Raw genomic sequence first — 536,933 nt, 5'->3', positions numbered from 1 at the left:
AGGTCCTCGCGTTTGATTATACCTTCACCTATAGCCCGTCGAACACCGGTGGCAACGCCACGTTCATCGTAATGCTTTGGCTGGGCTGCAGTGTCGATGCCCCGAAAGCCTGTTTTCAGAGCCAGATAGACTAGATCTGCGGTCTGGTCCTTCTTCCAGGCGGTGCCATAGACCAGCTTTGGAATCCGCGTGGAGGAGGATGATGATATCCCCAGAGGAAGATCTCGCGCAAGACGAGAGGCCTGCGCTCCAATAGATGGTCGAGCCATGATACTAGGATCGCTGACGGTGAGACTACATTGACAAAGATGCCATTCAGCAGAGCTGCATCACGATAAAGAAGGTGATAGATAAACAACTGCTATCGGCTTATCGGCCTGGAGCTGGTAGAATGTCAATCTCATGCACGCACTCAACAGCGGAGCTTGAGACGCGGGGAAATAGACGCTGTACATGTTACGAAGTCACGGCAGGCACATCAATGTCTTTAGTTCATACTGATTGCCACATTCCGTATAATATTGATGTCAAAAAATAAAAAATAATAAAGAGCTTATTTCTACCTTTGGCATCATTTTGAATCCTCGCCTTTTATAGACATTGACGTCAAGATTCCGCTTCACGGCCAAAGTTTCCTTATCAGCGATTTCACTTCACCATCCAGACATCGGTCACGACCTACGGATATACTGTCGGGAGAATGGACATGGAGAAATGACGCTGTTCTCTGAGCCTAATTGGATCGCATGTTGCAACCCCACCAAGCCGAATTCCTTTCCCCACCGCTAACGTAGCTTTTGCCATAATAACGAACCCAGCTGAGGAGAGGTTTCGAATTGGGTAATTTGTAAGCTATAGCGGACGCCGTTGTGTGGTCGACTGAGAGAGAAATAGTTGCCGCGGGGCAACTTTGTCCGCACGTTACGCAGTGGATAATGGAATGTCCTCCACCACTGGCGGCTGATTATTGGCGACGGCGTGGATCGAGCAGCTCGCAGTGGATCGCTTCGCCGTGGGCTTTTGAGTGACGGCGTACTTTGCAAACAATGGCCAAGAAAGTGCTAGATGATGCTAGTCAATATAAATATCTGTAGAGCCTCGCGCCCTTGACGCAAGCTCGTAGGAGAACTCTCAGTCGTAGCACATCCTTCCAACAAACTGCAATTGAACAAAACACCACACCCACAATGGCCGCAGGAAACCCTTATACCGTGAAATGGGGCATCATGGCCACCGGCGGAATTGCAGAGAGTCAGTATCTTGTCTTTCAATCTCAGTTCAGGGGAGCCCGCCCGTGCATTGAGCTAACACCAACATAACAGCATTCTGCAAGGATCTTCTGTGCGATCCCAAAGTTCGAGACGCTCATGATGTGCGCCACGAGATTGTTGCCGTCGCCTCCTCTAGCAGCAAGAAGAGGGCGGATGAGTTTCTCCAGACAATAGACGGTGCCTTTGACGCCAAGACATATGGATCCTATCCAGAGCTTGTCGCCGACCCCAATATCGACATCATCTACGTCGCAACACCTCACAGCCACCATTTCCAGAACGCCATGCTGGCGCTGGAAGCCGGCAAGCACGTCTTGTGCGAAAAGGCCTTCACCGTCACGGCCGCTCAGGCCAGAAAGCTCGTGGAGACGGCCAAGGCGAAGAATCTGTTCTTGATGGAGGCTGTGTGGACTCGATATTTCCCGCTGAGCATCCAGATTCGGAAGCGCATCACGTCGGGCGAGATTGGTACTGTCTACCGAACAATTGGTGAGTATATCGACTTGTGATTCAAAGGAGCTTACTTGCTTACTGGAATACAGGCGACTTGTCATTCAACTCGAATGCAACTGAAGGCAAGGGCCTCTCGTTTGATGATTCTCATCGCATGGTCAACGTTGATCTCGCAGGCGGCGCAATCCTCGACCTCGGCGTGTATCCCTTGACCTGGGTATTCCAAACACTGTACCACCTACAGCCGGAGCAAGACAAGGAGGCACCAACAGTGGTCGCCGCCAGCAACAAGTACACCACCGGTGCGGATGAAAACACGGCCATCATCTGCCAGTTCCCTCGACACAACTCCCTGGGCGTCGCCACAACCACCATGCGAGCACACTCCGACCCCGAGAACGACGCCGTCCCGGTCATCCGAATCCAGGGATCGGAGGGAGAAATTCAAGTCTTCTTCCCGGCTTACCGACCCGTCAAGTACAAGGTTGTGAAGAAGAACGGCGAGTCTCAGCTGGTCGACTGCCCCATCCCCGGGGACCCTGCACGCAATGGCTGGGGCCACGGCATGTTCTGGGAGGCAGACGAGTGTGCTCGATGCCTACGCGACGGCAAGAAGGAGAGCGCCACGCTGCCCTGGACGGAGAGCATTGTCATTATGGAGACGATGGAGGCGGCGCTGAAGCAGGGTGGGATTGAATACCCGGAGCTGATTACGACTGATGTGTATGATCCAAAGAGCCCGTTGAACACGGGAAACCAATAAACAGAGAAACAGAAATTCGGGAGAGTGGCCTGATGGTTACGGGAAATTAATAAGCCTGAAGTTGCCAGTAATTACGTAAATCAAGACAAATTATAATGAAGTGTGATTGACAGGGACAGTTACTGCAAGTGTACCTACCTAGGTATGCATAAGAACCTTGACTACGGTGGTGATGTATATGAGAAGTGACGGTGACAAGTATATGCTGCACACGAGCGCCACAAACGGTGAACATCATTACAGAATTGGAAGCTGCCATCTTCTTAAAAAGGAAAGACAGGAAAGCGGAGATTAACGAAAAGCAAAAAAAATAGCCCCCATATGTAAGACATAGACGGGCGAGCGAGTCAAGAACATGTTGCCATGATAGTGCCCTATTCCCTTACAGTACTCGGAAATCAATCAACATTCGGCATCAATCAATATCTCCTGCGGGCTTCACTCACCTATCCTGCTTACTTATACAGGCATCATTATCACATAATCCCTACTACCCGCAAGCAACCCGCAATCTACGAGTTGATGATAGACCTTATCCTTGGCTGTCATTCTCAAATATCCACAGAGCACTTTTGTCCTTCATCAGCCCAGGATCCATGGATGATGGCCCCCTCCGATCTGTACACGCCCTTAAAACCAGGGGGTCCCCCAATACCACCGAACAATACCACCTCAGCACGGCACGGCAATGGTCTAGGAAAAAAGGAAAAATAAAAGTTGTCAGCCAACAACAAGAGCAGCAAATCTCACGATGGAGCAAGGGGTCCATCGGGGCGTTCATCGAGTGTCAACAAAAAAAAAAACCCCCCTTGCACGCAGAAGAATACGACCTACACGGTATATCAAAACTGGCGGAAGATAAGCTTCAATCCCTTCCTCCCCACGCGATTTAGGCGCTTCCCGCCGCACGAAGCAACCGCTTGGGTTTTTTGCGCGTGGGACAACCAGTTTATATGCACACCCCATGGCTCTGCTTTTTTTTTTTTTTTTTCAAACGCCCTTTCTAACCGCTTAGCCTTTCTATCGTAGACTTTTTTTTTTTTTTTTTTTTTTTGACAGCCATGTCTGAGAAATGCAGTGAAACCACCAAATAGAGTGAGAATTTTCTCATCGCTGTTACAGACCAGCAATCTTCAAACTCAAACTCATCAATTTGTGAATGCATTACTAGTAGCTCCGGCTCTTACACAAGCCGCCACGGCCCGTTTTAGGGGAGAACCTAAAATCTCCCCCGGTTTCATCTAAAGAAAAAAAAAACTTGCACCTTCTATCTGATAACTCATCATAACACCAAAATCATCCATGCTCACACCGGATCTCGCTCAACATCTCACCCTCATTACTCATATACACAACAACGCCCCCAGTCAAAACTGCAGCCCACTTTCACACAAACCACCCACCACTTCACCAATTCAGTCAGAAAATAAGAAAAGAAAATCCAGCAATCGAAATCATCGTACAATGGAGTCCTCGGCAGAGGCCTACGAGGCCACCCACGTCCACTCCGTCTACAACGCCATCGCGCCGCACTTCTCCTCAACCCGCCACAAGCCCTGGCCCCTAATCTCCTCCTTCCTCACGGCCCAGCCCCCGGGCACCACGGGCCTCGACGTCGGCTGCGGCAACGGCAAGTATCTCCCCGTCAACCCGACGCTGCACATCTTCGGCTCCGACCGCAGCGAGAACCTGGTGCGCCTCGCCCGATCCGAGCGCAGCGGCGAGGTCGTCGTCGCCGACGCCCTGAGCCTGCCCTACCGCGAGCGCTCCGTTGACTTTGTCATCTGCGTCGCCGTCATCCACCACCTGTCCACGGCCGAGCGGCGGCGCGAGTGCATCGCGGCGCTGCTGCGGTGCGTGAGGGCCGGTGGCAAGGTGCTCATCTATGCCTGGGCGCTGGAGCAGGGCACCAGTCGCAGGGGGTGGGACGAAGGGTCGGAGCAGGATACGCTGGTGCCGTGGGTGATGCGCTCAAAGGACAAGCCGGACGCGACGTATCAGCGGTATTATCATCTGTATCGGAAGGGCGAGCTGGAGGAGGACGTTGAGGCTGCGGGGGGAGTTGTTTTGGAGAGTGGCTATGAAAAGGACAACTGGTGGGTGATATGTAGCAGTGAGGAGACATGAAACGTGCTGTTACACGAGAGCCAAAGAAAGAAAGAAAGAAAGACTGTACCCAACATCAACAAGAATGGTGGTTGAAGCGCATAATGTTTCTGATAATGATAATCATGATAGCTAATTTGATTGATACAAAGTGAACGCTGCAGATATGCTGTATGCTAGCTAAAAGAGTAGAACAAGTACAAACTAGTAAAAGTTTTATGCCCAGTGTATGCCCAATGCCATTGTCTCCCCAAAAGCAGAAAGGGGAGAAGAAGAATACAAAAAGAATAAAAGAAAAACGCCCTTTCGCTTCATGCCCTTTCAAAATCTCTTCATCACCTCCTAACATGCCCCCTAATACTTCAACACGGATACCTTTGGAAAAAAAAAAGATTCTTCCCATCAGCTATCAGCTGCCATTGGTCTGCTCTCATGTACCTCTAAAGCCATAGTAGAAATGCCCTGTTTCATGAACCAAAACCCACCAGAAAGAAAGCCCAGAGTCAGTGTAGTTTTTCTGTATTCCAAGAAGCGCCTCTAGCCGTAGACCGGAAAATAATAACCAAAAAAAAAAAAGAAAAAAAAGAAAAGGAGTGCGGAACTTGATTGACAGAGAGCTGGTACAATAATAACAGAACATCTAGGAAAGAATTGGAAAGAATTGGAAAGAAGGAATTGGAAAGAAAGGAAAGGAAAGAAAAGCCTCAGAAAACAAAACAAATAGCAGGCTGTCTTAGTGTCTGTGACCGGGCATAGTGTACTGTTGATACCATCCGTCCGTGTCAGTGAGTAATGTGTTGTCCCATGAACCGTGTTCCGTATTTCCCGTCTATTGATATTGCAGTGCATATTTGTCCCAATGCATGCTATTCGTCGAATCATTAAAGCGTTTGCCTTAGTCCAAATAACGAATGAATAACCTGTGCCTATTTTTTTTTTTAAGACTTTTGTCTTTTTCTTTAACTCCTCGTCTTTCCCAGTGCCATATCTCAGCAACTTTGGCTTGTCGTATACACGCCTCTCTTCCTTTCTTAGCAGCAGATATGAAATCGTTTGGTAGTTGAGCAAGAGTAGGATTTTTATGCCAGTCTTCGCCTATGAGCACCATCCGGCCTTGTCATATCAGGACTCGCTCGCCGCTTTGTTCCTGTCTGTTGTGGTTCCAATGGCATATAACGAGGCATCGAAGGGTTATTGATCGCAGGCAGAGATGTTGGTGTTGGCGGTCCGCTTGGCGGGCCATACGGACTCATTCCTGTAGTCAACTGTGCAAGGCTTGGCAGAGGGCCGGCGTTGTGAGACGGAGGGTGAGGTTGAATTGGGGCAAGACCAGGACCCGGGCTGCGGCGGTAATCAGGATGAGGGTGTGGCAAAGCAGTGGCAGTTGCCGGCGGCGGCGGCGGCGGCGGCGGCTGCTGCTGCTGCTGTTGCGGAGCCGATGGTCCTGGCACTACTGCGTGGGGGGAGGAATGGGGTGTTTGATGCAGGTGTTGGGGATGGGGAGGTAGCATTGGTCGCGCATGCGGTGGGGGAGGTGGTTGAGAGTTGATAGGTCCTCGTCGAGATGTTCGTGCAGGTGTCATGGGGGGCATGAGCTGGCCACGGCTGTAGCTCGAGTGAGGAGATGGTGGCTTGACATCACGAAGATTGCTACTATCGAGTGGCTGAATCGGCGCCTGGTTTCGACTGGCCATGGCCCTGTTGCTCGCCGCCTCATTGTTGACGGCAGCGAGAGAGAAAGGAACTACTCCAGCTCGTCGAGCCATATCCGCCTCTCCAAGCTGCCAGTGCATCGCTTCGGCTGCTCGCCAGGGAACAGCCAATTCTTCAGCCACCTTGGCCCACATATCAGATTTGAATCTATAAGTACATTAGTTAGATATTAGCCATGTTCATGAGGATCGAAGCTCCAGATTGTGAGGGAGATGAAATAGTGATGGTTAAAACCCAAAATAACAAGTCGAGACATATATGCTGGAAAAAAAGGGGGTGAGATTATTCTGTGTTGCTGTAGCCCATACATACCTCTCATAGAGCCTAGCGAGCTTATTCTTGCGTTCCTCATCCCACTCACTGCGTCTTTCGAGATAGTTCTGGTAGTGAAGCCGACAGCTGATGGCACTGCGTCCCGGAAGTCGCTTGGAAACATCTTCCCACTTCATGCCTCTCCCACGGAGCTCGATAATGACGGCATCCTCCTCGGGAGACCATTTGCTTTGTTTCTTGACTGGCTGGTCTGGAACGTGAGGTGTCATACTGCGCCGATTACTCGGGACGAGCGTCGGAACTACAGGCAAAGGCCCTACACGTGAAGGGAGGAGGTCATGAGGAGTAGTCGTAGGAGTTGATGGCACGGAGGCAGGTCGAAGCTGTCTTGTGTGGGACACGGAGGGCTCGTTTGAGGCTGGAATTCGAAGCAGAGAGGCGATATCCACGGAGCTGGTAGTCAAGCCTCTGCCGCCCAGACGGGGTCGGTCAGCAGAGGCGCCAGGACCGCGGATCAGGCCGAAACTGCCGTGTGCGACCACGTTGAACGACGTCGGTGGCCCTGCCTGCGGGAGGCAGAGCAGCGACTGGCTCTGGAGTTGAGCCAGCTCAGCGACTGCCTGCTTAAGCCCCGGCGCGGGCTATGCAAATGAGGCGATGATGAGGGCCGGCGTAATGGCCCAGTGAGGTGGCAAAGCACTGTCAGCAAATTGTGGCCGAGACACAGTGTCCTCGAGACGGTCGATGTTCCTGGATTTTTCTTTTTTTCTTTTCTTTTTCTTTTTTCTTTTTTTTTTCCCTTGGCGTGACGGTTGTCACGAGAGCTGTTGCAAAGGGCAATAAAGGGGGCCTAGGCAGACGGACCAGCCCCTCGTGCGTGATGCGTATGAAGTCAAGAACGACAGCGTCAAAGATGGAGAGAAGCAGGGAGCAAGATGTGTGCTGTCCTATCGTTGCCTAGCGTTGCCAGAGTCGAATACAGCCGCAGAGGCTGAAAGCTTGAGGATGATAAGAGATGCTCGGGTTGTAGGTAGCTGGACTTGCAAGTACCGTGAAGAGGAGGGAAGAAGACGGCAGAAGAGAGAAGAAACTGTGCTTGAATGTGCTTGTGTCTCGGGGAGTGAATACAATGGACTTGCAGTCCCGGGAACGTGTTTATGAAGGCGAAAAATGCCAAATGATTGGCGTGGCCGGGGGGTTCATGGGGCCAATTGGGGGGAGATGAGAGGAGCCGATGAAGCAGAGCATGGGGCCGGCGGCAACGGGCCACTACGTCAAGGCCAGACCAGGACCCTGTCACTAGATCGGGTTGCAGTGCTTGTAAAAAGGCCTTGGGAGAGTCTCAGTTCCATCTGGGCAGTCCCGCGAGAGAGGAAACGTCAGATGGACCAGGCAGGGGTGGAGAGAGCCCAGCGCTGGGGACAGGGCGGACGCCAGTCCGGGAAGCCACTTTGATGGTGCATCTGGCCGTTGCGTCCAGGGGGGGAGTCGACCTGGAAAAACCAGCCAGAACCGGCAGCCGGGGCTGATTGGCCTGCTCGACGCCAGCTGGACTGGGGGAGGCAGGGAACGGTGGGGGAGTGTCGTTTGGAAAGACGACAAGAGAGGACAGGTTTGCATGCATGGAGGAGCAAGCAAGCAGCACGATAGAGCCTGGGGCTCAACTCAAGCTAGGGCCCGAACAACGTAGGGCTAGCTCCCGGTACGTGACGAACCAATTGATCAAAAGCCAATACAGAAGAGGGAAATGTTAGCTTGTCGGCAGTGGCGAGACGCGAGATGGAGCGGGAAAAAGAAGAGGGTGTGAGTGCGAGGATGACAAAGAGACGGAGCTGGGCTGAAGACTATGCCGACATCCATCACCACCAAAGACGCCTGAGACTCAATGGAAGAAGTAAGAGCAAGAAACGCAGCAGGGAGGGGGTGCGGCTGGAAACCAGGCCAGCAGAGGCCACAGCAAATAGTCTCGGCAGAAAAGAAGCAAAGAGAAAAAAAAGGGAGAATCGAATCGAAGCTTGCTCGAGTCACTGGCGGCGCTCCAGCTCATGCCATCGTCAAGTCGACGTCTGGTCCAAGTCGGTGAGCAAGACGCACCATGGCGGTGGCTTGTGGTCGTCAGAGGTCGCCAGGCTCATTGCATCACCGGCCACGAATACGCACCAGGGCCCTGCAGATGGAAAGCTAATCAAAGGCCCCGGATCCTCTTTGGGTTCCCAGAGTGGAGGCTGGAGCATCGTGGCCTTCTCGCTGCATGTTTCAGCCGAGCGTTGCCAGATCGCCCACGTCGTCTGCTGTTCGTCTAGCGGCTGACTGCTGGAGCAGACGTGCAATGGCGTCTGGTGGGTTCCAAGTGCCGGCGTGCGTCATTCACTGCTGATGAGGTTTCATGCCCTTCTCTTGCGTCGCTTCACTTCACTTGGTGACCGTGGATGCATCACCGCCTTGCTGTACCGTACGCGTCGGGGCAGACTGTGTTCGTGCGAGGCAGACAGACAGGCCTCGTCTCCAGCTCAATCTCGCTGTCAGGCTGGCCTGGTTGCTCTAAGCCTCGTCGAGCCCGAGCTTCGTTCGCACCGCCATCGTCGCTCAGCTCTTGCCACAGCACCACGTATTCGGTGCAAGGAGATGGTGGACATGTGGATGGCTTCGTCTTCTTTTCTTTTTTTGGGTTGCTAGTGTGCGTGCGCAGGTGCATGTGCATGGGGGAGAAGGGATGTATGTGCAAGTACAGGTACCACTAGTACTGCTACTACTAGTAGCAGTATTGAATGCGCCAAGGAACAGCCCAAGGTACCGCCGCTCCCACCGCCGCGCGCTACGCATCCCAAGTACCTACCTGCCAAGCCAAGCGTGTGCTCCTGTACAACATGTACATCCCTTACAGTACCGTACAACTTGAAGTATATGCCTTACAGGCTACTCGACAGCCGTGCATTTGGGTATAAAGATAGATTAGCAGCTCCATCCTGGCATGTTGTCTGGGAGCTAAGTCGGGAACCCGTCTCTCGATCCGTTCTAGCAGCTGCTGTGGCACTACCTGTGTATGGCCAGCGCAGGGATTAGACAAAGAGACCACTGTTTCATACACACGCCCCCCTTTGGCCCAGCTCCTCTCAACTGGCCGCCCCATTCGCCATGGCCTCACCACTTCCTGTACTTGTATGCAAGTACGGAGGTACACTTTGCTTTTGGCCTTCAAACGAGCCTGCCAATGAGCTGTGGCTTGACCTGTCTTGATGCTGCTGCCCCTACATCGCTAGTATATCTGAAGCCACCAAGGCAGCTCTTGTCCAGGGACTTCATATATGCAGTGTAGCACCTGACCTGGCCACGCCTTCATGCATTGAAAGGTGCTAAATGCTGGATGCCCGAGTCAATTGCTACTATATGCTGGGTATGTAGGCAGCTAGGTACCTCGGGCATGTTATGAGCTGCTGGGTACAAAGTAAATGGCCTGGACAAGTCTTCTGGATTGCTAGTGGCTCGCAATTCGCAACCAGCCTCTGTAAGATGAGGTAGTTTGGCATCCTGCATCCTACTCATGCTAGGAGTGTGCCCATTGGGTTCGCTGGGCTCGTATCGACAGCTCTTCGCCCCCAAATATTACAGTCTGACTTGTCTAGGTGATCCCGGCGGTAGCGTAGTCATCTCGTGCCGCAATAACGATTTCTATCTATAAAAAAAATAGTATCTGTAAGTTGGCTCGAGGACCAGCTCTCTATTGAAACTTTCTTCTCCTTGATACTACAGCAGAAGATGGAAAGAGGGAGGTAGTTGCTGTCAAATAGCGTCGTATGTAAAAGCACATGTGCATTGGAGGCTTTGGGATAATGGAGTGGCAATACAGCAACTAGCCAAGCAGGGCTCCTCGAGCCCATACATAGTTAGCACCACGCTTATATATGGCCATAGTGGATGCTTCGATCGTCTTACGGGAATGATAGTCAATCATCTTGCCATTAGCCTGTAAATAGTACTTCTACTGGGGGAGCAGCTACCTAGTAGCGTATGCTCGCCTCTACAAGTTGCCAATCCCTGCGCAGATAGGCAAGTTGTAGTGAATTTACGCTCTAAAATGGTAGAGAGGCTATACCAGGCCTTCTGTTGTCAGGGCAGACCCTGTACTATTGTAATTAAACCGTCGTCGGCGACCGATACTTTGCTTTCTTAGGTACCAAGGTGGTTTCGGCTCTCGCAGTTTCATAGTAAGTACCTAGTAGTTGCATTCTTGTTTTTTTTCCTCCTCTACTCTACTCCAGGCTTCCATGTATGTACAAATAACAATACATGTATTGTGACGCCACAACAAGGTCTATGTGAAATTTGGAATGGTTGTCAGCAGACTAGTTTCAGCTTGGTTCGCCAAGCCCAAAACCGCGGTGAACAAGTCTTATCGGAGATAGAATGTGCTCGCTTCGGAATTGAAAGGGTATGTATGTATCATAGACTCAGAGACATGTCTTCTTCTTCTTACTCCTAGAGAGTGTGCCTCTTTCAAATGCCACGTCCGTTGCCTCTGCATGCAGTCACCAGCGACGCAATATAAGATGAAACAGTCTTTATATTGCCACAGTCTCCATCTATAACATGTCGTTTCTCGGATGTACGTTCCGTCCAAAAGCCTTGGCATCTCGAGCCGTCGTTGTTTTAGGCAATGCGGAACTCCGGACAGTACTTGTACCTACAACGTATAAAACGATCCTAGTAAATTCATCGTTACCCCAGATAATAGGCCCAGTGTTGGGGATTTCATAACCGGTTCTTGCTGCTGCTGCTTGTTCAAGCAATGCTTGCCACCGTCATCAGCACGCTCCTTGCCATATGCTGCTCAATCGTCCAGAGCACTCGACATGGGATATGCAAAAGTCTTGTACTGCTACTCCCTGGCTCATGGCCAGACACTATTAAAGCCTCTGCTAGATCTGTCATATCTCTAGCCTGATTAGCTACATATATGCGTACAGGCATAGCCCAGTCCAACAGCAGGTAGTAATAGAGAAAAAGTCCGCAGACGATGTTACATTGCGGGAGCCGAATTTAAAACCGGATGATCAGTCTGACGTCGTAACCAAGCTGTCGGCTCTGTTTGACGGGCGTACTCCGTACTACTTACTGCTTGAGGCTATGAGCTAGATACGGGGAAGCGCCGTCTACCTATGCTGGTATAGTACTACTTGTATGAATGCGCGGCAACCCCTGGCCCTGTTCAGAACTCGGCACTTTTCGCAACTCTGCGCCTGTAGTGCATGGTCAAGGAGCAGGGTGCCATGATTGTCGCAGAGTAATATTAGGCAGAAGCCAATGCAAAGGGGAAGAGAAGGGAGGCCTGCATTGTAGCAAGCAACGGCTATCTGTCAGCACGCCTAGCACCTAACGAAGCCAAGCAGCGAGCCGAAGCGAGATAGTCAGAGCCTGGAATCAATCAAAGACATGGGAATAGCGAACGCCACCTGTTATCAGTTATTTGTTATCTGAATCCGTAATCAAGAGTGAGGTGAGCAAGTAATTGAGATTGTGGTACTATCAACTTTAGCACTCTCAAGCTCTTTAAGATGTTGTACTTGCATTGTAGTATAAGACAATAAAATAATCCCCACACTTGCTGTATCTCGGGCTTGTTTACAATGTGAAGTACAGTGTGGATAGGAGTTGTCAATCTTTATCAGATCGTTGCTTACATTATTCTCCAAGTTAAGCCAGGGCCAATCGCAGCGTTTATTTGAGTAGTGTGACACAATATCTGGGTAGCGAAACGAGTCTTCCGAACTTGGTTTGCCGCTCAAATGAGGTAGACGGGGACTGCTGACAAGCATCAAGTACGTTAATTTCAAGCTGATATTGACAGATTCTACTGCTTAATCTACGATATCTCGAGCGCACGCGAGCATCCGTCGCATGCATCGAGTACAGGTACATGGCCCCTAGTAGTGTTTGTTAGTGTAAGCTGCCAAGTAGTACTTGGCAGATACCTGCCAGTCCTGCCAGTCATTCCTGCCTCAGCCCATAATGGCACTTCACTTACGGCCCATTAAAATTACACTGCATCTCTCTCACTCTCTTTCTCTCGGCTCACCTGTTTCACACAACTCCATCCCACGCTTTCAACCCAGCCCCAGGAAGCAAATAATCTCATCTGCATCGGTCTTCACCAAGCAAGCCACCGCGGATGAAAGGAGTCTGATCAGGCAAGCTGACTTTCATCACCGCCAGGGCGCTTGCCCGGGGCTGCCGATGAACGAACTGGCGGTCAACTCCAGGCTACATGCACTCGGCTCTCTGCGTTTCGCGGGAATGTAGTAAGGCGCGAAGAATGTTGATACACGATATCTGTGCGCAAAGCTTCAGCAGCCACTTCGTATACAAGCAAATAGACGGCGTGTCCCGGCGAGCAGCAATACGAGCGAGCAGAGAGGCGTGGGAGGCACAGAGAGGTGTGGATGCGGATGCTACAAGCACATGTAGCTACTGCACCTTGCCTGCAAAAGTGTGTGTGTGAGCTGGCCCTCAGGAGCCGGTGCCAGGACAAGGGCGCATCGTTCGTCGAACTGACTGCGAACCATGATCGACCAGTCAGCGTACATGAGTCCTAGAGATCCTGTTCGTACGCCCCTCGTGGTCTTGCCTCTGCTTGCTGTCTGTCCTGCCGGCGGTCTGCGCCTCTCAGCTGCACCGTCATCCGAGCCGCTCCAGAGATTGAATCATGGCCCACGAGTTGCCTTCATACCCCTGTCTGATTTGTAGCAGGTCCACCACACCACCATTAGCTCGCCATCTCGATGAACAGCTGCTGGAAGAGAGAGCCACAGCCGCCAACAAGAAGTGTACTCACCCGCCAAAACAAAGATATCGTCTTTACTGTAGACGTGCTGGATACCGCTCTTGGTGAGTCGACGATCTGCGGTGAACAAAGCAAGCCACTCTTTATCAGTAGCGTCATGGCGTCCTGCTGACGCCCACTCCTGCATCCACAGGCCGTTATGCGGCAATGGGGGGTTCTCTCCCCCACGACCCGTGCTGCCGTTGAACAGCAACCCAGTCTACCAACATATATGTGTTCTATACCTGTATTTGCAATATGAGCGTACAGTACTCTGTGCCATGCTCGTGGCTTGAAGATTGGAACTGTTATTATCATGCGTTGCCATTAATAGCTACGTATAACACACATCCAAGCTCCGAGCTCCAAACTAGCGTTGCTGCCCGAGTAGCGGCGAGAGCCGAAAATCCCCAGCACTCTACCTTCGCTACCTATTGCATTAATCTACCAAGTACTCTGTGCCTACTAATAGAACGGCTGATAGACAAGGAACAACTGGCATACAAGTAAGTTCTATCTAATACTAGCTGAATATACTAGCTACCTATAGCACTAGGTACCTTGTAACAGAAGAGGCAATATTGATGAGCAGAGCCATTTTTTTCAGCCCGCGATGGCCCTTGTCTACCGCTCACAAACCGATCCTCGTCAGGTAGTCAGCTCTGCGTTTCGTGATTCATTCTTTTCTATGATACGGGGGTTAGCATGGTACCTAAGTATTGGTAGTGGCAGCACTTCGTACCTATTAAGATACGGAGCACAACCCCCGCCCCACCACCAGCCGCGGTGCCGTCCCGAAACGCCATCATCAACTATTGCACGAGGCGGTAAGAGGAGCTCAATACAGTAGCAGTATGGTACTGCATACTTACCAATGCTAGTAGTACTGTCAGTAGGTGTTTAGTGCCAGCAGTATAGAGCACGGAGCAACAATATCCGCAATTCTAGGTAAGGGCCCTGAGTAGTGGCATAATATGTGCTGAACCTTGTGTAGCAAAGTTCCGATAATCAGCTTCGGAGACGACATATACCGATATTCCCTCCCCACTCAAGTCAAGATGGTTGTTCTCAACCAATTGCGTTGACCAAGCATTGGTTGTCATTATCGTTCACTACATCTACGGAATGACATACCTACAAGTAGACTACGATGCTGCTGCTATTATCAGATTCGAATGCCATAGTGGATGCACCCACAGAAGACTTTGTTGGCTCGACACACCATCTGCAGAGACATCCCTGTCAGACGACGTCGTTTCAGCACCCGTTCCCCGACATCACATCTCACATCTGTCTGTCATCGCGGGATATGCAGCAATTTTTTTTTTTGCCCGTTACCAATCGCGTGGGCAGCCAGCCGGTGCAGCGTTGTGTGCGGGAAGGCCACCCCTAACAGTGCATGTACAAGTAGTACTGTATTACTTACTAACAAATCCACCAGCCAATCCAATCTCGGCCTGCATAAGCAGAGGATCTTCTTGTTTGTGCTGGTAGACGTACGGGGCAGTAAGTAGTGGCGCAACCTGAAGAAAAGAGGTAGGTATTCCCTATCAACTCCACGTCTGTCGTTGCTGGAGAAGCGGATCTCTGTAGAACCACCACTACAGTTACTAGATTAGTACGCTGCTACTACTGCTGCTTGGCAGCTCTTCGTCTCCTCTTTCTCCCCCCTCTTGATGTAGAACTTGCAGGATGCACTTAAACCAGGCAATAGAAGGTCGTGACGTGGCGGCGGTGAGCGTTGGGTCAGGTGCCAGACGCCACGACGCTCTCAATGGACGGGGGCATCACCGAAGATGGGAGGAAGTTGATTGAGGCGTGGCTAGGGTAGCATTGCCTCCGTCTTTATGCCCGGCCGGGGTCGTTGGGAGTGGTGCTTCATCCCAACCCATCTCATTCAGCAGCGTTGGAACGGGAAATGTTGTCCGTCAATCAATGAGGCGTATGCTGCGAGAGACGAAAGAGACCCCCATCAACAACGTACGTTGGGCTCTCTTCAGGCTCACGCAGTTTTCTCATTCATATTTTTTTTTCTTGTGATTTTGTACATGGCATAACTCGATACTCAGGCTGCTCTTTTGCTTATGATGAGAGGACGTACCGACCAGGAATAGGAATTGCCCACAGTGTGAAACGGCCGTGTCCCCCGCCTTTTCATCATCAAGAAATGCTCTACAGGATACAGTAAATCAAGAGGTCGGTAGGATTTGGAAGATTGCTTGCGCGGATGAGGCTTTGCTGCAGTAACTTAGATATCTAGTCCAAAAAAGAGGCTGTCGTATCTACAGCACTTAATGCTGTGTTACGTGAGAGATCTGGCAAATGCGGGTTGTGGAGTAGCCACGGGCCAATTGATGCCAATCATCACCATGGCACTTATCTACCACCTACTTGTATGCGAACACATACTAAATAGGCAGCACATAGACCGTATAAACAACGGGATATTAGCCCAAAAACTTTAAACTGCCCTAACAAAGGCCTTTACGTCTGCAAGACATCTCGCCTACCTCGCTTATTCAACATGAGCTTCAACATTCAAGTTTCAACGAAATTCAAGGCATGTTCCAGTATTCTCTCCATCGACCGCCAGTACCGCTGTTTACCGCTGGTACTGGGTATTGCTATTTCGTATCAATACCTACAACAGCCATGGCCGTGCTGCGATTGGGCCTGGCATTTGGGCACTTACATCCTTACCCTCTCCACGCCCGCTACGGCGACCACGCACCTAAACAAGGTTGCTCTGCGGCAAAGCTCCGATGCAAACACAGGACAGGTCACCCAGGTTAATCTGGTCATTTATGACATGCCTATGCTTGTACCGTATAGCATATGGCCGGCAGCGGATACCCTCAAAGGCGGGTGGCAAGGATCTGGGAGGCGTCCCGTCCGTTTGCCTGCCAGCGGTCCAATGTGGGTAACGACTCTGCAGGACCCTAGCAGGCCTCTTCTAGGCATCTGTTCAGTTCAGACGCCTTTGATACCTGATGCCCAGAGCAGCCGTGAAGATTGTCGAGCCTATATGGGGAATATGCCATGTCACAGACTGCTTTGTAACGCAATCATCAAAGTAATTCCCCTGGATATCAGGCAGAGAACCATTGCCTCTACCTGTAGGAATTGGCTGTTACCAAGATACCGCTTCAAGCCCAAAGTGGCGCTGTGAATATAAAATGCGCCGCTGTGGCTGGTTTCCGCGTATTAGGCTGGGCAAACAAAGTACAGCTTACGTTTGCCGGTCGGCAAATACTTTGCACAGCGCGGTGCTGCAGTGGACGGTGTTGTAACTGGACCCCTATGTCAGCTGCTAGGTACCGCATATGTCCCACTAACGCCTATTTTTGCTGTGGCGTCAAGCCGTAGCTGCCTTCTACCATTTGGCGCCTGGCTCTTGCTTTATAGGACAGGTGCTAACTTGGTAGGCACCGACAATAATTGGCCTGATGAGAAATCGACAGGTACCTTAAAAACTGGACATATAACTGCCGACATAATACTACTAGTATTTTCCTCCTCTCATCTATCTTCTTTTCTTCGCTCTGCATCCTCATTCTCTGCTCTGCTCCCTGGCCACCGTCGCATCAGCATATTGCTTGCTGTCAACGGCCGTTCTCAGGGCCACTAGCGACATCCTTCGATCAAATTCCTCCGCGCTCCATCCGCGTTTGCGAGTTCTAGGGGCCAAACCCCGCTAGTTTGTCCGAAGGTAGCAGTGAGAACTGTCGAAAAAAAGGGGAGTGAGTGAGAGGTTGATTCTAGACAACAACCACAATTGGCCTATTACCGGGAAGCGTTAGAAATCTCCAAAAAAGCCCTCTTGCCGAGCTACACAATCCCAAACGTCATGGCGGACGTCCCTATTCAGGTGATTTCGGAGTACGCCGCCTCCGAGCGCCGCATCACACCTTCATGGACCATCTTCATGCTCAAGGCAAAGCTCGAGCCCGTCACAGGCATCCCCCCTTCATGCCAGATACTCAGTCTCAAAACATCAGCCGGCTCGGAAAAGATCCCAGTCGAGGCAGCAGATGAAGACGCCGTCCAACTGTCCAGCTTTCCCCTGGTCCCGTATGCAGAGCTGCATGTAAGTCAACCGTTGTCGATTTCATTAGCCGCTGAGCATGCTGCTAGGGATGCGGAGTTTGATCCCATGCCCTGCTGCACAACGCAGATGCCTCAGTTTGCTTGTCTCTCTCATCCTCTTCGCCTTCTTCTTTCTCTGCCTCTGTGCATACTAGCCTCTGTGGGGTGGAGAATCGCTTTGCAATTGACTCAATGCCCGAAGAGAGGAAAAAGAAAAGAGCTGATGAAGTCCCAAAGCGGGCCTCTCTTGGAGGGCTTTGGGCAGCCAAACGTTTTGTCTGGGCGCGTGAGCCCCTGCCGTCCGTAATGGAGCGTCTCTATGCATTTGCTGGGGATGGACGCAGGCGGCAGAGGAGGAGAGGGGCCTACATGGAGCCGAAGCTAACACGCCATGATTTCGTAGGTTGTTGATACCCGCCCACCTTCATCCAGGCCTAACTTCACCGATACTTCAGGCGTTGAGAAATATGTCATGCCCGATGATGAGTACGAGAAGAAGACAGACTCTGTGCTAGCATGGAAGAAGACGGAAAAGCTTGGCCGATTTGATCCTACAGCGCCAAGCCGTGAGGAGGCCAAGGTGGCCGCCCTCAAGGAAGAGGTTGTCCAGCGTGGCATTGAAGTCGGTAAAAGATGCCGAGTCGGCGGCGAGGACACTCGTCGAGGTGAAGTCAAGTATGTGGGCAACGTTGAAGAAATTCCTGGTGGTGCTGGGCCGTGGGTGGGGGTTCATCTAGATGAGCCTGTGGGGAAGAACGACGGTAGCATCTCAGGCAAGCGTTATTGGGGACAGCCGTCAGAGCTAAAGCATGGTGTTTTTGTACGGCCGGAAAGGGTGGAGATTGGAGACTTTCCTGCACTCGACGATTTGGAGGATATGGAGGAGATTTGAGCAAGATTCTATCTGGAAAGCAGATGAATATGCAACAAGTGATTCTCCATTTTGGCTATTTGAAAATGCTTCAGCTGTGGATTGATGAACAGGAATGGGAAATTCGCAGTTATGAGCTGCAAGTATTGGCATGTGCGTATCTTCCCAGAGTGGTATGCAGGGCTGATTCTTCACCAGCTTAGAATGAACACCATTCTAGAAACAGAAGCCATGCTACACAACAAGACTCTTGCTCCCGATGTGATCCTGGACGCACTAATGCGAAGAAGCAGAGCCCCCCTCTGTAATCAGAAACTGCCACGGAACTCGTCTCCATTCTTGTATTCCGCGCAAGCTTGGCGAGCGGACGAGTCTCCATAATTGTAATAGATACGTGCTTATACAGCTCCTGATTTCATATCATATCATATCATTCTATGCTTATGTATACCATCTACGTACGTATCTAGCAACGCACTGACCTTTTGACAGGTCATAGGGACACAGAAAGCACGAGACTCTTCACTTGAATGCTGTACCCGATTCGATGTCGTGAAGATTTTCCTACTTTATTCTTTCTTTCTTTTGTTCTGCCCTATGTCTCTGCATCTGTGTGGTACATTCGGTGTATATTCTTCCCGACTGCGAGAGACTTATGGAGTTTGCGGACTTACTAATGTCTCTGCTAGCCCTTAGTCTCATTCATTCTTCTCTAGGCGGAATCCTATTGAGACGGGATAAGGTAAAAGACAAACGGAGATACAAGCGACAGATTATCGCCGCTCTCGCTACCAAACTTGCCCTTTTGAATTTAGGGACCGTGTCGAAACAGACGATTTGGCTGCCTAAAGCCGTGAGTGAAATTCAAGACTAGGACTGGGACTGGGATGGCCAAGAGCCGTATAGAATGGTGTGATTACTACTTGTACGTACTGCTACTACGAATACTGAGCGGATGTCAAGGCCTGACAGCGCAGACAAGGGCAAGGCCACTTGAGATGCATTCACGAGCAGCATGTAGCTCATACAATGCCAACCGCCCACATCCCGCAGCATCGTATGCTGCACACCTCCGGCTCACCGTAGCACTGCTGCTACCTAGCACTATTGTAGTGTATTCTATTGATATTCCAGTTTCTTTCCTGATATGCCATAAGCGAGTCGTTATAAAAACAAGGGTCCGAGCAAGGCCCTTGCCGGTGATCCTGGCTGATTTGCTAAGCGCCAAAACGGTGCGGAACGGCCGGGTAAGCAGCGCTTTTCTAGCACGTTATGAGAAAGACTCCGTACTACCTATTAGTGGTAGGTTACCTATTACAATGGTATCGCGAGAGCCTTCCATTAGGTTAAACCGCCTTTCGGTTCTCCTCCGCGCTGTTATGGTAAATAGTGTACATGTTTTGGCCGGCGCCAACGCCTACGCCACCGCCACGGGGCCAAGGTCAAGGTCAAGGTCAAGGTCGCGATCCAACGGGCTCGCCGTCGGTCATGGCAGAAGGGGGGAAGTACCTATAAGTCGGCCAGCTTTGCTTTTGAGACTGCTAAGGTACTAGGAGCGCCTTATGAACCTCGATTTGGTATACTGAGATTATGATGGCCACGACTAAGTTGAGGAAAAAGGGACTCACTTTCAAGAAAGGGAAAGAAACAATGTAGCAAAGCCGCAGTATTGCAAAGTACTATTGCTACGCGAATCACAATCCTCCAGGGTTGTACGAGTATCGCCGAATACAACAGTCCCACCTGGTACCTTAGCTGCCAAGATACGATATCCTCCAAGGCTTGTTGCCAAGCCTGATTTTCTCGGAGCGGACCTTTTTCCCGTTTTCTTGGTTGCGTTTCTTTGCGATCAAGATAAACAACCTGGCAAATGATGTGCATCCGATGTACATGTTTCCACTTGACTTACTGTAGCAATGTTGCCCGTTTTTTGTGGTGCTCTTAATTGAATACGGCCGACGCAAATGGTACTGTACAATCATGATTTGGAAAGATAAGAACGTCGTAAGAGTCATGATATGAGAGCTGAAGTTTTGCTGCTATTATTCCTTGTTCCCGCCTTGTCAGACTCAGCGTGGAGCAACAATCAGCATCGTTTAAGAACTCGCTTCGCAGTTGGTAACTAAAAAAGCTCTATAGCTTCTAGGAGTGAGTTCTACATTAGGTACCTGTACTCCATACGTCTGAGGGCCGACTTGCGGCCGCTTCGCTCTCTTTCTATAAGGTACCTTGAACAGTACCGAGTTCCGACCCACGGTGCCATTCATATCCAAGTAGGTAGTATAATGCTTGCAAACTCTAATACTGATGCTTGAACGGATGAATTAGCCGTGCCGGGCCGGCACAAAGTAGCCGGCTCGGCGGCTTTGGGAACTCTGACAACAAGCTTATAGGGCTTATAGAAGGAGGTGGATTTGAGATAGAAGAGGTATGCACCCCTGGAGGAGAAGTCGAAAAAAGAAACGGTTGCGAAATAATACTGGAGGTGATCTTCTGGTTCCAAAGTTGTCTGGGGCTAGTTATGCCGGAGGCAAATAGCGCTCCGTGCCGCTAAGGAGACACGCTTAGGTTAATTAGCTAGTAGGGAAATATATTAGGGAAGTTCCGTTTTCCCTAAATGGTACGGAGTACAAGTAAACTGACATAGTAAGAGTATTATGATGTGTAATATCGAAGGGGGGGAGTATAAGTAAGGAAATAAACTATCACTAGAAGCGAGCGACGCGGAAAGTGCAGTGTTTTTCCCTTTGGCTGAGGATTATTTACTTGGTGTCTGGGGCTAGGCGTGGAAGAGGAAGATTGCGCGGTGCTATTAATTTTAGCGGCGAAGGTGGTTTTGGCGGGAGAGCAATTAAAATCAACCCCCAGCCAGTAATCCCAATGTCTGGGTTATTTAGTGGTTTGTGTTAGTGGCTTGGAGTTTTTAGTAGAGGGAACTAGTGGCCGTCTGCAGCCAGCAAATTGCATAATGTTCCTTGTTGTAGGGCGTGTATGCGCGTGTGGTGTGTGTTTCGTGTACATGTATATAGACGGCTGAAGGCGTCTCGAATCGGAATTACACGTACATGACACTACTAGTAGGTTATAGTAGGCAGTTTATTGCGTGGCTTTGATGAAGCTAGCATTCCTTCTCGCGTGTTAGGCTGCATACCTTGGCAATGAGACGCCTGGACGGGAAGGATGGGATCTATTTGTTCTTGGCACGTTGTTTGTAAGCGGCCTCGCTCTCGGGAAATAGTACAAAGGCGAAGGAGTCGTCGTCGTCGTAAGTTGTCGTCGTCACGGTTTGTCGCAGGTTTGTCGTTCAGGAGTAGGACTGTTCATTAGTGCCGCGCGCTTGAATACAAGCACATACAATAGTACGTTCTCAGCTCTGTACAGTACTTGTACATGTAGGTAGTATCGACATGGATGACTTGACAGGGGGGAGGGAAAGGCGTTTTAAAGCATGGAAGCAGATCAATTCTATTAGTCGCTGCCTATTTTTAGAGGGCACTACTACTTGCTGATGTAAGGTCTAGTATACGGATTGCCTCTTACAAAGCAGACGAACGATGATTTGAAACGAAGGATCGAGTTGATGTTATTCGTCGGTGTGCGATCCTTTGCGAGGGTTTCTCGCTCTCGGCCGTTCGCGTGTTGAAGAGCGATGATTGATTTCCGCTTCGTTCTCCTGTGGTTGAACGAGTACGTGTACTTTACCCGTGTATCGGAACCGCGATCCGAAAAAGGTCCGTCTTGCAAACACGAAGAGAGGCGTAAGCGCAGATTCGTCAAATATGCTGTAAGGAAACATTAGCATTTGCAGCGTGCGCAAGGGTCTAGATGCTGTTCGACTTTCAGTTTGCCTCTCAGTGGTCCTTTGTTCTGAGATCGACAGCAAGTCCAAGTCTTTGAATGCTTGAAACCATCAGATTCTGTCACTGTTTGTTGGTCTATTTTCTCGGTGATTTGCCGCGCGCTGGCCAATGAGCGCCCGCCAAAACACCGAACAGCAAGTTCGATGTGCGCCGCTTTCCGAGTATGAATATGTAGCTAGCGGCAGTTGAACAGCAGTAGCCTCAGAGGCTTCGCGTCGTTGATCCTTCGGGCCAATTGAATTCTATACTCTTCAAATATTTTGCAATTTCAATGAAATAAAATTACTGGACATTATTACCGTTGTATGCATCTTTGTCTCGCGAGTGCTAGACTGTAAACTCCCGCCAAAGCCTGGCGTAACTGCCTACATGCACCTACCTATAACGCCTTAATGAACTGGACCGAAACTCCATGATGGGCTCAGAATCGCAGCAGCAGCCGCAGCCCGACGCTGCAAAGGCGCCCATGCTTCCTCCCATGGCTGAAAAGAAGCGCCGCCGTCCGCCGCTCTCGTGCGAGCAGTGCAGGAAACGCAAGATCCGCTGCGACCGCACGCAGCCGTGCGCCAACTGCGTCAAGTCCAACATCCCCAGCTGCACTTATGCGCCGTATCACGTCCCTGCCTGGCGGGCCAAGAAGATGGACGCCATGATGGCCACCGGGAGAGATGCGGCTGCTGAGGGCGCTGGCAAGGCGTCGCTGAGAAACCTCAAGGCGGCTGAACCGAGGCCGGATGCCCACAACCCAGAGGCATCGGAAATCAGTCCTTTCAGCATGGTCGACTCCGTCGGTGCATCATCGTCATCCGCCATTGTCAGCTCCAAGGCCGGGTCGTCTTCCACTTCGTCCTCGCCCAATGTCGACTGGCTGGTCTCTCGGGTTCATCAGCTGGAGGAGAAGCTTGCTCAGGCTCTGCGTATCAACGACGCTCCAGATGGACTCAAGAAGCACCCGACTGAGCAGACGGTGGAGCCAACTGGGGGCTTCGTGGCCAAATCTCGATATTTTGCTCATAGCCATTGGATATATGGATTGAGCATGGTGAGTAGTTTGCCCAGTGTCGCGCTATGTTGGCAGTACATGCTAACTCTGATAGCTCACTATGGAACAAGACCTCCTTGGACAAGACAAGATCAACAAGGGGGATCTATATCAGTCACTTGGAAAATGCAAAGGCCTTGGGCGCAAGATCAAGAAACATCGCCTGAAACCTCTCTCGTCTACTAATTTAGGACTCCAAATTCCTGCCCGGGAGCTTGCAGATCAGCTCGTCGAAAATTATCTGCGCACTTTTGAAGGCATCTTTCGCGTCGTTCATATACCTACCTTCAGGGCTGACTATGCGAGGTTCTGGGAAGGCAGCCTCCCATCCAACGACTCCTTTGTCATTCTGCTCCAGCTGGTCATGGCGCTTGGGACAACCGTATATGATGATTTCTTCTCCCTGCGGCCAATGGCGACGCAGTGGATATTCGAAGCCCAGATGTGGCTTATGATTCCGCCGGAAAAGAAGAGGATGAATATCGAGGGCATTCAAATCCAGTGTCTTCTGCTCCTCGCAAAGTCCACGTGCAATTGCGGCGTAGACATGGTGTGGATGATGGCCGGGAATCTGGTGAGAAACGCCATGTTTGTGGGCCTTCATCGGGATCCTCAGTTTCTCGGAGACATGACGATATATCGAGCTGAGATGCGGCGTCGTTTATGGGCAACTGTCTTGGAGCTGAATGTGCAGTTTTCTTTTGATGCCGGGGGCTCGCCGTTGCTTTCCACAGCCCATTACGACACTTTGCCTCCGGCCAATCTAAATGACGACGAACTCACTGACGAAAAGGACAATGGCGGAATTGCAAAAGGCCCAAAGGTGCCGACTCAGACGTCAGTTTTGAGGGCTCTGCAGTCGACGATGGCGCTGCGCCTGAATCTCATCAACCATGTCAACAACACAAGGCCGGGCGATCACTACGAGGAAACGCTGCGACTGAATTCGGATCTGACAAAATCTTGCCGAGCCATCTCAGAGTCTCTCATGGCTCTCAAAGCAATCCCGAACTCGCCAATTACCGAGTTCCATGTGCTGGTGACGGAGATTTTCCTATATCGCTGCTTTCACGCACTTCACCAGCCCATCATTGTCAAGTATCTAGACGACGCCAAATTCTACTTTTCTCGGCAGATGTGTCTGGACAGCGCATTGAAGCTCACTCACATCTGGGGCTTCCCCGATGCCTGGTCTCCAGACAATCCCGCAGCCAGCAAAGCCATGGACGCCGACCTCAAGCGACTCGTCACCACTGGAACGGGCATGTTCCATCACGTCGCATCGCAGGCCATGATCAACATCCAGTTAGAGCTCTTCCACGCCAAAACCGGCCAGGCGTCGAGCCTCGGCTACCTCCCAACAGTGGGCAGCACCAACCTGCGCTCTCGGCTCATTGCCACACGGGAATGGAAGCTCAGCCGGGTCCGCGCCGGCGAGACAAACATCAAGGGCATCATCTTCATGGAGGCGTGCCTCGCCCACATCAAGGCGCTCGAGGCCGGGGCGAACTCCAAGGACAAGACGCGCATGATGTTCGAGGCGGCGATCGCCATGGGCAAGCAGTGCTTTGAGATTCTCAAGGAGGTGGCCGAGCGAGAGGGCTTGCCTGCGTCCGAGTGGGATGACTATGAAACAGCGAGTCTGGACGGGCTGTCGACCATGTCTGGGATGCCGATGGATTGGATGCAGGATTGGGTGTTTGACGGCGACCAAGGGATTTCGTTTCCGCAGTGGGATCCTGATTTTGATAGCGGCGACTTCATGGACGAGCTGGACTTTGAGATTGGTCAGATGTAGATGAGGGTGCGTGGACCTTGTGAAGTTAATGGGATTTTTGTGCTACCAACTACATGTAGATGAAGAGCTATTATTGGCGGCATCTGTTTCTATTTCTGGAGTTGGGCGGATGGATGCCATTCCAGAGTGTATAAGACAGTGTCTCTGGCACACTCTATGGACCTCTCAACTCGGATTGCCTCTCCACTCATATTACCACATACTAATTACTTGTACAATTGAATCTCAACTTGGATGAAGAACAACGGACTTATACTTTTCAAGTTGTAATGCGCTGCATGTGACCACGGCATCTGCTACGTCAGTGTCTGTCATCTCTGCCGTCTTTCCGGCTTGTGTGATGCTGATCCTCTCGTCCTCCCTTGCATGTGTCACCGCCATCCTTCAGCTTCGTCTCCTCGTCTCGCACGACACTGACGAGAAAATAAATTCATATAAAAAAGAGGTCGTCTCATTTCTTTTCATATCTAATTGAGCAATCATACTTGACGACGACAAAGTGGCGAAAACAACAAAAGCACCCTTCACTAGCATTGAAACACTCAGGGCCCCTTTCACTTTACGAGCACCCGCAATGGCCATTCTACCTACCAAAGCCTTTCTCTTCCTCGCCCTCCTCGGCGCAAACTTCGTCACGGCTGAACCCAACGAAGCTGCTCCTCAGGCCAACTGCACGACGACCCTCACCCTGACGCAGTCTCGACTCCCTACTCCGCCGTACTGGCCGCAATGCTCATGGGACGGCACGCTGAGCATCTACTCGTCCACGGTTACGGTGGAGAGCTCGATAGACTGCCATGGCTGCTCGGACGTTCGAGTCACGGAGGTGCCGATTGTCCATTGCCCGGCCATGATCATCACGGCGAGTGAGCATGTGGCGACGCCGAGCACGTTGCACCGAACAGTTTATTTGGCAACTCCTACTCCTCGTATTTGAAAAGAGAATAGAACGAGTTATAGCGGCTGGAGATATGGAAAGAGGGATTAGGGGCAATGGCTACGTGGTGTTTCATCATAGGAATGCATATTCGCTGGAGGCAAGGTCAGGTCGGCTGTTTTGATGCTGCGAGAACTTTTGTAATACTGCGATTTGGCCGTACATCGTGGCGAATGAGATTATTTTGTTAAAGTTTCAAGGCTTGTGAGTAATATACATGTGCCGAATGAGTTTTTTTTTTTTTTTTTTTTATACAAGGAACATTGAGAGCACTCTGTACCTAGGTAGGTACCTTAAGTATCTATCTGATACTATCAGAGTTTACAGTATAGAGGTTATTAACGTTAGTACTTTGCATTTTTGCTTTGCAACTACGTGTTAATTCAGAGAAATAAATATTATTCCGCTCAGTATCTTAGGACATAGTCGCCACTCGCCTCTGTGGTGCTCTTGAAGTACTTGGATCTATCTCAGTTCCCCTTCTTTTAGTAGTACGTAGATCTACACTATGAATCTCACGTATAAGGTAACCAAGGCACAAGAGGCTCCAAAGGACCCTCTGCCCAACAGACCTCAGGTCCAATACCGGCGATGTAGCAATTATTAAGTCTCGCCTTACACAAAGCTCGAATTCAGTAAGGCGTGAAATAAACGCTATCCGCAATACTGTCGAGTCTTGTCTCGGGTACGGCTAAAAGTGTGTCTGTGGCGAACATGCGCCAAAGCTTGTACGAGACGCCTCCTCGAAGTCTATGGGGCAAGGAAATTTCAGGGGAAAAAGTAAATCATCCAGAGCGAAACTTTAGAATTTGCCTTTTACAATTCTTCTAATTCGTAACTCTTTCGCGTTTTCTTTCGCTTAAGCTATGGTCGTACCAAAAAGCCCAACCGAGTAAAAAGCATAAAAACATTTCCCGACCCCATCCCTTTTTGTTTCTCTACTCCCTTCCTTCTGTCACCCTATATATTCGTACACAAACTCCTTTATCCAGTATTGATTATACAACCACAGACTGAGAAAGCAAAACAACTCTCACCATGATCCTATCAGTCAAGTCCGCCCTTGTCGGAGCCGGCCTCGCCTCCATCGTCGCGGCAAACCCTCTCCCTCAGATGGGCCCTTCGGGCGGCGGCACAATAACCAGGGCACCCCCATGGCGGCTCAACCCCTATCCCGAATACACCTCCTACTGTACAAGCACCACAACCAGGATCTGGACGCAACAGTCGATCCCCATGCCGCCGCCGGACGTTATAACCGTCACCAATTTCGAGAAGCTGGAGCGTGAGTTGGTTCACAAAGCGGTCGACTGCGGCCCGGGCTGCGCCTATGTCGAGCTCGCGATGCATGTCACCAACTTTGACCACCCGCATCCGGGGTATATCGGCCCAACAGACTTCAAGTACGTCTTTAATGAGCTCAAGTCGACGGTCACCTATACGCACATTCATTGCTCAGGATGGAAGGTTCCGCCCCCGAGACATCAGGATGCGAAGAAACGCGAGCTCGGAGGAGGAGCAGCGGACGAGTTGATGGAGTATGTCGATTTCAAAAATGATTCGGGCGTCCTCTTCCAAGGAGATGGAGACTGCACTGCTAGGGTCTTGCAGGTGCCTAAGCTGAACATCGGCCCTACCCGCACCATCTTCACCACCACCACCACGACCGACAGGATCGTCAACTGCGGCACTTGTACCAACAACTCGCCTATCCCTATCCCTCTCGGCGTCCCTCCAGTCGCTGTATTCAAGACGACAGTCACGGCCGTGGAACCATATACAGAGACAGAGCTCGTGTGCGGCACCCCCACAACTAGCACTTCGATCGAAGAACCTGCCAAAGCAACCGCCACCACCACCACCTCTGTCATGAATACAATCACAAAGGAGAGTATCACCACCGTCACTGTAACTAAAGTTTCTGCAGAGAGCATCGTCGCCGCGGTCTCGGCCTCAGCCTCAGCCGCTACTGCCTCGTCTCAAACTACAGTGCAAGGTATTGTTTCTCACACTGGCATTCCTGTCGGGACGATGCTACCAGACTGCATTCCCACTTACGCCCTTCAGGCTGACCACCAAGGCTCGACGAAGACGGTGTACACTTCGACCGTCACGCAGACGAAGCAGAGAGCGTGTGGCCAGTGTGCGCTTGTGTGGTGGCAGGAGCCGAGTGAGCCCACTATCACGTCGTTTGTAGAGACGGTGACGAAGAAGGGAGTAAAGACAGAGACAGCGCTTGTTTGCTCGGAGGATAAGGAGTAACGGGCAGCTACTTAAGGGATATTGAGGACGTAAGAGGTCAAGTTTGAATAGCAAGTGATGAGTTTATGTGTTATTTTTCGAATCTCCTCTGGTGAATAATAGTGTGGGTTGTTTGTTTTGTTGTATGAATCAAAGGCTGTGTATCTGAGAGACTCAAAATAATATTCATATATCTGGAAAAAGCTCTAGGTTGTCATCTCTGTCGTGTAATTGTGTCTCCGCCTAAACCGTTCTCTGCCTTCAGTGTCGCTGGCGGAGTGGCACTTTTGGCCAGCAAATTCCTTGTAACGTCAATACGCCAAATAATCGGGCCACGTTCTTGGTCATCCCTCCTGTTGGCCTCGACCCATGTACGGATCTGGCCGCGAACTTCCTTGTTGGACGTGATGGTCACGTTGCCCGTCGCCCAGCCGTACATGTATATGCTCAGCTTGGAGCTCTTGAAGGCACCGCACTGGGCAACATCAAGAGCAACTCTGGGAAGACGGCCGTCTATCACAGCCTGCGTAACGGTGGCCATGGTCCATGTTTCATCCAGAATCCGTATGGGAACTTGGACGTTGTGGGGAAGAGGATGAGTAGAGAGTCCTTCAAAGCGGCTGCGGATATTCTCGTTTGACATGCTGCGAGTTTCATCGTCATACGGCACCAAGAGTCTCCCTCGCTCCCTTTCTGTGGCCGTTCCAACGGTGCTGAGGACTTCGTGGAAGTGTTCGGCTGCTTCTTGCGTGCAGACGATGTTGCGGCCTTGTAAGATTGGATACAGGGCGCGCACCATGACGCCGCCCTGTCTTCTTTCTTCTTCGATTTGCAGCTGCGTGGTTTGAGCTTGCCATGGCTGTGGTTGGAGTTGGAAGTGAGTGATGTCGGAGATGAGGTCCACGAGGATGGTATGATCCATGTTAAGAATGTGTGAGAGGCCGTCAAACTCGTCTCCTATGAGATTTCTGATGGCATCTTGGAGAGGAGGAGATGGTGTTTTCATGAAGATGCTGCTGCTGTCCTCGATAGTTATTTCAACCAGGGGGTCGAGACGGCTTATCTGATCCAACAGCACATCGACATCTTCATTCTCCCCTTTCGTGATATTAGGAAAGACGATTCGCAGGCGGGGAATGCGATATTCGTGGCGGTTTATCCTGGCCGCAGCAACCAGCCGCCTTATCTGCTTAGCCAAAGGCGTATCTTCCCACTCTTCAGGGTCGACGGTGTCTCCCAGTTGATAGTCGCCCCATCCCCAGCCGCAATCCGTCATCTGCCGAGCCAGCCTATCGGCCTGAAGCCATCGAATATCCAGCCACTCGCTTCCTCCCTCAACCACATCAACTTCCACCTTGGCTTGCTCTTTTAAAGTCCGATTCAACTGTTGCTTGTCTCTGCCATCTCCAGTGATTCGCGAGACTTGCTTCTTCCGATCCTCTTTGGCCGACCCCTGAAACGCCTGGTTGACGATGCGAAAAGAGCGGCAGCGCTTGAGGATATCCCAGTGAACTGCCCCGTGCTTGACAATAGTAGAGCTGGCTACCAGTTTCCTATTTAACAGACCAAGTCCAATTTCGTCTTGTTCTTCGTCAACGAGCTCAGACTCTACCCGTTTAAGGATGTCATGCTCTTTTCGCAGTTTACGAATAAAACTAGGAAGGCCGGTAACCCGCGGGTTCTTACCCTTTGACTCGACAGCCTTGAGAAAGTTTTCAATCTCGGGTATGTATGAGTCGCATACTGAGATATTCTGGCGTGTCTCTTTCAGCATATTCCGCTTAGTGATAGCAACATCGTCACTGCAAGGAGGCAGCTGAGGCTCAGGCTGCCCTGCAATCTCCAATCTCATGATGATTGTTTAGATTAGCCAAGGACAATGAAAATTGTCCAGGCTTGTGAGATTTACGGCCGTCGCTCTGCCATATTTGTGGCCTCTCGGCAAAGACTCATAAATCTCATCTCAACTGAAGCCGAGTCTTGAGGCTATGCTGTGGGTGCCTAATCCATACTGTGCTACGGAGCATATTTTTACCGACCCGAGCTGGGTCTGGAGCAGCTTAGCATGAGTCTATTAATGATTCAAGTCTTTAGTAGTTAATTACCAATACTAGCAATAAGAATGTAGAGGACTTGTTATTATATGTGGTTTCGAAGTAATAGAAACAAGCAGCTGGCAAACATCTTTTTACACACGGCTGCAGAAGTTGACTCGTCAATTGGCGTAAGATGCTGCTAGTTTGTGTAGTCCTGCCGGTTAGGCTAAGTCGGCATACGAGTAGTACGTGAAAAAGATAGGCGGGGCAGTCAGCGTCCGATCAGTGAATCTGCCAAAATTCAACTTTTGTGCGTTTGCTGACATTTACATCCATTACTTGTACGTCTAGTCAGAATTCCAGTCCAATACCATATTCTGTCTTTTGTTACTATAAATGGTAATACAACTGAGTAATGGATTCAAAAGTACATCTTTGTCCCGCAGAGCTGATCATCTTTACTCATCCCCATCCACTTACACACTTCCAAGGTTCCCATTCCCAAAACTCGTCTATGCTAGCTTCACATGTCTTTTTGCCACCGCTCAGCAGAATAGCTGAACAGCTACTTACTTAGGTTTGCAGCTCTCTCCAACCAAAATAATGCCTCAAAGCTCCATATCCTTCCCCACCGTCGCCGACAAGTGAAAACAAGAAAGCTTCATTGCTCGCGTGCCAAGGGCAGCTCCAGCAGATGCGCCGATTCGGTGGATGGCCTCCACCTCAAAAGATCCAACGTCAATCGCTAAAGTATGTCACCAGTTGGCATGGCCATTACTACCTCGAAGTATACCAATCGGTTTGTTCGTTGCTATAACCGGTTTTTAACAAATGCCACTAGTACCTGACAAGGCCGCCAACCAGATATCCATTTCCATGTGGCAAAAGGCACACAAACCCACCCGGCCTCTGCCAACTCATCAATGACTCGAGCCAACCGACCAACCCGCTGCAGCTCGTCTCACATTGTATTCTTTTGTGATGTGATGTGCATGTAAGTGTTGCTTTTACAAGGTCTGACGTGTAATGCATACATGTACCTGCAGTGCACCTAGCCGACCACTCGGAAGCTCACCCGTACCACCATTTACTCCTAAAAAACGAGCACTTTTCAAAGAGGGGTAGATTTTATGCTTTACAGAAAAGCAATAGCTTCACAACACCTCGTGCAATCGGAGGCCATGGAATGAAAAAAATTTGTGACCTGCATTAGTTACGGACCGGATGCCCAAACGAGCGTGCCTAGATCGGTAACTTTCCGGCAAACAAAAAACGATCCGTGAGCGAGGAGAAAAAAAGAAGGATACCGACTCATCAATGAGGACCCTCCGTTCATGTTGTCAGAATTCGTGGCGGACTTTTGGAATCTAGGTCGAACTAGGCGTTTAGTAGGCTGAAAGGCCCAGTCCGTTTCAGCTACGCGAGTTGTGCAAGCTCAGGAACCAACGGAAAGGAAAACGCCATGGCGCACCGCTTAGTTGAAGCTCACACGAATAGTAAACTCGCAACATGTCCAAGTTGCCAAGGTACAATAAGAAAAAAAAATGTGCGAGTGGAATGGTGCAACGCCATTCACCACTTTTCTCTATTGTTTCGAAAAGAAAGTTGGAATTAAGCTCAAGGATGATCACGTATTGGGGAAATAAACTTTAGCAACATGATTCATACAAGTTAAAAAGATCAAATAAACATTTCAATTATATATATAAAAGAACCGTAATATATATATATAAAGCACGGATTCGAGTAACTCTGAGTGGTTTTTGTTCCCATACACTCGATGGGTATCGAAGGGGAATCCGCAAAAGCCACACACCAAAAACACCGTAGATATTCTCCACGTAAGAAATTCCGAAATCATGTAAAGTAAATTCCAAACCCTGGCCCAACTGATTTTCTCTATTCCACTTCTCCAAACGTCTTCCAGTGAGAATCGAGAACTTAACCCTTGAATCCAACGGTGACGATGACGGACTGGGGGCCGGGGGGGCTGTTGAGGCCTAGACCATCCATGGCTGCAGTACCGGCAATGAAGGCATTCTTGCCGGTGCCGCCGGGGAAGATGGTAGAGCAAGTGCCCTCCTGGGCACCAGTTCCGCAGACATTGAGGCCGGGAATGTCCATGCCGGCAGCGGCGGCAACGAGGGAAGAGGCATCCCAGCCAGACCAACCGCCGTTGGAGAGGTTGCCGACATCACCTTCGATCCAGGTACCGGCGAACTGGCCAATGGGGGTCAAAGGGAGACTGCCCGCGCCGCAAGTGCAGCCGATCTGAGAGTTGCTGTCGACAGCGACGGTCTGCTTGCCACCAGCAGGGAGGGAGAACTTCATGGCCTCGTTGCCGTTGAAGAAGCCGTTGATGCCGCCATCAGGTCCAATCTTGTTCCAGCACGCGCACTCAGCGTCGTCGCCCTCATTGTTGAAAACCATGGTGTACTGGTACTGGGAGACGAGGTGGTTCTGGACGGCGATGATGTTGCATCCGTAGTCACCGCCGCTACCGACATTGCCCTTATAAGCAATCTCGGCGGCGGTAGCACGCTTGCTGTTACCACCCTGGCAGAACTTGGTGTAGGTCGAGACACCGGTGCCCTGGCCGCCAGAGGTGGCGTCCTTGGCGGGAGCAGCAGAAGAAGGAGTAGGAGTGGCGACAGGAGCACTGGTAGAGGTGGGAGCGACGGCGGGCTTGTTGGCCATGACGAAGTCGCCGCGGGCCTGGACAGAGTTGTGGGCGCGCTGGTGGACGTGGCCGCTGGGGTGGGCAGAGACGCCGAGGGCGGCAGCCAGGATAACGGAGGTGGTGGAGAACTTCATGATGTCGGTAGTTGTTGTTGTTCGAGAACTTGAAGATGCTGTGTACTTGATATATCCAAAGGAGTGATCGATCGTCTTTAGGTATTCCCAGAATACGGCTTGCGCGTCTGTACTTGGCTGAAGGAGCGGTTGGGCGACTGGATGCGCAAAGTGCTTTTGTAGGTGCTAAAAGAAGGTGTTGTCGAACGCTGAAAAAGGGCGCCGGCGATGTTTCTGCTGTTAAGGAATGGCTCTGAGGAAGAGTGAAAGACGGGGTGAGGAGGAAGAGAAATAGGAACGAAGGGAGGAGGGAAAGCCGCCCGTTATTAAGGCGTACCGCATGCGGCAGGGGACTGTTCAGCGGCAGGGGGGGAAAGGGATCCGTGATTGGACCCGGCTGCAGCACGTTCTAGCGCTCTGTGGCCACGCCTGGCTCGTAAAAGTCTTTGTCCACGGCCCCCTAAATCTGCGATGCTGCCCCCATGAAACTGCCCAGGAGACCCCTGTCAGTGCAGTGGTCCAGGAACCACCAGGTACCCGCCGGCCGCCATTGGCTCAGCTTCGCGGTGGAGCCGGCTTGAGCGCTGGATCTCGCCGCGTCAGCCCACAAGAGGAGAAGAGCAGCAATTGGACTGCTGCGTTGTGCTTGGTGAGTGTTTGTCATGGATGTGCGAGGAGATTTCTGCTGTGGTTTTTGAAAATTCTCTCTTTGTGCGCTACAATTTGTGTGCTTTGCTTGACCGCCGTGTGTGACAGAAACCGGACTGTTTACACGGACTTTGACGCTATACACAATGGCCGTTGACGATCCACCGCGCGATGTGCGCATGGATGCCATAATGAATGCCTGTCGTTTTAGTACTGGTGGTTGAAGCTACGTACTCGGTACCACCATGGCGTCGGGCTTTATTAGAGTTTGCAAGTACCTCTACTAGCTTCTTTCATCCTTATACATGTGATTGACTGCACCACTCATTGAAAACCATCAAGCCAAGGCGAATTACCAAATTAACTCCCAACCCTTGTGCCTCCCCTCAACCTCTCAATGGATTTTTCCCGTCGCAGCCTGTTCACAGTTTGTCTTGAGCGACAACCCGTCACCGTCACTGCTCAGTCAGGCCTCAAAGGTGAAACATCCTCGTCTTCTGACCCTTTTTTCCCTCATCGTCCACCGCCCACCGCCCAGCCATCTGCGCCAAGACCGCAAACGAACAAACTTCGCGTCGCCCAGGCGCCTTCTGGAATGAACAGAAAAGCATGAATGGCTCCATGAACCTTACACTTACCTACTGCCTGCCGCCACTACCCCGTACAGTAGCTTTCTCGAATCTCGCCTGCTTGACGAGGGGGAGCAGCGCGAAAAGCGAAATGAGCTCGTTCTGCCCCCCCTGCGAAGCAATTTCGTGTCAAATCGAGCCTTTGCTGCATCGGGTTGCCGGGGCCGCCAAAAGCCAAGCCAAACGGCTAAAATCCTTAACCACTGGGTCTCCAGACGCTGTAGGCGGTAAGAATCGGCAGTTCTCATCATTCAGCTCTTAGTCATTTGTGTTTGATTCCAAGGTTGTGCTCGTATTGAGTTGATTTGAGGTATTCGCGTTTATGCACAGCGCTTTTGTATCGCCACCTTTGGAATAACAAGTTTAATCGCGCTATTATTTTTTCCTTGCTTCTATTTCTCTTTCTCTCTTGTCCATTTACAATTCAATTCATCCATGGCAACATTGGCTGCAAATTCGGTCTGCTAGCAGTACTAACTCACCAAGTGACTCGGGGCGCTGCAGCTATTGAATTGAATCAATAGTGCTTCACCCCAAAACACCGTCAACACCACAGCCTATTTTTGCACTAGCATTCCATTCAGCTCCAGCCTCTTCATCACGCGAAACCACCGCGTCACCGCCCTTTGAACCTCACCAAGACATGTCAAATCCCGCTTATTTGTCCTCGCACATATATCAATGCTCCAAGCTCCAATTCTCCATACTGTACTGCACAATCTATTCTAACTCAGACCACCGTCCCAATCTCGTCTCCTCTATCCCCGCTGCTGCTATTCTTACTTCTCCTCCGATTTCCCTGTTTTCATCACTTCTCCTATAAACGCATTGACACACGGCTCCGCCTCCCCCCTTTGAATCCATCCTCTTCCTTTTCTTCTCCGTACAAGTGCATATCCCGGCTTCCGGGTCTCCACAACAACCCAGCCGCAGCAATCGGATCCGCGCGTCCACCCCTTCGACTGCCCTTCCTTTGGCATTCTATAAACGGTGTCAACGTTCGACCCCCTACGAGGATGTTCTGCAGCCTTTCCTCTTCTGCAAATGAAGGAAAGCTTATTATCCTTGGATCACGAGTTCTAGCAAACAATCGCCGGGGGGCAGACAGTGCATGCCTACTGTAGACTATCTGAATGACAAGGATTGGGACTTATACCAATACTGTACGCTCTCGCTCCGGGTTGCACAAGCACAAGTGCGTATAAGCAAGTGCATGCTGAATACACAGCACTGACGGTTCGATGTGCTCGGCGAGCTTTGTGGAGTCAAATGCTTCGCCACGAATACGGAGTAGACAATGGCATTGGGTGATCTCATATCATGTCTTACCCTAAGAATGAAGAATCCCATTACTAGCTCTGGCAACAGAGACAAGCCGGTATCCCGCTCTTTGTCTGGTGACTGTATGCAATGTGAAGGGCTCTTATTGAGGCTTCAACGTATAAAGCTCTATCAATCATGTCATAAGCGTTGATTCTTCGTGGCACCTGGTACTGTGCGTACTACGTGGCACTGCAAGATATCGATTAACATGAAACGATATGGAGCATCCACCACTATGCAGTGCGCTACTTGGTTATGCTCTCAATATAAGTTATGTGTCAGGACGCGCAGTAAACCTTCGTACAAGTATTCTTTCTTCCGCTGCTCTTGTGCTACACGACGAGACCTAAACAGTTATCATTACACGTATAAGAAAAGAAAGGGGGTAGGCTACCAATATTATAAAGCATACGGTCAGCAAGGAGAAACAGTGTACCACAAAACAAAGACAAACCCTCCTCACGCATCTACCCCAGAAGAATCAAGACTAGGAAAAGTAATCCCGATAATCCTTCCTTCCAAAATCGCACCTAAACTTCTCTTGCATATCCATGACATCCCGCAAATGCCGTACCCCGAGCGCCTCCTTTCTCGCCTCTGCCAAACTCAGGGCCAGCTCAACTGCTCGCTCAACGTCGCGGCCACTGAGGTTGTTCTCCACGAGTTTCCCATAGTCTTTATCACTGAATGCCTCGGTCTTCCAGAGATCCTGACCCGTAACTCGGCGAATGGCTCGCTCGAGGATGATGCTTTTACCTTTTCTGTCTGGCTTTTCAAACTTTTGGACAAAGTCAATCCGCGATTGATATGCCTCTTCGAATACCTTGATCTATTGTTAGTTTCAATGTGGCATGTAACAGCATTTAGTGGTCGTTTATCGCGCGTATTGCTCAACTTACCTGGATGGTATTGCATGTTAAGAAGATGATGCCTCGAAAAGACTCTAGGTGCCGTGAAACGGTGGCTACCAAATTATTCCGTTCGGCGCCAAGGTAGTCATATTTTTCTAGTAATATGTGGGCATCATCAAAAACTACAATAGCATCCCACCTCTGGCAAGTAGCCAGGAGCTTATCTAGTACCAAATCGACCGAAACAGCACAGCATCCTATGAGCTCTCTAGCTGGCAGCATCCACAAAGGGCGTCTTAGTTGATCACTTAGCCCTGTCACTGTAAGTGTTTTTCCAGTCCCCGAAGGACCATGTAGCACTACTGGCCAATAGTCAGTACAATTGTGCAGTGAGTGGGAAACAAGTTCACCTCCCAGTGGTGCGGACTGAGCTACTCACTGGTCAACCCTTTCCTCTTCGCCAGCAATTGGTTATTGACGTCAAATGCCGAGTTAAAGACGCGAGACGCCACGGAAGCCTTTATCAACTCTTTCATCTTCTCATCAAGTACAAGAGAATCCCATGCTTCCTCATTCCAATTGACTTCTTCGATTCCACGCACATCAAACTCTAGCCATTCCAAGCTAGCAAGAGAATATCCCACTACAACGGGGGAGCATATAAGCAAAAGGTTGTTCGTTGCCATCTCTAGATTTGCTTTTTTCGTGTACTCCCTCTGTGGTGATGTGTTTGAGCTGATGTGTGAGTCGTTGATTAATTCCACATCGCTTGCAAGGTTATGCTGGTCATCCGCCGCCGTTTCAGTACATAGGTCCATGAGACTCTGGGGTTGGACACCGTCGTTGAAAGTTTCGTCATCAGTCGTATATTGGCTCGGCAAGTCTCTTATCTTAAAAAACTCCGGATGTGCTTTTCGAAAGCCCACTGGATCTACCATTATCCTGCTCTGTTCCTCGAGACATCTTGCCATTGTCTCATTTTTACCGTCGACCAGCTGGAACGCGATCCCCGTAAATGATTTGTGATGTATTCCTTGAAGTGATACAAATTTGGCTCCGCGTTCGATTAATGAACGGCGAATTTGGACTTCGTCTTTATGGTATTGAAGTGGGTAGAACGGAAGGTTGGTGATGTTGACGGCACCATTGAAATGCTGAATCTCTCTCTTCAATGGCTTGTAGGCAAGCGTTTTGCCGTCAAAGTCGACAAATATAGAGTCCACAGAATATTGCGAGTCTGTTGAAGACTGGCTCTTCCGTTTGTCTGTACAACTCACTACAGACACACTGGGAACGTCATGGTATCGATAGGTAGGCGAGTATATCAGCGTAGAGGGCTTCCAGAGTGCCCACGATAAGTCAAATGTTATGACTCCTTTGCTCAGCATTGAATCGAGATTCCTTTTGGCTTCTGCAAAATCTTGTTCCAGGTATTCGATAAGAATTCCTAGACATCTCCTCTTTTCGAAAATCTCATCCCACTTTTCCTTCGGCCGACACCCATTTATGTTATAGAGTGTGGCTTCCGCCAATTCGTAATGGCTTCGGAAATCATCCAGGTAGCTATCGAAGTGCAACAAATTTAGTACAAAAAATCAAGTAATATGGATAGGTAGTAGTATAGGTAGGTAGTTCCAAGCATTACTTACAGAAACAAAGTCTTTGGATCAAGTACAGGATTGCCCTCGGCAAAGTTGACACCAGAGATATTTCCTATGACGTTTTGGAGGCATCGTCTGAGCGAGCTGTCTCTGATCTCTACAGTAGTTTTAACGTGGACTTTGTCGCAATTCAAATCTCGACGGATCACGAAAAAGGCATTCTCTACTTGAGCGGCATCGCGATGGCTAGGCTCTGCTGCGGGTTCCATGGTTATGTATTTCTGTTCTGTCGCATCCCAGTAGCGATCGACGCGTCTGAATTTCGGCGAAACCCGACGCTCTGAATAAGTCGCCTCGCTTTTTGTGCTCTGTTCCCGTTTAATGAATGGCGACTTCTTGGATGAAACTCGAGGCGTAGATACAGATGAAGGCACGGGCGAAATTGAAGCTCCTGGCGACAGTACGGGCGGCGAGTCTAAACACTGTTTATCCAAATTCATGCTGCTGTTAGGTGAGCCTTTGTTGTTCATGGTATAAACATAAGATGGGGACGTCGCTGGTGGATCTAGGTGCATGCATGGAGAGTGGCCGCCGTCCATTTCGTCCATGAACTTTTGCAACCCTTCGTCCAAACGTTCTTGAAGATTTTCTGACTTTAATAGCAGCCAATCACGGTATGCTGGGGGTGAAGGGTCAACCTTGCTGCCAAGGATGATGACGGATTGAACGAGTTCGTCACGTTGTTCTGCAATTCTTGATCCATGTGGTAGTTCTTTCGCTCCATTTCGGGTCGCCTTTCTGCGTTTTCTCGCTGGTGAGGAGGTTCTTTCGAGAGATTCGGATGAAGAATAAGCACCATCTTCTGAGGTACCGCAGACAGCCCGGCTGTAATGATGCTTACTGCCAATAACAGCAAAGCTCTGGTCTATATCGCTGACACCTTTATTTGGATGAGAAAAAACTGGGCTGAGTACGTCTCTGACTGCATTCTCTTTCTTTGGGCTGTCCATGGCAATTTTGCGACTCTCGAATTGATGCGGGACGCTAGTTTTGAGTCGATGAAATATCTTGCTGGTTTGGGAGAGCTTCAGATGCTACTAAGCGATGGTTCAAAGTGGATGTTTGGTAAATATGAAGATATGGTGACTGAAGACTGAAGATTCAAGTTTGGCTACAAATCTGAATAACATTTTAACAATGCCAAACATAGTTTCGGCAGAGTAGGTGATAGAAGGTACGGCCAGCTGCGATCATTCGCTTTGGACATGATCTCACTTGCTAAACTTGTGTGAAGCAGTGATAGACAGGTACAGATTGCAGATTTGTTCATGTGCAGCATTTTCCCATCAACTACTAAGAAGCTATTGCTACTACTAGTAATTCTATCCTACAGGCTGAGTACATGTGCACCATGTGCAGGCAGCCAGACGTAGTGCGTGAATTAATGCCCAATGATATAGGGAGAAGTTATACATTCCCCCGACTCTGTTATCCAGCACTCCAGCTATAGCATCAATAGGCCACTACTGCTACTACTGCTAGGCGTATATAATACCTAGTCAAATGATGGCGGCGATTTATATATAGACTAACTGCGTAACTAAGCTATAGCTGAGTACTGTGATATAACTTCAATGTTGGATGCAGGATAACTTTTCCCATAATATATGCAGCTTGATGACTGGTTGTATGAGAGAACCAATAAACGAGATACGCGAAATAGCGCCCGCAGTAAAGTTAGTATACCTGCTACACTATTTTGTAAACTACGTGGTTTTTTTTACACTATCTCAATGCAAAGCCTCAAAGTCCCGCTATACAGACTACAAAGATATAAATAAACCCAAGTGCTGACTTGATTTGGAATCCCAAGATTCCATTAAATGGAGAGATGGATTAAAACTGACATTATCTTGCACTACCTCTAGGCAGGCCAATAATGGACGTAATATTTATTTCCAAGTACATACGTTGTTACTATAAATTAACAAAATTCTCAATCATATCGGTATTCAAATACGCTACACCAAGACATATACACGCAATTTAATCTTTTCCTTCTCTCCATCTAATACCTAAAATTATCTCATGTAAGAATCCCTTATTGGATCTTTCTTATAGGAATCCATTTACTAACGTATTGCAGCCCAATTCTCCCGCAAACATGAAGTTCAGTCTTACCCTCGTCATAGCAGCAGCAGCTGGCGGCTCACACGCAAAAGCCTGCAACCCCTGGTTCGGAGATTGCGTTTCTTTTTACAATGGAATCAACTGTGAAGGCGAATTGGGCAATTATGTTCCTACCAATGGAGGAAACTGCTTTGTGTTTAGTGCATTCACTTCTATATTTGCTGCCAGAGGCTCTTTTTCCAACGATGTCAACTGCCGGATGTTTTCTGATACAAATTGTCAGAACGAAATCGCCAGTGTGTCAACTGAGGGCACTGGAGTGGCTGGTAACTGCGGTCATGTTCCTCTTGACTCCAATGGACTTCCCATTCAGTTTGCGCAGTCTATGATTTGCATTGCTTAAACGTTCTCGCAACAATCGGCACAGAAATGGCTTAGGGGTAGTACAATATTCCTTACTTATGGTTTTATGTTAGCTCAGTACTAGATATCAATAGAACTAGGTATAACCTTTATATATGGTGTCTTCTAACGTGAGAAGTTCCCTTTCATTTCGTAGTCGTCTTTTGTTCTATTAACTTCTTCGAGAGACTAGAAACCTTGGGTGCATGCATGTACATGTACCTACTGAGTACCTACTGTATCGATAATATAATGGAATTTCGAGAATACCATGGACCATCAAATGCTGATCTCCATGCAGCGGCTAATACTGACCCGCTTGTGAAGATACTCCGGCTCCAACTACACTTAGGTAGTGTCAGATACACAGATATGCATGATGCCTCTGACACTGACGACTTGCCAGATAGCAAATAGTGAGGCATATTCGTCTTCCAATCACAACATACACCACATTCGGCACCTATGATATGGCACCACGATCACGATATATCCCTCTGGCAGCTGCATACATTACTATGTATATCTACCCGGTATCCACCGAAGAGGCGCCAGATATTTTCAACATGCGTGACACCGGAGCAAAACATGCGACAGTTTCATGCATTCAATTACTCGTACAGCCGTGCAACATGCGTCTAATTCGCCCAACCGCAGAGCCATGTGTCTCACCCAAAGTGTCTCATAGGCGGCCTCTCCCTCACATGTAACATTCTGCAGCACATGGCTTGGCTCGAATCAGTTGAGAGCGTGCAGGATTCCTTGAGCCTCTTGGAAGCCCGAGAAGCTGCCCAGATCCGACATTGGGCAAAATAACATCCGACAGGCCGCAGCACGGCAGACATGATTTGCTGCGCTTTGCGGCCTTGGGTAGCAATGCGCGGCGGCAATGTATGAGTCTTTAATTAACGGGCAGCAGTCTGAGATACGACCTCGGTATGCTGCTCGAATCATTGTCGTTAGCGCCCAACTTTTACAGTATGACCTCAGCAACGGGGCATTAGAAAATTCGATGCTCAATCCCTCCAGCATTCAATTCGCCGTCTACAGGAGCCATCGTCGATTGCCAGAGACGCTGAAGAAGCGCTAATGCTGGCAGCAAGCCGATGCTAGGCTGCTCCAGGAAAGGCAGCTGGCGGTGCTGTTGCGTCATGCGGGGTGCTAGCGGCTGGCGGCTGTAGCTGCATAACAGCGATAAGCGCTGTTCAGGCCCTCCTCAGGCGGCTTTCACGCTGCTATCAGCTAATGCACGACCTGCCGGTGCCGTGAAGCTTAAGCAAAACTAGACGCTGCTCCCTGGCTAGGGCAGTGGTAAGGTATCCATCGCTTTGTCCGCTAAAAACAAGGTGACCCGACAGCATTACATAGTCGAGTTGGACCTCGTTTTTGCTCCTTCAACCCAGCTTGCATTGCTGCAGTGCCTCAGCTTTTTCTTCGCCGCCGCGCGGTTGGTGTCTGCTGCTCGCTGTTTTTAGCATTCTGTACTCATTTTTTGACCTGCACGGCGAATTGACACGGCCGCGAGGCTTCTGAGCCGCCTGGGCATTTTGTTGCATCCGCTGTACCGCTCACCGTCTCTCGATCGTCGTCGTCATGCCTCGCAGCAACCGCTGGCGCAACATTGATCGCCTCCTTGGCTTCAATAGACATGGCAGCCACTCTGGCCGTCACTGGCTTCACGAAGAAGAGCGTGCTCGTAAGTAAAGCCCCTTCAATGGCACTTTAGTCCTTGTCTCGTGCCCTGGAGATGGCCCTGCTAACAAAGAGCTCGGTACCCTGGCCATAGTTCTTCCCCATATTCGCAATGAGGAAATAGACTCTGCCATTGTCCCGGCCGAAGTTACAAAAGTATGCCTTCGGCTAAGGCACCTGGTCCAAGAGTGCGTGCCGTGCGAGATGGAAGAAAGTCGAATCACAGAAGCACACAGCCGCATCATCACGCCACACGTGGTTCGGGCTGCCAAGGAAGCAGGCGGTCAAGAGAACAAGGGTTGTGTGGTACGTGGATATATTTGGAAACATGCTACCATCTATTGCGGACATCACCCACTGATCGTGCTAGGTCTACTCTTTGCTCGTCAATCAACGCTGGTTCACGCATGAAGCCAATGTCGAGCTCTGGGATGCCAGTCTGCACAATCTCCGAGCAGAAGCGTGCGGCGTCATAGCAAAGGCTCTGTACGTGAATTAAAGAGACAATTCGTTGTCGGTATCCATTACCTTGTCTAACATGCTAATGACGAGACTAGTATCGAGGAAGAAGAGGACACTGCGTACCTCCTACACTCCGTGCTATTGCGTCGATACTCGTATATTGCAAACGGCCTTCCAACTCCTCCCGTCAATGTAATTGAAAAGGCCGTTGACTTGCACGCCGTTCGAGTCATTGGATCTTCAGGATACCAGAAATGCATCAGCTATCTATGGCGTGGTTGGCTAGTCCAAGACGAGAACGATCCGTCCGTCTTCGTGGATTATGATAAGAAGGATAATACTAGATTCTTTGTTCATATGGACCCGGACCGGATGCGCAGCCCCAGAAACCAAAATCTTGCCCAGATTTTGTTCTCGCTCATCTATCTTGCCCTCTTTACAATTGCCATCAATACCGTCAACGCTAGTGGCGTCATCGATATCGCTGAAGCAGCCTTGTACGCTTTTACGCTTGGCTATGTCTGCGACGAACTGCTCAAGGTTTACAAAGCCGGACCTCAGATTCTGGGGTTCTGGAATGCGTTCAATGCTATTTTATATGCGTTTTTGACGGCTTCTTTTATATTCCGCATCATTGGCTTGACCTTTGCAACTCACACGGATGGTCGGATGTACTACAGCACCCTGGGATACAATATTCTGGCCTTTACGGCCCCCATGTTTTGGTGCCGCCTCTTGCTCTACCTGGACAGCTTCAGGTTCTTTGGCGCAATGCTCGTGGTTCTCAAAGTCATGATGAAGGAGTCTGTGATATTTTTCGCTCTTCTCATCGTCATAATTATCGGCTTCTTGCAGGCTTTCATCGGCCTTGATCTTACCGACGACAATGTGGCTGATGATGTAGTGTTCATCATTGAGTCTATGATGAGAGCTATTCTTGGCAGCCCAGAGTTTGATGGCTTCGATAGCTTCGGGCCACCTTGGGGTGCTATTCTGTACTATTGTTTTACATTCATCGTCATGGTACGTTTATTCAGCCCAATTTCAACAGTATCGTCTCGATGTTCTTTGCTAACATACATCGCTAGGTCATTCTTCTCAATATCCTCATTGCACTCTACAACTCTGCTTATGAGGATATCTATGACAACGCGGATGATGAATATCTGGCCCTCTTCGCTCAAAAGACAATGCAATTTGTTCGGGCCCCAGATGAAAATGTCTATATTGCTCCATTCAACTTGATAGAGATTGTAATCTCGGCTCTATTTGAATGGTGGATGAGCAAGAAGCTCTACGAATTTGTCAATGATTGCGTCATGGGCTTTTTGTATTCTCCACTTCTCTTGATCACAGCCTTCTTCGAGACTCGTACTGCGTACGCTATCCGCCGCAATCGGGCTCGTGGAGAAGAAGATGATGATATCATTGAGGAGTGGGAGCAGTTGGCACACGAAGTTGACTTTGGAGACGAAGGCTGGGCCAAGAAGTGCGAGGCTGTCAAACCCAACTTGGAGGTGGACCCAGCTGTTCTTGAGATTAAGAAGCTCCGAGGTGAGATCGCCCAGCTAAGGTCTATGCTGTCTGATATTAGTGATCATGTCCAATATCCGACCAGCCAGGATACCAAAATTGGAGATGGCAGCACCCACGATGAATTCAAAACCTCCTACTTTGAATCTACACATGAGGAAAGCGACCCTGCTGGTAAAACTGCAAAGGATGCGGGACATGAGCATGCAAGCACATCGGGTGATACAAGAGAGGAACCAGGCCAGAGCAGCTCCGGACAGTTGATTGAAACTACTGAAGAATCTGCAAAGCCAGTCAAGCCGTCTGAAGAATTGGCTCAGCTAACCGAGGAACCTACGCATCCTTTTACACACTCATCCGAGGCTGAACCGGAGGTTGAACCGGAGGCTGAAGAAGAGACTCAAGATGCACCAGCCACCAATGAATCCACAGCCCCCGAGGATGCCCCTTTCAAGTCATCAGAAGACATCGCCTTTGATTCCTCTGAGGATGTTCCGTTCAAGACGCCTGACGATATACCACCTGAAGCCCCTGAAGCGATGCCCTTCCAAGCTCCAGAAGGTGCTCCCCTTGAGACTCCCGAGTACGTTCCATTCATGGCTCCTGAGGATTTGCCAACAGAAACTCTTGAAGGCGCATCCTCCAAGGCTCCTGGAGTTGAAGCCCCCAAGGCTCCTGAAGCTGTATCGTCCAAGGCTCCCGAAGATGAACCGTCCGATGCTCCTGAAGATGTGACGCCTAAGCCCAGTGAAGGGCAAGATCCATTCGAGGCGCCTGAAGATACATCATCCAAGGCTCCTGAAGCCGCAACACCGGAACCTCTTGCACGCGCTGACACTGAAGAGCCTGAAGCCGAAGATGCTAGTCCTGACAGTCCTGGTGGAGCTGCAGCTGAGGGTGGACAGCCTTCTCAAGGGGGGAAGAAGAGAAGACGGAGAAAGAAGAACAAGGGAGCACAAGGTGGCCCAAGCGGTGGTAGCTAAGCAACTGGGCTTGGCGTGAAAAGTGCAGCAAAGGAGTGACGACTGTGTGTAATAATCTTTGGTCTAAAGAGGGCGTATATATACCCATATGGTTCTGATTTGATGAAATGCTACCAGAGCAGGGTCGCACTCTTTTGTATGTCGTGGACTGAGCTTGGACATGGGGACTTGGCCGAACAGGTGATGATGCTCAATGTATGAATGACTTTGCGCGTTGCATTTTTTAGGGAGGAGAAACGGATGTTATTTTGGCTTTTTTAATCATGAATTCCTTTTGAAAGACCTAGAAAGAACCGAGTTCAACGTGACATGACGCTTCATAATCATAATCATATGCACTCGTCCTGTGCTTCATTTAATCAGATGTCCTAGCCGAAAGTTCACCAATCTTTGCTTCCGTTTCCTTCTGCCCAACTTTTAGTCTTCGCTGAGAGGCTCTTCTAGCCCATTACGGTCTGTGGGAGGAAAGTAGTGGCTTCTCGAAGCGTTAGTAGGTAGTTCTCACACTGAAAGCTGGGAGCTTCTTACGGAAGTATATTGTTGTATGCATTCACATCCTTGTCTAGAAATGTCACAAACACCACTTTTTTAATCTGATTCGTTGTGTCCTGCTCAAGATACGTTCTCACTGCATCACAGGCGACAGCACATGCCATGTTGCTCGGATACCCGTAAATGCCAGTGCTAACGGCACTGAAGGCAATGCTAGAGCAGCCATTCTCCTCGGCGACCTTGAGGCTCTGCAGGTAGCAGCTCTGCAGGAGCGGTTGGCTCACCCTCGAGCTGCGGAAGATGGGGCCCACGGTGTGGATGACGTGTTTGGCGGGGAGGTTGTATCCGCCGGTGATGACGGCCTGGCCGGTGTCGCAGCCGTCTGGATACTTGGTGATGCACTCGCGCACGAGCTTCGAGCCGGCGGCGGCGTGGATGGCGCCGTCAACACCGCCGCCGCCGCGGAGGGAGGTGTTTGCGGCGTTGACGATGGCGTCTACAGGGAGGGTGGTGATGTCTGCGCGGACGAGGCAGACGCGGTCGTTGATTTCTTTATTGGGGGTGATCTTGTGAGGGGGAGCGTATTGCGATGAGGGCTGGGGCGGCGAGAGGCGGTTGATGGAGTAGAGGTGGTTGATGGTGGGGATGCCTTGGGCGGATCTAGGAGGCCTGGAAGAGGACGAAGAAGAAGAGAAAGAAGCCATGGTGAGATATTGGTGTGAAGAATATGGCTTGAGGTGGTGCGACGAGACGCGGCGAGGACGTTGCTGTTGTTGATTTTGTGAGAATCTTGATTTTGGTATTTTGTGGTTGAGCTTGAGTGGGCATGTGCCTTGATACTTACAGGTAGGTGGTGTATTCGCAGGTAGCTTGGTTTCAAGACCTTGAGTACTGTGATGGAGCTGGAGGTGCGCTGTAGCATTGAGTTCTGGCTTTGTTGTCGCTAAAAAAATGAGATGATGGGAGAGAGGGAAAGAGAAGAAGAAGTAAGGAAGGCTGTATCTGAAAGTTGAAGTGGTGACGTTATGAGACTGGAGGCCCACAGTGCTGAGAGGTACACTTGGTGGCGTATGTTGGGTGGTGGGCAAGCAAATGCCCGAACAAGCTTTCAAACCACATAGACAAACCTTTGAAGCTTGATGAAGAATAAAAATACGCACAATTTACTTATTTATTGATAAAGCGCTTTATTTTGTACTCTACCTACTTTCTCATCAAATCTACTGGCGTTGTGTCTGTACGTATTGACTAGTGTATGTCGCCGTGACAACAGAGCGCAGCAGCATCTACAGAAGCAATCAACATGCACTTTTTGCGCTAAGAATGTATGATAACATTGTGTCAATTTATGTTGAAAAAGGCGTAAACAAACCATCAATGGACAAGTGTTAAAATATTATGACTTCATGACCGCGAAGTTCAAGCTTCTTCCTTGCTTTGTAGTTTAGCTGTCTTGTGTCGGTTTCTTTGAGCTCCCGACTAATAGCCCATGATTGTAGCAAGTACCTAAGCAGCTTATCCTAACTACAATATATTGTTCTAGTTTCCTTTAAGATGATATCTGCAAAAAAAAACTCTTGCTAAGCTTCCTAAGTTATGAAAGTAAAACCGATAACAAGTACAAATTTGTGAGACCAGGGTTGGCAAGGATATCCGAGATAACTAAAGTCACTACGGCATCAAGCTAATGGAAGGGGAAGAGAATCCAAAAAAAAGAAAAAAGAAAAAAAAAAAAAATCTTGAGATACCTGGCTTTCTCAATAGTCTACCTTTACAAGGTTTCTACTATCAAAATTAATGCTAGGTGTACTTTGTCAGTACAGTATTTACACAATGGGAAGTGATCCAAGAGTTCGACAAAGGAAGTCCGGTTGGGCTGAGGTTGGTATCAAAAGCAAACTGCGAGACATGGAAGACAATGATCTGATAATACTTCACCAAGAATAATGCGGTGCCATTTCTGGAATCGTAACGCTGAATCAATGAATGAAATAAGCGGCTCCTAGACATTCCGTGATGAGTCAGCATGGATGAATCTTGGTGTCGCACCTTCCTTGGATTCGTGTTGTGGCAGCTGAAGGCGCTTTTAGCTGTACATGCAACTTCATTGCCTACTAGCACCTACATCTGCTTTCACTTGGAAGCCCAGATAATTGCTAATTCTATCGCTAGCTCACCAATCCGCCCAACGAGCGAACCCCGTCTATATGTGCCCTATGCCGCATCCGACAGTCGGTGAGCCCGCATCTAACATGGGCAACGACGCTGCAGCAGACTCTGGGGCCCCGCGATAGTGGTGGATCATGGCGATGGACCTAAGGAATTGGCGATGCGATTTGCCTGGATGCTGAGCCTGGATGTGTATCTGCAATGGCCGAGCGTGAGACGTGCGTTTCGATATCGACGAGGCGCTGCTTCAATCTGAGGCTGGCAGCACAGCGCAGAACAGACTGAAGACAGTTCGGAGCACATGCTAGCCCGGGACGGTTCTCCACGCCGTCCCAAATCTAGCCACTGAGGCTCGCTGGCTGTGACAACGTGGCGACAAAGCTGGACAGGAATGGCAGGCCGAGATTATTTGGGGAGTATCCTTTTTTCTGCCAACCCCACCGTCACCGCGAAGATGGACAAGGAGGGCAGCTGTAGGTCAAGTGTGACATCTCCAGTACTCGGCACGGAGTGTTATGCCCAGACTGACCACACACAGCGATACGAGGAGGCAGTAGGCAGAATGCACTGACAACGCAGCCGTCCTGTTGTCTTATTTTGCTCTGCAAAGGAGCTGGATGTACCAAATGGGAGCAGGTATCTAGTCCGGCGAAGCCGATAAAGTGCGAGAGCTTCTGACACCGCCTCGGTCCATGCATAAATCATATTTGTAGGTCCAACCAGAACTCGCAGCAGCGTTGCCAGCAGTACATGTCACGAAGGGCCAATGAGTGACGACTACAAGTACTGCGTACATGTACTTGGGCCCTTCGTAACTGGCAGTAAGCTTGGAGTAGCACCATCTTACCACTCCATATGCAGGGGCGGATCCGGCTGGGCGAGATGTGAGACACACCATCGGCCATAGGGGATGGCAATCTATCTTATAGCAATGCGTGGCGGCAGATCAAGGGAGCATTTTGCCCTGTCCCCCACCAGTCCCTACTTGCAGCATGACCGCGCCATATAGCCGAGTAGTGTACAGATCAGTGGCAGAAGAGCATGAGGCTTTTGGCGGCAAAAGCTGCAAAGACTGAACTCATTCGCCCCTGAATCTAGAGGAGGTATTCGCGATTCAGCCACTGCCAGGTAACGGGAGAAGGAGATGCTACGTTTGTAAAGTCACTAGAGTTTGGCCAAGGAGGATGCCTTTTCAAATAGAATTCCACAGATGCGAGAGGCTTGGGCTACGGCAGCCATTCGCAGTCTCGGAGTTGATACTTCGTTGACGCAGTATCTGTTAACTCTGTTCCTTAACACAATAAAGCAAGATGGAGAGAACTCTCAGACTTCAAACTCCGCCACTGAGGCCAATGCTGGGGTACAAAGGTACCTCTAGGGACGACTAGGGACCCCGTCGAGCGGCAAAAAAAAAAGCTAGAAGAAAAATTCGCTGCACATCGAATTCCTTCTGTTTCGACAGCCACAGCAATTTTTTCTCAAATTCTGTACCCAAACGCCTCACCGCCTTTGCCTCACCACATGTGTCATCCTATCGGGATTAGCGCGGCACTGATAAAGCTGATAAGCCCGCCTCAGCGCCCAATGGAGGGGCAGCAAAAAAATCTTTTTGGGCTGCCCGATTTTAGCGACACGCCCCGCGAAAAAAAAAAGTTGTGGATTCAAAGCTGGCTCTTGGGCGGCCGCAGCCTTTTAAAACTTGTCGCCCTCCCACCTTTTTTCCTCCTTTGATCTCACTACCTCCATCTCCTTTCATTATTTCTCATATTTGGTCGTCATCTCTTTCGACGAACCTCGGACTTGTATTTTACACAGTCCTTGACAAGTTGTTCTTTGGTTCCTCCCCATCGAGCAACGTCTTCGAAGACAACAACAGGCAGAGTCGAATCCTCCATCGTCTCTGTTGACTACTCGATTGAAAAGTCTTTACTGCCCTTGGTAGATATCGACAGATTCAAATCGACTTCGATTCTCTTATCCTCCGACTTTTATAACCCTATTTCTACACCACCGCCAATATGCCTAACGAAGGTGCCGAGTCCCTCAAGGTCCTGGACGAGCTCTTCCAGAAGCTCACCGTCTCCAAGGAGGCGGCGGACATTAAGCAGTCCGCTGGAGAGCTCGCTGGCTTCATCAATGGCCGCATTGATGACCAGGCCGTCCCTGAGAAGTAAGTTTGTCCCCAGCGATACACTCAAATTTTGGCATTACTTTGCTCTCTTTTTTCTCTCTTTGGCGGGGAAAACTTTTTTTGGCCTCTAATCTTCCTACCTGGCCAACGAGTGCCCCGCCACTCACAGCGGGGTTTCCGCTGGCTACCCCTCTATTCAGTGGCCACGTTAGTGGAAAGTTCACTGGGAAGAAAAGTTTTTTTTTGTCGCTGTACCGCCATATTTTAGCCGCCATTGATATTAACAGCGTGTTTTCCTGCAGGACCATCGACGACATCAAGAAGGCTCTCTCCAACAAGAAGGACGCCGCTCTCCGTGAGAAGGCCGCCCTCGCCGTTGAGGCCATCGCTTCCCACTCTGAGGTCGGCGCCGGCGTCGAGCCCTACCTCATCATTCTTCTGCCCGTTGTCCTTGCCGCCGTTGGTGACAAGATCACCGCTGTCAAGAATGCCGCCAACGCTGCTGTCCTGGCCATTGCCGGCGCCGTCAACGGCAACGCTGTCAAGGCTGCTCTGCCTTACCTGATGGAGTCCATCCGCACTGCCCAGAAGTGGCCTGAGAAGATGGCTGCCCTCGACTTCATCCTTGCTCTTGTCAAGACTGCCCCCGCCCCGCTTTCTTACCGTGTCCCTGAGTTGATCCCCGTCGTCTCTGAGGCTATGTGGGACACCAAGAAGGAGGTCAAGGAGCACGCCTACAAGGTCATGGAGATCATCTGCCAGCTGATCGTCAACAAGGATATCGAGCGATTCATTCCTGAGCTGATCAAGTGTATTGCTAAGCCCGAGAACGTCCCCGAGACTGTCCACCTTCTCGGTGCCACCACCTTCGTTACTGAGGTCCAGGAGCCCACCCTCGCTCTTATGGTCCCTCTGCTGGATCGTGGTCTCGCTGAGCGTGAGACTGCCATCAAGCGAAAGACTGCTGTCATTGTCGACAACATGTGCAAGCTGGTCGACGACCCCAACATTGTCGCTCCTTTCTTGCCCAAGATGATGCCAGGTCTCCAGAAGAACTACGACAACTTGGCTGATCCCGAGGCTCGTGAGAAGACCAAGCAGGCTCTCGACACCCTGTACCGTGTCGGTAACGTTGTCGATGGCAAGATCCCCGAGGTCCGCAACGATGGCGATATCAACGTCGTCCTCGCCAAGGTCAAGGAGGTCCTCTCTGCCCGCTACGCTTCTCTCCTTGCCAAGATGGGCCCTGTTGCCGAGTACATCTCTGCCATTGCTGGTCAGCTCATCGACATGAAGGAGACTGAACCTGTCGTCTGGGTCGAGAACCTTAAGCCCTACGTCGCCGTCATCACCGGCATTGACAACGCTGAGAGCACTGTCGAGACTCTCCGCAAGCGTACTTCCCCCGGCGCTGCGGCCGAGGCCGAGACTGAGGCCGACGAGGAGGAGGGCGAGGACCTTTGCAACTGCACATTCTCTCTCGCCTACGGTGCCAAGATTCTGCTTAACCAGACCCACCTGCGTCTCAAGCGTGGTCAGCGTTACGGTCTTTGCGGTCCCAACGGTTCCGGCAAGTCTACTCTCATGCGTGCCATCAACAACGAGCAGGTCGAGGGTTTCCCCAAGCAGAGCGAAGTCAAGACTGTCTTCGTTGAGCACGACCTCGACTCCGCTGATACTGAGATGACCACCATTGAGTGGACCATGAAGAAGCTGGCTGAGGCCAAGGTCGATGTCTCCAAGGCTGATGTCGAGAAGCGCCTGGACGAGTTCGGCTTCACCGAGCAGATGGTCCAGGGTGAGATCTCCGCTCTTTCTGGTGGTTGGAAGATGAAGCTCGCTCTGTGCCGTGCTGTCTTCGAGGCCCCTGATATCCTGCTTCTTGACGAGCCTACCAACCACTTGGACGTGAAGAACGTCAAATGGCTCGAGGAATACCTTGTTAACTCTCCTTGCACTTCCATCATCGTCTCTCACGACTCAAGCTTCCTTGACAACGTCTGCCAGCACATCGTTCACTACGAGCGCTTCAAGCTTAAGCGTTACCGTGGTAACCTGAAGGAATTCGTCAAGCGTGTTCCTTCTGCCAAGTCCTACTACGAGCTTGGTGCCTCTGAGATCGAGTTCAGCTTCCCCGAGCCCGGTTTCCTTGAGGGTGTCAAGACCAAGGCCAAGGCCATCCTGCGTGCTACCAAGATGTCCTTCCAGTACCCCGGTACTTCCAAGCCCCAGATCAGCGAAATCAGCTTCCAGTGCTCTCTGGGCTCTCGTATTGCCGTCATTGGCCCCAACGGTGCTGGAAAGTCTACCCTGATCAACGTGCTCTGTGGTGAGCTCATCCCCACTGGTGGTGAGATCTACCAGCACGAGAACATCCGTATCGCCTACATCAAGCAGCACGCTTTCGCCCACATTGATAACCACTTGGACAAGACTCCTTCCGAGTACATCCAGTGGCGTTTCCAGACTGGTGAGGATCGTGAGACCATGGACCGTGCCAACAAGATCATCACCGAGGCCGATGAGAAGGCTATGGACAAGGTCTTCAAGATTGAGGGTACTCAGCGTCGTGTCATTGGCATCAACGGCCGTAGAAAGTTCAAGAACAGCTACGAGTACGAGTGTTCATTCGCTCTGGGTGAGAACGTCGGCATGAAGAACGAGCGCTGGGTTCCCATGATGTCTGCTGACAACGTTTGGCTGCCCCGTAACGAGCTGCTGGCTTCTCACCAGAAGATGGTCGCTGATGTCGATATGAAGGAGGCGCTTGCCTCTGGTCAGTTCCGACCTCTGGTCCGAAAGGAGATTGAGACTCACTGCGCCAACTTCGGTCTCGATGCTGAGCTGGTTTCTCACTCTCGTATGCGTGGTCTGTCCGGTGGTCAGCGTGTCAAGACTGTCTTGGCTGCTTGCTCTTGGCAGCGACCCCACTTGATCGTCCTTGACGAGCCTACCAACTATCTGGATCGTGACTCTCTGGGTGCTCTGTCCAAGGCCCTGAAGAAGTTCGAGGGTGGTGTTATCATCATTACTCACTCTGCTGAGTTCACCAAGGACTTGACTGAGGAAGTCTGGGCTGTCATGGACGGCAAGATGACTCCTTCCGGCCACAACTGGGTCCAGGGCCAGGGTGCTGGTCCTCGTCTTAAGCAGGACGATGACGATGAGGAGGATAAGTTCGACGCCATGGGCAACAAGATTGTCAGCACCAAGAAGAAGGCTAAGCTGTCTTCTGCTGAGCTGCGAAAGAAGAAGAAGGGTAAGTTCACTATAAAACAATACCATGAGACTCTGTCCGCATTAACTAACTCTTTTACTCTACAGACCGTATGGCCCGCCGAAAGCGTGGTGAGGAGGTGTTCAGCGACGAGGATGACCTGTAAACGATTCGACATACCCCCTACATCACGGCATTTCGATGACGTCTACTCCTTTTGACGACTTAGAGAATGTTTTTTATTTTATTTTCTTTTTGTTTTAATTGTGATGAAAAATACGGATTGGTACAGGAAAAGTTGCGATGCGTTCTTGCGATGATTGCATGCTCGGGTTTGCCGATAGAGAGGGCCTTCTCAATAGAATGGAATGGCCTGGATGAGTGCGGGAAACGCATCTGGGGGTGGAGGACCCCCATGTTGTCATGATCTCTCGCGCCTTGGGCTATAGAGGGAAGGTAGACGGTAGATAGAACCCGAATAGACTTGAACAACCTCTTATATTAAACTTGGCTCTCCTTTACGTGGACCTTTTATGGTTATAAATTGCAGTTCGCTTGAAGTTAATCAAGTGCAAGTGTTATATATATGTGTGTAGCATATCTGATACTTGGAAGATTTCGTATACCTTTGCTTCTTCGAAAGAAACGCCTGCCTTGTCCTACCTATCTAGGTCAGTTTATTACCAGGGCTGGATAATGCCCATTAATTTCAATGTCCATAGAGCTATTTTCCTTAAATCTTTGTTCAATAAAGCATGGACTAAGCATAAGCACATCACCCTTTTAACGACGTCAAGTGCACCAGCTATCCAAGATAAATCTTTATGCTTTCTCTTTACATTTTATCTTTTATTCTAATCTCTTTCTATTCTTTTCTTTGTTCAACTCCTGTCTATTTTCAACCCCTCCATGAGATTCTCCAGCGTCTTCCACCCCTCGCTGTCTTCCCAATTGGCCTTTGCCCGCCCCATCACGCTGCGCACCGCACTTCTCGCTTTACCCTTCCACTTCTGCCCAATGCTCTCAACGTCGGGACCCCAGTTCTCCAGCACGGAGACCAGCTCGTCAGTTCGCTTGACGACTTCTGCCCACCCGGCCTCGTTGGACGTCCAGTCTGCGGAGGCGGATTCGCCATTCAAGAGGCCGCTGCCAGAGGCGCCGACGGCCGCGCGCCAGGCTCGCTCCGAGGCGTCAATGGATCCGGCATAGTCGCGCCGCCAGGCACGCAGGCGCGAAACGAGCGTCCAGAGGTCGGAACGGTTGGTGATGAGGGGGACGATTTCCTCTTCGATGAGACGCATGAGGAGGCGCTCGACGGAGCCGCGGGGGGGTTCGTAGACGCCGTTGCTGCTGGTGGAGGGTTTTTCCTTTGATAAGACGGTGTCTTGGAGGAGGGCGGAGAGGATGTCGACGTCGAGGGCGTCTTCTGTTTTGCGGATGCGGATGATGTGCGTCATGGCGAGGATGATGTCTGTGGCGGGGACGGGGTAGATGCGGGAGCCGAGGGTGATGACATTGTCCCAGATGCGCCAGTTGTCGTGTGCTATGGAAGCGCCCTGCTTGTAGGCGGCGAGTGACTGGGCAAGGAGCTTGTTGGGATCTCGAGAGGCGATTTTCTCCTCTGAGCCTGCAATGGCAATGTCGTCGTCCTCGTCGTCAAGAGGGGCTTTTGGAGCAGGAGGAGCCTCGTCGGCGTCTTTGGCCTTTCCAGGAGCAGTCAGCTCGCTGTATAAGCTGTACAGGGCGCTGCCGAGGTTGCTCCATGTTTTGGCACCTTCACCCCCCTCGGTGTCGTTTGCGCTGCTGATGGACCGGCTGTATGCCTCTGCCGCGTCTTCGAACTGTCCCATGCGCAAGCTGATATCACCAAGACGACTCCACATGTCGGGACTTAGTCTATTGACGCTGGTGGCCTTTTTGTATGCTTCCAGAGCCTTTGTTAGGTCTTTCTGGCCGATGTAGTACTCTCCCAGGGATCGCTGGGCACGAGAGTAGCGGTGCTTGGAGATCTCCCACGCACGCTCGTAATGGGCCGGATCGCTTTCGATGTCTCCTAGGATGCACCACAGGCGAGCAGCGTTGGGAGGGGGAGGTTGTCGCTCCACACCCGAATAATCAGCTGCTTTGAGAAGACTGACGTCTTGGCCAACGATTTCATCCTCTGGCTCTGATGAAGAAGGCGTGGTAACTCCGGTCTTGTTGAAAAGTCTCCAACGAATGATTCCCTTGGCCTTGGCTTCTCCGCCACTGCCTCGGCCATCTTCGTCCTCGGTAGCTGCGCTGCTGGCGTAGCAGAGGGCTACTTCCGCCCATAGTTTCAGGCGCTTGAAGATCTCAAGGGCAGATGTCATGGAGCCGATGCCAGCCCAGGCGTAGGCAAGCTCAGACTCGAGATGCCATCGTGGAGGGGTCGATAGAGCGTGGATGTAACGAAGACGAACAGGAGCGGGTGCGGACTCTGAGTTTGTTGCGGCGGGGAGGAAAGTAGTAGGCTTGGATTCATCAACAGGGGCGGCAGATTGGCCTGGGGCGGTGACCTGAATAGAAGGGACGACGTCTGATTCGTCTATGTCTTGAGATTCGTGGCTTGCCGGAGCGGAAAAGGTAGTGTCGGTGAGGACTTGATCGGCAACAGCCTGCAGCTGGAGGACACCACGTTCGACTGTCCTGCTCCTGTGGATTTCTACTCTTGAACGCACGAGCAGGGCTTGTGTGTAAATCTGCCAGTTGACGGATTTATCAGTTAGGACGCGGACAGCATAAGGTAGGATCTGTTCGGATGTGAGTTCATCCATAGGAGAAAAGGCATCCTTGATAGTGGCCTCGGTAAGAAGAATAATCTCGTCAAGGGCAGAAAGCTGTGGCTGGTCATCCGGTGACAGCTCGGATAGCGCCGGCGGCAAAGTCTCAGCTGCTGCCGTGTCCTTTACGCGCTCGCTTGCAAACTTAATCTCTTCTAGTAGGGTATCGTTGTTGAGCTTGAGAGAGTCTGGCTTGGCAGCTGCTTGGTCGTCCTCATCCTTAGTCTCTTCTAGAATAGCAGTATCTTGTTCGGAAGCGCTTCGTGCAAAAACAACCAGCTGGCTGATGTTGTGCTCTTGGAACCTGGTCCTCTTTCCCAGTGCACCGGATAGTGCATAAGCAACGCCAGTGACCTTTGCCGCTTCACTCAGCGTCTCCTTTGCCTTGTCGTAGCGTCCAAGCAGAATGTAGTTGTTGGCAGCCTCGACAAGGAACAACGCTTTCTCATCGCGAGTCCAGGTCTCTTCCGTCGCCCAGACCTCACTACCGATAATGCTTCCTCGTACAGCATCTATTTGGTTGCTGATTTGGGTTGCTAGTGTAGGAATATCGCTCCACTGTGAACTTTTCGTGAAATTTGATCCAGAGCCCAAGCTTGGCTGAGTGATGATTTTATAATGCCAGACGTTGACACGTAACTTCTCCCAAGCCAGGCTTCGTTTTGTTGAAGCTCCTTCAGTTGAAGGTAGCTCAAATACGTCTTTTGTCTCGGCTGTTAGGGACTGGACGAGAATGTATCTAGCGAGAGAGAAGAGCTCCAAGTGAGGAATGTAAGCATACGGAACAACGCCATCAACTTCGAGGTACTTTAAGCAGGCCCTTCTCAGTTGGTGCAGCGCGACGACAGAGTCATTAGATTCTGAGCGACTTGTGTTCCAAGCACTAACAAAGAGCTTCTCAACGGAAGCTGACTCGCTTGGTGGCAGAACAGGACCAGTAACCGTTGCTTGGAGGAAGGCGTCGAGAGCGGCCAAGCCTATGGCGAGGAGTTCTGAAGACGGATGTTGTGTCGATGCAGCTGAAGCTGACCCTTCTGAAGGAGACACGAGATGGGATACATGTGCCGTTATGAGCTGCTCCGCTACAGCACTGCCAACCAGCGTTGCCAGGGTGCTGCTATCGGACGTCGAGGCCATGGTGGGGGTTTGATATTCGCAGTTGGTGATGCTTTGACCGGCAGACAAAGCCGTGGCGATCGCAGAGCCGCCACGGAACTCGGGCACTGATGATATAGCAGACGAGACTAAGGTATCTGTATATATCTGAACTCCAGACAGGCGATATGTGGTCCGAGATGTCACTGGTACGGTATCGCGGCGATTCTTTTGTTTGTTACCTTTTTTGTGATTTTCGTTATCGATACGGCAACCTAAGGTGGGATGACGATTTTCAGCTTGAAAATTTTAGCGTGCGAGAACCCTTTTTACCCCACCTGTCACGATGAAGACGCAGGGTCGTTTGACTTGCATGAAGAATAAAGAATCTCAATTTGTTTGTGAATTTTTTATTTGGAAAAAATCACATTATATCATCTTGATGAACTTCAAAATCGTCAAATGCATACAAATTAAAGACAACGGTCGGATTTATCTGCTATTTGGGACTCAAATCTGCCACTTTACAGCGCTTGAATCTAAGCTGCAATTCTACTGAGGCAATGCCGAAAATCTGCTAGAGCTACACGACACCTCACTAGAATTCACGCTTTTTTAAATTCCTATCAACAACTTCTTGGTTCCTACTCTTGGTTCCTACTGTAGCTGATATAGAAATATTCCCACTTTCTAGGCTATATAACCATATAATTTCCCCTATACTGTGTTTCGTCTGCCTCATACCATCGTCGCTCTCATTCCAGCACTATTGCCTAGTGGGCTGTTTAGCCTCAATTTGCTTTCACCGACTTCAGGGTCTCTCTCTTGGTTTGACATGTGATTGTCCCAAGGCGGCAATTCACCTCCGGTGCTGCATCAATAGATTTCGAGATGGCCTCGCTTAGGATAAGAAGTTGTTCATTTCTTCCTATTTCGTAACGTTACTCCCTTTTTTGTTGAGGATTTAACAAATCTCGCCGGTCCAGACCGTTTCTACGCGCTGAGACAGCAGCTTTGTCCAGGTACTGGCAAGAGAATGCGCTTACTTGTACAACACGGACACTTTACTCCCTGGCCGCTTTTTCTCACCTAGATTTCTTCCTTATTTTCTTAGGACAGTATTTTGCCTGGCTGAATTTTTCTTCTTTTCTTCTTTTTGCCCCATTGCTCTCTACTTGAGGCGCATAGCTTGAGAATAGACCCACTGACTCATCAGTGCGCGCGCGAGTGTTTGTGTGTGTGGGCTTTAAGAATTTTTTTGCCTGTGCGAGTTTCCAAGCTGTGGTGGCGAAAGGCCAGTGATGCTCTTTGCAAACGAGTTCCAGCGTCAGATTATGGATATTATATGCGTTTTGATGATATGACTGTGATCAATCTCTATCGTCAATGCAAGAAAGATTCGCAACTCGATTCGGTTCAAATAGCCACGAGGTCACGCGACAAACAGGCAAAAAGATGCAAGGCACAAGCCATGAAATGAAAAGAGCAGCCAAAAAGAGAGAGGCGAGCGTTGCGCTGTAATTTACCGTTAGCGTCCGTTTCTTACGGCGGACTCAACGCCTATTGGTGCCTTCGCGTCGAAAAACCCTGGCGCTGCTCGAGGGCTGAAAAAACATGAAACGACGTCGGCGCCGTCTAATACGTATCGGCTACTAGGGACGAAATTTTGGCCGAAGGGGACTTTTTGCGGCACGGGCGCTGTCCTGCAGGCTGCACCTGATTGGTAGTACAGTGCGAAGATCTCGGCCCCGCCACTTATCGGCGCACATGCTGCGGGTACGATAGGGAAACTTGGCTGATGTGGGAAATTAGCGGCAAGCGGCGGTCTCCCTCAAGTAGAAGTCCCATACGGTGCGATAGTGCCGCTAAATCCGAGCGCACAGTGTTGTCTGCATGATGGAAGTTCTCCGGACTAAACAGCATTTGCTGTCCGGCCATTGGTGCGCTCCAAAAGGCGGAGGGTTCTAGCCCACAATAAAAAACAGCCTCTCAACAAAGTCGCCTTTTCTCTGCTGAATTATTGACTCTCGTCTCAGCTAGCCTTGCCTTGTTCTCCAAGACTCATGTGCAAAAGATGACGACAGTGATGGCCTCAGACATCTGAGGCTTGGCAGCTGGGCGGTTCCTCCTGACTCGCGCCCATCGAGCCTCCGCATGCAGCTCATTTATGCACAAAGTCTACTTTAAAGTATCCATGGCTGCGCAACAACGGCGGCCTTATTCTTGCAGGGTGCTCTAGGCACAGCCTCCCTTTTCCGGCATTCGGTCTAAGCAGACGAACTGTTGGGAATCGGCAGCTTCCAGGCGGTGACTAGAGGCCTCAAGATACGAGTATAATACGATATTTAGCAAGGCCGCTGGAGGACGCGATCCCGCACTGTATGCAAACTGTGCGACCAGGGACATTCTGATCGTCGATAGCCGCTAGTCTAGATGCGAGTCTAGCCACAGACAAGGCTCTGGCGGGGTGACGTCATTGTGAGCTGCGACGAGATTCCTTTTGACGGAAGCAGGTCAGACCAGCCGCTCAACCGCTTTCGAGAAAGTAGATACGTATTTTTGGGAAAACGCCATCAAGATCTCTTTTCGACGACATGCAACTTTATATTCGCAGACGTATGCAGCCACGATCTGAGCTTTTCCAGATCGAGCGGATGGCTTGAGTCCAGAACCCTTGGTCGCGTGGCCGGGACGGTGACATGCATCGATTGCACAGTGCCCAGCAAAAACGCTGCTGCTTGGAGCAAATGCTGCAGAAATGGCATCCAGAAACACGCCTGTTTGCCTGGCTTTTTTTTTTTTTTTTTTTTTTTTTTTTCATTCAAAACGATAGACAAGATATGTAATTGACTGCAACAGCTAAAAATGCCATTGTAGCTTACGGCTGCTAAATATCAAGACTACGCCTATCAGCTATTTCTGTCAGATCGGTGAGGTGCGAATTTTCGACTCTCGATACCAATTTCGATGCTTTTAGCTTCAGACGGATGTGCAGTCGATCCCAGGGTTCTAGGCTCGGACATTTACCTAGGTACGGAATGCAGGCTGCAGCAATCATTTTTACCTATACCCTTATGCCTAACCTTGCTTCGAGCTGAAATACGTTCCAGCATTCCATGCCGAATTCGCAGCGTAACACAAGGCAGTATGGCCAAGAGAAGCCAGATTGGGGTATTTGATGTTCAATCAACAGCTATGCATAGTGTAATAACCTGATATGGCAATTATCTGTAAGTTGAAGTTGGGGACGAGTCATTGAGATACACATGTGACTTCCTTTGGCGTCTCGTTGATCAGCCATACCTTGACAGAGGGGGGGATGCTATAGAATACTTGGGGGTCAAGGATCTTCGTCATTTTCCATGAGGATTTCGCTGGCTTTTGATCCTGGTCGATACAGGTAAATCCTCGACCATCTGTACGACACTTCAAGGAAGCTCGCGTGTACGTACCGGGCACTCGACCGATATTTGTTATCTGATTATAAAACAGTCTTCCAAGCCTCTTTATTTTTTTCATACATTCTAATTTCTTGCCAGATCTCTTTGCTCTCCGATGTCATCAAACAACCGCTAGCCCACCAAGGCTGTGTACCACGAAAACAGGGACGGACATGTACAGCACCGCAATCTGGCACTGTGCCCTCCCCCTGGTCGCTTTCTGGATCCTTAGCCCCCTCCTCTGTGGGTGGCTGTTCGTCCCGTTCAGTCTAAGCAGGGCCTAAAGCCGCTAACTCTCCTCTGGCGTTGTCCTTGGCTTCTCCACCAAGAACGACAATGGCAGGGGACGCGAGCAGCGAGCACAGAGCGACTCGCCAGCTCTGGGTCAAGAGCAGCTCCTCGGGCTTGCCAAGACGAAGAGCAGAAAATCGCCTGAGATGATATTGGAAGCGTTTCTGGTTCGGCATTCCCCCCACATAGCCCACGCCGTCACCGCGGTGCTGTCCAATCCCATTGCGATGCTAAGTCTTCGGCCTTGTCTTCGCTCTTGTCCCGGTCCCCAGTCGGTTGGCTGCTAAATACGTAGTACGGTATTCACTCATACAATGGACCTGATGCGATAGGTACTCTGCGAGTCCCTGGCCCGTTGATGCAGGCGCTGCTCATGAATGCTTGCTACATATACTCCTCCATCGCCCGTCACCTTTGCTGGGTTTTTTATTCTTCATTCCCCAGCTTCTCTTCTTCTGGCCATACGAAAACGTCTCACCCAAAGATTTAATCTTTTGGTGGCGCTAGTTCGTTGATCTTGATCTGTTTGGCAATACACTGCTTTTGTACCGCCACAGTTGGTTTTTTCCTTCTTCATGACGATCTAGTAAGACGTAGGACTGTTACCAACTTACTGGCCACCCATTTGCAAAATGGCGACTACCAAGGATGAAAAGCAGCCCAAGTTCGAGGCTCCCGACGCCTCTGACTCGGCGTCTCAAGAGTTCGTCGAGAATGCTGATGGCCTGCAACGGCGCCTTAACAATCGCCAGATTCAGCTCATTGCCATCGGCGGCTCGATTGGCACGGCTCTCTTCGTCAGCATCGGAGGTGGACTTTCCACGGCCGGGCCAGGCAGCCTCTTCTTGGCATACGCTCTGTACTCGATTGTTCTGGGATTGGTGAACAACTCTCTCGCCGAGATGACAACCCTCATGCCCGTATCTGGAGGTTTCATCCGACTCGCCGGCCACTGGGTCGACGATGCTCTAGGATTCATGACTGGCTGGAACTTCTTCATCTACGAAGCCCTGCTAATTCCCTTTGAGATCACGGCACTCAATCTCGTCATCTCTTTTTGGGATGAGAGCGTCACCAATCCGGGCCCTACTGCTGGCATTTGCGCTGCAGTCATCGTTTGCTATGCGTAAGTATTCGCCCTTTGATAGGGACAAGGGAGGGCCAGATAAAAAGCCGACACTCCTTATAATTCATTTTTGCTAGTATTCCATTGCTAACGGTTATTCTACATTTGTAGTCTACTAAACGTCCTCGCTGTGAAGGCTTACGGTGAAGCAGAGTTTTACCTCTCCGGAGGAAAGGTGATTCTCATCATGATACTCTTCTTTTTCACCTTTGTGACCATGGTTGGCGGAAATCCCAGCCACGACGCCTACGGCTTCCGATACTGGAACAATCCCGGAGCCTTCGCCGAGTACCACACACAAGGCGCCCTCGGCCGTTTTGAAGGTTTCTTGACTGCACTATGGAGCGCTGCTTTTGCCGTCGTCGGACCCGAATATATTTCCATGGTGGCCGCCGAAGCTCAGCGACCTCGTACCTACATCAAGACCGCTTTCAAGACCATTTACTTCCGCTTTGGACTTTTCTTCATGGGCAGTGCCTTGGCTGTCGGCATCATTCTTCCTTACAACGACAGCACACTGTCCAGGCTCGTCAATGGCGGAAAGGGCAGTGGCACTGCTGCGGCTTCGCCATATGTCATTGCAATGCAAAACATGGGAGTCTCCGTGCTACCCCATATCGTCAACGCGCTGATGATGACGTCCATTTTCTCTGCTGGTAACACATACACCTACTGCGCAACTCGATCGCTCTACGGCTTGGCTCTTGAAGGCCGAGCTCCCCGATTCCTGCGCAAGTGCACGAGCAAGGGCGTACCCATCAACGCATTTCTGGTCGTCATGTGCTTCCCGTTCCTGTCTTTCCTCCAGGTTGGAAACGGGTCTGCTGTCGTGCTTGACTGGCTGGTGACTCTGATTACTGCCGGTGGAATTATCGACTACCTTGTCATGTCATTCACGTATCTGTGCTTCTACAGAGCAGTCAAGGCCCAGGGCCTTGATCGCAAGACGTTCCCATACGTCGGCTGGGGCCAGCCTTACTGCGCCATCATCGCTTTCGTGATCCAGCTCTTGGTTGTGGGAGGTTACGGATACATGTCATTCATACCCTGGGACGTCCAGAGCTTTTTCCGCAACTACACCATGCAGATTTTGGCGCCCATTCTCTTCATCTTCTGGAAGGTTGTCAAGCGCACTCGATTCATCCGACCCAGCGAAGTTGATCTCGTATGGCAGCGACCAACGATTGACGCTTATGAAGCAAACCTTATCGACCCTCCCACTGGATTCTGGACTGAGATGCTGCAAATGTTCCGCATCAAGCGCAAGGAGAGCCCAGTCACAGTTCATGTGTAAGATGAGAAGCGAAAATTGAGAGCTCGTTAGGCGCTTTCTTGAGGTTGGATTTTTTTGAAAGATAGATTACGATTATACGTCCTTGTTACGCTCTCTTTTCTTTTTACGATTTTTGTTTCATATACCCATCACGTTTTGTGGGATAGAGAGATTCCGCTGCTGGGATATACGCTTTTAGAAGTATATAGATGCACGACTTATAGATAGCATACATACACATACGTATATATACTCAGGACATATAAAAAGAAAAAGTACATTTCAAAAAGCATATGCACCTTATCCATTCAATTCCAAACTGACAATGGCAAGACACGCCACGCCCGTCTTACTAGATACCAGTAGCACTCCCCACCAGACCCTCAACAACCTCATAGCCAATCTAGGTAGTTTTGCAACACCATTAAAAAATTAAGGATATCAACAAAAAGAGAAATCTTAATGCGTAATCTGGGAATCGAACCCAGGGCTCCCCGACGTTGCTCGGATGGCAACGGAGAATTTTACCACTAAACCAATTACGCTGCGAAAGAAAGAAGAGAAGGAACAGAAACAAGCTCGTCCTCAGCTGCGTGAACTGGGAATCGAACCCAGGGCTCCCCGACGTTGCGGATGGCAACGGAGAATTTTACCACTAAACCATTCACGCTTTAGTGTCTTTGTTGGAGACGCGGCGAGCAGAATATGTTGAAGAAGATTTGCTGAGGGAGAATGTGTGATATCTTCTGGTTGAGACGTACCCTAGAGATAAACTATTTTCTCTACGAACGGCAAAGCTTTGACATTGAACCGGGAAGGCATAGCTTAGAGGCATATTAAGGCGAAAATGAGGAAACATTTCAGGTGAGTAGAGTGAAATTTAGGGTTGTCTTTGTCCTAGGGCTATACCACTATGGATAATTTGAGGGAAGTTGATATTAGTCGTAGCAAGCATCTGCGCAACAACCTAGTCAGACTTGGCGGCAAGGAAACGAGCAAAACCTCCTAAGAATAATATCTGTAAGTACATGGTGTAAAGTAAATGAACAAGCAACAATACTTTGACTTGAAACTGTGTAGCCACCGCAAAATTCACAGACCCTAGATCCGCTATTCCCTCAACATCCAAACACTCTCACATACTACGCCTGGGGATAGATAGAAAATCATCGTAAATGACCCATGACTTGAGCGAATAGGCTATAGCGAACAAAAGACACGCATAACGCAGTCCTGAATATTCTGTACTCCAAAATAAGCATTTATATGGCTTTCTAAGATAGCATTTCAATTCCAGGGACACAACTCATGTTGCTATCACGCTGAATCACAATGGTCTAGTCCTGGTTTACGGTAAAGTAGACACCTTACATACCACAACGCTGCTCTCAACATCCATCGCCGCATAAGTGCATACTACTACATATAGTCATGTTCCGCTTTGGTTCCCAGCAAACGTTCGAAAGCATCCAATCCAATGACAAAAGGCTAGAGCTCAACAAAGATTCCATAGCAATACAACTTTTTCACAAAGTCCCTTATTTCTTGGCCTTCTTGCGTCCAGGCACAACCTTGAAATCAGCGCTCTGCATTGCGTCGCTCTCTCTGGCCTGAGTGGCACCGCTCTTCTTGGCTACTTCGTTCCATCCGCCGGCGGAGCTCGATGCCTTACTTTCAGCCTGCGTCTGCTTTTCGACAACGCCCTTTTCGGCCAGCTTCTTTCGGCGGACGTACTCTTCAGCAAAGTGCCGCCCGTCCATTGTGGTTGAGTTGGCATATACAGCGTCCGCAATCAGTCCCGTATCAAGGGGTAAGACGGCGAGGTCTGCCTGGAAGCTCGTGACTATTGCATACCTGTTAGAAACTATGATTGTATGGATTTCCAAAGATGACTTACTATCGTTGACACCCGTGATTCCTCTTGAGAGTTCTCTATGTGCCCACTTGTTGAACTCGTCCATGGCCGCGTTGGCAGGCTGAGCAACAGTGTTGCTAATGATTGACTTGGGTACCAGTTTCACAGGGGCGGCAACAACAGGCTTTGCGCTGCTGGCACTTCCTGAGCGGCTTTGAAGCTGAGATGGAATTGTAGATGGGCTCTTGACTTTGCCCCCAGCCCCAACAGTGGCCCAGCCACTGCCAGTAGTAATGATCGGAGATGGAACTGTGGGAGAGGGACCATGGTTCGGCTTGCCGGCAAGGTTAGCATAGCTTTTACCGATACTGACAGGAGCACCGCCTCCAGCCTGGATAGCAACTTCTTTGGCCTTCTGCTTTCGGGCTTCTTCTTCACGCTGGATATCAGCCAAAGTTTTCTTGGCTCCGGCCGCTCCAGTTGCTGCGACGGGAGTGGCTCCCTTGGCTTTGGCAGCTCCTGGCTTGGCCCACGGGCTGACGGATGATACAGGCGAGCCCTGGCCCCAAGTGCTTGTCGCCGGGAGGCCAGCGTTGGCGGCCGCGGCGGCAGCCGACTTCTCCTTCTCTCTTAATAGGGCAGCTTCTTGTTCCATCGCAGCCTTTCGGAGTGCGGCCGCGGCCTCTTCAGCCTTGGCAGCCTTGCGCGCTTCGGCTTCTTGAATTTCCTTCAGGCTTGGGCCCTTCTGCCCTTCCTGGCCGGGCTCTTTAGCCCAAGGAGCCAGAGGGGGAGGCTGGGCGACAACGTCGGGGGTTGCAGTTTGCGATCGGCTGAACTGTTCAGGCAAATTAGACTTGGCCCTTTGAGCGGTCGGCGCCGGAAGAGGAGTCGTCGAAGCCGGAGGAGGGAATGGCATTGGCATTCCAGGCTCCGTAGGCTGGGGAGGAGAGGGGACAGTGGCAGCCGCAGCTGCGGAAGCTTGAGTCTTCTGCACCTGTTGAGTTAGAGAAAGCGAGCTCTCTTCAACAACTGTGGTCTTCTTCTTGGATGCCTTGCTGGCCTTGCCGGCAGACGGAGCGGGTTCGCTTTTCGGTTCGACGGTGACGGTCGTGACGGTCGTCTCTTCTACCTTCACGGAGGTCTCTGGGGATTCATCGGCGGGAATCCTGGCAGCTTGCTCAGCGTCATGCTCGGCACGGAGTTCTTCAAATTCTTGGAGTCGATCTTTGAAACCTTCATCGTCCTCCTTGAGCTCGTTAGCTTCTGGTAGACCGTATCGTCGACTTGCGTCGCCCGGAGTTCCAATGGGCTGAGGCGCACCAGATTCAGTACCGGTAGGTTCACCCTGCAAGGATGCGAGCATTTGCCGTTCGTTAGTCGAGAGGTTAGCCAGGTCTTCTGGCCTAAAAAGCTCGCCGTTTCCCATAGCAGCACGGATAGCAGCGGGATTGGCGCCAGGGTGACTATCGAATACGCCTCCCGGGCCTGCCATGGCCCCGATGGGCTGTTGATGCGGCAGCTGGTGATGTTGCTGTTGAGGAACTCCCAAAGGGGATGTCATGCTGCCAAAACTCGGTTGACTTTGGAGGCTATGAGCACTAGAATGATGCTGGAGGCTTGGCTGCATTTGGAACTTGGCCATAGCTTGCTGGCGCATCATGAAATCGCGCTGTTGAGCCATAAGGAATTGCTCCTCTTGTTTACGGCGCTCCAGATTGTTCTGTTCTTCAGCCGTAAGGGTTCGGCCGAATGTTGGAAAAACGCCGCTGAGAGGAGGAATGATTCCGCTTCCAGTTCCAGGTCCAAATGGACCGCTCTGCATAGGAGGCCCATGAGCGATTCCAATCTGGGGCACCAAGAATGGCTCTCGTGAGTTTCCAATCCGTCTGATGAGCTGACCAAGTGGCTCAAACTCAGGATCTTCAACCTTTTTCACTCTAAGATCAGGGGTGAAGAAGTTGGCCTTGTACCAATCATTCATCTCCAGTCCAGTGAATGGACCTTGAATTTGTCCCTGAGGATCAAGGTACACCCATCGCATGCGATCGGGCATTACCATTTGGCGGACCTGGGCAGACGGGTGCTCTACGCCACCCTGAGCATTACCGAAGGGAAGACCGCCACTAACTGGCGTGAATGATTGAGGTACCGTAGCAGCGATATTAGGTTGTCCAGCATCCGACGACCCGAAGGCAGCGAGATTTCTGGAGCTGTCGCTAGAAGGGAAAAGCTCCTCAAAGACCCCGCGGTTGGACCTCAGGGGACTATCCGTGTCTCGAGTTGGGACAGCAAAGTTACCCCGGCCGATGGCGCCGAGCGGATTACTCTGTCGAAGGTCACCTAGAGAGTCTGAGAGGCTGCTTTCTTGCTCATGTGCTTGCATCTGGGCTTGCATGGCAGGCGGAAAGAGAGATCCCAGCTTGCTTCCGCGACCGATACTACCGGTGTTGGAGGGTCCAAATACACCTCCGAGATTGCCAAGGCCTGGAGATTGGATATCGCCGATAGGACTGAAGAGAGAGCTGCCAAAAGCACCTCCAAAATTCGACCGCTCACGGTCAGGGGTGCCGGTGGACGGGCCAGCTGGAGCCGGCCAGCCGCCAGACAAAAAGGCTTTGGCACCTACGCTTGAGGTCTGACTACGGTCGCTCCCATCGAAAGCCGCAGCAAACCCTCGAGAGAGAGTGCTGTAGTTGGAGTGGGGCTGCTGTTCATGCCCAGTGCTGTGAAGCTTTTCACCAGCGTTCGAATCCTGTCCGTCGTGGTCATGGCGTTCGGCTGGAGGGCTTCGGTAAGGATTTGTTTCCGATGGGCTAAGAGGGCCATTGTCACCGGAGGATTGCCCACCCAAGTTCAGGCCAGCCATCCCGAAGTCACCAGCAGACCCCTTAACTGGAGTGCCCAAGACTCCTGCTCGGCTAGGCGCTTGCTGTCCCCCCGAGCTGGTATCCTGCGCGCCTCCAAGAACAGCACTGCCAGACAATTCTTCATCGCCACCGAAGGGGTCCGTGTCAGTCCGTGGCCTAGTTCGCCAAGACGATTGCGCCAGAGGGCTCTGAGCTTCAGAAGGTTTGCTGGTGCTGGTGGCCTCTGCATTGTCCTTGGGAATCAAATGCGCCAGCCGACTTCCGCCGGTAGTGCCACCAGGCCGTTTGTCACCAACAGCTGCTGGGGACGTGGGCAGGGCAAAATTGCCAAACCCGCCGGCACCGGATGCGCTAGATGGCCACATCGACCCCATGCTCACGCCAGTCGATGTATTGGCTCGCATTAGGCCTCCAATTGGCAGCTTTGGGACATCACGCGAAGCTTGCTCAGTGTCTGGCTCGTCATTTTCCGACTCTCTCAGATCGCCACTTTTCCGCGAGAACCAGAGCGGATCTTCCCGCGAAAATCGGCTGGCAGTCGGGGACGCAAGAGCAGATGGGCTGAATGGGTTGGAATCGACAGTTTCTCGTCGACGAGTAGCAGGTCGAACAGCGGATGACGGTGAGCTCACTCCAAAGGTAGCTCCTGGACCCTGAGAAAGAGAAGGCTTGCGGCCGTTAACAGCAGTCTGGTGAACTTCCTTTGTCTGTGTGGGAGGTTTCAGTGGCGAGTTGATGTCAGTAGAAAAGGCCTAAACGTCATCGTTAGCGATGTCACATCCCCGCAGCGTGATTGCTGCCAAGAGAAAAATAAATCACATCTCTAACCTCTCGCTCATCTGGGGAGAATCCTTGTAGTCCTATCGGTGCTGTCTCGCCGCTGGCATCCCAACAGGTACCGGGATCCTGCGGGACGTGGCTGTCGTTGCTTTTCCCCCAGCCCCTTACGCCAGCACTGGCACCATTGCTCGGGTCCCAGCCAGAGATGAATAGGTGAGAGGGGTCATCGCCGGGGCGCTGGGAGTTATACATCTCGAGCAGATCGTCCTTTGTATAACGTGAAGGGCCAACTTCGTAGGTTGTGGGTTGCGCGATGGGCACCTCGACGCTTGGCGGCTGGACAGCGTTATCACTCGCAGGGGGGAGGTTAGAGGACTGGCTCAGGGGCGTGGTGGAGGAACGACGAAAGGTTAGAGTGCCGTTGGCTGAGCGCCCATCTCTCCGAGACCTAAAGATTAAAGTTAGCCACGAAGACAATGTATATGGACCACGACACGGCCGCATTCGGGGAAATGGTAGAGGGGCTGCCTCGTTTGAGCGGCTGTCCCCGCCCCCAAAAAAAATAATGATTCACGCAGCGCTCGTTAGTGCAAAGCAACAGCGGCAGACTGCATGCATGACACCAAATTCTCCGTTCGCCTCCAGGGTTTGCGGCCAACACGGGTGCTGGCGAGGGGCAACGACTCACCATTCACCTCCAGCAGATCCCCTTCCATCAGTTCTTCCACCCCTCGCATCACGGGCCGCGTTCTGGCCAGCGGCGGCCGAAGCAAAGCTTGACGGGAGATTGGATGGCATGGTTGGACTTTTTTTTTTCTTTTCCCACGGGTCGTGATCGTGTACCGAGGCGCGGGGTGTTCGTCGTGAGGTCGAGTTCAGCCGTGGGTCGGGCGACTGAAAAAATAGTGGCAGGATGCAGACACCAGCGGGTGGATGTCTAGCAAATGGAAAATCTCAAAAGCGTGCTACGGCTAGCGAGATGATGAGAGTAATCAATTGCGCGGGCAAGAGGTCGTCGGAGTCGTGGTTATGGCAGACGCTGGGTCGCGAGATGACAGAATGCTTGAATGAGAAACTAATGCTACCAGTGCTTTTGCTGGGGTTAAAAACCTGAGATTTGGGAAAGATAAAATTGGAGTTCGATTCTGCTCCCCCAGGCTGGATGGACAGCGAGGCTGGACGCCGCTAGGCCGCATCGGGGTAGCTCCGAACCTTAACCGAGCCTACTGTGCGAGGGCTAAATCCTAATCGAGGAATCATGGGGCGCGACCGCCCAGAGCCGTATGTATTACGACATGCTACGGTAAGTGCTGTAATAACGCATGCAGGGAGCCTTGAAGGCATGACGGGGTCGCGATTCGGCATGCCGCGCATCGGGTTGCTGGAGCCCTGGCACTGACGGCGTGATACTTGCCCTAATGCTACGGGGCAATGCGGCCTCTGGCGAGAAAACGGTGGATTCGGTGGCTCTCATGCAGGCGTGCACTCTTACTGATGGCAGACGGTATCTGCACGGAGTAATATGTGCGTTGACGACTTATGGTAAGCGCCATCAGCCACCGAGAGCTATCGGATAGTATGGCGGTCTTTTTGCGGCCCTGGGACTCACATCAATTACGTGTATACGACGGAATATGTCGAGCAGCGGGATATTATACGTAGATGCTTGAGCTGAATGAGATCGACGCTCTTTGGCTGCGAAGCCGTACATATTATGGCGGTGCATTAGTCAGATGGACCGTATGCAGAGTGTAAGGCGTTGGGCACCCGTTGGGCAGGCGATTATTACGTGATGGATGCATGCACCGGAAGTGGACGTGTAAATGATCAAGCAGCAGTTCCTGAAAATGGTATCAATGGTCTAATTAGGTGTAACTGTCAACGTCCAACATTATTAACATTATCATCATGCTGTATCAACATAGTATGTGCAGCTATAATCGCATATTGCTTTAAGTATTAGCTGCCTTTCGCCCGTTTGATAAATTTAATATCTAGGATCATTCTAGTTACGCTGCATTCGCAGTTGTAACCCTCCTATTCGCAGTTGTACCCATCTCTGCATTCGCAGTGGAAGCTCTCTCTCTTAATAAATCCTTGATCATGAGGTGCCAACGAAACCAGCTTATCCTGCAAACTTGAATCAGCTCTTATAAGTATACACAAGGGAGAGGATGCTACGAACGTCTGCCAGCAAGCTATACCCAAAGTGATGGCCATAATGGTCCAATAATACACAATCCAGCTCGCTCGCTGCCACTTGGGGAAGTTGGCTATTTTACGGTTGCCAAAGACGCGGCAATATTTCGCCTCAGCTTCATTTTGATACCTTGGAACATGGCAAATTACAAAACCGCTCACGATGAAACCCATGTTCGAAGTGAACACCATGCCCCAAAGTAAAGCAAAATTGAAGCAAAAGCCCTTGACGTCGGAATTGAAATAATTGTTGCGCCAACGCTGCTCGCAAAACATGGCAATCATTGCAAGTATCATGCACGTCTATACGTGATAGCGAGAGTTAGCCGCGTCATTTTAATGGAATCTATCTCCAATGACAAATTGACTTACCATGGTAATATTGGTCACATGAATATAGGAAGGGCTCAAGATATCCAATCGTTCATACGTGGCATTCGCGTTGGCCAACATTATTAGGCCAAAGAACGCCCTGAACATTATGGCCACAAAGGGCGAGGGGAGTTTCCATGGGCGAGGGTTGAGACAGAACCAGTTCATTTTCCGAGATTATCTCTGTCGTAGCAGTCGGGAGGTAGGCTGATTCCTCGAGATTGGCGTGGGAGATGGTCGTTTGTATTGCAAGCGATTGCAAGCGATTGCATCGAGATGCTAATTTCAATCAATCAAGAGGAGACGTGTATCCCTCCCGCTAGTGGCCATGAATTTCTTATATTGGTGAAATGTAGTCTCCGCCATCTCAGCAGGCAATCTTCGGCGACACGTAGCATGTAGTGTGCAAACGACGTAGTACCAGAACCTTAATGATAAGGGCTGGAGGATCTTCGCGGCGAATCCATAATACCGCCGGAAATGGGCTCGTATTCCATAGAATGGGCTGTCTTTTCGAAGCCACCGAGAACAAAAGACGGCGCGTCCCGCCACTATACATCCTTCAGAAAGTGTGACTTGAATTTCCTGTTGGCTCGGTCCGCAGATCGGAGCATCATTTGGTCGCCAAGCACCTCAAAGGCAAACGTCTTCTCCGTACCATCGTTGGGCTGTTGAGGGGCGCAGACTTCCACGCGGAATGTGGTTCCTTCCTTGGGTATGACTTTGAGTCCTCTCTTCTTTGTCATCAGCTCAACGACAAACTTGCGGTCTCTAACGATGATGCCCTTGGTTCCCACTCGTCCTGGGCACCGACTTCTCACCACTTCGGCCTCTGCTCCGTGGAATTCAGCGCTGGCTAGCTTGGCAGCAGCCAGTGAGCCGCCGGTGTATATGTCGTTGCCCAAAATCTCCAAAGCGTAGCCCATCCACATCGTTTTAAGCGGTTCATAGATTTCATATTTTTGGCCTTCCTTTGGAATGTCGTAGAGTCCAAGTGTGCGACGCTCCCGAGCTGACAGTGGTTTTGGCCTCTGCTTCCCGCGTAGCTTCTGCTGTTGGCGAGCTTTGTGACGCGCTGCTCTGGCGTTGAGAGCAGCAGGTTGAGGAGATGTAGGCTTCAGTTGGAGAGTTCGATACTGGATCTTTTCGCTGTAGATGCGGTTTGCGCTGTCGGGAGAGTGCGCTCGCGCCAACAGGTCCTGCGTCACTTTGATCTGCTCTGAAGATGCCATGGCGGAGTTTTGCAATTTCGATGTACAAGAGATTTTACAGAAGATGGAATTCCTCCGCAGTTGAAACGAACTGCAGCCTGACAGAAGATGCAGCTGATAGGTCAATAACTTTTGGGATCCATGGATCTCTTAAACTTTTTTTCTTAGTGGTTGCGGCTTCGAAGTCTTGCAGGTGGTCCAAGCTCCCTTGAACCTCTACGTCTCTAGTACGAAGCAACGGGGCGTCTACAGCATGTCATGTCTTGTACTCGGTACGCCGGCAGTGTGCTTAGCACAGGCTTACAGCGGCTCAGCTACTGGATGCAACCACCATCACTGCTCTTCACATGTCCTCGGGCTATTCGACTAATGACAGACACTGCTCGCGTTCTCGTCTGATTCGGCCCCACACCTTTATTTACCCCGGATAAGCATCAGACTCGGTCTCCATGGCTGACCATTTGCCATTGCATCAGCGAGCTTGAATTTCTTTTGCGCAGAGCATAGCATGGCAATGTTGCTGCTACCCTTCAGCTCCTTCAACTATCCTTGAGAATTAACTCCGCACCGCTCCCGCTCCAGCTCCCGGCTATTTCGACTCCGCGACATCCAACCATGGCTCGAGATGGCAATTCCGTCGACGATGGCAGCAGCTCGGCTCCCGATCTCCAGATCCTGGGCGATGAGATCACTCTGCAGCCCAGCGGCTTCGTAGAGCCCAGAGGCGTGTCGCAGGATGACAAAGAGGAGGCTTTGATGAATCAAACCCATTCGTTCCGCAGCGAACCGCTTCAGTATGGGTTACCGAGGTTCGCCGTTGGACTTGTCTGCTAACCCGCTGCCAACCAGGTTCCTTCGCGAAGTCTCCCTCTACGTTTCCGGCCAAGGATGGCGAGCCTACGATCGCGACCGCGTTATCGGGCAGCCGGTCTTCTATTCCGGGTTCTCGGAGAACATGATTTCCAATGTCTTGTCGGCGCCTTTGCTGCAGAAACGGATTGCGCAGCTCGCCGACGATCGCCTGGCCGTCGAGGAAAAGGAAGGACTTCTGAACAAAGACGGCAAAGATTACCAATTGAAGCGTGCGCAGCGACGAAACATTATAGAGAGCTCGCTCCTGGAAGTTGCGGAGAAGCTAACGGACAATATGATTTGCAAAATGGAGAGCAATACTTTCATCCGCGGCGCATACTACCTGTGTATGCAGCTGGTAACGCGAGCCTACCACCAAGGCATCCATGTTTCTAGCGAAGAGGTTTTGCGGCTACGAAAGGTGGCAGACCTGGCCGCCAAGAACAAGCAGAGCATTGTGTTCCTGCCCAGCCATAGGTCACACGTTGACTACGTGTCTCTGCAGCTGATATGCTACCGCCTTGGCTTGACATTGCCGGTGGTCGTCGCAGGCGACAATCTCAACTTTCCGTTGGTGGGAGCTTTCCTACAGCACGCGGGTGCCATGTGGATCAGAAGATCATTTGGAGATGATGCCTTGTATACAACACTCGTGCAGTCATATGTCGATACACTCCTGCAAGGCGGCTACAATTTTGAGTGCTTCATTGAGGGAGGCAGGTCACGTACAGGAAAACTGCTGCCGCCCAAATTTGGCATCTTGAGCTTTGTGCTTGATAGCATTCTCTCTGGCCGAGTCAAGGACTGCATCATTTGCCCCGTCAGCACGCAATACGACAAAGTCATCGAGACGGAGGGTTATGTTACTGAACTGCTTGGTATGCCAAAGAAGAAGGAAAACCTGGCTGATCTTCTCTCCAATGGCCCTTCTGTTCTCTCCTTGAAGCTAGGCAGAGTCGACGTTCGGTTCCATGAGCCGTGGAGTCTGAGGAAATTTATTGACACTCATCTTGCGAAGTTGTCTAGCATTCCCCGTGGATTGGATACCGATCATCAGAACCCCGAAGTGAGGGCGGTCCGAGAAAAGATTCTACGTGCCTTAGGCTACAAGGTCCTTGGCGATATCAACGCAGTATCGGTCGTGATGCCTACCGCTCTCATTGGCACCGTCCTGCTTACTCTACGTGGCCGAGGCGTTGGCAAAGAGGAATTGATCCGCCGAGTAGAGTGGCTAACATGCCGTATCCGAGCCAAAGGCGGACGAGTTGCGCACTTTGGAAACGCGGCTATATCAGAAATTGTTGACCGAGGATTGGAAGTCTTGGGCAAAGATTTGGTCGGAGTAGCGGAAGGACTGGCAGAGCCGACATATTATGCCGTCGACCGTTTCCAGCTCTCCTTCTATCGTAACATGACGATTCATCTCTTTATTTACGAGGCTCTCGTCAGCGCAGCAATGTACACGCGCATCAAGCGTGGTGGCGGCCCATCCAACCAAGACATCCCGTACGCAGAACTGAGGGACCAGGTTCTGTTTTTATCCTCGCTATTCCGTGGCGAATTCATCTTCTCTGGCGCTGGTCTCGAAGTAAATTTGGATAACACCCTGCGTGGCTTGGAAGCCGACCACGTTGTCCGCTTGGATAGAGACGAGAATGGGAACCTTACAACCATTGGGTTGTCGGATGAAGAGCGCAAGGCCGGGCGAGAGAACTACGATTTCTACTGCTTCCTCATTTGGCCTTTTATCGAGGCTAGTTGGTTGGCGGCGGTGTCGTTGATGGGACTTACTCCTCCAAAAGGCAAAAATGGGGATATATGGATTGGAGAAGCAAAAGCCCAGAACAATGCACAGCTGGTAAGAAGCAATATTTTCCTTGATGATCGATAAAGGCTAAGCTAACCATTCTTGACATCGCAGCTCGGTAAAACTCTCTACCACCAAGGAGATCTCTCATACTTTGAAGCCGTCAACAAAGAAACGCTCAAGAATTCATACATGCGTTTCCAACAAGAGCAGATTATCAACGTCGTCAAGTCCAAAGACGCCAAGATCCCTCCCCGCCTCCAGCTCGATCCCTCATGGCGCCCTTCTCGCGACCCCGAAACGGGAGCTCTCTTGGCCGATGGGAAGCTGTGGGATTTCACAGAGAAGATTGCAAGCTCGCGGCGAGAGGGCAAGAATCGTCGAGACGGAGCGACAGTTAGCAGCCGCGTGCTTCGCTTGACGGATGAGCTTGGCAGTAGGCTGTTTGCTGAGGCTGAGGAGGCTGAGAAGAAGGGCGGAAAGGGAGTGCCGAGCCGGTTGAGCAAGGAAGAGCAGGAGGCGCTGGATCACAATGTGAAGAATGCGCGGAGGAAGAGAAAGCTGGAGGGAAGGGCACATTTGTAAGACCATTTGTTGAATTTCTCTCTCGTTTCCTTTCAGAGCCTTGTCTTGTATTATACCCCTATATATGATGCTATGTATACATATACACGAAAAAGAAATTTAATAAGAGCGCGTTAGTTGTAAGAAAAGAGCATACGTTGTAAATCAAATCGCCCGCCATATGTAGTATACACCTTGTTCTAAATCGAGTTTCTTCCGTCGCAGACTTTTGCTTCTTATTACTCGTCAATCATAAGCCGTTGCCTCTACTCGGCTTTGGGCGCAAGTATAATGTTATCAATCAGTCGCACTGCCGGGCCTCCAGAATGGCCCAAATCTTCGCCGCTCTGCGCCTGCTCTACAGGCTGCATCTTGATGGCTCCGCTGAGGATAGCCCCCTTAGCTGCGTCCACAACGTCGACTTCTTGCAAGGTGTCGGGATCAGCCAATGATATGTAGTCGACCTCGAATGTCACCCGCTGGTCCGCAGGAAGCTCCTTCTGAGCCTCCAGCATCGACTTGGCAACGTTGTTCGCCGCTCCAAGGACATGGCTGCGGTCCAATTGGCCGTTCTTGTACACATCCTCTGCAGCGCGCAATGCTTTGCTTAACACAACAGCAACGCTGCGTCGGCGAGGGCCCAGGTAGACGTTCCGCGAGCTCAGCGCAAGGCCGTCGGTTTCCCGCGTGGTGGGGCAGATGACAACCTCGGTGGGCATCATGAAATCCTTGACCATGCGCTTGATGATGACCGTCTGCTGGACGTCCTTTTGGCCAAAGTAGACGCGGTCCGGCTGGACAATGTTGAAGAGCTTCATGCAGACGGTGGCGACGCCGCGGAAAAAGGTTGGCCGGCTGGCGCCCTCGAGGACCTCTGCCACGGGCGTGATGCTGACGAAGCTGCCCTTGCTGTCAATCTCCTGGCCGGGAAAGCCAGAAGGATACATCTCGGTGGTCGTGGGCGCAAAGACGGCAGAGATGCGGCCGAGGTTTGCGCCGTCGTCGGCGAACTCGCGGTCCAGCTTGGCCAGGGCGGCGACGTCGGTCTCCCAGGTGACGGGATAGGACGCCAGGTCCTCCTTGATGCCGAACTGGGCCGGGTTAACATAGATGCTCACGACAACGTGGTGGTTCTCGCGCGCGGCGGCGCGGATCAGCGAGAAGTGGCCCTCGTGCAGGGCGCCCATGGTGGGCACGAGACCGACGGAGCGGTAGTTGGCCATGTGCGGCTTGCGCCATTGCCGCACGGAGTCGACGAGGCGGAGGATCTTGATGGACGACTTGGGGACCGTTTCGGCGATGGTGCGAAGCGTCCGGATGGTGGTTTTGGTGTTTGGACGGCCAATGGCGCGCGGGAGGCCGGCGCGGGAGACGAGCCGCGAGAAGGAAGCTTGAGGCAGCATTGCGAATGTGTGCTTATTATGACCGTGGCAGCAGTGGTCGTTGTCGCAAAGGCGCGCTCGCAGAATCGTCGTGTGACCTCGATGGTTCAAGAGAAGAGATGCGGCGGCACGCAAGGAATTAAATACACTGGCCCGAGGGGTTCGAAAAGTCTGGATAGAGGGAGGGAGGGGCCAAAGCCGAAGTTCAAGTTGGAGTCGAAGCCTCGGCCGCCATCGCCGGAACGCGCGCAATTGGCCGAGTCAAGAAAGAAAAAAAGTAGGTTGTTTTTTTTTCGTGATGGTTTCTGCGGCGGAGTTTTGGGTATGAAGCTCTGGCTGCTCTTTTTTTGGCTTTTTTTTTTTTTACCGCGCGGTGGTGGTTCTGCCTCGCGGTATGACGGAGCTTCGGATCGGCCCCTCCCCAAAAATCTCACGGCGGTTGTCACGACCGCTCTCCTGGGATGGAGATCCGGACTTGGCCGTGCCTGAAGGAGCTGTGGATGGGAGGCTTAAACTGGGGGTGAATGTGCGGTTGCGTTGGTGGGATCCCACGTGAGATTTGAGATGCAGAGTTGCAATGAGTGCGTGAGGCTTGTTGCCGAGTCGAGTAAGTGGTAGGGCTGTGTAAGACGTCATGTTCAATGTTACATTATCGCTGGTACGTACTGATTTGATTTGAGATGATTTGACTTGTACAGAGGTTTATAATCAAATCCTACTTTTCCCATGCTTGGTAAACACTTGTTAATGCACAAGAAAGGGCCAATGTTGTATGACACTGACTTGGAGAAGCATACATCATGTTGCATTGTATCCAAGGCTGCCTGGAACCATCAGGCCACTGCTCGGCTCAGTGCAGCCTTATCACTTGTCACACGCATTCCTTCGTATAAACTCCATGATCACGCCGTACTTGACATCAATCATTTTTTATCATCGCCAGCTTGACTAAACCCCCAAAAGGTAAGCTTACTACAGGCAATACATCACCATCTTCGAATTGCCGTCTTGCAAAGGCGAAAAGCCGTGTTCACAGATATCAAAGACGAATCAAAGACTAAAAGTAGACCGTGAGTAGTGATTGATTCCTTTCTCTCTAGGTATGTTGAATATATGCATCATCTAGGTATATAGCGTTACATGCGTTTAAAACAAAAAGAAGATTCTAAAGGAGGGTGTCAGAAATCCCACTTCTGCCCTATCTATATTACCCGGTATTACCTCCATGTAACCCATTATATATATGGATCCCGTTTCGTATTCAAAAAGAAAAAAAAAAAAAATGGACGCCTGCAAATGCAAATGCAAAACAAAATCTACCAGAATGTTCTGTCATCTTTCCTGATTCAGCCAACAAACTCCTCATGCCGCTCCACCGGCGTTCTTGAGAGCATCCTGGTTGAGCTTCTTCCACCGCATGCCCAGGCCAATCAGCGTCGCAATGCCCGTGCAGGCAACGCACATGGCGAAGACGACCTTGATGCCCGCCATGTAGCCGTCAATGACAAAGGGCTGCTGGTCGGCGGGGAATCGGTTGCGGATCTCGGTGGCGCCCGTCAGGACGAGCATGGCCTGGCTGACCTGAGGAGCGTGATGGAGGACGTGGCGGATCATGGTGTTGACAAAGGCCGACTGGGCGCCGGAGACGAGGAACGCGCCGCCGAGGCCCTGGAAGAAGAGCAGCATGCCGGTGGTAGGGCCCAGGTCGGCCGGGTCGGACAGCGCCTGGACGGCGATCATGGGGATCTGGAAGGACGTGCCCCAGCCGGCGCCGGCGATGATCTGGTATCCGATCCATTTTCCGGTGGACGTGGTGGTGCTCATGGTGTACAGCAGACCGGCGCCGATGGTGGCGATGGATGTGCCGCCGAGCAGCAGAGGCTGGTAGTAGCCAGTTGCGCTGACCAGGGCGCCGCTAGCGACGGTTGAAAAGGACACGGCAATGATGAAGGGCAGGTTGCGGACGCCGCTCATGGTCGGGTTGGTGCCGTCGACGGACTGGAAGTAGATGGGGATGTAGTAGATGGCGGCGAAGAAGCCGCCGGCCTGGATGAAGGCAACGAGACACATGACCCAGTTGGTGCGCTTGGAAAACAGCTTTGGCGGCACCATGGAGTACTCGCCCTGGAACCACTGGCTGAAGGCCCAGGCACCGATGATGAGGGCGAAGCCGACCAGAAGGCCGATGACAACGGATGAGTTCCAGGGGTGGGCAATGCCTCCGTACTGGACGGCCAAGATGAAGGTGACGGTGGCGCCCATCATCAAGATGACACCGAGGGGGTCCATCTGGCGGATCTTCTCAACGAGAGGCGCCTTGACCGGCACCGCATTGCGAGGCGTCTGGAAGAAGATGAAGATGATGGCCGCGGAGACACCTCCAATCGGCAGGTTGATGTAGAAGCACCATCTCCAGGTGACGTGGTCGGTGAAGGCGCCTCCCAGCAGCGGTCCGATGACACTGGCAAAGCCGTACGAAGCGCCAATGATGCCGGTGAAGGCGGGACGCTTCTTGGGCGGCGCGGAGAAGGCGATGATTGTGTATGCGCCGGCGCCGAGGCCAGCGGCTCCCAGACCGGCAATGGCGCGGCCGGTGATGAGGGCCTCGGCGTTGGGGGCGGCGCCGCAGATGACGGAGCCGAGCTCAAAGATGATGATGGAGAGGATGAAGGTGGTCTTGAGAGGGAAATACTTGTATGCCTTGCCCCCTGATGAGTTTCTTCTGTTAGTGGCTGGAGCTGAGATGCGATTGTAGGGAGTAGAGTTGCTTACATGTTGACTGGAACGCGCCGACAGTCATGAAGAAGGCGGCACCGTACCAACCAGCCTTGTCGAGGCCTTGAAATTCGTCTGTGATTTTGGGAATAGCTGTCGCAACAATGGTCTGGGAAGAGACAGCTTGTTAGTACACATCATCACTCTTTTTCCTCACCGCCGAACGGATGGATATAGACTCACCATATCAAGACTCAGGAGGAAGACGCTCAACACCAAGGCGACCACGATGAAGAACATCTTGATACCCGAAGGGTACTCGTCCTCTCGCAGCTCGCCATCGTCAGCCGGAGACTCGATAACAGAGTCTTGCTGCTTCTCGTCAACTGCGAGGTCCAGGTCGTCCTTTTCTCCTCCTAAGCTGGGCACCGGAGTCTTGCTATCGAAATCCTCGCCATTGAGTGTCGTGCCCGTCGATGCCACTGCAGCGTGCAGCTTGGCAGGATCCTGGTGTGAATCTGCCATGATGACTTGCGTCCTCCTGTTCTCTTTTCGGAGAATAAATGCTAAGGACAAGGGGTGGAAAGGGCTGCCAGCAAAGTGACAACGCGTGGATGGTTGGGAGAACCTTTTTCAACCAGGTCCCCAGCTCTCGGAGCCCATGCCCATTCTATATATACATGCCTGCTCTTGCACAAGCTTCTTTTCCGGGGTACGGCACGGCAACGAGCCACTACACTACCGCAAAGTAGAAATTTCTATCAAAGCGGACTTAGGGTCCGCTAAGCCCTCTTCCTTCGTCGTACTTGTACACGGTCCCCGTTCACGTCCACGTAGTCCACCCCCTTGGACAAGTCCTCTGTATGTGAACGAGCCTCGAATCGACCCGCTTCCCTTGGGTGTAAGTGCGTTGGAGCCCATCTCTCGTCCTCTCTGTCTCGGACACTTAATCTCCAAAGTCCGCCCAGCCTAACGGAAAAGCCAAGATTTGATTGCTGACACAATGGGAATTAAGCTCACGGCGTATGAGCCAGATTGCTGGATCTGGTTGGCCGCCCTAGTTTGGCGCAGGGCGGAACGACCGAGTGGGAACTGGACTGGAACCACATGTTGCTTTCGTATGGGACTTTAGCGTTTCTGAATGGCGGCTCTGCTTTGTTGACTTTGGCGATTCGAGACAAAACGCCCGCTTGCTGGTACTTTGGGCCTCCGGACAGCAGCAAGAGCCCGAAGGAATATGCAGCTATTCAGAGCCAAATGGCTCGTGTCCAGGTGGCGATTACGTGCAGGCAGGATGCAATGGTGTTGTGTACATGTACATGCGTAAAGAAAGCATCATTGATTGCCATCCCTACCTACACTGGACACGTATTCGCTGCAGGATAGGTACATGGCAACAGTATGTATACAAAAAAGATCTACACTGGCTTCTCAAGGAGCACAAACAGATAGTACTAGGCCTATAATCGCAGGGAGATGAACGCAGCGTCTAACCGCGAGTCAAGAGCGGCCAACAAAAAGCAACGTCCAGTTGAGGCAACAGGGGAGAGGATATCGCTGGAAAAGGCTTATCCCGCTACCAAGATCACGGACACGCGCTAAGCCGCTAGCAGGATCCTGGCTTTGCCCCGATCAGGCATCGCGACAGCCGCTAAGTGAGTCACTAGCCGAACCAAGCAAGAAAATTTCTGCAGTTTTCAACGAGTACAAGAAGGTTTGCCGTGACTGTGCAGCGTGTGACAAGTACCTACTTTTTCACGCCCGTCATCAACTTTGTAGATTTGATCCTGCTTCATCCTTCGCTCGGTAAAAGGCCCCGTCGCTGATTATCTCTCACCGCATCTCAAGATGGCGAAAGCGTTAGGTATCAATTTGGCTTGTTGACCTCAGCAGTCGTCTCAACCAACCGGAACGTTTGCGGATGAAATGTTACGCCGAGTGCGCCAGTCCACTATCAAAACCCATTCCAGTAGCGTTATCTCGTCAATCTGCATACACGTACCTACGCAAAGTGGCCGGCACGTTTCTCTCCTCCCCAGCTAAATTAAACTCTTTTATTTCCGGGCCACGCCACGAGCAAGATTGGAACCGCCCTCGGTGGCGTCTTAGCGGTCCCTTTTTTTGTGGTGACCTCTGCTTTTTCATGCGCTATGGCGCGTAGTGCTGCCGTAGTGCGAGAAGGTTTGTCAGCCTCTGCCGCTGCTAGCTGGCGGACTTTTGAAATGTCCGCCATTGCGACAACTTAATCGCCCTATTAGATGGAGGAATAGGCTACTTGCTAATGAAGATGCGGGTGTTTGAGCTTCAACTCCGATATTGGCGTGGATTTGGGGTTTTGAAACGTGAATATCTGCGTTCGAGACGCGAACCTTAATTCCGTAGAATGAGGAGTTCCGCAAGGCTTCGGGAAATTAATAATGACAAGTCTGCGGAAATCATTTGTATTGGTGACGACGAAGCAGCGGGCTTAGATTTAACAAGTCGTCAACAAATGATATGTCTTTCATTGCATGGTATAGTGTTGCAGATTTCAAAGCATCTAAGGATGGGATTGTTCCGACCACATGGCGATCTTGAATTCCTTCAGAACAGATCATCTAATCCGCACGTACGGATCCCGTCAAAACAAGAAACCCAACAATCGACAACCACATGTAGACGGCTAACAGCATGAGGCTACTGTAACATCCCCAGCGACAACCGCCTCCCTCCGCATTCCGTGTCGTAATCAGCTCATAACAACTCACCGCACACGACAATATGTGACCTGACAAGTAAGCCAAAGACGGACTTTTGTAGAATCACTACTGCTGGTTTCGTAATGAGCACGCAGCTTCTCGGGCTCGGACAGTCGTTAGCCCTCCCGCTAGGACCAACCCTCAAGAAAAAGGGGTGGGCACGGTTATTAAAGAGATCCCGACGAGGCAGTGAATAGCATTTAATCTTCTTTATGGTGCCCTTGTTTGCATTTCAGCCGTTATGTAGACGCTTGGGTGTCTCATACTCTTCACACAATGAACCAGCTTGAGCCACTCCCAACAGCAGCTGATACTCCTGATCAGAAAGAGTCACGCTTGTTTGCAGCAATAGCGTGTATACATACTGTTCCAAAGCAACTGTAACTTTAGGGAAACACTACTATAATTAGAACTTTCCTCAAAGCGTCAAAGTAACTGCCCTTGTTCGTGGTGGCTATAAGTATCTTATCTCCGTATCTCCCTGCCTTCAAGGAGCTCTCTCATATGCCCAGGCAAGACCTTCATAGGAATCCAAAAGGTGAATGTATCTATTCTACAAAACGCATTAACTGAACAAGCAGCGCAATATCAAAGTCAATTAGAATTCTGAGTGCGAGATTACTTGCAGATTCAAAGTTAGCTGGTTTCGAGATGTATCGGAAGACAGATGAATATTCTTAATCTCAAAGGACGGTTTGTTTCTTCAAGGATGTTATACGTAGGCACAAAAAAACTCAGGATATCGCTCCACTCTTCATTTGCCTAGTCATACTACACTTCAGGCACTCTCGCCCATCGTAGCATCAATGGTCTTATCGGCATACACCAGAGAGTTTAAGGCAGATATCGAAGTATATCGCTGGCTTCTTGAGAATTGATGATTGTCAAAAAGTAAAACTGTGAAGAGAGTTCCATGTTTGCCGGTGTAATTCTCTCCGCCTATGCCGCGAGAAACATTCAAATAGCCATGTTTCTCTCTCTCTCTCTCTCTCTCTCTCTCTCTCTCTCTCTCTCTCTCTCTCTCTCTCTTTATACTCTCTCTCCCTCTCATTATACCTCGTTTGCCAACAGGGTTAGGCCTTGCGAACTCACGATTGCAGGTCTCAGCAGCTCCATATGGAATCGTCTCGCTTTAGTTTGCATTGGTGTAAGTCCACCTCGTGCCACTCTCTCATGCCTTCCTTCTACAAACATATGAGCCTGAGACTGTCGATTCTGACAGTCTTACTTTTTGTTAATAAGCCCGCCAAATTGCCGCCAAGGATATATGTGTATGAAATTATCTGGCGTATCCTCATATCCACTAGGTACCTAAAGTACCTACCTAAGCAACATGTGGGACACTAGGTGCCCAGGTGGAAACAAATGAACCAGGAGGGAGAAAGTAAAGCGTGCGAAACATCTCGACAATTATAAACAACCTTGCAATGGGGTAAAGGAAGAAGGGAGCAGCAGCGAGGGTGAGACAAAATGTGGCTAAGTGATAAGTCAATCCCTGCGTACTATGCTCAAACTGTCCGACCAAAAAGAGAAGCAGGACGCTGCAAACTGGAGCTGTGGTCGTATAGACAGTTGCACATCTCCAAAAGATCAATTCGATTGTCGATGGGAAAGGGAAGTTCCACGCAACAACATGTATTCCGCCGAACAGAGCCGCACTGATAGACACAACAACTAAAACAACCCTGACTTCCCTCTTCCCAGCTTTTCCATTATCCAACGTATTATCCACGCTAATCGGCGCACCATGGAATTGACTTTGTTTGATAGAGATTCCCAAATGCCTGAGAAAATACTTGAACAGGTATTTGAAAAATCTGGTACTATCTTTCAGACCTGTTTTGTTATATAGCTGACTACTGTCGTGTAGCGAGATAGTTTGAGTGACGCTGACGCGCTGCGGTTTTTCCCAGTAGAGAATGTACGTAAGAATTGCGCAGACAGCAAAGGCTACAACAGCTACCTCGAGAGGCGAAACGGGTAGCTTTCTCATGACTCGTGCGATGATTTGAATTATAGACCACACGATCTGGCCGAGCGCAATTGATTTTCCAAGAATATCGCCTTTGGACTTGTCCTTGATTTCTGCTTCTGCTATGTCAGGCAGCTTTGTAATGTGCTTTCTTTTTCGAAGTTGGAGAAATTCCTCGCCGGTAAGGTGGTACGGATCATGATAAATGGTTTTGTTCGCCAATGGGTTTCGTACGACGAAACCTCCCATGTTTGCATAATAGCTGTGAGTTAAACTCCAAGTTTCTTCTTCTCCCAAGTACAAGTTCTTCATTCTTTTGAAAATACTCCGTGCCGCAATCAGTTCGTTGCAAGCTGCAACAACCAACAATTCAGGAGCAATGCTAGTCCATAACATCCGCAGGGTGCTTCTATAAAATCCTTTCAATCCCCATTTGGCGTTTTTCCATGCAGGGCATGCCCGTGCACGCCATCCCTTTAGCGTCGAGGCATGGTCATCGACGTCTTGTTGTTGTTGCTGTTCGGGAAGATTGGGATGCTGGACGCTCCAAGTGCAAGCGAAGATCGTGAAGAGGGAGCTCCATAGAATGTCGAGAGTTCCACGGGTATTAGGAGATGACACAAAGTTCGACGTAGTATCAGGGGCAGAACAGTTTGTTTCGAATATCGTGTAAGCTTGAACGAGTGAAAAGAGACATATGATGATAAATTGGTTTGGCCATCGTGATAATGCCATTTGTGAAAAATTAAGATTTTCAACGTTGAGAAAATGAATGCTGTATACACTCTAGTTGAAATCTGGTATGATCTAGATTTATGTGTCGACGATGAAGGGGTAAATTTGAAGAAGAGAGGGGTATTTAAAGACATAGGAGTGCTCTTTCGAGTATACATCGCGACATGCAAAGTCGAGTTCTAATTATAGGGGATATTATTCAATAATAAATGTCTCATTGGTCTACCTCATTACTTCGGTGAGGAAGAGAAGAAGTATGGTTGCAATTATACAAGGATATCAGGCTCTCTCCAAATCGATTGGCTCTATCTACATGCAGTGACTGGAATTCGAGGGGGGGGGAGCAACCAACTCATCTTACTTACAACATACGCCTATCTACCTTGCGAGAATATGCAGTGCATTACTACCCAGGTGAGGCGGAGTATTTTCGTGTTGTTCTTTCTGCTCCCCTACAAGCCACTACAATTGTTGTATCGCTCCGCAATACCCAAAGAGTAACAAGGCAAAAGTGAGGGTATCTTGCGAGCATCGAACAAATCATCCGCCCCGCGTTGATACCGGTGGCACACACCAAAGTAGCACGAATCTCCCTGCTAACATCGTGCACCCAGACGTTGCATATAAACCACTTGGAAAGTACTCCGTAGGGCCTATTTAACAGAGTCATTCGCATCCGTCAAATTGAAGAGACCGGTATCCTAAAACTGGACGGAAGTGCTATTCCTTGCATCTGATGATGGGAGCTTGACCCGTAACTTTAGATAGGAGGGAGAATAGGGAGATATTCAAATGGCTACACAAAGTACACTACGTCGGGGCAAGGCAACAAGGACAGTATAACACTCACGAGCAGGGGAAGGATTTGTGCAACATGTAGCCCGCCAACTAATTGGTGATCTGCCCCCTCATTTCAACACAAGATGCCGTGACAGTCTACCTCCTACGGCTAATCATAGCAGTGAAATAATAGGCAGCTAGGAGCCATCTATCGCACGATAGGACCAGTTCATGCTGTCGTACTTACGCAGATTCATTTACAGTGCCCGCCTGTCGTTATATGCGCAGTACTATTCGCCGGGCAGCTACCGCACCAGCCCCCGGTCTACGTGATACTTCAAAGAGGGGCATCCTCGTACCAACGACCAAGGAGATAGGTAAACTTCGAAAATAGATTAGGTATCACGTATACTATTGATAACATAAGCTGCCGCTACTAGTTTGCTCACAGATCTCGAACAAAGGACTCGACTTTCATAGCGAACCTCTGTAAGCGATGTGTTTCTTTTGTAAATACACAGAAGATAGTCTATGAGAAAGCAAAACAGAACTCTATCGCAGATTCTACAAGCCAAGAGGTTGACTGAATTGATCCAACAGACTCTCGCCAGTTCGACTCTGGCTGTGGATCTTAATAACCAAATACGCATCTTGTTGAACACACATATACCGTTTGATCTCCCAAACCCGACGAAACATGTAGATACGTTTGCATTATCACATATCAAAATTATAGAAACCACATAAGATTTACCATGGCTTGACCTCATAACTCGACTCTGGCTGTGGGCTTCTTGCAGAGGCGACTCCAAAGCATCGCGATGTACACAGCCTACCCGGGAGCTTTCTACCTTAGGTATCTTAACTCGCTTTTCCTATTATAGAATAGTATTTAATGAATCGTATCTGGAATTAAACAAGGCATATTACCCCCTACCTTTGGACTTACTGTCGAGATATGCGAGTCAACACGTAGTAGTACTTACGTGGGAACAATTAATACTACTTACAAATCCAAAAGGCTTCACACATATCCCTGTGACCTCCTCCTGGCTTGTGGGCCAAGCCGCCACGAATAGCACGTCATATCCCCTATTGCTGCACTCATCGTAATATTGATCCAATACCTCAAGACTCGCGTATCAGTGGCGGTCGATTCCATCCATGGCACCCTGCGTAGTATTTATCAGAAGCAAAAGTCAACCATCACCCACAGCCTTCTTTTCCGCCCCCGAGATCACAGCCACGTTGCCAAGAGCCTAGAGACGCAGCTAAGAAGTTTGACGCTCCAAGGTCGCATCTTCACTGCACGCTACTGCCATATCCTCATGCTTTAGTACTAGGTAGTTTTCTCCTCTGGACCAAGGCGCTGGATGCTACCCAAGGATCGCAACTTCTATCTTGAAGCTGCACACTTAGCTCGCCTTATCAGCGAGCGCAATCGCGACCGTTTTGCGGTGTGATGTAGCCACGAGAGAAAACGTGTTTCATCTATAAATAAACAGTTATGATGCAGATATCCACCAGCCGTTCCTTGGTTCTGTTGGTTCTGGCTGGCCTGTGCAGCGTGATGGGTCTATAAACTGCCGAGAGGGCGTCATCTCAGATGGCCAAACGCATGCAGATCGTTAAATCGGGCCATCGGTTTCAACGCTGCAACATCTGTCCGAATGTGTGTGTGAGAGAGTTCGAGAGAGCCATTTAGTGTTAGCGGATCCGCCATTCGGTGACAGCAGCTTTTAGCACATCTCCATATAAATCCCGTGTGCGGGATGGGTCCAGGCCAGGCTAGCAGCTAGCATGAATGTTGATGTCATTCCTCGCTGTATCTTTGCATCGCCAAAGCCAATTCGGGTTACATGGTGCAGCATTTAAAGTGCTGATAGGGACAGAACATGTCCATATTCACTGGATATATCATGTGGCTCGGACCTGTGAAGACCGTGGCTGCGAATAAGAAGCCAGGGGAGCGCCAGCATCACGTCACTCGCTGTAATCGTAACGCTCAAAGGCAAATTCACACCGTTCGGCCACGATCCATGCCTCCGCGTACACTGTAGCCACCGACAGCATCGTGTCCTCAAATCGCATATAAGTCGGGCCTTGCGTTGCGCCGTCCGCCGTACGTCCATCATATACGTTCACCATATACGTCCACCAAGAACTGAAGTGTGTCCTCATCACCATAAAAACAACATACGCACTCATGGAAGACCCTCCTTCATACTACTGCAGCAACTTTGTCAGCAGCCCCACGCCCAGCGAGCAAGAGGAATTCCTCTCACCGACAACTCTCTATGTAGCTGGTCGCTTCATTCACTCGGCTGGCCCCCCCGCGCCGCCACTATACGAGCTCTCTCACTCGGTGGGCTTTCTCAAAGACACAGATCGCAATGTGCGCATAGAGAGGCTGGACTACTCAGTGAAACGGCGAGAAGGCGAGGCCCAGATTGCGGCGCGGAGGAGGCACATTTATGACTTGAAGCATCCCGTACGAGTCACCTGCCCGACATTCCCGTATCATGCAGAGCCCACATCACGGAAGAGTCTCTGTACTTTTGGGCTGGAGAGCTTTCGGCCAAAGAAATTGTCGTCTACCAGGGGCTATCGCATTCGCCGCGCAACACACTCGCTTGATCATCAGTTGGTACGCCGAAATGTTCTCTTTTCAGCTGTTCCCGCCAGGGACAAAGCTGTTCGATATGAATGGAGCGATGCAGAAGGCCAGCTGGTAGCACGAGAGGTGGACATGAGCGATCTGATGACATTAGTGATCAGTGCTATGATGAGTACTGGCGAGAGAGATGCGCTGGTCTCAGCGTGGATGTCAAGGATATGGGCTGAGCTTGCAAAAAAGCAGTGAAGATGGGTTGCGCGAGAGAGTTGATCCGAGTTATACCAGCCAGTGTGGAAGATTGGTGTGAGCAGGCGGACCGGCTAAGCTTTTTCTCTTGGTATGCTCGATGCCGGCGAGCGATGATGATACGAACTGCTTGATGAGAATGATAATGATATAACGACATGAATATTGGTGTAAATAGCGAGTTTTAATATATCTCCCAGAGACTTACTTTTCCATCTTTTGCCCCTGCCGCAATCCAGTGTGCCGTCTTTGCAAGTTGAAGTCTGCGATCCTTGACGCTCATTCCAACTCCTTTCGCCAAGCTCTTTGTTTCCTGCGGCTCAGCCTCAGCCTCAGCCTTAGCCTCAGCCTTTTGAAGTGTTGCGCCATCGAATTCCTTGGCGGTGTTCTCTTCCCACTGCCCGGATAATGGAGCTTTAGTGCTTGCGGGAGCAGCTGAGTCCTCAATAGCAGAAAAGGCCACGGCATAAGCCCCGACTTTGTGCCAGCTCAACACAGCGAGCTCCTTTAGTGTTTTTGTCGAGTATACTCTGATCTTCGAATCCCACCCAGCAGTGGCAAATATCTTCCCGTCGGACCTGACTTTGAGATTTTGCTGGCCAGAATGCTTTGTGTTAACGATTTTGAGTGCGTGCTCCCATTCCTTTAGAGTCTTGCGGCCTGAACCTGTTGCGGAAGAGGCAGACGGAGTGTCAACCACCTCTACTACCCTCTGGTTAGGCTCAAGCCCAATGTCTACCTCTTGCTGAGAAACCGGAACCGGGTGTTTCGCTATCAGGGCATCTGCCGCTGAAGTAAAAAGGTATTCCCGATTGGGATGAATGTCTATAGATAAAACAGGCTGCGTATGGGCTTGGCATCGGTATGTCATCGTCCAAGACCCGTCAGCTTCTAGACGATGCACCGAGACAAATCCGTTTTCAAACGCTGCAGCCAGTGTCAATCTTTCATTGTGGTGTAACAAAGATAGGCTCATGGCCATGCCATTCTGTTGGCCGGGTTTGATAGTGTGGATCCTGCTCTGGTTTGGTAGTGTGTAGATATCGATCTGAGAATCGTCAGCTAAGTACGGCTAGACTTGCCATCGTCAGCATCGCCAATGGTGCGGCTACTTACGGCCTCAGAGGCGAGGGTATTGGGCACAGCGAGATTGACTTCTGCTGTAGACGAGCTGGTTTCAATAGAACCTCCCTGCTTGGGGTCACCGAGACAAGCAGCAAATGAGCAAAAGTTCATTGTGTTCACCTCCAACAAATGAAGGACCCAGGGCTGTGGGCGTGGCATGGGGGTGTCCTCCAGCGGCAATGAGACGCTGAGTCGCTCCTCGTCCTCCTCTTTGACCCTCCACACAATAAGCTTGTGATCACGGCCGTGGCTTGGGTCTTTGGTCAGTAACAACTTTCAACCTCATGCTGCACTGCGTATTGAGAACATACGTGATAATTTTGTCGTTGCCCCACCCTCTTATGCCAAGAATTGCATTTTCATGGGCTCTCCAGACAGCTCGTGGCCGCATAATGGTGAGGTCCCAGAGCACGACCCAGCCCTCCGCATCGCCAGTCGCAAGGCGCTCATTTTGTCTCACGAACGTGGCGGCGTGTACCTGGGCCTTGTGCCCTCGCAATATCGCTTTTGGCGATGGCGTTGATTCAGCCATGATTTTCCCCGCCTTTCAGCCAACACTTGTCAGCTGAGACATTGCTATCCAAGCAAGATGGGATGCATCATTAAAAGGAAAGAAGATCGTCTTGCTGGAAGTTTTATAAAGTGTCAGAAGATGCGTAGTAGCAATGAAAGTCCAAGGTGTATGGAAAATGTTACTAGAGTCACGTGCACTCCCGTATTACCTACACCTTGGTGCAGCAAGCTCTTTGGCACGGCAACTTCTCCAATAGCTTCTACCGCATAACATAACCCGACGTGCTCTTTCAAATCACTGAAATTGAAACAAGAGAGATGTTAGCCGAGATGCTACAGCACATGGGAAAATGAGACTTGCTCGACACGTGTCATACTTGGACATCGTCATAAGCTTGTGACAGCCAATTTCCGCCTGCTCTTACGCCGTGCCACCATCAAAGTCTCAAGCTTCTACTACCTCGGTGAAGCACCTCTCCTTTCTTTGGTCACAACAAGCGATTATCTTTATCTAATGAGGTACCACTGTCACAAAGTGTTGCATAATGTTGTCGTATTACTGCCTGTTCCACCTGAGACATGCATGTGAATTTGGGCTGATTATCGGTTTTCGTGCTACCGGAACTGGCCCTCAAGGTGACCCTAGACTACCTGAATACTCTCCTTGCTTCCAGGCCTTACATGGACACCACTCATTCCTTAGTAGAGGACTTCCCTTGTGTTGAATCTTGTTGGTTCTGAACACCTCATTTGCTGATGGTTGACTCTTTTTTAGTAAGCCAACGCCACGCGGTTTCAGCAGAGCAGTCCAGTGGATGGAATTCATGCGTATACATTAAGATGTATAAATGACCTACCCAGATGACGCAATTACATCCTCGCCTCTCAATATCTCGATTTGAGATGCTACAAACATAGGCCCAAATAAAGACGGGCACTAACAGGGAGCTTAATGGGTGGGGGAGCGGACCAGTCACAGACATCGTGCTGTTGCTCGACCTTTGTGATGTTTCGGAAGAAGCCGTAGGATGTGTGACAGGCACTTTATTATTGCTTATCGGTGCGTCTGATGAGCTCATGGATCACTGGTCAACGATTTCAATAGTACCGCAGTCGATGGCTCTACGGGCAACTGAAGCATGTGCCAACTCCACAAAACTACAATATTTCCTGCCACAATATGCATAGCTTGAGTTGATGGGCTGATCTATGTGGGAAGGAAGAAGCTAACCCTTGTTTGTAATGCTAGTCACGCTCTCTCAGCCTGCAGCGCTATGTAGACCAATATTATGTGCCTGACATGCTAAGCTGGAGCCTTGCTGGGGCGCCATGGGTATCCCACGCCAATTTGCCACATCCCTTGAGACTATCAGGGGCAAGGCTTGGCTTCCTTAGCAGCTACGCTTCGGTCTATTGACACGAAACACATAGGCGGCAAGGCCTTCAGAGCATATGAGCTGAGGTCTCGGATATGGCCCCAAGTTGCTCAGGGCTCCTGTAATTTAGAGGGCATGCCACATCTGTGCTCAGTATTACAAGACTAAGGGACAGATCTATGACTGCCGGCTTATTACACTCGTTCTCTGTCGCATAAGCAAAACAGGTACCGATATACTTGTATCACGTTAAGACACCACTGTAGTCTAACTGGATTTAGGAGTGGGAGCATTTAGCAGCTACAAGACTATTTTCCCATCAATCACTCACCGCATCCTTCCTTCAGAACACAGAACATGGCTACTACTCATGTTATTGACTACCTACTCGAATCTACCTTTTGAATCGCAATATACGGATGCTCTATAGATAGCAAACCGCAAGCTCAAAGCGAGATACATACATGCCACCATTTTGACTCTGTTCCCGAAAACTGAGAGACGAACATACATACCCTTCAAATAGCAACATCATTTATTCGTATCTCGGCTACCGATACACCTGGATCCGAAATAAGCAGCAGGCATGGCGATTATTTCTTGCAAGATAATCCTAGCCTTATTCTATCAATAGGTCATCAAAGACCAACAAGCCAATTTAACATATGTATTTTTTTTTTTGCAGTTGATTTAGCATTTCGTTGTCGAGTTGATGGCCAATAATTTGTGTTGGCTCTACAAATTTGAGCATGCATGCGGACTCTTCCGATATAAGCCGATTTATTACATTAGCAACAATGATCAAACCGTACCAAGAATCGCTGCAGAGCTCCAAGTACTCCAGAAAGTCGAAACGGGTGCGCACCGGCTGCCTGACCTGCAGAGACCGGCATCTCAAATGTGATGAATCGACGCCGTCCTGCCAAAATTGCGAAAGGGGGAGACGAACGTGTTTACGCGGAATCAGATTAAATTTCACAAATATTACAATCCATGAATCGTCTAATTTTATTCCAGTTGTTCTCCATAATAGTATGACTTTGTACTTCAATCTATGGAGATGGGAATTCCACGCTAATATGTTGCTGTTAGATATAGTTACGATCAGAGACGAATCTCGCCAAATCGCCTCGGAGTATCAAAACGGGCTTATCAGATATGTAGACGCTGAAAGTAGCCAGTATATAGAATGTAGCGCGGTGGCTCGAACGCAAACCCCAATTTCCGACCATGGATCCTCTAGTTCTATCCTACAGGGACATGTCTGGCACATCTACATATCACCCGAGAGCTCGAATAAGGCGAGGAGCATATATAGCGATAGCTTGATTCTTCAAGCTACCGAGTGGCGCAAAGGAGCTACAGTCGACTCAGGACCAATGAGTCTGTCCGAAGTCGAAGATCGGTCAAATATCAGTGTAAGTATCGAAGACGACAGTGCTACCAATGCAGATGCTACAGGCCCTTCTGCTTTCGAGCGAGAGTTTCTCGACTCGCCTGAGCACGTGGAGTATATGCAAATATACGTTCATGAGATTGCTATTTGGATGGACTCATTCAATAAAGGAAAGCACTTTGGAGAGTGCCTGCCATATCGAGCGCTGGATTCTCCCCTGCTGCTTTACTCTCTGCTGGCTTGTGGTGTTAGACGTCTATCACATCGCCAGCCAGATTTGAGCAGCAGAGCCACAGCCTATTACAGCACAGCAAATATGCAGCTATTCCGCTATCGAGAGAATCCAGAGCGTAACATCGAAGAATGTTCCGTTGCAGCAACTATTTTAAAACTCTATAACATCATGTTTAAAGAGAGACCGGAGACTGGCGGCCACAGTCTTGCGGTGCTCAACTCTATCATTGGCGAAAGCCAGTGGACTGCGGAGAGCGACGGCATCGGATCGGCATGTTTCTGGTTAAACGCCTACTTGGACGTCTTGGGGAGCCTGGAAACAGGCTGTCATTTGTCATTTGGCGGATGGAATATGGAATTGGGCTTTCCCAGCGACGGAAACGAAGTCATGGCCCAAGGAGACGAGGAATTATGGGCGCAGAAAATGCTGTTTATCCTGGCCAAGGTGGCAAGCTACAGACTGCATGTGCTGTCATTTACGGAGATGGATCCGAGGGAAAACAGGACTTTGGAAAATCATATCCCGGAATGGAAGCAGCTGAAGCAGCTCTGTGTGGAGTGGAGCGATGCATGTCCGAGGAACTTGCGCCCATTGGGATATATGCAGCCCAATCAAATGGAAAGCGATTCTGTGTTTCCGAAAGCATGGGCACCCAAACAAGAAGCGATGTTCTGTCGTCTTTTATATCACACTGCACAAAGCATACTTACCCAGACACATCCCATGGAGCAGACAATGGTATCGGATGAGATAAGCTGGCTTCAGCTACACCATGCCCGTGAAGTATGTGGGATTGTCGCGCATACGGACGACAAGTATCTCGGGCCGGTGTACACACAGGCATTCTTGCTCGCGTCGGTCGTTTTAACGGATCACAAAGAGCAAATGGAAGTCTTGGACATTTTACAGAGGATGAAGAGTCAGATGGTATATTCGCAGCCAGGTGCCGAGGAGCATCTCAAGGCCACTTGGGGATGGGAGACTATAGGACCGGCCATGCCGCTGAGATATGATCAATGCCATGAGCCAGATGCTCAGATGGGCCCTACTCCTATGCACGCATCGGATATCTCAGCGGTTGTTTCGCCCCAGCGATCATCGCCGCCAGTAAGCGGTACGTATACCCCGATGTCGATGCCACGAACAGATAATCTGTTGCAGCAGCATGGTCCTTCAGCGGCCCCGTTTGACCAAGCCCAGCAATATGGTTATAGCACTTGGCGAGATAGCAACCCATACACGCAACCGTTCTATCCTCCTAATCGTTGAAAATTCTCAAGGCGCTCATGCTTGCTGGTCATATTAATTGGTAGGTGGTACTCTATTAATCAAGGGTGGTCTCTTGTCATGATGATGGCCCGCCTTGTGAGAAATTCATACTATATCCTCCCGTCTTTTCATCCTTGACCATCTGGAAATTATTGGTGCTCAGGCCAAAAGGTTTGAGAAGGCTATCGCCGAGACCACGCAGTTTCCCCCACATTTCCGACATCTCGGCCTCTTGAGCAGCCTTTGTTCGCGGTGGCAGGACCTTGAGTTGTGTTCGAACGGTACGCTGGTCCGCGGGCGTCAGGCCAGGCATCTGAGAGAGAGCGCGATAGTCATCTTCAGCACCGGCGAGGTTGGACCAGCCTCCGGCTTCAGAACGGGCGCGTGCGCGTCGGAGTAAGGCTTTTGTGCGGATACGCAGAATGTCGGCTTTGCGGGTCTCTAGTGCTGCCTGCTCGGGAGTCGGTTCGGGGGGAGCCATGGGTGCAGCTCGCTCTGCTCCGGAGCTGATTATTTCTTCTTCGACATCATCATCCCCATCAAGTTTGCCATTCGTCTTTTCATCTTTGGTATCTGGTTTGGTGTCCTCGAGTTCGTCTTTTGGCACAAGTTGCTCTTCGCCTTCGACTTTTGTCAAGCTGTCAATGGCATCTGTTGCGGCCTTTATAGCTTCAGTCCATTGTTCGACTTGCAAATGGCACGCAGAAATGTTGCTCTGAATCACTGCACGTTCGTAGTGAAGGTAGTTGGGGCACGAGGCGATGGCGTCGTCGTATCTAGAGAGGGCGTTGTGGTAGTCTTTGGAGGCGAAGAGGGAGTTGGCATCGGCCTTGATGGCGGCAGATTCCTTGAGGAGGGCCTAGGGTAAGAAGCTTTGGATGAGTATCTTTAAACAATTGCAGAATATTAAGAGAATGTGAAATTGGAATGAGTGTCATTCATGTAAGTGAGTGATGATCTATGTAGCGAGTTTGACAGATGTGAGACGAGTCACAAACTTGAATAGGACATCTAAAAGAGCGAGCTCAGGAGACAATACTCTTTTTACATGAGAATAAGGGGCGTGTAGTAAGATGGAGTAAAGATAAAAGCGATATATGATGTTCCGGCAGTTATTACTTACTGCTTCTTCCTCTGGAGGGAATCTCAAGACTTCCGGTTCATCATTAGGCTTCTCATCTTGAGGTGCTTCTTTTGTGTTTTCTGAAGCCTTTTCTTTGTCACTCATGTTGTGAGTTGCGTATCGCTTTGTACTGTGCAGCGGCAATTAGCGACCGGAGCGAGATGCAGTATCAAGTGTCTGTGATGATGAAGCATCGTCCACCGAGCTACGAAGCTCGGAAATGTGGCATGTGAGGCGATTATGTCAGCATAGCGCAATCTAGTGGGGAAATCCGTATGCGCAGCTCTGTAACAATTTCTGCTAACATTGAATTCAAAACATAATAAAGTGGCGTTCTAGCGGTTAAATATACAGCAAATATACACAAACCAAATTCTATCAAGTAACTTTCAACTCTTTCAGCCTGCAAGCATCAATCCTCGGAAGCAGCCGAAATACGGCATCGCCTTTGCGAGTCACTCACCGAACCCCCCCAGCGCAAACTGCCCCGCCCCCACTTCGGCCATTGAAGCGTTTTCGATACTTGGAACTCCCGATCTCCAACGGGAAACCGATAAAGATCGCGAGAAACCAACGATTCCTCACCTTTACTAGACGAGGCTATTCTTGGTCTCACTCTTCTCTCATAAAGTGAGCTACTGGTACTTCATCTCCAGCGTGTTAGAACCACAGAAGCCTTCGCCACATTCTTCTTGTGAAAATGGCTCCCCGAACTGAGTATGTCCTCTTCATTATGAACCTCGAACTTCTCGGCCATGAATCACTTGAGCTAAACTATTGCCAGCTTCCCTCCCGTGAGAGCCTGTCTCTTTGACATGGACGGCCTCCTTCTCGATACCGAAGACATCTACACGCTCTGCGTCAACCTCATCCTGGACAAGTACTCTCGGCCCTCCATGCCGTGGTCCATCAAGGCCCAGCTCCAGGGCCGTCCCGGTCCCGACGCCAACAAGATCCTCTTGGACTGGGCCCAGCTACCCATCTCATCCCAAGAGTATGCCGTTGAAACCGCAGCCCTCCACCAGAAGCTGTTTCCCGGCACCAAGCCTCTGCCTGGCGTCCCTGAGCTATTGACCAGCCTCTCTCGAACAGCGGAGCCTGGTGTTGAGTCTCCGACCGTACACATTGCTCTCGCCACGAGCTCTCACATGGGCAACTTCAAGCTAAAGACGAGCCATCTCGCCGACGTCTTCTCCGTCTTCCCCCCTCATCGACGAGTCGTGGGCGACGATAGCCGACTCAAGCCTGGCCGTGGAAAGCCGCTCCCGGATATCTTCCTCCTCGCTCTGCAGACCATCAACGACTCGCTGCCCGAGGGAGAGGCGCCCATCAAGCCTGAGGAGTGCCTCGTCTTTGAAGACTCGGTTCCCGGCGTTGAGGCTGGTCGCCGTGCTGGTATGCGTGTGGTTTGGTGCCCTCATCCTATGCTTAAGAAGGAGTACGCTGGCCTTGAGGAGAAAGTCCTAGCTGGACGAACTGGCACGGCTGGAGATGTCGACTTGCATCAGGTTGGTGAGTTGGGCGATGGCTGGGCGGAGTACCTTGCTTCGCTGGAGAACTTTCCATATGAGAAATACGGCATGGTTATCCCGCCGCCAAAGGCATAGATGGTGAGTAGATGGATATGTTTCGCGAATATGATACCGACTGACACAGTATAAAGAACTTTTTCTTATTATGGATATAAAACGAGAGACGACTGATTTATGGCGGGAATGAATACAGGTGCTCCTTTCGTATTGCATCTATCGCGAACATACATACATTGGAAGGACGAGCATAAAAACTGCAAAGGAGAAGAAACGAACACTTAGATTTTAGAATACTTGCCGTGTTGTATTGAGCATATAGAAGAGAGCGTTTCTCATCGCTTACTCTTTTGATTCACCAGCCCTTTCCATGCAAAATCAAAGTAAGGTAGCTTGAATCAAGCGGACTACAAAGTCTACGATTGCGGTCATAGTAGGTCTTGTATGGAAATTGTTGACCAAGCGCTGCCATTAATAAGAGCATCCTGAAGCGTATTATAATTTAATTTGAAGATGCAATGGGCGGTCTGCACGAGAGGCTGCTGAGACGATTTGATACGTCATGGCTGTGACGTAATATGATGTCGACTCACATTTACTTTGCGTCTCCACGCTTTCAATCTTTCATATCATTCTGGCTTATGACAGCTTGTGAGTTCAAAACCAACAAGATAGTCAATAAAGTCACCATATTGGAGGAAGAAAAAGGAAAAGGACCATGGCTGATCCCTTCTCTCTCACGCAAACCGTCCTCGCTTCCGACCCTGTGGCCTACAAATCAGCCACGCAATCGTCGTTCCTTACTCGCGCTGCCGAAGGCCGCGTTTCGAAAGATTATCTCGGAAAATGGCTTTCGAATGATCGGCTCTACATCCATGGGTACATCCGAGGCGTGGGCCGTCTCCTCAGCTTCTTACAACTCCCCGAGACAGTTGAAGAAGAGGCAGATGTCTCCGAGAGCACCAGGCTGCTTCACTGGATGATTGACGCCCTAGTCAACATTCGCCGAGAGGAAGAGTTCTTTGTCCGCACCGCAGCAGATTACGGCATCAGTCTAGATGTCAGCCACAAGCTGGAAGGGCTCCGTCGTTTCGAGGCTCTATTCGACAGCACCCGTCCCGGCGACGGCGACAGGGAAAAGGCCGTTTTACCCTGGCTCGAGTCGGCAATCGTCTTCTGGGCGACGGAGAAGTGCTACCTCGACGCCTGGTCCGGCGCATCAGCCCGGCTTTCCGCCCCGTCTGCGGCCGATGGGGATGAGGATGGTGGGGCCTTGAGGCGGGAATTCATACCGAACTGGAGTTCCGTGGAATTTGCGCGGTTTGTGGACCAGCTGGGCGAAATTGTCGACTCTGCGGTGCGGCGCGAGATGGAGCTGCGGCAGGATGAAGGCGGAGAGGAGGCAATCAAAGAAGAGCTGCTGGATAGAGCATTGGTGAAGTGGCGCGAGGTGTTGGTTGCGGAAAAGGCATTTTGGCCTGCGATGGAGTAGTCTACGTACATGATATACATGATGATGGCAAAAAACGGGCCCATGGCTAGCTTGTCAGAGCAGAATACGTGGTGCTAGCGCTCAATTTGGGTAATAATGTATTACAACTCTACGCAAGGGTATATGGTATCAAATTGTATGGATTTGAAAAGAAAGAATGAGGAAAGGGACAGCGTGGCCCAGCCAAGAGTTCTTGGCCGTGATGGTTCTTGGCTGTGATGGATTTTGGCTGTGATGGATTTTGGCTGTGATTTGATGCCAAAACATACCGCCACAGTAAGAGCCAAGCAAAAGTATCCAGAGCCAAGCCTCTCTACCGTACTGACACGGAAAAGATTGGCATCTGACACCTCTTTCACATTATTCCGTACTCTTGACCTCATTGGGAATCCCTAAGCTAGTGAATACAAAAAATGATAGTGACCGGCTATTCCACGGTCCCGTCGAAAGAAGTTGCCTGTTCCAGCAGACGGGGATAAAACGTGCAAAGGAGCCGCTGCCCACTAACACTGACCACTATTACCAGGTAGGGCAGAGCTGCATCTAACGGAATACAGCAGAGTACACGTACAAGCATGTAATAGTGTGAACTCGTTTGACCAGATAGTAAACGAAATAGTATATTACTGCAGCACTATCAAAAGAAGACAATCGAAGGTCTGGAATCAGCCTTGGCGCCCGCGTCGAGTCGGCTGATTTGGCCCGGGTGGCTGGTGTCAACGCAGCCGCACGCACGGACAGACGATCTGGCCCCTCCCCTGGCCGGAGGCTGAGCGATGGCTGGAATCTCTGGCCACCGCCGCTGTTTCGGGCTTCCAAAGTGCGCCCCCCGCTTTGCTGGCGCTGTCGTTTGTTTGAATCGCCCTGCAGTCGTGGGGAGCTTTGGGACTGCAGATTCTCGGACAGATGAGCCGAGATGCTGTCTAAGTCGGTGTCTATTAATATGCTTGGCGTCTATAGGCGTCTAAGTGCTTCGATACGTGTACGGAGAGGCACAGACGTGCATCCTGTTATAGTGTGCTTGTTTGTATCAATAATCTTCCTGCAGTGCAAGCAAATCCCTCCAGCGCTTCCACGTCCAGCAGACTTGACCTGCTCAAAGCTAAAACGCGAGCCTACCATAAGCTCCAGATTGAGCCGGAAATGCCGTAGCCCGGCCTGGTCCCTGTTACAGCCTCTCTTTGTCTCTGCTGCCTGCAGCGGCAAGTATGGCGATTCTGCTTGCTTGCGTCGACTGAAAATGAACTCAAATCGACCAGTATTACATTCTATCGCCATGCTGCGCCAGATGTTGATGTCACCGTCAACTCTAGATTCCATTCGACACAAAGAGAAGGAAAAAAGGGTTCACCCCAAAAGGGGAGTGATGGACCGCAGTGACTGCGCCACGCTCCAGCGGACGGGCATGTACCTTACAGCTGACTCCAGTAGCACGGCCCAGCCACTGCTGATTTGTTGTTCGAGCCGCTAGACAGTGCATGTCCGCTCATTCCCCCACCCATCGATAATATTTCGCGTGTAAGGAAAACGAATAAATAAGCTTGCCCGCAGCCTCTCGACCTGATTGTTCTTTGTTCTTTCACTATCGAGCTTCCATCTATCGTCTCTCATCCATCGTCTCATCTCTCCTCATCTCTGCGTGACCTTAGTCTCGTTTCTTGCAGCAGCGATATCTCCCTCTCGACTTAGACTCTTTCTCCGCTAAACCCCGCCATCAACATGTCCGCCAACGATTACTACAGCTCCGGCAGCGGCAGCGGCAGCGGTTACCCGCCCCAGCAGCAGTACGGCCAGCAGCAGCACGGCCAGCAGCAGCAGTACGGCGGCTACAACCAGCAGCAGGGCTACCCTCAACAGGTAAATTGAATGATTGATACCTTTCAGTTTAATTAGACTCTCGGCTAACACATTTGAAAACAGCCTCAGTACGGCGGCCAGCAGCAGCAGTACAACCAGGGCTACCCCCCTCAGCAGCAGTACGGCCAGCACCAGCAGCAGTACGACAACAACCGCAGCGCCTCTCCCTACGACCAACAGCCCCAATATGGCCAGCACCAGCAGCAGTATGGCCAGCAGCAATACGGCCAGCAGCAGCAGTATGGCGGCCAGCCCGGCTACGACCAGCAGCAGTACGGCGGCGGCCCTCCCGGCGCTGAGGGTCCCGATGGCGAGCGTGGTCTCGGTGCCACTTTGATTGGAGGCGGTGCTGCCGGTTTCGCCGCTCACAAGGCCGGTGGTGGCAAGCTGGCCGCCGTGGGAGCTGCTGCTGTCGGTGCCATCGGTGCCAACCTGATTGAGCACGCTTTCAAGAAGCGCAAGGAGGAAAAGGAGATGCAGAACTTGGCCTATGGCGGTAACAACGATGGCCACCACCACCACCACCATCACCAGAAGTACTAAAGAAAGGCGATGCAAGAGAGGGATGTTTACACATTATGACTTCGATATACATATTATGAAACGCATGGGTATGGGAATTTGACTTGGCTTTCTTTTTTTGCTAGAGAAGCATTATGATATATGAGGGGCGTTAGATCTTTTTTACCATTTATACTATAAACTACATATAATAAAGAATATCAATAAAGTGAGCTTCTCATATAATCCTAGTAGATGTCTTAGGCTTATAGTCTATCACTAAGCTTAATATTACTCCATTAAGTTCCCAAACTGGAGTCTGGGAGATTTCTTGATTGATACAAGCTTTGCTTTTATTAACCTTGGATGCATGTGCTCATGCGCGTGTGAACAGCCCACGAACTTGCTGAGCAAACTCTTCGATATCTTGCAAGAATAGCTTTGGCTGCTCCAACCTTGCGAAATGCCCGCCCTATTCATTTCAATTAGAAGTTTTCTATTTAAAAAGGGGGGCCAGCAACTCACAATGTCATGTGCTTTGAAGAACACTAGATTCGGGTAGAGCTGATGGGCCCAAGCCTCGGGAAGCAAAACAAGATCGCGCGGAAACATTGAATACCCAAGCGGCTTTTCTTTCGATATTGGCAGCGCATCTCCTCTGAGTACTGTTTGGATGACCTGCGCGTGGTACAGGCTGCGAGAGAACGTGTCTGTGAACCAGTAGAGGCTGACCATGGCCAAGATGGTGTCGAGAGGCAGCGGTTCTCGCTGGTCAGGCCATTCAAGGAGCTTTTCCCCGATCCTAATATTTCATTAGCAAAATACATTGAGGTCAAGTTTAATCGATGGAGTAACTTACCAAGCTAGCAAAGCGATAGGATTGGAGGAAATGGCCAGTCCAGCGGTTGAAGGACGAGTGCCGTGCTCAAGCGCAAAGGCTAGTCCGGTTTGAGCCCAGGTTTCGGTGCGTTTCAACTCTTGTGCCTCTTGGGCGGATAAACTGTCGGATGGAGGCGGTGTTTCCCCCGTATTGAGGGTCAGCATGTTGACTATATTCTGTTAGATGGTTGTCCTTCGTGTTGTTTACATAGTCAAAGCAAGACTTACGGTGAAAAGCTTTACACTCGTTGTATTTGACTGACATGATCCTAGCCAGCACACTGCCGAGATCGCCTCCCTGGGCGACATACCCGTCGCTGAATCCAAGGTCCATCATCAGTTGGTGCATAATTCGTGCAGCTCGGTCCAGTGTCATTTCAACATTCTCGCTTGGGCTACCAGAGAGTCCATAGTTGGGCAGTGATGGCACAATGATGTGATATGGAAGAGTCTCAGGCGTGTATTTCTCCGAAAGGAGCTCCATCATGGGCAGGATCTCGAGGAATGAACTTGGGAAGCCATGCAGGAAGATGAATGGTATGGCGTCCTTTTTGGAAGAGAAAAGTGCCAAGAAACGAATATCGATTTTACCAGCTTCCGGGTCGTCGATGGCGATCTTGAAGTTGGGAAACTTGTTGATGCGGTTTTCGTGCTGGCGCCAGTCGAATGCTGTAAGCCAGGTTTCTTTAGCCTGGGTCAGCCACTCGCGGGATACTCCGAAGCGGCCGTCATTGTGTTGATTCCACCATGTCGCAGGTGCAATTTTGGATAATTTTAGGAGCTCGTGGAATTCAGATAGGTCTTTGTCGGGGACATGCAAGGTGAAAGGCTCAGGCTTGCCTGGCATGTTGGTGGGCAGAGTGTTGAAAGCCATTGGAAGATGGGCTGGAGTTTCTGGTATGAAGTTGTGGATGTGGACTGTAATATTCAAGTGAGTTCTAATATTCAAGATCTGATGAGAGGATAACTCAATCTTTTATAATACTCTTGTCTGGAAGGATCTCCGATGCCACGGACGAAGGCTGGCTGTGGTGTAATCCAACTCGCACAAGGAATGGAATAAGTGGGGCTGCCCAACGTCAATGGCTTCAGCTCGTCCACCGAGATTCCGGTCGAAACACGCAACTTCTCCTATACACTTACTTTTCGTACGACACACATTCTCGAACTCTCTACTGTATTCCTTGAATTCCTTTACTGGCGTGATCTATTTTATCCCCAAGGCTACCTTTTAGCTTCAGTTGTTGGACAACCTCTCGCATGGATGCGGCATCAACCAGGCGCCATGAGCCCTCTCACACGCCACCAGACCACGAGCATGAGACCGATGGCGGTCCTCAAGCCAAGAAGAGAAAAGTCCGCAAAGGAACGAGGAGCTGCTGGGAATGCCGGCGACGCAAGATGAAATGCATCTTTGGCTCTCCCGCAGACACCATCTGCGTCAGCTGCCAGCGACGCGGAGCCAAATGCGTGGACCAGCAGTTTCCGGAGCAGATTTCAACACCTTTGGACCGCAGTCTTCAGATGGGAGATCGAGTTGTGAGAGTGGAAGCGCTAGTTGAACAGTTGCTCAAGAAGATGTCCAGTGGCTCGGATTCGTGCTGCGGATGTGGGACGACGCAAGAGGATGAAAAGTTTAGCAAGGTCAGCAGTCCTATGCTTGGGGAACCAGACAATACTTCATATGAACCTAAATCTTTGAATGTACGCTCATCGCTCACGCGGCATCTAATGACATCTGTTGACTTATTTCTTAGCATGACGACACTCCTCAATACGAAATCCTAGACCGCCAGGGTATTCGACCTCCACATCTAGTAGACAGTAAGAGTCGTTCTATCCAATCGGGAAAATACAAAGACTTGTCCCGCGCTCTCTTCGAAGCCTTGCCTACGCCAAAAGACATTGCCATAATTTCCAAAGCACGCGGCGACTTGTCTGCGCGCTTCTACCAGATGCTTACCGTTTCGTACCATGATCTCGGCAAAAGCGATCCTCAATCATTAGGCAGCTTGTTTGAGCCGTCAGGACCAAATACCCACCCCGTCTTAATCGGTCTTTACATGCTCAGGATTGCCACCTTCTTACAACACTTGCATCCGAATCTTCATGAGAACCTCAAAGGGTTGTCAGAACCGCCACGCCAAATCATGAACCGCTTATTCAACACCGCCATCAATCTTGTGAATTCAAACGAGAGCCTCCTCAACAACATTGAAGGCATAGAGTGCGTAATGATGGAGAGTCTGTGGCATACAAACGGCGGAGATTTACGCAAAGGCCTGACTGCCATCCGGAGGGCCATGACTATCGCGCAGCTCATGGGTTTCCATCGCTCCAGGAGCTCAGCGCAGTGCAGGCTTCTGGGCTCTGAGAGACAAGTCCAGCCGAAATTCATCTGGTTCCGCATTGTATTTGCAGAGCGGCATATTTGTCTCATGCTGGGCCTCCCTCAAAGCTCCATCGATCAGAGTATGGCTTCCAATGAGGTTCTCGAAAGCGACACGCCCATGGGACGTCTTGAGCGCAAACATTGCGTTATCGCATCTCGTATTCTGCAACGCAACCAGTCCGAGCCAAGTCCTGATGACTTTGCCTTGACGCAAGAACTAGATAAAGAGCTGCAAAAGGCCGCCGAAGAGTTGCCCAAAAAGTGGTGGCTTCACTCAAATCTTGCCACGGTCTTGGACGACCCGGAGAGGCTCTTCTGGGATATGCGACGGCTGTTTCACCAACTGTTTCACTACACTCTTCTCAACCAGCTTCATCTACCTTACATGCTTCGCTCATCGCTAAACGGATACGAAAGCCAATACTCCAGGCTAACATGCGTTACCGCCTCTCGCGAAGTGCTTTCCCGATTCATAACGTTCCGCAGCGCCGATCGCATAGCTTTCTGGTGCCGAACAATGGACTGGTTCTCCTTAATGGCAGCCATGACGCTTCTAATAGCACATCTGGACGGGCACCGCCGAGGTTCCGAGTCTGCAAGATTAGAGAATTGGCTGACGCACCAACGACCCGGAGACCGTGCAATGATAGAACAGGTGCACGAAAGCATGGAGGAGGTCAGCCAACGAAACGGAGATGCTCTGGGAGCGCGCAGCGTAGAATTGCTACGGAAGCTGCTAGTCATTGAAGCCGAGGCTGCCGGTGGCCATGCAGAAAATGTGAATAGAGTGAACGTGCATGTTGCGACGGCCGGTGACCCAGTTGATGGAGAGAGAAGCGGCGCCGTGCGGGTGTACATACCGTATTTTGGCACAATCAAGATTGCGCGTGGCGGCATAATCTGCAAGGAAATGCTTACAGATGCAGCTGATCAACATTCGACACAAGCTCCCGAAGCAAATCTTGCAGATGATATCGCCGGAACTGCGAAGACTTGGGATAGCACACTGGCTGATGCAGGATACGGCAGCAGCGGCGTGTTGACACATGCAGATACAATGCCCGAGAGCTTTTCACAACAGGAGGAAGATTCTCTGTTTACTTCAGGGTTTGATGACTGGGCTTATCAGAGTGTTGATGTGGCCTTTTTTGACAGCTTGATGAGAGAGATTGGAGATGGGCCTGCCGAGCTGGGCTAATAGAATGGGCTGTGGGTAACGCCGATACAGTTACATACAACATGTGCCTATAAATTTAATGTTATAGGCGCTTCCCTGTACATTTATCACTCTCCAAACAACATGAACGCCGAGTCTATTGACTCCATTTCTTCAGTGATGGATCACGGGATATTCCACAAACACGAATGAGTCTCGAAGCAATTACATTTCTATTCTGTGTCCCTGTTTAATAACGCTAATTCCTTTGTTTTCAAATACAATCTACCCTCTATTCTTATCCCATATACTGGGCATACTTCATAAACTCCTCATCCTCCTTCAGTCTCTCCAGCTCCTCGGGGAACGTGCCAAACAAAAACTCAATGCCACCATCCTTTCGGTAAGGAAGAATGACGCACATTCGGAATCCCGAGTTGAAGCCCTCGTGAACAATCCGCACAGCATCCGCCTTTCCGCCGTCCTCAAAGAACTCGCCGCCAAATGCCACGTCATTGGCTGGGAACAGCATCATGTTGGTAATCATGGCGTCGAGCCCGTCAAGGCGCATGAAGGCATACCGCAGCTCGCTGTAATCTTCAACTGTCTGCAGCACGCCAAAGGCGTCGTTGGCGACTTGCGGCGTCACTTGCGAGGCTGCTTCGCGGATGAGCAAAGAGATGCGGCCGATGCTCGTCTTGGGCGAGCAGAGTTCCTCCACCGGCAGGGAGGATCGGGTGACTAGGAGCATGTTACCCATGTACGATGATGGGAGCTGGGCATTGAAATAGGGCCGACCATCTACGGTCAGCTCCAAGACAGATCTGTCTTCGGGGCCAATGGTTTGGCCATTGACCTCCTTTGCCACGCGGTGTCGCGCCCTGATCATGGCTCGCCAGTACAGAGCATGCAGGATGTCACTGTCGGTGAGGTTGATGCCCTTCATCTCTGGGTCTGCGGTAACCTCTTGTCTGAGCTGTTCCAGGCGCTCGGGCGAAATGGAGAAGATGCTGGTGGTCAAATCGCGCGGCTGCTTTCCAGGGCCAGGAAAATAAGCAGGCACAGGCTTGAAACTCTGGACATACAGATTATCCACTCCCTCGGCCATCTCTCCAGCTGGAGCGAAGCCGAGATGGTCCCATACGACGGGATTAATCTCTCGAGCAGGCTGGCCACGGCGGTCCTGTTCCCACAGGGCACGTGGAAGACTGTAGTTCATGCTGTCGGCATCCAGCCAGTTGCAGTTTGCCGACTTGTCTCCCTCGACATAACGGCAGCATTCTGCCCAGGCCAGGAGAAGAGTCACCATGCCTACTCCGTCAATTGCTGGATGCAGAGTACCCAGGGTCAAAAGACAGCCACCCTCAACGAAATTAGCCTGGGCAGCCACAATATCCGCGGGGAACGTGGGGAACCATGGAACATCCAAGATTTCGTGGCCCTTGTATGCGGAGGGAAGGAATCCGTCCTTTCGTAGATCTTGGAAAGAGGGAAGCACTTTTGACAAATCTTTGAACTTGAGCTGTCTTGGAGATGAGGAATGGCCATTGGTATGGCTATTTGTGTGACCATTTGTGTGACCGTTTGTATGGCCATTTGTATGACCATTGGTATGACCATTGGTATGACCATTGGAGTGGCCATTAGTGAATGATTGCTCTGGAAGCTCCAACCTGAGCTGTCCCTTGATGTAGCCAGGTTCTTTCTCCGAAGCCTTCACCAACTTGGCGTCGAGTGACGGCATAAGAGTGATCAAAAGAGCGAAACCCTGCTGCAGTCTTGAAAAGGCTTGATCAAAGCTCGCTCCAGGACGGAGGGCAATGTACATGCCAATCTTTGTGTATAGACTGGGCATTCCATGATCAAGGGCGTTCATCTTGAGCGTTTGCGGCGACTTGTACTTGCTTAAAAGCTCCTTCATCTTGTTCAACTTCTCAGCCGACTTGGAGTTTGTGCCATTTGCCAGTGTCTGACTGGCAAGGTCTTTAAGACAGGCAGAGAACTGGGCAATGGTGGGATAAGCGTACAGATGCCGAGGAGCAAGTCGATCCTTCAAGCCCATGGCAGCCTGGACGGAGCGCACAGCGCGGTAAGCAACAAGAGAGTCCAGTCCCAGATGGAAGAAGTCTGCATCGTCTGAGATGTCCTTGAATGCTGATGACAGCGTGACGAAGATTTCTCGCACCGCGGCTGTGATGGACTCAATCGATGTGGTGTCGACTTCCATATTGGAAGCCTCAACATCCACCTCTTCTGACCGCGACTCGTAGAAGCGATCAATGTACTCAGCGTACAGTTCCAGTGTTGCTCGTCGCTTGATTGTCCCCTTATCGGTGCGGATAAAGGGCTTGTCTGCTTCGGCAAACATGATGTATTCTCTGTGAAGCTGGTCCTTGTGCAGAGACATGGCATTTGCCTTCTTGACAGTCTCCCAGATGCTATCATACAGCTCGTCGCCTGCTGCCAAGCGGTCCTTCAACTCAATGAGCAAAGCAGCCTGGTTCTTTCCTGTTCCGACCTGGGAGATGATTAGTCGTAGATCCAATATTAACTTCACTCATATCAAAAACAGCGCTGCAAAAACTTACGATGAGTGCACCTTCAATTGCGGTATGGGTGGTGACAAAAGCTTCCGTGTCCAGCGGAGAGATCTTGTACCCATTGCTCAAAACGACAATGTCATCACTCCTTCCCTTGTAGGCCCAATGGTCGGGCTTCGTAGGGTGCTTGACATACAAATCCTTCAGATTGATTTCATCCTGATCAGGGAAAGTGTGGAATATGCCCTGGAACAGATCCCAGTGCTCGTTGCGGCGCACCCAGTGCTCGTAAACACCGGGCTCAATCTCCTTGAACACGAAGCCAGAGTATGGGTGGAAGGAGAAATGATACCAGTCTTCCCTGTCCGTGACAAGGTTGCCGATGAAGAGGCCTTCTGTTGTGCCCGTCAAGTTGAGCACGCGAATCACCTTGTTGACCTTGGCGGCGCTGGTCGGACTGACAGGTCCTCCGGATGCGCAGATGAATTTCGAAGAGCCAAACTTGGCCAAGACGTCTGGAGTCTCACCAAGCTCATCTGTAAGAGACGGGACAAGACTCCAGATGTTAATTTTCGCATGGTCTGCTAGAGATTCCAAAAGATTCATGTTGGGGATAACTCCAGGAGGTCCCAGAACGACCTGCAAATCAAAAAGCGATGGCATCAAGATATCCATAATAATACCTGCTCCCTACACGTGAAGTTCTTTGATTAGTGAATTGCTCAAGGATATAAAATTTCTCTGTTTGGACGTACATGGCTCATGGGGAAAGACGAGTAGATTCTATCTCCCTTCTTCCAGTCATTCGTCCAGGGAGCCATTCCATGATCGCCCTCAACAGGCGGCAACAACCGCACGGCGTCCATAGTGCCAATAAGGGCATGAGTCCAGGCAATGGGCTTGGGCAAGCCTGTTGAGCCAGACGTGTGAAGGACACAGAATGGATCGTAGGCAGCTTCTTCGAAAGTTTTGGTATAGGCATAGTGTTCTGTGCCTGCTGCATCCAGGAGTTCATCGATTCCTGGAAGATGCAGGATTCTCATGGCACGTTGGCTGAGAAACTCTTTGACAAGAGGGCCAAATGGCTGCTCTGTGGGCTGGACCCATATGTTGCAGTCTGTGGCTTTGAGAACAGCCAGAGCACCTTCTGTGCTGTTCTTTGCAGAGAGAAAGAGAGGCTGTTTAAATTCAGGAAGCTTGCGTTAGCATTGATGTGCTTTCAACTTTGAGATGGAAGAATGAAACTTGCCTTGTAGCCAGCCTTGGCGCTGGCATACATCAACAGAACATGTCGAATATCATCTAAACACACAGTCAGTTGAAGATTCAGTCAAGTGCAATTTTGCCATCTCGAGCAAAGGTTTCATGAGAAGCAAAACTTACGAGGTCCGATATAGCCCAGGGCCTCGAGTGTTGTGCTTTTGCCAACTTTGGACTGCAGCCACCAAGCTGTCTTGTCCACAGCTTCGGCAAACTGCTTCGCAGTGATGTGCTGCAGACCTTGAGAGATGTCTGCAGACTTTGCTATAGAGTATACAATGCGATCCGGATCAGTAGCAGCTACATTATCCAAAATCTGCGGAATGAGCCGCTTCCCGTAGTTTTCTGAGGAAGCCATATTGACAGTCTTTGACATCAACAAAAAATTGCAAAAGTGCAATGGGCTCTATCTCAAGAAAGGACAAAAGGAAAAACAGTCGTCGTCAAAATATCAAGTCAACATATGCATTTATTAAGTATGAACTTTTGTCACCAAAGAAAGCAGCGGGACCAGCATACTTGATCCCAGGACTGTCTGTGGGGGGGTGTGCGCTGTGAATTGAGCTTTGAACTGGAATGTCAGCTCTAGTCTCATGGCTGTGCTTAGTGAACGAGCTAGGCAGAATAATTTGAGATCCAGCACCCCCATGCACAACACGATATGGGATGTGGGATACTCAGCCAGCCTTGTAGGATTCTGTGAAGCCTAGAAGCATCCTGGGAGTCACCGTCTTACATCAGAGAGGCGGAGGGAGTGGGCGAAAAGATAGTCACAAACGCTAGTGCTAGTGGCAACAAATACTAATCTCATTTTTTCCGTAGCTGTTTGGCTAGTTTTTTGTTCCGTAGTTCTTACAGTAGAAGATAAGTGCCGTTGAATATTACTGACAGTAGTGCAGTGTTAGTTATTCTGCAACCCTGGGCGTGTGTTTATTGATATAATATCTTCATGTGTAATTATCCTAGCTTGGGGGAAGACTGTAAGCTATCTTCCACATCTAGTAAAACATCCCCTAGAATGTTTATAGATTTATTCAAAATATGACTTATTACTATTAGAAAATTAAATGTAATAGTTAATTTTTTCTTTTATAGCGTTTATATTTCAAGTATGTAATGTTTCCAGAGTGGTTAAAGAAATCTTACTGCTCCTTCTTGATTTCTATGTTGTTGCATTAAGTAAACAGATGTTGCATCTTCCCTGTAGTATATTTACTAAATATTAATAAACCTTGAAGAACCTCAGTTGCTTGTATAGTATTCAGACTGTATTGCTGGAGTTATCTTTCCCATTCTCTTCGCGGTGCTCATTTTCCTACACTAGCTGCTCCTGCAGGATGACTTGGGGAAACACAAAGCCAGCTGGATTACATGTGACTCTAAAAACCTTGCAGCTCTCTCAACCCCCTTGCGCCCCTTTTGTTTCATAACACAATATTATTGAGTCCTTGCATTTACGTGATAATCCTCTCCGGCTCGCCCCTGTTGGTTCCACTTTTCTCTTACTTCGCGCCTTGGCTTATTCGCCCACTTGTTCTCGCCCTTGTGATTTGTATTGCGTTAGTAAGGCTTTGTAAAGAGCGCGCAGTCTTCGTAAGAAATTTATATATATATACAATCTCTCTATTGGGTTCCGGGATAGTTACAGGGGACTTCTTTGCGGTCACCATGTACGGCATAAGAAGTTGAGAAATAAATCTGGAAGTACAAGGGAGTGTCGAAATAGTAGTAGTTGTTTCATCAAAGGGAGGGGCGCGTGCATACATGTACACATGTGATTCTCTCTGTCTTTATGGGGGGTTTTTTACTTGTTTTGTCAAGTGTAGGACTCTTTACAAGCAACTCCGCTAGGCCATAAACTGTTACAGCCATGAAAAAATTACTCCTCCAGTCCGCGGAAGCTGAGCTGACGGGAAAAGGTGAGGCTAGTGAAAGGGCTTAGCGTGCTCTAGTGTACTTGTAGTTACTTCGATGGGGCGGCGGTCCGAAGGATCGGTCCTAGCGCAGTTCACAATTAGCGCGCGCGCAAACGCGGGAGGTAAAAGACTGGATGGATATTATAGACACGCCATGTACACCAGGGTGGTTTTAACGGAGGCGATGAACTTGTAAGAAAAGAATCTATCAAAATCTGCATGGTGAAATATTCATCATTGGAAATATAAATAAAACCGTCCCAGTCCAAATCAAGTAATAAATATCAAACATATACCGATAATACGGAATATGTTGAATATACTAAACAAATAACTAGTATTTTTCTGGTATTGTGAGAAACTAGTTCGGGATGGAGCTTCAAGACATGCAACTGCTTTGTCTAAGCCTTCATCAAGACCCTGGTAGTTGCCTTATGGCGATGGCGACAGGTACTCCGTATACATTGATCAGTAGCAGTGAACACCTGTCTATAAAGTTCCTTCCAAATCTCTCGAAATTCCAACACCAACTCCTCCTCACAACAACAACTCCGCTCTAATCCAGAGACTTCTCAAGCACTTTCATTTCTTTCTCCTTCCTAGATACCCTTTTTGATAACAATTTTTTTTGCTTTCCACCTTTTCACAATGGAGACTCTTACCTCAGTTCCTGCCTTCGCCTCCCTGGAGAGCGCTGAGCTCGCCCAGGCTACTCAGGAAGCCACCGAGCTCTCCAGACAGATCTTGGCCATCATCTTCGAGTATGCTCTCAACAAATTCGACGACAGCATGGACAGACTCGGAGCTGGTATCCCCAAGTTCCTTGCTGTCATTGACGCGTTCGTCATGGCCAAGAAGCAGGTCCTGATGTGCCTGCCTGCCTTCCCCTTCAAGTCTGCCAACAAGCAGTACAAGGTCCTGGGTGTTTTGCCCGACAAGGCAGAGGAGATTGCTGTCGAGCGCCTCAACACCATGTGTGTGCGCATTGGCAAGATCTATGCTCCTGGTGCCAAGCTGACCATCATCTCTGATGGCCTTGTATACAACGATCTCTTGAGCATTCCTGATCGCCACACCTGGGCTTACGGCGAGGCTCTGCGCGCCATGGTCCTCCAGAAGGGCTTCACTCAGATCGACTTCTCCCGTATCAAGGATCTGGTCGACTTCCCTCTCCCAGACCAGCTGGACGAGATCAAATACGTTGCCAACGCCACCAACTTCCGCCGCGTCCTCTTGAACAAGTACGGCAAGGAGGACCACGACATTGATAGCGAGATTGCAGAGAAGCCCGACACTCTCATGACATATCGCGGCTACTGCAGATTCCTCGAGTCTGATTTGCAGTACATCTTCCCTCTTCAGGCTGGACGAACCAGCAACGGATACAAGAGGAGTGTCAAGTTCCTCGCCAAGGAGATGTTGCTGCGCGGATACGTATGTTCTTTCCAATACTTCCTTCTTATACTATAAGCTTTTTAATGAATACTAACCGAGAATCCTTTCACAGGCCTTTGCTGGAGCCGTCAAGAACGCCTTCCCCGACCACCTGCGTCTCTCCATCCACCAGTCCACTGGTGAGCACAAGCTGTCCATGGCTCTCCTCAACTCCAAGACCGGCTTCACAACCCCTTGGCACTGCTCAGTCGCCCTGATGGCCGACGGCGAGTGGGAGAGCGCCCCTATGGGCTACTACAAGAACGACCCCACCATGGAGGTTGTCGAGGAGGATGGTCGCCCCAGCTACTTCAAGCAGAAGGTTGAGGAGGAGGCTAGCAACTAAATTTTCCGAATTTTCTTTTTTTCTTTTTCCAAAAAGCGATGTCGTTTAGACTAGAGGCGCTTGCGACAAGGCATAGGCACACGGAGTACATAGATTGCTATAATTCAATTTACTGGATTTTTTTTCAACAAATCAAAATACACGTTCCATTCTTGTGAATATGGTTATGAGATTGCAAATTCGGAACGTCAATGGCATGCAGGTTAAGCCTTTTGGAAGTTTCAGGGATGTAAGATCACATGACTTTCGAAGACTTGTTTAAACGAACTTGTCAGCTCAAAGTTGCGCTCAGACGCAGATCTAAGATGCACTTCTCTATCAGGAAGGACCTAGTAGCCTATTGCCGAGTCTCATCTAATGTTACATTTCCTTAATGAATGACGCCAGTGAGACCCAGACCCATTCCTCCGCTTACTCTTCACGTATGCTGTGTTCAATCTCATTCCCTATATTATAGCCAGGTTCATGAACATATTGCATGGTCTGATAGTAAATATATTGATCATGACTGCATTGGCGTTACTTCTTCTGAAGATGGTATGATGGTTACACTTATTTGCTTCTTTTACAGAATGGCGTAACGCAAAGCACATGCACCGAAATGTTTATGAAACAAAATATGGAGATATCCACTAACCAGCTTTACATTTGGTTCCTCTGCAGCGTTTCACTGCAGCGTTTCATTGAGGAAGGTGGTTCTGCCAGGTCCAGTGTGTATGTTGCTTTGATCTAAACACTAGAGGGTTCGGGACCGAGGACCTGGTAAGAACGATATACGAACATGAAGGGATGCGTTTTTCAATGCAACTGCAACATTGGAGATATTCAACTAGTACGTCATCGTTCATGAAACACAGGCTACATGCAGACATATAGGGTGGAGGACAGACTCCGGCATATGGAAAATTAGATTACTACGATGTGAAATACATGAAGAGTCAATGGCAACTAAATTGTCTCTATGTAGATGGATACATATTCTAGTTGGCAAAGTCTGTGCTGCGTGCCAGTGTCTCTAGCGCATGAAGCTCAGCCAAGCTAGCCTCCTTACCCTTGAGAGCCTCAAAAGCATCACTTCCCAAAGGCACCCTCAACAGCTTGCCATAGCCCTGCGTGGCAAGATCCTTGGCCAAGCCAGTGCCGTCGACGATCTCAACGATTCTCTTGCCGGCAAGGGCTGGGTCACCAGGCTGCTTGCCCGCAACGCCGTCCAGGAAAGAGACGGTGTTATCGACGGAGCCGCCGACATAAGCCTCGTGCAGGCCGCTCTTTGGCTTGACGGCAGCATGCAGGAACCGGGTCCTGAAGATGCCAAGGTCAATCAAGACCACACGCACCTTTGCGGGCCCAACCTCGAGGGCCAAGGTCTCGCTCAGGCCCTCGACAGCTCCCTTGGAGGCGCCGTAAGCAGAGCATGCGGGAAAGTGTCCAAAGGTAACGAGGCTGCCAATATTGACAATGGTAGCTCCGCCACTCTCTGCAAGGGAACGGAAGTGTGGCAATGCTCCCTTGATGGTGCGCATGGTGCCAAAGGTGTTGGTGTTTACCTGGGCAATGAACTCGTCCTCACTAAAGGAGCGGCGATAGATGATCAGTAAGACGGGCCTAAGGTAATGGTAGGGATTGATGGATAGAGGAATACGAAGCATAACGTACTCTGTGTTTTCCAGGCTTCCGAGAATGCCGTACCCGGCACAGTTGATCAAGACATCAACCCCAGCGTCCTTGACAATCCTGGCTACCGACTCCTTGGTGTCGGCGCGGGTCACGTCCAGCTCGACCCATTTACCCCCTAACTGCTGCACCTCAGGATGCTGCTTTGCTGCCTCGCTGGGGTTGCGAGCGCCGGCAGCGACCACGTGGCCCTGCTTGAGGGCCTCGAGGGCAATCTCGAGCCCAAGGCCGGACGAAGCTCCGGTGATGAGAAAAGAGTGGCGCGACATGATGCAAACGAAAAAAAGCGGGAGGACAGATGGACTAACAACTTGGGTCAGGAGGAAACTAACTATTCGTGTACGGTGTTGCTGTAGAGAAACATGAACTTGCAGCGGCATCAAAAGAGGTTAAGTATCCGTTTGTTGCTAGTGACGGACCCCGGGCTTCGGTCGTAAGCAGAGCAAATCGAGGCAGCCAGAGTCTAGACAATAGACGTGTGCAGGAACTTGGACATCTGATAGGCAGCATCCGCATCAGCGGCACAGGAATCGCCCCCCAAGCGGCTGAGATGCCACGAGGAGGGGTTTCAGCTGCAGACGAATGAATGAATGATTCTTTGTCAAGTCCCTGTCAAGGAAAAACGTGCATGTGCTGATGCTACCCATTGCATATGTGTATATGCACACGCCCTCGAAGAGGCTTTTTGCTAGCTTGGTGAGCCTTGCTGACCCGGCAAGGGTCCTACATGTACCCGGATATGCATACAATTCTGCAAAAGGGGATATAAGTATATCATAATCTACAATGATAACAACTCTACTTGTTGAAGAAAAAAAGAATGAAAGGATTGGTTAATTAATTTATTATGATTAACCTTGTAAATTAAAAAACGTCTTTAATATGTGCATTAACTACTATTAAAATAGAAAAGCCTGCTTAGAACTATACTTCATCCGACCTCATCTGACAGACGAGCCAAGCAAGGGTCCCTGCCACGAGGCTAACATGTGGACGGGGTGGCTCATCTCATGTCAGGCCAGAGATCCAGACGTCCCTGCACAGGCGGCCAAAGCCGCTCACCGCCTCGAGTCCGGCGCCCCCTAGTGCTCGTGCCGTCCAATCGGCGCCGGTGCCAGAAACAAGCATGAGCGCCGTCGCTTTCGCTTGCGCAATGGAGCAGCCCTCAACTCAACTCTATCAATCCCACCCCCAGCAGCCCACTTGGATCCGAGTCCAAACCGGCGGGATTCACGTTTCCGTGTGTCAGATCGGCGCCGTTTTTTTTTCTTTTTTCTTTTTTTTTTTCTTTTCTTTTTTTTTCCTGCCCTTTTCTTTGTCTTTGCTTACATTGAATCTGCTGGATTCGGTTTTTGTTGCAGCAAACGAGGCGTCACCCTGGCCAGCTGAGGGCGGCGTTAAGGCAAACGTGATTGATAAAAGATGTTGACAGGGGTGATGCTGCGTGAAAAGTTGGATTCGGAAGGACGAGGGAGAGTTTTGCAGAGGGAAAGGAATGAAGGCAGTGTTTGACTATTGTAAATGGATTGATCGACAGAAACACGTAATATAGTAGCATTATGGCAAAATAGGCTTCCTACGCTAACAAGTTATTATGCAGCTATTGGTAATTGTATGGCACTTTTAAGACTTGTTTGCAAAAATGAATGAAAGAAGCCAAAAATAAACAGCCATTATGCTACACGGGTAGATGAATACAAAAATAGAAGCACCTGTAAAGAATTGAAAACTAAAATTGATTGCACCAGGCAATTGCCGAGTAAAATTCTTCAACAAGCCTACAGAAAAAAAAGAAACCAACTACAGCCACAACCCTGGCCGCGTGCACTGTCGCTGCTTCAGACGTTACATGCAGCGCCAGCCTGGCTGGACGGCGATCGCCAGCCACTGAAACCGGGTCCACAGCGTAGCACTGGCATAGCCGAAGGCAGCAACTGTTACCTGAACGCCAGCCCTAGTGTGGGGGTGGAGCCGCCGATTGATTCGGGGAGCTACGGCTGCTATCCCCTGTTTAAAGAATATGGTCCCCTGCAGCAACTGCTTTCGCCTTATACTAGACTGCAATTGCGAATAATCATTAAACTCCATTCGACTATGGTCTGGCACTACTTCAACTCCTGCATAATCTTAGATCCAATACATCCCTGCCTGTCAGAAGTCAGAATCCTGCCTCAACATTATTACATTATCCGTATTATTGGTATTTGTATTATCAAACTACTCTTGTCTAGCATTATTTGTGCTGTTGATTAATATTACCCCTCTCGTATAATACCTGTCAGCCTTAAACCCCCTCAATCCTATTACAATACAGTCTCGTTGGTGACACAGGACCAGACTTGCAAACCACAAACTGCCAATTCGCCCGTGGCCCGGAAGACATCCACTTTTTATGTAATCTTGGACGCATTCATGTCAGCCCTTCCCATCCTACATACAGTATTGAAGCAATACATGCTGCTGTTATTAATAGAACGTTGATACTGCTTGCGGTACAGTAGTCAACAATCACGCCCTACAAGTACTGACAATCCAACATCCCGCCCACTTACCGAAGGCTCCGCAGCCGGCAACTCGATCCTTTTTTTCCACATGACGCCAACTACTGGCTGCGAGGGGGCTCACACACTCTGTTTGTTTCTCGGATCCTATTGCATGACGCCCAGCCAGCCACTTTTCCCTCCCTGGAAGTTGCCCAGACCCAGCTAGAGCCATCGTTTGCATTAGCGACATGTAGACTTGTTCGGTGACTTGACAGAATCCTACGCGGCTGACGCAAGACGCCGCGGCTCGTGTATAAGTTCGTTGGTTGGTGCGGCTCGGCCCCAATCCGCGTGGCATTAGATTGGCAAACCACTACGCGCCTTCGGCTGTGCAATTGCTCCGGCAAATACTCTCCAAATTTCCCGATGGAGATCGCTATAAGCGGAAGATTGTGCATACGACGCTCCCAATATCACCCTATAGCTTGGCAATACTCTGTACTATAATTTCGCCCTCCTGCATGACGTCTGACAGATAACATGTCAGCCTCGACCCCGTGCAAGCCCTTATCCCAACACCTCCCTACCAAATGCTATAAACTACTCTATAGTCTGATTACTTAGTGATTATGTATGTGTTCTAGAATAAGGAATAAGGCCGACTCTCCCACAAGGGGCCGTAGGCGAGTCTTACGTCTGACACTGAAAATTGAGGGCGTGATATCTGGATGGAGTCATTGTCTTCTTTTCTTGATAATACACTAGTGGCGCAGGCACAGCCGGCTCAGCCTGGACTATGAAGAACTTTTGCGTAATCGTCTAGGACTGATTCGACATTTCATGCGTGCAGGGTCCTCTTAGAATAGTATGCTCTAGACAATCAGTTTCTAAAAGTGTCTGCATCAAACGCAGGTCTCAGCCACCAACTCCCCCAGAACTACTAGTACTTCTTAATTTTGTCACACAATTCACTGTTTTTTTTTTTTTTTTTTTGTCAAAGACAACTGGTGAAACAGACAGACACCAAGACTTTCACACAAGAACAAACTTCATACACTAAAACACATCACATAATGGAAGACTTCAGAGATCCCCTCGGCGGAGAGTACGCAACCGTCGTTCTCACCGGCAGCACAGGCTCCATTGGCTCATACCTGCTCGACGCCCTCCTAGACCAGTGGCACGTCCGCAAGATTTACTGCCTCAATCGCGCCCAAGATGGTGAAGCTGCTCAGACAAAGGCCAGCGGCTCGCGCGGCCTGGATACAGACTGGATCGAGCCCAGAATCGAGTTTCTGCACGCCGACCTGTCGCAGCCGGATCTGGGGCTGAATCCGATCAAGTACGATGAGATGCTTGAGAGGGCGACACACATTATTCGTGAGTTTCGATACACTACCATTAAGTTGGAAACGAAAGAAGAAATGTTTATAATTTGCAACTAACAAGTTAATGTTTACAGACTCTCAATGGCCAGTCAACTTCAACTGGGACCTCTCAACCTTCGAACCGCACATCCAGGGCGTGCGCCGTCTCCTAGACTTTTCCTACACCAGCCCCAAGAAAGCACAGCTCTTGTTCCTTTCCACCACCGGAAGCGTCAGCCACCTCTCGTCCTCCAAACCCGTCCCCGAGCGCCCATGTGAGGTCCTCTCGCCGGATCTCAACGGCTACAACGCCTCAAAGCTCATCAGCGAGCTCATCATCGAGGATGAGGTCCGGTCAACTGGCGAGGGCAACGCCGCCATCTGCCGCGTGGGACAAGTTGCGGGACCGGTAGAGAAGGAGGGCGGCGAGTGGAACAGACAGGAATGGGTTCCAACGGTATGTTTACACTTAAAAAGAGGACAAAAGATTATAAGCCAGCTAACATTTTTATGTGTCTGTAGGTGATTACTTCTTCAAAGCGCATTGGCTTCCTCCCATCTGACCTCGGAGCCCTGGACAACCTCTCCTGGATCCCAGTCGACATCCTCGCCGACGTCATCCTGGAACTCGCAGGCATCATACAGAAGCCAGAAGATCTGCCAAGCGGCAAGTCAGTCAACGGTGCAAACACCAAGCCAGAGTACAAGAGCCACGCCACCGTCTACCACGCAACCAACCCTCACTCCATCCGCTGGGCGGAACTCGTGCCCACAGTCGCAGACGCGCTGCACATCTCATCAGACAAGATCGTGCCGTGGGCGGAATGGGTCAGCGTCCTGCGCTCCTCAGCCGAGGGCAATGAGGATCCAGAGGCAAACACCGGCCTCAAGCTGCTCGATTACTTTGAGTCTCTTGGCGGCGTGGAGGACGGCCAGGGTGTCATGCCAACTCTGGCAACGGAGCTGACGAAGCGCCAGAGCGAGACTTTGGCGGCGCTGGATCCGGTGGGACCGGAGTGGATGAAGTTGTGGTTGAAGCAGTGGGCGTTGTAAGAAATATAGAAAAATGGTGTTGATGGTATTGAGCTGTGATTTTTATTTAGTATTAGATAGATTGCTTATCCTAATTAAATTGGACATATACATTGACGTCTTACATCACAAATTGTAGTGGCTATCGAGTAGTTACATGTAGAAATGCTGATTCAAAATTGGCATCAAATTGCAATTTACCTCTATAAATGACATGTCTAATTGTCCTCCTCAGTTCTCAATGCATCGTAAAGTGCCTCTTCATCGGACTTGGCACTCTGCGGGAGGTACCTAAACATGAAGATGGCTACGGCGCTGGCAATGGCACAGCCTGTGGTCGCCAAATATGGCAGGCCCATCCAAAATCCGCCAAGGGCGATTCCCTTGCTTAGCAGCCAGCCTAATGAGGGCGTGCCGACTAGGCCAACCATTGTCTCTACGGATGCAATTGCCGTGTTGACCGTGGCCAGGGCGTGTGCCTCTACCTGCGAGGCGAGAATAGCCCGAACTTGCGGCAGCAGGCCGTTACCGAAACCAAGGGCAATTAAAGAGATAGCCAGCAGCCAAGGTGTTCCCGAGACCACTGTCAGAGCGTTGCCTATTACGATGCAGATGATGGATCCACGGGCAAAGTAGAGATCCCTTGTCAAAATGTCAAGACGTAGGCGTCTATTGACAATCCACGTGATTGCAGGCAAGATGACAAGCAGCACGATGACCGAAGTAATCTTGGGGATGGTCATAAAGTACGTTGCCTGCGAACTATGATTAGATTCTGACGCTCACTAGCAAGATTAGGTTTAGGAGGGACTCAGACTCACCTTGGACCAGTCCCATTCAAATCTCGCAGTCACATATTGGAGCATGTTCATTTCAAATCCAGTGTGAACGGGGGTATAGAAAGCCATGCCGAGAATAAGAGGGTAAAGATTCTTGGAATTTTGAAGCAGTTGCCAGACTCGCAAAGCGTCCTTACTTGCCGTGTCCCACGCCGTCCGAATGACGCTCTGCTTGGGTCCGAGCGGGGGGAAATGCGGCGCATGGCCGTGTGCCTGCTGTCCATTGGAGCTCTGAGCGAGATGCAAGGTTTCAGGGATGAGGAGGGTTAGAGCGGTGCTTATAGCGAGAGAACCTAGGCCCGTCCACATGGAGAACCAGGGGTTGATGCTCAGCATCCAGCCAGCAATGGGACGGAAGATTGTGCTCAGGATGAGCATCATTGCATGCATCTGATAGAAGAGGGTGGTCCTTTTCTCCGGCGCAATGGCGTCTGTGAGAATTGTCCAAACCATGGCGATAATGACGGAGCCGCCCCCTCCAATCAAGTTTGGAACGGCGCTCAGGACAAGGTACCAGATAGAAAAGACCGTAGGGTTGAGCACTGGAGTCATTATCAGACACTGTAACCTCCAAAGCAAACAAACACATGTATTCTCTTCAACTTACAGACAATGACGGTCCAACACGATCCGAGCAGGTTGCCCAGCAGGCCCAGAAACAGGACCAGGCGGCGGCCGTAGTTGTCGGCGACGATGCCGTAGGGGATCTGCACGAGGAGAGCTATGCGCAAGTCAGTGGACGCAAGCGCAACGTTTGAATATCAAAGTAAATCGAGACTCACGGACAAACATGGCCGCCCACATCATCCACGACCTGGACATGGCCAAGGTCCCCTGAACAGCGGCATCTTTGCAGCGAGCGTCCTCAGTCTTGAAATCGCCAATCTTGTGGTCCGGGAAGTGGTTGTGGCAGGCCACGTCCTCCATGATCATCTGCAGCGCCGGATCCGTGACATACATGCTCAACTCGACCATGAAGATGAAGAGCGAGCACATGATGACGACGTATCGCGGCGATGTCGACGGCGCCTTGGGCACTGCCGGCGATGCCAATGGGTCGCCCTCGTACAGGGGCAGGTCCTCATCATCACCAACTTCGCCATCGCTATCCGAGTCGTGGGCGCCATCTGGATCTAGCGACCGCTTGCGAATGCTGCTGTCACTGGCGCTCCTGCTCTCGAGCTCAATGTTTGGCTGGCCTTTGTAGGCGCTCTCCGTGGCGGCCCGCATTATTGCTTGCTTTTAGCCTCTGATGAGAGCTTTAGCTTCTGAGGAGAGGCGATGGTGGGTGGCTGACCAGCAGCCAGAGACAGCCCACAGTAAACGCGACTAGGTATAGCAAGTGTCAGCGATTCGCCGAGGCTCGACGACTTGCTGATTGACACGGCACTTCAGATGGAGGAGCGATAAAATGAAGCACGAGGAGGAGGAGAGAAAAGCGCCGGCGTGCAAAGGGTCCTAAGCTGAGCAGTAGGGACGGCCGGGCTAATACTTTCTCCCTCCCAACATTGAAGTGAGCAAGTTCTGTGTCAGCAAAGCCGCATGGTTCGCACGTGGAGGCGGTGCTGACTGCAGAGCACTGGAGTCAATAGGGATCAATAGTAGCGACTGGGTGAAACAGCACAACCAGCACAGCCCTGCAAAGGGTCCGGCCTGGGCGCCTGTGGACGCGCGGGCTGTGGGCGGGGCACGGATTCCAGTCCAGTGGGCGGGTTCAGCTTCAGCTTCAGCGCATGCACTTTGAAACCTCAGCGGCAGCACGGATATGACAGGTCAATGTCACAGTTTTTCGTCGACAATCTAGGTCTTGTCTCCACCCCCGCCGCTCGCAGCCCAGATAGCGGGGGGTTGTACGCAGGATGGAGCACGACTTACAAGGTCTTGTTTCTCGTTTACAGCGATGCCAAGTATGTAATACAAGTAATACAAGTAATCATTGAAACGAATGATAGGAGACACGCTGTCTACTAGACATAAAGACAAAAAAAAATATGTGATTTTTCTAGATACACGCAGGAAGCCATCACCACCCATGCCTTACGACTCCTCCACGGTAACATATGCCGTGGCGCCCGGTGTGTGGATGTCGTAAATCTCCTTTCTAAAGTTGGTCACCAGCTGCTCTACCGTGCATGTCTCGTACTTGGGAGCCTCTCCGGCCTTGAGAACTTGCGGCAGACACTCAATGACCTGATCCAGCCAGCCGGCCATAAAGTACGCGGCGCTGTAGCGGAACTTGTCTGTGGGCAGCAGAACTCGGTGCTCGGCGGCGAGGTAATTGTCGTTGGTCCAGCGGGCTGCCAAGGGTTATATGATTAGCTGCTGCAAACGCATCATGTCTCAAATGTAACCAGGGCGAAACTCTTACCAAACATGTTGCCCAGGTTGATGACAAACGCATCGGGGATGGGCTCAATTGTCTCAAACTCGCCAGTCTTTTCGTTCTTGACTTGCAGTCCACCAACTACCAAGTTATTGTCATTAGCCGACTATCCATAATATATCAAAGGAACCCAGCAACAAGATAATTCACTTACTGCCGTCCTGGTACAGAATGGTGACAGCAGACGTGTCCGCATGGGCCTCCAAGCCCACCACGTCGTCGCCCTCTTCAGGCAGAGTAGGGTGGTATCGATGGAATCGACACAGGACAGCACCTAAAGACACATGTAAGCAGCGTTCAAGTTATAGTTAGAGAGTCAAGTCTGCAAACCTTCTGGCTGCTTTGCGAAATCGTCAAAGTAAGTCTCCTCCAAACCCAGACCCAGCGCAATGAGTCGCAGTAAGATCACAGCCAGCTTCTCCATGGCGGCAAAGTACTCTTCCATGGTTTCTCTAAAGCCGGGAGCGTCTTCTTCCTTCAGCCAGAGGTTGCCCTCCACGATGGGTCTGTTCCTGCCAGGCATGTGCTGGAATTATATTAGTTGCGGTAAAGTTTCATATAGGTATGGATACTTGCCCTGCCCATGAAAAATCCCTCCTTGGCTAATGACGAGAGCGATTCACGGAGCTCAGGAGACTGGTAGCCTCGCATCTTGCCGTGGATCTTTCTCTTGGTCTCGTCAGGCAGGGCAAAGAACTCGGCAGTCTTCTTGATCATGCCGTCAATCTGCGACTGGGAGATGCCATGGCCGACGAGCTGGAAGAAGCCAGTTGTGCGAAAGGCACGGTCAATCTCTGCGGTGATTTTGGGGACTTGGCTCTTGTCGCCGGCAAGGTAGCCAGAGATGTCGATGACGGGGGCAATGGAAGTCATGTTGAAACTGAGCTATAGGAAAATACTGGATTCACACAAGACTGATACTTTGGTTTGACGAAGAAGAATGGACGAGAGTGGAGGAGAATGAGGAGGGATGCTTGAGTTAACACAAGAGCACGTTAGAAGCAGCTTATACCGAATTGATATACTTGTATACCCAGTGACTTCATGCAATTGCCTCTTACGCGTGCCTGCAGCTCACAGCCACTAAACAATGCTGAAACTCTCATTATCGATTCCATGGTCTCCGAGCCTGCCCTCCAACAGTCAGCAGGTATGGTCCTTCAAGGTTCAACGATTTTGCTTAGAGACTATTAGTCAAGCTAGTGGTCAGAGTAAGATTTAGCAACAGAAAATAAAGCTACCTAGTTACCGGTTAGTTAGTCTCACAATCTTCACTTGTTCGAGTAAAGCGTTCCAACAATCGATATACCGCCGCCACTTGGCATGGGTTTTCCAGAGGGGAGTGCTGACATTCGCAGCAGGGGTGAGCAGCCGGGATCATATTCCACAGGGTAGGTCAGATTCGGTGGGCTAACCTTATCGAGAGCCAGGTTGTGGAAGGAAGAGATCCTTGGAATGGGGGTATGGGGAGCACTCCTTGTCAGTTTGTTCCTTGGACTCGGAGAGACTTAAAGTCCTAGCTGAAATGGTGGAGTTGAAGGATTACTTTTCCACAGTTTGAGAACTATTTTTACGAGAAGATATCCTTGATCGGCAGCTTACATATCGGTTCAGCGAGTTTAATCAACTTGAAGGAACGAAACAGCAGGTTTTTACACACTGTAGACAATTAAAATGATTTACCTTTAGAAGAGCTATTACAAGAACTTTTACAGAGTGCCATAAGTGCGTATAAAAGGGCTGTTATTTTAAGCTATTGAATACATGGAAAAAAGGTATTGTTATCAAACTGTTGTAGACGTCTAATAAATTTATAGAAACATGTGTTTTATTAGGCTAAGTGTCTCTTTCTCAATACCTACTTAACAAAATTTCGGACCACCAAAAGAGTATTTGCTTTTCCGTTAGTACCATGCTGGGAAACAATTGCTTTTCCAATTACTGCCCCAAAAGGCAGTTACCCTCTAGCTGCATGTAAGGCACATGTATTTACCAAAAGTGGAGCCCGCAGGAACTCAGAGGGGTGTTTCTAGTCGTGCAGTCTAGACTCTGAAAATCAGGCTGGCGCTTCTGATAACCATTCCCTATGTACCTAAGCCAAGGCAGAATTATTTTCGTACCAGAAAAAATGACCCGAGGCAATTTATATTCCATGTAGTATTCTAGCCTGTCTATGTCGTCCTCTTAGCATCATTCGCCCCCAGCCTCGTAGGTGGCACAATGATAACGAAGACTTACCCAGAAATTGCTCGTTGCGGAGGGTCTTACAGCGTAGCATACAGACGGGGCTATAGGCATACAGATTGGCTCAGATAGCAAGGAGATCGATCCAATTCAATGTGCAAGCAAGTCGCACGTGCAAATGCTGATTGACTGCTATTCAAATGGAGCTCTTCTTTACTATGTGCTCCACTGCTTTGGATTCTCAGCCATGAACACCACAGGATGGAAAAAAGGGAAGATTTTGGTAAAGATGAGAGAAACAGTGAGAATAGTAGCATGAAACTTTTAAAATGACACAGCATTTCCTGTTCAGGATACTCCGCTGATTGCTCGTAGAGCGCAGGGCGTGCTCAAACGGCCGCTCATGACCCCCGCTCCCGTATACCGGCTGCGGCCTCACTTCACCCAGCGCTCCATCAGCGCTCAATACGATCCATACCGAATCAAACGTGTAAATTCATCATCACCAGAAGTAACCTAAACAAACTTCACTATGGCTGTAGAAACAACCGACCAAGTCCACCAGGACGCCACCCTCGTCTACAACTACCACCGCATGAACATGCCCCTCCACCCCGCCGACGCAATCTTCTGCCTCTGCAGCCTCGACACGCGCATCGCCGCCCACGCCGCGCAACTCTATCTCGACGGCCTGGCGCCCTACCTCATCTACTCAGGCGACTCGGGGGCCCTGACAAAGGGCCTCTTCAGCGAGCCCGAGGCGGTGGTCTTTGCCGCCATTGCGCGCGAGATGGGCGTGCCCGAGGACAAAATCATCGTGGAGCCCCATGCCAGGAACACGGGCGAGAATGTGCGCTTCACGTACGACCTCTTGCGGGAAAAGGGACTGAAATTTGAGAAGTTGGTGCTGGTGCAGAAGCCGTACATGGAGAGGAGGACGTATGCGACGTTTAGGAAGCAGTGGCCGGATGAGACGACGGTGTTTACGGTTTCGAGCCCGAAGCTGAGCTTTGATGATTATCCTGATGCGAGCAATACAAGGGAACTCGTCACCAGTATCATGGTGGGCGATTTGATTCGCATTCGGGAGTATCCTACGCAGGGGTTTCAGATTGAGCAAGAGATTCCGGAGGAGGTTTGGGAGGCTGGGCAGAGGCTTGTGAGGGCGGGTTTTGATAAGCATCTGCCGTGAAGCCTTGGAATTCATGAACATACAAGTATCTATAGACGACCTGTTTAAGCGTAATTTCCATCGAAGGGATCATTTTGGCTTTAATCTTGGACAGAATGGTATTAACAGAATTGGCCGAAGAAGCTGACCTTATATTGCTCTCTCCTCGTCGTCTTCACGCCTTCTTTATGTCTTCTACTGCCTTTTCTGAAGCCGTCTTCAAAAATCCCCGGAAACTCTCCAAGGCCACCTCATCGTGTCCTTCCAACCACCGTGCTTCGACCGATACATGATCTCTCGCCACTCTCACGGCAACTTTGAAGCCAAACTGGCAAACCTGCGCCTCGGATGATGGCTTCTTCGTGTTACCTCCATCGTCCATCTCCGCATTCATCTGCATCTCCGCTTCTCTCTTCTTCTGACGTCGCCATGGCCGACTCCATACTTTGTCCACAGCTCTGCCAACGCCCTCGAGCTTCTCTTTATTCCAATTCCAGGATATAAGTTCCAGCGCTGCAATGGCGTTGCTCAAGCTCTCTGCAAACCCGCCGATATTGTCTCTCAGTGGCATCTTGAATGCGGTAGTCTCCGTCATGGAAGGCAAGATATTCCTCGACAGCGCGGCCTTTGTCCCCCTCGCAACGCTCTGTGCTGGCCGTAGAGGCTGAAAGCTCCACGCAATCGCCCATCGTCTCGTCTTGTTGCCCTGCGTGAACTCTGTGATGGCATAGTTGTCTATCTTATGCTCCCATAGCTTATCGACAATCTTGGTGAGGCTAGACAAAAAGCCTACCATGGCGGTATACCACTGGATGCGCTCGCGCAGAACGAGCGACTCCTCAAAGATGCGACTGATGAAACCAACTTCCCCGCCTTCGGTTACCATCTCTACCTCAGCGCCGGTGCAGGCAGTGAATGGTGGACGTGACTTTCCTGCTGCGCTCTCCAACATGGCTTCTGCAGACTCATAGAAGGGAGGATTCGTCATTGTAAAGTCGATGGAATCCATCTTCAGATCGTCTAGTGGAATGAGCGCATCGTCGGGTTTTCGGCCGACAACCCGAACTCGACTTCCGAGGTCATTGAGCTTGACATTGTTCCTTGCACATTCCAAGCTTTTCGCGTCGATATCTATTTATAATGTTTGTACAACACGCATCCCAACGAGGGAATGAAAACGAGTCAGACACACTCACCAGTTGCGATAAATGACCAGTCGCGCTGAGTGCACCCAAGCAACGGGTATATGCAGCTCGCACCCGTGCCGATATCCAGTCCAACCGCTTTCCGGCCAGGCTCATCGTACGATGTGGTGTCTAGCAAATCCTTGAGCCATAGGATATAATTGTGTCTGTTCGTAACCTTTTCACTCATCTCCGTTAGAGCGTTGCCGCAAATCGGAGCTTAGAGACGCTCATGTCACTCACTGGAGGGCACAATCGATCCTCTGGCAATTCAATTGACAGGTCAAAATCAACCTTGAGCAGCGTCTTCGTCAGTTGCATGACGGCGTTGGGGTCGCTGAAGTTGAGGTCACGACCTCGACCTTTGACGCTAATTTTAACGTTAGCATTGCCATGATCCAGACATAATTGAACGCTGTGAATGGGGAAACACAAACAAAGCTGCGAATTCTGGATCATTAAGCGCCATCGCTCGGAAGTCGGGAGCCTTTGTGTACAAATTGCGGAAATAGGCATCTTTGGGTCCTCTGGCTAGATCTCTGTGAGAGCCTGTCCCGACTCCTGCGTGAGGGCGCTCCTGAGCTCGACTCGAAGCATCCTCAGCCATTTTCGTTAATGAAGAAAGATGGGTTCAGCATTCAGTTAGAATATGATGTCTCAATTGTGGTGTAAATATACGTAAATTATGTATTAGGTTGAAGTATAGTAGCATTGAAGTTGCAAAGAATGAAACATGTCAACACAGAAGCTCAAAGCTGAGCCGCGAGTAGCGCAAAAGCTTCGTTACAATCATGCACCTTTAGTAGGATATGTTCGTCATCATCAATTGTCAAAAAGCCCATCCGCGCATTCCAGAAATGCCCATTAACAGAAAAGCGGCAAACTTTATCTTCACCATAAAAGCACTCTCCACCGCCAGCCTTCTAGAACTTTCAGGTCCTTCTCATCGACCTCCTGGTTGCTGTACTCGAGCCGCTGGGACAGTTTCTTGAGGCGCTTTTGCACTGTCTTGGCCACTCGCAATGTGACTTCATTCTGGAACACGTACATGACTGAAAAGACAAAGAAGGCGATGCTGGCGAGACGGTGATGGCCTAGGACGGAATCCTTGATACGCTGAAGGAGACCTTTTGATTTGCGGAATGCATATTCGGTGTTGTTGGATGAAGCTAGCGACTCAGAATCCGAGCCTCGGCGAAACAGCTTGCGCACAATCGGGACAAACGTCGCCCTGTTCAATGTCAGCTTTCACCATTCCCGCAAAAATGAAGAGATTAGAAATCAATCTTACAGAAATCCTCCAAACAGCCATCGCCGCCATCGGTGGTTCTTCGCATTCTTGACCATCCGTCGAACCTCGTTCTGGAGCGTCCGCACCTCACCTATCAAGATGCCCGTTTGACTGCGAATCTGCCACTCCAGGTCAACTTGCGATGCGTAGTCAAAACCGCGCCGCTGGTTCTGGAGGTACATGAGATGTCTCAGATTGCGCTGGCAGCTGGACTTGACATCCTTCATATCGAGCTGAGGAACCATGGGATTGTACGGAGATTGGAGCTGCTGCATTGGCGACTGGAGCTGCTGCATTGGCCTCGAGGTCGGGTACTCATACGGCCTCGGGTGGAAGTCTGTGGCCTTGGGATAATCGTTGAGCCTGGAGTAGTCGGTGGGCTTTGGGGGAAAGTCGCCCGCCTGGGGGAAGTCGGCGCCGCGCGGAATCGACGTCGTCCGAGGCATGTCGTCCATGCTCACCGACCGGTCGGGCAGCTGCTGGTCCATCACCGGGCGCAGAGGCAGCGCCGGTATTGTTGACGATGGCGGCGTAGTTGAGATGGGAAAGGCTCTATTGGGGGTGGGCGAATCAACCGGCTGCGGAGACAGCACCTTCAACGGCGGCGCATGCGGATCCATATCTGCAGCTTCTATGTCACGCGAAAACGGGATGAGAGGCGAAGTTATCACGGCTAGGGAGAATTTGGGGGACTCGTTGATGGGTGCTCGCGGTCCTTGTGAGCGCTGCCAAATTGGAGGTGGCTGGTAAGGTTCACATAAGGGACCTGCGCGTTTGCATCATTTATCCCACGACGCTGGGAGCAAGAAGCTGAGGGCGGTTAAAAGTGGGGGACTGGCCTCATGCTGCATATTGGACCGACGATATGCAATGCATCGAAGCTATCGAAGCAGTTAGTGAGGAATCACAGGGATCATCGTATGCGTATAGACGGAGTATGACCTAGATTGGAGCGCGCAGCTCTGCTTAGTGGCGGGGTTTGATCGACAGTCTCAACATTGGTTGACGTCTGTAGTTTGCAATGCTCTATATGTAGCTACTTGAATGAATACGTAGATTGACCAAGCTTTCGACAGAATCTTCCAATTTGGCGTTGCTTCTCTCTGTCATACAACATCTGGGTAAATGAATACTTTGTCAGAACAAGACCCATTGCTCTACCATGGCCCACATTGGGTGCTTCACCGACATCTTATAAGCCGTCTCCTTTACGTTTACCAAGCCTCTCCTTATGGTCCGTGCAGAAGGTAATAGTAATTCTACCCCTTAACAATGTGTGCATTTTACTGGTACATTTGTGAACCAAATCCAATGTTGTTTGGATAGCTTCCTTGAAATACTACTTTTGAGCATAGCCATGATAACCAGGAGACTAGCGTCACTGCTAACTGACGGCCAGCAATCAAAAGTGCAAAGTAGCATGTAGCACAGCCCAGTGATGGGAGGCCTGCGGGGTTATCGGTATCAAAAAAGTGAAAAAAGAGAAGTGAAAAGAAAAGAAGTACTGGCACAGAAAAGTTAGCAGTATCCGTATCAGTTGAGCCTCTAGCTGGGTATCTCTGCAGAAAGAGAGAGTAGCAGCAGCAATACTAATGGAGCTCTTGTATTAGAGTGCTAAGGTAGTAGTATGTACCTGTAGTCTTTCCAGAACTGGGAATCCATCTCTCGTTCAACGTCCATGAACTACATCTTGCATATATGTAAGCATATGGTGTATGAACGCTTCTAAATTAGATTATATGATTCCAGCTCAAGCAACATGTCACGCAGAACAGATATTATCACAACAAAGATTTTCAGAGCTTTCATGATACTTGGTCAAGATGCTAATCCCTGTTTTCAGCTCGACCAGATGTCAGGCTAAGTCGGTGCGGGACTTGCCCCGCTCGGCCGTAGCGCTGGATACAGCTATTTTAGCAGAACCCAACGAAATGCATGTCAAGTCTCACTGCGACGCTGCCATGCCACCTGTAAAAGCCATGGCTGCCTTATTGCTGTGGATATATGCGTCGAAACTATTTCCTCCAGGCGAGAAAAACAACGCAGCGATGGTAAAGCCGAGTCATAACGCAGTCTAAATGGTTGTAACAACAAGCGGTTTTTAGCACAGGCACCAGCCCCGCGTTTGCCTGGAGCTGCAGCCTATCGCTGCCTAAGCCGTTTGGCGTCACCCTATTGGTTCATGTTGTCAGTGAAACCACACTGCCTCTATGTCGTCCACGCAGGATTGCTTGGCGAGTTTCCTGCTGGTAGATAAAAGGATGCGATATCCTTCATTCAGCTACAAGTAGGACGCTTCTTCATCAAGTTCACTCTTCAAGGGAAAATAACCATCGCCATACTAATTGCACTGTAATTGACGGGCGTCGAATTCGCCGCCAAATTGCTTGTTTCAAGACTAAGCTGATCATATAGCTTTAAGTGATTCTCGCTTGACCGAGCGATAAATTTAACAATGGCCATCTCAACTCCTTTTAGCGAAGAGGATTCCGTCCACAAGATCGAGTATCTAGCCAACGATATCAACACTTCATCGGTGACCCTCTTCCCCTCCAGAGCTCAGGTGCGCCGAGAGATCAAAGCCGTCCAGCTCAAGGTAAGCCCCACAATCCATAGGTTAGTCTTCGCCATAATCGCAATCAACTAACAGAAACAAATTCAAAGCACGGCACAAATCAGATCACCATTGTTGGGCTCAGCCAAACGCTCGACCCCGACTCAATCAGAGTCGAGAGCAATGGCACCGCCACCGTCACAAACCTGGAAGTCGAAGAAGTACCCAACCGCCAGCTCTTCGACGAGGTGTATCCCGAGATTGAGTCGGAGTCTGAGTCCGAATCAGAGACCGAAGAAGTGTCCGATGACGATGCGAGACCAGAAAGCTCTCATCTAACAGCCGCCCGGCATGCGCTCTCCCAACTCAATGATAAACTGGACATAGCCCGCGACGGTGTCTGCAACGCAGAGAGACGACTCGGAATTTTGGAAGACATTAGCAATCTCGGCAACACCAAGGGCGTTGATTTTATCCAGATTACTCTCAATCACTATAAAGAGCAGCGTGCAAAGGCCTGCCAAGACATGGTTGAAAACAGAAAGCTGGTGACTGAAATCACAAAGGACGTCGAAAAGGCCGAAAAAAAGTTCAATAAGCTACAGAAAGAAGAAGCCAAGAAGAACGAGAAAAGGAACAAAGCTAAAACCAAAGCTAGGAAGGAGAAGGAAAAGAAAAAGGCTTTCAAAGACAGAATCAAGGGCGAGGCTAACAGAGAGAGAGCGCGTCTGCGCAGAGAGCAGGAGAGATTCTGGCCCCTCAATGTCTACAGCGTGTGCATCACGTTGGAGGTTGCAGCCTTTACACCTGCGTCTTCACGCCGAGGCTCTATAGCTAGCGATGTCGACGTCTCACTAGTTTCAGCTACCGAAGTTCAGGATGAAGCTGAAAAGCCCGGCTCTGTCGAAAGCGACCTGGTCTTCTCGTACGTCACTTCATCGGCGTATTGGATGCCAAACTACGACCTCCAACTCTCGACGACCAACGCATCTGGATCGCTCTTCTTCGATGCCATGCTCACCAATCGAACCAGCGAAACATGGAAGAACTGCAAGGTTACGCTCTCCACCTCGCAAGCCACTTTTTCCGGCCTTGACGATAAGATTCCCAATCTCGACCCATGGCGCATCGGCATCACTTCCGGATACGCTGGTCGTCGCGACGAAGACAAAATTACCTGGAGCAGCCAAGAAATGGTAGCCATGAATCGAGCCAAGCACCAGGCTATGATGCATCAAGCTGAAAATGCCGCTCAAACCAGCGCACTTATGGTAAGGAAGATGACGCCGCGCAAGGTCAAGCTTGTTGGTGATATTCCTCCTCCGCCACCACCAGCAGCTTCACGTGGTTCATCTCTCTTTGGACCTCAGAGCACAGGCTTTAGCAATACTTCTAATGCAGCAGCAACGGGCGGAGGCTTGTTCGGCTCTGTCGCAGCTACAACAGCGGCAGCCGGAGGTCTGTTTGGCTCTGCCGCACCTGCCGCACCACTGGCACAACCCTCCTCGTTTGGTAGTCGTGCACCCATAGGACCACCTGGAGGTTTATTCCGTTCTTCCGAACCCACAGTGGAAGGAGTGGAAACACAGCCAGAACAGATCAATGCCGCCGAAGTTGAGAAGCCTCCTTATGATGACGATGCCACCTACGATGCCTCTCTCATGGAAGAGACGGGCCTTACAACCACCTATGACCTTCCCGGCCTCAAGACTCTCGCTCCCAAGATCAATGGCTCCAAGCAGCGCGTGGCCCGCATTCCCTTCGCCAACGTCGTCTTCAGTCACACCGTTGTTGCTAAATACAAGGCCGTCGCATATCTCAGTGCTAAGCTGAAGAACAACAGCAAGGTCGCTCTCCTCAAGGGCGACGCGAGCCTTACCCTCGACGGCACCTTTATGGGCAAAACATCGCTACCTCGCTGCAGCTCCGGAGAGTCTTTTACTCTTGGCCTCGGCATCGATCCCGCCATCAAGGTCACCTACGCCAAACCCGAGGTGCACCGCACATCGTCCGGCCTGTTCAGCAAGGAAGACAGCGCCGTGTACGTACGCACGGTGACGCTCCACAACACCCGCGCCGTGGGAGGCCGGGCTGTCGATTTGCTCGTGCAGGATCAAGTGCCCGTCTCGGAAGATGAGCGGTTGCGCGTAGAACTCTTGTACCCGCGCGGTTTGGTCGTCGATAGTAACAATGGGGTTGCTACTGGCGCGGCCGAGAAGGAGGGCCAGAGCAAGGATGATGGTAGTTGGGGCAAGGCTACTGCGAAGCTCAAGAAAGAGGGCCAGCTTAGGTGGGATGTGAGCTTGAATGCCGGAAAGGCGGTTAAGCTTACGCTGGAGTATTCTGTGTCTATGCCTGGCGGGCATTCTGCCTATCAGGTTCATTATACGAGGGATTAGGGATTGGGAATGTTGGCTGGGATATATAGTTGGAATGACAAGTTTAATAGTGTTAGTTACTCTTTTACAGTATTGGCATATCTGAGATTGTACACTTATAAGCACGTTGGACATTTAGGCATACAAGCAGAGAGCCATAAATAGAAAACGCGGGGAAAAAAATGACGTTGGAGAAAAGAAGATTAGGAAATTCCATAGCTATAATCGTACAACGAAATTATTACTCACTTCAATCTACTATGAAGCTTATTGAATTACCTAGATTTAGCAGTTTCCTAAACACATGTATTCCGCTCCACCCTGGCATTGACACTTTAACGGACATTACTTACTGTAGTAGGTAGCAGCATCAAGTAAACTTTATGGTATATATGCTCTCGAATGTATTAGCATATTGCTTCGTACAAAGCGCACTTGTGACCACATTGGTTGATCTCGTGACCATTTATCATATTCTTAGGCTTAAAACGTGCCGGCTGTTATCTATCCCGCTGCATGTCCCCTTCGCATAGAGGCTACAGTCCTGCTACCGCTACTCTTCAATGAAAGGTCGTGTACACCAACCTCACGCAAATCTACCCATTACATTGACAAAGTCGACTTCAGGATATCTAAAACTATCAGACTCTTTGCAGCACTTTCCAGAGTACTATAACGTCACTTATTCATGCAAAGACTGCTGTGTTGCGTTCATGTTAAGGTACCTTACCTAAGGTAGGTACAACGGATTCATCTCAATGCGAGGTGGAGAGTGCCGAGCGCGGGAATAAATTAAAAAACCACGTGATTGTCATTTCCCCGGAGCCGGGCAGCTCCAAATTTCGTCCCCATCGTCTGCCGAGAATAAGCCCTTTTGGCTCGCCTCGGGTTTTTCAGTCACATCCTTTTCTCCCCGTAGCACCTAAAATCGTCTCCACCTCGGGCCTTGGTCTGATGCCGCTAGCCGTTGAGCGAGGAGAGCATCGGCCGTTCCGACGAGTCGTGCCAGAAGCAGAGGCAGAAGGAGAAGCAGAGGCAGCAGAGATGATTTTTACTGCTCCAGAGTCATCAGGAGTGCTCTCCATAGCAGTCTGCGGCATGTATTAGCTGCTCCGAGAGCAACGTGAATGCCATGGAGCTCATCTTCTCGGTTCGCAACGCGTGGTCCCGGGGTGAGTGGCATCAGTCGCGGAGCAGCTTAAAATGGCTCAGCAGGGCTTGATCCACGTCGGGACAGAGGGTGCATTCTATCTTGGTCGTACAGTACATCCGCTGACCACTCTGCAGAGCTTAGTGACATGACCCCAAGTCCTCCATCGCAGGAAAAGGGGGTGATCATTTCATGCACGGTAGCTCGCCGGTAGGGACCGGAAGATGCGGAGCTTACTGTACCTAGGAGACGCGCTTGCGAACGTCTGGATCTCAGATCTGCCAGCCGCTGATGGCGGGCTCGACACGTCGCGGCCCGAATCGCGCGCTGCCATGCTCTTTCTCGCAGCAATTTTGTCAATTTTACTCCGTACTTCTGGCTGCAAGAAGGAAAAGAAGGAATCGAAATTGATTTGGCTCCATAGAGCGTCTCAGCTGCGAGGCAAAGAGAATGCAGCGGCGATCAGACGAGGGACGTCCGAATGGCACATTGTCAACAGCATCTCAACCACCACTCGTGTGGCACGATCCCCCTGCCAGCTCCTCAAGAATGATCTGACGTGGTGCGAGGATCGACTGGGCTCAAGTACGAGTAGGAAAGCGGCTAGTCAATCCAAAATGAAGAGATGAAATTAAATCACTTTGCCGGCTGCATGATGCTAACCACAAACTGTAGCGGGGAGACCAAGCGCCGCTGGTAAAATTTGACTTGCCTCGCAGTGGCTCTCCGATACGACAAGGTCCGCGACGGAGCTGCGAGTGGTTGGCAGAAAAAGCATAACAAACGAGATAAAGTAATAATTAATAATGCGTACAAGGCTATCTAGGCCACGAGCGGTCATGCATCGGGGGGGTCAGCCAGCCGGCGCAAACGACTCCATCGGTGAGGAACAGCAGCATGCAACGACGGCAGTACGGAGCACAGTAGCATCAACCAGGGACTCCACGAACAGCCACGAGCTCGGCGTCATTGGATGCGTTAGCGCCCAGACAAATATGGGAACGGAACTCTTGTTCATGAATCAAAGACGTCGAATCATCGCCATGCACGTTGGTCGACGGCGGGACTCGAACACGGACTAGAAATTGGACAAACGTCGGAGCATACGGAGGGCCCACCGCGCGTGTCGTAGGGGTGCAATTTTCGGATTTTACTTTCGAACTGTACCTACTGTATGTAACCTTGCCTTGGGGCTCGCAGGGCAGACAGGGGCAGGCCTGGCCAACCCCAGAGAGCCGGAACATCTTTCTGATGCGGACGGAGATACAGAGAGTGCGCAGTGGGCAAAGCCGACGAGGTAGGCACCTACAAGTATATACAAACGACTGCGGCCAACCAATGCGACGCAGGAGAGCGATCGGCGACTCTGCGCCTCTCTCCATGCCATCCTCGTGGAGCAAATCTGTTGGCGCTGCACATAGGTGTTTCTGCCTCTGCAGAATGGCTTGAGGAGAGCCACGCGGACGGTGTTGATCAGCCCTGCGTCGCCAGCGTACTGTAGGCCGTTCTCCCCAATAATGATTGCGGGACTGGCGATGCCTATGGCGCCTATCTGGCTACAGGACTCGTTAGGGGCGGCAAGGGTGATTCACATTTACTGGCAACATCCGTCCGGCTGCGGACATGATCTGAATAATGAGGGCCCACCCCACCGACCGTGCGACTCTGGCCCTCTGCGCCCGCTCTCTGACTGGCCGCCTCCTTTTTCATCGCGGCCATCCGCGGCCAGTGAGAAGGCCAAAGGATATATACTTTGGCCGTCCTGTTTCGTCTCTGTGTTGCCATACCTGTACAGACATACGGACATGGACTTTGCAAAGGTAGGGATAGGGCAAAACCAAGTTATTTTCTTGGTTTCGGTGCCGGACGCCTCAATCTGGCTGAGAGGCCGGGTCGGCAGCGCCACCACAGTCATCCACCTGCACATTCCGTACTAGCCGGCACAGGCCGTGCTCCGATCACACATGGACCTCCGCAGAGAGAGTGGGTTGGGCTTTCAGATTGGCTGCGCACAGCTCTTCTTCTGGAGGCCCTCAGTTGCTTGCATGAGACCAGGCGAGCTGCTCCGTAGATGGAACAGCTTCCATTGTGTGAGTACGGTAGGTAGCAGCCGCAGGATGAGGCTCTCAAAGGAGGACAACATCGGCCCCACAAGGCGCCGCTGCTGGCTTCTTGCTTGATCCAAAGGTTAGGAAATGCGCCATTGATGTGTGCCGCCCGCCGGGTGCTTTCCCAACGGCGGCAGCTCAGCGTCTGAATCCTGGGTTACGTCAAGAATGCCTCTTGAGCGTGTTTGCACAAAGATACTGCTAATACTTCTCTTGCCGTGGCACTGAGACCGCGTGCGTACATAATCGAACGTGTAATGTCGCAAAATCACCAGATCTAGCGTTGCAATTTCAGCAGACAGCTGCCTCTGTCGACCACTTCGCTTGGGGTAAGTCGGACGATGGAGCTTTCTCGGTGCCGGCGCGGCTGTACGGAGTGCTACCTTGGCCACCACGCGCCGCGTCAGTCAGCCCATCATGTAGCTGCGAGCGAACAAGGGATTGGCCGCTTCCTCAGCAGCAGCCGTCTGTGATAGGCTACGCCCCGGATCCAAGTGGGCTCCCGCCGTGGCCTGGATTTGGAGAGGGGAAGGCGGCCGGCGCTTGTGAAATGAAGAGCTCTGGATGGCCGTGAGATGGATGGGAAAGGGGGGCGAAAGCCTTGCCTGTCACTCGCCGGCTTTGATGCGGCGCACCCAACAGCGAGCGGATGCCGCATCCATTCCGCTGATTGACTTTGGGAGAAATCCCACTGGCTGCTGCTAGGCACCTGTATTGACTGGCCGGCTTGGCGTTCATCTGCCATCCATCCCGAGGCACAGGAGCTCCTGGCCCTGCCAGCCCTCGCCGAACCGCATCGGTATCGCAAGTGACTTGTAGAAGATTCAGGAGACAGCCTGCAACGACATGCGGCGTCGTGTAGCCAAGTGCAAAGATACTCACGGGATACATGTAGTTACAAGTGGCCAATCAGTCGCGCTGCTTGCCACCAGCCGGTTCAGACGACTATCGCCCCGGAATACGGAGGTGGTCGACCTGAGCAGCACTAGCTGGAGTAGAGCCAAGTAGACTGGCTGTATCGGGAGACGTCGACGGCTGGTAAACCCCCGATCTGGTCGGCCCTGTCCTAGGCTGCGTCATAGTGGGATGGGGTGCATGCCAAAGGTACGAGGTAGAATTTCTACTGCAACATGTAGTGTAATTCCCAGGCGCTTCGACGGCGCCGGCACTCTTTGTGCTTTGCGCAGGTGACAGCCGCAGCGAGACGGTTCATGTTGCCTTTTCCCACACCTCCGAAAAAAAGAGCGCAGCGCAGGTCATGTTTGTGGGGCCAACGCCGTGAGGGAAGCAGTTGTGGTGAAAGGAGAGCGACGGGAGGCCACATTCCGGGGCGAGCCTTTGACGCACCGCATTGCTACCACTCAAGAAATATCATCTTCCATGGGCTGTTGCCCTGTAAGGGCTTCTGCCTGCTGCAAAGCGTCCAGGAGCCTCAGCTGTTAAAGAACACGCAGTCGCAGGTCCAAATGTCAACTTCTGGACGCGCCCACTAAGGGCTCACTGAAAAACTCGGCTGTCCAGCTCCCTGTGGGTGGGGCCGGACAAGGCCTCAAGCCGATCCGCCCGTGGGGCTTCCCACGCTGTGGCCGGGACACACACTTTGCGCTCTGGCGACACCCCCCGCCTTTGATCCCCCAACGACGCTCGCGCCCGTCTCCTGTTCCATCTCTTCCTCCTTCACCCGTCGCCCGACTCAACCTCTTCCTTTTGCAAAACCCTCGCTCCAACCGCAATCAGCCTCCGTCACCACCGGCCTCTGCATCTCCCTCTGCTGCCGCCGCTCTGCGCGTTTCTCTGCCCTCGCCAGGAGCCCAGCAACACTGCTCGATCGATTGCGCGTGCACCGCCCTTGTCCCGGGCCTACGGTGTCGCGACCTCCGGGCGTTTTCTCTCCTCTCTCCGTCACCACCACGACGCAGAACTAGCCGCCGAACGCAGCAGAATAACGAGCGTCCGCGACAAACTACGCGCATCTCCCTCTTTCCTTTTTCTCTCTCTTTTTCTCTCTCCCATCCTCTAATCCCCTGCCACACCCGTCGCATCGCCCATCATGTCCTCCGGCGTGGTTCGATCCACTGCCCTCAGAGCCGGCGGCGCCTGTGTGCGCTGCCGCAAGGGCAAGACCAAATGCGTGTACGAAAACGGGCGCGCGCCCTGCAAGAACTGCGCAAAGGGCATGCACGAATGCTATCTGCCCTCGGAGAGCATGGCGCATCACCACGGCCAGAGCCCAGCGCGCCATACCGCAGCGCATCGCCCAGCGCGCGACGCTTTGCCGGCGTCCGGGCCCGGTGCCTCTGACGCCAGGCAGCCCGTTGTGGGCTCAGGCGGAGCCAGACACGTACAGACAACGGCCGAAAAGTGAGTGCTTTTGTTTCCTTGTTCGCGCCCACCCCCTCGCTTTTTGGATGCATGCTGCCTGTTTGTTTGCCGCCATCCCTTGCAAAGTTGTCTCTTCTTTTCTTTAATGCCTTGCTTGTCTGACTGCTCCGTGTGTTTGCAGCCATGCAAGTCTCGGGAGCATCCCTCTGAACCTCTACATCCCGTTTGGGCACAGAGGCGCCACGTCCCTCCTCTTTCCTCGGTACAGCCACCACCCTCTCCCCGATCTCAGTCCCCGAATGGCCCGGCTGCCCTCCTAGCTCGAGCGCGCGCTGCTGCAGTGCGCCGAGCTATGCTGCTGCCATCTGCACGTTTCCCATCCATTCCCCCACTCCCATCGCCCATTTCCGTTCGGATGCCAGGGCGGCCCGTTTTTTTTCTGCTTTTTTTTGCCCTTGATTTTTTCTTTTTGCCGCCGCCCTATGCGCACTCTGCCGCAGCGCAGTCGCTCAAGCCGCCGGAACCCGAGCGCAATTCGCTAACTCGAAGCTGCCAGGCTTACACCGGAACTCGTCGCCGAGTGCGAGCGCGTCGTGTCAAAGACATTCCCGGCCTGCGTGGCCTTTCACAAGCCGACGTTTATGCAACAGCTGAAAAATGCTTCGCTTGAATCCAGTCTCGTCTATGGTCTGTTAGCTTGTGCTGCTCGGTGAGTTTTCCTTTTTCTCTTTTTCTCTCTCTTTTTCTTCTTCTGCGCTGGCATGGCTTGATCTGGTATGCCGCCTTAATCACCGAGGCTATCTGCGCCGCTTTCGCCGAGCTTTGGTGGATCATTGGCCCCGATCGGACCCCATGCGCAAGGCCAGACAGCCTTGTCTTGAGTAGCTGGCTGGTCTGGAGAAGCGCGCACGGGATTGGATGTTGGCAAATGTGGTTTATGAATGGATTGTCTTCGTATTCTTTACCAGGAGGTTTCTCATTGCTGATTGATGCTTCTGTAGGAGCTCCCCAACCCTCATCCGTCGCTATGGCGGCACTCCAACCGCTGCGGCGGACACCTTTGCGGGCAAGGCCATCTCCTTGATCAACTCCAATCTGGACCAGCCCAACCTCGCCGACATACAGGCACTCTGCCTGGTCATCATCCACGAATGGGGCAGCCGAAATGCTGTTCGCGCCTACGTCTACCTCGGCCAAGCCACCCGGCTCTTGCAGATGTATCGGATCCTTAATAGTCATCACACATCTGACACCGCCGACCAGTTCCTGCGCGACGAGTCTTTCCGCCGCACGCTGTGGCTGACTTACATCCTCGACTGTATCCTCACCTCTACGCCCGGCCGGTATCCTGCGCTGGCCATCCAAGACACTTCCGACGTGGCCCTGCCCTGCTCCGATATCAACTTTGCATTTGGCAATGCCGTCTATGTCAAGAGTCTCCCGCAGCAGCTCGGCTTCCTCAACGGTGCTCACGAGTCACCCAACCGCCATCTGCCTCAAGGTGAGATTGGCGAATTTGGCCACATTGTCATGGCCGCCACCATTTGGCGAGATGTTGTGGGTATGCTTGGCGTTGCGAGCTTCCGCGAAGAAGATTGCACAGACCTCATCGTTAGGATTGAAAGACTTCGGGGCAGCCTCCCCATGCAGTTTGTTGATAAGCCGGGCCAAATCAACCTTCATATGACGATGGGGTCTGGCTATACTTTTGCCATGCTTCACTGCCTCATTCACTGCGCCATCATCTTCGTTCACCGCCGGCGTCTCTTAGAGGATACCACATCCCCCTCCTTTAACCTAGAGACATACCGCCACACCCCTCGCTGTCACGAGATCGTGGACCGCCTCTTTAGCTCGTGCCATGGCACTTTGGCGCTCCTTGCCGCAGTCGAAGCCGGCGCCGAGAAGGATCATGCAATTTGCTTGCCCATCTTCATGCTCTTCTCTGCATTCACTGCCAGTGCAACTATCGCCTTCCTCTCCCTCAAGGGTCTGACGCCCCCCAACGCCGTCGAGACGGCAGCGCATATTGTCAAGGATGGCTTGCGGTTTATGCACGATGGCAATGAGAACTGGCCGCTGATGAACAGCTGGCTTAGACACCTGACTGTCATGCAACGTGTGCTTCACAATGATGCCGCTGCTGCCATGATGGGTTCCAGACACGGCTCTCATCCCCACCTTGCCCCGGTGCCGGCTATCAAGGATGAGATTTCATCTAACGGCGATACAAATCAAGATGCCATGGAGTATGACCAGCAATCTGCCACTGGAGCTGGTCCCGGACAGCAGCATGGTTCTGCCACCCGCTCAGTATCTGGCTCTGCTCGTGGAGAGAGCGAGCCTCCTGTTTCCCTTCCTAGGCGACCTGGCGTTACGACCATTAATGGGGGATCTAACAACATCTCCACCTCGGGCACCGCATCGCCACCAGCTGGCGGTGCTCCGCAAGCGAACATGCAGGTTCACGATGTTAAGCAGCCGAGTCCTGAGATGATGGCCAACGGCATCGTTTCAGTCCAAGACGGACAAGCTACGAGCCAAGACATGACTGCGCCTGAGCTATGTGACGCATTTGAGCGCCAGCTTTTGGATCTCGACGACCTCGCTGCGTTTATGGGTGGTGGGGTTTGACTTGAAGATGCCCATTATGATGATGCATCGCAAATGGCAATTACGGATGGGGCCAGGATGCTTATGACTCTTGCGGGGTGCGCAGCGACGTAATACCCATTGGGCGGCCAAACTTATGGGCTTTTCCCTTTTCCTATTCTTCCTTTCTTTGGCGGGAGCACATACGGTGGGATTTGCAAGACAGAGAAAGCTTATACAACGACCGCGACAGCGCTACGATGCATACTAATGACGTGAAACGGAAGACTGAATTACCACAGACTTGGCATTAATCATGGGAGGAGGTATTTGTACGTGTTAGGCTATTACTCTTTTTCATTTATTTTTCTTTCATCTCTTTTTGATTTCTGGTTTTCCGATACCCGGAGGAAAGACGGAGGGGGCAAAGAGGCGTTGAGGACTTTGTAGTGATAGGGATTATAAAGACCACCACTTGAGTATACTCAAAATCATAGCTTTAGTTCGAGTCAGACTGAAGTAGAGATGTTACAGTACGAGTAATGAAACAAGTCCATATGAATATGCTTAGCTTACAACCTTTCATGGTACGAGGGGGCATGACTCGATGTGATACGGGTGGCGTATTGTCTTCGGAAATGGCTCGGAAACAGGGACGTTCGAGCTGTTGCAATAGCAGCTACAACATCGTGCGTTTTGAAGTGAATTGATGACATGTGGGAATTAAGTAATTATCAACCACGTTTGTTGATATCTTTGATTTCAATTTCAATTGAAACAGATATATAGCCTCCGAAATGTCCCGAATGCCCCTTTTCTTTCTCCGCAGTATTCGTCATATCTTTTTCAGTCCTCGTTCCTTGTCATTGTTGGAGAAATAAGGGCAGCACAACTGTACGGAGGAGGGAATGAGATTTTGGGGTTTGTTTTTGTGGGGGAACCGCCATGTGGAGTAAGAAGAAAGCTGGGGGGAAAATAAGGACGGCAGTTTTTTGTATGGTGGAGAATTTGGAGGGAGCTAGCCTAGTGAAATAACGGAAAACGGCCGAGCTTTCTCTATCGGACTTGTTCTTTTAGAGAACAAGGAAAACTGGTTCTATTGTTTTCGTTTTGGCGATTCTTTATCGTCCGTTTATTACTGTTTCCGATTTAGTCCATGGGGACCTCCGTATAAGGTAGACTTTTCATTAGACTAATGGAGAATTACGGAGCAGATATGAGAGAAAGTTGGGGTAAAAGAAGCATGTTTCTGACGTGCGGAGCTTATCTCCGTTATTACTAACATAAGCATCACGTACGGCGATGAGTGATGTGTTGAAAAAACATGGGGAACACGATAAAAAGTCGGATCTGAGATTGAGAAATGAGGGTTTTTTGCGGAGGAGTCTGGGGGGAAGAAATGGGGAATGGGGGAAAGTGGAGGGTTTGATATTGGTGTTGGTTGAAAGGGGAGAACTATTGAAAAGTTGGGTGGCACTGGATCTTGCTCGGGCCATTGTGCCATGACAGCTGAAAGGATGGTTGGTGTAACTGTGTAGCTGAATGGCTTACTGTTTCCATGCACGGAGTAGGATCAGGAATCCCCAAATTATCGATTTTGATGCTGGAGATATTGGGGTGCCGCTGCTAGCTTGCTTCTCGCGTGGTAAATGTTGCATTTCCTGCCTGTTTCTGCAACATCCATTGATTGCTACTTTTTGGGGTTGCGGTCAAAGCCGGTTGGTCAATCAACTTCGTGGTAGAGAGTGGCGAACAATTTCTGATTTCATCTTGTTCTGAAACTCTTCATTATGAAAATCTTTTTTGATATTTTTTTTTACTACGGGGTTCTCCTATTGTTAAGTCTATATTGTCAGTGCGTACAACCGCGAGTGTTTGCCTGTGCTTTTCATTCTCCATCTCTGCTTTCAATTTTCAAAGTCACGAGTTTGTGTTCTGTTCGCCCTGAGTCCTGAGCTCTGTGGCTAAACTATGGGGCATGTTGAGCGAGAGCTGCTGCATTTTTGGATCTGGGGAATTTAGCGAGAACCGCTAATCTATGGAGTCTGGAGACTCTCGGTCTTTTTCCGTCCATTAGTTCAGCCTGCTACTACTAGCAGTATTCTGCGTCGCACTTGTAGGAACCGGTGGCTTCTTCTATTGCTTCTCCGAAAAACTTCTTTGCGTGAGTGGCTTTTTGTTCTTCCTCGCCGGTAGTTCTTTTTATGGAGGCGGTAGCTTGTTCTTCCTTTTATGCGACATGCGAATGATGGGGCGCGCTTAAAAGATAATAGCCGAGTTGGCCGAATGTGCCAGCCTATGAGGCGGCTGCATTGGGGATGTTACTTATGTAACACCGCTTATTGATGTTTTTGATTTAGAGATTTGAAGAAAATCCATGGCTGTGAGGAAGAGTTATTGAGAACTTCGGTGCTTGCTGCTGGCTATGGTAAAGCGTAGGCAGGATAAGTGGGATTGCGACTTCGGATTAGTGAACCGGGGTTCTCGTCTCTACCTACATGTACTGCTTCTTCTGGCACCTTTTACCGACATTTTACTTCTGCGCGTCTTCTCTACGCATATCTGGGTCGACAACTAATTATGCGAACATGCCCGTTTGCAGTTTTCGCTTACTCTGTCAACGGCACAGCGTGCGTCGCCGAACTTGGCCTGACCTCGTCACATTTTCCTTTCAGCAGCACATGGGGATCTGCAGAGCTAAACAGCGTTAGGCCAGTGAATGACGAACTCTGGGCTCGGCAGCAAAAATGCCGGCTTTTGCGCCATGACGCTCTTGGCAAAGCGAGCAGAAAAGAAGAAACTCTCCCCGGGCGGCCAATGAACTTGTCGAGCTTGTTTCCCCGCTTATACGCTCAGGCAGGCATCAACAGTCTGGGGGGTTCTTTTTGAAGGTTAGTGTCTTTTTTTTTTTCTGGAGGATGAGCTGGGTTCTGACCTTTAGGCGGGGAAGAGAAAAAGCGGGCTCTCCGCCTTTGGAGAAGAGAAGAGGATGAGCAGCAGGTCGGAATCTAAGGTTGGCAGGGAATCGCACTCGTGCATGCGTGTACGAGTAAGGACGCCCATGCCATATGTGCATATCGCCACCGTCTGATGGGAGCTGGGAACCGTCAAGTGTGATGTAAATGGCTCACAATGCCACGTTTACGACGGATGGGGATTGGGTTTCGTTCCTGAGGGCTGCGGCTGGCTATTGAGTTTGGAAGCCTCAGTACTTGTACTCTGCTAGTTGGCGCTACTCGGCAATTATAGAAGTGGCTACAACAAAGAGTAGAGAAGTGAGCGGCACTGTGATCGAGTCAACCAACGGCGAGGCTGCCGGTAATCTTGGCTTTGAGAACAAAAGCCGTCTTGGCTCAAGCCTCAAAGCAGTAGCCATGATATCTAGTCGTTGACCTTCTCCTGCCGTCACCAAGTGGGCTTTCTAGCCGCCGTCTCCAAAACTCACCAGCCTCCGCACGAGAAAAGCCACCCATCTTCAACGCCTCCATCTTATCTTCTCCTGTCTTCGTAGCTAAATCTTTTTCAGTGGGAAATATTGTACAGAAAACCACTTCATTCGCTGAATCCCTCTAATTTGTCTGTTCTCCGCCGGCCTGGCCGCCGACCCTTTCCGAAAATGGAGGCCACCCTTCTTCTTCTTCCCTCCGCCGTCCTTTTTCCCATGTCGCTTGATGGATGTTCCACTTGACAGCCAAGCTAGGTAGTTTATTGAAGAGAATGCACTGTAGGCACAACTAATGTGATAAAGGTTTACCCGTGCCCGAGTGCTAATGACAATAGCGTCTGAGTATGGATGTCTGTAGAGGAATAACCCGCCACGAGCATTGCCGCTCCGCTGGTTCGAGCCATCCATGTAAAAGCACCGGCGATGGGATGTGGGATGGATGGAGGATGGATCCCCCCCATCAGGCAGCGTGCGTGACTGGCCGCCATGCTTGGTTGGTTCCAGCCCCGGAGTGGATCAGATCAGCCATGCTCTGTGTGGTGTTTTTCCTCCCTTGTGCTCTTCAAACCGACTTTTTTTCTTGTACGGCGCCCGTATTGTCTTGTTGGGAGATACAAGCGGTGCTTGGCATAAGCTGGGGCCAGGTCCATCTCAGCTAGCGAGGATGCTGGATTCCACAAAGTAGAGGATTATTGAGCTTTGTGTCACTGGAGTGAGAATGGGCAAGGCCAGACATCAGTGAATAGAATGGTCAGGTTTTCTGTGGCCAGGTCTCAGTTCCTGCGAGTCTAGACGCCGCAATCCAGGTACGAGCCCAGTAAGCACAGCGGCAACACGAGCAGTGTCTACAGTAGAAAAAGGAAACATGAAGCCACCTGGAGTTCCATGGTCCTAGTGCCTGGGGATGGTTGGCCGGCTAGTCATCGCGGGGAGCGTCTGTCTGCTTGCGGTTCCCCATAAGCCTCATCCTGGAGAATCCCACTTTTATACATTCACCGGTCTGGGGTTCCCCAACTTGGCCGCACATGCGTCTCCTCCTCCGCGTTCGCCCACTCCTCCGCAGTTCTTATATCTACTCTCTTCCCCTCCCTCTCCCTCTCTTTTCCCCAAGGCCCTTGTTTCTCTTTCCTTCGCATCTCCTCCCTCTTGCTCTTGGCCTTGTCTTCTCTCACACAAGCCCATCGCCACGAGAGCACAGAGAGACAACACCGCCAACATGGTCGGCAACAACGAAGAGTACTGGGTCCCCGAGAACTACGAGGGCATGAGCGCCGGCCGCTACCTGGCCACGCGCGTGTCCTCGCTCAGGCCGCCGATGCTCAACGTGCCGAACCCGTGGAAGCTGCTGCGCATGCTCAACCGCCAGCAGTGGTCTTTTTTCGCCATTGCCTTCTGGGCCTGGACCTGGGACGCCTTTGACTTCTTCACCGTGTCGCTGACCGTGGCCGACCTGGCCAAGCAGTTTGGCAAGACAAACACCGACATCACCTGGGGCATCACGCTGGTGCTCATGTTCCGGTCCGTGGGCTCCGTGGCCTTTGGTGTGGCGGCCGATCGCTACGGGCGCAAGTGGCCGTTTATCGTCAACAACCTGCTGTTTATTGCGCTTGAACTGGTAAGAAAAGGCCCCATGCGATCTGATTGTTGTGTCGTGCATTTTCTTGGCCCTTGGCGGAGATGCAGCCAAGATTTTGGCCAAGAGAGCCACGGCGGTGCCACCCGTCTTGGCCGAGCTGTTCCTGGCCAAGCAGCCGCTATAATCTGGCGTCAGCATCCGCGTATAGCAACTGCCAGAGCTATTGAATTGATTTTACAGCCTAAATTTGCAGAGCCAGAAGGCTAACAGCTTTCAATTACAGGGAACCGGATTCTGCAACACCTACAAGCAGTTCCTCGCCTGTCGCGCGCTCTTCGGCGTTGCCATGGGCGGTCTGTACGGAAACGCAGCGGCCACCGCGCTGGAAGACTGCCCGTCGGAGGCCCGCGGTATCATTTCCGGAATCCTGCAGCAGGGTGTAAGTCATCAATCACATTCTCAACTCCAAACCACCAATTTTTTTCTAACTTGTGTCTCCAACAGTATGCCTTTGGCTACCTCCTCGCTGCCGCCTTCGCCCGCGGCCTCGTCAACACCACCTCCCACGGCTGGCGCCCGCTGTACTGGTTCGGCGCCTGCCCGCCCGTCATCTTCATCGCCTTCCGCCTGATGATGCCCGAGACCCAGACCTACCGCGAGCGCGAGCGCATGCGCATCGAGGCCGGCCGCAACCGCAGCGACGAAAAGTCCGTCGGCAACGTCTTCCTCACCGAAGGCAAGGTCGCCATCAAGCGCCACTGGCTGCTGCTGACATACCTCGTCCTGCTCATGGCCGGCTTCAACTTCATGAGCCACGGCAGCCAGGATCTGTACCCGACCATGCTGACCAACCAGCTCGCCTTCAGCGCCAACAAGGTCACCGTCACGCAGGTTGTGGCTAACCTGGGCGCCATGACTGGCGGAACGGTTGTCGGATTCCTGAGTCAGTCCATTGGCCGTCGCTTCAGCATCGTCTGCTGCTGCATTGTTGGCGGCGCTCTGCTCTACCCCTACACATTTGTGCACGACACCTCCATCATGGCTGCCGCCTTCTTCCAGCAGTTCTGCGTCCAGGGCGCCTGGGGCGTCATCCCCATCCACCTGATGGAGCTGTCTCCCGGTGCCTTCAGGACCTTTGTCGTCGGCACCGCCTACCAGCTGGGCAACCTCGTCTCGTCGGCGTCGTCCACCATCGAGGCCCGCATCGGCGAGCGCTTCCCCCTGCCGCCCACCACAAAGGGCGTTGCGCGCTACGACTACGGCAAGGTCATCTGCATCTTCATGGGCTGCGTCTACGCCTACGTCATTGTCCTGACCTTTTTGGGTCCGGAACAGCTGCGCAAGAGCTTCGATGTCGCTTACGACCACGACGCTGCTGTTGTGGCCGGCTGGGACGACAAGGCCAAGGCTGAGCACGAGGAGTTTGACAACAAGGCGCGGGACTCTATTGCTGGCGAGAAGCAAGCTGAGGAGGTTTGAAAGAATAATATTCTGTGGATACCCTATTACTTGGATAAATGACTCTAGTATATCTTGCTTTTTGCTTTTTATGTTTATGAAATTGGGAAATGAGGGCTTCTTAGATCTGAAGCCTTGAAGGCAGTGGAATCAGACACTGTATGACAATTATGATGATGCACAACTAATGCTCTATATATACCACATATATAAGCCTCATCAATACAAAGACCACAAAGTGGTGAATGAAGAGTTAATGTGCCTTATTAAATTACAAATGTGACCTTGACTAAACTTGCTGATGTGTCTAAGTTGGCAAAGATGCGCTGTGGTTTAGCTATCGTACACCGGTGAAGCCACCGGCCGGGTCCATCTCTACCGAGTGCTGCCAAGGGGGCAATCATACATGTATGTTTTAAAAGAATTGTTTTTTCACTTACACAGAGTATATGTTTCGAGTTGGCAAAACATTGACGTGTAATTTAGAATTTAGAGTAACTGGTTAAAGCCAGAAAGGTACCCATATCGCTGCATAAACCCTCCCCTCTCAATTTTGGCTGATCTGCATACCCCATCTCCATGCAACCCCGCAAATGGTCTATAACAAACATGAAAGCCATCACATCCTTCTTTACACAGAAAATGTATATACCTACGTAGTCCATATAAAAGACAAATAGGAAAACAGCCCATCATGGCAAGCAGCAACTCCCACGCCAATGACCGCAGCAACCTCACCAGCCGCGTCCTCCCAGAAATGACCCTCTCGCCAGGCCGCGACGCCGCCCTCGACGCCCGCATCGACTCTCTCCACCCCGCGGCCCGCGACTCGGTCGCCGGCCGCTTCAGCATCGTCGGCAACGCCATCGTCACGGGCGGCACCGGGGCCATTGGCACCGTCGTGTCGAGGGCGATGCTCCAGCACGGCCTGTCCGGGCTGATGCTGTTCGATCTCAACGTGGGCGCATCGCGGGATGCTGTGCAGGCGCTGCGGCGGGAATTCCCCGCGGCGAAAATCACGGCTCTGGAGGTGGATGTCACAGACGAAGAGGCTGTTGCCGCAGCTGTTGCGGAGACAGTCCAGCTACTAGGCTCGGTGGACATGTTGGTGTGTCTTGCAGGCATCGTGGGATGCGCTCACGCACTGGACATGCCCATCAGCCAGTGGCGCAAGATCCTCGACATCAACACCACGGGGGCTTTCATCTGCGCACAGGCCGCAGCACGACAAATGGTCGCTCAGGGCAATGGCGGACGCATCATCTTCACAGCATCGATATCAGCGCACAGAGTCAACTTTCCCCAGCCGCAGGTTGCGTACAACGTGAGTAAAGGGGCGCTACTAATGCTCAAGAATTCGCTGGCGGCGGAGTGGGCAAAGTACGGCATCACGGTGAACAGCATCAGTCCAGGGTACATGGACACGGTGCTGAATGAGGGCGAAGGGTTGGCTGCGGCGAGGAAGATTTGGAGCGAGAGGAATCCGGCGGGGAGGATGGGAGTGCCGGAGGAGTTGGCTGGGGTGGTGGTGATGATGCTGAGCAGGGCTGGGAGTTATATGAATGGGGCGGATGTTGTTGTGGATGGAGGAGGACATGTGTTTTGATAGTGTGTTTGAGGTAGACTGATAGATTGGTTGTTGAGAAGAAGCAAAGAAATGCAATATATACATGTATATCGAGTGTAAGTCAACTCAAGCTCATATAGCGGATGGTGCATATAAGTGAGCATGCATGTACACAACTCGCCTCTCCAAAGCTTCAAACAAGACCAAATATCCAATCCAACATCTCTAAGCTTTGCCAATTAATAACTGACCTTTTTTAAATTTTCAAAGCGTTTGCCCTCACTCATACCTCTGATCTTTACAGGGTCCTTCACCAGTCCAGCAAACAACGCTCCAGCCGCCAACCACGTGGGGTCCTCCCCGTCTCCAACAGGCTAACCGTGAGAATCGCCCCCTTCACTTCTTCAAGTCAGATGAAACTTGAAACGGCGCGCCTAAAAAAATATTCGCCTGGGTAAAATCAATCTGATAATCCGATTCATGCACGCAGGGTCCTAGTCTCGTTTCCGTTGGGCGGAGGTGCAGCTCATTCCCCGGGCGCTTAATGTCGTGCGTTAGTTAGCGAGGCAGTCTTCAATCCATCTCTGCGCAGAGCATCTCTCGATATTCAAGGCATTTTGCACTCTCAGAATACTCATCTAACCAATTCTAAATCTCGTTGAATATCCTGTTATCAACACATACCTATTCTATCAATTCACATGAATTTCAGAAATCATAAACAACCCCCAATCCATCCATCCATCCCTTCATCACGCAATCTAGATAAGGCTGATAAAGCAACCCTCCAACCCTCCACCACTCACCGAACCACCGCCCCCACGTGGTCCTCCCAGAGCCTCTCCGACAATCCATTCCAATCCATCCACCCATGAGGGGTTTGTTTATCTCGCTAACATGCCAATGCAGTGATACTGTGTAAGTGATTAGCATACAGTGGACTGAGTAGGTAACTAGCCCAGCAACAGCGACGAGTGATGTGCAAGAACCAGGAAATGTGCCCCCGGCTCGTGCAAGCTAGGCGCGTCTCGCTCCCGCAGGCAAACACCTCTGCGTCGCGAGAATCCGGGGCTTGGCAGCCAAGCATCTGCTTGATCGACGAGCGCGGTTGGCTCGAGCGACTCGGAATTATTTTTTTGAGTTGTAAGACATCTCTTGACAAATGGGGTAAGGCAATTTTATTAATCTCAACAGCAACGGCGGCACCGGTTGATGGTGGCTGTTCATATAAACAACACCCACCAGCATCTCTTCCCTCGATCTAGGGTCCTCATCGTATTCTATAATGCTACTGAACTTCCATCTCCCCTTTCCCTGAGTTTCCACCTCGTCAGCGTCCCTTTTCGTGCCTTTTCGTATCTCTGACATAATTGCCATGGACAAAGTCACGCTGCTCACGGCATCCCGGCTCGAGCCCACAGTTGCTCTGCGGCCCCACTCGACTCTGATCGTCGGCCTTGGCAAAGCGTTTGCTCTTTCGCTTCAATTACATCATCGTTTGCTCAACGTTTCCCTATTTATCTGCCTGCAATCGTACTTAATCTCCCACGCTCTTCTTGCCGCAGCTTCATATACTTGCAAACACCTGCTCTTCTATGCATTCATCGCCTCCGCATTTATTCTCAAACACGCATTCGCCATGTCCACCAAAGCCATTTTCGACATCTGGGACTCCAAAAGTGTCCAAAACATCCGCGCCAGGATCTTTTACGAATTTGCCGTCTTCATCTTGGGCTGCGGAAACGCCATGTTTCTCCTCATCTTCTGGCCCGGCTGGCTGCTCCTCGCCGGTCTCTGTTTTGCCGCATGGAAGCTGGCTGGCTGATTGATTGACCCTTGCTTCTGTGCGGAATATCCAATCGCAGAAATGACAATAATCGATAAACAAGATCCCAGCTCTCTATCACAACTAGCCAGCGACAAGCTTGATATGAAGCTGAATTTCATTCGCCCAGGTTTCTACTTTGAGCTCCAATTTCACATTCACCCTCTTCATTTTGAAAAGAAGAACGTGTTTCCACCAGTATCCTTCCGGATCTGCGACTCATAATCCACCTCGGGATCAAACTCTTGCCACGTGCTGGCCGGATATATGTGCTTGTGTCGCTCATACCACCGACGATCCACCACCTTTGTCAATGTCGGTTCTTCACCGAAACCTTCCAGCGTGGAAATATCTGCTTGTCGCGCCCTAGCAGCTGCCGCCTTGGTCGCCGCAGTCGTCAAGACGCCGGCCGAGGGATCGGAGACTGGATCAGTCGAAGTTGAGGTCGAGGCTCGCGCAATCGGTGCTTCGGCGCTATAGTCAAAGATGCGAAGGCCTCGGGGACCGGTACTCCTGTTGACGACGAAATAATAAAAGTCGTAATGCTAGCAACAGAATTAGCATCTTCGTATGCATATACACTCAGAATAGAGATAGAAATAGAATAGACGAATAGATGATATAAAGACTTACATGAGGAATAATCACTGTCCCTCGCACCAGCATCAAATCGTCCACTCCCACTCTAGCCCAAGCTCTCGTTGCATTTGCCTGTTCGCCAACGCCAAGCTCCGCGCCCACCTTGCGGCTCTTGTCCAAAAACACCCATATAAAGTCGCCCTTCTTCATGCGGACCGTCCCGCCGGGCGTGTTGGCGCCATCGTAAAACACAAACGGGATCGCAATCTCGGTGTCCTTGATAGACTCCTGCAAAGCAACAAACTCGCGCCGCAGAGCGTCTCGCTCCGCAGCCTCTTTGAGAAGCGCCGCTTTGGTCACTGCTTTGGGAGCCAGGCCCACGGCAGTATTCGCCTTGAACTTGGCCTTGGCCTTCTTCTTGTCGCTCCCGTCCTTGTCGCTCGGTGTTTCAGAAGCGGCGCCACTCGCAATCTCGGTGTCGTCTTCGCCTTCGTCATCGTCATCGTCGCCAAAGGAGAGCAGCTTCTTCTTGCCAGGGTTCTGCTTGCCCTTCTTCTTCAGCTTCTTCTTCAGCGGCCCGGGGCCAGCGCTGCCGGCGGAATCACTGCCAGCGTTGTCAGGAGTGCCTGTCAGCGAGCGGTCCGGTTTTGACGTGCCTGAGAGCGCGGCCTCGCGGGCTTCGCGTTCTTGCTGCTCGAGGACTTGGGCGCGGCGCTTGCGGAAGTCTGAGAGGGCGACGAGGCCGACGGTGTGTGTTGACAGTCGCTCGTTTGTAGTTTTGTTCTGCGCTGTGAAGCGCGAGGCGTTGTCCGACATGATGCCGAATGACGCTGAGATTCAGCTGTATCGCGATACAAAATTGAAGGAATAGGCTTCGAGGTCGAGATGACGCTTGTATCCACTAACCAAAAGCTGAGTGCATAACAAGACCTGCTGACACTGTATTTACTAGTGTTTATTGGCTACACAACACAGTGTGCCTGCTCTATGCTTGTCATCACATAGAGATCATGAATACCCTAGACAAGAGGTTAAAATCGAAGAGAACGAGACTTTTTAACATATTTCAAATTCAGAAGCTATTGAATCTTTTAAGCTACACAATTGACATTAATTCATCAATCACGGAAGCTTGCTACCCGCTCTTGTCGCTTGTCCCACCTGCGAGTTTGTTGTATCCTCCGCATATCTCTTATAAACCTCAATGTACTTGTCATCGTCACTCCAAGTGTTCTTCACACTCGGATGGTTTTCCACAGCCTTCATCCACAAGTTCCATCTCGTCCACGCATTGTCTTCACCTCCTTCTTGCGGTATTTGAAGCCCTCCCGGCTTATAGTGGTCCAACAAGAACAGCCGCTTCGCCCAAGGCGCCAGGCTTATGTCCACCAAGCTGATATTCTTCCCCAAGAACCATGGGCCCTCGGCATCCATCTGCGCCACGAGCGTCTTGATATGGCCGTGAAGCTCTTCTCGTGCTTGATCAATGGTGAAGCTTTTGTCCGGTGTGTGCTGCAGAAACTTGTAGAACGCTGGGATGATTCTAGTGCTGATGTGGTCCATCCACAGCCGAGCCCTGGCTTTCTGGTATGGATCTGACGGCAGCAGATGAGGGCCGTACTTGGACTCATCTGCGTATGCATCCTCCAGATACTCCATAATGACAGAGCTTTCATATAGAGGTTTCTGTTCCGATCCGGTGGTATTGATGGGCACGCCGAGAGTAGGCACCAGACCGCGAGGATTCATCTTGAGAAATGCCGGCTCTTTTTTGTACGGATTGATTTCCACATACTGATGGGGAATCTTTTTTTCCTCCAGGGTGATCCAAGCCCGTTGTACAAAAGGACAGAACCATCCTCCGTATAATTTGAGGGGCTGCTCGTTCTCGTGGAGAGCCGCCAACTTTGCGGCGGCACCGCTGGGGGCGGAATGGATTGAAGTGTCTACGCTGGGCATCTTCAATTCTTGCCTGGGTCCTTGTGTCGGCTCGAAGCTGATATGATGGTGATAGAGAAAGAGTGGGATTTCGAAATGCGACGAGATGGAAAGCAATGAATCCAGATCGGGCAATCGAATGACGTTATTGACAGGACCCCGCCAAATCGAGGGGCATTGCTCTAAGAGCTACAATCCATGGATTGAAAAGGATGGAAGTCATCTACAGATTCCTTGCATTTCCTAGATATTTGGCTGTTTCGCCATTTAATTCATGAAAAAGTTTTGGTATCTGGCAACATTTACTTATTTTTTCTCCCTCTTGCTCAAAGTACATGTAGTTGGCTGGTGCGAGCTGGTACTCACACGCATGCATGCAGGCATGGCCAATCAAGCAAGCATATATACAAGTGGCATTCATCATCGGCTATTTGCACTTCATTTTTATTCTCAACGTTTTATCTCGCTGCCGTCAAATGCATTCACTGATATAGCAGTACTAATGTGAATGTCTGGGGTAGTACCAAATGCTGTATCCGCATGTTCTAGGCAACCAGCTGTTGCAGCTGTCTACTGTTGTTTACGAGATGAGACGATCAAGTTACTTGGTCAACATAATACACCCAAGCTTCAAAATCTCATGCAGCACCGGCCCGTGCACTGTGGGCCGCATTCTCACTTTCGAATGAGATCTCGAGGTCCCTTATCCGAAGTTGAGTCGCGCCAAAGTTGCAGGCCTCCCGCATTCAAGACACCTTGTTTGCCCGCCCTTGCGTGAATAGCATCAAGCACTGTATCTTGTATAAAGGCCCCCTTGCTATCTTATTTTCCCCCCATCTCTTTTGCTATCTCGTCCCCATTTCGATTCTGTTATCCTACGGCATCATTGCGTTTTATCCGATCATCCACTTCTTGAGCGAAAACTACCTTGAAAATTTGAGAGAAAATGAGTTCTGCATCCTCGTCTTCGAGCGGCAACTCGGATGCAACAAGCGATACTGACTCTACGCTTAATGCGCACATGAAGTTCTTTAACCTAGATGATGGCGATGAAGACAAAGAAGAGCTTGCCGCATGCCCGTTGTTCACCCATGATGTTCTCAAGTATGGAACTTCTATGGACGAGAACCCTTTCACTCAACATGGCCTTCTTGGTGGCGTGGTCGAGAACAACGGCGCGGCCTATGGTAACGTCGATGATGTTGCAAAAGACCCTCGGCTGTATTTTAACGCAACGGCGCCTTCGAGCGTCTTTATCTGTGGCAGTCAAGGCTCTGGAAAGAGTCATACCCTGAGCTGCCTGCTGGAGAACTGCCTCATGCAGTCAGAGGCAAATGTTTTACCCCGTCCACTGACAGGGATCGTATTTCACTATGATCCCTGGGTGTCTGCTACCAGGGGCTCACCTTGTGAGGCGGCATATCTAGCTTCTGCCGAGGATGTCTCAGTGAGAGTTTTATGCCCTCCCACCAACGTTCGACAAATCCAGGTACGTACGAGCATGATACTGTGAAGCAAATGAGCTCGGGATTCCTGAATTGCTAATATTTCCACAGGCTATTTACTCCAAGCTACCAAATGTCCAAGTGGAAGCTCTGCGCATCAACCAGTCCGACTTGAATACCAAGCGCATGATGGATTTGATGGCCGTAAGCTCCGTCCAAGGCAGCATGCCTTTATACCTGCACGTTGTGCAGCGCATTCTGCGAGACCTGCGGATTGAACAGCAGCAAAAGAGTACCAGTTTCAACTATCTTGAATTCAAGAATCGTCTCATGAAAGAGGATATGGCCATTGGCCAACTGGTGCCTCTCCAGCAACGACTCGAAACGCTGGAAAGTTTCATGGTCAAAGAGCAGGTAATCAAGGTGGCTGGTAAAGCTGTCAAGCAAAGTGTAGGAAAAGGAATAGATTGGAAACCCAAGGTAAGTCATCTTTAGTCTTGCTCAGCGTCCACGGCCTATGAAACTGACACTGTAACTTGGGAAATAGGCGGGCCAGCTCACCATAATCGACCTCTCGTGCCCTTGCGTAACAGAAGAGACGGCCTGCTCTCTCTTTAATATCTGTCTAAGCCTCTTTTTGGAACAGAACCCGGAGGATATTGGCCGTGTGGTCGCCTTGGACGAGGCGCACAAATACATGACTGATACGGCAGAGTGTGAAGTTCTGACACAGGCACTTCTCTCCAACATTCGCCTCCAGCGTCACTTGGGCGTCCGAGTCATAATATCGACACAAGAGCCTACTATTTCCCCCAAGTTACTAGACTTATGCTCGGTCACGATTGTGCACCGATTCACTTCTCCCGACTGGCTCCAAAGCCTGAAGAAGCACTTGGCCGGCGCGTCAATCTCGTTATTGACCAAAACTAGCAATGGTCATTCTGATGGCGACGATAACATGAATAGCCTTGCTGCGGATATCAATCCCAATGACTTTGCAATGAAGCTATTCAGCAAGATCGTAGCTCTTCGACGTGGCCAGGCCCTATTGTTCTGTCCATCTGCCATCATCGACGTGCTCACAACGGCACTCAAATTGGAGAACGGATCTTCTACCGGCAATGCATGGGATAATTCCAAGGACTCTGTCTTAAAGGAAGTCAACCCGCAGCTTGTCAAGTTGTCCCATGGCCACATGAAGATTCGTGTGCGCAAGAGAATGACGCAAGATGGAGGAAGAAGCATCCTTGCTGTCTAAATTTGCTTGTTTATCTGGGCGTTGGTTAGGACAATGGACTGAATGTAAAAAGTTCATGTACCCGTGGAGATGATGTGTATTAGATTTGTTGATTTTATTTCCATCTCATAGCTGAGCATCTACCTAATACATTGCGTTACTTTGCCCTTTTCGCCCAGTGGTATACATCCTTTTCGTTAAATACAAACAATGCTCGCTTGTAGAAGGCAAAATATATGTAGCAAAACCTGCGTTTAATCACATCATCACTCAAACCGTGAATCAGCCATCATCGCCGTCATATCGAAATTCAACATATTCTGCAACACCATATCATCCATCATGAGATCCATCTGGTACACATTCGTAGGCTGGTGTTGCTGCTGGTGCGGCTGTCCTACCATATACCCTGCCGAATGGTCCACGATAGACTCATCCACCGCACCATGATGAACAGCTAGATTCTGGAACCCAGAATGCGAATACGACGAACTGTTCATCGACGTCGGCGTAGCCTTCTGTTCCGATACCGTGGACGGCACCGAAGTACCACGCCCGCTTTGACGTACTAGTAGATTTCGAGATGCCAATCTCAGCAAATACGTCCGAGCAGCTTCTTCCCCGCCAAAGATGAAGCCTATATCAGAGATCAGATCATCGGTAACTTCTGGCACCGGAGCGCCATTATTTCCCATATCCACCAAGCCCAGCATCTTTGTCAAAACCTGCCTCCCGCGGCTCGCAACAGGAGATACGCATCCCTCATCTTCCAAAATCTTGAGATCGTCCGCCATATTTCTAATTTGCTGCCAAACATTGTGTATGGGCAGTGAGCCCTCGACTAGAAGAAGCGCCGTGACTGTCACGGCAACGGAAAACACCTGGTATGCCTGCGGGAGGAACTTTTGAAGCGAGGTACTTGATTTGTTCCGTCGGAGGGTTCTGTATACGGCCATGGCGTCCTCGGCTGCTTCGGTGCATTTGGCCCAGGAGGCGCCGATGCGATGCGATATGAAGGGACGATACATGCGAATGCGCTGGGTACTGATGCATGTGCGGATAATGTGATTTTGCCAGGTAATTATCTCTCCCATTGGATGGGGCAGCGGGGGCGGTCGGCCCTCTTGATCGAGCTGAAAGAACCAGGGGTAAGATCTGGTAATACTGAGGACCTCGTCGTCTAGTTTGCAGATGGCCTCGTAGGTGTTGCCGCCGTTGGGATCACTGTAGCAGATATGACTGTTCATCAGCTTAAAGAATCGGGCTCTGAAAATGTTTAGCATCATGGTAGTCGGCTCATTGTCAGGACGTGGCCGCAAGAATGCATCGGTGATGTCGTCGTCGTTGCAGTTGAGTGGTAGAGGGACTCCGGGAGTCTCTAAGCGTATCAGTGGAGGACGACCTAAGCAGATGGATTGGAATCTATGAGAATTATTACTTGGTTCTCATCAAAAGCATACGGAATTCTTACGTGTCTGAATCAACGAGATCCCACCATATACGATGTCTCATCTCATCATGCAACGTTTGAGAAGGGGTCAGGTCTTTATCCAATCCGAGAGTCTGAGCAGTCCTCACAGCCTGCCCCAGCCGTCTGTAGAGCACACTTGTTAGTAGAGCCGTCATATTGATCCACGCCTATTCCCGGGAAAGGCTCACGAGTTTAGTGTATCAATCTCGTTGGTGGAGTACCAATAAAACTGCGTAATAGAAAAAGTCTGAAGCTGCATAATGCACGGCTTCGACTCGTAGTCTCCAGCCCTCAACGCTTGGTGAGAGACCTTGTGCCATACATGTGCAAGGTCCCGGATCAACTCCTTAGGACATCCGAATATCTCAGCCGTCACAGGAGGTATAAAAAGGGCGCTGACTGAGATGATGGTGAAGACAAGTGCTGTGAACATAAAGTCCATCTCCCGGCCGTCCTTGGCATCCCAAAAGTCGTCATACTGGCGCCGAAACGACGGCACGTGCGTGATCTGGAAGATCCAGTTGATATGATCGAGGTAGTAGTTCACCATCAGGTCGCACATGGACCGCGAAGGCAAGGCAGACCGCAGCTGCGTCTCCCAGTATCGCCGGTTGTCGTCTCCCTTCATCATGTTCCAGAGCAGAGACGGCTGGTTCGCGCACTGAATTTCCGCGAGGAGCTGCGGAAGTGAAGAAACAGGAATGGACGTGGTGTTTGCGTCTAAGCCGAGGGCCCGGAAGAAGGATGGCACATCTCTGGCCTCAGCAGCAGCCAGCTGACTGTTCCGGAACGAGAGCAGGCCCACGCCGGTAGAGCCATCAGTACTAATGGACTCTCGGACCGAGGACTCTACGTTGTAGGTACCCTCCGGCGATGCGGCATCGTCTTCCGCCGTCTCGCCTCTGTCCCTTGGCCGGCCTGGCCTCGGCGGCGCCGGATTCAGGCGGCAGAACTTCTCGCGACGAAAGCGAATGCAGGTGCCACAGGGGATTTTGCGGTCGCACTTCAGCTTGTGGCGGCGACATGCAAGGCAGCTCAAGGGCTTCCGGCCGCCTTTGTTGGTGCGCTTTGCCTGGCCATCCGTCGCCAGCGGCTGCTCATCAGCGACCGGAGATTCGGACATGGGGCCGCGATGTTTCGGAGATGGGCGCCACAGTTCTGGAGAGTTGGCCGGATTGAGTGCAGGTGCATTGAATTGTCGCCGATTAAGACCAAAAAAATTGGAAGAAAAATAAGGTTAAAGGTAAAGATATTAGCAAGGAAGAGAATCAGAAAGAGAAGACACTGCTAATTAAGACGTGGTGGTTTGGATTGTTAGACTTGGCAGAGGGAAACCCAATTGAGAGGCGTTGCTAACCGAACTTATCGCGCCACTGGGCCTGGTTGAACGGAGCTGACTATATCGACTATGAGAATACGAAGCAAATAGTAATCACCCAGATCCCATCTTCAGCTTCCTCTTCTATTTTTGTACATAACTTTCGATTCGTGATATCAAACTGTAAGCAATTAATCTATCCTGCATCAACGGCTGATCGGCAGTTGGTCATTATGCTCGTGAAATGTTCAGTAGGTTACTGTAGTGTTCTACAATCATTCATATACGTGCTTCCAACATTGAATCTTCTACATATCGCTATGCAATAAATCAAATAAACGACGCTATTCTATGTTACATACACATCCATGTGATAGTTCATGCACTCGGCTGCGGTGGAATCATATCGGTTCAACTAGTTAAACGGCTGGCTCAACAGCCCCTCAAACTTTTCAACTATCGCTGCAGCATCTCCCTGGTAGGATTGCGCAACAGCTTCATCTCGCTCCTTGCCCCTCTCGGCACCGACAGCCACTCGCTTCTCCCCGAGAGCGCGAGCTCCCTTGACGAGAACCGACGTTCGCGGCTGACGGCTTTCTGCAAAAGGCCGGAAGATGTCCGAGATGGCGCCGAGAGCTGCAATGTTTCCCTCGATATCTTTGCTGGAAGAGAGATTTGGGAGTGCGGAACTCAAGTGGTAGCAATCCTCCCTGGTTTGACGAGTCAGTAAGTAGGCTTCAAACAAAGTATGGCTCAGTTCCACTCACATGGCCTGGTTGGCTCCCTGTCCTAGATGAGGGCTGGTAGGATGGGCGGCATCCCCGACTAGCACGCATCGCTTAGAATACCACTGCTCGGGCTTCAACTCGTCTCGATCAAAGAGACCAAACTTGATGATGCGTTCCGAAGACTTCACCCCCTGGATGATGCTCTCATCCCACCCCTCGAGCAGCTTACACAGGACATCTTGCTGAGCTTTCATCTGGTCAGCGGTAAAGGGGCGCCATGTCTCTTCTCTCTCCTGAGTTTCACGCTGCGTGAGAGCCCATGATGTGGTCTTTGGGCCGACTGGGTAAGCGATTACGTGCGTTCCATCGCCGTACCAGTTGCGCATGGCTGCCAAGTCTTGCAGAGGCCCCGGTGTTTCTGAAAGGAAGGCGGTCTTTGGGTCCCTCCGTTAGTTGATTAAATTCAATAGTAGATTTGGAATTGTTGAACCATACTTGTGTGAGACCCGTAAACGAAGGGGCACCCTCTTCGATCCCCCGTTGCTTTAGCAGAATCGTTCTTGCTGCTGATTTGATACCATCACATCCAATGAGAAAAGACCCCGTGACTGATTCGCCGTTGCTGAAAGTTGCCGTGACTGAGTCGTCGTGCTCTTGAATATCAACCAGTCCCCACCCTTCTCTTACTTCGATACCCTCTTCCAATACCTTGTTTTTCAGCAACAGATTTAAGCTTGTTCGTCTGATACCGGCGGCAGGCTGCTGGTATCTCTCGGCAAAGGTGGATGGCAAATCGGATTGCCCCAGCACTTCCCCTGAAGCTTTGGCATCCCAAAGAGCTTGGAGTGGTAGGGACTCGGCCTTGATCGCGTCTGCAACCCCGATCATGTTAAAGACTTTGAGTCTGTTATTCAAACATTAATACTCTTTTCCCATTCATCAGCAGATTTCATGTCCGGAGTACAACATACCCGTTGGACATCACCATCAACGACGCTCCAGCAGTACCCAGCTCTCGAACCTTTTCAAACACAATTGGATGATAGCCCTTGCGCTTGAGAAGAATTGCAAGCACAGGTCCAGCTACACCGCAGCCGATGATGAGAACAATAGGAGAATCCATTTCCAAGTTTATAGATCACGAGGAATGATTGTCTTTGCGAAAAGAGCGCGTCAATGTTGTCAAGCAATTGAGGGAGTGATTGATTCATCTGCCTCTTTCATATTCTCCATTCTCTCCTCCATCTATATACAAAATCTACAACCTAGCAATGGTTTTCTACACTTTATAATTACTCTCCGAGTGACTCAATCGGCGAGGCCGTGTGCTTGATTTTTCAATATTGCTTCATGGTTCATGGTGCGTGGTCAAGTCCGAATGGCCTGACCGGAGAAAGAGACCATCTCCGGTCGCTGGGCGGCGCCAGATCTGGGACCCTGTATGGCTGCCGGAAAAAAAAACCGGCACTAGAGAGGTTATCAGCACACAAAATACGGAGTACAAAGATGCCATGCGCACATACCAACATACAACGCTACTATACTAGTAGCAAGAACAGTGCTCTTTCAATCATAATGCATGTGTATATTCATCTTGCTGTCTCGTCTTTTTTTGCTGACACCCTTGTCGGTGCCCAAATAAGCACCGCCGCCCGTTATTGTAAGAAAAAGACGGGCTTTGATTGGCCAATCCTGTCTATTGATCACAACTTGCCCTCTTATACACCATTACTCCTAATCATCAATCTTGACTCAGTCATTGAACTCTAACTCCTGACTAATTTTCTTTTTTTCTTGAAAAAACAAAGATCTGTGATCATGTCACAGAAAATGAATCACTGAAGTGGCAATAGATGCTGCGAATGCCTCCAGCCCCGCTTTTTCTACTCTTTGGATGTTCCCCCAAAAAGGTAGACGGCAAAGAGGATCACACGTCCCTATCCTGGAGAAACAGGGATTGGCAAGATTTCCGAAGCAGTAAAACAATCGATTCCTGAATAAGTCCAAATTAAAAGAGAGGAATCGTCAAATCTATTGGTAGAAAAAAAACTCGCGCTTGTTCGTTATAGTACATCAACGCCATATTCCATTTCCATATAACCAAAGGCAACCATTGAGCGCCAGTTAACTGCACAACATATAATCACACAACCTTTTTCAGTTTCTTCTTTTCTTCTTTTCTTCTTTTTTTCTTTCTTTTCCGAGTCTGTATTACGACCCCACGCTGAATCCAAATGATCCATCAAAAACGTCGAGCTTCTTCATGTCGTTGTCCGGACCGCGAAGGGATTTCAGAATATCGACATCCGGGACCTTGTTTGCGGGATAGAACAGCAGGAGGTTCTCCAAGTCTTCTTCTGTGAACTCGCTGATCTCCTCCCACTTGTAGGCGTCGCTGACCTTGGACATCCTATCCACCAGTTTCAGTCAGCATCTCCGTGTCGCGTGTTTCTAGCACAAAGTGGCGTTTAAAAAAGCTTACCATCGCATCCGCTTCTGGCTGTCTTCGTGGTTGGGCGCAACCTTGCGCAGCCGTGATCTCAAATCTCCAATCGTCTCGATAGCGTTGCCGACATTCTGCGGCAGTTGGCTCGCAATGTGCCGCCGCAGCGATGCCGCCAATCGGGGTCCCTTGCCGTTGGTGCTGACCATGACCTGCAGCGGCCCATCGCGATGGACGCTGCCAAAGTAGAAGTCGCACTCAGGGGGCACGTCGGCAATGTTGGCCGGGACTCTCTTCTCCTTGCACAGTTTCCAGATGGTCGTAGAGGCTGCCGGGTCGTCGATGGCGACCAGCACCATGTCTGTCTTGTCGAGATCGGAGGGCTCGAACAGTCGGTCGATGTGTGTAACTTGCTTCTCGGCGATTCGGTATGCGACCTCCTCATTCAGCCCGGATGCAGGGCAGACGACGGTGACTTTTGCATCGGCATTGAGGCAGTTGAGAATGCGGCCAGACGCAACCTGCCGATTGATTTGCTTGTTAGTTCTGCAGCTCTTGTCCCAATCGTCAAGAGTCCAGGGAGCCCGTGAAGCTCTTCAGAGATTCGAAATGCAAACAGTCGTACCTCGCCACCGCCCACCACCAGGACATTCTTGTCCTTGATGCGCCATGCTAGAATCAAGCTCCCTCCCGGCTGCACCTGCGGAAATGATTTGCCCATGGTTGAAGTTCGTATTAAAGTACCTCTCGATGTGTTGTGTGTTGTCTGAGGCGGAAAGGCCGGTGTACCAAATTCGAATCCAAATGTCCTGAGTCTGAGTCAAGGTTTAAGCTATGCTCGGTTCGCCTTACACAAGTGGCGGAATTGGAGATTTTTCGGAGTCTCGATAAGACACACGCAGCGATAGGTGTTGAGCACTGATGATCCACTGTTTGTGCTGTCTCCCACATCAGTAAAGCTCTCGGCGCGCTTGACGCTTCCCGTCCGCTGTAGCTAGCGTCGGCGCATGCCCTTTTTAGCGCTCTGATGGGGACTGGAGCCTCTACGTCAACCTCCTGCACCCCTGTAGCGTGCGCTAAAGCCAGCGAATCGCGGCTGGCGGCTGAGCGACGCAACCATTCCGCACAGCCCCCTCTTGCAGCCTGCCTTAGCGTTGCCTTGCGCTCTGCTCTGCTCTGCCTGGCTCTTTCAGCGATGCAGCTCGAGGCACGGATCGGCCTGTTCTGGTCGTCTTGCTGTGCTCTTTGTGTTTCTTTTCAGTTCTAATCTTCTTTTCCTTGCTTCGCTACGCAAACCATCGCCATGTCTCGCAGGCTCGGCGGCGGCAGGATCCTGGGCAGTGGGAAGAGCCTTGGCCCGACCCCTCCGGCTCGATCATCCAGTCCCTTTGCTCCCTCTGAGAGCACCGTCTCCGTGGCCTCGTCGTCGATATCGCCACCGGCGAGCGGCAGTCTAGCCGACCTGAGCCAGGATATTGGCTCCAGCATCAGCGTCGGGGCACAGCCAAAGGGCAGTTCGGCGGATCCGTCGAGCCTTCTGTGCCCCATCTGCAGCGAAGAGATGGTATGAAGCCGTGGAAATCAAGCCGTGACGTATTCTTACTTACCATATAGCAGCTCACCTTGCTCCAACTCAACCGCCATATCGATGATACTCACCAAGAGCTCCCTGCCGAAGAACAGAACGAAGTCAAGACATGGTTCGACAAACAAGTCCTCAAGGCGAAGCGCTTCCAGCCGCTGTCGATGATCAACATGAAGCTGCGTGGTCTCGAAGTCTTCGAGTCAAACGAGACCAACTTTATTACACCGCCGCAAGCCCCAATAGCATCCGCCAGCAAGCTCCCGATTGAAGCTCCCGTCGACCCGGAGGAATTTATAACGAGAAATCACTGGCAGCGCTCTACGGGATATGACATGTGCACGGATCCTACTTGTGGAAAGGGGCTTGGACCTATAAACGGAAACGTCAACTGCAGGAAATGCGGACGCCTCTTTTGCGAGCAGCACACCATGTACCAGATGAAACTGAGTAGAAGTGCCAACCACGAGCCTGTCCGCGGTTACTGGGCTAGAGTATGCGAGACATGCTACAAGTCGAGAGAAGGATACAACGACCATAACGGCACATCGGTAGACCATACGGACATGTTCAAGGCCATCAGGCGAAAGAAGGTGGAGAGACAGACTCTGGAAATTTCACGTCTCGAGAAGAGGTTGACAAAACTCACGAGACTACTTGCCAACTCCCCCGAGGCGCTCACAAACGCATCAAACGGCTCAATATTAGCTCCTGTCCAGTCACTAACCGGTCAAAAGAACCCTCGGAAATTGATTGAACAGTCGGTAGTGACATGGGAGGAAGACGACAAGGTGCCAGAGTGCCCATTTTGTCATCAAGAATTCGGCTCCTGGACGTTTAGGCGGCATCATTGTCGAATATGCGGCCGCGTAGTGTGCGGAGATCCTCAGACTGGCTGCTCATCTGAAGTTAGCTTAAGCATTGCTAGTCGTACGTGTTGCTTGTCCGTTGTGAGAATCGTCCTATTGTAGGCTAACCTCGATTATAGCAACCGGTCCTGGCGCAGAGAAGCCTCCGTCAGCTACTGCCGGCCATATGGCTGTGGATATCAGAATGTGCAAGGATTGCAATAGTACCATATTCTCTAGTCGTGACTTTGCAGCATCCCTGGCGCATAGACCTCCAGACCAGCGAGCCTATGAAACTCTTCGACAGTTTGAAAGGGGTATACGGCAGCTTCTGCCAAGCTTCCATCGAGCCCTGTTAGCCTTACAGCCCGAGATGAAGGAAAACGGAGAAGTTGATCTCAACAAACCTCCACCTACACACGCACAAATCCAAGAAGCGAGCAAGATACGGAAACGCCTTATAGACAGCTTCACCAAATACGGATCTGCCGCCAAGAGACTGCGCGACTTGACTGCCAATAATCCGACTCAACAAAGACTCCAACTCGCAGTGTACGCTTCGGCGAGTACATTTCTACATACTAACATGCTGCCGCTTAAAAACCTACCGCAACTGCTTCGTCACCGATCGACGCCATCCACCTCCTCATCACACTCACATTACCTCCCCTCAACAAACCATTCAGCGTCAAGCCTACGGCATTCCGAGCTGGCCGAATCAGAAAATGTCTCTCAGGCGGCCAGCGAGACCAGCACGGTGGTCAGCTTGCTGGAGACGGAAGAAAAAGACCTCAGAGAGCGCCTTGCCGTGCTCGAAGAACAAAAGTTTATGGTTGAAGAAATGGTCAAGTCAGCCACTGGATCAAGGAGATTCGAAGAAGTCAGCGCCTTGTCTCGGAATATGGATGAGCTGAATGGTGAGATACAGGGATTGAAGAAGAAGATTGGGGACGTGGAGAAGAAGTGGGAGGTGGCTTACCGGAATGGATCATGAGCCGAAGGAGAAGAGAAGCACTTGGTTCGCCTTGTTTACGAATATTAATACCTTGGAAGCGAAATGATTTATTTTATTCATCCTCGCTTGGACCGGGATTTCTGGTTATTTATCCGCATGGTACGGCGTTTTTGGCGGTTCAGCAGTTGATTAACGAATCATTTTCTTTTGTTTAAATGGCGAAACATGGGAAGCGCTTCTGTTTGAAGGGTTTTGATTAGAGGTTCGATTTACGATATCGTTAAGAGTAAATATTGAACTTTTAGTGGTGCCAGATCGTTAATTGACTAACTAACCTATCATCTTCACATTGCGAAATTCACATTGCGAAGTGACATTTCATCGAGTGAACAAGTGAGAATCAAGCTTTTTTTTTTAACTTCTCTTTTGAAGACCGTCGATTACATTACATGCAATAGAACAAAGAAACAGATATTTCGCTATACAATGACCTAGAAATAACGTAAGAAAAGAGAAACCCTCCCACCATTCTAGGATCTTTAAAAACATGAAACAATAAAGTGATGTACATCCATCCAATGATCCTGAAAACCTAGAAAAACACCATCCTCCTTCCGCCCTCAATACCCGAGTGTACAAGAAAAACAAAACAGAAAGCAGAAGAAGGATGCTTTATATCTGAGAGTATGCATATATGTATATATGAGAAAACAGAAAAAGAAAGGTGATGATAAACCGCAACGTGGAAAAAATTGTATCCGAATGAAAAGTGGCAAAGGACACGGACACAACGTCTCCAAGGATGCCAGACCAAGATATGCAGTATACAAATATACAGAGAATTCGAATATCGAATAGACAAGAAGAGCTCTCCTCTTCGAGAAGAGAAGATGAGATGAAGAAAGAACGGAAAAGAGGTGGCGCTTTCACTAGTGCACTACACCTTCAACTCCTCCTAGGAACCTCCTTACCCTCCCAATCTCTAGCTCATCCTTCTCGCTCTCAACAGCCTTCAGCAGACCGTCTACAACGGCATCCACCTCAGTCTCAGGAACACCTGTGCATAGTGCAACGACACGCCGATACTTGACTTCGACGTCGCGGCTCCGCCCCTTGAGGGCCATGACCATTTTGCGTGTAACTTCCCTGCGGCTCTCGATGGCGCGGATGCGTGCCCGCAGGATTGTCGCAGAAGGAAGCATTCCTTCGCTGGCGAAGCCGCCGCCACCAGACGCTGAGGCCTCTCCGGCGGCTTCTAGCATGGCAGCGAGTTCGGTTTCCCATGATGATGATGGATTTGACTGGGCGGCGTTGGACTGTTCGTTCATGATGCGGAATTGGTCATCTTCTCGGGCGTGTGTGAGGTTGGCGACCTTTTGGCGGGCCAGTTGTTGCTTCTTGAGGGTGGCTGTGATCTGCTCGATGCTTCGACGGGCTTCGCCTAGTTGGGCTGATGTCGTTCGGAGGGTAGAATGTAGATTATCTAATGAGGCTTGCTTGCTTTTCATTTCTTGCTGGAAGGTGGCGCCAGTCTCATTCAGGAGATGGGTAATGGCTGTTTGTATAGAGTTAATATATGATAAAAAAAAAAGGAGGGTGCTGATTTGAAGAGAAGTAAATAAAGTGGATGAGCTTTGGCTTACATTCGATAATCTCGTCACTGCTCTCTCGGCTTCGCTGGCTGGATCCAGGGGCACCATTCTTCTCAGCTGTGGCATCGCCGTTCATCTTTCCATCAGCATTCTCACCACCAATACCAAAGTCCAGAGGCCGGAGTCCGACACGGTTAGCAATTTCCGGGTCAGCTCCAACCTCTAGCAGCTGAGAGATTATACTCCTGTTTCCGATCCGGGCTGCGATATTGAGCGCTGTATCTCCTGAGCTATCCTGGGCATTGACAATCTCAGACATGAACCGCGCAATACCCATCTTAGGGATTGATTGTGATCCGTTGATGCCATTTCCATTCAACAGTGTAGCTTGGCTGTTGGGAACGCTCCCTTGCCGCACCACCCATTCAAGTAGGCTTTCGAGATAGTATCTGCTGGCGGCATTGCGGCCTTTGACAGCACTTGTGACTGCAATGTGATGCAAAACGGTACGTCCTTTATGATCACGGAACTCAATGGTGCCTCCCAAAACTTCAAGGAGATCTGGAAACGAGCCCTGATCCATAGAATTTGTGACAAGGCATGCTCGCATGAGGGCCGTCTCTCCAGATGCATTTACTCTGCGGGGTGAGGCGCCAACAGCGATGAGAGCTCGTAAAAGAGGCATTCGTGCTAGCGTGGCTGCCCAGTGAAGAGCGGTGTGGCTTTGAGGGTCGATGGGCATGTCAAGTTCGAGAGGTGTAAGGGTTTGGAGCATTTCGTGTGATGACTCCTCCGTGGCCGAGTCCATAAATAAGCCCATGAGCATGCTGCGTTTTAGCTCTACGTCGGGAGACACCTCGTAGGGCAGAGGAGGGGACGGGCCGCTGCCTTCATCAATGGCATCGCGTTCATTAATCGCACTTTGCGTGTACACAAAGGATTCGTTGGGCTCCGTTGGTGATCCCGGAAAGGCTGCGGCATAAGCATCCATGTTTTGCCCGTAGGCTCCAAAGCTATCGGCGGGGGTCATGGTGACTCGTGCACGTTTTCTCGGGGGTTCGTTGTCAGGCATGCTCACGCTGCCATTTGGCTGTTGATGTTGGTGCTGTGACTGCTGTGACTGCTGCAATTGCTGTTGCTGTAGTTGTTGCTGTTGCTGTGTTGAGTAGGCAGAGTCAACGGCTGGGTTAGTGTAGTCAGAGGTATAGCTCTGTTGGGAGTTGCCAGGAAAATCATCGCCATTCTGCATCGAGGGCTGTCGGCTGAAACTGGGAGCTCTTGATGGCCCATTGCGATTTCTAGGTCCGGGAGAGCCGAATCGGGCCTTGCTGATGGCGGCGACGGCATGGGACGCCGTGCTGGAGATGTTCTTGAAAAAAGTGCCCGACAAGCCATTGGGTCTCCCATCACCTCCGGCGTTATACATGCGCTTCCTCTGCGCGGCCATGGCTTGCTCCTTTGTCGGGGTGTTGAAATCGCCGCGGCCTGCAACGCCTCCATCCTGGCCCATGTCGTAGGTCAACAGCGGCCGCAGCAACTCCTCCACGCCGTACTGGCGGCAGACTTCAACGCCCCGGTCGAATTTTATCCAGGTGCCCTGATATTTGCCGTAGCCTCCCTGGACCTTTTCGTGCTCACCGATCTGGATCTCCTTCTCGAGAATCTTGGTGCGTTTCCCCTTGTCGACGCCGGCTACTTTGAGAATCTGGGTGGCATTCAGCCAGGAGTCGTGGCGGCGGCGCATAACGGCAACGTTGTTGACTTCCATTTCGTACACATCGACACCCGAATAAGACGCCTGTTTGTCATGTGTTAATCAATGGCCTCACGGGTGCACAGGCCGAGCGCTGATATTGGCCCAAGGCGGGGATACATACCGAGTATATCTGCGGCCCGTCGACGCCGCCGTTGTAGCTGCGGTTGAACGAGGCCGCCCGCCCCGTCTGCGACTGCTGGCTCATTGTGAAGGACTGTTGCGACGATTGCGACGCGGATGGCATGGCCAAGGTTGTGAATCGGGTGAAGACGAGATTGAGGTTGTCGCACGAGGATTGGACGACAAAATGGAGGTGGCACTAGCTCGTAGGTTTGCCTGCCGATGCCAACTCAAAAGCCTAATCCATACACAGAAGTGGAAGGGGGGGAAACGAGTGAATGCGCCAAAGGCTCCGGGTTCGTTTTCGGCACGCTGCCTTTTTTCTTTTCCTTGATGTTCGTTTCACTCTTCCTCGTCTCTTAGTCGCAGCCTCGGGGATCGGTCAGGGCGCTTTGGAGATGCGAGTCTGTGTCGGGGACAAGATGAGGCTTCGGTCCGCGTGGCTTGCTGGCAGGGTGACAGCAGCAAATCTGCAGCAAAAGATGTGTGCAAGGTATAACAACGCCTGCTTCTGCCGAGGGGAGGGGGTTCGACGATGGCGTCTCCGCTTTGCAGCAATAGCCGCGAATAGAAGAACAGGCCACGACAAGATATGCAGGTCCTGGCTGAGGGCTGGGCTGCGCAAGAGGAAAACAATCTGGCTGAAGCAAGGGCACGAGCTTTTTGAGGCTCTGGTTCCTGGTCTTGGGGGATGGAGTAAAGGGCAAGCGTCTGAGACTTGTCCGGCACTTGTTTGATTGATTGCACACAGGGCAGGTTATCAAGAGAAGACACTTTCAACTACGCAAGATAAAAACAGGAACCCGCCGTTGATGCAATCGACCAAAAGGTGCGGTGGGGATATGCAGCCGGTGGCATAAGGCGTTCCCCGTATGTACATCAGACCTGCGCTGCAGGAAAAAGAATCGAGGTACGCTGCGCTGCGATGCGCGTGCCGAGTCGGAGCATGTAACGCTGTTAATTGAAATCCGAGCTTGGACGTGTCTGTTTCGTGATTTCGTGTCGGGCGTGTCGCGCAGCGCGACTTTAATGACCCTTTTTTCTACTGCTGATGGTTGAGATGGGCGCTGGTGGGGTTGGATAGCCCTGGTCAGCAACCGAGACAGGCGATAGTGATACGCCGAGACCCTATTTTGGGGCTTTGGGCTTGGGCTTGGGCTTGGGCTTGGGCTTGAAGAGAGTTTGTTTACATGCACTCTTTGGCCTTCTTTGGCTATCAACATTTGGCCTCTTTACCAATCAGGACGAGAAGCCGCGAGTTGCGGTGAGAGCTTGTCCAGCTGATGGCTCTTGTCGCAGCTGCTGTAACGGCACTATCGCGGGATGATGTATGATTGCAGCAGATCAGGAGCCGAATGTAAGTCATCAGCTCTCAACATGTGCATCTGGAGGCTTTCATTTGCACCTTTTGCAGTAGCATCGCGATGGTTGCATCCTGTAATGCTACGATACAAGCAATGATACAACTCAAAACAAGCCACTAAAGTCGGGCGGTAGCCTTTGCAACAAGCAGCTGAACAGCTCACATGATCCAGTGCATCCAACCCCACGTTTCCAGATCTTCCCGCACCACAGCCGAGCGTCGTAATCGAGTTGTGTGTATGGATGTACTTATGTAAGTAAGTCAACAGCCTCTATATTGTCTTTGAACCTTGTGTGAATATTCTTGCCCAAAGCAAACATTAAATGGATGCTCGTATGCTCTGTATGATACGAGCAAACGCAAGTTGTTATTGGCATATCTCGTGATCCAAACAGCCACAGACCCATTGCATGGGAACCTGCTTGGGGCCTCTCGGCATCTCCTCATAAGGCTTTGAAGAGCCGGAACTGAAAGCCATCATTTTATTCCTGAGCGCTTGTCTACAAGCTTATGTCAAATAATATTTGTACATCTCCACTGCGCCTACTGCTAAAATACCCAATAAATAATGTCCATGTCGGACATACATGTCTAAACACAAAATACAGTCATTGATCCCCATGTCCTTTTATCCAACACCATTTTTTCCACTGTACAACTTTCACTCTCGTCTACCAGCAGCTTCACTTCATCTTGGCCAAGTCTCGAAGCATCTTGACAGCTCCCGGCGTCTCATACCACGCAGCAAAAGTATAGTCGAGGATGAACAAAGCCTCTTCTTCCGATCGCTGTGCATATCCATCAAATTGCGGCCTTTGCAAAACACAAGCGTCCGGATTGTCCACCATCAGGTTCCAGAAATGCGGGTTGTAGTCTCCAACGGCCTTGTATACTTCTCTGATTTGGCTCTTGATGTTCTTCATCAGCGGCTCAAGCTTTTCCGGCCTGCTCAACAGGCTGTGATGCCGAAACAAGGTATCGCGGCGGACAAGCTTCCCATCAATGAGTCCGATAATTTCGGGTGGGAACGTGCCGCCAAGCGCAGTGGTGGTGTTTTGGACGGATTGGAGGTCGAGCAAGATTCGCACCTTGATCAACAGCAATGTCACAGCGTGGCTCAAATCTAGATACGACTTGGCTGTCCACGCACGCTGTAGAGGCTCCTCAAGTGCGTTTGCATCTTTCGTATCCACAAAAGGTAGAGCCATGTTGCCCCAATCGTAGTTTGGATTCTCATTCACGTCCGCATACCACCTAAGGAAATCGTAGGCATCCTGGTCTCTGCCGAGTCGAACATAGAGTGCAGGGATGATCTCGTGCACACCCAGGCCATCGGAACGGCTCAGTCGCAGCATGTCCAAATAATGGTCCAGCATATCCTGCACAAGATCCCTGGGGCCACCTGGGGTACCGTAGCTGTCATTCATGATGTGCGCCAGATCAAACCGCGCAACCATATATGGACGCGTTCCCATGATTCTCCAGAAACGACCAGCATGTTCTTCGAAGACGTTTTCAGGTATGTCGATATCTTCCTGCCACTCACGCAGCTTCTGCTCCTCCTCCCTGTAGCGTTTATGCGCCTTCCTGAGCAACTTGCATGGGATCTTGTGATCTTCACGATCTTGGACCTGGCAGTCTCGCCCACAATAGAATACAGCCTGACACGCTGAGCAGCGGAAGACCTTGTCGTTTCGCTTACATAGCTCGCAAGCCCGTGGCGCTAGACCATCGAGGCTGTCGATGTCTTCAATGTTCATAATGAGAGGCATCTTGACCGCAGTGTAGATGAGTGATAGTAGAAAGAAAAACGATGTGGCTTGAAATCGAAACGGAATATTTTGAGTACTTAGGGGATAAATGTATTGCCAAAACGAATTGGTAAGGATAATACTTCTGATCCAAGTACAGCACTGTCTGCTGCTGGATTGCGGGCAGAACTGTGGCGCCTCTATAATTTCCAACCTAAGAGCAAATGGTTAGCGGTCTAACATCCGGCATTTTGGGTTCAGCATGAAACAAACAAACCGAACTTCTCCACTTGAAACGCAGCTAGTTTGCCTCGAGCAGTTTGCCTCAACACGTTGGCAATGCTTGTGAGTAAACTGACTCTTTTACCCGTACTAGTGCGGCGCGCAAATCTTGCTCTATAAATCCAGTAACATCAAGTTTAGATAGCGCTTCACATGCCAACGCAGGGGAAATTCACTGGGCAATCAATACTGCATTTAATTAACCGATTGCTACTACTTCTATTTGAATTCAAGAATTATCCAAGAGACATTATGAGTCGATGACGAAGCGTCACCGAGACCCAGATTGTCACCGTGCTATGTTTTAATACTGAGAATTGGCCGGGGTTTAACCAGTAAAGCGCAGATATTGAACCTTGACTTGATACCCGTTGGTCAATCTTCGTTTTCCTTTTTCATTAGGAAAAATACCTAATATCTCCTCATTTTATTGCGAGAGAGCCTTTGTGGCTTTACTCGACCAATACAGCTCCTCATCTCGGCCATCCACCATGCCTGCCCCTTCATATGCCCTCCCCGCCTCGCCATCCGCAGTCCAGCTCTACCGTCATCTGCTCCGAGAATGTTCTTACTTACCTCCCGCGTTCCGCGCCGAGATTACCTCTATAATTCAGGATCGCTTTCATAGACATCGCAATTATGACGCACGTGCAAAGGCCCATCTCACAAGAGCCCAGACAGCTCTACGAACTCTGCGAGCTGCCAATAGCGGCGAGCAGTCCGCTATGGAGGGCTTAATATCCAAGGGATTCGGGAGAACAGGCAGTAGGCGACGAGAACTGATGGCCAAATTTGTGATTCCACAGGGTCCCAGAGATACAGGTGCTCTTGAAGCAGCTCTTGATTCAGCCGACAGAGGCAACAAAGCTGCAAAAGACTCTGTCTTACCAACGCAGGTCTCAGAAGAGAGCGGAACGAAAATCAAAAAGAAGTTTTTCGATAAATGGGACCAAAAAAAGCTACTGCGGCTTCTATCATCACAGCGGCAGCAACAGAGGGATACAAAGGGAATGGCCAGTTGGCGGGGGGCCATCGTCAAAACGATTGACCCGGATCAATTCATTCCCAAAGAGACCATCTGGGGGAAGCCACCTGGAGATAATCTAAGACAAACGAAAAGAGCTCACTGGTGGCGGCGAAGTGCTGAGAAGATCATGCCTCCGCTAGGCAGAGGCGAGTGGGAGATGCTCAAGCAGCTGAGTATCGGAGGCCAGGAGAGAGGGGAGTGGAAAGTACCAGAGAGGCGAACACCAGCAATACCGGTGACAATTCCGGAAGAGGCAGGCGAGAAACCATCTTGGAGCTGGGAAGATTATGCTACTAAACCAGCGGCAATCGTCGAGAAACCCAAAGCGCTTAAACAACAGCGGCGAACCGGCCAAAAGGACAGCAGCCCGTACGGCGTCAAGGACCGGGATCGCAAACTATCAGCAAGATGGTTCCAGAGAGCCTACACCAGGGCATGGCAGCTTACGCCAACAATGTCACAGGACCCCAACACGCTCAACTATTCGTTTACATGGGGGAGCGTCCAGCCAAAGCTCCCTCTCGCAGCTAAGCACCAGCTCAAGATCTTTGAAGGTGTCGATCAAAAGGGCCGCAAAGTGCGCAATACGCCGTCTTCGTGAAAGACATCATTTTAATATTTTTTTCTCTCTGTATTTTTCTTATACTTCTATTGGGGCGTATATACATACAGACATTTAGGCAAGCTTAGCAAGCTTGCCCAAGGCCTCCGGTCCATCCAAACGCATTCCCACCCACTCGCTCTGTGCGGTGGCTCCAATGATCTCATAGAACTTGATGCTGGGCTCATTCCATTTCAGAACAGACCAGTCCAGACGACCACCGCCCATAGCAAGAACCTCCTTGGCCAGCGCAGACAGCAGGATCTTGCCGTATCCCTTGTTGCGCTCTGACTGCGAAACATAGAGGTCCTCCAGGTAGATGCCGGCCTTGGACCGCCATGTACTATAGTTGTAGAAATAAAGCGCCATTCCTACGGCCTTGCCTTGTGCGTCGATGAGGAGCAGGCATCGTGCGGGCCGAGTAGCTGTGATGGGCTCGGTCACGGGCAGGTGGTTCTGGGGGCTGACGACGTCTGCCGGCGCAAAGGCGATTGTGTTTTGCAGAGTCTCAACGGTGGCCAGCACGGAGTCGGATTCCTTCTCGTAATCGGCGAGCTCCTGGATGAAGTCTAGGATAGTCTTCGCATCTGCAAATCAGACACGCTGGTTAGCGATTGGATGTCACTTGCGCCAAAGGAAATGCTGCCGGGACAAGAGAAGATGGTCCTACCCTCGCGTCTTGCGTGTCGCACAGTTGCCATTTTGTTTGTTGTGAGTGTATGAGCGTCTGAGCAAGTAGAATCGCCAGGATCGTTTGTATACTGCGCACTTTACGAATTGAGGAATTTGATTCGATTGGTGAATTACAAAAGAAGCAACGCCACGGCTTCTTATACACATTCGAGAAATACAGTGGGGCCTCAGCAAAGCAACATTTTACCCAACTCGGCCACCAGCTCTGGATTGGAGATGAGGGGCAAATGGCGGGGCTTCGCAAGTCGCGGCGAGTAAGCAGCCGCAGATTTTCTTTTCCGACCTCGCCTTGCGCCTTTCCAAATGTCGAAATCGCCCTTTGCAGCGGATTGGCGAATCCACTCTGGACGCGGCAGTTCCATCAAAAAGACATATAAATCCACTCGCGGTCCACTCGACGTCAGGGCCATGACTTGTTCGAGGGCGCTGCCGACTTCCATCATCCCCGACGGAGATTATCACGTTTACTATTTATGGGAAGAATTAGAGATTGTGAGACGGGAGCTAGGATAAATCGACCAATCAGTGTGACCAATTTGAGTTGCCACCTGCTGGACTTGAGACTCAAGATCCTCAACTCTAAACTTTGAGCTTTCCTCTTGAAATAAAGAGCCATAGCAGCAGTTGCGCTCCAAACAATGCCAATGCAACGGGCTGGAGAACTTGTACGCCATATGCCTGAGCGAGTGCGCCGACTGCAAACGGAAAGCTAGATGGGAGAATGAACGTCAGCTCGTTGAGAAAAGTGAGATTCAATGCACAACAGAGCTTACATGGATGATCCGGACACTGCAAATGCTGTGGCAAAGCCCACAGAAACAAGATGCTTCTCCGGTGGTAACAGCTTGGTCATCATCCGAATTCCCTGAATGTCTTTCTGTTAGCAACTTTACTTGTGTGGATGTTCGAGTTTACTTCTTGAAGCAGAGTAAAACTCACTGATGGCATAATCATTCCAGTTGATATCCCAATCAGCGCAGCCATCACTGCACTGACTGCAAACTTCTGACCAAACCAGAAAACCAGCTCCAGAGCAATTGCGCTGACGAGATACAACGACACCATGATCCTTTCGCCCACGTATCCCGTGATCCAGCCCAATGCGAAACGGCCGGCTGTGACGCCAATCCAAAATCCAGAAGTAGCAAGCGAAGACGCAGTGGGCGAACCCTTGCGGACGCTCATCAGGAAGGTGAGGAGCCAGCCTCCAATTGTTACTTCAGATCCAGCATAGAGAACCATAAAGGCAGAGAGCGTTAAGGTAACCTATGTACTGTCAGCGTCATATAAACATCCATATGGGATGAGTGTGGGCTGTTACCCGATTATTCAGGATCTTGAGGGTTCCTTGAGCGTTGGGCAATGGCGTAACGGGTTGTCGATGGAAGCCCCTCCCAACATCATCCCAGAACGACGAAGTGACGCCTATACAGGCGAGACAAGATAATCCAGCCTAGAACAAGACAAGCATATGAGATGCCGAGGATCTTCCAACAGCAGAGGGGAGTCAACTAACCATTATAGCTATCAATTGTTAGCTGCATATCCAGAGCCTGTGCCAGTTATTCGCAAACACTTACAATAAAAGATCCACCAGTCTTCCACTTTGGCCGCAATTCTCGATATCTGCAGTGGTGCACATCAATAAAACTAGATTCTCCAACAAGAGACAGCGACATACCAGGATAGGTGACAACGTTGCACCAAGTCCCCAAAATCCATGAAGAAACCCAAGCATCGTACTCCCTTGAACCAATCCTCCAAACCAGCTGTTCCAGCTCCCATTCATCAACCCGCTTCCAAACCCCGTCAAAACCAAAAGACAGACGACAACAGCAAAAGGAGGATGCTGCGCCAGTCCTATATACGCAAGCATATACGCACCCGTCGCAGCGGCCGCAACGCCTCGCCTCCCAGCCACTGCGTGGAGACGATTTGTAGTAAAAGAAGCCAGCACGCATCCCACCATGGGGCTTAGAAAAATAAGAGAAATAATCGAATGCGGCAGACCATAATACTCTCCCAAGAGAGGAACCATTGCCCCTACCGCGCCATCATTCATGCCGTACACGATGAAGGTGAAGAAACATGAGAAGACTCGATACTTGTTTCTCGGAGGGTCGTTCCATCTCTGGGCCGTGGAGACGGCTGTTACGGGCGGCAGGGCTGATTCGGCATCGTGGATCGAGTGCTCAGAGAATGAGGCTAGAACATCTGGATCAGAAGATCGGCGCGGGATGGAAGCTATGGGGGCCGGTAGAGAGAGGGGCTGGAGGATGACTGTCTCTGTTGTAGTAACAGCTGTCTTGGACATGGCGGAATCCTGTAGTCAACAGCTCCTAAGCAGTGATACAATCCAATTGTTTAGCAAATCATCTACAACTAAAGTAAGAAATCGAAGTGAACAGGCCCAAAAAAGAGCGACTCAGCTGTCCTTTTTTAAGCTCTTATCTTTTCCATTCATATCAACTGATCAGCTGGTTGAAAAAACGGCACCAGAGCCTTTTATCCGCACAATTACCCCAGCCTATCTCGGTCAGGGCGGTCCTACCGAATCTCCGGCATCGGTAGATGAACGACAACCATCCAAATATAGAACACCGACACTCCCCGAAAAGGTTAAATGCCAATGTCCTCCTGCCTGCAGTAGCTTCAGATCCTGCCATTTAGCATGTCGACACTACCAGGTGACACATTGAGCATGATGATCATTGCAGAATTGCTGCTATAACTGTTAAATAATCGGAGAAATAAAAGGTTGGTGTAGGGGAATTAGTGATTGGTTGCGCGTTTGCTTGGAAGTACTTGAAGGCAACCAAGTTAATGTTGGTGGTGATGGACGGATGGATGGCTGTGCTGAAGATGTAAGAAGATTAACAGCGGATGGGGGATAAATATGGGCAAGTGGCTAATATTCCATCGGAAAATAGCTGTGCATATTGTATGGATCAAAAAATGTCGCCGAGCAGCTATGATGATCGCTGGAGTGTGTTGCAGCAGCTGCTTGGATTTCAGAGAAGATGCAGCCATAGAACAATTATTTGCATCGAGGCGTTTGGCACTATCGTAATTTGTTTGGATAGAGTAACTCCGCAGTGTTTCATTAAAGTTCATCATTGGGCCTAGTTACAGCGCCTCTTTGCTGCAAAGATAATTAATATCAGTTCCCATGGCTATGCTATACAGCTACTGCCGGTAATCGGGATTCTTTAACGACATCTGAATCCAAAGTATGTAGTAGCAGATAATAGCCATTCAATCCGTGCTCCACACTCTGATGGTTTGTGTTTATGCGAAAACAAGCCCACCCAAGCAGCTAAATAAGCAATATATCCAATCACTCATTGTTCAACAAGGCAACTGATATACGTGGACAAAAGAATGCACAATATCAGCTTGAAACAAAAATCCGTTCACGTGGAAAGCAGTTAAGCCCTACAAACCATCTCAAACTAGCTCATTTGTGGGCATTCAGGGGCAGTATATAAAACAAATGCACAGTCTTTTGCTCTCTCCCATTGCAAGTCCTGACTCTACACTCTTCTCGTTTTTATATTCCCTTTCATACCAAGACACACGAAAACACACCACCGCACTCTTCCCAAACCTGTAATTGATCAAACTCCTTAAAAGAGGGCTTCAATTCTTTAATCATGCGGCACATCTTGCTCTCCTCTCAGCCTCTTAGAGCCCCATCTCTCGCCACTGAGATCCAATTCGGCATCCAAGTCGAGTTCCTCGCCCCTCCCATCTCTCCCAACCAACCATCCCAAAACATCTCCAACCGCCATCACATCTTCCACTACTTTGCTTCCGCCCTCCAGAAATCCGGCCTCCAAGCCGCCTTTCTCCTCGATCACGACAACGACAATGCCGACAACAGCGAGACACAAGAACAAGAGAACCAACTTCGTGCCACAGCTCCCAAGGGAAGCATCATCAAGACCAAGCACAACCCGGACATGTACATCATGAACCCGCTCTCCCTCGTCCAATGGCTCAACGCGGGCGCCGTCCAAAACCCGCTGTGCAGATACTGGCTCCTCCAGACCAGCAGCGACATCGGCCATCGCGGCAAACACGCCAAATGGCAGCCCGCACAGCTCAGCAGCCCGACGTTGCGTGAATCCGAGGCAAACAACTTGTTCCCCGGCATCAACACGGCTCTGTACGGCATCTGGACCGCGCATCCGGCCAAAGTGCACATCGCCAGTGACTGCGGCCTGCACGTCTCCGTCGGCCCAGTGTCTTCAGAGGGACTGACTGTCCTGCAGGCTCAGCGCGTGGCAACGCTGGTGATTGTGCTTGAGAACAATCTGCTCTTCCACCTGGGCTCGCCTGTTCGTCGCAGCGTCCATCAGCAGCTCATCAAGGCCTCTGCTCTTGTCCACTCAAAGGCCGGATCGACTTCGTCTCCCGCAGCAACGGCCAACCTCCCGCTCAACATCCTCCACAACGGCACCATGAACAAGGCACTGAACATTCTCTGGGACGCCTCCGATCTCAGCCAAATCAACCAGATGATTGCTCACTACTGCAAGACTCGCGATCCTCCAGCGTCTACAGCTCTACGCATCACCACACAAATTCACGAGGACGACAGCACCATCAACTCATTCGAGTTCCGTCACGCGCAGGCATCTTTCAGCCAAAGCTTCGTCGACAACTGGGTACGCCTCATCCTGACCATCTGCAAGGTCGCTTTCCTCCCCGCGGAGATATACAAGCTCGTCGTGGCTATGCTGTAGGAAACCATTGTCACGACGCCTCGCCCGGAGGATTCGTGGAAGACGCTGCTCAAGGTGCTCAACGATTTTGCGCCGGTGAATTGGCATGGCAAGAGCCACGAGCTGTACTGGATTGGCTACTTGGCTGTTCAAGACAGAAAATAAGACAAGAGAAATGACAATGATTTCTGTTACACTTGAAGTTCAGACGTCGACGGAAAGTCCGCGGGATGTGAGCATATCTGTCCGGCAATTGCCAGAGCGGCTAGATTAGATGTAAGTCTAATCGACTCTGGAGTAACAAGCTGTTTCAAAAGCCTCGATATTGATTGACAGTCTTTCAAATATCTCTACTTTTTACATCGTCGATTCAACAAAATCTGTCCTTTCAAAGGCAAAAGAAGAATAAGTAAGTCAACATGTTAGCCCGTCTGATGGCTCAGAGAATTTAGAACACCAAATAACCCAATACACCGGAATAGGAAATGCGGTCCGAAGCCGTTTTACGCCCCGAGTCATCTACTACTTGTACAGACGAATTCTACCTGGGGTATTTCTTCCGTCGAGATTAGTAAACCACCATCGTCAGATTTGTTCTGTGTATTACTTCAACGTAATTTACATCTCCAAGCATACAAAATCGCGTTCTAACCAGTAATGCTTAGGCACCAATCAACATTACATTCTCAATGCATCTCATTTCCTCATTTCCTCACATCTCAAAACCAATCGCAATAACACAAAAAAAGCTATTCCGCATAAGGAATCATGATTGCTCATCATACCAACTCAAAAAGAAAGAAAGGGAAAAAGGAGACCGCGGAAGCTACATTAGAGCAGAAATTCGACTGCACGATCATGACTCTTTGGCCCCAGGTTCTCCACCGAGAAAACAAGAATCACGCCAGCTTTGAATCCAGAGAAAACAAAGAATAAGAAAAAAGAATAATCGTGGCTGGCTGGAGGCCCATATTTTCTCCGCATCCCCCGGAAGGAAACCTGACTCGGACTTACGTTCTGCTCCGGTCCAGGCCCTTCTTTTTAACTTCTGGGGCCTCGTGGGCGGGCAAAGATCTTGGCTCGTATCTCAGGGAATCTAGTTTTGGAGGCGGAAAGCGGTAGATTAGCTATATAGTGGCAACGAAGTGGCTTGGTGGCGGCATCTTGGTAAGAGGTCAATATCGTTGTATTCGATCTTTATTCCGATTCCGTATATTCCTCTGGCTCGGTTAGCCTACTCATCTCGAATCAGTCCTTGTAGCAATAGAGCAACTCTTTGGAACTAAGTCATTAAAATGGGGTGCTTGTACAGCTCGGCAGCCTAGCTTGAGTTTAAGCGCCAGAGGCTTGTTGAAGCGAGGTCACAACAGATGTCAAGTAGGCAACACACGTTGAATTGATGCTACTGGTAATAGCCAAGTGATTCATTCAGTCTTTACCCAAGACAAAACTCCGCCCAATCATTAATATACTAGACTTATATACTTTATAATACTACTGCATTCCATCGTAATGCGTAACCCCAGGTTACAGTAGGTATCGATATTCTGGGGACAAGTCACCCAACGTCGTCTTCTCCTCTTCTGTGAGGTGGGGGACATCTGTCATATTGTCTCTCTTCTTATTCGCCGCCCAGCACCCCAGCCCGTAGAGCACTGACGCAACCATAGAAATGCCGGTAAAGGCCAGGCACACGCTGTAGCCCGTAGTAAACTTGGGGGCGTCTTTGGTCAAGAAGATGAAGACAGCAATAATACCACCAAGATTTCCGTAGCCAACTTGCCATGCGCTACCGACGGCACGGCGAGTGTGATTTCCTAGATTCATATTGAACCAGCAGACAATGATGGGCATGGCCGTATACGCGCCAGACGTAATGAGAAACAGTGCGCCGTACTGGACGTCGTGATTACTGTGCTCAGCGAGAAGAATAGCAAAGCCAGCAATAGCAACAAACATGGCGAAAACAGCAAATGCGAATCGATGCCGTAATCTATCAGACAAGGTCGCAATGAGCAGGGAAAAGCCAAAGGCAGCAGCCCACGGCGGAACACTGCGCAGCTGAGTTTCAATGGGGCCATATTGAAATGTCGAGATAATTGTCGGAGCGAAGTAAGCATAGCCGTATGCGGGAACAATAAGACCAAAGTACATGAAGCCGCCAGCAACGACCTTCCAGTCCTTGAAGACATTCAAGATGTCCTTGATTGTCATTGATCGCCCAAGACCGGAACCGGAGCCCTGATCCACGCGAAGGCGGGCTGCGACAAACTGGCGCTCGTCTTCCTTCAGCCACTTTGCCTCTTCCGGGAAATCGGGGAGAAGGAAAAAGAGGATGAAGCTGACAAGGACTGTTAGACCACCCTCAATAAGAAAGATCCAGCGCCAGCCACTGTAGCCTCGCATGCCGTTCATCTTGCCAATGGCGGCAGCCAAAAGGCCACCAAAGGCACCGGCGAGGGTCGTGCTGTTGAAGAAGAATGAGTAGCGTCGTTGGGCTTCGGATCGCTTATACCACATGCCGATAAGATAGAAGGCTGTAGTTTTAAGCTGGTTAGCCGTTGAAGTAGACGGTAATACTTGACTGCGGGATACAAGAGACTTACCTCCTGGAAACATGCCAGTCTCGAATAGGCCGAGGAAGAAGCGAGTGGCTAGCAAGCCACTGTAGTTCTTGACCAGACCTTGCATCATGGTGGTAAAGCCGAAGAGGAACATGTTGAGCGAAAGCCAGACATGGGGCTTAAACTTCTTGAGGAGGATATTGGACGGGACCTCGAAGAGACAATAAGGGACGAAGAAGATGACTAGCGCGGTGTTGTACTTGTCTCCGGTGCCGAGATCCAGATCTTTGGCCAGGCCAAACAATTTTGCGTTTGCGATGTTAACACGATCTAGTCAGAGGTGAATGTTAGCATGTAGTCAATCGTAAGGCGGGCAAAGTCAAAGGGATATTTCGCGCTGCGTGTTGTCACTGTCGACGTACCCAAAAATGCAAGCAAGTACATGATACAGAGAAAAGGAACGACTCGCATGTCGACTTTGGCCATCAATTTGCGCTCGGTTGTGTGCGACGGGCACTGAACCTCTTCGGCCGCATATTGAATCTCTGTATCGCGGATGTCGGTCGAGTTGCGATCCGAGCCGCTGTGCTTCTCGTCTATAACGCCCATTGCGGCGTTCTGTTGTTGGCTGGCGCGTGGGATGCGCTGCAGCTTTTTGGGGTATCAAACCAGACGTCAATCTCGCCGCGCTTTGGTTGTCTTTTCCAGTGTCCAAGTAAGACGAGAGAAGCCAGACAATAAGAAGAAAGAAATTATAAGTAAAAGAAGAAGGGCAAGAGCCCACGTGAAATAGTGGAGGAATAAGAAGCACAGGCTTCGACGTTGGCAAGACAAGAAGCAAGCGAGTGGAACACAAAGGGTGCAGAAGGGATCTGCCGGGCCCTATTTGTACTCGGCCTGTGCTGTGCTCCTCATGCCCCCAGACATGCTTGCCTTGTACTCTATTGTCGACGATGCTCGCTGCTCGCACTAGGTGTCAGCGGGTGGGTAATGGAGGCAGCCATTGGCGTCGCCGGACAAGCGAGCGATGGGGGCCACCAGGGCCTTTCCAGTAGCAGCAGCAGCTGAACCATCGACGGAGCTGCCAAGGGCTCTGCAACCGCAACCAAGGCCAACCGTCTCCAACGTCCGGATACCCCAAAGGCCAAAAGGTGCGCCGCGTACGGAGCGTCGTAGTACTAGCAGTGGTGTTAGTGCTAGCGCTTCTCCCAAAAGGCTGTAATGCATCCTTGCAGATCGTGGCGCCAGTGGATCGTCTTCTCCAGAATTTGCAAGCTTACCAGGGCTGTCTCCACGACTCATCCCAGCCGTAGCCGGACTCCCAGCAGGCCGACTGCCGACCAGTTGTGCAGCGATGTGGAGGAACATTGTGCGGAGTCTCCTCCACTTGGAGCGGAATTATGATTCATAGCGAGGGTCATACGCAAGACTTTGCGGTTTCGTTTGGAAGGATCCAAGCCAGGCAGCTGAAGGAGACTGAGGCTAGGAGTTGTACCTCCGCCCAGAGCAAGCCCAGAAGGGGCGGCATATAAATTTCCCGAGGCATCCTCTGCCATTGGCCATCACCGCCTTGCACTAAAACCCCCGCATCGAGCCACTCGCCAAAAAGAAGATTCTCCCATAGCCTAGGCATTCTTCGACGCCCCAGATTTCCCCGGGTTTTGGCTCCCATATTGGTCTTGAGAGCTTAAACAACGTGCTTATGTCCGCTGTCTAGCAGCCAGCCTAGCACTCCCTAGTCCCTTGGCCGCTGGTTGGAGTTGGCCGTAGTTTGTTGGAGATTTGGAGAACCCACAGGGCGGTCCGAACTTCTCTTCCGTGCTCTCATCGGTTATCTGTCGGTCTTCGAGCTAATCCTCCCTTTCCGTAGATTCGTCACGATGAGAAATTAGCAAAATATCATGCAATAGACGCTGGGGTGGGGGTTCGCCCTGTTTGCTCTTCATTCCGAAACATCAGTCGCCTGCCATGAACGACTCCCGCATCTTGACCGTCCTTGATTCGCTTTGTCGGGGCATTTCGTCAATTTCAGATGGGCATCAACAGAAAACACAAGATGGAGAACCAACACAGAGACTACAGTTAACCGAATCTTTACGCCTCTTGATACCCCGGAAATCCACCCCCGCATCTCCACCTGTTGCTACCTGAGTCGAGAGCAACAGTCAACTGGCATTGGCTATCACGCAGGTACGGAAGCAGGCTCAGAGACTACTATCCGTCTGCTACCCCGTAGGTTGCAACCATTTCTTTGTAGCACGTGGGAGTGGCGTCTGTTGGTAGCCATCCCCGGACTTGATTATCACTACTAGCCCAACCACCGTCACTACCGCCAGCACTGCTGCTTAACATAGAAACATGAGGTGGGCCGGTCCCTACCTGTTCTCCAATAGCATATGCGATGAACAAATAGTTTGGCGAGCATACATGGTCATGCATTGCATGGCTTCCCGGCTATCAAGAGAGCTAATTAAAACTAACACGCCAAATCCGACAATCCGGATCTTGGAGCCAGAAACCAGAGGCTAATCGCGGCTTTGGATCTTCAAACACCGACTCAAGCCGTGATGGTGATAGATAGCGACGTTGTAACAGTCATATGCAATGGTCATGCTTGGAAGATATCCCGTTAATGACCCCTAGTTCTATATGCTTATCGTTAGGGATGGTGAAGCCCTTTGACTGCCAAGAGGCTCATGGAGGGGAGCGACTGGGGAGAGCTTCCGTCCCGTGGTTCCTGCAGACAGTCAGCCAAATGGGAAAGTTTGGTTGACATTTTTAGATCAGCCATCTTTAAGTGAGCGGGATATACGTGGATACTATGACATACGTGGAGACGGCAAGATGGAGAGCAAGGTGCTCTGTGTTCTTTAAGGGTTTCGACATCGTCTCATCAAGATCATTAACTGCAATCAGGCTCAGTGCCCCAGTGCCCGGTCTTCAACACGCATGTAAACACGGATAGCTGCGTCTACCAAGTGACAGCTGTCAGGGGCGTGTGCCTGTAACCTGTTTGAAGCTGCAGAGAGAACGGATAGCTGTGGTCAGAGTTGAGATGGCGGTTTAGCTGGGCATGCATCCTATTACGGGTATGCGTCTCGTGCGTTTTCCGTGCATATGGCTTCCACATGGCTTGTGTTTGCCCAGTTGATTCAGCTGGTTATGCATGTTGACGTTCACTGTCCTCGATAATGGCTTATCGCAAACGAAGAAGTCCACGCCTCTCGCCCGCCCCTACACTCCCATTAAACACGCAAAGGTGCAGCAAAGCGGCATAAAAGATTTCCAGCTTTCTAGAGAAACTTGTCCTTTTCTCTTCGCTTCTCTTCTTTTCTTTTCTCCTCTTAATTCTTCTCCAATTCATCCATCTACATCTATTCAACATCTGTAACAGCTACCTCTTCTTTTTGGACTTCTACTTACACTGGCTGTTGTCACTGCTGTCACACATAAGTCCATCTCCTTCTTCAAACTCTTGGTGTCAAATTGTCGAGGTGCTGTCCAAAGGACGATGGATTTCAATGAAACGGGAAACTCACTGTATCTTGCTGGTGACGGATGGGTCACAGACATTTACGATGCCAGGAGTGGCCCGGTGACTACCAACCCAATGGCGGCAGGCTTCGCTCCTACATGTCCCCCCTACAACGGCGGCGAATATTTAGAATCTCCGGAGCAGGTTTACGAGCCAAGGAGACGCCTATACAGCGATGAATACACCCACCAATCCCCCGATCCGGAGTACTGCAATGCTCCATCTCATTTGTGAGTAATCTCTGCAGCCGATTGCAATTTAGGACTTGAGCTGATGCCTTGTTATATATATGATAGTTCAACCAGAGAAACCGCCGATGACTCCTTTTTCGATGCCGCTTTCGTGTCCTCTCAGGCTTTGCAAGTGCCGTCGCCATCGCTGGCGCTAATTGATTATCTGAGACCGGGACCAATACCATTTGAGGGCTACGGCAGCGGTGACTGGGACAGCGAGCATATAGCACAACTGCGATCCGGATCAGACGCTCTTCCCTTTTACTCGAGTACCGATAACCTCGATTATGGTTGCAATGCTCATGGAACCAACTATCCAACCAGCGGCATAGATGGCGATGGCCTCCTGGGTAACTTATACCCTTCCGAGACAGCTTTACAGCCTGTAGCGGAGGCAAATGTAACAGGAGTGGAAGCGGGAGCAGCCGCTTCACTTCAGAACACAATGTATCGGGGATCACTGAGTGATTTCATGGCCAAGCCGGAAACAATACCTGGTTTTCCAGGACAGCCAGCTCCGTTGGCCATGCCAGGAGAATCATCGCGGCAACCAGCGCCGACGTATATGACATCACAACAGCCGGACTATGCGGTGACCTCATCTCCCTACACCGTCATTTCACCTCCCTCTTCCGTCAAGTCCTCACCTCGGAAGCGCAGTGCTTCAGCGGCTAGGATCGACAAGAGTCCTGTGGGTCCAAAGAAACGAGTCATCAAGGCTCACATGTTGGCAAAAGTTGACAACATTGAAGACTCTAAATTGAAAATAGAGACCGACAAAATGCCCACATTTGAATACCAAGAGTACTTCCACTCGCCTGCGGACGCCAGTATGAAGCTCAAGCGTCTTCTCGAGCTGTTTCGAAAGTCCGAGGACAACTGCAGCAGCCCCTCTACAAACTCTACGTTTCCTCAGAGCAATGAGGACAAGAAGAGATACGTTGAGAAGCTTTTCAATGCCATCAACGATTGGGAAAACATCAATGAGTGGTCACAGACTCTGGTCCCCGAAGAGCGGAACCGAGTGATGGACGAACACCGGCGTATGAAGGAGGAAGCCAACAGCGCAACTCCAGACAAGAAGCTGAACGATATACCGTTAGACGAAATGCGGCCGACCCGGGACGAACTTCCAACTCTTGACGTACAACAGAAGAAGATATTGGGTCGGCAGTTGAACGACCAGACAGTAGAATGGCTCTGCTGGGAGCTCATTGTAGGTGTCTTTTTCTCGCTCTTCCCACGCGCCACTACAAAATTGCATGAGAGGTCAGCTAACCCATTTGTTACTCATTCTTAGGAAGCCGCCATACAATCGCAGCAGGGATATACCCAGATACCTTACTGGTGCGGCGCCGATGGAGCTTAGGAAGCCTATGAGACGTTTGCACAGCGTGTCGATGCGATGTGTTTTGCTCTGACGGTGAGCTTAACCCCTGACCCGGCGGAGGTGGATTCTCTTCTTATTAATTTATCACTCTCCCAGAAATCGAAGCAGCTCGTCAAATCCCTTCTATCTGCAGGTGACGGATGGAAGCTCCGCATCGCTAACAACCCACGTGGAGAGCTCGGGGTAAGCAAGCATCCCCCTTTGTTTCTATATTCACGAATACTGACGCACGACCAGCACAAAGGAAACAACATGAAGGTCAACATGAACAAGAACAACCGTCTGCGGCAAATCACCCAAATGGAGAACACTGCTGGAAACAATCCGTTGCCAGAAGCCGCCAGCCGATCGGCAACGGCGGGAACAGCGGGCAGCAGCTCTGGCAACAGGCGTTGAATGCGACGGCATGGCATCATTTACACCGACAACTTTTTCCTCTCCATTGTCTTTTTTGCATTTACATGCGTATAGATGAGCGCAGTTGAAACGGGGATTACCTGCCATTTTCATCGTATACCGGCGAGAGCGTTTTCTCTTATCCCTTTCATCCCTTTTATCCCTTTCATTTGCTTTTATTTGGTTTTTTTTCTATTGTTAATTTGTTAATCTTGTTTTTTTTTTATTCTTTCGTTTGGCTCTTTCCGGATATCCTCACGAGGTGTACTTGCAGAATGTATTAGTGATCACGCCATCATAAGGTTAGTGAATATGGACTTTGGATATGTCATTGTTTGTTCAACACACGTCATTTCACATTGAATAGTATTCTTTTGAGTTTAAGCATGTATCATTGTTTTAATCTGAGTTTGGCATGCATCATTTTACATAGATGGCATCATTTGAGTTTGGCATGTGTCAACGACCTCATAATGGTTCACGTTCAGAAGCGGGATGCCAGTTTGTTTTGTAAGTCTTCAAAAGACATGATTAATTAACATTACTTCAATCTATCGGGGTATCCTAACGCATTGTTGAAAAACTCCACCTCATTATCAACACACTTCCATGCCCATTGCCTCTTCTTATGTTGATTTCAACGATCTCGTAGTAAAGTAGCTCCTCTCCCATCCGTCAATTGGGTCGACGGCAGTCTCTTCAACGAGCTCGTAATTACCGACCCAAGGCATAACCTTGGCCCAGAGCAGCCAGTAAAGAGCACCGACAAAGAGGACACCGAAGCCAACAACGCAGTGAATCCAGTAAGGAAGGTGTTCGTAGACGTTCTGGCCATCTTCAGGAGGCACGAAAGGTGCAATAACGAGGTAAACATTGCTGAGAAGGAAGAAAATGACGACCGGATAAGTGGCCTTGATAGGAGGGTTCCAGTTCCAGGTGGCTCGGTTGCGGTAGAGGTGGATAAGACCACCGGCGACGAAGACGTTGATGATGGCAAGAGGGTAGGAGATGAGGCTGTAGCAGAATTGTTAGTACATCTCATCTTTATTTCTATTCACATGTGAGAAAAACACTTACTTGAGAACAAAGTTGTAAGCATCACCTGCAGGCGGCGCAAGGATAGTAATCATGGTAATGGCCCAGTGCTCAAACAGACCGGCCAAGGGAGCGTTGAAGGGCCGGTTGCTGGCGAAGAATCGAGAAAAGGGCAAAACACCCTCACGGCCTAGCTCCTGGACAAGACGGCCCTGGGAGAAGATGACACTCAAGACGTTGCCAAAGGCAGACAGGGCGACGAACACAGAGAGCGCTCTCTCGGCCCTCTCGCCAAACATGTTTCGGAAGAGCGAGGCGGCAACAAGGCGCTTGGCTTCGAGAATCTCCTGCTTAGACACGCCAGCAAAGTAAGAAACGTTGGCGAGCATGTAGAGGATTGTGACGGAGCCGACGGCCAGGGGGGCGGCGATCCTGAGGGTTCGGGTCGGGTTCTTGGTCTCGCTGAGGGCGTAGTTTGCGTTGCTGTAGCCGATGAAACTCCAGATGACGTTGTAAAGAGAAGTGACGACACCATAGGCACTACCGGTAGTGCCCTCAAAGGCATTGTGAAGGCAGTTGATCTCCTTGACCTTTTTGATATTGGCCAGGGGCGCAATGATGACAATGATGACAATGCAAATCTTGATAACACCCAGGAAGTTCTGAAGACGCAGTCCCCACTTCAACGCAGTGCCGTGAATCAGAAAAGCAGTTGTGATACAAGCCACAGCAATACCTCGCTGGTTCCAATCCGTAACCTCGACTCTCGCCGCGTTGAGGATGTATTCGCCAAAGACCACCGAGTTACCAGCCGCCCAGCCCAAGAGAATGACATAGGTGGTGTACATGCCCGTCACGAGGAAGCGCGGCTTGCGGTAGACGTATTCCAAGTAGTTCTTTTCGCCGCCGTTCTTGGGAAGACCGGTACCCCATTCCATGTAGACTGCCGTGCCGGCCCAGGCGATGAGGCTGCCGGCGACCCAGAGGAAGAGGGACAGGCCCACGCTGCCGGACAGGGCGAGGATGGAGCCAGGAGTTGCGAAGATGCCGGTACCGATGATTCGGTTGAAGATGAGCATGGAGGCTGAGGGGACACCGATTTGGCGCTTGGCCTCTCGAGCGTGTTCGAACTGAGCTGATGGGAAAGAGTCAGTATGATGGATACATTGTATAACCAGTTATCAACACAACATACTTTCAGTTCCATTCTGAACAGAGGCGGCATCATCGCTGCCAGCGTGCTGAGGACTCAGTTTGGTAACATCCTCGGCGCCCGTCTTAAACAGGCTCTTAATGGCCGACATGTTGTCTGTAGTCTTGCAAACACCAAACAAGGACAAAACAATCAGCAAGCCTAGACCTCAGATACCAAGGACCAGGCGGAAGTATTCAAGAACAACAAGAAGTAGAGAGATGTCGAATCATGGTAAAAAAACAAGAGGAGGCTCAGTCCCTATTATACATGTATACCACCCACCCAAGCCATGGGAAGTGGGCCAAACATCGATCCCATCCCTATCCCCAAACGCGCGGGTACGACCACAAAAAAAACTGGATCAGCAAATAAGAATTACACGACAAAAGTCAGCTTCACAATGGAGAGGCAAGTCGAGAAAGAGAGAGAAAAAAAAAGCTTGTCTTGAGCGGGGCCCGCCATGGTGCCATCGGGTGCTAAACGAACGCAAAGAGCTCCAGGCCCCCTGGTTTGTTCTAGGTAACAGCGATGGAGACCCAGAACTTGGAGGTGGCGGATTTTATGACAAGAGAGGAAGAGGAACGTGGCCTGGGTTAAGAAAGAGGCCCGAATGGGTGTGCCATGCCAAGGAAGGATTGATTGAGCGCGGGAGGCTTGAGCACTTGGCATTTAGGAATAATTCTAATTCCACTTACACAGACGCTTTGCAGAGATTTTCTATTACGCTTCTCTCTCCTATTGCATCTCAGGAGACAACATTACTTGTTGTACATGTAGGCACTAGTAATATTGAAGCAAGGCTGACGCTCCAGAAGTGGCCCACGAGTCGCGAAGCTTGAATAGACTAACACGCGGTTTGCGAGTAAGTCGCCTCGCCTAGCCCAGGGACATGAGCCCCTACAAAACTCCACTATATGATCAATATGGAGTACAAAAACAGTTTATTAGCACTACTAGTACCAACTGGACAGAAGACCAAAAAGACAATAAAGATGCGTGTAAGTTGGAAACACAAACAGGAGACTGCAGTGGTGCGATGCGACGGTAAGTCAGCCAATGCCGACGCTATCCATTGTCTACCTTATTTCACATGCAAAAGCCCCAGCTAGTGCCCGGTAGAAGCCTTCTCGAAAACGAGGTAGAAGGAAAAAATTACAATAAGCCAGAAGCCAGAAGAGAAAAAAAACAGTGAAAAAATGAAAGGGCTCCATTTTGGCCGCGCCGTGGTTGATCACGACATCGGGGCCTTTCCCGATTCTGTCGCGCCCGGACCCGGCGTGGGCCGATGACGCGATCGGAGCTTGTTCCCAAGAGAGTGCCGGCACCTCTTTGGGAGGGAACCAGAAATTGGCCGGACGACTTTTTTTTTTTCTGGAATTGTTTGTGAATTGCAGCTTTTGCGTTGCTCATCGACTAAGGCGGGACTAAGGAAGGGCTAACGCGGTGAATGGAGAAACTAGGACTTTGTTCCCGCTCCCTAGCCTCATATTCTGAGTCGGTCAGTGAAGCTGTATCTCAGCCCAAGTTCTCGAATGCCGCAGGCTTATTGGCAGGGCATGCCGAATACGGTGTAATACAGGAGTGGGTTTCTTTCTCTTTCCTTTGCCATGTTTAAGGCTTAGCTCCTTGTAGCAGCGAGCGGATGGTTTCCTTTACGTGATGGATTGAAATGCCAATACTTACAAGTAGTACTATATACAAAAGTAGTAGCTCGCTCTGGAGTCATGGGACGACTAACAGGTGCCCATGGGGAGGAATGGGGAATGACGCCTTATTTTGGTTTGCCAAGCGAGAGGAGGATAATGCCTCGTTTTGTGTTTATTGATGGCATGACTCAAGTGAAAGCTGACGGTTTGAGCTAATTATGATGTTATCGAGTGTCGGTGGTTTGATTTTAGATGGCTGAAGTTTGAATGTTTCTGGAGCTATTGTAAAGCCTGGACCTATGGCCTCATGGGGAGGCTTGCTTGCGTTGAGACTTTACGAAGAGAGATCAGACTAGATGAGTGATTATGTGATTTGACGAGTTTTATTCCTGTTAGCAGCATTTAGGAATGGAGGTTGAGAGATGAGATGTGATATTAACCACGTGGACGGCAACTCAGCTGAAAGATTACACGAGAGTGGAAAGATAAGTTTGACTAGTTGGTTTGCTCACTCAGGGGCAGCAATGGTTTTGAATCGATTTGAAATTGAGTAGGTTACATCTCAGCTGGAGCCATCAACTTACAAAGGTACACACATACCTAGCGTTCAGATTTTATCTTCGTCAGGGTCCAGTATAGTTTAAATGTTATGCTTCTGTCAATCACATTCGGGATCGATTCGCCTAGCATGGATGGAGAGGTGCGGTCCCTTTCAAGTTTGATTCGACTAAAGCCTGCTTCTGACGAATCGGCTTGTTGTTGAGCAGATGTAACAGGCAGATCGGCATCTCATAGATGTCAATCTAAACTAGAATATTGCAGCCCTGCATATTCTTAGTCACACTAATGTCTATTTCTCCATCTTATAAAACATTTTGGCGAGTTTGTGCAAGATGTACCTAGAATACTCCGCTGGCGCCTTATCTTTTAGTTTTTAGAAGTACATCTCAGTAGAACAAGATCCGTGATGATCTTGTTCTCCGTGTTTTGCCTAGCCCACTTGCGAATTCGTCTCCAGATGGAGTAGGCGGGATGATTCAACCACAGCCCAGAAGGCTACTTCTCCTTTCTAATTGATATATTAGCAAATATTCTTTTACCCCTTCTTTCCACTCAAGGAATACGTTATTGCCGGCATCAGCGGCCAAATGTGGATGTGCTCTGTTCATCTGGTGGAGAGCCTTCAGTTTTTTAGTGTGATATCTTGTCTAGTATCATACAGGTATTTACATGAAAAGCAGCGGCCGTCGGCCGTTTCGTTGTTTTGCGTTGGAGTAGCCATCTCAGTCTCTTCTTCTTAGTGTAAGTTCGGTATGCCAAGTTATTCACATCACATTACTCATCGGCAGCAGCATTTTGGATCAATTTCACATTATATGTACGTTGTGTACTATGGTACAGGCAAGTGTTGCCATCTCATGAATCCCCCTTTCTCTAATTACCCAACCCAATAATTTTCCCCCATTATCATTATTGTAAAAGAATGTCGTTGATCATCAAAGGAGTGACTCGCTCGCAGTCGAAAAACCCATTATAAAACCGACAAGAAACTCCTCGCAAGTAAAAAAGCGCCATATCATATATCCCCTCCTTTTCCAAAGAAACATTACCTATATATAGTAATATGTCCCATTCATTTTCACACTCGAAACCCTCGTCTTATGCGTACTTTTTCTCATCAAAACGTGACGGATAGACGAAATCGTCCTCTGCGCCGGCGGGAACATGGTGCTGTTTCTGTCCTACAGAACAGCGCTCATCTCCTCAATGGTCGCAGGGACGGTGACCTTGCCGCAGGTGACGGTGCGCTGGGAGTAGATCTGGCCGGGCTGCCAGTTGGGGTTCTGCCAGGTGGTGTCGCTGCAGGTGAGATTCAGCTGGACGCCGCCCTGGGCAGTGAAGCGGCTGCCCTCGTCGGCGCAGTGCCACGTCTGGTTGATGGCGAGGCTGTCGTTGGGCCGCGCAAAGGTGAAGGTGGCCTTGTCGGCGCCGGCGGAGGCGGGCACCTCGCAGTTGTAGACAAAGTTGCCGTAGAAGAAGTCGGACAGCTGGTCCGAGGCCGCGCTGCACACGGGCGTGTAGTTGAGCGCCGGGTTGCTCAGCGTGAAGTTGACGTAGCCCCACGAATTCTGGTGGGCCGGCGTGGAGAAGGTGTAGGAGGCGTGGAAGTCGAATTCGTCGACAGTCCACTTTGAGACCTTTGTAGAGCTGGCAGTGCATCCCGTAGAGGTGGTAGCTGGAGGTGGAGGATAGGAAGTGTTGGCGTCTCGAGGAACGACGCGAGAGGGCAGGGCCAGAGCCGAGCCGGCGAGGAGGAGAGTGGACAAGAGGCTCAACATGGTGGCAGTGGACAAGATGGTAATTGGAAGATGAATTGAACAAGATGAGGGATAGGCAGGGTCTATATATAGGCAGGTGGAGGATATAGAACAATGTCTTGAGTCTCGACTTATTGGTGATGGCAGCAGATCAGACAACCAAGTCGGATCATCGCCTCCTCTTATACGCAAACTGCAACCCGGCACAAACACGAATTCTTCAGTACAAAGGTGACATCGAGTCCACGACTACTCGCAAAAGATCAATGCAGACTTGGCACACGTACACGGTCTCTCGACCAGCCCGACGATTTGCTCTGTTGGCGATGCGCAGAGCAGAGCGGCCCAGCCATTCTTTCATGACGTAGCACGGATCTCGTATTCCCAGCGCACGGAGAAAAAAAAAAGAGGGAATCGGGAGTGGCGGTTGAAGAGCCGTTGCCAAGTCATGGTGGCAAGTTTGAGGTACTCGGTACTTGGCGTGTACAGCTTTTTAAGCGTAGACTAAGGTACACAGCACTTGAGTTATCGACAAAGAAAGACGCTCGCCCGGCAGATGCACCTGTAAGGAGGCAGCCCCAACAAGGGGACCTATCTGGTGGCATCTGGGAGAGGGGCTCTTCTCCCCTCTTGGCTCTGCGCACCGAAAAAAAGCCACCTGTAAACGGCGAGGGAGCTCCTTTCAGCGCCTGCAGAAGGGACGGTTTTAGCGGGCTCGCGGACGCTAAAAAAGCGCAGGTGTCTCTTTCTGGAGTGGCACTGCCCGCTGCCACACCTGCGGCCGTGATCGACAGAGGCCCGTGACCTCGTATTCTGTGCCGTTTGCATGAATCTTGATGCTACTGCTACTACTGCTACCTGCAGCTAGACTACACGAGCGAGCAGAGTAACATTTTACTCTTTTACTGCCAAGGGATTCTTCAGCTGAGGGCCGGAATCTTTATCCGAGGAGCATTAGTGGCTGAGGAGGATGCGGTGAGCCGTTGAGGTATGTATTCCAAAAGTGCTGCTACGCTGTTGAATCTAGAACGAGGACACGACATATCAGATGCTAATATTAGACTACCCCAGTGAACTGATACTTTACTCTGTGCCTACATGCACTTGGAGATGAATGGTACGAGCATCTTCACCTGCATAAAGACAAAGAAACGTAACGTTGGCTGAGACTTTCAATTAACCTTGACTCAGATCAGGACCCAACGCTTTGACTCGACTTGCTCCCCTCTGGTGTTGATGCTGTCTCTCCTCCCATGTCCATTTCCCTCCCTCTATCCAAAAGTGCCCATCTTTTCAGGGCGAAGAAAACAAGATAAAGCTACGAATCCTTCCGTCTCAGCTGGCAGGGCCAAAATACCTTACGATAATCACCATCCAAGGTCAGAGAGCGATGCTACCTTACCGAGGGCATGTCACGTCGTGATACCACATCAAAGGGAGCTTCTTCGCATCCTTGCCAAGGTTCCCTATCCGAGCCCTCCCTTGTATCCTGCTACTACCATTTATGCTTAGTCGTAGGATTACACGAACGCACGGCTCTAGTTGGATCTTTGGAATGCTGCAAGAAAAGATATCCTTGCCCAAATGGCCCTTGCATGCATTGCCACGTTGACGACGGAAGTGGAAACGTTTGTCATGTTTTTTTCTTCTTCTGCAGAGCACGCACGCACATATACTCGGACTATAGCATCCGGTTACATTTCGTACCTTTTAGGGCCCAACGAGAAGGGAAATTCACCAAAGAGCCACCGAGCCTCCGAGCCTCTCTTTTTCTTGTCCGGCATGCAGGTGGTGGCGCGTAAGCCGGTTCGATTATCTTCTGCCAGCGTTGCACATCAGCTCACACAGACTTAACAGCGTAACACTGTCATGGCCTCGCATATCTCTCTCACTCTGAGGTTCCGCAGGTGGGCTATGTAAACTACAATGTAGCCAAGTCGACAAACATCCAACGAGCAGAGTCTCTCCGCCGCCATATGCATCCCATCGGCCTCTTCGGACTTCGTATCATCCGCCGTGTGTCATGGCAAAAACCAACTCGTGTCAGTGCCTCGAAAACGAAAAAAAAAGATATGATAATTAGTAGCAGGTAATAGTGTCGTGATCCATGCGGGGACTCGTCAATCGAGATGGTGTTGCGAGATATCAGCATCAAGCTTGCACAATTCGTCATCTACCGCAGTCATCACTCTTAGCAGATCGATGCATCTCGTGCAATCTGCCGGCCAACTAACCGTATCCGGGATCCTTCTGGGAACAATTCGCTTTGTCCCACGTGCTCTCGACCACAATCAACTTTCAGGCTTTGCTGCGAGCCGCATGCTTCTCTGCCTTGTTCTTTATGCCGTGCGTCCTTGATGTTGTGACAGAGACTGAACGTGGCTGGAGTTTTACAAACGACGCGGTTTTCTTCCACTGACCGCTTGTGCTGTGCAAGGTGTCTCTGGAGGCTTGGTTGCAGCAAAGTGCAAGAAGCCACCAGATATAGAAGCTTGCAGAGGCAGTGTCATTGTGTATCGTGAGACCTTGCCACGAGCGTTTGCCTCAGCAGGTTCACTTACATCCAGCTAGTAGTCTTACTAGAGCATGCTGAGCATTATATTCCTCATAGCATTGGCGGGTTCTCACAACGTGATATACAGCAAGACAACAGCCTGCAGCTCAGAGCTTCATCCTCTCCATATAAAATACTGGAGAAATCACGCTGATGACCATCATCTTCTCAGTCGTGGATTGCTTATGGAAACACAATCTGCAGGGCACGTCCAGTTCAAGTCGCCTTTCATGGTTTTAGAGTTTAGAGATTAACAAACACCGAGTTTGATGTGTGGTTATAACGACATCCAAATTGTCCAATTGGATAGATTCCGCCATTACTGCAACTAACATGAAGCTTATACGTAGCCGTGCGAATAGCCGGCCAGGAACCAGGAACCACGTCTTGCCCGTAATGGGCGAGAAAGCCACAATGATGCGTGCGGAGGATTGATTAGCGGCGCCATGATTGGCACGCATCAAAGACTGGGTCACGCCGCCATCTTTGAGGCAATGATATGTCACGCGAAACCACAAGTTTGACGATCGAAAACTGGGCAAATAATGGGAATTCCCCTTATCGCGACGCGCGGCAGATGAATTCGAGGGATACTCAGGGGAATTGAAGTGTAGCCTTTCATACTTAGTCAATCAACATCTCGTGATAGCTCGCTCATTGGCAACAAGAATTGAAGCACATATCCCCAATTGAAGTAGTCCAAGATGTCTCATGTCCAGCCTCAACTCCACGACTCAGAAGAGTATCCCCGTCCCGACTTCCAGCGCACCGGCTCCCGCTGGCTGTCCCTTAACGGCCAATGGGATTTTCTCTTCGACGACGACGATGTCGGTCTAAGCAAGCGCTGGCAGCACTCCGGCCTCCCTACTGAAATCACCGTCGAGAAGAAGAAGACGCTGCTCGCAGAGAGCGAATCGCAAGACCAATCGGAAAGCGACGCCATCACGCAGCGCATCGCCGCCGGCACGCAGGACCTGCTCAAGAACAATGTCTTCGCGTCCTCCGCCGCCGCCGTCAACCACAAGCGCCCCATCACGGTGCCCTTTGTGTTCCAGTGTCCCGCCTCGGGCATCAACGAGCGCGGCATCCACGAAGTGCTCTGGTACGAGCGGCTCATCTCAGACCTGCGCAACGCCAGCGAGCGGGACGAGGGTCGGAGGGTGCTGCTCCGGTTCGGCGCCGTGGACTACGAGGCGTCTGTTTGGCTCAACGGCAGCCTCGTCGGGAGCCACCGCGGAGGCCACGTCCCCTTCCAGCTGGACATCACTGACGTCCTGGACGCACAGGATGAGACTCAGCATCGGCTGACGGTCCGGGTCTATGATTCGGCCCACGACTTGACGCAGCCGCGGGGCAAGCAGTACTGGGGCGCACAGCCCGAGAGCATCTTCTACACGCCGTCGGGAGGCATCTGGCAGTCTGTGTGGCTGGAGACGGTGCCGGCGGCCCGAATTGCGGACAGCAGCCACGGCACGGTGATTCGGTCGAATGACATCCACACGGGAGACGTCTATTTCGACATTGCGGCACAGGACCTGCAGGCGGGCCACCGATATGTGGTTGAGGCGGACATCAGCTTTGCAGGCCAGCTGGTCTCCAAGTCCCCCAAGGTGGATGTCAAAGAGGCATCGGGCAAGTTGAGTCTGAGCGCCCGTCTGTCAAAGGAAAACATTTCTGCCCTCGCCGAATCGGTACTTCAAAGTGCACCCGTAGACGATGCTTCCTGCTGGCGGGACGGCGTAGCTCTCTGGTCGCCCGAGCATCCCCAGCTGTATGACCTCTCGGTCAGACTCTTCGATTCCTTCTCGGGAAGACAGGTTGACGAAATCAAGACAGTCACGGGCATGCGATCGATCAAGTGGTCCGACGGTCTGTGGCGGCTCAACGACGCTCCCTACTTCCAGATGCTAAACCTGGACCAAGGCTACTGGCCAAACTCCTTCTTAACGCCCGAATCCTCTAACAGTCTGGAGGTAGATATTGACATCGCCAAGAAGATGGGCTTCAACGGATGTCGAAAGCATCAAAAGGTCGAGGATCCGCGCTTCTACTACTGGGCTGACCGCAAGGGATATCTGGTCTGGGGTGAGATGGCAAGTGCCTACCAGTTCAGTCGGGAATACGTGGATCGATTCAACCAGGAATGGACAGAGTCGGTCAAGCTGGCGATTAACCATCCGTCGGTGGTGACTTGGACGCTGGTGAATGAGAGCTGGGCGTATACGTCGCTCAAGGACGACGTCGAGCAGCGCAATCACATTCGCGCTCTGTACTATTTGACAAAGTGAGTTAATCTTTGATGAGTCGGTACAATTGTCTCATACTCATGAAATTCTAGGACTCTGGATCCCACACGCAGCATCAACGACAACTGCGGCTGGGAGCACGTCTGCACCGACCTCACCACCTTCCACGACTACAGCGACGCCCCCGAGCTGGAAAAGACATGCGCAAGCCTCGACGCCATTCTCGGTCCCAAAGCCGGGCGCAACATGTTTGTCGACGAAATCGCAAACATCGACGCCGGCGCTCGCCACAACCCGACCGCGCCCATCATCTGCACCGAGCTTGGTGGAATCAACATTGCGCTGGGCAATAAGGATGCCGATGGCGGGGAGGAGTCTCGCGATTGGGGCTACACTACCGCTACTGATCCGGAGGACCTGTTGAAGAGGATAGAGAGGATGGTCAAGGGCGTTGCTGGAGGTGGGCTTTGCTGCGGATTCGTTTGGACACAACTGTGAGTCTGAGTATTAATGCCTATCTACCTACATATATAATGATGCTAATTGAATGTGACTGCTAGGACGGATATCGAGCAGGAGACGAATGGGCTTTATACGCAGAGTCGGCTTGAGAAGCTGGATGCGGCAAAGGTGAAGGCGGTTTTTGAGGAGGCGGCACAGATCTTTTACAAAAGGGTCAATACATAATGGATGATTTCATGAGCTGACAGAAACAAGAAATAATTATGAATGAAATAAATCATTGTGTAAACGTTGAGAGGATTTAATCGTGCTTTTGTAGTTGATGGAACAAAGTAGCGCCATTGCATGTAACTGTTGGAGCAATATTCTACTGGACAAACATTTAAAGCAATGTTTATAGATGTAGTGCTAAACTTTTTTTTTTTTTTTGAATCAATCTTATTATTCTCCTTTTATTTGAGGTATATTTACTTATTCTACCCTGATTCTTCTCATTTATACAGCTCTTTCCAGGGTAAACGAAAGAGAAGCCGGCCGCTAAAAGCTTAGCCCGCACAGCAGCACTATATAGCGCATTACGCACCACTAATTCCCAACAAAGGGGATATGGTGTAGGGGTATCACGTTTGCTTTGCATTGTTCATTCAATACAAGCCTGTAAAAGGTCGGGGGTTCAAATCCCTCTGTCTCCACGTGTTCTTTCTTTTTTTCTTTTTTTTGTATTTTTGTACTATGCTTGCAGAATGCTGCATATATGTGAGTTCTTTTCTATAACATTCTTTTTTTTTTCCTCATCTTATTTGTCAAATCCAGTCTGAGACACTGGGATAATATACATGCACCTATAACTTCATTGGCAAAATGCAGGGCACACCCATCCATAGGGCAGTAACGTGTATAAGTCGCTGCGAGTTTTAGACATCTTGGTATATGGCAGCTGCATGATGAAAATGAAATACAATGATACGAAAAAGTCAGCTAATATACAAACACAATCAATAATCCTCATAATACCACTTCCAATGCCTGAATCTCAACTCCCGTCAGACAATAGAATCCATTCATGCATAACAATAGAACCGCATGGAATTCTCTCATTCCTGCTCACACCTCTCCCCCGAGCTTTTGCCGTCCTTCCATCTCACAGCCCGCAAATGACAACCTCGAGCAATCAATCCCACAATCCGCAATCCTGGCGGGGCATCAACTCTTCCACTTCCATTTCTACCTAGGCAGCTCCATCTTTGCCGCTCCGAGGCATAACGCCCAGTTCCGACCGGTGGGCTCCTTTGCTCTACTCCTCTTAGTGCTACTATTAAGCTTGCATTCCCCCCCATATCTCCGCCGGATCGAATTCCGCGATTGCTTAGCTTTCCATCCATCTTGCTTTCCTCCAGAGAGTATCACCATCTCGCCATGGAATACGTCGAGCACCGCATGAACGACGAGGCCGCCAAAGACGTCGCCAGGTAAAACCACCTCATTCACACATCTACATCAAACATCCGCTAACTCTCCCTCCAGCGCCGGCCTCGTCTCGCCCCTCAATATCCTCCTCGTCTCCATCATCCTCTACACAGCCTACACAACCTTCTTCTCCAAATCCGCCCCCCCGCAACTCCCCAAACAACCTCCCCCAACCGTCTTCAAAATCTATAACCCGCACACCCTCCTGCCCTTCAACGGCGCCGACAACGCCCCCGTCTTCATGGCCATCCGCGGCGCTGTCTACGACGTCTCGCGCGGCCGCAACTTTTACGGCCCCGGCGGCCCTTACGCAAACTTTGCTGGAAGGGATGCCAGCCGCGGTTTGGCATGCGGCAGCTTCGACGAGGATATGCTGACAAAGGATCTGGATGGACCCTTGGACACGCTGGCTGATTTGGGCGCGGAGGAGATGGAGGCGCTGAGGGGCTGGGAGGAGCGGTTTACGGAAAAATATGACGTGATTGGCAAGTTTGTGTCGATGAAGGAGTTTGAGGCGCTGAACAGCAAGGAGTGATTTTCGTTATAAGACGCATATTTAGTTGATTGAGATGAGCACTGCAATTTTTGCACAATGGAAACAAATCTGATATCAAACTGGACATCATACACCTACACAGTCAGAGAGACAGCACATAAAAATTAAGAGAAGCAAGGATTTCTATTCGTTACAAAGATGGACATTTTTTGGGATATAGATAGCTGAGCCCTGTTTTTGCTCCCGACTTCAACAGATACAGATGATAATAAAAAGAGTACAATTCGCGGATTCCGACAAACTCCATTGCCATGCCGTTTCTCAGCTACGAGAAAGGATTCTCAAAAAGACACAGACAAAAACAGAAACAGAAACAAAAATGTGTCAGGAGTTCCATGCTCCTGGACCTCAAGATCCGACATTCCCTTTTTGCAACACTCTTTCCACGCAGAAGTTACGAGTCCTTATTCAGAAGATGACAAAAGGAAAAGAAGCCAGTAAAAGCAGCAACAGGAAGGCTTGGGTTAGAAAAGACGAAACAAAAAAGCAGCATATTCCCCTCCCATCTATCCTTCTTCCCAATAAATCCCATCTCAAATCTCCTGTGTTCCTCTCTTAGGGGGCTATGTCTGTCTGTCATCAAAAAGGGGATTATGTATGTTAACAAGTGGTTGGATATATGCGTAATGTATGATAAGTATGATATGTAGGAGGTTCAATGAAATCGGTTGTTGGTGGGCGTAGTTTTTCGATGAATAAATATGAGTGGCATAGCATCTCGCCGACAATCGAAAAATATTCGCAAATAAAGGAGGTGAAAAAACTCGAGAAAAATAGGAAAATGGCGTAGTAAGTAGAAAACCGCTCGTTATATCTCCAAAATCGATGCCGCTTCCATCATCAGAGTCGCCGTCTTGTTGATATATGAATTCGCCCCGTCCCACAGCTCCGCATCCACAAGATCGCGGATCGCAGGGAAAAAGGCCTCGTCGTAGCCAGACCACAGTTGCGGGCCATACACGACGTGCTTGAACTGTGTGCGATTTGGAATCTAAAGAATGCTCGTGTTAGTAAAAGCAAACAAGACATGAAGGAAAAAAAAAAAAAAACTTACACCGCCGCCAAACTCCAAGTCCAACAGCATCGACTCAAAGTAGCCCATCTTATTGTTATATGCAATCCGCTTTCCGCCCAGCTCTTGCGTCTCCCACCCTCCGCTTCTGTGAACCATGCGGTCCCATTCAGCCTCCCATTTCGAGAACTGCTCTGCCTTTGCAGAGACCGTGGCGGCCGCATCCTTGAGGTCATCGAATTTTAGAATATCCTTCTTGCTCTTCTTCTCTTCCTCCTTCTTCGCCCACGATTCCAGATCGCCGATCCAAGACTGGAGATTCCGGCCGTAGTTGACCATGTCAAAGGGCAAAATAGGCCTATCGGCTAGGTCGAGGAGGAGGAGGCCGACAACTTGAGCCATTAAGCCGTGGTAAGTAAAGTCTGGATCAAGAACCTGCTCCATCAGTTCAAAGTTGTCGTAGCTGGAGTGGTAAGGGAATGGCTCGCCGCCAAACTCCAGGTCAATCGAGCTTGTCCCGGCAATATCCTGGAAAGCGACATAATCGCTGCCTGCCCCCAAGCCCTCGAGCTTAGCACCGCGACGGTCCCAGAGATCCTTGAGAGTCGTGTTGAAGTTCGGGTCAGTCACTCGGTTCATGGCACGAAACAGACTCTTTTGAAGCGGAGGAGATCCCGAGGCGCGGAATTCGGGTCCCGATACAACAGTATCCAAGTTGATGTAAGCAAATGCATTCTCACGCAGAGAATCCACATTCTTCTCGACAAACTCGGTAGATCCAATGAGGTTGTACTCCTCGGCATCCCATGACATGAACTCGATAGAACGAAGAGGTCTCCAGCCCCGGCCAACCAGGTCGCCAAAGATGCGTGCCATTTCAATCATGATGGCCGTGCCCGTGTGCGGATCAGTTGCACCAAACGACCACGCATCTCGGTGGTTACCCAGGATGATCGATTTCGCTGACTGCTCCATGCCCACAATTTTTCCGTATACATTCCAAATGGGCTGCTTCTCATTTTCATCCTGCTCGTTTTTTAGACGAACAATCGGCGACGACGAGTTGCCGGTCCACCACTCGCCGACTTCGGGAACGCCTCCCTTCCAGGCATCCGGTACCTTTTGTCCGAAACCTTGAAGGTGCTGTAACAAAATCTGTGCGTCTCTCCAGGCAAGCGGGAGACTAGGGATCTGGACCAGTCCCTTTGCTTCGTTCACCTTGACGCGAGGCACCTCTTTCTTGCTCTCCCAGCCTGGTGTCAACACATCGCCAACGACCCAGCTCATCAGACTGACGGCGCCTCTTTGAACACCATCCTCCGGCATATACCGCCCACCAGGGGCGACATCACCCTTGAGGAAGCCGTCATCTGCAGGATCGCTATAAATGATACACCCTGCGAAGCCCGCCAACTCAGCTCCCTTGACTTTGAGAGCTCGGTCCGTCTGCGTGCCGTAGTATCTAACAAGAGCAATCGCTCCTTTCGGGTCGATGCCCATATCCTTAATCTTCTGATAGTCTTCCCTTGATCCGTAATTTGCGTAAATCAGCGGGCCTTTAACATCGCCAGACTTGGAATGTCCATGAAACGCCGGGGTCTGTTTCCCAGCCGTCTCTCCGCCACGCTCAATCTCGTCCAGCGCAGCCGTCCAAATCGCATTCTCGCCCTTGTCGTCCATAATCTGCACGGCTCGGCCGTCTTCGCGCGGGTAATTGAGATATACGTAGTAGTCGTCCTTCTGCACCACATCCAACCCAGCCTTGTTGAACATTGCCTCCACGTCGAGTGCCGTCGCATAGTCGCCCTCGGTGCCGGCAATATGTGCGTAGCTCGAAAAGATTTTTACGGCGGCGCGCATTCTCCTGGGATCGACGGTTCGCTGCAAATGGACTCGAAGGTCCTCCGGGTCGAAGCGCAGGCCTCCGTTGTTGACGCCATTCGTTATACCAGTCAGCATGCCGCTCGCAAAGAGAAAGTACATGAAGCCGATGACGATGGCGAGCGCCAATAGCCGCGCAAACGTGACCAGCACCATCATGCTGTTGACCTTGGGGAAGGCGAAATCCTGCATCCATGACCTCACGTTGTCGATCTCGTCTGTGTCGATAGCCTCGTCGTCGGGAGAGGAGCCCGCTGATAGCGACGCCCGCTGCGGCAGCTGGATGCGGAACCGAGGCATCCTGAATCGCCACGACCATTTCCACGCCGGCAGCGACAGCTTGAACCCTATCCGCTTCCCCCATAATGAACTTCCTCCCGTCCGATTTGGCTCCTCAATCTCCAACTCCTCCATCTCGCGGCGCACCTGATTCGTCTCGTCGGCATCGCTGTCGCTGTTCCACAGGTCATCTTCCTCGTCTGATTCGACCGTCGGCGGCCGGTAGCCATTAGGCCGTCTGCCTTGTGAGTTTTCGCCGGAGCGCGGCAATAGTGATTGCGATTCGGTCTCGGTCGCGTTGCGCTCGTCGATGGGATCTCGCGTGGGTGGTGGCGGCATCCAGTTTCGACTGCTGCCGGCCAGTGCCTCATCGTACGTCGGTGGCACCGGATCGTAGAACGGTACCTTTTCCGAAGGCATGGTGGGCTAAATTAAGAAGAAGAATAAAGGAAAGACAATAATCGTACACAAGCACGGTTGCGCACTCATCCGCGGATTGTCGTCTACAGTTGGGCAAGCTGGAATGGATATGAACGAGCACGCGATGTCGAGGTGGCCATTCAGATTGAAGGGGGGTTCTAAGTAGTCGGGCTAAAGCGGGCAAATCAAACGAAAACGAGTGTCGAGAATGAGAGAGCGTAAGTTGGATTGGTCGAGTAAGGGTGTGGAGAGTATCAAAGAATGCGAAGAAGTGAAAACGTGGTCGAAGAATCAAAAGCCCGGTCAAGAATGGCGCATATCCAAGAAGCAGAAAGGGCGAGCAAGGCTGAAGACGGTTGCGCAGCCACTGCTAGAAAGTCGAAAGCCGCTGGTTGGAGATGGAAGAACGAAGAGGCGATGGCGGCTTACGAAGCCCAGCCAGATGGGAGATAAGGGATGACGATGCTGGAAAGCCGGGGGCTCCGCTGTGCTTCAGAACTGCAGCTGCACCGCCTACTGGGGAAGACATGCACGAAGCAAAAGGGCCCCAATAACAATGCGGAGTAAAATTGGTTCAATAATAGGCACAACGCACCAAAGAAGAAATGCTGCTAGCTGTGGTGCTTGATTGCTGGAGTCTAGCAGGTATTGGCCGCATCTCCCTCCCTGAAGACTCCGCCCCTATAAATTGACCTTCGAAACGTGACGGGTTACATTAAATCCGCGCTTGGCAGTCCGTTTGGCCAAGTCGGGAACGCCACCATTGCAGAAAGCGGACTTTTGTGCTAAGAGATTCGATATGGCTTGGAAAAGAGAGCGAAATTCGCTATAATGATCAAGATATAATAACAACTGGCATAAGATCACCAGCAATGATTTAAAAAAAATGCTCTGAAACCTAATTACATAGCGACAATCGATATTAAGATGGGCGATTCTGCTGTCCATCGAAACCATCCCTCCACCTGGACCCTGACCTTAAAGAGCCCGCTCGCCATGGCGCTGATCAGTCATGGATGCCAAATCTGCCACGCGATCTGTCAACAATACACGTACTCGTACAGCACAGTCAGATTACCACTAACAAAAGCAGCCACCCAAGTCAGTGACCCTGGCAGCAACAACACTTCGAATACGCATCGGGGTACGGAGCTAATGGCGCTACGAAATCCATGTGCCAGCTCCACCGTCGTATTCCGCAGGAATGAAGCCTTAGACATGTGTTTAGTACCTAAATCACCACCGTCTGGGGTTCCTGTATGGACAATGGATACAGCAAATAATGTTCTAGGTAGTCGCAATAGGGAGTTTAAACCACGCATTCAACCCATCTCTCCCCGACTATTTCTAACATGTCTCTTCACCAAGTTTTCAACAGCCAAAAAAGTGCCCTTTGCGACCAAAAAGCATAATATGTAATCGAATAAAAATACATCATTGTCGTGCCATGTCCTCATTTGCTCCGGCTGCTTCTTGGTGCTGCATTAAAACATCTATGCGCTCTTCTCTTTCGTCCCATGACGCCTTTACTCACCCTTCCCAAGAGCCTTCTTTATTCTTGAATATCGTATTGTATCGCAGAAGCATTAAAGCATCCCTGCGGCTTTCGCGGAGAAGAGACCCCATTCCTAACTTGGGTATAGAACAACTCCCTCGTACTGCCTGGATTTGATATTCTCAAGAGTTTGATGAAAGTGTTTCTTGCTGGTTTCGATTGAAGCCGATTCTTGCTGATTGCCTGCCAAATTCGAGTGGATCAACTCAATGAGACCATTCAGGTATTTCGTAGTCACCTAATGAAGAAGTAAGTATTAGGACGATATCTGATAGGGAGGTAGGGAAGAAACGTACTGCTTCATTCTGCTGATCAAAGTAGTAGACGTAGCGGTCCAAAATCTCAACAAAGAGTTCGATCGACGTCGCCGTCTCCATGCACGAATCAGCCACGCGAAGAGCCCGTTGTAAGCACTCCAGAACTCGCTTGCCGTCACGGTAGAGCTATGAGTTAAAGCAAGTTAGTATGCAACACAATTTGCTAGTTTCGCATTGATTTCTCCATCTTACCTCGGTCTCTTCTGTTTCTCCATTCCCAGCAACGGGGGTTGCCCACCATAGATGACTGGCCAAGTACACTGCTCGGCATTGATCTGGTTTCCGCAGCAGTTTGCTGCCGTGCTGTGCGCACTTGGTGATTAACGTGTCGTAATTCTCCTTACCAAAGTTGCGGGTTTGGTGAAGTGAGCTGGCAATGACACAGACAGCCTGGAACTGGGCTTTGGAATCAGAAATGGACTCCTCGTACGCTGTAAATGCCTGCGCATAAAACTCATATGCCACTTCCTCGAATCCGGTCAGGTCTGCAGTCTGTCCTGCAGAAGAGAACAAACGCAGAGCTAGCTCGGCCACGCCCGTGCTCGTTACACGGGTGTAAAGTGTGCTAATCGCAGAGTGGATGAATTTGAAAAGGGCATTAATCTGCGTCTCCCAGTTGTCATCAAAATGCTCCCGAGTCTTGAATTTCCTGGCCAGCTTCAAGCATGCTGTTATCAGTGGCGGCGTGGTTGTCCTGATGCGATCGTTGCCATCCGAAAATGCTTTACGTGTCAGCTGCAGAAGCTTGAACTGCGTATCATTGTCCTCTCCCTGGAGCAGGTGCACCATTCTTGCTAGCCATCCTTGCTCCTCAAGGGTCTCATCAGTCTCCACGGCTCGTCGCTGAGTAGCTCCGGCGTAGCCTTGTGGTGATTGCGTTCCCTCCTTGATGAGTACCGATAGAACATCGAGCACGTGTTCCAACTGGCTCGTTTTGGAAATCTTGATCTGATCTTTCAATAGGCCCCGGATGATGCCACCAGCAACGGCGCGGCGAGTCGGGTATGACTGAGCTTGGAACAGAGGCACGTATGTTGGAAGGGATAAGGCGGTGAATATTGATACGTAGCGGTTGAGAGGTGCCTGCAGTAGAGCAAGGAGGCTCTGCTGAGCCTGAGCGGAGTGAAGGTCAGCATTGTTGATGTTCTCTTTCGTCTTCGCCGTGGCGTAAGCCAAAATCTGATCCACATAGTCAAGGCGGTCGGGGTAGTTGTTCAGCGCCAAGTTGCAGAGGGATACCAACAGCGCGATTGTATCTTGAATGGGGAGATGCTGAGCTTCAACAAGATTCTTGACCTGTGTGAAGAAGACTTCGTAGAGCTGTACGTCCTTGGAAGATTCGCCTTCTTCTCCATTGACTGCTGTTGTTTCCGTCTCGGCAACTGAGGGGTCTATTCCGTCTGCCGCAGCGGCGGTATCCGTTTCGCTAGCTGCGGGCTCGGGTGCTGCTGCTTCTCCTTCCTCTGGTACTTGTTCCTGATTAGCCTCCTCAGTGACCTTGTCGCTTGCCTCCTCTGCAGGTGGCTGCTCAGGGGCTGGCTGAGCGACTGGCGGCTCGGTCTCCTTCTGAAGCTGAATCTTTTCAAGCAGATTAGCCAATGCCTCAGCCTCGGCCTTCTCCTGATCAGGGCCCTTCTCACTGGCCCCCTCACGTTCAGCATATTCGGACAGACGGTCCATGAGACCAATGACAATGGCTTTGACATTCACGTGGGGGTTTAGTCTCGATACGGCGCCGAGAAACTGGTCCAGGGTGTGTAGGTGGAACTCGTCAGGGAATACCTGCGTGATGACCTCCAGAAGATACTCCTGGGCCAAAACGTCTCGGCACTGTACAACCTGCTCCAACAGAGGCGCAAGAATGCCTGTCTTGTATGTCTCCAGATCAACCAGCTGGCTCAGGCGAACAATGTTGCTTCCCACAAGAAGCTGCAATTCCTGTCGTTCCCGGATCCTCTGCTCTCTCTCGCGCGAGTGTCCTTGGTGCTGTAAACGAACCCATAATTTGTTCATTTCCACAAAGTTGGTCAGTATGAAGTTGATCGAGTCGCTTATATTACCCTCTGGGCCGTCGCCGGTGCCAGTGGGGAGAAAGTCTCTAGCCTGTCCAGACATGTAATATCGAAGGAAGAGTCCGCGAATAGGCTGCTGAACACCGCGGCTCATGTCCATCATGTCCTTCATCAGCTCCTTTACTGGTGCTTCAGGGATGGACATGTATGCTGTTCCGACAGTGACCATGAGGTACAGCCTCGGGATGATGTTTCCGGCATATTGAACCAATTCGTAGAGATCGGCCAGGTGGTTAACAGGATGGTTCTCTCGCAGATGGACCGCCAGGAAGCGCAGGGCGTCGAATATGGCCATGTAGAGTTCATAATACTGCTTCGGGCCAAGGCTGCTCGTCCGGAGCTCGGACACCAGCGTCGAGCTACAAAATCAACAACATGCTTGCGTCAGCCTCCTTCGTTTCTCTCTCCCCATATATGTCCCTCGTTCAAAGCCGCGGGGCGTCGCAACGGCGTAACAGCGGCACGTACCAGCACTTCAGAGCGTCCATGAGCTTTCCGGGCGTATCGAGGCATTTCCGCATGAGCGAAGTCTGCTGGCGCACGGCGACCAGGGCATCCTCCAGCAGACGAGCCTGATCCTCCAGGGGGGCCGGCGTGGCCATTGTCGATGCGTTACTGCAGGCGGCGGGGTAGCTTGGGAACGATGCTTGCGGCGGGGATCGAGCCTTCAACTAGGCATTGACGAGCAACAGAGCGTGGCAATTGCGCCGGGTTGGAATGGCGAGTTGTCGGAACTTGTTGGAGTTGAGTGAGCGAGGCAAGGCAAAGACCAGCGCAAAGTGGCTCGGCGGCCAGTGACGACAGCTTAGCAGGCGAGGCGGCGCTGAGGTAACGGCTGGAGCTCCCCAAGAAGCTAGCCAGAGGTACTTGGGCCTTGTACCCGGAAAGCGTAGCAGCCGGGCCACCTACCACGTGATGTCCAATATATGTGCGTGCATCTCAAGCTTCAAACAGATCAACTTCATTATTACTCGGTGATGCTTTGATTCATCGAAAATACTGCTACAAATGATTCTACTTGGGATATTTTTTTTAATGACGGTCATTAAATTTGCGCTCACCCCACAAAATCGAGCGTTCATTCGGGCAAGATACCACAAGCATCAATACTACGCCGAGTACGACTAATGCTTCAGAGGACAGAAGTACAACATGCAATATCCAGCAGAGATGCGTTTTCTACCTTCTCGCGTGTTTCATCACGTGCTCAGCATGTTCAAAAGTCCGACAATCATTCTGATCGATTCTCGCTGTGGCCCAGCACAAGCTGAAGCCCTCTATCAAATTCCCCGCTTCTTCTAATATCATACAGCAAAAACAATGCCTAATCCATTAACGCCCGCTTAATCACAGTCCATTTGTCCAATTTACCACTTGATCACCTTTTGAGGGAAGAATTCATCAATCAGCTCCATATAATATGGCTTGAGCTCCTCCACGCTGGGAACGCCATCACTCTTGCTGTACAGGTCATACGGGTTGAAAGCCTGAACAGCCTTGAGCATCTTCCAGTCTTTCTCGCACATAAACTCTCGGTAAGCTCCCTCGCGGTGCCAGGGATAGAATGAGTGATAGCGGATCATGGCGAGTGCCTCATCCGGCAAAGTCGACTGGTCGCGGACAACATGGTACAGATACTCATCGTGACCCCAGCTAAGCATCATGTTGTCAAGGCCACAGCCAGGAGAGTAAATGCCATGCTTGGTCGAGTATACAGGGTCCTTTGTGTCAGGGTTGCTGGCGAAAGTCTCCGGCAGAATGATGCGCTTATCAAAGGCGCAGCCCACGGGAAAGGTATCGCCAACGACATCCCATTGGCCCTGAGTGCCGAGCTCTTCAAAGAAAAGCATGAGCTTGCCGAGGTCATGTATCAGACCAGTGACCTGCATCCAACGTGGCTTGCCATCGCGACGAATCGCTTCTGCAGACTGAAGCAAGTGCTCAATCTGAGACAGTGATGTGTCAGGGTCAGACTCATCAATAAGAGTGTTGAGCTTCTCCATGGCCTCCCAAATAGTCATCTCAGGGCGGACTCGAGACGCGCTGTGGAAGCGATTGCGAGCAGCAAGGTTGTAAGCGACTGTCTGCTTCTGGTGCTGCTCCTTGTAGAAATTCTTGACCCGGTCGCAGGCGTCCTCATATTGGCGGAAGTTTGCTTTGTCTTTTTTGGCATCGAACTTGGATTCTGAATCGTATTTGATAGAGTTGACCTCGTCAATCTCATCAGAGAGGTTTTCTAGCTTCTGGCCGACAGAGTAGGCGACTGTCTCGCCGAGATCAGCAATGGCCGTTGGTGCCATTATGAGGATGGAAAGAAGATATAAAAGACACCGGGTTGGTAAAGAAGGAAATGTATTCTCTTAGGCGAGACGTGGTTTGAATATCAGTGACGACCGTTTATAGGTAATAGCGCTCGCACTTTTTATAGACTTTCTTGTCGTATAACTCTGATCTGGAACACTTCTTGAATGAAGAAGATTTGTCTTCCCCGATGAGGATACCATTTGCCTTAAGTATCCCATCCTCATCCCTAGACCTACTTCCATTTTTTCTAGACTATCTTTTTACGTCATTAAACAAGGTCCTCCACCCCCTCAATAATCATCGCCATGTGCGGGTTTACAGGTTGTACGATGGACAAAAAGCTGGATCCTGGTGGAACTGCTCGCGGCGAGATTTCCACGTTTGGTGTCAGCGAAAGGCTAGCGCCGCCGGAGACTTCCAAAATAGGACATCCCCAGGTTTTGCTCCCAGCGTGGGCGACTCTAAATCTTAGATGGCGGGCACGGTTGCTTATTTGGGAAAATAAGTCACAAAAATCAATGCAACGGGAGAGGAGGAGCAGACAGCGGTGCTAAAACTCTGCTATCCATCTTAGATCTTGTTATCGCGTGGTTGATCATTCGTTCCTGAGCGGATCTTGGTGCTAAGAACCATAATCTGCTCTGCTTTTACTAAGCTAAGCGAGAAAACTTTGTACATGGTCCAGTACTGTGTTGCTACCATGAGAGCATCTGGTTCAACATCTCCACACTTTCACCAGAGGACCTCATATTCGCGAGACCTGCCTACATCGGCAAAAAGCAAAAAAGGGATACTGGCCAGGCTGTATTCCCAGCTATCTCAAGGTCGAGACCGTTTGTCCCTGCCGTCAATATGATCGGCTGACTGACTGATCCACAATTACCGCCGGTTTCGCCGTGAAAATGTCTTTCAAAACTACAGATGCCTACCCAGGCAGCTTTATAACGACCTAACTGGCTATTTTTGGTCATCAGAGATGCTTGCACCGATCATACGACATAAGGAGTCTTTCAGGGAATGTCTCTGAACTGAACATTACCTAGCAAACTTTATTCTTATCGGCAGGATATGCTTTGCTCAGGGTCAACGGCTTCAAGCGGGTTCCAAGTATGGCAACAGCCGGCGCATCAGCGAATGATTTGAGATATAACTGTAAATTGAACGGATACAATTTACGTTCAGGATTAAGTGAAGTGTACCACACATCTTGAAATGTATCTCAGATAAACATTCAAAATGGCGATCATTGGGTACGTGTAGGCATTATAATACCGATCCCCATGGGCCCATACACCATTTGTCCAAGACTCGCCAAGGGTTCCCAAGCTACAAAATGGTCATTCAAGCATAGTGTAAAGAAGGCAAATAAGAACCTCAAGTATAACGTTATACAACACTCTTAGAATCAGCTACTTAATTGTACATGGCAGAGCTGCTTCAAGAACCTCAAGTTGTATGCAACAACTACTTACAAACACTTAATGAAAAAAACAAACTAAGCAATTTTTGAAGCTGGCTATAAGCAAGTTTTGGCAGCAATACACCCATCACATATCTCCGTCTCCAGAGTGGGTTTGAGTAGCATCAAGGTTATGTGCAACCCGCAATGTCAGTCAGATAATGCTTAGATGAGAGTAATGGCTAAATGAGTTCGAGTATTGTCGGTTCCGAATAAAATACCATTGCATCATATTTCAAGGTCTCAGAGATTGAATCTTAGCCAAGTACGGTATCCGCTTGCTGCACTGCTTTTCTGATTGTATGTCAAGATCTATCATGACACACATCTGGCGGATAAATGGCGGTAGTATATCCATCGACACTACCTATCTGTCTATCAATTGCCATGATTTACAATGAAAAGTAAACCAGCGTTCCTCAACTACTGGTCAGGAAGTGTGGTTCTGTCAACGTCCACAAATTTCATACCTCTAAATGAGATCTCTTGATTTAAAAAACGTCCAAACAAGTCTGGATCCAAGGACCTTGTCGATTTGCTATCAGTTGAGAGAGGCATTTTCGCTATTCTTCTCGTCATTGCTTTCATTGGTAGCTGTCTTCCAAAGATGTGCTGCAACCTACCCCAAATGTACTCAAAATTGGCATCCCGCTGTGCCACAAACATGTATTCAGCATGCAAGAGTCGGAAGGTATATATTGACTCAATAGATTCATATGCAATCATCTGGCATATAAGGCATATAAGGTATACTGTCTGTTGAAGGGTACAAAGAAAATGTTGAAATTGTTTTACTTATTTTCAAGATGACTTTATGTAAGGCGTGCGTGGTCCTTGGACGGCTTCAACTCATCTAGATCCATATGAACTGAGGAGAAATTAGACTTCTATGTAGTCAAGTGGCTTTTGAACCTACATTGATCTTGTCTCTAACTGCTTACTCAATGTTCGACTTTACATAGCAGTATATTTTGCTCTGAGCTTGCATTTCTGGATAACAGCCGATTGAAGCTGTCCTTATGTATTACGCATTATATTTACATTATACATCATATAAAGCTTAGGAGACTCATGGGAGCTTTCGATTCCACTTTCATCTTGTATTTGATATCGTTTGTCTTTTTTTAAAAAAAATTGATAGCTGCTGCTGAAAGTCGCCTTAAAGAAACTGTATTATACCAAAAAAAAAAAAAAAAAAAAAAAAAAAAAAACTGATATATATGCGTCCAAAATCCGGTATAGCAATACAAGCGCTGAGACTACTAGTTGTTGCATCTAACAGTCAAGATGTCTTGATAAAAGGATAATACTTAATGCATCCTACCAAGGTATTTTATAGCGTTATAGCTCTAATCAGAATTGATATTTCTTTCTTGTAATAATGGACTTACATAAAGCTAGCTTAATTTTTTATCATTCATTACAGCCTTCCTTTTACTCCTTTATTGTTCGGTTCGCTGTATTATCTATTCTTCGATGTCATCGAACTTACTGATACTTCCTGCTTTGTAATGCTTACCTCTAGTGCAATGTAGCATCAGCCTTTGTAAGAGTTACCAGTCCATGATGTTTTTTTTCTCTCAGTCTGATCATGCACTCTTCCCTCTTCTCCCCAAACGAATTGGTCAGGAAAAACGTCGCTTGGGTTTTCTCTACAAACTCGCCTTGATTTAGAGAGGGTTTCAAGTGGAGATGGAGACGATTCAAGGATGTGTATCTGCAAGGGGGGTCAAATCGCTAAGCGTTGGGCACGCAAGCCCCGGCAGCTCACTAAAGGATTCAAAAAGCAGCTCCCCACCAATACCTTACCTACAAGTAAGCCAAAGCACAAAACCCGCTCCAGCACGGATTTCTCATCTACCAATGAAGACGCAGATGTTTGGAGGGTGGTAGCATCGGACTCAACCGTACAAGTCAGAGATGGGATGATCGAGAAGCGGGTAGCACTAGCAGGGCTAACGCAGTGCAACTGAAGGGAAATTTCCGTCTCCAGGGCGATATAACAGCGTTTGCCCTTCCCTCCTTCTTACTTAGAGTCACCGAAACCCGTCACATAGAATGGGTTACGGTGCACTTAGGTGACGCTACTCTCATGGAAATGGTGTCCAGCCTACGGCGATATTTCTGTCCTACCCGCCAGTACCCTCTGGGTGCCCAAATCGCATAGCGGTGAGTCCCCGTCGCTCAGCGGAGAGTGGAGTGATTATTTGGCGTGGCAAAAGAAACGAGGGATGAAGTCTTATCCTATCTCTTGCTGTTCACTGATTGCACTCTTCGTATTTGAAAGTAAGGGGAGCCGTCGTCGTGCAATCGTGTAAACGGAATACGCGAACAAAATGCATAGCTAGTGCCCGTTGAGTTGTTCTGCTCAGCACAAAGGAACATCCCCGAATTTGAATGCAACAGTACCTTTGCAGGCTAATAATTACGTAGGCGTGCGTCTGCATCTGCATGGTGAATCAGCTCGGGTCAAGGGCGAGTCCCATGCCATCTTGCACCCTACTGACAACAAAGGATCGCCGTGGCAGAAGATAGCCTGCATCAGCTGGAGCGCTGAATAGGACTAGCAAAGAGAAAACGGCGGCCGTATGTGGAGCAATGCATTGTCAATGCATCGTGGAATCCATTTCCGAGGAGGCAGCCCATCAAATCGGGGCCTTCTTACGGGCACATCAGGCTGCCAACCACTCGGGTGCGTTTTCCGCTGTGGGTTTTGAATCCTTGTCTTGTGCCCATGCGGATTACCTCTCCATCTCTTTCATTGTTGTTGGACGAAGTACCAAGCATCGCTGCCTTACAACGAGAGAATAAAGAGAGGGAAAGAAGAGAAAGGAAGCGAGTGTGTCACTTATATGGAGTGCTTTGCTGAGCGGCGTAAGCAGTGAGCACGCTCGCCAAAAGTCTTGGTCCCATCAGTTATCAAACGGCTGCAGATACTATATGTAGGTAGTAAGCAGCGTTGAGACTAACATGTGTACCTGGTGTTTGCTCGTAGTCAATGAGTCCAAAAGGGAGGCTCTAATAACTTTCGGGCAAGCACTTGATGCTCCGTGCTGGCAGCAGTACAAGTAAAGGAGGAACGATGGAGCGCACTAACTTCTAACACGAGAATCTAGAATTCATCGAGTAGCTCGGCAGCTGCGATAGATAGACATTGACGTGTAGCACATCGGAAATTGCCAGCAGTAGGCAGTGTTACCGCACTGGTGATAAGAGGCATTGGATTTGCGGTGGTGTTGGCAACTTAGGTGTAGCATCCCACCCCACCATCATCGCGGACAAGCAACGGCATTGTACTCTGCTAAACGTGGCTCTCGATGATGTGCTTGCTGCCATACCAGCTGGGAATTACCTGAGTCGTGGAATATCCGGACCCGATCCTCTTTCATCGATATTCGGTAATTCGCGTCAGAGCCGTTGGCGCCCTGTGGTGACATCTTACAAGTACCCGTACCCCTGCCGTGTCTATCAGGCACAGCTACAGACCAGACTGCTCAATGAGGCCTTGCATATGCACACAAATGGAGCAGGAAGATCTCGATGTCACATCCGACAAGAGCTGTCTAGAGGGGTTAAGTCAGCTCTAAAGAAAGAGATCAGCATCCAGCTCTGCTCTCCTCTTTTGCGGGCAAAGTGCAGTGCCTAGATCGAATCGAACGCTCTGGCTGTGAGGACGAGCAATAGATACCTAGTAACATGGTGTGAGGGCTCGAGCCGGATGGTGACCAACCGATTGCCTGCATGTCATCTATTTTCTGACTGTTCTCTTTTTGCAGCCTCTCAGCTATGATCTTGACATGGTCTAGCCACTAAAGAGGCCGTATTTTTCATTCTCTCAGCTCCCTCTGTTCTCCAATTGCTACTCAAAGAGGCCACCCGCAGACGCTCCGGTCGTGCCCAGCGCATTGATTGCAAAATAGCCATGGGCATGGGTCTGTACTCTGTGTTGACCCAGCCCCCAAGGTTCGGAGTCTCGGTGATGATGGGCCACTAGGGCATTCTAGCCTGACTCGACCGGAGCTAGAGAGGCAGTTGCTCGTAATAGCGGCCGCAGCGCTTTAGAGTTTCGGGTTCGACTGCTGTTGATGCCGGTGTAATTGTGGTGTTGGGGAGCAAAGTGCGAGGGACGTACGCGATGTGTTTCCAGGCTGATCTTCCGCCTTCCGTGCCACCGCGCGCGCAGTGAACGCCGCCCGCCCAGCACCTATTGCCCGTAGGGAGGTGCTGTAGGGCCGCTAGAGCCTGGCCCTCAGCAGCTCGGCACTTGATATGGACCAATGCCTCTGTCAGAACATCGAAGTTAGGTAGACTGGCATGTAATGCAATGCAGAGCTGGGCCGATATTGCAAGTCTGAATAGGCACCTGTACAAATAGGTATCGGCCCAACACAGCCAGTAGCCCAACCGTTGAACAGCTGGGCGAACTACCTACTAATTCAGCTTTCACGATCCTTACAGTATGTACTTATGCCATCCTAGTAGGGGCTCTCAAGGCGCTCGGGTAGCCGCCTATCGGATTAGCGGGCCGTCCGGGTGAAATGGTGGTGGCGTTGTGATAGGCGGGCGAGAGGCGTGCATACAATTATTGCTGCATGCAGAGTAAGGTAATTAAACAATAAACAACGCCCTACTCGTGGCAGATGGCGGCTGGTGCACCCACCTCGAACTGTAGCTTCGCAGCCAGAGCCACAAGCACGAGCGATGGCTTGAGCAAGACGACCCAAGCAGCCAAAGCACACGCTGAAGCCACGAATGTCGGGACAGGCCAAGCATGGACAGGCCTCAATTCCTCCCCACTCCATGCCAATCCCGGGCTGGATCGGGAGAACCTTGACGGTGCGATGGCCAGGGGCAGATGATGAACACGATGAAGGTGAACAAGACGCTGAACAGGACATCGACACAGTCAGAAATCGAGCCGGAAAAAGACAGTCTGGGTGATTAAAACAGGCAGGTCGAACCTCTCCCCTAAGGAGCTTGGAATTGGCGGCTGGGCAACTTTCTCGTGACTCGGTCAATAACTCACCTGCAAGGTACATACAGGCCTAGCTCTCCTTCCCTCCTGCGTCTCAAGCTCGCCTGTCCACGAAAGTCTCTTCGCCCTCGCCAATTGCAGCGGCAGCAATCCAAGCCTCCTGCCTCGGCCCTTGCTGCGACCATTGCATAAGGTACAGCCAGAGTCGACCTGCTGGTGGAAACCGTCTTCCTGTTCCTTCTCGCCTCCTGCTCTTCTTCTTCAGCCTCAATCCAACCCACCACATGTCCCGCCCGGCAACATCACAACGCAGCGTTGGCCTCTCTCGCAGTATCTTCTCACTTATACTCAACCAGCCAGTGCCCTAGTACGTTCTACGGTACGCTACTGCAGACCTTCTCGCCGGCTCTAGCTCTGTTTTGTCTCTTTCAAGGCCTCTTTCGCCTTTCCACTCCCAAGCCAAGCGTTTCTCGCCTTCTCACAACTTGATTGGCATCAGCTGCAAGATCGGAGATCCCTGCCTCGCCCACACCAGCCAGTTCCAGGCTCGGCCATTTCGACGTCCATTCTGAGCTTGATCTTCGTCCCACCTTCGATCTAGATCTACAACAGCGCTAGGCCACTTTCATCGGCCAAGGCCTTCGACGTCTGGCTGTTGGCCCAACATGGTCTCTGAGGCCAGCGAGGGCGCGGTTCTGGTAGCCCTCAAGTACCTATATCCGGCGACTGTCTTCGTTTACTTCTTGGCCGCATCTCTATTGGCCTCCTGCACTCTGCAGGCTCTCAAGCAGAACCGCAGAGCTCAGCCAGAGCGGCCAGGCCAACGGAGAGTCACCATCATACTCGGATGCTTCCTGTCGACATATGTGGTTCAACTTATCGTTCTCGGCACGCAATCAGTTATTACAAGGTCTGCTCCTATTGAGCATGCCCTCATTGGCTATCTGTCATGCATTCTCGTCTTTGGCATCTTGTTTATTCACTTAATCGAGTCCGAAGTCGTGGTGTGGTACCCCTTTCGCGGATCGTGGTTCCTCGCGTTATGTTTTGAGCTCTCCATCGCAGTTTTGACAGCTTTCCATCTAAAGCGAACGGTACTAAGCGGCTTTGATGTCCTCCATGTGGCATCCTTCTCCCTAAGACTTGTGTCACTATCCACTCTGGTGACATGGACTTGTTTCGGCCTATGGTCTAGGGTTCCGTTAGTGTTGGATGAAGAAAGACAGGCACTACTGTCAAAACACAATGGTGACCAATCGCAAACTCAGATAAACTCGGGGGAGCTTGGAAACAGCTCCAACTATGGCTCAACGGCGCAAAGAGATAGTGTACCTGGCAGCAACGCTGAACACCCCTGGCAAAAGCGACGCAGAGAAGGCCTTGAAAATTTGGAGAAGAGACTGGAAGAAGAGGGAAATTGGTTTGAATATGTCAAGGGCTTCTCGGTATGTACCTCTTCTAATACAGCTCTGTTCTCATCATATCTTTGATTGGATTGCCTTTCAGCTAACGCTCCCAGATTTTGTTTCCTTACATTTGGCCTGTGGGAAGTCGCAACTTGCAGCTGCGAGCTGTAGCCGTTGTATTATGCCTTCTCGCCTCAAATGCCCTGCATCTGCTCATTCCCCGTCAGACTGGCATCATCATGGACACTCTTGGCCAGTCTTCTAGCAATCCTTGGGCAGCTGTTATACTCTTTGCGTTTCTTCGACTGGCGGCTTCCGAATCAGGCATTGAGCTTGTCCGCTCATGGTTGTGGATACCAGTCAGATACTACTCTCAGGAAGCCCTAACTCGGGCTTCTTACTCTCATATAATGCACCTTTCCGCCGATTTCCACGAGTCGAAGCCCCCTAGCGATTTGCTTGGGGCCATTTTCGGCGGAAACGCAATCGCAAATGCAATCGAAAGCATTTTGCTTCAAGCTGCTCCCATGCTAGTCGATATGTGTGTCGCCATTGTCTATCTTTCCATTACATTCGGCGCATACGAAGGCCTAATTACTGCAGCTACTGGAACCGTTTTCATGACACTTGCAACTCGCCTCGTAGCTGAATCGAAATCGGCCACCCGCAGCCGTCAAAATGCCTGGTATAAAGAGAATAGTATTCGAACTTCCGGCCTGAATGGGTGGCACACTGCCAGCGCCTTTAATCAGATCGGCTATGAGGACAATAGACATGCCGATGCGGTGACTGAACGATGGCTTAAGGAGCAACAGTTTATGCTGAGCTGGTCTGTGTCCGTTGCCTTCCAAACCATCGTTCTCACTGTGGGCCTCATGGCAAGCGCATTTCTCGCCGTCTTCCGTATTCACAATGGGCAAGCGACGCCAGGGCAGTTTGCGATGCTTCTCATGTACTGGGCACAGCTTACTGCGCCGCTGCAGTTTTTCGCTAATCTCGGCAAGAGCATGAGCGATAACCTCATTAGTGCAGAACGACTCTTGGCTATCATGAGGACCAGCCCCTCGGTTGAGAGCAAAAAGGGAGCGCGGCTGTTCAAGTTCGTCTCTGGAGAGGTCAAGTTCAATGATGTGCGCTTCAGCTATGATGGGTCAAGGGATGTCATCAACTCCGTCAGTCTAGATATTCCTGCGGGCATGACAGTGGCATTTGTAGGGAAAACGGGATCGGGGAAGTCAACACTACTAAAGCTTTTGTCGCGAAACTATGAGATCCAATCTGGCAGCATCTCCATAGATGGTCAGGATATTCGTGATGTTGAGCTCTTCAGGTAAATGTCAACTCTAATATCTGGCGCCATTAACAACACTAATTCGCGATATATAGTCTACGCGAACACATTGGCGTTGTTCATCAAAGTCCCGAGCTTTTTGATGACACAATTATGAACAACGTGCGCTACGGCAAACTCGGTGCAACCGACGAGCAAGTATTCGAAGCGTGCCGAGCCGCCAGTATCCATGACAAGATCATGAGTTATACTGATGGTATGTGACAGCCTCAGTTGTACAGCTTATAATTTGTATGCTTACACAATGCTTATAGGTTACGAGACGCAGGTCGGCGAACGTGGAGTGTAAGTACCTAGTTTCAATTTTTCTTTTTTACACTATGCTAATGAGCCAGGAAACTCTCTGGAGGAGAGCTGCAGCGCGTGGCAATTGCCCGGGCGATACTGAGGCAGCCTGATATAGTTATTTTAGACGAGGCTACCAGCGCTGTTGATACGGACACTGAACAGCAGATTCAGAGCTCTCTCGTGAGACTCTGCCGAGGACGCACCACACTTGTCGTAGCGTAAGTTATCAGCCAAAGGCACTGCATCTGCTGCTCTGACCACTCTTCATTTAGCCACCGGCTTTCTACCATTATGAATGCCGATCGTATCGTAGTCCTTGAAAATGGCAAGATCATCGAGCAAGGCTGTCATAGTGATCTCATTGCCGCCGACGGGCGATACGCATATCTGTGGTCGAAACAGACCTTCTGGAAACCGCAAGATGAGGCCGACGACGCAGACGAGCTCGATGACGCAAACACCACCGCCAGCGACTCTTGTTCTGAGAGAACCACTACCGAGACGTGCGAGCTACAGGATGAAAGTCAGAGTAGCAGCGTATCCGGGGTAAGCGATGGCAAATCGACCACACAGAAGAAGTGTCAGAAGGAGGTAGATTCTGACACCATTCATAACATTAACTCAAAGTCTTCAGAGGATACTAACGGGTCCTCTTAGGGGTCCCGCTTGAATCCTGTGGCCCCTGAATTTACGCCTCGGGCGATAATGATGACCGAGTCTGAATTTAAAACGACAGGTGCTGCTCAGCAAAGTGCTTCTTCGACTGTTTCGAAAACCGAGACTTAGGCGGTCGCCGGTCACTCTAGCAAACTTCGATGGTCTGATGAGGTATCAATCATGGATGAGCGCGGCATGACAAACACGCCGATGAGCCTATCGACCAGGTCTAGTCGCCTCTCCGAGGCAAATACTGCTACATCTAGGAGCAGCCTGAATGTACCTGAGCGCCATGAGCTGAAAAAACCCCCTACAACAGCAAGGACTCAAGAAGCTTCTATCGAGTCAGCTGCAGTGGGTGGGGGAGGCAAAACAAACGGTAACAAGGCCATTCAAGCAATATGCACTACAGCTACTGACATTTATGTAGTGGAATCCACTACAAGTACAACAACCCACTCTTCCAAGTTCAATGGTGTCACATTCATGCGACCCCGATACTCTCGTCGTGTGCATTCAAAGAGCGAGCCCCATCCCACATCCCCTGCTTCAGCCTCGGGCTCTATCGCAGTCAACGAGTCTCCTGCAAAGAGAGCTGATGGCAGCATCACATCTGTGCGTATAGTGAAGAGTTCTGTAGTGGTAGCTCAGCGTGACTAACTCATCCAGCAGGAGCAGCGTCGCGTATCTGCACCAGTGCCTCACGGCAGCCCTAAATTTGGCATCAGGGGCTCATTGATCGCAAAACAACCACCAATCCCTCCACGTAAGTCAAGCGACGGCAAATGTGGCATATTTCCAACTACAGGCCCAAGAGAGAATATGGAAGGGAAGCTCGAGAGAATCCCTCCCATTGTCATAAAAGATATGCAGGAACCTACCAATCTCCCAGCAGTCCCTCCTAGCAACGAAAATCAGCCGCCGCCAAAGACGGGTGAAAGTCAGCCAACCATGATACCTTCGCGTCGAAATATCAGAGGCCTTCGACGTCTACGAGCTGGATCTCTTCGTGGCCACCGAGGCCGTGATTTGCATGGGCCCTCACCACATCGGAGCACCCAAGAATAAGACATTAGGTGAAGAGAGATGATACTAATAATAAAGGGCCTCTCGGAGCTGCATAAGCACCTACTCATGCAACATTCTATTGGTTTGCATAGATATTATGAAATGATAATATTATAGCACGATTAGACCATTTTACAACGTGCATTATTAAGGAGGCGTTTTGTTTCAATCATGAAGAATGGCTCTCGCGGTATAATTGCATCCGTCATACTTTGAGATGAAATAATGAAAGGGCGGTACGAGAGCATGCAAAATAATATCAAGCGGAGGCTTCAGATATGTTTTTCGGTGTGTGAGTCTGGAACATCGATAGTGTGGAAGATTGAAATCAGAGATCAAATAGGTAGCTCCAAGTAGTGTTAAGACAATCAAAAGTGAGAATTGAGGGCTCTATTTAGCTCTCTATATTTACAGTTCATTAACTACGCTGAGGTCATTGCGCCTGTAACTCTGTCATATCTAAACGAGGACGTAGGCCTTTTGTTTCTGTTTCTGTTTGTTGGGCATACAGCTATGATGCCACACACACATGTCGCCAGCAGGGCCCTGGCTCACTCACTCTCCTTGTATTCAAACTCTTCTCCTTTGCTGTGTGAAAGCCAGTCTCTCTTTACCGGCCAGCGCCGCCACCAGGGGCACCACCACCAGGAGCACCGCCGCCGCCACCGCCGCCGCCCATCATGTTTCGGGCCCTGTGATGGAACCAGTTAGCAAAGTGTCTCTCATCATTCATCACCATGCTTTGGGGCTCTTGCAAAATTACTTACAGATCGGCAATGTTGGGGTCGGACATTATGGAGCTGAGATCGGGCATGCCACCGCCGTTGCTAAACTGGCTGGCCATGTCACGAAGTCGAGGGTTGCTCATAAGGTTGTTCATGAGGTCGGGGTTGCTCATCAGGTTCTGGGCCATGCTGGCGAACATGGGGTTGCTCATGATGGAGCTGAGGTCGGGCATACCGCCAGCACCACCGGCACCACCACCGCCGCCGCCGCCGAACATGGAAGCGAGGTTGCTGAAGTCGGGCATGCCGCCGGCGCCAGCACCGGCACCGGCACCGGGTCCAGAGCGGGCGAGGTTGTCCTGGGCCTGCTGCTCCTCCTCGACGCGGCGCTTGGCCGTCTCAAAGCCCTTCTTCATGGGCTCGGAGCCGCCGTTGCCCTCGTACTCGATGCCCTTCTGGTAGGCCTCCATGGAGCCCTTGGGGTCGCCGAGGGCGAAGCGGGCAAGGCCCAAGCGGGACCAGGCCTTGGTGTAGGTGGGGTCGATGGCAACGGCGGCCTCGGCGTCGACGCGGGCAGATTCGTGGTCGCGGGCGGCGGAGTGGGCGGCGGCGCGGTTGGAGAGGAAGACTGCGTTGGAGGGGTGCAGGGCGAGGGCCTGGGTGTAGAGGTCGATGGCGGAGGCGTAGTCCTTTTGGGCCATGGCGGCGTTGCCCTTTGACTTGAGGGACTCGGCCTCCTTCTTCTGGGCGTCGGAGGGTTCGGGGACGGAGGCTGAAGCAGCGGCGGGGGACGAGGTTGAGGCGGAGGATGCTGCTGCTGCGGGAGTTGAGGCGTTGGCTGAAGAGGGGGAAGAGGAGGAATTGGAGGCGTCGTATGTGCTAAAGACCTGGAGCAGGGTCTGGGGCCCGACGGCGCTCTTCACGGCGGCATCGTCGGCGGGGTCGACCTTGAAGGACTCGGCGATGCAGTTGACGGCCACGTCGATGGAGTCCTTGTCCTCGGCGGTGAGGGTGCCGTCGGTGGTGGAGGTGGAGAGGAAGTCGCAGATGGCGAGCGCGAGGCGCTGCTTGGGGGTTTGTTGGGCGGCCTGGGATTTGATGTATGTTAGCGATGACTGGTTCAATTCCCTTTTAAATAGATGCAATATCGCAATGATATCAATGAAACTCCGAGCCAGATTCTAAGGAAGGATTCGGCAAACACTCTCCGAAAAAAAATAGAGGGGGAGGGGGAAAATTGGCAGTTTCTCGTACCATGGTTCAGCAGCAGAGGATGAATGCCTTGATAAATAGCGCGAGAGCTACGTTGAGCCTTCAAACGCCTTTGGTAAGGTATATAAAGGACCGAAGGGGGAGAGATTCGTGAATCTTTCGATATTCAAAGGGAAGGCTGAAAGAAAAAAAGCTGAGGTCTAAAGAGAGAGAGAGAGGGAAGAGGCTGGCTGGAAGGGAAGACCCCGCGGCTGGTGCATCGCCTAGTTTAGGCTGTCATGGGTTGTCGTGGGGCCCGAAGTGGCAAAGCGCTTGCGTCGAGGGGCTGGAATATTCTATTGTGCTATTTGATTGCTATCGGCATCAATATCGATATCGTCATTGACATTGCCATTCGCATAGAGATTGTGAGAGATGCAGCATATTCTGACTAGTTTATTCATGTCCAGTCATGCCAAGTTCGGGGTGCTGCATGAAAAGGGTTGCAAAGCGCCATCATCAGCCCATTCGCTATTATACGCATGTGCTCAACTTATACACGTAAGTATGAATACAATAATAATACAACTCTGCAGCAAACAAACTCTCCTCGTAGGCAAAAGTCAAGTCTAGTTTGAGCGAGTACGCTTAATGATCCTTCAAAAGTAATTGATGAAAACAGCAAATTTGTAGCATTTCCGCCCCAGAAAACTCCCATCCCATATGCCCGCCCTTGTTGCGCATTCCCATGCTTTCTTTCGCTGCAGTGCCTATCGCAGAAATCGGGTAAAAAATTGCAAAAAAACAACTATTTTCGTGCATCTATTTCTTCCGTCGGGGTCTGTCTACGTTCTTCACCTTCCGATTCTGCATAGCCGCCACCTTGCGAGACTTGCTGTATACCCTGAGGATGTCGTTCAGGACGACGTAGAGACATCCTCCTACCAAGCTGCGGCCCCATTGTTGCTGCAGCAAGCCGGGACGCCCTGAGGGTGATACACCAAACAGCCAGTGGTTTCTAGCAGACGGGGCCGTTGTCCATGACCGTGGAAGAATCAGCCGTAAAGCTTCGCCCATGGCAAAGGAGATGCCTGGCAAAAGAAGGGCTCCCACTATGGAATTGGAAACGCTCGACAGGAGACCACCGAGTCCCATTCTTCGGGCAGGTGGTGCCTGAGGTGCGTCGCGTTGGTTATCCTGACGGTGCCCGTCCGCAAGGTCGCCTGGAGCCTGGTCCCATTGCGGATGAGCATCTTCGCCGTCGTTGTCTGCTCCCGGTATCTCAACCCCGTCCCCTTCAATCTCCTGTATGAGAAGCTCAACCCTAATCTCATCGCCTTCTTCGCGTTGCTCCAGGCGGAACTCGTTACGACCTCCTGGACGTGCTTCGCGGCCGCCGTTATTGGCGCCGGCAGCTGGCTCCTCTTCATCTGGATCCAAGACATCAAGAATGTTTTGGAGCAGACCGACAAATCCTCCCTCTCCGTTGCGTTCCAGATCTTGTCGATTTTGAGCAGCGTCAGCATTCTCTCGCGGGTCGAGAGGCGGCAGCCCCGAAATCTGTCGGTTCAGCTTCACTTCGTATGGCATGACAAAGTCTCTCCAGAGGCTAAAGTAGGCCTTGCGCATAATGGGCAATGCCACCATGGCGAGTCGTGGAGAAGGGGGCCACTCAAGGAAGTTGTCGTTCCGAATCATGCTGTAGATTCCATACTGGCGCACAAATACTCGTTAGCATATACAGTATTTCTTCGTCTGCGCATATGTGTGTTGCATCGCGCAGTGTCATAGGTAGACTCACGATGGATGCGGACTGCATAAAGTATCTGTTGGTAAGGCCAGGCAATAGCTGGCTGATAAGCAGCGTCGGCGCAACGTTCATGAGAACCAGCGCATTCACTATGCGCTCCTTGGCGAATCTGAGTGCTCCAGGAGATCGCCCGTCGATGAGCATCTCCGGCCCCAAAGCGAAGCGAAGCAGGGCCTCTTTGCCTGCAAATGTCCACAACGCCATGGCGCCATACATTTGCAAGCTGAACTGCACGCCCACCGACACGCCCGTCAGCAGAATGAACGGGCTTGCGCGCGTAAACTTGCGATGTATGACGTCGTGTATGTGTGCGATGGGGTCCCACGGGCCGTCCATCTGGATGTCTGACTTGCACACGGGGCATTTGAGAGGCTTATTAGATCGCTCGCAGTCCGTCACCCACGAGAGCATGCAGTCTTGATGCGCTTCCAGCGTGCATGGGCATGGGTCAACCCAGGAGCCCGGAGGGTCTGTAGGTTCCTCGTCCGTTAGGCATACGAAGCATCGTCGCGGGGTGTCCATCGAGTCGTTGGCGGTATCGGCGGATGATGAACGAGGCTGGGATGCGGCCGTGGACGCCGCCGGAGGATCCATGCCTTGGCTGTTTGGCCCTCTCTCGTTGGCAGATTTCTAGGCTTCTCGAAGTTGCAAGATTCGCTTGTGATAGCTATGCTTGGGGTCGTTGCATCTTCTGCGTCAAGCTTGACGCGCGGCGGGACAGCGCAGACGCAAAAGAAGACCGCGGCTGCAAGCTGCCAAGCCAAAGGCAAACAAATACAAGGTTTATGCGTAAAAGGTCGTTTGCAAAGAAAAGGATTTTCGTCAAGCTGCTTGTGTCGCGTTGATATCGTGTGCGGATTCCGTCGCAGTCTAAAGGCCGCAAGACAAAGAAAGATTGATGTCAGAGTCCCACCGAGGCGCCAATCGGACAATCCACTTATTCCGTGGGCACGGTACCTACAGGTCTCAGCGCCTAAAACGTGCGGCTTTCAGGGGACTCGCTGCATTAGCACCCGGCAGATGCAAGTGATGGCGGACGCTATCCGTGCCATGAAGAAGACATGGGGAATGGTCCCTGGGCGTATTTCTCTTTTTTTCTCTTCTTTTGTTCTTTTTGTTTGACTGAATGTTCTGGTATCATGAAGCAAAATTATTGAGAATGAGTACTCAGCGAAGTAAGTAGTACTGGCTGTACAAGTACATACGCAGTAAGCATAGAGCAGTAGAGCTCGATAAGCTGTTCAGGTTATCTGGCTACCCTGCACCATACTGAGGCAGATCTGAAGGACATGGCCGTAGCACCAGCAGAAAGAGAAGTCAGAATCACATGCAAGTTCAAATGATGTAAAATCGAGATTTTTTTTCTCATTCATATTTAATACTGTCTCATCTCTTCGCCCGGTCATCCCTCCACGAAAATCACAAGCCTCTCTTTGGGATCTCTCGCACACAGATAGATACAATAATTGCATCTTCAATGACAAGACAAGAAGACAAAAGAAATGTCGCCACTCGCCCTTTCGAGCTCAAACGTCCCCCGTGTATCGAAGAGGAGATTCCAGATCGGAAGTATTCAGCCTGAAGAGGCTTTATTTGGTGTGCTGTTACCCGTATCTGTTAGCACAACCTCCTTTATCTTCTCCAAATCAGAGGGTTACACAAGGAAATTCAAGCAAGACATACAGTGCTGCATCCCTGGCAGGTGCAGTCAGCACCGCAACCGCAAGCACCGCCCTCAGCACAGCCGCATCCAGCCATTATGATGGTTTATTGGTTTGGTTTGGTTTTGGTGAAGATTTGGAAAAATTGGTTGAGAATAGTAGCAGTTTTGTCTGATGGAAGGACTAAAAGGATCTGCTGGGAGAGGGGAAATGGGCGGTCAGCTTTAAATAGTCTCCCCCCCAGCCCAAGGGACCGCCCTGCGTGCTGCTGCTAAAGCTCAACGGCGCTGTGCTGGTCATACCGTGGAATCCATCGTTTAGCAGCTAGTTGTTGTTAATGCAGCTCTTGTGGCGCCTCCGTATCAGCTGCTGCTTCCCCTCACCTGGAAACGATTCGTGTATCCAACCCTTGGAAGAGAAAAATTCTCAAAACAAGCTGTCAGTGCACGACCTGACACACAAAATTAGAGATCGTCATAGAGACGTGATTGCTTCTGTGCTATTCTCTGCAATAATGTTGGTAGCACTCGCAAAAGCAGTGAGGCTCTCACCAAGGCTACTCACAACGCCACCTTTATCCGATCTCCTCTCTCACCGGTACCTTGTCTAGGGCGACATCCGATGGGCACGCTGCGAGATGCGCTGCGGAGATTAAGGCTTTTGAGATTCACAATCTCATTGCCAGCCAAGGACGCAGGAGTGGACACACAGCAGCTTTAGCGCGAGATCCGCCGTCGGAGCATCGCTTCCAAGGCGCTCAAAAATTCCTCTGGATAGGTGACGGTGCGACTGTGATGAAGCAGGTTTTCTTCTTATATGCGCGCAATTGGCGTGCTTGTCTGGCATGCAGTGTTTCTGTGCGACGTTGTAACGCCACGGCCAATGGCACCGGAACATGTGCAAGCATGAAATTAGAGTATGACATGACAGTTGCGAGTGTGGCAGCGTTGTTGTACAAACCCGCCGTCTCCTTGCCTGAGTGCTTATGGTGCAATGCTGCATCCAATACTGACCACCTGCAGCCTTTTCTCTGCTTCTCCAATCCCTCTCTGTTCTGTCCTGTTCCACCTCTGTACCCGCCGACGTTACCACCATTCTATAGGTGGAGAAAGTCACGGATAAGAGGATCGGAAAATGCAAAATCAGAGAGAACAAAAACCGCCAAGAAGTAAGATACCATCGGCGATCGGGCATCTTGATCGACACCCGCCCGCTAGGCCATGTCCGCTGTCCGCCGCGCTACACAGCATTGAGATGAGATGCCTATTATAACGCAGTATCCTTGCTTCAACGTTTGTGCTCCATAAACGTCCACGTCGTCGTCGTCGTCGCCGTCGCCATCGCCGTGTGCTGTCTTACACACCCTCAAGGGCCATTTGCTGCTGCCTGATTGCTAGACATGAAGCAGTCAGCCCTTGTGTTCGCTTGGGCACATTCGTTTTCATAGGTAGCTGCCGGATATGCAACTCTCTGCCCCGTGCCACCGCTGCCATACACTTCGATAAGCTCTTACCAATCGTACATGTCTTAATTTAGCATCTTGATCAGCTCAGGCACCTTTGCCAAAAGAGGCAGGATGAGCTGATAGAATAATACATAATACTTGTACAAGGCATAACTGCCGTGAAGCGGCCCCGACACGACGACCATGATATCGGCCCGTCGAGATGCCCTTTCATATACTCAGTTGAAGTGTGTAGTACAAGGATTTGGCCTCACACCGAACAAACTAGGCAAGTGATGAAGTGAGTAAACGAGGAATTGCAGGATACCAAGTGCATACAAGTCCCAGTCGCACAAGGCAGCCGTATAAGCAAAGGGCCTCCCTTTGGAGATGAGCAAACAACTCCCCGATACGGTGTAGGTGAAGCAGTTGATTCCATACATGAGGACTTACGTATAACACATAATCTTTTCTTCTTCTCGAATTTGGTATAGAAAGGCCCATTCTTGTACTTCTGTTCAGATCCACAACTGCTTATAACTGCTGCTGTGTATGACACATTTCCCCATTTTTGTCTCATCCCCAGGAACAGCACTTCGACTGGCAGCGGAATCATCTCCGAGGCCGATTTTAAGAGGGCCAAGGATTTAAGAGGGCTAAAGATTTAAGAGGGCTAAAGATTAGAATTTACACATAAGAAACCACGGACCATGTTGCCGTAGTATTCGGAGTTTAGGCGACTAGGCCAGATATATTTCTTACACATGCTTACATAGCCCCGAACCGTTGCTCACCCAGGTCAACCGGCTTTATCAAGGGTTTACGAGCACGGACAGAGTTGCAGGCATATATTTGTGTTTAATCCTGGACCTTGAAGATGCGACGCTTTGAACCTTGCTCAATTACTAAAATACCACCTATCGGATATTCGCTGCCATGACGGTCACCGCATACTACTACCACTACCGCATACTACCGCCTAGTGGCAACAAGGTATTACCAGCAGGACGGGTCTTTAGAACGGCAGTCTTTTGTCCTTTCAAACTAACAAAACAGCACACACGCCCCTCCCGCCCCTCCCCTTGTGCCCCAAACGTCTCGCACCCCTATTTTTCTTTTCTCCAAGGCCTGGCCTTGCTCCTTGGCTCCGATGGCGTGTCCTTTTCATGCTGAGAAGCCGATCGAGATGCTATCTGCGGCATCTGCCAACCCCATGTTTTCGTCGCCCACAAGGGTGCTGCTGTCGTCGTCCGAAGACCCTGCTTCCGAGGCTGAGCGCGGATATCGAGACCCCCATTGGTGGTAGCAGTAGTAGTAGTCTTCGGCAGCAGATCTGGCACCGGCGCCGGGATCCTCCTCATCGTTGCTCGCATAGTCGCGTACAATTGCCTCCACGGCGGTCCCCGTTAGGGCTTCTGCGGGTGGTGCGACTACTACCAGCTCGACTCCAAACGCAGAGGCCATGATGGGTCTCGGTAGTTGCCCTGCAAGTCCGTACCAAACCTCCGTGTAAGCCAGGTGCAGGGCCTCCTGCAGGAACCCCTTTGTATCAAACAAGAAGCCCGTCGCAACGGTGCCGGTACCGTTATCATGAGGGTGGTGGTCGGCCGAAAGGTGGCGCCGCGCGCGGAGATACATGGACGACGCCCAGATGAAGGACCTCGTTGCGCTGGATGCCGTCTGAACCGCCAGCCAGTCCAGGTAGGACGTCAAGCCAGCGACCAAGAGGCTCGGGACTCGCAGGACCCTGATGAGGCCGGCTACGCGGGCTTGCAGACGCGGCGACTGGCGCATGTCCTGCCTGGAGAGTGTGTAGAAGGGCATGCTGCGAGATGATGCTACCGTCGTCTTGGCGCCAACACCCGTAGAATTACTGCCAGTAGCAGTAGAAGCAGCAGCATCACCCATGCTTGCTGTCCCCATCCCCATGCTTGCGTCGATCGAGCTGCTTAGCCGGCGGAGTCCATACCAGGTGCCGTTGCCATGGCCTCGGTGCAGGTAGACGCCCCAGTCGAATTCCTCTTTATCGATACCCTCGGCGCACGAGACTTCGTAAGATGCCAAGTCCAGATCGTGAGGGAGGTAGGGCAGGTAGTGGAAATCGGAGAAAGACTGATGGGCACCGGATCGAGGAGGGACGGAGATTGTGATGTAGAGAGATCCGGGCTCAAGGGTTTTCAGCTCGCGGCTGATGACTGAGCGTTTTTCTTTCAGCTCCATTCCTCTCTAGGTCTTGATCTTTGATGCGAGGCTGAGAGATGCGAGGCTGAAAGATGTAAGGCTGAAGTCGATGAGGCTCAAATCGAGGATGGGTGGAGCAGCGTCATCGAGCAGACTGCTCTGGCTGGTGAGGAGACGATTGTTGCTTTTCTTTCTTTCTCATCTTCGTCTTCTTCTTGAACTTGACTTGTTTCGAATATCCTCCGTCACCAGCTGGCACGGTTTGGCCATATCGTCACCAGCTGGTTGACAAGTGTCAAGGTACTTTTTTCCCACATGCGTCATCTTCTACATTTATTCCTGACCGCACACACGTTGTAAAACACCAGAAACTGCTCTTGAGTTTCTTCAAAGTAATTTCGATATTCTACCGTCTTATCATTAGCCGCCATTTTTGCCAAATCTCATCATGGTTTACCCCGTTTGGGGCTCAATTGGTGACACCCCCATCGCCGAGTAATTTTCCGGCATGGATCCTCCTTGATTGCAACATCAAGCTCACCTAGAAACACGACACGCGACAGGCCTTATCATCGCAATTGCTCTCGGAGCTAGCAATCGATCCAACATGATTCCCCACGGATTGCGCCACGATGGAAGATTAAAAATTGACCAAAACTCTTGTGAAAGATGAGAATCCTTCCATAATCTCGTGATACGACTCATCGAGCTTATACGCAAACTTGCAACGCCTCTGGAGCTCCTTGACGCAACATCACTCGCGCGCTTAACGGGCTCCACGGGGAATTTTTATTGCTCAATGCTCCGTAGTACCCGCAAAACCGCCGACGATATCAGCGGGGCCCAGGCATAAAGAGAGCCGCGCCAAAGGGATCATCACGGGTTTCAACAGAAAAATATCCATATCTAATGGCCTGTTCTCAATATTGCCTGTGAATCTCCTCTGTATCTGGTGCTTTTCCGGTCAAGACTCGCGTGTCGTACTACTGTCCTCTTTTCTCATTTATCATCCATCTCCTCATCTCTGCGCTTCCAAGATATCTTCTTCTTCTTCTTTTACATCGTTTTTGAACAATTTAAAAAGTTGCAACGTTTCGATTTTTTTTGAAGCTTCTGCATATCTACGTCATCGGGAGCAAAAACAAGAACCCCTGATTTCCGTGCGCAAAACCACTGCGGGGTACTAAACACTCGTCGCGGGGCATCTCCAAATCCCAAGCGCAAACAAACTGTAAGACAAAAACTCCTTTGCGCCAATCAGCCCAGAAAGCTCACGAAACATCTCACCGAAGAGACGGCACCGTCAAATAAGACAAGGAGATATAGCGCAAGTTCTACAAGCGGCAGACGCATAGAAGAAGAACCACCAAAATGTCTGGCCCCGTCCCAGTCGCAACATCCCTGGCGGACATCTACCCCCCAGCGGTCGTCGCAGCAGAGACGCCACGATGGAACAACCTGCTGGCCACGTTTGCGCGCGAGTTTGGCCACCCGGCGCACTTCATCTCCCGGTCGCCTGGCCGAGTCAACATCATCGGCGAACACATCGACTACAGCCTCTACTCGGTGCTGCCCATGGCCATCACCGCCGACGCCATCATCGCCGTGTCGACCACGCCCGTCGCAGCAGGCGCGAAATCGTTCAAGATCCATGTGCGCAACGTCCAGGGCGCCAAGTTTGCCGCGGCCGAATTCGACATCCCGATTGGCGGTGACGTCGAGATTGATTCCACAAAGTTTGAGTGGACAAACTACTTCAAGAGCGGCCTTCGCGGCGCGCTCAGCCTGCTTTACGCGAAAAAGGGGGCCGACTTCCGGCCGTGCAACATGGAGGTGCTGATGGACGGCAACGTCCCTGTGGGAGGCGGGCTGAGCTCCAGCGCCGCCTTTGTCACCGCCAGCGCGCTGGCCGTCATGGCGGCCAACGGCGAGAACTCTGTCGACAAGAAGGAGCTGACGGAGCTCGCCATTGTCAGCGAGCGAGCCGTTGGGGTCAACTCCGGAGGGTAAGTTTTGTCGAAATAGAATAAAAAGGGCCCCCCTGGTTTGAATACCCCCGTTGAGCTGCATGCTCGATGATTTTCCTCGCAGGTGGATACACATTCATGCCTGCAAGCATCCAGCAAAGCTCACGCCACCTTATCCCCCCTAGCCCCAACAACAACAGTCCTCCCCTCATAGATCTACGTTGTGGAATAAAACAAAGCCGTGCACGATGCTGACAATAGCCTTTTCACAGCATGGACCAGTCTGCCTCAGTCTTCTCAGAGCAAGGATCCGCCACATTCGTGTCCTTCACCCCTGCCCTCTCAGCGCGGCCAGTCAAGTTCCCTCCTACAAGGCCCGAGTTATGTTTTATTATCGCACAATCATTCATCACGTCAAATAAACATGTCACCGGCCCCATCCACTACAACCTTCGTGTTGTCGAGGTCAGCTTTGCGGCTGCTTACCTCAACGCCGTGCTCAACCCACCCGGCACCGAGCTCCCGCAGGACGCAGGCCCTCTCGGCATCAGCCTTCAGGGGTTCCACGAAGCCTTCTTCTACCATAACGGCGGGTCAGACTACGCCGCCGCCAGGAGCCTTAGTAAGGAGGAGGAGCTACGCAAGCTCATTGAGATCACCAAGCAGACGCTGACCCAGGAGGACGGCTACACGCGGGAGGAAATCGCTGCCGTCCTCCAAATGTCCGTGCCTGAGCTAGAGAAGCGCTTCACGGCCGTCTTCCCCGTTCGTGCTGACCGTTTCAAACTCAGACAGCGAGCCTTGCATGTGTTTACCGAGGCTTTACGAGTGCTCGAGTTCCTGACTCTGCTCGAGCGGCCCCTGCATACGGGGGCAACTGACACGACTCAGTTCAACGAGGCGCTGGGGAAACTCATGAACGAGACGCAAGACTCGTGTAGAGACCTGTTTGAGTGTAGCTGCCCCGAGCTTGATGAAATATGTCGCATCTCACGCGCCGCTGGGGCTTACAGCAGCAGGTTAACCGGAGCTGGGTGGGGAGGATGCAGCGTGCACCTCGTCCCAGCCGATAAGGCGCAGGCCGTGAAGGCGGCGCTGGAGGAGCAGTACTATTCTAAGATGAAGTTGACCGATGAGCAAAAGGAGCAGGCTGTAGTGGTGAGCCAGCCCGCTCGGGGAAGCGCCATATATATAGCCAAGGAAGGCCAAGTAAGCTGAAGAGAGTTAACCTGATATGTCTTTACGATGCAAGGCTACCCCGTCATCTGTTTTTTTTTTTTTTTTTTTTTGTGTTTTCTAAAATTTGACAGTATATTTGGATAGACATTTAGCCACTGTAATCAAAAGACGAAAAAGAAAAGAAACAAAATAAAGCAAAACAAAAGAGCATGGTATAAAGAATAAGTGTAAATGATGGTTTGAATTATGCATACGCGTCCCCAAGCGAAACCGAAGAGGGTCCATTCATCACCACTCAAGCTTTTGGCAAGACTTAACTTCTTTTCCGAATATATCGCAACACATGTTAAAGAAGGAGACACACAAAAGGCCCGTTTAACGCTGCATGATGAATAATAGGCCGCGCAAATCTGGAATCCCTGGCAATAGCTGCAGGTCGGCAGTTGATTAGCAACACATGCAAGGGAGGGGGGATTTGAATCCTTGAAAGATTCCCAATCCACCGCATGAATCTTAACCCACAAACGCCGCATACCACTAGTAGTACCTGGGTGCTTTGCATAGGCCTGCCTTGTATGTGGTGTTCTATTCCTAGCAGCAGCCCAGCCCATTATCTTGCAGCCATCATCTATTCTTTTTGAGGAGGGGGGCGTTCAATCCCCTCCCCAAAGATCGATAGCCTTGTCTTATATTCACACCTAGACAGGAATCATTCTGCGCTTCGGTCTTCCACACGCCCCCTTTCCCCTCCCCTTTCACTCTCCTCCCCAGCCCCCGCGTATCTATGGTAAGACCTATCTACTGTCAGTCAGAACACATGTAGATGGAAGGGGCAGACTATGCCTTTCAACGAGCTCCACACACATAGAAGTCTATCTCAGAGCCAAGACTTTGCGAGAAGCCTGCAAAGAATGGAAGAAGGCGAAAAAAGGGGGCGCAAAGAGGCTAGGAAAAGCAAGCAAAAGAAGATGACAAACAGTTCAGCGCAATAGTTGTAGTTTGGCGTGAAAGGTGAACTGACTGAGTCAATATCCTAATTTTTGTCTCTTTTTTCATCGGCGATAATTTTATTCGGCGATAAAAAACTGCCTACTTGGTAAATTAGGGAAACAGCTCGAGTGGCTCTGAACGGCAGATGCGACGGCAACTACTATACTCTGGTGACCTATAAGGTGGCTTTAATATGAAGTTACAACTGCCGAAAATGTGTTAGCGAGGCAAAAGGTGCACTTAATAGTGAAGAAATATAACGAGACAAAAAATTGTCTCTGATGGAGCTTGTCAGAGTTGGAAACCAACATACATGACACAGAGTTGCTCATCATCCCTTTTTGCCTTTTTGCCCCGTCGCATTACTCTTATCATTTGCTTTTTCTCTCTTGTTTTTTTGGAGTTCACTTAGCTGGTTCGGCACGGCGCAACTTGAAGATAGTATTTGGACTATGTTGGTTACTACTTTGGTCGAAATGTTCTGGAAATAGAACGGGCCAACACCATGTGAATAACCTTAGTCTCCCAAGGATCAAGCTATTGTATGGCTAGCCATATTAGCTCAAAGGCCGTGGTGCGCCATTGGAGGAATTACTCTGCTAATCATGCATGCGTTTGAGTCCAAACCCGACGTTTTACATCATCTCTCATCTGGTGATCTAAACATATGAACATCTACTTGTAGCTGACAGAGCTGCGGGAATAATGCGGTACTACCAGCTCTGGAGGGTGGAGAAGGCGGAAAAGAGAAACGTGCTATTGAAGTGCCTATCTTTTGTCTTTTAGCGATCGGATATGAACCAAACTTGGTTAATAAAGTAATAGGAGTGGGAAGAAAGCAGGGCTGGATATCAGACTCAAGACCTATTCTCCGCGTGGACTATAAGATAGTTCTCCCCAAAGGGGAAATTTAGGGGAGCGTGGGCCCTCGAAATGATGTCGTTATCAGCTCACCGGCCTTGCTTAGACGATTCCTATTTCGATCAATGGCCGTCTAGCCTGGCCACTGGTAATAGAAGAGCTGCTCCTAGAGGGAGGGGCCTATAAGGCTTAGCAGGCCGATTAAGGAAGTTGTACCGCTGCCAAAGAGGCCGTCCCTTGTTTAGCGGACCTTGCGGTCGGGTAATGCGGAGTATAGTGTATGGCCATCCGCAAGGAGGGCGCTGTACAGAAAACAAGTACGGCAAGAGATAGCGAGCAGAGCAAGTGCACAAGTAAGAAGTAATGAGTCGTATGGAGAACGGAGTAATCACTACTGTACTTGTTGTGTGTCTCCTTTCTTGTATGGAGTCGATCAGCTAGCTGGATAGAGTTAAAAAGGGCCACTCATTACTCGTACTTACAACCGTATAAGAGACAAGATTTGATATCCCAGATGCTGCTCATTGGAAGGCAAACCGCCTGTTTTCATTCTTGTAGATGATCAAGAGCCCCCAAAGAGTGAGCCTCTTGTGTTTGAGATGGAAGACATCTTGGTAGAACTTGTTAAAATCACAGCACCAGCATCAGCAGCTTGAAGGTTTGCTGTTTCGCTTCAACAAGGCTGCTCACCACATACCCTGGGCCGCCGCCGAACAGCGCCGACAGCCGGCGGTGGTTTCCCGATTTGCCGTCGTGGGCCGTTGAACGGCATGGCACTGGCGCACACAGCGGTCTCAAGTCTTTCACTCCCACCTCGTCCGGATAGCGGCAATCACATCGTTAGTTCGACGCCCCGGGGCGTAAAAGCTGATGAGCGGGCACCAAATGTTTCTAGGAGTTATTGATTCATCTCTGGACCTTCTCGAGTTGCCTATATCTCTTAGCCTTTCGGGGTACCAGAGTCGACTGCCAAATTGATATTGCCCGTTACATGTCATTCTTGATCGGGCTGTCCGTCAATGGCGGCAACCATAATTCAAACTCCCATTCGAGCTGTGGCCTTGTTTTATACCTGGTCGCAGGCACGACTCATCTTTCGTGTCATTGGTCCAGCTAGTTCCCAAAGGGAAAGAAGGGTATTCCAGATCTGTATGTGCTTCCGGGCACAGAGCACGCTGTTCGTGTTGCTCACACTACCTACTGGTTGTGAACGCATCTGAAGACGTCTATGATCTGTACTGTGGGCTAAACAGGGTGCTAGCAGGCGCGCTTTTCCATATGCCGTGTTCCGTCGCATAAACGCTATTCTGATCTGCTACTGATTCACAAGATTGCAGGTCATTGTTAACTAGCGTACGCGTAGGTTGAGAAGTTCGCCCGGACTCCAATTCAAGAAGCCGTCCGCACATGCTGCAGTAGTAGTATTACTGTACATCTGGCTGCCACGAACTAGAAACCCTGGTATCTCTTGATCGACGAGGATCAATAGGCTGCTGGCCCCAAGGCAGAGAAGTCACCCCCCTGCCCCAAAAATAGAACAAGTGTATCTAGACGCTTGCATTCTCTTGGTAAGGTCCGCCAATGTCAAGGCGCCATCCACGGAACGGAGAAATTCTCAGACCAGAGTGACGGGTCAAAGAGATGCAAGGGCCATCGAGGAGGTGAGAGCCGTCACAAGCTTGCGAGGTAGACTTCGGACGATGCAACGCTCCACGCAGCTCTCGCCCTTTGAAATCTCCGTGTCCTCATGAAGCAGGCCAGCAGATTCGCCCTACGACCATCATGCTTCGCCATTGGTGTGATACTGTTTCTTTTCAAACAAGAGCGCTACCGGACAGAGCACGGAGACCTCTGTCAGCTGTGCTTCATCGGTGTTGCTAAACAAAGATATCTTGGTACCGAGTACAAAGTGGTGCGAGGTGCGAGTAGACATGCCGAAGCAGCTACTGCTGTATGTAAGATTGGCGTGGTTGGCTAGCTTCTCCCCCGGTCTTGTAAAGTGGGCTAAATTCGTTTTCCTTTTTGGCCTTAACACCCGCGGTATGGGGCCGACTAAACACAGCCAGCGCGGATTGTCGTTCATGAATAAGCCTTGATGGTCGTCGTGGTTAGGCGAGCTAAGAGCTGGCTAGTGCGATCATCTCAACCCTAGGCACTTAGTTGCTCCGAATGGAGCACAGAAGCTGCTTTTTGTCCCTTATGACAACGGAAGTTTTCCGTATGAGGAACGGTTTACACATCCTGCTGGCGGCATTGTTGCGGCCAGTTTAACCGCTCGCTTCCAGCGCATGGGTTTGATAACTTGTTCTCCGTAGTGCCAGTAGTACCAGCAGTAGCGAGCAATCTGGAGCATGATTTCAAATTGCAAGGCCGCCGAGCGAGACCGAGTGCAATGCGAAATATGAGATTATTAGATACCTATGCCACCGCCCGCGGCTGGGCTTTCAATCACATGGCCGCGGTTGAAGTATTTTGCGAGCGGCATTCTTGCATGCGGTACCTTTTACTTGCCGATATATCACAGAGGTGGAGGTACAGGTGCCGAAACGGAGCTGTAGGAGCGTAGCAGTATAGGCGCGGTTACGACTTTGCGGAGGTGGCAGTTTGAGTAGTGGCTGATTCGCGCAGAACAACCACGGCCAGGGGGTGGCCAAAGCTCCGCCCTATGGGTGGACCATTTGAAGAAGATGAGGATGGATATTGCGGTTTTAAGCGATCTAACTGGACTGTTGGCCCTTGTCAGCTTGCGTTTGTCCTGCTTGTCCCTGCTAGTCAATCTGGGGCACTCGTCAAAGCGTACTTGTACTTGCACTCCTCGAAGCACCGCAGAAGAAGATCAAACCACTTTGATGGCTTGGTCATCTTGATGCCTTTCTCCGCATAGCGGCGCCAAGACAGTACATCATCCTTCCCGAAAATGGGAAGACACGTTCGTAATGTTCTGGTCAATTCGAGAATATCGCTAACGCTAGAACAAAGTAGGTGCTTACTCGCTTCAGATGAGCAACGAACAGGTTCGGACATTGGAATCAGCTGCGGAGCCGGAGTCGAAACGGCAGCCGGGCCTTTTGAGCGAATATTGAAGTTGCTTTCATTGTGTTGGGTTGGAGCTTGTCTTTGGTTGATGTGGGCGAGCAATCAGGAGGGGTGAGAATCAGGTCTGCGCTAGGCCCTGCAGTCAGAAACAAACATCTGTGGCACCATCGTCGTTGGCTCAAAATGGTAGCGTCTTGCTAAAGCCACGAGCCCTGGAGACGAGGCTGGCTAAAACTCGGCATTCTGACCACGCTGGAAGCTGGAAGATCATGATTTTGGCTTTCTCTTAGCTCGTTAATTCTTTTTGGCTGACGGGAGGACCGGGACGATCGTCGGTCAGGGGTTGAAACTCAGGTATCCGTATGGACGAGAGCGCCTGGTGCTCTGCCACAGGCTGCTCTGGACTGCTGCAGGGTGATGGCATCATCATCACAAATCAAAAGACGCAAACGGAAAGGCAAAAGAAGCGAGCGAAACTGAGTTCAGGGTAAGTTAATACTGCTGCCTGATCTCTGCTCAGGGAAGGCGCGAGCGCAACGGAAAAAATACCTGCCATCCCTCCCCTCTGTCTCTGAGTCGGTGTTCGAATTATTCCGAAGGCCCTCCGTCTGCTTCTCCATGCCATCCAACGGCAAGCTCCCGCAGTTCTCTGGAACCCTGATCGTGTTACACCGAACCGCTGTGCATTGCATTGCATTGCATCTCATCGAGGTAAATCGACTGACAATCGCGTCTCCGTCGCTTCGCTCGCATCACCGCCGTTGGACGGCCGGCCTCCCTCCTCAACTCGACCCATCCGCATTCATGCCGCCACAATTAGTGAGCCTGAGTGCCTGACACCCGGTCGATGACTAAACAACGAATTGTTCTTCCGAGCCTGGTATCTTCGCAACTGGTGCTGACCGGCCAATGGCATACGATACCAAGCCCGCGGGTCTAGCTCTGCCACAGGGCGTTATGTCCGCACCTGGGTGACAGGCACCCTGGCCTTGGGTTCCAGACAGACAGGGCAAGCAATGCGAATTACATACTAGCAAGATATTGACCTAGGGGGCTGACAGAATTCATGGTAGCACCACGAGTTCAGTTCTGCTGTGGAGAGCATCGGGAACTTTGGTAGATACGGGATGGGCGTTTGCCGGCTGAAACTAGCTTTGGGTTGGATGTGACCCGAGTCAGCATTGCTACCTACCTACAGATGTACCCATCGGACCCATGGGGTGCTACACGCAGCGCTTGTCCCTCATGCGATACATACCCTTTGGCAGCGACTGTGCCCCGTGCCGCGCGGATGATTGTCTCTGTACGACACAAACAAGGACCAGGCCCTACCCACTGACCATCTCCGATGGCCCTGCTCAGAGTATCATCGGTATGGAGCATTGAATAGCCTAGATCCTAGAAAGGGGGGAGGGGCCGCTATGATGACGGAGCACACAGCCTTACGGTTAGCTCTAACCACTCATTACTTGCAGTAGTACTCCGTACTGCTATATTTGAGAACAGGGCTAAGCAGAACGCCACGAGATTGTCAGGGTGTGTAGAAGCCGAGTTCGTCCGCTCGGCTGTCGCGCGTTGACCGGCTACTACTACTACTGGTAGCAACTCCAGTGTCGACTTGAACATCTACTTGTAAGTCTCAGGTGGGGGAAATGTGGTTATCTATGCGCGTCTAATCCTTCAACCAGGAAGAACTGCTGAGTATGAGCTCATGGGATGGGGGGGGGGGGGCAACAAAGAAAAAAATAGAAAAGTGAGAACAAAAGGCAAAGAGAAAGCAAAGAAGAGAAGGATGAAGAAAGAGATACGCTCTTCTCCATTCCCGTAATAATATCCGTCGATAGGCTATGCCGAAAGTGCCGCCGCCACGATCTGGAAAGTCCATTGCCGCCAAACGTACCGTTTTTCAAGCCTCATACGAGAGCTAATACGTACTTGTTTCATAAGCTTGACTCTTAAAACACTGATACGGCATACTACGGCCATAAATATTGTGGAGAATGTAACGAGAGAATGAAACAGTACGCATACCATCGAGACGCACAAAAAGAAAGAGAGCAAGGCCTGTAAGAGACCTACATAGCATACAGATATACACAGCCAGGTTATCGACCCGGGTTAAAGCTTTTGCTTCTCTGACGGTCAATCTCAGCACTCTCCAAGTGCCCGTCATCACGATAGAGCATGTTAATGAACAGTATCAACTCAACTTATATGAGAACATGGTTTCCTTTGTCTTGAGCCAAAGAAAAGGGGAGGTGGTGTCTACCAAGAGGCCCCTGTGGCCCAAATCATATCGCAATCTGGTCCCAAGCGCACGGTCCTTTCGCCCTGTCGTTCACTAATGCTTCTGGTACAGACATCCCAGTCGCTCCTCAGCCCTGCTGTCGGGTCGTGTGAGGGAGGGCGTGTGTGGAGGAAAGCGGGCATGTTGGGTCGCACATCAAGGTGGAGAATACTCCAGAAGTGCATGGCGGTAGGTACCTGTATACACTTTGAGACAAGGGCATCGTTGCTGACTGCGGATACTAGCACTGCGTATCAGGACTTTTTCTATTCTCGCTCATCAAGTAGGGCCGCCTAGCTCTGCCCTATGCCAGCGTGGAGAAGACCAGCGATGTGGCGCCCAATTTTGCCCATCTTCTGCAACTGCCTCCTGCTGTTACTTCTTTTGGGCAATTGCTCATCTGAGGCTAAGTCATCTCGTTTAGGCGCTCTGCTGTTGCACAATTACTCGGTGCGTATTTAGTCCGAATATGGCATCTCCGTCTAATCTCAAAGAATCGTGGCTGACACACACTAGCATCTAGAAGCTCTGGCATAAATTTTATCCGTTTGTTGACTATCAGATGTGTTGCTGCTACTCAACTATTACCACTCGGGCAAAGGGAGCCACCGCGTCTACGATTTGCTGAGAGCTGGGGTCCAACGGAACTTTATCTGCACCGTTTTCTTATCCGACTGGAGGATGCAAACCAATGATACGCGTTAAAACAAAGCAACAAGCTCAAGGAGTGGAACGAGCGCTGACGACATGACACAACAAGGCTTGCGTGTCTCTATCCCCTCACAAGACTCTCAACAGCGCTGCATTACCCCCTCCAGGGGATATGGCATGTGCTTGACAGAGCCGGGAAACTCATTTGGACTTAATGATCCAATCCCCCGTCTGCTAAAGTGGAACGGCGGTTCCAGCCCGCTGGCTTGGTGACTACCCGGCCTGGTAGAGATATCTGGATCCATCGAGCCACCCGACCCGACCTACCACACCCCCTCTTGTGCCGCTCGTTCGCCAAGTGCCATGCATGGGATGGCATGCCTGTAGTTGGTTGTCCGAACGGTCGGTACGGCAGCCTGTGGCTAGTACTGCTACAGTACTCGGATCATCACTACGACCACGCCCGAAGCCACAGTAGCTATACCTGCAGGCGAAATAAAGGGGACAGTACCTACATCAACGCCAGAACCCGCTAAGGTCTAAAAGGCTAGCAGGTCTTTGGATGCCGCATAATAACTAATGCCTCCAGTATGAAGGCACCTGTTCTTTCCAGCTCCTCCTAATGCAGGTAGAGAGCATGAGCGATATCCGTCCTTGCAACAGGTTTTCGCTGGCGGGACTTAGGTACTTTGCTCGCCGTCACCTGCCAGTTGATAACCGCTCCATTGTGCCTCTCGGAACTCACACCCCCCCAGCTTCTCCAACTTGTGTCGTCCCAAGCCAAGCACGCGCCTCTGTCGCAGTCTGGGGACCCACGGGTCGATTGCTAGGCTCGCCTGGCTGGGGGGCGTTTGGTTCTGGCGCTCGGCGACGCTCCGTCTGTGCTGCTACCGTTGCCATCTAATCGCCATCAAGCCGGGTTGGAATCGAATGTGTTCTGTCTCTGCGTGGCATTGATTTTCGTCCTTGTTCCTGCTTTGTACACGCCCGCACTAGTGGAGCTGCCGTGTCGACCGAGGCGGAGCCCTCCCTCAGATCACGACTCCATAAAGACAGACGCCTCCGGCGCATCTTAAATCCCCTACCTGGGTTCCTCGCTGCTTGCTGCTGGAAGTTAGGCTCGAAAGCTCTTTTTTCAAAACGCACTGAATCGTGATCGTCATATTCCGTACCCCGTCGCTTCGTCAGACAAAACGGGAGCTAGACTGCGGGCCTACACGAACGTCAGTCAGCACGTGTTGAGTGATCCCCTCCCATCGCCAACCGGCATCCGCTTAATTCTTACACTATATACCCTGCTCGTCTCTACGAGTAAACGGATCTCGTCTCCGCGTCTTGAACTTTCTTGGCTGCCACTACTTATATCTGACTATCTCCTCACCGCTCTTGACCTCGCCTTTTGACATTTTACCTTTCTCTTGTTCATAACCCATCTGATCCTGTTAAACTTGGTCATCTCCCGCATCTCTGGCGTCTCTGGAATCAGCCACTGCCTACTCTTTTTTCTTCACCTAAGCCTAGCTTATCATCCCACTAACCCCCGAAGCTTGGCACCAACTGCTCCATATACAGTCAATCTCTCACATCGACAGATTCTTCGTCTCTGCCCCATATATGGTAACAACAAGATTAGTCTCGTTTACTATATTGGTTTGACGGCGGATATGGCACAAGGACTCTGGCCAAACCAGGAGGGCGCATCGCCCGACCTCAATCTGCCCCAGCAGGAGCGGGTCGATCGCCAGATGATTCGACACCTGCTTGGTAAATACTCAAGAGAAGAGCTAGGGCGATTGCTACAAGAAGAAGGACGCATGTCACCATCTTCATCATGTGAGTATTTTTTCTCTTCTCATACATGTGGTCTTCATAGCCTGATATACATCCTTCACCTCGTCTAATTCGTCCATGTATCTTTTGTCTTTTCTGTTCACCTCCTTTGTATCTATGTCTCTAACCAACCGAATCTTGTCTTGTAGATGAGGAAAGATCTTTTATGCTTTCCAGCAGCAACATGTCCAGCGGCAGCTCGCACGACGATTCAAACATGTTCGATTCAACAAGCAGCAACAACGCATTCTCAGATACATCATCCACATGCGGAAGCGTCACTTCCAACGTTTCACCTCGAGCGAGTCACCGTCGCAAGCCTAACGCAAGCCCGTCGACAACCCGCGCCAGCATATCTCTTACTGACGAATCGTCATGGGATGTCGAGGATGCTACACCTGCAGCATCGGCTCCGAAGCAAAAGGGGTCGTTCACTTGCGGTTTCTGCCTTGAAGAAGGCATTCAAAAGACATGCACCCGCAAAAATGACCTGAAGCGCCATATGGAAGACTTTCATCACACCAACGCACAGTGGTTCTGCCGCCACCGAGGCTGTCAAATGGTCTTTGATTGGCAAACCGCCTACAAGGCTCACCTGAAGAACTCTCATGGGGGATCGCGGATGAACCTGGATGACGCCAAGGTTCCGCTTTGCCCACAGACTGTGTTTGCATGCGGCTTTGAGAACTGTCTCCAAGTTTTTGAGGCGCCAAGCGACGTACACGCGGGCCCCACATTCAAGGAGTACGTGAGCCACGTTGTCAAGCACTTTGACGAAGGCGCAAGCAGCGGCCAGTGGAGCTACTCGGCTAGGATGCGGAATCTACTTAGGCAATCTAGCGTGCTGAACGCCTGGTCGCAATCACTGTGGCCAGATGGTGATCCGAGCCGCCTGCGATGGAACTCCCAGACCAGCAGTGTCCTGCGAAAACGCCTGGAGACGAGGCATCTTGGCGATCTCCAGTTTCTCGTTCAATACGCCATTGCGCTGGGGTCGAGTCCCAATGGTGCGATTCAAAACTTTCGTGCGGACTTTGTGACCCCAATCCGTAGCGAGTGTCGGATGGCGATCCATGGCCACAGCAGGGCCTCCGCAGCACCCACCCCAGAAGCAGACCACATGCAATACAGCATGTCAACGGGTGCCAACCCAGCAATGATTGCATATTACCAGCGGCACGCGTACATGCCCCAGCCGGCGCAGCCGCAGCTGCACTCTTCAGGCTACCCTTTTCACAATGCGCCTCCCTCTCCAGGATATGACGCCCAGCAACAAGCTTTGCAGCAGCAGCAGCAGCAGCAACAACAACAACAACAACAGCAGCAGCAGCAGCAGCAACAATCGCAGCAGTACATGGGAATGTCCGATGCGCCGATGGTTGGGTCTGATTACGGTCCACATGCGAATGGCAATCTCCAGACTATGCCTGCTGCTTATGCCACCAACGGCCTGCACAGTCCCGCACCTACGGATATATGCGGAACCGCGAGCCCGGGCTCAAGCATGGAACAGCGGACTAATACGTACGCATACAACTCTTCGCCGTATGCGTATTAAATCACGAGGTAGCAGTGCCTCGTCCACCAGACCGTTTGAAGTTACATACAAAAATGACGAGTGTGACCACATACCGTAGTGGTTGCTAATTTACGGCGTTGTGTACGATTGAATAATTTACTTATCAGAACAAAACGCATGTGCCCCAAAACTGTCGGCACCGACGGAATGCACATACTACCGACCCCTATACTATTATCACTACAAACAACAAGAACTGGCTCTGGAAGAGCTCCTGGGGAGGCTGGACGGTAGACGATTGCACAATAACGGCCGACTTGCATCATTTTCCTTTGACTTTTGATTTCTTTCATGTTGGCAAATTTCCTCTCTCTTCTAATTCTTTTTATACCCTCACAAGCACGCAATTCATTTCATCGGTAAGATTGATTCACAATATGAGAGTAAAAGCGAAAGAGCGACACTCATTGCGACTTGTTTTATGACTATTTTTTTTCTCTCTCTATTTTTTTTCTCTCTCTATTTTTTTTTTTTATATATTACATGGGGAACGGCCGGGGAGAGGGGGATCAAACTTGCACTTTTCTATGTGCTAATGTGCGGGGGATATTTTTGGGGCTAGTACACGACTATGGAGGGCTTCTGCGATTATGAAGTGGGCGCATTACGGGGAAATGGATTGTCTTTTTTTGGTTTATTATTTCGTTGCTGTTGCTGTTGGCTAATTCACTTGGAAAAATGTTTAAACGGCCTTTTGGGATGAATCATTACAAGCGGGGAGGGAGTAGGAGAAACAAAAATATGGATTACTTGTTACACCAAACATGTACGAAGGCCTACATTTGTTAGAATATATTGTGGATGCAGCAATGCACACGTACAAGTAAATACGCCTTCTCTTCTGTGTGCTTGAGGAGTAGTATTGATGCAGGACTTCAGCATATGTACCTAGGTTTGTAATGTGACGGATCAAATTGCTTATATTAAACGGAGAGTAACAAAATGTTCCCTGCTCCTATAATGCACCTGTAAGTTACAGGCAGCAAAAACGGAGTAAATAAAGTGGCAGTACCGTTAACTAAAAAAAAAAAAAAAAGAGCGCAACCATTATCCCAACGAGGTAAGAAAACAAAAGCAAGAAAAAGGCCTTTATCCGAAGAGGAAGCTCTCTGCAAGTGTGTAGCACAGGGAAGAAAAAAACAAGTACGTATGAATAAAACGTAATATCTGGGCCTACTTTACATACAATTACGACTCTTTTTTTTTTGTTACTGTAGGCAAGAGACCAGGGGGGAAAAAGAATGTAAGTGTTGCCATTATCTACTTCCTTGCATTTAGCTTTAGCTTCTTCTTTGCAGTAAAAGAGGCATTAAGCCGAAACCTCATTAGTTGAAGGAAGAGAGGGGGAGTGAACGGGACAGACGGACATTTGGACTGCGAATGCCCTTGCCGAAAGCTTGTGTTGGTGATATGGACATTTGGCACAAAGAAATGTAACTAGGTGTCAAAGTCTCTCTCCTTTTTACTTTTTTAGTTTTCGGGATGTAAATCTAACTTTCCGTCGTTTTTGGCATATATGTGATTTTTGATATGTTTAGTACCTACTTGTCAAGTCTTGTATAACATACTTTTTTTTTTTTTTTGGTTTATGCAGCTTATAAGTGTGTGGGAACTCGTATAAATCCTTCGCAGATACGGCAAAAACACCAAAGCACGTATGTAATGCCTGTCTTGGTACCTACCTACTAGTAGTAACTGCACTGGTACCGTTCCATAGGCATCGTCGCATATTGTCGCATATCGTGCCGTACCTAAACCGAGTTAGGTATGTGCAAGCATCGTTTAGTCGTTAACGGAGCAACAATTGACCGCATAGCAATGCTGTTTGGTTTGTTGGTCGTTTCGTTTATTAGGCCAATAACAGGTACGAAGAAAAGAAAAGGTTCCATTGCAGCGAAGTGCTCCCCCTCCCCGTCTAAAATCCTCCATACAAAAAGCCCCATTACTGTCAATTTTCTGTCATTTTTTTTTTTGCGTTTGTCGTCTGTCAATCAGCAGCCCTGCAGCAGGGGCCGTCAAAAAGGGCCCTGAAAAATGGCTTTGTTGACCAGTATATTATGCCGTTCTTGCGATTAGGCAGAGAGGCTTTTAAGCGAGTCCACCAATCATTTGGTCTCTTTTGGATCTTTTTCCTTCTTCCTTCTATCTCGCTTTCTTACTTTCGTCGTGCCGAGTGGGATTTCTTGGGTGTGCGTACGGACGGAGTGTTGGGCGGTATGTAATACTACCCTATCATACTTTGCTCTGTAATACCTACAGCGTGACATGCGGAATAACAGGGAGTTGTACTGCTTTAGTACGCTGTCACGTACATGAAGGATCACATATTCGCCTGCTGCGTCTTCGGTAGTGGACCGCTATGTGTGTTGCTTCGTCACTGCTACACACAGCACCAGGGGAGCAGAAAATTGTTTACTGCAGCAAGCAATACTACTTCCCAAGCTCCCCCCTCTGTCTCTCATACAACAAGGGGGGTGTGACAGTGGAGAGAGGGTGGGCAGTATAGTTCCTGAAGCTACTTTTTTTTTCTTCTCTTCTTGTATACTTGTTTCAAGCTTCTTCTTTCTCTAGCAGCGCATGATTTTCCTCAATCGGCTGATTAATAGTGACTTATCACATTTCAAACTGTTTATCAGAAGGGCATGTCGTATATGAAAAAGACATGCATATGCCGAAAAGACGAAAAGTGATTACTCTTCATGCTAGAAGAAGGTGGTGGCAGTGGCGATAGCAAATACAGAAACGGGCCGGATTAGCCATATGCATTCCTTCAAGCAGGAGAGAGAAGAATCCGCCAACCAAGGCAGTGGTCCCCCCAATAGCCGCGGCCAGCAAGGCAGGGAACAAAGGTCGGAACAAAGGTCGCTACCCGGTGGTTGGGTCTTTGGGTGCGTGAGCCCGGATGCTTGGAAGCCGACTTGCCTGTATGGAGCAGCTGCGCAGTGACAAGGTGCTGATAAAAACGCACAAGTGGGCACCATTGAGAGGATGCGAGAGTCAAAGAGGAAATATAGACCTACCTAGGTCAACTGGATGCACAGTGATAGCAACAGCAATGAACACACTCTGTAGGAAACAGAGCAGTAGCTTGCTTGGAAGCTTGCCGAATGAAGGTAGGCTCTCTTTGGATGATCTTCTCCCGCATGCGCTGGATCTCAGGCGAGATTAGCAGCGTGATAAGCAGGCGCTGACGCAGCTCTGTCCATACAAGAGCACAGCCATGCCCGTACGGGACATCGTGAGAGTACAGATGCCAAGTATTTAGCTTCAATTACCGCGGCCAAAAGAGGGGGGAGGGGGGGGGGGGGGCGTGAAGCAACTACAAGAGTAATAGGGACTAATACTGGCCTACTGTGGTCCTAGCGCCACGAATATACATCGTGTCCTCGATCCAGCGGAGGAGCAGATTCCAAGACGCTGCCCATGGGGTATCATGAAAACTGGGAAACTGGGGCTGGGTTTGTTCTGGATTTGGAATCTTGTGTAACAACACTGGCCGTTTTGTGGCGCCGAGGGGCCGCGAGGGGCCGCCAAAGCCCGCAATGCCCGCGCGAGGAAGACTCGAGACAGCAGTGAGCTGGCGGGGAAGCGTAAGCAATGGTCTCGCTGCCGACAAATGAAGTAAATAGATTACCGAGTATGTCGATGCTAATAACATGTAGTAGTATCAGAAGGCGCGGCTAATATAACAGAGGCGGTGGCCCTGCTGCATATGCGCATGCACAATGTTAGCATGGACCACGTGCAGGTGAGAATGATGGCCGCAAGTCGAGGAGGCAGAATATGAATGATGATAGCGCAGGAGCCAAGGAGTGGAGTGGCCTCCAAACAAGGTGAGTCCGTTGGAACAGCATACGAGTGCTTGTACCGCCGTCGTAGCTGCAGGCAGTAGTAATATACATGGCTGGGTGGTGCTACTCCCATGTAAGCCGCCTGCATAAATGGACAAGGGACTCGCCCATCGGCCCAGGCTGGCGGGAAACCTTGACACGAAAGAAGGCAACGGCTGGAGAGAAGATCCGCGGCAATGGGCCACAGGGCAAGCCGCTCAGCTGACTGGCGTCAAGATGTGCAATGCCGGAGCACGTTGCCAAACTTGGCGTCGAATGCTACTTGGCGCAATCAACCTGTACCTTCAACACGAGCGTTGAATGATGGACAGCGAATGGTGTTGGTGACTGTTGCAGGCACATCCGTGGCGCTCCGTGAATGCATGTCATGTTAATCCATGCACCTATTAACTTTGTTTGTAGCACGACGAGGTACGGAGCAGGTTTGTATGTATACAGCTTGAAAGTAAGCATCCGACGATGGGTGAATTGGAGTAGACAAAGTCTAAGTCGGCCGGTGGGCGCGGGGAAGGGCGCCAAGTAGGTTATTTGGATGATTTAGCTTTGTGGCTGAATGACTTTGAGCCGACGAGGACGCGGGAGTGGTAGTAGCAACGGCAGCAGTAGTACGTAATACGAAACGAGATACGACAACACTCCCCGACGAGTGATAGACGGCAAGACACGAGTTGGGCCAGATAAGAGAGGAGAGATGTGAAAAGAAGGCGAAAACAAGAACAGACAACGGAGCAAGCTAGGGAAACTCATTGTGTATTGCCATCACCGCAAGCAAGTAGGCAAGCGACGCCACATCTCGCCGCTCTGGTTCTTTTTGGAGAGATTCCTTCTCTACACCCACCCATCTGTGCAAAGAGGTGGAATGAGGGGGCTGAATGTGTCAAGTAAAGTGAGCACTCATGCGTGGTATATGTGTGTGATACCAGCAGGCCATACTGTCCGTGGCTTGCCACTCGGGGGAGCTGAATATCGTTGGCTGATGCTGTGTTACGCCAACGCCAACCCCTATACTGATGGAATATTTCTGGAACTGGAGAAGGGAGCACCGCTTGGGGACGACCACGTGGCGGGCAGTGGGAAGGGTGTCGAAAACAAGGCTCGAAGGAAAGAATCACGCCATGGCTTGGTGGTTAGCAGAAACGAAGTGTAAGTTGGCTGGCGCAGCCACGGATTTCCTTGGCTTGACAGGTACTGTCTAATGTGATTGGCGTGTCGGCATACTTTTCTCAAGGTGGTGTGCTGTGAAGATGGTGGAAGAATCAAGTAAACAAGGCGGATATTGCTCTCTATCTGGGCTATCTGGCCGGAGTTGTTGGTTGATTCTTAGAGGCTGGACCGGGATCCTTATCAGGGCTGAGATGCATTGGGGGAGAAATCGCCAAACGAGGATTTCGTCCGCAAAACCGACACTGCCAATATCAACTGCCTGTGTAGTATTTTGCAGTACGCTGCTGCGGCTGACCTTTATCCACTGTGCCGTCGCGTAAGATTCACCTTTCCTGAGATTGCACCGTCGCGAAGATGGTACGAGCTCGTTGCATTACTCGCGAGCCTGAAAAAGGCCTTACTTGTAGGGCAGTACATGCCAGCAGTGCGGAGTGCCAGGGGCTTAGAGCCTTGTCCAGAGATGATCCATGAAGTTTTGTGCTGCCCTGATCATCTGCCGTTGGTTCTCGTACAAGTCTCAACCGAGACGGCATCAGCGATAAGAGGCAAGGGCCGTGCGTTTGGGGATCGAGGCACCCATGGTGTGGCCCCTTGACGATTGGGTTCTATGGTCATCATCACTCCGAAATCCGAGCCCAAACACATGATGCAACGCTGCCGATAGAGTAGGTGTATGCGGTAGTGGCGAGCAGATCTTTCAATTCACAAGACGAGCAAGCAAATGCACTGGCATTCGTACACGTAGCAGCATTTGGCGTCGACAAGCAGAGACAGAAGACAGAAAGAGGCGGTCTTCAGCGGAACATTCCTCCGGCCCCCCTTGCAGCCAAAAGAGCGGCGATGCCGGGACGGGTGAATAATAATCTGCAGCAGCAAGGCTTGGACGAATATGCGGATGCTTCGGTGAGGCAGGGCTGGCCACCGATGGGCTTGTGCGGCCCCAAGGCAGCAAAAGTCGTTTGCAGCCAGCACTTGCTTGCGACTGTGATGCTGTAACCGTGATAGCCGCCGCTACGGCCCTCCTGGTGCTACCGCTTGGCATCCCATCGGACTTGTTACCGCATATTGCATCTTTGCCAGGATCGGCATCCCATCCTCCACGTGCGCGGGCAGAGTGTGGAGAGGCAGCAGAGGAGCCTGGAGGGAGCCGGCAATGACTGAGGCTGACATAACGAAGGCCACAACGGAGGTCATGGCCGTATTGGGCCCTACCAGCTGGTTTTGCCTCTGATTGTTGTTGTCTTGCCCACGCCTGGCATTCCGGATAGAGCAGGTGTTGGAAGCTGAAAATCCTACCTGTCGAGTGCTAGCAGAACTAGCGGGATTAGCAGCAGTGCTAGCCTGAGGAACAAGAACGGCGGCAATAGCCAGCAGCAGTGGTCGCGTTAGGCATTAGTGGTGGCAGTAGTGGGCTGCACTGTTTGCAGGGCTGCATTAGCGACTGGTTTCCCTACTCGCGGTGGTGCATTAATAGCATCGCGAGCTGAACAATGGGAGGAGAAGAGGAAGAAGGAAACAGAGCGATGAGGGGTTCTAAATATGGAGCCCCCATTATATCACACCTTAGGTACTGGAGCGTCTACCATAGCTATACTTAGAACCGCACTTGTATCGGATCAATACTTTATGCTCAGCTACGGACCTGCAGGTTTCACAGTGTCTCAGGGACATTGGGCGGAAGCCGCGCGGGTCCATCCTATCGCAGCCTCTGCCTTACCTGCTGCGCAGTGATCTGCGGCTTCCCAATCACTAGCAGCGCGGCATTTTTCTGGAAGCCTCGGGCGGTAGCATTTCTCCACCGCCTTCAAGTTTTGGTTGATATTTCTGGCTTCTAGTGCAGCTCAGCCTCAGCCTTCTCTGCCCATCGTGAGGCGAGCAACAGTTGGATTGGCATGCGGCTTACCCACTAGCAAAAGCTGAGATGCAAACGCATCTGCGCCGAGGAGGAAACATTTACGGAGCAGCCCAGCAACGAATCCCAGTCTGCTCGACTGAAGCGGCATTTGCACTAAACAATCCGAGTGGAACCGTCCTCATCGTCCCGTGTTTGGCGTCATCTTATCACGTACTTGTAACTTATTGCTTCCACTATCTACAAGGGCTAACCAGGCCTATTCGTGCCCAAAGCGCGCTGCTAGGTGATCGGCCTACCCGAGTACCTTGGTGGCCAGCGGCGAGTACGAAGTCAGCGCCTTACAAGCGTCCGTCAATGATTTGTAGGTATGCGCCAAGTAGCTATGTGGAGAGAACAGCACGGCGCATAGCTCGCGGCGGCAGCGGAGTGGGAAGTGCAGCGCAAATTCTTCATGCTTGACGCTTGTGCTGATACGAAACTACCTTACGTACCAAGGTGTTTGTTGACTCGTGCCTGGATGCCCTGCCAAGTACCTAAGCACTGCATACATGTACTTGTATGTTGATGGACACAGCCAATGATGCTCTCAACAGTCAGCACTTGGCTGCTGCAATCAGATATGGCTGCCAGGTACAGGCTGTGAATGGTATTATCAGCCCCATCTCCAACCCCGGGCTTCTTTATTTTTGACACCTTGCAGGATTTTGGCTGCTGCAGAGCGACTTGACTGCAGGATTGGTGGCTGATAGGGCCAGCAACGCATTGCATGGCTTTCGCATGTCGCATGACTCTACTTTACATCTATGTTTGGTTTTGGGCGTGCTTGGATTTGCCTCCATGCCGCGGAACTAGTACCTGCCAAGCGGCAGCGCTAGACAAACCCGCGCCCTCTGTGGCCTTGATTTGCCGTTTGATCTTATTTCTCTGCTGCCATCATCGGCGCGGACATCAAGCCGCCAATATTCTAGCTGCAACATCCGCCATTATGCCGCCGTGAAGAGTGGTCGCCAACGGGACTCATGGACTCAATGTCGCCGTCCCATTGGCCTGGCCGCCCAGATTAGACCCCCTTCAGCACATGTCTCGCCTTTCCCTTCTAGAAGGGCGGCAGAAGCAACTGGCCAGGGGTCCCCTCCCACGCTGTATCCCGCAGCCATGGTGAGATGCAGGGGCCAACGAGCTGGTAATTTACGGCTGTCCCTTGCGAGGTCAGGCGACGAGGCTGCTGGCCCTCTGGTTGGCCGTGGCCTCTCCGGGCGAGGGCACCATTTCGACAGCGACAGCCATTTTGGCCTTCGTGGGACCCCACACCACCATCCAACTTTACACAAGTCGTTCGAGTCGACAGCCTTTGGCTGCTGGGCGCCAGCGGCTTTTTAGCTAGCCAGAGGCGACTTGTGTTTCAGGACAACATGGGGGCCGCTGGGAGAAATGACACTGTTCCTGAAATGGGGTTTGGTGTGTGGTGCTGGACAGGGGGATGGGCGACACTAATTCGCGGATTCCACGACCTGACCGGGCTATGCCAGTCGCTCAGCAAAGAAAGGATTTGGGATTAGGGGGGCGGATTCATGCTCCAAGCGTCGGGTCCCAGATGTGGCCCTACCGCAACATTGTTGCCCATCCACGGTGCCCCGACGCTGTGGGCTTGAACTTGCACGGGCTGATGCTCTGTCTGGGCTTTTCTCCGACAGATCTTCTAGAAGCCTTCCCCGGCTTTTCGACCGTTTGTTGGCTCCCCCTCGCCATTTGTTCTTCTCCCCTTGCTCGGCCCTGGCGACGGTGCCTCTTTCCTCTTTGTCGCTCGTTCGTCCAATTTGCCTTCTCGTTTTCACAAACATATTTCCTCACAGGCAGTGCCTTGACAAACTTCTCAACCGACGACTCAATCTTGAGGCGACGCTAATATTTCTCGCAAGTCTGAACCGATCAAGGTCGTACTAATCTGTCAACTCTACACTCTTTGATCGTGAGCGTGAGCGGGACGCGAGACGGGGCTGGACCGAGTTTTTTTTTCTACGCTCATACCAGCGACGAATCCAAGATCTCGTTCTGTCAACCGTCATCGCCGCGTTGTGCGGCGGTTATGCCAATTTAACGGCGAGTGGTAGTACTGAGCTGCCTTCTGACCAATTTTTCTTTCTCCTCCCGGCACACCGCTTCAACGTGTCTGTGAGTAGCGGTCTTTAACCACCGACACGAGCACTGTTCTGTGTGTTTTGCGGCCATAGCTGGTCCGTAGTTTGTCGGTTTCAGCACAACGGCGAACGCATTTTAATTGTCTAATCACAACAATCCTTTCCATCATGTTTCCATACGGAGCCGCGCCTGAGGAGTCTACCGTGCGCCCATTGGCGGATGAGGACCAACAGTTACTCCTCGGGCTTGTTCACAAGTATGGAGCTTCAAGTGTTTTGTATGCCTTGACCGGCTATGGAGAACCATGTAAGTCGTTTAAAAATGTCTCAACACAAGTTCAACTTGAATCTGACTGGATTCAGCTCGTGCGTCTGCGTTCTCTGCAAATACACTTATGAGCAGCGCGAGCGCGTCTTCAATAGCCTGGACTAACTCAGAGGCGGCCTCACAATGCCGATCAGATGAAGCCTCCATTCACACTTCATATACTTGGCCCGATGTTCAGAACGACATTCAACCAGTGCATGATGCAGAGGCTAACAAAGGGACTGAGCGATCATGGCTCGACTCGCCTGTGGCAGTTCCGTCTCCGATGATTCAGCCCCACGACGTTACATCACACCCATCTCCGCGATTAGTGACACCAACCTCCAAAAAGTACCAGTGTCCCATGTGTTATTTGGATAACAGCCCCGTCGGATTTGGCCGAAAGAGCGACTTCAAGAAGCACCTCCACAACTTCCATGGAGCCGACGTTGTCTGGATTTGCCGAACCAAAGGATGCCATCTATCCTTCTCAACTGAGCGTGCTTATGGTACTCACGCCAAAGAAGCTCACAGAATGAAGGCTCTGCCCAACAGCGCTGCTCGCACGGAAATGTGCCCGCAACTTGTCTTCGCCTGTGGCTTTGGCAGCTGTCGCGACCGGTTATTCGAAGCCCATAACGCGGAAGACGCCTCGGCAACACGCGACAAGCATTTCGAACATATTGCCAAGCACTTTGAAGATGGATTCGATGTTGCCAATTGGGAATACCGAGTCCAGGTGCAAAATTTGATGCGCCAGAAGCAAGTGAAGCAGGTTTGGAAGACATGCGTATGGCCCAAGGAAAAACGACAGCAGCTCCACTGGCGAGCCAGATCTTCTGGCGACTTGAAGCGCATACTCGAGTGTCGCCACTTGGGGACCAATATCTCCAGCTTGGTCAGACTGGCTTTCATCCTCGGCACTCCCCCGTTCACAACTAACACTACTCCACCGCCGAACGAGATCGATGCCTACTTTCAACTTCCGTACAGGAGCCAATGCTTACTAGAGACATCCGGGCACTCGACCTTGCCAAGCACCGCTTCAAAACTTGAAGAGGACTCGCCTACGCTCAGCGTCCCCAAGAGCCGCTCAGGCATCTCGAGTATTCCTCAAACTATGCTCAAGCTCTCTACCCGCTCACTGAAACGGGGTACGCGACCCTCAACGCCTGCAAGTGTTATGAGCAATGGCGGCGATACAATCATGGGTGACGACCTAGCGGCTGGCCCGCACCCTGGAACTCCGTTCCCTATCCCCAACGAGACTGTGTGGCCGGCGGACGCTCCCAAGTTTGCTCCGGATATCCCGACCTCCATGCCAAAGCAGGCCGATACACCGCTCTTTGATCCTCAGCAGCTACAGCACCCGCAGCACCCGCAGCAGCAGCTGATGTATACCATGCCGCCGCAGGATCCTTCACAGCAAGCATGGATGGCCATGGACCAGCATATTCCGGCGTTTCAAACACAACATCAGATTTTCCCAGAGCAACCAGAAATGATGAATGGACTGTACGACTATTCGATGAACACGAGCCAAGCTTCTACCATGCGGCCAGCAACACCAACACCTCATAAACGACCAGCATCGTGGAGCCGAATGATCAGCATGGAGAACCTGCGACCAGCCAAGAAATCGACACCTGATACACCACCGCCTGGTATGATAATGGGCATGTGAACGGAATGCATGTCTGTCTGTATACCAAAACTATTTGCCATTGTTATATTCCATCGCCGATACGATCCAGGTAGAGGATCCGTTAGCAAATCGCTCCACTCTTTTATCGACGTTTATATGTATCCTTTATATCCCTTGCTGCGGCTGCTTTCCTGTATTCTCAACCACATATACCACTTTATACTTACCGGACCGGGACGACAATGTACACTTAATTGAAGGGACTGAGGGCGGGGAAGGGGCAAGGCCGATCGAATCGCTTTCCATTTTGTCACTATACTGATACTGAGATACCATTTCATTTTCCTCTCCTTTTTTTTTTTTCCTTTCCTTTCAACATTTTCTTTCCTCTTTCTTTTGCTTTTATGCGGTGGACCGGCGTCGTTCATGAATCACATATACTTACATAGATAAGGTGGGATAGGTTACTATGGCATTACGTGGAGCGAATATCTCTTTTTTTCTCTGTTGCGCTATAGTGTACGAAGGAGGATGGATGAGAGGAGAGGGAGAGAGAAAGTTGGCGGAAAAGCAAATCAAGATACACATGAATATTTAGTTGTACGGCGCAATGTCTGGTGAAAATGATTTTTTACATAGGAGGCCAGGAAGCAACTTATACAATTGACTTTTTTTTTCTTTGATTCGTTCTTTTTTTTGGTAGTGGATGATGCTGTGTGCCATTACTTTATGCTCTACAGCGATTTGCAAGGCTGCGGGCACATGATGTGAACAAAGAATAGCATGGCATTTGGCGTGACAACGAAGTATTATACAGATATCATATGGGAGGCCTAGAGTAATACTACCTACTATGTACCTGCCTAGGTGAGCAGTAATGTGGCGGGAAAACCCTCCTGTCTGCTACGACAAATTCTACATGAAGTGCGATGGCGTCTTTTTTTTCCTATTCCTTGGTAATTAAGTTGTTGGGTACCTCGTACCTTGGACATGCGCGTATCGGGCCGTCAGCTTACTCGCCCTGAAGCCGCGTGTCAGCTCTGTAGGGAGACGGCGACGGAAGGGACACTGTCGGAATTGGGATCCAGGTGTCTCTCATATGCCGCCAAGAGAGGGAAGAGAGGGAAGAGAGATAGAAGTCGGTGAGAGGCGGAGCACATGGCGTGCTATGGCGAGTGAGACATGGAGAAGCTGGACCATTACTTTTGTGTGCAGTAACCGACAACGAATTCGGAACATGCTAGGTATGTAAGTACTTGTAGTAGTAGGTAGTAAGTAGGCTAAGATGAGTATAACGTTGTGACACAAGACCAGGGGTGCGATTGGAGCTGCTTCCTTGACGGTTAGTAATATCATGTAGTAAAATGTTGGCCGGATGATTTTGATAGCCTTTATTGGCTTGAGAGAAGAGAACTAATAACGACTTTGGCCGAGACAACAAGACAGGACGGGACGCGCGAACAAGAGAGAGTCATGCTGGACGTGTCTAGTTTAGGAAAGGGGAAAAAGGATGGTAAGCTTCTCACGCTTACATGGATACAGGTATTCCAAGTCAATGGATAAAAAGTAGCATGCTGTATATACAGAGCAATACGTCGTAGCGTAGAGGTTCGTTGAAGATAGTACTCGTAGCCTGGAGTAATGTGGCGCCACGGACCCTGGACTGAACAAGGCATGGGCGCCTTGTGGCTGGCTTTCGCTGGGCTATAATACTGTCAATTCCACATTGTTGACATGCTATTGCGGGGACTATGCGATGTGCGAGTGTAAATCGTTGACTCACTTTGAAACTGCTAGTCTAATACTGTAGGTATGTAGGCGTACGCAACTCTCTTCTGCTGCTCCATTGACCGACCCGGGACCCGGTTCGGGATCCGGTTCGGGGCTTGATATTCAGTGCCTGTATCCGCAAAAAGAAACAAGAACCTGGAAGTTGTTACGCCATGACGGTGCCCGCAAAGTCCCCAACTCCGCAACTGCAGTGTAAGGTGGCGGCAGTCATCCAATGAATGGCCTGGGCAGTTTTCTTGCCCTGCTGCAGGCTAATGCTGCTCTACTAGTATGACAGGCCGAGGAGGGTCCCCTGTATATTGATGTACAGTAATAAGCGCTACCCACCCAGGAAGGAAGCCATTATTGATTGACACGTGCGCGCTCTAAATGGGAGACATCGGATGTCGAGCGCAGAGCTTGTGCAGCACCAGGCGTCATGTACCGCTCTGTCTGGCTGACTTTAGACGGCTTCAATATTGCTGGTAGCGCGCAGTCACTAGCAGCAGATCTGCCCGGCATCGCCCTTGTGGTGAATGACTCCAACCTCATTTTCCGACCCATCGTCGCGGCCTCTCTATTTCTTTTTTTTTTCTTCCAACCCGGAATCCTCTTTCGCCACTCCTCCATTTCCCCGCGATATCCTGCAAATTCTTTGCAGAAGAGAAGCGAATTCTACTGCGCACGTGCAAAGACTCTTTGCGTCATCTCTTTTCAATCTCTCCCTTCTTTTCGTTGGAAGCAAACGCTTTCCCTCTCTTTCTTTCTTCGTCTCAGTCTCTTTTCTGCCAGGCTACCTACCCACTATAGCTCTGCCCTCGATGCTCCGAAGTCGCCAGGCGACATTCAGGGCCGCAAAGGCCCTGCAGCAGGCTCGTGCCTTTACGTCCACGACGACGCCCATCACCGTGACGGCTCAGAAGAAGGTTCCTACCGGCCAGAGGAATCAGGCGACTGCGAGCGCCGCGCCGTAAGTGCAATTGTCTTGTTTGCGCTGTGGTTTTGTGTCTTGTTCTGGAGCGTGCACTCGGTTATGCATGTCAAGGACCAGGTGTTCTTACTTCCTTCGCGGCTCGTCGCCGATGACCGGGGGGCTCGACTTCTGGACGAGATGGCTGCAGAATTGGTTACGCATTCTAAGATGGTGTCCTTGTGGAATCTGGGCAATTCTTTTTCTGTGTGAAAAACATTGGCTAACGATGATGACTGCAACAGACAAGTTCGCCCCGTACCGAGCCCTGCCTTCAACCAAGAAGACAAAGACCGAAGCCATGTGCAGCCTCTCGTCAACACGCGCAGGCCTGATATGGATGAATCGTATGTCAAACCATCTATTTTACCCGGCTGCGTTCTTGCCACGCGCCACGCGATGCATTCACATGGCAGAAAAATAATAATATCATGCCATTCAATCTACATGTCAATTGAACTCTTTCTAATTGCTCCCTTCTTTATTCTAGATTCATTGGCAAAACCGGAGGAGAAATCTTCCACGAAATGATGCTGCGACAGGGGGTCAAGCACATCTGTAGGTTCCGATGCCGGCAGCCCACCTAGGGCTCCATCAACTCCATCTAGGCAGCTAAACAATTTCGCTAACTCGAGTCACTTTCTAGTCGGATATCCTGGCGGTGCTATTCTCCCAGTTTTCGACGCCATTTACAATTCAAAACATTTCAACTTCATTCTGCCCCGTCATGAGCAGGGAGCCGGCCACATGGCCGAGGGCTATGCCCGCGCATCGGGCAAACCCGGTGTCGTCTTGGTGACTTCTGGCCCTGGTGCTACCAATGTCATCACGCCCTTGCAGGACGCCTTGTCGGATGGAACTCCCCTGGTTGTCTTCTGCGGCCAGGTCCCCACTTCAGCTATTGGCAGCGATGCGTTCCAAGAGGCAGATGTCGTGGGAATCTCGCGTGCTTGCACTAAGTGGAATGTCATGGTAAAGAGCGTTGCTGAGCTGCCACGGAGAATTAATGAGGCTTTCGAGATTGCCACTAGCGGCCGCCCTGGCCCTGTTCTTGTTGACCTGCCCAAGGATGTCACAGCTGGTATCCTGAGAAGAGCCATTCCCACGGAGACTGCTCTGCCCTCTCTGCCCAGCGCCGCCTCTCGCGCCGCTATGGAGCTGAGCCAAACGCAGCTCAATGCTTCCATCAAGCGTGCTGCTGACCTCATCAACCTTGCTAAGAAGCCCATCATTTACGCTGGCCAAGGTGTCATTCAATCTGAGGGTGGCACTCAGCTCCTAAAAGAGCTGGCTGAGAAAGCTTCCATTCCTGTCACCACAACCCTCCAGGGTCTGGGCGCATTTGATGAGCTGGATGAGAAGTCGCTGCACATGCTGGGCATGCACGGCTCAGCATATGCCAATACAGCTATGCAGCGAGCTGATGTTATCATTGCTCTTGGCGCCCGATTCGACGACCGTGTCACCCTAAACGTTGGCAAGTTCGCCCCTGCAGCCAAGCAGGCTGCTGCTGAGGGCCGTGGTGGTATCATTCACTTTGAGATTATGCCTAAGAACATCAACAAGGTCATCCAGGCAACAGAGGCCGTGGAGGGTGACGTTGGTGTCAACATGAAGCTCCTCATTCCCCAAGTTAACAAGAAGACCATGTCCGATCGGAAAGAGTGGTTTGGCCAGATCAATGAGTGGAAGAGGAAATGGCCTCTGTCACACTACCAGCGAGCTGATCGAACCGACATGATCAAGCCTCAAACTGTCATGGAGGAGCTCAGCAATCTGACAGCAGACCGAAAAGAGGAGACATACGTTGCTACTGGTGTCGGCCAGCACCAGATGTGGGTGGCCCAGCACTTCCGCTGGAGACATCCCCGATCTATGATCACCTCGGGTGGCCTGGGTACTATGGGCTATGGCCTTCCTGCGGCTATTGGTGCCAAAGTGGCTCAGCCTGATGCTCTCGTCTTTGACATTGACGGCGATGCTTCCTTCAACATGACCCTGACTGAGCTGTCGACCGCCGCACAGTTCAACATTGGTGTCAAGATCATTGTCCTGAACAACGAGGAGCAGGGTATGGTGACTCAGTGGCAGAACCTCTTCTACGAAGACCGATATGCACACACACACCAGAAGAATCCTGACTTTATGAAGCTGGCTGACGCCATGGGCGTGCAACACCTGCGCGTCACCGAGCCCGCTAAGCTGGTTGATGCCCTGAAGTGGCTGATCAAGGCCGAGGGCCCTGCTCTCTTGGAAGTTGTGACAGACAAGAAGGTGCCCGTCCTGCCCATGGTGCCGGCCGGATCAGGCCTGGATGAGTTCCTCGTGTTTGATGATGGTGAGTTTGATTTGAGAATGATATACTACGTAATGGATGAAACATGCTAACAACTTCTATAGCAAAGGATAAGAAACGGCGTGAGCTGATGAAGGAAAGAACACAGGGTGTACACTCTTAAAGATGAGATGATCATTTAAGAACCCTTCCTTCTGGTTATTACTTTGACGTCAACAATTCCCCCAATTTTTTTTGCATTATTTCCTGCCACATTGCATCCATGTTTTGTGACTTGGAGTTTGTTATCATTTTCTGGTACACAGGCAGCAAGACTTTTTTATCATGTTGTCCTCTAAAAGTTTATTTGATGAGTGGAACTGAGAGAAACGCCCATGATGGATTGAGTTTGAGAAAGAGATAGTAGGCTCAGAGTTGGACAAGAGGCGACTCGATATGTAGGGGATTGCAATGGCATAATAATTGCCGTGTTTGGCATGTTGAACATGCTGGCGTATCGGTGAATGAATAAAAATAATTTTTATCGGGCTATATACTCTGCAGCAGCTGATCAATTGTGATATCTTGTGAAATGTCCCTCTGATTCATGGTTAGGTTAACGTGCTGTGATCTTGATACGCTGAAATGAAACCGAGTGCTTTGGCTGCAGACGTGTAGATAGATAGGTACGCTATGAATGGCCAAAAATGCAACTCCAGTCCGCTCAAATTAATAAGCCTCGCCAAGGATGATCCAACGCACGCCTGTTGAATGACCAAAGCCGGGCGTAGCTAGACTAGTTTGTATTCAGCCTCATTTTCGAGCCAGTAGCAGTTAGCGACAAGGAGGTACATGACCTGGTAGCACTCGCTTAGCCTCAATGAATCGGAATCAATAATAGGGCTGGTTCATGTTTCCCCGCGTCGGCGATCATCCATGACGACTTGGACTTGTCAAGCTATTTGAAATCTAATGTTTTGTTTACTTGAATTGTTCTGAAAGCATTTGAAGCCAGCGGTTTTTTGTATTACTTGATTGATTTCGATGAGTTTGATGAGACGTTATGAGTGAAGGTGGTTACGCTAGATTGGGGGAGGATACGTCGTCGGTGAAGGATGTTGTTGATGCCCGGGAGGGAATATGTATGTTGACTTGATGCCTGTTTAGTTGGCATGTTTTCTTTGCTGACAATCTTTTTTGATTCAAGCTCTTCCTCTTGACCAAGATGATGACGAAGATATCAGCAGCGAGGCGAGCACGCTGTTATCTAGCGGGGTTCCATCACATCCCAATCACCAACTTCATCACAAACATCAGAGACAGCAGTACCACCAAGACGCGGAGAATGAAGAAACCAGTCCTTCGCGGACAGGAGTCTTAGCAAGGATCTTTGGAGGAGAGGTAATTTTGAGGATAGGGCTGTTTGCGGGCATGGTGGTGGTGGTATGCTTGGCCGTGGTGAGGTCCATGGAAGGGGAGTTTTCGCCGGGGCTGGTGGCGGGAGGGGGGTTGATGATGATTATGTGTTTGGTGGTTGGGAAGAGGGATCTTTGGAGGGGAGGGATGGCGATTGGGTGAGGCCTCAGTGGAGATTGTGATGATGATAGAGATGGATTACAAGCATATACGAGTTCATAGATGTTTTGGGTATCTGGAATGTTTGTTTGCTGAGCGGATAGTTAATCAGGGTTGATATTTGTGACCTGTGCTGATTCTCTAACTATAAGCATACTCTGGTAATAGCAGTGCGGCCTCCAACTGCAGGGGCAACGGCAGACTGAATGGCCATTGATACTGAGTCGTAAATCTGTTGGATCCAAGGTAAAATGGTAGTAGTACTACGGCAGCTCACATATATGTTGTACCACTTACAAGGAAACCTGCCCTTCTTCGTCCTGTGAATGGTCCTCAAAGCGATTGGCAAGGATCTCTTATACGAGATTTTATCCTTCATGGAGTACAAAGAGGGGGGTCTTGATGATTATACTAAACGGGCTGAGAGTTGTGCTGTTGAGGCGACAGACTGCAAAGTGATAATGGTAGTACAAGGTCAAGGTGGAAAAAGGGGCGCGAAAAGACAGAAGCTCGGATATTTTTGTTATTGTGAAACTATGAGCGATGGCTAGGTTTTAAGTCGGAATTCCTGTGTTCTCCTTCTTCTCTAAATGTTTCTGTCGCTTTCTTTCCCCTTCAAGAGACTGGATATTCCTCGAAAGCATATATTACTCGAAAGATGTTTGACAAAGAAATACGAGCCCAATATCCAGCAGCCATGAGCTCATACTTGATTACGCTTGTCACAGCAGCAATCTCACTCGCAGCAATCTCTGGTGCTTCGCAATGCTACTTGCCTGATGGCCATCTCGCCGGCGACTATGGCTTCAACTTCGAGCCCTGCAACGGAAAGAACACGACATGGCAGCAGTGCTGCTTCCCCGGAGATATCTGTACTCGAAACGGGCTTTGTATGTATTTCGGAGACACTGTTGACAATACGTATTCTATGAGGGCTGGCTGTGTGAATGCGGACTGGTCAGGATGTCCACAGATCTGCCTCAGCTGTAAGTATTTAGCCGTCTGTTTATCTTATTCAAACAATGGATGAATGGAATAGCGAAAGCAAAAACTAATATGACCTCGATTGATATCTAGTTTATCCCAATTCAGAAATGCCAGTCAAAAGATGTGCTACGGGGAAGTACTGCTGCTATGCGAATGATCATAGTGACTGCTGTTATGATGGGAGTGCCCAGTATCATCTCTCCGACAACTCCAGGGCGAAGACTGGAGCTGATACTTCTGGTGAAGTTGGCGGTAAAAAGAACAGGGCCACGATTGGAGCTGTCGTTGGAGGTGCGTTGGGCGGCCTTGCGTTGATTGGAGGTGCAGTCGGCGTGTGGCTGTATCTGAGGAAGAAGAGAAATATGCGTGAGAAGGAGTCAGCTGCTCAAAATGAGATATCGGGCCTACCGGAGACGAAGCAAGTCTTGGAGATGGGAGCTGATTCGGTGACTGGACAGAAATGCACGGCTGAAGCTGATATGAAAGATCATCCCACGGTGGTAGAGATGGATTCAACGGTGGTCTACGAGTTGGGGGCTTAGTCGATGTCTTGCCTGGGTTATCTGTCATGTCTGGTCCATAGATTTTTAGAAATACATAAGAGGAGGAAATATTAGGTATACCTTGTTATAGGTACCCATACGGTAACGGGCTATTACAAGATTATAACCACTTTGCTTCGTCTGATCCCAAAGGCTTCGGCATCTCTTCCCACCCAACCTCGCACCCCTCAACACTAGCACTATGCCTTACTGCAGTCATCTTCCCAAATGCAGTATCCCTCGTCTCAAAGTATTCTGCCGGCACATCTGCCTGCTTCACAAAATCCTGGCTCTCAAAGCCCGTCTTACCTGGATACTGTCCTAGACTGCGTAGATACTTCATCACACCCGCCAGCGAAACGTCTACAATCCAAGAACCCCCGACTTGAGACCGGTTGTATAGCGCGGCCATGACGCCGGTGGCGAGGAGGTAGCCGCCCGCATGATCGAGAGCCTGGCATGGCATGGCACGAGCTGCTTCGCCCGCGCCAAAGTGCTCGGCTTCAGAGACGTTCATCCCAGAGCATGTCTGGACTAGAGAATCGAACCCCCGACGCTGAGACCACGGACCGGAGGGCCCAAAGGCAGAAAGATTGGCACAGATGATGTTCGGATTGATCTTTTGGAGTTCCTCTGGAGAAAAGCCGTAGGAGGCAAGGCTGCCCGGGCGATACCCCTGGATGAAGACGTCGCAGGTGCGCAGCAGCTCCAAAAGGCGCTCTTTTTCATCTGGATTGTGTATGTCAAGCCGGACGGTACGTTTGCCGCGGCTGAGGTCCCTATCGAGTACTGGCTGGTTTGGCAGATTCGGTGATGTTACCCATAAAACATCGGCACCGTGAGCGGCGAGTGTCTTGCCGGCCACGGGGGCGGCAATGACGCGGCTCATTTCGAGGACTCTGACGCCCTGGAGGCAGCGGCTGTTGCTTTTGGATGCGGACAGGCTCTTTGGCGGTCCCTGGGCGAGCTGCTTGACGAGAATGGGGTTGTTGTCTATGGCTGTGGACTGAGGATGGGCGTCCCATTCGCTGTATGAGCGTAGCGCGTAGATGGCGAGCTTGCCCTTTTCCGTGCCGGCGGTTTCGAGATCGACGCTCTTCCATTGGGCTACTTTGGCGGCGACATCTTGACGGGAGGCATCCGGTGGTAGACCAAGGAGTTCAAGGGTGCCGAGCGCATGGCAGGGGAAGTTGTCGTGGATGCGAACGTAGTCGTCTGCTGTTTTGTGCAGGCCGCCGATGGATCCCCAGGGATCTTCAAGGGGCTGTTTATCGATGTCGTAGAGACGCTCTGATTTGAATTCCACCAGAGCGTGTTCCAGAGGAACGCTCACACGAGGTATAGATGAGGGAGGTGAAGATCGTGTGCTGTGCAAGAGAGATGCTGACAGGGCTGAGAGGGCGATGGAGCTCTGTGCGAGGTGACCGATCTTGAAAGATGAGGGGATCGCTGGAGCGGCTTGGTGGCCTGGGAGGCTGAGAGATGAGAGGGCGTGAGGGGGGAGATGGAGGCTGGTCCAGATGTCTTTGACGATGTCGGCTGCTGAGAAGGAGGAGCGGTTGATGAGGTTGTTTGATATGGACATGGTGAAGGGTGGCTGCTTATACAACGGTTGATGACAGGTTTCGCCTTTTCGCCGCCTTATTACACGCTTTGATAACCATGTATTTCTTAACCACTATAATTTTATTTCATGTGAATGGTATCATATTGTTCTAATCGCAGTTGATTTGTTTAAAAGCTGCGCCCTTGTGATGATCAGCTCGGGCGGAGTAAAGGAAGAAGCAAGATCAAGTGCCAAACCGAGTGTGGAGTTAAATCCCGACACTGAGCCTTTTAGCTTCAACCGCCACCAGCCGAGGCTTCAACACATCACGTCTTCAATGCTGTGATACAGCTGCAGTAAATGTCGAATGTCGCTTTTCGTAGTATTATCATATACAATTAGGTATATACTCTATTCTATCCAGAAAACGAGATTCATGTCTGCACGCTCTCTGTCTCATAAATGCTGCATTAATCCACCTCTAGCTTTTCGTACCTTGTGTCTCTTGAACCCCAATTCTATCCGTGGTATCATACCCATTGCAATGCTTTCATACAATAAACAGAAAAAAAATCAATCAAAAACCGCTTTCTCCAAACAATTCATGCGTCCATCCAGTCAGTCGTTCTTTTGAATCCAGAATGAAAATTAAGTAGAGTAGAGTTGAGTTAGTTGGCTGCTGCTGCTTCGCGCTCTGCCTGCGCAGCCTTCTCATCGGCTGTCAATTCCGATGCTGCTTGACCAATCTTGATTGTCAACACCAACATCAACGACAAGCCGGCCATGGCAACACCAATCCAGAAGCCAATCTTGTATTGCTGCCGTAGCGAGAGGCCCTCTGGCAACTTCCGCCTGTTTGCCTCGGAAATAGCCATCTCGGCAATACCCAGCCAAAACGCCAGGCCGAGATACAAGAGAGTATTGATAAGACCTCCAGCAGTAGCCTGGAGACGTCGAGGCATGGATGTCGTTATAAAGACGTTGGTGACGTTGTAGGTAATGTCCACGCCAATGGTGCCGCATACCATGGCAGGGAAGATGTACGCCCAGTAGAGGAAGCTGGTCGAAGGATGGCCGTCGACGCGGTCGGGGATGATGGCAAAGAGGAGGACGGAGATGAGGAAGCCGACGCTGGAAATCATCATGAGGATGCGGTTGGAAATCATGTGCATGACGAAGCCACCTCCGACGGCGAGGCAGACGCCGCCAATGGCTAGGGGGGTAAACCAGGCGGCGGTGAGAATGGGAGTGGTGTTGAGCACAGTCTCGATGCTGGTGAAGGTTGCTTGTTAGTGATGTTGACACTTCAGGAGACGATAAGTGCACTTACTAGTAGCTTGAATAGAACAGGTACAAGCCGAATACACCGTATAGGCAAAACAGAGCCAGAGACAACCGTTTCATGTACTTGGGGCGGAATAGATCAGCCGGGAGAAGTGGTTGAGCAGACACCCAGCCCTGTGTATAAACGCCTGCAATGAGGAAGAGCATGCCGATGATGAAAGTCACATAGATGTAAGGTGTTTGCCAGCCATGAGGGGCATGTCCTCCATCTGTAAATGCAAAGACAACCAGAATCAAGCCAGGCACAATGGTGCAGAGTCCCCACCAGTCCATTCGAATAGAGTCATCCTGCTCGTGAAGGTTTCGTGGAACAGTCAAGAATCCAGTAACAGCAATGCAGAAGACGATGATGGCACCGATCCAAAAGTACCATCGCCAGGTCATAAAGTCGGCACACACAGCTCCCAGAAAGATGCCAAAGTAGAATCCCAGACACGCAAAGGCACCCCAGATGGCAAACACCAGATTCTTTCGAGGGCCAGGCCGGTACGTCTGTCCTAGGAGAGCCAGACCGGCGGGCGTAAAGGCCGAAGTGCCAATGCCCTGAAGGGCTCGGCAGATGATTAGCATGATGGTGTTTGTGCTGAAGCCGCAGACGAGCGACCAAATCATGAACCAGATGTGGCCAAACAAAAAGACAGAGCGAGCACCGTAGATGTCGCACAATCGAGAAAAGGGCATCAGAAACGCGGCAGTGGTGAGGTTGATGACGCCGGCGGGCCACGTTCGAGTGTTCTCGGGGATGTTGAGGGCGTCTGCCACGGGGGGCAGGATGATGTTGAAGCCACCAATGAAGTACTCGCTCATGGTCATGGACAGGACGACGGTCATGATGAAGCCGACTTCTGTGATCCAGGACTTGAGGACGGCTGGGCGGGCGCGGCCGAGGCGTTCCAGCTCGGCCTTGTCGGGGAATTGGCTGAGGTCTGAGGAGGTGCGGCCGGAGATGACGCCGCTTTCGAGGCCGGCGAGAGGCTCTGGCTGGCCCATTTTGGAGTTTGGTTTTCTTCTCCTTCTTTTCCTTTTCTTCTTGAGTCTCTAGTGATGTAGATGATAAGATGAGAGAGGATAATTAGGCCAAGATTGAGGAAAGACAGAGCTATCCACTCTGATTTGAATAAGAGGTGTAGAGAAGAAGATTGACAGTCAATGTGTCAACTGAGTTCCCACAACATTTCTCGAATCGATTTCCCTGGGTCTTATTTTATAATTTTCCCTTCATGTTCAAATCCATTTGTCATCTGTCATTTGAGCCCTGTTTATTTCTCCACGTGGGAAAAGGCAAAAAGGCAAATGGTCCTCAAGAACTGAATCATCCAGCAAAGAAAAATATCGAATACGGGGGGCCGTGAGCATTTTGTGGGGGTTTTTTCTTGTCTAATCCTTTGCGGAGAGGCGTTTTGCAATTTTTAAGCTCTATGGGTCATGTTTCTCTGCGAGTGTGGAGTCTTGGCTGCCAGTCTGGGATTTGGTAAAGTCCATATCGGGGCAAAAACGGGCAACAGAGACGCCAATGGATGAATCACGCCGTTTATTTGACCTGTTTTCTTATTTTTGCCATGTTCTTACAGGCTTCTGCCTTTAGCTCCGGTGTTGGTGGGTGGTGAAAAGGGGGGTCCGGTGGGTGTCATAGATCTTTGATGTTGTGGCGAATGGACTGACCTCATGGAACATTCCCGATAGGCCTAAAAGGAGTCTACGGCGTCTACAATAGGCAACAGAAAGACAAGTGTCGCTTGACTGTACGTATCAAGCCTCCTACTGTATGGATTAGAGTTGACTCAACAGATACTGTAGCATCCATGGCAAAGAAGAGAATTCGTCTAGACTTGTTCTCTGGCCGTGTGAGTGGCTCCGGATTTTACTGGCTTTTATCAAAAACGCCCGAGTTGCGTCTTGGCTGCCGCTTTGGGGCAAAGCCTAACAATCCAACGGCCGCTAAACTTTTTTTCTTTCGGGTAATAAGCTGCACATGGTGCAGATGGCGCTGCTGCAAGGGCCATTGATACTGATTGATAATAGAAAATCGTGAAAACAATGAATGTCATCCAATGGGCGTCTATTATGATTGGGACTTGGAGTCTCGGATTAGACTGCACTGCCATTGTGTTTGGAGGACATCCGAGGAGGAGGATTTGGAGAGAGGTCCTGATGAGGAAGTTGGTTGACATTTTGCATCGGAAGAACTGTAGTGTGTTGTGCCGTTGGTTGTTTGCATTTAAAAGTATGGTCTTTGAGATTGAGTTTCATTTGTCATGAATCAATTGATTACATGGGAACTGATTGCATCAAACTTGATTACATGAAATCTGATTACTTATAATCAGCTGTCACAGTCATCATTGCAGACTATCGAAAAGCTTGAATCAACTCGAATCGGGTAGATTCGGTAGATCGCCGTAGGGCAGGAGGTGCGTATTATTTTCTTATTAGTCAAGCGCCACATCTCTTTTTTGCTAAAATGAAACGTCCAAGACGCAAGTACAAGATAGATATAGTCTTTACAGTAAAGGTTGCTTGTATACTATCATTCTGTATATACCAGCCTCATTGGTCTTGTGCAGCTGCTTCCGTTCTTCTTCTTCTTCTTCCTGTCAAGCGACTATCGAGATACGAACCGAGCGATTGACAGGGGAGCATCTGAAGACAGGCACTGGTACGATCTAACAGCCGGACCTTGATCCTGGTACAGCTTGAAGAGGCATTCAATATCAATATTACTGGGATCACTACCGCCCCGTGTATGATGGTCTGGCAGCTACGGAGCACAATGTGCCCCATACAGCTGAGACAACGGAGCACAACAGTATCTACTTACTAGATCTCGTATCACCCGGGCTTTCAAATGTCTCATCATCATTATTGGCTATAGCCTATATACTTTATCCAAATACGCCAAAACCAGCTTCCATGCCACAGGAAAATTACTCCGAATTACTACATGTACTTGTACACCAACTTATTCACAGTATCGCATCGTTTATAGCATCTGAGACAAAACAGCCAGCAGACCCGCTCCAAAGATCAAGCTGCCCGCCGCAGGAGTCAGCGCATTGGCAGCCGAATGAGGGCTCGTTGATGCAGAGGCAGACTTGGTAGGGCTGCTGCTGGTGCTGTTGGAACCGCCGCCGCTTCCACCGCTGGTGGGAGTAGCAGTGGCAGAAGTGGCGGGAGGGGCGGTGGTAGTAGAGCTGGAGTTGGAAGAGCCCGCGGCTTTTTGGTACTGGCTGACGACAAAATCGACAATTTCGCTGCCGTAACGGTCAATGTACAGGTGGTGGACGGTGACGTTGTTGCCGCTGTCGCAGTAGACGTCGCCGGTGTCGCAGTAGGAGATGATGCGGCTGGCGTAGGACTTGCAGACGTCGAGGCTGGCGTCGGTGCGGTTGAAGAGCTGTTGATGGACAGGAAAAGTCAGCTATACTGCAGCTCGAGAAGATCAGTGGCTGGAGATGTTTCACTTACGCCGTTGTGCACGCTGGTGCCGCGGTCGTACGTTATGTTGGCGACGTGGGTTGGGTCTCCGAAGATGGCAACAGCGACGACTATAAGTGACTGTTAGCTTTTGTGGCTTCTTTCTTTTCAAGTTTATAAGCAAGTATCCTCACCATTGTCCATGATGCTCGTCGACAGGGCCTTGTCATCGATGAATGGGTTGCCAGCACCACCGCAAACGGAATCCGACGAGACTTGGGCACCCTGCAGCAGCACTGAATCAGCATTTCGATGTATAACTTGACCACTACTCAACACCAAATCCTACCTGCGAGTAGCCCAGGATGGCAATCTTGCTGTCCGGACAGGCCTGGCCATAGGCGTTCAGCAGCTTCTGCATGGCCTGCACGCCCTTGCCCTCGGAGCTCTCGTAGTCGTTGAGCGTGGCGGGATAGTCGACGGCGGCAACCTGGCTGCCGGGCACCTTGGCGGCGATCTGGCTGGTGAGATTGCCGGTGACACCAGTTCCGGGGGCCTCTTCACTGCCGCGGGCAACGACCATGTAGAGGCCCTTGGCGCATGTTGGTGCAGAGGCTGCGGTGACGGCGGATGAGCCCGCGGCGAGCAGGGCCAAGGAGAGAGCGAGACTGCGCATTTTGATGCTCTTCTTGTATATATATCCTCCTTTCGATTATTGTTGCCTATGTACCCAGCGTTGGATCGTGATCGTGTGAGGTCCCTGCCGCGAAGAAAAGCCTGCTTGCTACCCCGAGATGAAGAGTTGACAGAAAGGCGGACGATGGAACAGGAGAGCCAGGGAATGCTATTTATTTATTTATTTATTCATAGGATCCCTACACTCTTATGCACATGCAAACAAATAAGCAACCCGCAAAGAAGAGGAAAAGAAAACAAAAGATCCAGTTCTCATTACGTAGCGGCCGAGAAAGAGTCGCAGCCGTGACGGAAGGGAGACGCCTCCCAGGATCCGCGTCCGGGGTCCCTCGCTCCGGGCCATGCCAAACTCGTTGCCTGTGTGCGTCAATAGTTCCATGCCTACCGCTTTCCAACCACTCCGAATGCGACAGTGGCAGTGATTTAGTACTATCAATTCCTTGGTGCTTCCTTAGGCCAGCCAGCCTCAGCCTAGCAGCTATACGAGGGTCTTAGCATCCATGCAATGCCCCGTCTCTCTAGGCTCGAACGTGTGTCAAAGCAACAGCGCCGAGCCCAACTAAGACGAGACGTCTCCAAAAAGTCTCAAGGGCTGATCGGTGTGGCTGCGGCGCGTAACTCTGTTTGGCCCTGGCTTGGAATTTGCTGCTAGTTCCTGCGCCTCGAATCGCTAGTCGGATGGGCGGCTTCTTGTGGGACGGGCTTTTTTCTTTTTTCTCTTCCTTGATCCCTGCTCTCGGTGTCTTGGTCTCGCCGAGGCAACATGAAAAGCTGCGGATTAGCTGCTGAATGGCACTACTACACAGCAACGGTTGGCATCCTTCTTGGAGCTTTCTCCAGATTTGTGGAGATGTGCGTATTGAGTGGGAGTAGATTTTCCCCTCAATCTCAGCTTGCAGCATGGAGCGGTATTCTGCATCTTGAATGCTGACACCCAAATCCTACCACCCAAAACAGCTTACCGTCAATGCGTTTTTGCAGATGAAGCAATCATGAGACATGGCAAGAAATGGCTGCTGCTAATGTTATTACTATTGTAAGCAGTAGGTATCACAATGCAGCGGAAGAATGCCCTCCGTAGCAATGGAAATCTTCTTCTACCACTTGGGAAGGTCGAACAACTCGGCTTTCAAAGCCGTCTGATGCTACCTTGAGGGCGGGGCAGCTCCGATCCTCGTCATGGGCTATTTTCGGCCATCATATGGCTTTTGGGCGTAGATTTCCGTTTCCACATATCTGGGGTACGTCTGTTGATGACCGCTGGATTAGACGCTGGCGCAACACTTCACAGCATTTTTAACCTCCCCCCAGGTCATCGCCTTGTGTCTGTTCAGGCAGAGGACGACCGCAAAGGCGCTGATCAAAAGCCAATCAAAATATTCAGAGGTGCGCAACGCTTCACAGCATTTTTAACCTCCCGCCAGCCAAGCATTTCCCCACATCTTTGCTCTCCCAGTACTTTTCGGCAGGCGCCGTAGCAATATTACAAACAGTCAACACTAATAAACACGCAACTGGTCGATAGACAGGCAGAGTAAATATTGTGTCAAATGTACAGACCCTCTTCGTCTTTACGCAGTCTGTAGGTTATACAGCCTCAGAGCAGAGTTAATGTTTGCTGCGATGATACCTCTGGAGCACGCAACGCAATAATTCCATTTGCTTTTTGGTGCGGCATGTGTATTTTTGCAAAATGCCGGCGGCACAGATCTTGCGCTACATGGTCTCAATATGGCATTTCATGTAAGATATGGTAGTATCATTGATTGTCATTGATCGGAAAGGAGATTAGATATTGGTGGCGTACGCGCAGTGCTACTCTATAGATTACAATAAGATGAAGTGTCAGATCACCCAAGCGCTGTCAAACTGAGCTCCGAGGTAGACCAACAGATTGATGCGCTGCTTTGCGAATACAATTCAGGGCTGCTAGATATACTAACAGCAAATCTCAATGCCTTCTAGTATATGTTGATACAGGATTCAAAACCAAGGGTGCCTAATGGCACAGCGACTTGAAGTAGCAACTTTAGAGGCCTCGGGGAGCTTTAAAATGCTGTGAAGAGCTCGACTGCTGGCTCTGACTGTTCGTTAGTACGTGCAGTAGGAAGCAAAAAAGCATCAAATAAAGATCAATCTGCATTGTGGCACGCCCGCAATTACTACTTGAATTCACAATCCCATACATGATAGGAATCCGGATTGAATCAAAGCGGTACCATTGCTGCGCTGCGATAGTCGTCTCTTTCATCGAAAACCACTTCAAGGGTAGGCCAGCTTGGTGGTTGCAGCCTCAGACGAGTAGCGCGGCTAGTCGCAGCCAATCTAAACACCGGCCAGTGATTCATTCCTAGACTGTTACACTCCTGGGCCGGAGTAAAGAAGGCCCTCGGCTCATATCTTTGATGCCTGAGCCACAGATCAAATCTTCTCGCAGTTCTGTTGCTTTGAATCCGTCTTAAATACATTCTGGGCCTCCCGCATTCACCTCTGGGGAGTTACTTCGGCATATGCAATCTGCGCAGAGTCAGTGCCCACCTGAGCCTCTTGCATCTTAGGCCTCTCTTGTTCCTCCAAAGTGCTGCCTCTTTCCTCAAAGGACACAATAAAGCAAATCACAACACGAACAGAGAAATTTTACAAATCTAAAGGCTGTTGCGCCTATTACAACGCTTCTATCCGCTTTTCGCATCATCTTGCAACCGTCTGTGTGATCGAGCGTCATTCGACTATCCTGAGTCATCCGATCCTAGCCTCGCTCTTGCTTCCATAACAAAACAAAAGGTTCCTTGTCATCAACGCAAAGATCAGTGAGTAGCCACAATCTGGATGCAAAAGACCACGGAGCTCACTATTTAAGCAACCAGAGCCCTCCATTCCCTATTGTTGCATTCTTAAGACCGTTTCATCACCAAGCTGACGCAAGAAAACACTCCGTCTCTCTATTCCAGACAACCTAACAACGTTTGCATCTACGTCGCAGACATTATTTTCATTATGGGAGGCCTAGCTTTTACCTCGGGCAAAGGTGCACTTTGCACTCCCCGAATGCCAAAACAAGTCTATGAAACCACGAAAGCCCGGTGTCAAGAGATCCTTCGGCGTCTATACCACCTGGTGGAATCGCCTCTTGATGGTCCGGGCAAAGCAGATTTTGGAGACATCGATATGTTTCTGGCATCCCCAACACCAGAAGCCTCTACTGGCCTTTACGCGGTCAACATAATATCCAAAGCTCTAGGGGCCGAACGCACTTTGGTTGAAGGCGGTAGAGAAAGCATCAACATCGCTGCAAGTTTCGCTATCCCATGGCCCAGCGATGAACCCAGCAATGCTCAAGATGCGGACAAGAAACACATCCAAGTCGACGTCCGAGTGTGTGAATCAGAAGACAAGCTCCGCTGGATGCTTTTCAAACATGGCCACGGAGATTTGTGGCAAATCGTGGGGTCGCAAATCAGACCGTATGGGCTGACAGTCGATGACACCGCCATGTCGCTTCGAATTCCTAAGATAGAGGAGTCCAACAAAAAGCTGGCCAGGGTCTTTCTGACTTCAGACCCTTCCAAAGTTCTGGATTTTCTTGGCTTGCCCAAGGAAGAATATTGGGACCACCCTTTCCCCTCCGCGGAAGACATGTTTGACTATATTGGTTCCAGTCGGCTGATATATGTCGCCCCCACTGCGTCAGAGCCTGATGCGAAAAGCCTCAAATCAGATGATCGCCGGCGCATGAAGCAGCGACCGATTTTCAAAAAGTGGATGGATGAATTTGTTCCAGAATGTCGGCAATCTGGCCGATTTTCTGAACGAAGACTCACCAGAGAGGCTATCACTGAGGAGGCATTCGCCGTTTTTGGCGTTGAAACAGAATACAAAGCCCGACGCAAAGCGTTCCTCATTAAGCGGCAAAAAGATTACATTTGGAATACTCTCATCAAGGATAGTTTCCCGACCCCTAACCCGTCGGATTCGAGAGCTATTCTTCATAAGTCGTGCAGTGTCAAAGCCCTGAAGGAAATTATTCTCGGCAGCGGCGAGAATTACAGTTTTCCGCTTGACCAAAAGAGTCTCAAGAACTCTGATGGCTTCTACGACATGAAGTACATCGAGGAGTTTATCGAAACACACAAGGACGAAGTTGGGAAGGCAGCTCTTGTTAGACACAATGAGAAATACGCGGAGCATTTATATTCGAAGGGGACTAAAGCGACGATGCAGCCGTCCTAAATCATGTTTGAAAGAACTCTGGGTCGGGGTTAGGCAAAGACCGTTGTTTTGACGCAGAAAGCCTCCAGTTGCATGGTCTGTTTCCAACTTGCAGGTAGAAGATCTACTACCTTACTTTTCTGTACTGATCACATCTTGATCCACAGAGCGCTTGGGCGGCGATGAGACACCCGCTCTTGGCTGGCAGTAGCCTGATGATAAGGGAACAGTGTGCGAGGATAATACGTTGGAATACGGTATGCTTTGTATTTTTGACCTTTGGGCGTTTGAGTTGGTTATTATTAGCACAGGGAAGGTCACGTACGTTTAGAGAACATCATGAGCATGATTTCGTTGGGAAGATTGGGAGCACTTTATGGTTTGGGCGTTTCAAAGTTTTTTCTTCGAGTAAATACTATTTAAAAGAACAAATATTAGCCAAAGCTTTCTAAACTGGAGCATGATTTCATTTAAACTATGGCGCTGAGGCCTTCCCCCCGGATTAACAATAGTGAGAAACTATAACCAGAGTCGCATAAAATTTGGCCGAAGAAGAAGGCAGCCAAGCAAAGTTAGTTTGTATCGCTGGCTCCAGAGGCAGATGTACTGAAGAAGCAAATATGACGCGGCTAGGACTGGCGTGTATCCCAAGTATTCTACACGACGAATTCGACCAAGTTTTGGAGATGAAAGGGCCACAAGATAGAAAAGAATGCGATATTTTAATCAGAAAATGAAGAGCAGGAGGCAAAATTTTGCTCGTATACATCTGAATGCTAGTGGACTTGAACGGCGAAGGCTCCAGACTCAGGGCGTATGTACGCATTGGCTTATCTGAAGAATAAGGTATTTGCAGAAGGAAGAGATACTAGTATTTGCAGTAATGCATATAGTAAGACCAAATCATCAATACCACCGAGAATAAACCGCAATGGACTAGTAATAGCCAGGTATAGAGTGTGACTCAAGCCACAGGACCGCGTCTACGCCACTACTTTTTGCGACTGCGTTGCTCATGCAGCTCCACTTTCAACTGCCATGAGACTTCAGGGACTTTTTTGTTTTTTTCATCCGATGTGTAGAAGCAAAATCAAAATTTTCACTCCACTCCACTTCAGAATGTGTATTGCTACTCGATGCCGGTACTTGTCCATCTTTGCAAGGGACAAGTACTTTGAATACAGAGTCCATTTCCTGTACGAAGTAGAGAAGAACCATGGAATTCACGAGAAGGTAGAGCATGTAGAATTAATTTTAGATTCTTTCATTTTGATAAAGACACATTTTAATACAAGGCACCAAATACATGATCTGGATGGCTTTTTTGACGGCAACTTTATCAAAGAGTGTTACGCGGCCGACTGTTCTCGTCTTTGAAAAGCCTAATATTAATGGCAGTTACCGACGCGCCATGTCCATCGTGGACTTGCTATAAACAAGTTTTTCAGTAAAAGTCTAATACAAAGTACCAGTGCGTAGCAAACGAAAAAAGCAATATAAAATACTGTTCTACCCCCTTCTTTTTTTCTTCTGTCTAACCTCTACCCCCCGTACTGTTTCTCCCACCTCGACTCCTCTTCCATTCTCCTTACTTTTCGAACCATTACCGTTGCCCTTCAACCTCTCAAGCAATGTGGCCTCTGGAGCAAACAGCCCCTGTTGGAGAAGGCAATGTCCTCGTGACGCCTGAGGCCTCGCCTCTGGTCTCGCTCGGCAGAAATGCTCCCAATGGGGGCGGCTTTCGCAGTGTGCGACCACCCCCTGAGGGAGCTTCTGCAGCGAACGCTGCTCCTCTTGCCTGTCCCCTTCTTCCGCCTCCTCCTGTTTTCCATTCCAGGTTCACTATTCGCCGGAGGGATGAAGCTCGTCAAATCAGGCCGCTGCCTCAGGAACGATATCCTCCTCCCACAGCGCCGCCTCCTCGAGCAGTGGCCTTCCCTTCGAGGCCTCTTCCTCGAGTTACATCCTCCCCTCCAGCCTCTCAAACCGGCCCCATCAACCACCCCAGCCTTCTGGGGTCAAATCCTCCTCAACAACCGGCTGCCACGATGGAGCAAAATCCTCAACTCCCGTTTGTTCCCTCGTCGGCGCCGATGATTCGAGAGCAGGAGGCTCTTCGGGTGGGCAATGCCCTTCGCACCGGGATGCCGTTGAGGTCTGACGACCTGAGGCAGCCAAGGCCGTTGCCGTCGCCGCAAAGGCAACCTGATCACCAAGTTGTGCAAGGTGGACAGCTACACCCCTGGAATCTTCCAGGCCGAGTATGATTTCCTTGATTTCCTTGATAGCTTTGATATCTTTGATATCGTTGATTGAGGAATATCTTCTAACTATCTCTCGAACAGGAAGTTGTTCCTTCAGTGCCTGACGATAGTCCTGTTGAGCCACAGTGGAGGACCGGGTGCGTAATACTCGTTTGAAATCCATTAAGAGGCTCTTCTAACGCACTTGTATAGGGAATTTCTTTGGATTCGTGTTGGAGGCAAGAATTTCAGACTGCCGATGCATATTTTATCCGAGAGCTCGTTCTGGTCTGCTCTTGCTGTCTTCGAGCCGCCGCCACAGGGCTGGTCGATCCCTGATGTCAATCATGAGATCTTCACCATTCTCATCGGATGTGTGTATACAGAGTTTGGCTTTCATGGCACTAAAAGTGAATTGAACTTGGTCAAGCTTTGCTATGCATTTAGTCTTGCCAAGAAATGGGGGATGGCGCAGGACCGAAGAAAGCTTCGAGATACAACCTATCGGTATATTGTTCGAAGAATCTTGGGTCATGACCCAAATGTGCCTGAGGACAGCCGCAATCTTGATCACAGTCACTATCTATATCGGTCAGAGGAGTTATATCGTACATGGGAACTTTCCGCGAAGGACAGATCCACTCAAAAGATGCTCGCTAACCACGATATGATTGCGTTGTACTGCTGCGTCATCCCGCAGGATCTGTGGCCGGAGTTGACAGCTCGTTTCAAGAACGAGTTTATACTGCTTCTCCATGTGTCAGCGGCAGCACGCAGAAACTCGGCTGGTGTGGCGTCGGGAGTGGACTACCGTAGGTGGTGGCTTCACTACTACCGCCTAGCAGGCTATCAAGATGCGAGCTGGCTGAGCCCTGATGCGCAGCATCGCCTCTTTGCACCGCTGAATCCTGATGAGGATAAGAGCCCCCAGGAGCGAGCAGAGTTTGCGGCTGCTCGAGCACGTGGAAGCGCGTTGGTGAATGCGTTTGAGGCACAGCAAGCACAAGAGCAGCAGCCAGTCACTCCAGTCACTCCAGTTACAACAGCTACTCCAGTTACTCCAGTTATAACAGTTACTCCAGTCACAACGGCTACTCCAGTCACAGCAGTTACTTCAGTCATTCCAGATACTTCATCTCGTGAGGAGTTCGAAGATGCTCCTGAATACCTCCCCTCAGCAACGCACCACCAGGAGACCCGGCGCGTTCGTTTTGCAGAGTCTCCACAAGTCATCATATATACTCCTCAGATCGAATTGTCGGAGACGCGGCATGTTCGTTTTGCAGAGTCCCCTCAAATTATCATATATACTCCTCAGATCGAATTGTCGGAGACCCGGCGTGTTCAATTTGCAGAGACTCCACAAGTCATTGGAAATCCTCCTCAAATCGATGGGGTCCAAATGCCTAGCCATAATGCAGTTCCTGATCCCCCTGAAGAGGAGACATTCCACGGAGAAGCCGCGCGTGCAGCTTAATGCTACTGCTCTCACTCAGTCTCACGCTAGTTCAGAACTTTGATTTCTTTGAGTCTGATTTACTTCGTCCTCTTTTTTTCTTTTCTTTTCTTTTCTTTTCTTTTCTTTTCTTTTCTTTTCTTTTCTTATGCAATTTCCCCCCCAAAAAAAATCAAGCGGATATACCCGTCCAATGCGAAGCATAGGTGCTCTTATGCTTAACTGTACGAGTTACAATTGAGGATTTACAATTCGCGATTTAGAATATGGCACAGACAAGCCGGCGTCTTAGGCCTAGGTCTCGGAATCTTTTCATTATATTACCAGTTTCGACTAGCAGGACAAATAGGAACTTGGTTTGGTGGTTTAGTATAGAGGATAAGCGGAAAGCTATAGGTGTAAGATATGGAGAGCAGTAGTTATCGTCAATAGCTCAATTTCATTAAGCTTTTTTCAAGATTCGAACACAAAAGTCTAGTTCTATAATGGATGTTCGCGTAGGTAAACAAAATTGACATCAAAGTCTTATGTACTTGGCATAACATTTTAGAAAGCATTATGCCCAAAGCCTTGCGGAAATTTGAGCATCGAAGCAGAGTACATTGAGTGGCAGAAAGTCGACTGCTTTGTGGAAGAAATTTTGGCCTTGATACACTAAACAGAATGGCTTCAACTTGACGTGGTACCACAGGCCTTTGCTCTCGAATCTCCCTCAGTCCACAGTATAGTGGCGTGCTCAAACTAAATATGGCTGAATAATGCTGTCAACTGATCTTCTTAGTATTAATGGCGCCGGTATAGACAAAATAGACCGCAGCCGTTATCTATGACTACATCGACTACCTAGGTAGATATAAGGCGCGCCCTATCACCCCACACGCCCCCAACGACTAGAATCGAAAGCGTCTCTAGCAGACTCCTTTCTGAGCTTAGTTGTTAGTCGCCCCCGCATTAACTGTCCAAGCCCAAGCAAATTTAACAATTGACTCATCGAGACCCTGGGATTGGACTCGATTGATTTGAAATGTCTATATATGCTGAAGTAGTTGCGGTTGATAGCACTGAGGCGAATAATAAAGAGTTAGAGGATAGCCGTTGGCTTTCATTACTCAGAAAGATCTTTTTTAATTAATAATACCGAAGTATAGACCAAGCCAATACCCCGAATTACCACTGGCAATTCTACTTTAACTTACTGTTTAAGCTTTGTTCTAATACCTATTCTAGAATCTGTTGTTTCAATATTCACTTGAGAAACACCATCTACTTCACCAAGATGGCAGAAAAAGTCTTGGAAGTCGCAGCCAATGCTGTCCAAGCAAGATTCCGCATCCAAAAACACATTTACAAAACTCCCCTCATCCCAGCCCGCGTAGCCGGCAAGTCCAACAACGCAAACGTCCTCTTCAAGGCAGAAAACTTCCAACTCACAGGCTCCTTCAAAATCCGTGGCGCGACGTCCAAGCTATCCAGTCACCCCGCTGATGGGAACTTGATAACCGCCTCATCGGGAAATCACGGCATTGGGGCTGCGTGCGCGGCTAAAGCCCTGTCCAGGAGCCTCACCGTCGTGGTCCCTCATACGGTTGTGCCTGCGAAGTTGGCCAAGATCAAGTCGTATGGGGCGACTGTCATTTTGGCAGGCGATGATCCGGGACAAGCTGAGCAGCATGCGCAAAAGCTTGCGGCAGAGGAGAATTATACGTATGTTTCGCCGTATAATGATGCTGGCGTTGTTGCTGGACAAGGAACGATTGCGCTTGAGATTCTGGAACAGAGCGAGACAGTGGACAATGTCTTTGTTGCCATGGGCGGCGGCGGATTGATCAGCGGCATCGGGTCTGTCCTCAAGGCATTCAGTCCGCGCACAAAAGTATATGGCGTTTCTGCAATCAACTCGAAAGCGTTGGCCGAGTCCATGACTGCAGGCCATGTCGTCGAAACTGAGCACAAGAGCACTGTGGCAGATGCTGTTGCCGGCGGTATCGACGAAGACACAATCACGCTCCCGCTGGCAACGTCTGTAATAGACCAAGTCGTCGAATGCGATGAGGAGGAGATCAAAGCTGCGTTGAGGGCGCTTGCTTTTGAAGAGAACATGATTGTTGAAGGTTCTGCGGCTCTTGCTCTGGCTGGCTTCAGCAAGGTTGCGGAGAGTCTCACCAACCAAACCAGCGTCATTGTTTTATGCGGCGCAAATTATGACCAGGGATTAATCAAAAGCATCATCTCGAGCTGAACTGATAGTTGGAAAACAGATTCATCGACTGTACTACTCCAAATATACAATTGATTTAATATTCCCCTCGTCATCCAGATATTCCCAGTGAGTGCAACTTTGGCAAGATCAAACATGCGAATCTTGACTGTATCAATCACATTATTGGCGAATCTAAAAGAAAGCCGAAGCTCGCCACCAAGCTTTAATCGGAATGACCTCCATAAGACTCGAACTTGGCATCGCCAATCTTAGGAGCAGCGACGGTGGGATGCTCTCCTTCTCTTCTCACCAAATCTCGGAAATGGTTATGTTAATCCATTGCTTCCTTGGTCATTCTGGCTGAGGAGGCTTTGGCTCGGGGATCGGCCCATGTGTATGTTTTTACTGCGTCAGGCCCATTGAAGCGTATATCTCGCAGTGCCTCTAGTTGCTCGTGGAGAGCCGGCAGCTCGTCTTTATTAACAAATACCCTCCTTTCGGTTCTACCATGCAGTGTCTCAACCTCTTGGACCGGTACTGCTCGTCTGGGAGGTGGAGAGGCTAGTTTCGTAGCCATTGCCGAGGTGGTACCCGCCAGTGACGGGGTCGCGCCGTTGATCGTTGAAGCCAGTGGAAGGACCGCTCTGGCCATCTGCCAGCTTGCTGAACCCGTATGGAATGTATTGCTGATAATGCGCCGATCCATCATTATCAAGCCAAGCCGTGACGGACTAATGGCCGTTAGATCCCTAGATCTTTGCATCTGTAGAGCTCCCTTGCTTCGATATCTCCCCCCAGTATCCGACGCCATCAGACAAATAGCTGACCTGTTTGTCTCCCGAGGTGAAACCAACAAGCATGTCTCCCCTGTAATGCATATGAGACTCAGCCTTGCCGGGTAACGCCTGGCCGACTAGTTTTCCAGACGCGTCGTAGTGGTATAGATTACGAACAGAATCGTTCCCATCCTTCACAGCAATGAGGTGATTCATGGCGTCATATTCTAGCCTGTTGAATTGGTCGTCTCGGATCAGACATTCATTCTGATTATACCTCAAATCTATCTGCGTTTCGTAACTTGGATGAGTATTGGTAACTCGGGTGAGCCGAGTCACATCTTGAGCGTTATACATATAGTGGGCCACATTCTGGTTTCCGTCTTGGGAAACACTCGTAATTTGCATCAGGTTGTCATAGCTCCCAAAGACAAAACTTTGGCGTTGGGGCTGGAGCCCTTTCTCATTAGGTGGAGGTTGAGGTATAATCGATCAATTGGTCGTATTCATCATATTGAAAGCTTTCCTGTTGCAACAAACTACGGCTGGCATCTTCCAAGCGGCGTGTCTTGACATTGTCTGTTTCATATTAGGTCTGGCTCAGTTCATAGAGCGTTTCATTGCCCTTGGAGGCCGGTTTTCCGGTTTCACGGCCAACATTATCATATGTGAGATGCGTGGCCAAGCTAATACCTTCTTCCTTCTGAGCGCTGCTTGTAGACAGGCGGCTTGTATCATCGTAAGTATACATCGCGTTCAAAGCGCCTTGGACCAATTTCTGAGGCCGACCTTGATCGTCATATTGCATCTTTTGACGTTGTCCATTTGGAGCGATGTAGGATTGCAGCCTGCCAGCCATTGGATAGGCCGACACCGCATACTACTCTGGCCCGTTTTTGATGCAAACGCTCTCTGTCGAAATGAGCCCCGAAAGTAGATAGTCAAGATGGTTGGTGCAATAGAGGTCATCGAACTGTAATGGAGCCATGGATTTAGCATCGTCTTGATAGTTCGTCTGATCGTTTACGCCCATACTGGTCAGCAGGCCATACTTTAATTGTGGCTCATATTTAAAATGGTACGTATCTCCCTTGGGCGGTGTGATTGACGAAGGTTTAGGCACGCTGCCTTCATAAGTCTGTTTTGTGGTGCGACCACCGGCCTGGTTGCTCGTGGATCGGCCCAGCCCATCAAAGGATTGCCCAACCAAGACGTAGTTGTTTGTCTCGATCGATATTGGAAGCGCAGCTGCGCTCTTTGGAGCGAAAGCAGCGTTTACTACACGACCACCTGGCCAGGTAATTTGGGTAATACGGTCAAAAGGGTCTAGCTGATATTGAGTGACACGCCCCTTGGCATCCTTCTGCTGAACTAGTTGCCCCAGGCCGTCGTATGTGGCCTCTGCCGTGGCATACACGGTGTCGTCTCTGTTTAGCAAAGATCTCTTTGTTGGTGTGCCAAAATTGTCGAATTTTGTCTCTCTGTTGTTGTCGTCTTCCCTGCAGGTGAGAGTGACTATAACCATAAAGGTTGACGTGACGACAGAGTTGCTTTCGGTAACCCGACAGACATGACCCCAGTCATCATAGTCTATTGATAGAGTTTTCCGCTGCAGTACTGGATCATCATTCGCTGCTGTCCTGATCCAGTCTGTATCGACTACAGTTGTGCATTGGCCAAGCGAGTCATAGCTGTGTTCCTGCACAAGGCGGAAAACTTGTCCTTGATCATCTTGCTCCTCAACTCGACATAGGAATGCTGCACGCTGGAAACTTCCCGGTCATTTTGCAATGTTTTCTCTTCTTTGGCAGCCACGAAGTGGTCGGCGTAGGATTCAACAGCAGCGGTTGGTAGCTGGCTATAGGCCACCTGACGTCGCGCGGTTGGAGGGTCATATGTGCTTGGTATTGGTGTTCCAGCGGTGCTCTTGACATAGCGTTTGAAAATGTATGGATCGCTTGGACAATGATCTTTTTCACCAGCAGGTGGATAGTACTCGCGATCTATTGTGACGCCGGTAGGCTGGATAAACTGAGTCGAGTCATCAAAGGCATATTGTGTAGTTTCCACGCGCTGAGATTAAGTTGTTATGTTTTGGTAGGTTGTCTGAACACTCTTTAGAAGCTAGTACTATGCTGATTGCTCGCTGAACCTGCCGCTGAGCATATGATAGGTGGTCGCCTACGTTGTCTCTACCTCTCCTTTGTATGTCTCGCTGCTTACGATGAGGTGGAACCTGTGAGAGGTGTACTTGGTAGTCGCTCCTCCGTCCATTTGTACCGTTGACGAGTAGCGGTAGTCCTCGCGGGCATGATATAAATTGTCCTCTCCATCCTTCCGGTCAAAGCCGCTGCCGAACCCAAGAAAACTCTGGTTGGAGAAGCTGTACTTGGTTTTGATGGCGGCTGGCCGTTTCCAGGCAAATGAGTGTGCAAAGACACATAGTGGATGTGATCCTGCGGAGCGCCTCTAGGGAGCTGATGGCCTTTTTTATTGTAGACGATGGCCTCCTCAAAGCGGGCCGGGCTCTTGACTTTTGTAAGAAAGGCATCATGATCATATTCAAACTTCCAAGACGGTGAGCCATCCAAGGGCAGCCGAAGTTCATTAGTCGGCCCCTTCTGCGGGCAAGCGCCAATGTACTCGTTTCTGCCGTGCCTGGGGCTCGTGTGATCTTGACCAGGGCATCGCTATATTCTATTGAGCAGAACATCGGAGCCGTGCTGGATTTTCTGGAGTCGTGGCTGTTCGCCCGAATGGATCTAGACCAACTTTAGCTGGCGACCCGTAGGAGATTGCAGCTCTATGGGGCACAGTAGTGTTGTAGCTGTTGCTCGCGTTGGAAAGGACTTCCACTGGGTCGGATTTGTGGGCGACCTCGTAGTGATTCCCGTTCTTCTTGAGCTGGAGGCTTTTCAACTTCTGGTCCTTGACCACGAGCTCCGTCGTGGTCTCTGTGACCTGATAATTCTTCCCCGTCGAGAGGAGCAAGGCTTTGACCCAGCGGTGCTGGTACGAAGAGAGATTGAATGACCAGCCTTTCCCCAGGCCGATGTCCTCTGCATTTATGGGGGGTTAGATGAGAGAAAGATGTAAAAAGGGGCAGTTGCGGAACTCAGCAGGTGTATCGTAGACCACTATTGCACAGGTTTACTGGCCAGTCCTCCTATGACTCGAGCATCTGGACAAATGCTATGCTGGTCTAGTCAAGGACGACGGAAGCATGTCACTGTTCTGCCTATGGGAAGATCCCCTGGGGACAACGTCATTCAGCCTCAGAGTAGGGCTGACCGTGACGCAAACGTGCCTAGATATACCTGGTCACATCTCAGCCAATGCGTTTGCAGACATTTTGGTCAATTATAAACCGAATAGCGTCTGCTCCAGCATGATAGACTTTGGCGGCGCTGTTGGCAAGAATGCCTCGTCCAAATTATGGTCAGGGGATTAGCACTCTGAGGCCACAGTCACTGTTTACGATATCCATGGCAATCGTGGTGATTTCACAGCGTCGTACAACGCACGACAAGGACTCTGTTGTGCTCTGCAATCGTAATTGAGCTGAGCTGTTTTTGCATAAAGAGTATTCACGTGTTTCGTCGCACTATCTACCTAGGCATTCCAGTAGTCTGTTATACTTCAGTATATAGCTGTTCTTGTACATGTCTTTCAAGGCCGAGCTACGGGACCGTTGATCTGGATTGCGTCTTATTGTGCTCGTGTATTCCCGTGGACACCAGAAAGACACTGCTCAAGGTAGCAGTCTTAAACTCGCTGAAATACCCGTACAAGACATATTATCATGCCTTTCAAGTCTCGTCACATCATCTCACTTTAGGCGTATCCGCATACATCATTTCACTCCATATATCCCTAAGAAACCATTAACACCAATTACATAAACTCCCCATCCGTCTTCCATCCTCTATGCATATACATCCATCATATACCTCACGCCGTGTTCAAATTCCACAGCCCATCGCCCAAGTAATGCGCATCCTCCACCACCGGTCCCTTGCCCTTCGCCTTGACCTCATCCGTCCCAGCAGCCAGCGTGCCAACCGCACACGCCTCCTCCTTGCCCTCCGCCATAATCACCACCGGCTCTCCCTTGGCCAGCTCCCTGCTCCACCGTCCATCCTCCACAATGCTCTGCTCCATCTCTTTCCCCTCCTCAAGCGGCTTGGCCCCATCGACGGGCAATCTTCCGCCCGCGGACGTCAAACCCGGCGCCATCAGCGTCGCTCCAGAAAGCACAAAGCGAATGGCTCCGCGATCGATCCGAATGCTAGGAAACGCCTGCGGGAAGCGGTGCACGAGCTTCAAGTGCGGCAGCAGGTCGGACCCGTCATTCTGGTAGAAGAGCGGTACGGAGTCGAGCACGTAGAGGGTGTTTCGGTCGGGCAGCTTCATGCTCGCGAGGGAGCCCTTCTTGGGGAGGATCTCTTCGATGTAGGGCGTCAGGAGCGGGTACGTGGCGAGGAGGTTTTGGCGCAGCGCGCGCTGGGCGGAGGATTTGAGCTTTTGCTTGGGAGCGCCTTGGAGGCTGTGATGATGAAGTTAGCTTTTTGTGCTTCGGGGAGAAGAGGGAAGAGCAGGACTTGGATTGATGGTACACGTACTCTTTTTTGAACATTTTTGCGGTGTATGTAAACGAATGAATCGATGTGTTTCCAAGGTTAAGTACGGATAGAAGGTGTCAATAATTCGCAGCGGCGGTTAATGATGGACTGGAGTCGCAATTGACGGCGCGGCAGCTTGGAGTTTATTGACAGCCCCGCGATGGATAAGATAGAGAAATGGCGGGGCAAATCGCAGACATGCAATCAGCGGGGGAGCTTCGAGTAAGCTACGGCGGCCATTCAATCGATACAGCTACAAAGGTCAATCAATACATAAAAAAAGAAGAAGAAATAAAATGCGTGCATAGATGTCATAGACAGCTGATTAAAAACAAGTTGATTTTATAATTCCGTCATCTCATTAATTATGCTACCCAAGGGAAGTCTGTACGAGCTCCTCCAGCCCAATTGTCACCGCAACCTCAGCGAACTGCTCCCCTCTAACCATGAACAACGTGCGACACCGTTCCATCCTCCTTCAAGTGAACATTCAATCTCTCCGGTCTAAAGTCCCGGGTCACAGGCTGGCCGGGCTTGATGATGCGATGCGTCTCTGGCAGGTCTTTCTTGCAAAACATCTGTTTGTAGCATCATCAGCATATTGTTTCATTCATTTGATCTAGGCTTCCCCGCTCGTATGGGAGGGAAGTGGCGTGACAGTATACCGCTGAGATAGATTCGATGCTGCGAAAAAGACTTACCGTCTCATTAGATTCATCAGACTCTGAAAAGGTCTTTCCGACGAGCTTGTTGGCCCATTCCTGGTTCTTGTCCTCAGGGTTGGTCATGATGCCGGGTACGACGAGAGGCATGGTGATGTTATTTGTGCTTGCGCAGCGCTTTGTATAAAGTAATGTAGAATTGAAGTCTTGCTTCTCAAATAATCTCGTTGTTTGAAAGATATATGTTGTTTGCTGATCACAGTGTGGAATTGTTATGGAGAAGAAAAAGAAAACGAAAGATGGAGAAAAAGTAAGGTTATATCTTCATTTAATCCTTATGTAAAACAAGCTTGCGTTGGCGTTGCGTAAGTGATAACATCCATTTCCGGCCTTGGAAAGCTGCTGAAATGGCGTCTCAGGTGTCGCAGACGATGACGTAGACGCGGCGATATCTGGACATGGTCGCACTTACGTAAGTACCTGGACAGGTATAAGCGACGCCCCCTTTCGCTCAAGTGAAAGAAGAGACTTCTGGATGGAAGCAAAATGGCCAATGGATCAGATAATATCGCTTCGCCGTGGCATGGAAATTTGCCCATTGGCTTTTCGATAGGGTAGGCCTCTCCCATCTAGACAAGCAGTATTTTGCGCCATACAGTTGCAGTCCCGCCGCTTAGCTGCAGCACTGCCCATTCGCATCAGGTTGGGCTCTGGCACATGTTGATTATTCATCCTTCTATTTGTAAATGTACATTGCAACATTACCAGGTCACCAAGAGGGCTCGCGTGGTACGGGTACCTTTTTGCCTCTATTTGCTCAACACATGGCGGTGGCGCTGAAAAGCAGGTCTCAACGACGCTGTCTTCTTAATCATTCCAATTTGGCTACTATCTACGGAGTAGAGTCAAGCATGATCATTATTGCTGATAATTTATATAAACAGTGTGCACATTGGCAAATAACGGAAGAGAAGAGGGTTTATTATTAGCCAGCCACAAGTAGCGCTGATTAAGAGCCCATCGAGGGGGTCAGGAGGATGGGCCGCTTATGTCGCCCGATGAACTCCGTACCTAGCTCACGCCTGAAGAAGAGAAATAATTGCGCAAAACAAAGAAGAGAAAAACAGACAGAAAAAAAAGAGAAAAAAGCCAGGCAGGAATATGAAAAGGTGGAAAACGGAACACGGCCAAACAATGACACGGAATTATTCTCATTAAATCCCCTTGCCGTTTTTGCTTCATTCCACTGCGTGATTTGGCATGCTTTCCTCTTTTACATGGCCCGGCATCTGCCACCCGCCGCCAACGACTCTAAAAATGGAAGCAAATCGTAGATTTAGATTCAGCTCGGGTCCGCAAGGGAAATGAGCCCGTCACTGGCACTGCTGCACTGATGCCAGTTAAACCTGTACCAGTAAGTAATACTTACTCTTTCCATCATCTCATCCCATGTCAGACTCTGGAATCAAAATGAACAAACCATATTTTACGTCCTTGCACGCTCCCATCATGGCCGTAGGGCTCCAACTCGCGATGCGTGCTAATTGCGGCTGTGGCTCCAGAACCCTCCCGCGTGAAATGCACAGCCCTTGAATGGCGTCGTGTAAGCGTCTCATCAGCGCCGTTGCTGTCCCCTAAAAGGCCATGGCTCGCAGCTAATCTTTGCTTGATGCCCCCCCTTGTTTGGATCATTCAAAACCCAGCCCCAGTCAGCCTTGGGTCTGACTGAAAGACCCCTAACTGAAAGGGGACAAGTGCCACTCCCCGTCAAACAGGTTCTCCTCGACTCCTTTTTCGTGTTAACAGAACCGCCTCTTTTACTATTTTGCTCTGGCACCTCCGTCTTTGACGATCCATCTCCCATCTTTCGTTTCTTGTGCGAGCTTCGTCTCTGTTTTTTTTTATCCAACGCAAAACACCTTCGTTTTCTGGAAGCATCCTGTAAGCCAAAAACAACCCTTGAGACCCACCATCCCGCCATCTTTTCCAGCGCCCGATCCTTTGGCTGTGGTTTTGAAACTCATTGCTCCCCCCTCTGCAGTAGCCACGACACGACCCTAGAAGCTCTTCACCATGAGATTCTCCTCCATTGCTGCTCTCGCCCTCAGCGGCAGCGCCCTCGCCGCGTCCCAGCAAGAATGTTTCGCCCAGCACAGCCAGGAACTGATCGAGTTCTCTGACTGCGGCAACCCTACCAACCTCGAATTCTGCCTCTCACAAATCACCAGCTCCGACATCAGCGACGTCGAGGCCTGTTATTCGAACGCCGGATGCTCAGCCGCCCAGGCCGTCTCCGAGGCCAAATATGCACTCCGAAGATGTGACGAGTTCGCCAAGATCGGAGACCTGCGGAAGCGATACCGCGGCGTGCTCGATGGAGCTGAGAAGACGGTGGCTGCCCGAGACCCCATCGCCGCCCCGGCACCAACCCTCGGGGCTCGCTCCGGCTCGCTCGAATGTCTCGCCACCTCTACAGTCAAGACGGAGTCCTGTGACATCCAGACTGATAAGGGTGTCCTGAGGACCCTCACCTGCGTGCCCACCGAAGTCGCCAAGAGCGCCTGTGCCCCCGGCCTCATGTGCTCCATGGACAGCCAAGGCAGCACCGTCTGCATGAAGAAGCAGGACAGCCTCGGCGTTGGCGGCATTATCATCGCCATCGCCTTCGGCGCCTTCATCGTCATCGGCATCACCTTCCTGACCTTTGCCTGCTGCCGCGAGCGCCGCCACCAGAAGCAGCTCGAGGCCCGTGCCGAGGCCACCGCTCTCGCTCGCGCCCAGACAAAGAAGGCTCGCGCCGCCGAGGCCCGCGCTCCTTTGATGCGCCAAGAGGGAGGTGACCCCTTCACCGACCGAGCTCAGTCTTAGAAAGCCAGAATAGGTCGTGGCAACGGGCTAACACCAAGCAGGCTTGAGGTGGTTAGAGAAGATGAAAACGGTCGACATGTTTTGTGACGGCACGGCATACAAGGGAGGGACCAGCACCCTTTTTTTTTTGAATGATGTCTTGTTTTTTACTTTCATTGTTATTTTGCGGCGTACATCATGTTGCTCTCTTTCGAGCCGTGGGTTACAGGGAACAAAGACGGGTGCACACACGTACTCGGGGTAGCATCCCTGCTGCTTCTTGTGCTGGGGCAAGACGGGCACACACATCATAAGAAAAACATTCCAGCTAGAAAATGAGGCGAGCCTCGGGTAGGAAACGGGAAGAATTGACGTTATACAAAGAAGCAGGATTGATATCTGGGGGCTTTTGAATTAGATTTTGAAAAATAAATTGTTTGTAATTGCAAAAGATCAAAAACTACAAGGGATTTCCATCTGAGATGGAATTCTATTATTTTGTCTTGTTCACGTGCCTTATACCTAGGAAACTATTTGCAGTCACAGCTGCCGCTCCTGCCAATGTCGGAAACCAGGTATTATAGGCTCAATTATCAATTCGCTCCTCCTGGTGCCTGTTACCTCATATGTACGGACTGCTCAGACAAAAGATTGTGTCGGACAGTCAGAGGAGAGCATACTGCCTGAAATTAGGACTGCAGCGTGTATAACTTCACATGAGAAACGAGGTCAATAATTTGCTGGGCACAAGTCATGATCGAGTATAACTATCCCGAGAATGGTATTGATGCAGACACGCTTTCGCACTTATTTGCTACTCTTGTGCCTCTTCCCACCCAAATAATAACCCACACGTCTAATTCACATACAGGAAACAAGCGCACGCGCCATGCCAATTGATACTTGATAAGTCGCTTATTCCCACAGCCCGGCATTTGCGCTCTGCGCCGAAAGCAGCAACACCTTGACTATATTTATATTCTCCCTTTCCTGTCTGTCCACTGCTTATGAAAAGAGCAGCAAAGCAGTATAGAGATTAATATTTCTCATTTCCACTTCTAGGGTCCAAAAGATCTTCTGTCGTTGTTGGTGCGAGGATTGTAGAAGCCTTCCCAGGTATCTAGTTTGTTGGTATCATCAGTAGCCGCCTCCTCACGAAAAGAGCTCAGCCCAAGGTTTTCGCTGATGCCCTTCCTGTGGCTTCTTATTCTATTGTTATGCCAAGAAGACTGGTCTATCAGGTCCAAAAGCGTATCCATGATCACGGATGGCTGGGCACTGGGATCAGCTACTGTAACAGGTCTCGGTCGGAAATCCGACATAGATGGACCGCTGGTGACGCCAAGTCGCTCAAGGAGATTCTTACGCTGAGAGGGACTCTCTTCAGTCTTCTCGCGCCGTCTTTTGCTGGGACTTGTCTAAACCCCCCGCAATGAAGCATGGCCTACCAAGGGACTGCCAATCTCACCAGGGGCCCCAACAGCCCGAAAGTGAGGATTCAGGCCTTCATCTGTGTCAGGAACCCAACGCACCCTTCTCTGCCCGAGTATGTCCTGCTTAACGTCAAAAGATCCTCCTCCGTTGGATGAACTACCCATTGTATCGCAAAGGTTCAACAGATCTTGCTCCGAGATACTTGCATCGCCCGACATCATCTCGACGTGCGACTTGATGTTGACCAGATCAACATACCCCTCCTTGTCTGCAGAAGGCGTGTTTATCAAGTCTTTGCAAGCTTGGGAGAGCAGTAAGCGGACGGTTACATGGCGGGGCTGCGCATGCGATCGAATAGACCCCATCCCATTAGGTGAACCAACATGGAATCCAGGCGGACCGCTTGGAGGACCCCATCCAGGGCTTCCAAATCCTGGCAGTGGAAACGGCTGTGCAGCAGTGCTAGGAGGAAACGGTTGTGGAGGGCTATTGATAGGAGCCCAAGGGTTGTGGCTCATTGGGAATCCCGAGTCAATAAAGGGGCCCGCGGCAAAGCTAGTTCGTGGTCCTGGTGGGTGGTTGCGCAAGCCGCCGGCGTTAATAGCCTCCGAGCCCAGTGGCTCATCATCTTCAACAAGAACACGGCTTCCGAGATGCTGCGTATTTTCGTCTTTGTCGTGCGAATACCCTTGGCCAATACTACCAGGCCTACCGATAGGCGCCGGTCGTCCAAAGCTTTGCAGAGGCGTGCTAGGGGAGCTGCTGTCAAACCCTATAGAGCCTTGGCGTCCGTTTGTCAAAACAGGCCCGTCTCTAGCAGGCATTGGATATCCTTGGCCGCCAATCGGGAAATCGCTTGTTGGCTGAGAGAATCCTGGAGGGGGCATGGTGACAGGTGGATATCCGCGGCCAGTTGGACTATTGATGCCGGGCGGCGGAATCATCATATTATGCCCAGGATTAGGCCTGAACCCGACGGGGAATATTGGGTCATGATTTGGTCGACCGGGGAATCCAGGCGGAGGTTGATGAGCAGTTAAACCTGGAGGCGGCTGCATGCCCATGATGGGCATCTGGAACTGGGATGAAGGGCTCGGGCCTTTGAGTGGCGGTAGCCCAGGCGGCGTGACTGACACCCCAGATGGCAGCATTGTGGCCGGAGCGCTTCCGCTAATCCGCCTCTCCGTTGAACTAGGGCTGGTATACGCTGGCGTCGTGGAATGTGGCGATGCGCTCTGACTAGGAGCAGATGCGCCTTGAGAGTCCGACGAGCTGGCCGGGCCAGTCCCATGCTGCTGTTGAGATGCTGTTCTCAGCCGCATAGGTGTTGGTGCTTTGGGAATTATCGGAGTGGCCACTGCGATTTTGGGGGAAACGAAGCTGGCTGGATTAGGGGGATGTTGAGGTAAGACGGCGGGCAATGGAACAGGATGCTGCTGTGTCTGTTGCTGTTGGCCCGTTCCACGTTTAGCAGGCTGCGAAGGCTGTGTCTGGGATGGCTGGACAGAGGAAGCTTTAGGAGCTGCCTTTTCTTCCTTGGACTGCTGGAGCTGCTGCAGCAATTGCTGTTGATGCTGTTTGCTGGCAGCCTCTGCCGCATCTTGAGCTTCCTTCTTGGCTTTGGCTGCCCTGGCCTCCTTTTCTCGCTTGTCGCGTTCTTGTTTCTCTTTACGCTCCTTAGCCTCGCGCTCTTTCTGCTCACGAGCCTCTTGCTCCTTTAAGCGTTGCTCCTCCTTGAGCTTCTTTTCCCGCTCTTTGGCTTCGCGTGCTTTTCGCTCTTGCTCGGCTTGCTTTTCCTTCTGCTCGTGTATCCGCCGTAGTCGATCGGCTTCCTTCTTTAGCCGCGCTTCTTCTTCGGCCTTCTTCTGGGCTTCCTTTTGCTTTCGTTTCTCTTCGGCTTTCTGTTTCTGCTCAGTAATCTTCTTCCTCTCGGCTTCGATTCGGGCGATTTCCTCGGCAGCCTTTTCGGCCTCCTTACGAGCCTTCTCTTCAGCAAGCGCTTGCTTCCTTTGAGCTGCCTTGTCCTTCTTTTTCTGAGCGCTCTTGGCCTTTTTAGCCTTTTGCTCATCCACCGCTCGACTCTCCTCTTCTAGCTCCTCCAATAGCTTCTCTTGCCGTTCCTTGGCCACTTTCTCCTTGTACGCGGATAGTACTCGTTGTTCGAACATGCGGGCTGCAAAGATTTGGAACATGCGTCGTCCTTCTTCCATTCGCTGCTCTTCTGTCATCGGGTCCTGGCAACAGCACTCAGTATGGAACTTGGACGGCATCATAGACGGGTTGTAGTATACCTCTTCGTCCTCATACTCCTCATCTTGACTATCGTCGTAGTCTTCCTCCTCCTCCTCCTCTTCGTCCTCGTAATCATCGTCTTCGGGAGGAGGGTGGTTGTGAGGAGTGGAGTATGAGCCGTTTGGATGACCGTAGCCGCGGGCGAAGTCTCTCGCGTCTTCTTCTCGGGCCATTCGACGTTCCGCAAGCTGCTCCATCATTTCGATGAAGCGTCTGCCGTCGTTTTTGAGTAGGTCATCCGCAACGGTGAGAATGCCGCCTAAGTCCATGTTACCATATCTGTGCAGAAGAGAATCAAGAAGTTGCGTACCCTTGACTTGGAGGCTGTTACCAAACGTCAAGAAATCAGCTACGTCTCGGTCAGGAGAGCCGTGAAATTCTTCCGGTGGTTCGTCATCGCTATACTCGTCGTCGTCGGCTTCGTCATCGCTGTAGGCTTCCTCTAGTTCCTCGTCATCGTCGCCGACGTGCTCTACTATTCGCCCGCGGGCTGGGGGGTGCCGCGTATACGCTCCGGGCATGCCTCGCGGTGCGCGGATAGAGAAATCTCGGGGCGGAGGAGGCAGCATGGCGGGGCCTTCTCCTTGATTTGCAAACTGCTCCAATTCGAGATAATATGCATCATACAGACCTTCCAGCTCCTCCTCGATGGCAGTGCGCTTCCTTCCGCAGACGGTACAGCTACACGTGTGTTTTTGCTGTTCCTTCATCTTCTTCAGGACAGCGTCTTTCTCGACCTTGACCAAGGATTTCCGATCATCTTCGCCCAAGCCCAACCAGAACTCTTTGATACGCTCGCGCTCCTCGTGATTGCTTGTGCTCCATATCTTATCCTTGGACATTCCAGAGCCTCGCGGCACTTGAGTCGCTGTCGCCGGGCCATCATCGTGGTATAGGTGGGGGCGATGGTGGTGATGATGATGGTGATTGTGCTGCTGCTGATGGTATTTTGACGTCAAAGCCTCCTCGCCATCAACGCCAGCACCGTTGTTTTTCTTCTTTTTCTTGTTCTTTTTACCAAGATTAGCATCTATCGCGTGACCATTCGCCGTGGACGTAGGCTCGACTTCATCAGCTAGATAACAGATATCATCATCTTCGTCGCTTGGAACAAGGTCGTAGTCTGCGGGCGTCGGTTTATCGGAGCTGAGAGCGGGGCTGGTATGGCCGTTGACGGCTTCTGCAGCAGCAGCCTTGGCCGCGGCCTTTTGCCGTCGCTTCTGCTTTTTACGGTTAACAGTCGGAGCCAACATATCGAGACCTGCGGAATCTGGAGGCGGCAGGACGCTGCTGGGTTTAGCGATTGGGGGAGTCGATGGTCGAGAAGATGAGTCTGACGGGCTGCCCTTGGGGACGGTGATGAACTTGGACCCGTCCTTGTTAGTATATTTGGCAGTATTTCGAGGCGATGCCGGCACGAGGGGAGCCGGTTTCTGGTGATGGGCCGGCATCGTATATCTACGGCAGCGAGGCAGTCGAGAGCATCAAGGGTCTCGGGACACAGGGCCCAGGGCGGCTCAAAACGACGCAGCCTGCAACAAAGAAAGAAAGAGAGAGTCAGTCGTGAAAGCACGCAGCGCAGGGCCGAGAAGCAGAGAACAAAAGGCCGATCGAGAGCTGCGGGCAAGCACGAGGGTGGACGAGCGAGAGGGTGGATGCTTGGCCGCGAAATTGTTACGGCTGGCCTGTTTGGTGGAGATGTCCCGGCGGTTCAAAATGAGGCACTCACAATCCGCAATTCAGGGTTAGGTCAGCAATGACGCCAGTGGGGGTTTTCGACGGCCCCGGCTCAAATGCCTGTGCAAGAGATTGAGATGCGGCGCGTCGTGGAGCTCGCGTCGAATGCGTGGCGATGGAGTCTGGGGAGGAGAAGGCGATGCTTTGGACGGCCTGAGATCGATGGAAGTCACTGTGGTGTAGTTACATAGCGGCATGTACTTTTGTTATGCAAGAGTGGTCGTCCCTGTTGAGGCTGGCGAAAACCGGGGCTGACAGCCGTCGTTCAGGTTTGGCGCTGGGTTTAGGTCGCGAGCAGGCACGTGACGCTGAATTCAGCGGCCGGAATCGACGTGTTTGTGCCTGAGGCGCTTGGGGTTAGCGGGCCTACAGGGCGTTTGTTGCGCAGAAACTGCCTGAAAGGCGCGGATCAGAGAACCTTTATGGCCCGCCGCAGTACAAAGAACAAGGGAGCGGTACGCTGTGATGCGCATTGACGGGCAGCGCAGCCTTTGTCACTGGAATGCGCGTGTCTGTATTACCCCGTAATCCGCATTGGTACCAGAACATGGAAACGCGCCTGCTTGCGCAGACAAATGATATTACTGTCGCTTTGCCCTGCCTTAGCTAATAAAACATCCTTGCTACGTGCATCATGGCTTGGGACTGCTGCACGACTTACATAAAGCGTCTGATGCTCTTACTCCCACGTTGTCATTGTTGGGAAGCGTCTACCTGTTTGTCTGTCTACCTGGGGTGTGAACTTGAGAGCAGAGCACAGATTAATTACTGGTGCATCGTTTTCCGTGCTGTTTACAACTGGGCTTGGTGAATTCACCCTTGACTCGGCAACGGTATTACTAGATTGCCTCCAATATCCTGTGCATGTACTACAAGTATAAGGTACTACGCCGGTCCAGCAGGCTGAAGCCAGGATGTGATGCAAGGAGTAACGGAATTGTTGGGCAGCAAAGCCGTATTCACGCACTTGCTACCTGAAAGCTCTTTGTGACCGAGAGGCCACACCAACGGCAGACATTGTACGGTAATTCTACCATGGGACAAAGGCCAGACGTAGTGGCTTTCATCGGTAACGACAACTCAATGTAAGTGTATGTCAGCTTGCATGCACCTTGATGGCGTTGGATTGAGGCTTGATTACTGTGCCTTGGACAAACAAAGCAGAGCAGCTTTGAGTAAGTTGTCAGCTTCTTTGTAATCGACAGAATGTAATTTGAGAATATGGGGCAGATGCTTGGAGTTTTATGAGGTAATATGCAGCACTTATTCTCACTTCATTGTATGAGGCAAGTAGTACAAGTTGGTCGCGAGTTGCATCGAGATATTACTACGCTTTCCGTATCGAGTAGAGATCCTCGTGTTCTACTACGTCAGGCTACCCTCGCTGCAGCGGCGCCGCTTTGGGACAAGATCAATTCACTTGAGCAGCTGATATGGGGTCAGCATGCTTTGGCGATATCTCGGATACGATGCCTTGTAAGGCCCAGGAAGCCTTGGGACGACAATTGATTCTGCCTTGCGCCATCCAAAGGCCTGGGGTAAGCCCACCTTACACCCACACTTCTCGTACTTTGTTTGCGCGTGGCATAAGAAGCATGGCGAGAATCCTGCAGAGGCCGCCGAACCCCACCATTTTCGTCGTCTCGCAGCGAACATCGGCTCAGGCCGATAGCTTGCCCTGATGCGTCTAGTTAGCAGGCGAGGTGCGTGTTGTGCTGTAAGTACGGGACGACGGGGACTCAAGCCAAGTGGATCGGGCAAAGAGTGGCTACGATTCGCGGGAATCCCCCGAGAAGCTTTGTTCGTGCAGAGTTTTAAGCCGTTTTGACTCTGGCTGGCCTGCAGCGAGGCCGTCCCTTCTTGGTTATAATCTGCTTTAGGCGTCCTGGGTTTAGATGATAGGCATGATGGGCACTCTATGGAGGCAGCTTTAATCGTCTAAAATAAAACCTCCGAATGGGGGGACCCCGTATTCTTAGACCACCTGCAGTTCCTTTTCAGGGTCTTGATATCATGCTGGAGGTCTCGAGACCAGGCGAATAGAGGTACATGTACACGGGACGCGTTACGGTGTGTATTGGCGCATGTACTCCATATGAGCGTCCAATAGGACCTGCAAATCCAGAGTTTGTTTACTTTTGCTAGCGCTTCTCTCTTATGCGTGCCGTTGCACCATGGCTTGGGAGCCGGTCGTTCATTCGCTTGGAAGCACAGCCTCACCTGGGAGGGCGGGACGATCGGTACCATCCAGCCGAAACAAGAGTTGCTGTGTAAGAGCCTGGAGGAGGAAGAGAGATACCGATGGAACAAATCGGCGGCTGCAAAGCACGGCGTGGCAGATGTTAATCATCTTCTTTATTAATATCACTGCATACGTAATTCAGCACTACTGCTGGCTGTACCGCGCTTCCGGCAACCGTCTCTTCGGCCAGTTTCCATCAGCGTATCTGCTGGTAAGCTGGACCCATTGGCGTCCCAATCAAGACATATTTTGAGCGACATCTGGGCTGCTGGTTGGCTGAGACGGCCTTTAGGTAAGCCAGATAGTGCGAACTGCTCCGTTGGAGAGTAAGACCATACGCCCCAAGCCTCACTCGGGCCTCGATCCACCGCTTTGTGAAACGTCGTGCTAACAGTTTGGCTGCTTAGGTGTACCTTCTTGCTGCTAGAGCTGGTTTCCCCTTAACCCTGTCCTGCTTGCTGCTTGAGCCATTGTGGTCTGGTTCCTTTTGTCGCCATTGCCGTCGTTTTCTCTCCTTCTGTCTCTCTCTCTCTCTCTCTCGTCAACATCTCGCCATCAATCGCCATTGTGTGATCCTGCCCCTAGCCTTGACCGAATCCCATTGGCGCGGCCGAGTCCCTCTGCAGCCGACCGACCACTCGCAGGAATTAACTGGAGCCTCTTCAGCTCGTATTCCGACAGAATCGCCTGGCGACCAACCAGTCCGTTCCACCGCCCTGGTCGACCCGTATCCCCTAGACGCGACAGCACGATTTTTTCTGCGAGGCAGCACAGCAGCGGCGTTGCCGAGACGAAGATACAAAAGGCCGGCAGTTGAGCAGCATTTCCCCGGGGAACCGCTGCTTTAAACTGGTCCTGCCATCCACAGATCTTTCGGCGAATAGGCCGTAGGACTGGGGAAAGCTCCATTTGGCACAAGAATCAGCGCCTGGCCCTGTCTGTTGTTTATCCAACTGCCCATCCAGCAGCACATCATCACAGCAGTTCAAAATGTCCAACGGGAGTGCGTCAAACGTCATCCGCAGGTACGAATCAAAGCCAAAATCTTCCATGTCGCAAGCCCAGGGCTCGAATTTGTAACGGGCGACTGTCGAGGCTGGAGCGCCGGCAGTTCTGGATAAAGGACCGGCTTGCTGACCCATCGCAACGTGTAGGAAGCTCGTCATTATCGGAGACGGTGCCTGCGGCAAGACAAGTTTACTCAGCGTCTTCACACTTGGATATTTCCCTACAGTATGTTCATGTTTCCTTCTTCCCCAGATCTTGGGCCTGCCCCAGTCTAGATGGCATGTGCGGTCGCTAATCATTCGTATAGCATTATGTGAGTTCACGCTGCGCCTGCAGGACCCGCAGAGCCGAGATTAACGAGCTGGCTTAGATCCCAACCGTCTTCGAAAACTACGTAACCGACTGCAGAGTAGATGGCAAGTCCGTGCAGCTTGCCCTGTGGGATACGGCTGGTCAAGAAGATTACGAACGTTTACGGCCTCTTGCCTATTCCAAGGCGCATGTTATCCTAATAGGCTTTTCGGTTGATACACCCGATTCTCTTGACAATGTCAAGCACAAGGTTCGACGATACTGGGTGTCATTTGGATAGGACTTTCTTTTGGCTGATACATTACTACTATAGTGGATCGAAGAGGCTACTCGTCTTTGCGAAGGTGTACCCATCATTCTTGTTGGACTGAAAAAGGATCTGCGGGATGACCCTGTTGCCATTGAAGAGATGCGCAAGAAATCCCAACGATTCGTTACTGCCCACGACGGCGAAGGCGTTGCCCGAGAAATCGGAGCCAAGCGATATCTGGAATGCTCCAGTTTGAGCGGAGAGGGCGTCGACGATGTGTTCGAAGCCGCCACCAGAGCTGCCCTTCTTACATTCGAGAAGGGGGAGACTACCGGTTGCTGTGTCGTTCTGTAAAACGACATGCCAACCTGCTCTCACGAATCGACCCGACTTTGGTATATCTGTCTGGCCCAAAGACAGTGACCAAGTACACGTTACAGGCCCACATGCTGCTGAATGAGATCACGACACGATGTTTGAGTCCCCACAGCTTGCTATTACTCGCTTATATGAACGCATACACTTGAAGTTCATCTCCTACCGCGAAGAGTGTCCGCATATTTTGCATTACCATCTCACGGCTTTTAAACCAATATTATCCGGATGCTCTGTTGAAACGGCTGATTCTCATCATATGAGGTAACACAAAAAAGCATACAACTATTCGAGAACATAGTTTCAACCTCAGAGTTGAAATCGCTACAATTTTCCTTCACTGTTCTTTTTGGCTTATCTGTTGGAAATATGTCTTGTCTATTTTTTTTTTTTACCATCCTGTATTCTCGCAATGTTTTGGCAAGCGTATTTTGTTGCAGCGGAGAAAAAGCGCTCTTAACTCGAAAGCGACTTCAACCTCTGTACTAATATGGTTGGTCGCATAGATCAACAACTGGTTTTTCTTTTTTCCTCTCTGGGGTATATTGGGGGGTGGTTTTTCTGGACGGAAAAGGGTGAATGATGGAGAAGGCGATATCTATACTCCACTGATGGCAATAAAATTGTCGAGCCTCCCAATTGCGTGCTATGTTTACTGCTTGTGACTGATTGCTGATCGCATATCCATTATGCTTCTTTTACATGTCCTCGGTATCATATGTTATCAAAGATGCCAGCAACGGTACCCTGAGGTGTTGTGATACTATACAATGCTTAATATTCGTACATAACGTGTCTATCTCGTTTCTTCTTTTCTTTTTCCCCCCCTCTCCTCCCGCTGAACCATATCAAACTCTCTACCTCTTCCACTCATGATTCCACGCCTCCTTCGCCGGACTGTCCGTCTGAAACCTCGCATATTCTATCGGCACACCGTCAAGTCCATAAACGCCCTTCTTCTCCATCGCAACTCGGTACAGGTACCCCTCCCCTCTGGATCCAGGCCCAACCGTCTTCCGCAGCTCCTCGCAGGCGTTGTACATTCCCGCGTGCATCCTGCTCCTCTCCTTGTCAATGGCCTCGTGCTGCTTTCGGCGGAAGAGCTGCCAGGCGCGATGGATGGTCCAGTGGCGCAGGTATCGCAGGCGGGCCATGCGCAGCGGGGGAGGGGCCGGCGAGAACATGTTGCGGCGCAGGGTGCGGATGCGGAAGAAGTTTTCGGACTTGGGGGCTTGGCGGTTGCGGCGGACGGCTTTGGGGGCAGAGCCGCCGGCTGGGGGAGGAGCTTTGCGGGCGAGGGAGGAGGAGGTTGTTGAGAAGAGGCGTGAGGTTGATGTCGATGTCATGGCTGCGGTTGCGGTTGCGGTGCTGGTGGTGTTTCGTGAGAGGAGGGAGAGCCGGCTGAAGAGCCCGGTGATTGACGTAGAGGAGGCCATTTTGAAGGAATCGGAGGTGTGAGATGAGCGGAATGGCTGCTTGTAGCTTTCCCAGCAGAGGAGTGCGGTTCTTGGTATCGCCTTGGTCGTTTCGAGTTTTCGTAGTCAATTCGAGGCTTATATGCAATGGCGGTCGCTCTTCAATGGTGGAATTGAGCTTGATTCCAGTATGCGGTCCAATTGCGCCTCTCTCTCTCGGTAATTAATCGAATTGGCGCCGGCAGGAGTATAATGTGCCGACTGTTGGAGGTATCTGCCAGAGCTTTTACATGAACCTTGAGAAAATGGCGACGATAGCGCCATGAGGAACTGTGCGCGGAGAAACGTAAGCCCGGCGGAGTCGGTATCGCCTTTTGGGCAGCACAGAAGTATGAATGAGCGACTGTAGCAACTCGACTCATTGTCAAATTATATACCATTATTTTTCTCTGGGAACCTATAGCTTTCCTTCTATCTATTTTTTTTTTGTTTATTTTTTACCTTTTTTTTTCCTCCCACAAAAGTGAATGTGACGTTCCGAAACCACGGCGCGATAGTCCGAGGTGCCAGTTGTGTATCATCAAGCCCACCTTTTCCTCGATCTATGTAATACAGCTTTCTACCTCTTCAGACGTTCATGCATTTATCTACCTAGATGACAGTCGCAATTGCCCATTGCCGGATACAAATATGCTCTCTAATATAGTTGAATCGATACTTGTCAACCACAAAATATCTTTCATTTGCCCAATCAATTGTTCAGAAGAGTGGATGTTGAGGTCACTCATGGAGCGTCTCGCTTCGACGAGCAGTGAGTCTCGACTTTCGGGCCGCGCCAATGAGTATGCCGTCGCAATTGCCCAAAATCGCACTTTTTTGAGCTCCAAAGGTAGTTCGTGGGAAGATTCCTGCAACAGGCTGATGAAGCGATCACATAGAGGACCAATGTCTGCCCAGTGGAAAGATGCAAGTCGTTTGAGCTCTGATATGATGACCAAACACGCAAGCTGCACCATTCTCTGTACCACAAAGACTGGATAATCCGTTTGTGCATCATCTTCCGGACATTTTGGCACGGACAGCACAAAATGGCTGACAACGCCGAGAATTTCGACCAAAACGGCCGATTCCGTCCAGAACAAGGCATTGCAGGTATTCAGATTCATCAAGGCAACAACTGGTGCCATCATCCGTAGCATGGCGTATATCCGTCCCCCTTGAGGAGCTACTTCTTCAGCATGATGAAGCAATGTGCGCAGCGTTTGTGGAATATCGTCTTTATTTGTCCTCTGAGGAGAATTGGCCAGCTGCCTTGGGATACAGAATCTCGGGTAGCGGTCGAGCATTGATGCGCCCATCAAATCAACCCTGCTCTTTTATTAAATTCTGTAAGTATATCGGGTTTTGATATGATCATTGCACTCACCAAAATGTCATCAGTACAATTTCGCTGTCTAAAGCATCGAATCCATGACGAAGATGGTATATTTGCTCCAAGCCATCCATATGCACGGTAAATCGCTTCCAATTGTCGACACGAGTCTGAGCTACGTTAGACTGACTCGCCTGAAGGGAAGATGAGTAGTGAAGAAAGTCTTACATCGACACATATAAACCCCATGATGGTCGCTATAACGCCCTCACTTATACAATCTTCGCGATCGTTGAGTCGAAGCGTCAGCTGGTGTAGCGACTTGCAGTAGTAGCTACTTGCTTCTGAGGTATCCGCAAATAGTTCATTATAGGCGATTGCGTTGTTTTTATGGACCAGACCATTGCGAATTACTACGGCTTGTGCAAGCCATAAGTCAAATGCGACTCTATCAGAGAGGCCAATCCGAAGCCACGATGACCGAAACGGTCGGTACACAAAGTCAGCTTCAGCCGTCACTATAGCCTAGAGTTAAAAACATAGTTATAGGAACAATCATCTCTCCTCAAGACCACTGACTGAAGGTAATAAGTTCTGAAGCGCGAGAATCATCGCCAATGTGACAGGATTGGAACGATGGCGGCATCCTCACAAGAGGGAGTAGCTCAGCCGCTGCTGCATTTGCCGGAACAGTGCCTGATGAAGGATTTGTGGCAGCAATCTGGAGAGGGATAATCTTGTATTTTGCCTTTTTGCGCCTTGAACGGCCGACATCTGCCATGACATGCCGACGAACCAATGCCTTGGTACGCTTGCTCTGGCCCTCGTCGGGACGAGAGATGTTGACAAAGGACAGATGTCTGGAAACCATGACTAGACACCGACAATTTGATGTGTTATTACAAGAGTATGTATTGAGTTAAGAAAAAAGTTGAAAAAAGATCAGGGAAAGAAGCTCCCAAGTCTTGAAAAGGAGCGCGGTCTTCTTATATGCCCGACTGGCCGGAAGGTTTCCTTGTTAGCCCCAGACACTAACTGGCATGGGGTTGCTCCACTCATCGGATCGGGGGGCCGGCCAAACAAACTAGCACGATGTAATAGCCACAAGAAGTGGCATGTAGACACACTGGGGGCCAATTGAGATCAATAATTAAGTGCTGCGATCACTGAAGTCTCAGATGATATTTAACTCTGATGTGAGATTAACCCATTTGAGCTCATAAAAGTATACAGAGACTACACATAACTAGTTGCCCACAATACCGCCGCTGACAGAAATACTTTCTCCAGTAATCCATCGGCTCTTCTCATTGGCGAGAAGCAGCACTGAATCAGCAATATCCTCAACAGTCCCAAATCTCCTCTCAGCCCTAGTCATGTTTAACAGCGTGTCTTTGAGCATTTCGAATTCGGGAGTCGGTGGCAAGGAGTCAGTAAGCACAGGACCTGGCATGACAGTGTTGATCGTGATGCGTTTGCCATCGCTTCCCAGCTAGACATGGTCATTAGCTTTTATCAACTGAATTGAGATGAAGAAGACTTTTGCACTTACATCTCTTGCGAGACTAAAAGTCAGAGCATCCATGGCTGCTTTTGCGGCTCCGTATACGGGCTCGATACCCAGCTTTGAAGCCACGCTTCCGACATTGATGATCCTTCCGCCTTGTGGCATATGGGGCACCGTAGCCTGGATGAGATACAGGGGGCCCAAAACACAGGCTTCAAAAGTTTTTTGGACGGTTTCTGGTGATGCGGTCAAGACAGGCTCCCTTGCAGCCCAGGCGGCATTGTTCACTAGTATAATAGAACAAGACATTAGTAAAATGCGTTCATTTGCAGCGAAGGCACCATTTGGATGATATTTACCAAGAATATCAATGCGATCGACCCCGAAAGCCTTGATAGCTTCGGCAACTAGCTTCTTTGTCCCCTCTGGCGTGGAAATGTCTTGTTGAATCACTACAGCGCTGTCCTTGCCTGCGACGGCTTCAATGCTGGCTGCGACTATCGCCGCTCGAGGGGCAGTAGCTTCCGAGACGTAGTTGATAGCCACGCGCGCACCGTTGCGAGCGAGAGCGATAGCAATAGCTGCTCCGATGCCGTTCTCTTTGCCGGAGCCGGTGACGATGGCAGTCTTGCCGAGCAGAGAGAGGGAGTCAATGGTAGACATTTTGGGTGTGTCAAGAAAATTAGAGGTGAATATTGTAAAGATGATGAAATGATATTGTTGAGTGTAGAGATTAAATTATGATATTTCAGAGGCATAGACTTGCTTTTATAGACAAATACAGCGTAATTCTACCTCATTCTCCACGCAGGAGATTCTATCTCCCCTGGCTGCTTGATTGACTCATTTTTGGATCATTGTATTTGTCAGATGAGCAATGACCACAAGTTATTATTAAACCTACCCATTTACGAAGCCAAATTCTGTGGATTGGCGTATATCTAGAAGCTCGTCGCAGCTATTCACATACCGTGAATGGCTTCTGTGTAGAAGCGGGTGGTTTAGCGTGACAGAAAGGGAAATAAGAGATCCCTGCCTGCGCTAGCGTTTGGCGGGACCATGCTTAATGTCAGATCAAGAGACTATTCCATAAATGGAAAAAGGAAATCCCTGTCTGCATGAGGCTTGAAGTTTCGGCTGTCCTGGTATCGGTGGTCATCGGTCCAAGTCGACGAGCAATTATTGACCTGCCGGTAAATGATGCAGCTGAGTAACCAGACGAATGTTTCAAAGTAATAGTCTCTCGATGTCTATCAATAGCTCTTGGTCATTGAAACCACTCACGGAATTATTACCGAGGGACAGTGGAGTACGCTTTTGAGCCGCGGCATGCGCACGCTTTGATCCATTGCGCCACGTATTATGAACGCATGATACTAGAATGCGAAATCTTTATGCGAACCTTCGGCGAGCCCCTTAGCAACTGTTTTTGTTCAATGTCGCTTCTCGCATCTAAAGATCCACCAGTGCTATGATACACTAGCCCAACTAGAGCCTCAGAGCCTCATATGGTGCCTGGAGAGGCTGAATAGATATCCTCATCACGTAAGTGAGAAATAAGTACTACACATTGAAGGTGACTGACTACCTTACCATGGATGTGACACCGCCTTACGCATCTGTCCAAGTGTAAAGTGTAAATTGCGATTCGCTGTCTCAATAGCCGTAGCAGCCAGTAGAAATCTGTAGCCAATAGAAATCTTCACAGAACAGCGACTCTGTGTAATTGCTTCGAGTAGCAGGCTGACAAGGTTGGGTGATGAGAAAGCGGAGAAACATTGAGGTACGGCTGCCTTGCCAAGGGTATGACTGAAGCTGTGTGGAGCGGCAGTGTAGAGCCACCTCGCATACATGCGTCTGTCCGCATGCAAATAATACCGATTCGCTACCTTTATATGGATCCCCACTCTGTCTCTCTGCCTTCTGCGATACAGGCTCCGATGGGATAGGATTCCATAAATTGAGAAGATTTAACTGCCAATTCTGCCGCGTTAGCTCTTCTCTGTAATCTGATGGAGAACAGGGGAAAAGTCAGTTTGCCCCGAGGTAGAGAAGTGGGAGCACCCGGTTTACACACACGTGAAGAGTATTGATATCAAGAAACCCTACAACTGAGACTGGGGCTGTCTTCATTTTCGGACGTACAGCAGCAAAGGATCATGAAAACATGCAAACTGATGATGTTGATCAGCAGGTTGCTTATCTAATCGTCTTCCTAGCTATCGAGCAAGAGGAAGAGGAGGGTATCCATTGTAGATTCATCTGCATCGGATTGATTCGAAAGGTCGCACCAGAGGTTCTTAAAAAATAAGGTGGAAAAGTTCAGGAGTTTCTCAAAAAAAGTGTCATGGCGTGTTCACCCGAGGACAGGGAGGATTTCATTCTTCACTTTAATAGTACCTGGGCGAACATCGATTTACGCAACGTCAAACTTCAGACACTGGAAAACTTGCTGCGCTAAGACTGATCTCTTTGCGGAAAATGCGCGAAAAATTCGTTGACAAGAGGTCTAGGCACATAATGGCTGGACTTTGTCAAAGAACAAAGACAGCTTAGGAATGGTGTATAAGTCAGGAGCTAGTAGCAATGACAGCGAAGCTTGTAGAAGTTACATGTATTAAATAGCAGCGTGTCAAATGAGAAACAGTTCTTTTACCGTCAATAAAGGTATAACAACCCAGATCTTTTATGGTACCAGGCACACTATCTGAGGGACAACTTTTAGGTTTGAGGTTGATGTTTGTAATAGAGATGTTAGCATATTACAGCGAGCCCAAACCAACGCCTACCGCCTCACGTTGGATGAATTAACGCGTGTCTCCATATCATGACAAGGGTGTATTGATCAAGTGAGTACGACTCATTCGTCTCGATCCTGAGAACAAACATTAATATTAGCAGCAGAGCGAGAACTATACCTATTACTCAAACAATGCGAAGTTTTTGTCCAAGCAATAGTTCAGCTGATTACATTTTGTTGAAAGAAATTTACACACAATGATAGTATATGGTCCCAGCCCCAACTAATAGTTTCAATCCATTGCCATATTTGCATATTGCGCCGTCATGGCTTGAAGGTCGAGAACATCCAAAGCACAGGACCATGATTCGCCAACAAAGAAGCCATGAATAAGGTAGTATCCCAATGACCAAAAGAAAAGGGGAGCGGAGCAGCCGAAGAAGGTCAAGTCTCCTGCAGTATCATCAAAGAGAGCAACAGTTGTCGCGCAGGCAAAGAACACCCCCACCCCCAAATTATGTATCAGCTAGTGATCAAAGAGCACATCAGCTTCGCAATATTAGACAAAAAATCATGTTATGAATGTTCAAAATGCCACTGCCAGACAAGGCAATACTGGTTGCACACCAACTGTATGGATCATGAAGCTGTGTATGTACAAGAGGTCTTGTCCTCGACTTCTCCTCTAGATAATTAAGGCCGTAATAGACAGCCTTTTTAAGTGTGTGTTATCTACCAACAGTTATTCTCTATTTCTGTTAAACGGGCAAAAGACAGTTTCAATAGCTTCATTCGCTGGCTATAGTCAACTTGTGATGTTAACCCTTGGTACAATATTCTCAGCTCCATGGTCATTGAACCGCAAAAATCGAGGATTACTGAACCGCTCAGATTTTGTTAGATATGGCCTGGAACGACAATAAATTCTACGTGTATGCGACGCAATATGGATATGAATCGCATTGCTACACACTAGGATTGGACCAATCATCTAAATATGAAGTGACAGTAATCGCTCACGACATCCAAGACGATCAAGATGATGAAGAAGATGAGGATGATGAAGAAGATAAAGACGACGAAGGAATCGAAATGAAAGAAAGACGGAGAAGCGTTTCAGATTCGGAAGAGAATGATGAATCAGAAACCGAAAGTTCGGGTGACTCAGCTTCATCTATGGCAAGCGATCATAAGAATTCTACCCAAATCTCCTCTGCTACGCCACCCGATGACCAGGGCAAGCGTGCGGCACACCATGATGGCCCTATGCACGTCACAGCTATAACTCCTAGCGGTGGCCACATCCAAGGGACTCGACGACCAGACCATTGGTCAGTACAATTAAATGGTAGTGGCCGATATCTCCTGGTATATGCAGCAAGATTTGCAGGATCATTGGGCCCTAATTACACCACGAGCTGGGTTCGGGACGCAAGCAATAACATTCTGGGTCATATCATTTCAGTCGGTTTCTTTAAGGGCTCGGAAATAGCTCTTATTTTGCCGGCGGCGGAGGTTTTCGAACACGCATGTAACAAATCAAATCCACTAAAAGAGACTGATCAAGAGATTGTGGGGGGACCGGAGTGTGTTTCGAAAGATGTAGAAGTAGAAAACAATGGACAAGCGGAGAAGGAAAGCCTATAGTCTACGTTTTTTGATATAGTTTGTCCAGCTACTGCGATTTTTCTTCTGTTACACAAGACAGACATTATCAAGTGTGTCTTATTTTACTTACCAACTTCTCATAAGAGAACTACTTGCATCAGAGATACAACAAGAAGTAGCATTCTGGCGTATATTTTGGATAGGCAGCGCCATATTGTACAGCTCTTTATGGATAACTCAGGCTCAGTTTTATTATTAATGATGCTAAAGAGAGATGATCGCGCACTTGTGATTAGAGGCACCCCACTTACTTGATCTCGGGATGCTTTACCAAGATCCAAGTATCGTAACTCCCCTCGCGGCCCCATTGAGCCATATCTTGTTTCAGGCTATCCAGCTCCTCGAAACCATGTTTCGCATACATATCGACTGCTTTCTGCCCCATGGACATCATATACAAATCCAACCCTAGTTGATTGCCTTGTTCTACACCTGACTTGACAAGCATGCTGCCGATTCCTCGGCGATGATGGTCGGGATGCACTCCCAGGTAATCGAGCTCTATTCTCCCTTCAGCGACATGACTTTGAAGAAAAAATCGATAATACTTACTAATATAAGGGCCTTTAGGGGCATGCTTATGAAATTGCTCAGTAACGAGATCATCCGAGTTTTCAACCTCGGGTCGGATGGCCCAGTCGGCTGCCTCGTAGGCTGCCTGGAAGCGAGCCTTATCCTGTTCACTCACATCCGGGACTTGGGCATCAAGCCAGGAATCTGCGTGCGACGCCGGTAATATCCATCGAGCATAGCCAACAACTTGACCAGTTGCCGTGTCTATGACTTTCTGATGCCGTCGTACATCTCTCTCCTTCAGGAGATTGGTGGGCATTCTGGCCGCAGCAGATTCGATAATTGCATCGAGAGGCTTGTCCCAATTCATGTTCCACCAAGGCTCGCCGTAAAAAGCTGTCATGTTGGAATTTGCCAGACCGACGGCATCGTCTACCGTGCAATTGGGCACAAGCCTATATGTAGCCATTTTCTTTGACTTTTACCTTGGACTTGGCGATAATGGAGGCGAGACGCGCAACAATTGCGGGGGTCTGTATGAAACAAAACAGACAGGCGCCAGTTGATGAGCTTGCGATCCGATCAAGTCCCGAATGCATTCAGAAGGGACACGTACAGGCTATAAATAAAATAGCCATAGTGTATACACAAGTAACTGATGTTATTTAGGACACAGTGTCCTTCACTCATTCGTAGACATTGGCCTCGGAATCACGGCTTCTTCAGCACAGCGAAGTCGCATGCTGAGCTGTAGCTAATGCCGCTAAAATCCTTGAGAGGGACTTTCTAACAGTTAACAGGGACACAAAAGGCATTGCTGCCTAGCTACCCATGCCGAGCCACATAACTTGTATTTATTCCCGAGTCTAAGTAAAACAAGTTGTCCTACCAAAGTCGTTCCATTCAATTAGAAGCCAAAGGGGAGGAGTAAAAAAAGACACCTTTTGCCTTTACACAAGCCCCGAATATACTAGTAGGTACCTGCGGTAGGTATAAGGCCGCAAACATGTACCATTAGTCCAGATTTACGAAACAAGTCGAATTAAGTAGCGCGAGTGACTTTGGCCTCAAGGAAGTTACAACATGTGTTATGATTTGTTAACCAGTGTTAATGAATTTCTTTGTGGGAAGGTCGTTCTAATTTTAATCGACATTGTCGCAACTCGCAGGCCTCTCGAGAATGGCGACAGAATCGATACAAAAAACCACCGGTTTTGTAAGGTACATATCATTCAATTATCAATGTTACAATTGGCGTTCCGCACCCATTGCATGAGAATTGATTGGAAAGTCACTCAGAACAGTTCATTTCAGCCAGTATGCTTTTATTTTAATCATTTGTACTCATTGAAGCCCCTCTCACGCCATATATAGCTTATGATACTTCAAAGGATCTACATGAAGCCTCTCATACAATGGATCATAGGCATCTCTTACGACTCCCATATCATAGCGTATGTTATCGTATGCTTTATTCTCAAAGGGATTCTCGCCACCGTGATACAGAAAGTTTTCAACTTCCTCGTCAAACCAAATTGCGCGCCCTGGCATCTGACGACTGGGACTGAGGTCAGATACAGCAAACGTGACTTTGGGTTTCGTGAGCCGCTCATGCCAACATAGAGTGTCGCGCATATCCTCCAGTAACTGGCGCTGTGTGTTAGATCCCATGCACAAAAATCCCAGCTCAAGCGACTGTAGCGCGGGAAGCTGTGAGAGCGTTGATATCAAGTCAGCGGAATCCACAGGAAAGTTCCATAGCCGAAAATGCTGTAACCATGTCCAGCAATCAATGGGAAGAAACGTTTGCAGCGCTGGTGGCCTTTCATGGTGGGGGTAACGGTTGGGAGAATAGCTGAAATGGTTCATGCTTGTTTCCAAGCTGAAATGCTCTAGTTGAGAAGCTTTTGCTAAAGCATTTCGCATAAGACTCTGGCGAAAATCTGTCCAACTGTATTCCACCATAAGGGATAAATGTAATCTCTTCAAGCCCGGAAGCTGAAGGCAGGAGAGAAGATCCGAATATTCCTGAGATGGTTCTTCGAAGATACGGCAGTTAAGGCCAGTATGAAGATAGTGGGAGTCAATAAGAAACTCAGAGACGCGATGATGCTGTTGCTGTTGAGCCAAAATCTTTGTAACTAGGCAATAGCCGCGCCATCGCGCTTTTGAATCTTCCCACGGCGCAGGTTCTTCGCCAGGATAGCCAGGAAGCTTCGTTGGCCAGCCACGGGGAATTGGATAATTAAATCCAGAGGGAAAAGCCCGAATCATAGGAGTCTCGTAGAGAGGAGTGAATAGCCACCCATGAGCAGCAGGTGTAACAGAGACTCTTCGTAGAGCGGGGAACCGTTGCAAGGCGTATTGAAATGCCTCAATATCAGCTCCATGAGCCACCACGTCGTCTTGCTGACGTACTAGATCTTGGTAATATGTCCATGATTCTTCTAGCGATAACTCGGCATTTACTTGTCGTGATATAGCAAGGTGTTCAGGGCGGCCTGGGTCCTCTCCCCTTCGGCGCTGTCTCAAATCATTGAGGTTCATATCCCGTCTCGTTTGAAACCATTCCATACCTGTTATTGACCTATCAAAATACAATCTCGAGACTTCTTCGGGAAGCGCATTGTCGGAATGATCAGTACTGGAATGACATAAGCGGGCATCGTCATAAATAAGCTCGATGATGCCTTGGCGATACACATCATGATCGGCAATAGAGCGAAGGACGTGAATATTGAGTGGATTGGCAGAGAGAAAGACTCGGCTGATGCGTAACTTGACGACACGAAAGAGTCTGCAAGTCAAGCGTAGATTCTTGATTGAGCGATTGTCTAGATGGCTCACAAGATTCGTAATGAGCTCGGGAGGCAGTGTGGTTAGAAGAGAAGGATGATCTGAAGCTTGCATTAGATTTTTGAAGGCTTTATTCGTTGACTGAGTAGGGAACCAACGCACCAGGCGATATAAAGGGCGTGTATTCGCAATGGGTAGCATCCAAGACTGGAAACTCAATGGGAAAGTCGAGGCGTATGCGCTCGGTTCTCCTGGCCAAGGCGGCCTTTGACAGAATGTTTTCAAAATCGTCGTCTTCTTCTTCTTCTTCTTCTCCATTGTCCTGGCGGTGAACAGATTTTGATGAGCTAATTCCCATCGTTGTGTAAGTGACGAGTGCTGGACGAATCTGGGAGCGGGGTCTATAGGCTCCTTATATAGTACTTAGGTGCCTAGGTAGGTAGGTAATCGAGAGGGGAGATTTTATCTAAAACACCACTAAATCTTACACGTCCCTCCACGGACATCATCAATCTTGGCCAAATCATCCATGATTGACCCCAGCTTCCTAATGTTGTCCTCTTTTATCCCTCTCCTCTTATTCGCAGCCTTTAATCACGCGGAACGGCTCATGCCTGCACCCGCCAAGTGTACTGAACACAGCTATGAAGGCATTGTTAGGATCCTGTACAATGGTGTAAGCTAATAATCCAGCTTCTCCCGCAGCTTCAGCCATCTCCAAGGCAGAGCGGATAGCCACCATACTACTATCCACCGCTTCTCCTACAAAGGGGATGAAAAAAAGAACAGCACCGATGAAATTAGCAATCATCTCCTAAAGCTCTTGCTTTTTAATTTCATTGGCCTCCTTGACAACCTTTTCCATGCTCGCCACGGCGGATGCTTAAAGACTGTGGGACAAGTTATCGCATGGTTACTAAGAACACGATTTTGGCAGTCTGGTGAGTTGTCGCAGATGGCGCCACAAGCTGTTACCTCGCAACTGGAACAGCATATGCTCTTGCGTGTCTCTTCGCACTTAATGAAGTTATCGGCATATCCGTTGCCCATAAAGGCATTAATCTAAGTAAGGACCAGCTCCATAGTATACTCCTCATAGATTTTAAACTTGTCGTCATAGCCGCTGTTAACAATATCCTTGTACTTGGCTAACGCGTCGCTCATAATATGGAGTTCTAAATCGATGATGTACTGATCCATGCAGTAGAAGGGAATACTACCTTTGTTATCTGTAAGCTGGTCCAGACTGGTGTAATTTGCGTTGCGATTTGCATAATAATCGCCTTTAATGACAGCGACAAAGTTGTCGTCAGGGCCGTCGTCCTCTTTAGTGCCACTAGATAAGAGATTTCGCTTGCTGGCATTCATATTCACGTGGCAGTAAAGGGGCAATTACTTACTCCACGTACTCTTGCAAGTCAACAGCCCAGTCACTTGTTCCTGCAAAGTTGTACGAGGCATACAGAGTGGCTCGAGCTGCCTTTTAAAATACTTGAAACCCCGTGGCATCGATGTGAAGATAGAGATCCTCGATGCGTCCGTCAATCCGGTTGATAGTACAAAGGATTGGAAGACTGTTGACTGGGAAGCAGCAGTAGATGAGGCCGTGAAAGCAGGAAAAGGCACCAAAGAACAGCTAGAAGATTTGATGAAGGAAGCGAATAAGGATTTCTATGGACCCCCAGCTGATGGTTCTGATCCAAGTGAAGACCAAAGAAAAGCGGACGATCACAGAACAGTCATAGGGGCTTTTACGAATGCACATAACAAAGCTGCAGGATGTCTCCCAAAACCACCAGCAAAAAAATAAGATCAGGACAAGAGACGAGAGAGATATTTGGAATTCTACGTAGTTGGCGGTTTGAAAACGTTAGTATTCAATTATTTTAAACTTATATTTCACCTTATAAAAATCTCTCTCCATCATTTGATCTAGCTTAGTTATTGTATTATACAGTCATCTTATTCTACCTCTAAGCAAAGCTCAATAAAAGGATAACCACTAAAGGACCACAACTCTTCGTCAATGTCATCCATATTCTGTACTAGCCACCCCTTCTGGCTTTCCCATTCCTCTGCTAACTCAATCTGAGCTTTAGTCAACATGAGCCCCGTCTGAATGTCAAGAAACCTAACATTATCGATAGGACAAACGCCATACGAGCCAGCGGTTGCCCCCCAGAAATGCATGTCATGCGATATGGCCAAGTGCACTTCCCGCAGAACGGTAAACTGCGTGAACCTGGAGCTCGTAAATCTAGTAAATGTTTCGGCCCAGTCTTCAAATTCTCTCCCCGTTGGAACGGTGAACCTAAGCCGCTGAATATCGGCCGCATGCGGGTCAAGGGCGTACAGATTGTGGTGTTCGAGGCAGATCATGTCCTCGTTAAAGTTAACCCAAATATACCGAGTCTCGGAGTCGCCAGGTAAGGTAGTGAAGAATGCTTTCTGATATGGGGCGAGTTGACGAGACTCCTGGCAGACATGCATGAGTTCCGCTTGTGGAATCATAGAGGCAAAATAACGGTCCGAGCCTGCAAAACGGTGGCCCTCAAAACGGCCTGGCTTGGGCGTTGTGCGGACGTGGATGAGACGTGGGTACGCTGCCAAGGCCCAGATTTGACTGCGAATGTCAAAGGGGAGGCGTGAGAAGGAAAGAAACGTGGTGGCCATTGTCATTGACGGTTGACTAGTATTATTTCACATGTGCAAATAGTCCCACAAGTAAGCTGGCCATTAAGTATATATGTTCAACATCAAAACCAATAGATTGTGGATAATGGCAGAAATTACCGCGAACTCCAGTCTAATCAAAAGGAAGCAATCGGTCCGGTAAGGTTGGCTGTGTGCTGCACGATGTACGGGAGGAGGAAATTGTTTACAGGAGGGAGAGTCAAGACGGCGATTACTATAAATGGAGTAAACGGAGTGCATGTTTGTTTGTGCGGAGTACGGAAGCGGTGCGGGCCCGGGCCTGGACGAGTCGAGCCCGCTTCTTTAACCCGACATGACATGTAACCAGCCATTTAAAGGCCCAATGGAAATCTTCAAGTCACCGCAGCAGATACCAGGTATCCAGGTACATGCATTCATGCATACATGCATACATTCACTCTGAAAATGCCCCAAAGCTCATCTTTTGGGCGGCTCCTAGTGGCACGTCAGCCGGAAGGCGGCAGATCTCCCTAGCACGCCCACTGAGACCTCATCAGCTGCCAGTGCTAGCCGCTTCTAGGCACTGTTCCGCGAATCTTTGCAAATTGCCTGGGGCGTGGTGGCGCAGGCCAAGAAATGTTAGATGCTCGACCAACAGCAGTAACTCCAAGTTCCAAATGAGCATATGGGCACAAGTACCAACTTGGCTCCAAGAGGTAGGAGGCTCTTGCGACTTGTTGGGCTACCTTTAACAGAGCATCACCGATGGCGAGAAGTTTGGGGTGCACAAGGTACATGTATATACATGGTGGGCCCCGACATCCGAAGTGCTTTTCGGCCCCCAGCCAGGGTAGTTAGATGAGAAATAGAATTGATAAAAAGCTTTTTGTTTAGCTTATTTCTCACGAATGTAACTGCGTGTTGGTTGAAAGCCTCGGCCGCCTCGTCGCGTGACTCTTAATTTTTCCTTACGAGCAGAGGAGAGCCCATCTTCGACATCTTCGAGGAGTCGCCATTACCCAGCCTGGTTCTCTACAGAGTCTACACCTCTGATCCGTTTTCTTTCAATCTTGTTCCTTAACGTTGTCCCATCTTTTTTACAGCTGTTCATACTATCTTAGAACGTGACACTTGCGTAAAAGAACCACACTTATTTGCCGTTTACAATGAAGCGCCGGTATCCAGTGGCAACCACTGACGGCCACCTCAGGCTCATCAGAGGAGTCACCACAGGTGATCCCTTGTTGAAATTGTTATCAGCAACCCCCCTTGGCGCGCGCTGGTGTTCCCGGACCATTAACCACCAGAGTGTAGATTTATATTATGTAACTATTGCTACTATTGCTACTATTGCTAGTCGTAAATACGGCTTGTAATTAGATATTCCCAAATTTAGACTGACATGTACCCTATGTAGCTTCAACTGGAGTGTTAAATAACAGGCTTATGGTGCTAGACGACTTTTCCCTTAGTGTCCCATCACTATCCGACAACCTCACCAATGCCTGCCAAGGTATAGCCGCTCTTCAATACAGACTTCTCAGACTTCTCGGGATCATAGTCAACAGATCTCATCCATTCCTCGACAGTTCTGATGCGATCTGGCTTAATTTTATCCAGACGCTGATAGTCCCTCGTCCACAGCCCCGTGTTACCAATGCTATTCGTCCAGACCGTGAACCAGTTATAAAACATCTTTTGCGGCGTCCAAAGCGTAGGGTCATCGTATCCCGGTGAATGGGCCACACCTAATTTAATAAGTGGAAAGATCTGACGAAATTTCTCTTCGGTCATTGGAACGTATTTTGACGGCTTGCCTGTGACTGCTGTAAGTGCGGCAGCGAGCTCTGCTCCTGAAGTGTGCTTGATGCCCACGCTCAAGAGGTCTCCGCGGAACTCTTCGGGGTTCTCAAACATGTACCGCGCAAACCAGGCGAGATCTCTCAGAGATACGAGTGCCATGCAGCCGCTCTCTCCTAAGAATAAATCCCAGATCCATTCGCCAGTCTTTTCGTCAAGCTTGGGAGCACGTCGATACAGGCTGTCCTCAGCGTACGGGCCGCTTTCCAACAGGCTCCAGTTCATGACATCTGTTGGCTGAGACTTGAGGTATTCTAGAATGTAGACTTAGTAGAAGCACAGTCAAGTAGAAGCCATGACTCCATACCTCCGAATTTGGCCTTTCCATCCACAAACGGGACGCGGAATTTGGGATTGAAGCCGCTCTTCTTGGACACGAATGGCAGAGTGCTGTAGATGAAGTGCTTTACACCAGCCCAGAGCGCGAGTTCGTAGATGCGAATACTCCAATAGATTTCGCTCTTCTCTCCAATTGCGAACCCATTTGTATTCACAAAGACAGACTCAATGTTCTCAAAGGCAGATGTGAGCACTTCTTCGTCATAAGTATCGCCCTGGGCGACTTCGATGCCGGGCAAAGCCGCCAACTTCTTGGGCTCTTCTTTTTCTGTATCTCGACTGAGGATGCGCACTTTATGGCCTGCCTGGGCAAGTTCTTGGGCAACATACGAGTTTTGTGCTCCTGCGCCACCAAGAATAAGAATGTTCAACGACCGTGCCATCTTGAAGGCGCGAATTGAGTAGATGACATGAAGTAATAGTTTATTTCTCGAAGTCTATACTTCTTTTCAGGGAGATCACTCCATATTTATAGTGCATCATTCTTCTCTCCTCTTTTACGACCGACATTCTATCTCACGGATTCTGAGCTAAACTCGGCCTTCATTAATAATGTGGATTGTGTAATTCTCTTTTCGTTGTCTTTTGTTGTCTGTTTAAACTATGCTCCAATGATGGCTTTCTGACACCGCTGAAACTGACCTTGGCTGACCATTACCTGATTAGTGATACCGAGGATACATGCGTATTGGTCTAGATAGGTATGGAATCACAGCGCATATGATGTAGGCCAGCCCTAGTGAATCGGTTACTTCTGACACACTGCCAATTCTGCAATGTCTGGTACTGGTGTATAATAACTAAACATGACGTTCATGTTGACGATGAGAGGAGGACGCTCGCGGATATTACGGCTGGCCCGGTACATTTAAGAGAGCTATTGCTATAGTAAAGCTCTCTATTCAACCCCTTATTTGTAGTATTACACTCACCCGCCTTTTCACCTTGAAGTACTTTACGCACTTGCTTCATAATATCGGATAGCTGGAGCTGCTAATAGTAATGCGCTATGCTTGGAGGTGGCCTTGAAGACGCAGAAGCCCACACCTATAAAGTCGCCGAAAGCGAGGACGCAATGGCTTTAGGATATGTGGAGGTGTTCAAAAGACATAGTGGAGGCTACGTTTAGTCTTATATGTAAGATATTGGAGAGTGGCGTTGTTGATGTAGGTGGCAGATACTCAAAGTGCCTTATTCTGCCTCACTTATGTTTTTGCACACTCATCCAGATCAGGCACAAGCACTCTGACTCTCTTGTCTTGCCCATTGGGAACTTTGACCTTATCCTCTCGTTTTCGCATTCGACCGCCTCCAGCTTCTCTCGCGCAGTCTGGGGATTTTGGAGAATGCGGTAAGTGTCCAGTCTTTGGTATTTCCTGTGTCCTTTTAGTAGCCGCAGGAAGGTGAATAGCCACGAAGCGGCAAGCGCCCATACATCAATCTTGATTTAGATTCACTTTTCGTTTCTCCGGATGCCAAAGTTCACGTGCAGCGCAAATGCCCGTGTGGTGCTCTTTCGGCTGCTTCATATTCAAAAGAATGACTTCCCGCCTTGGTGGCCTGTCCTTTGAGTCATTGGCTAATATTCCGTTGGGTGGAATGCTTCCGTGAACAATAACATGGTTTCCACAGTAAGTCAAGAGACTTCTATTGCTTCATGTGTTTTTAGTAGACGATACCCTATACAAGCCTACCTAAGGTAGCCATATATATAGGTACCTAGCAATGTTTGTAATAGAGTTTGCTTTATCTGGCAAGGCTTCAGATTACAAACGGGGAAGTTGCTTCCCGGACATCCAGCACTCTTTGCGCACCGTCTGCTGTCCCGTCCATCATGTCCTCTATGGCCAAAAGGCATTTCTCCGAGGATGGATCCATGCTGTCCTTGCTGTTAGATTCTAAGGCAGTTTGTATACCATTGCCGCCGTTGGCAAGGTAGTGACCAGATATTCATCCTCAACATCCGGATCTAAAGATACAGATACTGCGCATATTGCTAGACCATAGAGGAGGTAAAAGAAGATGTAATGAAAGACTGTCGTGAGATTGTACTTGAACAGGTCAAACGCCACTTGGCAGAGCTTATAGATACGCGACTTGAACTCAGCTTTAATAAGAAGGAATCAAGATAAAATAATTTCTACTTTTCTTCTGAAAGTCTTTGCTTATTAGCGTAGCCCTTCAATGGAATTCTCCTATAGCAAGCTTAGCTTAATGATTTATTACCTTTAGCTACAGGTAATCTCTTCTTGTTAACTTGATTCCTATTTCTTGACTAGAAACTCGTCTGGCTTCAGGGGATACCGCTACGGATAGCACTAATGCGGGGCACCAGCAGATACATGAAAACACACCCAGCTATGCAGTAAAGTCAAGTACCAGCGCCACGCTGCTGCTAAGGCCGCGCAATGCATCCACGGACTGGACCCCTGAGCGCCAATCCACTAAAGTATCTGCAGTACGTACCACCATCTCTCGAGACCATCAACCTCCAGGCCAGCATCTTCTTCTTCTTTACTTACTATTTATAATTCACCTTTTTCTTTTCCCTCTCTTCCCACCTTTCTTGTGTCTTTTGCATATGCGGCTGGCTACATGTTAGTCGCGGCGTTTCTCCGCAATGGCTTGGGCCTTCTGGTGCCTTTGGCGATAGCCTGCACCATCTATCTCTATCTCTATCCCTTTTTCGGCGGCTGCGCGTTTCCTCTGCCGTCGAGAGACTCCAAGGAGGCCTTTGAAGCAACCAAACAGCTGCATTGGCCGTACACCGGACTCGAATCCGAACCAGACCATGTGCCGACGCAGCTGGCTCCCTTCCGGCTTCTTGCTCTGGGCGATCCTCAGCTAGAGGGCGATACGTCGATCCCAACCGTCATCTTGGGCACGTTCCCCCATATATTCAGCATCTTCGACCATGTCACGTTTCGCACCGAGCACTGGTGCTTTCGCGAACGCGTGCGGCAGATTGTGCACGACATTGTCGACATCTTTTTTGAAGACATCCCGTGGTTCCTCGAGTCTTTGCGCAAACGCTTCGACCTCTTCGGCAACGACTTCTACCTCGCCCACATCTACAGAACGCTGCACTGGTGGTCGCGCCCAACTCATGTTACGGTGCTCGGAGACCTGTTGGGCAGCCAATGGATAGAGGATGATGAATTTGACGTACGGGGCCACAGGTTCTGGGAGCGAGCTTTCCGCGGCGGAGAGAGAGTGCCCGACGATGTCGCCGTGTGGCCAGAGCACGAGTATGAACTCGCGGGCATGCTGGATGGATCCGAGGCGGAGGACATTTGGACAAGAAGAATCATGAACGTTGCTGGGAACCACGATATTGGATATGCGGGCGACTTGACGCCCGAACGACTGGACCGGTTCGAGCGTGTCTTTGGCAAGGTCAACTATGAGCTTCGATTCGGAATTCCGATCAACGACACCGATGTGCTAGCCACCTTGCACGACGATGCGACGAACCCCGAGTCGACACGAATAGAGCCCGAGATTCGCATTGTTGTTCTCAACGACATGAATTTGGATACCCCTGCCAAAAACGCAACTTTGCAGGACCAGACATATCAGTTTATCAACAAGGTTATCGGAACATCGGCTGCTGTCGAGTACTCGGGAATATTCACTCTCGTCCTAACCCACATTCCTCTTTACAAGCCCGAAGGCGTCTGTGTCGACGCGCCCTTTTTCGACTTCCACACCGCGGAAGAAGGCGGCGGCGTCAAGGAGCAGTATCTGCTGAGTGCAGATGCCAGCAAGGGCTTCCTCGAAGGTTTCTACGGCATGAACAAGGACCCCAACGCCGCGGCCGGCGGAAGGGGCCGCAAGGGTCTGATTCTCAACGGCCACGACCACGAAGGCTGTGACACGTACCACTTCATCAACCAGACAAACGGCACAGATCCAGCTGAGCGCTTCTGGGAAGTGGCGAGATGGCGTGATGCCCAGGCTCAAGGGCTACCTAATCTGATATCTGAAGGTGTCCCAGGCCGCCGAGAGATTACCGTCCGTAGCATGATGGGCGACTTTAACGGCAACGCTGGCCTGCTCAGCATGTGGTTCAACCAGGAGACGTGGGAGTGGGAATACGAGTTTGTCAACTGTCGCCTCGGCACGCCGCTTTTTTGGTGGTTCGTTCACTTTCTAGATTTGGGAGTGGTTGTGGCCTTTTTGGTGTATATCGCGGTGACCATCATGGGCGCTGCAGGTGTTGACGTGGACGCGCGGTTCTTTGAAGCAGTTGAATGGGGCAGACGCAGATTTTCACAGTGGTGGAATAAGAATAGCAATAGAGCAGCGGCGACGACGACACAGAATGGACATGCGAAGATGAACGGGTGATTTGGACATACGCAGCGAAATACCCAAGAGTTTTTCTTTTTGTACAATACAATAGAACACATTTTAATGTAGCATAGGTACTTGAGATTTAGAGGAGGCAAAAGGCACTCGTTACGTTTGTTTGCTTGGGGTTCTTTTGTAAAAGGCGACGGGCACAGGTCGGTAAATGTATGAGTGGTGTTGTTGCCTTCTGACTTTTTGGAGATGGCACAGGTTTACGAACACGAGGTTTTATTCTTTTAGTTCCTGGTTTCATAGCATGCATTGAAAGACATCAGCAGAGATGCTTGCCTTCGTAGATGATAAGCTTTTTGTATCCCACTCGCTTTACCTTGTCATCACCCTATCTGCATCGTTATAGCATATTTTCTAGAATGTTGAGCTCAGTATCGGATTGCACATGATCACTTCTCGTATCGGCCGTGCGACATAGATCATGCATAAGATCCCGCATTTTCTGCGCCTGGGTTGCCGAGAGGCAATTTGAGCCATGTGTTGCATAGACCGAGAGCGTTCTGTGGATGTAGCACTTTGTGGATCGTGCTTTGGGGATGTATCGACCATACGCGGACTATCAAAGCTCTAGTCTACAATGACAGCGTATGACCAAGCAAGATTGCGCGTTAACTATTACTGTGATGGAAGCGACGCAGGACAGATATTGCAGTCATGCGTTGTGACCAACCATACACCAAGTTCAGAATACGACGCTAAGAAAGTGATCAAAATCGAGATGCGGGCTGGACAAGCAAACAACTGGATATAGTTCCCGGGAAGCTTTGTGGCCACGATCTTGTGTAGCAAACTCAATGTCTGCCTTGTAACAGCCATCTAAATATGATATTACAGACTTTTAAAAACAAGATATGCCCGTCTTATTTATACCCTCTTCCGTCTCCTCTGTTGATTCAAAATGATTTTCTAAATTACAGTCTCATAAATCGCCAATGGACGCTTTAATACCAACAGTCTTCTCTTACCGAGCCTTTCTCTCCGTCAAAATGCTAGTCTTACGTCTCCTTGTAGCAGTTCTCTTCCATCTGCCCGTCGTCCTCTCATACCCTCACTTTCCCACGCATCTGAATCTACGTGGTGGAAGTTTATCGACTGATCCTCCTCTTCCAACTACTACCGCTCCTTCAATTCCTACTTTGCTGCCTCCGCCATCGACTACTCCGAGTCCAACAACGACTGGAGATCCTTGGACAGACATGTGCAAACCCGGCGCGGAGTGTGACTGCTCTCGCATCGAGGACAAGAATGGCGAAGAGTATTTCCAACCCTCCCTTTATTGCTTCTAAAGAGACTGCTTCTTGCTAAACAAGAGTAATATTCGCAGATACTTCCAATGCGTCACCAATCCTCGCTGTGACCACTGCTGGATCAATCTCACAACCACTTCAACGACAACAACTCGCCCTCTACCACTCACCACTCTCACTCCTATAACAAACTTCCTCAGAACAGACTACCAGACTCTCTTGCCAGGCACGTACACCAGCTCTTCAGGCGGAACGGCTCACGTCGTGATTTTGCAGCAGCCGTCTCGGTCTGTTTCTGTAAGCGTTGTGACGGCCACTGTGACTGATTTGGCGACGGTTTCTGCGGTTCCTTTCTGTGATGCTTCGTTTGGTGGTTCAACGGTGACGGCTCCGTCTGTGGATGTTCGGCGAAATGTGAGGTGGAAGAGATGAATTGTGAGAGTCTTACATGGAGGACGGGGACAGAAATTTATGTGAAAAGCTGATAATTTTTAGGTTTGGTCGATGTGCTGATGATATCAATCTTTACTGCTAAATATTTCCTAGTTAAAACATCACTAATACTTCGTAATGAAAAGCGAATTATCCTTTATCGATTCAGCTGCTTGACTTATAAGATAGAAGGGGAATCAAGATAATAGAAGAGTAGACACAAACACGACACCCACATTGCCACTTGCAGCCATGTTCATCTTCACTTTACTATACTTCACAGAGTCAAATCCCCAAACATCTCTTCTTCAATATAGCCCATCATCATCTCGTACATCCTCTAGTATACAATTCGATTTACACAGAAGTACATTTTTCATCCTTCTTGTCGCAGCAAAAACAAAAACAACATGGCGCCCGTCGAAACGCAGCCTCGCGCATCGCGCATCGCGCCCATCCCCTTTCCCTCTTTCCCAATTCGAGCATAAAGGCCCATGATGCCGAGAATATTTCTATATGCAAATAAATCCTGTCCTCTCGATTGGCAAACGCGAGAACCATATCCTGCCCTATTGCTTTTTCCCTTCTTCTCTCGCGTTTCCTTTTTCCCCTCCCCCCTTTTGATGTTTTTACAATTATTACAAAGCTGAAACCATTATGTAGCGGAGAGATAGTGAAACGCCGTATCCATCACCTTATTTTTGTGTCTTCATTTTCAGGATTGTTGAAAGGGGTTGCTTCACGCCTTGGGAGCCTCGCCACCCTCCTTCTTGGATCCAAACATGCCAGAGAAGTTGCCCATCATGCTGTTCATCATTTCTTGCTGGGCCTTCTCCATGGCCTGCTGCTCCTCCTTGAGCCACTTTTCGCCGTTCTCACGGATCTCCTTCTCTAGAGCCTGGTAGTTTCGCTGGCCGCGTTCGCGAGCAATGTCCTGAATCATCTTGCCCTGTGCGTAAGCCTCGGTAGGATCCTGCTCTCCGTCAACGGGCACAGTCATGCTCATCTTGCTGGGCTTCAGTCCCAGCAGGTTGCCGAGAGCACCCATGCCTGATGGCTTTCCGTGGCCCTTCTTTTCAGCAAGCTTCTGGTTGAATTCTTTTCGAGCAATGGCTTCTCGGCGGGCGAATTCGGTGGGAATGTGCTTTCCTTCGAAGGACTTTAGAATCTTTCGCACGTCCGAGTACTGCATGGTGTGGATATATTCGAGGAAGGGAATCAAAGCTACAAGCTCCTTGTCGCCGGCCTCGCCCTTCCAGGGGTTCAAAATGATGGCGTTCTCGGGCTGTTTGCGGACGTGGGAGGCGTGGGTGTCGAGGATAATGACCTTGGACAGATCACGGTTGAGGTACGCGAGATCCTAGTTGAGATAGAGTTAGCTTGAGCTCGAAGCTAAAGAGAGGTAGAGACGTTGCATGGAATCTGTTGCGTAGAGCTTACTTTGACAATTTCTCCGTCCTCGTATTTGGTCGCCTCGCGATATAGAGGCCACATGATGAAGCGGAAAGGATCCAGCTTTCGGACAACAGGTTCTGCCATGCCAAAGGGCTGTGTAGTAAAGAGAACCAGCTCGTAGTACTGGCTCAGGTATCGGATAAAGTAGTCCATGCCGGGGCGCTTGGCGACTCTCCAGCCGTGCTCACGAGTCCATTCGCTGTGGATGAGCATGTCGTCCAGGCTGAGGCAGAGGGTGTAGGGTCGCTCGAAGCTAGGGTCGGGATCGGGTAGCAGCTTCTCAAACGCTGGATCCTGGTAGTAAGAAACAGACTCGCCCCATCGAGCCTTGGTGCGCTGCCACCACAGAAGAGGGGTCCAGCCGTTGGGGATATCCGGGTGACGATCGGCTTCGATAGAGTCCTCCCAGTTGCGACCCATGTATGCGATGCTAAGAGCCGATCCTGAACCAGCAACGGCCAGCATGAAGCGAGTCCACCATTTGCGGTTGCGCTCGCTGGTAGAGACATACTCTTCTCTTCCTCCGCGGCCTCGGCCACCACCACCGGCTTCCTCCTCAGCGCCAACCTCCAACGCCGATTGAGACTGCGACTGCGACTTGCCCGCCTTCTGCTCAAGCTCGGCCTCTAATGTTGAAGGAATACCCTGCGTGAGATCAGGCAGTTTGTGAAAGGGGATGGGCTCAGGCTCGGCAGACTCGGCGGGCTTCTGCGAGGCAACATTGTCCTCTGGCGCTGATGAGCTTTCGGCGGCGGGGTCTTTCGGTGTTGATGAGGCCTGCTTCTGGGTGTCTTTGGGCCGCTGCGCAGAGCTCGGCTTGTTGCTCGCATAGGCTCGGAGGAGTAGAGAAGCTGGGGCTGCTGTCGCTGGGCGAATCCGGAGAGGCTGCAGCGCCGCAGCTCGTGGTAGCCGGCCGGCCGTCAGCCCCAGCCGAGAGGCCTGAGCTACTCTGGAGAGCATCGTGAGATGAGACGAGACGTCGTCTGATGTGGCGGGACAGATAGAAAGGCGAGAATGCTCAATTGCGCATGTCCAGGCCGCTGGACGTTGATCTCGATGCCGCCGGGTCCAAAGCTCGTGAGTGGCTGTTGCGAGCGTTGGCTGGTCGCAGAATGGAAGCTTGTTAGTGACTCTCGCTCTTCTCCTCTTGCGTATTGGCCCGCCTCCGTCATCCAAGAGATTTTTTTTGTCTGGGATGCATCTGCCGGAGTTTAAGCGATTCTGGCATGTTCTCTTCGAAGTGGGGGTTTCTGCATTTGCCCCATTTGGGCCCCTCAATGCCGCGTCCGGCCTAGCGCGCTCGCGTCCGGCTCACGTGCAAGGCGCTGCCAGCAATTGGAGAACTCTCGGCCTTTCCGCTTTCTGGCCCAAAACCTCCGATCGGTACCGGGTACTTTGTGTGATATTCCCGGTTTGTCATAAGACAAAAATCGGCCTTCCCCAGCTTTCCGTCTTTTGCCTTCCCCTCACACGAGCAAACCCTTGTTTTGGTCCTGTCTCTCTCTCATCCTAATACGACGCTCATCTTGGCTATTTACTACGCATTAGCAGTGATATTACTGGCAACTCTTACCCCAGGACCCCTTGTCTCAGCGCCATCTGGAACACCCGCCATTCCTTCATCATCGCCTGATCCCTCGGGTCTCGTCTTCCGCCAATCACTCAGGAACCCTATCATGGCTTTTGCGTTTGGTGGATTCTAGAGGGTGGTTCATCTCGAGTCTTGTCATCTCGCCATGGAACCACCCTCGACGAGGCACCTCGTTCCTTGCAATTGATTGACTGACTTAATTCCGCCCTATTTAACCGCCGGTCCTACAATACAGATTGCGTCTTCAACATAATTCGCCACATCTCGAAGTTGGAAACAAGCTATATCTCTTTTTCTTGCTCGGCCATTTCATCATGTCTGAGCATCCCTCCAAGATCTCCGGCCGTCGGCCGTCGATGACCAAACCTGTGCCGCCGCCTGCCCCAAGAAAGGCGCAAGCCACGGTCAAGAAGTCGCAAGCTGGGGCGCATAAACCACACGTCTCAGGAAACAAGGCGCACATAATCTCTATACAGAAGCCTCAAGCGGCCTCAAGCATGATCGAGATCGAGGCTCCAGAAGAAGCATCTCAGATCGTGGCGGGCAGCAGCGACAACAAGCCAGAAACTACTTCCGCCGATTCCCTGGCCGTTGACATCGCGTCTTTGACGCTCGATACCCCCATCATCGAACTTCGAAAGAAGCCACCGCGTGTCCCGGCAACGCCATTTCACTTCCTTTCTCTGCCCTCAGAACTGCGCGTCAGGATTTACGAATACTACTTTGACGAAAACGAAAACGTCCTGGACCTCTCCCCAGACAACTACAAGCGCTACCACAAGCGGCTCGGCCTCATGCGCGTCTGCAAGCTGCTCCGCGACGAGGCAACCTACTTCTTCTACGGCACCCGAACCTTTCGCATTTTCCCCACATATCCCGGCAAATACTTCAAGAGCAAGAAACCCATCCTCGCCCGTCTCAAGCCCCGCCAGCGCGAATGCATCACCTCTTTGGAATTGCGCCTCGGTCCGGGGTGGAATGCGCCACCCAAGGGGTGGGCTGTCAACGATGCGCTGGGGCTAAAGGACTGCGTCAATGTGCACACGCTCAAGGTCCTAGTGGAATGCGACCCCAGCGACAACATCTTCAAGGGCTTCCGTCGCTCCGAGGGCTTTTACGAGAAATTCAGCCGTCAGCTTCTTGCCAGCGTTCTTGAGGCGCTGCCGGCGGTGAAGGCTGTTGAGTTCGACGCCTGGTCTAGCGTCAAGAAATCGGGCGCTATGATGACTGGCCTTTTCAAGGTGGTGACCGAAAAGGAAGGCTTATCGATCCAATGGGGACCAGATCGCGGCTGGACTGATGCAGAGGAAGAAGAACCTGTGGTGACGGTTGGGCCAGATCCTAATAGGCCAATCGAGACCGTTCCGATCCAGGGGTTCGGAAACGCACACAACATTGGTTTAATGGTTGTGGCGTAATGGGCATGGAGCAATGGATATTGAAATTCAGGTTGGATCTTGCTGGAATGATTGTTACGATGGATGTATCCTATTATATGAACAGGCGCCTTGTTTTAAACATTTCATTACTTCTTTTCTACTCACCTTTACTCTTCAAAGCGTCAGTCTTTTGTTTACGGCGTCAAGAACCCCAAATGAGGGTACGCGTTCTCTTTGCATTGGTAGTTCAAATGTACCATCATTCCTTCTATAGGCTATTATTACTCCTGAAACTATGTCAAAAACTTGAAAATCGCGTGCGTTTCGCTACATCTGGTATCTCATATAGATTCAATTTCCCAAAACTAATACTTTCTCCTCCTATTCCTTCTCCTTTCCTTAGAGTGCCCCAAGTGTAGACAGCGCATTCCGCAGCTCCTTCACCGCCGTCGGCACATCATCGAAATTCAACGCAGATATCGCAAACTTGGCATGTTTCTGCGCCTGCGCCATGCTCTTCTGATCTATCGCCGCTCCCTGTCTACCTCCCAGCGTGGGAACCGGCGGCGGCGCTATCGGAGCCGGTGCGTGGCTGGGAGATGCAATGGCCGGCGGGACGGGAGCTGTAGGAGCCGTCCATGCAGGTGGCACGGATGGGTTGATTGGCTGAGGAGGCTGAGGAGGCGGCGCAAAGGATGTGAACTGCGGAGGAAGAAGGGGCGTGATGGCAGGTGTAGGCTGAGGCGTGAAATGCGGAGGCTGCATCGGGAAAACAGGTTCTGCGGGCAGAGCAGGGCTGGTACTCATTGGCGACGGGACGAATGGCTCGCTCTGCGGCTGTTCAGGGGCCTGTGGTGGGAAATATCCGTCTTGGACTTGCTCTACCCGCGAAGGCTCGCCGCCATCAGGAGCGTCCTCCACGAATGCGGCCTGTGGTGGTGCCGCAGTAGCAGCCGTAAGCTCCTGAACGTCGGGATCTAGAGGATCGAGCGCGGGCTCGTCCTCTTCTTCTCTGGGCTTGGGGTTTGACTCGTTGGGGTCTTTTCCCTCGCGGATGGCCTTGAGGATGCGGGCGGCGTTCCACTTTGCGAACTTGATCTTTTGGAGCACGTCTGGTTCGGGGGTGCCCCATTCGTGGGTGAGATCGAAAAAGGTTGCGGCTGCGTCGAAGGTATCGGCGGTTTGTCTGGGGAAGCAGTTAGAATCAGATGTGATGCTGAGGACTTTATCCATTATGCGGTGCTCACCTCGTCACTTTGTTCGCCCTCATTGTCCTCTCTGCGCGATCAAACGTCTCCTGCGCAAACTGCTCGACGTAGGCCTGGCCTGCCGTGTTGTCCATGATGGCATCGTCGTCTGGGCGCTCCGACTTTGTGGCCTCGAGGCGCTCGAGCAGCGTCTTTGTGAAGCTGAAGCAGTCATCGTCGGTGGTGTGGAGGCTCTTTCCTACAATCTGGTTGACGGCGTGGTATTCGCCTTTTCTTATGCGTAAGAAAGCTGACTTTCATGTAGAAGGCTTTGATATAGATGAACGAGACACATACACCAGTATGAAATGGCTGGCTTAAAGGCGCGCAGCTGGTTCGCTCGGTTGAGGAACCGACTGACCTCGGGGATTTTGAGCGGCGGGGGGATTGGCTCAGCCATTGTGATTTGCACTCTCCCTGCTGTACTTGAGGCGTAGATAGCAGCAGCGCGAAGAGAAAGAAAAATACAAACTAGAAAGGGAGACAATAAGATTTCGAGTGATAGAGCAGAGATGGAGATCGTTTGAGAGTTGCCTTGCCAGCGACGTAATGAGGTGACGATGCGTCTCCCCCACATTTGTCCACATGGCAGAGGCAGCTGCTCCAAGCCTACTCAGCACCAGCCACAGCGTTTGCCCCGCCTGAGGTCGCGCCACCCGATTGACAGATATGGAAGCTGCCAAAGTAAACGGCTTGGCTAAATGACACTGTGCTTGAAATAAGATACACGTATTTAGAAGTCTTGACACCAGAATGCTGTTTATTCTCCACATACATGTTTAGAAATTTCATTCTTGGATAAATTAAAATTATCAAAGATCGAATCGACTTTGTATTGTCTGCCGAAAAATATCACCCCGATATTGAACATCCCACCCCTTCTATAAGTCAGCTACAGGCCCCAGTGCTAAACCGCCCTGTCCTATTGGTAAGCCACACCTCACACTGTGCACCCTCCAGCGTGGCCTTTTCTGAAATCTCATTCCCAATTTCGCCCAGGAACAGCCACTATAAATTCAAGCGCTGTGACATCGTCGTCGCACCGACGTCGCATTTCCATTTACCATCTCCTCACTCACTAATTTCACTCTATTGAAGTGTCAAAGTGAGGGAGCCTTCAATGAACAAGAGTATCACCTACTGAGAGATCGCAGTGATATTACAAATAGACTTCTCACTTCTCACTTACGGACACACTTACACGTCTTTGCATATACCTAACCCATAAATCATGCATCAACAAACTCTCCTCGCCACTCTGGCGGCGAGTCTTGCCGCTCTGCCCTTTGCTCAGGCCGGCATGTACTCCAAGAGCTCTCCCGTCCTACAAGTAGACGGCAAGTCATACGACCGTCTCATTGCGCAGTCCAACCACACCTCCGTAAGTCATCTCTCACATGGACTCCCTATGAATGTATAAACACACAAACAAACTAACACGCCCAGATCGTCGAATTCTACGCCCCCTGGTGCGGCCACTGCAAAAACCTCCAGCCCGCCTACGAAAAAGCCGCCAAGAACCTCCAAGGCCTCGCCAAAGTCGCCGCCGTCGACTGCGACGATGAATCTAACAAGCCGTTCTGCGGCTCCATGGGCATCCAGGGCTTCCCCACGCTCAAGATTGTCCGCCCAGGCAAGAAGGCCGGCCGTCCAGTCGTGGAGGACTATCAGGGCCCGCGCACGGCGAGCGGCATTGTCGATGCGGTGGTGTCCAAGATTAACAACCATGTTGCCAAGTTGACGGATAAGGACGTTGATGGGTTTTTGGAAAAGGATGGGGAGAAGCCAAAGGCTATTTTGTTTACGGAGAAGGGGACTACGAGTGCGCTTTTGAGGAGTATTGCTATTGATTATTTGGATGTCATTTCGGTGGGACAGGTGAGGAATAAGGAAAAGGCTACCGTTGAGAAATTTGGCATTTCTTCGTTCCCGTCTTTTGTCCTCATCCCGGGAGGTGGCAAGGAGCCTATTACCTATGACGGAGAGCTCAACAAGAAGGACTTGCTCGACTTCCTCAAGCAAGTCGGCTCCCCCAACCCCGATCCAGCTCCGGCCAAGGCCAAATCTGGCAAGAAGGCAGCAACCTCCAACAAGGCCAAGGAGGCAAAGGAAGCCAAGGAATCATCATCATCCACCGCATCCTCCGAAGCCTCTTCAGCCGCCGCACCCGAAGCCACCCTCATCGAGATCCCCGCTCTCAAATCCAAGGCCGAACTCGAGGAGCACTGCCTCCAGTCCAAGGCTCAAACCTGTGTCCTTGCCTTTGTCCCCGCATCCACCTCCGAGATGCGCAACAAGATCATTTCCTCCGTTTCCCAGCTCCACACCAAATACGTTCACGGAAAGCGCCACTTCCCTTTCTTCTCCCTGGACAGCGACGTCGAAGGTTCTGCCGCTCTAAAGGAAGCCCTCGGTCTGCAGGGTAAGATTGAGCTCATCGCCCTCAACGCCCGCCGTGGATGGTGGAGGCGCTACGAGGACGGCGAGTTCAGCGTCCACAGCGTGGAGTCCTGGATCGACACCGTCCGCATGGGTGAGGGCGAGAAGAAGAAGCTCCCCAAGGGCGTTGTTGTTGACAAGCCAGAGACTACCGAGGAGGCCAAGGTCGAGACAGAGGCCCCAGCAGCTGAGGAGTCTGAGCATGACGAGCTTTGAGAAGAGCCTATATTTTGACAGCTACAACAAGATCTATGTTAGAAACAAGAAAAAAATTGAACAAGACTGAATATAATCGTTGCCAAAGAGCAATTCCATAAAACTCACCTGGTATCATCCAAAAGCATAGCAATCCAAAAGAAACGCCCATTACTCATCCAAGCTCACAGCCATCATATCACTCTTCCGTACGGCTCCCTCTTTGATCATCTTCCTTCCCTTCTGCTTCACAATGCCATCCAGCAATCTCCTCACTTGCTTACACCCATCCACTCCCACTACCAACATACCCTCCAGTCGGCTCACTTGAACACGGCTCTCACACACTAATACCGCAACCTTGTCGCTGTCTCCCAGTGTTCCAACCGTTAGAAACGGCAGTTCCTGCTCCTCCTGGGTATTCAAGTCGAGCAGAGGATCGGCTGCATCATCGCCCGCAGCGTAGGAGGATGTTGAACCCGCAGTACAAGCTGTGATGTAGTCTGTCATGGGGATACCGGCGTCGATGACCGCAAGAGTAGTCGCATTTATCAGCGCAGCAAGAAGCGAGCCGTCCTGGGACAAGACGTGCAGGGATACTGTAATCGTCGAGTGTGGGAAAAGGTGAGTATGCAAGTTGGCAGCCAGCGCTTTCTGAATCGTAATCTCCATCTCCTGGATGCGCCTATAAAGATATCCCAGTTAGTCTTTTTTCCATTCTTCCTCTTTGTCACTTCCTTCTCAGCTTACCTATCGTTTCTCCCCCTCCTCTTGCGATCCACGCTCGAAAAGCCAGCCACCACCACATTCACCACAATGCTCGCTCCCTCTTTCTGCCCCGTCGCCTGCGCGCTGCCCACAGTGCCCTTCTTCTGTCCCGCCTGCGGCTCTGCCGGGCCAGTCACCACGCACATGACCTTTGTATGGCCCATTTCGAGATATGACGATCCATCGGCGGCGTCCTGGGTGTGAATCTGGGCGTGCAGGCGACGGAGGTCGTTCCAGCGGCGGCCGTCGATGCGCAGCAGCGCGAGCGAGTATGTTGATGTGTCGAGAGGCATGGCGACTGCTTTAGGATGTGAATTGAGCTGCTGGAGGAGAGAAAGATTGGGCTTCCAGAAATATTCTGTTATGCGAGGAAACACAATTGCAGATGTCAGTTAAAGATCTGCGAGGCCTAGAAATTTTGGAGCTTGGAGCGTGGTGGGGTCAATTGGAGCTGCTGTGTGGCTGATAACGGAATGCTGTGGCGCTGGCTGCTAAAAGCAGTGTATGGCATTCTACAGATGAAGAAGTAATCAAAGGTATATTGACAGTTTTTTTTTTTTAAAAGATAACTCATGAACAATTACTCATTAAAGATTCATTATTACATTTATTTAGCAGTGGCCACGCACCTATCAGCGTGGTCGGGTATAGCAACTACCTACTACTAACTCAAACAGCTTACATGGCTTTGGAGCAATGCTGGTACAATACATGCAGTAGAAGAAACAAAATCAACTCGCTCGCTACAATAGCCGCCTGTGCTCCTCAAATGGAGCCGCATCAATATCATCAATAATAATCCTCCCAGACTTGCTCAATTCTGCGCCACGGTCAAATATCGGCGTAGAAAGCCGAGTATGTGCCACCTCTTGTCTGCTCACTCTTGCCTCGTCTCTGGGGATCCAGAGAGTTGGCTTCGGTTCCCAAAGTTCCGGAGGCTCATAGGTTGCACGCTTGTCGCCTTGTCTATATGCAATCGGCGGTCGTTCTTCCTGAGGCAGCAGCTTGCGTAATGCCACAAAGTCTTCGTGCTCCTCTGGATGCAGCCACCGGATGAGAAATCCTGGCGGTTCCTCTCCATCCCCATTCCTTAGAAAAGCAAATGTCCTCCTTAGATATTCATTAATGCCATACTTGTCTGCCTCGGTGCTAAATTTCTTCATAGCAGCAGCTTTTAACCATGCCGTTACAGCCATTCGGAGACTGCTGGCGCCTTCCAGACCCCTGTTGGAGACCACATGGTGATCGTCTTCGTCAGTATCCTCTGTGTCGGGCTCTTCTTCTTCTTCGCCAAATGCTTGTTCCACATCAAAGTAGGCAGCAGCTGCACCGCCAGCATCATTGCCATCAGCTTCTGCAATGTCACTCTCGGCGGCGAGCTTCATCTTTTCCTCTTCTTGGATCTGCTCCTCCAGTGCCAGTGTTTGTGGTAGATTCCACATGAGACGCGATATGGCGTCTCTCAGCAGGAAATGAATGAGTCCTGTGAGAAGCAAAAGAGCAATGACCAGCCCCATAGGTCCATATGCCTTGTTTAGAATCAACAGGCCAATCAGGCATATTTGTGCCAGATAAAGGCCGATAATCAGCTGTTGTAGTGCACGTGGATAGAAGAGACCTTTACTATCCGTCGATGTGTCGAAAACATAGATCAAGTTGTATTTCCAAACCATCCCCATAAACGCCATACCTCCAGCGCAGAAGACAAGAATCAATGGCGCAATGCAGGCATATGAAAGTGCTGGTAAAGAATATTCATGGTCAGTCTAATGCTTCTGTTGATGAGAGCATGGCTTGGATGATCGTCTAACATGGGCAGAGAGAAAATAGGAGTGTGAAACGTACCAATTACACCCATATTCGTAAACACGGGAAATATGCCGCCCCAGCGAGCAGGTCGAAGCTTGCGCCATGTTCGAAACCGTGTCCTTGGCACATCAGTGGTTTTCGCCACAATTTCATGGCGAATCACTGAAAACGCCTGCAGGAGGCTGGTTCCACCAGTAGCCAAGCACTGGATCAGAATATATGACAGGTAGAAATTAGAAGCCTTGGGCAGATTCTGTGCGAGAAGTGACTGGATGCCGAGTGGATTCTCGATGATGCTTTGAAGTGCTCCTGAGGCCGCGGAAGTGATGGTTGTCACCAAGAAAACTTGCACGACTTGAAAGGCAAAATATGCGTTTTGCGTAAAGAGCTCTCCGATAACGAGAGAAGGAATTCCGGCCTGTGCAGCACAAACTACAGATCAGGCAGCGGTTAGTTCTGGCTCACTTTTCACCTTATAGCCAAGAAAATATGGAAAGGGATTTCTTACTTCTCAAGAGGACTGGCACCAGCGCCATGAGTACAGACAGTGCAAAAGGCGGGAGGAAACCACCAATAACACCTTTCACAAAGCTAGGTAAATCGCCGACCCAATGAAGAAACGGGACTTCTTTGGTCAGAAAATCAATGTTGGAAACAATGCCGACGAAAGCCGCAGGAATGGACCAAAAGATGATGGCGGCGGTGATGGCACAAAGAATCGCGAGGCGCCGAATAATGCGTTCCCACCACCTCATCCTAAGGGATTTCCATATAACCTCCTCTGGGCGAATCCCAAGCAGTCCGGGGGCCATCTGTAGCGGCAAATGATGCACCACAACTTGCTGCGCCGCATGAGCAGCTTCTTGGGTATCGAATTCTATGAAGGCGGCCGGCAGAGGTTCGGCTTCGCCTCTCCGAATTCGACGTCGTAATTGAAAGATTTCCTTGTTAAGCTCCTTGAGCCTATTGCGAGTCCACCGAATCGTATCGACTCGACGACCAAAGTTACCAATGGGTCGATGGTGAGGCCTGTCTTCAGCCGATATCCACAGGGCTGCGACAGAGCCTCTCACGTCCGGCAAGTTGTCTCCTAGGCCGTAGGGGTGAACATAATCCAGATCCTCGGCTTTGATCACCTCCTCTTCTTCATGGCCAGTGACATTTTTGCCTCCTTCATTGTTGAAAGTGTTGATGTGGTCTTGAATTCCGATATCCGGCACAACCTGGATATCAGATAGTACCGCTTCCCTCGGCTCGTTGGACTGTCGAACAGTTTCACCGCTGTCTACAGTGCTCATCTCGTTATGTGATGACATGTCTTTCCCATCTTCAATATTTCGTCCATTCAAAGCTCGAATTTCACGTCCTGTTGTGAACCAACGCCGCACGCCAGCAGACTGTGGATGTTTGCGGTAATGCTTGTTGCGGGCCGCATTAGCCTTCTTGATTAAAGCAATCTCGGCTTTCTCTAGTCGCATAGCAGTCTCCTCCCTTTCTTTGACCAGATTCGCAAGTTCCTTAGTCGTGCGTGGGATAAAGATTCGCTTCGCAGAATCGCCATAGAGCTTTCGAAGTCTGGCTTCGTCGCGGTAAGGCTTGGGCACACAAAGCAAGAGCATGGTCCTGGACGAGAGTCGATCAGCATAATAAGGCGACGAAAGATATGCCTGGCGCAGGTTAACAAAGTAGATGCACTCTCGGACGATTGTAAATAGCGTAAACCCTTCGATTGTATGTCAGCAGGCATCACATAGACCAATTGCTAACAGCGCCTTACCAAAGAATAGCCAGGCAACAAAGGCATGAGCCCATAGCTTTGTCGATCCTGTGAGGACATTGCCAATCGTCAAGAGTTCGAGCTGGGTGAGGTCATTGCCGCCGGTGCCGTGTATCGGAAAGAGGATAGGCCATACGATGCAGCAGCCAACAAGGCTAATGTTCCGCAGCACCTTGAGGTATCGAAGAAAAAAGTAGGCGTCGAGAGAGCCATAGTTGAGAACGTAAGTGTCTGGGATCTTGTAAAAGGGCTTGATCCAATTGAATAGGCCAGAGGGCAGCTCAGGAGTAGGTTTTCTAAGATGGCTTGTGTGAGATTCGAACAAACAATCAATTGCAAAGATCTTGGGAATCAAGAATTAAAGAAAGATTTATACGAGGAGACAACGTTCAAAGAGTTCGAAACAACAAGAAGGAGAGCTCTTACTCTGGGTATCGCAGACTGGGGATCGTTTTCGGTGCATAAACCCGCTTGAACCGAGGCCGCAAAAAGATGAAACAGACCAAGCATATGCTCATGTATATCGCAACGGGTGCAAAGGTTGCACCAAGCTTAGACAGAGAAGCCGTCTTGTTGCCGTTTGCCGTGCTCAGAGTACCACCGCTAGAGCCGTCGCGACCAGACCCGACTCGAGTGTCGTTGGGCTGCAGGACAAAAGTTAGCTAAGAAACGGCGCACAGCGTCAATCAATGGTGGCGTGAATCGGCCCCCAGCCCAGATGCCCCGTCCCGCTTCAGCTCCCAAGATGCAGCGCCAGCTGGCGATGCTGTGGGTTGCGGAGAGAAGCGAAATCGCGGCCGCATGACGGCTCCAGCAGGTCGAGTTGCATATTGGGGCGCAACGCCAGGGCGACGAGACGTACCAGCGTGAGGCCCCTCTCCAGGAGCCCGTGCCATGACATGGCGATGTCGAGAAGCTGGCGATGAGGAAGAAGCTCAGGTTGCAATGGCATCGCACATGCAAGACATCTTCACCGCCGTCAGAGAGCGAGCAGTCGGAATCCGTGTATATTTCCCGTGTCCCATCTACAGGGGAAAAGGGAAAAAAAATCAGTTCGAGCAGTGCACCGCAGCTGAACCAGATGCAGCAGCCGAATTTTCAGCAAGTCAGGTCAAGCCGACCGCGCACAAAACCAGTCGCGGGCTGTACTTGTAGTATTCTGCACGCCGGCGCCGTGAGCCACATGAAAAAGACATTTAGCCCCAATTACCAATTGGGCGATGGCACGGCTCCAGGATCCGAGGTGAGAACCGGGAACGGTTGACTGACAATCTATCAGCGAGAGGGGACAGCAGCAACGATTGATGTCAGGTCAGCTTCTTTTCTCCTCATCCCCTGTAACCTCGCTGCGCTATCACTGACAGGCTGACGGCGCCTCTGGTAGGCCGGCACAGAGCCCCGTCTCATCTGGGACGGTGGATGGCAATCAAAGGGGGCAATAATATTTAGTGGGCGAAGGCGGCTGTACTGTATGTGCGCCGCAAGGCTCGCTCGACCCGTTCACACGTATCCCCGGCATCAAGGATGATCCCTGTCGGCCATCGCCAATCGGAAACGCAGATTGGGGTCAGTGTCTTTGTGTCTTCTTCGGCAGTCCTCGTACTTTGTAGATACGGCATCGTGTACATGCGGGCTCGGATCCTGGATGCACGGCGGGTGGAGAGGCGAAGCGAGACTCGAAAGTGGATGACGATGATGATGCTGCTGCCAGATGCAGGTCTCAAGGAGCCATCACCGAACTCAATTGTGCAGCGAATGAAAATCACCCGTACAGCGCCAAATCAAGGCCAGGCCTGGCAATGTCTCGGACACGGACGCCCGCATGATGTGATGTTGAGAGAAGAAAAAATTACTACAGGTACCTGGAAGCTGTGCGCTGCGGCTGATACCGCTATAAGTTGGCCACTGTGAGTCGATACAGGTACTACTAGTACTGCAGTGCTCTGTCGGGGTGTATACGCCGGGAAGGCACCACTTTGTTTAATCTTATGTCCCATCTCAGTTACTGGAATCTTGTATCACCCGTTTGCTGTACTTTGTAAGACCGCAAGCCGTGCCTTTTCGATCTAGAACTCGCCGCCAGGATCATCTGCTGGCCTCTTCAAAAGTGACCTGTCAGACTTGGGTCTCTTAGCTCTTCGCTCCCTGCATCTACTCCCCACTCTATGCCTCTCGAACAGCACCACTTATTCGCAGCGTCTCAGCCTGTATACTTTCTGTCTTTTTTCTTGTATTCTTTTGCCTCACATGTAATTGACAGGTAGAATTCGTAACGATACAAGGATGCGAGCCAAGACGGCTTCCTTTCCAACGGTTAGCGAGCCTGATCCGCCTAGTAAAACGGCGTTCCTGAGCCACCATTTAGGCCCGACCCAAGGCCGAGCCGCATGCGGTTTAGCCCACTAGATAGTTGCGAGCTGAAGGCCCCCAAACGGCCCCAAAAGATGGACCCCAAAAGGTGCCGGCGCTTTCTAGTGGTAGCATTGATAGACCACTAGGTACGGGGCGTAAGGCTCGGGGTAAACAATGCCGCCATTGATGTGGAAATGGGCGTAGACCTGAGGCGCTCCTTTGTGTTTATTTCCAGATCCAGGCCATACAACTTTTAATATATACTTTGTGTTCGGATATCATAACCTATAGACTTCACGATTACGGATTAGCCTTGTCGCCCCACGTCGGATTACATGCATTTATCCTGCTCCAGCTTGTGGTTGGGACTTTAGCCGGCTGAGCCCAAGGCTACAGCTTCAAATCCCATGACACTCCATCCAATGTAATAGAGCATAGACTGTAGAGGTAATAGTGGCTCTCATCCCATTATATGAAACCACAGGTAAACTACATGTATAACGTGTGTTAACAAGAAGCGCAATCTAGGTTGGACTAATCACTCGTCTGTCTTGCTTTCTCCTTACCCTTGAGCCATCTCCATCTTCCACCATCATACGTCGCTTTCGTCCGTATCGTCAAAACGGCTGCTGTCGTTGCCCATATCAGCCCATAACTCAGCCACTTCTAAAGCCCCTCGTCGTAATTAAATTTCTTCAATCTGTAATATCAAGCCACTTATGATTAATCTCGCATACGGAATAACCATCGTCATCGTCCGTGAATGCATCACCTGCATCACCTCAGTCAAAGTCTGGTGGTCAAGACCCTATTTCAAGCTTTCACAAACGTATATTCAAGGTCTATACGATAAAATCAAGCCTCAACTCAGCTGGCCAAACTTTCTTTTAAAAAAAATATATCGTCGCATGCTATCATCCTCACATCCAACAGCATCCAAAAGCATCCAAAAGCCTCCATGACTCCATGACCCCAAGACTCCAATGCTCTCATATGAAGCGCCCCTGCCCGCGTTGTTTAAGCCCATGTCAACGATGTCCTCATCAAAAACTTGCCAGCAGAATAACAGAGCTCGGCAACATCTCCAAAGGTGGTTGCAGAGTTCCCTCTGTCAATGAGGCAGTACGCGGCCAATCTCCTCCGTAAAGTCCCACTCGTCCAGACCCTCACTCACCACCATCCAGCCGTCTTCCGCCTCGTGATAAGGAACAACATGTTCCCGTCTTTTCTTGGCCTGCTTCTGCTTCAGCTGCAGCTTCAGCTTCAGCTTCTGTTTCCGCTTCTGCTCTTGTTCCCGCTTCTGTTCCAGCTCTTGCTCGTGCTCTCGCTGAAGCTTCTGATTCAGCTCCCGCTCTTCCTGGTACTCGTCATAATCAAGCCTCAGCTTTGCCAAGGCGCCCCAGAGACCCGAAGTCTCGCCTTCGTCTTTCTCTGTTCATCCTGCGTTAGTCTCAAAAAAGCATCGAAAGCACCTAGGTGTATAGTCGCAAACTTACTCGGCTCGACTTCTCGCTTCTTCTCCACCTGAACATCCGGGTTGGTCATAACCCAGGGATCCCTATAAACCGCCTTCCCTTTGTCGGCCTTCTTTTTCTCCTTGCCGCCACGCTTCTCATCGTCCCCTGCATGCGGAGTCAGAGGCTGCATTCGGGATGCAGCCTCTGACTCTGACTCTGACTCCTCGCGAGAGGACTCCCGGTACAGCGAAAAGAAATTTCGCGCCGTACCTCGCGCCTCTTTCCCCCCCTTTCCCAGCTGCAGCCAAGATTCTCCCTTGGAAGATTCTCCCTTGGAAGATTCTCCTTTTGAAGTTTCTCCTTTGGAAGAATCTTTTCTTCCTTGCCGGCGACCATCTGTCGCGGCAACAGCTCCCTTCGGCATCCCTTCTTTGGAAAGAGACATGGCCTCGATCCCAGATGAGGGAGCAGAATCGAAGCAAGGACTTATTCAGGTACTAGAAGCAATGGCTACCGTGTCAGATTATGGCAGTTGATGGTTATGAATGAAATCGGAAGACGGATAGATGAAATAGAAAGGACACCAGTAAAGGTATCGGTAGGCAATAGTGTAGGTAAAGATATACGTAAGGATATACGTACCAAAGTCTTCAAGTAAGGATAGAACCAAGTATATGAATAATGGTATCAATAAGGACGCGAGTAGAAATGTTAAGAATAATATGAATAAGAATGCTTGTAAGAGTATAAGTAACATGAGGGATGTAAGTAATGAAAGCTGTGTAAACAGCAAAAAAGGAAGAAGCAAAACCTCGACCACAGGCAGAGGGAAAACCGGCCATTATATAGGCACAGACCAGACAGGTCAGATACACCAGATACACCAGATACACCAGATACACCAGATACACCAGATACACCAGATACACCAGATAAGAAAATAAGAAAATAAGAAAATCAAGCCTCGCGTATAAAGTTTGCATCCAGCTTTACCGACTCGTGTCTTCGTTGAGATACGCACTTTCAACGTTCGTTCTAGATCTAGAATTGGCTCTCTATCCATTTATTCGTTCTAGAATTACGATTCGAAAAGTTAATCCCATGGCCGACGGGCCGATAACCATCTCTGGTGGCATATGTCTATTCATGGCGCTTGTATATAAGGTTCGCGATAAGCTCTTTCGGAAGCTCCCGCCTCAAAAGGTTTCTCTGTGGCTAAGCATTCTACAAGCAGCGAAAGCGGATGCTCCCGCTAGTCCCATCAGCCAAATCTTGCGTTCTAGTGTTTTTCTCCGAAACTTTATTTTTATTCTTTAGGAGAGATCAAACGTAATTAGGTAGGTATTCTACAAGGATCGTTCTTGGAAAGAGAGAAGCCAACGACAAATGGACCAAAATTTGCAAACTCATATCTTGGATTCTCTTGGCATTTGAGGCTTTGCGTTACAGCCTAGAGGCACCGGATGCTATACCAGATCAGTGGGGTGAACATCTACCAGCTTGATGATAAGAGAATTTCCATATGTATAATAATTTGGTTCCATAGTGCCACGATTGATATTTTAGAACTTTCGTGCCACGAGATAACTGGACAGTCTTAGAATGCTTCCGTTAAGCCACTTCTACGCAATTATTTCATCACATTTTCAAAGAAGCAGATAATTATTCTCATCAGTCAGAACTGTTAGATTCGCTATAGTCATCTAATACAAGTATCTAACCCGGCAGTAAATCCTTAACCATCTGCCAAAATCTCCACATACTCAAAACCTTTTTTTTTCTTTGGCTAGCCCGGGATTCATTTTACATAACCTGAACCCCGAAGCCACATCCATGACCTTGTCGTAAAAATGTTGTCCAGAGCTGGAAACCCACCCCCCTTTTTCCCTCCGTAAGAGATATAGAAGGGGGGGTGGATCATACTCCGGTCTTGGCTGAAATACCAAGAGCTTGGGTGAGACAGGTACCGCCTATCCGAAGCCCTTGGCAGTGAAAGTGCTCAAGAATCATTAAAACAAGCTACTCGTGGAGGTTACTCCGACGAGGGGCCGCAGCATCGACCCAATGGTCATCACACGCGCCATGGTGAGGGATCATAGCTCCATCACACCAAGACCAGCTTGGCGTGCTGTATGATCCGCCCCAGAGGGCGCGGTGGGGAAAATCTATATACTAGAAGCAAAAGAGTGTGCTTGTATATGTATTACCACACAACAACATTAAATGTGTGTTACCGAGCTGAGGAGACGCTGCAGGATCGTTATGCAGCAGTCATTCAGTCGTAAGGAATCAACATGTTGACCTTTTTTCTTTGGTCCGTTTTCTCTTATCCCCAAGAAAAGTTCAAGTCTCTCAACCAACAATGATGCCGTTGCGGCGGGCATCAGCGGGGTTGACCTCGTACTCGTACTCATCATCGCTGGCATCGCTGGCGCAGGAGGAGCTGTCGTCATAGCCACATCGAGCACCGCCACAGTCGATCTTGACACGCTCGCCCTTTCGGGTGATTCCATAGCGCTCGCAGGTGCACGAGCTGCAGTCGGAGTTGGGAGTGCTGTAGCCAGAGAGCGAGGAGCTGGGCGAGGAGCTGTCGGAGCGGTATGAGAGGCTGGAGCCGTTGGATGAAACGGGAGAGGTGCTGAAGTCGGTGAGGACATCCTCGAGGCCGGCGCTGCCAAAGCGGGCAGTGAGCTCCTCAAGCTCCTCGTTGTCGTAGTAGTCGGACTCGAGGATGTGCTTGGTGGCGTGAGGAGACATGGGCTTGGGGGCCTTGATCTGAGAGATGGAGAGAGGTCGGCCCTTGGGGATGTCGACAGTCAGGGAAGAGCGGTGGCGGGAAGAGCGGCTGTCCTTGTCCTTGGAAGAGCTCTTGCTGCTTGACTTGTGTGAGGACTTGGCGGAACCATCCTTGGAGACATCAAGGATGTTGAGCTCTCGGCCGGTGGTGGGCTCGGTGGTGGACTCAATGGAAGGGTTGTGAGCGACGTGGTAGCCGTCGATGATGTAGTAGTACCAGTATCGCTTGCCAGCCTCCAGAGTGGAGTTCTGGAACTTGAAGGTACCCTTCCATGTGCCGGACTTTGAGGACTTGTCCTTGGCAAGGGGGAGCTGGCCGACGTAGTTGTCCCAAGAGCCGAGAAGGTGGACGGTCTTGACGCCAGAGGAGACGCGAAGAGAGAAAGAAAGTTGGATGGAAGACATGTTGATTAGGGTTATTAAGTTGTTGTGATTAGAGAGATGCTCGTAGATCGTCTAGTGATTCTTAGAGGAAAAATTGGTGTTGTTCGCCAGCGAGCAAGTGAAATCCACAATTCTGTTTATTAGGGGGGTATCAATTAAGGAGTCGTGATGCGTAAAAAATCATGCAGTGTAAAAAAAAGTCAATGTAAAAATTATCTCGTCTCAAGCTGTCCGGCAACTGAGATGTTTGGTGTAATTGGCAGTTGAAGGTTTTTTGGTGTAAGTGAAAACGAGATAGGAGTATTAGAAAGTAAAGGGGAGACCAGCTCCAGGAACAAAAAAAAACAAACAAACAAGGGGGAAAAAACAGAAAGGTGGATTTGAGGTTGGCAGAACTTGCTGAAGAACAAAAAAAGAGGAATGAATGGGCGGGTGTTGGTCGCCTTGATATATGTTTTGAGAAGCGCGGGCCAGAGGGAGAGGCCGCGATGACAGCGGCCGCTCTAGAGTGGCCAAGTCCGTCCTGCCTGTTAGTCTAGGACACAAGAAGCAAGGCAAATGCGTGGTGTCTGCAACCTCTTCGTCCTTTACCCAGGATGTGTCTATCACAGCGGGCCAATAGCGCGGCAAAGACCCGATCCAAGCATGCATCGCGGACAGGGGTTGGGCGGTTAACCATCTTTTGTGGCGCCCATCCACAGCATCGCCGGCGTCTAAACGCGGCGCTTGATTGGGCTGCCGCCGTCAAGTCTCGTCACCTGCAGATCGACCGGATCCAGGGCGCGGGGCTTCTTGTCGCTCCTACTGGCCCGTGGGAGGGCTGCAGTCGTAATTGCGCACGCCGGCGCCCTTTTTCGTGTACGGCCGAGCTGTCCGTGATTCGCTGAAGCGCTTGCGGGTGGATCGAGGTAGCATCGATCCAGCCGACGAGTGCATATAGGCGAACAAACAAACATAAACAAGCCATCCTGGATGAGGATTAAAGCTGCAGACGCCGCTTTTTGAATCACATATTGGCGGTGGAGCCACAGCGTCAATATTGCGAGGCTTCATTTGGTTCATATGCGTGGTCCAGGGTCAAGAATGGAATTTATCGATATAACGGGGCTATGTGGTTTGCCTAGAAGTGGCTACATGTTAGAGTCAGTGTCGATGAGAAGATCGATAGAGTAAGAGTAGCGTGGGATTCGAGGTATGACTTCATAGATCCTGCTCAAAAGCCATAAATCCTGCTCAAAAGCAAGTCATAAACATTGTCCATACCATTGGCTAATTCCAGCATAAAGCACCTGGATAGCCAGCAGATATTGCGTTTTGATGCCACAGCACGTGCCGCCATATTTCAGCTGGTAACAAGCAACTCTTCCAAACGAAAATGAAAAATGAAAATTCGGTCCGAGGAAATATCGATGCTGATTGATGAATAGCTAAATATTTGAGACGGCGTCTTCAGTTCTTGGCTTCCCCTATCTTGTCTGTGTATGTTCCGGTATATCGTTCTTAGGGTTGCAGGTATCAAATTGAACCCGTCTTGATTCGTTCCCATCATGAGATTTGTTATGAATAATGTCCTTCCGATGGTGTGACGCTTCCCCGTCTCCGCCCAACAGCAAATCAGCCCTCAATGCCATGTTTCCAAATGCTTAGCGGCGGAAGAGTCTGTTCTCTTCTGTATTTTCCCTTCAGTCCTCCATTCTAGTATCTCCACCGCTTTCCTTTTGGTCGGCGCCGCGGATGTAAAGGACGTTGTTGCATCTATCTCGACTCGTTAGGATCCATGAACAAAGTAGGTAGAGAGACGGAGCGTAGCCATCCATGGCGGCAGCAGCACCCACCGGATGAGAACTTGACCCAGCTCGCCGGTCAGCTTGTCGTTCAGGTATTCCTCGGTATTGGACAGCTGCAGGTTCATGTAGCTGTCAATAGACTAGGGGTAGCAACGCGCAATTAGCATCATCCTGGGCAGGGGAGCCAAGCCTCGAACTCACCACCAATCTTCCCTTGTACTCCGTCTCTCCCCACTTCAGGCGGACCAGCACCGTCTTGTCGACGAGGTCTTGCAGCATAGGCCGCGGGTTGACAGGTACGAAGCTCATCTTGTCGGTCGTAATCCGGTTCGCAGGGTTTGGACAAGGCACGCTATCACAAGGCTGAAAGTTTCGCGACTGAGGCCAGACGACTTGACCGCCCCACCAAGCTCAATCCGGCTAAATAACGGCTATGGAAGCTATGCGTTTACAGAAGCTGCTCAGAAGCCTCCAATACTTGCATCTCCTTTATAGTTGCATATACCAGCAAAGGAAGACGATCCTTGTCCTCTAGCCTTTGATAGCTCAAAACTCCATAAAAGCAGCGATGTGACGACGATACCACCTCATGCTCGGCCGCCCAACAGGTCTCCATGGCCGGCTAACCAGGCCAACCACGGCTTCATCCGCATCTCCCCCTCGCGGCCGCATGAGAAGCGACCTAAGCGTGATGAATTATTGATCACTGGGTACGGGCTGTACGGAACATGAGGCCATTATGGCATTGGCCGCTTGGTTGGATGCATGGATCATTCATGCATTCTCTTCATGGCCGCCGTCGCATTCTCTGCCTGCATGGCCCGCAGGCAGTAGCAAGAAACAAGAAACAAACAACTACTAGCTGCGTTTAACGGCGTTTAGTTTCCCTTCTTCGTACGATACAGGCGAAATCTCCACTCCATCCTCACGGAATGAAAGGAATCCCATTACCATCGCATCTTCCTGCGGCCCATCATGGCGACCGTGCTACGAGGTATTACGTACTACCACTATCCATCGTACTCCGTAGTTGTAATTATGCTCTTGATCTCTTCTTCTGGTGGTCCCATGCTGTGTCTCCCTTGCCTTTCCCCTCCTCTACTGTCTTCTGCCTAGAATGGAGATACATCACCACAGCCTTCATATCGTAATCAACTTGTCATAGATGTTTTTCATTCGCCAGCTGCCTAATAGTGTTAAATGTGATTCGACTCTAGCGCCGGCGGGTAAGCATGTCATCAAAGACCTACAAGTACATAGTATACTAGCATTACATTCACAAATGGCCATATCCCGGTCCAACCCATGTCTCCACTCTCTATCTAGTTTGCATAATGCCGACATCTACAGTTAGAGCACCGAAGCATATACGTCGGCTCAGCAAAGTCGTCATTTTCCTCAATATAGCTTGTAAAGCCCTGATTACAACTGCCATTTCGACAAAACTCCTGGTGGCACGTTAGGTCGACGAGCTTTTCAACATTCTCAATAATGCGAGTGGCTCTTGCTTCTGCAGCCTGCAACTTGGCTTGAAGCTCATTCTGTTGTTGTTCCGCCGCGAGTTGGGATTGAGCCAGTTGTTGTTGAACTTGGGCCTGAGCCTGTTGAACATGGGCCAGTTGTTGTTGGGCCTGGGCCTGAGCCTGTTGCACTTGCGCTAGTTGTTGTTGGTTCTGGGCCTCAGCCTGTTGTTGTTGCAAGGTGACTTGATTATGCTCTCGCTGGGATGCCTCCAGCAAATGGGCATGAAAGGTCAAGACTAACGCAGCAAAATCGCCAACCAAACTAGGCAATTGGCCAGATTTGAGCAGCTCTTTCAGTTTCTGGGCTGCGAGAAGTGCCATCATATTGTGCAGCGACTTGTCGCCACTGATACTGGTAGCCGCTTTGGCTGAGTTAACAAAGGTTTTGGGATCCCAACTGGTGTAATAAACTCGTTGAATTTTTTGATTGGCAAGTAGGGCAAGGCCTTGAATGCCGTAGTAATCCGCAATAGCATTTACTTGTACATGATGCAATGTGTCCTCAGTAAATATCGGAGCAGGCGTTGAAAGAGCTGTGTTTACTATAGCCGAGCTGCTTTGACCATTTGCAGTAGCATTGAGCGTAGCACTGGGTGCATTGCTGGGCGTTGTGGTAGGAGCAATACTTGGCACAGTGCTAGGCGTTCCGATAGCGACAGGAGTAGCAACTGTGTAATCATTGTTAGAATTTCCCCCGATGCTACATTTTGTGAGGAAAAGTACGAACCTTCGCTGTTCTCTCTGCCTTGGTCGTAGTCCTCTGTGTACATGTACTCAACCATTCGCCGTACTGTGTCCGCGTCGAATAACTCAACCGTGATGACTCCAGATTGTGCCTCCTACTCCAAACTCAGGGCCTGTCTCACCGAAGCTCGCTGCGCCGTCATTGCTTACCTTGAAATCTCCCTTAAGAGCGGTGGCAATCACGGACGAATGCGAGCAGGCGACAAACCTGTGGATTTTGAACTCTTCCCCCTGGCATACCAACGTAAGGTCCGAAAATTGTCCAGACTTCATCAAATAAGTGAAGTTAACTCCTGCTTTGATGGAAGCCATGGCGTCTTACGGGTTCGATCCAACGCTAGATCTGATGGCTAGAACAATTCGGAAAGGTCGCAGAGGTGGAGTTGGTGCAACGGCAAAGTGATCCACCAAATTCTGGAGAGAAGAGCAATCTTTTTTGTGGGTGTTTTTGTGGGCTCGCTTTTGTAGTGGGGCTAGGTTGTGGGCGGTGAAGCGAATAACCGATATTCTCCCGGGTGCCTGGCTTGGGCAGTATTGAAGAGGAGCATTTCCCCCAAAACGCTCCGCATGGCACAGAAAGGAGCAGAAAAGTGTTCTTCATGGATATGTAAACTGGTAAACGAATGTTTCACCAAAAGCCTACACTATTGATGCACAATTAGAGGGAGCATCACCTTGAATATGCTCCAAGTCTAGAGGTACTTTGTACCGCGGGCGTGCGCTGCGAGAGACCAAATCACGTGAACCTTTACCGGCTGACTCACCCTCTCGGCCAGCCCAAAAAGGATGCACCAGACGAATCTCAGATGGTGTATTAGGCGCTAAGAAAAATATATATACCGACCAAAATCACCCCGATTTCCACTGACGAAACTTCTATTGCGTTCTAGCACTGAGTTGGCAGGTTACAGGCTATTGATCAGACTGCAGGCGAAGCTGGGCAGGCAAACAGGAAATATTGGCTCCACAACACACAACTTTGTCATATATTGAAGAACAGAAAGAAAGAAGAAAAATTCCGTTCACTGCTGCACAGCAAAGACATAAAAAAGACAAAAGCATATAGATTTCACAATCTCTATCATTACCAGTGTCATCATGAGCTCTCTCACCGTGGACTCGGCGCTCATCGCCAAAGTGACCGACTACATAAAGGTCTACATGTCCAACTATGATCCATCACACGATTACAGCCACATCAAGCGCGTAGTGCATCTTGCACAGAAAATCCAGGCACATGTTCCCAATACGAACCGCGATATTGTCACTCTTGCTGCACTGCTGCACGATGTAGGCGATAGGAAATACCTTAAGCCCGGAGAAGACGCCACGCGCATGATCTTTAGCACCTTGACATCTCTTGGGGCATCCGAAGCCCTGGCAGAAAAAATACAAACAATTTGCCTTGGCGTTAGCTATTCGAGCGAAATCAAGGACCTTGCGCGTGTGCAGACGCTTATTAAGGAACACCCAGAACTCGCTGTTGTGCAAGACGCCGATCGACTGGATGCAATTGGAGCGGTGGGCATTGGCCGAGCTTTTACCTTTGGGGGGGCCAAGGGAAGGGCCTTGGATGACTCTATTGGCCATTTCGAAGAGAAGTTGTTGAAACTCGAGTCTATGATGAAGACGGACTATGGAAGGGAGATGGCGCGGGAGAGGACGGAGAGGATGAGGCTCATGAAGGAGTGGTTTGAGCAGGAGACTGAAGGAATTGAGTAAAGACACTTTGGAAAGTGGGATGGTTGATACAGGCATGGGGCATTGTAGACGGATTAATGGCATTGTATGTTAGTAGATGCTATAGAGTTGGCATTAAGCTAGACCGACATGATGATGAATCTGTTTCTCTCAAGCATACATAATGATACATCAGATGGACCATTTTGCCAGCAATGTAGCCAAATTTTCTAGCAAAATCAATTTCAATTTACCATGCAGGCTAAATGATCCAGGTTTTCATCTAAATCCATTCATTTAGACGATCTTACACAAACCTAAACTACCTCACGGGTAGATGATCTAGTTTGGCCCACCCGCTTACATGTACACATTAATGGCCGACAACAGTCGCTGTATTTAAATCATCACGCATATTAATCGCTGAAAACAAACCTCAATACTCGTTGAGCGCCTATGTAGGATCGGGACGGGACAGCCGTCATTGTCATTCGCTGTAAGTGACAATCACGTGCAGCCTTCAATGCTGTCGGCGCTTAATTGCTTGGGCGTCATGACCCCGACTACGACTGCGACTGCATCAACTGGAATAAAATAGCATCGCATCATTCGCAGGAAATCATGGAGTCTCAGAGCGTGACTGTCGCTGCTGATTTATCTTCCAAGATTATCATACTATGTTCCAAGTATTTCGTCAATGTTGCTCATGCTCGAGCCGAGGTCGAACGCCTCAAAGAACAGCTCAAGAGTCTGGAGACGACTCTACGTCAAGCTAAACATCTCCTCGAGCATCCAAACAGTCAATCTTTATCCGCATCTCGAGAACTCAATGACCCAATCCAAAAATGCCAAGCTGAGCTTCAGCGACTACGGGATAAACTTGAGCCCAATACAAAAGAGAAGACGATGAGCAAATTTGGCCTTCGCGCAGCGAAATGGCCGTTCAGTAAGGGTGAGGTTGAAGCCGTTATTACTTCTCTTGTCGAATACCGAGAGGCAATTACAGCTATTTTGCAGATCGATCAAACGTATGTCATAGCTCGCTCACCAGTGAATACATGTATATCCTAAAGTGAATACAGTAGCTGATACTTGCAATAGAAAATTGCTTCTCGATATCAACCATAAAATCGAGAATTTATCTCTTCAGTCGACCAAGGATAGATCCGTGGAATTTAAAGCTCTTTTCATCATGCCTTTCCCCCGCGATCCAGACTTTGTGGACCGGCCAGTCCTTCGAGGGTGGCTCGAAGAGCAGTATAACGCAAGTCCAGCTCGTCGATTGGCGCTGGTTGGCATGGGTGGATTTGGGTAAGCTATTCACTGCCGATTCAGTACATGCATGGATCTTAAGCTGAAGAAATGAAAGGAAATCTCAGATCGCCATCGAGTTTGCCTATAGGGTGCATATCGCGTCACCCGAAACCAGCGTGTTTTGGGTACATGGCGGTACGGAGGCGAAATTCGAAGAGTCGTACCGATCGCTTGCAAACGCACTCGCACTACCTGATCGCCACGACCCAAGTACCAACGTTCTTGCCCTTGTCCGAGATTGGCTACAAAGGATAGAAGCACCGCCCTGGTTGATTATACTGGACAATGCCGACGAAATGGAGACGTTCTTCCCTTCCAAGAGCCACGATGGAGAGAATCAACGGGAACCTTTGGCGTCTTATCTACCAAAAACAGGCAGTGGGAAAATCGTCATCACGTCGCGCAGCAGAAGCGTGACAGAAAAATTGACTGGTAGCCACAAAGCTATCCAGGAGGTGTCAACAATGGATAGCCTCGAAGCTCTGAAGATTCTTGAAAATAAACTAAGCCAAGAAATCGACCAAGACGGAGCCATATATCTTGCTCGTGCCCTAGATTTTATTCCACTCGCTGTGAACCAGGCAGCTGCATATATCAACCGACGCGCACCCCGTGTCTCCATCAGATCATATCTCGAGGAATTTCAACAGAGCGAGAAACAAAAAAAAAGTCTCCTGAATAGGGATGCTGGCGATCTTCGGCGACGTGAAGATGTTTCCAATTCTGTTGTCATAACATGGCAAGTTACCTTTGAGCAGATACGCCAGGAGAGGCCGTCAGCAGCGAATTTACTCCTACTTATGAGCTTCTTCCAGCCACAAAATATTCCTGAATTCATGCTGTCGGACTACGACTTTGTTATCTCAAATTTTGAAGACATGAATGACGATAACGGCGAAGACTTGGATGAAGATTCGGATGAAGATTCGGATGAAGACCTGGATGAAGATCCGGACGAAGACCTAGAGGACGAAGATCGTGATGGAGATCTGAAAGATGACTTGGATGTTCTGCGGGGTTATTCCCTCATCAGGCTATCCACCACATCTGGACTCTGTGATATGCATGCTCTCGTGCAGTTCTGTACTAGAGTTTGGCTTTTGGAGTCTGATGGAAATCACTTTGCGCGACTGAAATCCCTATTCTTGGACCTCAGTGCCGAACACTTCCCTGATGGGACATTTGATACATGGGCCACATGCCAGCTTCTACTGCCTCATATGAAGCCACTCATGGATGAAAAGGTTTTGGGAAAACCTGATATTTTCAATTGGTGTGAGCTGTTGGAAAACGTCTCGTGGTACATGCGAGAAATTGGGAATTACTCCGCGGCCGAGACTATCGCGCAAACAGCTCTTGACGCGAGTAGGAGACTGCTAGGAAACGAGCATCGCATAACGCTGGATCTCATACATCTCTTATCAGTAATGTATCAGGCACAATGTCGATTTGATGAAGCGGAGCTGCTAGTTGTGCAGGCCATGGAGACCTCAACAAGAGTATGGGGAGACAAGCATCCTAAAACATTGGTAAGAATGTCGCACTTGGTACATTTATTTGTCATGCAAGGAAAATACGTAGATGCGGAATCGCTGCTTATGCAAATGATAGAGATGTCAAAAAGCATACGGGGAGACGAGCATCCTGAGACATTGAAGTATATTTTTGACTTGGTATCCATATACACGATGCAAGGAAGATTAGCAGAAGCGGAACCCCTATGCCTGCAGTTAATGGAGACGTCGAAAAGAATTCTGGGAGAGGAGCATGATCAGACACTGTCTCGCTTGGGTTTCCTAGCAAACATTCACAAGGATCAAGGCCGACTAGCAGATGCAGAATTATTAGCAACACGGGTGATAGAGATTAGAAAGAGGGTACTAGGAGACGAGCATCCTGATGTGCTTGCACCGATGAATGATCTAGCTTACATACTCAAAGAACAAGAGCGATGGCAAGAGGCGGAGTCTTTATTCCTCCAGGTGTTGGAGACAAAAAAGAAGGTACTAGGAGAGGAGCACCCTGGTACACTTGACACTATGATCTCTCTCTCACACACACTTAAAGAGCAAGGCAAATACACAGAGGCAGGATCATTATATGCACAGGTGATAGAGACAAGAAAGAAGGTACTGGGGGATGAGCACCTTGATACACTTGTCGCCATGAACTTTCTCATGCTCACACTTTATGTGCAGGAGCGATTAGACGAGGCAGAATCGATATGTGTACAGCTGGTAGAGGTAAGAAAAAGGGTGCTGGGAGATGAGCACGCTGATACATTGACGGCCACGGCCTCTCTGGCGTTCATATTCGATGACCTAGGCCGCTCAGACGATGCATTGGAGCTATTACGCCGTGCTGTTCTTGGTCTGCAACGCATTGCAGGCCCAGGTCACGAAGAAACTGTGTTTGGGTTTGATGCTCTCAAACGATGGGAACGACGTCAACTCGAGGTTCTATCCGCACAAGAGTGTTCAGAGACAGGATAGTATAAGTTACTAAATGTACGACATTCAGCTTACAATGTAACTTGAAAAGGCGGCGTCAGACTTTGTTACCAAACTAGGACGTCAGACAATAGTTCTGGCAATAGTCCTTTGTATGCTTGGACCGGGTGATGCACACACGAATTGTCTGATTCTTGTCTTCTTTTTGTTCTCTATTTTGCGTAAGCGACCTGCATGCTGTTTTTTACTAAGGTGCTTATGTAGATATATAGCACCTATGGTGGTTAAAAACAGCTGTATAGATAGCCAGCTCAGAGTCCCACCTAGTCAGCTTCTAAATAATAGAACCAGTCAATTGTTACGGCGGCGAGCTTTTATTGATGGACTGGCAAGCAGCAAGCGAGATAAGCGAGATACCTTGTAGCCTTGTGAGCATATGCTTGTTGTTAGACTCTCCATGAAAAACCTGATGGAACAAGTATATCAAGCTCGATACAGTTTTTAAAACTAATACGCATGTGTAAAGAAAAGAGAGATGGCTGGATATAAAGAGAATTATTACATGCTTGGGGGCATTTCTTGTAAAACATTGCTACTGCTCCTACCTAGCATAAAGACTCTTCCCCAGATTTGCTTCCCGGTTATGCCCATCGCTTAAATGGATATCCGTTTCCATTGCTCCCGTTCTACTCCGCGGACGAAAGTGGATCCTCGGTAATCCGGGGTGGCTTTCGCCGCTATATAGAAACACAAATAATCTAGTTCAAACGGTACGTATTAAACGTCTTCTCAGTAAAGTAAACCCAGTTCTAGCCATTCCAACAGATCCAAACGTGGCTGCATAAACTAAGCCCTACCATTCGTCCTATCCTCTTGTTCTGCCTCTTTGCGGCCACTGCGGCGTGATATTTAAAGTTGCCGAGGGGGGAATGATTGTAGGTTTGTGGCGCCGTTAGACCCGTATCCAAGTGGCTAAAAGCAAAAGGCGAGAAATTGGTCAGAGAAGAGCAGTTGTTTCCGATTCCGCAAGTGTCCTATCCGATCCTGCAATTTCCCTCATCGCAACTACCGATGCTTCTTCACGTGCTTGCCATGTCACCAGGTGAGTTTGCGAGTCATTGTCTTGCTTGGCCGTTGAAACGCGGGGTTCTGCCTCTAGTCCGAAGTACGGGGGAAGTTCACGTATGCGATAATGCAAGCCGTTGATAGCGACTTGTGTGAAAGTACTTGCGTGCAATTTGGAATTATATCGACATCACGGAGATATCTTGTTACTGTTTGTCTATTACTCCGTAACGGTATGCTATGTGCCCGTTGCCCGAGAACCGGCAAGCGAAGGAGGGACGCATTCCTTGAGAACTAGTGCCCGCTCTAGGGCAATTGATGGAGGGGAGGCCTTCCAAATAGGCAATTTTGATCGAAGGAAGCGTGGGCCTTGATGGGCGGCTGTGCTAGTCAGGCCGGATCCAGTTTGACTCGTGGGAAAATAGACACAAGGCGGTTGATAACGGAGCACAGCCCGATATGCCCGTTTCTCTCATGATGTTCCCTTGTGCCGACTCAGTAGCAATTGGTATCAAAACATGATCAATTTAGTAAGAAGCAATGAATAACTCTTTTTTTCTCTGGTTATTAATTGTTAAGAATGATTACAAAATATTGCAAAGCCGCTCAGCTAGACTTTTTGCTAAACGGCAATCGACGGGCCACCGTCAGCGACAAAGACCTCGGAGATCGAAATAGTTGGCACCAAGCCGTCGTCAGCCCTAAGCAGTCGCCAACGCCCTGACTCATCAAAACTCATCAGGACATCCCCATCCGTTCCGCGCGTGAGAGCAGTTTTTAGTTTGATTTGCTTGCCATTCGCCCACCATCGTTCCGTGGATATTGCGGGTGTCCCCTTGAGGCTTGAAATAGTTCCTTCATCCGAACTCGTGGTACCTAGGTCTATCCAAGTCGAGAGAATAAGCCAGCACTAGCGAGTCCCAAGTCTCACGTCAGGTCCCAAGCTGCATGCCTCCGAGGAACCTCCATCCACAAGAAGAGGGGCGATAAAGCAGAAAGAAAGGGGCAGCCATGTGCCAAACTGGCAACAATGAGACGATGCGCCCCCCCTCCTCTCCGCAACGATGGATCTGCGCCGGTATCGATACCCGGCATTGCTGGGGGGGTCTGGCCACCTTGATGGCGACCTTGAGGGTGACACTCACGAGATAGCCGTGGAGCTCATGGAGTTGATTATCTGACCACATTATTCCTGTTTAGTTTGGATGGCGTGGTTTTTGTCCAACTTCCCCCATATTTTTAACGTTTCTATTTATGATGCTTGCCTGGTGATAAATAGCTGGGGAGCCGCGTTGTTCAAGGGTTGCTTCCTGCTGAGCCTTGACAACTTTCTGCAGCTCCGTATTACATGCATGCACGCATTGACTTGTGTCGTCTCCTTGCTGTTCACAATCCACTACTACATGTTATAAAACTTCCAACCTGATAACGTTTATGAGTTCAATTTGATTACCCCAACCTCGAATTACAATAATCAATTGAGCCAAAAGCCAAAACAAGACCATCAATCAACCACACATTCATAACACGCATCTACATACACGCGACTACATACAAATAAATTCACAAACTCAACACCATCACCATGGACTCTCTCCCCTTCGAGCTCGTCTCCCAAATCCTCACCCACCTCCCCGCCGCCGACTACAAATCCGCCCGCCTCACCTGCCACGCCTTCAACGACGTCCTCGCCAAATCAACCTTTTCCACGCTCGCCACCTTCATCGACCCAATCACCGCCAAATCCACCATTGAGCGCATCGCCTCCGACCTCACCCGCCGGCCCAAGGCAATCTGGTCCCCCGGCTGCTCCGTCCCCAAGGACCTTCCCGTCGCGGAGAGTTTTCTATTTGCCATGCACAGGGCGCTGCGCGGAACGGCCTGTCCGTCTACATCCCCGTGTTCGTCGAGAGCTTCTTCTGTATCATCTGTGAATGGAGCGTGGAGCGACAGTGAAGACTCGGAGGATAGCGATGCAGGGCCTATGGAGGAGGACTTGGCGGCGTGGAATTTTGGACGGACTGTGGGCATTGACGACTTGACGGAGGAGATGCTGCGGCAGGCCATGTTTCGGTGGGCGCTGTATCTGAGCTACGTTTATACGGGCAAGGGAGAGGCGCCACAGCTGTGGGTGATGAATTCGAAGAAATGGGCGCTGCACCGATGATTATCCCTCTTCTTTCTTTTCTTTTGTCTCAACAGCATAATGTCTCTTTTTCACTTTGATATCCAAATTTTGTCTGTTAGCTTTAGCCCGACAGCACATCTTACTTATAGCGTAAACGGCGTTAATGTTATAATGAACATCACTCAATTCGTTCACGAAACAACAAATCATTGAAGCAATTTAAAAAGTAAAGATAAGTTTCCATTAAAGGCATGATTTCGCACATGCAAAGGAGGGGTATATGGTACTTTAGTATCTAAGTGTAAAAAACTCTCAAACTCCCAAAATTAACGTTCCCAAGGTATATATAATCCTCTCTCTCGTCATTCTTTTCCCCTGGCTCAGTACTTTTCTTTCTTGCTACCGCGTTATATATACAACATTTCGCAGAGAAAAGAAGAAAGCATGGCAAAATAAAACAAAAAACACGTTGCTGACGTTTCCAAATGTCGTCCCAGATTAATTGTAATGATCGTTATCCCTTCGTGTGTCTGTGTCCCAGACGTTTCATTGAAAATGCTCCGAAATCCCCCATCGTTAAAGCGTTACACTCCAGAGAGGAAGCTTATATACGGATATATAAAGCTAGCCCTTCTCTCGCTTACAGCAGGTAAGCAGCGACGAGACCCATGGCGACCAGAGCACCGGTAGCGCGGTTGGCAACAGCGCCGCCAGTAGGGACGGGGGGAGTGCTGCCAGTGGTGGTAGGTCCGACGGGAGTGTTGGAGCCGGCGGGAGCAGTCTGGTTGCCGCCGGCGGGAGGAGGAGGAGGAGCGCCAGTGCCGGAGGGAGGAGTAACAACGGTGATGGGGGGGATCACAACGGTAGAGTTGGACGCAGCAGTGGTGGGAACAATCGGGGGAGGGATGACAATTCCGGTGACGGAAGTGGCCACGGCGGTGGTGCAAGGAACGGTCAGGGTGACGGTTCCGTTGACGACGGTGGTGGTGTAGACAACGGTGTCAGTGCCGGCAGGGGCAGAGGTCTGAGGAGCAGAGGTGACGGCAGACGTCTCCAGGGTGGTGGGAGTACCGGTGCCGGTGGCGGTGACAACGGCGCTGGGCTGGCACTGAGAGGCGGGCAGAGTGAAGGCAGCAGGCTGAGCGTAGACGACGCACTGGAGTTTTGTTAGTATCTTGATATCGAGTATGAATGAGAGGCAATCAACATACGTTCTTCTGGCAAGCAGCATCACCAGAGGTCTTGCTGCTCTGCCAGCACTCGGCAACGCCGCCCAGAGGAGGGTATCCGGCAACGTTGTCGGAGCAGCGGCCCGCAGTGCCCAGGCCGTTGGCGTCGCAGCGGATGATGATATCGCCAGACAGGCAGTAGTTGGCGTTGGGCTTGGCGCAGTTGACCTTGTTGGTGCCCTCGGGGGGAGCCTGGGCGCTGGCCAGGGCGGCGGCGGCGAGGATGATGGCGGCGGTCTTCATTTTGAGTTTTGTTGTTTGAGTTTGTTGTATAATAATATTAATAAGTAGGTGGTGAGGGTGAAAGGAATTAAGATATTAGGCGGATGGTTGTTGGTGTAAGTGGCTGTCTGATTGAACGAGAGTACAGCGCAAGCTGAGAGCTACTAGCGAGTGTAGTTTCTGATATTACTTGGGGATGGGATCAAGAACAGAAGGCCCAGCTGGTGTGCGGCGGACAGGACGTGATGTTATATACCTACCTGAATGGCCCGTCCAGCACACCGTCTGGCCATGATACGAGCGTGTGGATGATTCTGGCTCCCAGCAACCCAAACAAGGCGCATGCAGGGAGGCGGCAACTTTTGCCAGGGTTGGGATGCCAGGGACTGGACGCTGTGGTACCTCTACCAGGACTGGTACCTGTACATTGGGCGCTCCTCTGTGGACTCCGTACAGAGACAAGGTCTCCCCTTTTAGCCCCGTCGACAGTCCGGTCTGGTACCAGTACTGGTCGCCGTATCGTATGGCTTTAGCTTACACAAACAGATTTGTCCCTCGCCCTCCATACAATACATAGCACGGGCCGCAGTCTCTTGGCGTCTCTCCATAGACGGCGAGATCAGCAGTAGCAGCAGCACAGCAACAGCGGCTCTTCACAGATCTTCTCAAGACTTGTATCTTTTCACTCTGCCTGTACAATGGCATGAGCGCACAAAAGACCTTTGCAAAGTGCTGTAGCCCAACTCTCACGGTGCTAGCCAGGGATCTTGTTTTCGTCGTTCCACCAGGCCCCAGCACCCGGACAGCTGAGTAGCGCTACCTCGTCCATACCCAGCTGGCAGCTCTGAATGGAGCCTCAGTCCACCGCTAGCAAGTCCTGCGCAGGTACCGGTACTCCGCCAGCCACCCGCGTGGCCTCGTGTGGCTCGACCTCTGCCAGCGATAACACAAGAGCGCCAATGAGCAAATGGCTCGTACAAGCTGTGGCTCTAGCAGCAGCAGCAACGCATGGGCAGCACCAGCGCCACACGAAAATCGGCAAAAAAAATGCAGAGAAAAATAAACGGCGAGACTACGCAATACGAGCTTTGCCGGCCTTCGATTCGCTGAAAGGACAGCATCAGGTGTGGCTAGTGGGCAGCAGCCAGCGCTTTTTCCCCGAAGTTGTTCTGCTGGTCTGCTTTTGGCGGACGGGGGCTGGAGTTGCAGCGGCCTAATCCCCTTTTGGCAGGCTGACAGCAGCTCCAGGCTGTCATTGGCGGACATCAACGTCATAGCTCACAATGCGCCCCGGTTATGGCTCGAGGTATGGGGACCTGCCCAGCTTGCACTGCAACGTTTCGCCGCGACCACAGTGCGCATTCGCAGCAGTGCCTATATCCATTTTACCCGCCAAAATTCCCGCGCCAAGCGTAGATCATGGCCGAAAGCGCACAGTGCTGTGGCACCGTGTCCCACGCGATGGCAAAAAATCAAGGTCGAAGAAGCAAAAAATAGGATAAGGAAAACTGAAAAACAGAAAAAAGCTCATTATCACCATCGAAATCAGGGTAGCGTTGTTTGACGAACGGTGACGACATCGCAGACAATAGGCAGAGAGCTATTTGTTTCCAAAAAAAGATGTCGCCTTCTTTTGTGCCGCGCCCATTACTACGGAAGCCAAGCCACGCGCTGTGTTGGTGGCGACACAGGCAGAATGAATGAATGCAGGTCCCGACCCAAAAAAGGTGCCCCTCGTATTGTAATCAATAGCGTGCTGTGCTCAACGAGGGAGCCAGCTTTGAGGCCTCATGCAAGTAGGGAAAAACAAAAGAAATTTTTTACTCAGTCACATGGTCTTCCTTGCTGTGATCGGATGCTAATGCTTGTCAAGTTCGATTCCCGATACAGGCAGACACTTCAGAACAGGACAGGCAACTACCCATGCGAATAAAGAACAAGTCAATGTCAAATGTACACTTACATGTCACACGTTGATTGCTCCATGGGGTCGAATAAATAATCCACAGCGGCCTTGACCCCAGGCCATAAATCGCAACAGCGTCATAACCACGTTCCTTCGTAGTGAGATTCACGGTTTAACCGCCTTCCCAACTCTGCAAAGGCTTCACTGGCAGCTCGTCTTTCTGAGGCGGCCAGCGTATTGCTTTGATGGAGGGGCGGCCGCATGGATCCCGCTTATTTTCTCCGACATGGCGCCGTCTGTCTTGTTTCTCGGCTTGCATTGAATGAATGTTTTGCGAATTGCTGGCAGCGAGCTTTGCTGCAGAGGCATGAGTAGGTAAGGTATCTGCCTAGTAAGCTACATCAGGTGGGCTTTTCTTTTCTTTCTTTTCTTCTTCCTCTTGGCTTCAGAAGCATGATAGCTACAACACGCGGGATCTCCTTTGGGACGGGCCGCCAAGAGGCGGTGATGCGGTGTGATATCACAAAGTCAGGGTCCACTCCCTTTTGCGGGAAGTCAAAAGAGGCTTCTAGTGTCTCTCGTTCGTCTGTGCAAGACATTTAATCACACAGGAACAAAGACCCAAGGCAAGACATTCCGAAGCAAAAGGGCACGTTAGCTCAGACACAGAGAGGAACATTGCCTATCGCTTAAGCGAAACAAAAAAAAATACGATGATCACAGCTAGAATAGTCAGGTGAAAGCTTTTTGACAAAGCGGCCAGGCCTCTCGACCCTCGTATTCCAAAAATAATAGGGGGCACGATTGGTTGGGCTAGGCAGGCATTTAGATTGAGGTGAGCCTCTAGGCTTTTGGGCTCGACTCGGCAGCGGCAGCAGTAGCAGTACCTGCCAAAAGGCGGGGTGTAGATGGCTGCTGCGATGTAGCGGTACCTCAGGATTCTGGTTGCTGGTGCCCGAGTGCCCCCCGTATGGTAGCATCAAAGGGAGAGAAGAAATAGATGTGCTTGACAGAATGCTACATCGTAACAATATCTCACGGCATGTAATGCAAGCTTTGATGCGATGTTACTCTGTGTGGTTTTTTATAGATTCTGTTTTTTTTTTTTTTTGGTCTTATACGCGACTGCCGAGAAGATTGTCGGCACTAGAAATGGCAAAGGCGCAGATCTGACAATCCTTCTGCGACGCTTGGAGAAGGTCGGTCGGTATTCAGTATAATGGGCCGACAAGACGAGACATCACCAGACGAATCATCCCAAATCACACACTTTGGCTTGAATCGTGTTCAAGGCGCCATGAGAGAGTTGGGCAGATTCTACATCGTACAAAGTATCAGTACTTTTCAACAGATGCCAGTATTAGGAGTAAAACCCCCATACACATGGGGCACCATGCACACCGATATCCTATTCCGACCGCAAAGCAGCAACTCGGGATATCGCCGTCGCCGCAAGCTACTCGCACATGTACAGTACATACTCCTTATACTATCACTAGTATTGCAGCTTGGTCATTGCTCTTCTACGCCATATTAGTGTCTTTTCCTAATCCTCTTTCCCAAGTGAGGTTGAGTCGTGGTGCTAGTCGATATGCTCGTAAAAGGGGGCATTACCATTACCCCGTATGCAGGTCTTACTCCCCTTGTCAAGGAGATTTTTCTCCGCAGCAATCGATATCGATCTGCTTCACTGCGATCTACGCATGGTGATGGGAAAGACAAAACAAATAAACAAATAAACCTCGTAATAGCACGTTGTCGTCTGGGGGAGTTGTCAGATATCCTTTTTAATTTTGGATTTATCGCAGCCTTACGCCTTTTATGCATTAAACACTTTTTTTTGCGCGTGTGCTCTTCGCTTCTGAATGCTCCCCGCCTAGCTCCCAAGCGGTCACCCTCTTCTCTTTAAAAAGCCAACCGCTCATGCTTCCATGGTCTCTTTCCCTCGCCCTCGCCATACTGCGCCGTCGGCTGATAGTCTCCCCTTATCTTGTACTTGTAAATTGTCAGACCGTCCAGGCCCACCGGTCCCCGAGAGTGGATCTTGTTGGTGCTGATGCCGACTTCGGTTCCAAAGCCGTAGCGCATGCCGTCCGCCAGACGGGTTGAGGCGTTCCAGTACACACCGGCTGAGTCTACCTGATTCATAAAGTGTTCGGCCTCGGCTCCGTCCGAGGTGAAGATGGAGTCTGTGTGGTGAGAGCCGTGGGTGTTGATGTGGAGAATGGCTTCCTCGACGGAAGATACTGTCTTGACGGCCAGTGTCAGGGAAAGGTGTTCTGTATCAAAGTCTTCTGGGGTGGCATCTACAACAGTGCCGTCTGGGAACGCGGTGGATGCAGCTGCGAGGGCGGCTTTGCTGGTGGCGTCAACGCGGAGAGTCACGCCTTTCTGAGCCAGTGCAGCAGCCACGCTGGGGAAGATGGTATCGAGGGCTTTGTCCTGGACAAGGAGGGTTTCTACGCTGTTGCACGCAGCTGGGTAGCTGGTCTTGGAGTCGACAATGGCAACAGCAGCCTTCTCCTTGTCGGCGGAGGCTGTGAGATAGATGCTGCAGAGGCCGTCTGCGTGGCCCAAGACGGGGATCTTTGTGTTTTCCTTGATGTACCGGACAAGCTCGTTTGAGCCGCGGGGGATGACAAGATCAATGCTGCGATCCTGGCTGAGAAGCTGGAGAATGGCGTCGCGAGTGATGACGAGTTGGATGGCTGAGTTGGGGACCTGAGTTGTGGAGAGAGCAGAGGAGATGACTTTTGAGATGGCGATGAAGGATTCTGTAGACTCCTTGCCTCCTGTGGAATGATTAGTATATCAGGCCTGGAAGAAGTTAAGATGACGCGAAAAGCTTACCCTTGAGAATGGCAGCATTGCCGGACTTGATTGCCAGACTGGCAATGTTGGCAATGACTTCAGGGCGCGCCTCGAAGATGATGAGAAGGACGCCAATCGGGCATGAAACCCGCTCCAGGTTGAGGTTGTCGTCGAGCTTTGTCCGTAGTGAGACCTTGCCCACTAGTGACGATGATGACTGTCAGCTTGCCTGATCTGATATCTAAGTTTTATCACGTCTGTGGGGAAAATCTCGCTCATGGTGGCGGTCCATCAAATGACCAAATGCGAAGCATTAAAAGACGAAAAGTAGGATATGTGAATCATTGCACGATGATAGCAAAGATTGCGCCACGTACCAGGATCTTCCAAGTCCCTCACATCCAATATCCCCTGCAACATATCCTCAAACTTGCCCTTCTTGCCCAGATCCAGCCTCGACACGAGCGCCTGTGACAGCATCCCATCCGCGGCCGCTTTCTGCGCAAGCTCCAGATCGCGCGCATTCGCTGCCAGGATCTCGTCCTTGGACGCTGTGAGAGCCGCGTGGATGGCCTCGAGGGCCTCGTTGCGAGCCGATGCCGGCAGCGAGGCCAGAGTGAAGGAGGCCGTCTTGGCGGCGGCGGCGGCGACCTCTGGCGAGTCGTTTGTGAGAGACATGATTCCCTTTTGTACCCTATATATCGTGTTTAATCTGGGGATGTGCTGTTGAGTATGGAATTCGTGAGCGATGAGGCGAGATGAGATGAGGTTTGCATCTGGGATGAGTAAGTCAGATCTGATTTTGTCAGACTCCGATGCGGGGCCCACGTATTGCCTGATGTGGTAATCGCTGTGGCGACCTGTCACCGGAAGCGGCGCAATGCTGGGCTGCTCTTAAATTCATCCTCTTCTATAGCAGTAAACACGTATAACAAATGAATTTGACAGGATAATCAAATAAACAAATTTTGTATCAGTGACCAAGTTCAAAAAATTAGTTTTTGCTTTGGACTCTGCTCGTATACTCTGGCGCAACACTAAGCGATGATGAGATCGAGACCAGCCGCGGTATCCACACGGAACTATTACGGGCTTGCAAAGAAAAAGAAGATGCTTTTCCTGTCTGTAGTGATGAGAAACTGTAATATAAAGTCTAGTCTGAAGCGCTCTACAGTGGTATAATAACTATACTGTCCTTGGGTGAGCATAGCCAAGCAGTCACAGATGAAAGCTGGCTAAAAGATGTGGTGGTTGGACACAAGCGAGGGGCTCAAAATAGAGAACAAATTAGAGAGGTTTAGAGAAATTACAAGAAAAAAGGTGATTTCATCGATCAATGAGATCAAGGCTTCGATAGTGTCTTTTGCGCCTTGGATTTCCAGCATCCGATGCAAACCACGTCAACATCTGGATAGGCAGCTACAACGTCATTTCAAGATATCTTGTATTCTAGAAGTAATTCACTCATTTTGTCATTCCATTTCAATTTCAACTAAATGGTACCATTATCTTGGTCAACTGAGAGCCATTAGAAGCTCCTGATGGAAAGTTCCGGCAAAGCAGAATTACAATACATGGATGCCAACTAGAGTCGCGTGCTAAGCGAGATATGCGACTGTTCATCGGACTGTATAGCCATCTCAGAGAATGATTCAAGTAACTTCAAGCTATTCATAATCCATATTTGTCAAATCCTTTCGCCTAAATCTCGCAAGCAACGTATCCTTTGCCACCGCTAAGAAATCCGCGAATTCTCATCTTGAATCACAGTTCGTTGAGACTATTGATATGAGTGTTACTCTATACATCTCATAATAGGACTCTAGACTAGGATACTGCTAAAACGAATCAATTATACACTGATTACATACGGGCAATATATATCTTGACCATGCTGTTTGCAGACGCTTCAAGGAGCGTCCAAAGGAGACAGAGCGGGAAGCACAAAAAAAATTAGAAATTCTTTATAAGTTTATACCTCTATATGAGACTTTCCCTGTACATCTCTAGATGAGTTATCTATGGCAGCCAGACGCTGAGGCGGCGCATCGCATATAGAGAAGATTCTACTACGAGTAGCCTTGGCCTTGTAAGCGGAAAGAGTAACCAATCGTTCGGTTTCAACGTAAGAATAAGTATAATAAAGTGGCAAAAGAAATGATATTATCAATGAGTATAAGACTGGTGAGTTTGGAGGATTCATCTCTGCATAGTACCTCGCGATGTCACCTCGGCCTCCGACGAGATTCGGTGATAGCACCTTGATGGGCTCTCGGCGCACATGAGCCGCCAAAACTTGCGCAAGCAAGTCACCACATGACACGGCATTTGCTAAAGGATTCGGATAATCGGATGTGAAGTTTTATAGATCGTTGCTTCGATAAGTCGGACAGCAGCTGATCTCGTTAGGCTATACCTGAGGCCATATTGGGGTAAGGCATATGCTACTATACTGATTACTGATTCAAGAGGTGAAAGGTAGGCAAATAAGACGTAACAAAAAGGCTGTATGCAGTGGCTACATGAATCGAATGCCGATATCACACACGCTGTTACATCACTTTCCTCGAGTAATAGCCTACATGAACCGCCTACATTGATAGCGCCTTTCAAGGTACACTAAATTATAATCCAATGGGTACGAGCATGCGACGATGAAGCATTCAACGCCCGATCCATCGCCATCTATTCTCTCATTGGCCCAATTTCCCACTCAAGATCAATAACCTCAATAAACCAAGCCAATATGCCCCAACTTTCTCAGCCATACTTACCCCGATTTCGGGAATTTACCCCAAATGCTACTATGACTAACTACGCCGCCGTTCTCGATTTGGTGTATCCCGTCAGCCTCCCATGCCCGAGCCCCACTCCTCCAGGCGCCCTCTTTTTGCTTGTATTTCTTGTTAAAATTCTGCGCGATACTCTGTCCGGCTAATTCCCACCCGGCAAGGCTAAGGCCGCGCCCCTGCGTGGCTACGATGGAGGTGTGGATGTGCTTCTTGTAGAGGGGAGCTGCAGATATTCTGATGTATGCATTGTATTGCTGCAGAAAACAAAAAATAAAAAAAAAGTTCATTACTGTAGAGTATATGGTCAGATCATATGCCATTTCAAGTATTTCACAAAAGAACAAAATTGTGGAAAAGATGACAAATGTAACAGTAATAGATACATGTACCTTGCAATAATAACAAGGCTTCACCTCCCGGTGGGTTGCCGAGTCGCGGACCTCGGCCGTGGAATCTGTGCCGGCGCGCGTATCCGATTCGGCCCACCTTTTCTACGGAGAATGGCAAAATTTCCTACAGCAAAACAAGTGGGAATCGACATGGTAGTGGGTGGGATCGAAGAAAAAGGATTTTTAAAGAGGGCGACATGGCTGTGTGTTGGCCTTCAAGTAGGAACCCCCTGTGTTTATTTATTCTCCTTATCATCCCGCCTTTTTGGTTCTTTTTTCTCTTTCTTCTTTGAGTGTGTGTTTGATGATGCATGGCTACGAGGCTACTTGAGCGGGAATCTTTATTTTGTTTACTTTGATTCGTGCTACATATTGATGATTTTATTTTATGATGCCATATTGGGAGAAATAGACGACTACTCATCTGATTGTGCCCACTCTCTCATATCGCCGACTAAACTAGGACTCATTTTATAAGCCGTCACCTCATGCCATCTCAATTGCACCACATTTCATACATCTCATAATACTTACTCTTCTCTTATTTTTTATTGAAAAGACTTATACGAAATGTCTTCAACTCCTGATCCAGAAAAGGCCGATGGCTCAACGTCCCCTACTCCATCAATCCACTCCTCCAACGACACCATCACCACCGCACACTCAGACGAGCACGGCAGCGACGAAAAGAAGACTGCACGCGAGCACATCACTGAAAACGACTCAGAACTACACCATGACTCTCTGGTACCAACAATCAGCCTTGCCACAGCAGCGCAAGCCCCAGCAACGGAACAGGAAGCTGCCCGGTCGCGATCCCGAGCTTCAACCACCCGTTCCAAGACTCTCAACATTGTTCCTCGCTCTCAGCGACGCGGGTTACTGAGTCGATTTTCCGTTGTTCCTGAAGCTGAGAGTCCGTATGAGTACAAGAACTCGACTAAATGGGGCATCACCTTGACTATTGCTCTTGCTACTGCGGCTGCTCCGCTGGGCTCTTCCATCTTTTATCGTATGCATAACACTCACTTACACCGGTTCATACCTCCCTGCTAACAACTCACAGCCGCTCTTCCTGAAATGACGAGAAAACTCAACACCACCGAAGACATCGCCAACCTTTCCGTCGCCCTCTACATGATCTCCATGTCCATCTTCCCCCTCTGGTGGTCCTCCTTCTCCGAGCAATTCGGCCGCCGCTCCATCTACATCATTTCCTTCACTCTCTTCCTCATCTTCGCCATCGTCTCCGCCGTCTCCACCAACATCGCCATGCTCATCGTCTTCCGCATCTTCACCGGCGGCGCCTCCGCCTCCGTGCAAGCCGTCGGCGCCGGCACCATTGCCGACATCTGGGAATCGCACGAGCGCGGCCGTGCCATGGGCATCTTCTATCTCGGGCCGCTGCTTGCACCCCTGATTGCGCCCATTGTGGGAGGAGCCTTAGCCCAGGCGTTTGGCTGGAAGGCTACGATGTGGTTCCTCGCCATCTACGGACTTGTTATCTTGGCCATGCTAATCTTCCTTTTGCCTGAGACGCTGGCACGGAAGAAGCAGGAAGAGGCCATCGCTGACACTGAACCAACTGCTGAATCTATCCGCCGCATGACGACCAGAGAATCCGCCAAAGTTCAGACCAAGAAACTGGCTGCAAGCGCCAAGCGCATCTTCCTCGACCCCCTCAGCGTGCTGCTCTTCCTCCGCTTCCCTCCCGTCTTCATCACCGTCTTCACCGCCGCAATCGCCTTTGGAGCGCTATTCATCTCCAACATTTCCATCCAGCAAAAGTTCTCTCAGCCCCCTTACAACTACAGCCAGATCATTGTTGGTCTGCTCTACCTCCCCGCTGGCCTGGGCTACTTTATCGCCTCCATCTTTGGCGGCAGATGGATTGACAGAATCATGACCCAGCAAGCCATCAAGGCAAATCGCTATGACGAAAACGGCAAACTCATTTTCTTGCCCGAGGACCGCTTCAGGGAGAACATGTGGCTGGCTAACACCATGTATCCCATCGGGTTGCTGATATACGGATGGACACTCAACTATGGAGTCATCTTCATCGTTCCTGCTATTGGCAGCTTCATTTTCGGAGCTGCATCTATGCTTGTTTTTGTAAGCCTTCTAATCTCCATACTTCTTTGACATATTGCACATGACTAATTATAAAACAGTCTGCTGCCACCACCATGCTCACGGAATTTGTCCGCAAGAAGAGTTCCGCTGGCGTTGCCGTCAACAATTTTGTTCGCAACATCCTCAGTTGCGTCGGCGTCATCGTTGCAGCTCCATGGATCAACGCCATAGGTGTAGGCTGGGTATTTACAACAGTCTCTTTGTTTTGTATGGTTGCTGGCTATATTGGCATTTGGACATTGAGGAGAAATGCCGCTCGGTGGAGGAAAGACATGGACGAGGCGATGAAGGATATGTAATGATTTGATGATACCCTAATATGTTGTGTGACTTTTTATAGACGTTTTGGCCAAAGTATAAGTATTCTTGATCTAAACATCTACATGATTCGCTAAGCGTGAAACAATGTCTGATAATCTATACTTCGCTCTCCCTATTCACTTTTCTCCTGCCAGCAGCTTGCCGAGCGCATCAACAGCGACATTTCCGCCGCTGAACACAAGCCCCAAGTCCCATCCCTCTTCGCCAGCCTCCTTCTCCACAAGGCTTCTAAAGTCTTCATCAAACAGCGCAACCGCCAGCGGAACGCATGCGCTCGGTTCGACCACCATCTTCATCCGCTCATACACGAGCTTCATGGTCTTCAAAATCTCTTCATCCGTCACGCTGTACATGCCACTTACTAGACGCCGCTCGAAGATGACGCTCCAAGGATGCACACCCACGGGTGTTCTCAGTCCATCAGCCACAGTGAGAGACGACACGGTGGGGATGCGTTCGCCTGATTCGTATCCTCGCTTAGCATCGTCGGCTCCTTGATGTGACGGCTCGGCGCCAAAGACCTTGATACCAGTGCCTTCGCAGCTGAGTGCCACGCCGGAGAGCATACCGCCGCCACCACATGGAGTGATGATGGCATCCAGTCCTTCTTTATTTCCCTTGGTCTTGTTTGCTGCAGCGGCATACACGCCCCTCAGGGCTTGTCCAGCTGGGTTAACCTGAGATGCAATGCTGCTCTCTACTTGGTCTTGGAGCTCGAGTCCGAGGGTCCCCTGGCCAAGCATAATATCAGGGTGATCATAGGGAGGGACCAGCCGCGCACCGGTTTCGGCAACAACCTTTTCGGTGACGGCCTCACGCTCGACACTCGTGCTGCCGCTGAAGATGACGTTGGCGCCATAGCCTTTGGTGGCGTTGATTTTCGCAGGGATGGAGATTTCAGGCATGACGATGTGAGCCTTGATGCCGTTTTCTCGGGCTGCGAGAGCCAGGGCCTGAGCATGGTTGCCTGCAGATTCACATTAGCAGCCGTTGAGCCATCTATTAGACAAGACCGTGAACGGGATACAAGAGAATCTTGATCTTGAGCTTCTCTTCCCCCCCTTCTCACACATTGCAAATGTCATGAAGTAAAGCACCATCTTACCAGAGCTATGCGTCACAACGCCCTTTTCCTTTCCTCCTCCCTCCAGCCATCCCGGCTCCTCTGACAGCTTGTGCAGCGCATAAAAGGCCCCGCGCACTTTGAAGGCCCCGATGCGCTGCAAGTTCTCGCACTTGAACCACAGTCTCAGCACAGGCTTCGCGGGCGTCCTGCCGGCGAATCTCGTGTCCTTGAGATTCTCAACGGTCGTGGGCGTCGAAGCCAGCTCGGAAAGCGTCTGATTGGTCACCACAGGCGTGCGATGGACATGATTCTTGACAACCTTGTGCGCCGAGCAGACGGAGTCACGGTTCAAGGGGAGGGTTGTCGATAATGCGGCCATTGTTGCTGCTTGTTCTTTGCTGGGCCTTTGCTTGGAGCCTGGTTCTTTTTGCCCTTTTCAACTCTCGGTTTCACAACCAAACAAGAAGAGATACTTTCACTCTTTTAAGGACACTTTCGACAAGCTGCTGCCTTGACAAGCTGCTGCCTTGACAAGCCGATTATTCTATCAGCACTTCTCCTCGATGGCGTCAAAACGTGCCGCCTTTCCAGTGATCAAAAGGCGTGGGGAAATCCCCGCCCGCTAAAATTAGTGGACAGATTCCAGGGTAAGAGCGACGGCACAACAATTCTAGAAGTCTCTCCCCAGACTTTTGCTTCTACAATTCTGATTCTTCTTGGCACATTCATTGGCCGTTTTGAAATTCATGATTATATGATCACCGAGACTAACGGACAGTTTTGAGTCTTGGCCTCGCCAAGGTTCCTATTCGATACTCGTTCCAACGTTCATGTTGAAATTCTGCACCAATGACATGTTAGCTCTCACAATAACACGGCTACAACCCTACCTGTCAAGTACTGGCCTCGAGGTGAGACAGGGACACCATCCTATGGGAATTTGCGAATCAATCTTTCAATCTCTTATTGCCTCTACCACTTAGCAGCTTATGCGCGTATACTACAGTAGAACTAACACACGTATCTCACCGCAGGATGCCGCGTGCGCCAAATGACCGTGAACAGGGCCACCGAAATTTGGGCGAGATCTCTACAGATTCCCCAAGTTTCCACATCCATCTTCGGCTGGGGCCGTAGCTCCGTTGCATATCGCCTTCTTCAAGGGCTCTTTCAACTATATCCTATTCATCAGAAGTGCCCAACTTCGTGAGCGCCCCGTGGCTGTGTCGAATTGAGGTGAGCCCTGCCACGGTGGTACTTCCCGAGCCACAGCCGCCATAGACTCGCCGTTACTGCGTCTACCCAAGGCAGATTTCATCGCCTGAGGTAGGGAGAAAACTGATCTACAACATGACTGACTGGGTCTCAAAAGGCGGCCGCAGACACGAGGTCACCTGAAACTGGTAGGTGTGGTCCCCCCACGAGCCGAATGGCGGTATTGGGTTCTGCGATTGCAATCGCCTGATGCTGGAGACTTGTGGCTAATACAGGTGTGCTGGCAGCTGGAAATGCAGTTTCATCAGAACGCCAGAGCGATCCACGGAGCTGCAGCTTCAAAACTTGGTCGCAATTCACGGGATTTACAGCCTGTCGCAGTTTGGTAAATTTACGACATGGTCGCAATTTGACGGATTTGCGACTTGGCTGTAGCTTGTCGAAGTCACAACCTGGCCGCGTAGACAAGAAAAGGTCGTTAGGTAAATTTACGACTATTCGGTCTTAGAGGCCATCCCATCCTTTTCTTTTCTTTTCTCTTTTTTTTAAGATTACGAAACCTGGGATCGGCCTTATACGAGCCGACACTTCGGGACTGCTCGGAGCAAGGATTCGAGACGGGCTCTACTGTATCTTCTATTGTGCGGCATCGCTCGTCTGATTCAGCGTATCTTTCCGGTAGAGCTGGTGGTCGTCCAGGGGAAGTTGTCTCTACCCTCGCCGGCGCCCAAAGCTCAGTACCGCCAGCTTGGAGCCGATGGGGACAAGGGTTTGGCGGCATGGGTGGGTGGCTGGCAGTATTGGAAGCCCCGACATAGCCCATGCAGTCCTTTTTTGGGGTTTGGATCGTTCGTCGAATCAGCGATCCAGAACCTGTTGTTGGCTACTAGCGCTGTAGTTTTTACGCAAGGGAGCATTCTCAGCGTCGGCTATGTTTCTCGTCGCTTTTGGAGTTGAGAGAACACGCCCAGGGACGGAAAGGAAACCGGGAAAATGGGCAAGCAAAGAGGCTTGGCGAAAAGACGAACTCGAATGACTGGCTACTGGCTTGTTGATCCCTAGGTAGCGTCCCTAGCTGCATGGAGATGGATCTTGCTATGCATGCTGCAAATAATGGGCAATACTATTTGGTGATAGGCACTCCTCGGCTTGCGGCATGGCCTAATCATCGCACCAAGCTGTCACCCAGATCCGCGGAAATCGTTATCTGGCATTCATCCTGTCCTCTTGGTCAGCGTCGCGATCAGATCCTGCGTCGAAGCTTACAGGTGCATCTTGCGTATACTCAAACGAAGACAGCCACCCAAGACCTTGGTATGATCGGATCGATTTCATCTATTTGACCGGGTTACCGGACCTTCCTGCATCTCTCACCTAATTTTAAATTAGCGCCACGGATCGATCTTTAGGGGTGTGAAGAAGGCGAAGAAAAGGCAACCATATTCACTTACTGGTATCTGTGACCGCCACAGAAGTACCCCGGCTTTTGTCCCAATTCTCGCTGTCGCATGTCAGGTGGCCCTTGGATGGGTCTATGGGACGCCAGCCAGTGTTGCAGCGGTATGATGGAGACGGCTTATTCTGCAGCTCAGAGGGGGTACATGCAATTTGCCCATGCATTCAATCTAAACAAGGTCTTTGGTCGCACAATGTGGCTTATGATTTTCACCAAGCTAGCCCTCCTATGAAGGAGATTATTCGCCTCGTCCTATGAACTCATCGCGCAGAGAATATCGAAGCGGGTGAGTCGATCCGGAGGAAGAAGTCTTGCGTTTAGGGTGTTCTCTTTGGCATCGTATAAGAGTATAATCCGCAAAGAGATCGGGTACTGACCAGATCAGATGCACGATCCGCTGTACTGGCTTTCCCCTGGTCTTCGGGTCGCCGCTGCGCCTGTTCTCTCGATCGTATGGCGGAGCTGCTTCCGTAGCGTCGCATCCACCTGCCGCTTCCCCGAGTCCCATGCTCAATACTCTTTCTGGCTGGGTTCCACCTTGCTGTGAGCCTAGTCTATACCTACGTGTACGCCGCTCGTCGAGAAAGCCTGGGCAGAAGTAGAAAAGGGTTGAATGCGGCGGGAAAACGACCTAGCTCCTGTCCTGGATAGCATCACGACAACAGCACAGCGGCATCAGTTCATTCCTCACGCCCGCTGACGCCCCTTGCGGCGCTCTGATGAGCAGCTGTTAGCTAGGGGGTATGAACTGTAGTATCGGCACCTCCATGTTTATACTTATTAGCCCTTAATCCTACGACCCATCCAAGCTGCCAGGGATCATGGCGGACAAGGAAGCATGTTGAAAGCGTCGGGTCCCAAGTTCCTGGGTCTGGTTCGCGGACCAGCCATTAGATCTGCGTGTTCATTATGCTAGACCTCTTTTTGATCACTCACGCGCTCTTGCTCGGCCCGGCCCAGCGATTTGAAAGGGGCTTAGAAATTCTATGGGGTCTCTTTTACAGAGGCCCCCCTCGTTGTGTCGTCTCAAACCCACCGCTCATTTTGTCTCTGACGCTCTGTCCACGGCTTGTTTACCATGGATGATCAAATATCGCCAGACGGTCGGCTCAGCCGTGACAGTAGTATCAGTTTGGAGGACCATAACGGACCAGCTCCAAGGTGTGTTCGGATCTCTGATCCCCCTTTTGTTGACCACAGGTCTTCTAACTAGGACTTCGTAACCAGGCTTAGCAGATCCGATCTTTACACCGCGCATCAAGTACAGAGAGATGCGTACTATCGCGCAAATCCATACTCCCTGTTTATGATTCCCCTAGACTTTCCGGCAACGTACAACGCAGACGAGATACCGACAGGTGTAGGGCCTTCAGATGCTGTTGATGAAACATTGCTCTCATCCCGCCGCTTGGAACAATATCTGTCCGAAGAACGCAGGGGCGAACGGATCGCTCTGGGGATGCAGCCTCTGGGAGTAAACAGGGCTACTGTCCAGCACTATCTGCCCGAAATCATACAGAGTATGGATAACAATGTGTCACAAGCAGAGGCAACTGTTGGCACGATGGAGCCTGAGGTAGAGCCTGAGGAAGGAGTATGCTGGGGATCGTTCACCACATTGGCATCTACGACATCTGACGGGTCTTCGGGACCCGTTACAGCATGCAAGAACAAAAGCGATGACGGTTATATAGCCGAGGCAGCTAACTCAGGACCATTCCCCGCAACGCCCTCTTCAGACCAGCACAGTTCTCCGGGCCCAACGAGACTAGGCAAGCCATATGTGGCTCCAATACAGTCGCAACATGCCTTGGCTAGCAATGAATCAAATCTCGTAGCCCAGGACACTGCTGAATGCGACCTGGAGCTAGAAGATGTTGCAAGGTACGTACACAGTAGGGTACATGACAGTCCGTCACTGGACTAACATACTCGGAACAGCAATTTTTATAAAACAATCAGCCACAGGCGACGCGGAGGTTACCAAGTCGAGAACCAAACACGCGTTAGACAGGCACGCGTTAAAAAGACTGCTCGCCTCGTAAGGAGGTCAGAGAAGCAGCAAAAAGAGACGAAGAAATGATCTTGGGCCCGGTCTCTGGATGGCAGATTTCTTTCAACAAGTTATTGGGTTGAGCGGGATTAGTAAATGGGCATGTAGGGCGTTATCATATATTAGAGGCTGTACAGGCAGCATGACGGAAAACGGGACGGGATTTCCTTGGGACTAGATTGTATAACATGATAAATAACCGCTTCAATTAGATATAACAATACACCTGCGATTGCTTTTTGTGTCTCCAAGTTGTCAAAACTTAACGGCTGTTCAAGCTATTGGTATCCAATCTGATCATCACCAAAACAAACAAGCAGTGCATTGTATACCATATCATGCTATCTTATGCCACCAGATCTTTAACCCTCTGAATCTCATCTCCGCCCGCACTTACAATCTTGATCCCCTTCTTCTCTACCTCCTTTCTACCCTCTACCTCCCAATCCTCCTTCTTAACAGCCCTCGTGCCCTCTTCAACAATATACGTCCTATAGCCCTCCTCCACCGCCGACTCCGCCGTCGCCTTTACGCAATAATCCGCCGCCAGCCCAACAACAAAAACATCCGTCACCCTCTTCTCCTTCAGCTTCTCACCCAGCTCACTCACGCTCACGCGGAACGGATCCCAAAAAGCAGAATACATCTCCACATCCGGATTCATGCCCTTGTCCACGACGGCATCAACCTTGGAAACATCTAGCTCAGGCACGAGTTCGACGCCGGGAGTGCCCTGGACGCAGTGCGTGGGCCATAGCAGCGTGGTGTCGCTCTTGGAAGGGTCTGTTGGGTGGACGATTGTGTGATGGGATTGGTAGGCTGTGGCGCCTGGGTGGTTTGAGGCGAAAGAGACGTGGTTTGGGGGGTGGTAGTCGCGGGTGGCGATTTTGATGGTGAAGGGGAGGCTGAGGAGGGAGTTTATGGTTGGGGCGATGGAGCGGCCTTGGGGGACGGCGAGGGAGCCGCTCTGTGTTTGATGTTAGTGTTTGGCTTGGAAAAGTTAAGGAGATTGAGATTGTGATGAAGCTATATTGAGTGGATATAATGCAATGAGTTGTGTGGTTATTGGAGAGTGAAGATGAAGCGGAACTGGGTATATCAGGTGTGAGAAGAAGTTGCTTACGGGAGGACAGAAATCCTCCTGGAAATCAACCACGATGATCGCAGGCCTAAACTCTGCTTCAGCTCCCATGATGACGAGATGAATTTTAGACTGAATTAAAATAGGGATTCAGTGGAAAACAGGACGAGAAGGGTGAATGAGAGAAACAAAGTGAAGTTCACTAATGGAAGTTTAAAGAGATGCTTTAGAGGTTGATGCAAATCCCCCACTTTTGCGGCAGCGGATGTGGCTTATCGCGCTAAATGGCCCGATAAAGGCTGTTTTTGTCTGGGTAGAGGATGTGGAGTAAATGGTTACTTGAGAAGGATGCTTGCTCGTATCATTTACAAAGTATTAGTCGATACAATTACTACCCAGATATATATATATACTTGCTGTTTATTAAGAAGTGAGAGTCCAATTGGTAGAAGATGCTTTGGGATTAGCAAGAGCAGTGTCAAAGTCTATAGAACTTTATCATTGGCTTACAACATTGAGAGAGCAGCAGTCTTTGTGTGGGCATGCTTTCCCGAGCCAACAGTGAACTGTAACCAGACTGGTCAAAAAGGGCTGCATGGCAACTGATTTCATTAATTAAAATATATAGACTAAAAGATAGAATACAGAGTGATATTAAAACAGCCAGCTACCCATGGATATCGAAGCAATGCTATGCTATTCGCCACTTTTTGCAACTATATACTTGTATATATCGTCTATAGAGCATATGCCATCTTCTGCATTGCCCTTGATCTCATAACATCCAAAAAAACAAATAAAAAAACTCCATTAGTTACCAATCACCCCTCGCTTGCGCAAATCGTTTTTCCGCTACTGCGCTTTGAGTGTTTTTTTCCTTCTTCTTTCTTTGACATTACCAACATTAAACCAATCATCATTAATTGTGTTACCTTCGGACCGCGGATCCGTTGGTGATAGTCAACGAGGCCGACGAAGGAGCCGGAGTCATGGCTCGTGAGGGAGCCGCTGAGGGAGCCGCTGAGGGCACGGTGCTTCGGTTGTGCGCCATGTGAGCCCTGACCAGGTGACCGGCAGCGAGGGCACTGCAGAGAGACAGTTCACCGGCCAAGACAGCCGCGGCGATGATTCGGGCAAGTCGTCGGGCATTGTCACCAGGGTTGGTGGGATGAGAGCCCCTGACGCCGAGAAGTTCCAGCATAGAGCCCTGAGGATCCAGGATGGTGCCGCCGCCGAGAGTACCGACTTCGAGAGAAGGCATGGAGACGGAGATTTGGAGAGAGCCACGAAGACTGGCAAATGGTTAGCATGCTAGTTCAAAGAGAGGAAACATCATATATAGACACTTACTTCTTCATAATGGTGATACAGTTGGCGCTCTCCACAACCTGGGCGGGATCCTGGCCAGTGGCGAGGAACATGGCGGCGACAATGTTGGCGGCATGGGCGTTGAAACCACCCATTGAGCCAGCCATGGCAGATCCAATCATGTTCTTGGCGTTGTTCAGCTCGACCAGAGAATCGACATCCGTCTTTAGAACGCTCTTAACGACATCGCCAGGGATAATGGCCTCGGCAACAACGCTCTTACCACGACCCTCGATCCAGTTGATCGCGGCCGGCTTCTTATCCATGCAGTAGTTACCAGAGAGGGAGATGATGATCATGTCTTCAAAGCCAGCCTCGTTCTGCATCACATTCAGAGCGTGCTCGCAGCCCTTGGAAATCATGTTCATGCCCATTGCGTCACCGGTAGTCGTCTTGAAGCGGATGTACAGGTTGGTGCCGGCGATGGCTGTCTTCATGGATTGGAGTCGGGCAAATCGGCTGGTAGAGTTGAATGCGTTCTTCATTGTAGTCTGGCCTTCTTCGGAGTCAAGCCACAGCTTAGCAGCACCGGCGCGTTCCAGGGTATCGAAAGTAACAACAGGTCCACGGGTCATACCATCGGCAGTCAACACGGTAATGGCACCGCCTCCGGAGTTGATGGCCTTGCAGCCTCTGCTAGTACTGGCGACAAGGACACCCTCAGTAGTGGCCATGGGGATGAAGAAGCTCTGTCCGTCAATGACAAGAGGACCAGCAACTCCGACGGGGATGGGCATATAACCAATGACGTTTTCACAGCAGGCTCCAAACACACGCTCCCAGTCGTAATGCCTGAATGGTAGCTTAGAGTTCTCCAATACGCTAGTGATTTCAGAGGTGGCCCGGGTGCGAGAAATGATGGTTCTGCGAACCTTGACGGCGCGGGTAAAGTTCTTAAGCGTCTTTTCGAGAGCATAGCCAGGAATCTTGCCACGCATCGACAGCTCAACGACTTCTTCATCAGTCATCTCAGTAATACGCTTCTCGGCAAGCATCTTTTCCAGCACCGCGAAGCTACGGTTTTCAACCTCTTGGGGCTTAACCTTGGACTCAGCATCACTCTCATCATCCGTAATGACAGGAGTAGCTGGTTGGGTCTGCTGAGGGGTTGGTGGGACGTATTCTCCGAGGGGCAAGGTGGCGGAACCAGTGTCGTTGAAGCGTTGGGCACGAGCAAGCTCGTTGCGGTCGATTTGGTGGTCCGGTGCATTGGGATCCTTGATACTCCATCGGGCGACGTTGAAGAGGTAGCCGTTGAGACCGACACTGAGGGCGAGAGCAGCGACAATCCACTTGGAGAGCACAGGGTCCTCCAAGCTGCTAAGGAGGCCGCCGACAACACGGCCGCCGACTCCAAAGAGCTGGTCGTCCACAGGGGGTGCAGTGGCCGAAGGCAGCGCATAGTGAATAGAAGGGAACTCGAGCTCATATTTGATGGGCGTGAGGATGCTCACGAGAACGGCGACGCCCTTTGCCCTGGCAGCCTCCAAGATGGCATCAAGACCGTTGGATGCGACCTTGAACGGATCAACAGGAGGGGTAGAGACAACTCCGCTAAGTCCACCAACCAGCGAACGAAGGCTTGGGAAGAAAGCGCCGTTGCGGAACTGAATGGTGATGATGTTGATGAGATTAACCAAAATGAAGCCGGAAACCATTAGGCCCTTGAACTTGGGAACGCTGCTGCTCTTGACCTTTTTTCCAAATACCGAAGCCTCATCATTGTCGGCGCTTCTGGCGGCACTCTCTGCAGCACGGCGGTTGACGCCGTCGGCTTCCAAAACCCTGCGCATATTAACGTGTCGCTTGATGCGGTTGATTTCGAGCTTGATGCTCAGAATGGCGGTATAAAAGGTGAAGAGCAGGATGCAGTCGAAGAAGAGAATCCAGGCAGCCAAGAAACAGAACTGCTGAAGGCCGCCCTGAACGCCGGAAGCAGCTCCGAGACTGAGAATCACAATCTCAATGGCGTAGTCGCGAATGATTTCGTAACCCTTCTCCTTAATGGCAGCTTGAAGAGCATAGGAGATGGCGCTTTCTTGTTTGGGCTCATTCTTTCCCTTCTTCGTCTGCTGTGCACGATGCTCAATGGCGTGGCTCAGCACAGCCTTGGTGAGGGCAATGTTCTTCTCAAAACCAATGGTGACAACCAAGAAAGGAAGACCTTCAGAAAGGAGCAGAACACTAATGTGAATACCAAGCCAAGTAGTGACGGCCAAACCAAAGAGGAAAGCAAACGTAGACGAGAAGAGAGTGGTGGTAGCCAGCCAAAAGTTGGATCCCAGGCGGCGCATGGACAAGAAGAGAGACACAAACGTGATGTGCATGGCCAAATAACCAAGGAACATGATGGTGACATCGAGTGTCTCGGCATTCTTCAACAGATCAATGAATGTCGACCAGGCGTTGCGAATCCACAAGACCAAGTTGGGGCCGGCGTCAACCTTGGCAGCCTTCATGATCCACATCTTCTTCTCGCGACCATGCTGAGTCTCTGCCTCCTGGGCGTTTTCAAGAGGAATCTCTTGCGCAGCAGCAATGAACTCTGGCGCCTGTTCATAAGGCACAGAGTAAGCCAAGACGCTGTCGCCAGCATAAGCAGCAAATGAGTTGATGGTGGCTGGCAGAGGGGTGACGGAGAGGTTCTGGGGAGAGGGCACCGCATGAGAGCCCGGAGCAGAAGTAGAAGCACCTTCGGAGACAATCTCAGGGAAAACGAGCGTCAAAAGGGCAAGGTGATCGGCCTCGGCAGAGGTTTCGAGGCCGTGCTCTACGTTTTGCCATTTCCAGCCAGTCTCGGGACCAGCAATCAAGTCTCTGCTGCCATCAGCCAGCGATGACCACTCCGCCTTGCCCACGCTGTTTCCTCCAAAGAGAGTCTCTTGGAGCAGGCCAATGTAAGACGTGCTGGCCAAGAGAGCAACAACGACAATTGTATGTATAGGATGGGAACAGGCCCGCTTGGCCAGGAACTGCAGCAGCGGCGTGAGCTTCTTGTTGAGGCGCGAAGGAGCCGGAGCCTGGCTAGGAGCAGGCTCCCCGCGAAAGCGGCGGGGGAGCAGCGTCGAAGGATTCATGTTGAAGAATATAAAGAGGAATTTCGTTGTCGGCTTGCACTTATTCCATTGGCAAGTGTCGTCGTACGATGTCGGCTCTCCTAACGTTGTCTAGGGCCCACAGAATCTTGTAAGAATCTCGCAGCAAAACCGGCTTCATGATCTGGCCGCGGGGGAGGGGGAAACGGGTCGATATAAACTACGATCCTTGGGGAACAAGGGCTGGAGCAAAGCCCGGGGTTCAGCTCACCTCGTGATGGACGTTGGCTCAGCGCCAGCCTGAAGCGATTGACTTGTCAGTCTCCGGGGTGGTGGCGGCGAGAATCACACCAATGGTGGCGCCCAGCCGTCGGAGAACAATAGGCTGCTGATGCAATTGAGGGCGAACAAGGCTCGGCGAACAACCGCGAATACGTCAGAACAGCTCAGCCACGACTCCTAGTGTGCTCTGGCAAGCAGAAGATGGGAAGATGAAGAAGACGAAGCGTCCCCCCTTTCTCAACGTCCAGAGGAAAAAGTAGCGGCGTAGGGAAAATATCGGCGGCCACTGAAGCTCCCCTGGATGGAGCAAAAAAGACACTGACGCTGGTGCAACTGCTGCAGCGCCCAATCGAGTAATAAATTTGGGGTCACAGCAGCGAGGCGCTTGGCCCAAAACACGCGTAGCTGGTTGATCGTGGGTCTCTAGAGATTGCCGTGGTCGAATTAGAGCAGGGCGGCCGCTCAGTCGACGGTCTGATTCGCTCGACGGTCCTATTTGCGGTTGGCTTGAATTGGCGGTGGATGATGAAATGAAATTAATTCTTAGTAGTGCCGCTGCTCTTTTTCGGATTTTTTTTTTTGGCTTGCAAAACCAACGCCAATCAAGATAAGAGGAGTGGTCCCTCTTTTTCTTTTTTTCGCGAGGTACGAGTACGAATCCGATAAGGCGAGACACACAATCTTTCAGTGGCACGTGGCGTTTTTGGACCTGCTTTGCTGATCGTCCAAGCAGGAACTCGTGGTGACAGTCAGTGAATTCACCTATCAAGACACGCTCTGCATCTACACCAGCCCAGCGGAAAAAGACAGGAGAGGAATTGAAGAGCAGCACCGTTGCCCTCGATCTAGAGCTTTGGGTTTATATCGACAGAGTAGACTTGGTCCTGCTAGCCCTCCGTTCAGGCCTAAGCGGACCCCAGACCCGCAGTGCCAATGTGGCAGCATTGCTCCGTGCGTGCTGCAGATTCCACTGGGATCAGATAATGATGCTGCTGCTACTCCAGTAGGAGCAGTGCTACGACGGAACTGCAAAGCATGGACAACGGATGACACTCTTGATTCCTGTCAGACTACGAATACTACTGCAGCAGTTCCTATTCCTCATACAGCCAAGCCTGCGGGATCCTGGCTAGGTTATGCTCTATCAACTCGGGGCGTATTCGAATCTGTTTAACTTCTCAACAGCACTGCCGCTTACAATCCTGGCCATTCCTCTCCACTCCCGCTTTGCTTCAGATGTGGATGCTGTGGTGCTTTGATGAAGTGTCTTGCATGCATGAAGGTCCAAGCACTTCTACTGTCTTCTGGAGCGGGCCTGGTACGACAATTGCATGTTATCCCAACTCCTACGCCGCATTTGCCACCTTGCAAAAAAGTATGGCCGGCTAAATATTATCAAGCGTATGTGTTGATGGCGGTAGTGCCAGTTGCAGTATCGATCTACTTGCCGTGATGCACTCAAGTCAATATGCGGTGAGCGGTTGTCTTTGGCATCTTCAAGAGAGAACAAAGTTCAAGTGTGACACAAGGCTTGTTGGTTGCGACAATGCTGGGGTCTCTTGAACGGCTAGCCGTTTTCCTAACACAATACCTACTACCATGGCTTTCATCACATATGCAAACCGCTAGTGTGGTGATGAGACTAGGTATATTTTGTTTGCCGGGCACACACCCCGGAATAGTCGGGCAATGATGCTAAGAGCAATGCTAAGGAATCCTCGGTAAGCACTCGGAAGGAATATTGTACAAGGTATAAAGAAGTTGCGCTGCCTCACAAGGCTCAATGGCTTGAGGGCACACGCAAGCCTGGCGCCCGTTCATTTAGTGCAACTGCATCACGAGGCGAGATACAAGTATGCAAGCGAAGAACTAGTGGATTTATAAGCTCAAAGGGAAAGAATACAGAGGTATCATATCTCAACAATATCTAACGACAAAGAAAAATTGAGACAACAAGAGAAACCGCATAAAGACACGCGCCAACCATCTCGACAAGGCATAAAAACACTATTCTACAGCACATCGTCCTCATCCCGAAGCTGCTCCGATGCGAGCAAATGGTATCGGCCCTCCTCTCGGAGCCGAGCGGTGGTAACTCTGTCGGGATAGTTCCTTAGAAACATGTTTGTGAAATGAGTTCCGTAATGTATCCCGCCAATCGGCGACTGTCCGGCATTGTAACCAGGCAACGGCTTGATTACAGACCGAAAGTTGGGCTCGTGAAAGTATGCAAAGGCAAATCGTTCACGAACATTCAACCCGACTTTATGCGGCGTTGACTTGAGGAAGTTGTTGGTCATATACTGCATCATGTCGCCTATAAATGCGTGAGCCAGTGTCTTTCGATAAGAAGCCTTTAGTTGCTTACCTGGAAACACTGTAAATGTCCCAGCGGCAGGAGGGACATACATCCACCCAGCGTCATTTTCTCTTAGTCCAGCCGAGGTCTTTTCCCAGTTGGCAAACTGTTCATCTTGATGCGGGGGTCGGACAAAGAGTCCTAGAAGGCATCGTCTCGTTAGAGTCAAGGCTGAGAAAAGGTTCATGACAAGAGTTGCGTACCTCCAACTTCGTCTTGAGCGGCAATGACAAGCAGACCATAGTCTGTATGAGAGCCAATACCTCGACCTTTTTTCCCCTTTCCGTTGGTCCTGTCTTTGTGTGGAAATCTGTGCGAATAGATTCATTAGTGACTATACCACTTGATGAAAGCGATTGTATGCTGACAACACACCTCAAGACACGCATGTGATGCCACCCATCGTCCGTGTATCTCGTGAGAGATCCCGTGGGAACATCCAGTCCCATTTCGATCAACTGCAACAACTTCTCTCCCGATATAGCCAAGTCAACCATGTAGCTGTTCATGGCATTCTTCATACTCTGGTCAGCCCACGGGCACGGCCCATGACACGGCCAGCCTTGGGCAACTCGCTGATCGGTGTGGGGGAGATCTTTGGTCACGGTGAAGATCTCTGAGTAGTCAGCCACACCATCAGTAATTTCCTCACCGGACGCGATGTAGCCCGAGTAGCTCATGTCGTCTACGCAGGCCTGCTTTTGTGGGCGTGGTCGAGAGAAGAAGCGCCTGCTTGCTGCATTGGCGGCTTGGTAAAGACGTTGCTGTGCCTTTGACATGCCAATCTGTAAAATGCCATCCCGGCGCCAGGCACCGATCATGGCATCTGCTATGGCCTTGTCGGACACAGAGCCCGAAACCTTTTCAGGCAGGGTAAAGGTCTCTAGTTGTCCAATCTTGGCTGTGAACCCAGGTGGCAAGCTATGTGTGGCAGCCGCGTGCGCAGTCACTGCTGATGTCGAGGCAGCACGCGTCTTGGTGATGAGATGCCTGGCTACGCCAACACCCTTGTTGGCGACCTTGACACTGGCCATCTTCACTGGAGAGGGTTTTGGGGGTTATAATGGATGAATTCTCTTTGGGCTTTCTTGTTCAAAGTGGATACAAAGAATATGAGATTCTGAGCTGTTTCAACCTTGCTCTGTCTTGGCCATTGGAGTTTGGGAGAAAAAGGGGCATGAGAACGAGCGAGCGAAAGCGCAATATATAATAGAAGCTATAATGGCAGAGGTTTAAGAACCTTTAACTTGACCGCCATCCGCTTTCTCAACGGCATGTTACTCAGAGTGGCACATTGCGGACCATCTCTATCCTCGACACAGCTATTTTCATCGTGGCTACAATTCTGCCTAAGGATGAAATTCTCAATCTTGCACGCTCGCCCAAAAGTCTGTGCGACATTGGTCGTGTCTTTGGATGGTGAGGGCTTTCATGGGTAGAACTTGTATCACTTCCGTTTGACAGCTGCAAAGAGGCGGTCTGAGGTGCTAACCCTGAAAGAGAGGTGTAGAAAAGAAGAATGATTAAAGACTAACAAAAAAATAAAATGAAAGCTATCAAAAGAGACTAAAGAGAGACAGAGCTGCGCTACGCACACGCGCCAAGCAAATCACTCGAAAGCGAAGCTTAAACTATTCAGGCCGTATCAGAGGCATGATCAGCATTATGGCGTGTGCTGTCAATGATGCCCGCGCGCTCTCTCGCTGAGCACAGTCCTCTTCTTTTCAACTCCCCAGTTGCACAGTCTTACTGATTCGATTAGACGTTTCATCATCATGCATTTCCCATGTTGGACTGCTTTGCACTAAAGGAGTCAGTCAACTCGCTCTTGGTAGCACATGATCGGCTTCTCCGCTGCAGAGAGTGGCAGTGAAAAGGAGAGGTGAGAGTGAGAGTCTTGGCTCGTTGTTGTGAATAGCTTCATCTGTCTCTTTTCCTAGCCGTGAAACCCAGACGTTCTGATGCCGACGCGTGTTTGATTGAAAGGACAGTTGATGGGCCGCACGCACGTACCGAGAGTCAGAAAGGAAAAAGGGGGACTGCAAATGGCAGAAAACGCTTACGTATGAGATTGAGTCACAGTATCTCATCGTCTAAGCTGGACTCCTCCTGTGCGTTGTTGTGTAGGCATCTTCAACATGAGAAGGGAAAAGAGATGTCGTCAGGTTGGGGATTGGAAGCGATCAGTTGTGCGATGAGCCCCGGAGCCCATGCTCCTGAGTCGGTTCGTCGTTTACTGTTGCGTGCTTGGTGTGTTCGTCACTAGCTCTGGCAGGACGTCATCTCCAGGTCTAAAAGGCGAAATTTGGAGACGAAGGGAACTTCTAGACGCCTTCTGTGGACTTGGCTCGCGCTTGTTTCAGCATCTCGATGAAAATCGAACAGGGACCCAAGAGTTTATCAATATATATATATCGTCTTGTCGGGGAGAGATTTCCCTCAGCATCGAGAGTTAAGGCGGGGATCGGCGTCTGGGAAATCTCGTTTCAGGAAAGTGGCCTCATATTCCTAGATGGCTGCTCCAGTTCTGTTCCACCTTGGTCCGGGGTCACACGCGCCCAGTTTAGTTGGTTTAGGTTGTCCTCCCTTTTATCTCGAATCAGAGGTGAGTAGGTTTGGGACGATGTGGATGCCATGCTTTTCGGTTCCGAGCTGCCAGTAGGAGCTCACCACATTTGCGTTCTCCGTTGCCTTTTATGCTCGGCATTCGCTTGACTGCATAATCGTATGCCGTGTCGCTTGAGGCTACTGGCCCGCCCACGTTGGTTTTTCGTGTCAGCTGGCTGGAGAAAGGCAGCTGTAAGACGTAACTGGTATCCTTTACAAGCAGGTAAACAGCGAGAGATTGATAGTTTGAAAGCTTCTACAAACAATTAGCTTTGCATATGACGTTGGCAACCTCAGAGAATAATGGTTGTTCTCTTAGCTCGCCGGAAGTGAGTCGTAGTTAGCTGCATATCCGGTTCGATGGAGGTCTCCATGGTCTAGGTGTAACAAACAGCAGCAAGCAGATGCCCCAAAAAGGATTCCATGATGAAATTGGATCAAGTATACGATGCAGCTGACCAAGGCGTCACCGGCATACTAGTTTTGTTTAACGGCCATGATCACCGGGGCGGTCAAAAGATAGGGGCGAAAGCCTTTCATTACAAAGCAGTCTGAAGGTCAAAGGGATAAAACCGACCCCCATGAAAAACAACCTGAAAAGACGGCCAAAGCAAAAGACACTCAACTCCACCACAGTGCCCTTGGACACATTGAGAAACACAAACAACGCTCTCTCGAACAACACTCCCATTCCCCCCAATAAACTCATTTCACAAGCTTCGTCGTCTCATGCTTCAACCCAGCCTCCTCAGCCTTCTCATCCGCAATCTCATTAAGCGCCTTCCACTCCTCCGCACTGACCCTACTCACACTCAACCGCCCCTGCTTCAGCATCATCATATTCTCCAGCGGCCCCCCCGGCTTGCCCAGCTCGCGCAGCTCCTTGAGGCCAATGGGCACGGCGAACTTTTTTCTGAACTCGACGTGGACCAGGCTCCAGCGGATGTTGTCCTTTGAGGACTGCGGGTCGTAGTAGGGAGTTCCTGGGCGGCGGGCGGATTCTAATAATTTACGTTGTCAGTCATTGATAAGCAAATGCACACACTCTCTCTTTATTTATCATAAAGAGGAGAGTATATAGAGGTGAAGGGGGAGACCTACTGTCTTCGGAAAACTCCTTTACAATCTCCATGACACCCGCAATGCCAGGCTCTTTGCAATTAGAGTGGTAGAAGAAAGCTTTGTCACCGGCATTCATATTCCTCATGTGATTACGCGCCGCATACGCTCTTATTCCTAACAGAAGAAATCTCAGTAACAGGTCAACCCATGAACAGATATCAGACAAACTCACCATCCCACCCCTCGGGCTTCTCCCTCGCCCGCAAATCGTCAATGGAGAACCTGACATCAATGCCATTCTCAAAGCGCGACTCTGGCTCTGCCTTCATCAGCCAGTACCATTCGCCGTCGTGGCGCGGTGCATCCGGGTTGGTTGTGGGGATGGAGTCGATGTCGGGATCTTCAGAGACGGCTCGCGGGCTTTTGGTGTCGTCTTTCTCGCTTTTTGATGGCTTTGCTTTTCCCTTGGGTTTATCGTCTTCGTCTTCTTTCTTAGCTTTGGCCTGCTTGCCCTTCTTGGCATGTGTCTTCTTCTCATCTTTAGTATCCGTAGTAGCCTTAGCCGTAGCCTTCGTCTTCTTCACGCCATCCCCCTTGCTCTCATCCTTTCCACTAGTGGCAATTTTCTCCTTAGTCCTAGAGGGCGCCGCTTTCCTAGCCTTGTCTACTGATCCCTGGTCCTCATCAATCTTCTTTATTGAAGCCGCTGCCGCTGCTTGACGTGAAGATCGCCGTTTGGCAACCGGTTCATCGCCCTCATCTGTAGTTCGCTTCCGGGGAGGCATGTCTGTCTGCCTTACAGTAAGAACTAAAAACCCCAAGTTAAATGAAAAAAATGAAGGATTTCTCTTGTCTTCCAATATTCTCAGCCTCAAAGGTTCAGGGTTTGTTGCAAAACTGCTATAACTGCTGTAAACTGTATGTAACTCCGGCGCGTCAGCCACGCGCTCAGTCCTCGGGCCTAATTAATTCCTGCATAGCCGCAGTGTGGCGCCCCCAATTTTTTCCCTTTTCCTTGCTTTTAGCTTAGCACGGGGCTCCCTCTCAGAGAAAATTAGCCGCGGGCGCTGCCGTCATGTTTGATTTTCTGCGGAGCACCAAGTCCGCTCCGGTTTATTTTCAGCTCTAAAAGCGGCCTCCCTCCGCTATGTAAGACGAAACAGGAAATCAGAGCCTCAAGTGGGAGGTTTCTAAGCGCCTTGGTTTCATTTTATCGACCGCACGATGGCCTCAGTCTTGGGAAAAGAAAAATTTTCGTTCTCTGCAAGAGGGTGGGAAAATCCTTGTCTTTTGATTTAGTGGCTGCAGTTGGATTAAAATAGACTGCGATTGCGTGGAAGCGTCGTAACTGGCGGCCTGGACTCTTGGCCTGCTGACTAAGTTGCAGATCAGATAAGGAAGGTCTGATTGATGAGTCATCAAGAGGATGAGTCAGCCAGCGGGGACTTCAGTTGGGACGACGTTGGCGACGACATCTCATGTTCTCGACGACATGCTGGAATGGCTTTGGATGGATTTTGATGGATTGAGTTTCTATTCTTCGTGATAATACCAATCAAGATACATATTGTCAGAATTGATGAATGCTACGAGTCTACAAGGGCCTGTTGATGGCGCGGGTGTATGAGGGTTACGGGCTGCCGTCGTGGTATATAAGTCGTGCTATATGACGGTAGCGACGAGATATGAGCCTGTATTGGCAGCTCATATCGATGGCAGATGCGGCGTAGGCAAACAGGAAGCACGCTGCGGAGAAGCGCAGCAGGACGAAAAAGCCGCATATGCATCATGATCGGCCAGCGCTTCAGATCGCAGTCCTCTGGGGTGAAAAAAACACTCAGATGTTCAATGAGAGCAGCGACGTCCATTTTTAAGATCGAGTCAGTCAGCATCAATTGGCCAGCGAGCAAGGGAAATTACAAGGCAGTGCTGCAATGATCGTGATGTAGCACGGAGAGTGCGTAGGACTTTTGGTAGGGAAAGCGGCAGCTCATGGCACTGGCAAAACACCAGGGCAACGACAACCGACTCCGAAAAAAACCTCTAAATAGAGTGATATGCACTTGCATAAGTCACAGAGGCAAAGAAATTCAAGTTTACTATGAGATGAATCTTTATTCAGCACATTCGTGCTCAATGAGTGCTGAGTGCTTGTGTGCCCAGTTGTATGTTCAATGTGTGTTCAATGTGGGTGCACTCAATGAAAAGATGAGGGTCGGCAATGCGGGGGACTCGGGCAAAAGAAATGCTGCATAGATAAAGAGTTGATGCAAGCCGGTGATGGTGAGGACGGAGGGTAGCATGTGCAGAGATGTCAGGAGGATGAGGTAGGTTGGGGAGGTAGTGTCAGGTAGGGGGCTCTCATTGGCTGAGAGCGAGGGGCTCCCTCCCCCGGGTATAAAAGGCACTTCTCCCCCAGCTACCCTCCTCCTCACCACTCTCTCCTCTATAAACCCAACCACTCAACTCTTATCAAAAACCAACCGCAAGTCACCCCAAAGAGTCTCAAAGGGTTTGCTTTGATAGCGTCTTGCCGCTGAGCTTCCTTGATACCTCTGTACAGTTAGCAACTTGCTTTATACCTGCCGTCGCCTCCCCCTACCTACCACTATCAACCTATGCAACCAAGGATAGGTTCCAAACAATCAAACTTCAACATACCATCTCATTCTGTTGATTGAACAATGAGTTCCATCAACATGGAGAGGATGTCGCCTCGCTCGCCTGAATTCCTCACAACCTTTGTCTCTGACAAGGATAGTAGGAGAAGAGTCGTCCTTGAGAGCCAGTCGAGGTATCGGGTTCAAAGTGCAGCCATTGATGAAACAAGATCATATAGACAGCACAGAGACTCTTACTCGGGCTCATCGGTAAAACGTCTTCGCTATTCAGGAGCGGATGAAGCTGTAGACCAGCCTTCGTCGCATCGCTCGTCACGTGAGCTCGACTCCCTTCTTATTGAAGCATCAGTATCATCAAGAGGAGCACGGAGTCATGAATCCATCAGAGAACCTCGGAGACATCATCTCCCATCCCCTCCTCCAGATGAACCTCGACATTATCGTCGTGGTCACGTTGAGGTCTTCCCAAGTGCTACGAGAGCACGAAGAAGTCGTGACCTCCAAGGCTTCGGCGCTTGGAGCGATCACGTTGCATTGCCTCAGCAGCAGCAACTCCTCACTGAGAGTGCTTACAACGACGAAGACATTTTTCAGAGCAGGAGATTGAGCAGATCCAGTATACCCGATACACCACGGGACTGGCTGCTGCCGACTCCTGAACTCTCTCCCATGCCCACGCACTACACGTTTTGTCCGTGCTGCGAGGATGAGGATTGTCGTATTAACGACACATGGCATATGGCCGGTAAAGAGAAGATGCATATTCAAAGTAAGCCTCCCAAGCACGAGCCCAACCACTTGAGTCGTCAATGCTAACCATCGCTAGTGGAGAATGCAATGGCATACATTGAGCAGATGAAATTTCACAAGTAAACATGTTAGCAATTGAGCGAAAAACTGTGGGCAAAGGCCCTCTGTGACAAGAATGCAATGGGGGCATGGCGTTTTCTGTTGAATGATGTGATTGAATTGGGATCATTTGCAAGGGTTTTTGCATTTTGCAATCAGCGTGCTGTAACCACTTTCAGTAATAGTAATGAACAAACGCAGCTCACTGTCAAGTGCCGCCGTGATTAGAAGAGTGGCGAAGAAAATGGAAGGACGTAAAGCGAAGTCCGGCTCGCCAACGCAAAGGGTCAGCTGTCGTAGCAAAACATGGTTCCTGGAGCGCTAGGCGTCATTATCCAACCAGAGGCTGCTGAGTCTGCCTAGCGACAAGCATTGAGCAGGCCGCCCAGCCGTGCTCACGCCCTTTGGCAGCCCGTGTGTCAAGAGATGCAGGTGAAACGGATTGCGAGAGAAGAGAATAGAAGATGCCCGAGCATTCAGTGTCGTCGTTGATGAGAAGACTCCAATGGTCGTTGTGCAGTAGTTGGAACACGGAGGATGCACGGTGATTGGGGCAGTTGAGTGAATGAATGAGTGATGAAAGTCCTAGATTGCGATAATGAGGGGGTGGAGACGGGAGCTAGGCTGCGACGCCGCTTCGGGGACCGAGTGCAGGACTAAGCTGTTGCCTCAGGCTGAAATTAAGAGCGGGAGCTTCAGGACTAAGTTTTGTCCGAAGCGAACTGTTAAAGCGTGTGCATGGCGGGGTTTATCTTTTTCCATGCCGCTCCACCGGCCCTCCTTTTGCCGCGCCTCTACCGCGCGGCCGCGCTTAATGTTGCCCGGCAACCCCTGGCAGCAACATGAATTAGATAAACAGGGGCCATTATCAGGATATAAATCTTGCCTGGGGATCAATTTAGTCGCCATATCCACCAAAGCGTAGAATATATCATTGTGATTTTTGTTTCACCTGCATTCGTTTTCTTTCATTCATACCCGCCGATCGGTCTACATTTATTCATATTATTATGGATCCTATCCCGCGATCCCAACACCTCTTTGAGGTGTTCCTGCGCCTAAGGCCGCCCCATCCAGGAGGCGCACAATCCGAACGCATTCTCGACGTTGAACAGCCTGAAGTCAGCCCGCATCCAACGCACATCACACTGAACCCGCCGCCGGATCGACGAAAAGCCGTTGAAAAGTTTGGCTTCACACAGATATTCGAGGAGGATGAGGACCAGCTGGATGTGTTCCACTGTACAGATACCTCATCGCTGATCGAAGGCATCCTGGCACCCGAAGGTGGTGACGGCACAGATGCTGTGATTGCGACGCTCGGAGTCACTGGCTCGGGCAAGGTATGGCAAATGGCAGCAGACGATGCAAAGCTATCTCACTTTGTCTCCTAACTTTTGGCACAGACACACACGATTCTCGGCAACCGACACCAGCGAGGCATCGCTCAGCTCGCAATCGATGTCATCTTCCGATCGATCAGCGAGAACATGGTCGAATCAGCCCAGTCGCCGACCCTCGATTCTCTACAAGCCTGCGATGCGTCTGAATCTACACTCGTCACGGCAACGCACTTTCTCGATACCATGAGCGGAGACTCCATACAGAGATCAACGACGCCGATGATGGTACGAACACAACCAGCCCTTTTATTTGGTAAACCGACCACCCCCAGCAAAGCTGCTGCCAGCGCACAGCAAATGCCCGGCTCCTTTCCCGACTCAGCCACAGCCAGCCCGAAAAGTGTCGAGCCTGTTAGTGAGACCGAAGAGACGCTCCAGCGCAAGGCGCAACAGGATAGTTCCGCCCAGCAGTCCCTGGGAATAACAAAGTCGATTACGATTGCCAACGTTTCTCCATCCAAGCGGGTGTTGGACAGACCTTTCATGTCATTAACTGCAACAAGCCGACTGAAGACAACTGCTAAACAAGATATCAAGAACGAAAGCTTTGGCAGCATCGGCTCCAGCTCCGGCCAAAGACGAACTCTACGACGCCATTCGAACTTTTTAATGTCGCTTCCCAGTGGTCCGGATGTTAGCGACTTCGTGGTGCCATGCGACCCCGCCGCCGAATATGTTGTCGTCGTATCCATGTACGAAGTTCACAACGATCGAATCTACGACCTCCTCACCCCAGCCAGCAAATCTCCGTCCACTAAGGAGCTCCGTCGCCGACCCCTTCTCTTCAAGCCCACCGAGCATTCCCCTGACCGTAAAGTGGTTGCCGGACTCCGGAAAGTAGTCTGTACCGACGTCAGAGAAGCCATTCTGGTCCTGGAGACTGGTCTGCAGGAGAGGCGAGTGGCCAGCACAGGAAGCAATAATGTCTCTAGCAGGAGCCACGGCTTCTTTTGCTTCGAGGTCAAAAAGAGATCCTATGGTTGGAGAAACAACTCTTGGAGCGGCAGCAAACTGACAATTGTCGATCTTGCGGGGAGTGAGAGAGCAAGGGACGCAAAGACCCAGGGCGCAACTCTGGCAGAGGCGGGGAAGATTAATGAGAGCCTCATGTATCTTGGGCAATGTCTGCAGGCTCAAAGCGAAGCCAACGGGTCTAGTAAAGTGAGTTATTGTTGTCCATTCTCTCTAATTACCAATGTCTAATCATTCATGCAGTCCAACGTCATTCCCTACAGACAGTGCAAACTCACAGAGATCCTCTTTACCAACTCCTTTGCTTCGGCGCCAACAACTTATAATCATCTTCCCAAACGAAACCCTCAGAGAGGTGTCATGATTGTTACAGCAGATCCATTGGGCGATTTCAACGCAACTTCTCAGATCCTTCGGTACAGCGCTCTCGCCCGGGAGGTGACTGTTCCCCGTGCTCCGTCATTCAGCGGCGGTATGGGAAGTAACGGGCATGGCACGCCGAGGTCGTTTGGCAATAATGGCTTTGGTTCGGTGAGAAGCCATTTTTCACCCGTCTCTGCTACCGAGGAGAGAGTTACAATGGAAATTGCCGCGCTGGAGATTGCCAGGATGAGCGACGAGATTGAGCAGCTGCGCGGCGAAATTGATATACAGAGCGAGGCTCGGATTGCGGCCGAGGCTCATCTCCTTAGTGCGGAGGATCGAATGATTGACATTGAAGCCGCGATCCGAGAAGAGTGCGCTCTTGAATTCGAGCAGCGCCTTGCAATCGAACTCGCTCGATTCAAGGCATCGATGCAAATCGAAAAGGAGCGACACGAAGAGCACTGGGACCGCAAAGTCGACATCTTGGAGCGCAGTCTGGATAGTGCCACTTTTGATGAAGGTTTCGACAAAGAAAACATTCTGGTGGAGAATCTGACGCAAGAAGTCGAGCGTCTGCGGCGCGAAAATACGATTCTCAAGAGGGAGATGGGGAGCCGCAGCCCAAGTAAGCGGAAGCCACTGGAAGAGCGCGAAGACTACTCCATGGCCAGTGGAGGAGATTCTACGTTGAAGCCAAAGTCTGATAGCGTATTAAGCCTCAACCGCAAGCTGGAGCGTCTCAAGGTCGGCGACGGCCCTCGGCTTCATGCCAACCCTGGCAGTCCCAAGAAGGTGCGCAGGCTGGTCGCCAGGCGCTGGGAAGATTCAGACGGCCTTTGAAGACATGGACCTTCTTTTTGTTTAAATTTTTCCTGGATATTTTGGAATGCCACTTGGTAATAGTATAAATGATGGTATCACGGTCTCCACGTAAGGTAAAAGGAAAGGCAGTGTGGTGTTTGGAGAAAGGGATGGATACCCATGGGTTGATGACTTGAAAATGTAGGATTTGCTGGGTTTTGGTGTTTGTGTGCCTCGTTTTCTTTATGGATCTCGGTGTATATTGGGTGTATAGCATGGTGATATTATTTTTGTGAAAATATGGCAGATAGGATATTATGGTATTATAATTGGTGTCTATTAAATGCGTCTACAGGTATATGAGAGACTTATGTATGTGACTATACGGGTATCTTCAACACGACGAGGCCAACCAACTCCGCATTCTCGATGTACACACTATTACTCTCCAACATTTCCTCGTTTCCAACATGACTAACATTATCACCTTCTCATCTTCTTATTCGTGTTAGTCTCATGCTTGTGAGCCACTGGGAGCATCATGCTCTACAACGTCGCCACCCCGCATCGGCTCCTTGCCCTTTCCTTTGCTCTGAGTGACAGCTTCGGTTTCAGGTTCAGCCTCTGTCTCAGCAGGAGCCACTACATCCCTAGGAGCCTCAGTCTCAGCCGGAGCCTGCTGAAGTGGCTGCCAGCCCTGCATCATAGCCTGCAGACCCTGCGGCTGCGCAATGACATAGATGGGTCTCGAAGCAGCAGCATTGACCTTTGACGTATCAATACAAGCGCCCACAAAGAGAGTAAAGTGAATCACGGCAATAATGTACGTGATGATGGCGGCAGCATACGCAACGCTCCTCTCGTGACGGAATTGGTGCCTCGAGGCGATCACCTCCGGGTCATTGGAGTTGTCGGTGCAGCTGTAGACATAATCGCCCAGGGAGGAGCTGTAGTGGTACGAGCAGTCCTGGCCGTCGTCGTCGTCGTAGTTGTCGTTCCAGGAGCTCTGGAACCAGGGGCCGAAGAGCGAGGTCAGGATGACGGCGACGAGGAAGATGATGAGCGAGAGGGCCACGTGGGCGCCGGGGTGGATGCCGGCCTTGAAGCGGCGGATGGCGCGGGTGATGAGTTCGGCGCCGGACCAGAGGATGGCGACGATGCACTGGGATGTTTAGTTGTTATCAATATAAAGAGTTACAGTAGAGTGAATCTTACAGGAGGAGCAGCTGCAATGACGACGGTGTCGACGAAAAAGACGTAGTTCAGCGTGCTGAAGCCCAGGCCGACGCCCACTACGGCGAGGACGAAGGACAGCGATTGCAGGCCCAGCTTGATGAATTCCCAGATTTTGTTCTGCGGTGGTCGGGGCGACTCATAGGCCTGCTGGACGGGGAAGGGAGCGTAGGCCATGGGAGCGGGATAGGGCTGGTATCCTGCGGGAATAGACATTTGCGCTGGTGGAGGAGCGGCGATGGCGGGCGCTGGTGCTGGCGCAGGGGCGGTTTGCGGTGGGATTTGGGCCATTTGGGGTTGTTGGGAGGATGAAGCCATTGTGGTTGATTTTTCCAGAATTAATGATATTAGGCGGGCAGATAGTTGAGCGAGAGACTGAGATTATTGGATATTTAGGCGATTAAAAACGAGTGGATTGGGCGTCGAAATGGATAATTCCAGGCGCACGGAAAGAAGAAGTTCGCAGTAGGGTATCGCGACAGCCGACTTAAATATTCATGCTTCAAACGCAAGACAGAAAAAAGAAAGAAAAGAGAGAGACAACTGGCCAGAGAGCAAAACCCGAGTGCCGGGGGAAAGAATAAAAAAAAAAGAAGAAGAAAAGAAGAAGAAGCACAAGCCAGGCAGCACGGCACAGGTCTCTTTCAAAGCGTCTTCGCGGTTCCCGACTCTTTGGCACGAAAAAAGCGCTAACAGGAGAGAAAGCCAAGAAAAAAGAGACTCAGCCTTCCAGGCTAGAACCACCTCGCTAATATAAGGAAATACTACTCGTATGCAGTGGCTATCTTTCGAAAACTAGACAACCTACCTAATGCGAACCAGGAACCCCCTGTTTGCTTACACGAATGCCGTGATTGGTGCGTTCTGCGTAGTCAAGTACGCCTATTGGCTAAGAGTGCGATTTGAGTAATAGCCAGAATTTGAAGGGTCAAGTCAGAAAGAGGGGACAACCTTGTAAGCCTATTCGGCTATTTCCCGATTTGGCAAGGGGCCAGGGGGTAGCTTAATTATTGCTGGATGCCCTTTTTGGACAGGGATCAATGAGCGTATTAGTGGAGATATTTTGGTTTCGTTGCTGGAAGGGTGAATAGGCAGCAGAAGGCCCGTGCGAGTGGGAGAGTTGATTGAGTCGGATGATGGCTGTTGAAGTTAATTTACTTGGCATGCTGGGTTTATGGGTCTGAGGATGGAATTCGCCGAGGCTTGTTATTGTTGTTGATGTAAGAGACTGGAACTCGAAAAGCAGCTCCTTGTGGAGAAGCTGTAAATTGCTTTGGAGGGATCAGCGTGTGGTGAAGAAGGTTATAAAAAGGTTAAACTTTAGAGTCTGAGACTATCACAGGCTTTGGTTGTCAGTTGAAGTTGTCATGTTTCCGGTAGCTTGTATGTCAGAAGAGGAAAAGGAGTATCTGTCTGATACATCGTCAAACATGGGGGAGCAAGCTAGTTAGGGTACAGCTGCTACGGGAAAATTTTGCAGTTTCAGGCTTCGCCATAGCCTGCAAAGAGGTATTATCATTACAGAGGTATACGTTATCTAAACACGGCCAGCCAACGCCGAAGTTTCATAGAATCATATTTTCGTTGTGTAAAAAAAAAACCATAGGTATAAACGCATAATCAATCCATTCCCGATACTCTTCCCCCTTCTCGCTTCATCGTGAAAAGCAAATCTCGGCCCTTTCCCTTTCAAGCCGGAGCGTAGTATTCCCTAATCACAGGCTCCTTCGCCGCGGCCGCAGGGGCCTGCATCTGCACAGGTGCAGCAGGCCAGTTCGGCGGCTGCGCAATCACCATGATCGGACGCTTGGCGGCCGTGTTGCGCCTGTGAGTCTGGATGCAGGCGTCGATGAAGAGGCCAAAGTTGATGGCGAACAGCATGCAGGTGATGACCGCGGAGCCGACAATCTTGCCCTTAGGAGCAGGATCCCGAGGCGCACAGTCGTACGAGGATACGTGGCCCTCGCCGTCGGTGGTGGTGAAGCTGCATTCTTCGTCGTCATCGTAGCCGCGGTACAGAGCGACATATGTGCAGAGCATGCCGCCAGTGATGCTGGCAATCATCCAGATGATGAGACAGACGCCGACGTGGGCGCCGGGGTGGATGCCCCTCTTGAATTTCCGGACTGCTCTGGTGATGACCTCGGCCAAACTCCAAATTGTGGCAAGGGCAGACTGTATCAAAGTGTAAGTCAGTTTGTTTTCAATGGGATTTCTTGAAGAAAAGAGGGTAAAAACATACAGCAGGCAACGCAGCAATAGCAACGCTAATGTCGCTTCCTCCGATAGACGACAGGGAAAGACCCAAGCCAATAATACCCAAAAGAAGGGCAGTACCAAAGAATCCCAGTCTGGTGAACTCGGCGCGTTTGCTCGTCTCAAGCGGAGGGGGTGCAATGGTCTGCTGCTGGCCTGGATAAGGCTGGTAATACGGCTGGAAACCCGCCGCAATCATTTCTTCAGGAAGGTTGTTCTGCTGGGCCGCCCTCTCGGCCATTGGAGTCTGCTGAGAAGCCATGGTGAAGATTGTCTTTGGTTTGAGTAAAATAAATTGGCGAATGTGTTGTCTCGTTGTGATTTCTTAGAAAAGGCTGTGTAAATCGCAATATTGGTTGAGAGATTAAGCGCGCAAAACGAATGTCTTCAAAAACGACTGGCTGTGACCAAAAACGGCGCACAAAAAAAAGAACGAGTGTATATAACACAGCCTGGGGGCTGCGAAATTTGCGCTGCTTCAAAAACGAACGACGTAGCGAGTGACTCAAGAGTAAAGAAAATTCCTTCAGACTCAGGTGAGGGCTGGCAGCCAGGCTAATAAATAGCACAGACGCTGGTGGTTTGCCGCATGTACGCATCGCGGCAGGGGAAATTAGCCAAGGCCCCCATGTGTATCATTCTGCTGGTGCTAGCGACGAGCCCACGACAATAGTGGCGAGGAGGATCCACATCCATGATCCAACGGTTCCTTGCGTGCGGCCTGGCTCTACCGCAGCCTACCGATATGCGGCTAGGAAATGGAGTCGTCGCCTAGGAGAAGAAAAAACTGGATGGGCGGCATCGTCAGGCTGTCAGAGCTGAAGACGAAGCAAATCTCTTCTTTGCCGCAGCTGCGATCCTCGGCGCGGCTATGGCCGAACCGCGAGGATCGCGAGTCCCAAGCGGGTGGGTTCGCCGGGACTCGAGGCACAGCACAGCCTCGCAGTCTGGATTTTTATTTCCATGCCGCTGCCGCTTTTTATCCCCGGAGGGCGCCTAAAACTGTAAGTCTGTTGCAGTCACAAGGTAGATAGATACGTGTATCTCGAGCATCGTGATCCGAACCAGTTTCTCGGCTCTAAAATATTTCTTTCATATTCGCATATATGCTCCATTTATTGTATCGTGTCTTATTCCCGCTGTAGTACCACCATCAGACCCATTATACCCAACATGGCGGTTTTCAGCCATGGGTATTCTGAGAGGAGAATTGTCACATAGCCCACAAACGGCACGTATGCTACTACGCTGCCGATGATGTCGCTGCGCTCCAAGTAGTCTTGCCCTCTGGCGTACCTGCGCCGGGGAATCACAGTCAGTAACCACAAATCGAAGAGATTACAGTTTGTAGGGTGAGATAGAAGGGGCCACTCACAGTTCGGTATCATCGGCAACATTGTTGTCTCCTTTTGTTAACAGCCGCGCCTTGTCCCTGCGAAAAGCGTAAACAAACATGTAACAATATGTCGAACCAGCCTTTCACCTACCCGTGGCCAAATTTCCGTACGACGCGGTGAACAATTGGAATATCTTTATCCTTTACATTATAGACGACAATATCACCAACTGAGGTTTCGGTAAATAGCTCGCGGTTCCATAGGAGGAGCAGGTCGCCTCGTTGAAAGGCCGGTTCCATGGAACCACTGAGGACAACGACGATCGGAGAGGGAGAATCGGCGACGATGGAGAGACCTTTCCACATCTATAAAGTACAAATAAAAGTCAGCTTCATATTTCTCTGTCTCGTTGTCACAATGCGCCGCCTGAAATGGATATGCGGCAGCAGAGTCGCAACCCACCATGAATGCCGTGGACAGCACCAGACCAAAGTTCATGATCTGCGCGGCGATATTCCGCGGGTTCTGGAGGCCTGAAAACATGTTGGGTCCTCTATTTCGAAATTACAGCCGCAATTGTGAAAGTGCTGGGTATATTGCAGTGCTGAATTGGCAACGGATTTGGTGTTGAACTGGCCAAATCGCACATGGAAATTGAAGCCACGCGAGCTCTAACACGATCTGGACATGGTGGCTCTCAGAAGGCGCACGGGCCAATTAGCGCTTTCGACTCGGCGATCGGCCCCGCTCAAGCTTTCAGGTCGCATCGGTACGTACCGCGGGCAGCTTCTCAAGGTTTTGGGGATGGCAGAAGCTCGATCTGCGGGGGTTGATGTCATTGCCATGGACGCCATCAAAGGAAGATGTCATCGCTGGTAATGGAGAGTCTGTGCTGGACCGTGGTATTAATACGCCATGCCCTGCTCTCTGCTGCTCTTTGCCACTATCATTATCTGAAATAAACCTAACTACCTTAGCTGTGCCATTGTCACATAAAGTCATTCACGAATTACCACATTACCCTACAATCAGGTGTAGACATCATTCGAAATGGAGAACCCCGGCGGTAACAGCAGCAACAACAATCCCGAGCAGCAGACCGGCCTCATGGGTGGCCATGCCCAGTACCTCAAGGGCGTCGGAGAGGTGGGTGTTCATAGCTTCCGTTAAACCCAATGCTCGTCACATCGTGCTAACATGGCTTTTACAGGCGGCTGTTGGAAGTATCAGCGGCTCCAAAGCATGGACCGACTCGGGAGTCCACGACAAGGAAGCCGGTCTTGCCGCAATGAAGAAGGCGGGCGAACAGCGAGATCCCAACCAGGGCTACGGCCGAGCGGAGGAGTGGGCGGGCAAGTTGACCGGCTGCGAGGGAATGCAGAAGGAGGGCTTCGAAAGTGCTCATCAGAGGAAAGACTGAGGCGATTCATCTGCTGTTGTCTGGAGCGCCCGGATGCGGCGCCATTCATGTATAACACTGTAAAATACAAAGAATTAATAAGAACAAACCAAAATTGAGCACTCTTGGCTGGAATCTCCTTCCTCATTTTGGTCGACAGGGCATGCCGCAGGAGTGGTTGGACCTTCTGCATTCTGGATTCTGCCACAGCTCTCTTTCCCAATGGGCACATGCCTTAGATACTTCAAATGCCGTTGCCGTGTTTACAGCTTCGACAATACACATACATCGTCTTCCTCTTTTTGCTGCCCAGAAGCCCTATCACATACATCACTCCGCATCCATCTCGTTAGTCCCACGATTCATCGAGACGGAAAGCCATTCGCTGGAGCATTTCTACAATTTATAATTTGTCCTCTTTGCCTGGCACATCATTTGCTCTGGCTGTCAGACAACGCAATCAACAATGGAGTCAGCGCCTCTACTCGTCGACAGGGATCGCTCAGGCGTTCTACAGGACCATGTGAGTGCACCTTTCCGTCAAACATTGCTGAATGGAATATTGATCAGGCCCTGTCGATATGTGTAGCCTGTATTCCTCCGCGCCAGCCATTCTCCCTGGTACTGGATCCCGCAAAACGCGCTCGTCTTCTTCCGTGGCCTCATCCTTGCCTACCTGATTGCCACCGGCTGCATGATTCTGAACTTTGAGCTGACTGATTCGACTCTAACCAATGCTCGACTTTGGTTCGACTTTGCCATCATCAGCTATGTCATGGTTTTTATTTACCACTTCATGACGTTTGTAGGTTGACACGAAGAGTGCTTTTGTGTCGAATAGCGCAGATGGATGGCTAACATGTCTCGGGCACACAGTGCTGGACTTTCACCCATTTGTATTTTCCTGATCGGGATGAAGTAGATGGAAGTTTTGAGTGGCTCATCATCAACTTCATGTCTTTGCCCCGAAACCTGGCCAGCCTGCGCAAGCAATTTTACTTTTCTCTGTATTACACGACTACGGTCGTCTTTGCCTTTATGAATACAGTAATCTACTGGTTCATTACACGACCGCACAAGTTTTCGACGGCACCGGGCAGCGATCCTAATCCTGACGACGGGTCAAGCGACGAAGAGCTTTGGTCTGGAGGAAAAGTTCGAGCTTCAGCTGAACCATGTGAGCAAACATGTATGGCCACTGACAAAAGTGAGCTGCTTGCTGACATCTGACCAGTCAGTGACATTTTTGGCAAAGGGTGGTTCGCGACCTATTGCATTCTCAACTTGTTTTTGGTCGTGTCAGTTATCATGGTCATTGAGATATTCTGGCTCAACAGTATCAAACGGCCATTTGTGAGTTGAATCACGCGAGAAATGACATGCTTCCAAACTGACAATTCCATAGTCCGCCGGCGCTCACATCTTTAGTCTCCTCGTATTCGCTGGTCTCTTCCTCGGCTGGGCCGCCATCGGACATGCAGCCACAAACGTGTACTCGTTCTTCTGGCTCGACGAGGCCCAGGTTGGCTCCCAAGAAGCGGTGGTGGCATACTGCATCGGCTTTGTGCTTCTGGCTCCCATCTGTAAGGGCCTTGGCACCTACCGCGTTGAGTGCGTGTTTGTCGACGGCTAACCATGGCTACAGGTTTCGTCTTCATGCAGGGCTTCATTGGCCTCCGAGAGTCTTTCACTCGACCCCGCGTCATTCTACAAGAAGCCCCGCTAGGGGCCTAGATGCAATACGCAATGGAGGGGTAAGGATGGTGACTCCTTGAGTCGACCTGGATCGGAGGGTGCTTGTGGGCGAGTGACGCATCAAGGGACCAGACCGCAGACCGATATCCTATGAAAAAGGCGCAACTGATGAGCTGTCAAAGTGGGGAGAGCAGTTTTGGAACATTGATTAAACCTAGAACCATTTTTAGAACCGATCCCGTTCCTGACTAGAACAATCCGCAACCTCTAATTTGCCTATAACAGTTCTGTCCCATATTTGTGATGTTGAAACGGCCCACTGGAGAATGCTGGGTGTGCCTGTACACGTTGACACGCCCAGATCGTCTGATCATATGATTTCCCTGTAGTTTTGATATTCCCCGCCAACATGTACGTCAAGATTGATGCTGCTTGGATGCGTGGCGCACGGCGTTTGGATCGCTGGCATCGCAGGGGACGAAACGTTGCCCTGGGCGAGTAAAAAGCTGAGGCTGCGCGAAGTCGAGGCGCTTCAAGGCACTTCAACCCCTCCATGGAACACGTCACAGGTACATGGCCCCTACGTCTTTGAATGAGGGGTTGGCGGCCACCACGTAGTAGAGGTACCTTCCAGGAGGGAGGCCTCGTCTGGAGCCCCGTCAATAGAGTGCACGCCATTACAGACTGACAGCAGGCATGAAAAAGAAACAGAGGCCATTTTGGCATATCATCCACTTACACTACCGCACAATACAGCTAAAAAGAGCAAAAAAAGTTCGAAGCTGGCGGTATCTTCTCTCCCGCCGGGAATTGAACCCGGGTCTCAAGCGTGACAAGCTTGCATACTGACCACTATACTACGGAAGATGTAACAGTCTGTTAGACTGTTGTAGTGGGTCGCTTCGATGGAGGGAGCTGTTGCTATTGTGCCATAACAAGGCTTGCTGCAATTGTAAAGCAACAGGCACGGTATGATAAGGGTCAGTAGCACTGTATGCGTCACTGACGAGATGGAAGTAAACAGCCATAGAGTGCCGAGAGTAGGAGAGACGAATGAGGGTGGCTCGGATTGATTGATGACTGAATCTCCTCTTCTCAAGTTGAAGTACCTTGGGTAATTGTGGCAGTATGCCCTGAGATATGCCTGGGGTCGAGGTACTGGTATTCATTTGTAAGTCCAGATGCAGGGAGCGCATCCTTGACCGAGACACGTCTCCGATTCGGCGTGCTCTTGTTCACGACACTTGGTGCCCGGTGATTTGTCTCATTGTCTTATTCAGCGTCCTGCCATCCCACGCCCAGCTGCCCTCCTTTCTTTATCTCTCTTCTATTTTTGACTGCTGCGTGACGAGAGGGGCAAATGCACCGCTTGGCCCTCCAATTGGCTGCGTGGCCTGCATGTCCCCCAAATCAAGGCTCGCAGCCAGTCATCTGGCCAGCCCTGCCACTCGGTGATGTCGACCTGCATGGGCCAGCGCCAAGTGTCCGCAACCCGCGCGCCGGTATCCTTTGCATGGCGTCCCAAGTACTGGGTACCTGCCGTGCCGCGGGCTGCCGCCGTGGCTGAGACACCCATTCTCGCCGTCAGATTCACGGTCAATCGGTACCTGTCTGGAGGAGGTACATATAGTGGAGTCCGGCTTCTTAATCGTCTCTTTCTCCTCTTCTTCCTTTCTTTCTTTTCCTTCCCCACACGCAAGCCAGATAGGGTCGCAAAGCTCCTCGCGAAGAGAGCATCTTCTTCTACTTTGGTGTATAAGAAGGTGGTCTTTTCGCGCCCCGGACCCGACAATTTTTTTTTACTCATTGCGCGTCATTCACTCATTTTTCATTAAACTCATTTTTTCTTGTAAAAGAAGGCATATTTTCTCTCCATCCTTCGCTCGCTCCTTTACTTCGTCGCTCTCTTATTAGTCAAGATATATACGTGTGAGAGCGCTTCTGTCTTATGCATCAACATCACCACCACCGCCACCAAGACGCCTCGTTCTTTAGCCACTTCAAGTTTATCCCCGCCAATATGTTCAAGCGCGCGTTCCGGTCGCAGGACCAGCCCCAGAGCCAGAACCGCGTCGACAAGGCGGCCCGGCTGAAGAAGTCGGGAGGCTCCTCCGCAAAGGAGCACGTCAAGGCGAAGGTGTCCAAGCTGCAGATCTCTCACATAGAGCACGAAGCGGCACGCGCCCAGCCCATCAACATCACTCCCTCGCCGATTGTCACCCTCACTATTGGCCGTGAGGGACGGCTCTTTGCCGCGCACGAGGATGTCCTCAGCCAGTCGCCCTTTTTCGAGGCGGCGTGCAAGCGGGAATCCTTGGATGTCATGAACAAGAGAATCTCCCTCCCTGACGAGGAGCCCGAGATCTTTTCTGCCGTCCTCGAGTATCTCTACAAGGGCGATTACTATCCCCGCCTGGTGCACAACCGGCACCGCAACTCGTGGGAGCTCGAGGACCGCATGAGGACTCCTCAGAAGCCCTCGCCAAACCCTGATATCGGGGGCGGCCACGCAGGCACGGCGTCCGATGCGGCCGTCTACCTCTCCAGCATTGGGGCCGAGATCCTGCGCGACACCGTCATCTACTGTGCCGCAGAAAAGTATGGCCTCGAGGAGCTGAAGCGTCTGGCCCTCCGCAAGCAGGGGCTGCAGGCCGGCATCGATGTCGGCACAATCCTGCGGTCTGCCCAGTACGCCTACGCCAACACGCCGGACTCGGACAGTCGCCTGCGCGCCCATTACCTGGCCCTGATTATTCGCTGCCGCAAGACGTTTAAGCGCAGCGGCACGATGCAGGCCGAGATGGAGGCGGGTGGCAGCAAGCTGTTCTTTGACCTTTTCGTCGCCATGTGCAATCATCTGGACGACGTCATTGATGTTACCAATGGCCGCACTCCAAAGACTGTATGATGAAGCGACGGTGATGAGAATGGCGGAAGCCTTCGGTGACCCGGCTGAGCGCAGTGCCGTTGGGGCAGCGAAGGATGGAATTTTTTTTTTAAAAAGAAAAAATTGAAAAAAGCTTCAAAATCGAGAAAGCGGATCAATAGACTTCTTAGCAAGCATTGTCGACATTTTTCTTGCAAGGAGTTGGCAGCTTTGGTTTATGTGCCATGTTGCATTGATCGCTGTCTTCTTGCACTTTTAGCCCGTTTGGACGTTCTGTTGAGTGCGAATTATGGGAGGCGTCTATTTACATGGGACCGCTGTTCCTTTTTTCTTGTATACGGACTGCTATTGCATGGAGTGTGTGCATTTTTTTTCACATTGCTTTTGCTTAACTTCAAGTCTCAACTCAAAGAACTGCTTTTTTCTTACTACGGCGCTGCATTGCGTCCTCTTTGGTGTGCTTTATAAGATCAGGGGCTTCTTTTATAGAAACATCCTGCACTATTAAGAGGACGGAAAAAAAGTATAAAAAAAAGAGATGGAAAGCGACAGACAGCCCGGAAGGTTTTTTTTTTTTTTTCGAATGGGATTCTGCTCGAGGTTTTTCTTTCTATGGTTCAGCATTGCTGTTTCTTTCGGATGCAAATATTGGGAAATGGGATAAATTGGAAGAAAATACATTCACCTGGGACAAAGCATTTTCTCTCTCATGCTTTTATTCTCACTTTGAACAGGTCAAGTATTAGAAGGTTCATTTTTTCGGGACAAGATTGGAAAACAGAGCGCATGGTTCTGAAACTTTATGTTCTTCCCTTTCTTTCTTACTTCTTACTTTTCTTCATCTTTCTGTTTTGACGAAGGACATGAGAAACGCTGCATAGCCCTGGGGGCGTTGAAGCAAGCCAAATGGAACAAAAAAAAAAGAGAAAATCTAATTCTATAGGGTCGCTAGCGGTCCTCCCTGACTTTTGGATTCCGCGGTCAGGGTTGAGGTTAATGAGACAATTTTGCACCTCATGCTTTTGTGTCGGTTGCTTTCGTGAATGTGATTGTGAATCTGAATGACTTTGTGTTGAGTGTACTGCAAGTATTGGCTTCTAAATTACAACGATCTTGTGAAGCTTAGGCTGTATCCCACTTGACCTCAAAGTCCTGAAACTTCACCTCCAGCTCATCCTCAGTATCCTTCGTCGGTCTCGCCACCAAAGCACCAATCTCCAACTCCCAGCCCTTGCCACCATCCTCCCCATACGGCCAGCAAATCTCCCTCATCGGCACTTTAGTCTCGCCATCCACGCGATACACCCAGAGGCACGAACCGTCATGAGCATCCAGCCTCTCGACCAGGATGGTGACTGCTTTGCGGCCGGCCTTGATGTCCTCGGCGGAGGAGGCGTTGGCGACGCTCCAGTCGGCCCAGTTGTCGCAGCAGACAGTGGAGAGGCGGGATTGGCCGTCGAAGAGCTCGACGCCGGTTTTAATCCATTTGCGCGGGGTGGAGGGTGAGGAAGGTTTGGTGAGGAGGAGGAGGAGGCCGGCTTGGTCGAATTGGTGGGTGTAGGTTGTGGTGAAGGTGAGGGAGGCGGATTGGAATTGGGAAAAGGGGTTTTTGGCGAGGGAGTGGTAGGGGGCTGTGTTGGAGTTAGTAAGTGATATTGACTTGTACGAATAGCTGTTGAGAGGTGGCAGATGAATGAGAAGTAAGGAGTTGGATGTGAGTTATTAGGTAGTATAGGATGTGGAGAGAGAGAGGCTAACCAGTGAAGACGTCGTGAGAAGGGGGCTTCTTCCAGACATCGGTATTTGCCGGGGAAGAAAAGGTGAAGCTGGATCCTGTAGCAGCCATTGTTACAATTATTATTTGAGTTAGAGATATTACGATTGAATATGATGAGTGAAGCTAGGTAGTCGATGAACTTGTTGTCTAAGAGCGAGATGGACTACTTGTTCTTATACTAGAGCTGGTGGAGACGCATCGAATCAACTACCCTTCCAGAAAACGAAGGAATCGGAGAATTTACTAATGAGACACATACATCAGACCATGATAAACGTCTTATTTCACCGGTCTACGCTGCTGCCTTTTCTACCCCGTAATAGCTAACCGGTATTGCTCTTAAAGTGTCCAGATCGGCTGGTCCCGTTGGTATAAGTTCGGGGAAATGGGTATTGTAAAGCGGGGGAATTGAAGCTACTAAGAGGTACGAATCACAAGCCGGGGAGTGTCGGGATGTCTTTGTGATGCTTATGCCAAGGTAATCCTTGGATCAATCCTATTTTGAGATTTTCTTTTTCGTCTTGGGTTGCACAGCCTCGGACTATACAGTTTAGGTAAATATTTACGCTGGGAGCTGATGAAAACAAACGGTCTGGATAGAGTGTGACGCATACGGCGATGGGAAAAAGCATATTGGTGCAGCGGCATGGCAACATGGTGTAAAGGTTTAGCCGAAGTTTAAGCCGGCGGACCGACCAAACTCTCAAACAACGCAAATCAGAACCAGAGGACGATTCGGTTCATTTTTTCTCATTTTCATCTGCAAAGAAGCGCTGCAGATTACTTCTCCCGACAAAACCAGCTGAGAACTGACTCCCGTGCAAATCACAGACATCCAGCAGCACGTATCTCGACTTCGCAGCATCTCGAAAAAAATTCCTGAAGCAGCCAGATTCGAACCGACGCCTGTCGTGCCCACTGCCGCGAGAAACTTTTTTTGCTGTGAAGCTGCTTTTTTTCGTGACTCCCCACTCGGCCATTCGGTGGTCCACCAGGACTGGCAGCCTGCGAGTTTGTTTCCGCCCCGCCCATTTTTCTTCTTCCTCGTCATTTCTTCTTCTGCCCACCAGAGCGTGCTGTAAAGTGCGTGCGTCGTCGTCGCGCTTATCGAAATTTTTCTTTGAGATTAGAGAAGCACTTCTAGTTTTTCTTTGTTTCTTTAGAGACGAAGAGTTCTACAAGACTTTGAAAGAGATAAACCAGGACTTGAGGCGATAACAGATTCCCAACCAAGAAACTTTGCGCAGGAAGAAAAAGAGCGACAAACTGCGTACAGACAGAGCCCGGATTTTTTTCTTCTCTTATCGATTCTCACTGCTCACTTACATCCTCATCGCATCTGCTCCATCCATCACACATGCAACTTTCAACACCATAACAGAATCTCAACATGTCGTTTCTCACACCACCGCCGACAAAACGGCCAAGTCAAGGCCCCGGCCCTGCAAAACCTCGCTTTGCCAGACCAAATCCTGTCCGGGCCCTCCGCGAGCGTGAGGAACGCCGCCATGCCGCCGCAGCAGCAGCCCGACTTTCATCATCCCAGAGACCAGGGGTCGTCACTCCAGCTCACCAGCAGTGCGCCAACAAGGCCTGTCCGAAGCCCAACGTTATCGACGGCACCTGTCAGACGTGCGGTCGTGTCGCTGATGACAGCAACATTGTGTCTGAGGTGCAGTTCGGCGAGACGTCGTCTGGTGCTGCCATGGTGCAGGGAACGTTTGTAGGCGCTGATCAGGCCGGTGTCAGGGGCATGGGCCCTGCTTTCAGGAGAGTTGGTGGAAGCGAGGACAGAGAAAAGAGCATCCGGGAAGCTCGAGGTCTGATGCAGGGTTACGCTCAACAGCTCAACATTAGCGACAGCCTCGTTACTGCGGGAACGCAAGTCTTCAAGCTTGCATCTGGCGCCAACTTTATCCAGGGACGCACGCTGGCGAGTGTTGCGGCCGTCTGCCTTTATGCTGCTTGCCGTGCTGAGCCGCCTTGTAAAGTCATGCTGATCGATCTGGCTGATTTGGTGCAGCTCAATGTGTTCAAGCTGGGACGAATCTTCAAAAAGCTGAATGAAGTGGTGCCGATCGGAGCTGATGGACTCATTCCGGTATATCCTGAGGACCTCATCTGGCGATTCGCCACCAAGATGGAGTTTCGTCAAGACACGGCCAAAGTCGCTGAGGATGCGGTCCGGCTGGTCAAGCGGATGAGCAGAGATTGGATGGTCATGGGCCGACGACCTTCGGGCATTTGCGGTGCCTGTTTGCTGATGGCTGCACGTATGCACAACTTCCGACGGACCGTTCGCGAAGTCGTCTACATCGTCAAAGTCACAAATCATACCATCCAGAACCGACTGCAAGAGTTCAACAACACAGAATCAAGTCGCATGTCGGTGGAGGATTTCTTGAAACAGGACTTTTTGGAGAGTTCTCATGATCCTCCCTCATTCTACCGGAAGTCGGATGAATATAGAAAGAGGGCGGAAGAGATCTCACGGAAGCGGAAACGTGCCATCACTGTCGAAGATACCGAGCAACCAGTCATAGAGCATGCACCAGTTCGACGACATATCGAAGGGGGGGCGGATCTTTCCAAGGCGCCCGAAGTCAACTATCGCCGTGATGCTGATGGATTCATCATTCCTCCTTTACCTTCGCAGATTCCCCAGGGAAGCATTAGTCTCAACCCACAAAAGAAGGAGAACGAAGACGAAGTAGAAGGTCTTGAAGGCCTTGCCGAAGAATTTGGAGATGCTCTGGATGAGGAGGAGGCGGCGGATCAAGATGCCTCAAAAGGGGGCAAAGGTAAACGCGCCAAGCCTCAGCTTCCCATTAACGAAGAATGGGAACAGGACGAACAGGACCTTGAAGGTGTGATTGAGGAGATTTTTAACGACCCGCTTACCTACGAACATGCTCTCGCATACTCAAATGCCGAGCAACGAGCCCGAATCCACTCCGTCTGGGCTCGCCAACAGCAACCACAAAAGGAGGTGTCTATGGCGGCTGACGTTACCGAAGATGAATTCGCTGATGACCCCGAAGTTATCAACTGCCTATTATCGCCTGAAGAGGCACGTATCAAAGAGATTATCTGGGTGAACCAGAACAAGGACTGGCTGAGGAAGCACCAAGAAAAGGTCTTCCGACGAAAGATGGAAGCTGAGCGCCCCAAGCAGACACGCAAGAGGAGAAAGCGTGCCAGGATGGGAGAGGGCCAGACTAGCCCTGCCAGTTCCGCGGCAGAAGCAGCCATCGGCGTGGCCAAGGATCGAGCTTGGTCCAAGAGGATCAACTACGATGCTATCCGCAGCATTTTCGACATGCCAAATGCTGGGCTTGGGTCTACAGCCACCAGCCGAAAGACCAGTGTGGCGGGTAGTGCTTTCGGTGCTGATGACGAGGGAAGCGAGGCTCCAGATGAGAGCGTCGCTGGCGATGAGGAGCATCATGAAGAGCACGAGGAGCATGAGCATGAAGAAGAATATGAGGAGCCGGAGGAGTTTGGCGAGGGTGAGGAATTTGGAGGAGGTGGAGGTGAATTTGAAGGTGGATATGATGAAGATGATCCTGATATGGACAATGAATACGGACTGGAGGAGGATTAAATATGCATCTTGCTTGAAGGGATCAAGATTACCCTCGAAGCATTTGGCGTTTGGGATCTGCTATGTATATTGGCAGTGAATTTTTGGTCGACATATATCAAGTGCTGGAATGAACGGCTACAGGGCTGGAGTATATAGGCTTTTATTAATGTAGTATAATAACCTTTGTCATAATACATCCATTATCATTATATCATTATCGTACAAGTGCATCAATCATTACTATATCCAATTCCATCATTGCGACGCTCACACAATGATCTTAATCCCCAGCTCAGTTTCACATTTCCTAATGCTCTCAACCTCCATAGCCTTGTACAATTCATCCGAGCTACTCAATTTCGCTCCTAGCGCTTCTTCCATCCCAGCCTCATTGGACAGCGCATTGACAGATGCGGACGAAGCCTGAGTCCCGAGATTGGATCGGAAAATGCCTGCGGCCGACAAGGGCAGGAAATCTTCATATGTGATTGGGGTAATGTCGACGATGCCCTGCAGGATGAGATGCTCTAATGTGAATGATGAGTCGTCATATATCTCTGGAAAATGTCTATTTGCAACGCTGTATGTAAAGTAGACGAGTTTCCGTGCTCGTAGTGTTTTCCAATCATCGGGGTATTTCTGAAACGCAACTTCGACTTGTCTATCCAGCTCTTCGGGTGTGCATTTCTGAGAACTTGATTCCGCAGCTGCCATCGCTTTATTCAATAACTCGTCGTATAATTGTCTCCCAGCAAGAGTCACTGCCGCGCCGCGCTCTTCGATTTCGCCAAACCGCGCTTTATGAGAGCCAGACACGAATTTTGACTGAGACCCCTGCGCGGTGAAGAACTGCACGGGCTCTTCAATAGCTAAGAAACTTGTCTGCCGGAGAAGAATAGGGCAGTTTCTCGCGGGAGGGCCTTCAATCCGGTCTTTTACTTTTAGACCCTGTGATTTCATCTTTTGCTGCGCGGCGGAGATGTCCAGCGTACGGGGCGTGAGGTGGTTGATATGCGCGCTACGGAAACATGCTATGTCTGCGAGGATCTGGTGTTCTCTTTTGAGAAGCTGGTAGTCTTCGTGTGAAGAGGCGGCGGTGCCGTGCCAGCGGAATGTTTCCATGGCTTGGATGACAAAGCGGGTGCCTTGGTCGATGGTGAGTCTGCCGTTTTGCTTGTCGGCGATGTCGAGGAGGGTGATGAGCTCTGCGGTGAAGATGTTGCGCTTGGAGAGTAGGTTCAAGGCCAGAGAGCGAGCTTTTTCGTCACGGATGAGTTCTGGACGAAGTAAAGAGGTGAATACCCGAAAGGGGTTCTTCTTTAAGGATGCGGTGCTGCGTGGACGGAAACACGTTGCGTGCATGGGTAGTCCCGCCGCAGCAAGATCGTAATATCCAACGGGGTACAAGCCAATAACAGCGAAAATGCGGCTCACGGTGCGTAGCTCGTAAGGAGTGCCGAGTCTGATTGCGCCGTGCCGTTCAATGTCTAATCTTGAAGAAGCGACGTTGCCGTGGCGCATGGCGAGCACGCGCGGGTCGAGGTCGGCGGTGCGGGTTGATGCGTTGACGGCGTTGACGATGTGGATGAGGTCGCCGTAGAGGGGGACTTCGGATTTGTACATGGAGGACATGGCGAGGGTGAAGGCGGTGCGGAGGGCGTCGGGGTCTGCGTAGGCATGATGTGAGGATGGGGTGGCTGTGAGTGTTGTTGTGAGGGTGGCGCTGGGAGCCATTGTGATGAACGGATGAACGGATGTAGGATATGATTAGTAGATGGTAATTCGAGAAGCAGTAAGACGATGATTATTATGTACAAGTATCTATGGTGGTGAGAATGAAGTTGAATTGGAATTATAGAAGAACGAGCAGATCTGACGGCCGCAGCAGCAGCAGCAGCGTGTTTATTATATGCTAGACATGGCATACAGAGTTCAGACCGCCGGTGTAAGACATCTTACACGCTGTCCCCATCACCGCAACAAAACAGGGGATTCTGTCGGCTGGTCTCGGTCCAGCACGTTGTTATCGCGTAAAAGATTACCGGCCGCCCATTCGTAGTTATTCGGAATCGCAACAAGTCCCGGAGGGTCCACCGATAGGGAGGAATGCGGCGGATGTTATCCGGGGACCATGGCTTCCTAAAAGGGTAGTTGGTTGGAGAAAATGGGGGGCTGTGATTGGGTGATTTGGAGAGCTTTATCAACGTGCGTCGCTGATATCAGATTAGCTTGGGGTATAGAGTCAGGTTCTAGATATCAAGCGGTAGGCCTCGAATTAAGGATAACAACATCTTGAGAGGTTCAAATCTTGGAGCATATACTTATTTAGATATATGACTTCGGAAGTCCAGCTATATTATTCAAGTTGGCTAAACTACCAGTATATAGCAAGATTAGCAATATATGTATACATGTAGCTACCCAACGAATCATACCTAGGTAGCTTACGACGAAGAATAACCACTTATCGTATATCGAATAGCTGGCTTTTATGCGTCACAAACTTTTATCACAGTGTCTTTTTCATTGAATGAAAAGTGCACAATACCTTTCATCGGACAAATCTCCCATTTTGCAGTATCCTGATCCCCAAACAGACCAGTGTCAGAGTCAAAGGCTGCATGGACATGTTTCAACGGAAGGCAGAGCGGTTCTTTCCCAGGGTATTCGATGGGCATGTAGCAAAATTTCGTTGGATGCTCGTAGCACCGGACAGCATCAAAGCCAAAGCGGCACTGGCCAAGTACTCGCTTGATGCCGTCTTCATACTCCAGCAAGATGCCGCTGCACCTCCCAGTATCTCGGTCCGAAAAGACTTGCGCGTAAACCACGCGTTCTAAAGACGCGTCAAAATGGAATGCGTCACAAACAAGATCCGGGATACGGGGTGCGATGCCAGAAACAGCCTTTCCTACCGTGTCAGTTCTAATAAATGAGACATGAGAGGGGTTTGAGATATTGTAAGTAAGTGTCAAGTGGCGGTCCTCAGACTGTGGCATTTCATACAAGGTTTCGGTGAATTCTGCCTGGGATGAGTACAGCACGGTGTGCGGCAGTCCGATGACATAGTTCCCAGACTTCATGGTTAACTAATCTTGTTAGCTTGACGGCGAATAAGGGCCGCCATGGTAAGGACCTTACGACGATTGAATAAGCGATAACTATAGGCAGCCTTTTATGACGAGGAATCATAGTAAGATCTCTTTTAACTCTTACCGTACCAATCGAAATCACCTTATCATTGGCTGATATTGGAATATAGATCCAAGCGGGGGAGACCGAGTGCTCACGCATGTACTGGAAGGCTTCAAGTGCCTGCGAGCCTTGTTTTGTATGCCCATGAATAGCGGATATTGTAGTCCATCTCATTAAGAAGGATATTCCAGTAGTTTTCCTTGGATCCAAATCAAGAGCTGCGAATCGTCTAGGTACGTATCGGCTAGGTAGGGATTTGTCGGAGGGTGTATAGTGTGCAGGTGGCGGAAGGGCATGCGGCGACGGGATGTTCCAGATCGGGATGTTTGCAGATGTCGGAACATGTAGACGGCTCATTCCGAGCTGAGAGATACGGCTTGGTTAGCCGGCATGTGAAGAGTGTAGAAGGGAGACTGACTTGGAATTCTATACCAACGCCCGATAGGCGTTCCACTGGTTCTACAATATATGCATGAGAAGAACGTGATGAGCCAGTGACATTTTCCCCATCTGGACTATCAGAAACCCTTTCAATGCTCTTGATCCCACGAGAATCAATGGTAAGCCGCATCCTTCGATCGATGATTTGGCCTTGTTTAGCCAAGATGGGAGAAGTGCCGCGAGACCACGACAGAACCTCACAAAGCGGGTAGGTAACGGCTTTTCCAGGCTCAGCTAAGCTTAGATATCGCGCAAGCTGGATGACTTTGCAGAATCGCAACAGAGTGTGGTTTGACTGCAAATGGCTGCCAATTAAACCAGCCACCTCTGGGAGTAAAGTCCTTTGAAAGCCAGCAGCGCTGCTGATCATATCTGTCGGGGCATAGAGGACAGGGTCGAGCATCAAGGACTGGGTGTCTCGCCACGGGTACATCCTAGTCCCTGCGATCCAGAGCCTTCGAAACTTATCCTGTGCACTGCATGTTTTGCCGAATAAACGAATGCAATCAAGGTGAACAGTTACGCTTTCATCGGTAGCGTTGCAAGGTCCATGTCTGCTTCCTTCTATGCAGAAATCAACTCCCTCAGGCATTGGCAGCTCCCTAACGGAGTAGTATCCCCCGGCATACCCATTATACCCTCGAACGGAGTTGTTATTGCAAAGCACTTGGTGTTGATGTTAGTATTTTTACACGGTGAGGACAGATGGAAGGCCATACGTGCCACGACGTGATCATCCCCGGAGAAAACAGTGTTACAAGCGCTACATTGCGGGTGAAGGTGTATGCACTCTCGGTCGTCGATATTGGAAGGTTTGGAGGAAGCCATTTGCAACTGATTGCTGTTTTAAACAAAAACAATGCTGAATGTTTAAGCCGTTGAGGGGTGCAGGCAACCACACGCATCGATGCTATCACGTGCTTTGTCCCTCTCACCAATCGGCCCTTGAGCTGCATCCAACACGAATCCTTCTGGCGCCTCAGCCTTCACGATGCAATACATGTATCAAGCAAGCGACAGTGCATACAGAGCTTCCTCATCCCAAGTAAACCCTGAAGCTGACTATTGGCAGCAGGATGCACCAGCAGCTGAGGAGTTTCACTTCAACGTACCTGCTAGCGTCTGCTTCATCAGCACACAGCCTTGTCACTGCGCACCCTGGATGAAACCCAAAGGTACATGATGCAGCTTTACCGACCCGCCTTCGAATACCCTTCCGGCCAATTGCATGTGTAGCCAGCCTCTCAAATTATTACTGAGCGCGTAACACTGCATCATGATAGGTAGCCAGGTAAGAGGCTCATTGCAATGCGCTGTGCCAAGAGGGCTGCCGTGGCTATACTGCGACCCAACACCTTAGGCATCAGGAGAGCCTTGCTTCTCCTCTTCTTTCTATGAAAATTATTCTGTCATTTGGAAACCTCTAACTGCGGAAGTCAGTGATCGGAAGACATAAAATAGATATCTGACAGCTGTCGAGCGACTCGTCTCCGACGCAATGGACGGACTTTCCAATCCACGGAATATTGTTGATGCCATAAAACTTTCTATCAACACAGCCTCCGTTTTGTATAAATATGCCAGCGATGTCAAGAACGCCAAGTCGGATATGAAAGACCTCAGCGAGGAAATCAAAGTTCACCTTTCTATTTTGGAAAAAGCCAGGGATCTTCTAGAAAGTCAAAGCGGCCGTCTACAAGTATCCCAAGATCTGCGACCCGCTCTCGACGCGAACTACTCTGAGCTTGATAGTATCAAACTTCAGCTGGACAAGGAATTAGGAGAAACTTCCAGCGTCCGGAAGCGAATATCGAACAGACTACGATGGTCATCTCAGAAGCATAAGATTAAATATGACATTGAAAAGCTGCGAAAATCCCGAGAGGATATCGGGAGCGCTCTCAGTATTGACAACGCGTAAGCCTTCATTTATCTGCCCTAAATTTACTATGCACCTACTTACAATAATAAGCAACGCAATCATGGATATCCACGCTATCCAATCCGACGAGATCCTCTCTAAGCTCTCAGTGGTCCAAGGCGCATCTTTCGACTCCCACGCCAATGAACACGAATCTCGATGTCATCCTCTCACTCGCGTCAAGATTCTAGGAGAAATTGAAAAATGGGCTCAAGAACCGGAGGGGCGACGCATATATTGGCTCTGCGGTATGGCAGGCACCGGCAAATCTACAATTTGCAGAACGATTGCTCATCGTCTGACAAGTTCAAACATTGTAACCGCTAGTTTCTTCTTTAAAAGAGGTGACAACGATCGGGATAAGTCAACTGCTCTCTTTACTACCATTGTGAAACAACTTGTCGAATATTTGCCGAAAGAAATGGCGGCACATGTCAAGAAAGCATTGCAAGATAATCCAAGCATAGGCGGTAAAATGCTAAGCAAGCAGTTCGAGAAGCTCATATTGGAGCCATTGAAGAGCTGCAAGTCGTTGCCGCCAGTCATAGTTATCGTGCTGGATGCCCTTGACGAATGCGAGGACCAGGCCAGTGGTGCCAAAATTATCGAGCTTCTGCCAAGTGTTGAATCTATCTCATCTACGTGCTTTAAAGTCTTGGTTGCCAGCAGGCCAGAGTGTCATCTCCGAACATCTTTTGCCCAGCTAGAATGTAAGTATCGCGAAATCTTCCTTTATGAGGCACTCCATGAGGTCGCGGATGCGGATGTCCGGAATGACATCTCTATCTTCTTGGAGTCTCAACTAGGAGATATTAGAGACAAGTACAACCTTACCAATTTACCACTGCCCGCAACTTGGCCATCAGAGTCACTCATTAAAGCTCTTGTCGATATTTCGGTGCCTCTATTCATTCTGGCGGCAACTGCGTGTCGTTTTATTGGTGATAAAGGTCTCGGCATTCCTGAGACGCTGGCCCTGGAATTTCTACAACAGCATCGACAGCTTGGTAAAACGAACCACCTCTCTAGGACATATCTCCCCATACTAGAGCAATTACTTGTTAATCGGAATGGAGCTGTGCCAGAGGATCGCTCGGAAGCAGAGAAAGAAATAATTCTCGGAGGATTCCGCCGAGTTGTCGGTACAATTGTGCTTCTTGAAGCGCCTCTATCAGTCATATCACTTTCAAAATTCCTTCAAATGAACCCAGGAGATGTCAATCTACGACTCTCGGGTTTGAATTCAGTTTTAAATGTCCCCAAAGACTCCAATAGCCCGGTCAAACTATTTCATCTGTCATTTCGAGATTTCCTTGTTGGGACCGGTGATCAGGATCAGAAACATGATTTCTTGATTGATGAGCGAGAAACACATGCTAATCTAGCTCGTCAGTGTATTGCCTTGCTTTCAAGGGATTGCAATCTCAAACAGGACATCTGTGGACTTAATCACCCGGGAAAACTGAGATCCGACATTAGCCAAGACACAATCGACATTTTTTTGCCTCCACATATTCGGTACGCATGTTTGCACTGGGTCTTCCACTTGAAAGAGAGCCGGGGCCGCATACGCGTTGATGATGAGATGCACTGCTTCCTCATCAAACATCTGATTCACTGGCTTGAGGCACTCAGTCTACTGGGTCGCATTGTCGAGGGCGGAGATATGGTGGGAAATCTCTTGTCCTTGCTTGATGTAGGTGGTCTATACCAGCGTTTTTCTATCAATGTTACTTGAAAAGCCGCTGACATCTGTGTCCATTGATAGAACGATGATAGAGCATTCGGCCTCCTGCGCGATACTAAGCGGTTCATACGTGCGTATCAGCATATAATGGACGTAGCGCCACTGCAGATATACTCTTCTGCCCTGCTATTTGCGCCAAAGAGATGCGAATTTCGACGATGCTTCGAAGGAGCAATTCCAAAGTGGATAAAGCATCAACCTATTGTTCCAATGGACTGGGATCTGTGTCTTCAAACCTTGGAAGGCCACAATGAACCTGTATCCCAAGTCGTTTTATCGCCAGATTCATCACTCATAGCGTCGAGCAGCGGGAATATGGTTCTAATCTGGGGAAGTTATACCGGCAGGTGTATTCATGAAATCGACGCCTTTGATTCAAAAGCAATCTCATTCTCACGCGACTCCAGATTCTTTTACTCTGTCCTGTCGGATGGTGAAGTTGAGACGTGGGAGACAGATACATGGACCCGAAAGGCAGTCATCAAGGTGGACGGTGCAACTGGAGATACAACGATGCGAATGGCTGCCATTTCTCTTGACTGCACACTCGTCGCAGTAGCCTTTGACACGGTTGTCGAAATCCGGTCAATTTCTAAGCTCGGCGACTTCGTCAAGAGCATACAGATGCATAGATCTAATCCTAGCTACTTAACGTTTTCTCCAAACTCCGCTTATATCGCTGCACAGTTTTCTCTTCCCGACTCGCTAGAAGTTTTGCCTATCCGTGGCGGAGAGTCTAACGTGATAGAGCACTGTTTGGCTGCAGCATATTCGCCCGATTCTTCTCTTGTGGCGTTGAGTTTGGAAGGCGCCATAGATATACGCCGCGTCGATGAGCAGTCGATGAGCTTCCTTCGAATTATCTCTTTGGAAGATGGGTGCAAGGTGCACAGTCTAGCCTTCTCTCACGATGTAGCACTCTTAGCAATTGGGCTGGAGGCTAATAGATTCGGCATCTGGTTGACGGACACTGGCGAGTGCATATGGACGGCCAGTGATCATACCGATAAGATTACATCGCTTTTGTTTTCGCATGACTCTACGTTTCTTGTCTCGTCATCCCACGATGAGACATTGCGTATTTACAGCGTTAGCAAACACCCATCGTCCGAAGCTCATGAAAGACAACACATGCAAGCTGACTCCGTTACAATTTCACCCGATTCATCACTTATACTGCTAAAACCAGACATACGTCCACACAGCCCACGCAGCAGCGATGCTATCTGGCAGGTTTTGCGGGCTGACTCAGGTGTCTGTGTTGAAGAGTTCGCCTGTGAGGAATTGCAAAGCGAGCCAAGCTTCACGCAAGACTCTGCCTTGGCAGTAATTAGAGGCGGCGCGGCTGAGATTTGGCACCCTGATAGACGCCACTTCGTACAAGACCTGAATGGGCTTGGCTCGGATCCAACTGGAGTTCCTGTAGCTTGCTTCTCAGCGGATTTTACGCTGGCTGCAGGCATCCTAAAGGACAGATCTTTGCGGATTTGGCAAATCAAAACAGGTGAATGCAAACGAGAAGTCCAGTCCGCGGTGCTCGATGACTGCCAATCATGTACGCTGTGCTTCTCTCCAGACGCGTCTCGAATAGTATGTGCCCCGGAATACGGAAACAAGATTTTTGTTTGGCAGGTTGACACGGATACACCTGCACAAAGGTTTAAGCTGCCGAGAAATGATGCTTGTAACCACCTTGCCTTGTCTAACACGAAACTCGCTGTGACGCATGGTATGGAAGGTCTCAAAATATGGAGTCTTGAAACAGGTGACCTTCTACTGGAGATGGAGCACACTGGCACACAAGACATTGTCAAACTCGGTTTTTCACACGACTCGACGCTTCTAGCAACATCATCAACACGCCGGGGGATGTTTATCTGGAATGCCAACACAGGTGCCCGTGAGTGTATGATGTGGCTCAATCATTTGTTGAGGATCACCCATCTCTCCTTCGAACTCCCCGATAATTCCGAATTGCGCACCAATCTCGGCCGGATCAAGTTCAAAGATTCCGCAACATTGGGTGAAAATGCAGTTGATGTTAGGCGGTCCCGGCAATGGCAATTTGATAAGCTTAATTATAGCAACAGTGACCGGGATGATGACAGTTCCTGGATCTCATTCAATGGGGACAAACTGCTATGGCTGCCCGCAAAATCTCGAGGGGGTTGGAGAATACCGAGCGCTGTTTCAGAATCTGTGGTTGTGATTGCATCTAATCATTCTGCACCCCATGTGATTATTGGATTTAATTTGGAAAAAATCCCCAGGTGGTACCAAAATGCGCATAAATACTCTTCAAATTATATGTAGCGGATCATAAGAGAAAATGCTATAGTGCGAAGAGTGAAACTAAAGGGCGGCGGGGGCTCTATTACATGTAACTAGCCAAGCAGGCCAGAGTATATGCCGCTTTATACTGAATGATGTTACTTGGAGGCACAATGCTCATATACAGTACTCTTAGCAAATTTTACTGGTTCTATTCGGCCGCTTCAGCAATACACATGGTATGTGTCCAATCTACTGCTAAAGCATTGCGCGAGAGAAGCGAGAAAAACGAACCTCACACATGCGCATTTAGTTTCCCAAAAGAGCAGGTCATTGAAGAAATTGCTAAGCCGCAGTTGTATAATCTGGCAAATCTGGTTAATATAGATGGTTACACCAGGAGCAACACTTCCATCAGGGTTCCTTTCGCTATAGTATGCGCAACCTGTTGTTGTGTTAGTTGTGTTAGTTGCATTCCGATTCTGAAAAATCCAGTCTGCATGGCCCAAACTTGGGAAGCTAATGGCTATATCGTATACAGTCGTCTTGAATGACATTCCAGTGACGAATGTGACACCCGGAGATGCGCATTGGTCAATGATATATCCGATGTTGTCCTGTGCGTCAGAGGTGGACAAGCAAAGGAATGAGTTGGGTCATAAGACATGCAATATTGACAGCATAAGCTGTCATTGATGCATTTCCTGTTTTCTTTTGATGCCCAATGAGCAATTATGAGTTGAATATCTAGAGAAAACCCTGAACGGGGACACAAAGCCAAGATAGTAACAAGTTGGGGGTCGTTGGGGCTACGTGGGAGACTGTTCATTCACACAAGGCAGAATCAAATGTGCCGTCCAAACATGGATGCGACCATAGAATAGCAAGGGTTTTATCATTTATCCATTTCAGTAACATCATAGTCTAAGTTCTCTACTAAAATACGAGCTCTGGATAACTCGGCAAGGAAAAAGATTACATCGTAATGTGCTGACTTTTTTAGCCCAAGAAGTCAGCCTGGTTGGTATAAGTGACGTTTGTTTTTAACATCTACAGCAAATATGATTTGTTCACAAAGTAATGTAAAGATACCAATGAATACCTCTTTCAACGTGAAGATAGGAAATAACTGTCGTTGTCGTCTCAATCGAGATTGAAATCGCTGTTACTGTAGGGTAGACGCTCGTTACTATCATCGTCGCCATTCATATATACACACCATGCACAGAATAGTTGATTATCTAATAATATAGATGATATAGCTATATTTGGTTCCAGCGCAAAATGCGCATAAGCCGAAAGAGCCGCCATGGATCTCAAATGCAACACACGGAGTTGCCTCGAAGCAGCAGCCAATGCAACCTACCCAGGAACCAAAAGCACGTCATTCTGCAGCTCCATTATTGGCTGCTTGCAGATTCTCAGATTTTCACGTGCATATAATATATAAAAAGAAGTATGAGGCCTGTGAATCTAGTACAGTAAACGATGTAGTACCATGAAAGAGATTGTGGTATGCTGCTGGAAAGGCACATTTCTCCACCATGTATAGGACAATCATGAGCAACCAGGCAAATGCGTATCTTTTTTGAGTAGATCATGAATAGACATCCAAAGTGTGCATTGACACGAAACAATGACGGGATGTAGCGTCAATGCGGCTTTATAACAGAGGTAGTCATCAAACCTGTCCCCGTCTAAGCGCATATCATACTACGCTACTTGTACATACAAGGAGGGCGTGCTCTTTTGCCCTTAGATCCACCGAAGGTTTCGTAACCTATCCTCTATAAGTATACCGATCTATTTTGCGTGTTCTCAAGAGGGCGTCAAAACATTCTCACATGCCATTTCTGTATATTGGGCCGTTGCGCGCTCTTTTGACCAAGAGAATCTTTGTAGCTCGTGCTGTAGTCGATTCTCCTTGTTTTCAGCTCGCAAAAGTTCAGGGAGTATATCAGTAGTAATATTGATATCTCAATGAATGCTGTTTATGGACGGGACTTCTGCTCACTCCATGTAGGATATACGGAGGCTACCTATATTGGGTGTTAGCCTAGCAGTAGTTACATGATAAAGGTTGCCTCATTATCCCTTTACATACACCTATTAGCAGGCTTTTTGTCCAATCTAGTAGTAGCAGCACACCATGGTCGACCGTTGAGATCGGGCCTAAATCGGCTATGCGGAGGATGGTGGTTGAGTTGCATTGCTGGCTATCCATGCTTCTAGACGCTTCGTACTACCGTGCCCAGGCCGTTAATTCCACGGACATCGTATTTTCCGTTCCCAATCCGATACAACGTCGTCAAAGCGTCTTCTTCTTATCATTTCTCGTATTGGCATCTTGTAACATGTTGAAAAGGCGCCCATTGGTAAGCCGGAAGACTTGCTTCAATTTGCTCGGTATACCCTTAAACCACAATAACGCCGTAGAGCAGCCCGCTTTTTCTGGTCCTCCGCTGAGGATCTCGGTCATCTTCCATTGAGCGACAGCCAGGGTGCTTGGCGTATTCACTATTGCATCATTAGGCGTGAAAAGCGCGGCACTGCGGCAGTACCAATAAGGTCTACCTATCACATGCGATCTAACTCGGAAGCGATCTTCGAGGTTAGGATCCCTTGTCCCTGATCCTCTCAGGGTGCCTGGGGCTGGAAAAGGGTACCAGAGCTGGCTGTACTGCAAAGCTGGCGGCCGCAAGAGAGGGCTGCAAGTTGCAACCACCAGCTTTTTTTCCAATTTGCTTCCCATTTTGGGAGGTCGGTAAGGGTGTCTATTGGCTCGTGAGGCTTTTGCACTTGTGGCGTGTTGAACAGCGTCAAGACTTCAGGCTGTATGCCGACAACATTCCAGAACTTGCACGCCGCCAAGGACTTTTTGACGCTGCCACCCACACCATTATCGAGCGCTTCATCCCTCGCCTTCCATGCGTTGCCTTTGCAGTGAAATTGCAGTGGCCAGCTGGGCTTGCCGCCAGCGCCTCCGTGCTTCATGTGGCAGCTGGGCAGCCACCTACAGCCACCTTCCAGAGCGGTCTCTGCCTCCGAGTGGCGGCGTCGGGTCGGACCTAGTCTAGCCCGTTCCTGGACCGGGATCAGGATCAAGGCTGCGGGACAAGGCGTGGAGCGTGGGGTGTGCGGTGGGCGTTGGCGCGATACTGTATCTTTAAGCTTGCGAGCGGACGTAAACAACCGGTGCCGCTATCGCGACTCTCGCTGTCCGCGTCGAGGCAGCCAAGTCTGCCAAGCATTGCGGCTGTCGGCACTGATAAGGTGAAGCCAGGCACAGAGAGTTTGGCACATTTGCTTGGCGATGCGAGATGGCTGCAGTATGGGAGGTAATGGATCGGCTGTCGGCTTGGCACGCTTGGCAGCTGAGAATAATTCCCGAGTTCAACGACACTCGAAGGTATTGGCATTGTGTATGGTGAAGAAGAAGGAAAAGAGAGCAAAAATGAGAGACAGAAAAAAAAAGCAGAAGACAGCAGCAGACAGTGGTTGAGCCTCGCTGTTGGCGCGAGACGATCGCAACAAGACGGCAGCTCGTAGGATCAGGGCCTGCTTCAATAGCGATCACGTGCTTCGACCTCTGGCAGCAACCTCAGGTTCTTTTCTCGTAATAGCCATCTGGCATATCTGCTCACTCCATCGTACAGACGCTACTCCGTCTATCTACGCTACACGCCCATGGCGCTGCATGAAAACACAATCAGCGCTGCCTTTACGCTTCGGCCGGTTCCGCCTCTGCTCGCTCAGGGCCAGCTTCACGATGCAGCCAATCATGGCCATCAATACAGCACCCAAGCCGTCGCGCTCCAGATTCTATGGCTAGTCAGCCCCATGCCGAATATCCGGCTCGGACAGGGGTCCCCAAGGCTTCCGGACAGGCCTTTGGACATGCCGCTCTGGGCTTGAGCCCGCTGTAACGAACCTTTGCATGCAGTGCCCAAGATGGCAGATGGCGATTCTGGCACAAGTTCCCACGCCCAAGTGCCGGCTGCCAAGCTGATGCGGCGCCAGCCAAGAGTCCCGAGGCACCCAAGGGACCCCCGCATCGGAGCTTGTACAGGTCATCAGGCGCCTCTGATTGATGGGATAGGAGATTAACATTAACCAAAGGTTTAGACTTGATTCGTGGTCTTGGCGGTTGATCTCACTAGTCTTGTGTTTATTCAGAGCACGGCATCGATCCAGGAGAGGGTGTTGTGCCTCAACATGCGAATATGCGAGCAAGACAGTTGATAGCATGTCTTGGATGGAAACCAAACAATACCATTGTTTCTTCACCAGTGGCGGCTAACGGCGAATATCACTGCAACATCACTTGTGGAAGTTGGGCTAGGCTCATCGTCTCTCTCCGGATCAGCATCGTCGCGCTGAAGCTAGACATTTGGCGGAGCGTTGCGGGTCCAAGGCTTTCTCTGTACGGACTTGTACGGGCACGGACTGCCTACTAGGAACCTGATAGAGCAGGATCGGCGCCAAAGTGCTATGCGCATACTGTTTCGAGAGCCACTCAGCCGCTCTATCGAACTAAACATCGCCGTTAAGGCCGCACGGACTGGAACGACCCCGGATTGGAGGGGGGGCCTGACCAAAGTGGCGAGAACCATTGTTCAAAAGAGAGTCTGTGCTATGCCTCTCTGGAAGCCGCCACGTTGCGCCGGCTCGAAACAAGCAGCTCTGGCCATTGAAACTAGGCGGTGGACTTCTATCTTAGGACGGTGCAAGATACGTGATCGACAAAGGTTCCAGCGTCCGCAGGAAAGACAGGCAGAATCGGTTATGCGCACTCGGCTGGCTTCACTCTCCGGGCTAGGACACATTCCTACCCCTGGACTTAGAGGTTTCATTCGCCAGCAGCCCCGCGGCAACTTCACCAGCCTCAGTTGGCTATCAACGATGTTGGATACTGCGGCTATTCCATCATTCCGACTCCTCTTCCCATCACCGAGCCCCAGCGCGTGTGTGAAGCCCCAGGATGATGGCGCGAATTCACCTTCCTAAACCATGCTTTTGAAGCCGTCCACGATATCCAGCCATTGGCTGCATCAATGGCATCTTCAACTTCAAAGTATGGGTTGATATGCGAGTCTCGATGGATATAAAGACTCGTCGTCTTCCCCTCGATCTGTTGTTGAAGCTTCTTTCCTCATCAGCCTTCAAGACATCAAGTCCAGTCGAGTCCTGAGCAACAATCATCTCAACAAGCTTCAAAATGCAGACCTTTGGTGCTTTCCTCGTTTCTTTCCTCGCCGCTAGCGGCCTGGCTGCTGCTCTCCCCGCCGAGGGACAGCAGAAGACCATCTCCGTCCCGGTCAAGTACAACGCCAACCACGCTCCTCACGGACCTACCGAGCTCTTCAAGGCCAAGAGAAAGTTCGGCGCTCCCATCAGCGAGAACCTCAAGAACAGGGTTGCCGAGCACAAGGCTGCCAAGCTCGCCAGACGCCAGACCGGCTCTGCCCCCAACCACCCCAGCGACTCTGAGGATGATGAGTACATCACCAACGTCTCCATTGGTACTCCTGCTCAGGTCCTCCCTCTGGACTTTGACACTGGCTCTTCCGATCTGTGGGTCTTCAGCTCCGAGACTCCCTCATCTTCGGCCCGTGGCCACACCATCTACACCCCCTCCAAGTCTTCTACCTCCAAGAAGGTCTCTGGAGCCAGCTGGTCCATCACCTATGGTGACAACAGCAGCTCCAGCGGTGACGTTTACACCGACACCGTCAGCATCGGAGGCTTCTCCGTCACTGGCCAGGCCGTCGAGTCTGCCACCAAGGTCTCCAGCCAGTTTGTCCAGGATACCTCCAACTCTGGCCTCGTTGGTCTTGCCCTTGACAGCGGCAACACTGTCAAGCCCACCAAGCAGAAGACCTGGTTCTCCAACGCCTCTTCTCACCTGGCTTCGCCCGTCTTCACTGCTGACCTGAACCACCAAGCTGGTACGTAATGTCCCTTTTCTACTTAACACCACTATCAATCGATACGAGTAAGCTAACGCGAGTGAAAACAAATAGACGGCAGCTACAACTTTGGTTTCATTGACACCAGCCTCGCCTCTGGCCCCATCACCTACGTTCCCATCAGCACCGGCAACGGCTTCTGGGAGTTCACCTCCTCAAGCTATGCTATCGGCGGTGGCTCATCCAAGAAGCACTCCACTGACGGCATTGCTGACACTGGCACCACCCTGCTCCTCCTCGACGACACCATTGTCGATGCCTACTACAACCAGGTCCAGTCTGCTCAGTACGACGACTCACAGGAAGGTTACACCTTTGACTGCTCTGAGGACCTTCCCTCATTCTCCTTCGCTGTTGGAAGCTCCACCATCACCGTCCCCGGTAGCTTGATCAACTTTGCTCCCGTCGATGGCAACACTTGCTTCGGTGGTCTCCAGAGCGATGATGGCATTGGCATCAGCATCTTCGGTGACGTTGCCATCAAGGCTGCCCTGGTTGTCTTTGACCTTGGCAACAAGCGCCTGGGCTGGGCTCAGAAATAAGCAGGGAAAGAGATGAAAGAAACAAAAAGGAGGGTTGAAACGTATATGAAAGTTATGATTTGAAGAGATGGAGTTTGCATCCGGCTACACATGGCTTGTAAATACTATATCATGCTACCTATATAGTCACTAGGAGCTTTAGCACATAGCGTAGCGAAGAATATTTTCACCTAAACCCGAATCTCCACCTTTGAATATTCACCTGTGACATTGAGAGTACCTTGAATAATCCGTTCGGTGCCATCTAAATGCGCTTGTGCCTGGTTTATATACGCCACAGTGTGGCTTTCCAATTACATGTAAATAGCCGACATGTGGTCGAAAGGGCGCATGCCAAAAGGGATGCTGATCAAAGAGTACGTAAGCGCCCAACGCCCTGATTCGCTGTTCCTATCTCTTGACACGGAAGTAAGATCGCACTATGCATATTTATGGTGGGATGCGCCCTCCTAGTATCGACGCCCTTTGGCCCCTCAGTCGGAGAATTATTGGAGTTTTTGTGGCTGAGAATTAGTTTCACCGTGGGGTATTTATGGCTCTTATGTGTCCGCCTATATCGGCTTTGTTATGCTTATTGGAAGAGAAAATAAAATTAAAGATTCTTTTTTATCACTATAACTGATATCCTTGAAATAATCGACATATAAATATTATCTTGTCCTTGCTTGCCTTCATCAAGTACTACGCGAATTATAGGAGTGCCATGGCTAATCAGGAGAAGCCCCGTGTGGCGGTTCTGGGAAAAGTGCATTATCTCAGCGATGAGTACATTGAGAGCGTAAAAACTGAATTGAATCTTCATGTATGTGGCCAATTCATCAATCGACTCATCTAATTCATTGTGCAAATCACTTACATATGATGCCCTTTCAGTTTCTTGAATCTTCCAATCGGCAGCAACTCATCGAAGAACTCCCCCGTGTCATCTCCCAATCGGGCCCATTCGAAGGCCTCATTTGCCTTTCTGAGTCACACAACTTTATCCCCGTGGACGAAGAGCTGCTCTCGGCCATGGTGCCTCACTGCCGCGTGATTGCCTCCCTGTGGGCGGGATACAACGAGTTTGACGTCTCGTGGATGACGAGCCAGGGCATCTGGTTCTGCAATACTGTTGATGCGGTGGCGGAGGCCACGGCCGATATGACGATTTGGTTCATCCTGTCTGTGGTGAGGAATACTTCTGTGGCGGAGAGGCATGTGAGGGCAGGTGGATGGTATGGAGGCAGCGTGTCGACGAGGGATCCTACGGGCATGACGCTGGGGATTGTGGGGATGGGGAGCATTGGAAAGTATCTGGCGAAGAAGGCAAAAGTGTTCAACATGAAGACTAAGTATTACAACCGCAAGAGACTCAGCAAGGAAGTTGAAGAGGCATATCAGGTGGAATACTGCTCTTCGCTGGAAGAGCTGCTGTCACAAGCAGACATCGTATCGATACACTGTCCCCTCTCAGAAGCAACTCGAAAACTCATCTCCCACGAGCAATTCAAGCTCATGAAGGACGGTGCATTCCTCATCAACACGGCACGCGGGCCTATCGTGGACGAAGAAGCATTGATTGCAGCGCTGGAGAGCGGCAAAGTGGCGAGGGCGGGACTGGATGTGTTTAGTGATGAGCCGAATGTGCGTGAGTATTTCAGAACGAGCGACAAGGTGGTGTTGCAGCCGCATATGGGGGGCGCGACGGAGGAGGCGCTTTGGAGGGCGGAGAGGGAGAGTTTTGAGAATGTGCTGAGGTGGAGGAGGGAGGGGAAGCCGGTGTCGCCGGTGAATGAGGTTTAGAAGAGGTTTTACACGAATTATATTCTTTCTTTAATTAATGGCTGATTACATATATATATATATATATATATAAGAAAAAGGGGTGAAGAAGAGTGTTTGGTGTTGTTGGCTGCTGAGTTGTCTTGAGCAAGTCGCCATAAAGGGAAATTACCTAAATAGGAAACTGGGGTGAAACATACAAGACGATATATTAGCACTTCATCTGTACTTGTTTGTGTTTTTGTTAGGCGTCATGTCCGTCTCGTTGTGAAGCACAGCAAGGTCAAATACCATCGCATCATTCATTAATAAGCTCTGCTTCCCCGCGGATCATTACCGCGCATTAGGCTAATCACGCAATTGGGTCTTTTTACTTCACTTTAATCCCACCAACATCAATCAATCAGATGTAATCAGTTACTCTAATCCGATATCGAATATTTAGCAATCTTATTCTTTCTTGAACAATGGCATCCACTTCACCACTTGCAAAAAATTCCCCCATCATCATCGTCGGAGCTGGCATCTTTGGTCTCAGCACTTCCATCCATCTCGCTCAACGAGGATACACCAACATTACAGTCTTTGATAAACAGCCATATCACGAGACTCTATATTCTTACGATGCCGGCTGCGATTCGGCATCTTCAGGTCCGTTGATCAGCTTCCACCTTGACTAAATTCATCTCCTCTAACTTTTTATACACAGACATCAATAAAATTGTGCGCTCAGCGTATGGCTCTCAGACCGAATACCAAGATCTCAGCACCGAGGCTCTTTCTGCCTGGGCAGCATGGAATGAAGAACTTAAAACGAGCAGCAGTCAAGATGGGAGCGAGGATGCTCTTCCTCCTGGAATGACCCCCCACGATGCCTTCTTCATCCCCAATGGGCATCTTACTTGTAGCGATGCAGAGACACTCCCAGACTTTGAGCGAGCCACTGTTGAAAACATGGAATCTGCTGGCCATCACGGTACGCAGCTCATGAACAATGAACAACAGGATATCAAGCTTGCCTCTGACAAGGGCATGGAATATGCCCTGCAGCCCTTTGCGAAGAACGTTCTGGGCGTCTTGGACACCACCGGGGGTTTCGTCCTCGCCGACAAAGCCTGTCGCTTTGCTCTCCATAAAGCAAAGAGACTCAGTGTCCGTTTCATCCTAGGCCCTGAATCAGGACGATTCACTTCCTTTACATACCGTGCATCTACCTCAACCTCAACTTCTACTAATAATATCATCGCCGGCATCACCACAGCGGATGGCAAATCCCATCCAGCAGCCCTTACAATTCTCTGCTGCGGCGGCTGGACACCCTCACTACTCCCATCTCTCGATTCCCTCTGCGAAACGACTGCAGGCTCTGTTTTCATGCTCCGCATACCAGAATCGTCTCCTCTCCGCAAACGTTTCCACCATTCTCGCTTCCCCTCTTGGTCATTTAATATGCGTGACCATGGCGCTGAGGGCGGTCTTTACGGCTTTCCTGTTGACGAGAATGGCGTGCTCAAGATTGGATATCGTGGGACAAAGTACACGAATCCCCAAGCACAATCTGATGGCCAAGAACGTAGCGTGCCAGCGACTAAGTGGAGTGGCAGCGACACAATCACGCAAGTTCCTCAACAGGCTCACAAAGTTGTCACTAGATTCTTGGAAGAATATCTTCCCGAATTGGGAAACTCTGGCATTCACATCTCAGAAACGAGGCTGTGCTGGTATACAGACTCTTTCGATAACCATTACGTTATTGATCGCGTGCCTCTATACCAAGGCCTCATGTGCGCCACGGGTGGGAGCGGACATGCGTTCAAGTTTCTCCCCAGCATAGGCAATTGGGTGGTGGACGTGATAGAAGGCGTTGGTTTGGAGAGGCCTGCTATTAAAGCATGGAGATGGAGGTCGTTGCAAGAAGACGAAGAGCCTCTTAATAAACTGATGGAGGGCAGTCAGGGCCCGAGGTCGTTGTGGAATGTACCGTTAGTATTGGTCTGATGCAGAAAAGTAAACTCACAAGGGATATGAGATAAGATCCTTACGATATCACAACAGAGGCATCTAGTGGCAGCAATAGATATATACGTAATAAACTTGCAGCTATTTTGACAGAAAATCCAACACCCAAGCGCCATAACACGTTTTGTGCAAAATGCCTCCTCCCCAGACATTAAAAAACAAGGATATCCTTGGACTGCTCCTATAATATCGCCCTTTAGTTATTACCAATCTCCTCTTCCTGGTCCTCCCACTCGCCATCCTCCTCCTTCTGCTCGTTGACCTTGAACTCAGCATCACCAGCCAAGCCCTCGCTGTCCAGCTCATCCACATCCATATCGCTGTAGTACTCATAATCGTCCTCGTCATCATCCTCATCGTCGTCAGCCTTTCCACCCTTGTTTGCTGCCTTCTGCGCTGCCTTTGCCGCCTTCTTCTTCTCCACATTGGCCTTTTGCTCACGTCGTCGTGCATCTTTCTCCTGCGTCCGCTTCTCCCATCGCTTCTCGAGCTCCTTGATTTCTGCAGCCGACTTGTTGATGTACTCGTGCCACATGACTTTGCCCGAGCACATGCCCTCCTCGACCTTGGTCAAGCGCAGTCTCATGCGAGGTCCCAGCTCGACGAGCTTCACCACGTGTCGTTCTACGTTTCCTTCTTCGAGCTCTTCATCCTGGCCGTTCTCTGCGGCAGCAGCACGGGCCTTGGCAGACAGAACTTTTCGGGAGGCGGTCTCTTGAACTTCGACTTCGGCATCGGTGTCGACTTCGCTACCACTCGTCACGTCGGAGACGTATCCATCGCCGCCTTCGCCGCCAATCATGTAGTCTGCGATATCTTCTAGCTTCCCCAAGTTGGGCATGTGGCTTCGTCGGCTGGTCTTGGTGCCGAGGAATTGTTCAGCGGCATTGATGCGGCGCAGCTGTTTTGACACGCCAGATCGTTTAGTGGTAATGGCGTAATGTCTAAAGTTGATAATAAAGGTGCCGTCGTCTTCCTTGGACTGCTCTCGGTTCATGAGCAGCACTCTGCGAATTGATTTGATTGGTGTAGCTTGAGGGTTGATCGGGGGGAACATGGATGAGAAAACGGTGGTGGCTAATGATTCGAGGTGCTTTGGGACCTTTGACTTGGAAGTGGCATCAGGCCGAGAGAATCCGTTCATGACCAGCTGATATTCGTTAGTTTGCGACGTAATCTTCGCAGTGCAAGCAGCATTCTTACCAGAGGGGCAGAAAGAAACTCCTTTCCCATGCCCTTGGGATGTCTCTGGATCTTCTGGATATCTTTGCAGAGAGAGTACTTCTCAACTCGGAAGTTCAATGTCGGTCCTCGAGGCGCCAAAGCAACTCTCATGTTTGTATTTCCTCCTTCCGATCGCGAAAAGAGTATCAGGTGCGTCACTCCCAACGGACCGCACATGACTACATAGTCCTTCAATCGGTTGTTTCTTCGCTCCTTTAGCCGACTGGCAGTTCCGGGCTCCATGACTTTTCGCACATCCGACGCAAGCTGGCTAATGCTTGAACCGACCTCTCCAGCGCCTATTCTGATGACCATGCTCTTGGGATCGCGGGCAGAGGCATGTCCGGCCGAGTTAGGCTGGGGGTTGTTGGCCCCCATGTGGGTTCGCTTCTTGACTCTTCGTTTCGCCATGGCTTAATTGACTCTGCAGCTGATCCAAAAAATCAGCAGTTGAGATATGATGTCCAATGGAGTTATACGCTTCTTCTAGCAGAGGGAAGAAAAAAAAGTTCAGTATGCTTGGCGATAAGAGCTTATCGCTGCTGTCGCTGCCCCACCAAGACTTTTGGACACTCGCTTAAGCGCATCAAAGATTGATCCGAGTTTGGCGGGCACTAACACAATTTACTAGCTCTCGCACCAAAAGATTGCAGCAATAAAATCCGTTCGTGATAGTGACCTTGCGAACTTCATTTTGTCGACCCGACTCGGTATCTACATATTTTCCTCTCACACCCCTGCAGAGCCTCCACTTCTTGTGCATATCGAACATTTTTCGACAGGGATTGATCTTGCTGCGTCCTGATTTGCTGCTGCAAAAGCCGAGCCCAGAAAAAAGTTGCTGGACGAGCTTCATCTTTTTTGTCTCTGTTCTTGTTCCCAAAGCAAGACTTCACAGCACACGATGAACGGTTCAAAAAGACAGAAGGTGGCCAACGGTGCGCCTGCTCGGCGCGAACCAGCAGAGGCCACTGCTTCTCAGACCTCCCCCGATCCTCACACCGAAGAAGAATCTGTGACTCTCGATGTTGCGTCCACGGCGGATGCTGCAGAGGCAGAAGAGCCCAAGACGTTTAAAGAATTGGTATGTATCAGACAAGATGGATGCGCAAATTCTATCCTTCATTGATTTCATGGCTATCAGGCTTACAATATTTCCAGGGCATTGTAGATTCGTTATGCGAAGCCTGCGAATCTCTCAACTACAAAAACCCCACGTCCATCCAAGCAAAATCCATCCCCGTCGCCCTCCAAGGCCGAGACGTCATTGGCCTCGCCGAAACCGGTAGCGGAAAGACCGCTGCTTTCGCTCTTCCGATATTACAGGCGCTGCTCGAGAAGCCTCAGCCCTTTTTTGGCCTCGTCCTTGCGCCGACCCGAGAACTTGCCGCTCAGATCGGACAGTCCTTTGAAGCTCTGGGAGCCCTCATCTCGCTGCGATGTGCCGTCATTGTCGGAGGTCTGGACATGGTTCCCCAGGCTATTGCACTTGGAAAGAAACCTCATATCATTGTTGCGACACCTGGTAGACTGGTGGACCACCTGGAAAAGACAAAGGGCTTCTCTCTGCGATCCCTCAAGTACCTGGTCATGGACGAGGCCGATCGACTGCTAGACATGGACTTTGGGCCCAGTATCGACAAGATTCTCAAGTTCATCCCCCGTGAGCGCCGCACCTACCTTTTCTCAGCCACCATGAGTTCCAAGGTCGAGAGTCTCCAGAGAGCCAGTTTGCGAGATCCCGCTCGCGTCAGCGTCAGCTCAAGCAAGTACCAGACTGTCTCGACTCTACTCCAGCACTACATCTTCATACCCCATAAGCGGAAAGATACATATCTCATTTACCTTGTCAACGAATTTGCCGGAAAGTCCATGATTATCTTCACTCGCACAGTCTTTGAGGCCCAGAGGGTAGCCATCCTACTACGAACACTTGGCTTCGGCGCCATCCCGCTCCATGGACAGCTCTCACAATCCGCTCGTCTTGGTGCTCTGAACAAATTCAAGGGCGGATCCCGCGAGATCCTCGTAGCCACTGATGTCGCTGCCCGTGGTTTGGATATCCCCGCCGTCGACGTCGTGCTCAACCATGACCTGCCCCAGGACTCAAAGACTTATATCCATCGCGTTGGTCGAACAGCTCGTGCCGGTAAATCCGGTATCGCCATTAGTATTGCCACACAGTATGATCTTGAGATTTACCAGCGCATTGAGGCGGCGCTGGGCAAGGAACTGGACCAATACCCAACCGAGAGGGAGGAAGTCATGGCTTTCCAGAGCAGAGTTGACGAGGCTCTGAGAACAGTCCGCGGAGAGATGAAGGCCTTCCTGGAGAACAAGGGCAAGGGCAAGGGCAAGGACAGGGGCAAAACTGCCGGGCCCAAGAGGAGAAGAGATAACATGGACCAGGAGGAGGGCTAATTGAAAAGTTTGGATTGGAAGACAACAAAACGGCGTAATAGAAAGAGGGAATTCTAGAAGCGGTGTTTGGGTGTAATGTACCTCCTTTATGTCGAATTTTGGGAACAGATATTTTGCTCTTCTCTTTGTATCTGATAAATCTTGCTTTCATTTTCAAAAATCTCTTGGATGAAACCGCGATCCCGTTGAAAACAACACAGCATCATCATGTTGGGTTGAAACGACCCAAGGCATGTGTCACAAAAGAAGATTTACCTCTGATTTGGCTGTCTTTAAAGTATCGACCAAAGATATCATTTTTACGATCGAGTATGCATTATCAACTCTCTCATTGCCGGTCCATATCATCATTGCATAATTGATCGGCATACTCATTCTTCTCTCTCGGAATCCAGACATAGTGCACGTCCCCCTCGCGTTTCAATCTTTCATCAAGATCGGAAGCCTCCTCAATAAGATCTCGGTTCACAACCTGATAGCCCGCGGCATTGGTCCATCCGTTGTGAAGCCACTTGTTTATCCAATTTGTCATGCAATTAATCGCATATTTGGAATCCGAATAGATCGTGACACGCAGATATGGATCTGTCTCGAGCTCTTGGTACCTTTCAAGGGCCTGCTCCAGTGCTATGATGATGGCAGTGAGCTCGGCCCGCTGGTTTGTAGGCGGAGGATACGAGGGCAGTGATCGTGTCCACGCATCAACGTATGTGCCTTTTTGGTTTCTGAAAGCGGCGGCAGCGGCGCCGGTTGCCCACGGCCGTCCGTTGCCTCTACAACCCCCGTCGGTGAAGATTTCCATAATGTACACCATCCTGCCGAGCGTCAAAGAGGATGCGATATCTAATTCGGCGCTGTAAGTGGCGTTGTAAGTGATTGAGAAATGGCTAAAAGAATGGGGCAACAGTCTAACAAACAGATGCTCGGTATCTTGCAGTCGCGACTGATGATTCGGAAGTGAAGCCAACGCTCATTCACCCTTTGTGTATTCGCATTACAAACTCAGTTGCGCCGATGAAAAATAATGAATAATTTTTCAAACCCTAGGTACTCCAAAAAGGTAAATATCAATATGAAAATTGCATCCTAAACCTACGCCCACCTCCACCCAACCCAATCCAATCCATAGTAAATCCTAGAAGCCCTTTCCCTTTTTCAAAAAGCTCCTCTATCGAAAAAAGTCCTTATAATAAGTAATGGATCTCGTAGTCAGTCCTGTTTACGTCCCCATATCCACAGACTCATCCTCATTCTCCCCCGGAGTATCTGGCTCCGCCATCTCAGTATCATCGTCATGTCCCTCTTCCTCTTCCTCTTCCTCTTCGCCGCCGTCATGGATATCTTTGCTCTCATCGCCCCCATGTTCTTCCTCGCCCTCGTCAGCTTCTTCGGCTTCTTCGGCTTCATCGTCGCCATGCTCCTCATCCTCCTCGTCCTCGTCCTCTTCCTCATCACCTTCGCTTTCGCTATCAGCGTCTTCGCCGCTAGTCTCGCCGCTTTGAATAGTTCGGCCCAGGTGTGGGAACATTAGACCTGGAGGGACATCTTCTTCATAATCGTCTGGGACATCGCTGAGGTCGCTTTCGTCGGCGGAATCGACAAGACTTGGCGCCTCATCTACTTCTTCTACCTCTTCCGCCTCATCGCCCTCCTCGCCCTCCTCGCCGTCTTCGCCGTCTTCACCGTCTTCGCCTTCTTCGCCTTCTTCGCTCTCGAGCTCTTCCTTGTCCTCAATCTTGGAGTCATCGTGACGCTCAGCATCATGGCCATCCTCCTCGTAATGAGTGTCGGGCATGTCCGTGTCCTCCCCTGCCTCCTCTCTCCTAATTTGCGTTTCTGGCCCTTCTTCGTCCGTGTCGGCGTCACTAGCGCCTACATTCGGCGTCTGGCTTCCACGCTTGCCGCTTGACATGCTGCCAACTCGACTCCTGGGGTGAGCCGACTTTGGAGCTTCCATGGAGCGAGCAACAGCCTGTTCCGCTTTACGAAGAACGTCTGGTCTTCGAACTCCAACCCTGCGAGTTCGTGGCGCTGCTTCGGACTTTTCTCCTTCCAGAGGCGTTGCAGTGCCGGCAAGGCTCTCGTGCGTGCTGGGGGGGTTAAGGATGTTGCTGAGAGAACTGGTTGGCTTGTTGGCATCGGCTTGGGCCGCAGCCTCAGCCTCAAGCTTGGCCGCAATTTCCTTGGCTTGATTGCGTTCTTCGATGATCTTGCTCGGCTCTTGGCCAGGTAATGTGCCAGCCACATCCACGTAAACCTTGGAATAACAATCGTTGATCAAATCATCAATTCCAGCGGCCTTCATCAGATTGGCGTTCAGTTTCTTTAGCTCAATAGCTTCTTTCATGCAGTTAAATGCTGGTACATTCGCCTCATCGCGAGCGGCCCACTCCGTGATTCTCTCGCTTATGATTTCAAATTCTTCGGTAGACAGAGACTTGAACGCATCGTCTGTAAGATGTGGAATGTTGTGGGCCTCTCTCAGAAGCTTGAGATACGCGTTGCAGCAAGATTGCCACAGGTCGACAAAGTGATAGAAGTCGGCTCCCTTTTTCCGCAGACGGCGAAGCAGCTGTTCCAGATTTGACTTATCTGACATGATCACGAGCAGTTTTGTCATGAATCGGACGTATTGTTCAGTAAAAACGTGGTGACGGCCTGGACGTTCAGCATCGCATTTCCACACATTCATGACCATTGTCTTTGTAAACATATTCTCCTTCAAGATTGCAAAGGCTGCCTGAGCCGCCACCTTGATGTCACTAACTTGCTCCAGGCTGGCCTCGTCAAACAGGATCTTCGCATGGCGCGCCACAATCCGGTGTTGCCAGTTAGACTTATCTTTCTCCTTGAGCTTCACGAGGCTTGGGATGATGTATTCTTCCCAATCTTCGGGCTCTGTAAAAGAAGCAAAGATGTCATCGGGCTTGAACTGCACGCCAAACGGCTGCTCTGATAGCAGTTCAGCAGCTTCCTTGGCAGGAAGATCGCCTCGCATAACCAGTTTGTGTGCAATCGACACAATCTTGTAATGCGGCTCGAGGATCGGATCGCTGCTTCGAGATTTCCTCGCGTTGTAAGCCACGTTAACCGCATCCTTTAGCGCCTTGAGCAGCGTTGTCAGCTCGATTCTGCTGTGCATGTCTTTGCTATCCAGTTCTTCTTCCGGCGTCTGGTACATCTTCCAGTAGCACTTGGCCAGCATATAGGGGTTCCTAATCTATTGTTAGCACTATTGAAATCACCAGCCTAGCTTCGTTTACTCGATACTTACTTCCAGTTGCCAGGTTTACGTTCCATAGCCATTCTGAACATTTTGGCCGCAAACTTCCACACTTTGTACTCAGTCATTTGTTCATGTAAAATCCGTTTAAATGTCCCAGCTCCCATGTTTTGGATAAAGAATCGCTCCTGATCGGAATGTTGAAAGGGCTCCATAGCAAATGGTTCTCGACTAGAAGCGTACAGGCGCATTCCGAACTTATGATAGAGGTCGTGCAAGGGGTCCTCGTCTTTACCCTCAATGTCTTGATACCTTGAATGCGACAATGCAAGCGTATAGCAGTGGATAGCATTTCTCTGGAATTTGACCAATTCCGCCCGATCTTTGTTCATTTTATCGGCCGTCCACAGCACAGCTTCGTCCAAGTCATAGTCAAAGCACTCAGCCAGCCGGAACCACGATTCCCAGCTGTCGGAGCTAAACTGTAGCTGTAGTCTTAGGAAAGTCGCTCCGATTCGAAGATCGTCTGTTGCGCCTGGTGTCTGTCGTCGATTCAAGTCAACAGCTTTGAACTTGGTTAATGCTATCATCCCAAGTAGGAAAAACCAGCCGTGCTTGGCCAAGGCAGCTTCTGGTGTGTTCGTTGATACTGCATCCACTGACACCTCTCCAACCAACGCTTGATAAAGTCGGAGGGGATGAATGGGTTTCTTTACCAGTTCGGTAAAGTTGCGTAGGTTGTGAATCATCTGCGGCGTAGACTTCGGTTGGCCGATGGTCTGTTGCATATGCTCAATCGCGGCTTTGAGGTCCGACTTCAAAAGATCCTTCATCGGCATGCGGTTTGCCAGAATCATGACCTTTTCCACGAGCTGCATTGTCTGGCGCTTCTCGAGCTTCTCAGGCGGACAGCCATGGTCTTGAACTTCCCACACTCCCACTCCAAGCTTAAGTCCGTAAAGATCATAAACCACCTGCCCAAGATAGTCTTCCCAATTCTCAGTGTTTTTATTCTGGAGAAGCTCCATGCGCATGACTTTGAGGAAGATCTTGTTGGACGCTTTGCAGCATTTCCGGAGACCAATAACCTGATGAATGGCAGCAAGGAAATCTGCCAGGTCCTTTTCCGGAGCAATGGGGTTATGTAGAGGAAGGCCTGCCCTGAACATGGTGAATTGAAGACACCAAGTGCGTACTTGCATTTCTCGTAGCTTGGCGATGAGAGACTGGAAGGTGGAGTTTGAAGACGGCGCCGTCTTGAGTCCTGTCTTGATCTCATCCTCACACAAGAATGCAACGTGCAAGATGGAACTCACTTTCGCGATAGCACTGCAGCTTGATTTGAGGTGATCGTCGTCGATAATGTCAAATACAGAACTGTCATTCAAGGCCAATGTCAATGCTTGAATCAGCAACTCGTCCAGAGACTTTAGAGTCCTCATGTAGAGAAGCAGGCGGGATTCATCTGGCAGCTTGGCATACTTTTCGCTCTCCAAATCCGCCACAATAAGCTCTATACTCCTGAGAAGGCACGAAAATCTCTTTGTGGTGTATTTTATGGCTTCATAAGCGTCACCAAGTCGTGACCAGAGGAACAATCTTAACTCTGTGCTGCTGCTACGCAGAAATTTCCATAGGTCACGCATGCCTTGAGTAGCACAGTCTGATATGCGTTGCGTGCCTTTCTGCTCTTCTGAGTCAGATGATGGAGAAGCATCAGCATCCGTCGCATCATGGTCCTCTGAGGATACACAGACAGATGAAGGGTTAAGAACAGGCTCCAGAGTTTCAATAACGTGAACGGGGCTTTCCATCCCTTCCTGGAAAAGACTGAGGAAAAAGTCCATAGTAGTAAGCTTCGATATCTCTCGATCTGCGGCAGCTGGAGAAATTGTCGGCATAACTACATTGTTTGGAAGGGCCAGCGCGTCAATTTCCTCTTCCGCTAGGAAATCGCGAAGCGAGGTCCATAACAGAAGAATATGCTCTCGAACCGGGTTGTCGGACAGCGATGACACCATGACAGATGCCCATAAGAACCTGACACAGAGAGGATCCGTTGCAGGCCGGTTCATTAAGCCCACATAAGCCGATGCTATATCTAGCCATCGCTGGAGCCGATACTTGGTCTCCATACGAGTTGCATAGTCCACAGCGCTGCTAGGGTTGGTGATTCGCTCGTAAATATCGATGTAAAGTTCAAATATCATGGGGATTAGGGATTCCAATTCTGCAAGAGTTTCAGGAGAAGGATTTTCATTCAGTTCACCCGAAATGTGCCTGTATAAAGAGGAGTCGGCGGTATTCAACATCTGAACCACTGCGGTTTTCATACCGTCCGGCCACTTGAAAGAAGCGTAGCTGGAGCTTATTGTTTTCATCCACTCGAAAACAATGTCGTGGCTCGTCATCTGCTCGTGTCTCTCCTCCACCTGTTGGGCAAAATCTCTTAAGCCCTTGGCTTCATTGAAGGGAATGTTTACGGCCTGATCTTGAGATCCAGTTTTGGCATGTTCTAAAAAGGAAGAAAGCCCCAAAGTTGCCTGCTCCTTTTTATTAAGAAACACCATTGCGACATCCTCCTTGAAGTCGGTTATTAGAGTGCGCAAGTCCTTGGCTCCAGTTCGGGTAGATTTGGACGACAAACGATCTTCTGCAGCACAAAGATTCAGAATCTCATCCAGATATTCATAAGTCCCTTTGTCTTCAACGCCAATCGCCTCGAGCATATTTTTTGTCATGGTAAAAAGGTGTTGGTCAGCCTCTTGAAAGGGGCGTAGCTGATTCGCTATCAGCGTATTTGGGTCAGGGGCTTCTTCAGCAGCCTGGGCTGTTTCTGCTCTTCGGCGGACTCTCTTGCTTCTCTTTTCAGTCACATTTTCCTCATCAGCACCATCCGGTAGCCCTGCAGTCGACTGCGATCGCTTCCTGGCCGCCTGCGTTGCACTGGACTCTTTTTGCGTCGCATCGCCTTTTGTAGTATCATCGGCGACCTCAGATAATTGACTCTCTTTTGTATCCAACGGCGGTGTTGCAGATGACTTCTCTTTATCATCATTCTCATCAGTAGCTTTTTTGTCACTGTGAAAGGCGTCGTTTTCAGGTTCGTTGGTAGCGTCTGCTCGCGATTCTTCCATGTCTGTATCCCGCTTAGCTGTTTCCAAGATCAGCCTGCAGATCTCCAAAGCGCCCTTTGTATTTTCAGCACACTTCATGAGTTGAAACCCAAGGTCAGCCCATGACTCAACAGGCTTGTCAGAGGTCTGAAAGTCGCTTGACACAGAAAGGGCCTCATCGTCATTATCGGCGAGTAGAAGTTTGCTGCTATTTTGTAGCTCTGGCGGAACTAAGAGCGTCGAAGTCGGGTCAGGTAGAAATGGTATTGGGTCAACATGTTGTTTCAGAAGAGATGGCAGTTTTTTCTTCAGCCAAGGTGCCATTGCAGGATGCGACAGTGCCATTTCATCTCCAAGAAGATTCAAGTACAACTTGAGCTGCTCCCCCGCCAAGCTCTCGGCGAGAGAAGGGGGCTCAACTTCCATGACAGCCGGGTCATCATCCAGCTCTATTGCAGCTTCTAGGCAATATCTCTTGATTCTTCCGCTATTCATTGCGCCGGCAAACCTCGCCACCTTTCTCCACAGCTCTGGGTCTGAAGGGTCTTGATCCAGCGCCGCGGTCCAGCTATCGAGAACTTTATTGCCCTCGTCGCTGCGATAGTCTATCTGGAGCCTCTTACTCCATTCGGGGCTAGTCGCATGTTCGTCTTTTAATTTATCCAAGTAAAATTGCCCATGATTCTTATAGGAGAGGTAAAGCGCAAGAGCCAGGCTGGCAGCCACTCCGTCGGCGCCGCCTGCGGCCACATCGAGGCCGTCAGCAAAGGCTTCGAGTGCCGAAGTTGAGGCCTGTCCATTCGCCTGTAATTCTGTCCTCTCGTATTCGGTTTTTGCCTCTCGGTACTTGAATATTTCCGACTCGAAAAGTTCGTCGTAGGCTGCACTGGCGGCTTCGCGGGACCGCAGGCCTTGGGCGTGGAGCTTCAGCGCATTCTGAAATCGCTTGAGAGCTTCGTCGACCTGCACGAGGCATGAGCATTAGTGATATGACAGCGTGGCTCCCATATCAACTTACATGGAGCTCCTTGGTGGTGTCGATTTGCTCGTCGATGTTTTCCTCGGGCTCGAGGTTGATGGCCTGGAAGGCGGGCTGCAGCAAAGGGTCAGCTTGGCTTGGACGCCTACAAAGGAGGCAATTGAGGACACACCATGATCGCAAGCGATATGCGGGCACTGGCAGAAGCAGCATTCGCAGTCTTGTCAGATACAGGCGGGTGGATGGCGAGGCTTCATCGGGCTCTCAGCAATGACGTTTCATGCGAACCGCGTCGCGTTGAGTCGGTGCAACTGAAGCGATAAGATTGCGGCCACAGCTACAGCAATGTACGTACTTCACTCAAGGCGAGCTGTCGATTAAAGCGCCAGCGCTTACACGGCTGGAGCCACTGCTTACACGGCTGGAGCCACTGCTTCAAGCTAGCCCAGCGCTAAAGGTCACTGTAATTGAGGGAGACGGCACTCATTAGCTGACTAAGGTGCAGCGTCTCCAGCGCCAATTATAGGCACCTCAGCGCTATCGGGCTCCCAATCTCCGTGCCTTGTTTGATGGGCTCCACGTGCAGGCGCAGGGCGAGGCTGGTCATACGTGGTCAAGTATGGGCTCCGGGCCAAGGAATCCCTGTTCGAAGCTCTCAATAACAGCTCCTCCAAGCCTCGGTTTGCGCAACGACTGCTGCGCTCTTTGGCCTCGCGACTCCTTTCTGTCGCTTGCATAACTGGCTGAAGCTCAATTCCTTCACGCAAGCTCCAGCCCATTGACCTCGCAATTGCGAGCGCTTGTTTGCCGCCATGGCTGCGGAAGAGCTGCTTGATCCAGCAGTGCCTGAGTGAGCCCCTCCTGATTACGAGGCACGCCGCAGCCAGAGTGTCTGTCTAACTCTGGGCCAGATTATCAGAGGAAGTCCTACACGAGTCGATTGACGCCCGAACAGAGTCGCTAGCAACACTACGAGAGCTGGGCCCGCCGGACCTGGTGCATCTCGTAAAGCAGTCCACGCGCGATGCGCGGAAGCAGGTTAGCAACGAGACAATCACAGGAGACGAGACAAACAGCTAAGAGAGTAAACACAGACCGGCGTCTACCATCATGTTACCGGTGTAGATGCGTCGTCTTCGGCCAGTCTTGCAGCCTACATCAATACTCTGACATACGGGGACCACAGCCCGAACGCAGTCAGCAAGGTCGTCGCGGGTGTGTTTTGGTAGGTGACAAGACGATGCGGGCCGCTGCCTAAACGAGTCCATGGCCACGCGGGTGCTAACAATAACAAAGCTGCTACAATGCCTTTTCAAGATTGGACATGCGGGTGCACGTGTCTTACCCCGGAACGGTCGAGAGCTATTGCGTTGACGAGCGAGGCGACAAGCGAAAGGCTTCGGATGATATGTGGCTAGAGACATATCTTTGCAGCGTCCTAAGGGCTTATTCATATGCCGATGATGGCAGCGGGAGCAGTATTCGCAAAATCGTCGGCGTCCGAAGATTCAACCCTGTTACAAAAACCGAAACCGAGCATCGCTTCCTTAACGCGGCCGAACAGCTCTTCTTTAGGGGTATGGCACCCGGCGGATCGTTGACTTCAGACGACATAGAGGACTAATATTTTCACACAGGTTGGCAATTGGGATCTGATTCCATCGTCCAAGTTCCCACGAATGTATCAAATCATCTGACTACTGGGCTGCTAAAGTACCTCGAGACAACAGGACGCTATGCATCTGGGATCAATCTTTTTGAGAAGCTTCGTACTCAGAGTGTCGAAGTCGCCTCTTTGCTGGCAAAAGTGCTTTTCATGGGTAACGAGGAAGTTTTGGGAGTCAAAATTCTGCACGAATCTCTTCAGCACACTCCGATGGATTACGTTATGCTTGACACTCAGGCCGATTTTCTGCTAAAGAAAGCCCAAAAGGCCGACACACCGGAGGTGAAAGAGGAGAGACTGAAAATGGCTCTTGGATGTGCTGACCGCAGCACGATAGCTGCTCCGAGCGAGTTCAGTACTTGGGCCCGTTTGGCCCAGGTATACGTTGCGATGGAAGACTGGGAAAACGCCTTGACTATACTCAATTCTTGCCCCATGTTTACCTACCAAGACAAGGATTCTCCCATGATGCCCGAGCCGAGGGATGTTCACCTCCCTACTATGCCTGAGACTCGCCTGGACGAGATTGACAGCGAGCCTGAGTCAAGATACTCAGAGCAAGTCGATCCGAGCCTGCTGAACCTGAGGGCGGCGTCTTATCGCGGCACATTCAAGAAAGCGTACGGCATTTTGACGGAAATGACAGCCAAGATCGGCTGGGATCAGCTTCTCAAGATACGCAGCAACGTCTTCGTCATGGAAGACGAATACCGCACCGAGAAGCAAGAAGCTACCCAAGCTGCTCAGCCAAAACGCACTCCGAGTATGGACGGCCTCAGGGGCACGCCAGACCCTACCAACAATGGAGATGAAGGTTCAGATGATGAGGGCGAGAAGTCCTCCGAAGCCGCAACTACACTGGTTCCCAATGGAGAAGGCAGTGGAGTTGAAAAACCTTCCAGTACAATTGATCCAGAAGAGGTCAAGGCCGATACAACTGAAAACGTAAGCCAAGCGTGACACGTTGACAAATGATCATAGCCTACTGACACGACAACTGCGTAGGGCACCCATGCTGATGACCACCTCTCCAAACTTAATACGAAACGGTTATGTGAGCGTTGGCTTGATAGCTTGTTCATGGTCCTGTACGAAGATTTGCGTGTGTACACAATCTGGCGCACGCAAATGGCCCAGTATCGCGCCCAGCAAATGCAGTATAAGAAATCGGCAGAAGAGTGGGAGATTCTTGGCTCGCTCGCGGAGCGACTGCAGCACTTTGACGAAGCAGCCGAGGCATACCGGGCTTGTCTTTCCCTGCGCTTCAGCCCCAAGGCCTTGACCGGCGTCATGCGCGTCTTTGAAAAGACCAAGAGCACGAGGGACACAGTGGCCGCACTGATTAGACTTGTCACTTGGCAGTATAGGTGGTACAGCCAGTTCAGCCCGGAGCTGCTGCGCACCATGCGCATATTGATCGAGGACGAGGGGGCCTTGAAGGTGAGGAGCATCGTCCAGGCAACAAGCCTGCCGCAAGATGTGATCACATTGACACACTCCTACGCGGCTCTATTTGTTAATTTCCATAGCAGTGGTACAGATGGTTAAGGGGTTACGGAATTGGTTGCAAAGCGGTGCTGGCTGGGGTTATCGATTGGCGGTTATGTGTGATCAAAAGCATGTTTTAAAGTTGGTACAAGCGATCAGTAGGCAGCCGGAGGTTTCTAGTGGAGTGCCATCAATATCAATATCAATTATTGTGCAGATGCTGGACGGGATGAGGTGCACTTGAAGATGCTTATATAATAAAATCAATGCTTTATCCTTTGTCTCAGCTAAGGACGTCACCGCGGGGCAGCTTTTCTACCTTCTTTGCTACTAAAAATTTGACCCGCCAAGCTCCTGTCAACCTCATTTCTAAGCATCCTGACTTGGGTTTCTCTCGGCGCATCGGTTTACGACGTAGAAAAGCCTATCAAATCAGTCTCCAGAATGGCCTCATCATCGACTGGCGGCGCACCGTCGATTTCGGCGACGTCGCCTCCCGCCATTGTCTGCGTAGGCATGGCAGGCAAGCCTTCACTCCCTCAAGCTGTCCAACATCGCAAATATCTAACACCCTTGTCTTGCAAAATATAGGCTCGGGCAAGACGACTTTTATGCAGAGAATCAACGCGCATCTTCACTCAAAGAACACACCGCCCTATGTCATTAACCTGGACCCCGCGGTTCTCAACGTTCCCTTCGACAGCAACATCGATATTCGAGACTCGGTCAATTATGAAGAAGTCATGAAGCAGTACAATCTAGGACCCAACGGAGGCATCTTGACGTCGCTAAACCTCTTCGCCACAAAGGTCGACCAGATTGTCAACTTACTGGAGAAGCGCGCCAAGCCCGACCCCGAACACCCGGAGCGCAAGCCCATTGACCGGATCCTCGTCGACACCCCTGGCCAGATTGAAGCTTTCGTATGGTCTGCTTCAGGAACCATTCTTCTCGAATCTCTCGCATCAGCCTTTCCTACCGTTATTGCCTACATCATTGATACCCCGCGAACTGCTTCAACGTCTACATTCATGTCCAACATGCTCTACGCCTGCTCCATTCTATACAAAACAAAGCTACCTATGATCCTCGTCTTCAACAAGACTGATGTCAAGGATGCTTCATTCGCCAAAGAGTGGATGACGGACTTTGAAGCATTCCAAGAAGCTCTGCGCCGCGACGAGAACTCTGATACATTCGGCGGACAAGAAGGGTTCGGAAGCGGTGGCAGCGGCTACATGGGCAGCCTGCTCAACTCGATGAGCCTGGTGCTGGAGGAGTTTTATTCAAATCTCAGTATGGTGGGGGTCAGTTCAAGAATGGGAACTGGCATCGACGAGTTCTTTGAGGCTGTGGAAGAGAAGAGGAAAGAGTTCTTGGAGGATTACCTGCCCGAGCTGGAACGACGACGAGAAGAGCGAGAGGAACGAAAGAAGAAGACTCGCCAGGAGGAGCTGGACAAGATGATGCAGGGCATGTCTGTTGTCGCCAACGACGCAGCGGAGAGGAAGCCTATCCAGGTCAATGACGACGACGTGGATGTCCCCAGCGATGCCGACTCTGGCGATGACGACGACGACGACGAAACGACCAAGGAGGGCCTGCAGGCGAGGTACGCCGCTGCTATGGATGGCAAGGACGAAGGCATCTTGGGTGACGCGAGTTTTGCCAAGTACTTGCACACGCAGCGGTAACGAACGGGCTTATCAGAAGCCACACATGCACACAATGGTAGTTTAGGCGTTTTGTTTGGAAAAGTCGAGCGAAAAACACAAAGATATAAAAAAGGGGTCTCGGTTATCATGATTTCAAAGATGAAAACAAGGCTGACCTCTGAGAGGTCAGTACTTTGGGAGATTTGAGAGAAGAAGGGGCGCATATCTGCAAAAAGTAAAAGTAATATCAAAGTCAAATGTAAATTTAAATTTCCCAAGTACTAAAAGTTTCTCTGACTCCTTGATTAATCCCTTGTTGTATCCCAAAAACTCCTCGAGTGTGTAATCTATGGTTTTGTCGCTTTTTCTTTAGATTCAGTTGCTTTCGTCTCTCTCCATGCCGTGTCAAATGTTTCTCTTCTGCCCACTCATCCCATCTATCGGGCCTCGAATTGCACCATTCTACCATCAACCCCCTAAAGTCAGCCTCACATCCATCTCCTCAGCTTGCAAAGGCGAACTCACCGCTTGGTACGCTCCTTGTAGAGCACCCGGCCAGCGCAGTGCGGGCAGGCAACGAGCGCATCCTTGCTAAGGGTGACGTTGCCGCCGCAGTCGCCGCAGATGTAGGTCATGACGGCGCGGCTGTCGTGACGCTCGCCGCCGGTTGCGCCGCGGGTCATGGCGCCGGCGGAGGAGGCGCCGGAGGTGGTTGGGACTTGGTACTCTTCGCGAGGCATTTTGAACGGTGAACGGGGTTGTATTTGGGAGAGGGCGATGGGGTGACGGATGGATGGGTGGCTGTTTATGATGGCGTTGGCGAGATGGCGGGAGTTTGGGGGAGAGAAAATAGTGGCGGTGGAGGAGAATTTTGTCCGGCAGAATTGGGCGGTGAGGGGAGCTTACATAGATGTGATGAAGCAGCCGTGTGTGGTGAGTGCAGGTGGAAAATCAGAAGATGGAATTCATTAAGATGCTTTCTTTTTGATGCATCAATTTAATTTATTGTAAGAAATAGATCAATCATGTAGAACTGTACATTTAATGATACGCATTGCCAGTTTTACCTAGATGTTGTTGCTAGCAACGAGCTGCCCTGCTTCACTTAGTAATGCGCGCCCAATCATAGCTGATGCTGCAACAGGCCGCACTATACCTCGGCAAAGTGGACGCTGCACCCCAGGCTCTGTCATACATATGCCTGGAGATGAATTATCTGCAGCAGTTCGTGCGATAACCGTGAAAGCCGACTGTCGCGAATTGGTCCAACACGAGAGAGAAGGAGCGCAAAGAGGGCAGTGCTTTATTGGAGTCCGAGCTTTTGCAGGGTTCATCACTGTGGTGACTGTCGTTGTTAGCCGGCCGAGCGTTGGTTTCGAGGCTGTATCATGCGATTCTGGCCGAGCTAAAGAAGTGCAGAGCGACGAACACGATCTGCGACGACTCAATCCGGACTTGATTTCCTGTCACCTTCATCATCAATCTCCTCTGTCATCAGTCTGCACATTTACGCGATACCACTCCAGCATTCATTGATTGATTAGGAATACATCTACCACTATACACAAGTTCGGTCACATCAACACCAAAACAATGGACAGACGGGCAGCAAGATCGCAACACCATCACCACCACCAATCCGCCGAGATGCACTCTTCCTTCGACCCGTCTCTCCCGCCTCCCACCGTCCGCGAAGAGGACTGCCCCTTCTGCGCCATCGCGGCCGCCCACCCGCCCTTCAGCGCCATCAACCCGCCGCACCCATTCCCGTCCAACCTCACCGAGCCGGCGTCCTTTGTGGTGCTGTCCACGCCCACGGCCATTGCCTTCCTCGACATCCTGCCTCTCAGCCACGGCCACCTGCTGCTGTGCACGCGCGCGCACCGCCCGAAGCTCACCGACGTGACCAACCCGGAGGCGCGCGAGCTGGGCAGCTACATCCGCCTGCTGTCCGCGGCGCTGGTGCGCGCGACGGGCATCGCCGACTGGAACGTGGTGCAGAACAACGGCGCGGCGGCGGCCCAGGTCGTGCCGCACATGCACTACCACTTGATCCCGCGGCCGGAGATTCGCGCGAGTGGCCGGTATCGCGAGAGTTTCACCATGTTTGGGAGGGGCCAGAGGGAGGAACTGGATGAGGATGAGGCGGAGCAGTTGGCGGAGGAGCTGAGGCAGCAGATTGCGGATATACTGAGGGAGGAGGAGGATGATCGGGAGAGGAGGAAGAAGCATTCGCAGAAACTGTGATGGGCGCACTTTTTTACAAGATTATTGTGTTGGTTTTGGTCTTTTATTCTTCTTCCAGCGGCATACATATGATGGCCGGAGAGCGATTAGAGTGTTTTTTGAGCCTGCTTAGAACAGATAGAATAGCTGTCGTTACGAGCGTTGAAGCCGTGGTATATATATTATTTCGTTGAATTGAATGGATATACATCAAGTAAATCAAAGGTTTACTTTCTTATTAGCCGCCAGGCTGTCGTTAACTACTTATCATAAAGGCGTTGATGCTGGACAGACTTTGACCATAATATGAAATAGGAAGACTTGGAATCTCTATTCTGTAAGAATTTGTCAAACAATACGGAGTCAATATCTTCTATGAAACAATGGATTATCCTGAACATCTCACCATTTCATGACGTTTCGTATTGTGAAAGCCTAATATCGCATCACCAGGATCAGCACATCACGAAACACACATCTTCACAAAGACCACTCACTCAATCAAATTCCCATCCGGATCCCTCACATAAACACTCCTAATCCTCCCCACCGCCCCCGTCCTCGCAACAACCTTCCCGCCCTCCAAAACCTCCACGCCATCCCTCTCAAAGCCCTCCCTCACCTCATCTAAATCCACGCCCTCTTCCACCAAGAAGCACAGATCCGCCGTGCCAGGCAGCGCAGTCAACGCCTTGGGCTCGAATTCCTTGCCCTTTTCGTGCAGGTTAATCTTCTGCGTGCCGAACTTGAGGGCCACGCGCTGCGTATTGGGAGTGGCGGGCGGCGTGAAGACGTCTTGCTTCATGCCGAGGTATTTGGTGTACCAGGAGACGGTTCGGGGGATGGAGGCGCAGGTGAGGACGAGGTGGTCGAGGGACTTGACGGCTGCGAGGGCGCGGGACATGATGAAGCAGGGTGAGAAGTAGATATATAAAAGGAAATAATTGAATGCTCAAATTGAAATAGTGCACTGCGCTGGATTCTTAAGCAATCGGGATGCTCACAAGATGAAGCAACCAGTCCGGATATAAGGAGAAAGAGGTGGCACACACTCTATTTCGCGCTGCCCCACGCACGCCGATTGATCTAATCGGCTCTTTGCCGTCTCACTTCATCCTTTTACACGGCATTCCAATAATATTCATTGTAGTGGTCGGATAGTATGAGCCAGAGCAGCAGCCGAGCTTGGAGACTTGGGTGAAGAGTACATGTAGTAGGTAGATGGCTACTCCCTCCAACTTATGTCCATGCGTATATATCGTTCAGATGGCTTTGACGTAATTATATGCATAAATTTGAATCTCTAGAAGGTAATATTTTCTAAACTTAGGGAATCGTAGTCCATCTGCGATGTATTAGTTTATGGACCTTTTCTCGTCATATCCCAGCCTAATCATTCTCAGGCAATATAGCATTCGATCCCATCATCTCATCTCACCTTACGTACATAACACTCCCCTAAACAAAATATCTAGCCAAAAAACATTCAAAGGGTTGTTTCACCAAAGCACAGGTACCTGCTCGCTTATTAAACGCATATAACCGTAGGATCTGCTCTCTTGCCAAGGCCATTCCAAGAAGCCGACTTTAGGTATCGGAACATGATCCGGCACGGGCCGAAATCAGCAAGAGCACCGCGAGCCCAAGCGCACGTCCAATTCCCGGGCACACAAAAGCCATCCAAAGCTTGCATTAAAAGATCAAAATAATTAAGAAAAGAAGAGTCCATATCGGCGGGCAATACGTTTCTTTATTTTCAGAATTGCGAGATACGCAATGTCAGATACGAATCATTACCTAAATGACCGAGAGGGCCTGTTATCCCCATCCAAATCCATGCCTTATCCTAGGTACCTAGATGCCCATCATCAAATCGCCAGCCAAAGTGCGCGGAACCGCTCCCGCCCTTTTAGCAGTCCTGCGCGCAGCTCCGAAGACTACCTAACTAACCAATTGTACGTCTCTTTGTTTTTCATACAGGTAGTTTCCTTTACTCGTCGCCTCCGGCAGTGACAGCCTTGGGCTCCGGTGTGTCTGTCGCTGCAGGGACTTCAGACACCTTGACGTCCTTGGCGGCAGCATCGGCTGCGTCCTCGGTAGCGTCTTCCTCTGCCTCATCTTCCTCGGCCTCTTCGGCATCGTCCTCTGCGGCCTTCTCCTCTTCCACCTCTTGCGCGTCTTCCTCGTCGGCAGCTTCGCCGTTGTCGACGTCTTCCTCCTCAGCGGTCTTGCGCTTCTTGTGTGGTGGTTGAGCGCCTGGTTGCGTGTTAGCCTTGGCGTCGCCTCAATGACCTTGACTCGGAGAAAGCCGTAGCGGCAGCAGAAGCGCTATCTATCCGCAGCGGCGTGCGCCTAGTTGCAATGCCGCAAGCTTCAAGAGCTATTGTACTGCTGTCGCCAGCATGAATCCGGGTAGCTTCAACTCACCATTCACTGGGGCCTCTGCATCTCCAGCTTCGCCGTCACCCTCTTCCTCATCCTCCTCATCAACGTCCTCTTCTTCCTCGTCGGCGTCGTCATCGTCGCCTTCTTCTTCATCTCCAGTGGAGATGTATCTGCCAGAATAGTTAGCACAATTGCATCCAGTAGGATTTCCAGCGATCAGCGAACTGCAGACGGCAACCTTGCGACAGAGAGGGCGGGCGCGGAAGAGGCTGGGAAAGCTGCTATAGCTACCTCCAGCATGGTGCCAGAATGCAAGGTGGGCTGTGCGAAAGGCTGCCGGCAGCAACCTCAATTGGCGGCGAGCGCACCTCGCTCAAGGGCAAAACCATGGCCATAAGGCAAAACAGGGCGTGTCAATCACTTACTCTTCTTCCTCTTCTCCATCATCCTCTTCAGGGAGAGAGACGAGCTCCTCCTCGTCCTCCTCGTCACGGGTGCGCTTTCGGGTAGACATGGTATGTGATGGCTTGTATAAGACGGATGGGCACGGAACAGAGACACAGAGTAGACTGAAGGGTGCAATTGAGGATATCGAGACGTGATCGAGGATCGTAGGGCAAAAAGCTCGGGGGGAGTGGACGCCTTTTATACGTGAGACGGATCAAAGAGAGAGAGGAAGAGAGGGAAGGGGAAAAAAGGAAGACCAGGTAGGGGAGCCAGACAAAGAGCGAGAGAGCAGAGCGCGCGACAGAGAGCTGGAGGGAGGGGGAGCCTTCTCCGTCTCAGTCTTACTGCAACTGGGCTGGCTGCTAGGCAAGGTCAGGAAAAGTGAGGTAAGGTTAGGTAGGGGAGCTGCTACAGTGGTAGTGCTAAATGCAAAGGCGGCGGTACAGCTGGCGAGGCTCTGCGGTCTGCGAAGGCTCCATGTGTAGACTTGTACTCGGATAACGCAGGCAAGGTACCGGCGAGCGCTCGGCCTTGGGGTCGCATCGCCCATATCTCAGCGAGTCTGGCTGGCGTCGTCACTGGCGGAGTGACATACCCGCTGCTTGGGGTGGAGTAGGGATGGACTTTAGTACATGTAGGCCCGGCGAGACAAAGGACGAAAAGAGCACGAGCCTTTGATGTAGGTACGGAGGAGGGGAGCCAGAGCCAGAGCCAGAGCCAGAGCCAGACTCGAGTCGCCCAGCCACGCCCAGCCCAGCCTGGTCATCGCCTGCGAGCGAGCCTCTCCTCTCCAGCAGCAAACCTGCACCGCAACGACCAGAATCCTCCGCTGGAGGGCGTGGACGTAGCGGGGCTGGAGCTGTGGCCCTCCGGCGACTGGAGCAGCGCGAGAGCTCTGCCGGCCACTCACAGCCGCAGGAGGCGCGCCAGGGTGAGCTCCGCGCTGGCTAAGACTTGCATGCGATCTAGGATCACGCCCACGGGGTCTCGTAGGGTGCTCCAGCTTTTCTTACCTTATTCCGCAAACGGGGCTGATGAGCAAGACGCTGCCCTTGGCTGAACCTCACGAGAAGCTTGAAAGCCGGGTGGACGCTGCTGGTACCTCGAGCCTGGGCTCCGTCGCGCCGTGCTTCGGCTCCACGCTCGAGGCTCCTCCAAAGGTACATGCGATTCTGCACGACAAAGCAAGGCTCACGCCCCCGTTCCGATGTTGGGAGGTTCCGGCTTTGGGAGCAGAAGCAGCCTGAGTTGTCTGCAGACCCTCATGTACTTGCCGTACCTGTCTGTCTGAAGCTGTACCGTGCTGTACACAGAGACACGTCCATCCACGAACTCACTCCCTCAGAAACTGAGGCGTAGGATGGATTACAAAACAGCACTGCGTAAGAGCGACGGATACCGGAAATCTTAGTGTACGTACCTGCAGCCGCGTGCTACGCTGGACGGAGCCGTCGAGCGTCATCGATCAGCAACAATTGTATCATGCCACGTGACTCCCATGGCTGTGCTGCTCAGCGCTACTTCCATTGATGCTCTCGTCTCGTCCTCAGACCGTCGCACGAAATAACGCGGCAGATCCAGGCCAGATCAGACCAGCATCTGCTAAACCCCAAAAATGGCCCCGGGTGCTAATTTCCAAGCTGCAGCGCCCAACCTCAGCCGTAGTCTCAGTGCGCGCTTCGCTAGAACTACCTTCGTGCTGACCGCCATCGAACCCCATTGGCGCGACAAAATGCGAGAAAAGTGGAAGAACGAAGAGATAACAAAAAAGAAGGGGAAATCGGCGAGCTAGGAAAGGGGCAAAACGAGCAACAAAGCAAAGCCGCGCGACTGCATTCCACCTGTGGGGGGAGCTTTTCTCACTCTCCATCGTCCTCCCTCGCTTCTCTTTTTCTGTCTGTTTGCCTGTCTGTCTTCTGTCTCTCTTTTTTTTCCTCAGGGCTGCCCACCCCTGATGCAAAAGCGCAAAATGGGGTCGCCTATCGTCGGGCCGCACCAATGCACGTTGTCCTGGCTGATTTCCCCTTCCAGACACCACATTCTCTGCTATTCGGCCGTCAGCGGCACTATAACAGAGCTCCACTTGGTCCGCGGTTTTTGCCGTACAAGCGCATCCTGGGGTAATACACATGATAAATGGCCCATTGTTACCTACTCGTTACACTCATTACTCTCACTACCAGAGTAATTGCATTTACTTCGTAGACTTACACTGAAACAGGCGTCGCTTGTACTTATTTAGAGTGACAAATACGTACAGCCTCCTTTTCCCGTTGCCAGGGCTCAGCATTGGAACCTCCCTCACAAATCTCATTGGGATTGACATCTGAGATATACGTCGTGTTCTCTTTTGAATGCTTCTGCAGTAATTGCAACGTAGTTTCAATCATGACACAATACGCCCTAAATAGCTTGAAGAAGCTCATATATTGCAAGAGAGTAAGTCCATATTGGTATTGCCACATGTAACTGGGACTCGATGTGTGATGTAGGACAGCAATTTTTTATTACGCTGTCTTTTTGCTTGTAGCTTCTCTCAACACTACCGGGGGCAGTTCTGGAGACTAGGCCAATTGTAACACTGCCGCTACCGCTGTCTTCTTCTTCTATTCGGCCTTCTACAAGACGGGCATGAAAGGATTTGACATCTATTCTAGCAGCTTGGAAGTCGGTATAATTGCGATTCAGATTATGATCATCATTAGAAAGTGTTGACTATGTAGAATTATCGATGTGATTGCAATGGTATAGCTAAGGTATGCCATGACTGTTGATAATCCCTGGGTCCGCATATCCCATATCTCATCTCTGATGCTGAATGGTAACTGCATCATCCGCATAACATATTACGTGGAGCTCATTTATAAGATATAATTTACTAACTTGTAATTTTTCTAACATATCATACAAATTTTTTAGTGAATACTATGAACGGGGGAATAAAATAGGACAGAGTGCTAATAAACGTGAATAGAGGTCCGCAGAAATAGACGGCTGATGCTTTACGATAAAGTAATTTTCTGTTTTAGAAGCCAAGGTATGACATCTGTTTTCAATGTTCCTCAATATGCTCATTAAAATGGTGTTGCGCCGTTAAAGCTAAGAACTCAATGTTAACCCGAATGGGAAGACGATTCTATTGACCTGTGTAATAATTGGAGAGAGATGGTTAATATAACGCGACATAATGTGTTGAAGTTTTTCAAGGGGGTATATTGATATCAAGAGAGATTGGCAAGTCTTTCTGAAGATGGAGAGAAAAGAGCGGGATACGCTGATGACGACAGATGACGACTTCACATCGTGAATTGACTTAGCGTAGGTAGATCACTGAAACATATAACAAGACGCTGAGCCCTAATCTGAACAATTATTCTATAGTTGACATCATATTTAAGTTGCTTACTTAGGTATGAATGCTGGCTATGTTAGTAGACCATTAAGATTCAGCAGCGAGCGGCGATACTTCAAGGGAAAGCGTACATACATTGTTCGCAGCGAAGAGCCCTTACAACGAGGATGGGAAGGGTGACTTCCTAGTGGTATGGCTTTCAGCTCTTACAAGTTGCCCTATACAAATCCGTAGAGATTTGATAGGTAAGCTACCATCCAAATCTGTGCTCGGAAGTAGCAAGTAGATGTGCCATGCTTTGTCGCTATGATTGCTGTGCACTTTCTGCCGTAAAAGGAAGATTTAGAGATTATTACTGATACTGGCTATCACTATATATAAAGATGTGAAATGGTCAATTAAAACTGTAAAAATTTGCCGAGGTAGCATCTGGAGTCATGACATATAGGTGCTGGATACATCGTCAATCTAGCTTCGACGCCATACTGTTCCTGTTTTACTACGAATGTGGCAACATCAGCAGCAGCCTCAAAGCACCTGTCATGTTGTCAAGAACTGGTGGTAGTCGTTTTCTACGATAGTCGAAGCTGCTCGTGGCTTCGCCGATTTAATGCCAATGTGATGGCGTATAGTTCAGCGAGTAATATGGTACTAGGGAATGAAAGACTGGCCTTTTCCTCTCTTACTCCCCCTCCTCCCCTTGTTCATCGAAGCTGAAAACATCATAGTATTAAACCTGGTAGGGCAATTGGCGGGCTCTCATACCGCGGCCCCCATCCTGGTGGCAAGTTGTTTGTTTCGCCATGGAACTAGCTCAAGCCATGAAGGATCATCTGCATTAGAGCCAGCAGCCTCGCTGGCCACGTAGCTTCTAAGGCAACATTGTTCCTTGTTTCGGTCTCCCAGAGTCCCAAGGGAGCTGAGGTTGAGTTTGGGGGGAATCATTCGGCGTGGTGATTGGCTGATACTGCTTGTACTTGGCATGCAAGGGAGAATGAGAAAGACATGCAGAGATCGCTTAGAACTACTACAAGTATGAGTGAATGTGCGAGAAATGGATGGCGAGAAAAAGGAGATGCGGCGGTAGAGCAATCTGAGGGATAATTGTTTACTTATATCGCATCTTTTTTCTTGCATGATATCGAGCGAGATTGATAGTATCTCGAAACGAGATGAAGCGCGTGGAGATCTAAGATTGAAAGAGCAGCAGGGAGTATCGTTGGGACGAGCCTCGTCTTGAGCGGTGACCCACGTTTAAAGTCAAAATTAAGCAGCTAGTATTGAGTACTATCCAAACGCTATCTGTATCTCAAGTTGTTGTCATTTTACATTTTCATGATTGTCAATGTCGGGTTTTCTTCTCTACTCTTTGCTTCCTCCTGATCCTAGTTCTTACGGCTGGTGGCGTCTTGAGCGAAGCGAGGTAATGGATTAGGAAACAGCCAATCAATTAAGATCCTTCACAAGTCAGGTAACTGTAATGCATCCGTCGCATAAAAAAGGGCAAATAATTACATACCAGACAGTATACACGTCAATGCTCATATGTAGCGTAGCGTAGCTGTCAGAGTCGGGTCGCAATACGCGTACTGAAAAGTGCGCCGCGCCAAGCTTGCAAAGAGCTGGAGCCGCCAGTGGCTGGTTTACCTGAACCTCTAACAGCAGAACAGCCCCTAAGGATGCAAGTGATGCAAGGGAGAATGAGGGGGAGGCCTTCCATCAGTACGCCTGTATCTGCATTAGGTACCTACATGTCCGCATTCGAGCCATGAGTCAGTGGCTCGTGAAATCACCAAAAGGAGGACGCAGCACATGTCCACGCTGCCTCTGCGTACGTTACCGTATTGTGCTTTATAGCCGATTGCCAAGCGGGTGCCGACAGCAGCGATACCCGGCGAATTCTACTACCTGTAACGAGATCAGCAATATGACAAGCTGTGATATTAGCGTTTAGGGTATGTTCTTCGCGTGGTGTACCAGGGTCCATGCACGTAGTCTGTCATCTTAATAAGATCAAAAGTAAAGAACGAAAGGAGACTATCTGCAGACAAGGGAGAGAAAGGGGATTGGGGGAAAGATTGAGATTGAGTGAGAGTTGCTGGGTACATGGTAGGTGCATGTACTAAATCCGCCAAGTCGGCAAATTTACGCGTGCTCGAGTCAACTACGGAGTGACAACGGCTGGCCCGAGATGGATTAAACAACCCGTCAATGTGTAGTTGCAACAAGCAGCCGGGGTTTACGTCCTCTTGATTGGCATTTTAACAATTGAGCGGAGTGAAGCAGCTGGGCCGGAACAGGCAGAAATGCACTCCTTCAGGTATGAATGACAAAGAAATACAGCGCTGCAGCTGGAGATGGATCTACACCAGCTTGGCCCTCTGCAGCATGTGAAATATTCCCTCGAAAAGGAAAACGCCGATATACCAATGCTGCTGTTTGCTAACAGTAAACGGTGTGGTGCCTTTCTGAAAACAATAGCCTGGACTGGTACATGCTCTTGCAGCAACGGCCTCGAGCTGTGACACGACGGTGGCCAAAGTGCATGCAAAGAGGGAGTCTGTGCCTTGCATGCAAGCGTTGATACATACATAAGCTCATGACGAGGTTCATCCGAAGCTTACCTATTCTATGGAGTAAAAAGCATGACTGGAGATCGCGGGTGCCCGGAGCTCCTCTTCAGCAAATTGGGCCTGGACAGGGGCGCCCTTACAGCTGCATGCTCACCAAATGAGACGAACCGGGAGTCGATATTGGCCAGTGGAACTTTTTCTGTCTCCTTCCCTTGTCTCCAGGCCGCGATCAGCGACATCATAATGGCTATGGGAGGCCTTGAGGTTTGAGGACTGTGTTTCGCATTCCTTCTCTCCTTCTCACACGTGTCTCGGACTGAGGAAATTTGGGAGAGACAGATATGATAGATAGACAACATGAAGACACATACCTAGACAAGATGACGAGCAGACGCCATTGAGGACAGCCAACGACACCCGTAGGGCTGTGCCGAGGGCCACGCAGCCCCTTGTCGAGCTTCCATTTCCGTGGTGCGTACGGCATGAGGCGCTACTGATTTAGGCACATGAAGCTGAGAAAAACTAGCATCGGGAGAGCTGAAAAGCGAGCTTCCCAGAATCGACGACGACAGAGGTGACAACGGGCGCGATGTCAGTAATGATGACGCAGCTGACGCGGAGTTTGCACCAATCACCGGCTTGATGCATAAGCTTTGAAGATCATGAGGGAAGCGGAGATTTTTTGTTTCTGAAGCATGGCATGGCTGCGTCGTTGTTATGCGGTGCTAAGTAGCGACCAAGTGCCGAGGCGTATTGGTAAGTGTACGTGTATAGGGGAAAATGAAGTAAGTAGTAATAGAGGCCACGATGCAGCTTTTTCCCGCTCGGCTACAACTTATTACGTGTATTCCCCTATGCTGCATCAGGACGATTGATTGCTCTTGCCTGGTTTGCCCCATGCCTGCGGTAATCTGTACGTGCTCCTACTTCTATCCCGCATGCTCCAACTTCGTATTCCGAAAAACGATCCATAGAACTAAAGAAGAAGGAAAACCCAAAAGCTCCATCTGCTCTTTTTTTCTTCCTCCATGTTCCTTTAAAATTTGCATCCCCCCCGGACGATATCCACGCTAATGCGACCACAGAGCTTGCCGGCGTCAACCAGATGTGGGATTTTCGCAATTTAGGCGCTCCAAGTACGGTTATAGTGGCGGGCAGGCCAATGCAGGTCCAGTAAAACGTCAGGCCAGATGCAAGGGCCGCAGCGGTACGGATGGCCGGATGGGAGGGGTCCGGTGCGCTAAGAGCTTATTACCAGCGCCCCGGGGCAGCGGCCACTTTATGCACGCTTTGATTTGATCACTTCGTCCAGCGGGGACTGAGCTTGATTGCTTGCTTGGGCGCTGTGCTGTGCGCAGTTTCTTCTTTTCCAATTTTTTTTTTCTCTTGGCCCTGCTAGTGTCTAATAACTGGATCAAACGTTCTTTTCTTTTTCTAGTTTTTCTTAGCAGATGAAGCTAAACGGGCTAAGCTGGCTGTACCTGACCGTTACTGACCAGGGGCCAGCTCTTCCTCTCCAGGGGCTGCCCGCCCCCTGTTCCATCTCGTCTGCTGGCGCCCGGTCCAGCACTACTGTAGGCTATTGCATGAGCTCCAAAGCAGCGTGCAGCGTGCAGCGTCGAGGCCATGCCGCTGTGCGCTCCTAGGGACCTGCTGTAGGGAGCCGCCGCCCACCCACCCACTGAAGTACGTGCAGGCTACAGGCGGCATTCCCTTTTGTCGGCGCATTGCTGTTAGGCCTGCAGCCAGCCATCAGCGAGCGAGCGAATGGGTGGCGGCCGCGATATTGGATTGACGCCTTCGAATTCAGCCTGCATTCTGCCCTGAGCACCACCACAACCCCTCAAAAGCAGTGGCTCGCGTCGTTCCCCTCCCTCTCCCGCTTCTCCAAATCCTCACAACGACTGCCCATCGCCGTCTGAGGCGCTGCTGTCGGGCAAATGCCACTGGAGCCTGCAGCTGACCCAGACGCTCTACTTTCAATCCTTTTGACAGCGGGCTCCCTATAAAAGGCTGTTCCAGTTTTTTTCCCACTGCGCGGCCGGGGTATAGAATTTTGATGACGGTGACTTTTCGTCACCCCTGCTCTGCGCTGGAAGCTCGACGACACCGGCTCGACGACTTCGACGACGATAACCCGCCACAACACCAGCGGTGGGCGTGATTCGTACTGACAGAGAGCGACGAGCTACTCTTTTTTGCATCAAGCGTGCTCAAGGTATTGACGGGCCCGAGTCGGTCTGCTGTCGCGCAGGAAACCAGGCGTTTCCATCGCTCGAATCTCGCTGTTGGTCACTCTGCGCTGTAGCTGCTGTCGCACGCTATTACCGCTCCTTTGCCTGGGAAGCTTCGTCCTGTATGGCACGACTGCCTCGTTGGCCACCGCATCTCCTCTCCCTCTCTTTCTATTCTTGACTGCAGTGGAGATTTCTTGTGTGACAGGTCTGCACACCATCCTTTCTTTTTTTATCCTCGGCTTCAGCCTCAGTTGCTCTACGAAAATAGCCCGCCAGCCGCGCTCAGCTGCTCGAGGCCTAGACCGTGAGCCGAAACCGCACCAGTCTCTTCGACGACAGGTCCCCTCGCCGATTCATTTTCCGTAACAGCATCACAGTCTGCGTGCACAGGCGGCAATGGCACGGGGCAGCGCCCTTTTCAACCGCAGCATCTACGAATCCAGTCGGCGAGCATCGCCGTCGAGGCAGCGGCCTGGCCTGAGAATCTCGTGCAGCCTCACTCACAGCAGATCATCTGTACACCAGACAGCCTCACGTGCCCCCGCGGTGGCTTCATAGAGCCCGGGAAACGCCTTCAGTCGTCGCTGCTGGGCTCCTACGGCTTAACGGCAGGACATTTGATGAATTCAATGACTGTCTCCCAACCGGGCGGTGGCCACGGCCGCCAGCAGAGCCTCTCCAACCTCCAGGCATCGCACTACGCATCTCGCATGAAATCTCCTCCGGCGCCTCTGACATCGCATCCTCAGCCCAGCAACATCGACGACCGCCAACGACCGCCGCAGCTGTCCCCTATGCCGCTCTCCCCGCGCTATGACACGATCGCAAACGGCCCTCACATGATGCTGCGCAGCCCAGTGTCTCCCATACCTCCGCGATCGCCCTCGCAGAATAGCTGGTATGAGCGGTACGGCCACTTCGAGCAGGAGGCGCCCCAGCCCCAGTTCCAGCCACAGCAGCCCGTGCATCGGCATCATCACGCAGCGCCGGCATCAGCGACATATCCCGTGCGCGACATGACGACCGGCAGGAGAGGGCCGCCAGAGCCTCTGCGTCTGGATTCCACAAACGCTGTGATGACAAAGGCCATGCGCCCCGAAGTGCGCACGCCAGAGACCCCTGCCGTCGAGAACTTTTCTAGACCCCGGAAGCAGAGCGCCAGTATTAAGTCGCCCCCTGTCGGCCTAGGTAGCCTGCGGCTGGCTTACCTCCCTCCCTCGGATCGCATGCCGGAGATGACCAGCGTTTCACCTTCTCCCACGCCCTCCTGGCAACGCCCCCAACAGCCTTTCGACTCTTCAAAACCTTCACTCTCATATGCCGCCTCTCCATCTTTCCCCCCTACTGCCGAATACCAATACCTCGAATCGAGCTCTGGCCGCTCCTCCAGGAACGCGAGCGCACATCCTCATCCCTCAATTGCCGGCCATCGCCCCCAGTTTCTGGCCTACAACAACCGCATCGAAAGCTCCATCAGTGCTCCCACGCCCAGTGGGCCAGCTCCGTGGATGAGCGACGACGAACTGCGATCCAGCTTCAGGTCCCAGCTTACATCATCGTCCATTCCCGCCACTGCCTTGACTGAACGGAGCAGCGTCTTGACCAAAGACAGTTCTGTTCTGTCGCTCTACGGAGAATCAGCAGACGCAGACGCAGACGCTGACACTGACGAGCCAAGCTTGGAAGATGTTATGGGCATGTACGAGAGAGGATTCTGTGACGACGACGACGACGGCAACGACTTTGCAAACGAAGATTTTGATTCCAACACCCACACCAACAACGACTACCACCAACTAAATAACAATCACCACCACCCCTACGACGATCAATACAACATTGGCTATAGTTCTGCGTACGATTCGTACCCGCACGAGCCAGAGCCGGACTCTCTACCAAAGCTACTAGAGGAAGAGCAGGCGCAACAGCCCGAACTAGAGACAGTGCTAGAATCAGAGCTAGAGCCAACGCACGACCACGACCTCGAGCTTGAGCACGAACCTGAGCACGGGCTCGAGCACGGGCATTCCACTTTACATACACATGAGGAAGAGGTAATAGACGAAGAAGCAACAGAGGAACCAACGGAGGAAGCAATAGGGGAAGCAACAGAGGAAGAATCGGCCGAACTCCAGGACACTGTCCCTGACAACATGATTAGTGTCATGCACCGTCCTGCCACCGCCAGGTCCGAACCGGTACCTGAGCGCATTCACGATGACGAGTTTGATTCCGACCCGGTGCCTCCGGTGCCTGCTCAGCACTCTGCCCTAGATATGGAAATCAGGCAATCAAAGATGTTGTTTTCCAGCACTGCATTCACATCAACAGTGCCTGCTCTCACCCACGACCATGATCTCGACCACGACCCGGATCACGACCTGGACCAAGACCTAGAGTTTCCCGAAAATCGCAACTCGTCCAGAACGGCCGAGTCGGGTGTGGACTCAGACGGCATTCACACAAGAGGCGCCACGCCCAGCCCAGACCCTTCTCGCATTTCACCTCCCTCTGCGCCTGAATCTCGATCGGTATCCCCCTCATCGGCGCGTATCCCAGTCCCTAAGCCGGAGCTACCGGGAGCGCGTGATCGGTATGGATTCAAAAAGGAAAACCAATTCGTCACTATAGCCCAGTATGATGCTTGGGACAAGGGATACTCTCAGTACCTCGCTCGCCGGCGCAAGAAGTGGGTTTCCTACCTCAAGGACAGCGCGCTGATGACCGACCGCCCACAACGTTTCCCATCTCCGAATGCCAAGACGAAGCGTTTTGTCCGCAAAGGCATCCCGCCCGATTGGAGAGGAGCTGCGTGGTTCTACTACGCAGGCGGCCCTGCTATTCTGGCCAAGCACGGCGGTCTATACGACAAGCTGTTGTTGAGACAAGCCAAACATGTCGACGTTGAGGCCATCGAGCGTGACCTTCACCGGACGTTTCCCGACAACATCCAGTTCAAACCTTCGCAAGCCACCGCCGAGATGCTTGACACCACGACTAGCAGCGAGAGGGCAAGCCAATCCACAGTCAGAGGCGCGGCTTTGGACGGCAGCGGACCTGGCCCTGTTGGACTACAAGGCGAGCCGCCGCTCATTGCTTCGCTTCGTCGCGTTCTGCTCGCTTTTGCCGTCTACAACCCTCGCATCGGATACTGCCAGAGCCTCAACTTCATCGCCGGCCTTTTGCTTCTCTTTGTGGACACAGAGGAACAGGCATTTTGGCTGCTCAACGTCATCACCCACATCTATCTCCCTGGCACGCACGAGATGAGCCTCGAGGGCTCCAAAGTGGATCTGGGAGTATTGATGACTGAGCTCCGGGATACGATGCCTGCGGTGTGGGATAAGATTGGAGGGGAGCTCGATGGCGGCGAGCCGCTGACCAGGCCAATGACTAGCAAATCAATGTCCATGCGAAAGTCACCGCTGACGCCCTCGCCGCTGACGCTTCGACTGAAGAGGAAGGAACCTCATTTGGCGCTGTCATCCGAGCGACTTCCTCCCATTACTCTCTGCATGACTGCTTGGTTCATGAGCTGCTACATCGGGACACTGCCCATCGAGACAACGCTTCGTGTCTGGGACGTCTTCTTCTACGAGGGATCCAAGACGCTTTTCCGAGTTGCCCTGGCCATCTTCAAGCTGGGAGAAGCCGAAATCAAGGCGATTGGAGATCCGATGGAAATGTTTGGCGTGGTCCAGTCTATGCCCAGGAAGATGCTAGACGCAAACAAAGTTTTGGAGACTTGCTTCAAGAGGCGCAACGGCTTCAATCACCTCAGCCAAGAAGTGATTGAGGAGCGCCGGCAAGAACGACGTGACAAGGCCCAGCAGGATCTTCTCTTGCGGTCTCGTAGTAAAGCTGCAACGCACCACGGAGCTCATGGCAGAGACGCCGAAGGGGAGAAAAAGGGCGGTCTTTTTGGACTGAAGAAATAAAAGAAACAAAAAGCTTTTTAGCTTGGGGGAGGCTAGATTTTTGCATTGATACCACCGGCGTCTTATTTCCACTTTCGGTTTTACTTCGATTCTCATACTTTTTAATCTTCTCTTCTCTTCTTTTTTTTTCCATTTCTTCATTTCACCCATAGCACGGCAGGCGTTTGAGGGAGATGCCATCCAATGGCCCAGACAGTGGCTACGATGCATCTGCATATGAAGCATAAGCATTTTCATTCACCTCTTTTTTTCTACCTTTTCACCAGGTATTTCCGAACACAGCGTGTTTTTCTCCTTTGTTTCTTACTACCACTATCCTTAATTTTCTTCAAACTTTCCACTACTTTTCTATTATTCATACTGGCGTGTTGGTGGAATTGAAAGAGGTAGCGCTACTGTTCGATTTCACCAACATGCCATGACGACGGTTACGGCTGCGACTTGTGGCAGGACCCCCTTGTTAGAGGATCTTGGACGGATGCTTGTTGCAAATAAAACAAACAGAAGCAGAAGAGGTGGGAGAATAGAGTGCTTGAGCGAGATACATGAAAGAGATGTGCACCTTTTTTGTGTTACTTGATAATCTTGTCTGCCCTGTTTTCTACCCTTTCTCTGCTTGCTTGATTGTTTTTTTCTCTCTTATTTCTTACATCTGTGGTGCGCAGCATAGAAGGATGGGCATGTACAAAAATCTCATTGTTTCCTTTTCCTTTTCTCTTTCTTATTTTTGTGTGTTTGACTTGGATAGAATAAGGGCCAGAGTAAAAAAAAGAGCTTTTTGGGGCGGAGGAGTAATTTGGCACAAAAGACACTGGCGTGTTTATACCACTTTATAGACAGACACGGGTTTGTGCACGGCCAATGAATGAATTCTTGAAACGAAGACTTTCTTTCTAAATTTTGTAGTCCTTTTTATACGTGTATACGTGTGAAATGAATTTTCGTGGACTTGATACTGATTTGACCAATCTTGCAGAGGTACAATAGAGTATGTAAGAGAACATTTGTCGAGTTATGAGATTGCTAGCTGGCTAGAGCCGGCTCTTTTTTCTATTGCTTAAGAAACAAATCAAAACAAACACTAAATACTATGCTCCTGCTGGCCTTTACCAATGCTGTTTCATCCTTTGTAGTCGTCCGTTTCGCAATCTCCGCCATGTAAGTATCGAAAGCCAAAGCCAAACTTGCAGAACTCTCCATTTTATACCCGTTGCCATCGTCATATGACGCCCATGTACCAACGACTTGTGGACCCTTTTGGCTTCTCTAAGCCTTTCTCTCTCTTTCTCGATTGTTGGTGTGAAACTCTAGTCCGCTCCCAACTCCTACCTCCCCCCCCCTTCGCCTATTTATTATTGTAAAAAGAGAGCCGCTCCAGATTCTTAGAGAGATTCTAATTCGCCGTTGCCGGAAAGACCGGGTCCTCAAGCGCATACTTAGTGACCTGAGCCTTGGCCTTCTGCTCCCACGTGGGCCTATCGTTGCGATACTCGTCGGCGATGCGCTCCTCGAGCGGGTCGTCGGGCTGGGGCTCGACGAGCAGGTTCCGCACGGCCTCGAGCACGGAGACGATTTTGGTGCTGGGCTTCCAGTTCTCGGGCTTGAGAATGCCGAGGCAGACGTTGCCGAGGGAGTCGTTTGTGACGTTTGGGTGGTAGAGGCGGGTGACGAACTTGACGACGGGGGGCTTGAAGGGGTAGTCGGTGGGCAGGGTGAGGAGGATGCCGAAACGGCCTGGGAAAAAGGCGGATTGGGGGGGCGGCTGGAGGGTGATGTGCCAGGTGTGGACGGAGGCGTTGGGGGGGAGTGAGACGGTGAAGCCTTCGGGGGGCGTTTGGGAGACTTCGGCGAATTCCTGGATGGTGTTAGGATGGTGTTTGTTTGGTGTTTGGGGGAGGAGGGGATGGAAGACTAACCTTTGTGATGCGTTTGGTAGACATTTTGGAGGATGGTTTTGTTTGTGTGTGGAAGAGCTGAAGAGATGAGGATTTGGAGTAGTCTGATACTCTAGAGAGGTTCTAGATGCGTCTGCTCGTGTCGAGATGGAGAGGTTGCTGTCTGTATGTATGCCAAGATAGCTTCTTCGTATCGTTATCGCTCGAACGCTCGTCTGTAGCTCCCGTCGAAATAACGTCGAGTCGTATCGTGTCGTGTCGTTTTAAGGAAGTATATTGGATTCACACGCTTGAGCACGGGGAAAGATGGGTTTTAAAAGGAAAAAGAGAAGAAGAAGCAAAAGAAGCAAGCGAAGAACAGTTGGTTGGCAGAAAATCGAGAACGTTCCGCCTTTCGGGGATGCATGTACCTGTGACTCGAAGACTGGTATGACGGATGGTGGGGTTTCAAGGGCCTCTTAAGAGGAAGTACCGCTATGGCCGGGCGCGGGGCAGAGGGCAGGGCAAAAAGAGGCAGCCTAGGGGGATGATATGCAAAGTATCTGGTACCTGGGAGGTGGTAACGTTGGAATTAAAACCCAGATCTGATGCGCGTATCAGTCAGTGATTTGGAATGGCTGATAGCATAGGGCAGCAGCAGATGATTTGATTACTTGGGGATGAATAATCAGTCGCTACCTGTTTTGGAAAGCGGTGGCTTTTATTGAGGTGCACTGCCTTGGGAGTCAAGTACCTGATCTCGGTCAGTGGCGGTGGGGCTTATCGTTCACCGGGATCGCTCACCGAAGCTTCACCTTGATTTTTTCTTTAGAGGCCGGGCAAAATTTATGCTAGGACGTCTTTTTGCAGCAACTTTCTCACCACAATCTGCAACTCCACCCAACCGACTTTAGTATTGGCACAAAACAAGAGATTTTGACTGGATTGCTGAACTCTCTTTTATTCGCCAAATCACACCAACTTCTCTCTCACAATGGCTGCCTCCGCCGCCGTCTCTGCGCAAGAAGCGCAGCAGATGCCCTTTATCAGAAACCTCGCCTCAAGCGGTTCGTCTTTACACCCCCCTCTCTTCAAGTACAACGCCAGCTAACTCTTCAGCAGACCGCAAACTCCGCACCGAATCCCTTGCCTCCCTCCAGTCCTTCCTCTCCTCCCGCCAATCCCTCTCCCCCCTCGACGCCCGCAAGCTCTGGACAGGCCTCTACTACGCCCTCTGGATGACCGACCGCCCACGACCTCAGCAGGCTCTCGCATCCGACCTCGCCAATCTCGTGTCTGGCCTGAAACCTGCCTGCGTCGAGCCCTGGCTCGCGGCGTTTTGGTCCGTTCTCGGCACGCAATGGCCGCACATTGAGGCGCTGCGATTGGATAAGTTTCTGCTTCTCGTAAGAAGAGTCTTCAGCGCGCACGTGAGAATTGTCAAAGAGCAGGGCTACAAGGGTGAATTGACGGAGCAGGTTGTTGGCGTTTTTGCGAAATGGTGCTTTGATGCGGAGGATGAGGAGAAGGTTGCGCTGGGGCTGAGGCTGCATGTGCTGGATGTGTGGGTGGATGAACTTGAGCGCGAGGGAGCTATTGCTGCTGCGACAGAAGGCAATGACGATGCAAAGGCGTTTGTGGAAAAGGTTGGCGCTTTGGTTGAGACGCTGAAGAGGTGTCCTGTCAAGTCTTTGCGACAGCGCGCGGCGGATAGCTACGATGATGAGAGATTGCCGTGGGCGGAGAAGACTGAGGAGGAGGAGGAGGATGAAGATATGGCCGGCGCAGAGGGTGATGAGGGCGATGAATGGGGCGGCCTGGACAACTAACTGGCCATACCAACTGCTGTCCTATTTTCTTTGAATCTCTTTTTTGTATACCATTGCTGGATAAAAGGTGTTTTTGGCGTCACGAGAGCTGCTTTTAGAAGCCTAGGAAAATACAAGCATATTTCTATTACGTGTAAGCATCAAACATCATTCAACCCTTATGGTATCATCGTTATTTCATTCTGTTATACTTCCATAACTCCATTTCGTTCTTCAATTCGCCAGCCCTCATCATTATCTCGTTAAAACCCTTTTTGTAAAGAAAAAAGAAGCGTATATAAAACTACAGAATGTGACAACCCACAGCACGCAAAGGCTACTCCAAAACTCATCTCCCCCAGCTTTTCTTGACTTTGACCCATCCACTCTCTTCATCCTCTGTCGCCTCTGCCGTGCTCTTACTCTTGCCATGTCCTCGATCTCTCACCTCTTCACCCCTCTCCTTGGCCAGCCTTGCCGCTCGCCACTCGTCCCATTTCGCCTGCTCTTCCGGTCGCGGTTCTCTCGCAGTCAAGAGGCCCTTTTTTCTCAGACGGCGTCTATGTCGACGCTTCTGTTCGGGCGACAGCGTCTCCATATCCACGTCCTCAATATCGCGTCCCAAAGCCAAGTCTTGCATGTCGGCAATCCAATCGTAACCCTCCTCATACACGACTGATGCCACTTGGCGCCCTGTACCGCCAGTGATCCACTGGTCCAGCTTGATGGGAATGGCCGTTCCGAAATCTGTCGGGTCATCAAAGGACCACACACATGGCGATTTGGAAGCAGGGCAGGTGGCTGGTCGACAGTACATGGCGCACATGGCTGACTCGGCGGCATACCATGCGGAGAGAATAAAGACAAGCAGACCAAGCCAGGTGAGGCGGAAAGTAGGATCTTGGTGGTATAGCCGGGGCAGCGCGAGATGAAGATAGGCGACTGCGGTAGAGCCCGGCGATTTGCAGTACGGGCATCCTGCCTGGGGGTCAATATGACCATGGTGTTCGTGGCCTTCGGGGGCTTTAGCCATAGTCTTCTTTTCTTGTGCGAGTGGTTGGGCTCGTGAGAAGCGATCTTCGATGCGTTCGATGCCTTGCTTTGCCGAGCGAATTCGCAAGAGGCCGGTTTGCAACGTCTTATTCATTCTCTCATAGGCAGCCATTTCACCGTCCGAGTTCGACTGTTGAATGTCCTTTTTGCTTTCGCTCTTAATCACATCGCCGTAGTCAAACTCCGAATCAAGGTCCATATCAAGATCCACTGCCGAGGACCGGCCGAAGCTGCGACTTTTCCAGTCTTTAGCAGTTTTGATTAAACTCCTGCCAGATAGAATCTCGTCCAAATCGTCAAATGTCGAGTCGTCAATGTTGTATGCGCGGCGCAGCTCCATCATGTCATCCTTGACAGAGGGAAGCTTGGCCGAGTTCTTGACGGGCAGCCTGCGTTGAGGGAGCGACTTTGCCCTTCGCTTCCTCACGACGGCCGATTTCGAGATCACAGAGTCGCCGTCATCAGTCAGCCCGGGGTCCGAAGCTACGTCTTGGTCTCTATTTCTCCAGGACGAAAAGGTTGGTTTCCTGTCAGGGAAGAGGAGATCTGTTGATGATTTGATATCTGCTCGCAGCTTTGGTATGTCTTCGGATTTGAGAGCCAATTTCTCTGACTTGACCGTAACTGGTGTTTCGACATAGGCGCCGGTTATTTTTGGAGTGGGCATGGATAGAGGATCTGGTTTGGAGGGCTTCGGTGTCGCATCTTCGGCTGACTCTTCCTTGATCCTAAAGTTGCCGCCGTCCGAATCGTCGTCCAGAGGAGGAGAAGGCGCGCGAAGAGAGCCGCGTTCGGAGTGGTTGTCCGATGGCGCAAACAGCTTCATCTCCGCCTCTATCCTGTCGGTCGGGTCTGGCTCTGACTGCATACTGGATCGCTTGCTCTTAATTGATTCAATCGATCGCGTGCGCTGCAGACCAGTGAATCCCACCGTGGGCTTTGGCTTTTCGAATTCCTTGGCGCTGGCGTCAGTCGCTGCTTTGGCGCCGGGGGTGGGCAGAGAAGAAGCGCGCTTTGGAGCAAACAGGCGAGATGCGATTCTATCGGCGATTGTTCTGGGAGCGGCCTGTTTATCTTCTTCAGCTGGCGCAGTAGTGGGCAGCTGCTTTGCACGCGACTCGGTTTCAGCTGTCGGCGAGCTGGCGGCCCTTGCCAGCCGTCGCAACAGGTCTCTGTCGTCGTATGTGCGATCAAACAGCCTGGGCTTTGTTGCGGTGTCCTTTTTCTGCTCTTCACTGTCCAGCTTTGCTGCTGTATTTGCTTCTAAGCGCATTGGGTCTCTCTTAATGGCTGTCGCGGGCGTATCTGATGCCGTCTTACCAAAACCACCGGTGATTCCTCCAAAGCCAAATCCCCCAATTCGAGATGGCGGTAGTTCCTCTTTCTTCTCTTCATCAGCGGCATCGGTTTTGGTCTGGCGCCGGCGTGCAAGCCCAAAGGCCGCACGAGATTTAAACCCGTCGTCGGGTGACCGGGGGCGTGCCATAGAGTTTTGTTCTTTGATTTCCTGAAGGCGAGCAGCGGCGTATGCCCGTTTTGATACCCCGTCGGCTTCGCGCTGCCGAATCTCTTCCAGTCTCGTATTCTTTAATGTATCCAGGTGTCGGCTCGGTACCGGAATCTGGCGCTCTACCTGCCCTTCTCTTGTGCGTATATCGTCTAGCTTTGTATTCGCCGGCCTTGGGCGAGATGAGCTTGCAAATGGAATGTTGCTGCCGTTTGCCTTGAGCTCGAGTGATCGAATTTCGTCCAGTTTTGTGTTGCGTGACCCTGGGTTGGAGATGCGAGGTAAGCTATCAAAGTCTTGCTTTTCACCGTCGCGGTATCCCAGGCGGCTGGCAAATGGCCGGGTCCCGGTCCTAACTCGAGGACTGCTGGATATCTGCAGCTCGCCGGCTGTAAAATCTTCATCCATCTGCCACGCAAAGCTCTTGTCCGGAGAAGACTGCTGCACCAGCGTTGCTGCAGAGAGTCCAGGATCGACAGAAGACGGCGGGTCCTCGATGCCGGGGACTAGATCGGGAAGGCCATTGCTGGAGCCAGCGGTGGTTGAGACGGTTCCAGGGCCTAATCGCAGTGCATTACGGAGAGCTGGGTTGGCAAACTCGTTTGATCGCTGCCGTGCGAGGCCGCTGCCGCCGTTGAGCAGGGTGGCCCTTGCTGGCGATGCTCCCACCGCAGCTTCCTTGCCGCTCACCAGAGTCGCGCTGAAGCTGGGATTGCGCACCGACGGGATCTTGCTTCGCGCCTTCGTGTCCAGAGGGTCCTCGCCCTGTATCCGCCGCAGCTCTGATACTTCAGACGCTGTCCTCGTTCTCCAGGGCCGCGGCGCAGGGCTGGGTGACCCGTCGACGGGCTCAGGATTGTCCAGGCCGGCCTCTGACATTAATTTTGCTGCCTCTTCCTCGCCCTCTGCCATCTCCATGGCCTCACGCAGCGATATCGGCTTTCGGCGCGTCTGCGGCAGGCTGCTGCCTCGCGGGATGCGCGTGCCGCCGGTAGAGACGACGCTGGCATTGGCAAAGTCTGACGATGGCCTCGCCTTCTTACTGTCTGCAGCTCCTATCCGTCCAAAAGCCGGCGTCTTCGCCGTGTACACGTGCAGTCCATTCTCGTCGTTTTCGTCGGGCTGCGCAGTGTTGCTGGAGAATAACGGCTTGCGTTCTGCGTGATTCACTTTGAACGGCGTGGGACGTCCGTTGGGCCGGGCGCCAATTGCGTGGCTGCCGCTTTGCATTGCGGCTTGATGCTAGCTATTGTAATATGTGCAAATCGATAGGATTCAATGCAATGGCGGAACGGCGCATGGTTGCTACAGCATGCAGCTCTTTTGCGGTCGGTGAATCTGGTCAGTCGAGATGGCGCGTCATGAGATGCGACAGAGCTCGAGTGCGGTAAGAGATGAATGGATTCGATCGCTGTCGCTGGAAGTGTAAATGCGATAAGCTCTTCGTAAGCTGAAGTCAACGTCTATCTATAGCCGCAATGCTTGTGCGAAGCTATATTCGTGTGCAGAATCGATATGTCGAACCCCTGGAAAAAAAAGTGTGAGGATGGATATCTGAAGGTGAGCGCGTTCTGGCCGAACTAGCGGTCGGCAAAGCCCCTGCAGCTTTCTGGGGAGACAGTTGAAGCGCTAAATTAGGCTCGTTGTTGACGGCCTGTGCATCTTGCCTCAAGCTTATAAGACGCGGTGTAAGTCATTTATACTAGAATTCCTATCTCCATCTTGATATTTTATTAGTATTTACGACCCAGTAGGTATGGGATGTAAAGAAATCAGTATTAAGACCATCTTGAACCCTTTCTATGGTTAAAGAGTCGCCACAGCCTGGGTTCAAATGCCTGTAGACTTCTTCCTGTTCTAAACTGAGCCGAGGCATTCCAATGCAAACTTTGAGTTGCATTTAGACGACGAAGCCTTGTGTTTTTTTCTCGGGAAAATAGAATACTTGTTCACAGTCATCAGCAATTGGCATAGGCTTCTTCTGAGGCCCAAATAGACTTTTCTTCGGTACTGGCAATATTAAGGTAAGATGCAATTACTCTTTGTAGCCAACATGCACATATACTTTCTTTCGGCTGGATCGAATAACATGTATTCACATAAGTCCAGAGGAACATGGCGCAGCGTAAATATTTATTGTGTATGTTCTATGCTCCTCAATAAAATAACAGATATTGGGCTTCGCAAATCTAAACAACTTCGACTCTACGCCGAGATAGAGTCGATGACGTTTAGATTTGCGAAGCCCAACACCTGTTCTTTTTTGCGAAGCCCAATTATCTGTTTAAATTTGCGAAGCCCAATTATCTGTTTATTCAGTGAGGACTTGGTATGTCTTGAATCACGCCAGAGGCCGTCAAACCCCATCGATCCCAAGTAGGGCGTACAATGGCCTGGCAGCGTGGCTCAAGACATGCTCAGAGACCAAACTTTTTAAGATCTGCTCCGGGGTGCTGCTTCACGATGTGCCGCTTAAAATTATCCTTCCTGTTGAATCGTTTTTTGTTGAACTTCCCACAAGTTGGGACAGTGCAAACATAATAAAATCGGTTGTTTTTGTGCCGCGTCAAGTTGCTCTTGCTGGCAAAGCTCGCATTGCAAATGCCACAATGGGGCCGGCGAGTGCCATTGTCTGGACAGCTTATTGACAAGATTTCTGACGGCGAGATTGTTGATGGGACGTCAGCCGCAGTCGTGCTGTAAGGCTGCTGGATTTCTTCCCAAGGGTTGGTAGAATCTGGGATGGGAGATTGGGGGGGGTTGTCGGCGTTGAGGCGGCCGTAGCCTGGGGAGCGGTCTTGCTGAGTTCTAGTTGAATCTCCAGGTACCGAACGGGCGCTATCGACAAATTCGTTCTCTGGTGACGGCGAATGGATAACGGATGATGGAAGACCAAGCTTGCTTGCGTCGTTATACACGCATCCGTTACTACACGAGTGTTCGTCATCTTGAAACGAAAATACCGAAGGACCGTAGACGTCCGAGAGGCAATAGAGATGTTGACTGGATGCTCTGCTAACACGCGGATCGCTGCTCGACAAAGGAGACGGGTGTGAATCTCCCTGCTTAGAGCCAGGGAGACCCGACTCTTGTTGTTTGAAGGGTTAAAGGGGGAAAAAAAAAAGAAAGCGAATACCGCAGTCAAAAAACTGCAGTCCCGGGTGGCCGCTTGCCTGACCCAGGACTGTAAACGAGATGAATAAGGTGTGCGCCGCTGAGGTTGCAATTGAGGCAAAGCGAGGCCTGAAGACGCAATGTGAATGAATTAAAAAGACGCGGCATCCTAGACTTTATATACTTTACAGCTTCTCATACGCAATCTGCTTCCAACTGCATTTACCGGCTCTGCTTAATGTCACTTGGCCAATCGCTGAATGTCGTCTGAGGTGTGGAGGAGCCCGATGCAACATCAGCCTCAAATTGAACCAATGGAAGATGGAAGCGCCCGATGCGTACCTTATCCAGCTAACTGCAGCTTTAGACAATTCCTTGCAGCTCAATAAGACATCTGGCGTGGGGCTTGATACGGACGAATCCTCAAAAGCAGCCAATCAAGAAGAAGCACGTTATATGTGTGTCTCAAACCGGACCAACCACATGCGATATCTAAGGTGATGAATCATAATGCGGCCCATTCCTTGCATCACAGCATTAGACGAGCATAAAGATTAACTTAAAGGGTTTCATAGGCACCTGCCTTTAGGCTCTAAGTTCCGAAAGCAGTTTACAGACATTTTAAAGAAGGCTGGGGATGTTTGAAATACTACGTTAGAATACAACGGCTTAGCATAACCCCTGCAGCTTTCTAGGGACAATCGAAGCGCTAAATTAGGCTCGTTGTCGACGGCCTGCCACAAGCTTATAAGACGCGGTATACAGGAGACTGTTGTCTAATTTTTAGTTACAAGTCAACAGATATGTATGTGAATGAACTTACTAAGCCTACCTTATTCTAAGGTTTTCCAAGTGTATTAAGAGTTGTCACGATTCTAGTGCAAATGTTTGTAAACTTCAATGTTCTTTCTACTGCAGGTGACTACACAAAATATTCTAAACTAAGCCGAGGCACTTCAGCGCACGTTCACCTAAGCTGCAGACTCAAACAGTTGAACAACTAGAAGAATTATTGACATCAAAAAGAAGTGTTACAGACTTCAAGAATTTTTTTTCCCCAGAGCACCAAAGCTATTTCATACATTTTAGCTGACCAGATCGGGGCAAGATGTAATTCCTTGGACAGGCGGAAAGTTATGTAGTAAGCACAGGTACATCTGCAATTCGGCCGAATGATACAATGTAGATTATTTTTTACAACAGCTTAATATTACTTTACAACGGCTTCAAATTACCCGTTGAGAACATCTTGGAAATGTGCAACACTGGTATATATTGTGTGTATCCGATGGTCTTATTCTAAACACAGTACCGCACTTTGCATACCTAAACACCATCGACTATCTCAAGCTACATGATGCTAGATAGGCAAAGCGCAACTATCTGTAGTAAGGTCTTGAACGCAATACAGTACTGCGCTTTGAGTATCTAGACATCACCGATTTAAATCCTGAGATCGGTGATGTCTGGATATGTAAAACGCGGTTATCTGTAGTGACGAACATGTCTTGGATCACGCTATAGGCTACTGCAACGCCCTTCGATCCTAAACAGGGCCCAGCAGCCATCAGCTTGATTCAAGACATACTGTCAACATTATTCAGAGACCAAGCTTTCTGAGATCCACCGTAGGATGTTTCTTCTCGCAGTGCCGCCGAAAATTATCCTTCCTCTTGACTGGTATGTTATATTTGCGACAACCCTTGATAGTGCAAACCCAATAGGTCCGTTTGTCTTCATGTGTGGTCTTGACATGTCGGATAAGGCAGCTTTTGCTGGAGAAGCTCTCGTTACAAATGTCACAGCAAGGCCGAGGGGCGACATTGCCTTGAGAGCCTGTTGCTGGATTATCGACCGAAATTGTGTTGAAAGGTTGCTGCTGTTGGGTTTCGTGAAAAGGGTAGTGGGTTTCTTCCCACGGGTGATGTGTAGGGTCTGTTATAGGCGAATGGGGGATGTTGTGGCCGTAGCCTGAGAAGCGGTCTTGCTGAGATCTAGTTGAATCTTCTGGTCCCGAAAGAGTGCTGCCGGCAGTCTCGTCCTCTGACGACGGTGAGTAGGTAATGAATGACGGGGAACTTTCGCGCTCGCTATATATCGCACTCGCGTCGTTGCCCGCACACCCGATACCAAAGAAATACTCAAAGCCCTCAGATGAGGATGCCGAAGGATCGCAGCCTTCTGGACGGTAGGAGAAGTATTGTTGACTGAATGCTCTACTAACACGCGGCTCGTTGTTTGACAAGGAGGAGACGAATGCGAGTCTCCCTTGGAGCTCGGGAGACCCGACTCTTTTTGTTTAAAGAAAGGGTCTGGCGCTTAGAAGTCGAGCAGTCCTGGGCATAGGCCCAGGACTGTAAGCGAAATGAATAAAGTCTGCGCCGCTGAGGTTGAGTCTGAGACAAGGCGAGGCCTGGAGAAGATGCACTGCTTCTGATTTAGAAAGGCGAGGCACCACCGATTTATAACCATCTTTCACCCGCAACGCCCCGTACGGTGCCTTTCTCTAACTGCCTTTACCATCTTCTGGCCTGTTCATGCTACGCCATATCCGGCTGCAGCCAATCGCTGAATGATCGTCTAAGGTGTGGAGGAGCTCGATGCAACATCAGCCTCAAACCTGGCCAATGACAGATGAAAGCGCCCAATGCGTACCTCATCAACCTAGCTGCAGTCTTAGAACAATATCTTGCATCTCAATAAATTATCCTGCGGGGCTTGATACAGACGAAACCTCAAAAATAGCCAATTGGGAAGCAGCACGTTATATATGTGTGCCTCAAAATGGACCAACCACGTATCTATGATATCCAACATGTCATATGAATCAAGAATGCGGTCCATTTCTTGCGTCACAGCTATTCCGAATGGCTTACTTACAATTGCCACGAACTTCTTTGCTGTCAACGAGTTGGGCGAAATTGCTGCATGCATCTACATGTAGCAATGCACATGTATATTGCAATGCTGGCAGCGACCCCTCTCAACGTGCTGATAGCCTCAGAACGAGCGAATTGTGATTGGGGCCATGAACAGCTAAGCAGACACCATTGTGGTACAGTTATTGACTCTGCTTTGGCAGTATGAATGGCATTTTTACCTATAAAGGGAGGAGGGTCTTCGGACATGGAATCGAAAACTCTTCAATAACATTCTCAAGCAAAGCATTTATCAGTGATCAAAAACACCTTACATCATCTTGATCCCCTTCTACAAGTTCTAAAAATGACCGTCAGCCAAAATGCCGTTAGCGTTTTAAACCCAGTACTGCTTGAAAAGATTGATAAGCTCCGTGACTGGAATGTTGGTCACCATGTGCCTCTGCCTCAGGTAAAGTTGAAGAATAAATATTCTCCTTTGATAGATCAATAAGCTCATTTGTTACAAATAGCTTGTTGTGGTCGGAGATCAAAGCTCTGGCAAATCTTCCCTACTGGAAAGCTTGAGTGGAATTCCCTTTCCAAAAGACCAGAACCTTTGCACTCGTTATGCAACGCAAATCACGTCTAAGCGGGAAAGTGAAGATGGCGTTCAAATAAGCATAACTCCTGGACCACACGCATCGGACGAGCATAAAGATCAACTCAAAGGGTTTCATAGACACCTGTCTTCAGGCTCTGAGTTCCGAAAGCAATTTACAGATATTTTGAAGAAGGTTGGTGATACCTGAAACACTACATTTGAATACAACGGCTCAACATAAACTAGGCCAATGAGAAGATGGGTTTACGGACAGATCTAGCAACGGACATTGGCGCGGTGTTCAGCGAAGACGTTCTTAAGATTGAGATAAGCGGGCCACGCGAGGACTATCTCACCATCATTGATGTTCCAGGAATCTTCCGCAACGTTGTACAAGGGACCACCAAAGATGACATGACTTTAGTGAGAGGCATGGTGGAGCGCTATATTAAAGACGACCGCACAATTATTTTGGCAGTGCTGCCAAGCAATGTCGACATTGCTACGCAAGAGATCTTGACGCTTGCGGAAGATTATGACAAGATTGGCGAGCGTACCCTTGGTGTGCTCACGAAGCCTGATTTAGTACTTGAACCCAGTGCTCAGGCTGCTGTCCGTAATCTTGTCCTGGGCAACAAACGCCCACTTTCTCTTGGCTATTTTCTTGTTCGAAACCGCGGAGCAGATGGCGGTGTTGAAGAGCTGTCTGAGCTTGACCGAGAGTTCCAGAAACAGCAATGGGTTGATCTCCCAAGGGATCGAGTAGGCATTGCAGCTCTCAAAGATCAGCTCAAGTCGCTGTTGGTCGATATTACAAAACGCGAATTTCCCAAGTTGATCAAGGACATCAATGAACAGAGCAAAGAGTGCAAGAAAGAACTGGACAGTCTTGGTCCACCTCGCCAGCACGAGCGGGAGCAGCGCATTTTCCTCAGTCAAATTGCTGGGAATTTTCAGAAGCGTGTTAGAGAAGCATTGGACGCTCATTATAACGCTGATCCGGTTTTCAAGCAAGACGAGTTTCGTCTCATTACTCATGTGGTGAATATCACCGATGTTTTCAGTGCTGATTTTCGGGAGACTGCGCATTCACGGCACTTTGAGGATCTTAGACTGCTGAAGCCGAATGTGACAGATGAAAAGGTGGATGGGAGCCCCCCCGACTGCAATTGTAAAGAGAATTCGGCTGGGCTGATGATAGACCATCTGCGAGTGCTGCTCGAGAAAGCAAAAGTAGATGATATTGCACCGGGGGAATATTCTGAACTCGGCGATATCATCATACCTCTCGAAGAGATTTCCAAGCCAGGAGACAACTTTACTACTTGGATGAACGACGTCTACTTGCAGTCAAGAGGCCTGGATCTTGGCACATTTGAACCGCACTTGCTTTCCATGGCCTTTACAGAGCAGTCGCGCAAATGGGGAGACATGACCAAGACGTATATGAGAAGAATCATCATCGCCCTTCATCGTTTCATCGCCGCCGCTCTTCGGTCCGTCTGTCTTGAAGATCAAGCTCGCAGCCACCTATGGTCCGCTATCCTTGAGGAGCTGTTGAAGCGCTACAAGGTAGCAATGGCCCAAGCCAGTCTATTGATCGAAGTGGAACAGCGCAAGCAGCCTTATACGCTTAATCCACAGTTTAACCAGGCCTGGTCAAAAGCTACTGGCTACCGAATCACAGAGCTTCTGCGTCCAACAGCCAAGAAGGAGAGTAAGCAGTACGGAGTCGTTCAGTACATGGTGAATCTGGATGACATTGCCAAAGCTGCCGAAGGCAAGCGGAATGTGGAGAAGGTGCAAGAAGATATCCATGATATTCTTCAAGCCTATTATAGTCTGGCGACCGAGCGCTTCATCGACAACGTCTTTCATCTAGCCGTCGACCACTGCTTATTGCATGGTCCTGACAGTCCGCTTCAAGTGTTCAACCAAGACTGGGTCATCAGCTTGGAACCTGAGCAGCTCGAGCGGATCGTTGGTGAGACTAAATCTGCCAAGGGGCGTCGTTCGGCACTCATGAAGAAGCTTAATGAGTTGTCTCATGCCTTGAAGATTCTCAAGTCGTAACGTTGACAATAATGGAAAGCATAGGCAGCATTATGTGCGGGAATATATGACATCGAGTCTTGGATCTGGATATATTATATTGGCTGGTACATGGCGCTGCTGTTTATGAACATGTAATTCCATGCTACTACATCAAATAAGGGTAGTCATCTGGAGATCTGAAAACCCACTTTCAAAGAATTATTGGAAAATGTATACCAGCATTAATCTCCCCTTTCCGTGGGTCCATATCCAGTCATTGCGCCACTCCCCAATCATGTTCATGCGTAAACAGATTCTCCGTGGCACATGCACTGAATATCACGTCGGAGCACTCATTTTAGCTTCAATAACTGGAGTGGTAGAATAGAAACACATTCATCGGGTCTTTACCTCGTACTCTTCTTAAATGTCTTTCTGTAGTTGCACCATTAAAAGAGTGGCCCGATCACTGTACAGGATTGACTCACCTTTATCACGGCTCAGCAATTTTCGTCTATTTCTAGCTGAAATTCGACTTCACAGCTCCAACTATGTCTGCCTAAGGTAGGTAAGTAATGCTTGTGATCCAAGTATAAAAGTTGAAGGTCTCTTTCAGCTTATGAACAAAGTCAATCAAACCAATGGCAAAATGCGATCGTACTCATCATACAATCGTGCCATAAACACAGCTTGATGTCTATCGAGTAGGAAATGACAAATCGAAGAGAGCATCCCTCTAGCAGGATATAATGGAACCATTTCCACAGTTGAGTCAAGTCTCGTAGTTATTCAGATTTTGTGATGCAGCAGCTTGACAATGTGTCCATTTCCCCTTCTAGCAGCTGCTGACAGCGGCGTCCGGCCTTTATTATCCTTTGCCTCAATATCAGCGCCTTTCTCAACCAGCAGCTTAATAACGCCCTCACGCCCATTCTTAGCCGCCCAAAATAGCGGCGTCTGGTCATCTTGATCCTTTACCTCAATATTAGCGCCTTTCTCAACCAGCAGCTTAACAACGCCCTCATGCCCATTCTTAGCCGCCCATAATAGCGGCGTCTGGCCATATCCTTTATCCTTTGCCTCAATATCAGCGCCTTTCTCAACCAGCAGCTTAACAACACCCTCACGCCCATTCTCAGCCGCCCATAATAGCGGCGTCTGGCCATATTCTTTATCCTTTGCCTCAATATCAGCGCCGTTCTCAACCAGCAGCTTAACAACGCCCTCATGCCCTCTCGCAGCCGCCCTAGATAGCGGCGTCTGGCCATATTCTTTATTCTTTGCCTCAATATCAGTGCCTTTCTCAACCAGCAGCTTAATAACACCCTCACGCCCATTCTCAGCCGCCCAAAATAGCGGCGTCTGGCCATATTCTTCATCCTTTGCTTCAAGATCAGCGCCTTTCTCAGCTAGCAGCTTCACAACACCTTCATACCCATGCCTAACCGCCCAGGACAGCGGCGTCTGGTCATCTATATCCTTTACCTCAATATCAGCTCCTTCTTCAATCAGAAGCTTAACGATGTTGTCATGCCCTTTTTCGGATGCATAAGACAGCAGTGTCCGCTTATTGCTATCCTTGGTGTCAATTTGAGTTTCACCATGGTCAATGAACGCTCGAACAATTCCTTCGTCGCCTCCTTGCGCGGCCCACGCACGAAACAGCACCCCCAAAATTCTCCCGTCATCAGCGTTTGCAGCTAAATTCAGCGCAGATTCTCCATCAGTAGAGAATATTTTGATACTGGCGCCCTTTGCGATCAGCAGCTCGACGATGTTCCAGTGGCCTCCTCGAGCTGCCCAGTGTAGAGCTGTTCGGTTTTGACAATCTACTTTGTCAATGTTTCCGTGGTCGAGGAAGATTTTGTGTTCCAATAATTTTATCATCATATCTTCATGGCCTTTCATAGCTGCCTCATGAAGCGGTGTCCGCCCGTCTTTGTTGGGGACAAGAGGTGTGGTCCCCAGATGTTCCATGATTGTATCCACACAGTTTGCATGGCCTTGACTTGCTATCCAATGCAATGCAGTTCTCCCCATCTTGTCTGTGGCATTGATATCAAAAGTAGCCTTTTTACTGGAAATGCTAAGCAGAGTTAACCGAGGTTGTAAGGAGCGATCCATTGATAAAAGACGTTCAATGTCCTGCACGTTGCCTCTCATCGCCGCTCGAATCAGCTCGGCCTCATCTGGCTGACCACTGGTCATCATCGATGCTATTGGGATGGATGACCTGCGCAGCCTGCTCAACATGCTTGGCACAACTGTTGGAGCCGACTCGGCCATTGGTGTTGACTCTGCGTATCTTGCTCTGCCCGTATCAGACAAATGTTTCATTAAATCGCAGCAATTTGCGCAATGCTGAATGTAAGTCGAGGTAGAACCTTGAAACATTACTGTATGAGGAGAAAAACTGCAGAAGCTGGTGGATTGGAATGCATGTACATCTTTCTGCCTAACAGTTCCAGCCTATCAAACAATGCCACGAACCAAGCACATGCGTGTTGTACGTTCGAAACAAGGCTATGCAGTGCGTACAGCGTTAAACGCCGACCCTGCAGCTTACGTTGTATTCCTTTCCAAGAGTAAATATCACTAGCCGCCCAATACTACAACTCGCACTCCGCATCTCTTTTCTACCTACAAAACTTTTTGGATCTAAAAGTTTCTGCGGAAACAACTGATTCAATGATGAAACGTTTATTATGGCTATTGGCATCTCTACCCATGCTTGTAGCTGCCCAAAATTGCACTGTGCATCCGATTTCGGGTGATGGGGAGGTTGGCTGGCAGCCTGGAAGTTGCTACCGAGGCACCTGGGACATTGTAATCACCTGCTTGTCTACTATAATCGCCTGTACATGGAGCATTCAACATCTCAATATTCCAAGTGCGGCTGAGAGCTGGTGGGAAAAATTTAGAAGGAAGATAAAGTGGATGGTAATAACGGTGCTGTTCCCCGAGCTCGTGTTAATTCACGCCATGCTCGAATTCTACATGGCATGGACAGCCCTCCGACTGATGAACAAGGAGCAGAAATCTGTTAAGTGGCCTTGGTGGTTTCAAATGCTATCATTTTCATGGCTACCATCTCACCGCCACTATCTAAACTCTAAAACCAAAGATCTGGAGAGCCAAGATGTGAGAAGTTTGGAGAGTCAAGACGCCAGAAACTCGGAGAGCCAGCACCCCAGAGGTTCAGAATGCCAGAATGCCAGAGATTTGAAGAGCCAACGCGCCAAAAGTTCAGAGAAACAAAATGATAGCTGTGGGGAGAGCCAAGACGCCAGAATTGCGGAGAGCCAGGATGGCACAGATCAATCAGAAAAGAGGACATGGACTTTGACACACTGCTATTTTGCCAACATGGGCGGGTTTATACATGCCGCAAAAGGGAAAAGATTTCTGGTTACTGCTCAGCAGCTGGCGAAGATGGAGGGCCTTTCATACGCAAGCCCGGAGGTCACAGAGGAAGATATTAAAGACAAAAGCAAGCAGGATTGGTTGGCCAAGCTCATCGCCGCTCTTCAGATCTTGCAACTCATCTTTTCCATCATCACGCGACATATCCAACGATTGCAATTTTCGCAGCTTGAGACAGTCACGCTCTCATTTGCTATTTGCGGCGTGCTAATCTACTGCGCATACTTCTACAAACCTCAAAACATTGAACGTGCCTTTGAAATCAAAGATATTACGAACAATACCGCAGATTGGTTCTCGTCGCTACAGTTTGAGAAGACTTATGATAGTCTTTGGGCAATCATGCGGAATAAGGAAACTAGCTCCAAGGAAGCTAACTCCAAATATCTCAACTCTAACGAAGCTGATAACGCAAAGTATCAGAAAGCAACCAGAATCCCGAATGATAACATACCAATCTATAGAGGCAACAATGACGTTCATCCAGTAGTATACTTACTGGCGCTGTCTTCTGGGCTTTTCGGTGCTATACATGCCATTGCATGGCACTTTGAATTTCCCACCAAAGTGGAAAGGTTGCTTTGGCAGATAGCTACCTGCATTTCTGCAGCGAGCCCTGTCGTTGGCCTAGTTGCCGTCCCAATTTCTCAATTTACGAAGGCCGACGGGGACCCTGAACTATTCGCTGGTAATTGCCTAAGAGTGATCCAGGAATACTCTTGGCATAATCCAAATACGCCCTGGGTTCGCAATGCTATAAAGGATTTAGAAGATGCCATTGCTAAGGCCGAACCAAAAAGATATTCAGACATCTTCCGTGAGGCTGGAGATAGCATGCTCGTGGATCTTCGAGACTATCTAGATTTAAAGGGCCGCTTTCAGGGTTTAGACCCGAAAATATTTGAGCTGCACAGTGATGAGCTATTTATTAGAAATTTCCACCGGCTTCTCAACGCTGTGTTTGGTAAAGAGACGAAGAAAGTCGAGGAAGCAGCTCGGGTTGGCGTGTGGCCGAGACAGTCACTGCTTCCTCGCGGAGTCAACCAGGGTATTTTGTACCTTACTGGATTTCTTTACTGCGCTGCTCGCCTGCTATTACTGGCAATCTCAATCTCTAGCATTCGGAAGATGCCGGGGTCGGTTTATATCGTTACAGATTGGACAGGATACCTGCCAACGTTTGGTGCGATGGGTGGATGATGTTGTTTGATGGTCATAGATTTGGTTAAAAAAGGCTGCCTATTTATAAAGAGTATTCGTTATGGGAAAGAATCCATTTGCATGTTAATTAGTGACGGGTCAAGGTGTGTCGATAATACCCAGCGCCCGCAGAACACAACCGTGTGACGCCGATTCATGAATCTTTCTAATCTTGGTATAAGTTCGATTAAATTTTGATTACATGTCGAAGACTTCGGTCGGCAATGCTCTTATGTGTTAGCTAGGAGAATGCAAGGGGTGCACATTTAATATTGGCTGTCTGAGCATAATCCTTGGATGAATGTTCATACTCTGGGCTCTCTAAAGTTCTTACCAAATGCCTGCAAATCTGTGCAAATCTGAGTTATCTATACATACCAGCACATGGCACAACTAGAGAAACAATGTATATTCCTGTGCTTGTAGGATTAAACTTGCTATTTCAGAAAATGACTCACGAGATCATTTGTAGCGCCTTGGCTTCTGCTGGGCTAAAATTAACAAACAAGCTGACTCTATATCCTTCTTCCCACTTCAAATAACTATTTGACAAGAATTGAGTGTCCACGTGGACCATTTGTTGATATCGGTGACTCCCTTTCTCCGTAATCCGTTTCAATTCATCCCCAATGATGCTTCTGACAACATTCTTTAGGGCTGACAATTCTGTTGTAGGACTTATTGAAGGCCACAAGACTTACGAAGATGGATTGTTCGATTGGCTGTTTCTCGCTCGTGTAGCTGACAGATTATTGCCTAAAAGAACTCTCAGTTGCAAACCTGTCATACTGTTATTAATCAGGCATCTGAGTAGTACCGCGCTCGATACGTAATGCTTTAAACTTGTAGAACTATTGATTCCATTCTCTTCCTGCAGGATAGTCTTGGCACAAGTTTACCCACTGTAAGAAATAGTCCAATTTAGGAAACGCAATTTTTAAAAAGACTCCCTTAAAGGTAGCGCCAAGTGTAGATCTTTAAGGGGAAGGGACTACCTACTGAATAGAGAAACAAACTACTGGTTTTCCCAGGAACAGCTACATGGGCTATACAAACATATACTAGGTATAAGGGTTTATGTTGCCGAGATCGAGATTGACATCCAGTGCAGTTAGAAAGGCTCAGGCTCTATGTTATTATATCCACCTCTTTAGCGCTGTGCTACACTGTAGACTCAATGCCGGCAGGGGCTTGAGATTCAATTCTAGACTATACCGTACGTAGACAGAGTCTCAGGCCTCAATAGGTTTCTACTCCAGATATCAAAGAATATCTCCATATAGAGCAATATCCTACTTGAATTGTAACCTTTGACATCATGATCACTTCATGAATGCTTGTAGCATAGCAATGTACAGTTGAAGACAATATCATCTTGGAGTATTAAGAGCCAGTCTCGGTCCTGAAAGTAACAGCCAATTACTACAGCCAGACACACGCGCTCGTCAGCCACCTACAACAGTTCCAATCACTTCATTATCAAAATCAATTTCTCAATCATGGCCTTCAACACCGCTCGATCCGTTGCATTGGCAGCTCTTTTAGCTTTTTCGCCCATTGCCCTGGCTGGAGATCCGGGCTGCGAAAGCCCAGGCGACCACATGTGTGCCATCCTATTCGTTTCCTCAGTTTTTTCATTCCCTTCCGGCCCCGACGGACCCGGCCCTTCTGGCAACTCCTGGGGCGGTGTCGTCAATGGAAACTGCGACACCGTTGTGACGAGCGGTGGCCTGGAGCCTCAGAGCCCTGGGTTTGCGGGTGACTGTCACTCGAAAACAAGAAGAGAGACGATGAAGATATACGACAGTAGTGGAGAAAGGGTGAACAAAAACCCTACACTCAAGGAGGGAAATATATATCCTCATTATTTTGTCCGATAACAACATTCTTCAGAAGAATGTTTTAGACTTCAGTTGCCTATTAAAAACCGCAACTATGACTCAGTGGAGTGTATAGATGATGTAAATGCCTCTTTGATGCAAGTAGCGCTGAGATCTATATGACTTTCGTCTTAGAAAACAACTGGCAAATCCTCAATTCCAACGTCTTTATGTAAAGGCGTAAAATTGATTTTGTTAATGGGTACCGAAAGCTCTAGATTAGGCAATTCTTTGAAGATTGTAGCTACAAATACTTGTGAGTAATGGCATCCCTATGACGGGGTGTTTTTGCGCTTACAAAAGACGATTGACAACTCGGTCTTCGCAAGGGTCTCAGCAATACAACGATGATCGCCATATCCAAATCCAAGAGGGTCTTCATTAGGCCATTGCCTATTCATGTTAAATTCATCTGGATTTTCGAAGATGTCCGCATCGCGGTTCGCTGATTGGTTGGAGGCAATAATACCCTCATTAGCTTTAATGAGCTAGATTTTGGCACGTCAAATATCAGTATTGATGCACACCCACAATTTCAACTTGTGAATTAGAAGTACCTTGCCACCAATCTCAATGTCAACTTTAGCTGTTCGTTTAATTGCCAGTGCTGAGGCTGTGTGATATCGGCAGAGCTCTTCCACGAATGCAGGGGCAAGCGAAGGATCAGCTTTCAGTTGTGCAAGCTGTTCTGGATGTTGGAATAAAGTTACAACTCCCTGAGACGTTCATTAGGGTTTGCTGGCTGAACTTATCCGATATGCTCTAGGAAGGAATGGTCCGTACCAATGCAATCATGTTAACCATAGTAGCATTCCCGGCCACGAGTAGCAGGAAGGCTATTTGCACAGCATCTGCTTTTTCAATGATTCCGAGATTCACTTGTTCGACAACTAGTTTACTGATGAGATCATCCTTGGGCTCCTGGATTCTCTGATCCACTAGCCTGGTAAGGTAACCAAGCAGCCCCCTGTTGGAGAAATTAGTCACAAACAAGCCTCTTCACTGTTGCCGACATAAGAGAGAAAGGTAACACACTGATTTGCGGCTGATGCTTCACGTGCCGTGGAGCTTCCGTTTGTTCGTATAGCATTCTGCTGCGTAAGATATTCAAGATCATGGAACGGTACACCGAGAATGGTATAAATAATCTTCCAGCAGCCAAATTAACCACGGATGAACCCTTTTCGAAGATCACAAGATGGATTTGACTCACATAAGATGGAACCGGCAACGCAAACTCTTTTATCAAGTCGACTGGGCCGTCGGAACATCCCTTAGCCTTCAAGGCAGCAAGGAGATCATCAACCGTCTTCTGAATATATGGCTGCATGCCCTTGACATGTTCGGCTGAAAAAAGCGACTCAACCATGCTCCTATAGGGGATTTGAATTAGTATGATATATTTCACCAGGAGTAAATGATTCACCTTTGATGCATATGATCCGGAGGGTCCATATCAACAAATGTTGGTTTGGCCTTCGCTGCTTGTTTGCCGCCAGCACCCAACTCGGGGAAGCCAGGGCGAGTTCGGATCTGCAAATGATTCTTAATCAGTAATGATTCCAGAAAGGCATATTGTCTCTTCCCACCTTGGAAAGCCTTTCATCCGTTGCAACAGTAATTACGTCCTTGTATTTAGTCACCAGCCAAGCTAAACTTCCATCAAACAGCTTAACCCTCGATACTGGATCAGTAGCCCTTAACCGAGCAAATTCGGCTGGTGGCTCCAACCCAGAAGCTCGCCGAAATGGAAAACTAGGTGCATCGGTTGCCATTGAAGCAATAGTTCGGATGAACTGGTGGCCTTGAGTATTCCAGAGTAGTGTTTGGGGAGAAATGAATCTCGTTTTGGATGATATCACGCTTTTTCAACAAATCGAATGCGAAGATTTGGAGAAGAATGCAATGCTCTGAATCTTTCAAAGGCGCGTGTCATCTTGCGCTTTTATACTTCAGTCACTACAGTGCATAATAGCTCAATAACTATTCATCACTATATCACGAGGCCTCTGTTAGCTTGCCCCAAGAGAATTCGCGTTCTACTCTCCGCGAAGACTATTATTCTGCTCAGTTCAGTTAACTTATAATGCCCGCACATAGGCTAATTGAGTTACCGTATCCCTACATATGCTATATTAAAGGCGAGCGACCGCCCTACCGCGGAGATGCCCACATCTCCTGCCTATAGTTTCAAGGCGTAACATATTATGGGTCGATTCAAAAGTATAAAACAGGCCATTACTCTGCCGTTTATTCACAAAGTGCATCTTAGTTTAAACTTTCTGCAAGTCTCAGCGCTCGACTTTCTTTCCTAATCCAGTGGATATTTTTATGGTATTCCAAAGGGAGGAAGCCCAATAGCTGCTAGGCACACCCTTCCATCCAGTGGATTCCTGCGCCAAATATGCCTTTTCCTAAAGCCCAGGGAGAAGCTCAGGTTCGTTGAGGATATCGTGAGTGTAGTACCAAAGCATAGACGATGTAAGCCTCTCATTCTCAGCTAGAAAGGCGCGCAGATATCGGTCGTCGGTGCACATGGGCGGGTCGGGGATTGACGATGGCGCAAATGCTTCCACCTTTGGAGGATAAAATGTTGCTTCTACTTCCGGGGTCCATGCTCCGAGTGGGCTGTCGAGATTGTCCGGGTCGTAGACAGGCCAGAGCGGTCCGCGGGCGAGGCGGCGGAGTTCCTTGTCTTGATGACAGGATGGCCGCGTCTGCCTTGGGGAAGAACGCCTTCGATAGCCAGGCTGTTGCCATCGGTGCACCTTAGAAACGTAATCCCAGCCAAGGAACCTATTTATTTATGTCCTCACTGCCTCGCAAGTGGATGATGGATGCTTCGTAGTCGCCATCTGGGTTTACACATGCACGTGACGTAACCGGTCAGTAATCTTCAGCAACCGGCAACCCCGGCCGGCCGTGAGCGTTTTGTCCTTCAGGATCCACCTCTTGTCAATGGTCGCTAGCTAAATAAAGATCAGCTTAGTCGACTCTCACCTGTATTATAGATTGCACATCGTCTGAGAATCCATGCAACACATCATAACGATGAAGTGATTGATTGATGTGCTTAGCCAATAGATGGACTTGATTACCAAAATCTTTTTTAAAAATATCAGATCAAACATCTATTCCGTTTTGTTCTTTTGATCATCCAACAATATCTATATTATCAAGCACAAAGAAATCATGGTTGTATCAACCTAGAGAAAAACCACTCTCGAGTATCATTATGGCATCCCAAGTTGGTCTTCCAGCGCCACAGCAAAAGACTCACCAGGTTGGCATCTACATCCCTCTCCTTCTCTCTCCTATCCCGCCATCGTCGTCCAGCGTAATGATAAGTCACTGCCTGGCCAGCATGACCAAGGTTTCATTCGTCAACCTGCGTGCGGTTGGGCGGGTCCTCCTACGCAGTTGTTCACGGCCGCCTTTGTTTGGTCCGTCATACCAGGGCATGGCAACTTCGGTGAATGTCGTGACTTTAGATCTGTCCCTGCTCCACCACATAAGTGGTCCGTGCGGAAAAACTTCTGTTATAATGAAAACCGGACACTTATTTCGGTTTCTACTGTTCAGTGATAACCGAAATAAGTGTCCGGGTTTCAATTAACTGAAAGTCTTTCCGCACGGACCACTTCTGTGGCGTATTGTGGCTAGTACAGTGTAGCCACAGTAGCATTACGGAGATTTGTGAATTTGTGACCCCGCACTTTCTTGACTCTTCATTTATGAATTCCATACAGTAATAGCCTACTGTAGCAAAACAATACTTAAGTTTATCACAGCTCTGGGTGTGTATATACATATATAACAAAGCATTCAATCTTGCGTTAAATATTTGGGGCAATTTTGTTTTTTCTTCTGCTGAGGTTTATTCCTTACCGCTTTGAGACTTCGCGACTCCCTCAGCGCAAAAATGCCCAGCAAGGATCAGGTATTTATCCTCGTCGGTTCTACAGCGCGCTTTATACCGCAAAGAGACGAGGAAATCCTCGGGCCAGCAAACATTATAGGTATAATTGTTGACCCAAAGCCCCCTGCAGTCCAGATACCACTCATCTACTGTAACATCTGCGGTGTCAACTGGCTCGTGGGAGAGAAAGGTCCAGAGGCTGCAGCTGATCACCCATTACATTACACCTTGGATCACATTTATCAAGGGACTAGCCGCTCCCTAGTAGTTTTCATCGATGGCGCTTGTCCAGCAAATGGACCAGCTGCTCTCCAGGCTTCGATTGGTGTATATTTCGGACCCCAATCGCCGAAGAACATTTCTCGCCTAATAAATACAATTCGCCCAACAAATCAGCTCGCAGAAATCACAGCCGCACTGGAAGCCATGCGCCAGGTTCGCTCTACCATTGTGCCAGAGCGCCGTGCTCTGCTAAAGTCTTCCCTTCCAAGGAACAGCCGGCACGCCTTCTCAATGAGGGATCCTAACCATTTTCAACTAATTCTGGCAACCGACTCCAGCTATCTGGTTGATTGCATGTGCGAATTTATGCCGCAATGGACCTTCAATGAGACAAAGCGAGTTTATTGCAACCGTAGAGGCGACGTCATCAAGAACAGCGAAGGCTTTAAAATGCTGTATGAGGAGACAGAGCTCCTATCTGCTGTTAGTGTTCAGGTGCAGTGGTACTATATACCACGCGGTCATAACTATAAGGCAGATGCTTTAGCAAATGCAGCGTTGCGCAAGAGAAGATAAGGTGTTATCTTAAGGTCCAAATGAATGATTTATTGACGGCTAGGGAACGCGTAGCTAGGGTTATATCGAGGCGTACAACTTGTGTATTTTCTTCTATCTCTGTATTAAATTGGCACTTTAAATTATTGCGATTGCTAAAGTAGCTTATTTAAGTCTCGCTTCCAACACTATTTCTTTAACGAAGTTATATATCCTTTTCCTAATTGCATCTAGGCGTGTGTCTTGGTGCTGTTGCAACAACTTGGTTCTTATAATTATATGTATAAGCTTGCAGGGAAGGCATATATCCAATCAGCGGTGAATCATCTAACCAAAGAGATAACCTAACCCAGATAGCTTAATACGAATGATATCAGATTTATCGCGCTTGTTTAAAAAGCTTGGATAGCCCGTTAAAGTATATATTGCACAGAAGCACTTTCATTAACTTAGTCTATGACAAGTATTTACAGTACCCAGTCTCTCAGCACATCCTCCAACTTACGTAAAGCAAGAGGTTTGTTCTTTAAGGGGTCTTCATCCATAACGACTTATATACAGGTAATCAGTTTTATCACGGTGTGAGCACATAAACAAATCAAGGTCCAGAAGTGAAATTAATTAAATATAGACTTAAATGGATCACCTAAGTTAGTTTTCATTCACATTTGACGCCGTCTAACCCATAGCCTCGTCCGTGCGGAAAGAGATTCTGTTCTGTACTAATAAAGCCGGACAAGGTAACATGCCCTATATTCTATATACTTATATTCTATATATTTGAACAACTTTATATTAGGGGGCCTAGGTAGAACTATGTCGCTACTTTTGTTATACTGTAAGTCAGCTGATAAGGTAATGGCGATGGTAGCTGCAATTAGGTGCCGGAAATGGCACTTTATCCAAAAACGGACGAAACTCTGCCATGAAATGGGGTACATGAGGATGAGAGGAAGGCCGCACTGTACCAGCCACAGGTTCGCAAAAGTGGCCAGTGCGGAGAGAAACTTATTAATTGACAAAAGAGGACACTCATTTCGGTCGCTACTGTATATAAATTTCTAGGCTATAAATTTCCAAATTTGATTGCTGTTGAGCTAATGGCACTAAGTTGCTACTGTACCAGCTTACTAAAGATATCTCTATATGCTCATGTAAGTGGTGAGTTGAAATGTGTTAAAGGCTCGCCGACTTCCGAAAGATGGCAACAAACTTTTTTTCCGCATCAAGATCCAGTTTACAAGCTTCAACTGGCAGCCAATGGGACGAGCGCCAATGGATGACAATCGTCCGTTTTTAGTATTGTTGTGTTGGGCCTAATGGTCAACGGTGCGTATACTTGTAAGTGGGTTTAAGAGCTCAGTTCATTGCCGGACTTTGGAAGGATTGGCCTCTTCATAGATTAATAAAGAAAGATAAATACACTTTTCAAAAAGGCTTTGATAGCATTAGTTCTTTAAGTCCATCTCGGCAGCGATTACACGTCTCTCCATCAGTACCAGGGTGAACTTACACAAGTGATGGATCTTGTCTTACGCGTATTCGCTACAACTAGTCTCATTCTTCAAGAGAAGAAAAGGGTGACTTGAGAAATTAATGAACAAGAGCCCATTGTCATTGTCCAACCCGGTTTATATTGTTCATTGCCATTGCTAATGAATACCACACAAGCCACCTACAATCTCTTCACCACCATGCACCGTCCAAGCCAGAAATCCTTCAATGTCTTCAAGCCCCCTGCAGGCCCAACCAACTCCCATCTGCAGTGGGTAGCGGGTTTTCTTTAGCGCATCTGCTTGTCCGAAGCTTGACCACAAACAGCAAGAATGTTCCTATCTATCCTTATCGCGTGGTGCCTGTTTGCTGGCTGTAGAACCAGAGGCTGCCCTTCTAAGCCAGTTGTTAAAAAAGAGGACGGCTGGTATAGTATGTATTACCTACATGTAGTTATTGTCTCGGGTGTCTCAAATAGCCCGAGCAAACCACATGTTGCATGCAGTCAAATTATTTATTCTTCTTCTTCGCCGACCCTTTTCCTCTTGTCTTTATTTTCTTCTCCTCTCTACACACATGAGGATTTCAAAAGACGCGCCGTCTATTTATACTCCATCTTCTGTATCCAATTGATTATCATTGTTTTCTTAATCGTTATTGATTTCCCTAATACTTTAACTCACCATCTTGTACCAAAAAGGGTGGATCTTAGTTCAGGCACCAGATCTCACCCGCAGCGTATCCCCATTAAAGTCAATTTAAACAGTTTTTTAAAAGTCAATTCCATTAATTGGAGATCAAAATGGCTGTCGACAACAACAGCACTACCACCACCACCGGTCCCAAGACTATCCGCAAACTCGGCCCCAGGTGAGCAGTTCATATTACCTTGCAAGCACATCTTTCACTCAGCACATCATCCACCATGTCTACATCTACAAGCATTCCTATACACATCTCCAAGTCTACAAGTATACTAATCAAAATCCAGTGAACACTACTCCTCGTCCCGCCACCATCTCGGCATCTACCGCTGCGTCACCGTCGCTGTCCGCCACTTCCACCCCCAACCCTCACCTCTCCTCCAAGGCACCCAAATCAGCCCAGCCTTCTTCGCCGCCCTCGCCTCCATAGTCAAAGACCAGCCCATTCTCCGCGTAGGCATCACCGGCGAAGAGTCCAGCAACGCCCACTGGACGCACATTCCGCAAGTCGACTTGCGTGACCACGTCTCTGTTGAGCTGGTGCCTTGCGAGACGGTGCAAGAGTATGAGGACAAAATTGCCGAGCGTCAGGGCTGGGAACAAGACCAGAAGTGGCAGAATCTGGAGACGCGCTCGCCATGGAGAATCACAATCTTGAGGCCCAGCAGCGACAACGAATCTGTCCTGAAAGAGCTCGGCGGACAGGAAGACGTCTTCCTTTTCTTCCACCACGCCCTCATGGACGGCACCAGCGGCCGCGAATTCCACGAGATGCTGCTCTCAGCCTTGGCTGCTCACCAAAACCAAGACAAGGACTTTTCAACTGTGCTCTCCTTTCCTGAACCCCCCTCTCTCAACGAGCCCCTCGAAGATGCCGTCAACTTCACCTTCTCGTGGCGCTTTATGCTCGGCGTCCTGTGGAACCACTATGGCCCCCGATTTCTCAAGCCCAAGCCACAGCCTGTCTGGAACGCAAAGCCCTACAATTTCTCGCTGCCATACAAGACGCGCATCAAGCCCATTGACATCTCCCCCGAGACTCTGTCCGTCCTCCTAGAAGCCTGCAGGAAACACTCCGTCACGCTCACGGCGCTTCTTCACTCTCTGGTCCTAACTTCGCTCGCCACACGTCTCTCTTCATCTCCTGCAGAATCACCGGCCTTCTTTTCCGGCACACCCATCAGTCTCAGGCCCTACCTCGCCAAAAAGCCCGACGACATGGACAAAACATCTGCATCTCCTCCTCTGCGCTGCCTCGTTAGCACCTGCTTCCACCAATTCTCCCCCGCAACAGTCTCTGCCCTGCGCGCCCCCAACGCAGACATCAACGCCCTGATCTGGGAAAACGCAGCCCAGGCGAAGAAAGACCTCGCCACCAAACTCGCCCTCATCCCCAGAGACGATATAGTAGCCATGCTCAAATATGTCAGTAACTGGATGGAGTTCTGGCGCAAAAGGGACGGCATGCCGCGCAGCGAATCGTGGGAGATTAGCAATGTTGGTGTGCTGAAGAGTGCGGAGACGACGGATAGCCCTAGGGCGACGAGGATGCTGTTTTCGAATGGAGCGATGGCTGCTGGGCCGCCTATTGGTGTTGATGTGGCGAGTGTTGCAGGATCGAAACTGACTCTTAGTGTATCTTATCAGGATAAGGTTGTGGATGATGAGTTGGTTGAGCAGCTGAGGAGTGATTTGCGGGGATATGCTGAGAAGTTGGCTGAGACTGGCACCTCTTTTGTCTGAATGAGAGGCGTTTTCTTTCTTTCTTTTCTCCCCATTTTCAGTTTCAAGCAATACGATATTTGTAATAATGATTCATAGGAGAGGGTGGTAACCCGAAGTAATATTGACAGTTGGATTCAGACGATGGCATATTCTCATTCCTATACAAACAGCTTCATTCTCACATTAGTAGCTCAACAGCAGGTATTATCCAAACAGGTAATAATAACTTATGTATTTACAATAATACACGATACGCATTCACATTGAAGAACAAGGAGCCTATAGTTGAAAGTAAAATAATGTCGTAAGTATATTTCTTCATATCCTATCCAAACGAAAAGAAGAAAGATGGTAATGGATTTTCCCACCCATATATCGCAAAACCTCCTTGAATCGAAAGTATTATGCCTCTCTCTCTCGTTCATCCCAATAGTCTGTCAATCGTCTAGTCTAAAACCCGTCAAACGCCATGCAGAATCTCTTCAATATCAAAAACACAAGATTTCTCCTCCTTTTTTTAGTCTTCGCCTAGAGCCTTTACCAGCCTTGTCCAGGAGGCTTCGACGATTTAGATGCCCCTCTAAAGTAGTTGTACTGCATAGGATCCGCTTCCGGGGTTTCTACGTCCTCGTACTGGGGAACGCCAGCGTATCCTCGAGGCCCGCCAATTCCTGCACCAGGAGTCTGGGCTGGCGAGCCTACCGCTGGACTCCGAGCTCGATCCAGGGGTACTTCTTGATAGCCTCCAAAGGCCCTGTCCATACCAGGGCTTTGTGACCGCTCATGAGATACATTTCGATATGACGCGGGTGGCACCATGGCAGGGCCGGCAGCGTTGTGCACCAACCCAGACGAGCTGGTGTTCTCCTGAGCATAGAGTGGGCTGCGATGCCTGTTTATTGAGTCCTCGCCATAGGGGCTGGGTCGGTAGGCTGTTTCGTGGGGCGGCGGCAGTCTCACGTTTCCTGGTGAAAACGGCGTGGCATGGCGGTTGGATGGCGTCCCCGGCCTGGAGCCGCTGTCCATCGAGCCGGGCGTTCCGGGCCGGTACCCGTCAAACTCCTTGCCGTAAATCTCACCACCACCGTGCTCCTCAGTAAACTCTGCTCGGTTCTTATAGTACTCAAAGTCCATCTGAGACTCCGAGACGTACTCGAATCCGGGCACTCCATCGGCTGCCTTGCCTGGCTTGCCACCCTGCATGGAATTGAGGGCATACATGTCTGAATAGCCACTGACGCTCATCAAGTCGCCGGCGGGGCCCACCTCCCTGCCATCCGTCAGTCGTCCCGAGTAGATGGATGGAAGCAGATTTTGCGCCTTCTGGTGAACCATGGGTGTGATGAGAGGCTTGTACAGAGCGGGGTGACCGAATCGGCTGGCAAGCTTCTCGTTTCGGAGATTGTTCTCCTTTTGCGCAGCATTCTGACCATCCTGTCTAATGGCCCCTCTTGTCTTGTAGTATCGCATGCGGTCGTCATATGCCTTTCCGCAGTAAATTTTGAAGAAAATCAAGAGTACTGGCAGGGGGCACACGCAAAAGAATTGAAGGTGCGTTCCCTCTCCGCGAACCCAGCACGTCAACAAAAAGACGCCGTTGGACAGAATCGTGCCAAAGATGAAGCGATTGAAAATGACACGCCAGAACAGACCACCCGACTCCGTTTTGGTGACGAAGCGGTACAAGATTAGATACTTCTTGAGGAAAGAATCAATGGTAAAGTACAGCGCCGTTGCTATGAGGACGAGTGGCTGGATGCCTGCGAAGCACAGCGTGACCGTCGAGTAGTACAGGAAATAGCAGTAATAGCTGGCATAGTCAAACGCCGGCGGCGCTGTCAATTCAATGAGTTCTCGGGGCGTGGGGCTAGAAAAGGTCTTTGTGAAAAAGGCATTGATCAACGGCCACATTTGAGCGAGGTCGATGGCGGCACCAAGCTGTCGTTGCAGGAGATAGGTGATCCAAAAGGGGCTGTTTCTGCAAAAGGCAATGAAAATACTGGCAGCAAGATCCTCCTTGATAATCGCGTCCCACGCATTCTCGCCCTTGTCAGCGTCGTTGATGACGGAAACCACAAAAGACCAGATGACGCTGAAGAAGGAGAAGACGATGAGGTTGTTGATGACGAAGAAGGAATAGAGCTTGGCCATGACGTGTCTCTCACGTCCCGTCTTGGTCTTGTCTCCTGCCCTGATAGACAGCCGGCGGAAGATGATGGGGAGAGCCAGATAGACACCGGATGTAATGGCAGGTGAGGCAATTCCCTGGACAATGCCCCAAAATTTGGTGTCTGACTCGAGAGAATTCTGGAATCCCTTCCAGACCTTGCCCAGGTTGCTCAAGTTGACGAGGAAGATGGCGATCATGGCGTTGGGAGCGATCCAAAAGAAGGTGAGAAGGATGATCCAGAGACTGTTGAACCATCTCCGGCGACTGCGAGTGGAGCTGGACAGTGGCATATTGGGCCAGATGATGTCGATGGGCTTGGGCGCTAGCTTGATCGTCGTGCCATGGGGCTTCTTCCGGCGGGTGAGGTAGGCAATCTCGTGCGCCTCGGCGACCTCTGAGTAACTGGCAAAGCCAAAAGGCATGGAGCTTCGTTTGTCAACACTAGCACGGACCTCTTTCACTTCCACCTCGAGTTCTCGAATTCGCTGAGTGTAGTACTCAATGGCATCCAATCGCTGGCCCTTTGGGTAGGTTCCATACGAACGATCCTTCTTGGAGGGCTTGCAAGTAGGTCGTGGTGGCAGGCTACTAGGGTTTTTTAGATATTTGGCCAGTACTTTTTCCAATTTGCGAACGGCTCGGTCGTGCGCCGCAATGAGGTCGGGAAGATCCTTGACGTTTCGGGCAATGGCAGTTCGCGCAAAAGACGAGTTGGGAGCGACGCCATCGATGATTCGCGCGATACCCTCATCAGAACATCCTTGCTTAGGAATATCATATAGCTGTTTGATTGGGGCAAACGGTCAGCTACTCGTTGTAATTTGGAGGGGAAGAAAGTATAGGATCACAGCATTGAATATAGACAGGGCTTACCATGAGCGTTCGCGAGTGCAGACTATTTTGGTAGTCTTCACTCTGAAAATACTTGCGACGAAGCTGCGTGATTCTGCGGTAGTTCCACCAAAGGAAGAAGCAGACGACAATATCGAAGACCCAAGCAATGACGACCTGGGACCACAAAGGGCGACCCCAAACATTCAAGGGCGTGATTTGCAAAATCCAACTGGTCGAGTCTTGGACAGTATTCGAATCTGGTGTGGACATTTTATAATTGACGGGAATGAGAACACTGACGCCGATGATGGCGAGGATCACGAAGATGTTGCGACACATGCGCATAACGCGCAAGAAGATGGTGGCGTCCATGCCAATCTGCTGCATCAGCTTTTCCTCGTGCGTGCTCATCAAGGGGAGGACCCATGACCATGGCTTCTTGCCCAGAGGCGGCGGAGCGTGCTTCTCGTCGGCATGCTTTAGCTTGGGGGCGTAGACGGCCTGGTTGTAAGGTCTCAGGAAAGAGAACAAGAGGGCGACGATGGCTGTAAAGCCGAGAGAAGTACCCAGCGCAGAGTAAACGGAAGCCGATGCGAGCTACAAGGAGGATGTGTTAGACAGAGTAAAGACAACAAAGAGAGGCTTCGGCCTGGAAGCGCCCGCCCACGAGGCGACTGTAACTGACCGTGCCTGAGAAGGGATCTTTAAGCAGATTCAGAAGCTCTTCGGCGGGAGTCTCGCCGTCGTCGCGCGCCCGAAGCCATTGCCAGATGGGCTCCTGGAAGGTCATGTTGCAGGCGTGTGCGCCCGTCTAGGGCAGAGAATTTTGTAATTGATCAAAATCAATCGACAGCAGCAGTAGTAAGCGAGAACAAGGCGCGTGTTTCTCCCACACAGTGGAAGCGCTCGAAACAGTTCTGCAAAAGGCTTTTTGCGCCGAGCAGCAGAATCCGTGGCCAGTCGTTGCTCAATCAAGAGCTCGAGGGCTGGTGGAGGAACGCGTCGAAGGCGTAGGCCACAAGTTGCGCAATCCAAGAGAGTTGCGTCACCAGCGTGATGTCAGGGGCAATGTCGCTTCGGATGATGCCTGTCCGTACTAGGTCGCTAAATCGAGTAGCGAGCAGCGAGAGAAAACGAGAGTAAAAGGAAAAACGAGGGAGGAAAGAAAAAGAATAAAGAGGCCAAGGCACCGGCGCCGTTATACAAGACAACAAAAACGAGGGACGCTCTCCGCTAGTGAATCGCAGATGAGCCGGGCATTTGGATGAAGAAGAAAAAAACCAAGGACGCCGAAAGAAAGAGGAAAAGCTCGGCTGGACCAGGGGTCATCGGATGGGGTTTCGAGTGGACAGGTGAGCAGGAAAAGAGGGAACCTGACCAGGATGGGCTCGATTCCTGGATGGGGATGGTCTGCCCGCGGCTCTGGCAGCGCTGAGGATCACAGATGGCATCGGGGCCCAAGCTCTGGGATGGAGAAGCGAGACAGTTGTGCAGGGAGAGGGTCCGCCGGTGGCTGCTGGAGTGTCTAAAAAAGATGGGGATTCAAGGCCAAGTGAAGCAGTCGTCGAAGAATCGTGTATCTACAGAAGAAAAAAGAAGGTGGTCACGCATGTGCAGTCCCTGGAAGTTAATCGACAGTGACACGATACCCCGAGATACGTGGGCGTCCACTGATGAGCGCGGCGGCACTCCGTATCCTTGCGTACTGCACTACTAGTAGTAGCTGTCAGGGACCAACGAACACCAGAATTACAGGTGCAGCAACACACTCAATGCGCTACAACATCGGTGGCCTCTTTACACGCTCCACGCATCCCAGGCAAGAAACACTCGGCCCAGCTTTGCTGACTTGATTGGAAAACTGGAGCCCTTTGTTTCAGCAGACATTTTCCTTCCCTTTGCTTTGTTTTACGCTTGGCCCAAGTGGACGACTTGCGCACAACGGCCAGACCGCAGGCGCGCCACGCCATTGGCCTCGACCCCTGCCGGCGTTGCCCCTTGTGGGCTCCTCTCCAGCGCCCCTCTGGCCGCGGTGGCCACTAGAACGCAGAACAGGAAAAAATTAGGCGTGGGCAGGTTGCTATTTTTGCGACCCCTTAAAGCCACTGCAGCGTTAGCGCCCTAGGCTGCTGTTTTAGCATCGAGCGGTTCCCTCTGGCGGTGGCTGTTTGATGCCAGGCACCGGCGGGGTGGGGCGGGAGGGATAAACGGGCAGATGGCACGAGTTGTGAATACGAGCCGTGGCATCTCACTAAGATGCTAGGAAAATCAGCAGGACACGAGCCGTGGCAGCTGCAGAAATCTCGTGCAGTGCATTTGCGCCATAGAAGCGCTTGGGCACCGATGCTGTAGATGGACCAACGCAGGCGCTTGGAATTGAACGACAAGACAACATGCGAAGATAAACTCTGCACTACTGCCACTGTCAAGGTCCCGCAACACCAACCGCGACTAGCTCTCTCAGCTGCATTGGCTTGGTGACATTCAGTGACCAGTCGGATTCTTGCACTCAACCTCAAAAGTGTAGTTTATTTTTATCTTAATCATCTTGCTATTCTTACTACATACGATACTCTATGATCAACTCGTCTCATCTCTTGCTTACTGCTGCATGAGAAATGCAGGTGCATATGTGCGTCCATATGTCAGTCACCCGGAATGCCTTCGTGCCGGCTCTACAGATCATCGCTCAGCGGGGTGGCCTCTGAGTGATCCTCGCTGGGATGAGTGAGCAAAATGCCTGACAAGTTGCTGTTTTCGCCACCATGTCCGCGATCGACACTCGTAACCGCCCTCGGTGCAACCAGCATCTCGATCTGAAGACAGAGGCCAAGCCGTGGGAATCGCCCGCGCTTTTTGTGGCCTTTTTTGCCTTTTCACAATGAATCGAAAAGAGACGCTGTAATAGTACCTACACCATCTATAATTATTCCTTGACTCTCACCGCAGCGCATATGGCCTATAAGCACGCACAATTCTCGGGTCTAACGGCGGCAGGGCCACGAGCTGGGCGGCTGTAGCCGATCTGTGCTTCGCCACAGATGGCGACGATCGTCCAGCTACCCCGGCCTTGTGTCGTGGTCGATTGCTGGTCGATTGACGAATGGATGGTAACATATACTGCTGATACTACGTGTTCACCGGTTCGCATATGCTTCTGAAAGTCAAGATGGCACGCGCATCTCATCTCCATGTTGTTAAATATAGGTTGGTGTGCCTCGTATGTAATAAAACATGCAGGCGGCGCTTTATGCGTGGCTCCTTGTCGATACGGTTATCGCGGTCGTAGAGTCCAAATTGGGCTTACAATCCCTGCATCGCCCTGAACGGCTCTAGTCCAATACTAGAATCTACAAAGTTGACCCTGGCGCTGGAGATGTCATCTTCAAATTTTTGTCTATCGTTTCCTTACAGCTCGCTTCTTGTCTGCGTGTAAGCAACCACTGCTTTCAATTCCTTTCTTCATCATGCGATACTCATGCACATGAATACAATTGGTGCGCCTAGAATACTTTTATCATATGCATCGTATTCTCACCGTCGCAGATACGCTCTACATAGAGGCCTCCATTCTGTAAGTTGTGAGCTGAGATGGAGTCTATACGAGCAAAGTTTGAATCTTGTAACTAGAATCGGCAATGATTTTGCGCGCATCAAGTCCCGGCACCGTGCAGTGCAGGCATGCCATACTGCCTTCTACATGTATCCAGTTCAATCCTTCCCCTGAGTCCAATCCCAGCGACAGCGTGCAAGCCCCTGCATTGCGTCCCGCGGCGAGCCATTTCATGTGGAGGCATCACTCCACCAGGGAACCTTTTATTGTCCGTCTGTCCGGGGGGAACAGGGGGGGAGCTGTTGAGTTGGTGATGATGCTTTTTTGGGTCACAGAACAAAAAGAATAGTATAGATAGGTGTACAGAAGTAGGAATAGAGCAATTAACTATATTTACTACAACTACATAAAATACCTTTTATGTATTACATAGGTATATCGTAGAAGCATTACATGTGATAACAGTAGTAGAAACAGTTGAAGAAATAACGAACAGTAATAGACAACTCTAACATAAAACGAATATAATGAGCTCTCGTAGTGTCAAACTATATCCCATAATTGATAGAGCTGCATCGTCATAGTTTAAACTTCCATCCATATTTTTCATATCTTTAACCAATCAGCCATCCTCTTTACCAATATATATCCCTGGCCCTTGATATCACAGACTTTCTTCACTGCACTGTCTTTATCGACGCTGCTGAACATCTTCCGGCCACGGCTGCTGCCGCACAAGATTCACACACATGAGCGACTTGAACCGCCCACGATTGCTATACCTCTCCACCATATCGCGGCACTGGTAATTCTCCTCAAACACCAGCGGCGCAGAGGAAATGCCCCTGCAGCCACCGTGCCAGTAGGCCCTGCACTCGACATACTGCGTCACGCCCAGCCTGGTATCCCAAACGCGCAGCGACACCGACGGCATCCTCGCCGTGTAGCACCGCCCGAGCTGGATGTGCGTGACCTTTTCGAGGGGCGGGCAGCGCTCGATGTCGTCGTTGGCGTACTGGTCCTTGCAGCGGCAGTCGAAGGGGAAGACGTTTGTGATGTTGGTGAGGGCGCGCTCGATCTCGTCCATGCCGCGGAGGGTCCAGGGCTTTTTGGCCATGCTGCCGGTGTTGAAGAAATGGGGCGGCTTGACTTGGCGGGGGAGGATGCCGGCGAGGGAGGGGACGATGAGGAGGATGGTGAGGATGAAGGAGATGCGGAGACGCATTTTGCTTGTTGGTGAGATTCTGTAGACTTGTTGGTTCAACTTCGTTTCGTCTATAGGAGAAATGCCTGGTGGGCGTAGATTTTGAGACTGGATTGGTCTTGGAGTTGGAAAGCTGGGATCTGGTGAGTAGAGGAGTTATGCGTTATATACCATAGGCAGTACCTATCAGGCACTGCTTTGAGTTTTGAGGCTTTTGAAGCCCTTCAAGCTTTGGTCCTCTTTGTGACTTACAAGTAGAGTTGCAGTGGCTGGCTCTACATTAGGTACTCATTCACGACATGTATACGCTTGTGCGTGGCGGAGTTGACATGACTGAAGATAGTATATATGCGCCACGCTGGTATAGATATACTCCAAACTGTCGGTGGATAAGGAACTAGATACGAATAAAAAGCCAAGAGTTATAGTTATATGGCGTACATGCTACATGCGATAGATTTTGGTGAGAATATCTGCACAAAATTTGAGCACCGTCAAGGAAAGTATAACCGCATGAGTCAGTGCAGAAGACAGTTGGAAGCTGGATATCGTCTCCTCTTACGCGCGTCATGCATCTGTGATAGTATTCATTTACGTAAGGTAAGGGAAAGTATCTTATGGTCCAAGGCCAGCGTTTTCACTAAATATATATCGATCCTGAGAGGCTCTTCTAGTTAAGGGTGAGAGACTCTGCCTTGCCCATCATCACAAGGAGTGTTAGGAACAGAAATAGGGACCTCAAAATGAAAATACACGCATAGACTGTGAGGATAGTGCGCGTAATGTTAAATACGATTGCATACTAATGGCAATAAATTCGCCACTATTGCTCCCTACCTGTATCTGGTGGCTGCTCCTATCGGCGAGTATACTTTCTTCAAGGTGGACTAGATGTTGCAAGTAGATGGTGTAATTTATCCCTCATCATATGCAGACAGCGGTCAAATATTACAGCCGAGCGAATCCAGGGTTGAATAAAGCACCCAATTCACATCCAGTATCGGCCATGCCAATCTTCAAGTAGACCAGAATCGCTTACTATAACTGCTAAAGCTTCGTATGTTATCAAGCTCCCACTACTTACAGCGCGAATGCAATCAACTAAGAATTTGGAAAGCCAAGCAGTTACATGAGGCATACAACATTGGCCATAAGCCCCATCATGCCGTGCCATGGGCAAAACTTTTTAGCTAGCTTGGGACAAATATACAGCGACCACCCATGACACAAGAAAAAAATTCAAAACCCATCAAACAAGCGAACCATTTTTCGCCGTATCACCGTGGGCCTGGATCCATTTTGGCACTAAAATCAAGTGGCGTTAAGCATCGATCAAGGAAAGAGAGCCAAGGAAAAGACATAGAAGAAAGATGGAAAGGAACGTGAAGTCGTTGTTTCAGCCATCACTCTCAGGCCTCCACTGGCCCCTGACTCCGGGTCTTGCGCGCCGTCTTCCCCAATGCCGGAGGAGGAGCTGCCTTCTTTTCCTTGCTGCCGTTCTTCTTAGGGCGGCCCGGCTTCCTCGGAGCTCCACCGTTGGAGCTTGCCTCGCCATCGTCAATCTTGGCCTTTTTATCTGCCCGCTCGCTCTCGTCGGAGTCTTCTTTCTCGGGAGCAGTAGCAGAAACATCAGCCGGGCCTTCGGCCAGTTTGCGCTTCTCTCCGATGACAATCTCCGATACGTCAGACTTGTCATCGTCGTTGCCGCTTTGGAGAGCGCCTGCCATCTCGGCCGGCTTTGACTCGCCATTTGGAGTCACAGGCTTATCGACAATGGAATCAGGGCCATTGTCGCTGTTGGGAACAGAGGCTGCAGGAGTTGGCAGCGGCTCTTCAACGCCAGTGATGACCACGGGTTCTTCTTGTGGCTTTGGAGACTCTTCTGTCTCCATGGAGATATTTAACTCTGGTTTTGGCGATCCATTCACCGATTGGTTGGCGGGTGTCTCAGGGACAGATTGGACCTCGACGGGTCGTGGAATCTGATGGGCCTTCTTAAAAGCTTCAATGACGTTGAAGGGCTCCGTCGACGACTTCGCGTCTTCAACTGCTTTTGTTTCACCAATGATCGGAAGCTCTTTGGAGGGTTCAGCTTGAGCTAGGGGATTCTCAGAGACTTCTGGCTTGGCTGTGTCCAAAGTCGGAGCTCCAGCGAGGGCCTCGGGGGCTGTAGGCTCAGGCGCGCCAACTGTTGATGAAGCTGTCAGCAAGAAGGCTTCCCATCAGTACACTTTACAAAGCAGTGGCTGTGTTTAAAGCGCATGGCGGAATGAAAGGGCGATTTCCCAATGGAGAGGATCAATTGGGTTGGATTATGATAGATCGAGGATGCGCATAATCACACGCGACGCGGGTCACACCCAATCGCATACAGCGTCACGACACACGTACCTTTGTCAACAGCTGGAGCGATGCTGTCAGCCATGATGGATGATGTTTATGACGTAAGTCTATCAGATAGGCGTCGCGCGCCAATGATAGGATAGCGGGCTAGATGGAGATGCTGGGACACGGCGTAGATGTAGATGCAGGCGGTCGGGGAGTTGCGCACTGCTTGCGAGATGCAGATGGATGGCAGCAGAGGCGCGGGTGCACTGGGAGCATGAAGCAGGAGGATTGAAGGAAGAAGAGGCAGCTTCACCGCAGGAAGTCGGTGCCGGTTCCACAGGCAGTCGATACTACTCTCGTCCCTGTACCATAATTCCGAGGTGAAGTCGCTCGCCCGCAAGTCTGCCGTGGCGAGGAACCTTGCCGCGAGAGCCATGGGCAGCAAGGAGACATGCCGGCGGCGCCGCCTGTGGGTATGAGAGCAGCGCTGATTCTGATTTGCCTTTGCGCAGTCAGACAGAGCAGCAGATTCGTCATAATCAAGCTCCACAGTGTTTGCGCTCGCTCGATGCCGCCGGAGCGACAGCTGCCAGGGACTGTGAGACTGGGAGCGTGGCCGGCCAGGTCACGGTGTGAATTGTCGCGATCGGGACGGTGGTTTGAAGCAGCAACTCTTGCGGGGAAACCTGCAACCTTGCTGGAGGCGACGCCACCGCGAGCTTTCAGCTCCGTATTCGTCCAGTCGCCAGTGCATCCGCCAGGCCAAGCGGGGCGCTACCGATGCAATGCACGTCTGTTCGGCTTTTAACAGGTACTGTACGTTGTTGTTACTGGACAGTGCCTGGAATGGAGCATTGACAAGCCGGCACTGCAGGGCAGCATGGATATCCCAGCACCGCCTGTCATGTGGTGTGGCTGGCTTGTCTGCAGCAGTGGTTCACCGAAATTTCCATGTTTGAGATCCTCGGATGATGGATGGGACGATTATGTTGTCTAGAGCTTCCAATGGATGGAGCAGTTGTATGCAACTCGCGCTGCGGCGTTCAACATGCCACTGTCGCAACTTTATATCCCAACCCTGTCCATCGTCAGCCCGTAGATAAAGTCAAAACGCAAAAATTAGACCAAAGGTGTTTTGTCAATCCGTACAAGTCAGCTATGCCAAAATGAAGTCGATGCATCAATTTTCGATCTGTAATACCGTAATCATCAATTTTTGGAGCATCAAAAAGAGAAGAAGACGCTGAAGAGCTCCAACTTCCTGCAAACGACATCCTCACATGCGTTTGCTTAGTCATCAACCCAGTGGCCCCTGAACTGCCACTTTTCGGCTACCCGCCAGCTTCCAGAAGGACAGCTATCACAGCTGCAGACGCGCAAAACCCAACTTCAGCACACTCCTTTATCGCCAATTAACGCGTCTCTTTTTTCCTTCTTCTACTTTTCTGTTTCTAGCGCAAAGACGATAATCATGGCACCTGCAAAGATCACAAAGGACAAGTACTCGGTCATCCTGCCGACGTACAATGAGAGGAAAAACCTCCCCATTGTGGCATGGCTGCTGAACCGCACCTTTACAGAGAAGTAGGTGGTGACCGGATCCTCAAACTCTCAGGCCAAAGAACGCATTGGATATGAATGTATGAGCTGACAGTTCTGCTCCTTCGTTTACAGCAACCTGGACTGGGAACTCATCATCGTCGACGACGGCTCCCCCGACGGAACCCAAGATGTCGCCAACCAGCTCGTCAAGGCCTACGCTCCCCACGTCGTTCTCAAGCCTCGCTCCGGCAAGCTGGGCCTCGGAACGGCCTACGTTCACGGCCTGCAGTTCGTCACCGGCAACTTCGTCATCATCATGGACGCCGACTTCAGCCACCACCCCAAGTTCATCCCCCAGATGATTGCCCTGCAGCAACAGGGCCGCTACGACATCGTCACCGGCACCCGTTACGCTGGCAACGGCGGCGTCTTTGGCTGGGACCTGAAGCGCAAGTTTGTCAGCCGCGGCGCCAACCTGTTTGCCGATACCGTGCTGCGACCGGGTGTCAGCGACCTGACGGGCAGCTTCCGCTTGTACAAGAAGAGTGTGCTGGAAAAGGTCATTTCGAGCACGGAGAGCAAGGGATACACGTTCCAAATGGAGATGATGGTTCGCGCCAAGGCTATGGGATGCACTGTTGCCGAAGTGCCCATTTCTTTCGTGGACCGAGTGTACGGCGAGAGCAAGCTGGGTGGCGATGAGATTGTTGAATACGCCAAGGGAGTGTTTTCTCTGTGGCTAAAGGTCTAAGGATAAGGAGTGAAAAAGGGCAGAATGAAGGATGTATCATATGGATTGCTACGAGTTGGATGGGCCGGCGTTTATGTCACTGAGAAGGGTAGTCTCGTTTCTAATTAATCAAATATACCATTGCCATTTTTAGCAAAAATCAACGCTATAACACAACTATGCCATCAAGATCAACTCATCTTACATGTTCCTGCCTCCTGTCACCATGATGACTTGGCCTGTTACATAGGAAAAGAGCGGACTCGCCACGGCCAGAATCGAGCTCGCAGCCTCCGTTGCAGTCCCCGGCCGTCCCAAGGGAATATCTGAAGGCGGCGCTGAACCAGGCTTGCCTCGCCCCGGCACACCCAGCGCAATCTTCTCGCCGCCCGGCCCAACCACAAACCCTCCATCCTCCTTGGCAGCCGTCAGGCGGGTCTGGATATACCCAAAGGCAACCGAATTGGCCCTCACCCCAAACGCCGGGCCCCATTCCTTGGCAATCGTCTTGGTGAAGCCAATCAGCCCGGACTTGGCCAGCGCATAGTTGATCTGGCCCGCGTTGCCGTGCACGCCCGACGTCGACGACACGGTAACGATGCTGCGCGGCTCGCCGTCCTTGACGCGGAAATAGGGCGCCGCCTCGCGCACCATGTTAAAGGGCGCGGTGCAGTGCAGCGCTATCATGGTTTCCCACTGCTTGTCCGTCATTTTGTGCACGACACCGTCCCACGTGTAGCCGGCGCCCATGACGAGGATGTGGATCTTGCCGTTGCCGAAAGAGGCGGCTTTGGCGATGAGGGCCTTGATGTAGGACGAGTCGAGGATGTCGCCGCTGAAGGAGATGGCTTGGCCGCCGGTTTTGCGGATGGATTCTGCGACCTCATCGGCTTTTTCTGCAGACTATGAGTAAAGTTGAAAAGAAGAAAAGAAGATTGTTATTTACGTACTGGCGTCAATGTCTGCGATTACGACTTTTGCGCCCTCATTGGCAAAGAGGCGGGCGGTTTCGGCGCCGATGCCTTGGCCTGCGCCGGTGATGATGGCGGTTTGGTTGGCGAGGAGGCCTTTTGGGTAATTGAGGTGGCCGACGACTTGTGAGATTCTGTCTGCCATTTTTATCAAATTTGAAATGTTATATATGTGAAGAAATAAGGAGTATTGGTTATTGATGAGGAATAACTGAGGCGGGATGAAGTATTAAGTGCTGCTTGGCGTACCGAGGCTCGCGGCTGGCGGCGTATAATGGAGCCCCGGTGTGTGGGGTATTGATATCCGGGGTACAGGAATTCTCCTCTCTGGGTTGGAGATCGGTCTCTGATATCCGATCCGGCTATTTGTTATGTACTTTGTTAGATTGGTAGTAAATAATACAAACGAGAATGTATCACCTCTTTTGAGAGTCGTGGGCGCTGCGCTCTTGTACGTTGACGAACAGCTGCCTTTTGTTATTTAGAAGAGACCTTGGTTAGAATGTAGTCACAACATATATTAGTCCACCTAGACACAAACGCTATTTATTCTAATGTGATATTCTATAAAGCCAATTGTACAAATTGATCATCTCGAGAAATGTGGCAGATTAGAATGCAGTATGTTCATCGTTCAGAGCTTGAAATCAGCGTTCGTCTTCTCCCACCCAAATGGCGATTCTTCCATGTTAGCAACCTTTTCCGAAAGTCTGCCCTTAAATATCCGGTTCCTTTCTGAGCACAACTCGTACGTTGTCGATAGATTAAACAAGAGAGTATGCGATGATAGACCTGAATCGACTAGTTTCTCCAGTATTGCACGACCCTAGCATCATATCAGTATGGGCGTTGTCCAAGCTAGCCGTCTTCGCAAAACTCACCTCCTGAATTCGTCCAAGATAGATCAAACAAACGGCCTGGTTCACTCCAACCATTTCATCTACCGTCATTATATCAAACTCCTGCCATTTCTGCAATGCCTGTTCATAATTCGAGTCTGCCATGTCGCACAAGGCCAGGATTATCTTCTCAACGTTCTCGGTATCCTCAGAGCACTGGCTTGCACACAACTGTGCATTCCGTGTGTCGCCAAGGTGTAGCCAGAGCAGTGCCTTTGATAGAGCGAGCTTTCCGTCGCCTCGATCTTTCAGACTGCTGAGGTGGTGCGCCGCGCCAGAGAGATCGTCCATCTCAATCAGAGCCCCTGCAACTTTGATGCCCAGCTCATGGAGCCGTGACTTCCAGAGCTCTCTGGCAGAGTTATCATGCACCAGTGACGCTTTTCTAATGTTTTCCCTGGCCTCTTTGGCGAGATCATGATAGCTCATGACAGCGCGACGGGGGTCTCCAAATCCGAGCGCCTGCAGCCGCACGTGTAGTACGCGTAGCTCCCATGGCACAAGATGCTCGTTTGTGGTATCATCTATATATCTCCGAGGGTCGTTTAGGTCCTCTAGTGCCTTGGCCTCCTGAGCTGCAAGCGACGTGGCGTCAATCAAGGTTAGGCAGGCAAGTCGGGTATACAAAAGCCTGAATATCCTGTTGGCATCATGGGGATCGATGCTGCTCCCATTTATGACTGAGCCAGTCAGCTCTTGGGCTGCCGCAATGGCCGCTGCCCGAAAATGGCCTTTGGATAGTAGCTCGTCTATCGGTACTTCTGGACCAGGCTGCTTCTGTGAGTTTCTGAATGCAGGAGGGATGTGTTGGGAGTTGAGGGGATGGTAGATTTCAGGCTGTAAGAGAAATTCAAAGTCCTTTGGCCTCGATTCTCCCAGTTGAGGAGTCGGAGAGGGCGGAGCCTGTCGAGGATGCGCTGCGTTGGAGGGAGATCGCGCTGGCGACATGAGAGTTGGGCTCAGCTGAGAGGCTGAAGCGGTTGGAGATGTTAGTAGCCCACTGACGCTCAGTTAGAAAGAAATGTCAATCAAACTTTGGTGAAGTTTGTGTCCAATAAACTGACTTATCGACGTCTAAAGGGCCCTTCGTGGAAGATCGTGGTCTTGTTGCTGTGTATAAATGTCAGTATGTTTGCAGCGTCTCATTCCCGCAGTGTATCGTGAGCAGCGATGGAGGGGCAGCTGTCTATAAGGCAAAACATGTGTATTCGTCATCTAAACTGCAGACACTTGATATCACGTACCACGAGTAATAGATGCTTTGTTTCTTCTATGGCCCTGCTCCTGGGGCGGAGTATTCAGAAGATCGCTCATTATGTCCCAATTTCGCCTCGACTTAGATATACACGATTGGAGTTGTCAGGTTTACGGGCCAGTGACATGAATACGAGAGGGCGGTATGACGGTCGGATAAACATCGGCTGTTCCATCAACTCTCGAAAGCTCAAGGGTAGCAACATCATGCATATTGCATCGTGCAAGATGATTCAACGAAGAGTCTACTAAAAGGCGCGCAAAAGTTCTTTGCGACTCGTTAACCTTCTGGGTTTTTGCCACGCGTCCATATAATTTGAAATGGAAGCTTATGCTCCATTTTAACGGCTTTTACTCTCCACGTAGAAATGAGTATTTCTAGATATAGTACATAATGCTATTAAAAAAGATAGAGGCTATACAATAGCATGAACCTGCTACACACTATAAGCTCAGCTCAGACTCCAAATTACGAGTAAGAGAGGTTTTTTTTATTTCAGATTTTTTCGTTCAACTATCGTGAAAATCTTTGGTGTGAGGCTGGCATTTCCATACCAGCTGCTAAAAGTATATTTTTTTTCGCACTGAAGCCCCACCAAGTCGCGGTTCTCAGACCTCACTTCTAAACTCAACTTTTTCTCACACGCGACGCACTATGAGGACCAGAAGGTCAAATCGCACAAAAAAATACACGCTCGACAAGTACGACTTCCTCAGCTCTGGAGACGAGAGAGAACAGACTCCAAAGCGTCGCAAAACTGTAGATGACAATGACGACAATTTTGAGGCGCCCGCGGAAGAGCGGAGCGCTGCAGAGGAGGATGAAGATGAGGACGAAGAGGATGTGCAGATGAATGATGATAGCGCCAGCGAAGTCAATGCGAGAGAGAGGCCCTCTCGCCAGCGCCCCAGATCAACGAAACCCCCCAGGCCCTCGGATCCTGGTGAAATGGAAGTGACGGGATATTTGGACATCGAGCTCATCCCTCCAGAAGGTCAGCACAAGGGATATGTTGGGCCGTACGAGAGAGGAATGCGCGGCAAGGCGCTGGCGAGGACCTTGTATGGGCCTCAGCCTGAGCGCATAGAGATGGCTCACACGCTGCTGGAACGATGGAGCGGATGGACGCTGTATCCGCCAAAGGTGCCGCAGGGCGAGGATGAACCGACAGACAAGGGCTTTTGGATCTCTGGTGGCCTTGAGAAGGAAGCCCGTCTTGCCAAACAGTGGTATGAGCAAGTGAGCAAGGGTCTGCCATCTGACGATGTGTGGTCAGAATTATCTCCTGAGGAGTCTGTGATGTACCGATTTCCGCAGCTGAGCATGCCTGTTTTGACGGGACCGCAAGAAGAGCAGCAGGAGATGCTGATGGAGCCAGGGACCAGCTATCCTCTGTCGCAAAGCAATATCCCGTTTGATCAAGATGAAGACGAGGACAAGGTTGAATGTGGATGGATGCTGGATGTTGGCGGCCTTGTCTTGGGCATGGACTGGGCGCCGAGACGAGACAAGAACCCGAAACAGCTGCTTGCCCTGGCCGTCATACCCCAATCCGACCAGGACTTTTATAATTACGAGGAAGAATCTGTGAAGCCTGGTTTTCAGCAGCAAGGTATTGTCCAGATTTGGGAGTTTAAGAGTACCAAGACAGATGAGGGATTCACTCGTACGTCAAAAGAACCCGCAATGCTGCGCAAGACTTTGTGCTTAGACTACGGAAGGGCTCGAAGGGTCAAATGGAGCCCTTCTTGTAATCACGTTGCGGTCCTCTCGAGCGACGGAAACGTCTATGTTGCGGATGCTGGGGATCTTGATGGCGACGAAGAGGGAGCCTACTGTAAGCTCGAATCATTAACCTCTGCTCTCTCTTTTCCGTGTAATTGGTACTGACGAAATTATAGACAAACTAGACAAGCCGTTTGCGGTGCTCAACTTGATTGACGAATACAGCATAAAGGCTACTGCAATAGCGTGGGTCAATTGCAATCGAATGGCCGTCGGATACTCTGACGGGTCGATTGCCCTATGGTCGATATACCCGCAGCGTCTCCTGTCTCGACATCCAGTCCATCACAGCGACATCATCGACATGGTGTCTGGATACCCAACATTACCAAATATTATCGCTTCGATTCCAGTGGGCGGCACCGCCAGAGTCATTGATCTCCAAGCTCCAAGTTATGAAACGACTGAAGCCCAAAGACCATTGGTACATACACAGCCAGGTCTCTTGGCTTACAGCGACCATCTTCTTGGTTTCTTATCCATATATCCATCTGCTAGTGCGCTGAATACGATTATTGGATTCTTACATCATGCGCATTTCCCTGTATGCCGGAGGGTGTTTACAGGAGATAGCTTTCTAACATGCCTGGCTGTTGGACGACTTCACCCCTTTTTGCTCATTGGTGCAACAGACGGTTCTCTATGGTGTCTCAACGCACAAACTGAGGTCTTCAGCAACCGTCACGAGTCAACAGACAAGATACGAGTCTTTCAACATGAGCACCGGCCAGGACATCTATTCCCTCCGGACTCTCCAGCGGCAGCTCGCGGCGTCTGTCGCATCCTGCACGGCTTTACAGTGGACAGGAACAGAAACTCAAAACCAGAGGCAAAACTGAGCGCAAAGAAGGGCAAGAAATTACGGGCTAAGGAGCCTGCTGAGGTTGCGGTAGAGGAGGGAGAAGGCGAGGAGGACGATGACGAAGCTGGCGACTTGACTGACCCATTTCGCGCCACTCTGCATGAGGCACTGACAAGAATCACTGCCATTGAGTGGAATCCCAATCTAGATCATGGATCTTGGGCGGCGGTGGCCATGGGTTCGGGACTTGTACGAGTGATTGATTTAGGGCTGGAGAAATACCCCGAGGCGTAATTTTTAGATGACATTTTGGCGCGAATGCCGTGTCTATATATATACATTTATGTATGTGCCAGTTCTATGTTCTAATTGTCTTTTTCTATACTTACAAACACTGGGAGCCCATGCCCGCGTGATGGTGATCAAACGCCTTTGCCATGCCGTAAAAGTGCGTGGCCGCCGCAAAGAGGACAAACATGTGGAATATCTGGTGGGAGCTGCCCCAGATGTCAAAGGCTCCAGGATAGACTCTCTCTGGGAAGCGAGCCTACAAGTTGAGAAAAGTTAGAGAGTGCAGGTGGAGATGTGAACGAACGGAGGGGATGACAAACCGCGTAGAGGACTGCGCCAAATATGTACAGGAGGCCTTGCAAGACGACCCAGCTGAGGCTCATTCTATCTTCGAGAGCTTGGTAGCCGAATTTGAGGAAGCCGTGGCAGATTGGGATGATGCCAGAGAGGCCTAGGCTGATGAACATCATGGCACGGTAGGGTCTCCAGGCGGGGGTTCTGAACTTGTCGACCCAGGAGACGGCCACACATCCAATACCGAGGATACAGATCTGTGGTTGTTTAATGTGTTAGAGATCAAAAGTCCTCCCGGTATAATAGAACAGCACAGCACATTTAGGTTGAGCGTTGCATGAAAGTCTACTCACCAGATACAGATATCCCGTCATCAAGATAGGATGGCAGAAGAAGCCATAGTACAGCGTCGGCACATAGCTTCCCACAATCAAAGCCACGATGCCCGTGTAATCTAGTTTATTTCCCCATCTGGCAATCTCCTGACTATGATCCGTCAAAGCATGATACGTGGCGCTCATGCCGAGACACACCACGGCACTGCCAAAGAAGCACGCAAAGACCAGCACATCCGACGAATTGGCCGTCTCATAGCGCGGATGAATTACAAGATACAACCAAGTCGCGGTGATGATGGCAACGATGGCGCCGGCGAGATGCGACCAGATGTTGACGAATTCGTTGTGCAGGTAGAAGAGAGAGCGGGCGGATTCGGTGTAGGACGGGCGGGTGGGCCGGTAGCCGGAGAGGATGAAGGAGTTGTCGCGGCGCCAGGCGGGGAGGTCGTCCCAGAGGAGGAGGAGCTTTTGCTCGACTTTTTGCTCGGCGTGCTTGACGGCTGAGAGGAGAGAGTTGGAGGAGCGGCGTTTGCGGAGGGAGTTTGAAGGTGAGGATGAGGCCATGGTGATTATAGTTGGCCTTTCGCAAAAATAAGAGTGTCTTTTGATCTATCTATGATTGAAAGTTCAAAATTGATTGAAAATGAAGAATGGTTGTTTTACTTTAGTCGAATCATTTTTTATCAGACTTTCATTTCATTGTTGAATAGAGATTTTCAGTGAGTTGTTGGGAAGTTCTGCATGCGGGCTTGTCGCTCGAGATATTCGGGCCTGAGTGGACCTTTCGGCGGAATGGTTGGGGGCCTCGGCGCTGGCCGGAGACTTGCAGTGCGTTTTATCGGAGGCGATTGCACATGACAGGTGCTGGTAGAGGCCTGTGACAGATGACGCTAGATTGGCGGGCATTTGGTCTTTATACTGCTGTCTATATCCAGTGGTAGAATATCGACATTAACAAACATTAGCACCCAGACTATGTATGAAATAGTTCATGAGTCAATACGTAGTCATTAGGAGTTGTGGCATAATGTATCGCCAAGAAACGAGGCTTGCCTGGAGGCCTCTGCAAATATGTTCTTCCCAGCTGAGCGCTTGCAAGATGCAGGCATATACTGGGTGGACATGTGGAGTTCAGTATTGCAGGTACAAAAATTGAACATCTCATAGCCTCAAGCCTTGACGCCAACTGATTCTCACTCAGCATCACTTCTCTATTGTAGAGTCGCTCCTTCAAGCGAAGCGCGGCGCATCGCCGGTGTAGACTCTGAAGGCACAAATTTCAAATCTCAGTAGATATCAAATCAGTATATAAAATATATTTCCCAACGCCGGATAACATTCCCTGCGGAAACTACAGATCTTTTATCCTGAAGAGCGGATGCAGCCGTTCCATTTGATCCAACAGTCGATGCCGTGCATACATGTAGTCATCTACCACAGGACATCCTCTTGTAGCCCCCCGTATTATCGCAAACTTCGCAGCAGGCTCATGTAAACGTTTCCCAATAACATATTGCTTCGTCGTCTGTCGTCTATTTCTTGCCGCTCTTCTTGATGCCCTGGGTGCCAGTGTTCAGAGGGCCTCTGCCGCCGGCCTTGGCAGCCATCTCCTTTCGCGCCTTCTCGTCTGCTGAGTGTCAGTCTACGCTGTGTCGCTGTGAACCTCGGTGGTCGGGAAACAGTAAGGGGGCCGTACCAGCCTTCTTCTTTTCAAGGTAAGCCATGTCGTCGTCGTCGAGGTCCTTGTTCTGCTTCTTCGGGGCCTTTAAGGGCTTCGCCTTGCCGCCTAGAAATCTCGGTCGTTAGCAATCATGGAGGGGCAGTTGGCGGGGCTGCAAACAGCAGAGCGAGGGGGACAAGAATGTAGTTACCTTCTCGGTTAGCACCGCCCATTTTGAATGTGTAGATAGAATAACTGCGGGAAATGAAAAGACGGCTTTGCAGAGAATCTCGAGCTGAAAGGTTGCTTCTTTGACGTGTGAGTGGCAGGTGGCAGATCGTCAGCCCCAGAAAAAAAAGGCCTCCAAAAGCCAGCCCGAAAAGTTGGGCGGTGAGACGGCTGCAGGGACTATTGCTTACCTAATCACGCTAGGCTGAATGATGCTTGCCACTCTTCTTGCTATCTGAAACCCAACCGCCGTTATCTCGAGACCGTCTCGCCATTGCTTCGCAAGTCCAATCGCCTTGCTGACTCGCTGCGTTTTCTTTTCTTCGTATCTTTTAGCTACTTTCAACTTGTTCCAATCTTGAGAATCACTGAAACTACGGCAAAGCCGCCTGAAGCCATCGTTCACCGGCACTATCTTGTGCCCATTCTTTGGCGAGTCAAAACGCTGACCTGGTTGGACTCTTCGCCTGCCACGCGCTTGCTGTCTTGATCTGTTACTGACGCATTCTCTGTTGATATTGAAAGGGGAGCCCACAAGAGGCCCAGAGGGACAAAAGAACCAGATAAGAAAGACATCAGAATGACGTCCAGTTCCGACGAGGGTGAAATTGTTGAGAGAGCTGGAGATTTGAAGGCAACTTCACTGTCGCACGCGGATAGAAACGGTGTTGACCGTAAAGACAGACAGCGGAATAGAAATTCCTCCCCCGATATCGATTCGACTTCAAAACACAACAACTCGTCTCGAAGAAGCCGCTCGCCGCGAGGTTTCAAGCGGTCGCGTGACGATAGGGATCGCCTCCCTCCCAGGGCCCGAGACCAAGACGCTCGCCATGATCGCGGTGCTTCCGACGACCACCGAAGGGATGACTACAAAAGATCCCGTGTAGCATATGACGATCTCGACCGGCCTGCATCACGTACTGCGAATCAAGGCTACGACTGGCGCAGTCGTAGGGACCGAGAGCGGGATCGAAGCCGCGAGCGGGATCGATACCATCGCGAGCGGGATCGATATTCAGAACGTTCGCCTCGCCCTCGGAGCCCGTCGCCTCACCAGTACCGCCGCGGAGACAAACGAGGTGGCGATCGATTTGTCCGAGAAGGCTTCTCTGACCGACCCGATTCACGGACATTGCGTTATGATGATGGTGATGTGAGCACTCGGGGCAACAATTCTGCAGCTAGGAAAGCCTTCGCAGGAGATAGAAACCAGGCACTGGAAAATGATGCTAAAACTCACAAAGGAACAACTCAAAACGACGGTTCTGGGCCTGCCGCTATCTCAAGGTGAGCTGAATACCCCCTTTCTGCCCCTCGCTGCCGCGAAAGTCGGACAAGACAAGCTGATGCGATAATAGAGAGGTTTCGATGCCGGATGAGCCCGAGGTAGACTACGATGAAGCCGAAGCATTTGATGAAGAAGCAGAAATCGAACGACGTCGCAAAAGACGCGGTGAGCTGTTGGCAAAATCCAGCTCTGCAACGCCTCTGCTCCTTCATGCCGTTGGAGCCGCCACTTCCAAAGCTCAAGCATTGTCGCCCGCATCTTTACAGTCGGATACGCCGCTACAGTCTCAGCATTCAGATAGCAAAGCGTCCCAGTCGCCAGGCTCAAGTAGGTCTCATCCTAAGCTTGACTCATTGACAGTGACTAACTTTGTCAGATTTTCCATCACCTCGATCGCCCATGTCGCATGACGCGCCCTCTCCTGGAGGCATTGATCCCTTTGACGATAAAGATCTCATGAACTCTCATGGAGCAGTTAAAGCTAACGACGAGGATGGCCCTTCTGCCGCTGATTACGACCCTACTGTCGACATGGTCGAAGACGAGCGTCGCCACGAACTGCGTCATGGACAAGTCGTCATTCATGGTGAACCCGAGCCTGTGGCCGTGCTTGAGCAGAACCCTACAATCGATGTGCCCAGTGCGCCTCCACAAAAGCCATCTGCAGGCGAAGGAGACGATGACGACGATTTTGACATGTTTGCGGAAAATTTTGACGAAGACAAGTATGCTAGTAAGGCTCAAGCCAACGACACGGCAGCATCTGCTGAAGCCAACGATGCCGTAGAGGCCGCCGATAAGGGAGGTATTCTCGAAGGTGACGACAAGGATGGCTATTACAAGATCCGTATTGGTGAAATTCTCAAAGGCCGTTATCAAATCCAGGCTACACTCGGCAGGGGTATGTTTTCTGGAGTTGCTCGTGCGGTTGACATCACCACCAAGCAACTTGTTGCTATCAAGATGATGCGAAATAACGATGCCCTTCGAAAGGGAGGCTATACTGAGATTGCGATTCTTCAAAAACTCAACGAAGCGGATCCCGAAAACCGGAAGCACATTGTCAAGTTTGAACATTCTTTCGACCACCGAGGTCATCTGTGTTTGGCTTTTGAGAACCTTAGCATGAACTTGCGTGAAGTTTTGCGCAAGTTTGGTAATAACGTAGGCATCAACCTGAAGGCAACAAAAGCCTACGCATATCAGATCTTTGTCGCCCTAGCCCACATGCGCAAATGCAGCATCATCCATGCCGATTTGAAGCCTGACAATATTTTGGTCAACGAAAATCGAAATATTCTCAAGATTTGCGATCTTGGCACAGCTATCGATCGCTCTGATGCCGCGACTGCGCATACCGAAATTACACCATATCTCGTCAGCCGCTTCTACAGAGCCCCTGAAATCATCCTAGGAATGCCTTACGACTATGGAGTGGATATGTGGTCTATAGGCTGCACTCTGTACGAGCTGTACACGGGTAAGATTTTGTTCACGGGAGACAGCAATAATCAGATGCTCAAGACTATTATGGAGATTCGTGGCCGAATAACGCCCAAGCTGTATAAACGTGGTCAGTTGTCAAGTGTCCATTTTGACGACCAGGGACAGTTTATCAGCATTGAGCGCGACAAGGTTCTTGGCAAGGTATGTACAGTAACCCGGAATTTCTCCTTTCTTATTGAAGACTATGGCTAACAATTACACGTATAGACGGCACTGCGACCTTTGAACATTGTCAAGCCGACACGGGACCTGCGTACACGACTCTTGGCTGCTTCGAGCGGTATGAACGATGCTGAAAGTAGGGAGCTCAATCACTTCATCGACTTGTTGGATCACTGTCTAGCCCTGAATCCTGACAAGCGATTGAAGCCAGCTGATGCGCTCAAACATCCATTCTTCGTCGCTCGATCCGGAGTGCCCCGGCGATAGGTTTACCGGGTGTGAAGCGATTACGAAATCTAGGAGGAATGCGACTCTGCACATACAGATCCACTGTTGGAGGGTTTCTCAACTTGCTTTGTTTTTCTATTGGCTAAGATGATGGCTGGTTATGTTACAAATTCTGGTGTTTAACGGGAAATATACCTTTGCTCACGCTACAAAACGCTTGGAGCTCCTACAGATGCAGGAGTGTTTTAAAATGCTTCATACATATGAGACCTGTTGTGTCTCAGACGAGACGCTCGTGGACATACAGAGATCATTTATATCTTAATACAATACGGTATATGTATAAAACATATCTTTGGCGTACGACACATTTCGCTTATGATTGCTCTCTATATAGTTTTGTGTAATACCTGATATATCATACTTGAATTCATATTATGAGAAAATATCACATGCGAATCGTGTCTCAGTGTGACTGGCATACAGGCCAAGCCTCTAGCACCACGAACTTTGGACACGACCACAGGAAAAGCAAGGCCTGCAAAAGCACTTCAGTGTCATGCTACTACACGTACACGCTATGTTTGTGCAACGCGCCTCACTACTTGGCTTCCTACGTGGCACATGGGCCAGCTTTTGCCACATATTGGAGACTGTCAGAGATTTCGTTGTTATGCCGTCGGGCAGAATCTTGTGATGTGCGAGTTGTCAAGTTGTATTGGGGTAGGTTAGACAGCTATGCGATTTTTAGCAAATAGCTAGTCTAGTCATCGTTGTATGACGACGGATGCGACTCGACGCTGTGTCGCTTGGAAACACTAATCATAGGGAGCTACGAGTGCTGGGACTTGTGGATACACTACGCTACGCTGGTGTGGCAATTTCCCGAGAAGGATGGTCTTGATGTCTTACGAGGTATGATGGACGTTGTGTCAGGCTGAGGGGTTGGTGAGGGATATTTGATGTGAGGGGGACGATGGGCAAGGCTTGTTAGGCTTTTGTGTGATGTCGTATGTAGAGCAATGAGATGGAAGACGTGGCGAATGTAGATGATGCGCAGGATAGTGTATGTAGGAGGGTAAAATTCGGTGTTACGAGGTTGACTGGATTAAAGAGGCCTTGTTTGAGTGTGCAGGGAGAAATTGAGAGCGTGTGACATGAGATGTGATACTAACAGGATGAAGGGACTAGAGGTGATCTGCGGAACTGTTCTTTTGGCGTTGAGGGAGTAAACCTAGAGATTTTTAGCGGAGACTAGACAGAAGACACTTTTGGTCGATCTGAGGTTCCATCGTCCGGAGAAAAAAAGAATACTGGAAGTGATTGTTCATGATACAACTCTTCGTCATCGATTGGGTCAAGAGCTTGTGCTTACTCCGGTTGATGTCATGAAGCGGCGCTGATCTTTCTTGTTTAGCGGTAGAATTGGGGGTGGGAAGAGCTAAAAGCTGGAGCTTTGCTTTGAGCTTGATTTTCCTTGGCATGCCTTGCTTGGGTCCGATGGATATCAATAAAAGCAAATCGGGCAGGAGACTACTGAGTCTTTTTGCCGCTGGTGTCGTCGTTTTTAGTCGGATATGATGTTGGGATTTTCGGGATATTAGGCTATCTGGGTGGTTAGTGGTGGGGTGCCCTTTTCTAGGGTTTTAGTGACGGGAGTATGATTGAATCGATTAATCGGCTGGGAGAAGCATGGCTTAGTTGGGCTGATCTTGATACGGCTTGTGAATAAGGGATAGGAGGCGTGGAAAGTGAGTGATGTGGATTGAAGTTTCAAGATTCGCGTACAGGCATGGGTCAAGATGGCTTCTTGGTGTTGCATTCAGTAGACTTGGAAATTAAGCCCAAAGAAGCTCCAGCCTCTCAACTAGAACATTCTTGGCATCTTTTCAGTTTTTAGTTGAATTCGGTAGAGTGCTTGGCAGTTGTTAGTTCAATCGCGAGACCCTTGGAGCCGGGTCGTTTCTTCCGGCATATATCCAGCCATCAAACGACAGCAAGAGAGCCAGAAGGCGGGGACCAGTTGGTTCCAAGCCACTTGTAATATGTTTCCTCCGTTTCTTATAGTATGTTTCAATGCAGCGTACAAAGTCTGAGATTAATTGATTCTGTTATCGCCAAGGGCAGCACAGGGGTAACATCTGCAGTATAGGAGAGATAGGATAGTGGCCAAGCAAGATGCAGTCTTTAGAAGAAGTGGCGATATTATGAGCAAATATTATCAATATTATTGCATACAGATTTTGCTATTCTTCATGTCTGTAACAATTTATTGTCTTACCATTGCAGGCCTCGACATATCATTGGCTTCGGCGTGGCCCGGCTCGGGTCCGGAAGGTGGGGTTGGACGGGCCGCAGCGCCGGGTGTTAGACGGCAGCATGCAGGCCCCTTGGAGAGCAAATGCAAGCCTTATAAAGTCGTTTCATATACATGATTTGGTGTGAGATAGATAGTAGACTTGGAGGATAGAGTTTGTGGTCACGGATAAAGAGCCTTGCAGGGGAACTGCTCTACAACTATAAGAATCAAAGCAAAGCAAAGTTAAAACTTCAAGCGTTCAATTAATTGCGATATCTCTTGGTATAGTCTATTCGTGTTGTCTGGATCTAAGCGTATCTGTATTTTGTTTCATTTTTGTTTCTTTTCTCTCCACCAATTGTTTAAAAATCCAGTTCGTTTCGAAAAATATTTGAGCTCAACATTGCGAGCGGCCATACTAGGCTCACTCAAATCCACTCCCAGGTGGCTGTGGCGCGGCCAATACTGAGTGGACCAATGACTTGTTGGAAAGCCGTAGGAGAGAGGTCCAGGTCATCTTCAGCACAGCTTTCGCAGCGGTCGACAACTCTGACGTCCACAGACTTGCCCTCGTAGTGGACGCGGATGTTGCGACCGCAGGGGTGCTCGCGGTCATAGAGAGAGTGGGAGACGGCGACGACGAGCTCGCTGTCGGAGTTGGTTTGTCCACAGGCGCCGAGGCCGACTTCGTAGTAGGTTACGGAACCGGTGAAGGCGGCAGCTGCTCGGGTGTCTTGTTCGGTGGGAGCAGCGGAAGTGGTGATGGCGAGGCAAAGCGCAGAGATGACGGTGGTAATGGAGACCATTGTGAAGTAATTGAGATTGGAATTGCGTGCTTAGAAGCAGTATGAAGTGTTGAAAAAATTGGTGTGGCGGAGTGGTGGATGCTTTGGATTTTGTTGTGATGTGAAGGCTTGGTGAGCAGAAAGGAGAAGTTATCGTGGGATTTCGTGGGAGCTTTATAGTCGACCGCTCAACACTGTTATCTCTCTTCTTTAATTCTTTGACTACTCGTGACCAGTGAACAGCGTATTAATCTCATGTTTGCGTTCTTTGACAGCAGTGTATCAGAAAGGCTTTCTGCCGCTAGTCGTCACGAACAATAGAAGTTTGACGGATGTCCCCCGCTCTCACACATCATGAGCTCGAAGATGAAGGCGAAGTATCTTTTTACGCTGAGTGATTGCTTGCTTAATCGGATGTTGGGGCAGGCACAGAGATTGCGATATCATGATTTAGACTGGGGATCTGGAGTCTGTTGGGCTTGAGATGACCATATATGTAATTGTAGTGCTAGCCTCCAACTGAGAGTTTTATGGCTGAGTCAAAAGTGTAATATCGTTACTGTTCTTGATTGAATGTGGAGTTGAATGGTGATACTCGGAACGCGGCCAACCATGCATACGAGATGCCAAACCTAAATTCTATAGTCACTTGGTGCTTCTCCCATAGGCATGAGGGGGCATTCGAAGTGACACTTTGTGTTTATTCACTCTACATGAGGGTGGACAAGTCAGAAACTCTCAACTGAAGATATTACATGCGGAAGATTATCACTACCCACTAGGCTCAACCCACTAGGCTCAAGATCAGCAGGTCCTGATCTTTAGAACAACTGATTCAGCCAACAATGCGTCGAGCTTGAGCCTCTAAACTGCTTGATTAGGCAAACAGGCTTTCTATAGGCCAGCGCTGAGCATCCAGCGGCCAGTGCGCCAATATATGCGTCGGTGAGAAGCAGTCCTCCATCATATACCGTTTGAGCTGCACCTTATAAGCCAACGCTGCGGGCCCATGTGATTGCCATCACCTCACAATACCTTACTGAAAAGCCACTCCTTGTCTACCATTCTTCTTCTGCAAGTAATTCCTGCTTAATCCAACTTCAGTGATCGATTTGGTGGTGAAGAGATGAAGGACGGGTTGTATCTGTTGCCATTTGCAGCAGCTTGCTGGAGTATTTACCATAGAAGTATCCACGCTCATATTCTCCTCACGCAACAACCTCACGACTAATGCTGAAACCTGCGATTGCAAGAGGTTTGGATCTCACCTCTTTCTCTTGAACCTTGGTAAATTATGAGATTGTTATCGATACTGTTCACATACAACGCGCCCTTCAGGCACTTTCGACAATAACCAGAGGTCGATGCATCCCCGCATAAATGCGGCTTTTGATGCCGATTAGGGACCAGCCGCCTCCACTTGGCCCGAGTCACATCCCTCCGGTCGGTAACCAGAGCACCGAAAAGTGGGAAGAAGACCGGGGCTCTTATCGCAGACGATGAGTCTTTTCTCGCTTTTCACCTTCAGCTGTTTCAGCTGTGATAGCTTCAATTTGATAATAGAATCTGTTAATCAGTTCTTATCGAAAAGGGGAGGCATCGGGAGGAGAGCGCCCTTGATAACCGGTGCTCTGATTAGACTTATCACAAACTGTAAATGAGTCAAAGGGCGTCCTCCAACGCTTTATAACAAGTTTGTTCAGAATCGGAAAGTTGGTCCAAGCAAAGATAATATCGCACGGTGTTTCTCACTCATTCGTTCGCCGATCTACTCCCAACAGCATCAAAGGCATCACGTTCCAGATTGTTCGACCCCCTATTGTTCAGTCAACGACAGGGCTCCAGGATGGGTAGCAAGAACGAGCCTGCGTTCATCTTGTCCTCCGTGACAGATATTTCGACTGTGGAGAAGCATCTGGCCTCTCTCCGGGACCTTCTTCAGCACTGCATCAACGATGAGCCCGACACCTCGTCTCTTGGATTCCTGGCGCCGCTCACCGACCACACGGCAGACAGTTACTGGCTCGAGCTCACGTCCACGGTGACAGGACCTGACGCTACAACCACGCTGCTCATAGCGACGCCGCCTGGCAGTGACAAGGTCGTTGCTACGGTGCAGTTGGCGAGGATGCCAAAGGAGACACACACTTTCAAGGGCGAGATTCGGAAGCTGATGGTGCATCCCGACTATCGGCGGCATGGGCTGGGGAAATGGATGATGGACGAGGTGGAAAGGATTGCGCGAGAGGAGTTTGCGCTGGAGATGCTGTTGTTGGATACGTCCAAGGAGACGCCGGCGAGGGAGTTTTACTTGAAGACTGGATGGACAGAATGGGGTATTTGCCCTAATTACGCAAAGTCGTCGAGTGGAGTGAAGCATGACTGCTGTTTCTTTGTGAAAGACTTGGTATAGTGTGGGTGAAGTCTTTGTGAGGCGACAATCAGGTTGAACAGCAGCGTAGTTAGTTTGAGTTGTGAAGAACATACAGATTGTTTATGGCCTCTTTGTAGTATTATATCAGTATATGAGAATAGAGTGTAAACTGCTTCTAATAGTTTTGCAGGAGGCTTACTGAGGACAGCTGTCTGCGTAGAAGAAGCACGTCGAGTATACTCCTACTTAGATATCAACACTCTCTATGCTCTACAAGACTGCTATGATCTTTATTCCCGTTCCATACAGGCATCAATCGACATACGCTTCTTCATTAATAAAGCATCATATTGGATGACTAGCACTAGCTGTCAGTCTATCGTTGTTGGCAGATATCATTCAGCACTCATTAAATCTACAAAGATGCACCACAACAGTAGTCAACCACAAGAATCCTAGAATCCATCAGTCTTCTAAATAGTCAAAGGCCTCAATGTATTGTCTCACGCTGCAATGTTCGGCCCCACACCGGTCTCGCCCCGAGTGGTCTCACCGGAGCCGAACTATCACAGCCTCCGGTGGCTCACAGGTCCGGAAGGCTTCACATCGGTGTTCTGCTTGGATAAGAAATAGAAGCTTCTTAGAGCTAGAGCTTCACGAGCTTCCAAATACCAGCGGTCCACATGACCTGAAAATTATGCTCAGCAAGGCTTTTTTTTTCCGCGCACCACCCAAAGCTTCTAGGATGATCTTCCATTTGTAAGTCAGAGCTATTTCTCATTCTACTCAAGACACTCCCTCGCCCCTCCAAACAGCTGAGTCGTTGAAATGTCACCTTCTTACACACGGCAAATAAATCACTGGCCTCGTCATCAACCACTAATGGTTAATATGGTATGCAACACTCTTTCTCAAGCCTAGTAAGAACTCGTGGCGATAGCAATAGCATCGTGCTGGACCCTCTCAGCATTACGCGGACTTAAACTTCATGCTTTCAAATCCACATGCCTTAGCATCCCCAATTTTGTCTAGCATAGGGAATCTCGTCGGTTTCCTAATAATCTTCTGGCGCAAACGCGATTCAGTTGTTCCGCCCTGATTAAGCATATCACCGCTTATCGTCATCCGGAGAGTGTGGAATCCTGGGGCAAATCTCTGCATGTCCCGTGGCAGCCGTGATAAGAAGCAGCTCAACCCCGATTGAGTATCACAGTGACATATCTCTCAAGTCTGGGCTGCTTTCAAATCGGAATATCGTAGAGTGTCATTTCAGTATTACACGTGCAATGGTAGACGCAGGCCCAGTTTCGGATTACGGACACTGTTTGAGAGTATTTGCATCTGATATACGGTGTAAGCCTTCATCCGTATTCTCCGATTGCACAGGAGAATGGGAAAGGGGTGTCTGAATTGACTTTACCAGCAACATTTGTTCCATGATGATGCATCTTGAATATGAGGAATTTAGTTAGCTGTGTCCGCTTGTGAATTAGTAAGGAGAGAATGGAATTAGATCTTAGAATTTCGACGTATGCTTCCAATCGCCACCAACTAGAGGCACCATCACCGGTCTTATGGCATGTAACAAACAAACTTATCCCAACGGTCTCACTGTGGTAGTAAGAGTGTATCTATCTCAGCCAAAGCAGGAGGAATACCTTAACAGTTTTACAGCTACGGATTATGTGCCCAAGGCCCGGATCTCAACAGCATAGTAGGTACTTGGCTCAACTGAAGAACCAGCAAACAACTCAAAATTGCTCCTCTCTAAACACCGATCCAGTTCTGAATTGACCAAGGTCTTGGCTTCACTCTCGCACATCTCAAGATCTCAACTCCGCGGCATCGCAAATCTCCAAAGCTCCGTGGATATAAAACTGATACTGTGGGTTTTCATTCTTCCTCTTAATCCCTCCAAAGAGACAAAGCCATAGTGTTACGTATGCACTTGCCGGCAGTACCGGTCGGCCATCGAAACTGTCAGCATTCAAAATCACGGCTCACTAGTAGTATTGGATACTGGTCTCCATTTGCTTTTATTGGGGCGTTTGTAATTCTGATTCATTCAGACCAGCAAGTTGCCTTTCGACGTGTGGAGAAAGCCCGGCATTGGGCATACCGCTTCACATCCCGTGCCTTGCTAGAAAGATGAGAGGCAAATAGTAAGCAACGGGTAGACTTTGGGATCTCCTCTTGACCACATGGGCAGCCGCGCTTTGATGCAAGGGTCAGGTTTTGCTAAGCACCCGATAAGAACGTTGTTGCCCGAGCCCATCTACTACTGTATGTGTGGATGGAGACTTGCTGCTTGATGCCACGCTGCTGCTGCTCCACGAGGTGTTGCCGTACAAAAGATATGGCAAATCATGTATAACAGATATGACACTCATGCTGCTCGCTGCAAGGGAGAGAGTCATCCGCTCTTGGCCCTGACATACAGTACAGATGGATGACAATCAATCATATTCACGAAATACTTGTAAGTAAACAAAAACAAATTTAGGCCAAAATCATGCACAGCGACCCAAGCAGGAATCTCCAAGCGAGCTGCTCAAGCTATCAACTCTCACGTTTTGGTTTGCCTTCTCTCACCTGAAAAGCTCCTCTCTCACCACAGCAACAAGGCAGCTCCAATCACAAAAAGAATGCCCTCTACGGGATTCTGTTTCTTGCATCGTCCACTATTTCCCTCAAGCAGTAAGCACCGCATGTGACTGCGTGCTCTTTCGTGTCACAGCAGTAGCGCGGCCCAAATGCCGCCTGACCCTCTTTTTGCCTCCTCGTCTAAGTTGCTGGATTCGTACATTGGGAGGAGGTTCTCTGCATGATGCATTGTAGGCCCTTGGATGCTGCTAAAGCAGTGGCCTAGAAGAGCAGATACTGTACAGCGTGCTCCTCGCACATGGCCTCACAGCTGCGCCTTGACTTGTGTTAGTCGCTGGCAGATGCGACCTTGGCTGTCTTCCCCATCCTGGAGAGACATGCATAGTGGCGCTATCCAGGTGGTGCGCATACGTGGCGACGGGAGAGAAGCTGATGCTGCCCCCCTTCTGGAGCAGACAGTCGTAGCGAGTGGTGGCAGATGCTCGGCCCCCGTTATCCTGTTCTATTTGTTTGTTTTCGTTGATGGTCATTCCCTCTGCTTCAAGCAAAGGTGGAGAGGCGACTGCATTGTAATTCATGCAAGCACGGGATGGATGGAGTAGACGAGAAGAGAAGGGATGTATGAGATGGCATGGCCTTGTGCTTGAGCCTGAGCCGAGAGCGAGTGAGTGAGTGACCGCTGCTTTGCTTCTGCTGCTTGCTGGGAGGTCTCTTGAGCAACGACTCATACAGTACAGTAGCAACACCAACTACACGCTTACAAGACCGACTTTGTAGACTACAGTACAGCATGTAGGCAATACGGCTCGGCAACATGCAGCAGCTTGGTCCTCCCCTGTAGGATGCGGCACGGCATGATTGTGCTCCGTGAACAAGAAAAAAAGAGGATTGCTGCAAAAATGATTCAGGAATCCTGCAGACAGCCACGAATCAATCACCAGCACTGCAATTTCCACCAACTCGCAAGGCTTTCGGTGTGTGTCTCTCTCGGCTGTTGGCTTCAAGCATTGAATTTTTGATTGTCACTCTGTCAGCCCGTCGGTCGTACTAGCAACTTAGTCATATTCATGGGCTTTTTTTTCCTTTTTTTCAGCTGCCCAGGAATATATCCAACGGCTGCTCGCAGCTATCCATCCCGGCCACTGGATTTTCCCCTCAGAAGCGGTGTGATGGACGCTTTGACTTCTACTGTAGTCCCGTCACTCGTCACTTCGATTACGGGGTAAATCCAGGAGGACATTTTTTGCTATGGGACGGGAATAGCTTGAACCCCTTCCCATGGTTAGTCGGCTGGGATTTTAGTTAGCATCTTGGTCTTATTCTGCTAGCTAGGCTGCCATGAGGCTTGACCAGGGTGATGCCCAACAGCAGAACGAAGGAGAAGAAAAGAAAAGAAAAAACAGCCGTTTCTCCGAATTCCAAACCACGATCCCCGGTCAGAACTTGGAGGAGCCCGTCACCCATGCCGCTGTGTCTTTGGGTCCCGTGAGGTTGCCGTCATACCACGGGGGTGTGTGTTTCTTCCTCTGGCCTCTATTTTTGTTTCTGATGCTTCCCTTTTTTTTTGCCTGTTTGATAGTCGGTGCACTGGCCTGACGGGTGTCTTACGGATGAGCAAAAGCCTGGCTTGAGAGACAGATGGCGCTACCGGGACACGGAGCCTGGCTTACTTACATGCAATCTTGCATATTCGTACGGGCTGGGCATGACGTCCAACCAAGATTTGTTTCCTTGCGGTGACTTTCTTTTTTGTGCGGACGGGCCGTTGCAGTAGCAATGCTTGCTATCCTACGGCAAACCCTGATTCTTGATCCATATCAACATGTCAGAGCTTTGTAGCATATGCTGTGATCATACCTCGAGGGGAGTCACATTCTCAATCTTCTCCATCTTCTCCATACTAGCAATACACGTAAATCTCTACTAAACACGCATAAGCACCAGTGACACCAGTGACACTGGCTCAAACTCCAGCCAAGGCAGGCCTTGCTAGCTCTCCAGAGCTCTCAGCTCCCAGCTCCCAGCTCCCAAAGCCACTAAAATCCTGCCCCAGCGTCTAAGTCCTTAACGCTCCTAAATAAGCTCTATTTTTTGAGCAATTTCTATTATTGTAGTAGGGTGAACGCCTCGCAACTAAAGTAACTCCTCAAGAACCAGGGCGGTTTGCTTTACTAGATGCTATTATCGACGGCATCTTCAGCCTCAATATTCAACGCGTTGGCTCCAAAGCCGAGCAAGGTCCGGGATGCTGTCATGACTTTGACTTCGGGAAGATGATGCTATACTTGGTTGCATGCCAATCTAGACTCTCCTTGCATCTCTGGCTTGCGTCAAAGTCCCCTTGCTTCGCCCTGCTTGCTTTTCAGAAGTAGTGACACCACGCCGCAGCAAAAATAAAAGTAGAAAGGAACACAAAGAGTTGTATCAAGCCACTGCTTCGTCATGCTCTACCCGTCTTAGTTATGCCTTGCATCTCGATTGCCTAAAAGCCAGGCCCATCAATCAAGCCAACCGTATGACATACCATCCTCCAAAACAGCCTCACTAACAGCGGCTGCTGTAATAGGTAGGCAGAAGAAGACCATGACTGCATCCGCCCGGCCTCATGGCATCATCACAGCCGTCATAGCCAAATATTCCTCCCGACAATCAACAAATCCCCCTCATCACTAACACGCATCTCAACCTCCGGCCCTCCTCCCCTCCAGTTTCTGCCCGCGAACCAAAGCTGCAAATTGATTGACAGTCAAATATGTACTGAATCGACCCAATCATCGCCTCTCGCCTCACACCCAGTCCATCATCTCTGCCCAGCGGGCTTCCAAGCCAGGCTTCTTCCGTGCAAGTCCCCCTGTATCGAACCAACCAGGCACGATCCTCGCCCTTCGCCACTTATTTTTCTTTACAAAGCAGCTTGGCAGCTTTCTTTTCTTCCTCTATCAATCTCCGTGGTGCTCTGCAAGCTTGCGTTCCCCGTCCATCCATCCAATCTCATTGGAAGCAATCGAACGCAACGCTAATGCTTGCCGCTACGACTCATCCAAGTAAGCCTGGCCTTTTTGGCTAACTGTACGAGATGCGGTCATTGGCAGGTCCCCTAGCTTTGCATGTTGCAGAAAATACCACCTCACCACACCACCTCATCAAGCATCAAAGCAGCTTTCTCGCCCATGCCGAAACAATCATCCGTCGTGCTCCCGTCTCTCCAATTAGAAGCACAGCATGCAGTCCCTCTTCCCCCACCCAAGCACAGCCCAGCCCAGATATCAGTTGCTCAGCTTTTTCTTTCCCATCCTTCCTTTCCTTTCTTGCAATCTGCTCCACACACATCGACGCCTTTTCCCAAGCCATTGGCTCCTTTTTCTCATACCCTCGTCATCTCCAATCTCTGCTTTCAGCGAATAGCAAGCCCTCCAGCTTCCCTTATCCCCCTTCAACAAGGGTGGTCTGGGTCCTTGCCGTCCCCTCTTTTTGTCTTTCTCGAAAGCCCAGCCCAATCTAGTCCTATCCAAGCGCAGTTTGTCATGGGGCATTCTCCAATCCAGATTGTGATATCGGTTCCTTACCACCCCACAGCGTCACATTGAGCCAGCCCAGAGCCGAAAAGCCAATTTCTGCCTCTTTTCTTTTCCTACCCAACGCCAAAGGACACTAGCACCCCTTCCGGAGTAGTCGATTCAATGCTTCCTCTTGTTGCCATGCTAAAGCAACGAGGGTTGCAATCCATACCGCGCTAATTTCGCCTTCTCCAACGCCAACAAAAAGCACAGCTCATCTGGCCTCCATCATCCATGAATCCCATAAGCCTCCACATCATTGAAGACGCTAGCATTCGTCTATCGTAGCTTCAGAGCTTAGCGTCATCCACATGCCCTTCTACTGCATCTTCTAAACAACAGACCTTGAAGGGAAAAGTAGGCTGGCGCCACGCCAGTCCCATGATTAGAACCAAGGACTCCCCTCCCTTCTTCACCTTGTAATGGCCAGTAACATTCTGTCCACCTGCGACTGGAGCGAGAGAAACAAACTACATCGTGGCACACAGCAATGCAGAGCTCGTTGACTAATGTGTGCTGGCTCCTCACGCCCCCCTGTCTACTCCAAAAATGGCGCGTTCTTTCTTTTGTATCTTGTCAATCTTTGACTGGGTCCCGGAACCTGCGGCCACTAGCTCAGGGGATGAACTGGCTCGCTGGCCTTGGGACCACATGTTACCCATAGAATCGCAGCGTGTTCCATCGGTGTTGGAGAAACAGTAGCAGTTGGTTAGGTAGTAGACCTGGGTAGTAAAATTGGCTGCCCATCTTCGCGAGCCTGAGGTATTGGCCCAGCTTGAGCAGTCCATGATCAAGACTTCACGTCACTAAAGATAGTAGCTAGCACACCATTGTCAGATTCAGTATGGGGAGTCAGCATTTCACATTTGTCCCCATCCTACTCACAGCTGCTGCTGCTCTGTATCACTTACGGACGTTTTTGTCTTTATCGCAGTAGAATCAAAGGACAGTATGATGGCACGTTGTAGAAAATATTTCATAGTGTATGATAAAACGTATATTTGTTTTGATAGGCTTAGGCTTCTGCCCGTCTATCTCTCTTTAAAAACGTGTGCGGTAGCAATTTAAGCATCTCCGCGTGGGCTAGAGCCCAGAATCTTCTATCTTTGTGTGATCTCTCACAAAACAAGACACCAACATTGTGTCTTAGGATCGTAAACAAAAGAAAATATAAAAAATTGACTGGAAATCGGTGTTTTGTTGTTTCCAGTAGCGAAGGAGTGTAGTGAAATCCAGCTCTAGAATAGAGCTTTCCATTATCGGTTTTGTGTTTTTTTTTTCTCTCAAAATCGTCAAGTGTCGTTTCCATCTCGCGTCCATCAAAAAAATTTGACAAATAACTCCCCGTCTCTCATTCTCCAGAAAAAAGAAATGTCCTGTATGCCTCTTTCTCTCAGATATATATTCTTTGCGCCGGTACTGAATGCCTCGATATGAAGGACACGCTTTCCCAAACTCCTCGGTCTTTTAGTAAAATAGAAAAAAAACTCCTCGCTAGAAAAAGAAAAACCAGTGCGGTCAAGGCGAATTGTTAAAAATTGGTCGATAGATACAACACAGAAAGAATCGAATATTAGGCTTTTGATGTCTCAAATTGAGACATCCAATTTTGTCGCGGAAATTTTGTCGAAACGCCTTTTCTTTTTCCATTTTGATCCGAAATTGCGTGGCATTAAAAAGATAAGGTGTTCTCGACAAGTTTGGCTTCGAGCCTTTGGGTCTTGATGCCCGTGTAAAATCAAGGGAAGCATTATGTTCAAGGAAGCCGAAAGTTTTTGGGTTGGAGGTTGGTGTCGAAAAGATATTACAAAGTCGTGAGATGTTGGGTCTCTAGTAGCAGCTATGCAGCGACGACAAAAAAGACACCTGCTGGTGGAAGGGTGCAGGATGCTGCATCATTGGCACCTGCTGAACGTATTTTACCACCTCCCACAAGTGGAAGAAGGATTTCGGTGTGCAAGCAGGCTGCACAGGAATGGGTGCCTGAATAGGCATCGGGACCTGCTGGCAGGGCATGTGCGGTATAGGTGCTTCCACCACAGGAACAGGGACAATAGGAGCGTGTAGAGGAACAGGAACAGGGCCGGTGTATTGTTGTGGAATAAATTCCTGGCCGTGGAAGATGGGCTGCTGTTCACACAGTTCCTCAGGCTCGTATGTTTGAATGTATTCCTGAGGCAGGTCTTGCTGATCGGACATGAAGTCATCATCCTCTTCATCAGTATCAAGGTCATCAAGAGTTGATACGCTGGAGACGAGTGAACCTTCATCCGACGTCGCAGAAGCAGAAGAAAGAGACTCGCAAAAGTCGGCAACGATTGCGTCCTCGTTGGAAACGTATTGGTCTTGGGTAGTGGAGGTGGGCACGTTCATGGGAGCCACTGCTGGTACAGTGAACTGGGAGCATGCGATGATCCTGTTCCGTAGTTCAGACAGAGTGACCCGGTGCTCGGGGTTGGGGTTGAAGATGCGTCCCAAAATATCATTGAGCTCATCTGTCAAGGGGAGGATAGTCTTGAGAAAATCCTGAGAGCGAGCATAAGCTCGGTAGGTAGAGTCTTGGAAGGAAGCCTGCTTCCATGGGTTGCGTCCGCAAGTGAGATTAACCAGAATAACTCCCAGACTCCAGACGTCATTGGGGGCACACATGTAGTATGGCTTCCTTGCAGAAGGATCCAAGCACTCTTTACAATTGTCTCCGTTAGCCAAGTTCTCTTTTTGTCTAATATGTTGCGAAGGTTGAGATGCTTCTTACCTGGGCTCATGTAAAAGGTCGAGCCACATCCGTAGTCCTCGGAGCGGTCTTCACTGGTGGCCAATCCAAAGTCGGCGAGCTTGACGGTCTCTCCATTGTCGGTGACAAGGATGTTCTCAGGCTTGAGGTCCCGGTGGAAGATCCCCAAGTTATGGCAGTGCTCGACGGCATCCAAGATCTGAAGGAACACCTTCTTGGAGAGTTCGTCCTTACCAACATACTGACCACGCTCTGTGATGTTCAAGAAGAGATCGCCCTCAGGGCAGTACTCAAGAATAACATAGATGCAGTCAGGGTCGTCCACAATCTTTAGCATGGACACCACATTGGGGTGCGCCGATGCGTGGTAGTGCAGGCGAATCTCTCGCTGCTGGTAGGCAATCTGGCGGCGTTCCAAGGGTGTTCCATCGGCATTGTACTTGCTCAGGCACTTTACAGCATACCGAACTCCAGTGTTGATATCCAAGGCAGTGTAAACGACACCATATGCGCCGGTACCAAGAATATCAGTGAGCTGGAGCTTACCCTCAAGAAGTCGTCCTATACGCTGTTCTGGGGCAAGGGGCACACATCGGGGCTGGAAAGTGCGTGTCGCAAAGGGCTGTTGGACGTTGCACTTGGGGTCGTCGTACGTGGGAGAGGCCGGGGGAGTGGGATATCCATACGGGGCATGGTGCTGCATGTTAAGCGACTTGTAGGGGGCTCTCCAAAAAGTTCAATGGTCCAAGGATTCAAGTCAAGTACCAGACCAGAGGACGGAGAGATTGATATTAGATAAGGCGAATAGGATGATAAAAGAAAAGAAAAAGAAAAAGTCCTCAAGATAAGAGTGGATGGTGTGTTGTTCCTGTTTAGAAGTTGTCGAGGTCTCAAGGGAGGTTCCCTAGAATCACAGATCGAACTTCCAATAGGATACCAGGAGCAGTCGCATAAAGGCCAGAAAAAAAGAAAAGGGTTCTCGAACAGCCGAACAAACGGGTCAAGAACGACGTTGAATTGGCAACTGCTTCGGGGTGACGAGGGTTGTCGGATTGGTAGAAGAGATGTGATTTAGGAGGATGAAATGGCCTGGAGTCCTAAGTTCCAGAAGAGAAAGCTGAATTGACGGAAGATGAGGCGTTGAAGGAAAGTCGTGAACGTGGTGATGCGTGTAATTGAGTCCTCGGCCGAGAGTGGGCAACATGAGGTAGATATCAAGCTGCACCTTTAGGACACGGCGTGGATCTTTGGGTAGAGCGAGGCGGCGTTCAGACCCCAGCAGAGACGCACCCCAGGCGTATTCTTCGTCTCGGGGCTTGAGAATTGCGTGGAGCATCCACACCAAAGGCTCCACCTGTAAAAGCTCATCAGACCCTGGTCTGTTGGAAGAGATGAATGGCATGGGTGGTGTCTTAGTCGGCAGGGGGGAAAACTAATGCGCCAGCTATTCTTAAACCAGCGCTACCATGTTCATCGCCAGCCTTGGTGGGCGCGGGACTAGCGAGGCAGGGATCGTGGCGCGACGCTGAGCAATATACGAGAAGGCGAGGATGCTCTGACACACCAAATGAAGTGGTTCGCTGTGACTTTGTGTCATCCGCTTGCTCGCCCTCACACACACCCCCTTGTGTTCGGCTTGCGCTAGCGAACCCTTGGTCCCACTCACAACGTCAATGATGGTGGCCAAAGGAAACACTTGGGCGATTCCAGCCCCCCGATCCAGTCGGCTTCAACGGTGTCACAGTGAAAGGTTGAGCCGCCGTAATGGGGCGAGCACGTCGGATCTGCGGCGGCCCACCGTACTGTAGGTCAACGCCCTTTCGCCTTCAGTCAAACCGTGCACTCGCACTGCTTTTAGACCTTGAACTGAACTGACTGGCTGGCCTCTTCCCACCACCCACACACAGCTCGCTCTCCAGGCAGAGCGTCATGGTCTGCCGCGTGACTGGCATGATCTTCCCGTTTCTGAGAGAGGACCAGAGGAGAACAAGCCCTTGACTCGATGCGTTTCTATGCCGTTCGAATGTGTGGCTGCTGGAATGGAAACGGAGTTTCTGGTCAATCTTTGTCAGGCCACAAGCTAACTTTCCGTGGCGGAGGCAAATTGTGAAAGAAAACGGGTGATGTCCTGGGTCCAGTATGCTGTACTCCGCAGCAGCTAGTCTTCTGTGTACTCGTCCTCCGGCCGTCTGTATTCGGCATGCGCTGGGTCCTTTGCTCCTCTGCCGCCTGAACAATCGCAGCGCCAAAGGACACACGGCAAAAACACGGCACGGCACAAACATGCTGACCCTCAGCAGGACGTCTGGTGGGTATAGGCAGCAAAGCCAGACTGAAATGCATGAAGCAATGCTGCCTGTCTGCTGGGCTGCCAACCTGCCTACCTTATGCTTACAAGTAGAAGTAGGTATTACTAGTTTTGGTAGGTCTCTCTGTCCAACCATGAGAGAGGCTCCTTTGTCAAGTCATCATGACACGGAAGGGAAGCTACATGGCGTAGCTCATTCCATTGTGCCGTGGCAGCACTCGACATAAGCGGGCATAATGCTGTAGATACCTAGCTGATCGATGATTGCAAGCGGCCATTTCATCCTGTAGACACTAGACCAGCATCAATACAGTGGAGGGAGTGGGTAGGAAAACCTGCAACACGAACGGTATGAGGGACAAGCGAAACAGAAAAAGCCAGAAAAGAAGATGGCGTAGCTTACACTGTGCTGCTCCGCTGAGCAATGCAGCTGTGTGCATGCATTTCCCCATCAATGGTGATAGCGTCGATGGTCTCGGCCAGCCAATAAACCGCCGACTTTGCTTGTACTTTGGAGTTGCTGCAGGAGCCAGATAGCGATCGCTACCGTATTGTGACTGGTCCGAGTGGCTGATTGCTCTGCCCAGCCCACGTCCTGTATACTGGTAGTGCAGAATTCATACCAGCACCGTATGAGCCCCCCTTTGGGAGTGCTGGAGAGTACGAGCACTGCGGTTGTCAGACAAGATTCAGGAGTGCCAGTTTCCGGATTAACGTGTGCGGCGTTTGCTGGCCAAATCAGAGGATGAAAGACAAAAGGGGTGAGCCAATGGCAAATGTGAGGAATGCAGTACAGATTCTAATAATATGATTAGGCGCCATGTGGTCGACAACGCGGCCGGTGTTGGCATCAAGTTGTTCCTCTGCGCTGGCCGTCGCTGGCGGCCCCCATAGGGAACGTGGACACAGCTGGAGAGAAGCATCGACGCCGGCTGCTGTACGCTCTGCTGCCAACAAGCTCCGAGGGAGCGTGTATGTACTCCGTGCTCCATTAGTCCATACTGGTCTAAAGAATCCAATGACCCAGGCTCGGTTCCCGTGTCGCCACAGATCAGTCTTGGTTCGTTTACTTGCTCACCAGTCGTCCACCTCGCTGCCTGCCCCCGGCTGCATGCCGCATACATACAAGTATCAAAACCAGGCATAGCGAGCGCTGGTACGGAGCAAACGTGGTCCATATTGCCCGCAGCAGCGATGAGCCAACTGCTCAGCCGATGGCAGACGACAGGCGTTGTTAGCCAGAAGCGGACGCCTGCATCCGGTAGTGGCGGCGGCGTCGTCGTCTGATTGGGACGCGATGCCAGGAACCTGCAAAGAGAGCATTGCAGAGGCCATGAGCCAATCAGCCGTCACCAGATCCCCACCCCGCTCTCATGCAATGCTTCACCAGCCTTGTTTCTGGTTGAGCAATCTCGTCGACAAGGGAGCAGTGGTCCCACCCATGGCCGAGCAGCAGTGAGGCTGTCCGTACTACAACATACTCGCACAAGCACTGCTACCGTAGACGATGGTACGAGGACGGTTTATGGAGATGGGTTGGAGGAGGCGTCCAATCGAACGGCCGTCGATGCCCGCCGCTGCCATGCCGCAGCGTCAACCTGATGCACTTGGCAGCCGCCGTTGGTGCTGGCCTGCAGAGATGCGACGACGCCTTGGACGCTCTAGACGCTCCCGGAGCAGGATTAGTGATTTAGTGCAGCATTGGCTGCGGCCGCGATGGAGGGCCGTGCCATGCCTTGAGCGACTGACTGGCTGAAGTGACTGCTGAGAGACTGACTGGTGGCTTGACTTGATGATGCAAAGCAAAGGCGCTGTGCACGCCAAAGCAAGGGTCTCGTCCCTTCTGGGCCGTGCTCCGTCCGCGTCCAGTTGTCTGTCGCTGTCTCGGAGATGAAGATGAAGGGAAGGGAGCTGGGGAGGGCCCCGTGATGCCGTTAGTTGACTCCAGCGCTCCAGTCAATATTTGCACACGTCGTGACTCGATAGAGTTTGTCTAGATCTTACTAGAACCCGGAGCGAAAGACGGGCCATCTGGGCGCTGTGATTGGCCGGTGGTGGCAGGGGCCAGCAGGTACTTGTACACGTGCACGGCCACGCACACAGTTTGCGGCCGTGGCAGGTCTGGTGCAGCTCCAGCGCGATCCGTGCGACCAGCCCTGATTCCGCACGTGGCTGATGTATCCAGTACGGCGCCGCACCAATTAGCGGTCTGCCAGGCCTGGGTCTCCTATTCTTTGTCGTCGCCCCTGCGCCTCAGCGAAGTTTTGCTCTCCTCCCTGTCATGGCGGGCGGCCCGCATCTAGCCGGCCCTGGTATAGCCTCACGCTGGACGCTGTGCCAAGCGAGACCTGGGATCTGGCCTTCTGGAGCTTTTGGGCACCCAAGCAAGGGCGGTCCTTGCCCGGTGGCCTGTGCGCCTTTGACTCGGCGTGAATCCTTTGCTGGGCTTTGGCTGGGAATCCGGCGATCGCTCTTTGACGGCGGTGCTTGTCCGGCCCCTGTGTCTACTTGCATGGACGAGCGAGCACGGGCTCTCGGCTTTGCTGCTTGCATTGCGATCCGCGCGGCGATCAGTCGAGTTTGATGATGACACCTGCGCTGTCTGATAGCCGATGGTTTCATCATTCTTCGATCGGGACGGCAGCTTGGATATGCAGGGCTATGTGGCCTTTTCGCTGGCGTTTTCATGGCTGAAACTGACAGGGCGTCTAATCACTCTACTGGCTACAGTATGTACGAGATGCGATGTTAGTCGCCGTCCCTTTGCTATGGCAGCGGTAATACGGAACCCTGCCGAAGAACTCTTTCTCTCTGTGTGTGTACCAATTTGGAGCCATGTTTCGTCTGCAAACGCTGCTAGACAAGGCTTTTCCTGCTACCAAACTATTCCGTTGTTGCTTGCAATGATACGAACGCCTCTGCTCTACCCAATGAGCTCACATGCCTCTTCACCCCGGCCTAGGCTTGGCTGATTTTTCTGTTCGCAAAAGACAGAATGCTAGCCGGTTACGGGCCGTTGTGTGCACTTGAAGAGCAGAATAGATTGCCTTCCAGCCCTCTTTGCTTGGATCCGCGGAGCATATCCTGCTTGGGACGCGCCTCCTGGCTCTGAATCCATCAATGTGACATGGAGATAGCCTCTTGGCCTGCCTGGTCCGAACATCACTTGAGAAAAGGGGGGTGACACAACATCTTTTCATCCCAGAAGCTTCGATGCTCCTCCTCCAACAACCGCACGCACTAGAGCCAAACGAGCATCGAATGATTGGATCTTGGAGACCTGGGAGCAACACAAGGCGAGCAGATGGCGTCGAAAGCGGCTTCGGGATCCAATGATGTTACCGACCACTATCTTTGCTAATTGCGGCTTTGCAACGCCGTGGCAAACCTCTAGGCCCTCAGCTGAGCAACGCCATCTGTGTGTGTATGTACAATCCCAGCGGCAGACCACAGGGAAATGACGGGCGGTTGGAGCTCTGCGGCCAAGCTGCCGACTGGCCGTTTGCCAACAGTCTTTGCCATTGTGGCTCGCTAGCACTTACAACAAGGTCATTAATTTGAGTGAGGCAAAACAGCGAGCATGGATCGTCAAACAGGGTTAATCGATAGGCACTCTAGCAAACATCATGATCAAAACACTAACCTTCCATGGCGTCAATGATCAGCAAATATGATGCAAAGTTTTCATTCTCCTCCCTCTTTCTTTCAATCTTCTTTTTCCCCCTTCGATTCACAGATCTGATAGACACCAGCAATACCAGTAACGGATCAGCCGATGCGGAGCAAGGAATCCGCCTAGGCAGACTGCCTCCTCTGAAATGTCTACACCATTGTGCACTCTCACACACACACACGCTCATGCAGTTATCTAGCCGCCAGCAGTGGCTTGCTCATTAAACCGTTTAATTTGCGTGCAAGTTTTACCATCCTCTGCCTGCAGCACCCTGCATGATGCCAGTTTTATCACACTACCATACATGTGTACCGGGTCATGCTCTCCAACGAATTTTCTCTACCATGTTCTCGCCTCCATCTTAGTGAGACAGTTCGCATGGCGGCACGGCAGAAACAGGACTAGGCACTCACATCCACACACTGGGGACTAGTAATTACTCACAAGAACGCCTGATGGCCAATGGAGTAATATTGTGACTCCAACAATAGTAACAGTGCTAATGGTAAATAGAGTCACCCAGCGCCTGGAGAAACAAAGGGAGGCAAAAAAGCAATATGGGACGAGGCGGCTCTTGCGTGGCTAGTCCGCGGCTGCCTGCAAGTCATCTACGGCACGCCACTCCCATCGGGAATATAGACGCTGGGACTATTCCAAGATTTAGATTGATTGCTTACGTTTCCCTATCTTCAGCTTTGCACGGTAAACCGGCCATGCCGTTTTGCTACGACTGCATCGCGG

The 536,933-nt window shown here is 50.3% G+C and overlaps 172 protein-coding genes across 172 annotated transcripts in view; 79 read left to right on the top strand and 93 right to left on the bottom strand.

Moving 5' to 3' along the window:
- Positions 1–269, bottom strand: part of TGAM01_v205330 (hypothetical protein) — a gene marked incomplete at both ends in the record, with an annotated part of 990 nt that extends 721 nt beyond the window's left edge. Inside the window, one exon of the mRNA XM_018807761.1 lies at positions 1–269. This exon is cut by the window's left edge and continues 4 nt beyond it. Coding sequence (XP_018658949.1) covers positions 1–269 — 269 coding nt within the window.
- Positions 270–1,187: 918 nt separating this feature from the next.
- Positions 1,188–2,487, top strand: TGAM01_v205329 (oxidoreductase; the record flags this gene model as incomplete). The annotated part of the gene is made up of 3 exons (XM_018807760.1): positions 1,188–1,251; positions 1,323–1,760; positions 1,814–2,487. 3 exons carry the CDS (start codon positions 1,188–1,190, stop codon positions 2,485–2,487), a joined length of 1,176 nt encoding a protein of 391 aa, XP_018658948.1.
- Positions 2,488–3,951: 1,464 nt separating this feature from the next.
- On the top strand, positions 3,952–4,614 carry TGAM01_v205328 (hypothetical protein; the record flags this gene model as incomplete). Its single annotated transcript, XM_018803286.2, has 1 exon — positions 3,952–4,614. One exon carries the CDS (start codon positions 3,952–3,954, stop codon positions 4,612–4,614), a length of 663 nt encoding a protein of 220 aa, XP_018663324.2.
- A 1,058-nt stretch (positions 4,615–5,672) lies between these two features.
- Positions 5,673–8,203, bottom strand: TGAM01_v205327 (hypothetical protein; the record flags this gene model as incomplete). Its single annotated transcript, XM_018803287.1, has 3 exons — positions 5,673–6,453; positions 6,619–7,220; positions 7,958–8,203. 3 exons carry the CDS (start codon positions 8,201–8,203, stop codon positions 5,673–5,675), a joined length of 1,629 nt encoding a protein of 542 aa, XP_018663325.1.
- A 9,040-nt stretch (positions 8,204–17,243) lies between these two features.
- Positions 17,244–18,374, top strand: TGAM01_v205326 (CAP-Gly domain-containing protein; the record flags this gene model as incomplete). The annotated part of the gene is made up of 2 exons (XM_018803288.1): positions 17,244–17,483; positions 17,886–18,374. 2 exons carry the CDS (start codon positions 17,244–17,246, stop codon positions 18,372–18,374), a joined length of 729 nt encoding a protein of 242 aa, XP_018663326.1.
- Positions 18,375–22,625: 4,251 nt separating this feature from the next.
- Positions 22,626–25,053, top strand: TGAM01_v205325 (hypothetical protein; the record flags this gene model as incomplete). Its single annotated transcript, XM_018803289.2, has 2 exons — positions 22,626–23,255; positions 23,311–25,053. 2 exons carry the CDS (start codon positions 22,626–22,628, stop codon positions 25,051–25,053), a joined length of 2,373 nt encoding a protein of 790 aa, XP_018663327.2.
- A 574-nt stretch (positions 25,054–25,627) lies between these two features.
- On the top strand, positions 25,628–25,990 carry TGAM01_v205324 (hypothetical protein; the record flags this gene model as incomplete). Its single annotated transcript, XM_018803290.1, has 1 exon — positions 25,628–25,990. The coding sequence occupies one exon, from the start codon at positions 25,628–25,630 to the stop codon at positions 25,988–25,990; it is 363 nt and encodes a 120-aa protein (XP_018663328.1).
- A 1,038-nt stretch (positions 25,991–27,028) lies between these two features.
- TGAM01_v205323 (hypothetical protein) lies at positions 27,029–28,252 on the top strand (the record flags this gene model as incomplete). Its single annotated transcript, XM_024549620.1, has 2 exons — positions 27,029–27,898; positions 28,154–28,252. 2 exons carry the CDS (start codon positions 27,029–27,031, stop codon positions 28,250–28,252), a joined length of 969 nt encoding a protein of 322 aa, XP_024405653.1.
- Positions 28,253–28,445: 193 nt separating this feature from the next.
- TGAM01_v205322 (hypothetical protein) lies at positions 28,446–30,083 on the bottom strand (the record flags this gene model as incomplete). The annotated part of the gene is made up of 1 exon (XM_018803292.1): positions 28,446–30,083. The coding sequence occupies one exon, from the start codon at positions 30,081–30,083 to the stop codon at positions 28,446–28,448; it is 1,638 nt and encodes a 545-aa protein (XP_018663330.1).
- Positions 30,084–32,208: 2,125 nt separating this feature from the next.
- On the bottom strand, positions 32,209–33,081 carry TGAM01_v205321 (hypothetical protein; the record flags this gene model as incomplete). Its single annotated transcript, XM_018803293.1, has 1 exon — positions 32,209–33,081. One exon carries the CDS (start codon positions 33,079–33,081, stop codon positions 32,209–32,211), a length of 873 nt encoding a protein of 290 aa, XP_018663331.1.
- Positions 33,082–35,895: 2,814 nt separating this feature from the next.
- Positions 35,896–36,588, top strand: TGAM01_v205320 (hypothetical protein; the record flags this gene model as incomplete). The annotated part of the gene is made up of 1 exon (XM_024549619.1): positions 35,896–36,588. The coding sequence occupies one exon, from the start codon at positions 35,896–35,898 to the stop codon at positions 36,586–36,588; it is 693 nt and encodes a 230-aa protein (XP_024405652.1).
- TGAM01_v205319 (hypothetical protein) lies at positions 36,148–39,122 on the bottom strand (the record flags this gene model as incomplete). The annotated part of the gene is made up of 4 exons (XM_018803294.1): positions 36,148–36,489; positions 36,560–36,666; positions 36,951–38,074; positions 38,161–39,122. The coding sequence occupies 4 exons, from the start codon at positions 39,120–39,122 to the stop codon at positions 36,148–36,150; spliced, it is 2,535 nt and encodes an 844-aa protein (XP_018663332.1).
- A 1,154-nt stretch (positions 39,123–40,276) lies between these two features.
- Positions 40,277–40,645, top strand: TGAM01_v205318 (hypothetical protein; the record flags this gene model as incomplete). The annotated part of the gene is made up of 1 exon (XM_018803295.1): positions 40,277–40,645. One exon carries the CDS (start codon positions 40,277–40,279, stop codon positions 40,643–40,645), a length of 369 nt encoding a protein of 122 aa, XP_018663333.1.
- A 1,592-nt stretch (positions 40,646–42,237) lies between these two features.
- TGAM01_v205316 (hypothetical protein) lies at positions 42,238–45,314 on the top strand (the record flags this gene model as incomplete). Its single annotated transcript, XM_024549618.1, has 5 exons — positions 42,238–42,340; positions 42,431–42,642; positions 42,707–42,822; positions 42,894–43,821; positions 43,887–45,314. 5 exons carry the CDS (start codon positions 42,238–42,240, stop codon positions 45,312–45,314), a joined length of 2,787 nt encoding a protein of 928 aa, XP_024405651.1.
- A 524-nt stretch (positions 45,315–45,838) lies between these two features.
- On the bottom strand, positions 45,839–46,510 carry TGAM01_v205317 (hypothetical protein; the record flags this gene model as incomplete). Its single annotated transcript, XM_018803297.1, has 1 exon — positions 45,839–46,510. One exon carries the CDS (start codon positions 46,508–46,510, stop codon positions 45,839–45,841), a length of 672 nt encoding a protein of 223 aa, XP_018663335.1.
- Positions 46,511–49,993: 3,483 nt separating this feature from the next.
- TGAM01_v205315 (elongation factor 3) lies at positions 49,994–53,489 on the top strand (the record flags this gene model as incomplete). The annotated part of the gene is made up of 3 exons (XM_018803298.1): positions 49,994–50,145; positions 50,409–53,365; positions 53,431–53,489. The coding sequence occupies 3 exons, from the start codon at positions 49,994–49,996 to the stop codon at positions 53,487–53,489; spliced, it is 3,168 nt and encodes a 1,055-aa protein (XP_018663336.1).
- Positions 53,490–54,204: 715 nt separating this feature from the next.
- On the bottom strand, positions 54,205–57,261 carry TGAM01_v205314 (hypothetical protein; the record flags this gene model as incomplete). The annotated part of the gene is made up of 1 exon (XM_018803299.2): positions 54,205–57,261. The coding sequence occupies one exon, from the start codon at positions 57,259–57,261 to the stop codon at positions 54,205–54,207; it is 3,057 nt and encodes a 1,018-aa protein (XP_018663337.1).
- A 4,321-nt stretch (positions 57,262–61,582) lies between these two features.
- TGAM01_v205313 (hypothetical protein) lies at positions 61,583–63,370 on the top strand (the record flags this gene model as incomplete). Its single annotated transcript, XM_018803300.1, has 2 exons — positions 61,583–62,076; positions 62,188–63,370. The coding sequence occupies 2 exons, from the start codon at positions 61,583–61,585 to the stop codon at positions 63,368–63,370; spliced, it is 1,677 nt and encodes a 558-aa protein (XP_018663338.1).
- Positions 63,371–64,887: 1,517 nt separating this feature from the next.
- TGAM01_v205312 (hypothetical protein) lies at positions 64,888–69,649 on the bottom strand (the record flags this gene model as incomplete). The annotated part of the gene is made up of 4 exons (XM_018803301.1): positions 64,888–65,192; positions 65,247–68,823; positions 68,900–69,299; positions 69,540–69,649. 4 exons carry the CDS (start codon positions 69,647–69,649, stop codon positions 64,888–64,890), a joined length of 4,392 nt encoding a protein of 1,463 aa, XP_018663339.1.
- Positions 69,650–71,973: 2,324 nt separating this feature from the next.
- TGAM01_v205311 (ribonuclease P protein subunit POP4) lies at positions 71,974–72,654 on the bottom strand (the record flags this gene model as incomplete). The annotated part of the gene is made up of 1 exon (XM_018803302.1): positions 71,974–72,654. One exon carries the CDS (start codon positions 72,652–72,654, stop codon positions 71,974–71,976), a length of 681 nt encoding a protein of 226 aa, XP_018663340.1.
- Positions 72,655–73,248: 594 nt separating this feature from the next.
- Positions 73,249–75,877, top strand: TGAM01_v205309 (acetyltransferase; the record flags this gene model as incomplete). Its single annotated transcript, XM_018803303.1, has 3 exons — positions 73,249–73,427; positions 73,483–75,343; positions 75,407–75,877. The coding sequence occupies 3 exons, from the start codon at positions 73,249–73,251 to the stop codon at positions 75,875–75,877; spliced, it is 2,511 nt and encodes an 836-aa protein (XP_018663341.1).
- A 245-nt stretch (positions 75,878–76,122) lies between these two features.
- On the bottom strand, positions 76,123–77,259 carry TGAM01_v205310 (pantoate-beta-alanine ligase; the record flags this gene model as incomplete). The annotated part of the gene is made up of 1 exon (XM_018803304.1): positions 76,123–77,259. The coding sequence occupies one exon, from the start codon at positions 77,257–77,259 to the stop codon at positions 76,123–76,125; it is 1,137 nt and encodes a 378-aa protein (XP_018663342.1).
- Positions 77,260–78,600: 1,341 nt separating this feature from the next.
- Positions 78,601–80,478, bottom strand: TGAM01_v205308 (hypothetical protein; the record flags this gene model as incomplete). Its single annotated transcript, XM_018803305.1, has 3 exons — positions 78,601–79,946; positions 80,011–80,122; positions 80,197–80,478. The coding sequence occupies 3 exons, from the start codon at positions 80,476–80,478 to the stop codon at positions 78,601–78,603; spliced, it is 1,740 nt and encodes a 579-aa protein (XP_018663343.1).
- A 7,906-nt stretch (positions 80,479–88,384) lies between these two features.
- On the top strand, positions 88,385–89,041 carry TGAM01_v205307 (hypothetical protein; the record flags this gene model as incomplete). The annotated part of the gene is made up of 1 exon (XM_018803306.1): positions 88,385–89,041. The coding sequence occupies one exon, from the start codon at positions 88,385–88,387 to the stop codon at positions 89,039–89,041; it is 657 nt and encodes a 218-aa protein (XP_018663344.1).
- Positions 89,042–89,225: 184 nt separating this feature from the next.
- Positions 89,226–90,698, bottom strand: TGAM01_v205306 (hypothetical protein; the record flags this gene model as incomplete). The annotated part of the gene is made up of 3 exons (XM_018803307.1): positions 89,226–90,089; positions 90,158–90,416; positions 90,478–90,698. 3 exons carry the CDS (start codon positions 90,696–90,698, stop codon positions 89,226–89,228), a joined length of 1,344 nt encoding a protein of 447 aa, XP_018663345.1.
- A 2,154-nt stretch (positions 90,699–92,852) lies between these two features.
- On the top strand, positions 92,853–94,955 carry TGAM01_v205305 (hypothetical protein; the record flags this gene model as incomplete). The annotated part of the gene is made up of 2 exons (XM_024549617.1): positions 92,853–93,087; positions 93,148–94,955. The coding sequence occupies 2 exons, from the start codon at positions 92,853–92,855 to the stop codon at positions 94,953–94,955; spliced, it is 2,043 nt and encodes a 680-aa protein (XP_024405650.1).
- A 76-nt stretch (positions 94,956–95,031) lies between these two features.
- Positions 95,032–96,183, bottom strand: TGAM01_v205304 (hypothetical protein; the record flags this gene model as incomplete). The annotated part of the gene is made up of 2 exons (XM_018803309.1): positions 95,032–95,814; positions 96,079–96,183. 2 exons carry the CDS (start codon positions 96,181–96,183, stop codon positions 95,032–95,034), a joined length of 888 nt encoding a protein of 295 aa, XP_018663347.1.
- Positions 96,184–96,778: 595 nt separating this feature from the next.
- Positions 96,779–97,685, top strand: TGAM01_v205303 (hypothetical protein; the record flags this gene model as incomplete). The annotated part of the gene is made up of 2 exons (XM_018803310.1): positions 96,779–96,795; positions 96,863–97,685. The coding sequence occupies 2 exons, from the start codon at positions 96,779–96,781 to the stop codon at positions 97,683–97,685; spliced, it is 840 nt and encodes a 279-aa protein (XP_018663348.1).
- A 2,654-nt stretch (positions 97,686–100,339) lies between these two features.
- Positions 100,340–101,499, top strand: TGAM01_v205302 (hypothetical protein; the record flags this gene model as incomplete). Its single annotated transcript, XM_024549616.1, has 2 exons — positions 100,340–100,526; positions 101,300–101,499. 2 exons carry the CDS (start codon positions 100,340–100,342, stop codon positions 101,497–101,499), a joined length of 387 nt encoding a protein of 128 aa, XP_024405649.1.
- Positions 101,500–101,833: 334 nt separating this feature from the next.
- On the bottom strand, positions 101,834–103,210 carry TGAM01_v205301 (epoxide hydrolase; the record flags this gene model as incomplete). The annotated part of the gene is made up of 4 exons (XM_018803313.1): positions 101,834–101,929; positions 101,983–102,259; positions 102,317–102,506; positions 102,565–103,210. 4 exons carry the CDS (start codon positions 103,208–103,210, stop codon positions 101,834–101,836), a joined length of 1,209 nt encoding a protein of 402 aa, XP_018663351.1.
- A 386-nt stretch (positions 103,211–103,596) lies between these two features.
- Positions 103,597–105,926, top strand: TGAM01_v205300 (hypothetical protein; the record flags this gene model as incomplete). Its single annotated transcript, XM_018803314.1, has 2 exons — positions 103,597–104,040; positions 104,094–105,926. The coding sequence occupies 2 exons, from the start codon at positions 103,597–103,599 to the stop codon at positions 105,924–105,926; spliced, it is 2,277 nt and encodes a 758-aa protein (XP_018663352.1).
- A 256-nt stretch (positions 105,927–106,182) lies between these two features.
- TGAM01_v205299 (hypothetical protein) lies at positions 106,183–110,042 on the bottom strand (the record flags this gene model as incomplete). Its single annotated transcript, XM_018803315.1, has 5 exons — positions 106,183–108,402; positions 108,473–109,114; positions 109,180–109,576; positions 109,702–109,726; positions 109,808–110,042. 5 exons carry the CDS (start codon positions 110,040–110,042, stop codon positions 106,183–106,185), a joined length of 3,519 nt encoding a protein of 1,172 aa, XP_018663353.1.
- Positions 110,043–112,248: 2,206 nt separating this feature from the next.
- Positions 112,249–113,380, top strand: TGAM01_v205298 (hypothetical protein; the record flags this gene model as incomplete). Its single annotated transcript, XM_018803316.1, has 2 exons — positions 112,249–113,034; positions 113,108–113,380. 2 exons carry the CDS (start codon positions 112,249–112,251, stop codon positions 113,378–113,380), a joined length of 1,059 nt encoding a protein of 352 aa, XP_018663354.1.
- A 980-nt stretch (positions 113,381–114,360) lies between these two features.
- Positions 114,361–115,434, bottom strand: TGAM01_v205297 (hypothetical protein; the record flags this gene model as incomplete). Its single annotated transcript, XM_024549615.1, has 2 exons — positions 114,361–114,949; positions 115,037–115,434. The coding sequence occupies 2 exons, from the start codon at positions 115,432–115,434 to the stop codon at positions 114,361–114,363; spliced, it is 987 nt and encodes a 328-aa protein (XP_024405648.1).
- A 3,176-nt stretch (positions 115,435–118,610) lies between these two features.
- TGAM01_v205296 (ochratoxin A non-ribosomal peptide synthetase) lies at positions 118,611–119,957 on the top strand (the record flags this gene model as incomplete). The annotated part of the gene is made up of 3 exons (XM_018803318.2): positions 118,611–118,917; positions 119,000–119,361; positions 119,427–119,957. The coding sequence occupies 3 exons, from the start codon at positions 118,611–118,613 to the stop codon at positions 119,955–119,957; spliced, it is 1,200 nt and encodes a 399-aa protein (XP_018663356.2).
- Positions 119,958–120,154: 197 nt separating this feature from the next.
- TGAM01_v205295 (hypothetical protein) lies at positions 120,155–122,005 on the bottom strand (the record flags this gene model as incomplete). Its single annotated transcript, XM_018803319.1, has 4 exons — positions 120,155–120,691; positions 120,758–121,317; positions 121,383–121,496; positions 121,558–122,005. The coding sequence occupies 4 exons, from the start codon at positions 122,003–122,005 to the stop codon at positions 120,155–120,157; spliced, it is 1,659 nt and encodes a 552-aa protein (XP_018663357.1).
- Positions 122,006–122,812: 807 nt separating this feature from the next.
- Positions 122,813–124,031, bottom strand: TGAM01_v205294 (hypothetical protein; the record flags this gene model as incomplete). Its single annotated transcript, XM_024549614.1, has 5 exons — positions 122,813–123,072; positions 123,144–123,239; positions 123,313–123,432; positions 123,489–123,670; positions 123,769–124,031. 5 exons carry the CDS (start codon positions 124,029–124,031, stop codon positions 122,813–122,815), a joined length of 921 nt encoding a protein of 306 aa, XP_024405647.1.
- A 1,843-nt stretch (positions 124,032–125,874) lies between these two features.
- Positions 125,875–126,534, top strand: TGAM01_v205293 (hypothetical protein; the record flags this gene model as incomplete). The annotated part of the gene is made up of 1 exon (XM_018803321.1): positions 125,875–126,534. One exon carries the CDS (start codon positions 125,875–125,877, stop codon positions 126,532–126,534), a length of 660 nt encoding a protein of 219 aa, XP_018663359.1.
- Positions 126,535–126,688: 154 nt separating this feature from the next.
- On the bottom strand, positions 126,689–128,304 carry TGAM01_v205292 (23S rRNA (-N6)-methyltransferase; the record flags this gene model as incomplete). The annotated part of the gene is made up of 4 exons (XM_018803322.1): positions 126,689–127,644; positions 127,710–127,875; positions 127,941–128,067; positions 128,135–128,304. The coding sequence occupies 4 exons, from the start codon at positions 128,302–128,304 to the stop codon at positions 126,689–126,691; spliced, it is 1,419 nt and encodes a 472-aa protein (XP_018663360.1).
- A 3,139-nt stretch (positions 128,305–131,443) lies between these two features.
- On the top strand, positions 131,444–133,941 carry TGAM01_v205291 (hypothetical protein; the record flags this gene model as incomplete). The annotated part of the gene is made up of 2 exons (XM_018803324.1): positions 131,444–131,584; positions 131,653–133,941. The coding sequence occupies 2 exons, from the start codon at positions 131,444–131,446 to the stop codon at positions 133,939–133,941; spliced, it is 2,430 nt and encodes an 809-aa protein (XP_018663362.1).
- A 5,287-nt stretch (positions 133,942–139,228) lies between these two features.
- TGAM01_v205290 (hypothetical protein) lies at positions 139,229–142,134 on the top strand (the record flags this gene model as incomplete). The annotated part of the gene is made up of 3 exons (XM_018803325.1): positions 139,229–139,539; positions 140,057–140,209; positions 140,502–142,134. 3 exons carry the CDS (start codon positions 139,229–139,231, stop codon positions 142,132–142,134), a joined length of 2,097 nt encoding a protein of 698 aa, XP_018663363.1.
- Positions 142,135–145,081: 2,947 nt separating this feature from the next.
- TGAM01_v205289 (hypothetical protein) lies at positions 145,082–145,183 on the top strand (the record flags this gene model as incomplete). The annotated part of the gene is made up of 1 exon (XM_024549613.1): positions 145,082–145,183. The coding sequence occupies one exon, from the start codon at positions 145,082–145,084 to the stop codon at positions 145,181–145,183; it is 102 nt and encodes a 33-aa protein (XP_024405646.1).
- Positions 145,184–146,753: 1,570 nt separating this feature from the next.
- Positions 146,754–148,592, top strand: TGAM01_v205288 (hypothetical protein; the record flags this gene model as incomplete). The annotated part of the gene is made up of 3 exons (XM_018803326.1): positions 146,754–147,152; positions 147,397–147,552; positions 147,618–148,592. 3 exons carry the CDS (start codon positions 146,754–146,756, stop codon positions 148,590–148,592), a joined length of 1,530 nt encoding a protein of 509 aa, XP_018663364.1.
- Positions 148,593–149,265: 673 nt separating this feature from the next.
- TGAM01_v205287 (short chain dehydrogenase) lies at positions 149,266–150,177 on the top strand (the record flags this gene model as incomplete). The annotated part of the gene is made up of 1 exon (XM_018803327.1): positions 149,266–150,177. One exon carries the CDS (start codon positions 149,266–149,268, stop codon positions 150,175–150,177), a length of 912 nt encoding a protein of 303 aa, XP_018663365.1.
- A 1,336-nt stretch (positions 150,178–151,513) lies between these two features.
- Positions 151,514–151,963, top strand: TGAM01_v205286 (hypothetical protein; the record flags this gene model as incomplete). Its single annotated transcript, XM_018803328.1, has 1 exon — positions 151,514–151,963. One exon carries the CDS (start codon positions 151,514–151,516, stop codon positions 151,961–151,963), a length of 450 nt encoding a protein of 149 aa, XP_018663366.1.
- A 167-nt stretch (positions 151,964–152,130) lies between these two features.
- TGAM01_v205285 (hypothetical protein) lies at positions 152,131–153,358 on the bottom strand (the record flags this gene model as incomplete). The annotated part of the gene is made up of 2 exons (XM_018803329.1): positions 152,131–152,508; positions 152,597–153,358. 2 exons carry the CDS (start codon positions 153,356–153,358, stop codon positions 152,131–152,133), a joined length of 1,140 nt encoding a protein of 379 aa, XP_018663367.1.
- A 306-nt stretch (positions 153,359–153,664) lies between these two features.
- On the bottom strand, positions 153,665–154,501 carry TGAM01_v205284 (hypothetical protein; the record flags this gene model as incomplete). The annotated part of the gene is made up of 1 exon (XM_018803330.1): positions 153,665–154,501. The coding sequence occupies one exon, from the start codon at positions 154,499–154,501 to the stop codon at positions 153,665–153,667; it is 837 nt and encodes a 278-aa protein (XP_018663368.1).
- Positions 154,502–155,426: 925 nt separating this feature from the next.
- Positions 155,427–157,183, top strand: TGAM01_v205283 (hypothetical protein; the record flags this gene model as incomplete). The annotated part of the gene is made up of 4 exons (XM_018803331.1): positions 155,427–155,969; positions 156,037–156,129; positions 156,178–156,405; positions 156,473–157,183. 4 exons carry the CDS (start codon positions 155,427–155,429, stop codon positions 157,181–157,183), a joined length of 1,575 nt encoding a protein of 524 aa, XP_018663369.1.
- Positions 157,184–157,428: 245 nt separating this feature from the next.
- On the bottom strand, positions 157,429–159,756 carry TGAM01_v205282 (hypothetical protein; the record flags this gene model as incomplete). Its single annotated transcript, XM_018803332.1, has 3 exons — positions 157,429–158,584; positions 158,634–158,756; positions 158,822–159,756. The coding sequence occupies 3 exons, from the start codon at positions 159,754–159,756 to the stop codon at positions 157,429–157,431; spliced, it is 2,214 nt and encodes a 737-aa protein (XP_018663370.1).
- A 610-nt stretch (positions 159,757–160,366) lies between these two features.
- On the bottom strand, positions 160,367–161,802 carry TGAM01_v205281 (hypothetical protein; the record flags this gene model as incomplete). Its single annotated transcript, XM_018803333.1, has 4 exons — positions 160,367–160,661; positions 160,719–161,113; positions 161,175–161,583; positions 161,651–161,802. 4 exons carry the CDS (start codon positions 161,800–161,802, stop codon positions 160,367–160,369), a joined length of 1,251 nt encoding a protein of 416 aa, XP_018663371.1.
- Positions 161,803–162,890: 1,088 nt separating this feature from the next.
- Positions 162,891–163,843, bottom strand: TGAM01_v205280 (hypothetical protein; the record flags this gene model as incomplete). The annotated part of the gene is made up of 3 exons (XM_018803334.1): positions 162,891–163,089; positions 163,162–163,643; positions 163,748–163,843. The coding sequence occupies 3 exons, from the start codon at positions 163,841–163,843 to the stop codon at positions 162,891–162,893; spliced, it is 777 nt and encodes a 258-aa protein (XP_018663372.1).
- Positions 163,844–164,425: 582 nt separating this feature from the next.
- On the top strand, positions 164,426–166,546 carry TGAM01_v205279 (hypothetical protein; the record flags this gene model as incomplete). Its single annotated transcript, XM_018803335.1, has 3 exons — positions 164,426–164,686; positions 164,740–165,634; positions 165,693–166,546. 3 exons carry the CDS (start codon positions 164,426–164,428, stop codon positions 166,544–166,546), a joined length of 2,010 nt encoding a protein of 669 aa, XP_018663373.1.
- An 890-nt stretch (positions 166,547–167,436) lies between these two features.
- Positions 167,437–170,060, bottom strand: TGAM01_v205278 (hypothetical protein; the record flags this gene model as incomplete). The annotated part of the gene is made up of 4 exons (XM_024549612.1): positions 167,437–168,062; positions 168,151–169,071; positions 169,369–169,897; positions 169,977–170,060. The coding sequence occupies 4 exons, from the start codon at positions 170,058–170,060 to the stop codon at positions 167,437–167,439; spliced, it is 2,160 nt and encodes a 719-aa protein (XP_024405645.1).
- Positions 170,061–172,021: 1,961 nt separating this feature from the next.
- On the bottom strand, positions 172,022–173,110 carry TGAM01_v205277 (hypothetical protein; the record flags this gene model as incomplete). Its single annotated transcript, XM_018803337.2, has 1 exon — positions 172,022–173,110. The coding sequence occupies one exon, from the start codon at positions 173,108–173,110 to the stop codon at positions 172,022–172,024; it is 1,089 nt and encodes a 362-aa protein (XP_018663375.2).
- A 752-nt stretch (positions 173,111–173,862) lies between these two features.
- Positions 173,863–174,999, top strand: TGAM01_v205276 (hypothetical protein; the record flags this gene model as incomplete). Its single annotated transcript, XM_018803338.1, has 1 exon — positions 173,863–174,999. One exon carries the CDS (start codon positions 173,863–173,865, stop codon positions 174,997–174,999), a length of 1,137 nt encoding a protein of 378 aa, XP_018663376.1.
- Positions 175,000–175,074: 75 nt separating this feature from the next.
- Positions 175,075–175,700, bottom strand: TGAM01_v205275 (hypothetical protein; the record flags this gene model as incomplete). The annotated part of the gene is made up of 2 exons (XM_024549611.1): positions 175,075–175,586; positions 175,670–175,700. The coding sequence occupies 2 exons, from the start codon at positions 175,698–175,700 to the stop codon at positions 175,075–175,077; spliced, it is 543 nt and encodes a 180-aa protein (XP_024405644.1).
- A 3,645-nt stretch (positions 175,701–179,345) lies between these two features.
- On the top strand, positions 179,346–180,440 carry TGAM01_v205274 (hypothetical protein; the record flags this gene model as incomplete). Its single annotated transcript, XM_018803340.1, has 1 exon — positions 179,346–180,440. One exon carries the CDS (start codon positions 179,346–179,348, stop codon positions 180,438–180,440), a length of 1,095 nt encoding a protein of 364 aa, XP_018663378.1.
- Positions 180,441–181,946: 1,506 nt separating this feature from the next.
- TGAM01_v205273 (pantothenate transporter liz1) lies at positions 181,947–183,592 on the bottom strand (the record flags this gene model as incomplete). The annotated part of the gene is made up of 3 exons (XM_018803341.2): positions 181,947–182,956; positions 183,026–183,313; positions 183,406–183,592. 3 exons carry the CDS (start codon positions 183,590–183,592, stop codon positions 181,947–181,949), a joined length of 1,485 nt encoding a protein of 494 aa, XP_018663379.1.
- A 360-nt stretch (positions 183,593–183,952) lies between these two features.
- On the bottom strand, positions 183,953–184,351 carry TGAM01_v205272 (hypothetical protein; the record flags this gene model as incomplete). The annotated part of the gene is made up of 1 exon (XM_018803342.1): positions 183,953–184,351. The coding sequence occupies one exon, from the start codon at positions 184,349–184,351 to the stop codon at positions 183,953–183,955; it is 399 nt and encodes a 132-aa protein (XP_018663380.1).
- Positions 184,352–186,494: 2,143 nt separating this feature from the next.
- On the top strand, positions 186,495–188,537 carry TGAM01_v205271 (hypothetical protein; the record flags this gene model as incomplete). Its single annotated transcript, XM_018803343.1, has 5 exons — positions 186,495–186,748; positions 186,815–187,967; positions 188,145–188,174; positions 188,238–188,324; positions 188,379–188,537. 5 exons carry the CDS (start codon positions 186,495–186,497, stop codon positions 188,535–188,537), a joined length of 1,683 nt encoding a protein of 560 aa, XP_018663381.1.
- Positions 188,538–189,163: 626 nt separating this feature from the next.
- On the bottom strand, positions 189,164–190,876 carry TGAM01_v205270 (hypothetical protein; the record flags this gene model as incomplete). Its single annotated transcript, XM_018803344.1, has 3 exons — positions 189,164–189,551; positions 189,615–190,707; positions 190,768–190,876. The coding sequence occupies 3 exons, from the start codon at positions 190,874–190,876 to the stop codon at positions 189,164–189,166; spliced, it is 1,590 nt and encodes a 529-aa protein (XP_018663382.1).
- Positions 190,877–194,155: 3,279 nt separating this feature from the next.
- Positions 194,156–194,752, bottom strand: TGAM01_v205269 (hypothetical protein; the record flags this gene model as incomplete). The annotated part of the gene is made up of 1 exon (XM_018803345.1): positions 194,156–194,752. The coding sequence occupies one exon, from the start codon at positions 194,750–194,752 to the stop codon at positions 194,156–194,158; it is 597 nt and encodes a 198-aa protein (XP_018663383.1).
- Positions 194,753–197,989: 3,237 nt separating this feature from the next.
- Positions 197,990–200,218, top strand: TGAM01_v205268 (hypothetical protein; the record flags this gene model as incomplete). The annotated part of the gene is made up of 3 exons (XM_018803346.1): positions 197,990–199,569; positions 199,624–200,025; positions 200,092–200,218. The coding sequence occupies 3 exons, from the start codon at positions 197,990–197,992 to the stop codon at positions 200,216–200,218; spliced, it is 2,109 nt and encodes a 702-aa protein (XP_018663384.1).
- Positions 200,219–201,409: 1,191 nt separating this feature from the next.
- On the top strand, positions 201,410–201,995 carry TGAM01_v205267 (hypothetical protein; the record flags this gene model as incomplete). Its single annotated transcript, XM_018803347.1, has 2 exons — positions 201,410–201,462; positions 201,518–201,995. The coding sequence occupies 2 exons, from the start codon at positions 201,410–201,412 to the stop codon at positions 201,993–201,995; spliced, it is 531 nt and encodes a 176-aa protein (XP_018663385.1).
- An 829-nt stretch (positions 201,996–202,824) lies between these two features.
- TGAM01_v205266 (hypothetical protein) lies at positions 202,825–205,608 on the bottom strand (the record flags this gene model as incomplete). The annotated part of the gene is made up of 2 exons (XM_018803348.2): positions 202,825–203,007; positions 203,071–205,608. 2 exons carry the CDS (start codon positions 205,606–205,608, stop codon positions 202,825–202,827), a joined length of 2,721 nt encoding a protein of 906 aa, XP_018663386.2.
- Positions 205,609–207,236: 1,628 nt separating this feature from the next.
- TGAM01_v205265 (hypothetical protein) lies at positions 207,237–210,154 on the bottom strand (the record flags this gene model as incomplete). The annotated part of the gene is made up of 4 exons (XM_018803349.1): positions 207,237–207,401; positions 207,460–207,606; positions 207,673–209,911; positions 210,021–210,154. 4 exons carry the CDS (start codon positions 210,152–210,154, stop codon positions 207,237–207,239), a joined length of 2,685 nt encoding a protein of 894 aa, XP_018663387.1.
- Positions 210,155–210,919: 765 nt separating this feature from the next.
- TGAM01_v205264 (inositol oxygenase) lies at positions 210,920–211,852 on the bottom strand (the record flags this gene model as incomplete). The annotated part of the gene is made up of 1 exon (XM_018803350.1): positions 210,920–211,852. The coding sequence occupies one exon, from the start codon at positions 211,850–211,852 to the stop codon at positions 210,920–210,922; it is 933 nt and encodes a 310-aa protein (XP_018663388.1).
- A 3,155-nt stretch (positions 211,853–215,007) lies between these two features.
- TGAM01_v205263 (hypothetical protein) lies at positions 215,008–215,482 on the top strand (the record flags this gene model as incomplete). The annotated part of the gene is made up of 2 exons (XM_024549610.1): positions 215,008–215,130; positions 215,291–215,482. 2 exons carry the CDS (start codon positions 215,008–215,010, stop codon positions 215,480–215,482), a joined length of 315 nt encoding a protein of 104 aa, XP_024405643.1.
- Positions 215,483–218,955: 3,473 nt separating this feature from the next.
- TGAM01_v205262 (hypothetical protein) lies at positions 218,956–221,992 on the top strand (the record flags this gene model as incomplete). Its single annotated transcript, XM_018803351.2, has 6 exons — positions 218,956–219,735; positions 219,810–221,026; positions 221,083–221,243; positions 221,302–221,332; positions 221,383–221,553; positions 221,608–221,992. The coding sequence occupies 6 exons, from the start codon at positions 218,956–218,958 to the stop codon at positions 221,990–221,992; spliced, it is 2,745 nt and encodes a 914-aa protein (XP_018663389.2).
- A 1,678-nt stretch (positions 221,993–223,670) lies between these two features.
- Positions 223,671–227,380, bottom strand: TGAM01_v205261 (hypothetical protein; the record flags this gene model as incomplete). Its single annotated transcript, XM_024549609.1, has 4 exons — positions 223,671–223,752; positions 223,828–224,873; positions 225,835–226,689; positions 226,778–227,380. 4 exons carry the CDS (start codon positions 227,378–227,380, stop codon positions 223,671–223,673), a joined length of 2,586 nt encoding a protein of 861 aa, XP_024405642.1.
- An 825-nt stretch (positions 227,381–228,205) lies between these two features.
- Positions 228,206–228,479, bottom strand: TGAM01_v205260 (hypothetical protein; the record flags this gene model as incomplete). Its single annotated transcript, XM_024549608.1, has 2 exons — positions 228,206–228,387; positions 228,470–228,479. The coding sequence occupies 2 exons, from the start codon at positions 228,477–228,479 to the stop codon at positions 228,206–228,208; spliced, it is 192 nt and encodes a 63-aa protein (XP_024405641.1).
- Positions 228,480–230,130: 1,651 nt separating this feature from the next.
- Positions 230,131–230,334, bottom strand: TGAM01_v205259 (hypothetical protein; the record flags this gene model as incomplete). Its single annotated transcript, XM_024549607.1, has 1 exon — positions 230,131–230,334. The coding sequence occupies one exon, from the start codon at positions 230,332–230,334 to the stop codon at positions 230,131–230,133; it is 204 nt and encodes a 67-aa protein (XP_024405640.1).
- A 721-nt stretch (positions 230,335–231,055) lies between these two features.
- TGAM01_v205258 (hypothetical protein) lies at positions 231,056–232,111 on the bottom strand (the record flags this gene model as incomplete). Its single annotated transcript, XM_018803354.1, has 1 exon — positions 231,056–232,111. One exon carries the CDS (start codon positions 232,109–232,111, stop codon positions 231,056–231,058), a length of 1,056 nt encoding a protein of 351 aa, XP_018663392.1.
- Positions 232,112–233,443: 1,332 nt separating this feature from the next.
- Positions 233,444–235,257, top strand: TGAM01_v205257 (galactokinase; the record flags this gene model as incomplete). Its single annotated transcript, XM_018803355.1, has 2 exons — positions 233,444–234,078; positions 234,312–235,257. The coding sequence occupies 2 exons, from the start codon at positions 233,444–233,446 to the stop codon at positions 235,255–235,257; spliced, it is 1,581 nt and encodes a 526-aa protein (XP_018663393.1).
- Positions 235,258–237,270: 2,013 nt separating this feature from the next.
- Positions 237,271–237,619, bottom strand: TGAM01_v205256 (hypothetical protein; the record flags this gene model as incomplete). Its single annotated transcript, XM_024549606.1, has 2 exons — positions 237,271–237,487; positions 237,552–237,619. The coding sequence occupies 2 exons, from the start codon at positions 237,617–237,619 to the stop codon at positions 237,271–237,273; spliced, it is 285 nt and encodes a 94-aa protein (XP_024405639.1).
- A 7,088-nt stretch (positions 237,620–244,707) lies between these two features.
- On the top strand, positions 244,708–246,431 carry TGAM01_v205255 (hypothetical protein; the record flags this gene model as incomplete). The annotated part of the gene is made up of 2 exons (XM_024549605.1): positions 244,708–244,876; positions 245,023–246,431. 2 exons carry the CDS (start codon positions 244,708–244,710, stop codon positions 246,429–246,431), a joined length of 1,578 nt encoding a protein of 525 aa, XP_024405638.1.
- A 9,197-nt stretch (positions 246,432–255,628) lies between these two features.
- On the top strand, positions 255,629–257,451 carry TGAM01_v205254 (hypothetical protein; the record flags this gene model as incomplete). The annotated part of the gene is made up of 2 exons (XM_018803357.1): positions 255,629–255,767; positions 255,824–257,451. 2 exons carry the CDS (start codon positions 255,629–255,631, stop codon positions 257,449–257,451), a joined length of 1,767 nt encoding a protein of 588 aa, XP_018663395.1.
- A 2,267-nt stretch (positions 257,452–259,718) lies between these two features.
- TGAM01_v205253 (acetolactate synthase) lies at positions 259,719–262,611 on the top strand (the record flags this gene model as incomplete). The annotated part of the gene is made up of 5 exons (XM_018803358.2): positions 259,719–260,152; positions 260,398–260,499; positions 260,643–260,710; positions 260,799–262,490; positions 262,553–262,611. 5 exons carry the CDS (start codon positions 259,719–259,721, stop codon positions 262,609–262,611), a joined length of 2,355 nt encoding a protein of 784 aa, XP_018663396.2.
- An 879-nt stretch (positions 262,612–263,490) lies between these two features.
- TGAM01_v205252 (hypothetical protein) lies at positions 263,491–264,005 on the top strand (the record flags this gene model as incomplete). The annotated part of the gene is made up of 2 exons (XM_024549604.1): positions 263,491–263,569; positions 263,635–264,005. The coding sequence occupies 2 exons, from the start codon at positions 263,491–263,493 to the stop codon at positions 264,003–264,005; spliced, it is 450 nt and encodes a 149-aa protein (XP_024405637.1).
- A 694-nt stretch (positions 264,006–264,699) lies between these two features.
- TGAM01_v205251 (hypothetical protein) lies at positions 264,700–265,531 on the top strand (the record flags this gene model as incomplete). The annotated part of the gene is made up of 3 exons (XM_018803359.1): positions 264,700–264,892; positions 264,976–264,988; positions 265,153–265,531. The coding sequence occupies 3 exons, from the start codon at positions 264,700–264,702 to the stop codon at positions 265,529–265,531; spliced, it is 585 nt and encodes a 194-aa protein (XP_018663397.1).
- Positions 265,532–265,652: 121 nt separating this feature from the next.
- On the bottom strand, positions 265,653–267,116 carry TGAM01_v205250 (hypothetical protein; the record flags this gene model as incomplete). The annotated part of the gene is made up of 1 exon (XM_018803360.1): positions 265,653–267,116. One exon carries the CDS (start codon positions 267,114–267,116, stop codon positions 265,653–265,655), a length of 1,464 nt encoding a protein of 487 aa, XP_018663398.1.
- A 629-nt stretch (positions 267,117–267,745) lies between these two features.
- On the bottom strand, positions 267,746–269,411 carry TGAM01_v205249 (hypothetical protein; the record flags this gene model as incomplete). The annotated part of the gene is made up of 2 exons (XM_018803361.1): positions 267,746–268,349; positions 268,408–269,411. The coding sequence occupies 2 exons, from the start codon at positions 269,409–269,411 to the stop codon at positions 267,746–267,748; spliced, it is 1,608 nt and encodes a 535-aa protein (XP_018663399.1).
- A 1,990-nt stretch (positions 269,412–271,401) lies between these two features.
- Positions 271,402–272,511, bottom strand: TGAM01_v205248 (hypothetical protein; the record flags this gene model as incomplete). The annotated part of the gene is made up of 4 exons (XM_018803362.1): positions 271,402–271,815; positions 271,887–271,966; positions 272,030–272,120; positions 272,185–272,511. 4 exons carry the CDS (start codon positions 272,509–272,511, stop codon positions 271,402–271,404), a joined length of 912 nt encoding a protein of 303 aa, XP_018663400.1.
- Positions 272,512–275,528: 3,017 nt separating this feature from the next.
- Positions 275,529–276,761, top strand: TGAM01_v205247 (hypothetical protein; the record flags this gene model as incomplete). Its single annotated transcript, XM_018803363.1, has 1 exon — positions 275,529–276,761. The coding sequence occupies one exon, from the start codon at positions 275,529–275,531 to the stop codon at positions 276,759–276,761; it is 1,233 nt and encodes a 410-aa protein (XP_018663401.1).
- A 1,610-nt stretch (positions 276,762–278,371) lies between these two features.
- Positions 278,372–280,460, top strand: TGAM01_v205246 (hypothetical protein; the record flags this gene model as incomplete). Its single annotated transcript, XM_018803364.1, has 3 exons — positions 278,372–279,001; positions 279,086–279,141; positions 279,197–280,460. The coding sequence occupies 3 exons, from the start codon at positions 278,372–278,374 to the stop codon at positions 280,458–280,460; spliced, it is 1,950 nt and encodes a 649-aa protein (XP_018663402.1).
- Positions 280,461–281,715: 1,255 nt separating this feature from the next.
- On the top strand, positions 281,716–282,678 carry TGAM01_v205245 (hypothetical protein; the record flags this gene model as incomplete). The annotated part of the gene is made up of 1 exon (XM_018803365.1): positions 281,716–282,678. One exon carries the CDS (start codon positions 281,716–281,718, stop codon positions 282,676–282,678), a length of 963 nt encoding a protein of 320 aa, XP_018663403.1.
- A 4,688-nt stretch (positions 282,679–287,366) lies between these two features.
- TGAM01_v205244 (PUA domain-containing protein) lies at positions 287,367–288,051 on the bottom strand (the record flags this gene model as incomplete). The annotated part of the gene is made up of 2 exons (XM_018803366.1): positions 287,367–287,961; positions 288,038–288,051. The coding sequence occupies 2 exons, from the start codon at positions 288,049–288,051 to the stop codon at positions 287,367–287,369; spliced, it is 609 nt and encodes a 202-aa protein (XP_018663404.1).
- A 426-nt stretch (positions 288,052–288,477) lies between these two features.
- Positions 288,478–288,849, bottom strand: TGAM01_v205243 (hypothetical protein; the record flags this gene model as incomplete). The annotated part of the gene is made up of 2 exons (XM_018803367.1): positions 288,478–288,615; positions 288,739–288,849. The coding sequence occupies 2 exons, from the start codon at positions 288,847–288,849 to the stop codon at positions 288,478–288,480; spliced, it is 249 nt and encodes an 82-aa protein (XP_018663405.1).
- Positions 288,850–290,772: 1,923 nt separating this feature from the next.
- On the top strand, positions 290,773–291,567 carry TGAM01_v205242 (hypothetical protein; the record flags this gene model as incomplete). The annotated part of the gene is made up of 1 exon (XM_018803368.1): positions 290,773–291,567. The coding sequence occupies one exon, from the start codon at positions 290,773–290,775 to the stop codon at positions 291,565–291,567; it is 795 nt and encodes a 264-aa protein (XP_018663406.1).
- A 1,037-nt stretch (positions 291,568–292,604) lies between these two features.
- Positions 292,605–296,723, bottom strand: TGAM01_v205241 (hypothetical protein; the record flags this gene model as incomplete). Its single annotated transcript, XM_018803369.1, has 2 exons — positions 292,605–292,913; positions 292,995–296,723. The coding sequence occupies 2 exons, from the start codon at positions 296,721–296,723 to the stop codon at positions 292,605–292,607; spliced, it is 4,038 nt and encodes a 1,345-aa protein (XP_018663407.1).
- A 3,518-nt stretch (positions 296,724–300,241) lies between these two features.
- On the top strand, positions 300,242–301,175 carry TGAM01_v205239 (GTP-binding protein rho2; the record flags this gene model as incomplete). The annotated part of the gene is made up of 4 exons (XM_024549603.1): positions 300,242–300,276; positions 300,406–300,572; positions 300,673–300,821; positions 300,885–301,175. 4 exons carry the CDS (start codon positions 300,242–300,244, stop codon positions 301,173–301,175), a joined length of 642 nt encoding a protein of 213 aa, XP_024405636.1.
- An 878-nt stretch (positions 301,176–302,053) lies between these two features.
- Positions 302,054–302,632, bottom strand: TGAM01_v205240 (hypothetical protein; the record flags this gene model as incomplete). The annotated part of the gene is made up of 1 exon (XM_018803371.1): positions 302,054–302,632. One exon carries the CDS (start codon positions 302,630–302,632, stop codon positions 302,054–302,056), a length of 579 nt encoding a protein of 192 aa, XP_018663409.1.
- A 626-nt stretch (positions 302,633–303,258) lies between these two features.
- On the bottom strand, positions 303,259–304,854 carry TGAM01_v205238 (hypothetical protein; the record flags this gene model as incomplete). The annotated part of the gene is made up of 4 exons (XM_018803372.2): positions 303,259–303,979; positions 304,038–304,153; positions 304,212–304,501; positions 304,563–304,854. The coding sequence occupies 4 exons, from the start codon at positions 304,852–304,854 to the stop codon at positions 303,259–303,261; spliced, it is 1,419 nt and encodes a 472-aa protein (XP_018663410.1).
- Positions 304,855–305,229: 375 nt separating this feature from the next.
- TGAM01_v205237 (hypothetical protein) lies at positions 305,230–306,153 on the bottom strand (the record flags this gene model as incomplete). The annotated part of the gene is made up of 3 exons (XM_018803373.1): positions 305,230–305,475; positions 305,536–305,777; positions 305,850–306,153. The coding sequence occupies 3 exons, from the start codon at positions 306,151–306,153 to the stop codon at positions 305,230–305,232; spliced, it is 792 nt and encodes a 263-aa protein (XP_018663411.1).
- Positions 306,154–310,145: 3,992 nt separating this feature from the next.
- TGAM01_v205236 (hypothetical protein) lies at positions 310,146–310,880 on the bottom strand (the record flags this gene model as incomplete). The annotated part of the gene is made up of 2 exons (XM_024549602.1): positions 310,146–310,399; positions 310,451–310,880. 2 exons carry the CDS (start codon positions 310,878–310,880, stop codon positions 310,146–310,148), a joined length of 684 nt encoding a protein of 227 aa, XP_024405635.1.
- An 890-nt stretch (positions 310,881–311,770) lies between these two features.
- On the bottom strand, positions 311,771–313,565 carry TGAM01_v205235 (hypothetical protein; the record flags this gene model as incomplete). Its single annotated transcript, XM_024549601.1, has 2 exons — positions 311,771–313,308; positions 313,370–313,565. 2 exons carry the CDS (start codon positions 313,563–313,565, stop codon positions 311,771–311,773), a joined length of 1,734 nt encoding a protein of 577 aa, XP_024405634.1.
- A 1,604-nt stretch (positions 313,566–315,169) lies between these two features.
- TGAM01_v205234 (hypothetical protein) lies at positions 315,170–315,880 on the bottom strand (the record flags this gene model as incomplete). The annotated part of the gene is made up of 1 exon (XM_024549600.1): positions 315,170–315,880. One exon carries the CDS (start codon positions 315,878–315,880, stop codon positions 315,170–315,172), a length of 711 nt encoding a protein of 236 aa, XP_024405633.1.
- A 1,464-nt stretch (positions 315,881–317,344) lies between these two features.
- Positions 317,345–318,444, bottom strand: TGAM01_v205233 (NmrA-like family protein; the record flags this gene model as incomplete). Its single annotated transcript, XM_018803377.1, has 2 exons — positions 317,345–317,976; positions 318,030–318,444. 2 exons carry the CDS (start codon positions 318,442–318,444, stop codon positions 317,345–317,347), a joined length of 1,047 nt encoding a protein of 348 aa, XP_018663415.1.
- Positions 318,445–320,656: 2,212 nt separating this feature from the next.
- Positions 320,657–322,411, top strand: TGAM01_v205232 (hypothetical protein; the record flags this gene model as incomplete). Its single annotated transcript, XM_018803378.1, has 1 exon — positions 320,657–322,411. The coding sequence occupies one exon, from the start codon at positions 320,657–320,659 to the stop codon at positions 322,409–322,411; it is 1,755 nt and encodes a 584-aa protein (XP_018663416.1).
- A 2,433-nt stretch (positions 322,412–324,844) lies between these two features.
- TGAM01_v205231 (hypothetical protein) lies at positions 324,845–326,520 on the bottom strand (the record flags this gene model as incomplete). The annotated part of the gene is made up of 2 exons (XM_018803379.1): positions 324,845–325,465; positions 325,546–326,520. The coding sequence occupies 2 exons, from the start codon at positions 326,518–326,520 to the stop codon at positions 324,845–324,847; spliced, it is 1,596 nt and encodes a 531-aa protein (XP_018663417.1).
- A 945-nt stretch (positions 326,521–327,465) lies between these two features.
- Positions 327,466–328,569, top strand: TGAM01_v205230 (hypothetical protein; the record flags this gene model as incomplete). Its single annotated transcript, XM_018803380.1, has 1 exon — positions 327,466–328,569. One exon carries the CDS (start codon positions 327,466–327,468, stop codon positions 328,567–328,569), a length of 1,104 nt encoding a protein of 367 aa, XP_018663418.1.
- Positions 328,570–328,929: 360 nt separating this feature from the next.
- On the bottom strand, positions 328,930–330,177 carry TGAM01_v205229 (hypothetical protein; the record flags this gene model as incomplete). The annotated part of the gene is made up of 3 exons (XM_024549599.1): positions 328,930–329,716; positions 329,778–330,027; positions 330,075–330,177. 3 exons carry the CDS (start codon positions 330,175–330,177, stop codon positions 328,930–328,932), a joined length of 1,140 nt encoding a protein of 379 aa, XP_024405632.1.
- Positions 330,178–331,008: 831 nt separating this feature from the next.
- Positions 331,009–332,432, top strand: TGAM01_v205228 (hypothetical protein; the record flags this gene model as incomplete). Its single annotated transcript, XM_018803382.1, has 2 exons — positions 331,009–331,158; positions 331,224–332,432. 2 exons carry the CDS (start codon positions 331,009–331,011, stop codon positions 332,430–332,432), a joined length of 1,359 nt encoding a protein of 452 aa, XP_018663420.1.
- Positions 332,433–332,582: 150 nt separating this feature from the next.
- On the bottom strand, positions 332,583–333,472 carry TGAM01_v205227 (hypothetical protein; the record flags this gene model as incomplete). Its single annotated transcript, XM_018803383.1, has 2 exons — positions 332,583–333,096; positions 333,162–333,472. 2 exons carry the CDS (start codon positions 333,470–333,472, stop codon positions 332,583–332,585), a joined length of 825 nt encoding a protein of 274 aa, XP_018663421.1.
- A 450-nt stretch (positions 333,473–333,922) lies between these two features.
- On the bottom strand, positions 333,923–337,717 carry TGAM01_v205226 (hypothetical protein; the record flags this gene model as incomplete). Its single annotated transcript, XM_018803384.2, has 6 exons — positions 333,923–334,920; positions 335,025–335,420; positions 335,497–336,711; positions 336,766–337,061; positions 337,192–337,409; positions 337,628–337,717. The coding sequence occupies 6 exons, from the start codon at positions 337,715–337,717 to the stop codon at positions 333,923–333,925; spliced, it is 3,213 nt and encodes a 1,070-aa protein (XP_018663422.2).
- A 2,511-nt stretch (positions 337,718–340,228) lies between these two features.
- TGAM01_v205225 (hypothetical protein) lies at positions 340,229–341,019 on the bottom strand (the record flags this gene model as incomplete). Its single annotated transcript, XM_018803385.1, has 2 exons — positions 340,229–340,548; positions 340,614–341,019. 2 exons carry the CDS (start codon positions 341,017–341,019, stop codon positions 340,229–340,231), a joined length of 726 nt encoding a protein of 241 aa, XP_018663423.1.
- A 1,907-nt stretch (positions 341,020–342,926) lies between these two features.
- On the bottom strand, positions 342,927–343,775 carry TGAM01_v205224 (GTP-binding protein EsdC; the record flags this gene model as incomplete). The annotated part of the gene is made up of 1 exon (XM_018803386.1): positions 342,927–343,775. The coding sequence occupies one exon, from the start codon at positions 343,773–343,775 to the stop codon at positions 342,927–342,929; it is 849 nt and encodes a 282-aa protein (XP_018663424.1).
- A 1,747-nt stretch (positions 343,776–345,522) lies between these two features.
- TGAM01_v205223 (small nuclear ribonucleoprotein F) lies at positions 345,523–345,850 on the bottom strand (the record flags this gene model as incomplete). The annotated part of the gene is made up of 2 exons (XM_018803387.2): positions 345,523–345,681; positions 345,743–345,850. 2 exons carry the CDS (start codon positions 345,848–345,850, stop codon positions 345,523–345,525), a joined length of 267 nt encoding a protein of 88 aa, XP_018663425.2.
- Positions 345,851–346,863: 1,013 nt separating this feature from the next.
- On the bottom strand, positions 346,864–348,120 carry TGAM01_v205222 (hypothetical protein; the record flags this gene model as incomplete). Its single annotated transcript, XM_018803388.2, has 3 exons — positions 346,864–347,732; positions 347,792–347,903; positions 347,959–348,120. The coding sequence occupies 3 exons, from the start codon at positions 348,118–348,120 to the stop codon at positions 346,864–346,866; spliced, it is 1,143 nt and encodes a 380-aa protein (XP_018663426.2).
- A 786-nt stretch (positions 348,121–348,906) lies between these two features.
- On the top strand, positions 348,907–349,530 carry TGAM01_v205221 (hypothetical protein; the record flags this gene model as incomplete). Its single annotated transcript, XM_018803389.1, has 1 exon — positions 348,907–349,530. The coding sequence occupies one exon, from the start codon at positions 348,907–348,909 to the stop codon at positions 349,528–349,530; it is 624 nt and encodes a 207-aa protein (XP_018663427.1).
- Positions 349,531–350,109: 579 nt separating this feature from the next.
- TGAM01_v205220 (hypothetical protein) lies at positions 350,110–353,294 on the top strand (the record flags this gene model as incomplete). The annotated part of the gene is made up of 3 exons (XM_024549598.1): positions 350,110–350,516; positions 350,590–350,799; positions 350,858–353,294. The coding sequence occupies 3 exons, from the start codon at positions 350,110–350,112 to the stop codon at positions 353,292–353,294; spliced, it is 3,054 nt and encodes a 1,017-aa protein (XP_024405631.1).
- A 2,608-nt stretch (positions 353,295–355,902) lies between these two features.
- TGAM01_v205219 (hypothetical protein) lies at positions 355,903–356,484 on the top strand (the record flags this gene model as incomplete). The annotated part of the gene is made up of 1 exon (XM_018803391.1): positions 355,903–356,484. The coding sequence occupies one exon, from the start codon at positions 355,903–355,905 to the stop codon at positions 356,482–356,484; it is 582 nt and encodes a 193-aa protein (XP_018663429.1).
- Positions 356,485–357,085: 601 nt separating this feature from the next.
- On the bottom strand, positions 357,086–357,917 carry TGAM01_v205218 (hypothetical protein; the record flags this gene model as incomplete). Its single annotated transcript, XM_018803392.1, has 2 exons — positions 357,086–357,601; positions 357,657–357,917. The coding sequence occupies 2 exons, from the start codon at positions 357,915–357,917 to the stop codon at positions 357,086–357,088; spliced, it is 777 nt and encodes a 258-aa protein (XP_018663430.1).
- Positions 357,918–361,707: 3,790 nt separating this feature from the next.
- TGAM01_v205217 (gamma-glutamyl phosphate reductase) lies at positions 361,708–363,291 on the bottom strand (the record flags this gene model as incomplete). The annotated part of the gene is made up of 3 exons (XM_018803393.1): positions 361,708–362,594; positions 362,653–362,814; positions 362,991–363,291. The coding sequence occupies 3 exons, from the start codon at positions 363,289–363,291 to the stop codon at positions 361,708–361,710; spliced, it is 1,350 nt and encodes a 449-aa protein (XP_018663431.1).
- A 3,073-nt stretch (positions 363,292–366,364) lies between these two features.
- TGAM01_v205215 (hypothetical protein) lies at positions 366,365–368,229 on the top strand (the record flags this gene model as incomplete). Its single annotated transcript, XM_018803394.1, has 3 exons — positions 366,365–366,806; positions 366,861–367,909; positions 367,969–368,229. 3 exons carry the CDS (start codon positions 366,365–366,367, stop codon positions 368,227–368,229), a joined length of 1,752 nt encoding a protein of 583 aa, XP_018663432.1.
- A 138-nt stretch (positions 368,230–368,367) lies between these two features.
- Positions 368,368–369,696, bottom strand: TGAM01_v205216 (threonine dehydratase; the record flags this gene model as incomplete). Its single annotated transcript, XM_024549597.1, has 3 exons — positions 368,368–369,218; positions 369,265–369,312; positions 369,357–369,696. 3 exons carry the CDS (start codon positions 369,694–369,696, stop codon positions 368,368–368,370), a joined length of 1,239 nt encoding a protein of 412 aa, XP_024405630.1.
- Positions 369,697–373,066: 3,370 nt separating this feature from the next.
- On the top strand, positions 373,067–374,071 carry TGAM01_v205214 (hypothetical protein; the record flags this gene model as incomplete). The annotated part of the gene is made up of 3 exons (XM_024549596.1): positions 373,067–373,149; positions 373,216–373,872; positions 373,930–374,071. The coding sequence occupies 3 exons, from the start codon at positions 373,067–373,069 to the stop codon at positions 374,069–374,071; spliced, it is 882 nt and encodes a 293-aa protein (XP_024405629.1).
- Positions 374,072–374,387: 316 nt separating this feature from the next.
- Positions 374,388–375,233, bottom strand: TGAM01_v205213 (hypothetical protein; the record flags this gene model as incomplete). Its single annotated transcript, XM_018803397.1, has 2 exons — positions 374,388–375,008; positions 375,165–375,233. 2 exons carry the CDS (start codon positions 375,231–375,233, stop codon positions 374,388–374,390), a joined length of 690 nt encoding a protein of 229 aa, XP_018663435.1.
- An 817-nt stretch (positions 375,234–376,050) lies between these two features.
- TGAM01_v205212 (3-hydroxy-3-methylglutaryl-coenzyme A reductase) lies at positions 376,051–379,567 on the bottom strand (the record flags this gene model as incomplete). Its single annotated transcript, XM_018803398.1, has 2 exons — positions 376,051–376,414; positions 376,473–379,567. The coding sequence occupies 2 exons, from the start codon at positions 379,565–379,567 to the stop codon at positions 376,051–376,053; spliced, it is 3,459 nt and encodes a 1,152-aa protein (XP_018663436.1).
- Positions 379,568–381,819: 2,252 nt separating this feature from the next.
- On the bottom strand, positions 381,820–383,200 carry TGAM01_v205211 (2-oxoglutarate-dependent ethylene/succinate-forming enzyme; the record flags this gene model as incomplete). The annotated part of the gene is made up of 4 exons (XM_018803399.1): positions 381,820–382,124; positions 382,176–382,307; positions 382,370–382,476; positions 382,542–383,200. The coding sequence occupies 4 exons, from the start codon at positions 383,198–383,200 to the stop codon at positions 381,820–381,822; spliced, it is 1,203 nt and encodes a 400-aa protein (XP_018663437.1).
- A 2,278-nt stretch (positions 383,201–385,478) lies between these two features.
- On the bottom strand, positions 385,479–386,620 carry TGAM01_v205210 (hypothetical protein; the record flags this gene model as incomplete). The annotated part of the gene is made up of 3 exons (XM_018803400.1): positions 385,479–385,774; positions 385,875–386,009; positions 386,068–386,620. The coding sequence occupies 3 exons, from the start codon at positions 386,618–386,620 to the stop codon at positions 385,479–385,481; spliced, it is 984 nt and encodes a 327-aa protein (XP_018663438.1).
- A 1,914-nt stretch (positions 386,621–388,534) lies between these two features.
- TGAM01_v205209 (hypothetical protein) lies at positions 388,535–389,329 on the top strand (the record flags this gene model as incomplete). The annotated part of the gene is made up of 2 exons (XM_018803401.2): positions 388,535–389,225; positions 389,283–389,329. The coding sequence occupies 2 exons, from the start codon at positions 388,535–388,537 to the stop codon at positions 389,327–389,329; spliced, it is 738 nt and encodes a 245-aa protein (XP_018663439.2).
- Positions 389,330–390,315: 986 nt separating this feature from the next.
- TGAM01_v205208 (hypothetical protein) lies at positions 390,316–392,886 on the top strand (the record flags this gene model as incomplete). The annotated part of the gene is made up of 3 exons (XM_018803402.1): positions 390,316–390,648; positions 390,712–391,869; positions 391,924–392,886. The coding sequence occupies 3 exons, from the start codon at positions 390,316–390,318 to the stop codon at positions 392,884–392,886; spliced, it is 2,454 nt and encodes an 817-aa protein (XP_018663440.1).
- A 475-nt stretch (positions 392,887–393,361) lies between these two features.
- On the bottom strand, positions 393,362–394,398 carry TGAM01_v205207 (hypothetical protein; the record flags this gene model as incomplete). The annotated part of the gene is made up of 2 exons (XM_018803403.1): positions 393,362–394,009; positions 394,063–394,398. The coding sequence occupies 2 exons, from the start codon at positions 394,396–394,398 to the stop codon at positions 393,362–393,364; spliced, it is 984 nt and encodes a 327-aa protein (XP_018663441.1).
- A 1,371-nt stretch (positions 394,399–395,769) lies between these two features.
- TGAM01_v205206 (hypothetical protein) lies at positions 395,770–396,598 on the bottom strand (the record flags this gene model as incomplete). Its single annotated transcript, XM_018803404.1, has 2 exons — positions 395,770–396,255; positions 396,323–396,598. The coding sequence occupies 2 exons, from the start codon at positions 396,596–396,598 to the stop codon at positions 395,770–395,772; spliced, it is 762 nt and encodes a 253-aa protein (XP_018663442.1).
- Positions 396,599–398,723: 2,125 nt separating this feature from the next.
- Positions 398,724–399,093, top strand: TGAM01_v205205 (hypothetical protein; the record flags this gene model as incomplete). Its single annotated transcript, XM_018803406.1, has 2 exons — positions 398,724–398,819; positions 398,884–399,093. The coding sequence occupies 2 exons, from the start codon at positions 398,724–398,726 to the stop codon at positions 399,091–399,093; spliced, it is 306 nt and encodes a 101-aa protein (XP_018663444.1).
- A 445-nt stretch (positions 399,094–399,538) lies between these two features.
- Positions 399,539–400,806, top strand: TGAM01_v205204 (hypothetical protein; the record flags this gene model as incomplete). Its single annotated transcript, XM_018803407.1, has 6 exons — positions 399,539–399,595; positions 399,662–399,877; positions 399,949–400,249; positions 400,307–400,425; positions 400,478–400,655; positions 400,718–400,806. 6 exons carry the CDS (start codon positions 399,539–399,541, stop codon positions 400,804–400,806), a joined length of 960 nt encoding a protein of 319 aa, XP_018663445.1.
- Positions 400,807–401,043: 237 nt separating this feature from the next.
- Positions 401,044–401,548, bottom strand: TGAM01_v205203 (hypothetical protein; the record flags this gene model as incomplete). Its single annotated transcript, XM_024549595.1, has 2 exons — positions 401,044–401,415; positions 401,507–401,548. Coding segments are annotated over 2 exons (414 nt in total), but the record flags the coding sequence as incomplete, so codon positions are not given.
- Positions 401,549–402,787: 1,239 nt separating this feature from the next.
- Positions 402,788–403,675, top strand: TGAM01_v205202 (hypothetical protein; the record flags this gene model as incomplete). Its single annotated transcript, XM_018803408.1, has 1 exon — positions 402,788–403,675. One exon carries the CDS (start codon positions 402,788–402,790, stop codon positions 403,673–403,675), a length of 888 nt encoding a protein of 295 aa, XP_018663446.1.
- A 1,101-nt stretch (positions 403,676–404,776) lies between these two features.
- TGAM01_v205201 (hypothetical protein) lies at positions 404,777–405,500 on the bottom strand (the record flags this gene model as incomplete). Its single annotated transcript, XM_018803409.1, has 2 exons — positions 404,777–405,285; positions 405,413–405,500. 2 exons carry the CDS (start codon positions 405,498–405,500, stop codon positions 404,777–404,779), a joined length of 597 nt encoding a protein of 198 aa, XP_018663447.1.
- Positions 405,501–406,821: 1,321 nt separating this feature from the next.
- Positions 406,822–409,035, top strand: TGAM01_v205200 (hypothetical protein; the record flags this gene model as incomplete). Its single annotated transcript, XM_018803410.2, has 1 exon — positions 406,822–409,035. The coding sequence occupies one exon, from the start codon at positions 406,822–406,824 to the stop codon at positions 409,033–409,035; it is 2,214 nt and encodes a 737-aa protein (XP_018663448.2).
- A 249-nt stretch (positions 409,036–409,284) lies between these two features.
- Positions 409,285–410,751, bottom strand: TGAM01_v205199 (hypothetical protein; the record flags this gene model as incomplete). Its single annotated transcript, XM_018803411.1, has 1 exon — positions 409,285–410,751. One exon carries the CDS (start codon positions 410,749–410,751, stop codon positions 409,285–409,287), a length of 1,467 nt encoding a protein of 488 aa, XP_018663449.1.
- Positions 410,752–412,456: 1,705 nt separating this feature from the next.
- TGAM01_v205198 (hypothetical protein) lies at positions 412,457–413,481 on the bottom strand (the record flags this gene model as incomplete). The annotated part of the gene is made up of 2 exons (XM_024549594.1): positions 412,457–413,319; positions 413,373–413,481. The coding sequence occupies 2 exons, from the start codon at positions 413,479–413,481 to the stop codon at positions 412,457–412,459; spliced, it is 972 nt and encodes a 323-aa protein (XP_024405627.1).
- A 670-nt stretch (positions 413,482–414,151) lies between these two features.
- TGAM01_v205197 (hypothetical protein) lies at positions 414,152–418,634 on the top strand (the record flags this gene model as incomplete). The annotated part of the gene is made up of 3 exons (XM_024549593.1): positions 414,152–414,570; positions 414,626–416,270; positions 416,343–418,634. 3 exons carry the CDS (start codon positions 414,152–414,154, stop codon positions 418,632–418,634), a joined length of 4,356 nt encoding a protein of 1,451 aa, XP_024405626.1.
- Positions 418,635–421,229: 2,595 nt separating this feature from the next.
- Positions 421,230–421,586, bottom strand: TGAM01_v205196 (hypothetical protein; the record flags this gene model as incomplete). The annotated part of the gene is made up of 1 exon (XM_018803413.1): positions 421,230–421,586. The coding sequence occupies one exon, from the start codon at positions 421,584–421,586 to the stop codon at positions 421,230–421,232; it is 357 nt and encodes a 118-aa protein (XP_018663451.1).
- Positions 421,587–423,810: 2,224 nt separating this feature from the next.
- Positions 423,811–425,103, top strand: TGAM01_v205195 (endothiapepsin; the record flags this gene model as incomplete). The annotated part of the gene is made up of 2 exons (XM_018803414.1): positions 423,811–424,540; positions 424,616–425,103. The coding sequence occupies 2 exons, from the start codon at positions 423,811–423,813 to the stop codon at positions 425,101–425,103; spliced, it is 1,218 nt and encodes a 405-aa protein (XP_018663452.1).
- A 703-nt stretch (positions 425,104–425,806) lies between these two features.
- Positions 425,807–426,885, top strand: TGAM01_v205194 (hypothetical protein; the record flags this gene model as incomplete). The annotated part of the gene is made up of 2 exons (XM_018803415.2): positions 425,807–425,905; positions 425,977–426,885. 2 exons carry the CDS (start codon positions 425,807–425,809, stop codon positions 426,883–426,885), a joined length of 1,008 nt encoding a protein of 335 aa, XP_018663453.2.
- A 446-nt stretch (positions 426,886–427,331) lies between these two features.
- Positions 427,332–428,862, top strand: TGAM01_v205193 (hypothetical protein; the record flags this gene model as incomplete). Its single annotated transcript, XM_018803416.1, has 2 exons — positions 427,332–427,515; positions 427,574–428,862. 2 exons carry the CDS (start codon positions 427,332–427,334, stop codon positions 428,860–428,862), a joined length of 1,473 nt encoding a protein of 490 aa, XP_018663454.1.
- Positions 428,863–429,079: 217 nt separating this feature from the next.
- Positions 429,080–430,518, bottom strand: TGAM01_v205192 (hypothetical protein; the record flags this gene model as incomplete). The annotated part of the gene is made up of 2 exons (XM_018803417.1): positions 429,080–430,033; positions 430,087–430,518. The coding sequence occupies 2 exons, from the start codon at positions 430,516–430,518 to the stop codon at positions 429,080–429,082; spliced, it is 1,386 nt and encodes a 461-aa protein (XP_018663455.1).
- A 493-nt stretch (positions 430,519–431,011) lies between these two features.
- On the top strand, positions 431,012–432,528 carry TGAM01_v205191 (ATP-dependent rRNA helicase RRP3; the record flags this gene model as incomplete). Its single annotated transcript, XM_018803418.1, has 2 exons — positions 431,012–431,191; positions 431,269–432,528. 2 exons carry the CDS (start codon positions 431,012–431,014, stop codon positions 432,526–432,528), a joined length of 1,440 nt encoding a protein of 479 aa, XP_018663456.1.
- A 1,219-nt stretch (positions 432,529–433,747) lies between these two features.
- TGAM01_v205190 (hypothetical protein) lies at positions 433,748–440,583 on the bottom strand (the record flags this gene model as incomplete). The annotated part of the gene is made up of 5 exons (XM_024549592.1): positions 433,748–435,743; positions 435,803–439,830; positions 439,886–439,960; positions 440,019–440,097; positions 440,342–440,583. 5 exons carry the CDS (start codon positions 440,581–440,583, stop codon positions 433,748–433,750), a joined length of 6,420 nt encoding a protein of 2,139 aa, XP_024405625.1.
- Positions 440,584–440,658: 75 nt separating this feature from the next.
- TGAM01_v205189 (hypothetical protein) lies at positions 440,659–444,694 on the top strand (the record flags this gene model as incomplete). The annotated part of the gene is made up of 7 exons (XM_024549591.1): positions 440,659–440,696; positions 440,758–440,884; positions 440,941–441,071; positions 441,143–441,423; positions 441,484–442,457; positions 442,518–442,952; positions 443,288–444,694. The coding sequence occupies 7 exons, from the start codon at positions 440,659–440,661 to the stop codon at positions 444,692–444,694; spliced, it is 3,393 nt and encodes a 1,130-aa protein (XP_024405624.1).
- A 147-nt stretch (positions 444,695–444,841) lies between these two features.
- On the bottom strand, positions 444,842–445,395 carry TGAM01_v205188 (DNA-directed RNA polymerase I, II, and III subunit RPABC4; the record flags this gene model as incomplete). Its single annotated transcript, XM_024549590.1, has 2 exons — positions 444,842–444,881; positions 445,181–445,395. 2 exons carry the CDS (start codon positions 445,393–445,395, stop codon positions 444,842–444,844), a joined length of 255 nt encoding a protein of 84 aa, XP_024405623.1.
- Positions 445,396–446,302: 907 nt separating this feature from the next.
- TGAM01_v205187 (HIT domain-containing protein) lies at positions 446,303–446,902 on the top strand (the record flags this gene model as incomplete). The annotated part of the gene is made up of 1 exon (XM_018803422.1): positions 446,303–446,902. One exon carries the CDS (start codon positions 446,303–446,305, stop codon positions 446,900–446,902), a length of 600 nt encoding a protein of 199 aa, XP_018663460.1.
- Positions 446,903–447,374: 472 nt separating this feature from the next.
- On the bottom strand, positions 447,375–447,785 carry TGAM01_v205186 (biphenyl-2,3-diol 1,2-dioxygenase; the record flags this gene model as incomplete). Its single annotated transcript, XM_018803423.1, has 1 exon — positions 447,375–447,785. One exon carries the CDS (start codon positions 447,783–447,785, stop codon positions 447,375–447,377), a length of 411 nt encoding a protein of 136 aa, XP_018663461.1.
- A 1,086-nt stretch (positions 447,786–448,871) lies between these two features.
- On the bottom strand, positions 448,872–449,780 carry TGAM01_v205185 (hypothetical protein; the record flags this gene model as incomplete). Its single annotated transcript, XM_018803424.1, has 3 exons — positions 448,872–449,137; positions 449,309–449,436; positions 449,692–449,780. 3 exons carry the CDS (start codon positions 449,778–449,780, stop codon positions 448,872–448,874), a joined length of 483 nt encoding a protein of 160 aa, XP_018663462.1.
- Positions 449,781–458,504: 8,724 nt separating this feature from the next.
- On the top strand, positions 458,505–461,813 carry TGAM01_v205184 (hypothetical protein; the record flags this gene model as incomplete). Its single annotated transcript, XM_018803426.1, has 1 exon — positions 458,505–461,813. One exon carries the CDS (start codon positions 458,505–458,507, stop codon positions 461,811–461,813), a length of 3,309 nt encoding a protein of 1,102 aa, XP_018663464.1.
- A 1,393-nt stretch (positions 461,814–463,206) lies between these two features.
- On the bottom strand, positions 463,207–463,753 carry TGAM01_v205183 (hypothetical protein; the record flags this gene model as incomplete). The annotated part of the gene is made up of 2 exons (XM_018803427.1): positions 463,207–463,668; positions 463,730–463,753. The coding sequence occupies 2 exons, from the start codon at positions 463,751–463,753 to the stop codon at positions 463,207–463,209; spliced, it is 486 nt and encodes a 161-aa protein (XP_018663465.1).
- Positions 463,754–464,681: 928 nt separating this feature from the next.
- TGAM01_v205182 (hypothetical protein) lies at positions 464,682–465,516 on the top strand (the record flags this gene model as incomplete). Its single annotated transcript, XM_018803428.1, has 2 exons — positions 464,682–464,754; positions 464,810–465,516. 2 exons carry the CDS (start codon positions 464,682–464,684, stop codon positions 465,514–465,516), a joined length of 780 nt encoding a protein of 259 aa, XP_018663466.1.
- A 328-nt stretch (positions 465,517–465,844) lies between these two features.
- On the bottom strand, positions 465,845–469,285 carry TGAM01_v205181 (hypothetical protein; the record flags this gene model as incomplete). The annotated part of the gene is made up of 1 exon (XM_018803429.1): positions 465,845–469,285. The coding sequence occupies one exon, from the start codon at positions 469,283–469,285 to the stop codon at positions 465,845–465,847; it is 3,441 nt and encodes a 1,146-aa protein (XP_018663467.1).
- A 5,109-nt stretch (positions 469,286–474,394) lies between these two features.
- Positions 474,395–476,704, top strand: TGAM01_v205180 (dynamin family protein; the record flags this gene model as incomplete). The annotated part of the gene is made up of 3 exons (XM_018803430.1): positions 474,395–474,499; positions 474,561–474,824; positions 474,878–476,704. The coding sequence occupies 3 exons, from the start codon at positions 474,395–474,397 to the stop codon at positions 476,702–476,704; spliced, it is 2,196 nt and encodes a 731-aa protein (XP_018663468.1).
- Positions 476,705–477,454: 750 nt separating this feature from the next.
- TGAM01_v205179 (hypothetical protein) lies at positions 477,455–478,642 on the bottom strand (the record flags this gene model as incomplete). The annotated part of the gene is made up of 1 exon (XM_018803431.2): positions 477,455–478,642. One exon carries the CDS (start codon positions 478,640–478,642, stop codon positions 477,455–477,457), a length of 1,188 nt encoding a protein of 395 aa, XP_018663469.2.
- A 1,005-nt stretch (positions 478,643–479,647) lies between these two features.
- TGAM01_v205178 (hypothetical protein) lies at positions 479,648–481,288 on the top strand (the record flags this gene model as incomplete). Its single annotated transcript, XM_018803432.1, has 1 exon — positions 479,648–481,288. The coding sequence occupies one exon, from the start codon at positions 479,648–479,650 to the stop codon at positions 481,286–481,288; it is 1,641 nt and encodes a 546-aa protein (XP_018663470.1).
- Positions 481,289–482,787: 1,499 nt separating this feature from the next.
- Positions 482,788–483,344, top strand: TGAM01_v205177 (hypothetical protein; the record flags this gene model as incomplete). The annotated part of the gene is made up of 2 exons (XM_018803433.1): positions 482,788–483,046; positions 483,304–483,344. 2 exons carry the CDS (start codon positions 482,788–482,790, stop codon positions 483,342–483,344), a joined length of 300 nt encoding a protein of 99 aa, XP_018663471.1.
- On the bottom strand, positions 483,300–484,943 carry TGAM01_v205176 (cytochrome P450 55A1; the record flags this gene model as incomplete). Its single annotated transcript, XM_024549589.1, has 7 exons — positions 483,300–483,412; positions 483,467–483,656; positions 483,726–483,884; positions 483,952–484,135; positions 484,407–484,541; positions 484,595–484,701; positions 484,758–484,943. The coding sequence occupies 7 exons, from the start codon at positions 484,941–484,943 to the stop codon at positions 483,300–483,302; spliced, it is 1,074 nt and encodes a 357-aa protein (XP_024405622.1).
- Positions 484,944–487,090: 2,147 nt separating this feature from the next.
- TGAM01_v205175 (hypothetical protein) lies at positions 487,091–487,885 on the top strand (the record flags this gene model as incomplete). Its single annotated transcript, XM_018803435.1, has 1 exon — positions 487,091–487,885. The coding sequence occupies one exon, from the start codon at positions 487,091–487,093 to the stop codon at positions 487,883–487,885; it is 795 nt and encodes a 264-aa protein (XP_018663473.1).
- A 2,275-nt stretch (positions 487,886–490,160) lies between these two features.
- On the top strand, positions 490,161–491,805 carry TGAM01_v205174 (hypothetical protein; the record flags this gene model as incomplete). The annotated part of the gene is made up of 2 exons (XM_018803436.1): positions 490,161–490,228; positions 490,350–491,805. 2 exons carry the CDS (start codon positions 490,161–490,163, stop codon positions 491,803–491,805), a joined length of 1,524 nt encoding a protein of 507 aa, XP_018663474.1.
- A 519-nt stretch (positions 491,806–492,324) lies between these two features.
- On the bottom strand, positions 492,325–495,581 carry TGAM01_v205173 (hypothetical protein; the record flags this gene model as incomplete). The annotated part of the gene is made up of 3 exons (XM_018803437.1): positions 492,325–494,739; positions 494,831–495,388; positions 495,477–495,581. 3 exons carry the CDS (start codon positions 495,579–495,581, stop codon positions 492,325–492,327), a joined length of 3,078 nt encoding a protein of 1,025 aa, XP_018663475.1.
- A 3,454-nt stretch (positions 495,582–499,035) lies between these two features.
- On the bottom strand, positions 499,036–499,569 carry TGAM01_v205172 (hypothetical protein; the record flags this gene model as incomplete). Its single annotated transcript, XM_018803438.1, has 1 exon — positions 499,036–499,569. The coding sequence occupies one exon, from the start codon at positions 499,567–499,569 to the stop codon at positions 499,036–499,038; it is 534 nt and encodes a 177-aa protein (XP_018663476.1).
- A 1,388-nt stretch (positions 499,570–500,957) lies between these two features.
- TGAM01_v205171 (hypothetical protein) lies at positions 500,958–501,973 on the bottom strand (the record flags this gene model as incomplete). Its single annotated transcript, XM_024549588.1, has 2 exons — positions 500,958–501,736; positions 501,940–501,973. 2 exons carry the CDS (start codon positions 501,971–501,973, stop codon positions 500,958–500,960), a joined length of 813 nt encoding a protein of 270 aa, XP_024405621.1.
- A 1,374-nt stretch (positions 501,974–503,347) lies between these two features.
- On the top strand, positions 503,348–504,169 carry TGAM01_v205170 (dolichol-phosphate mannosyltransferase; the record flags this gene model as incomplete). Its single annotated transcript, XM_018803440.1, has 2 exons — positions 503,348–503,460; positions 503,551–504,169. 2 exons carry the CDS (start codon positions 503,348–503,350, stop codon positions 504,167–504,169), a joined length of 732 nt encoding a protein of 243 aa, XP_018663478.1.
- Positions 504,170–504,349: 180 nt separating this feature from the next.
- On the bottom strand, positions 504,350–505,264 carry TGAM01_v205169 (short-chain dehydrogenase; the record flags this gene model as incomplete). The annotated part of the gene is made up of 2 exons (XM_018803441.1): positions 504,350–505,044; positions 505,099–505,264. 2 exons carry the CDS (start codon positions 505,262–505,264, stop codon positions 504,350–504,352), a joined length of 861 nt encoding a protein of 286 aa, XP_018663479.1.
- A 489-nt stretch (positions 505,265–505,753) lies between these two features.
- Positions 505,754–507,332, bottom strand: TGAM01_v205168 (hypothetical protein; the record flags this gene model as incomplete). Its single annotated transcript, XM_018803442.1, has 4 exons — positions 505,754–505,945; positions 506,001–507,018; positions 507,083–507,128; positions 507,263–507,332. 4 exons carry the CDS (start codon positions 507,330–507,332, stop codon positions 505,754–505,756), a joined length of 1,326 nt encoding a protein of 441 aa, XP_018663480.1.
- Positions 507,333–507,927: 595 nt separating this feature from the next.
- Positions 507,928–510,154, top strand: TGAM01_v205167 (hypothetical protein; the record flags this gene model as incomplete). The annotated part of the gene is made up of 3 exons (XM_018803443.1): positions 507,928–508,939; positions 508,985–509,110; positions 509,175–510,154. The coding sequence occupies 3 exons, from the start codon at positions 507,928–507,930 to the stop codon at positions 510,152–510,154; spliced, it is 2,118 nt and encodes a 705-aa protein (XP_018663481.1).
- Positions 510,155–510,245: 91 nt separating this feature from the next.
- Positions 510,246–511,347, bottom strand: TGAM01_v205166 (hypothetical protein; the record flags this gene model as incomplete). Its single annotated transcript, XM_018803444.2, has 3 exons — positions 510,246–510,407; positions 510,472–510,702; positions 510,799–511,347. 3 exons carry the CDS (start codon positions 511,345–511,347, stop codon positions 510,246–510,248), a joined length of 942 nt encoding a protein of 313 aa, XP_018663482.2.
- Positions 511,348–512,315: 968 nt separating this feature from the next.
- On the bottom strand, positions 512,316–512,676 carry TGAM01_v205165 (hypothetical protein; the record flags this gene model as incomplete). The annotated part of the gene is made up of 3 exons (XM_018803445.1): positions 512,316–512,410; positions 512,480–512,569; positions 512,655–512,676. The coding sequence occupies 3 exons, from the start codon at positions 512,674–512,676 to the stop codon at positions 512,316–512,318; spliced, it is 207 nt and encodes a 68-aa protein (XP_018663483.1).
- Positions 512,677–513,251: 575 nt separating this feature from the next.
- TGAM01_v205164 (CMGC/DYRK/PRP4 protein kinase) lies at positions 513,252–515,897 on the top strand (the record flags this gene model as incomplete). The annotated part of the gene is made up of 4 exons (XM_018803446.1): positions 513,252–513,961; positions 514,033–514,289; positions 514,339–515,609; positions 515,676–515,897. The coding sequence occupies 4 exons, from the start codon at positions 513,252–513,254 to the stop codon at positions 515,895–515,897; spliced, it is 2,460 nt and encodes an 819-aa protein (XP_018663484.1).
- A 2,688-nt stretch (positions 515,898–518,585) lies between these two features.
- TGAM01_v205163 (hypothetical protein) lies at positions 518,586–518,963 on the bottom strand (the record flags this gene model as incomplete). The annotated part of the gene is made up of 1 exon (XM_018803447.2): positions 518,586–518,963. One exon carries the CDS (start codon positions 518,961–518,963, stop codon positions 518,586–518,588), a length of 378 nt encoding a protein of 125 aa, XP_018663485.2.
- Positions 518,964–520,788: 1,825 nt separating this feature from the next.
- Positions 520,789–521,355, top strand: TGAM01_v205162 (hypothetical protein; the record flags this gene model as incomplete). Its single annotated transcript, XM_018803448.1, has 1 exon — positions 520,789–521,355. One exon carries the CDS (start codon positions 520,789–520,791, stop codon positions 521,353–521,355), a length of 567 nt encoding a protein of 188 aa, XP_018663486.1.
- Positions 521,356–529,307: 7,952 nt separating this feature from the next.
- On the bottom strand, positions 529,308–530,914 carry TGAM01_v205161 (RAN protein kinase; the record flags this gene model as incomplete). Its single annotated transcript, XM_024549587.1, has 2 exons — positions 529,308–530,161; positions 530,233–530,914. The coding sequence occupies 2 exons, from the start codon at positions 530,912–530,914 to the stop codon at positions 529,308–529,310; spliced, it is 1,536 nt and encodes a 511-aa protein (XP_024405620.1).
- Positions 530,915–531,211: 297 nt separating this feature from the next.
- Positions 531,212–531,613, bottom strand: TGAM01_v205160 (hypothetical protein; the record flags this gene model as incomplete). The annotated part of the gene is made up of 1 exon (XM_018803450.1): positions 531,212–531,613. One exon carries the CDS (start codon positions 531,611–531,613, stop codon positions 531,212–531,214), a length of 402 nt encoding a protein of 133 aa, XP_018663488.1.
- Positions 531,614–533,816: 2,203 nt separating this feature from the next.
- On the top strand, positions 533,817–535,103 carry TGAM01_v205159 (hypothetical protein; the record flags this gene model as incomplete). The annotated part of the gene is made up of 3 exons (XM_018803451.1): positions 533,817–533,974; positions 534,024–534,204; positions 534,705–535,103. 3 exons carry the CDS (start codon positions 533,817–533,819, stop codon positions 535,101–535,103), a joined length of 738 nt encoding a protein of 245 aa, XP_018663489.1.
- Between the last annotated feature and the right edge of the window lie 1,830 nt (positions 535,104–536,933).

The sequence above is a fragment of the Trichoderma gamsii genome (assembly GCF_001481775.2).
Source record: "Trichoderma gamsii strain T6085 chromosome Unknown Scaffold_16.2, whole genome shotgun sequence".
In the NCBI taxonomy this organism is placed as follows: Eukaryota; Fungi; Ascomycota; class Sordariomycetes; order Hypocreales; family Hypocreaceae; genus Trichoderma; species Trichoderma gamsii.
This window is presented reverse-complemented; position numbering and strand designations above follow the sequence as displayed.